The sequence below is a fragment of the Rhineura floridana genome, chromosome 3, assembly GCF_030035675.1.
Source record: "Rhineura floridana isolate rRhiFlo1 chromosome 3, rRhiFlo1.hap2, whole genome shotgun sequence".
NCBI classification, from domain to species: domain Eukaryota; kingdom Metazoa; phylum Chordata; class Lepidosauria; order Squamata; family Rhineuridae; genus Rhineura; species Rhineura floridana.
The window spans coordinates 159,675,941-160,230,073 of NC_084482.1; the positions used below are offsets into that span (position 1 = coordinate 159,675,941).

The following is a 554,133-nucleotide window of genomic DNA, read 5'->3' on the forward strand; positions in this document are numbered from 1 at the left end:
TTCACATCCCAGCTCTCGTAGAGGCCAGAGAGTTGGGGAGTCATACAGACACTGAGCCTCTGCCACAACCCCTTCCATCGCAAGGTGCTCTCCTGTTACCCATTCGAATTACCCTGCCCTCGGGCCAGAGCTTCCCGGCCAAGGCTATGATTGACAGCGGAGCATCCTCTTGTTTCATTGACAGGGAATTGGCGTGGCAATATGCCATCCCCACCCGAGAACTGATTCAGCCGCTGGCAGTGGAAACCATAGATGGGTGACCCTTGAAGTCAGGTGCTGTGACCAGGGCAACAGAGAAGTTAAAGGTGGAAGTTCCTGGGCATTGGGAAGGCCTGTTGTTCTATGTGGCATCCTTACCTCGTTTCCTGGTGGTGCTGGGAATGCCTTGGTTGGTCCAGCACAACCCCACGATCATCTGGGATGAAGCAGTGGTGGCCTTTGCCTCCAAATACTGTCATCAACACTGCCAGCCCATGGAGGAACCGGAGATATTGGCAGGAGTGCTTTCCCCAGAGGAAACAACCTTACCCACCAAGTATAGGGAGTTTTGGGATGTATTTGACAAAAAGGAAGCGGAGCAGCTTCCTCCACACTGGCCCTACGATTGCGCCATCGATTTGATGCCTGGGGTGCGCATCCCCGCCGGACGGATCTACTCCCTGTCCGAACCGGAGTTGGTGGCGTTGAGGGAGTTTCTGGATACCAATGTGAAGAATGGCTTCATCTGCCCCTCACAGTCCCCAGCTGGGGCCTCTGTTGTTTGTCAAGAAAAAGGGTGGGGAGCTATGCCTGTGTAATGATTACCGAGCCCTCAATCACATCACGATCCCCAACAGTTACCCCTTTCCACTCATCAAAGAGATGCTGGAGCAGTTGCAATCCGCTAAAATTTACACAAAACTGGACTTGAGAGGTGCTTATAACTTGGTGCGGATAAGGGAGGGGGATGAGTGGAAAACTGCTTTCAAGACCCGCTACGGGCAGTACGGTGTATCTAGTCATGCCCTATGGCTTGTGAGGATCTCCTGGAGTCTTCCAGAATTTCATGAATGACATCTTCAGGGACTTTGTGGACCATTTCATGATTGTGTATCTGGATGACATCTTGATATACTCGGCCTCCCCTGACGAACACGACACACATGTGCGCTCTGTGTTGCAGAAGCTGCGGGAGCACCTTATGCTAAGCTGGAAAAATGCGGGTTTCATTTGACCACTTTAGACTTTCTAGGGTATCGCATTTCCACAGCAGGAGTAGAGATGGACCCTGGGAAGGTCTATTGCGTACTCACTTGGCAGCCCCCCAAAACAAAAAAGGACTTTCAGCGCTTCTTGGGATTTGCTAATTATTATCATCGTTTTATAGCTAATTACTCAAGGCAGACTGCGCCTCTCATGAACTGTCTGAATGGCTCAGGTCCTTTCCGTTGGACACAAGCTGCTCAGGACGCCTTCGAGAGGCTGAAGCAGAGATTTGCTACTGAGCCCATTTTACAGCACGTAGACCCCACACTCCCTTTTCTGGTGGAGGCAGACGCCTCGGACGTAGCGATCGGGGGCGTCCTTTTGCAACCGGCTCAGGGGGTGGCGGCTGAAACCTTTCGCTTACTTCTCAAGGAAGTTAACCGACTTGGGAAAAAACTACACCGTGTGGGAAAAGGAGTTGTTAGCCATCAAGGATCCCTTTGAAGCCTGGAGACACCATCTGGAGGGGGCGCAGCATGAAATTGTGGTGCGCACGGACCATTGGAACCTAGAGAAGTCTACACACCGCCCGCAAACTCAATCAGAGGCAAATGCACTGGGCCCAGTTCTTCGCACACTTCCATTTCAAAATCCACTACGTTTCCCAAGCTCAGAATAAGAGGGCAGATGCCTTATCCCGCAGACCAGAATATTTGGAGAACCTCACCTCGAAGCCACTACAGTTCGTTATTCCCTCCGAGAAGGGTGTGGTCGGGGCATGTCAAGACTCCTGGGAGTCGGAATTATGTGAAGCGCAAAAAAAGGACCTGTTCATCAAGGCACAGCGCGCTGACTTAGCGACGCAGCCTGAAGGAGCACGGAAGGACTTCAGTTGGAGAGGTGACATACTGCTTTAACAGAATGCTATCTACATGCCCCCGGGAGAACTAAGAGACAGAGTGCTACGTCAATGCCATGACTGCCCCACGGCAGGCCACTTCGGAGTCTTTAAGACTATACAGGCTGTAACCTGGGAATTCTGGTGGCCCAAGCTGAGGAAGGACGTAGAGCACTATGTCCGATCTTGTCCCACTTGCATGAGAGCCAAACACACCCCAGGGAGACCGGCAGTGCTATTGGAGCCCCTTCCCACTCCACCGGGACCCTGGCGGATGGTCACTATGGACTTTATTACAGACCTCCCTTCTTCTCAGGGGAAAACCACCATCTTGGTAGTGGTAGATGCCTTCTCGAAGATGGCTTACTTCATCCCATGCGCTGGGCTCCCCAACGCTCAGGAAACCGCCAGTTTGTATGTGCAACACATGTACCAGCTGCACGGACTGCCAGACAGCTTGGTTTCAGACAGAGGAACCCAATTTACAGCACGTTTTTGGGAGGCATTGTGGAGGCTATTACAAAGTGAACTGCGACTGTCTTCCGCACATCATCCCCAAACGGATGGGCAGACGGAGAGGGTGAACGCAGTTTTAGAGCAGTATTTATGTTGTTACATTGGTTACCAGCAAGACAATTGGATGTCTTACTTGCTGTTAGCAGAATTTGCCTATAACAATGCTGTGCATTCGCACACGCAATGGACTCCTTTCTTTGCCAACTTCGGCTACCACCTCCGAGCTTTTCCTGTCCCACGGGACAATCTCTCCATCCCGGCAGCCAAGGATTTTATGCAAGAACTTCACGCTATGCAACAATTGCTTCAGGAACAGTTGGAGGCCGACCAGCATCGTCAAGAGGAGCCCCTCATACAAGTGGGCGACAAGGTTTGGGTGTCCATGCACTATTTACCTATGACAGGCCGGTGTCGTACGTTATAGGACCGGAGGGTAGGACCTTTTGAGGTGGAGGCGCAGATTAACCTCGTGGCTTACAGACTCAAACTGCCTCCCACCTTCAAGATGCACCCAGTATTTCATCGGGTGCTACTAACAAAAGACTCTCCTCCTGACCCCCGTCGGCCACGGATCAAGCCAGCTCCTCCTCTGTTGGTGGATGGAGAGGAGGAATACGAGGTAGAACAGATATTGGACTCCTGGAAGTGCCAGGGGAGACTCCAGTATCTGATCCATTGGAAGGGGTATGATCTGTTGGAATGTTCGTGGGAAACAGCGGAGGATGTGCACGCCCCAGATTTGGTGAGAGACTTCCATGAGGCGTATCCAGAGAAGCCCAGACCTCGAGGGTGGGAAGGGTTAATGCATGGAAGGGGAGATGATGTTGAGCCTCCACTCCCCCATGAGGGCCAGGGAGGGGGAAGACATGAGTTTCAGGTTTCCCAGCTGTCAGAAGGCACGGAAGACACAGGAGTTGTTGAGTCTCACCAAGACCTTGGGAGGGGGAGTGAGGCTGAGTCCGGGCCAGTTCCCACGGATGGCGCGGTCTCCGAAGAGGAGAGTGCGTTGCCCCCAGACAGGTCGGATGAGCCGTTGGTAGATGTTTCAGAGCGCTTTGACTCCCCCTTTACCAAGCGGCTCTCGGGATGCTTCAAGCGCATCACCGCCCCATGACCTCGAGGTTTCTATGAAGCGCACTGCTTTTGATGTATCCATTACTTTAATAAAACAAGATTTAATTGCACCTGCGTCTCAGCCTCGTGAATCCCGCTTTGAACAGGACAGGAACCCACAGACCTGAACTTACAAGATCTGAACAGGGTGGTTTATAACAGATGCTGTTGGAGGTCGCTGATTCATAGAATCACCATAAGTCATAATCGACTTGAAGGGACATAACAACAGCAGGGCTGTGTACATATCACTGGCTTAGAGAGCAGCCAGGTAGTTATTTTCATCAATTCGAATTGAAGCTGGTGCATCAAAATGTAGTGTTTCATAATTGACTTCAAGGCACATAACAGTAACATATATATGTATTCACTAATAGGCAAAAAACCTTGCGGTTTAAGAATGTACCTATTGCCCACCGATATATCTATCCAACTTTAAAAAGCAGGGAAATTGGGCAGCTATGATGAATGCACCTCCTCTCTGAGATATTGTACTGCCCTACAAATTTGTCAAAAATGCAAACACAATTTGGGTTGGTCTTTCACAGTCCAATCCACTTGCTGTGTAGCTTGGAAGAAGTTGGTAACTTGCGCCTCTGAGCATATGAGCATATCGATCCTGACTTATGGCGACGATATGAATAGGGTTTTCATGGTAAACGGTATTCAGAGGGGGTTTACCATTGCCTTCCTCTGAGGCTGAGAGGCAGTGACTGGCCCAAGGTCACCCAGTGAGCTTCATGGCTCTGTGGGGATTCGAACCCTGGTCTCCCAGGTTGTAGTCCAACACTGACCTGGGGAGGGGCAGGGGGGGAGGAAATTGGGTGAGTGGGCACTGTGCAGAGGGAAGGCCCCTTTCCTTTCCAAAAGGAAAACATTGTGAACAGTATCATTGCTTCTCAGTGTTTCCCCCACCTTTTAAATCTACAGCAGGCACATGTAGCCTCCTACCCAAATTTAAACCAAAGCTGACCCTGGCCACATCCAACACCATGCCTTTATTTCTCTTTAGACAGTCATGGCTTCTCTCAAAGAATCCTGGGAAGTGTAGTTAGTGAAGGGTGCTGAGAGTTGCTAGGAGACTCCCTGTTCCCCTCACAGACATTCAATTAGAGTGGCTGACTGTTAAACCACTCTGACCACTGGAGCTTTGTCAGTGGAATAGGAGTCTCCTCTCAGCCCCCTTCACAAACTACACTTCCCAGGATTCTTTGGGGGAAGCCATGACTGTCTCAAGTGAAATAAACATCTGGTGTGGGTGTGGCCCCCTGATCAGGCAAGCCCAGCAGCTGTGAGTCTGGCTTTTAGAACACTGACAGTTGGTTCTTACTGAGCATGCCCGAAATTATCATTGAGTTCCAGCCAAAATTTCTTAAATTGATTAAAAATCATTTTTTTAAGGTTTAAACGGCAGAAGATGAAGGTCGGAGTATGGGGTAAGGTCAGTAATAGGATTACAGGTACTCTGTGAACATGGCTGATTTTTAATGAATTTCAACAGATTATAAGAACTCTGAGAGAAAGAAGTCCAAAAGGACTCTGGGTTTTTCCCCCTCTCTTTTTAGACTTTGAACCCTGTATTCTCTGACTGTTTTGTGTATTGCCATGAAAATTGAGAGGGTTGTTAAGCAAGCATTTCTGAGTTCAGGACTATAAATTTTGTAAGGTTTTGTTTTGAAATGAGCTTATGGGAAGCATCAGCATGGCATGGGGGTATTTTCAATTGAACATTGTGGAATGTGAAAAATCCCCGCTGGCTATAGTATACAAACGACCACTCTCGTGGCTGTATAATATGTACCAGCCCAAAATGGTGGCAAATCATCCATCACCAGGTATTGTGAAACATGGTCACATTTTGGCAAATGTGAGGAACCTTTGGCCACATATTGTTGAACCACAACTCCCATCATCCCTGGTCATTGGCCATGCTTGCTGGGGCTGCTGGGAGTTGTAGTTCAGAAACACCTAGAGGGCTAAGTTTCCCCACACCAGAGTTTGCACACTGCCAAAATATTCATGTGAGGGAAAGCAAGAAAATCAAGGTTCATCCAACGTAACATCATATTCCAAGAAGTGGGAGTGATGATAATATTGCAGTTAATATTTGCATTAGAATATGAATGGACTGATCAAAGGTTTCTATGTCTTCATCAGCTGCTGTATGATGAGGTTCTCCTGCATGCCTCAGTCTTAGCATACCCTCCTGGTGTCTAGTTTATGCAGGATGAGTCAGAGCGCTTCAGGTATGCATGTTGATCCATGTGAGTAACATTTGCATCGTCCTCTAAGGTTAAAGTGTGCATGCTTTGCATATCATGCATACTTACTTTCCAAAGTTGTATACAATGAGTGCAAGTCAGCCAGTGCCTCAGGAATTCTCCTTCATTTAGGACTAGCTTGAAGCTAGCATTACTTCTGCTTCTTGAGCATAAATAAGCAAGGCTACTGCCCTGGAAGTAATCGGTATTAGCCTTACTAGAGTGACTATGTTGCTATAGTTACCACTGGCTTCCTTTATATGTAAAGTATTTATTTTTACAGCTAGTTGTTTTCCTCTCCTCCCACACCTCATTATTTGAAAATTGTCTGCATGGTAAGTGATGCAAAGTGTCCCTTTCTTTCCTTTTTCTTTTTCTGGTTCAGATACCAATATATTTTTTAGCCAAGATCACTGATTCATAGAGTAACAAGTTTTCCAGATGCTGCTGCTGCTGTTTTATTTTTAGTGATGTCTGAATAGCAGCCAGGCTTATATTATATAACAGCAATGTTATTGCCTTCATATGCATTTTGTTTTCCTGGTAAAATAATCACAAATCTTTGAGGAAGTGGACACTTCTTAGATATTATTCTTCGGATTTAGGGGAGTAGGGGGAGAAATGTCATGAGTCTGGACTGATCTGCCAACAGAAATCAAATTCAAGACTGTAGAGCTTGCTTCTTAGCCGGAAAATCTGATGCTGGTGTCCTCAGCAAATGAAACACAGCTGCCTTTACATCTTTTTTTGATAGTCAGGCAGAGGAATTCTACACTCTAATTATGCCTGGGGGTGGGAAAAGAAGATATGCCAGTGGAATTTGCGTATAGAATTGCTCTGTAAAAACTATATCACTATCTTGGAATGGAACAAATGCCTTCAGAGAAAACAAATATATTAATTGGTACTTCTGTCTTTTCTAAAAGAAAATCTAGCTGTTATAATTTGATCAACATATAGGTTTCCTTTTTAATTTTCAAACTTACTAGGATCATAGCTCTGTGGAAAAACAAATGTATAAGGCTCTATTTCATGATCCAGCCTGAGCCTATGTAGATTAGGAATGGAGTCCCTGTGGCCCTTCAGATGGTGTTGGACTCTAGCTCTCATCAGCACCAGCCAGCATGACCAATGATCAGGGATACTGGGAGTTGTAGTCTAAAACATCTGGAGGGGCAGAGGTTCCCCATCTCTGATGTAGAGCCTTTCAGTCAGTATAGCTGGTGTTGGCCTAGCTGGAACACTGATCTGATTCTGTGTAAGGCAGGTTCCTTATTTTTGTTTTGTTTTAAGTATTTAAAGTACTTCATATAGTGCTTTTGACGGTTAAGCCCTCCCAAGGAATTTAATCCATAACACTGAGATTGAGGAAAGTGACAGGCAGTGGCACTCTTGGATTGGTTGTAAATACAAAGCTAGGCAGGTGGGGGATGGCTGAGGATTGGTTGAGGTTGGTGGGGTAGGGCCCCATTCACCTTAATGGATATACTTCCATTACCCAAGGGAGTTCTCTAAGATAAGCCAAGCCCAACAGCAGAAAACAAACCCACAACTGCACTGCAAAACGTGCTCTACCACAGAACTATAGCACATCTTTTGCAGTGCAGTTGGTGGGTTTTCTGCTGTTGGGCTTGGCTTATCTTAGAGAACTTCAACATAGCAGTTTATTGTGCTACCCATGTATGCAAGTTTTGTGCAGCACGACATGATATTGCCCTCTTAAAAATGCTGCCCCATATTATTTTCTCATTTAATCCAGGTTTACCGTTTCTGTGCAAATTCTGATAAGTAAAAATACAAAACACCACCCAAATGGTAAATCCAGAATAAATGGGGTGGAGGGATGAGATGGCATTTTTATGAGGATGGCATTGTGTGGATGCTGCAATCTCCCCCAATACCAAATCTACAGAAAACTGCTGTGTGAAAGTAATCTTAGCCTGGCTGCTTATTTTATGTATTTATTATATCTATGTACTGATCATGTGTTCTGTAGGATTTTTAAATATGTTATTGCTGTCTTAGTTTTACTTTACAATATTTTTTTTCTAAAAAGTAGGATATAAATTTATGAAATAAAAAAAAAGGCAGGCCCCAGGTTCAGTTCCCAAAATCTTCAGACGGGGATATTTTCCGGCCTGGAACTCTGGAGAGTGGCTTCCAGTACAAATAATATTGAGCTAGCAACACAGGAAGCTGCCTTATACTGAAAGGAGGGATGGAAGGATCTGTCAGGTTTGGTTCTCTCCGTGTCTCATTTTTCCCATCCAAAGTTCAGATTTCCACATTTATACAGCAGTTTGTTTGTTTTTTAAATCCCCATGAAAATTCACCAGCATTTTAGTGCTACTTTTGCCCAATAAACACATTTTTGTATGTACAGTACTTCTGACTAATGTACAACAGTTTTGCAAGCAATTTCTCATAATGCATTTTGTATATTATTTTCACTAATACTTTCATTTTATGCACATTTTCCCCTAACTTACGCATTTTTGTAAACCCTGTTTGGTTGGAAACGGCATCACAAAATTTGGATAAGTGCAAATTTTGAAGGATGGCTGTGTTTTGGTTCTCAATATTATTTTGGAAAGTATGAATTTGATAGTTTCAGCTTTAAATTAAAACAAAATTGAATTCTTCACCCATCCCTAAACTCAGTATTGTCCACATTGATTGACAGTGGCTCTCCAGGGTCTCAGACAAGGAACATTCCCAGCCCTGTCTGGTGATGCCAGGAGACTGAACCTTGGATCTTCTTCATGGAAAGCAGATGCTCTGCCACTGAGCTATGGCCCTTCCCCCAGATGTTAGATGGTCTGACTCAGTAAAAGACAGCTTCTTTCTGTGTTGCAGGAACCCTTTTTTAAAAATAGTTTTATTTGTGCATTTTCAATAGTAAATACAGACTCTTGACTGCCCATCTTTCTTGTAAAAAAAAGTGTGATGTTGCATTCCCTTGTACCTCTTTTCATGTGCGTTCTTCCACAGAGGGAGAAAAACCCTTTACTCTAGAAGCACTCTCACAATTTTGCAAATATCTGAATGACTGCCAACTATGGATTCACAGCATTCTTTTTGGAACATCACTGGCCAGTCCATGGCATATATTGAAAGAGTAAACTTCCTCTTGTTTCATGTTTGCTTCACTGGAAACCCCTTCTGCATCTGAAGCTTGGGTAAAGTAAGTTACTTACTCAAGAAGTTACACATAGGAGGGTTGCAGAGTGAGGAATTGAAGCTATAGATCTCACATGCCCATGTCAGAGACCCTAAATTTCCATCGTTGGTTTTAAAAAATTGCATTGTGTCAAGGATTATTCCAGGAGAGCTGTCAAGTGGTAGCTGAAAGCTTCCTTGTGCTGGATTTGTTACAGAAGAGTGAAGCCTTTGTCTTAACACCTTACCCCTCATCCCCACTGAAATGGAACTTAAGTATGTGTCACTGCATCAGTTCACACCTCTCCCTTTGTTTATCCTGGCCTCCCTTTTCTCCACTCCCTACTTCCCTTTTTGTTGACTTCCTCTGTGTTAACATTTAGATTGCAATCACGTCAGTGCAGGGCCCTTTCTTTGTGCTTCTGTCACCCTGTGAACCACCATGTACATTGGTATCACTATATTAAATACAATAAAAAATGTTGTCTGTCATTCTGGATTCTTTGGCTACATCCAACCTTTCATGCCTGGACCTTTGTAGAGGCAAACTGGGGGAAGGGGAGGTTGTTGCAGTGGAAAAGTACCATGTGGGTGTTAGGTCCAAACCCAACACGCAAGCTGTCACTGTCTACTCAGCTCACATACACCCGGGCAGGTGCGGAGTTGAGAGCAAGAATCTATTGCCAGAGGCCAGGAAATAACACACAATATTACCTTTGCAAAGGGGTCCCAAGACCTGCGAGCGAATAGCCTTTCAGAAGTGGGAACCCCGTTTATTGATACGCAGGAGATTTATATAGTTTCCCCAACGGTTACAAAAGAGGGGAGCGGATGTCATAAAGAATAGAAAAACATTGCTAGACATAGTAACGTCTTAGATATGGAAAAAGGGGTGCTCAGGATAACAAAGCCAGGAACAACTTGCCTTCTTTCAGACATAGGCTTGCATAGTTTATACGACCTTGAGATAAGCGCTCAGAGTCAGAGGAACAAAGGATAGATAGGAGCAGGGGAGGTTCAGTTACAAGTGGGATCATTAAACTAAGAATACACTCAGGTTATATTTTCTACATTTGTAAGATTGTGTCAAGGTCCAACCATGTAAATGAAGCATAGGCATTCTTTTGTGATACAGTTGGTAACATTATACAAGACATTGAGTATAGATATGCAGAAGAAAATGATAGAACTTTTCCAGTTCAATCAGGCTTTTATTCATTTAGCCACTGGAATGTTTAGGGTCAGGTCATCGGGAAATAAACCGATATCTACTTTATATCAAGTCAGTAATATTTCCATACCCAACATGGGAAAGGGTTAAGCACCCCAACTGCTTCTTCAATGAAGTTTGCCCTCCCATACAAAGCTGCTATTCATTTCAAGAAGCAGCTGTCTGTGTTTAAATACACAAGTTTGCTTTTAGTATGTACTTTGGCCCTTAGGTGGCATGAAATGTGAAATGAAAGCAAGATGCAGAACGTGTTGGCATCTCATCATTCAGCAGGAAAGTGTGGCTGTATTTTGATCTTGGATGGAGAAGAAAGAGATGCAATTCAAAATGCCACCTGTGGAATACTAGTAGAGGTGAGACTTCTAGCTATAGGAAGCCATTTTTTCCTGCGATTTTGCTTTCCTATTCGATTCCAGCAACCTCCATTCACTCCTGCTGACTTCCTCATGAAGATGTACAGCCTGAGACTTTGGCTGAGCTTTTACTTCCTGATTAACTGGACATGGGAGCAACAGGCAGAAAGCTTTGGGCATAGCACAGAGCTCATCCTGCAAGCATGAAGTCCCAGGCTCAAAAACAACATTTTTATAATGTACCTTTTAATTTTGTCACTGAAAAATGTTATTTATCCTCAGTTAGCATATTGCTTTCAATAGTGAACACTGGTTTGATTGAGGTTATGTGAATGTCCTAACTACTTGCTGGACAATGTCTGTTACAAGACATGAGTGATACAGCTCCCCACCTCCTGAAATAGTTATGTTAACTTTTAAAAAGTTTTTTAATATGTGGTAATATTCATGGACCCCCTTTAAAAGTAAAATTAAGATGAATCATGGGTGTCCAAAAGAATTTTTTGGGGTGTGCGTGTCAAGGTAAATACTTTTAATCAAGTACAGTAACTAGCATCAGATAACATCTCTACCATTCTGGTGAATGAATGGTGGCGAGACCTGGGTAGACCTAGCCTCTGAGAGACTTGTATTTCAGGTTTACCCCTCCAATGTTTGTGTTTGGGTAGCCCTGGCATCCAGACTTCATATTTCCACTCACTGCTGAAACCCTCAGTTCTGGCTCCCTTTGCCCTCTCTGGCCACTAATTAATTGTGCAATTAATTGCTACAATTAACTTCACAATGTCCCCCACTGCAGTTCCATTAAAAAACACCAAACAACCAAGATAGCAACACTGGACTACACTCCAGGGTTGTCATATTCTGACTCCCCTCCCCCGAGCAAAATGGACATAACATGGTGTTTCTTTGCAGGGCTGGTATAACTCATCCTTACTGAGCCACAGCCCCGCTCTCAGTAATATGGGTACAGTAAAGAGAGCCTGTATCTGCAATGGCAGAGTATCTCTTAAAGCGTTTACAAACGCAGAAGAAAATCACATATTTTGTATGAAATAAAACCTGACTTTGCTGCTACCTTTTGTTTTTTTTAATTGGCACACTACTCCTCAATCGCAGCTACACTAAAATTCTGGATATCTGAATTGTTTTCTATGTGGAACAATTACTTTTCCACCAAGGAAGACCTGCAGAAAAGGCTTAAAAATAAACCAAGAGCCTAGACCGTGGGTATTTCATCTAATTTTGTCTTTGTGTAATTGGCAAAATCAAATGGTGGCTGGTGCCTATTAGAACTGGTAGGGCAGAAAGCAGGGAGACCAATACTAGGAGGAACCAGAGGCAAATAATTCTAATTTTGTCCCCATCCTCCTCTCTGCTGAGTTCTATAAGGGACAACACTTGAGACTTGAAGGAGGAGTAGCCTACAGGCAGTGCTACCCCTTGGACTTGTCATGAGAAAGAAGGCAGGCAGGTTGAGACTCACTGAGGGCAGACTGAGATTGGTGGGACAGTGTCCCATTTGCCCAAATGGAACAGGTGCCATTGGCTAAATCTGCTTTCCTAAATGTCAATCATTGCTATCATTTTATTCATTAGCTAAAAACGCTGAAAGGTGGAAATAGGCTAGTTTCTCACAAAACAAATGAGGAGAATCCCCGCACATTTTGTCTTGTATCTCAGGTTCTACAAACGTAAGAAACATTTTTTCAAAGCTGGGAATTTGGGAAATATGGTTCATTAGAGGTGGTCAACTGCTACCCTTGCCCCTGCCCCTGTAGACAACCAGGCTCTTTGTTGAAAGCAACATCTGAAGAACAGCTTACATCCGTATGAATCTGCCAACCTGTGACTTTGTCTCCTGTGCAGCCTGAAGCATGGTAGGCAGCAAAGAGGGAGAGAACCATTTCTGTAGTGGCCCCAAGAGAATGGAATGGTCAACTGAAGGAAGTCTGCTAGACCACACTGTAGCTTGCCCTTGAAGAATGACAACGTATATTATTTCAATGGGGGTTGCTTTTAAAAATTGTTTTCCTGTTTCCTTCTGTTTTTATATCAATGTTGATTTTACTGTTGTTTTGGCTTAATTTTGTTTTCATTTCTGTCATACAATGTCCAGTAGCTGACATTGGTTGAAAAAGGGATGAGACAAATCAATGGAGGAAAGCAGGTCATGTCTATCAATGACTATTAGCCATGTTGCTTAATAGAACCTCCAAATTCAGAGACAGTATGCCACCAAGTTCTAAATGCTGGGGGGTGGGATCACCAAGGGCTGTTCCTTTTGTGCCCTCACTTAGGGCAGAAACACACTCACTGTTCTGATGGTTCCAGTGCATCTCTACCTCTCTCTTCTGAAAACAGGAGCACACAATGCTAGTCAAACTCTGCCCTTTTTTTTTTACTGTAAAACCTGGTTGGAGCAACTTGGAGTGCATTTTTTTTTAAAAAAAAATCAGCTTCAAAGAGATTTCACAACTGATCGGCAGATCAACCTGTTCCCCCTCCAGGTATGGCTAATGGAAATGCTTTGCTCTGGCAACTAGTGTATTCTCAGCCTGAGAAACAGTTCTCAGAGTGGTTTAACAATCAATCCCTTTCTCCAGGGAATTCTGAAATTATAGCTCTAGAGTCTCTTAACAACTCTCCACACCCTTAAACTCAGTTCCCAAGATTATTTCGACGGGAAGCCACAATTGTTTAAAGTGGTGTGATGATGCTTTAAATGTAATAATAATAAATACATAATAAAAATAATAAATGTATAGGGGAGATGGGGTCCTACTTAATATCATACTTACTGCCTTTTAATCAAGGCTGTGTGTGCTATCCCATAAAGGCAAAGATGCAGTTGGGGCACTGATAGACAGTCTTCAATCTTATGGTGACTTCCAGTAAAAATAATGGACAAGTCTTTAAAGCTGGTGTTAGGTGTTCTTGAGTACATAGACACGGTCTTATTCTCCAGTTATTTGCTTAACCAGCTAGTGTTACAATGCAAACTCTGAGCCTTCAGCAAGTCTTGACCCAGAAAATAACTTGTCCAACAGCATAGCTTTGTGTGGGTGGAAAAAATATATAAGGAGCTCTTGTATATGGTGTCAAACAAATTATATATTTAGCCCAGCATCTGGAGCGGCTACTGCTGTCTAGAATCTTTGGGACAGGTCTGCTCTAGTTCCTATAGTAGAGATCCTTTAAACTGGTCTTAAATATTTTATTGCAAAGCGGGGCTGAGCTATGCTATGACGAGTCTCATCCTTGAGGTCTGATCTGATGAAGGATGGGACAAACTACGTTTGCAAAATAACTGATTTTCATCATAGGAGTCAACTTCCTTCCTTCCTGCTATATTACTATAGTGTTTTGCAATACATTACTATTCTTGAGTTCCCTAATATATTGCAGAGGTATAGATCAAGGAAAAATACTACTGAAAAGTTACAGAACTGGGGAAGGAGAGAATCAAGTCCACTGCTGTTAATGGAAGCCATGAGTACTTGCATCTTGCTATCACAGTGCTGGAGAGCTAAATCACTGCAAAAGCATAGCTTGGATGGGGTCTTGCACTGTTCTAATATGTCCTGTCTTCATTTATTAATTCTACAAGTCCTGTCCTCATTTATTAGTTCTATCTGGAGTGCTTCTCATCCATTGCCTCTCATCCAACACTGCCTTAGCTGTCACAGTCTACTATTGTCTCCTCTAGACTTGCTATTTGGCAACTTAAATGTGCAGGCAATTTTTACCATATGAGGGCACAAAGGGCCTTTCTGGTCCTGAGTTTCTGTCCCTAGGCAGGCTGTGATTCCTCTGCTGTCTTTAACTATGTGCTTGGTAGGCAAAGTAGAAAAGCTTGCACCAATGTGGACCGCATGCTTCTCATTTATATATCTGAGCCACTTCCTAGAGCCCATTGGCTGTCCTAGGCTTGAATGCATTATCTCCATCTCTTCAAAAATGACATGAGAGCCTGTTGACACCAGAGATTTGATGTGAGACATTACAAGGTAGTTGTCACCTACTACATTACATTATGGTAGCAAGAACACATGAGCATTAACTATATTGAGTCCAGTCAGTGATCTATTGAGGCCAAGCTATTAAGTCCATTACACAAACTCTCCTTTAACTGGAGATATCAAAGACCCAACTTGGAGCCATTACATGTGAAAATGTTGTTGCCAAAGTTTGTAATTGTCTAGTTCAGAATAAGAATGTTTCTGTTTGTAATGCTTTGTTGTATTTTGTATTGAGTGTTATTTCCCATCAAAAGTTATGTCCCTTTTTTGTGATATTCTGCACGTGCTCACTCAGCATTCATCACACCAGATGCCCAAAGCCAGCTGTTTTGTAGGTGCATGAGCAACATACTCTTGCAAAGCCCTTGTTCTCACTGAGACTCTCTTTGCTGTGAAACTATGTGAATGTCAAAGGCAGCTGAATTATAAGTAAATGTGCAAAAGTTATTTAATGCTAAACCACTTGCTCTCACTGAAACTCTCTTTGACTGCTGTGAAACTATATGAATTAACTGTAGCTCCAGCTTCTTTGTAAAACTAGAATGTTCTTTTACAGTTTATCCCTCTCAATGAAACTTACTGATTGTTCTGAGCTACATGACCAGACCACTCAACTAAGCAGTTTTTTCTTTGGTGCATATGTTCTCTATTATAGTTAGTTCTCTTAATTGTTTTTTGCATGCAGTTTATGTTTCCCATGTACATCTTAAATGCTCATTAATGTCTAAATGTGTTTGTTGGGGGGGTTGCTGAATTTCCAAGCATCTCTCTGCCATGACTGGTGCTGAGAACTACAATTCCCAGGGAGCAATATGATACGGTGAAATGAGTGTGCATGTGCCTGAATTACAAGCTCAAAGAGAACTTTTTTTTAAAGGCTGGTTTATGAGTTTGCTTTTTTCCTTCTCCCTCCCAATCTTTTTTCCTTTTATATCATGACTTCTACATTGTGAGCCTATGCCTAGATGTGTTGCTGGTGCTGCTTTTAATTTGGAATCTGGTCTAAATTTTTTCAGTTGCCAATGTATGCAATAAATTGCTAAATACAGGAAAACTTTTTCTCTAGCACACCTTAATGCCTTACCCTCAAAAATTTTAGAGGAGCAGATACAACAAAATTCCTGTAAACAACAGCTACTACCTTTGTAATAACTAGGAAGTGGAGTCAGTGTCACATGTTCTTATATGCATTTGTATCAGGGGGTTAGAGAAATGCTGATATACCCCCATTACACAGTGCTTCCCAGGACAATCTTCACAGTCTCTGTTGATCATTTCATGGGAGGGCTTTAATTGCATTAAAACACCTGTGCAGATTTCACTACTCTTCTGTTCTTCTGAAAAATATACCTACAGTCTGAGAAAAGATTGAATGACCAAAGAGAAAATACAGGGAAAATAATTGAAGCAAATTGTAGAATTTCTTAACAATGACTAATGGAAGTTGCAATCTATGGCTGCTTTCTGACCCCTCCACCCCCAATTTCTTATTTATTATATAATGTCACTTTTAATTTGTGGTTGGGGGAGTCCAAGTAAATTATATTTGTATTCTATTGTAAGCCCGAGGGCAGGAACTGTCTTATTATTGATAGAAGCTACTCTGGAAGCCCCCCCCTTTTTTAGAGCAGAGTAAAATACTTTAAATAAAGAAATAAGTTTCCTGCATGCTCACTATGAAAGTTCATAACTGTTGAGTTGATTCCAAGTCATTAGCTGATTCCAAGTTCACCCAACATTAAGGGTGCTTCTCCACTAGGTGTTTAATGCTACTCTGGGCTCATTTGAGAGGAAGGGCAGGATATAACTTTAAATAATAATCATAATATTTAATGTGGGATTGCCATGCTTCATACACTCACTTTATATGGGGCGTCCAGGCATAACTGTCATCCAATCATTGTCATCCTGTATTTTTCCTTTGGTCATTCCATCTTTTCTCAGACTGCAGGAATATTTTTCAGGAGCACAGTAGAGTAGTGTAATCTGCACAGGTGTTTTGATGCCTTTAGTGCAACCCTTCGATCTTTTAAAAGTGCAGGGTTTTGACATAGGCAGTGACGGGAAAGTGAACCAGTCATTGCTAAGTGTACATTCATTATAACATTTGTGGTGGATGCCATTTTATGATCCCATTTTTGTTAATCTAGGGCACAATCCAACTCATATTTACACTGGGCTGATATGGCAGACCCGTGGCTGAGCTGGCAGAGTCCCAGCACCAATGGCAGAAGCCCCTCACCCTGACTCAGCTGTGGTGGCTGCTGGCTTAGCCAGGATTCTGCCAAGGAAGCCCAGCCCAGCAGAAGGGATGTTGGCGGAAGCCGGTGGAAGGCCTGAAAAAGGGGTGTTCCAGGGGAACGTTGGAGGAGGGGCCAAGGGGGGGACCTCTGCAACATCCAACTCCTGTTTGAAGAGCTCCTATGGGTCCCAATCTGGGCCAAGGTTACTCCGAGAAAAAGGTCGGCCTAAGAAAATAATGATAATGGAAGTCAATGGGGAGCGCTTAATTGCCGGTAGGGGTATTCATGGGAGCTGCCTTTTTCTTTTCTGTTTCTGTGTTCAACTCCCAACTGAGCCAGCATTCAGCCAGCCCAGCGGCTCCCAAATGGCAAATGGATGCTGCAGAGCTTCCCGCCAGCTCTGTCGGCTCCCCTTGAGCTGGATTACTCTGCCCATTAACAAATTTAACTTTTCCAGGTATATGTATTTTTTTTAATGAAAGAGAGTCATGACGTATAATGCTATAGCATTCTTGTAGTATAGTGTTATAACACTAAACCTCTCTTACATTTAAAAAAAATATATAGCTGGAAAAGCATGTCAGTGATAATTAAAAGCACTATTAAAAAATTAAAATGGCATTCATCACAAGGGTTATACTGAATGTATGTTAAGCTGCAAATAGCCCCACCCACAGCAGCTTTGTCACCCCCACTAATGTGGATAGAACATTGCAAGTTGTATAAACAAAACCCACAATAATTCTGGTCGTGTGGAAAGTCAACTGCAATTCCACTTACAATAGAAGAGCAATGATTGTAGCTATCTGATAAGAAACAATGCCTCACAAAAAGGAGGGAAATTACAACCTCTAATAGTTGTTACAAGGTCATTTCTTATTGTCTTTATATATTAGGATGCTTAAGATATAAAGGTCACATCCATACCATACGCTTAAAGTACATTTGAAGTTTGCAGCTTCCCTCGAAGAATCCTGGGAACTGTAGTTTACCATCACAGAGCAACAATTTCCAGTAATTTATGCTAGCGCTTTAAATGATAACACTTCTTTGTGATGGCTTTAAAAGAAGATTAGACAAATTCATGGAGGACATGAGGCTATCAATGGTTACTAGCCATGATGGCTGTGCTCTGCTATCCTAGTCAGAGGCAGCATGCTTTTGAAAACCAGTTGCCGGAAGCCTCAGGAGGGGAGAGTGTTCTTGCACTCGGGTCCTGCTTACAGGCTTCCCCCAGGCACCTGGTTGGCCACTGTGAGAACAGGATGCTGGTCTAGATGGGCCACTGGCCTGATCCAGCAGGCTCTTCTTATGTTCTTATGTTCTTATGATGCTGTTTACAATTCTGATTAAAAGCTAAGGTTGGTATTCAGTGCTGCTGTTCTGCTAGCACAACAGACTTATGCTTCCACACTGAAACTTCTCTCCCCTGCAGCCCCTTGCGCACCCTCAAAATCTTCTCCAGAGGGTTGGGGGACCCTCCAGAGCAGATTTTGGGGGTGCAGAGGGAGAGGAGAGGAAGTCCCTTTGCTTGAGTGGAACTCTGCTCATGCAGTGTTGGATACTACCCTAACAGCTGGCTAAAGATCTTTTGTTGAAACTCAATGTGTTCTACAATTTATTTCATAAACATCTAATCTATGCCTGTCTGCTGATCCTAATAAACTGTATATTGTGCAATGTACTGCTGCCCTTTGGGTGTGTGTGTGTGTATGTGTGAATATATGTATGCATATGCATGGGTCAACACAGTAGTTTTGGACTCTCTGGGGATGTATGGCAACGGGTTGTCATGATGAGCTCCAGCACTTCGACATTTACCACTACACTACCACTGAGATGTATAGTGCTATAACATTAGCAAAGGAAGCTACAATGAGTAGGGTACTTTTGTCTAGTCAACAGCCTGATCCTATGCAGAGTTAGTCACACTTAAGTTCTTTGAAACCAACAGGTGATACCTAACTTTGCAAAGGATTGCTCTTCATTGTTGCAACCCTGTGTACATTTACCAGCAAGTAAATTCCATCAAACCCAGTGGGATTTAGTTCTGTATATCACTGACAGCACAAGAGTTGCCCATATGATTCATTTCTGAGAGCCGGTGTAGTCTCAGTTGATAGAGGGTTACACTTGAACCTGGGTTCAAATGCCACTTCTTCTTTGGACTCATTATATGGCCTTTAGTGATTCACTGTTAGCTTCCAGACAATGAGCCTTTAATGAGTTTAATGAGCATTTGTCCTGATTTATTTGAGGGGAGCCAGGTTGTTATGTTCATCAATTCAAATTGAAGCTGGTTTGGTGGAAATACATCAAAATGCAGTGTTTCATAAGAAATGACAGGATAAATATGGATTGTGGCTAACATTGTGCATACACCACTCCCCGAGCCAGCAGTGGCAGTGCACCAGATGCAGAGAAAACGGGGTGTGTGTGTGTACATAGCCTAGAAGGTGTTGCCTCAAAGGAAGTGTTATCCCACATTTTACAATGTATTTCTCTGTCACTCTCCTTATTGCAAAAAGTCTGATCTTTTGGGGAAGCAGATTTGCTGCGCAAGTCCTCTCAATCCACTATAGCTGTGAGACCTGAATTGGCAGGTATGTGAATCTCACCCAAAAATAGCAGCAGTCTGGAAGTATCCACTGTTTCTCGACTCCTTTTTCCCATGTGTAAAACAGGTGTAGCAAGTAAGGCTGTGATCCTATTCACATGGTGATAAGTGAAATTGTATTCAGTAGCGCTTACTTTTGAATAGTTATGCAAAGTTTTATACCCTAAGGCAGTAATTCTGCTTGCAAGCTTTCCATAGGCACCTGATTGGCCACTGTGAGGACGCTGGACCAGATGGGTGTTGGGCTTGATCCAGGGCTCTTTTATGTTCCTTATCCTATTTACCAAAGGGTGGCAAGCCTGTGGCCCGCAGACCAGATCCATTCACCTAAAGATGCAAGTGGCCCATCACCCTCAGCAGAATCAGGCATCTTTTCTCCCTCTGGTATGATACTATTGTTAGGAGGTCTCATTGGTCAGGAAACAGAAAGAAGCGCTCACACTTACCCGGAAGTAAATCCCATTAAACTTAGTAGGGCTTACTTTTTGAGTAGACATGCTCACGATTGCACTGTGAATCTATCTTGTGCCATTGGCAGTAGTTTACAGTGCAATCATATGTATGCATGCCCAGAATAGAGTAAGGTAGTGGAGAGTAGGGACGGAGTGATTGAAGCGAGAGAGAAACTCCCCAAGCCAAGATACATTATGTCAAGCTCCGCCCACTGGTGTGGACCGCAAGCGGCAGAGCAGCCACAAATGTTATGACTGAAAACACGGGTATGTGTGGAAGCTACTGTGCCAAATGCGCGCACAGAAAAATCGGATCTGAATAACCCCGTCTGCGATTAAGGGCCCCTTCTGGAGAGCCACCCTAACGTACGCAACACAGAATTTGATTTAGCTCCTCACCCCTCAAGCGTTTTACGAAGCTAACTCGGAAAATATTACGCCGCTTAGTGCCAACAACATCCCATGTCAATAATGAGATCAAGGCCAGAAAAATGATTTTCTAAAAAACTTATATCTGCCTATCGCTCTAATTTCCCCGTCCCTCTAATTCTGTTTTGCCAGGAAATTTGATTTTCCCAAGAAAGGGCGCAGGACCTATAGCATCCTCCTCGCAGACCACCGAAGACAGGAATGATTCAATGGTGGATCTTCTCGCACTTTTGTTTGTTTTTGTTGCGGGGCTGATGCTGATTTCCTTGCCTCTCCCTCTTGCAGTGAGTTGCAGCGTCCTGTAGGCTACGATGTGTCAGTTGTTACAAAATGCGGGAGGCGGGGCTTTGCCTGTGCGTGACGTGGGGCGAACTTAATTCAAGCCTGCAGTCAAAAGCAGCTCCGTGCACAAACGGCGCAGGTTTGAGCAATGCGTTTTCAGCAGGCAAACTAACTTCTCGATCGCTTTTCCCTCTTTCTCGGCCTCGGGAGCTTCGAGCCTGCTTGGAAGGGGTGGCATGTGTGTGTCGAGGCGCGGGGGGACGCAAGCCCTTTCTGCAACTTGACCTTCCTTTGGATTACAGCCAGAGAGCTTTTCATGCCGCGCCTCCTTGCAATGGGTTTGCCTACATGCTAAAGAAGGACGAACCTTTGCGTGTGTTGGTGCTTTTTCTGATTTTTTAACCAGGCGGCTTCCAGTGCTTGGCTATATTTAGTGATTTATTTATTCGGTGTTTTTTTTAAAAAAAGAACCCTCTCCAACACGCATCGGCTCTTTCAAGGCTGCTTGGGTGCAGGTGACACACCCTCCTCCTCCCCCCCCTCTCCCCTCCCCCCCTTCATTCACTCAGGTCGTTAGCACAAGGGCAATAGATCTATCTCATATCCGCGCCAGGTTCTTCTTTTCTGAAGCGGCTGCTGCTGCTGCTGCAGTTCGCCGATCGAAAGAGGCAAATGCTGGGGAATTGCCTGCCCAAGGGAGAGAAGACGAGAAGCTGTTTTCTCTTTGCAGCAAAGTGAAAAGGATAAAGCTGCAAAACTGATCAAACGGAGCAGACCAAGCCGAGGGAGGGACTTTCTGCTCCTTCTAAAGGAAAAGGAAGGCAGAAAAAAGATCATCGGGATCTTGCTAGATCTTTCCGAAGATGTCATCTCAAACTAAGTTCAAGAAAGACAAAGAGATCATAGCAGAATATGAAACTCAAGTAAAAGGTGAGTGGCAGCTATATACCACTCTCTGTCTACTTTCACCCAGTTCCTACTCCTCCCCTCCTCCTCTTCTCTCCTCCTTTCTCTCTCCTGACCCCCTCTCTCTTTTCATCAGGCCTCTTCATTGTTATAAATCTTATTATGCATCGGTAATCCTATTGTGAAAACACTGGGATCACCAGAGCAAGCCCCAGCTGCTGATGGCTGATTTTATAGGCGAGAGAGGTCGAGGTGGGGTGTGTTGGGGGAATCGCTGTGGGGGTAGTAAAAGCTGCATTGCAGTTGTGTGAATGGTGGTGTCTTTTTAACAGTCTCGGTTTTTAGAGAAAGATCTTCACTTTTATCTTCTTGGCAAGGTATCTCTTTCTCGCTAAATCGCTTGATAAATAGTGCCTTCCTTTGATTAAAGCCCCATTTCGGTGTGGGCGGGGGCATCCATCCGTATTTAATAGATGTGTATGTGCCTGGCCAGATTTGTGTTTTGCATATTATACTGAGTACCTAGGCGTGGGTTTTTATATCTCCCATATGTGGAACGATGCTTTCTGGTGCCTGTTTCCCCACAATGAACAGCATTTAGATGAAAGAACCTGTATTCTGTGTATGTCAATTTTTTAAACAGCTTTCTTCTGGTTTTTTTTTAACTATTTGGATTTTTCTCTTCGTTAGCTCTTAGGTCACACAACCAGGGGAATGGGTAGGACCAGCAGTTTCTGATAAACACAGTTTATTTGAGCAGGAGACCCTCAACATGAACAGAAGCAGCTTGGGTGTCTTCCACATTAGTACCTATGATGACACATCCGTGGGTGAAGGTTCAGCTCTAATCTGGAGAGATCTGGCCTGTTATTTCTGCCATAACCTCATTTTTCTTTCTCCACCCCTATTAAGCAACACCCCCACCACAACATAAAATCCACATGCATTCTTGGTTTTTAGCAAGCATTTAGAAAAACCAAACACTCTTTCTTCCTTTTCTCCCTCCCTGATAAAAACCAAGGTCGATTAGAAGTCTAAACCTAAAACATGGTGCTGACTACACATCATGCATTGTACTGTTTACTATGGGGCTGATGCCTGATATGGCATGAGGTATCAGTGTTTACTTCTGTTTTCCTAATCCGTGGATTATTGATGAGCTGATGCTTAAAGAGCAGTTGGCTGGTTAGCTTTGCATGTTTGCCATGTTCTTCTGTGCAAAAGATTCTGGGGGAAAGTTTGGTGGCAAAGTTATTGCTGAGTACCATCTGCATAACCGCATCCATTGATGTTATTCCTTATTTTGGATCCTGACATAATGTGCTAAAACAATATATTTTCTCTTGATCAAGCAGTTATGCTCTTTTTTCTTTCTTGAGTAAGCCTGCATAATGTTGAGTATTCTTGCAAGGTTGTAATGAAGAATGCTGTGCAGGCTTCCCCCACCTAGAAAATAACTTTCAGGGTGGTGCATGATTGTTACGTTATTTATTTGTGCTTCTAGCTCATCCTTCAGCAAATGTTCCTGCAGTGGGTTACAAAAATAATTTAAACAATCAAAATAAGTACAATATGTTAAAAAAAATAACACTATAAAATTTTATTTTTATTTTATTAATAATATCATGCGACGTGTAGATAACAGAACTACTGTAAAACCAAGTGGATTATTTGTGTGAACACGAGAGCCCTTGTGATAAATAGTTTAGATGATGTCCAACCAAGTCATACTTGGAGGAGACCCACTGAAATCAACTGACTTAAGCGTATTGATTTCAGTGGATCTACTCAGAGTATGATTAACATCAAGTATCACCCTTGTGACAGAAGAGTTGGCCTGTTACAAATACTTAAGTCTCTAGATATGCAGTTTAGTATCATTTGCCAAAATAGGATGAAATCCTGGATCTCTTAATGTCATTGAAATTTTTTCCATTAAGTTCAATAGAGGCAAGATTATAAAAGATCTGATATTATCCTTTGTAATTGTTCTTGGATATCCTGTAGTAGTTTCTACAGGAAGCTTCTTAATAAGCTGCTGTTGCCATAATGTTGTGTTTTAGTCAGCAGTTACTTCATTGTTAATAGCTGAGTGGCTTGCAGTGTTCTTTCCTGTTTGTGTAATATAAAGATTACATGCCTTTGAGACTAGGGGTAGATATGTGGACTGGGTCTTGGTGGTACATCTCATTTTCCCTGTAAATATAAATAAATTTAATCTTGAAAGGGAATATGTATCAGATTTATCTCCTGTTACCAGTGCACACTTGAAAAAAATCTGAATAAAGACATTTTTTTTAAAAAGTACTCACCAAGCACAATATTAATTATATTATTGAAGTAAAACCAGGAAATTCTATAAGATGCAAAATTAAGACTGGTTGAGTTGCCTTCAAGGTAAGTCTCACCCCATCATCTCTCAGATCATTTAAATCAGCCAAAATTTCCAGGGTGTGTGTGCCAATAGTGGGTGGGGACAGAGGTAAATGTAGGCGGGGCAACAGTTGTGACTTCTTAGCTTTGTACAGTAGGCTGCCTTCCAGATATGCCAAAGTCAGAGGTTTTTAGGGCCCTCTTACCACATAGCCATGAAGTTCACTGGGTGACCTTGGACCAGTCACTGCCTCTCAGCCTCAGAGGAAGGCAATGTTAAACCACCTCTGAATACCACTTACCATTCATAGGGTCACCATAAGTCGGAATCGACTTGAAGGCAGTCCATTTCCATTTTTTACTATTTCACCCAGGCAAGTGCAGCATTATCAGAGTTCAAGGACACATTCTAGCTTGGCAAGAGCACTTGATGGGGAAAAGCAAGTGAAGGCTGGGATTTGGGGGGGAGAGTATTCTTTCTGTAGAGTCCTGAGGACTGACTAGGGAGGCCTGGAGGGTTGTGTTTGGTCCCTGGGCTTGAGGCTCACTCCTGCTTTAAATAGGTTTGTGCTGCTCCTTGTATTGGTGGAGCAACTTCCAGACCTTCCAAAACAGAGATTTTTGAGGCGATGGGGGGTGACCTTTGATCTTGTATATCTGTTTGTTTTACTGTGCCTTTTCAGCCTTCAGTACTTGGCTTTGAACAGTGATAGAACTGTTGCAGCTCATGCTGCTATTTGCCAGTTGTCATCTGTTTGTGTATATGTGCCCTAGATCAGTGGTTCCCAACCTGGGGGTTTGGACCCCCTGGAGGGCCGCAAACCCATCCCAGGCAGGTTGCCAAGAGAAGAAAGAATTATTTATTAATTTTAAAATTATTTTTAAAAAATCATTAACAGTTGGTCTGTGTACCACCAACTTGTGAGCCTGCACTACATATGCACGCAGCCACTTCCACCTCCCTTTTGTCCCTGCCAGCCAGCCAGCAGTCAGTTTCCTCCACACAGAGGGCTGAGCAGCACTTGAGCGAGTGCATCAAGAGAAGGGGCCAGCTGGGCTTATTTCAGCTCCAGCTCTCCCCACTGTGTTGTCAGCAGCAGTGAGGGAAGATCGATCAAGCTGATTGGCTCTGGCTGTAGAGACAGAGGGACACTGGGAGGGGTGTGCCTACCAAAAAAGTAAGGGGATGGAGTACTGGAGCGTCCCCCTGTGAATACACCCCTGGGCACTAATTAAAAATTCACTGTATAGTTAACTCATAGTATAATGTATACATCTACTCAGAAGTAAGTCTCTTCATATTTAATGAGGCTTACTCCCAGGTAAATCAAATTGCAGTAATCGGACCAGACTAAGTGTCTGTTGAAGCTTTGAAGCTGTATTACTTTTTGTGGGGAGGGGGGCATGGTTAAAGGAAGTAAAAAATTATGTCTGTAAAACAAGGACTTAAGCTGCAATCCTAACCAAGTCTACTCAGAAGTAAGTCCTGTAGAATTCAGTGGAGCAACACCCATGTGCGGTCAGTTAGGCTGAGAGTTAATAGCTGACCCAAGACAGTAAGAAAGGGAGAGACAAAAAAGATGGGTAAAGTAAGTTTTAAAAATGTGAAACTACAGATGCTCAGTGTATTTTTGTTGCTGTTTATCAAGACTTTGAGTGTGTTATTATACAGTTGCATATGTTCATTATATTTTTAAGTATTTTAAAATATGTTGTTACCCAAATTTTGTTGTTTTTACTCTTAACATGAGTTCTTTGCATGGTTTAGGGTTGGCATTCGGGGAGAGCTCTTGTGCCTTGCACAGCTGTGTGGCAGTCAGAAATTAAATTAAGCCTTTTCTAGTATGGAAATACAATTATAGGGAAAGTTTCACCTGTTCACATTGTCAGACATCATCATTGTTGTTGTCATATGGAGCTTCCTGAGCTGAGTGCTGAAGATGAGGCATCATTGTATACAGGTGGGACACTTAAAACCAGAGTCCAAATGCCCTGGTATCAACCAGGCTCTGCTCACCACTCTGGGTGGTTTACTTTTATCGCCTTCCTTTCATTTCTTTCCAAATTTGTTAAAAGTTGTTTGTATTGCTGTAACCTGCCCTGGGACCTTTTGGTGAAGGGCAGGTAATAAATATCACCATCATATCTGTTATTGTGATGAATAAAAAGTGACCTTATTTAACATTTCATTATGTATTTTTTCAGTTAACAGATGAACAGTTAGCGTGTGGGGGTCGTGAAAGATTTTGAAGTTACAAAGGGGATCCCATACTTACAAAGTTCAGGAACCACTGCCCTAGATTTAAATAGTTGCAATGCATGTTGATTCTGCATTGATGCTTTGTCTTAAAGCTTGTTCTTCACCTAAATAGCCATTCCCAGTTTAAGAAGAGACAGTTGTGTACAAAAGTGGAGTACTTAAACTGGTGTTACTCAAGTCGGGTTCCTATGATCTGCATTGAAGCTGTTTTGCTGGTGGGGCAAGGAGGCATAATGTGAGGACCCCATTTCTTGCAGCAAGTTGTCCCAAATCAGAGGTGGCTAATCTGTGGCTCTCTAGATGCTATAGTCCAGCAGGGATATGATGTGGCAGGGCCATAGGCAGGGATAGGATGTGGCAAGGAAGATGCGTTCTCTGTCTTCCATGGTGAGTTTTTAAACATCTCCTGCTCTGTATACCAATGTGGCAGTAGTATGGTTCACAAAATCTGGCTTCCTCCCTTATCCTCTGACCCATTGTCACTATGGACTGCTCCAAATCTCTTTCTGTTACTCATTCATGTTAATCATCCAAGGCTTCTATTCCTTGTTTCCCCCTCCAGACAGCAGAAAATACTGCTGCTGTTGGTTCGTTGCACTCCGTTTTTATTTACTTAATGTGTCTGTCGTCTTTGGTAGCTGAGCTGCTTTTCAGTTGACAAGCGAGCACAAACATTTTGCTAACAGAGGGCTCCAGCTGTACTATATGTTTAAAGCCATACCTTACTACTTTAACAGCCATGGTTCATGCCAAACAATACTGGGAACTGTGCAGAGAGCTGTTCCCCCTCACAGAACTACAGTTCCCAGAGTGGTTTAACAGTCAATCCCTCTTCCCAGGGAACTCTGGGAATTGTAACTCTCTGAAGGGAATAGGGGTCTCCCAACAATTCTAAGCACCTTGAACAACAGTTCCTTGGTTTCTTTGGGGGAAGCTATGACTGTTTAAAGTGGTATGCTACTCCTTTAAATGAGTGGTGCAGATGAGGCCAGAGTTGACACACTATTTAAGGATAGAGACGCACTTATTGTTCTGACAGTTCCAGTGGGTCTCCACTTTTCTTTCCTGAAAATGGGGGCAAACAATGGTAATCGAACCCCACCCCTTCTTACTGTAAAACCTGGTCGGATCAGCTTAAGTGGGTTTTTAAAATTAGCTTCAAAGAGATTTCACATTTGATTGGCAGACCAACTTGTTTCCCTTCCAGGTGTGGTCAATGAAAATGCTCACAGCCTAATTCTTGAATTGAACACAAGAAGAGTCCATTGAGATTAGCTCAATGGTCCATCTAGTCTAGCATCCTGTTTCCAACAGTGGCCAACCAGATGTCTCTGGAAAGCCCCCAAGCAGGATGTGAGGGTGGAAGGGGCTGCCGGGGAATTTTGTAGTTCGTTGGACTGAGGGTCCTTGAGTAAAATCAAAGAACACATGCTTGCAGCAAAAAGGTAGGCCTTTATTGGATGACAAGCATATCCTTGGTCATTCTCTCTCTTAGTGAGTGAAGAACTGCAACATGGCACTGGTTGCCTGGGGTTTTTATACATTTCAGGACAAAGACTTTAGCATCTACCAATCAGGAGTTCATACATCAGTATGACATGGGCATTACAGTATTACACAGATATCTGCATAGGCATTGCATAGGTACTGCACTTTCTGCATCGTGTTCTGGTGAATTTGGCAGTGTTCAGTACTTCACATAAAAGTACATTTTCACTGTGAGCTAAGCATTCCAGCTAATGCAATCCTTCCTACATCTTGGAGAGTTCAGAGATGTCTATTGTCTATTCAGTGTTATCATAGTTGTTTAGAGTACAAGTTGTTTCAAACAAACCAGCACAGTCAGGGAAGACAGCTCCAAGAAGAAAAAGGGTTCTGGCTGGCTACTAAACGTATTAAACGTTAAATTAAACTATTAAAATGTTATAAACCTTTATAAAAATATAATTTGCTTATTGTTTGTATATAAAGAATGTCCCCAACAGGGCTATGAAATAAGAGTGTCTGGAATCCAGAACAGCAACACTTTACACTGCAAGCAGTTTACAACAAATAAAAAAACATACAATAAAAACCATTAAAAATACAGTAAAAACAAAGGTAAACTATTGTAAAAAGACATCTTTTAATTGCCTGCATAAGGCTGGCGGAACAGAGGTTATCAGCAGGGTTTAAACGTTAAAACTGAAGGTGCCTGCTGAATCCCTGTTGGCAGAGCATTCCGGCTGATGACACTGAAGGCTCATTTTTGTATCAATGTTAAATGAGCCTCTCCATCTTGGGGGATGACCAGTGCCGCTCATTAAGATGATCTCAGTGATTGAGCTGGGATATAAGGGTTCAGGTGGACTTAAGTTGTTCAGGGCTTTGTAAGTTAATACAAGGACCTTGAACCTAGCTCAGTAGTGGCCCCCAAAAGGCATCAAAGTAAGCACTGGAGAGCCTTTTGTAGATAGCATCCCACAAGTAGGGAACCACCGCCAGGAAGCCTCTTTGCCTCCATCACCACCTGCCTTGAATTGGATGGTGGGGCCTCTTGGAGCAGAGCCTTGAATGATCTGAGCATATGGGCAAGTTCAAGTTGGAGTAGGCAGTCCTTCAGGTAACCTGGTCCAAATCATTCAGGGTTTAAAGGCAAGTGTCAGTACTTTGAATTGTGCCTGGAAATGGACTGGACTGGCTAGATCAACGAGTTGGGACTCTCAAATGCAATTCCTCTCCCATTGGTATGTGGGATCCTTTCTTGTCATCCTCCTAATTGCTCAAGGGGATGGTTTTTCCTGGGTTCAAGCATGAAGATCACAGAGTACAGGGTGGAGTACCCATGGCCCTCCTGATGTTGCTGGGCTGCAGCTTCTTTCATCCCCACCCATTGACTATTGACTATGGTTCTCCACCCTTGCCCTAGAGGATTTCTCTGTGTTCATCAAAGGTGGTAATCTGGACAATATGATATTGGGATGGGGTGATTGTTCCCAGTGATTAGTGGGGAGAGCCACCAGGCTAAACATTAAGACAAATGTGAACTTGTTTAGAAAGAGGAAGGTAAGGAATGGTAGGAGATTATGCTGGAAAAAAGTACTTGATTGGGAGATCAAAGTTACAGCAATACTTCCACTTTCCTTTTCCTATGGTAACAATATTGCCAATCCACCCTCTGATGTACAATTCATTTTATTTATTTTTAGAAATATCAGGAATATAAGAAAACCAGCCTGTATCAAGAGATCTAGGCATTTCTCTGCATTAAAAAGCATGGCAGAAAAGACTTCAGCTGGTGTCCAAAGCTTAATAACATTGGCACCAACTGAACCTTTAGGGGAGCATGTTTCACAACTGGGGTGCTATTACTGAAAAGGCCCTCCGGCAGATCATAGACCCCCTCAGCCTTTCCTTAAGGCTGGGGCTTCCAGCAGGACCTCTCCAGTAGACCCACAGCACATCCATCTTACTAAGTTTCAGCTTCAGTTTATTGGCCCTCAGCTAGCCCATTACTGCCTCAAGACACTGGTCAAATACCAGCACAGCTTTTATGTATACAATAGGGCCCCGCTTTACAGCGTTCTGCTAATGCAGCGGTTGTCAATTGCAGAAAGGCCCCGCTCCTATGGCGCTTATTCTGCTTCTATGGCGTTTTTTGGCCGTCAGGTGCCATTTTGTTCAATGTTAGTCAGTGCGTTCCGCTTTACAGTGGTTTTTGCTTTACAGCGGGGGTCCGGAACGTAACCCGCTGTATGAGTGGGGCCCTACTGTAGTCTTATATGTATAAGTCATTTATGTATAAAAGACTGGGGGGGCAAGGACTTTACCCACATGAAAGTGGCGGATGGAGGAAGAAGGAAGAACCCTGTATGAGAGGCAGGGAAGAGGAGATTTCCCAGGCTGAGAGACTGGAAGAGGAAAGGAAAGCTCCCAGGTGGGAGGGTCTGCCATTTTCTGTGAGGGCGGGAGGGGAGAATTAAGCACGACTTTTGTATAGAGACTAGACTGTTCTTGTACATTGTTTTTGTATTTTGTCTATCTTGCTTCTGATTTCCCCCTCCCTTAATTATATCTTAGGTTGTTGCTGTTATATATGTATGACATTTTACAGTTGAACCTGAGATAAGTAGGTAGTAACTTATATTGTGAGACTTTGTATTTTACTGAGTATTTCTCATTATAACTGCTTTAATTTTTTATATTGTATAGATATTACGTTAAGTATTGATATATATTGTTTTTTCTGTTCTGTGTTGTAAACCAACCTGGGGTCTCTTGACGAAGGGTGGTATATAAATGGAATAAAATAAATTTAAAAAGTATACCTTGGATTGAATCCTAGTAAATGTATGCTAGTAGCAAGTAACTGTCCATTCACTTGTGAATAGATATGTGGCTCATAGCTTGTGTGAGTGCAGGTTGCTTTACATGTTAAAAAATTCTCACATGGAAGACATGTGCAGACATCAAAGTATTACCTACAAGCCATTGTGCCTTAAGTTCTTACACAGGTTTAAATTGGTTCGTGTGGGCTTATTGCATGTTGTAGTTTGTGCTAGATAAGAACTAATTCCTTGCACAAAGTTGTGTGCTGTGTCGCAATTTGTAACATGGAGCAGCTGCAATGGTTCTTGAGTGTCAACATGCCTTATACTTTGAGAAATGTGCATACATATGAGAGAAGTGCTAAGATGTAGTGATTTATGACTTTAACTCCTAGCAACTCTGAATGTGAGCTAACCTATTACTTTTGCATCCTGTGGCTGGTGTTCTTTGTTCTACCCATACTGTGAAGCAAAACTTACTGGATGAATTGGAACTGGGATGACACAAGGAATTTCTCCACTCTTGGCTGCCACAGAGGTGGATCAAGAACAGGGAAGCTTCCTGCATGACATGAAGCTTGCTGTGTGAATTGGGTTCTTCACTGTATGGCTGGGGAGTGGCAAACTTGCCTTGAGGATGCCAGGATGAAAGTAAAGTCTAAAGCAGTTCAGTTTCTTTAAACTGCATTAAGACCTCTAGCTGAGGGCACCTCATTTGCCCATTTTTTGTTTTGTTTTGGTGGATAACATACAACGTCCTTGTGTGTTGAGAGATGTAGATTCATGTAAAAGACACTTGGCCTTGATATAGTGGATTAGATTAGCAAATGATCGGATTCTCTCCTGCTGTGTGATTCTAAGTCTATAAGCATAAAATAGCTTGTTGCTTTGTTCCCACTGTTCACAAAGTAGTTTTTAAAGATGAAGCCAAACCTAATGGGGGTTGGGAATTGTCAAAGACTGTCTGTGTAATAGTTTTTGATCATGGTGTTATAAAACTGCATTAAATTACAGTGTAGCTAATTATTCCAAAGAGTGAACAAACCAGTACGAAATACAAAGATCTGGACAGGAAAGCTTTTAATTGTTCCTTGAAAACAGTACATATTGGGCTTATTTACCTATTGGCATCAACACAACAAGACAATGTATGTTGCCTTTGCATTGATGAAATTTGTAAGCTAATGATAATCATAATTTAATGCTCAGGAATAGTTGTGTATTTAAAACTGCCAGGTACTTTGCCAGGTCAGTTGCTAAGAGCTCAAGGAAAGAAGCTTAATTTGCAGATAGCAGGGTCGGTGTTGTCGTGGCAATCACTGTTTGGAGATGTGCCATATTTAAATTGAGGAAGCTGGAAAAGCACAGAAATAGGGTATGAGGCAGAGAACATATGCCACATGGGAGCTATGGGTCAAAAGCTGAAGTACCAGAGCTAGCAGAGCTGAAAGTAGGTATTAATGGAGGTTGTGGTGGCAGCCGAATGCTACAGTGGTGTATCTTGTTCACTTGTCTTCCCCTGCAACATTAAGCAAGCCCAAAATGTAGGTGACATTTGCATTGAGAGTTTCTTTCTAAAGCCTGGGGATATCAACTGATTAAAGAAATTGCAGATGGTTGATCAGCTCTTGAATGTGGCTGACTCTGAAGCAAGAAGAATATTTTCTTTATTTTTAGATGACTCACAGATGTAGCTAGCATTCACCTTAGAATAGTCATTCCCTTTAGTACATGAGAGAAGGGGAGGTACCTTTAAAGGTGGTGCTTGCATTTTGTAGTTTTGAAAAGAAGTACTTCTGTTAATCAGATGGCAGATCTTTCAAAGTTTAATACAAGAATCAACAGGAAGAGTGCCCCCTAAATATAACTTGTAATCTGTTAGATTAATTAAAAATGTTGCAGTCCTACCGGTTTCAGCTTCATTCAGTTGGAAGCCAGGAAATCAAACTAGTGTAGGCTGCAGTGTGATAAGACAGAACTAGGCCTCGAATAAAATGAAATCAAATATTAAATAATGGACACAAGATGGGATGCCAAATTGTTCATCTGTTGGATAGCTGCAGTGTTGTAAAGGCAGCAGTTCACTCACCTGTGTTTTGTTTGTATGTTTCCTCTGAAGTCCTAAACTAAAAATAATACTTTTGCCAGAATATGACAGCTTTATAATCTCTAGTAAACCCTACAAACACCAGCTCAAGTCTGGCACTTAAACCATCTGGTTCATGGAAGGTGTTCAGTCCTGCACTTGGACAAGTTGAAGCCAGTTGTGGTTATATATTTCTTCTGTTGGCTGCTGTGGTTCTTAACAGAAAGACAGAAGGGACATAAATATGAACATAATTTTCAAGGTGGTTACTATTTGAAAAAAGGCTTCTCCTGCAATCTTGAACATTTAGGAAGGTTAATATTGTCCAAAAATCTTGGGTTAAAGTCTTCCAGCCTTTTGAAACCCATGGTCTAAAATTGAAATTATCTTTTTTTTTGCATTTGGCTCTCCAGCCTGTCTCAAAGAACAGCTCTGGACCAAAGTTGTTTGAAGCTGGTGTGAGTGTTATGGTGTTTTTTCCTTTGTACCAGGTTTTATCTCTCAGTTATGTGTTTCCCTTCATAACTTGTCATCTTAAACACTCCAAGGACCATAACTCAGTAGTAGATCATCTGGTATGGGTGCAGATGGTCCCAGGTTCAATTCCTGGCATCTCCAGATAGTGCTGGGAGAGACCCCTGTCTGAAACCTTGGAGAGCTGCTGCCAGTCAGTGTAGACAATACTGAACTAGACAGACCGTTGGTCTGGTTTGGTATAAAGCAGCTCTTTGTTCCTATGTTCAAAGATGGTGGGTTGTTTGAAGATAATTCCGAAGCTATTTTTTCTTTTTTTAATACAGCATGCTTAAGTCTCAGCTACACACTCTCTGAAAAGAATGACTCCTCCAAATTGAAGAAGGCTAATAAAGAGGAAGAAAGGTGGGGTGGGGAGAAGAGGAGCCTAATAGAAACGGTGTGCTGGCAGTAGAGCAGCTGACATATGAAAATGATAATTGGAGCAAATCGAAGAGGCATGTCCTCTTTACTAGGATGGGGCTTGACATCTGAGCACAAGGCTGCAATTTCTTGCAAAATGCTGGATCAAAAAGAGAGGATTGGTCAGGAGATGCTTGCACATTATTTCCAGGAGAGAAATATGCCGTTGCTGTCTTGAGATAAAGGCAAGGTAGAAGAGAGGTATGTTAACCCCCCACCCCAGAGATCTAGTACAGAGTAGGTAGCTGCCATTGTGCATGCATTCAAAAACATACATGCACTCAATGGGTTTTATTACAGTAGAAGTCTCTGAGGCATTTGATAAGCTGTGACAAATATTGTGGTTATATTAAATGGCAGATCTTTGATCCCTTGTGTCAGGAGCTATAAAGGGGATAGCTCAAGTGTAAATCTGCACTCTGTAATCCATTAACCATCAAGTTATAAACTAGACAATAAACTGAAAACCCCCACTGAGTGAGTGAGGGCACACTTAGTGAAGACAGATCCAAACATAAAAACATACCATTATGGAACAGATGTGGAACGTTCTCAGGGGTATTCTATGAAAGTCCTTTCTCTCTCCCCCACCACCCACATTTTTTTGAACATGGGGACCTGCAAACTCTCAAACCTGAATACAGAGGATACCTAGAAAATTGAAGCCATATCTACCAAAAATAGTTAATGCTCAAAGGAGTATTTCCATAAAATTTCCATAAATGGGAAATGCTTGCCTTCAAACTCCTAGTATGGCAGTTCAGGGATCTTTGGCAATGAAGCTGCTGCATCATGCTGCTTGCCTCCAGTCTCTTCCTGTGATCCATCTTGAATTCACTATTTCTGGCTACCCACACTAAGAACATAAAAATGAAGGGAAAAGAGTATTAAGAGGAAACCCAAAGGTGTTAAAAAGTGCCCTTAGCATGGTTCAAAGTGAGGGTTAGCAGACAATAAAAGGGCGTTTTCCTCTCGTCTCTGCCCTGATGACATTGTCTTTGAATGATCAAAAACTGCAAAAGAGATTTTAGCAGGGAGAAATACAATTAGGACTGATTCACATATGCAGTGGATGCAACTAGGGGTAATCCTGTAGATGCACCTGCAGACTGTCTTAATTGCAAAGCCTTTGAGGTGACTAGGCGGTATGAAAACCCTGCCTGTGATAGGTGCCATGTTTGCTACTTGAAGCTGTCGTTACTGAGTAGTGAATGTGCATACAACGAGGGCTGGGGAGAAACAGTGATGACCAAAAATTTGTGAAATTAGCCCAGTATTTGTGGAGAAATGGTTTCATGAAGTGCTCCTTCCTCAGACTGTTTCTCTGAATTGTTTCACTCATTCTTCAGCACTTGTACTGTAGGGATGGGCAACCCTGTCTATTTTGGTTTCTCCGTTCCTCATTATTCCAATCTTGAGTTCAGTTACCCACATTTCCATATCAGGTTGTAATTTTTTTAAAAAAAGTCTTCATGAAAATTCATCAGCCATTTTAGTGCAAATTTCTCTTAACTTACACATTTTTGCAAAGCATATTTTCCCTAATATTTTCCTAATATTCACTTTTGTATCTTTTCACTAACATATGTATTTACTTTAGTGTGTGCATTTTTGCATACATTACTGGGCTACAACTATATCGCACAATTCAGAGAAGTGCAAATTTCAAAGGAAGGTTGTGCTTCTGTTTGCATACTGTTTTGGAAAAAGCATAATGGGCAGATTTGCCTTTAAATGCAATCTGAATCTAATTTCTCTCCCTTCTGTATTTGGCAGTAAGTCCCATTGAATCCAGTGGAACTTACCTCTGGTGAGACATACATGGATTTCTTGTTGTTCATCTCAGAATTTTCCCCTCCCTCTGCACACACAAAAAGGCACGGGACCCCTTTTAAACCTTTTGGTTTTCTTTCAAATAAAACATCTTTGGGATTTTTTAAAGACATACTTATTAAAAAGAAAAGAAGTCCATATGTAAAAGCACTTTTCTTAGCAGTTCAGGTTTAAAAATAACTGTACTGCGCTTCTTGGACCAAATGAGTTCCTATAGGAGTGATCTGCCCACACTGTTTTTTTTTCTCCTATAGATATTCAGCTGCCCCTAGTGAGTGGCAAAGGTGGCAGCTATTTTATGGTGACAGCCATTCTGAGTTCTCCAAATTTCATAAAGGACTTTAGAACAAGGGTTTCTGGGGAAAAACAAAATTATGGCCGCTTGGATTTGCACCTCCCCCCCAAAAAAGAAATTTGCCTCTCCTCCAGTATATGTGTGTGTGTACTGCCTTCAAGTCGATTCTGACTTATGGCGACCCTATGAATAGGGTTTTCATGAGGCTGAGAGGCAGTGACTGGCCCAAGGTCACCCAGTGAGCTTCATGGCTATGTGGGGATTCGAACCCTGGTCTCCCAAGTCGTAGTCCAGCACCTTAACCCCTACACCACACTGGTTGTAACTGGACCAAAATCCTTGTCCATTTGACACAGCCCTAGTGTGGACTTGCCATCTGTGTACTCAAGTGCTAATGTTCAAACTTTAATCTCTGTTAGATCTTTGCTCACTCTTTATTCATTAGGAAAATCACTTGATAATGAAACATAGCCTTCCTTCAGAAGCAAATAATCACCTGACAGTAGAGGTAAAATAATAACCTGATGGCTTTATTGGGATGTATGTGGTTCCCCCATTAAAGGCCAGCTAAAACAATTGTCCAGGAACTTCCAAGAGAGCTGCTATGTAATGAAGAAAAGACCACAACTTCTGTCTAATGCTTAGATAGACTACAGTGCTTACTGTCTTTTGTGGGCTTTTGAAGCACAGTTGTGAAGTTTATTCAGTTATATTCTGAATATGTAGCCTAGAGCTTGAGCAGCACAAGCCTTGCTCTGAGATGGACTGGATAGTGCACATAACAGTGTTTACCAAGTAGCAATGTGGACAATAGAGAAGGCGCACTTTACAGCCTTCATTGCATCACCAAGTAGCTGGCCAGTGCAACCCGTCCAGGTAGTTCAGGGGTTAAAGTACCCCACTGTGGAGAACGGATCCATGGAGGTTTCAGGGACCTGCTGTAATGAACTAGTGGCACATTTACAGGATAAAGCCGTTCTCATTCAGAGAGGCCTTGACTCCACAGTTGTTGCATTTCCAATTGAAGTGTCCAACACCACAGATTTTCATGTGTTGTGGGATCACTTTCAGATTATGTAGCCCGATGGTTTGGTGAGGTGCTTACTGCTCTCTGCCTGACCCTGTGCCCTCTGCCCTTCTTGGCTTATTAAACTGAGCAGAGGGGGGTTGACTGGTTGGGATCAGGATGTGGTTAATGCTTCGTTGTGTGAGAGGATTGGCTTCTGCTGCCTTGAAAGAGGCAGTGGTGCAGTCACTCCTAAAGAAGCTGGCCCTGGACCTTTTGGCTTGAACTAACTACCGACCAGTTGTAAATACCCCCTTTCTTAGGAAAGAGGGTTGGAGAGTAACAGCAAGGGGTCTTGGATGATACTGATTATCAAGACCCATTCTAATCTGGGTTCAGCCAGTTTGCTGCATGTGATGACTGTGTTGGTCCTTCCTATCATGCAGGGCCATGAGAAATTTTGGGTGACATTCAGTGAAGTCTGCTCACTTGCATAAGGGGATTTCTGGTTTCTCTCCTTGCCCTGCAGCCCCCAAATCTGCTCTGAAGAGTTGGGGCCTCCTCCAGAGCAGATTTTGTGGGTACATGGGGTGCTCTTATTAAGCAAGTGAGCAGATTTCACTGAATGTTGCCCAAACTTTTTGGGAAGACTAAAAAAACTTCCTCTGAAACAGATTTATCTCTTCAGGAATGAGTGAAATGTTACTTAACACAAGGTTTTATACATTCAAAATGTAATTGAAGGCTGTCTTGCTAGCATTTGGATGGGGGTGGGAAATATTCCCACCCCATGGGCCATTTTGACAGGTGGGCAAGGTTGGTCACCTAACAGTTGCATGTCAGGTGATTTAAATTCAAAGGAAGAATTAGGAGTATCCAAAGTGCTTTCACTGCAGGTTTGATATCTTTTTGTGGAAAAGGAAGAATTTTCCTTTGCAACTTGGCTTGAATTCAAGCCATGCTTGGAAAGGATCCGTTGGAAAAGCACTTAAGGTGTTCATTAGAGAATAATAAAGTGCTGAATGATAGATCATATGTCTGTTGTAGATGTATATAACACTCAAATCAAAGATGCAATCCTTATGAGAAGACTATTTGAGACTCATTTCTGTCCAGGTAATGCATTTTCTTTTGTTTATATCAAAACGTGAGATTTCTCTCTTAGAAATCTCATGGCTACATATCATGGCTAATGAGAAGATATCGTAACCACGATCCCAGGTTCAGATGACATCCTAAAGCAAACCTTGGCTTAGCTGCTGTGCTGCGCTGTTCTAAAAGGGCTATGAAGGAGCAAAATGGGTGTGAGCTCCTTGCCAGGAGCCAGCATGTTTGTGTGGTCTTGGTAAGCAGTAGATTACTGTGTTCCATGTCATGTGACATGGAAATGAGGCACATGGGCTTCTTTGGTTCAGTTTGTGGCAGTTCTTTAAAAATTGGTCATTTAAATCCTTTAGATCACTGTAGTGATGTTCTTTATTGTGTCAATTCATTAGAGGATACTGAGTCTTATGAGTGGTGAACCTTATGGCTGCCTTATGTACCTCTGAACCATGCTCCAAGGGTATAGTCCAACGATAGACGTACTAAATTAGCAAAATAGATTGGAATATAGAAGAAATGAGACTACAAGACAAAAAAGCGTAAATGGGACCAGATACTTGTGTGGTTCATGTGAGAGGGACAGGGCGGATGAGTATGTTAGCCCCCCCCCCTCAGTTGCTGTCTCCTTCAACTCATGGAGAAGAGACTGTGAACTAGATTGCTTCCTGTCTCCCTGTGGCTTAGAACCCTGATTTTTTCCCAAGGATTCTAATGCATGTAGAACCTTTATGTTATAGATGCAAGAGGCTCCCAACTTGACATGGTCACCCTTCATGAGTTGAGGGCAGTATCATAATCCCCATTGCTCCCATTCACGAGTTTGAATTCTAGATCATAATACTTTTATAGGGCTGAAGTAGATGCAGTAAAATAAAGCTAAAGAGTAAATGGTGCCGGGTGGAATATTTTTCACTACTATATTTTTCTGTGGAAAATTATCCTTTTTATAAAAATGCATTATTTCATAACAAAATTAATCTGTAACATCATGAATGGATATAATACCAGAATGGGCAATTTAAAAATTGTAATTAACTTCTTTTCAGGTGACCTATCCTTGGAAAAATATAAAATCCACAAGTATTTGGGCGTGCTAAAATCAGTTTGTTAACAGTTATCAGTTTCCTTTGTATTTAAACTATTACAGGGAATGCTGCATGGTGCTGAACTCTAAATATTTTAGAATAATAAGTATTCCAATTAAAATACAGTTAAACCACATTAAAGCTGCAATCTTGTATTCTGTTACCTATGGATATATGCTATTGGTTACCTCTGAGTAGGTTTGTGTAGGATTGGGCAGCTTATGTGCTCTACTGAATTTTTTTTCTAATTGGTTATTTCATTGTAAATACATTGGGCTATTGGGGGAAACAAATTTTTATACAGCATGTAAAAATAATATGAGGTAATTTTTTAAGGTGTTTTCATTAACCATGAGTTAAATCAACACGCTAAATTGGACTCCAATCAATTTGGGGCGCTGAATAATATTCTAGAAAGCACACATCACTTCAGTGATGAGGGGATGGGAACATATTTAATGTAGAAAAATTAAAGTTCATTCTGAATGATATGGTAGAGCCTTGAATGGCTAGTTCTTAAAAATGAGCTTTCAGTTATAATACTTTAGGCTACACTCTAATAACACTTATTTGGGAGTAAGCACCATTGATCTTTATGGATTTGACTTGTGAGTAGTCATGTATATAATGATATTTTGTCTGATCATTTAAATGTGTGTATTGACAGATCTCTTAAATGTGGCAGAGTTAACTTGCCTTAATGGTGTTCGGTATTATAAAAATATACACAGAAAGAGGAACGAATTTAGTTGGTCCTATTTCTTAGCAGAGATTGTAAAAATACAAGCAGCAGAATGAGAATAAACCAGCCCCAACTTTCTCTATATAAACAACAACAGACACAATCTTTTAGGTAAAAGAAAAGAATGTTTACTTACAACCTCATATGTTAGGAACATAGGCTCTAGCTTAGAAGAAAGTAAATATAGAAGTCTCAGTCCATCTTGGTGTTTGTATTGATGCTCTTAGCAGAGAGCATCATGCCATGTGGCCTCTCTCAAAGGTAGGAAAAACAGCAATGGAGAATATTGAAAATCTCCCAGGACAAAGGAGGAGGAAGTCAGGTAAGTAACCCCACCCATTAGGAAGTTACATCATGGTAAAACAGGTACATGGGATATTCCCCAAATATCCCTTAAAGGGAACATGCAACATTTGCCTATTCCAACAAATGGTACAGAGGCAAACATTTTTGATACAGCCTTCTAAATATAAAAGGGAAGAATGGCAGTTGAGTGGTAGATTTTTTTTTTTGCTACAGTTTTCATTAACTGTGGTAAATGCTAGGTTGGCATTCATCTTTTGGCAGCACCTACAATATACTGTAAAATAGATCCAGAACCATATATTCTCTTTTGCTTTTTCTCTCAACAGCACCTGTGAAAGGCCCTGTCTTCTGGTAGTGCATTTTAGAGGGGCATGAAAATAGTTGTGAATGGAACACAAGAGGCTTCAAACTTGGGTCTTGTGTGACATTGAGCATTCTTCATAATTGCTCGATGAAATGGGGTAAATAACAAAGTAGTGAGGATTACCTCATGAAAGTGACTTCTAGAAAAGCATGGCATGTAAAATCCTTGCTTTCTTGGAGCATAACTTAATTCTGTAGAGGTTGCCTCTTATGCCCCTTGCTCTGCTAGCAGTAAAATCCCCTAGCGATGCTGGAATCCATTTTCCCATAGAGATAAAAGCATTGGGTTGGGTTTAAGGATTAAGGATGCTCTAGAAAACTGGTAAGCTGTAAGGTTGCTGAACTCGGATCTGGAAAATCCTTTCTCTTGTCTTGGCCTGTTCTTTCCCAGTGTGGCATATAAATCAAATAAATAAGACCAGGATAAGGGAGCCAGTAACTGAGTTGGTCTAAGAGGCTGCCACCTGTGTAAAGATCTTACCAGAGGAAGGTGACACAAGTGGGATTTTAAAGTTGGCTAAACTGTCCAGATAATCAGAGGAGCTTTGGGGTACAGAGGCAGATTGTCCCCAGTAGTTGGACTGTGTTGTGGGACTATTTGGCTGGGGTGGAGGTTTAGGGAAATTGTTGTGAGGTAAAAGCCACTTAGAGGCAGGGGTCAGCAACGGTGTCTCCTGAGTCTTCAGAAACGGTTAAGACTCTAGTATTCCCTTATGTAAATAGTATCCCTTTAATAAATAACAATTTTAGGTTAAGGTTTATCCTTTCTGTAATGTTCATCTCTATCTCATCCTAAAGCATGCTGCTTGGAGCGTATTGAAAGTATTCCGAGTGAGTCAGTGGCAGTGGAAAACTTAGTGAAGCACAGATACCTAAGACTCTGTTTATACAATTGAGTTTGAAGGAGCTTGTTATCCCTGACACCCACCCTTCACCTGCCTCCAGCAGGGCAGAAGAGAAATCTTGCTTCCTTCAGCAGCCAGAAGGGTGTTGTGGCCAATACAACTAGGACAGAAATGGAACAGGAGATGTGGGCTGCTAATGACCCAGGAGGATGCTCTAGCAATCCTCATAAATATGGCTTGGAACAGGTGAGATCACACTTCCTGACTTCAGTATTCTGAGGTTATATTGGAAAAATTGCAATCTAACTCTCAATAAGTGAAGAAGCCTAGCTCAATTTAAGTGTTTAGAAGGCAGAGCTGTCATGTGCAGGTCGTGATAAATCTTTGCAGTTTTCATCTTATGTTCCCAACTGGCACCCTCCTTATGGAATTCTTTGTTTGGTTATTCCTTGTTAACTGTTTAACTTTAAGCCCTGCCTGCTCTTGCAATAAAAATTTCCCTAGGTGGCTATCCTCTTAGCATCTTAGGAAGTTGGCTGAAACGGTTTTGCTCTCAAACTTTTGAGCTAGATTGGTAAATGCCTAAGCAAATGCTGTTTTTAAATGTTTCTATTCTGGGGTAGGTTTTTGTTTTTTGGCTTTGAGCTATCTCCCCCCCCTTCATTTACTACAAGCTGCTTTGAGGATCTCTGTGGATTAACAAGCAGTTAAGAATTTAATAAGAATGAACAACACTTTTTTGTATGTTAGGGCAGTATGATTGTTTGTAAGCTGCATCTGAGTGATATAGTAAAGACAAAAAATAATTACTAAGGCTAATGAAAAGAAAGGCTTTTCCTCATAGGTACTATCTGATTGGTAACTATTGTGCATGATTCCTTTGACTCTGCATGGCCACATTGACAGTTACCACCTGTTTAGAGAACGAGCAGGTATAGATAAAAAAGGGAAGATGAAGGAGTTATCTCAGCCCCATTGAGATGAATTGACACTTCACAAGAACATCCTGCTGGCATTGTGCCTGTTAAGCTTATAGTTTTTCAGTGGTGTTGGACTTTCTGACTCTTGAGCTCAGAGTTCTGAGGGATCTATGTTTATAGGTAGCTGCATATGCCTTCTTCCTGAGAAATAGTTATGAACAGTGGGCATTGGTTTGGAAACTGACCTTGTTATCTGAAGTCCTGTCACATCAGTACTTTTCCAGTGTTAAGCTCTGGGTTCTGCTGGCATGGAGGGGAGGGAGCAAGCCTGATGGCCAAACTAGTGTTCAGTTTGCTGGCATGCATGTCTGTCCTTCAGACAGCGAAGTTGGAAGGGAGCACGGTGGCAGAAGAACTGTCAAATTCTGCATCTTAAGAGTGAATGACTGCAATGGATGTCTCTGAAATTCGTTTATACACTTAAGATTTTTGTATGGTTGTATTTCTCACCCCGTACTACTTATGTGAGCACGAGTTGTTAGGGTGCCCGATTCAAATATAGTACGCTCTGCGTGAGGAATATATGATACATGGATTGAGGAGGTTTCATACACAGAATGAAACATCAACCAGGAGGCCATGAGCAAGAGCTGCGTTTTTTGCTATTCCATAATAAAGATTAATTGATCCTCCCTAATGGAAACAAATTGAATCTATGATAGGTGCTTTCTGTTAAGCTAACATCCAGAACAATTTCTGCATACAGGCCAGAGGAGTTCAACTAAATCAGCAGTTTCTTGGAAAATGCTGCCCATCAGAATTCATTTATATTAATCTTTGGGGTTAGCGGATGACTACATGGTAATTAGAATTACCTTGAAATTGGCTTCTTGCAGTTGGATATTGTAGCTGGCATTGTACATTAAGCTACTGTACTGTACTTGGCTGGCATGCATGCAAGGCTGTACTGTAGGAGTCTGTATGTGTGTTTAAATGCTCTTACTGCTGAATCAGATGTCATGGCTTAGGGTCATTAGTAGGGGAGAAGAAGGTGTTCTGGTCTAAATACTTAAGATGTAGTCCTCTTTGACTGCCACAGCCAGAAGAGGGTTAGAGCTGGCTAGAAGTGCCCAAGCAGCACAACCCTCCCCACTCTCTAGCGATTTCTTCTCTTTTGTGTTGGGTCCCATGGTCCTCCACAGACACTACACTGCAGTCAGAGTATTAATTCCATGTCGAGACCCTTCCTTTCTTGTGCCTCTAGCTTGAAGCATGTGCCTGCTTCTCCCCACAAGGACTCTGTCTCTTCTTCAGTGGATGGTGACAAGGGGACGGCTGGACTCTGGAGAAAGGAAAGTTGCAGGCAAGGGCTGCTTCCAGATGGATGGTACCTAGTATTACCAATTAATTCTGTTTTAAGCTGCAAGCAGAACTGAAACTGACACTATTGGGAATGTTGCATTTTTTTCTAGGTATTCATCCTGCTTTTCAGTCCACACCAGCTGGTGTGGCACAGCTGCTGTGGGTGGGGAAGTGAAAGGTCCCATTCACTTGAGCAGTTTTTAAAGGGTGTAATGCCATTACAAATATTAAGAACTCCTTTTTAGTTCCTGTGGGCCCCTTCTGAGGGAGTGGCACATTAAAGGCACCTTGATCCATGGGTTCCATGGGGAATCAGCCCCAAAGTGAAGTCTAGTCACCACCACAACCAACAGGAGTGCAATGAGTTTGACTTTATTGAGACTTTAGCCCTTGCTACAGGCACCCACTCCCTTCCCCTAGGCAATAAAAATCTACCCCCCCTCTTACCATGGGGTTGCAACAAGAAGTTCATCTTCACATCTTCTGCCTGTACTTGTGCTTTATGGGGATCTTCTCCTACTATAGAAGCCCAGAGGTTCAGCTGTTTCCAGTGCCCTTGGTGGGCTGGAGCTAGGGTATCATTTATTCCTGAGTCCTGTAGCTCTGTAGTGGCCCCCTTTTTCAGGGTTATAGGCTTGGGAAAAGATAGGTCCAGAGGCCCTCTGGCTGGCCCCTGTGTAGGATACTCCATGGTCACCCTCCAGTGGGCCATTCCCACAATTTCTTTGTCCTAGAGTGTTTGGTGGTCAGGGAAGCCTCTTCTCCAAGCTCCCTGTACTTCCTAGTTGGCAGAGGAAGAAGCTATAGTAGGCCCCTAGGAGAGCAGCTCCTCAGGGCTCTGCCCATTCTCCACAATCCTCCCTACCTTGATTGCTACCTCTGGACTATTTATGCTCAGTAGCTCCAGGAGATCTTCATCAGTCCCAGGCATTAGTAGCTGCTCCCTGTCGCACCCATCTCTTGGCATGGCTGACTGAGATGCTGCCTTGGCCCCTACAGAAGTGGAATGGGGCCTTCTTAAAGGAGCTGTGCTTGTAGGAGCCCTTTGTCCCAAGGCAATCCCTTGTGGACTTTCACAGTTACACCATTAGTAGCATTGCTAAAATGCTGGTGACTAGAATGTTTTTAAACACTTAGGGTTGTTGTATTCAGCAAAGTCCTACTCAAAGAAGATGCATTGAAATTAATGAACCTAAGTTATATTCATTAACTTCAGTGGGTTTACTGTGAGTAGGGTAAGCACTTTCCCATCACTTTCTTAACTGTAAAAAGTCAGTTTTATAAAAAGCGGATTTGTTGTGACAGAACTGCTTGAATGGCAGAATACCTAATTTTGTGGTATGCAATAGGACACCCCCCCTCAAAAATAGTGACAGCCTAGATACAACCTTTCTGTAGACTGAGAAGATGGAAGAACTGCAGGGAACATGCAGGATGGCAATGACTGGGTGATAGTATTCTGTGGATTTCCTGTAAAACGTGAGTGAAAGAAGCATGGTAACCCCTCACTAAGCCCCGAGTGTGGAAGCACTCTAGTCACTATGCAATCTTAGACCTTTTTAGAAGGATGAATTGTTTCTTTCTGTATCTTTCATTGAAAACAAAAAAGGGGTTTTGTGCCTTGAATAGGCTAACTTCTCCCTCATTTAAACATCCCACCCTTCGGGTGAAAAACACAAACTTCTATTGTTCAGTGTAGTATGCTTGTAAAGCTACCACAGATGTCTCTTACCTTACTGAGGAATGTGGATATATAGTTAAAAAAATTTCAGGGCTGTTTTCCTCCTTAGTGAAGAGGTTGCGGTAGCATGTTGCCTTCCAGAAATGGAAAGCCAAAAACATCTTTTTAAAACCAGTTTTTCCCTTCTCTCCATGATCAAAACATTGCAGTTCATTGCTAATGATCATAAGCCTATAAATTCCTTGTCCTATCTTCCAGTATTAAAATGGAATATTGTGCTCTCTGCTTTATTTCTCTAGCCCTTTCCCTAATACAATTGCAGTTTTGAAGGTAGTGAATATGAGCTTTTTACAGTTTGATGTAGGTAAGAACTAAATTAGTGAGCATAGCCTTGGTGTTCAGGATCTTCTTAAATCTAGGTAAAGAAGAAAAATATTAAAGTAAAGGTGGCTTGTGCAATGTGTTTGGTTACACACACTGCAGGGATAAGCCCTTGATTACAATGGCGGAAACTCCCATCACAAAATAGTTTATTTTCTGCAGAGAAGATGGAGGAAAGAGGGACAAACACAACGGGATGACGACAATGTATGTGCCAGCAACCAAAAAGATGACTGTACACGTGGACATCACCAAATGGTCAATATAGGAATCAAATTGATTATATAATGGGTAGCAGAAGACAGAGAAATTCCATACTTTCTGCGAAAACAACACCAGGAGCAGACTACGGTACAGATCATGAACCGGTAATATTGAAAAACACAGTAAAGCTAAAGAACAACAAAGCAATCATAATGCCAAAATACAATTTAAATAACATGCCAGAAGAATATAAAGATCAAATAAGGAACAGATTTGACGCTTTAAACCTAGTTGGTAGAGAACCAGAAGAACTATGGAATGAAGTCATTATCAGAGACATTACCGGGGAAGAATGCAAAAAGACAATACCTCTAGCTAACAAGAGAGAAACACCTCAGTGGATGACTGACGAAACTCTTAAAACGGTTAAAAGGAGACAGAAATATGGTCAGAACTCTAAATGCAATAATTCAGCTACTAGTATGTAGGGACAAAGAAAATTATTACAATAGTTAGTGTATATAAATAGAAGAGGACAACAAAAAGGATAGAACAAGAGCCCTATTCCAAAAGATTAGAGGAATTAAAGCGGAATTTAAACCAAGAATAGGGATGTTGAATAATCAACAGGGAAACACACTGACTGACTAAGAGGAAGATGGAAGCAATACACTATATAAGAACTATATAAAAGAACTACAGTAGGGCCTCACTCATACGGCAGGTTACGTTCCAGGCCCCTGCTGAAAAGCGAAACCCACCAGAAAGTGGGGCCCTACTGTATTCCAGCTGCCGCTCTCCAGCTGTCAGCGATCAGCTATAGTGCGGGAAACTCCAGCCACCATGCTCCAGTTGAAGGCGATCACCTGTAGCGCGTGAGCTCCCCGCGCTACAGCTGATTGTGCGCTACAGCTATGAGAGAACTAGAAAAGATCCTCAAATGCAAAGATGTATTACTGAACACTAAAGTCAGGATCAGACCATGTTATCTCTATGTATGGATGTGGAAGCTAGACAATGAAAAAAGTGGATAAGAGAAAAACATTTGAAATTTGGTGTTGGAGGAGAGCCTTACAGATACCATGGACCACGAAATACAAATAATTGGGTGTTAGAACAAATTAGACCAGAACTATCACTAGAAGCTAAAATGATGAAACTGAGGGTGTCATACTTTGAACACATCGTGAGAAGACATGATTCACTAGAAAAGACAATAATGCTGGAAAAAAACAGAAGGAAGTAGAAAAAAAGGAAGGCCAAACAAGAGATGGATTGATTTCATAAAGGAAGCCACAGACCTGACCTTACAAGATTTGAACAGGGGGATTTATAAGAGATGCTCTTGGAGGTCGCTGATTCATAGGGTCACTATAAGTCAAAACTGACTTGAAGGCACATAACAACAAAGGTAAACCATGACTGGCTGTAGGGCCCTTTGAGAGTAGAGCAATAGGAAAAAGCCAGGTATATACTGTTAGGACATAGATAAAAATTGGGAGGTTTTTTGTTTTGCACCCTTGTCTATTTATGCTCCCCAATGAACTAGGGGAAATCCCAAAAAATAAAGCAATGTTTTCCTTTTGGAAAGGAAAGAGGCTTTCCATCTGCCCAGTGCCTTCCCACCCAGTCTCCTCCCCTCCCTTCTCCCCGCTTCCCTTTCCTTCCCCAGGTCAGTTTTACCTATCCCAGGCATGATTGCACGGGGTAAATCCCATTGAACTCAATAAGCATGCAAATGATCAAACCTCCCATCCCTCCTACTCCTCCCCTCTCCCTTCATTGTCCCCTTCCCCCTCTCCCCTCCCTTCCTCCTCCCTCCCTCCCCCTTCTTCTCTCCCATGGTTAGTTTCATCAATCCTAAGCATAATTGCACAGGAGTAAATCTCATTGAATTCAGTAAGCATGCAAATGATCAGACCTCCATCATCCCTCTCTCCTTCCCCCCTCCCTCCATCTCCAAAGATGGAGAATTATATTTTTATTTGTTGGTGTTTTTCTTACTTTGCTTCGTTCCTGTGTTACTACTGTTTCCACAGAGAGTTTAACTTAGAAAATAATATTTCTTTCATTATTCATCCTACAAATCTGTGTCAAATTTATTTTTATTAATTCCAAAGCCTTTTTATTGGTCAGTGTTATATGATTGTGAAAACAGCCATTGAAACACAAAACTGGAGGTTATATTCTATTTCTATTTTGGGTACATTAACAGTTGAATCTGAAACTGCAGTTTGATGTAAAATTAGACTGATTATAATATGTTGCTACTTAAGCAATGAATCTAGCTGTTGAAAGAACAAACTGGGCCTGCCCAAGATGCATGTGTTCAGCCTGCTATTCTTAAACCACTGTGCTTAAGGAAGGGTGAGCATGGTCAATTAAAAACAGAAAGCACACCTAGAAATTTGCTAGGATATCTTTCACCTCCCACTGTTTTATCTTGTGCAAACTGAGACACTCCTCATGTCCACTGGAGACTATTCTGCAAAAGAGTCAGTTCCACAATTGTTTTTTGAGGGTTTTTTTTAGTGTAAATTATATAAAGTGTTGACATACTTCACATATTCACAGAACCAGAAGCAAAAGACAATGATTTACTATAGGAAACTTCACTGAAACTGCAAAGGAAATCAAACATATTTGAAGTGACTATCCGAACTATATCAGCTGTGTTAATATTGTTGCTTCCTCGCTTCTAAAACAAGATCAGCACAGCGCATGTCCTGTTTCTGTTATTTGGGCTGATTGCAGATGTTGCCACCACTCACCATATGCTCAGAGGCACACGTTACCAAATTATTTGAAGCTACACAGGAAGTGGATTGGACTGTGAATGACCAGTCCAAACTGTGCTTGCATTTTTACAGATTTGTAGGGCAGAACATTATCTCAGAGAGGAGGTCAGGTCTCCTGCTGCCGTGGTGCATTCACTATAGCTGCCAAATTTCCTTGCTTTTTAAAGTTTGATAGAAATATGTGTGGGCTATAGGTACATTCTTAAACTGCAAGGGTTATTTATTTATTTATTTATTAACTTTATTAGTCGCTCATCTGGCTGGTTTACCAGCCACTCTGGGCAATGTACAACATAAAAACATATAATTCACATTAAAACCTTAAAATTCCAACAATAACACTAAAACCTAACCCGCCCCAAAAGCCTTCCTGAAGAGCCAGGTTTTCAAGGTCTGGCGGAAGCTCATCATGGAGGGGGCATGGCGGATGTCATTTGGGAGGGAGTTCCACAGAGTGGGTGCCACGATTGAAAAAGCCCTCTCCCTAGTTCTCACCAGTCTAGCTGTTTTAACTGGTGGGACGGAGAGAAGGTCTTTTGAGGCTGATCTTGTTGGGCGGCAACGTTGATGATGCTGGAGGTGCTCTTCCAGATAGACTGGGCCGAAACCGTGCAGGGTTTTAAAGGTCAAAACCAACACCTTGAATTGGGCCCGGAAAGCAACTGGTAACCAGTGCAACTCCTTCATCACTGGGGTGATGTGGTCTCGCCGGCGGCTACTCTTTTTTTTTTTTACAATAATTTTTATTCAAATTTTCATAAAACATACAAAACAAAATCATAAAACATTCAAAGAAAAAAACAAAACAAAACAAAAATGATTAAACAAAAAAATAAAATGTTGACTTCCCATTTGTCGCAGATCAAATCAGTTATAGGTCTACAATATATAACAATCCTGTCTCTTAAATTATATTATAAAATCACTTTCCTCCAGTAGTTATCTTAATTAATCATCAAATCTCATAAACATTACTTTATTCTTTCCACAAAAAGTCAAAGAGAGGTTTCAATTCTTTAAGAAATATATTATCAATTTTTCTCCAAATAAACATGTCGATTAATCCATCTCGTTAATAATAATAATAATCTTATTGTCATAACCATAATCCAAATAAACATATTGATTAATCCATCTCATCAAAATCTGTTAGGTCCAATAATTTCAATAGCCATTATTCCATTATCCATATTAATTCCATCTTCCATCTTCAATAGTCCTGTTAAGTCCAGTAATTTCAGTGTCCAATCTTCCATTATCAGTATTCCATAATAATCTTGCTGTTATAGCCATAGTCATATAATAAGAGTCTGATGGGAATTTCCTCTATCCCAAATATTTTCTTGCCATCAATTCTGAATAAGTTGCTGAAATATTGTTGTAAAGTCATATCTGTGTTCTTCTTTTTTACAAAATGCACTGGCTCATCTCTTGAGAGTTTTTCCATTGTCACATGGCTGCAGTTAATTCCATAGATTTTCTCTATATGAAGCTCCATCACGTCATTCCAGTCCAGAAGATTATCCAAGCCATTGATAACTTTATCTCTAATATCTTCATTAATTTCTTCAGAGATAACGTTAAATTCCAAACAGTAGATTTTATTTCTAATATCCATAAACTCCAGATCTTTTTCCAATTCCACATTTGTTCCAATCTCCAAGGCTTGTATCTTCCCTTTATTTTTTCTTTTCTCATCTCTGATCTCATTCTCCTCTCTCACAGGATCCCCTATTTCTTTAAGCTCCTGCGTCATTTTGCTCAGTTCAATTTTCAGCTCCTTACTGCCCTGTCGCAGGGTTTGTTTCGTTATCTCAATCTCATCCATTATTTTCTGAAACATAATTACTTCCAGATTCTCAGCCACTTTCTTGATTGCCATTTTTAAAACCACGAAAACAAAACAAAACAAAAATAAAGAAGAACCACTTCTTATTTCAGCAACAATTGGGTTAATATTCCAGGCTTGATGATATCACAGTATAAACAGAGCAGCCTGCCTTATCTCTCTATGTTCAAGAATACAAAACAAATTTAGTTCCCAGCATCAAAACAGTTAGTGGCGTCGTGAAGAAGCAGATTCGTCAAAATAAAATAGACCAAAAAGAGAATAGTCCCAGACAATATAATGTTCCTCGGAATAGAAATCCCTCTTCTGTTTATATCTTTAGAATGCACTTCCAGGACAGCTTTTTGCAATAGAAACAGAGATAAGCTGTTAATTTCGTGAATAACAGAGAAGAGTTATAGCTCACCCAGAAGTTCTTTAAAGCTGATTCATTTGACAAATCTCTTTTTGCTGCAACAATTTAAACCAAGTAAAAAAAATAATAGAAAGAAGGGTGCTTGCCTGTTAGTCCGTTTTCTCTTTGAAGAAAAGATAAACGTATCGCATTAATCAGATAGAGCTTGTTCGGAAGTCCGTCCGGCATTGCTGGCTGGACCTTTTCTCATAAATTAATGAAATCCAGTCCTCCCAACAAAAACAGGCTTTTGAGGTTGATCTTTACGTTTCTCCCTGCCCGGGAGAAATTTCATCAGTCAAAAAAAAAATGTTCTGACTGATTTATATCTGAATAAGCTTCTTTTGAGGCGGGAGCCCGTCTCAAAAGCAGGCACAAGCGAAGTCACCCTTCCCGGAAGTCTCGCTGGCGGCTACTCTTAATCAGGCGAGCTTCTGGACCGTTTTCAAGGGTAACCCCATTAGAGCGCATTACAGTAGTCTAGGCGAGAGGAGACCAGGGCATGTACCACCAATGGGAGCAGATGCTTTGGAAGGTAGGGGCGCAACCTTCGTCTTAGATGGAGTTGATACAACGCTGCCCGTCTCACAGCCGAGACCTGAGCCTCCATGGACAGCTGGGTCAAGAATGACCCCCAGGCTGCAGACTTGGTCTTTAGGGGCAATTGTACCCCATTAAGCACCAAGTTAACATCCCCCAACCTTCTCTTGTCTCCCACACACAGTACCTCGGTTTTGTCAGGGTTCAGCTTCAGCTTATTCCTTCCCATCCGGCCACTCACTGACTCCAGGCACTTGGACAGGGTTTCCACAGCCAACCCCAGTGAAGACTTAAACGAGAGATAGAGCTGCGTGTCATCCGCATACTGATGGCATTGCAGCCCACATCTCCTGATGATAGCTCACAGCGGCTTTACGCAGATGTTAAATAGCATCGGGGAGAGGATGGAACCCTGTGGCACCCCACAAGTGAGAGGCCATGGGTCTGAAACCTCATCCCCCAGTGCCACCCTCTGGTACTATCTGAGAGGAAGGAGCGGAACCACTGCGGTACAGTGCCCCCAATGCCCATCCTCTCCAGGCATCCAGGAGGATGCCGTGGTCAACGGTATCAAAAGCTGTTGAGAGGTCCAGGAGGACGAGGAAGGTGCATTCGCCCCTATCCAACACCCTCCTCATATCATCCACCAAGGCGACCAAGGCCGTTTCAGTCCCATGTCCAGGCCTGATGCCGGATTGAAATGGATCAAGATAATCTGCTTCCTCCTAGTGCGCATGCAACTGCTTTACCACCACCCGCTCCACCACCTTGCCCAGAAATGGTAAATTCGAGACTGGGTGAAAGTTGTTCAAGACTTGGAGATCCAAGGAGGGTTTCTTTAGAATTGGTTTTATTATTGCCTCCTTGAGAGCTGATGGCATTATTCCCTTCTCCAGGGACGTATTTACCACCGCCTTGATCCCCTCGCTCAGTCTATCTTTGCAGCTCATAATGAGCCATGACGGGCAAGGGTCAAGTAATTAGTGAATTAAGGTTCTTATGTAACTCAGAAGAGAGAGAGGAGGAGGATTGGCCTTTCTGAGGTGAAGATTCTGAGAGGCTTGGTGGTGGTTCTAACATAGTTGCTGAGGGAGACTATTGTCTGGATGTTTATGAATAAGTGTTACTTGTGTTGACTGTTGCTTTTCCCAGTAATTAATTAACAGTCTCCCTCACCAACTCTCTTGGAATTCTCTTCTTCTTCTCCATGCCCCTCAGAATCTTTGCTCCCTCTCTTGGAAGGCAGAACCTTCTTTCTCCTTTATGATATACTTAAGAGATTCTTCGTACGTGTTTTCTAAGAGGCAATTAAAACGCATGCACACATGCACATTGCCCTGTGTGTTATAGAGGTTTAACTGGCCTCCACTAGAAATTGGGCGTTTAGTGTTTCTGGTCCCATGCTGTGGAATATTCTTCTAGCAGAGAATGGGCAGGCAACCTTGCTTTCAATCTTTAGGTGCCTCTTGAAATCTTTTTATATGGACTTGCCTATGTAACTGTTCAAACTTTCTGATTAGTCATTGATTTTTTTTTTACTGTTTTAATGGTGTTTTATATTTTATTGTAACTATAGTTGTACACTGCCATGTTATATTATAAGAATTGTTGGTATAAAATATTTTTATCAATAAAGGCAGTCCAAAGAAATATCCAAATGAGGTTGACAATTATGAGATACACGTTCAAATGTAGAGGGGATAGTAATATCTTCAGACATTGAGCAATGAATGGTGGGTATATATCCTTCCAACCTTGAAGTATAAGTCTCTTTGCAGCCATAAGGGTTTGTAGGATCCACTTTTATTGTTCGTCTGTTAGTCCCCACAATTGTTTGTCCCCTTCTGTTTAAATTTAAACAAGTAAACCCTTTGAGATAGGGACATGTTGTCTTTTGTTTGCTAACATTGTAAATAGCCATGTATATTGATCATGCTGCATAATGAAATAATAAGTAAGAACTTGAATTGGGGATCCTATTTTCAGAAAGTATAGATCAGAGTTTAAAAATTGAGGAGGGTCTGAAAATTATTTATATATGAAAATAAAATGAATTCTCCTGGCATTGAAAAGCTGGACCAATTATGAGCTGTCCGTAACTGTCCTCCGAAGGTCAAGGTAGCTCATAATTAGTTTGGCTTGTTGCCAGCTGTTCTTTCTTCCTAATAGTGATAGGAAACCCTACAGCAGACTTTAGTTGTCTGATGCATCCTTTGCTTTGCAAAGAAGCTGTGCTACAGGACAACAGACTAATATTCATATAAATATTGCTCTATTGGGATGAGAGGCTGTTAGTAAAGATGCTTGGATTTTGTGGGAAGTGACACTACTAATGTCTCAAAATAAATATCCTTCTGTGAGGTTTTGCTGTAGGCTGTATCTCATTCTGGTTCCAGGTGAAGAATTTTTAAAGGGCTAAGTTGTGTCTAGCACCAAATTCTTGTTGTACGCTTAACTGATATATTTATAGGCTCCTGCAAGGGACAATATTTTAACATGATGGTGTGCACATTTTTCAACCTCTGTCAAGGGGCAGGATTTACACTTTTCATTCCCCAGGCCCATTGAAGGGAAAAAAGGAGAGTGAAATCCTTCCATACTGTGTTCTCTTTAATCCTTTTACCCTTGAATGTTGGCTTTGCATTAGTAGGTGTTAGGCTGCTATCCATGATAGCAACAGCAAGTTACCATCTGAAATAGATATACAGAATTTCAAAGTATCCATTGAACAAGTCCCCCACCCCAAAAAGTGTGACATGACTTTACACAAGAGTTAGAGCAGTGGTTCCCAAACTTTTTCCCCCCACGGACCAGTTGCTGAGGGTCTTGGCAGACCACTTAATGATTTTTCTGCCAATTGTAGCAATTGTAATGCTAGATGCTAGATGATTTTTAATTTTTAATTTTATTGCTTCTTATATTTCTTGTATATTGTATTTTATTGTATTCTACAGAATTCAAATTGTAAAATGATACAATATAAGAAATTAATGGAAGCAATTAAAATACAATTAAAATGAATAGGAATATTTAATGTGAGGGTGTGCCATCTTCAACCACAAATCCATAAACACACCATGGACCACTCGAACGAAGTTTGCAGACCACCAGTGGTCTGTGGACCACAATTTGGGAACCCCTGAGCTAGAGGAAGTTGTTCATTGCTCTTGGTAGTTTTCAGTAGAACCTGGAAGTTTACAACATGAGAATCCAGCAACTACTTTTTTTGTGTGACTTTGTCATCAACAGAGTATCAAATTTTGATATTTATTTTACACTGCTGTGCTGTGTCTCAGGACTGGGTACTAGCCGGTAACTATAGTTGGCACCGTGTGATGGCTACCTTTTCCCCTATACATGGTGGATGTTCTTTGCTCTTGGAAATGTTCTAGGTGTCCACCACAACCAAAACTGACAGTTTTGCAAGCCCCAGTTAAACCTCTATTGAAGTTTGCTGTGCTATATCAAAAGTTCAGGTTCTGTTCATAGTGAACTAGTTGGCTGGAAAGTTGCTGAGATGAGCTGCTGTAGGCATGAGAAAAGAAGATGGCTGTCACAACTACACACAACCCCAGTTCTTACTTGCTGATAAATCATTTATTTTATGCTGCCTTTAAGGGGGTAAATAAACTCTCCGAAGGAAGTATAGTTGTACTGCACTGTTTTTATTTCACAACAAAGCTAATAATAATAATTTTGGTATTAAACAATACCAAAATACAGTACGTAATTACAACAAAAACCATCAGCAAAATACAACTTAAGAAAAACCAACAAAAACTACTGAATATTCCCTGCTTTTCTAAAGACCTGAAGTGAATGGGCCTTTTTTTTTATAAAGCAGGGGTTGCTAATGTGGCACCCATGGGTGCAATGGCACTCTTGTGTGGCTTTTCCCTGGTGCCCATAAAGTTTCTTGAGCATCCATGCTTCTACTCATCGTCCCCTGGGTTATGAGGTGGTGAGGATTGTTACCGGTTTCTCCCTTAAAGGACATAGAGCTGAAGGAGGAAGTTGGAAGAATAATGCTCTTTCTGCTTCCTCTTGCAGCTCTGTGCACTTTTGAAGCCTTGGATTAATTGTGCTAGATTTGACTTTTACCAAGATCACTTGGAAAAACAAAGTGTGCATGTATTTTTTGTTTCTTGGGGGGTGGGGTGGGGAGAGACTTGAACAGAGAGTGATGCCCATGGCATTCCCCCCAACATGCAAATATGCCTATGGCCTTAAAAAGGTTGGTGATTCCTGCGGTAAATATTCCAGAGACATGGGGCCATTGTGGAAAAGGCCCTCCCTTTATATGGCAGGCTAACAAAAGATTTTTGATTCTGTATGCTGGTTTTAAGCTGTGACTTAAGCAATACTTCAAAAGAAGTTTCACTGATATCAGTGGGACTTTTTGCAAATAAATATCACCATTAGACTATTAGTCTAGAGTCTGTGCTTAGTTTTGCCAGAATGGCAACTCCTTGTGGCTTACACAGGACACTACTGATAGAAGAGAGGTGTCTGCCTTTTTACTCTTCCTTTCCCCAAAGTTTTGAATGTTTTCTTCCATTTTGGAATAGCCTTATTCAATAGTGGTTCAGGGTTGGATGAGCAACTACAGTGAAGGCAGAAGTAAGCTCCATTGGGTTCAATGGGACTTACTCCCAGATAAGTGTGTATTGGATTTAGGGTTGCCAAGTGAGATGCATCCCAAACCCTGAGATTTCAGGGATGGGCCCTAGTGATGTCACTAAACATGATGTCACTAAACATGTGGTTGAGGAAGCATCAACCACAGTTGCCTGGAGCATACAACTCAAACAAAAAAAATCTCTGATGGGAAATTAAGATAGAAATCTTAGCTAAATGAGGGTGTTCCCAGGTCCAGCTGAAGTGATGGGATCATTCCTTCTCACCTGGTTGGGAAGCCTGGGTAGGGAACATTTAATCTAGGCTACTTGCTTCTGACAAGAAGGATTTAAGTGCCCTCAGACCAGGCCAGTCACCAGAAAGCCAATGTAGGGAGCCTAGTGTTGTGGAGGTGTTAGATGGCAGCACTCAGGAGTAAAGATGGATGCCCCTGAAGGCTGCAATTCAAAACACACTTACTATGGGACTAGACCCCATAGAACTTGACAGGATTTACTTCTGAGTAGATATGGTTAGGATTGTGGTGTTGGTAAGGCTTGACTAGGGATCCTCTAATGATATCCATATCAAAGCAGGGTTGGCAACCCCCTGCCGAGAATGACTTTCCTGCATTTTAATGTGGCTGTTCCAAACTTCTTTACAGACTTCACCCTTCACTGCAGAGAGAGATTTGAGAAATGAGTAAGAGTTAAGAAGATTCTCTACCCTTTCCTGCCTACTCTGTGGGCTGCTATAAACTCACTTTGACAGCCAACCCAATTCCAGTGAGTAATAACTGACAGAGAGAAAACACACATGGTTTGGTCTACCTTCACAGGTAGTAGCTTGGGAACAACAACAATTGCAGCCACACTTCCCATTGTGTGAATTCCCTTCTAAAACTCTTGGGCAAGAAACAAACCATCAAGCAAAGAACAAGGTGCATCATCAGTGGTTTAAGGGGGTTGAGCTGAGCACATGGAACCACTGTTGTTGCTTCTATGGATGTAAGGAAGTGAGGTCAGAGATAAACAAAATGCAAATACAAAAAGGAAAACAAAAGTCAGTGATAATTTCCTAAATACAATACCAAACCAAACCAACCACAACAGGATTCCTATGAGTAAGGCAGAAAACTCAGCATCCCACAGCCAGTTAGGGTTCCTAACCAAAACATAAAAACCTGGCAGCCAATCAGCCAAGGTCACAGAAATCCCTATGCAGCACAACTTGACCTGGGGGCTACAGTTAATGCAGAGTTCTGCAGCATGATGGCCAACATGAGCGAGACCCTGTCAGCATATAATACCCAGGGCTGTGGAGTCGGTACGCCACATCTTCGACTCCGACTCCTCTATTTTTCTACTGTCCGACTCTGACTCCACCCAATATTGTTTCCAACTCCACAGCCCTGGAAATTGGAAGCTCTCATAGGAGCATTTTTATCGCTGCCTGAATATGTGCTGATCTTGGCATCACAGCATTTGTCTTCATCTGGGTCCTGTGTCATACACTGACACACAAAATGTTTTCCATCTTGAGTTATGGTGAAATGCTCAACTACAGCTGACTTCATGGGAAGCTTCTTTGACATTTTGAATTTATATTTTAAAAAAATTGTCAATCAAAATTTATTTTGAAGTCCGAGTCAGAGTCGGTACATTTCTACTGACTCCGACTCCACCCAAAATTGCTTCCGACTCCGACTCCACAGCCCTGATAATACCTCTGCTTTAAAATCTGTACTGTTTATCAGTTTGCTAGCAGGCCAAGTTCGAGGTGTGCTTTCCGTGTTACAGGCGCCACATAGTACTTGCAAGAAATGAATCATTTGGTGTGGCAGCACCTACACTTTGGAGCTCCCTGCCTATTGACATTAGGCAGGTGCCTTCATTGTACTGTTTTTGGTACTTGCTAAAACATTTTTTGTTTAGGCAAACCTACCCAGGCATGTAGAAGCTATTATGCATTTTATCTGTTTTTAACTCATTGTTAGTGTTATTATTTTGAATTTTTTAAATACCAATTTTAACTGTTTGCCAATAATTTCATTGTTTTAATTCCTTATGTAAACTGCTTTGAGGTTTTTTTTTTTTACAATAAAGTGGTATATAACTGCTGTAAGAAAAATACATGAATAAATTTCAGAGTCACTGTGGTCCTTGGGTTTCTTTCCTCTTTTAGGAACAAAGGAATCTGTCAGGCAATAATTTTTTCCAGAAATTGAATTTTGGACCTTTGTATGCAAAGCATGTGCCCTACCAGTGAGCTACAGCCCTTCCCCAGTTTAAAAAAATCTTTTAAAATTGTTCTTTTCAATTTACTAATGAATGCATAGCATACCACCAGCATACCACTAGGGCAGATCCACACCATGCATTTAGAGGATATTCAATATACATTTGAAGCACATAAATTCCACCACAAAAACATTGGAACTGTAGTTTGTTAAGGGGGGGAAACTACACTTCCCAGAAATGTTGGGGAGGGGAAGTCATGTGCTTTAAATGTGAGTTGGATGTGCTTTAAATGTATTATGTGGATCTGTAATACTTCATAAACTTTGTCTTCATATAAATCATTTTTTAAAATGGAAATTAGCTACAACATTACTTGGTGCCCATGGTTACTCACCATCTCTCAGCCTAATCTGCCCCTCAGGGTGAAAACAACAGAGGGGGACCATGACCACTTCAAACAAGAAGGGCACATTTAAAATGTAGAGGAAACAATAATGTACAACCGTAGTGTAAACTCTGAGACATAGTATGAAGACTTCCACCTGAAATGATGAGGAACGTCATTCACCCAACCCAAAATTCAGAATTGTGCAACTTTAAGCTGTTTTGCAACTGTTTTATACTTGTTTTATGATTATTAGATTCAAAATGGATTTATTCTTATTGTAAGCTCTCTTGGTTTCCAACCCTATCTGAGTGTTGTTGGAAAGATTCCATATACACACACTGGAGGTGTACATAAACCTCATATAATTGTTTACTGTCAAAACCAGTTGGTCATTGCAGAACTTTTTTTTAAAAAAATTGGTATTAGTTTCCTACCAAATAAAAGCAAAGACACTGAAGTAAGCCCTGCCTAATTGCTTACAAAAAAAGGTTGGAGAGGGAGAGAAAGATGATATGTTCACTCAAAAGTCCCATTGATTCACAGCACAATACTAACCATGGCTACGCAAAAGTAAGTCCTACTGAATTCAATAGGGTACTCCCAGGTATGTGGAATTAGCAATGCAGCTTTCCTCTCAGAAAAGTGAGTGTAGGAGTAATCCTCCATATTGGGAAGGATTTCACAACAAGCTGTGAATTAGACAAATAAACCAGCCTCTTCAACAGCCCAGGAAAATTTAAACTTGCTGACTCCTTATAATTAGAAAAATATTCACTAATAGACAAAAAACCTTGCAGTTTAAGAATGTACCTATAGCCAACAGACATTTCTATCAAACTTGAAAAAGCAGGGAAATTGGGCAGCTATAGTGAATGCACCAGGGGAGCAGGAGACCTGAACTCCTCTCTGAGATATTGTACTGCCCTACAAATTGGTCAAAATGCAAACACCATTTGGGTTGGTCTTTCACAGTTCAATCCACTTGCTGTGTAGCTTGGAAGAATTTGGTAACGTGCCTCTGAACATATGGTGAGTGGTGGCAACATCTGCCATCTCCAAAGATAGGTACATTCTTAAACTGAACTGGGAGAGTGGAGCTGCTGTTGGAGAGAAAGCTGTACACTGGATAATGCACAACTGTGAGTCGTGGCCATAATATACATGGGATGTTCCATGTGCATTGAGCATGTTTGACAGCTGAGTGCATAGCCACTACCCCCTTTTTATGTGGCAAGAGGAAGGTGGAATAGGTAACACTCTTATCAGAGGTGTTTTCAGGGAATTATACTACATCAAGGACCTTAATTAGGCTGGGTGCATGCTTTTTAGTACACTCAGCCTAATGGCTAATCTGATCTCTGCTAGGATGATTCAGTAGGACTGACAGTTTTGCATAGAAGAAAGACATTGACTCTGTTGCTATGGTCACAAAATTGCTTCATGCCTTTGGGATGCAGATTTGTCTTTAAGGCTAGAGTTGTTAACTTGCTGTTTGTTGGTAAATAGTGGAAGCACAGTCAGAGTTTTGTGCAATAAACAAACCCACTGCACCGAGAAATCCAAATTTTAAGCTATGAAAAGCTGAATTCTATAACCTGCATAAATTAAGATAAATTAAGCATATTTGCACAGTTTCTTTGCATAGTTCATTCTGGTCTTAGTCATGGAGTGGAGGGAACGTGGCAAGCATGTCTGTAGCTCTGTTTGTTCATCCTATTCATCCATCTCTCTGGACTCCTGGGACTTCAGCAGATATTTGATTTTGTATCCAAAATGACTAGAATGTTTTTCTTTGAAACTGAAAGATGAAATTCTGAAGAAGCTGTCTTTTGCACCTGCAGCTATAGCCTATGCTGTGTAAAAAACACAGCTCTCAAACATGGTGGATGCAAAAGAAAGTGTATGCAATAGCTTTAAAAGGGTGGGGAGTCTCTGGGTTGGATTCAGACATTATTTTAGGCCTGTTGATTTGAGTGGGTCTGCTGTCTAAGCATGCTTAGGGATGCTTTGTACTGACTTAGGAGTGGGCATGGCTAGGAATGCACTATAAATCTGCATCCAACTCTGGATCTGTTTGTACTGACCTCCGCTTTGCAGGTGGCATATGATAAACTGTGAAACTATCCTTAAATATACTATTACATTTTTTGATGTTTATTGTCCAAAGTGTGTAGGTGTAAAGACCTACCAGAACATAAGTTTTATATACATATATTGTACAAATAAGTGCTTTTTTTGTTTTGCATTTGTACTCAGACCACATAATCTTCCTTTATGTTATGCTTCTCTCATTTTGGAAAATGTGTTTATTTCTTTATATGTAGTACATTCGTTGCTGTTGTGGTTATGGCCTGGAGTATTACTGAAGTATCTCTTGGATCAGGCTTGTGATACAACTCTCTCCTTCCACTGCCCTCACCATTTTGTGACTTTTCCTGGTTCTTTCCCCCCCAAACTCTGGAAACCATGATCTTTGGAGCAAACATCCAATCAGCCTGGGAGGTGGGCTGAGCAGAAATTCTTGTTGTTCATGACCTCTATGTGTGTGTTCCTTGTGGATAGATTATTGTGATATTTGGCATTGAAAAGGATTTGTAGGGAATAGCGTCCAAAGCCAAAATGTGCTTGGTGTTGCCAGATGTGCAAATTCTTCTACTAATCAAGCGTCTCTGAGGTATCAGAATTTCTTCTGTCATGTGAAAGCTGAACGGTGCAGTAACTTGAGCAGTATAGTAACGATTTCTGGTGAGATTTGGGCCAAAATAGATATCACCCAGGAGATCCATAATCAAGTTTTCCTGGTTTGAAAGATCAACTTTACTAGCAGTTATTGCTTCAAAGTAGCAGAAGCCACACAACTACCTGTACATATTTTCTTCCACTGACCTAACAGCATTGTGTGGTGGTGGTGGTAATTAATCCCCTGATTTTCAAAGCAGCCATATAGGGCTGCTAATTATTGTTGAAATTCTTAACATGGAGGGCCCTAAATGTGGATTTATTTTTGCATCATAGCAATGCTAGTGGGAGTGCCTTTGCTAGACTAAGTGTAATCCTCTACACTACAGCTTTACATTAGGTTTGTCCCTTACTCACTCCTGCTCTTGGCAACAAATGACTCTATATTTATTATTTATTTATTAATTAGATTTATATCCCGCCCTTCCTCCCAGTAGGAGCCCAGGGCAGCATAATTTAAAGAAAAGCTATAAATATTGTACTTGGGGAAACTGCCTTTTACAGTCAGACCACTGACTTGTCTAGCTTGGTATTATCTGCTTCTGGGGCCTCATGCGTTACCTGAAGGAGATACTGAGGACTGAGCCTGGGACATTTTGCATGCAAAGCATGTAGTTTGCCACTGAGCTATGGCCGTTCCCCAAATGTTCAGCAGTTTGGGTATATTGCATATGTGTGGCAGAGAAGGCTGAAGAAACGGTTTAGCTCAGTGAAACGAAGATCAATGAGGGCATCTTGTCAGCAGTTTTAAATACTACAAGAAAAACCATTGTTCGCACTCTGCACTGAAGGTAGGGCAAGAAGCAGTTGAATCCACTTAATGGGAAATCTACTTGTGTTATTTGGTAATGGAATCTGCTGGCAAAGGAGCTTGTCTGTTGTGTCTGCTATGAAAATGGTATATGTGTGTGTGTGTGAGTGTGTGACATATCACACAGACTTATCTGATTTCTGGTCAATTTCTAGTGTGATTTGGTAGCAATATCCAGAAAGTACTTCAGGCTTCACTGAGCATGTAAACAAGCCCTTAAGGAATTGATTTTGAAACTGGAAAATTAAAAGTAGGCATTTACCTACATAAGCAGAAAGAGTTTTCTGTTTCTAGAAAAAGACTATGTGCATGAGAGGGAGAGTGCATATTAATCGAACCAGTAAGGTATAATTTAAATCCTACAGAGCATTACTGCATCCCAAAAGTCAAATAAGGATTTCCCATTCTCTCCCTCTCACCCCCCCCCCCCAGCCGTTCACTGTCTGGATTAGATTTGTAAACCCCTCTGTGATTTCAGAGCATCTTGGCCAATGACATCCAGACAGTTTGTGACACCTTGGGTCTATAAAGTCACAAATAGCTTTCCAAGCCTAGGACTGGATAGCTAGTTGATTGGGAGCTTCCAGTTCAATTGTGACAGAAGGGCAAATTAGAGAATTACATCAGAAGGGGCTCTGTCAGTTTATATAAGATTATAAATGAGGAGGTTGGATTTAAAGAAATTCAGTGATCCTAACAGCCTGTCAAAGTGGATGGTCCTTTTGTTAAAACGTTTTCTTGCTTTCCTAGAAGGGATGTATATGAGCTGTGTCCAGATGGGTGCATTATCTCACAAGCAGGTCGTTCAAATGCCAAGCCATCCGTGCCAGCTCTCATGGGATTGCTCACAATCCCAGGCAATCCTGAATGGTGCCTGAGAGGTGAGCCAGGAGCAGGCCTTTAAAAGGCCCTGACCAAGCACTGGCCTCTTCCTTCATGTGCTGGCTTTCCCACTCACCCTCCCTCAGTTATAGGGCGTCACTGAGCTGTGTATAACTGGGCCGCTGTTTGATGGGGCCAGATAGGAATTTTTCCTCTCAACGAATCTGGCCCCACTGTGGAGCAGGTTTTCTTGCCTATCGTCGTGCAAATGTTTGGCGTTCACATCTTTAGGTGGAAACGACATTGGGCAGGAGGGACCCCCATAAGGGGTCCAGTGGGATACACAATGGCCACGCCCCTAGCTTGGGGGGGCATCGCCTCATCCATCTCATAACACCCCCACTAGTTAATCAGTGGGACCGCAGGTGCCTTAGGTTCCCGCCTCACTTGGGTCTAATGCTGGCCAGCTCTCAAGGGTAGTTCCCAAGTGCTTGTTGGTTGACTTGGCACTCCTTCAGCAAGGCTGCCAGAATGAAATGGCTCTTTGCTCTACTCCCATGGCAACCCTGCTTTACTTGCTTTAATCGAAAAAGGTTATTTCAATAGGCCTCTCTCCTTCTGCTCTGCTCTGTATGGACCCTGAAAGCGCTAAAGTGATTGTAAAACAGAGGCTAGTGGATTTCGGTATCCAAGAGCTCTCTGCAGCTGCACAAGGTCCCTGTTCCCCCCAGTCATTAGGTCTACCAGGTCTTCCTTGCAAAAATGGGATGACCTACCTAAGTTGGTTATTTATTCCCAAGTATAGGAGGGCATTCTCTCTGGCTCGATTTAATGTTTTACCTTCCAAACTTCTGGATGGCAGATACAAAAAAATTCCAAGCAACAACAGATGTTGCCCCTGTGATAATGATGAAGTGGAATCTATTTCACAAGTCTTGTTCAACTGTAATTATTACGAAGGGGCCAGAAAAGATCTAATACACCCTATTAAGCAGTTATTCCCAGGCCGTTCCTCTGAGTCCCTTCTGACTGTTTTACTTGAGGGTTCAGATAAGGAAATTACTGAGCAAGTGGCAAAATTCCTGAACTTTGCCATTTTGACCAGACCCCATACGATTCTTAATGGCAATTAAACTAATTGAGTTGTTTTTTACAATCTAGTATGCTGTTGGTTGTAGTTTGTGTTATTATGTGGTGTTTCCAGTTTTGGAAAAATGGCGGGGTATAAATAAAGATAATAATAATAATAATAATAATAATAATTTATTTCATAACATCTAAAATCATGTTCTGTATTTGCGGTCAGTTGACTGTAAATAAAGATTTGATTGATTGATTTATTGATTGATTGATTGATTGATACTTGCTCTAATCAATAAAGATGTGGCCCTGCTTCTCCCATAAACCTGTCTTTGGGTGTGTTATTCCCACTGCTGAAGGGGACTGTGACACGCTCCTTCCACACAATCACTGTTTCTGTCTTCAAGATTGGCCCATAGGGTTCCACACTCCCATGTTTTCAGAAACCATGTAAATTGCTGTTCCACCACTTGCTGTCCATACCACTGGGTGGGACTGGGCAGAAAACATCCTGGGTGTGGATTTTCTCTTTTGTGTGTGTGCTTCCTCCAGTTGCTTTATAGGATTAAATTGCAGCTTTAGTTTGCTTAGTCTTTGAAAAATATTTTTTCTGCACAATTCTGATTTAACTAGAATCATGCAAGATCTGTAATAACAAAAGCATATTGGGGCTGCTTAGTGCTCTTAGTGGTATCATGCTGAGCTGTCTTGTAAATTCAGATAATTCCTCTCTCCTAGCCCTTTCCAAGTGACATTCATTTTCAGCTTTAAAGTACCTCAGGGTTGATTGTGTTTCTGTGAGTGAGGAGGGGAATCAGATCAGTCCTCCTGAGCCACCTCTTGGTGCCCCCCCCCGAGTCTCCTGCAGCATCTGAGAGGTTTGGAGGAAAAACAAAACAGCAAGAGGTGGCAAGTGGGGCTCCTGCTGCCTGGAGAGGCTTGCTTCTTCCTTGTTCTCCCTCTTCTCCCTGCTGCCCCAGCCTCTATGAGCTTGATAGCTCTGTGCAGCAGGGCTTCCTCCTGATTCAGGAAGGAAACTACAAAAAGAGGACTGATTTGACTTCAGATATATTTAATATTTTACAATTAGGTTTCCTAAAGCGTATCTCTAGCTTACGGTATAAAAGAAAAGTAGCCAGGTATGTGGCCATAGAAATGCAACTTGGGTGAATAAAGCAGACATATTTCTCCAGATGTATAAGAAATGGCTTACCTCTCTCAAAACAGGAAAGAAAAGCAAATGATTTTTACAGGTTGCAAAAGCATAGAACTTTAAAATATCTCAAGTAACGGTGAAAATATTCACGAAGCTTTCCTGGAGACTAGAAATACATAGATAAAAACTTTTGTGTATCACTTTTCCTTTCTAGACCTCAGTAGGCTCCAGTTGTCTTGGAAGATATACTCCACAAGTTTCCACAGATCTGGGAGGGGGGCGGAGGGGGCAACCTCTCCTTGTCACTTGAAAGGTAACATAATTATCTGATTTTCCTTCAGTCTTCAACTTCAGTTTCAACACCCTGCAGTACTGTAGTGGCAAATTCAGAAGTACAGCTTCCCTTCATGATAGTCACAGCCACGCCCCCTTTTTTGCTGCTGAGTTGTGAATGAGATTCTTGTTGATGCCTTCTCTCACAACAGATGTCCCTAGGAGCCAATAAACAGGAAAGGGGAGAGTGTTAGCTACTGAATAGAGTCTTTTCAGTGGCTGACTCACCACCTTTTACTTTGATTGGCTCCAGTCAGCAGGAAAGGACAAGGAAGCACATTAGAAGACTCTTCTCAGTGGCTAACACACTTCCCTGTCATGCAGATTGGCTCATAGGATGTTGGACACATAGGGACCCTGCTGGGACCATGCTCCCAAAAAAGTAAGGGGTCTAAGACCCCCTGGACGATTACACCCCAATGTCTTGTATACTTGGACATCTCTCTCTAGATTAGGCAAGAGTTCCATGGAGTCCCTAGATTTAACTATAGCAGTAGTCTATAATCCTGGACCACATGAATATTCATGTCGAGCTCTATTTTTTTAGTGGAAATGAGTTTTTATATATGAAACTGTGTTTAATTGTTTTAATTATTGTAATTGTTTTATGTATACAATTTTGTAATTTTATTGCTGATGTTTTAAAATTTTATTTATTATTTGTCTCTACATACTAGTCGCTGTGTTGTTGCATTTAGGGTTCCGACTGTGTTTCTATCTCCTCTTGCTTTTGCTTTCCTTCTCTCTTTAACCATTTTAAGAGTTTCTTCAGTCATCTTTCTCTCTTTTTAACTAGAGGTATTGTCTTTTTGCATTCTTCCCTGATAACATCTCTGACTTGATTCCATAGTTGTTCTGGTTCTCTGTCAACTAAGTTTAAAGCCTCAAATCTGTTCCTTATTTCATCTTTATATTCTTCTGGGATGTTATTTAAATTGTATTTTGGCCTTATGATTGCTTTGTTGGTCTTCTTTAGCTTTACTCAGATTTTCGATACGACCAATTCATGATCTGTACCGCAGTCTGCTCCTGGTCTTGTTTTCGCAGGAAGTATGGAACTTCTCCATCTTCTGCTACCAATTATGTAATCAATTTGATTTTCAGTTGTTCAAAAACTGTGTTGGCAAGAAACAAGTTATTGGCTTCACAGAATTCAATAAGTCTTTCTCCTGCTTCATTTCTGTTTCCTAAGCCCCATTTCCCCACAATTCCTAATTCTTCTCTGTTCCCTACTTTTGCATTCCAATCCCCCATTATTATCATCATATCTTGTTTTGGTGTGTGATCAATTTCCTCCTGTACTTCTGTATAAAATCTCTCCAATTCCTCCTTCTGCGTTTGCCGTTGGAGCAGACTTGGATGATGGTTATGTTGATAGGTTTCCCATTTAATCTCTTTGATATCACTCGCTCAGTTCTTGCGTTGTAGTTCTTAATTGCTCTTGCTACATCACTTCTCACTATTAAAGCAACCCCATTTCTTCTTGATTTCTCATTTCCTGCATAAGATATTTTGTAGTTGCTTGATTGAAAATGTCCCATTTCCGTCCATTTTAGTTTGCTCACACCAAGTATTGTAATGTTGATGCGTTCCATTTCTTGCTTGACAGTTTCTAACTTTCCCTGATTCATGCTTCTCACATTCCATGTTCCCATTTTGTGTGTCCTACAACTCCGGACTCTCCTTTTGCATCTGTGCGCATCAGCCTCTGGGCTTCCTTTCAACTTTGACCCAGCTGCGTCATTAGTCACAGCGCTATTTGTACTTGTCCTTTGTCCTTCCCCAGTAGCTCGTTGAGTGCCTTCTGAACTGGGGGTCTCATCTTCCAGCACTATCTCATGTTGCATTTTGGATGCTCTGTTCATAGGGTTTTCGTGGTAAGAGATATTCAGAGGTGGTTTACCATTGCCTTCCTCTGAGTTTGGATGTCTGGTGTTTCAGCTTTGACTATTCCTCCTTGGATGCCTCTGCTAGGAGTCTAGCCTCTTGGTCTAGACTCCTGACGGCATTGCTCTCAGCTTCTTCAACACTCTCAGACCTCCTCACCACGTTAAGGTGTGCATCCTAAAGGGGGTCTTGAAGCTTAAGCTAATGAAAAATGTAACGGTCAGGGTGCTGAGTGGGGCATCCTACTGTGCATCTGTTATGCTACTCTTAAAAGCAGCTGGACTGGCTGCTATTGCCTTAAGGGGTGAGATTTAAGATGTTAGTTTTGACTTAAAAACCAAAAGCAACTTGGTGCCATCTTACCTGAAAGACTGCTTTTTCCCCATATCAACTTTTCTGGTCATTAAAGTGAGGCCCTCTTATTGGAGTGTAACCTGGTGAGATTCATTTTGCAGTGCCCAGAAGGAGGGCCTTTTCAGTATTGATGCCCTCTTTGTGGGATCACCTTTCTTCTGATTTGTGGCAAGTATCTATGTTGATGCAATTTTAGCACTTGCTGAAAATCCATTTATTTTATGAAGCCTTTGATGGTCATTAATACCAGCTGCATCCTTTTTAACTTGTTGTTGACCATCGGCTGCCATTTTTCTTATGCATTGTAATTTTATTGTACTTCTGTTTTTTGCCTTCCACCTTTTTATTGCATATGAAAGGCATTATAAGATATACTAATAAATTTAAAAATCCTAATTCCTCTGGGCACTAATATCTGACATTTGTGATACTGGCCAGATCCACACATAATGCTAAGCCATGGCTTAGTAAAGCATGGTTTATTTGATTATGCAAACCTGGTTCTGCTTAACCATGGTTATTAAACATGAACAAACCACTCTTGTAAGCCATGCATGGCTTGTTAGTTTATAAGCCATGGCTTATGTTAACAATATTTAATGTTATGTGCAAATCTGGTCGTGGGTGCTGCACAGTAAAGGCAACTTAAGGGACCACTAACCACTCTGGCCACTTTCATCTACAAAAGGAGTAGCAGCATAGCCAAGGCTGCAGAATGGAATCTCCTGATAAAACTATCCTATATACAGATACCATGAACTCATAGGTAGGGATGTAAGAAGGCATTGTTTTTCATTCTATTCTATATTTACCACATGCAGCACTGTTTCCATTCTGTTGCAATTTGTCTTATTTGTGTTGCTGTCTGCTGTGGTGAAATCATGTATGTTACATATTTAATTATGTAAATAATATAATTTACATAATTACATTGTAATTACATTACTCTACCTCATTCATTTTAGTGCAACGGAAAGGTTATGGAAATTGTGGGGGAGACATGTAATTACATAACATCTGGGGAATGAAAGTAATAGCAACAGTGAATACCAATCGTATTAACTGGATTGATTCCTATTCTGGACATGGGACAAATAAGCGAACATTGGCAATTTCCCATTTCCATTTTAATTCTCAGATATCCCTACTCTTAGGTGTGGAGAGGAGTTAGCTATAACTTTTGAACTGTGATTCTTGTAGTAGCATAATGCCCAAACTGAGCAAGTGAAGAACATGAGATGCTGTTCTTATTTTTCAGAAACTCAAATTAACAAATTAACCCTTAAAAGGGGGGCGAGAATGTTTTTCTAGTGGTTTGCCACAACTTGGTTAATCATGAAATAGGCCTCCAGGATCGAGTTTGTGCTATTTCTGTCTGTCAGAGCTGCATACTGTATACACAGAACCTTTATACTAAAAACATCTCATGTGTACAGTTCACAAAGTTTAAAGAAAGTATGGTCAAAAGGGCTTGTTTGGGGAGAAATAATTATGAATGAATATTGGGACACCATGTACCTCTTATCTAAATTGGTAGTTGCAGCATCCTCACTCAAAACTGAGTTAGACAGAACTTTCATGATTCAGATATAGTGAATCCTCCATATGTTCTCCTGTAGTAAAGGCAAGTACTGGTGATTATGACCTTTCATTTTTTTATTTAAAGCATTTATTTCCCTCCTTTCCATAAAATGTCTAGGGCAGCTAAGACAATTTTAAAGAGCCTATAAAACAAAATTAATGTGAAAAAACAGAGCAGCAGATAAAAAATGAAGCTGCTTGAAAACAAAAATATTAGTTATTTAAGAGCCCAAATGCAAAAGAAAAATCAAGAGGAATAAAAAACAATTTTATAGGGAGAAAGTGTATTTCACAGTCCCAGAATCACTTTGCCTTTTAAGTGACGACCTTTTAGATAGCCTCAAAGCTTCTCTGGACTGTATAATACATTAGTCTCTTTCTCAGTTTCTCTGGGGTCAAAAAGATTTCGAAAGGGATAAAAAATAGAAAATATGGGATTCCAAAACATGCAAGTCCAGCACATGTAGACTGGAGACCGGGATAGCCAACGTCATTGCCTTCCATATGTCATTGCCCTCTATATGTTGTGGACTACAACTCCTATCATTCCCAGCTGGTTGGGGTTTATGTGAGTTGGAGTCCAATTACATCTGGACGGTGCTGTGTTGGCTGATCCTGCTGTAGACTATAGTATATACAAATTTATCACAAATATATTCAAGTGCACTTAAAACACACACTGAAATCATGGGGGTATATCTTGGCTACAAGCAGTTTGCCTTTTTGACAGAATTTTGCAAAGCCTTGGCGGCAAGGTGTTCTGAACCCAGATCTGAAGAGCAGTTAGCTTAGTTTGGTAGTCATATAGTTGATCTGTGTAATCTGGTGGACATTATTGGCAATGGTAACTGCATGGCTCTGTGTGCTCCCTGATTGAACAACTGAAACTTCATAAAGAAGAAAGAAAACAGTGCTCATATTTGTAGATGATTCATAGGTAGTCATGAACTATAATGTAGGATCTTTATATACACATTTTTCTCTTCTGTGTAGAGTAGGGAAATGGCTTCTTTTTTTGCTATGGTTATGGGGGAGGGATATGAGTCAAGAGGGAAAAAGTCTGAGGACAAAAAGGATGTGGGCTACCTCTAACTCATTTGTGGCTATAGTTAGTCTTTCTGGACTTCTTGGAAAAAAAAACCTTGATCCCAGTTCTTGACCAACAGTAATCTGGGAACTAAAATTAAGAATTTGCATTTAAGAAAAGCAAACTAAAACCAAGTGTCTTAACTAATTAACAGCAAGAGTACTTACTCCAGTTGCTTGAATTCTGAAAAGGCTTCTCAAAACATCCAATAACTATTATCCAAGAAATAAAGCTGGTGTTTTGGTAATTCTATAATTTTAGTGCTCTTTGGTGGTACATGAGGTGTAATAGTAATAAATGTTGTATCATGTGATTCCAACCTGTTATGCATGAGTTGTCACCAGACAGTGTTTTTCAAAAAGGAGTTTTAAAATCAATAGAAATATAAGAATAGGAAACCTGTTAAATTTGTTAAGTTTGTAATTTAAGGAAAATGAAAAAGTAAGCTATGGGGTGTATGTGTATATCATCTCTACTTATGAATAATGAGGGACAGAACTACAAAAATGAACTGTAAATTTATAAGTGTGGCAATTGATGGAAATGTTTTTTGAAATTAGAAAGTTTTACCTATATTTCTATTTTTGTGAAAAAACATGAACTAAAAAGAGCTTTTTTTGTTTGTTCTCACAACACCTGCCTATGCTTGCTTAAATTGCCTCTTGCCCTACAAATGTTCTTTGTAACTATGGACACAGTTTTCCTTCTCTTTGTTCATGCTGTAGAAACCCTCTAGTAGGAAGCATATCGAAAGCAAGATCTATTAGCACTGGTAAGACTTAGCACATTGTCTTATTTGCATTTATTAGCGTGCACTAATTATTCATAGTGATAATTACCCTTTACCATTTCACATTAATTTAGATTGCTTTTGAAAAGCAGTCAAGAGGTGCATGCAGTGATGGTACATCAAAGTGGATAAAAATACAGCACATAAGAAATAGGGTGCCATTTAATGTAACAAACCATGTCGAATGCCAGGTTTCTCTCTGGAGTTGTAATTATTCGAACTCAATCTGATAGTTAATACCCAAGCCCATCAGTCATATGTGTTCTATCTCAAAGCCCATTCATGCCATTCATTATAGTTTATGTATCTTGAAATAATGGGGAGAAATGTCATCTTGCTGGAGTGATCATGGAGATGGTCACAGTGAAATTATGCTCAATGAAATGCTCGTCTAGATTCTTTTTAAAATTTATTTATTTATTTATTTATTATTTATTGCACTTGTATACCGCCCCATAGCCGAAGCTCTCTGGGCGGTTTACAGCAATCAAAAACATTAAAACAAATATACAATTTAAAACCATATTTTAAAAACAATTTTAAAAATACAGTTTTTAAAAGTGGGTCTTTCCTTCCTGTCTGGAGTGTGCACCCTGAATAAATACTAATTTAATGTTCCTGAGCAAGGGAATATCTACATAGCAGTGCGTCAAATCTTGAGCTATCTCCTAATTAGGTATCAGCTGACAGTTTGAATGTTTATTTTAAATTTAGTTTAGTGATCAAAATATTGATTCATATAAAGCCTGCAGTTGCATCTTGCATTTTAAGTATGCAGAAGTTCAGTTATGTGACATCTACCCCATCCAAATTTTAAAAGTCTGAGCTGAAGGACCAATGGTACGAGCTGTGAGAGGTCAGGCTGAGATGGCCAAGATGAAACCAGTGCTTCAGATGTATTCAGATGTGCCTCTTAAACTGAAGGGAGGAAATTGTCTTGATTCGATTAAGGACATGGAGTCACTATCCAGTAGTATCTATTGAAAGAGGCCCCATTCGTGTGCATGCCTTGTAGAGTTTTCTTCACTATTAAATATGCTTGAGTGGCCATGATTCTTAAGGCCTTTCTGCATACTCAGTTCTGTGCGCCAAACTTAACTCCAAACCTAGCTCAATTATGCTTGATAACGTTGAATGCAAGCCTTGGTCCAGAACCTGAGCTCTGTTGGCTGACTCTTTTAAAAATGACTGTTGAATTATTGGTATTAAGTTGCTGTAAAAAAAAAAAATCCTGTATAAGATTAGAGTGGGCCACAATGTGGCTTGGTGCTGCTGCGCCATGAACTTCAGTGTACCTTTCTTCCAGATTGCAGTTAACTTTTTCAAAAAAAATTGAGGATAGACGAAAGAAAGTACATCCTCACACAGCGCGTAGTTAAACTATGGAATCCACTCCCACAGAAGGTAGTTCAGTTCAGTTCAGTTCAGTTTATTACGGTCATTGACCAGATAAGTATCCATATATATATACATTTTATCTCCTAGAAAGGTTAAAATATTAAAACACTATATGCAACAAAAATAATAAAATTAATATACCAATTCAGAATATGTTAAAATCATCACAATGTTAATCAAAATAATTAAAACTTCGTTTGGGAGCAAGCATAGACTACAGGTCTTTTCTAGACATTTATCTAGACATTTTCTCTATCTAAATCCCAAAATGTCAGTTTTGCCATGGATTTAAAGTGCGAATTATTTTAGCTTAAGCCCTTATGGCTACAATATTACCATCATTTTATTAAGGCTTTCCTGCATTTAATGGCTATGACACAGTATTTAGCTACTCTCTCTGTTAAATCATTACAGCTATCTGCTAATAAATATTCCGTATAAAAATCATCAGTTCTACCTGGAAGGGAATTTATAATAGGCGCGATAAGTTGAGATCTAACTTCAGAATAAAAGGGACAATAAAATAGAACATGAGTGACAGTTTCAATTTCTCCATTTCCACAAGGGCATTTTCTATCATTATAAGGAACTTTCTTGTATCTACCCTCTAACAGCGCTGATGGCAAGATATTAAATCTTGCCAGCGTAAACGCCCTTCTCCATTTTGGTATGGTAAGATTGGCTAAATATGGCATAGGTGTCAAAGGTTTTAAATTATACCTATGTTTTCGCATTAACATCAAATGTTGCTGATAATCTATATCTTTAATTCTCTGCAGAATATTTATTTTAGCTTTTACATATCCTAGCTCTAAAATTATTTGTATGGAAAAACCTAACGATGTTATTTTATTTATCAGCATTTGTTTCCAGGTGGATTGATGACTATCCTTTAATATATAAGATACCAACATCTCGGGATTAAACAATAATTTTAACCAACATATAATTCTATGGGCCCAAACATTGGATTCAATTGTTTGTAATCCTGCTTCCAATCTTAAAATAAAATTAGGTATGCAGGAAGGAACAGCCAAGATAGATCTAAGGAAACTGTTTTGTATCGCCTCCAGAGTTGTAAAATTCTGACATGTAGTGACTTGCATGCCATAGATCAATTGTGGTATTATTTTTGTCTTAAAGACTGTAATAATTGATGGTATTATTTGTCCTCCTTTATTATAAAAAAAGGATAGCAGAGCTTTAAGAGTTCTTCTTCCCACAGAAGGTAGTGATGGCTGCCAACTTGGATGGCCTTAAAAGTGGATTACACAAATTCATGGAGGATAGGGCTGTTTTCTATCTCCTCCATCAGAGGCAATAGGACTCTGAATTCCACTTGCTGGGAATTGCAAGTGGGGGGAGGTCCTGCTTGTGGGCTTCCGTAGGCATCTAGTCAACCATTATGAGAACAGAATGTTGGACTAGTTGGGCCTTTGGCCCAATGCAGCACCAGTTCAGTTTTACTACCGGTATGGTTGCTGTCAGTGATGGGCAACTTCTGCTTCATAGGATTGTTTAGTATTGGTGGTAGACTGCTTGCCTTGTGTCAAAGGCAAGATCTCTTCTCTATGGTGGATTTTAATTGTCTTGCATGCTGGGATAAATGCTGCAAAGTCTTAATGGAAACACCACATATCTGTCTTTAGTTTTGGGGAAAGTCTAAAGGTAAAATGGTGCTTTTTTCATGGAAAAGAATGGTTATAAAACACCTCTTTCTATAAAGAATGGTATGCAAAATATGAGATAGTGTAATATGTACAGTTCTACATATAGAAAAATATGTCGTATTAAATAGCCCCAATCGTGGGACAGATTAGGAATTGGTGCTGGTCCCACACCTGGGCATGCCTATGAGAGCAGCTTTCCCCAACCCAGTGCCCTCCAGATGTTTTGGACTGTACTTTATTGCGGAAGACTGTACTAGGAGTTTAAAGGTCAGCAAATGTTAGTCCCTAGGCAACATCTATCTCATTACAGCTCCATCTACCTAGCTTTCAACCCACTGGCTAAATAGGGCATATTCAAAAAATAGTGTCTGAGGGGAAATGACTTGCTGGCAGGTGCGTTTTGAAGAATATTCATTTAGAAAAGTTATTTTTTGCCATTCCAGTGTATTTGCATTGCTCAGAGCCCCTTGCAGCAATAACAATCACATAAAAATAAAATAGACTCAGTTGTGAAAGATGGACAGTGAAAAAAGTGGATAAGAGAAAAATCAACTCATTTGAAATGTTGTGTTGGAGGAGAGTTTTACGGATACCATGGACTGCAAAAAAGAGAAATAATTAGGTGTCAGAAAAAAATTAAACCAGAACAATCACTAGAAGCTAAAATGATGAAACTGAGGTTATCATACTTTGGACACATAATGATAGGACATGATTCACTAGAAAAGACAATAATGCTGGGGAAAATAGAAGGGAGTAGAAAAAGAGGAAGGCCAAACAAGAGATGGATTGATTCCATAAAGGAGGCCACAGACCTGAACTTACAAGATCTGAACAGGGTGGTTCCTGACATATGCTATTGGAGGTCCCTGATTCATAGAGTTGCCATAGGTTGTAATCGACTTGAAGGCACATAACACATACACACAGACTCAGCAAATAAAAAAGCCCCTGAACACAAAGGCTTGCCTTAAAACCTGTAATGAATTGGAAAAAATTTAGTAAGAGGGGGCTAAGTGGATTTTGCAAGGCAAGGGGTTCCATAAATTGGGGTGTAGCCACAGAAGAGCCCCAATCCTCTTCCTAAGCTTGGAGCTGGAGTAGGGTGGGGGATTGTTAAAGTACCTTTGCTGTTCTTCAAAGGTGATTGGAAGCTCTTCTGGCTGCCCCCCCAGTTCCAAGTTGGGGGGGGCTCTTCTATGTTGCATTGTAGTTAACAAAGTGTACTTGGCAATGCAAAGGTGCAGTGTGAAAGAAGGTCCAGCCCTTCTTGCGAGCTGGGGAGGGAGCTAGGGTCTAGCCCCTGACATCTTGCTGAGCCTCTGAAACTCAGTGTGGGGTTGGGGACAATCCCCCCCCCCATTTTTGGTCCACTTCTTTACTGAATAAAGAACCAAAACTATAGAAATATTGGCTTGGATCCAAATATTATGGTGTGTGTGTGTGTTTACCCGCCTTCCCCAGTCATCTGGAGCAAACTTGTGGAATAGGGTGAAATGATGGGTCTTTTCCCTGCATAAGCAGAAGCACATTCCATATGTATAATGGGATAATTGAATCCTAGTCAGAGAGATGTGTGCCCTATGTTTCTTACTATTTTTCCCAAATGAATATTTCTATCCCAAGGTTGAGCTCTGAAGAGATAATTGCAAAAATGTTAAATGGAATGAGATGGACGCAGCAAAACCTCTAAACATAAATGCTGGATGAATAGCCTTAGGAAAAGGGCAAGGATCCAATTGAGCAAGCTTATGATTAAGTCAGAAATGACAGTGTAAGCAATAAAAAGAGTTTCAGAACAACAATACGTGCTGCAGTGGCTGTGATCACATAAAAAAAGGAGAAAAACAGCAAGATGTATTTAGGTTATTCAAGAACATTTTAAGAAGTAAAAAGCTTGGATTGATTTTGTTCAGCAAGATGCAGATCTTCAAATGTTTTTCTTTGAGTCAAGAATTGCCTTTGGAAAGATTTCCATCAAAGTTCAGTCAGCTGGGGCTAATATAGAAGAACAATTGTGTCGTGCAATATTGACCAGTGTTGGCCATTTACAGAAAGTGTTAATTAACTTTTATTGTGGGTATTTCAAAAGATAAATGAGCCTCTTGCATCATATAAATGCCACAGGGTTGTATCAGATCCAATTTTCCCAATTAATTTTCCTGGATGAGATTTCAAGTAAATGAATATAAGACTCCCATTTTAAAAGATGGTTTGTAAGCTCCAGTAATGGTTTTTATTCTTAAAACGTGCAGATAAATGTTGATTCAGTCTCTTTGGTTTTGGAGGATGCAGTATGAAATTGGATACAGATCAGATATGTTGCTAATTGGTTCAGTGTATCTTATAGCATGTAATGAAGATGTTGCAATACTGAAGACAATTGTTTTTAGTCATTATTGACATACTAAATAGGCTGGTCCCTTGTTTTAACTTTACATCTTTTGTATATGTGTGCTGTCAAAGCTGATGAAAACATTTATTGCATTATGTGCCCTTTAGTGGGAAGTGTGTTGCTTATTTACTCCATGGAAAAAAGGAAATGTGGGAAGTGTGTTGCTTATTTCCTCCATGGAAAAATGGAAGTGTGGCTGACATGCCTTCAAATTGATTCCGACTTATGGTGACCCTATAAATAAGGTAAGCGGTATTTAGAGGTGGTTTACCGTTGCCTTTCCTCCATACCAAATTTAAATAGGTATGATGTGGAATATATTACAATTGCTAGCAAAGACCCAACACCGCAAATTCTATTCATTTCAAACGGGGACACTTTCACAGGGCCTACTGAAATTAACTGGGTGATGTATACCAGCAGGCCATGCTTTGGACATAGGCAGAGCAGAGGGCTGACATGCCTGTGGCCTCTTAATAAGGAAAAGTAAGTGTTTAAATCCCTATCTGCCTGTTTTGGAATCTAGGAGAAGTTGTGCCAATCCATGCACACCCATCTATGTCAGCACCTCTATCTAAAAAAGCGATAGTACCTTAAGCACCATGATGTTACAGTTTCTCCTAGGTGGAAAAAATAACATTTCTGAGTTCTTGATCCTAGAACTATGCATCTCTTAACCTAATTAAAAGCCTCAGCTTGCAGCTGCTTACCTATGAGCATCTTAAGTCTGTGTGTGTGAGAGTGAGTGTGAGAGAATGAGAGAGTGTGAGAGTGAGTGTGTGAGTGTGAGAGTGTGTGAGTGTGAGAGAGAGCGTGTGTGTGTGTGAGAGAGAGCGTGTGTGAGAGAGACTGTGTGAGTGTGAGTAGCATGATGGGTACGTCTCTGATGCCATCCCAGTGATATGACAATTGTACAGATTCTTTGGGTTCAAGGCTATTTACATTTATATTTAGTTCTTTTCTCCCATGTAAGAAAGAATGTAGGAAAGTTCATGCCAATGTTGCCTTTCTTTGACAAAGAATATGGTAGTCAATAAGGCCAGATGTGTGGGGTGCTTATAAAATGGCACCTGGAGAAAGAGCTTGAACCCCTAATGTATTGAAATATACATGTGAAGGTGTCTTAACCTTGATATCCTCTCAACCTAGGAAGTAATCTGTTAAGCAGCGTGCATGAAGTAGGGGAATGCGCAGGCACATGGCTTGTTCTCAATTTACCAAACCATGATTTTGGAAGAGTGGGGAATGAGATGTCTGAATGCAGTCTGTAACAGAAATCAATTGGTGGAGCAGGAATGGATGAAAAATGGATGATGGCAAATCACAGAACTTCTAAGTGAGTGGCATAATGTTGGCCAAACTTGATATGCAGATCAAGGCTTCAGCAATAAAAAGTAGTCTGCAAATGATTGCTGATTTCCCCCCCTCCCCAGACACTATAGTGTAGCAACTAAATATGCTGGTCAGGAACTGAGATGTCCGCATCTCATTACATGAAATGCAATGGAGATTGACAGTGGCAATGAGAGTATACTGGGCTCCATCTGGACTTTATTACGATATTTTAAGAGATGTCTCCTTCTAGTCATTCTTCATTAACAGCCTAATGAGAGAATCCCACTTAGTAGTGGTTCCAGGATTCATTTTTGAAGTGCAAGATGCCCTAGTTATGTGTAATAGAAGACACTTGCATGGAAAGAACATTAAACAGATAGGATTTCGGAAATGTCAATAAGATTAGAAAGTCAAAGGAATTCTTGCAGAATTATTGCATGGTATGGATGACTGCTATTAACTAACCTGGTGCCTCAACTATGTGTGTTTGCAACTTTATTGCATTGAGGAACACTTTGTAGTTGATGCTAAAGAGGCATTTCATCATCTGATTTGGAACTTTATCTTGGAATTAGCAGTTGGGCAAAATTGTATGAAAGCCACAGCCATCCCACATTATGTTGGGAGAAAATCTGCTAAATTAGGCGTATGGCTTGCTGGTGGAAAATGATGTCTAATCTGGTTTGTAGTTCGCTAGACTATTTGGTGGTGGCATTTGGCTAAGCCTAATACACAAGGGTGTGGTTGGCATAGGGTTCTCTGGCCGTCAGTGGATGAGATGCATGAATCCTTCAGAACATGTAGGCAACCCATGGACTACATGTAGGCAATCCATGGGCTGCATGTAGCCCTTGGGGTTCTTCAGTGCAGCCTGCTGGATGTGCACAAGATGCCTCTGCTGCCAGGTTCCTGCTGCTACTGCATTTTGTTGGCACCCCTTGTGATTTTTTGTGTGATTCTTATGAGGAGAAAGATGTGTAGGGATGTGCCTGAAATCTTTCCGGAGCAGGTAGAATTTTAAAAGAGAAGATGGATATAAAGATCCTGGCAGGTCAGCTTTTGAGAAATTTGTGTAGCCAAACATTTATCCTTCATCAAATAAAAAATCTAAAAACCCATAAGTGACCAGTAGAGCTTGATAGAGTTCTGTGAAAGTAAATACATGTTGGAAAAAGATCTGGAGTTTATGGATATTAGAAATAAAATCTACTGTTTGGAATTTAACGTTATCTCTGAAGAAATTAATGAAGATATTAGAGATAAAGTTATCAATGGCTTGGATAATCTTCTGGACTGGAATGACGTGATGGAGCTTCATATAGAGAAAATCTATGGAATTAACTGCAGCCATGTGACAATGGAAAAACTCTCAAGAGATGAGCCAGTGCATTTTGTAAAAAAGAAGAACACAGATATGACTTTACAACAATATTTCAGCAACTTATTTAGAATTGATGGCAAGAAAATATTTGGGATAGAGGAAATTCCCATCAGACTCTTATTATATGACTATGGCTATGACAGCAAGATTATTATGGAATACTGATAATGGAAGATTGGACACTGAAATTACTGGACTTAACAGGACTATTGAAGATGGAAGATGGAATTAATATGGATAATGGAATAATGGCTATTGAAATTATTGGACCTAAAAGATTTTGATGAGATGGATTAATCGATATGTTTATTTGGACTATGGTTATGACAATAAGATTATTATTATTATTAACGAGATGGATTAATCGACATGTTTATTTGGAGAAAAATTGATAGATATATTTCTTAAAGAATTGAAACCTCTCTTTGACTTTTTGTGGAAAGAATAAAGTAATGTTTATGAGATTTGATGATTAATTAAGATAACTACTGGAGGAAAGTGATTTTATAATATAATTTAAGAGACAGGATTGTTATATATTGTAGACCTACAACTGATTTGATCTGCGACAAATGGGAAGTCAACATTTTATTTTTTTTGTTTAATCATTTTTGTTTTGTTTTGTTTTTTGTCTTTGAATGTTTTATGATTTTGTTTTGTATGTTTTATGAAAATTTGAATAAAAATTATTGTAAAAAAAAAGAAAGAAAGTAAATACATGTTGATTGATAATCTTATATAATGTAGGTGATCTAGGAAGTCATAAGGTGGTAGTTGGGGAGTTCAAAATGGTCTGGTTCACGTGTCACATTAAACCATAGTTTGGGTGGTATCCAGCAAAGTAGTTCTGTAAGTATTTGTTTGCCCAACTGAACTTCCCCTCTGTCCACTCACACCCTCCCCAAATCTGCTTTGGAAGGTTGGGAGAACCCTTAGAACAGATTTAGGGGTGCTTGGGAAGGGGGAGGGAAAGTTCCATTGCACAGCCAGAAGTTCTTACGCTAATGGAACTGCTTCGTTGGATACCACCCATTATGCTTAATTATGGTTTAGTGCAAAGGTATAGTGTGCTGATGCACACTGTTCAAAAGTTCCTGCTGTGCTCGTCCCCCACTCCTGGCCAAGCGACAAATTGCAAGTCTTGGCTTATGTTATCTAAACTTGGGTTTATAGTTTGTTTCTTTCCAAACAAACCAATGGCAGAGAGTCAAGGTTTTAGTTCTTGGATTATTGCTTGTGTTTTATTTGGAGAAAACAAATTCCAAGGCTTGTGTTTGTTGCTCCCAGCATGGCCAGGAGTCGGGAAGGAGCGAAGTGGGGGCTTCTGAGCGGCATGCACCAGCATGCTTCTAGCTGGGAGAGCCATATACACTTAGAGCTCCTTGGGGGAATGGTGGTATATAAATGTAATAAATAAATAAACATTAATTGTGGCTTGACTTGACGTGCAGATTGTTTTGGTGACCCTTTCATGTTTGGTTTTGCTGTACCATTCCATCTCTATTGAGATTTGGAACATTTAGCTACTTCCTTTTCTGAGAATCTCTGAAGAGCTGCCAGCTCAGGGGCTCTCCTTGTAGATGTGGTGCAGAAAGAGGAAGGATGCACTGGAAAAAATCAATTGGAAGAAAATTTTAGATTGCATAATAAAGCAGCTTAACTAGGTTTATCTATCAAAATGATAGATAAGAAAATAATTATGCATAAACTAGATTTTTAAAACTGACATGTGACAATACATGTGACAATAGCAGGGAGAAGAGTTTCAAATTCTGCAGCTGATGTAGCAGAAATAACTTGGATACTGCTAAAGGGCACTGAAGATAACTATACAGTTTTTGGTTCTCCCTGGTCTTTCAGTTAAGGAGCAATGTCTTTTTTTTTTCTGAGAGGAAGGAGCAAAATTACCTTTGAAGGAGGATGTTGTAGAAGGAACAGAAAATATGGACCTATTCAACGGTGAAAGAGTCTACAATTCATTCATCTAGAACACTGCGTGTTACATTTTTTGCTTGTCAGCGCTTGTGAGTTGTTGGGTCATGTATTTTGGCTTGCCCTTAGAACTCCCATTAGTCTCAATATTGATTTCTCTCCCTCCACTTCCTACTTCTCAATGCCCTGCAAATCCCATTTTTGATTCCTTCATCTACTGCATAATTCTTTAATTAGAAATGAGTACCTAGCTGGACATGAGTAGTACTAGCTTTGATAAGGTGTTAACCGCACCTCCTTATTCTGAGCAGAGCTTGCATCTGTGGGGGTTTCCAAACAAGGTATTTTATCTGGAATTAACCACTTTTTTCACTCCCTCCTTACACAGCAATCACACAATGTCATTATCAAGTCATTGACCAATGTTTTTCCTATATTCCGTCTGTCTTCTTAGACTATTTGAAAGCTGACTGTTTGAAAGGATGGAAATGCTGTGCAGTCTTCATATGTAGATAGCCATAAAGCTACTCTCCTGGCCTTTTCAAAGAGGCGTGGCTTTGATGTGTGCAGTAATGCATTGGGAAAATGAACCTATCCCCACTTTACATACCCCTGTATCCGTTTGCTCTAGTGCTCAGTGTTTTCTATACAGTTGGTAAGGAGAAAAGAATCCATCTCCCGTCTTTAGGAAGCTTCCTTTTACTGAGTCAGAGCATGTGCCATCTACCCTGACTGGCAGAGGCTTTCCCAGTCCCACTGGAAGATGCTGGGGATTGAACCTGGGGCCTTCTGCATGCAAAACAAATGCTCTGCCACTAAGTTACAGTCCTATGGTGGTCTTTGCTTGCCCTCTCCCCAAGAAACTAGTCTGAGGACCCTCCCCCCATTGAAGAGCGACATTGTGCTTCTGTGTGAGGAATTTAAGTAAGCCTCTCCTACGTTGCAGGTAGGTGAAGCTGACACTTCTGCCTCCAGACTTCTTGGCCTCCCTCTCTGACTGGTTTGCAGTGTTCTGGTTCTTGGTGTAGCAGCTGCCTGATCTAGAAGTTGGTTTATTCTTTTTAATTTCCATTTATTAGTCACCCCCAAAATCCTGAGAAGGGTGGTTTGTGAAGGGTGCTGAGAGGAGGCTCCAGCTCTCCTTACAGAGCTATAATTGTCAGAGTGGTTTAACAGTTAGTCCTCTTCCCATAGAACTCTGAGAACTGTAGCTCTATGAAGGAAATATAGGTCTCCTAATAATTCTCAGCACCTCAGCAGGTTAAAGTGGAATAATAATAGAATAAATGTATGGCGTGAATGTGAACCTAGCCTTTCTCAGTACAGCCCAATGAACCACTCACCAAGGTGAGGGTGACGAGTGGAAGTGTGGCTGCTGCACCTATTCACAATACATATACCTTTTAGTAACCTTTGAGTGAATGGGATTGACTTCCAGTTCAACATGCTTAGGATCACAGCTTTATTTTTCAGTCGCAAAATCCAAATCCTTTTCTAGTTTTGCTCATTTTTATGTGAGGAACTTATTAGTAGAGATGAAACTGAAGTCATTCATTGGTGATCACTCGTGGCCGAGTAAGATTGTCTTCCAAGATAAGGTCTTTTACAGTGGGTCCGTAAGTGACCGTGAAGGTCAATTCTGGATCCAAATAGCCTCCCACAGTGAGGACATAGGTTTCCAGGTAGAAGATGGTCGCAATGAGGATTTGTTTGATGTGCCTTCCATGTAGCCCATTTGTCCCGTTCGCCCTGTATTCATGCTTCTTCAAAGTCCACAGCACCTTTAATAATAGCTGATCTCCATTTGGGATGTTCATGGGCCAAACCTGGTAAGACACAACAGATGAAATGACTGATGCTTTTTCATACCTCTTTGCAACTGGTTATTTTTTTGTTTGGGTTTTAAGTTTTTATATTGTATGTTTTAAAATCTCTTTTATATTGTGTGTTTTTAAATCTGTTGTAAGTTGCCTAGAGACCATTGGGTATGAGGCGACCAACAAATGAAATAGTAGTAGAAGTGTGTATGCAGAATAGTGGTGCTTCTCCTTTTAGTATTATCTCCTTTGACTTTAGAGTGTTTAGTTAGACTATTCCTTCACATAAATAAAATGTGTGCTAGTTGTACTTATATATCTGAGGAACGCCATTCTGCAGTAGCATGATAGGAGTAGTAACTCAGTTCTGGAATTGGGTAATAAATGTAAACATTTATTTTACATACACTGCCGGTTGTTGCAGTGTATTGAACATAGTCTGCATTTCCTTGCCATGCAGTTGTTCTCAGCAGAGCAGCAGAAAATGCATAGTGAGGATAATTAGCCAAAAGGACATGAAAGCAAAATATTTTAGGTGATCAGTACATGCTTTACATGATAAAGACCTGAAGCTGCACAGGCCATTTTTGGTTTGGAAGCATAATCTTTTTAAGTGAGTCACTCAACAACCCTCTGTTGCATTTTTCTTCTCTTTTGGTCTTATATTCACTGTTCCCTTTTTTCTCCCCTTCTTCACCCTCCCAAATATTCTGAGATTAACTATTTGAAGGCATGCTTTCTTGTTCATCCTCTAATTTGCTTACACTGCATAACTTTAAGTTTCAAGCAGGGATTTTATACTGGAGATAACTTAATCCTCTTGCAGTGAAAATACCAATCCTGTAATGAACAGTACCCTCTTTCCCCTCTCGAGGATTTCAAGTCAATAATGATGTCCTGTTGCAGTTTTTACACAGGATTAAGGAAAGCAATCTCAAGGAGTAAAGGAAAGTTTAAGAATTATCAAAGGCAAATACTTTTACATGGGTCTGCAAAGGTGGAAGCACTACTCTTATTCTTGGAGACGGCCCCCCTTGCTACATTACATACAATTATTGTTCCCACAAATTCTGACTAGCACATGTAAGGCTATACTCTTTCTACCAGTTACTGAGAAATCATTTTTGTTTGTTTGTAATGCTTTATTTGCCTCCCCTCAGGTTCTCCCTTGTTTTGTGGGCTCTTGGGGGCACTTAAACTAAGCCAGTTGAATTTAAATAGGGATAGCTGTATTCCAGTGTTTTTTATATTCTACAGAGACATAATTTCAGGTATTCCATTGCACTAACCAGACACCTGACAGGTGCACACCTGCCATAGTTCAGTGCTCCTGTTGTGTAGTTCAGTGGTCTATTACATGGCTACTTCTACCCATTGGCTCTGCTTTTTTGTCACCATTTATTTTTTTTAAAAAGGCTGTATCACATCTGCACCATACAGTTAAAGCACTTTTTTTACACCACTTTAACAGTCATGGCTTTCCCCAAAGAACCCTGGGAACTGTAATTTGCTAAAGGTGCTGACCTCACAGACCTCCAGTTCCCAGCACCATTAACAAACTACAGTTCCCAGGATTCTCCATGATTGTTAAAGTGGTATAAGAGTGCTTTACATGTATGGTGTAATGTTTGGTAAATGTGCATAAAAGAAATGAGGGCAGGAACATGGGATTTGTCAGTATCAGAAATTGTGTCTGTAGCATTATCTATTGTGGCTACTATTGGTCTTTTGCAGTGGCTACAGTCTCCTGGTTAGGATGTAGTTGATTTTGATTTCTGTTGGCAGCTGCTAGATATTACAATAAGTATATTGTTTTGCTAATCTCTTCTAAATGCTTGCAGTATAAGAATGGGTATTCAAAAAAGGGGAAATACAACATTTTAAAAAAAGCTTCCATCCCACCTTGTAGTACACAGGGTGAGATTCTCATTTACATATGTAGAATTATCTACAAGATTGCACATGGTGCCCAACTTCTACGTTCATGAAATCATCACCTCTTATTTTCATGCAATCTCTGAGACATAATGCTACAGATATATTCAGTGCTTTTCTCTTGCTAGATTTTTACTCCCATTTGCAAGACTGTGAGGCAAGTAATGTTTGTAGGACTTCTTAAAATCCCCTCAAAGGTATGAAAATGCATAGAGTTCATGATGGCACACTCATTCCACAACCTCAGTACTTTCTACAAAAGATTGCAAAGGCTACCTCCGTTAGGGTTAAAAAATGTGAGTTTTTCATTAACGACTTAATGGGTTCTTGTGCTGTGCTAGAATAGTGACTCAGGGTTTGACTTGCATTTTTAAGCAGCTGGCTTAATTTTGTCTCTCGCCCCCGCTCCCTGTTTAAATACATGTTCATCCTGTTGGATTTTAATAGTCTCCAAACACAAGGCTAAACCTACATCATAGTGAAGAACATTCACGGTGTTTAAAAACAAAACCTTGGTACGTGCAACTGCAAGAGACAACAGTATGTCTGAACTGAAAAGCTATGTGTTGTTATTTATTTATTTATTGCACTTGTATACCGCCCCATAGCTGAAGCTCTCTGGGCGGTTTACAGCGATCAAAAACATTAAAACAAATATACAATTTAAAACACATATTTTAAAAACAATTTAAAACACAATTTAAAAATGTAAAACAATATAAAAATTTTTTAAAACACATGCTAAAATGCCTGGGAGAAGAGGAAAGTCTTGACCTGGCGCTGAAAAGATAACAGTGTTGGTGCCAGGTGCACCTCGTCAGCCAGATCATTCCATAATTATCCTATTGGAGAGAGTGGGCAGACTGGCCCTTGATAAATGGTTGCATCCTGCTGCACTGTAGACTTCCAGCAGAGTGCTTGTCACTGAGGAGCAAGAACCATGTGTGTCTTTTTCAGGAAAGCTGTACAGCAGATTGTTGTTTTTTAAAAAACCAAAACATAGCTCTTTTCTAATTCAAGTGAACTGCATGATCCTTTTTGGATATCTGTAGTTGATTTCCTAAGACAAAGTTAGAAGAATGCAAAGCTAAAAATGGCTTGTTGTAATTCCTATAAACTTACTTGGAACACTAAAGTGGGATATCGAACACCATCCTTCAAAGATGTCTTAACAATGGGGGATTTAAATCTTTATTATAAACAAACCAAATTGTGAAAATTTAACTGAACTTCACTGAGTGCAGTTTAAGACAAAACAAAGGCAGTCATCCTAGACATCCTTGACTTGAACTGGAGTTAACAGATTCGAGTAAGAGAAGGCTTTCTCTTCACAAACTCTTTGCAACTCATTCTATTAACGAATGAAGGGCAGACCAGGACTGCACCTGCTGGCTCCACCTTTCCAACCTTCGTGTGTTCAAAAGATCTGAATGGAAAACCCAATCTGTAGAAGCTGGGAAGTCGCTGCTCTTGTAACCCTGCTACCCCCCCCCATGTGTTCATGATTGTGTGTAGGGGAAATTGTGAAAGGGATGAATGTTTGTGTAATATGGACTCTAAAGTCCCTGTGAGAGTAAAAATGACAGCATAGGATGGAGTTCCTGTGCTACTATGGTACAGAAAGGAATATTAGTTAATCAACATTCATAGCCCGTTTTCTAGATCTTTTTTCCCTTTTCTGAGAGGCTTTTTGTTGTAACAGAGTTCAGTTAACTTCTAGAAAATTGCAGGTGCAATTGCTTCCTCATGCTTCCTTTGGCTTCAGCTTCCTTGATTGCCCACTCCCACTCCCTAGATAAGTGCTGCTTTTGACTTGCACAAACCCAGAGTCCTCTGTGTGTGTGTGTGTGTGTGTGTGTGTGTGTGTGTGTGTGTATGTGTGTGTGTGTGTGTGTGTGTGTGAGAGAGAGAGAGAGAGAGAGAGAGAGAGGCTCTCCCACCATGTATGCCCCTCAGTACTCAGTTAAGATCTACTTGGAAGTACCCACTAAATGTTTCCAGATAGGAAAGATGGTTAGGGGCTGGAAGAAAGTTTCTGTGGATGTGGCTCCAATGTGGAGCATGCCTTCCTCAATAGAACCCATTGGAGCCTGTCTCTGTAGATTTTTGGAAAGTTAGATCTTCACAGAAAGCTTTATGAGTTAAGCATGAAGAAAATGTAAGGGGTTATCTTCATATATTTATCTATCTTTTAAAAAACATGGTTGATTTTTCTTTATGTATCCCACTCACTCTGTTAAGAAGTTCTAGCCAGTATACATGGGCTTGTCCTATACTGTCTTTGCAGCAACCTTAAGATAGTGACCTAACCAGTCATCTTAATGCAAAATTCATAGTTTTATTTTGCAGGAGGTTCTGAATGTCAAAACAGTATAGATGTATCTAGAACTCCTTTTGGTGCAACAATTTCCTTTCATTGTGGCATTCCTATGAAGAAATGCCTATGTGAAACATTTTGCTCAAAATGCAAATTTGGTGCCCAAACTTGCATCTAGAAATTGACTCATAAGACTTCTTATGAAGTACAGTTACTGCAGGGATTGGCGAAACCTCAAGCCTTTAATGTCACTTGGAGGATGTTCACTTGGAGGATGGAGAGAGGCTCGGAAGGCCACATTTGGCCCTGAGTCTCAGGATGTTGCAAAAAGTGATTTACAAGATCATATATCTAATGCTACTAAATTCATTTGTATCTAATGCTGTTAATCCATTTGGATGATTTAGATCCCTCAACTTTCAACATTTTGTAATACTTACATGATAAATTGTTTTGTGTATTACTGTACTAGATCCTAACCACTCCTGTTGATTGTGATGTTTTGTATTAAAAAAACTTTAAAAAATCTCACCATGAAAAACAAGTGAAATAAAATACCTAAAAAAAGGTTCCAATCTAACTCAAATGGGCTTTACTGAGGTAGACATTCTCCATATTGGGGTCACAACCAAGGAGGCCCGAGTATGTCCCCTAAGCAATATTTCTTCTTGCAGGGACTGGTGGAATCCTATGCCCTGTATGCCTTGCTGCAACACAAGTGTGTATAGGCCTTGCTGGACATTTTATATTCTGGAGTTGCATGTTTCTGAGAGTGTTCTCTTCTGGTCTTGTAAACATGGTCTGATGGGTTAAAATCCATACATAGATTGACTAGCTGCAGCTCTTTTCCCAACACTGTTTTTCATTTTTAGTCTTTTTGAACCCTTTGATTAAGGCTGAGCTTCAGCTTTAATTGCTTTTTAGTTTTCCTGCAGACATCTCTGTTTGAGGCTCACCAGTAGAGGCCTTTGAGGTTTCTTGAGCAGTGGTATGTTTGTATGGCTTTCCTTTAAAGCTGGCTAATACAAAGCTGAGAACTCTTTAGAAATTCAGGAAATAGAAAATTAGGTTGGCTACCCAAAGGGGTACCCAGTCCTGGTTTTTATTCTTTTAGAAATGATGCAGTACACTGTCATTTGCATTTCTAGCAGAGGTTAATGTGACTCCTGGCAATCAGTTGCACAAGATCCTATGCTCCTTGATAGAAGGAGCATCTGCAAAACTGATGAATTTGGTTATTTGTGCTCTCTCCCCCCCCCCAAATGTACAAGGTCCTTCGCAAAGTTCCAAATTCTCACTGGGCTTTGTGATATGTCATTCATCTCGTCAAGCTAGACTTGCACTGGCTTTTACGTTCAGATGCAGATGGTACTGCAATTGTGTGGTGCAGCAGCAGTGCCAGTCCCTTTGTTCCATCATGCAGATAATATCTAGGAACCAGGATGCCTTTTGAGTATCAACTGCATGGAGGCATAATTCTGCTCACTCAAAATAGCAAGGACCCTGATTTACATTGGAGAGTAACTGCATGGTGAATGGGGCCTATACCAGAGCTTGGAAGATTACTTTTAAAATACATGGTCCCAAAACGTAATAAATTACCATTACAATTGCATTTGCTTTGAAAGTAACTGATTACTTTACCATTACTCAAAAGTAATCACTACAATTATCCTTCAGTTACTTTTGAAAAAAATGCCTACAAGGTGCTGGCCTTGGTTGCTGCACATCTAAGTAGCTTAAAACATTACAAATAAACACACACACACAGAGAGGGTAGTAGAATAATTTTTTTATGAATAAGATTAACAGAATGGCATAACAAAATCTCACATCCCCCCACCCCCCCCAGCAATGATGATACCCCAACACATATAATTCACGTGAAATCAAATTTTACACTTGAAATGCTTTTATAATATGTTTCTGTTATGTCTCAAAAGAACAAGATGCTCAAAGAGCATGTCAGATAAGGAATGTCTTTTTGCAGTCATTACGTTGCCACCAGTACTGAACAGGTGTTCTACTGAGGTGCTTGAAGGCATGCCTGTGTTGTGCTGCAAAAAAACTCCGCAGCGCATGTGGAAAGCCATGGAGTGATGACAGTTCCCTGCTGGGAGACCTCAACAATTCCTCATCAGCAGTGTCCACTGCTGACTTCTTTTCCTGGGGCTGAATGTTAAAGAAGTCATTTTCCAAGTAATCTCCTTCCTGGTCTTTGTCTGAAGACTGATCACTGTCCTCATTAAGTGCACCCATCTTTATTACAGCTTTCAGCAAGGCTTCCATTGTGTATCTAAGAAAGAGAGAGGATATGTTAACACATATATGTTAGGAAACCACCATCTGCTCTTCATTTCCTGATGCTTGTCATGTCCCCTGGTTCAGGGTCCAGCCTGAGCCTGTGGATGATGACATGGAAGGTAGGAAGGTGACCAAGTCACCACACTCATGGGGCAGCACAGCAGACCCTTAAGGATTACCTGCAGCAACCCAAGGTTGTGATGAGGAGCCCCAGGAAGAAAAGGCCCAGCCCCTGCCTACCACCTTAAGCCCTCTGATGCCTCCCTTGAGACAACATTTCCCTTGGAGTAATCCACCCAAAGGGCTTCCCTAATGTTCTTACTTGTTGGTATGGGTGGTGGCCTGACACGATTCCAGCCACTCTAGTTTGAAGCGAGAGTGTAGGCAGGCTGCCAGAAGAAGCTTCTTGTCCTCCCAGATAGCTGCAAACTACTTTCTTAGGGCTTCACACACACCTCCCAACGGCTGAAAACCGTATGTGAACCTCACAGGTTTGTTTTCCAGCACTTCTAACTTGCAGTCCAGATTGTAGAGCACTGGTAGCAAACACCCCATGAACATGCCATTCTCTTTCCTGTGGCAGGGTGTCTAGGGACTGGGCTAGTGGTTCCATGATCTCTGTATATTCCTGCACCACTACAGTCTCAGCAGCTGTGATCCTGGACAAGGAGCATTGGTCCATTATAGTGTTCACTTTTAGTGGCACAGTTAACAGGAACTCATGTAGTTGCTTCAACGCATCAGAGGTGGAATTCCACCTGGTCTCATTCGGTACCTTCGGATACACACCACATTGCACATGGATGTGCTCAGTAACTTGTGCTGACTGGTTCTGCTTGGACCACAACTTGCTGCACTTTCCCATCAAGGAACAAAACTGTTTCTTGAAAGGACCAAGAAGACTACTTTTGGAGGAGTCAGAAAGCATGGCCTCTATGTCTTGTGTTGCCACAAGGTTGAGGGTGTGGCTAGCACATCTCTGGTGTGGTGGTAAAACAAAATCTTCTCCTGAGTCTGCAGCTTTTTTCTCTGCCTCAGGTCCTGTGTCCAGGATCTCACAAATGGGCACAAACTCCACCTCAGCCTCCTCCTCCTCCTGGTTATCACCATCATCATCATTTGCACTGGTGTCTGCAGCTTCTGCTTCTTGGTCATGAAAACTTGGAACGCTTTTACATAGTTGGAGCCATTGTCTGTAGTAGTGCACATAACTTTGTTGTGAATCCTGTACTGCACATGAACATCATGCAGTGCTTTTGCAAGGACATCATATGTATGGCACCCCTTCAGACGCTTGCAAGCCAAGGCCCTGACCTCACTTTTCAGGGTATTTGGGTTGATCCAGTGGTCTGTGACCCCAAAGTAACTCTTCTTGCCATTGGTCCAACAATCTGCAGTGGTTGCTATATATCCCACAGCATCAGTTTGCAAGAGTTTCTCTCATGTGGCATGCTCTCTTCTCAATTCTGTTTCTCAGAGTCTTGGCACATATGATGGTGAGATCTTTTGGGAGTCCAATGCGAACCAGACTAATGAATTACGGTTTGCCCACAGTCTGAAGTGGTAATGTCTCCTCTACAATGAAATCAATTATCTTTGTGTCGAGATTGCTCTGGTTGATAGCCTCCCTGCCAGATCCCCACCTCTCAGGGGTTGTCTGCTGCTGCTTCAGCATTTGGAAGGAGGGGCATCATGCATTGGTTCAGGATGGCCATGTCTCCTTGCCCTTATTGCATCTTCAATTTCTGTAAGCTTCTCAGGGTGTACCCTCTGAGGAAGAAGAAGATAAACAAAGCATGAATCCAAGAAAAAATGGAAGAGGTATTTCACAATTAACATAAATAGACAATGGACACTCTTTGAGGACCAGCATGACAAAGGCTCACCTCTAAATGTTTCTTCACATTGGATGAGGAGGAAATAGCTCATCTCAGAGATTTGATCCTTGAAAGGCAGTAATCCATCATACAACGACATTTCTCCCACTCTGGCTCACAAAGGTACAAGCTTTCTCAAACTCAAACCATGGTACTACCTGTTCTGCAGATGTGGCTATTGGCACCTGGCACTGCTTCATGTTGTCCTCCTCATGCACAGAGGCTCCCTTGTGAACTTCACTTTCTAGTTTCACCACCTCAAGATCAACAAGCTGTGACTCAAGTGGTTACATGAACTGGCTATTGCTCTCAGCAGCAACAACTGCAACAGGCTTGTCTGTAAAAAATAAGAGGGATTTAGATAATGCTCCTATATGGATTAACTTCAGCTGTGATGCCATGTGAAGTGTGCCCCCATTTCTTCTCCATCCTGCAAGATTCCCCCAGTCAGAGTGAAAGTAACCAGGCCGATAGCACAATTAAAAGAGATCCTCTTTGCATAAATTTTGCTCACTGAATAACCCTGCCTGGGCAAACAGAGAGTGAGAACCAGCCTTCTGCACATCATGTCCCTGTAACCCTTCCATACCCCTGTATGTTGGTCTCCTCCCCCAAAAAAACCCTATTAGCTATTAGTTGCCTGCTTTGGATGGGGTCGTACTCCCTCTGAAAGAGCAGGCCCATAGTCTAGGGGCGCTCCTGGATCCATTTTTGTCACTAGAGGCCCAGGTGACCTCAGTGGCTAGGAGCACCTTTACTAGCTCGGCTGGTAAGACAGCTGCGGCTGTTTCTGGACTGGGATAGCCTGACCACTGTTGTCCATGCACTGGTAACCTCCAGGTTGGATTACTATAATGTGCTGTATGTTGGGCTGCCCTTGAAGTTGGTCCAGAAGCTGCAGCTGGTGCAAAATGTGGTGAGACTGCTCACTGGGATAGGGTATTGCCAACATGGCACCCTGCTGCTGAACAAATTGCACAGGCTACCAATTAGGTACTGGGCTAAGTTCATGCTTCTAGTTTTGGTGTACAAATACAGCTTGGGCCCAGGATACCTGAAAGACCGTCTTACCCCTTATATCCCCAGTTGATCACTGTGCTCTGCAGTTAAGGGCCTCCTGCAGATACCATCTTTTCAGGAGGTCCGTTCTGCACAACATAGGAACCGGACCTTTAGTGTAGTGGCACCTACCCTTTGGAATTCTCTCCCCTTAAATATTAGACAGGCGCCATCTCTTATCTTTTCGGTGCCTACCGAAGACCTTCCTCTTTCAACAAGCCTTTTAAGTAGACCTTATCCCAGTCTGCGTATGTGTTAGAGTTGCTTTCTAATACATTTTTAAAGCTTTTTTCCCCACCAAAAAAGATGTTTTTGTGGATGTTTTGTTTTAATATATTTTAAAGTCTGTTTTATGATGTTTTAGAATGGTTTCAATGCTTTTGTTTGCTGCCCTGGGCTGCTTCTGGGAGAAGGGTTGGGATATAAATCTAATAAATAAATAAAGAATAACAAATAAATAAATAAACTCTTTTGACATGTTTCCCATTGAAAAATAACCTTCAAGAAGGGTGGTATGACTAGATCCTCCTCTTAGTCATCTTTCCTTGTGATTGGCAGTACCTAGCCAATGCATAGGAATTTGCATAAAAGTGGAATGTTCATTCCTCACACCAACAACCATTAATTTTTCAGAAGCATTTTAAATTTTTTGGCCTTTAGCCTGTTGCACTTTCCTGTGTGCTTTGATTGACCCACAGACCAATCTCAGATATGCATGGGAAGCTGCTGCAGCAGGACAAAGTTCCTCAGGCTTCTGTGCTGTGAGAAAGGAGTTCCCCTCTCATTGTGCAGTGCAGAAATGCTCTCTCCCCATCCCGCAATGTGCACAGGGGAAGTGAGAGAGGGTGAGACATAAGAGAGGTGTGTTAAGTGTGCATGACTGTGTGTCTGTCCCTTCCCTGTGCTCCACCAGATACAATGGGCACCAGCTGTCAGTGCTACCGTTTGTAGAATGTGTAAGCCAGGGCTTAGTGATTGGTAAGAAATTATTGGGAGAGTGCTGTTAGACTCATGTCTTGCTTGTAGGCTTCCCAGAGGCACCCGGTTGGCAGTCATGAGAAGAGAATGCTTTGGTCTGATCCAGCAGGGCTCTTCTTGCGTTTTTATGTAATGGGACCTTCTGGCAGCTGGATTAGATTGTCAAAATAAGGCAACCTCTTTTTTAAAATCTTCCAGTGTTACCTTGCCTTTTGTTTAACATTGTGAATTCATTGAGGTTGTCTATAACCCATGTTATGGCAAGCGAGAGTTCATTTTTTTATCTGGTAATTTTTTACAAGCCATTCTTCAATACAAGGCTCCAAGGGGAGCATGCACTTAAACCAGAGGTTGTCAGTCTGTTTGGCCAGTGGTCACATTTGGAATCTTGAGGAAGTGCCATGATGGACACCTGTCATAGTGGTATCCATGGGCACTGTGTTGGCAACCCCTGACAAAGCATGTTGGTTGAACAAAGCTGTTGTGCTATTTTTAAAACCCTTCAAAGCAAATATGGTTCCTGTGGACCTCATGTTGTTATGTGCATTCAAGTCGATTGCAACTTATGGTGACCCTATGAATCAGTGACTTCCAATAGCATCTGTTATAAACCACTCTGTTCAGACCTTGTAAGTTCAGGTCTGTAGCTTTCTTTATGGAATCAATCCATCTCATTTGGTCTTCCTTCTAGTGAATCATGTCTTCTCATTATGTGTCCAAAGTGTGATAACCTCAGTTTTATCATTTTAGCTTCTAATGATAGCTCTGGTTTAATTTGTTCTAACACCCAATTGTTTGTCTTTTTTGTGGTATCTGCAAGGCTCTTCTCCAACACCACATTTCAAATGAATTGATTTTTCTCTTACTCGCTTTTTTCCCTGTCCATCTTTCACATCCATACATAGAGATTGGGAATACCATGGTCTGAATGATCCTGACTTTAGTGTTCAGTAATACATCTTTGCTTTTCTAGTTCTGTCATAGCTGCCCTCCCCAGTCCAAGCCTTCTTCTGATTTCTTGACTATTGTCTCCATTTTGGTTAATGACTGTGCCAAGGTATTGATAATCCTTGACAAGTCCAATGTCCTCAATGTGAACTTTAAAGTTATATAAATCTTCTATTGTCATTACTTTAGTCTTCTTGATGTTCAGCTGTAGTCCTGCTTTTGTGCTTTCCTCTTTAACTTTAATCAGCATTCATTTCAAATCATTACTGGCTTCTGCTAGTAGTGTGGTATTGTCAGCATATCTTAAATTGTTGATATTTCTCCCTCCAATTTTCACACCTCCTTCATCTTGGTCCAATCCTGCTTTCCATTTGAGTGGACCTCAGTAGTTGTTTGAAATAGTTTGAAAACTGTTTTTAAGGAAACCTGAACCTATTCCTATTCCCTTTGCTCCTTAATAATTATGGGGTCGGTTGTCATGGATTATTCAGTTGTAAAAACAATAAACTCTCTCTAAAAAAGAAAAGGCTTAACTTCCTAATCTACTGATTTATCCCACTGAAGTGATTGGGAAAGGGACAACTCAAAGCACCCAAGCTAACTGGGATTTATTTTATTGCCAGCAACAGCTCAAATAGGATAGGGAAAATATCTCTGGTATTTTGCTCGTGTATTAATTTCTATTTTTGTGGTTATACCACTTTAAGAGCACTTAAGAGGCTTTTGCAAAAGAAAACCCCCATACATTCTTGTGAATAAAAACAATACAACCCTCAAGCAGAGTCTATTGCAGGGGTAAATATCTGGATCCTGCACAGTGGGCTGGATCCAGAACTAGCCCACCCTCCATGGGTCACTTTGTTGGTCAGGACTGATTCAAAATTAAAGTTCTGACTGCAAGGGGACATTCTGGAGCACTCTTAGGGTAGAGACACCCAGTTCCAGTGCATCTTCACCTCTTTTCTGAAAACGGGGGCATACAATGCTCAAACTCTGCCCTTTTTTGTTTGTCTACTAGGTGTGGCCAATGGAAACCCCTTGCCTCAGGCTCAGGCAGAGACAGTAATTGACCTAATGCTTTGCAGTGGGCGGTCCTGCAGTGGGCGGTCCTGAAAAGTCTGAAGTCAGCAGTGGGGAAGGGAGATGTGGCCAGTAGAAGGCAGAGTTGCTTCAAACAGCAGCTGGAAAAACCATCCTGGCTGCTTTTGAAGCGATTAGAGTGCCCACATCCTTAGAGTATGCCCTTCTTCCTTTTGCATCTTGCTTGTTTGGCCAGATTTGTGTGCCATTGGAGAAACACTGTGCATACTGAAACAGAATTCAGTTTCTTCAAAGTTAGACTGGTTCCAGTAGTAACTACAATGTGGTCATTATATTTATTTAAATGTCCCTGAAAGATTTAACGTTGCTGGCACAAAAATATATGATGTAAAAACTTATTGTGTTGATACTGTGGGCAATCACTCTTAGAATTATAATAATGGATTCCATTGAGTTTTTAGAGCATAGAAAGGGGGGTGAGGATAATGGTGGGGAGCACCATGACCTCTCAGTTTTAGGTGGGGTGGAATGTCATTCCATATCTATGTGAAACTGCTCTATATTCCCATCCTCCCTCCTCTGGAACCTTTTGAATTAAACTTTCCTGCAAGGGTTTCCAACAACAGCTGTGGCAGCTCTGATGCAAGCTTCTTCCCAATGCTTTATTTTTAGACATGAACAAAAAGCTAGTGGTGGGCCGGGTGACTGCCAAAGCATGGTGAGTAGTGATGAGAAGCAGGTGGATAGAGATGGTGGTCTCTGGCATGGACTTTGTGTGTATATTGATTTGGCCTAAGGTATTTTACCTTGTGTAATTTGAGGTTGTTTAAAGTCCCGTGGGATTATACTACAAGGCAATTATCTGATAAAAATGTGTGTCACCTTTCTCTGGGAAGAAAAATGTGTGCAAAGGGCAGGATGATGCATAAAAAGCTGGAGCTAGAATAAAATGTTGCAGTGAGTGTGTGCGAGAGAGATACGTTACCAAACTATGTATACCCATTACTGGAAGTCTTAATTTAATTGACTTTTAATTGGATTGAGCCTCAGTCCTATATGCAGCTTATATCAAAGTGCTTTTAAGAACATAGGAAGCTGCTTTCTATGGAGTCAGGCCACTTGTTCATCTAGCTCAATACTGAAAGCAGCAGCTTTCCAGTTTTCAGGTAGGAGCTTTCCCAGCCCTACCTGAAGACACCAGTGATTGAGCCTGGAACCTTGTGCGTGTAAGGTAGATTGTCACTGAATTGCATATAGTTAAGTATTGCCTTCATTGGAATCAGTTGGTTCACTGGAACTGTCCAGAGCCCATAAGTAATGACCTTTTTTAAAAAAAGTTTGTGCATCTTGTCCAAAATCAGTGCGTGTGTTAAAAAGCTTATCTGTTTTGTGTTTTGTTCTGGGAATGCTGTGTTCCTCCTTTCCTGGCTGGAGTTTTCTAGGCAAGTCTATCTTTAATGCTGACTATACATGATATAGCTGTTACTAGTGAGAGTGCTGATGATGGGTTTGATTGAAAGTGTAAAACTGATGGTGGTGCTAGACCCTCTCCAGTCTGGCTGCTGTGATCTCCCCTCCAGCCTGTTCCCTAAAGTACCTTTCCCCCCAGATTTTGGAAGTAAGCTCAGCTCTGAAGTGAGGAGCTGTGGAGGGAAAGAGGAAAAGCAGGGGGATGGTCTCGTATCACCTGCCAGCTGCTCAATGCGCTGGGTTAAACAGCACTACAAACTGCTCTCCTTTAGATATGATTATGGGCAGACTTGTGCCTGAAGTCCTCTGGCTATTGTCACTTGTAGGTTATGTCCCGGAGCAGCCTCAGACATTATGGCAAGAGTTTGTGTAAGCAACAAGAAAGCCTTTTAGAACTTCAGAAATTGTGAAGACAGAGTATTTTATTTAGGTGGTTTTTTTAAAGCCTACTCATTTTAAAAAAAATCTCAGCACAGGGTATAACATATAAAAACAAATCCAAGATACACCAAAATCAGTTACATAAAACAAAGGGTTGTATCAAATGGAGTCATTCTGTTAGCAGAAGGATTTCCTTCTGCACAGCAGGACTTCCTCTCCCTCTCTTCTTGTGTCCACTCCCCAAATCTGTTCTGAGGGGCTCATCCAACCCTCTGGATCAGATGGGGCACGGGTAAAGGAAGTCCTGTTGCACAGCTGGAAGTCCTTGTGCTAATGAAGCCTTTCCCAACCTTTGGGTCCCCAGATGTTGCTGGACTCCAGTTCCCATAATTCCTGGCCATTTGCCATGCTGACTGGGGCTGACGGGAGTTGTAGTCCAGCAACATCTGGGGACCCAAAGGTTGGGAAAGGCTGTGCTAATGGGATGAATTTGTTGGATACAACCCATAAAGACCCATCATGACATACAACAGATCAGTAAATCCAGTGAGGGCATGCTGCTGCACTGCACAGGCCACTTAGGGAAAATGAACTGAGTGAATCAGGACATCCCACAAATGGGGTGTTGATTATTGAGGACACCCCTCTCGTGTTGCTTTGTAACGATGCAAATTTTGAATATGTACATTTTATATATTCATTTACTTTGAGCATTTTAGCAATTGAATGTTATGGTGGGAGTGCAGATCTGAAGCGACTGTGGCATGGTTGGTGGGTTTTTTCATCGGAGAAGAGAGGTGCACCTTTATAAGTTGGTCTTCCTCCATGAGATTTTTGCTCATTGGGGTTGGGAACTGTTGTCAAATGTTGTGGCTGTCGCTCTTCCTCCCCCTCAGATCTGACAGCCATGTTTGTCAGCTACATGATGTCTAAAGCAGATACCATCTGGTCGGATCCCTTCCTCAAGAGTTTTGTTTACTGTAGCATTCTTGTTTATAAAACTAGAGATAATTATTTTTGATATATAAAAAGCAACAGTAGCCATGTTGGTGAATAAAGAGAACTCCAAAATCCACAGTTGGACAAGACCAATCAAAATGTCACAAAATAGGACAAGCTTTTGAGTTCTCCGGAACTCTTCGTCAGGCAAGATGCTGCCCACAGCAGGTGGTGGGGAGAGCAAGATGACATCCTAACTCACTGAAGACCCTGTCTAAGGCAGCAGTATTAGCAATTGCCCCCCTTCTTCTCAAAAGGAAACTATTACTTTTTGTTCTACTTTTTGTGTAGTTTTAACTGTTGCAATTGTTACATACAGATGTGTGCATACTTATGCAAACCCAAATAAATAAATAAAGCATACTGCTACTTATGCTTTTTGCCCCTTGAAAGAGTTCCACATAAGGTCCAGCAGGAGTGCTGGGGACAGGGGAGTCTATAAATTCTGTTTCTTTAGCAATGTCCAGAAGTTGCATATTGCTTGGACTGTAAAGGAAGGAGATAAAGACACCCCCAGCTTACTTTGTGGTATATATCCTTCACTTGAGGGGTTTGTGTTTTAAGATAAGAAGAGGAGGTGGTTTAACTGAGACACCACTGTTTCCTGCTTATTATCTTTCCTTGGAATCTGTCTGTCTCTCACAACTGGCCCATATGCCCTCCCCAGTTAGGGGAATGGGCAATTTTAAATCCCTGTTCACTGAGTTGCTTACAGTTTGTCTTGCAACTGATGCCTGGTGCCTGAGATTTATAACAAAACTCTTGAATCATTTTTGTTAACCCAGACGGTAATTATAGAGACCTTTGGTAGAAAAGAATTTCCTCAGGCATTTTTTTTCCATTTAGACCACACAAGGTTCTGATCTTGGTTTTTAAGTACGTCTTTCTCTAATGTGTTCCAAAATATGTAGCTAAAATAGTCCCTGCCTTCATTAAAATAGCCAACCCCAATGTTAATTGTTGTTATCATAGCCTCCTTAGTGTATGGTTTGTGAAGAGTTTTTAAGTGAAAGTTTCTAAAGTTGACTTACTCCTTCTGTGTACTAGCGATTGCTTCCTTTGGGAGGCTTTGTGATTTCTTTGGGTGCTTTTACAGTTACCATAGTAACATTAGAAACAGAAGGTAGAGAGCTACTCTAGAGGTGTGTAATCTTTTGAGTGCTTAAAGATTAGTCAGTATAGTACAGATCTGGGCCTAAAAACCAAAATAAAATAGAGTTGCTTTTTAATGTGTCCAGCTAGTAACTTTAGGTGCGTTCCTTGAGGATATGTTAGTTTGGATTCTATTCCTTCCTCTCGTACATGCACAACTATTGTATTCAAATGCTGTAATGTCTGAATATACCACTTTTTATGCAAGCTATGTGTAGGCATCTTTACAGTTTCATTAACAAGGTTGCAGTGTAAAGGTATGCAGAACTTGTATGTGTATAATGCTAAACCATAGTTGAGCATTATGTACATGAGCCTCTGCCACCAGAGTTCCTCTCCACTTTTACTCTGGTATGAACTTGAGGGGTAATTGGAACCTTTCCCTTCCATTTTCAACTAATGGCAGTTTCTCATGATGTCCCAACCCTGATAAACTATGGTTAGTGTTACTGAAGCAAGCCAGGATAATTAATCATAACCATGGTTTGAAGTTGGTTTGTTTCAATAAACAATAGTTAACACTATGCACAATTTGTCCAGATCCAGACATTATAAGGAACACTGTTGGTTGAAAATAGAGGCAAAACCATCCAACCTTCTCATGGCTGCACTGGAATAAATGGGAAAGTGCACAAGCCATAGTTTGTTCAAATAATGTCTCATCGTGTATGAACACAGCTGCATTGTTGAAAAGTGGGATCAAGAATGCTGGGCAGATACTTGGAAAAAACTAATTAATGTAAAGAGGGAAAATGTAGTTGAAACCAACCTACTTTAGCAGTGAACAGTGTTCTAGAATGTAAATGCTACCTTTCCCCTAATGTAATTCTGTGCTTGCTTGTTGTTACCTTCAAAAAACCCTCTTTAGATGTGTATATTTTACTTTCACGAATGGACTTTTGCTATATTACTAACTCTGGCCTTTATAACACCATTTTGAGGTGTACAGACATTGAGGGCAGGAGCAGGATTGCTGTCTGCCACCTGTATGCCCTGTTAATGTACATGCTGCCAGTGCCCCCCGGCACATTAGTCGGTTTAGGAGCCATGTTGCAGTTTAGCTTCTTCAAACTCTTTGTTTCCAAACTATTGTAGTGGTGACACACACAAGTGGTGAATCCAATGTGAATAGCTCCAGAAATAAGGACAAATTCCTGGCAGGGTTCTGGTTTTATTATTACTTGTCATACTAATACAGCCACTTATCTTTCATTCCCTTTTTATTGACGAAAAGTAAAAAATGTGAAGTATAAACTCATCTCAGAGCCTTGCATGGATATTATTACCCACTTCCCCATCAGCAACCCTGACAAGTGGCCATCCAGCTTCTGTTTAAAAACTCCAAACAAAGGAGAGTCCACAACCTTCCAAGGCAGTCTGTTCCGCTGCAGAACAGTTTATAACCATCAGGAAGTTATTCCCAATTTTTAGTAAAAATACCCTTTCTTGTAATTTAAAAATACCCTTTCTGGCAATTGCTTCGGGCCCTACCCTGTAGAGTAACAAAAAATAAATTTGCTACATCATCCTATGCAGTATTCCCTGTAGGATGCTGTCTGGTCATAAAAATTTTAAACCATCTTTTTTTTAAAAAAGGGTTAAATATATTGAAAGACATATTAAAAGCAATTCTAACACAGACTGGGATAGGTCTCAACTTAAAAGGCTTGTTGGAAGAGGAAAATCAAAAGGCGCTGAAAAGATAGCAGAGATTGCACCTGCCTAATATTTAAAGGGAGGGAATTCCACAGGGTAGGTGCTGCCACACTAACGGTCCGTTTCCTATATTGTACAGAACGAACCTCCTGATAAGATGGTATCTGCAGGAGGCCCTCACCTGCAGAGTGCAGTGATCGGCTGGGTATATAAGGGGTAAGACGGTCTTTCAGGTATCCTGGTCCCGAGCTGTATAGGGCTTTGTACACCAAAACTAGAACCTTGAACTTGGCCTGGTAGCAAATATGCAGTCCAATAGTCAGATACACGATTGGTCAAAACAGAGACAGACAAACAGTTAAAACAGCATCCACAGAAATGGCCTTTTGTCTGGCAAGCTTGATTATCGTGAGTACTTGGGAATTAAGACAACACAAGATTTTTTTGTCTAGAAATTTCTAGAGACATGGATAAACTGAGATAGCTGTTCCCAGATAAATGACACATTTTTTCCTGAACACAGGGTGCCCTCCAAGTTAACTCGCCATCACTGTGTGCATGGCAAATATAAGCATTGATTTGCCTTGTTAGGCTTCTTGGCATTCACGAGTCTTAATGGCTGACTTGTATTTTGTCCTCTCCAGTGTGGCCTGGGTTCCATCTGTGTGACAAAACAGCACTAAAGCTTCACTGAGCAAACAGGGATGCACCTTTTTCTATGCTGTCTTAATGCCAGACTAGACATGATATTTCATGAAAACAATTAATGTGTATTTTACTTGGTTTAAAATGAAATAGAAACAGTTTAGTAGTTATATTTCTTAGCAGAGTATATATTTTGCAAAGCGGAATGAGAATTAACCAGCCCACCTTCTCCTCATACAGACTAGCTGAATAAAAGCAACAGAGACAGTCTTCTTTGGTAAAAAGTATTAAGAATGTTTATTCCAGAGCTTGGAAGATTACTTTTAAAAGGTAATAAATTACAGTTACAATTACTTGGCCCAAAAAGTAGTAATTACCGTTACAATTACAATCGCTCTGAAAGTAACTGATTACTTTACTTTTTCTCAAAAGTAATCACTACAATTACATTTCAGTTACTTTTTTTAAAAAACTCCTACAAGGTGCTGGCCTTGGCTGCTGCACATCTAAGAAGCCTAAAACAATATTAAAAATAAACACACACACACAGGGGGTAGTAGAATAAAAAAAATTATCCATAAGATTAACATAATGGCATAACAGAATCTCACATCCCCCCAAGCAATGAAGATACCCAACTCTTGAAATCAAATTTTACACTTGAAATGCTTTTATAATATGTTTCTGTTATGTCTCAAAAGAACAAGATGCTCAAAGAGCATGTCAGACAAGGAATGTCTTTTTACAGTCATTACGTTGCCACCAGTACTAAACAGGCGTTCTACTGTGGCGCTTGAAGGCATGCCTGTGTTGTGCTGCAAAAAACACCGCAGCACATGTGGAAAGCCATGGAGTGATGACACTTCCCTGCTGGGAGACCTCAGGTACCTCACCAGTTCCTCCTCAGCAGTGTCCACTGCTGACTTCTTGCCCTGGGGCAGAAAGTTAAAGAAGTCATCTTCTAAGTCATCTCCTTCCTGGTCTTTATCTGAAGACTGATCACTGTCCTCATTAAGTACACCCATCTTTATTTCAGCTTTCAACAAGGCTTCCATTGTGTATCTGAGAAAGAGAGAGGATATGTTAACACATATATGTTAGGAAACCATCATCTGCTCTTCATTTCCTGATGCTTGTCATGTCCCCTGGTTCAGGGTCCAGCCTGAGCCTGTGGATGATGACATGGAAGGTAGAAAGGTGACCAAGTCACCACACTCATGGGGCAGCACAGCAGACCCTTAAGGATTATCTGCAGCAACCCAAGGTTGTGATGAGGAGCCCCAGGAAGAAAAGGCCCAGCCCCTGCCTACCACCTTAAGCCCTCTGATGCCTCCCTTGAGACAACATTTCCCTTGGAGTAATCCACCCAAAGGGCTTCCCTAATGTTCTTACTTGTTGGTATGGGTGGTGGCCTGACACGATTCCAGCCAATTTAGTTTGAAGCGAGGGTGTAGGCAGGCTGCCAGAAGAAGCCTCTTGTCCTCCCAGATAGCTGCAAACCGCTTTCTTAGGGCTTCGCGCACACCTCTCAGCAGCTGAAAACAGTATGTGTACCTCTCAGGTTTGTTTTCCAGTCCTTCTAACTTGTGGTCCAGATTGCAGAGCGTTGGTAGCAAATACCCCATGAACATGCCGTTCTCCCGTTGCAGGATATCTAGGGACTGGGCTAGTGGCTCCATAATCTCTGTGTATTCCTGTACCACTTCAATCTCAGCAGCTGTGATCCTGGACAAGGAGCAGCGGTCCATTATGGTGTGCATTTTTAGTGGCACAGTTGACAGGAGCTCATGTAGTTGCTTCAACGCATCAAAGGTGGAATTCCACCTGGTCTTATTCGGTACCTTCAGATACACACCACATTGCGCATGGATATACTCAGCAATCTGGGCTGACTGGTTCTGCTTGGACCACAACTTGCTGCACTTTCCCATCAAGGAACAAAACTGTTTCTTGAAAGGACCAAGAAGACTACTTTTGGAGGAGTCAGAAAGCATGGCCTCTATGTCTTGTGTTGCCACAAGGTTGAGGGTGTGGCTAGCACATCTCTGGTGTGGTGGTAAAACAAAATCCTCTCCTGAGTCTGCAGCTTCTTCCTCTGCCTCAGGTCCTGTGTCCAGGATCTCACAGATAGGCACAAACTCCACCTCAGCCTCCTCCTCCTCCTGGTTATCACCATCATCGTCACTGGTGCCTGCAGCTTCCACTGATTCTTTGGCCATGAAAACTCTGAACGCTTTCACAAAGTTGGAGCCATTGTCTGTAGTAGTGCACATAACTTTGTTGTGGATCCTGTACTGCACATGTACATCATGCAGTGCTTTTGAAAGGACATCGTATGTATGGCGCCCCTTCAGACGCTTACAAGCCAAGGCCCCGACCTCACGTTTCAGGGTAGTTGGGTTGATCCAGTGGTCTGTTACCCCAAAGTAACTCTTCTTGCTATTGGTCCAACAATCTGCAGTGGTTGCTGTATATGCCACAGCATCAGTTTGCAAGAGTTTCTCTCATGTGGCATGCTCTCTTCTCAATTCTGTCTCTCAGAGTCTTGGCACATATGATGGTGAGATCTTTGGGGAGTCCAATGCGAACCAGATTAATGAATGATGGTTTGTCCACAGTCTGAAGTGGTAATGTCTCCTCTACAATGAAATCAATGATTCTCCTGTCGAGATTGCTCTGGGTGACAGGCTCCCTGCCAGATCCCCACCTCTCAAGGGTTGTCTGCTGCTGCTTCAGCATTTTGGGAGGAGGGGTGTCATGCATTGGTTCAGGATGGCCATGTCTCCTTGCCTTTATTGCTTCTTCAATTGCTCTCAGCTTCTCAGGGTGTGCCCTCTGAGGAAGAAGAACAAAGCATGAATCCAAGAAAAAATGGAAGAGGAACTTCACAATTTAAACATAAATAGACAATGGACACTCTTTGAGGACCAGCATGACAAAGGCTTACCTCAAAATGTTTCTTCACATTGGATGAGGAGGAAACAGCTGATCTCAGATTTTTGATCCTTGGAAGGCAGTAATTGCATCGTACAACAACATTTTTCCCACTCTGGCTCACAAATGTACAAGCTTTCTCAAAGCCAAACCATGGTACTTGCTGTTCTGCAGATGTGGCTGTGGGCAACTGGCACTGCTTCATGCCCTCCTCCTCCTCGTGCACAGGGCCTCCTTTCTGAACCTCACTTTCTAGTTTTGCCTCCTCAGGATCAACAAGCTGTGACGCAAGTGGCCGCACTAACTGACTGCTACTCTCAGCAGCAAAACCTGCAACAGGCGTCTCTGTAATAAACAAGAGATAATGCTCCTATGTGGGTGAACTTCAGCTGTGATGTGCCCCCATCTCTTCCCCATGCTGCAAGATGCCCCAGTCAGAGTGGAAGTAAGCAGGTCGATAGCACAATTAAAAGAGATCCTATTTGCATCATTTTGCTCACTGAATAACCCTGCCTGGGCCAGTCTAACCTACCATCTCACAGGGTTGTTGTGAGAACAAAATGAGACGGGTTCAAATCCCTACATAGCCATGAAGCTCACTGAGTGACCTTGTGCCAGTCACTGCCTCTCAGCCTCATGAAAACCCTATTCATAGGGTCACCATAAGTTGGAATCAACTTGAAGGCGGTACATATATTTTTTATTTTGAATATGATGATTATGATAATAAATATGCAGCATTTCAAATTAATTCTGTATGAGAAGCATTCCATGCCAAGCTTGGAAAACCAAGGATGAGGTATAAAATGTAGACAAAAATACTTTTGACAAAATGCCGTTTATCTTTTATATCTATATCTATAATTAGCAATACAGCTGAATGATGTATGTAAAGTATTTTTTCTTTCCCTTTTCTTTTTTATTAATATTTTAGTACTACTGCTAAAGTTCTGATGAAAGAATAAAGCATTCATTAGCCAAATTCAAGTGATTAGAACACATCACATAAATTCCACTGAAGTTGGAGTTTTTGCCATAGAAAATGAAAAAAACATATAACCTACGATAGCCCAATAGACAATCAGAACTAATATAAAACCCTATTGCTTCTCATTTGCAAATCTTGCAAGATCTAAGGTAACTCTAGATCATGTGAGTTCAGGTGATGCATGTTATGTACATTTGTATAGATATTAGCAGAGATTGTCAACAGTCTATGATGCTTGTGTGTGCCAGTATGTGTGTTTGTGGCAGGCTTTTACCCTGCACTGAGATCACTGAGACTTAAGACTTAGTAAAATAAGAAAAGCTATTTCATTTATAGAAATACATCGTAGATAGGAAAGGCATACCTAGTTCTAAGTAACTAACTTGGAGGCGCAACACCCAGGTTTGGGAGTTGCCCTCACTGCCCCTTCTTCATGTGTACTGGAGAGTGACAGAATAGGGCTAGAAGCAAATAGAAAGCAAAAATGGAAAGTAGGGTAACATCTAAAGAAATACTCCCCTTTACATCTCTCCTTTCTTTCTTTCTGTATATATATATATATTTATTTATATTTATATATATCCCACCCTTCCTCGCAGTAGGAGCCCTTCACTTCCTAAAAAGCAGTAATGATGAAACCCCTCAACATTGCCTATTGCAGCCTGTGCAGCTTTGGCACTGTTCATCTTATTGAAGCTTACTTGAGCTTCTGCTTTTTGCACCTGTACATTCTTTTCTAGACAGCAATTGTGTTGCAGCGACTGCACCACACAGCCTGAGACTTCTCTCCTCCTTGCTTTGGTCACCACATGGCAATGTCATCAAGAAAGGGCTTGCACATAAATACACTAGCCTGGGCTGTGATGAGAACAGATTAATCTCAACTCTGAAATTCACTGTATGCGAACTGAACGGTACGTGTCTTCCTGGTCAAAGGATTTTTTTTTTTAAAAAAAAACCCAACTCTAGGGCTACAAGCTTTAATTTTCAGCAGATTAATTAACTAAAAGGAGAGTTGATTAATCAGTGGGACCTATTTTTATTGGTAAGAATGAGTTTTAATATGAGACACTTGTTTATTGTTTTTAGAGTAATTTTGTGTGTTACTGTACCGGGGAATGCATGAAACAATAACAAAGATCAGCCTTGATTTTTTTTAACTGTGTGCCCTAGAGCTTCTGTATTGAATTCTTCATTGTCTTGCACTCCTTTTAATTATTATATTCTGGAAATTCTCATAGATTTGAAGTCTTGGTGATAAGCAAATCAATTGAAATGTAATTGATCAGTTTATTGAAAGGGAGAGGATTAATCAGTTAAACATTTTAATTTTACATTGCCCAGATATTCAGCTGCAATAAATGGATTTTTTTCAACAAGAGGTGATCTTCACAGGTACCCCGCCTGGGGATGCTGTTGGAGAGAATGGGGTTTACAGGAGTTGTCTCTCTCTGGGACTGGGAATCTCTCTCTTTCTCACAGAACATGAGTTTGAGAGCTGGGGGACTGAGAGGAGGAGCTGCAAGGACCCTACTTCTCACCTCATCTCTGCCAAGAACAAAAAAATCAGCCTTAAGCCATTTATTATACGCCTAATGATTTTTTTATTTTTATTATTATTATTATTACTGAGACAGTTTTTGTCCCACATACAATTCAGTCTTGTGATTAAACAGGACAAAAATACAAATAAAAAGAAAGATGGAGTTCAAATAAATATTCAATAAAAAGCTAGCCGGCATTTTAAAAAGTAGGAGTGCTCTGTCTGGATAAATACAGCACACAGGTATGCATGGGAACAAGGGGGAGAGTTCAAAAAGGGGGGGAAGGAAGAGAAGTAGGCCGTGGGGGGGGCAGAAGGTGCCGTGGAGGCAGCAGCGAGGTAAGGAGAGGCGCGCGCGCGCGCACACACACACACACACACACACACACACACACACACACACACACACACACACACACACACACACACACACACAAATCATCGTCACTCACCTCCACAGCTCTTCGCCATTCTGCTGCTGCCTTCTCCTCCATTGTCCTTGCCCTGGCTTTTTCCTCCAGCGTCCATTTTTTCCTCTCAGACGCTAGCAGGCCCTGCCTATTCACCTCTGGAAAAGTTACTTTTTTGAACTACAATGCCCATCAGCCCAATCCAGTGGCCATGCTGGCTGGGGCTGATGGGAGTTGTAGTTCAAAAAAGTAACTTTTCCAAGCTCTGCGAGTTCACGAGGGAAGAGAGAGTCTGCGCAGAGGTCCAATCAGTGTGAGGCACATGTCTTGTGTTCACCAATCACAGCCAGGAGCTGACTTTCCCTTGTTCCCGCCCCCAAGTAACGTCCAACCTAACGTGGAAACGTTAAAGTCGCAGCTGAAAAGTAGGGAAATTACTAGTCGTTCCGTTACTTGCCAAATGTAATGGAATTACCCACTCGTTATTTAAAATTGTAACGAATTACAAGTAACTCGTTAAAAATAACGAGTTACTTCCAAGCTCTGGTTTATTCACAACATTTCATACGTTTAGGAAACATGGGCTCTACCTTGGAGAGAAAAAGAAGTAGGTAGTAGATTTAGTCCATGATTGGGATTGTCTGGCAGAGAAGCCTGCAGTTCTGTGGCTTAATGGAGAATTATGCTAATAAGAGAACAACATCTCTTAACAAAGGAGAGGAAGAGAAGAAGGGAAATAACCTATCAATAGGAAGTTACATCACAGTAAACAAGCACAGAGGTGTCCCCAGATTCTGGCTAGAAGGGACATCTCCCTATTAAAGGCATGAAAGCTTAACATATTTTTCAAAATGTAATTAGCTGCCTTAAAATGGGGAGGGGGAGAAGGAAGCAGGATGAGGACTGCAGGAGGTAGGGAAGGGGGTTAACCCATTCCCTCTGCACTGCAAATCCCCATGGTAGTTGCTTCCACTGCTCCCTATAGAGCCAGAAAGAAAATCTTTGGCTCTATTGGCACAACTTTCTCCTGGGGTAATACTGTAGTAGTTTTGAGGAGAGCTTTTAAGCAGGATGAGCACACACCCCTGCCCCTCCCTGCATGCCATGGTTCCAATCCTGGTTGACACCCCTCCCCCAGTGACTTCTGTTTACACTGGAATAATTAGACAGGCCAATTGCATCCACATAATTAGTGTCACATCTAGTTTGCTCCTTAGTTATCACAAATAGGGACCATACTTACTTTGGGAGGTGCTTTCAGAATTAGCTAAAAACAACTTGCGGTATTGTGGTTGGGCACTTGCATGAAAGAGTAATTACCAATATGTACCATCAGTACCTATTTTCTTTTTGTTTTCCCTTCCAGGATGCCTGACAGAAGCCAGTGCAGCATAGTTCAATCCCAACTCCCCAATGAAATGTGATATTATCCCATAGCCAGACAGGTCTCTTTTTAATGTTATTTATTGCCTCAGATCTGTCAGAGACCTTGCTTCTCACAACCTGAGCTTCCCATTGTTATTTGGAAGTGAGTTTTGGATTGGATGCAAGGGGTTTCTAGGGGCCATATGTGATGTTCCTTGGAGCTCTTGAAGGAGGGAAATTATTATTTTCCAGGATCCAGTAACATTGGCAGCCTCTGTTAGATGCCAAGCCAAACCTTTGTTCATAGAGAAACTATTTGACAGAAGGAAATTGCAGTTGTTTGCTATTCTAATAATTCCTGCTTATAATGTGTTTTATAAGGGCATACCTGGTCATTCAGGAAGCCCTGTTGATTTCCTTCATTCACTCACATAACAGAAGCATTTGACACATGTACTGTATGTTGTGTCACTATTTGGTTACATAGCCAATGGTTTTGATTGGGGAAAAGGGATGATTATTTTCCTACCTTTTCCTCATCCTTTCAGCATTTCTGCATCCTTCTAACAGGAATTTTTTCAGACATATTAAAATTTGTTTGATTTACAGATCATAAAAAGAGAGTTTAGAGGATGCTTGAGTTTTGACTTTTGCAATGATTTCTTGATTGATCTACCCTTTTGTCAAGTGTGCTTAAAAACCAGTGTTGGAGTGACTTTTGAAAATCTGTGCCTGTTCTCACACTCAGACCTGTTTTGTAGCTACCAGGCTCAGCTGCACATTATCCAATTTGGGTTCAGATCCCCAGCATCCCTAAGAATTGCTTTGCTGAATCAAACCATGGTTTCTATAGTTCAGTATTCCATTTCAAGTAGTCACCCAGACTTTTTGTTTGTTTTTAAGATGCTTGCTTATTAATTCATTCAGTAAAATTGCATTCCTTTTGTCAAATCGCATTCCTTTTGGCACTTAATAATTAACTTCACAGTAGTTTTTGTTTGCATTCATTTTTGTTTCCCCTTGCTATTTTTCTTGAATATATTTTGCTGCTGAAGCGGAGCTAATTTCGGAAGCTGCTTCCAGCAGCTACCAATCTTCCCATCCCACCCCATGTGAATGCCCCAGACCTTTCATCATTTCAGTGGTGTCTGCCATTTTCCCCCCAGAATGCCTGGAGTACTGCAATATCTGATGCATTATGCAAAAGAAAAATGGCAGATACTAGGCATAGCTGCCAAAATCAGCCCTGATGCTATTATTGTCTCCTGGGAAGGATACCCCCTGCATAACATTAGGGTAGTGGTTTCCAAAAACTTTCACCAAAGACCACTTAAAAATTGTTGAGGGTCTTGGCAGACCATTTAATTTTTTTCTGCCTGTTGTAGCAATTTTACTGTGCTGTAGTAGGTGCTGTATGATTTTAAATTGTATTTTTAATTGCATCTTTCATTCCTTATATTGTAATTTATTGTATTACAACTTGCATTACATAGAATTCAAATTGTAATACATTAAAATACAATTAAAAATAATTAAGAATATTTAATGTAGATATGCCATGGACTATCTGAATGAAGCTTGTTTGCAGACCACTGGCTGTCCACAGATGACAGTATGAGAACTCCTGCATTAGGTGATGCATACAAATGTAATAAAACATACACATTTATTAATAAATGGATTTGTTTTGAGACAAATGAAAATTGAAACAATTGAGCCCTGTGAAATGAAGGCACATTGCCTAGCAGCCAATCAACAAGGCTGTAGTTTAAATCTGTGCTTGGGCTTGTAAGAAACGTGGTTTTCCTTAAGGGAAAAACCCCCTATGAGACCCCCAAAAAAGGTCTTTCAGGGAAAACTCACAACAGAGACAATTGTGAAGCAGTTTCAAAGCTTTATTTCGTTCTTGCAAGGACGGGTGCCTACCAGAAGGCAGACACACCCAAATGACATTGGTACAAATCTTTTATCCTCTAGCCCGACGCTTCATGCCCTCCCCTGTTTCCTCATTGGACAGAGTAATTCAGGGTTCACAGCCTATCAGAGCCGCCTGTCCCTGTCACATGAAACTCCTCCCCTGTTGACATCTCCCATTCCTCAAGTTTAGGCTACCCCATACTCTTGTTTATTATTCTCCATATAAGGTATATTGCTCCCCTCCTTTCCTCATTAATTAAGCAGAACATTCTCAGAACACTCCCATTACGGCAAGCAAAGTAAAATTTCCCTATGACTCTGCCAAGCAAAAACCCCCTTTCTACATTAAAACATACTTTAAGAACATAAGAAGAGCCTGCTGGATCAGGCCAGTGGCGCATCTAGTCCAGCATCCTGTTCTCACAGTGGCCAACCAGGTGCCTGGGGGAAGCCCGCAAGCAGGACCCGAGTGCAAGAACACTCTCCCCTCCTGAGGCTTCCGGCAACTGGTTTTCAGAAGCATGCTGCCTCTGCCTAGGGTGGCACAGCACAGCCATCACGGCTAGTAGCCATTGATAGCCCTGTCCTCCATGAATTTGTCTAATCTTCTTTTAAAGCCGTTCAAGCTGGTGGCCATTACTGCATCTTGTGGGAGCAAATTCCATAGTTTAACTATGCGCTGAGTAAAGAAGTACTTCCTTTTGTCTGTCCTGAATCTTCCAACATTCAGCTTCTTTGAATGTCCACGAGTTCTAGTATTATGAGAGAGGGAGAAGAACTTTTCTCTATCCACTTTCTCAATGCCATGCATAATTTTATACACTTCTATCATGTCTCCTCTGACCCGCCTTTTCTCTAAACTAAAAAGCCCCAAATGCTGCAACCTTTCCTCGTAAGGGAGTCGCTCCATCCCCTTGATCATTCTGGTTGCCCTCTTCTGAACCTTTTCCAACTCTATAATATCCTTTTTGAGATGAGGCGACCAGAACTGTACACAGTATTCCAAATGCAGCCGCACCATAGATTTATACAATGGCATTATGATATCAGCTGTTTTATTTTCAATACCTTTCCTAATTATCGCTAGCATGGAATTTGCCTTTTTCACAGCTGCCGCACACTGGGTCGACATTTTCATCGTGCTGTCCACTACAACCCCGAGGTCTCTCTCCTGGTCAGTCACCGCCAGTTCAGGCCCCATGAGCGTATATGTGAATTTCAGATTTTTTGCTCCAATATGCATAATTTTACACTTGTTTATATTGAATTGCATTTGCCATTTTTCTGCCCATTCACTCAGTTTGGAGAGATCTTTTTGGAGCTCTTCACAATCCCTTTTTGTTTTAACAACCCTGAACAATTTAGTATCGTCAGCAAACTTGGCCACTTCACTGCTCACTCCTAATTCTAGGTCATTAATGAACAAGTTGAAAAGTACAGGTCCCAATACCGATCCTTGAGGGACTCCACTTTCTACAGCCCTCCATTGGGAGAACTGTCCATTTATTCCTACTCTCTGCTTTCTGCTTCTTAACCAATTCCTTATCCACAAGAGGACCTCTCCTCTTATTCCATGACTGCTAAGCTTCCTCAGAAGTCTTTGGTGAGGTACCTTGTCAAACGCTTTTTGAAAGTCTAAGTACACTATGTCCACTGTCTATCTATATGCTTGTTGACACTCTCAAAGAATTCTAATAGGTTACTGAGACAGGACTTTCCCTTGCAGAAGCCATGCTGGCTCTGCTTCAGCAAAGCTTGTTCTTCTATGTGCTTAGTTAATCTAGCTTTAATAATACTTTCTACCAGTTTTCCAGGGACAGAAGTTAAGCTAACTGGCCTGTAATTTCCGGGATCCCCTCTGGATCCCTTTTTGAATATTGGCGTTACATTTGCCACTTTCCATTCCTCAGGCACGGAGGAGGACCCGAGGGACAAGTTACATATTTTAGTTAGCAGATCAGTAATTTCACCTTTGAGTTCTTTGAGAACTCTCGGGTGGATGCCATCCGGGCCCGGTGATTTGTCAGTTTTTATATTGTCCATTAAGCTTAGAACTTCCTCTCTCGTTACTACTATTTGTCTCAGTTCCTCAGAATCCCTTCCTGCAAATGTTAGTTCAGGTTCAGGGATCTGCCCTATATCTTCCACTGTGAAGACAGATGCAAAGAATTCATTTAGCTTCTCTGCAATCTCCTTATCGTTCTTTAGTACACCTTTGACTCCCTTATCATCCAAGGGTCCAATCGCCTCCCTAGATGGTCTCCTGCTTTGAATGTATTTATAGAATTTTTTGTTGTTGGTTTTTATGTTCTTAGCAATGTGCTCCTCAACTTCTTTTTTAGCATCCCTTATTGTCTTCTTGCATTTCTTTTGCCAGAGTTTGTGTTCTTTTTTATTTTCTTCATTCGGACAAGACTTCCATTTTCTGAAGGAAGACTTTTTGCCTCTAAGAGCTTCCTTGACTTTGCTCGTTAACCATGCTGGCATCTTCTTGGCCCTGGCGGTACCTTTTCTGATCTGCGGTATGCACTCCAGTTAAGCTTCTAATATAGTGTTTTTAAACAACTTCCAAGCATTTTCGAGTGATGTGACCCTCTGGACTTTGTTTTTCAGCGTTCTTTTTACCAATCCCCTCATTTTTGTGAAGTTTCCTCTTTTGAAGTCAAATGTGACCGTGTTGGATTTTCTTGGCAATTGGCCCTTTACATGTATGTTTAATTTAATAGCACTGTGGTCACTGCTCCCAATCGGTTCAACAACACTTACATCTCGCACCAGGTCCTGGTCCCCACTGAGGATTAAGTCCAGGGTTGCCGTCCCTCTGGTCGGTTCCATGACCAACTGGTCTAGGGAATAGTCATTTAGAATATCTAGAAACTTTGCTTCTTTGTCATGACTGGAACACATATGCAGCCAGTCTATGTCCGGGTAGTTGAAGTCACCCATTACTACCACATTTCCTAGTTTGGATGCTTCCTCAATTTCATATCTCATCTCAAGGTCTCCCTGAGCATTTTGATCAGGGGGACGATAGATCGTTCCCAGTATTAAGTCCCTCCTGGGGCATGGTATCACCACCCACAACGATTCTGTGGAGGAGTCTGCCTCTTTGGGGGTTTCGAGCTTGCTGGATTCAATGCCTTCTTTCACGTATAGAGCGACTCCGCCACCAATACGTCCTTCCCTGTCCTTCCGATATAGTTTATATCCAGGGATAACCGTATCCCACTGGTTTTCTCCATTCCACCAGGTCTCCGTTATGCTCACTATATCAATGCTCTCCTCTAAGACCAAGCTCTCCAGTTCTCCCATCTTGGTTCGGAGGCTCCTAGCATTAGCGTACAGGCACTTGTAAGCAGTGTCTCTCTTCAAGTGTCTTTGGCACTTGTGGTTTGGCCTGTGGTAATTTTGCTCTTCTGAATTTATATCCTGTGCCCCTGCTCTCACAATGCCTACTTCTAGGCCTACCCCTTTTAAAAGTTCATCATTTCTTTGGTTTTTATCCCAGGGGGGAGGTTTATTCCGAACCGGACCTTTCTCAGCTCCTGTCGGGTTTCCCCCCTCAGTCAGTTTAAAAGCTGCTCTGCTACCTTTTTAATTTTAAGTGCCAGCAGTCTGGTTCCATTCTGGTTCAAGTGGAGCCCGTCCCTTTTGTACAGGCCCGGCTTGTCCCAAAATGTTCCCCAGTGCCTAACAAATCTAAACCCTTCCACCCAACACCATCATCTCATCCACGCATTGAGACTGCAAAGCTGGGCCTGTCTGGCTGGTCCTGCGCGTGGAACCGGTAGCATTTCAGAGAAAGCTGAAAAGACTTTGACCACAGATTGTCCAGATAGCCATCTTACTTCATTATCTGAGCATAAAAACTCCTTTTAATCATTTAAGCGTAAATCCCCTTACTATTTTAAAGTGGAACTTTGACTGCAATCTGTCTGTTCTGGCTGCTTTGTTTGAACTTCAGACAGCCACGTCCTGTTCTAAGAAAAAGCCCCTTTTCTCTATCTACGTTAACTCCAGCCTCTATAGAATATCTATTACAAACAATCTATCAATTTATTAACCACTTATTCTTAACAATAAAATCACATATTTTATTTATCCTTAGAATATTCTGAAAAAGCAACACAATATATACACTTCTCACAGGATTGCTGTGTGACCTTGGACTAGTTGCTATTGCTCAGCCTAACCTACCTCATGCAATGGTTTAGAGAAAATGGGGACTGGGGAAATGATGCATGATCTCATTACCTTGTTTCTTTGATAGCTGCTTTTCTTTTTTACTTTTTGATTTATGAAGAGAAATTGGTTTCATCACATGCCCCTGTTGTGTTTCTTGCTTCAAAATGCTGAAAACTTGGTTTCAAAGGCAAAATATTTTATCGAAATTTTCCTCTACCATATATGGTGTACCTAACACTCTTTTTGTTGTCTTCTATTTTATTTATTTATTCCTATATATATGTCACATACCCTGCCTTTTAGAGTGCAGTTGCTCCTTCTATTTAACCAATAGCATGCATCTAGTCTTTCCTAACATGCTGTTTCTTCCCTTTTAACTTACTAACTGACCCTTCAAAATGTTATGTGGAAATATCTTGTAAAGCATGTGTACAGTTTTAGTATTTCTGTTGCAAGTAAATGAGCTGCCTTTTTAGAGGTGAGGGTTAGCACACTTTAGGATTTTCATCAAGGAGTAGGACAAGGGACTCCAAGGGCGCTTCCACACTGTTTATATTTTTGTGGGGGATTCAGTCACATGTCAGCAAATTCAGGCTATGCAATTAAAGCTGACTAGGAGATCTGCACAACAAACCTGCTTCCCCCAAAGATCAGACTTTCTGCGATACTGAAAGCGATGGGAAATGCACTGGAAAGTGTTGGATAACACTCGCTTGACACATCATCTAACCTCCCCACAAATAAATCAAAATGAATGTTCATTATATAGCCAATGTCAACTAATCTCCCTTCAAACAAATTAGGATGAATGCTCAATGAACAGGCTGTCTGGAAGTGGCCCAGGTCAAATTCACTGATGTGTAGGAACAGACCTTCTTGGAATCTGCAGATGCTTTCATGAACCTCCTTGTATTCACAAGCAAAAAATAATGCAGTAGGCTCTGTCCCATTAAGCTTGACAGGACAATAGCACCTTGCAGAGCATAGTTTGACCTTCAGCATGCACCAGGAAATGCCACAAAGAAGGCAGAAAGCTTCTGTTGCAGAGTGGTGTTTCTTTTGGCTTTGAAACTTATTTTCTCTTTCTCTCTGAATTATTTAAAATCTTGTATGTTGCAGGAGCCTGGAGGAATATTGGCTATTTTCATGCTCAGGGTGAGCACTGCACTACTGCACATAACTGCATTTTTTTTTGAGATTCCTGGGAAAAGGGCCAATGTCATGCTTGCTATAGCTAGGGTGGAGTGCAGGGTGGGTGGAAAGATATCATCCACTTTTCTTCTCTGTAGCCTTTTTTTAAAATAGGCTTATACATATTGAATTTGCCACATGCACATAAATACAAAATTCCAGTGTTCATCACCAACAATACATAAAAAATGATAAAATATATAAATTGACTGAATAAAAACAGAAGCAGAATTTTGTTGAAAATATGCAGTAATGGCAGAACTTCACTATAATTTGGTCTCTGCTGTTAGTGGTATGCCTGTTTGAATGCACATTCTGGTGTGCTCTGCAGGTGAGGGCCTCCTGCAGATACCATCTTATCAGGAGGTCCGTTCTGCACAACATAGGAAATGGACCTTTAGTGTGGCGGCACCTACCCTGTGGAATTCCTTCCCCTTAAATATTAGACAGTTGCCATCTCTGTTATCTTTTTGGCGCCTATTGAAGACCTTCCTCTTTCAACAAGCCTTGTAAGTTGAGACCTTGTCCCAGTCTGCGTCTGTGTTGGAATTGCTTTTCAATATGTTTTTAAACCTTTTTTTTAATGTTTTGAACCTTTTTAAAAAATACATGTTTTGAAAGCTTTTTAAAAATGTTTTTAAAGATGTTATGTTTTAATGTATTTGAAAGTCTGTTTTTGTGATGTTTTAAGTGTTTTTAGTGCCTTTGTTTGCCACCCTGGGCTCCTGCTGGGAGGAAGGGCGGGATGTAAATAAAATAATAAATAAATAAGCTAGAGTTGCATCAGGGCTTCAGAGGGAGGAGACCAGTGTGTGTTTGGTCAAACATATACCGTACATTTCCTTCCATGGCTCTTCCATTAGGGCTTGTTCTCTGTATGTAGCCTAGGGCTTCTTTAGGTATTTGCCCTGGATAGTTGTGGAGGTTAGTATATAAATATTTTAAATAACTAAGTACATAAAACCATTATTGAAAATTAAACAATATTGATCCTTTGCTGTAAAGCCTGTTTTCTAAGCCCACCAACAGTAGTATCTTACGTTTTGTGTGATGCAAAAGCCTTTGGATTTTGAAGGTGAATTGACTTTCTAGGTTTATGCTGTGTTGTTGGTTTTTACAGCTTAATGATTGCTTCATCCTGCTATTATGTATTATTAATTTATGTATTAAAATCACTTTGATAAGTGTCATATAAAAAATAGCACCAAGTACATGGACTGAACTGAAGTCCAAAAGAAGGGGGGTGTCTCTCTTTGGAGCATCAGTAGGAGGGGTGATGAGCCTCAGGGAAAGGTTTTTTTCCCACAATCTCAGTCAGGATTGCTTTCAAGGCCTACTGGTGGAAAATGGCCTAGAAATTGTAAACTAAACAGATGTAAAGGCTGTGCTTCTCACCAACAGTTCTTACATTTTGCGAAGTTAGTACTCAAAGCAGGTATATACTGATATGGAATCCCCATCCCATAGTTCTAGCCTATCTAAGGTAGGGTTGCCAGGTCAGAAGCACCCCAAACCCTGAGATTTCAGGGGCGTGCCCTATTGATGTCATGGGGGTGTGCTCTAGTGATGTCATGGGCCCTATGTCATTAACCATGATACATTAAGCATCAACCACAGTTGCTTGGAGCATACCACTCAAACAAAAAAAATTCTCTGATTGGAAATTAAGATAGAAATCTTAGTTAAATGAGGGTGTTTCCAGGTCCAGTTGAAGTGACGGGATCATTCCTTCTCACCTGCTTAGAGAGCCTGGGTAAGGAACATTTAATCTAGCCTACTTACTTCTCGCAAGGAGGATTTAAGTGCCCTCAGGCCAGGCCAGTCACCAGAAGGCCATTGTAGGAAGAAAGAAGCCTAGTGTTGTGGAGATGTTAGATGGGAGCACCCAGGAGTAAAGATGGATGCCCCTGAAGACTGCAATTCTAAACACACTTACTAAAGGACTAAGCCCCATAGAATTCAACAGGACTTACTTCTGAGTAGATATGGTTAGGATTGTGCTGTTGGTAAAGCTTGACTAGCGATCGACATCAAAGCAGGGTTGGCAACCCCCTGCCTGGAATGCCCTGCTTACCTTTTAATGTGGCTGTTCCAAACTTCTTTACAGACTTGACCCTTCACTTCAGAGAGAGGTTTGAGAACTGAGTAAGAGTTAAGAAGGCTTTGCTGCCTACTCTGTGTGCTGCTATAAACTCACTTTGACAGCCAACCCAATTCCAGAGAGTAATAACTGACAGAGAGAAAACAAATATGGTTTGGTCTACGTTCACGGGCAGTAGCTTGGTAACCACAGCAATTGAAGCTACACCTCCCAGTATGTGAATTCTCTTTTACCACTATTGGGCAAGAAACAAACCATCATGCAAACAACAAGGTGCATCATCAGTGGGTTTAAGGGTGTTGAGCTGAGCGCATGGAACCACTGTTATTGCTTCTATGGATATAAGGGAGTAAGTCAGAGGTACATAAAATGCAAATAGTAAAAAGAAAAAGACAATGATGATTTCTTAAATGCAATACCATAGAAACCACAAGATTCCTATGAGTAAGACAGAAAACTCAGCATCCCAAAACGAGTCAGGGTTCCTAACCGAAACTAAAAAAAACCTGGCAGTCAGTCAGCCAAGGCCACAGAAATCTCCATGCAGCACAACCTGACCAGGGGCCTGCTGTTACTGCAGAATGCTGTGGCATGATTGCTGACATGAACGAGACTCTACCAGCACATACTACCTCAACTCTGAAATCTGCACTTGTTGCAGTTTGCTTCTAGGCCAAGTTCAAGGTGTGCCTTCCATGTTACAGATTCCACATAGTACTTGTTCTGCTCTTGTAAGAAATTGATCCTTTAGTGTGGCAGTACCTATGCTTTGGAACTCTCTGCCTATTGACATTAGGCAGGCACCTTCACTGTACTCTTTCCAAAACCTGTTAAAAACATTTTTGTTTAAGCAAGCCTACCCAGGCATGTAGAAGGTATTGTGTTTTTTATCTGTTTTTAACTCATTGTTGGCTTTATTATTTTGAATGTTTTTAAATACCTGTCTTTTACTGTTTCTGCCAGTGATGTCATTATTTTAATTTCTTTGACTGCTTTGAGGATTTTTTTTTACAAAAAAAGCCGTATATAAATGTTGTAAATGAAATACATAAATAAATTTTGGAGTCTCTGTGGCTCTTGGGTCTCTTTCCACTTTTAGGAACAAAGGAATCTGCCTTATGCTGACACAGGCCATTTGGTACCATCTAGCTCAGTGCTGATGACATGGACTAGTATTGGCTCCCCAGAATTCCAGGCAATAATCTGTTCTAGAGATTGAATTTCATACCAGTGGTTCCCAACCTTTATGAGTACAGGGCCCCCTTTGTAAGCTCAAATAATGATGTGACCCCCCCACACACTAATTTTAGTAATTTTAGTCTCTGTTAATTGAAAAAATGGTGCATGGCAAAATCACATCTCCAAATATCCCTTTCCATAAAAAGCTCCCTGCAGACAGAGGTGTTGCTTTCTTTTCTTAATGCAGAGATCCAATCAAATTGGGATCTCCCTCCCCCATGACAGTCTGAAGATGTACAGTCCTGTCTCCCAACACCAGTGGTTTACAGTGTTGGGCTAAGGTCCAGGTTCAAATCCCCACCCAGCCATGAAGCCCACTGGGTGACCTTGGGCCAGACACAGTCTCTCAGCCAGACCTGTCTCACTGGTGTAAGAATAAAATGGAAGGCGGGGGGACCATGTGCACCACCTTGAGCAACTTGGAGGAAAGGTGGAATATAAATGCAATCATAAATAAATACATTTCAGCTGCAGTATGTAGACCTCAGCCTCAGCCAACCTGCTGAGCTTTTTTAAAATCATCATCATCATCAAGAAGCAGCAATGTGGTAGCAGTGGGGATGCTAGATTGTGAAGACAAAAGGGTGAATAGATTGAGGAGGGGGTTAGTGCTTTTAGGCCTTGAGATGATTATCAGAACTGATGACTTGGTTAGCTTGCACTTGGAGAATGACAGTGGAGTAGAAGACAGATCAGCGCACATGCACACACAAAACACACCTGCCCCTCCTGCAAGCATCTGCAGGTGTGCATGCATTTGGGCATGTGGGAGGGGGAAAACCCTGGACTGCTGCAGAATCTTGGAGAGAGAGGTTGAGGAGGTGGAATGTAGGTGGAAGAAAGGGGGGACATTGGCACACACACATAGCCTCAGAGATGGGGGGCGAGCAAGTCCTGAGCTTCCTCACTGCTCCATAGCTCCATCTCAGCTGAAGGTGAGATCTGGATGGCCTTGCAAATAAGAATAATTTTTTAAAGGAGGTGGAAGGAAAGCAGAGTCAAGAAAGGCATGCAGGCTGGCTGGCTGTCAGGAAGGAAGGGGGAAACTAGCCTTTCCTTGCAGCCTTGCTTCTTTTTGCTTCACAAAAAGCCCACTCCTCTCATTCTGAGTAAGGGTGTCGTCAGCAGCAGCCGTGTGAGGATATGGGAGACGGGATAGTAATCTCCTCTTCTTCCTGGTAGCATCTCCCTCAGCCTCCTTTAGCATCTGTCATGTGTGGTATAGGCAGATGCCTGCCCTCGGCATGCCTGAAAGACGCTCTGGCACTTCAGCAAAATCCTATCCCTCTTGTTTGGAGCAAGGGGGAGGTATCATCTGCAGCAGCAGTGGGGAGCAGTCGGCGTCCAGGTAGTGAAGACTATTTAAAAAAATTAAGAATTCATTTCTTTACTGTTTGCGGTCCCCTCTGGATTACTTTGCGGCCTCCAGGTTGGGAAACACTGTTTTAGACCTTTGCATGCAAACATATGCCCTACCTTTGAGCTACAGCCCTGTTTAAAAAAGTGTCTTTTAAAATTGTTCTTTTTAGTTCATTAATGAATACACAATATTCTAGGACAGATCCACACCATACATTTAAAGCACAGTGAACATACATTTGAAGCACGTGAATCCCACCACAGAATCCTGGAACTGTAGTTTGTTTAAGGGTGGTGGGAACTATAACTGTGAGGGGGAAATTACACTACCCAGAATTCTTTGGGGAAAGTTATGGACTTTAAATGCGAGTTAGATGTTCTTTAAATGTATTATGCAGATCTGCATTACTTCATAAACTTTGCCTGCATATAAACAATTTTTTTAAATGGAAATCAGCTACAACATTTACTAGGTGACCATGGCTATTCACCATCTCTCAGCCTAATCTGCCCCTCAGGGTGAAAATAACAGAGGGAGACCATGACCACCCCAAGGAAGGAGGGCACACATAAAATGTAGAGGAAATGCATGCATGTGTACTGCCTTCAAGTCGATTCTGACTTACGACGACCCTATGAATAGGTATTTATAGTGCAATCCTATGCATGTTTATTCAGAAGCAAGTCCCAGTGTATTCAATGGGGCTTACTCAGACAGGGAAGCATGCACAGGACTACAATTCAGTGATAAAGAACTTCATTCACCCAATCCAAAATTCAGAATCATGCCACTTTAAGCTGTTTTGCAACTGTTTTATACTTGTTTTATGGTAATTGGATTTTAAACAGCTTTATTTCTTGTTGTGAGCTGCCTTGGTTTCCAACCCTACCTTACAGGGTTGTGGAAAGATTCCATATACCCACATACTGGAGATGTAAAAATACATACACCCCACATAATAGTTTATTGTCAAAACCAGTTGGTCATTGCAGAACTTTTTTTAAGTATTAGTTTCCTGCCAAATAAAAGCAGTGACACCTAAGCAAGCCCTGCCTGCTTAAAAAAAAAATCAGAGGGGGAGAGAAAGATTTATAACACAATCCTTTCTGTGTTCACTCAAAAGTCCTATTAATTTACAATACAATCCTAACCATGTCTACTCAAATGTCCTACTGAATTCATTGGGGTTAACTCCCAGGTATGTGGAATTAGCATTGCAGCGCTATGCCCAGAAAAGCTTCATATTGAGAAGGTTTTCAAAACAGGTCAGAGCTTGGAAGATTACTTTAAAAAGTAATAAATTACAGTTACAATTACTTGGCCCAAAAAAGTAGTAATTACCGTTACGATTACAATTGCTCTGAAAGTAACTGATTACTTTACTTTTTCTCGAAAGTAATCACTACAATTACATTTCAGTTACTTTTTTAAAAAAACTCCTACAAGGTGCTGGCCTTGGCTGCTGCACATCTAAGAAGCCTAAAACAATATTAAAAATAAACACACACACACAGGGGGTAGTAGAATAAAAAATTTTATCCATAAGATTAACATAATGGCATAACAGAATCTCACATCCCCCCAAGCAATGAAGATACCCCAACTCTTGAAATCAAATTTTACACTTGAAATGCTTTTATAATATGTTTCTGTTATGTCTCAAAAGAACAAGATGCTCAAAGAGCATGTCAGACAAGGAATGTCTTTTTACAGTCATTACGTTGCCACCAGTACGCGTTCTACTGCGGCGCTTGAAGGCATGCCTGTGTTGTGCTGCAAAAAACACCGCGGCACATGTGGAAAGCCATGGAGTGATGACACTTCCCTGCTGGGAGACCTCAGGTACCTCACCAGTTCCTCCTCAGCAGTGTCCACTGCTGACTTCTTGCCCTGGGGCAGAAAGTTAAAGAAGTCATCTTCTAAGTCATCTCCTTCCTGGTCTTTATCTGAAGACTGATCACTGTCCTCATTAAGTACACCCATCTTTATTTCGGCTTTCAGCAAGGCTTCCATTGTGTATCTGAGAAAGAGAGAGGATATGTTAACACATATATGTTAGGAAACCATCATCTGCTCTTCATTTCCTGATGCTTGTCATGTCCCCTGGTTCAGGGTCCAGCCTGAGCCTGTGGATGATGACATGGAAGGTAGGAAGGTGACCAAGTCACCACACTCATGGGGCAGCACAGCAGACCCTTAAGGATTACCTGCAGCAACCCAAGGTTGTGATGAGGAGCCCCAGGAAGAAAAGGCCCAGCCCCTGCCTACCACCTTAAGCCCTCTGATGCCTCCCTTGAGACAACATTTCCCTTGGAGTAATCCACCCAAAGGGCTTCCCTAATGTTCTTACTTGTTGGTATGGGTGGTGGCCTGACACGATTCCAGCCGATCTAGTTTGAAGCGAGGGTGTACGCAGGCTGCCAGAAGAAGCAGATCCCTGCCAGTTCCCCACCTCTCAAGGGTTGTCTGCTGCTGCTTCAGCATTTTGGGAGGAGGGGTGTCATGCATTGGTTCAGGAAGGCCACGTCTCCTTGCCTTTATTGCTTCTTCAATTGCTCTCAGCTTCTCAGGGTGTGCCCTCTGAGGAAGAAGAACAAAGCATGAATCCAAGAAAAAATGGAAGAGGAACTTCACAATTTAAACATAAATAGACAATGGACACTCTTTGAGGACCAGCATGACAAAGGCTTACCTCAAAATGTTTCTTCACATTGGATGAGGAGGAAACAGCTGATCTCAGATTTTTGATCCTTGGAAGGCAGTAATTGCATCGTACAACAACATTTTTCCCACTCTGGCTCACAAATGTACAAGCTTTCTCAAAGCCAAACCATGGTACTTGCTGTTCTGCAGATGTGGCTGTGGGCAACTGGCACTGCTTCATGCCCTCCTCCTCCTCGTGCACAGGGCCTCCTTTCTGAACCTCACTTTCTAGTTTTGCCTCCTCAGGATCAACAAGCTGTGACGCAAGTGGCTGCACTAACTGACTGCTGCTCTCAGCAGCAAAACCTGCAACAGGCGTCTCTGTAATAAACAAGAGATAATGCTCCTGTGTGGGTGAACTTCAGCTGTGATGTGCCCCCATCTCTTCCCCTCATTTTTGCTCACTAAATAACCCTGCCTGGGCCAGTCTAACCTACTATCCACAGGGTTGTTCTGAGAAAGAAATAATCCCCACATAGCCATGAAGCTCACTGAGTGACCTTGGGCCAGTCACTGCCTCTCAGCCTCATGAAAACCCTATTCATAGGGTCACCATAAGTTGGAATCAACTTGAAGGCGGTACATATATTTTTTATTTTGAATATGATGATTATGATAATAAATATTTAGCATTTCAAATTAATTCTGTATGAGAAGCATTCCATGCCAAGCTTGGAAAACCAAGGATGAGGTATAAAATGTAGACAAAAATACTTTTGACAAAATGCCGTTTATCTTTTATATATATGAGCCTGGGTAGGGAACATTTAATCTAGCCTACTTGCTTTCAGCAAGAAGGGTTAAGTGCCTTCAGGCTAGGGCAGTCACCAGAAGGCCACAGCAGAGACAAAGGAGCCTAGTGTTGTGGAGATGTTAGATGGGAGCTTTGGGGAGTAAAGATGGAGGCTCCTGAAGGCTGCAATTCTAAACACACTTACTAAGGGATTAAGCCCCATAGAACTTAACAGGACTGACTTCTAAGTAGATATAGTTTGGACTGTGCTGTTGGTAAACCTTGACTAGGGTTCTTCTGCAAAGACATCCATATCCAAGCAACCCCCTGCCTGGAATACCCTGCCCTTATCTTTTAATGTGGCTGCTCCAAATGTTTTTACAGATTTGACCCTTTACTTCAGAAAGAGGTCTGAAAAATGAGTAAGAGTAAGAAGTATCTTTTAAAATTGTTCTTTTCAATTCACTCTTGAATGCACATCATACCTAGGGCAGATCCACACCATTCCTTTAAAGCACATTCAACACCCATTTGAAGCACATGAATCCCACCACAGAATCATGGGAACTGCAGTTTGTTAAGAGTGGTGAGAACTATAACTGTGAGGGGGAAATGACACTTCCCAGAATTCTTTAGGGGAAGTCATGCGCTTTAAATGCGAGTTGAATTTTGCCTGCATGTAAATTGTTTTAATTAATTTTTCAAAATGAAAATAAGCTATAAAGTGTAGTGGGTGACCATGGGCTACTCACCATTTCTCAGCCTATCTGCCCCTCAGGATGAAAACAATGGAGAACCATGACTACCCCAAGGCATACTTAAAATGTTAAGGAAGTATTGTACAACCATAGTATGCAATTGGATATTTATAGGGACACAGCATGACAAAACTGGGTGGAAGTAAAAGTTCTACACTTAGGAAAAAGAAACCAAATGCACAGTTATAAGATGGGGGATACTTGGCTCAGCAGTACGACATGCAAGAAGGATCTTGGAATTGTTGTTGATCACAAGCTGAATATGAGCCAACAGTGTGATGTGGCTGCAAAAAAGGCAAATGCTATATTAGGCTGCATGAACAGAAGTATAGTTTCCAAATCATGTGAAGTATTAGTTCCCCTCTATTCAGCACTGGTTAGGCCTCATCTTGAGTGCTGTGTCCAGTTCTGGTCTCTGCACTTCAAGAAGGATGCAGACAAACTGGAACAGGTTCAAAAGAGGGCAACAAGGATGATCAGCGGACTGGAAACAATGTCCTATGAGGAGAGACTGAAGGAACTGGGCATATTTAACCTGGAGAAGAGAAGACTGAGGGGAGATATGATAGCACTCTTCAAGTACTTGAAAGGTTGCCACACAGAGGAGGGCCGGGATCTCTTCTCGATGATCCCAGAGTGCAGGACACAGAATAATGGGCTCAAGTTGCAAGAAGCCAGATTTCGACTGGACATCAGGAAAAACTTCCTAACTGTTAGAGCCATACAACAATGGAACTAATTACTAGAGAGGTAGTGGGATCTCCGACACTGGAGGCATTCAAGAGGCAGCTGGACAGCCATCTGTCGGGAATGCTTTGATTTGGATTCCTGCATTGAGCAGGGGGTTGGACTTGATGGCCTTATAGGCCCCTTCCAACTCTACTATTCTATGATTCCATGAAAATATTTATATAAGCATGACTATCAAATAGGTTTATTTATATAACCTGTAAAGATATTTATAGTGCAATCCTATGTTTGTTTACTCAGAAGCAAGTCCCAATGTATTCAATGGGGCTTACTCAACCAGGGAAAACTGCAGCCTCAAGTGATAAGCAACTTGTTCTTTTAACAAGTCCTTTAAGTTGAGAGCTTATCCCAGTCTGCATCTGTGTTGAAATTGCTTTTTAATATGTTTTTAAACTTTTTCTTAAAAAAAATGTTTTTAAAGCTTTTAAAAATGTTTTTAAAGATGTTTTGTTTTAATATATTTTAAAGTCTGTTTTTATGATTTTTAAAGTGTTTTTAGTGCTTTTGTTTGCTGCCCTGGGCTCCTACTGGGAGGAAGGGTGGGATATAAATAAAATAATAAAAATAAATAAACTTATTTTTTTTAAAAATGAGTATTAGTTTCCTACATAATAAAAACTGTGATAAACCCTGCCTAATTTCTTTAAAAATAGGGTTGGAGGAAGAGAGATTTACAACACAAACACAAGTCTGCACTTTACTCACAATCATGAAAGGGCCGGGTTGCAGCCAGAGCTTTGAAAAGTTACTTTAAACTACAACTCCCATCAGCCCCAGCCAGCATGGCCACTGGATTGGGCTGATGGGAGTTGTAGCTAGAGCATGGTCTGTTTAAAAAAAAGTTTTGCAGCGGGGGGTTAAGTTTTGGTGTATATCTCGGGAATTAGACCACCTAGAAACTTATTTTTTTTTTAAATTGAAATGGAGAGTCCAGAGAGTAAGGGGTGGTAGCCAGAGAGCCGGAGCCCCCCCCAAACCAGAGACTCCAGCCAAAAACACACGCACCGGGCGCGCGCGCGCGCGCACGCACGCACGCACGCACGCACGCACGCACGCACGCACGCACGCACGCACGCACGCACGCACGCACGCACGCACACACACACACAATCGTCACTCACCTCCACAGCTCTTCGCCATTCTGCTGCAGCCTTCTCCTCCGTTGTCCTTGCCCTGGGTTTTTCCTCCGGCATCCATTTTTTCCTCTCAGAGTCAGATGCTAGCAGGCTCCCCCTGCCTATTCAACCTCTTCCCTCGTGCCTCCTAACACAGATCACGAGGGAAGAGACAGTTTGCGCAGAGGTCCAATCAGTGTGAGGCACATGTCTTGTGTTAACCAATCACAGCCAGGAGCTGACTTCCCCTTGTTCCCGCCCCCAAGTAACGTCCAACCTAACGTGGAAATGTTAAAGTTGAAGCTGAAAAGTAGGGAAATTACTATTCGTTCCGTTACTTGCCAAATGTAATGGAATTACCCACTCGTTATTTAAAATTGTAACGAATTAAAAGTAACTCGTGAAAAATAACGAGTTACTTCCACGCTCTGAAACAGGTTATAAGACAAATAAACTGCCCACTTCAGCAGTCCGGTAAAATTTAAACTTGTTTGACTCCTTAATTAGAAAAGTACAACACTGCAGCATGTACACTTAAAACGTCTGTTCAAAAATTATTTGAAAGATAAAATGTGTAATATACCATTTTTTGCAAGTAATTAAAACCTGCATGCACACTTTTATAATTATAACTAAAATTGTTTACTGTGTATGCCCACCAAGATCCTGCTGTGATCTTCTGTTGTAGTACAAGCCTATGCATGTTTACTCAGAAGCAAGTCCCAATCCTGTACAGAGAAAGCACTCTTTATGCTGCTGAAAGCTATATATTTACTGAATTCCTGATATGAGAAAAGCAGGAAAAGGAAACTCTGGGTTTATGTACTGCCTGGGAGTCAACAAATCTTGTCAGTCACAACCCTGACTTCACTTACTGGCTAAAAACCTGAAAGGGCAGGGATTAGAGCAGACGGTACTAGCAGAAGTTGGGGAGTGGCGGTTGACATTTTGGTTTATATATTTTGAACCAGACCACCTAGAAACTTTTTTTAATGAAAGCTAACAGTCCAGAGATTAAGATGATTTACCCAGAGAGGACCCCCAATAACTGGAGTTTCCAGGCAAAAACTGGACACCTGGCAATCCAAATCTAAAGCTGTTGACCATTGAACCACACCATCACTGAGTGTTTTTCCATCAAGTCTGAAAGTGTGGAAATCTGTAGCTAAGAGAAATTATGTCTTTGCCCAGTCTGGGAACGGATAGCCAAGGCCGTTGTCATGGCAGCATCAAGATAGACTGGGAGAGTTCTAGCAGTTATCTGTGTTGAGCTGAGTCTTCTGTGTAATGTCTTTGAACTGAGAACTTCTCTCCTAGGGGGGGGGATCTTAAAGCCTTAAGCCATAATGTCTTAATAAAAGACTCTTAACCTGATCTAATGCATCTGAGAAGTTTCTTGAGCAACTTAACTCCAACGTAACGTATGCTGTTTCATGCAACAGCGCACACACATCAACAGGGGTTATGGGCCCAGATCCACAGCGCATTACACGGGAGTAAGTTGCTGGTCTGAACGGCAGACGGAGTTCCAGAGGGCAGCTTGATTGATTGTACCAGACAGAGGTGAGCAACATGGCTGGGGGAGGCTTGCCAATGGAAAGATTGACGGAAAAGAATTATGGCAGCTGGAAGCCGAGGATGCGGGCTTTGCTGATAAAAGAGGATTTATGGGACATTATAGATGGACCCCTTCCGGCGGTACTGACCGCGGCCTGGACGCGTAGAGATCAGAAGGCGCAAGCTTTTATACTTCTGGCTCTATCAGACTCTCAACTTCTACACGTGAGAGATGTTACAAACGCCAAACAGATGTGGGACGTGTTGGAAGGCATTCATGTGCAACAGACTGTGTGATCTAGATTGTGTTTGGCACGGAAGCTTTACCAGATGCGCTTCACGGGTGAGTGCGAAATGAGTGAGCATCTCACGGAATTCAGACGTTTGTTTGCTGAGCTGACGGACCGAGGCGTCGAGCACTCTGAACTTCAGAAGACCTATCTGATCCTGGCTTCGCTCGATGGGACTTGGAATAATATGGTCATGGCTTTCGAAGCCATGCCTGACGGAGGTCTGAACGTTGCGTTTATTGAGGAAAAGCTGACCCAGGAATGGCAGCGGAGACAAGAGGCGAAAAGTGCTGAGGAAAAGCAAAGAGCCAAGCTGAAAGAGGAAAGCAGCAGCAGACAGGAAAACAAGCAAGAACAGCAACGGCTGAAATCTTGTTATGCCTGTGGGGCTCGTGGGCATCTTCAAAGAGACTGTGCGGTCAAGCGAAACTCCAGGGAAGGAGGCTTGAAGCAGGGAAATGTGAACTTTGTTTGTAAACAGAAGTCTCAAGATTTAGCACCTGTTAACTGGATTGTTGACAGCGGGGCAAGCCATATATTAAAGACAGGAGTTTGTTTTACACGCCTACAAATAAGCAGGACTTTGTTTTACTTGCGGATGGATCGCAGAAGAGCGTGGAAGCCCGAGGACTGGTGAGATTTGATAAACTGGGAATACTTTCAGAATGTTTGTTTGTTCCAGAATTAGCTCATAACATTGTCAGTCAGAAAACTGGTGAGTTGTGATTTTTCTGTATTGTTCCACAAAGACAAATGTTACGTAATGAGGGGAGATCAAGTGTGTTTGCAGGGAAGCCTGAATGATTCACAGTTTGTAATAAAGAGCAGTCAAGCAGGGTGTGCTGTGTTAAATGCTGAGGCACAGGTACATCAGGGCTGCGTCCATGAATGGCATCAAAGGCTGGGGCATGCAAACCTTGACACGATTAAGAAAACCCCAATGCATAGTGAAGACATGCGTTTAAGAGATTGTGGACAGTTAATGGATTGTGATTCTTGTCATAAAGCTAAAATGACTATTGCACCAATTAACCGGGAGGCTGAAAAAACCACAACAGCTCCCTACCAGCTAGTTCATGTTGATTTATCAGGGCCAATAAATGCTTCACGTGGAGGTGCGAAATTCTTCATGGTACTGGTGGATGATTTTTCAAGATTTTGTCATGTTTTTCTGTTAAAGCATAAAAGTGAAGCTGAGCAAAAGCTGAAACTGTTCATTAAGAGAATCGAAACTCAACATGGCACCACAGTGGGGGCTATACGCTCGGACCAGGGGGGGGGAATTCACGAGTAAAGCATTGAGTGACTTCCTTGAGAGTAAGGGAATAAAACAGAATTTTACTGCTCCATACAGCCCGTTTTCCAATGGAACTGCAGAGAGAAAAAACAGGGTGCTGCAGGAAGCAATGAGAGCCATGTTAATGGATTGCAGTTTAGGGAATTCTTTCTGGGCAGAAGCAATTCTTTATGCGAATTATATTCACAACAGGGTATTACACAGTGCACTTGGAATGTCTCCTTATGAGAAAATCACTGGCAGAAAACCAAAAATACAACACATTCAAAAATTTGGGGCAAGATGCTGGATCCACATTCCACAGGGAAAAAGGAGGGTCAAGCTTGCGCCCAGAGCACTGCAAGGTTTTGTTTTGGAATTTCAGAATGCATATTTCAGAGTTTGGTGTCCAGAAACACAGCAGTTAATTCTGAGCAGAAGCATTAAAGTCTCAGAAAATCCTTGGGATCAAAGGGAAACAATTGTTCTTACAGCGTCAGATGACACACAAGCACAATCATTTAAGCCAAATCTAGACATTAAACTGGAGGGCACACATATTCCACTCAGAGATGCGTTAAATGAGCTCATTTGTGGGAAACGTAGATCGAAGAAACGCAAGGCTGAGGAAATGGAATCTCCTGCGCAGGCTGTGCCAAGCACAAGCACAGATGGGGGGGCAGAGAGAGCATAAGCCCTAGTGCCATTAAGACGTTCTACAAGAGTAAACATAGGGAAACCACCAGAAAGATATACTGTGGGGGTAATTACCAGTCCTGGAATGCATAAACTGGTGGACATGGATCCTGACACTTTGTATTTGACATGTGTACAGCCAAAGTTTGATTGAATAAAGTTTTAGCTAAATGTGCAGAGATGTTCTGAACTGTACTGAAATGTAAGCTGTATTGCAAGATGTATTGTAGAAATGTATTATTGTAATTGTTGTAATGAATTACAGACATTATGGGAAAAAGGGCGAATTGTTGACCATTAAACCACACTGTCACTGAGTGTTTTTCCATCAAGTCTGAAAGCGTGGAAATCTGTAGCTAAGAGAAGTTATGTCTTTGCCCAGTCTGGGAACGGATAGCCAAGGCCGTTGTCATGGCAGCATCAAGATAGACTGGGAGAGTTCTAGCAGCTATCTGTGTTGAGCTGAGTCTTCTGTGTAATGTCTTTGAACTGAGAACTTCTCTCCTAGAGGGGGGGGATCTTAAAGCCTTAAGCCATAATGTCTTAATAAAAGACTCTTAACCTGATCTAATGGATCTGAGAAGTTTCTTGAGCAACTTAACTCCAAGTAACATATGCTGTTTCACGCAACAACGCACACACATCAACAAAAGCTTTTTTTGTTAGATTGGTTTGGGGCTTTTAAAGAGGAGTAACAATACAAGAAGTACGTTGCAAAAAAGGGAAAGCTTGGGTACCACCTTCTCCATTCGATGAGACACTGTTGTTGATTATGAGAATGATTTTGCTGCTTGTGATGAGGATCCCACTGAATCTAAGAGAGGCAAAGCTGCTACCTGTTCTTGAAGAGCAAGTAAGACTTCACTGGAATGAGTGTAATAATTAACTGGTTTTTAAAAGTACTTTTTCAAATTGGACGGCTTCCTGTTCACAAAGGATCGAGCACAGAATGGGCGTATAATGCTACCAATCCCTTTTTGAGTATTCATCCAAATGTTTAGTGTTTGCAAAATCATTTGAAGAGAAGTAATACAACTTTGAGAATAAAAAAAATCTAGAATATCCTTCCAGAATTAGTGACACTTGAGAGCAGTTACCTTTAAAAAAAATAAAAAATACTCCTGTAGTTATTTATTTATTATTTGATTTACAAAACTACAAAAAGTAACTTTTTCAAGCTCTGTGCTCTTCCTCCTAGTAGGAGCCCAGGGCGGCAAAGGAAAGCACTAAAAACACTTTAAAAATCATAGTCAGACTTTACAATATATTAAAATAAAAATTCTTCCAAGCTACACAGGAAGTGGATTGGAGTGTGAAAAACCAACCCAAATTGTGTTTGCATTTTGACAACTTTGTAGGGGAGTATAATATCTTGGAGAGGAGGTCAGGTCTCTTGCTTCCCTGGTGCATTCACTATAGCTGCCCAATTTCCCTGCTTTTTAAAGTTTGATAGAAAAATCTGTGGGCTATAGGTATGTTCTTAAACCGCAAGGTTTTTTGCCTATTAGTGAATATACATATGAGTGAAAGGGAAAAACTTTGAGTAGTAGTTTAGTCTACTACAGTACAATTGTTGCCAGAGTGAGTTGTAGAAAGCAATAAACTTCTGTCCAGCAGTGAATTATTTGGAAGGCAATAAAAACAGAGCATGAAGGTTTTAAATGGCTTTTAGCCTACCTGTGGTCTCCACTGGCACTGCCAGACTTTTCTGGGTGTTAGTTATTTTAGGGAATCCGCCAGTAGGATGATAGAATATGCCAGATGGGTTGTGGACTATTTGGTGCCCAATTTTCAGAAACCAAGCACCACCGTTTAATTTATCCAAGTCAGAGTAGCTTGTTTACACTGCAAATCTCATTGTTTAATTTGGAACACATCCAAAAGGAAAACTGAAAGTGGAGACTCCTTGCTTTATTTTAAATATTGCTTTGGTGTTCTATGCATAGTGTGGAGAATATGCCAAATGTTAACTGAATGGAGAGGTTTGTAAATGAGGAGAGCTGAATTCAACCATAAATTGGAATACCATTTAAAATATGTAGATGTAATTTAGTGAGTAGTAGGGTAGCACCATTTCATATTTTGGACTTGCTAAAAAGGCAGCCCCCCATTTGTTTAAGCAATTCGCACTCACTGTTTTGAGGCAAGGCAGCTAGCCAACTTGCATTTGGACTCTGGTTTAGGACTGGAGACTCTTTATTCTGAGTTGTGTATTTAGGACTTGATGTAGGATAATAAGAAAACAGGACAATTTGATTCTTTTCAAAAAGGTCTTGGGTAAACAAGGGGCTATGTTTTGGAAAGCTGCTTGGTTGGTTACCAGCAGAAATGAGTTGATATTTTCTTAACCCTGGTTCCTCTGAGATACTAGACTGCATTTCCAAACCATGCAATTATAAGCTGCTTCACAGGGAATCCTATGTGTCTTGATCCACCCCTTTAGTAAAAATGCTGTTTTTCAAATGAGGACAGCAGCAGCAACAAAGGGAATAGCAAAGACTCTTCAGGAGTTTTACTGCTGACTGGCTCATTGGTTTAGACCCAGAGTTTGTGACATTACCTTAAAAGCCAAGGTATAGTCACATAGCAAAGAGTCCAAATATGTATGTAAGAGGTCAAAGGGTTTTCCCTTTAAATCCTTTTCTGGTTTAAATGAGACTAGAGAAGATCTCTTTCCCTAGTCCTTCATACTGGCCTTGTTTGGATGTCATGCTTAGCCATGTAGCTTAGTGTGACAAGAATTAACTGCAGTAAGCCTCAGGCTCACATGCTTCTACTCTGGCACTGTTGTGAAAAGGAGTTTAGAAGTTTTTACTTCTAGTTTAGTTCGACCACAGCTTGTTGGGCCATCCAAACCATAAGCTGTGGGTAATATTAACTATGGTTAGTTGGAACAACCCAGCTTCAAGATGGCTTATTTCAAACAAGCCATAACTACAGTTTGTCAGGTTCAAATGACAACAAATTGTAGTTAATCTGAACCGGAAGTGAAAGCTTCCGGACTCTTTCTTGTGGTCATATGAGGGGGTAGGGAGGCATGTGTGAACTTGAGTTTTGCTGCAACTCATTCTTGTCTCACTGAACTGTGGTTTAGTGTGGTGGTCAAACTGGGCGACTATGTTGTTTGGGGCTATTTTGAGATTTAAAAAAAACATGAAAAGGAATGGAAGTAAAGGAGAAGCTGACACTGCAGCAGTTTTTAAACTCAAAAAGATGTTTAACTGCTGATCTAAATAGTCATAGTATGTTGATGAGGCCCAATTTACTGTATAAAACCTGTTAATCTTGTGGTCAGATTTTGTTTTAACCTAACATATGTTCCTTTGATCTAAGGAAAATCTAATGTAAGCAGGAAGATACTATTTTGTAAGGTGAAGTTGTCCTGTTTTGACTTCTGAGGGGTAATCTGAGTGTCACTTGCATCTTTAGAAATATCAGGAAATCTGTAATCTAGGTGGGGCTACTTTCCAGCAAAAGTTGCAGATTGCCTTGCACATACCATAGGATGAATAAGAAATATTGTCCTTTGGGTGTACATAAGAGAAGAGTTCGTAATACAAAGGATGGAAGTTGAAGGAAAAGTAAGACAAAATGAGTGAATGAGAACTTAGAGAGGGAAGCTGCATTAGTACAGAAAGGGTAGTGAACATACAAAGGAGAACAAAGGAAAACATTGGACCCTGTTCCGGTGTTCAGTAGGCTTAGTCCATGTTGTAGATGCCATTGTGGATTGGCCATGTGATTGGCATCAATCTGAAGGGATCAAAGGATGCATGCACACAAAGCTTCCTCCACAGCTGAAAGCAGTAAGCCTCCGAATACCAGTTGCTGGGAATCACAGATGGGAAGAATGCTGATGCAGCCACATCCTGCTTGCAAGTTTCCCATAGACATCTGGTTGGCCTTTGTGAGAAGAGGATGCTGGACTAGACAAGCCATTGGCTTGATCCAGCAGACTCTTATGTCCTTATGCTCTGAGCTTGCATTCCCAATAGAGGAACCCTTACACATGTACATCTGTATGCACATAGGCCCTTTTCAGACTGATGCTGATTGTGCATTGGCTGGGAGGGTGTGTCAGCATCTAGGCAGATGGGGTTAGCCAGACATGTTCTAGATAGCTCCTTCACACATTCAGTACTCAAGAGTTACCTAATGCCTGAACACTGTTACTATGTAGCACTTTGACTTTATGGTTTGCCTGACCTGTGCTATGTTGCATTTCGGGTTATAGATGAATACTGGTGTACATCCAGCAAACATGATTACGCAGCAAGGTGTGAATCAGAGAGACAGAGAAACTGATAATTCTGATAGATCACTTCACGTGTACTAAAAAGTTCTCCCATCTTCACATCTACTAAATATTCTTCCCATCCTTTGTCTTTATGTAGTGTAACTGTGAAGGTATTGTGTAACTTTCTAAAATTCAGATTGTTCCTACTCAGCCCTTTTAGATGCCTGCAGTGCTCAAATACTTGTATCTTTAGGATTTCACAGATCTGACTTTGGTTCCAGCCAAAATTTATGGTCACTACCAAATGTGTCTCTTCTCTGAGTTGGGGAAGCATGGTATCTTGTATCTGACCTTGCTCTGGGTTTCAGAGACACCTGAAAGCAGGAGACCAACCTGTTGCTTTCAGAAAGGCATCACCCACCTCACATCAGATTAAAAGGTATGCATATTGCTGGCAAGTACGTTTGTGTACTCTTGCCTATCACTTCACACACTATGAAAACTGCATATTCATCTTGTCTCTACATGTTCATCTTGGTCTAGGGAAGTGGGTGAGAAAAGGGTATACTTGAAAACAGGGCTGTGGAGTCAGAGTTGTGGAGTCGGAGTCGGAAGCAATTTTAGGTGGAGTCGGAGTTGGTAGAAATGTTCCGACTCTGGCTTCAAAATAAATTTTGATTGACAAATTTTTTAAAATATAAATTCAAAATGTCAAAGAAGCTTCCCATGAAGTCAGCTGTAGTTGAGCATTTCACCATAACTCAAGATGGAAAACATTTTGTGTGTCAGTGTATGACACAGGACCCAGATGAAGACAAATGCTGTGATGCCAAGATCAGCGCATATTCAGGCAGCGATAAAAATGCTCCTATGAGAGCTTCCAATTTAAAAAGACATTTTACAGCCCTTTCCAGGGCTGTGGAGTTGGAAGCAATTTTGGGTGGAGTCAGAGTCGGAGTCGGACAGTAGAAAAATAGAGGAATCGGAGTCGAAGGTTTGGCATACCGACTCCACAGCCTTGCTTGAAAAGCCAAATGCTAGAACTAATTATTATGAACTGACCCGGTTTAAATACCTATGATAACCCAGTAGACAGTTGTGCAGTAGAATTCTTTTAATTTTCATTCCATTTCCATTTCTATACCACCCTTAGCCAATGGCTCTCTGGGCGGTTCACAGCAAGGAATAAAATACAATACAGTAAAAAACAGATAAAATCCCTAAAACAAACAACTTAAGCATTTAACAACGTAATATACAGTTAACTTAACATAAACATGTCAGAGCGTTTTGATCCTCCTCAAAGACTGTTTTCATATTCCTCCTGCCTTCAGAAGGTGAGGAAGGTGGTGACCAAGGATAGGGCCTTATGGTCACACTGTCTTGTTTATGTAATACTCTTCCCATGAAGATTTGCCTGTAGGGTGCCGAGTTGTGTTTTAGTGGACTGTTTTTTGACAAAAAAATGCATAAAGTAATGAATTTGATCATAGCTTGATTTAGTAAAGTGGATTTTTATTACGAGCATAAGGGTCTTTTCTAATCTGGAAATCCTATTCCTTCTCTGTTCCCAACTTCCTTAAACAGTTTTCTGACTCTTCAGTCTTGTTAAGGGAGGAGAGGGGACCATCTGGCTGGCTTTAGGGCAGGATACTGCAAGGTACCTTGTTGAGGCGATGCAAGCTTCAATTAAATGCTCAGCTGGAAAGGAGAAAAGCTTTGTGTGATCACTTTGGTAGCCTACTCAAGGGAAACTTTGAGAAATAACTGGATAAATTACTTTTCAGAAAAACCAAACAAGTGGTATATGAGAAGAGGGTGAAAGGCTGGGAAATGGATTTTATAACTTGGCATTCTTAGTGGCTGCAACTGCCCCCTCCCTTAAAAAAAAAATATCCTGTTCCCCTTTTAAAAACCTTGTTAAACCCACCATCTTTCAGATAGATGTTGAGGAGCTGAGTGGGATTCTGAGGAGTTTCATTTTACCAAGGCACTAACAATGCTGCCCTGGGCTTATGCTGGGAGAAAGGGCGGGATATAAATAAAATAATAAATAAATAAATACATAAAAATACTGCTTTCTGTTGAATTGAAGTGTTGGTGGTATACAACATTCTAGTGACAGGAAGAGAATTGCTTGGAAATGATTCTAGGGCTTCACTCAGATTATTTTGTTAGAAGTCACAATTAAGCAAAAGAGGGCTATTTTATCACTATTATGCTTGTGGCCTGCCTTTTCCATATATGCCCTTCTCACATTTCTGCAGCTGTTAAGCTTTGACCATGCCTGAAATCATGTTAGTGTTATGCTATTTAATGGAGGCTGGCTGGCTACCTGTCAGGGATACTGAAGAAGTGGATTCCTTCCTTCTTTGGCAGGGAATTGAACTAAATGGTCTTTGAGGATCCTTCCAGGTTTATGATTCTCCTGCTGTTAGAAGGAATTTAAGGTTCAGTTGAAAGTGAGGGCACTAAGCAGTGCATTTAAACTTATTGGCTGTGGTTGAAAGGATGCTGGTTCAAATATACCATTTGGATATATCTTCTATTGCTTCTGTGCAGAATTGTCAGAAGAAGTTGGTTGTACCCTGCTGTGCCAGAGGGCAATCTCTTCTCCTGCTTCCATAGCAGCCTCTCCATAGAGTATGAGAATATTTTTTGTTATAAAGACTGAGCACAGCCATTGGGAGTAAGAGTGGGATGTAAATTTAATAAATAAAATAAAATAAATAAATGTGGGTTCTTTGTACATCTGTAGAGATGATCTAGAAGCACTGCCAGGTACAAGAAGTCCATTATTCAAATCATAAGATCCACATCTAGGTGGTAAAATGACTACAGCTATAAAAGGTATCACTACCTGAAGATACCAGAGACCACCTTGACTGTAAGTCCTGCAAGATCCTCTCCCTGCTTGCTGGCTTCTTTCCACCTGGCCTGGAAGAGTGGGGCCTTGACTGCCTGCAGCTATAAAAGGTATCACTACCTGAAGATGCCAGAGACCACCTTGGCTGTGGGGTGTTTTTTAGGGGTTTCTGTTTGGGTAAAAAATTAATTCTGCTAGTCAGTTTTTTGTTTTGCTGTTATTGGGATTATGCTTCTGTATTTTATTGTTGGATCTTATTAGGAATTGTAAGGGTGTATCAATTTCTTGTACGTTAAGATGTTTTTGTTAACTTATTGACTATTTGAATTTATTTTCTAACAGTGAAGTGTGTAACTTTTTTTTTTCATGTTATGAGCCACCTTGAGCATAGATTGTTATAGACAGGCAGCATACAAATAAACAGTGGTGATGATGATGAAAATGATTTTGTGTCCATGAGCATAACCCCCCCCCCCCGAAAAGGCAGATACTGCTTCCATATTGTTGTTCTCCAGGTGGAATTCAACAACATACTGGCAAATTCAGATGATGCTATTAAAGCAGATTTGGTGCCCTCAGGCAACAAATCTGCTTCCAAAGAAAAACGACTTTTTTGCAGTAAGGAAAGTGAGGAGAATGTGCACTGTGAGATAATTGCTTGATGAAACCTCCTTGCAAACCAACCTGATTGAATGCTGAATGTCTTATAACTGTGGATGTCTTATAACTTCTCTGCAAACTTTGTGCAAAGTTCAGATCTGGATAAATGCTAAATAAACTGGTCATCTGGAAGCAACCTGTATTGGCAATTCTGTACAGCAGTCTCCAGGCTTCCTGTGATGCCTCTAACACCTGCATGTGATCTTGGATCATTTCCACAAGTTACCAACTTCTGAGAAAAGATTTTGGACTATAAATCAACCTCATTTTGGACCATAACTTTCATCACCTTCAGCCAACATGGGCAATGATAAGGGATGATTGGAGTTGTAGCCCAAAACAACTGAAGGGAGGGCATCATATTGTGGAAGGCTGCTCTATATAGGCTATCACTGCAGGTGGCTTGGACAGTCTGGATGTAGCTGAGTTTTTATAGAACTGGACTTAAAATAGTAACATTTGAGTGTTCTTTTCTCAAGCAGCCAAGAGAGAATTGATGGCGAGGGGTGGGGGCAGAACCAGTGCCAGGAATAACTGGGCCCTTGGACACCAGCCTGCCCCAGGCCTGCACCACTGTAGCTCAACAACCCTCCGATACAGGCGACACGGGGCTAATAAGCTCACCCACATGCCCCACCTACCTCTTGTGTTGTGTGAAGGATGTGCGAACATAGTGTCCATGCCTACCATCAACCAAGATGGCACCAGGGGCATCAGCCCCTTAGGGAAGTCCCGATCGCCATCTTGGGTGATGGCAGGCATGCATGCACTGTACACACCATCACACTGATGGGAGAGATAGGTGGGGCAGGCAGGCTTATTGAAGCCCACATTGTCTGTATTGGGGGCGGTGCCTGGGAGCTCCCTCTCTGTGACCTGTGGCAGGGTCGGGTTGCAGGACCAGATGCTGCTGCAGATCATGGAATGAGAGAGCCACCCTCTCACCCTAAGGAGGGGCCCTTCAGGGGATCCTCTGGGCCACAAGAGCCCTTGTTTAGGGCCCACCTTGGCTACCCTCTGGCACTGGCCCTGGGGTGGTGGTGGAGAGAATTACAGCAAAATTGGTTCTTAGCTGTTTGACTTGAACTTCCCACAACAGATTCCTTTCCTTGGGCTATGAGTAAGGAAATTAGAAAAAGAGAATAATTCTCAGTTCCTGGGCCATCTGCTTCTGAATTGACTGGAAAGAGCAGAAAATTGGAGGAGCACAGCGTACATTCAATTGATTCATCCTCTGTTTCCTCCCCTTTCCCCCTCAAAAAAAAATCTTGGGCACTTCTCTGTCTAAGTCTCTGTGGGAGTTGTGTGAATACTGCTATGCTGAAAAGAAACCTGAGAAGGGAGGAGGTTCTGAAAGCTTTCATCTGATCCCCGTTGCTAGAGAAACCCCCTTCTTTTGTCTGTCTATGCCAGAAGCAGCTGCCTTTTTCAGAGCCTGGATCTTCTCAGGAGGGCGTAGGCAAAGAGAACAAACGAGAAATAAAATATTAAAACAAGTCTAATGTATAGCCTGTATAGGGAAACATTTGAGATGTTCGTGTGTGTTCAGGCTTGATTACAGGCCAAAATCTATGAAAGGGATTGCAGTAATTTATGATAACAATAAAAGGCCAACCAGAGTTGGACAAATAAGTTCTTTATTTTTAGGCCACTTGAACAGAGTAATGCTCTTTTTCTCTTTGTGTGGACAGCTGGCATCCCGACACCTTCTCCTTATATGTTCCTTTGCCCCAATTCTGTTTAACAATAGGGAAAAATTACCAGTTTAGGACAATTCCTCTTTTTTATTATTATCTACATACCTATTTAGCTGTAAGCAAAGTGATCTACTCAACATTTTCCTGTATTTTTTAAACTTAATAGTGTTCTTGTATTGGGTTGCATCCGTCCAATGTTCTGTGTATTAAAAGCTCACTCCCACTCTCAGTGTTTTGGAGCAAATGGACAATTTCCTAGGGATATCTGCTTTGGTTTCTGTTATCCTCCCTCCTTTTAACTACAATCGTTTCTGAGAATTGTGTAATGGAATGTGTGCACGCACTTATTAGCACACTTCCGTGGTCTCTTGTTGTGGAAAATACCTGGATTCATTTAGTGGACCATGGAAACTACCTTTTTGAAGCAGGCAAAATAGGACACAGAAAGGGAAATGTATTTCAGATATTCATTTGGTATTACTCTCCTAAATGACTGAAAGTCTGTTTTGTTGCTTGTTTAAGGACCAAGCCAGATGTGGCACTATGTCCACGCAGCTAGGAAGTGCTTGAATGCTTCTAAGAGTAAATAGTAAGACTGGGAATGAGGTGGGCTTGAATCCTTTGTCTGCTGTGGTGCCATTCTGGATCCCTCTCCACACATGCTATTTGCATTTGGAGGAAAACTCCCACTATTGCCAATTAGAGCATTTCTTCCAATGCAAATAGTAGGCATGGAGATCCCAGATTGGAATTATGGAGAGGACAGAGGATTAACACCCCCTACCCCAATCTAGCATCTCTGCCTGGATTGGGTTTCCAACTAATTTCATGAATGGTGTCATGTTTAGTACAGCTACCATGACCTAAGGAATGTTGAGTGCATCAGTTAGAGTGTGTGTGGGGGGGAGAAATGATAAAGGATAAAGAATTGGCCTGCTTCTGCCCTCAATAGCTTATAGAATCCTGGAACAGGAGTTTAGGGCTGAGTAGGGGGGTGAGGGATGTGTGCCAGGGGATTAAACTCTCCTCACCATGTATAAACTTATTGCTGATACCCTAATTGAAAGTGTCATTATGCTGTGAAACAAATATTCATTAAAAGGAACAGTAATCTTTTTTTAAGTTTGGATAATGACTTGCTGAACATAGTTGTGTGAATTCTGAGCATAACAACCTGACACTATACATCTCAAAGTTTTTTTTGCAATGAAATTAACTTTAATATGTTTTATTAAGGTAGAATGCTTTTTGGTTTGTTATAACCATTCACAAGTAACAATAACTAAAGGTAAGTCTTCCCCTACTTCTAAAACCCCGTTGCTAATCAGCATGTCCTACCCTTCTGCATATTTTGGTTGGTGCCAACTCAAGAGACTTCTGGCTGAATTAGTATAAGTAGACGTCTTTGAACTTGCCCATTTTATTTTGTGGCAAGATGTTTCAAGTGTAATGGCTTATGGAAGAGAGGAGGCTTTTAATTACCTAATGACAGGAAGGACACAGGCTTTACTTTTTTGGGTGGAGTTAATTTGCAGTTGCTGAATACATTACATGGTGATGGTTACACTTCTGGTCTTCATAACAGTGTAACATTAATAGGCAATCATTTTCAACTCAGTGCTTCACTGCATAGAGCTGATGTGGGGACTCTTGAAGCTAGCATATGTTGCTATTGTGCTGTCTTTGTGTTCTTAGAGCAGAGGATCCATAGGAATTTTCTGTGGGACCTGGTTATGATGGTAGGTGTTGAAGATTAACCAGTGAGTCAGATAGCTTGTGAATTGCTCTCATAGTTAATGCTCAGGGCATCCCTGATGTGAGTCTTGTCATATTTCATTCTAAAGTACCTGAGAAGTTTGTTACAGGTATGCTTATGTCACATAAAGTTATATAAATGAAGGGCAAACTACCTTTTAAACTTTTGTCTCATATTAAAAATGTTAAGTTTTATTGGAAGTAACCACACCGAGCACCTTAGTTTTTGGAGATTCTAGAAAGGGTCTTCTCGATTTTTGGGTTTTTACCTTGTTAGGAAAGTGTTCTCTGCACTTTGCCTCATTATTGAATCAGTTTTGATTTTAACATTTGTTCATGAGATTTAATGCTTAACTGAAAAAAAATGGTAAGGAGAATCGAAAGATACTTCACTTTTGGCAGCCAACATCCTTTTTATGTTAGTTTTTTGATATTATGACAGTTGTAGAGCCCAAAGAACTCATAACAGGTTAGTTATATGTGCCTAACCTAACATTCAAGATATAATCAACTTACTCCAAGGATTTTTTTGTTCAAAGGTTCAGAGTGTGTGTGTGTGGGGGGGGTTAGGGGGCGGGGGAGACAGAGAGAGGGATGCCTCTCATGAAATCATGGACAAAATAGCTACTAAGTCATAAATCAATCCTGGCAAGTGTAATATGCAAATTTGGGCATGCTCTCCACTCCAAATAATTATTTAGCTAATTCTAGCTGTTTTAATGAAAGAGTGTTAACTCGGTACAAAACATGAATATAATTATAGATTGAGAACATACGAAAGAATGCTCTTAAACTGTTTATTTAAACATAATGATAAATATTATAATAACTTAAAATATTACTTATTTACAATTAACTAGTATAGAAAGGGAATACTACCAGTGGTATTTTTTATCATGATTTTTCCTGATATTTGAACATTTGTACTGTAGCTGCTATACTTCTACGTCAGTGATGATTTCAAACTGTTGTAACATGCCGTTGGAGTAGTTAATTGCTGTCAGAAATGTTTTGCACGGTATTTTGAATGAACATGCACTGCATAAATAATTTGCAATATTAATAAATGCTGTGCATGGAAGAGTGCTTCTTTCATGAAACAGAACGGCTACGGTCAGTGCTGATGCTGTTCCAAATTTTATATATAAAAAACTTCACTAAGCTCTTGATCTCTAAATTGCAAATAATAATTAAATACATTGAGAACATGTTTATACAATGTTCTGAAGCTGATATTTGAGGTTTTGGCAGCTTTTAGCTCATTTTGGAGGCTAACAGCAGGGACTTATTTGGACATTAAAACTTTTTTTCAGGAGGAGGGAACTTATCAGTGGAGAATGATAAATGTAGCCACACAGTTTAATTCTCTGAATAATACAGATATTATTGTAGGTTCAAAAGTATATTCAGAAACTTATTTTAAATTGAAGATTTAACATTTTGATCACTTAATTTTCTATGCTAGCTTGCCATACCTAGTTCAGGATGTGTAGCATCTTAGAAGATAAAACACGGCTGTGGTGCAGCAGTTCTGAAATGCAAGCTCTTTTTTCTTATTTGGTCTTGGCCTTTCTGCAGTCAGCCTGTTAGGGGCAATTTTAAAAATGGAGGTAGCAATGTCTCATTTATACTACAAATCCCATGTCAAAATCTTCTTCTACCTGGCATGGCTACAGAGGAAAGAAAAGGCATAGGTAGACTCTGATGTGAGTGCACTTCTAAAGAAATGACAGTACAATTTCTGAATAGCTCACAGGCAACTTACATTGCTTCTTCTGTAGGTAACCATTCAACTTAATATTTGGGGTAGGGTGCTAAGTAATTGTAAATTGGCATTGCACCAGAATAGATTTGACAGTTGAAAGGATAGATGGATGAAATTTATTAGGCATTTTTTCATACAGTAACTCTGGGGGGAAGGGCCAAACATGTAGCTGTGTGAATTTTAAAGACCTTTTTCCCCCCTGCATGACACTGCAAATTCAAAGTCATCACTATTGTAAACCTGTGCTATTTAAATTTGGGTTTATGTTTTTAGATATGCTCAGATACCCATTTTAAATAAATATTTTAAAAAACTTTTCAATATATAACACTATGAAAACCTAGATGCATATTGTCTTCTTTTCACTGCCACATCGTTTCCTGAATATTTTGTATTAGCCCCTCTACCTTATGCTTCAATCCTGTTTTTTTAAAAAAATGGTCCTGTGATTCTAGGGGTCGCCAGTTGTATCCATTATTTGTGTGTCTGCTCTTAGCTGAGTGCCTTTTGGATACCAATTAGCTAGCTGTTTGTGTGTCTGGTGAGGCTGACCTTTGTCGTCTCATAACTCAGATGTGCTGCTGTGGGTGAACTTCTGGCATGAACTTTGAAAATGCCATAGTGGCACATCATTAGTGTAGTGCCCTGTATGGTGTAGAACTGAAGGATTGTCTGTTGATTACAAAAGCAAAAATGTGATTGCTTGTTTGTATGCTTGGGAAAGAGGGGCTGAGTTGTCTTGGCATTCTCAGGCCAGTGTGGAAAAAACAGAAAAAAGACAGGGGACTGATTGTATCAGGTCCACCCTTCATAGAGCAATCTGTCTCTGTAAGAAGGAAACTTCAGCATTGCTGGCATCTGACAGTGGTGATTCCAATGATTATTCTAATGCTTCTTATGCTTTTAATGTTCTGTAGGGAGAGCTACCAATACAGGGCAGCAGTTACCAGAAGACATTGTGACCAACACATTTTTTTCCAGGAAACTTTTCCATGAAACTTCAGAGTTAGGACTTGCATGTCACATTGAGGCTAACACAACCATTTATTGGCATAATCTTTCTGTTTAGCATGAAGACCCATTCATAGTGGACCTTTTCCAAGATAACATTTGGTGGTCATGAACTGGGGAAAAGTTACTTTTGTATTACTATTGTCTGTGTAATTTTTCTTGAAATTAATCCTTGAGGAGAGGTCAGTAGAAATACCTTTATGGCTTCCAGAAAAGTTTATGTGAAAAGCCAATTTTGGCCATTTCCCCCCATGACCAGATAATTATGGCCATAGATATTGCAGAAGATCCTCACTCTCAATTTTGAAATCACTGCTGTAAAATAGAGTTGAATTACTCAGTACTTTGTTAAAAAAATAGTCCAGTTCTATGACATTTTATGTGGTATCCATTTAGTAGCCTGTTACGCCATTTTTATGCTGCTTTGTTTTAACAAAGTGACTGACCAAGTTAATGTGGACCGTGGTAATTAGGAATCCCTGTTCTATTGTGGGAGCCATTTAAAAATAATTTATTTTTGCAGAATTCCTCATATGTTAGAGAGTACAAGAGGTAAAACTAGAGGTGAAGAACTGAAGAAAGAAGGCTATTGAATTTGCTTAATTTTAATATACAAGCATTGTAGATAACACTTGCCCCCCCTTTAAAGGTGCTGCTATGAAAATAATGCTGTAGGGGTTGATGGAAGTGGATATTGCTTTTAAAGGAGTCTTTTAACATACCATAACCCACTGGATTTTTAGAGAGGAAATAGGGACAGCTTCTCCTATCATTTTTGTTTATTTTTTTCCTTCAGAAATAAAAGAGAGGTTGCCAGGTGCATCAATGGAAGCTAGGCACCTGTATGTGGCAGTATGCAAATTAGAAAAAAATGTGCTTCTTCTGGCCAGTTCCCAGCATCCTTCTTAACTTTTAAAATGTGTTAGAAGTTCTGAGGTGTTTTATAGTATTATAAGGTGATTTTATGATTGGATCTGTATATGCCATGCAGAGGCCCTCATGTGACTGGTATGCCTATTTTTAATATTGAGACTGTACACATGCATATTTTCATGATCTGATCCAATACATATAATTTCACAAGTCACGAAAGAAAGTTTTCTATATTTTAATTCTGATAATTTTTAGTATTATGCCATGCCCCACACTGGGGCATGCCTACAAATACCCTATTCCCATTTTGCAAAATTTGCTTAATATATCATCTGCCTGAAGAAGTGTAGCTATAAAGGATCATGTCATATAGGGAAGCACAAATCTTCCTATCTCCAAATCTACAAGTCCTAGTTTGATTGTATAAGCACTTGCCTCCGTTATGGACTGAATGAGTTCCAACTACTTAGCCTCACCCCCTTGACCCAGAGATCTTCTTTGTGGCCATCATTTCTTTTTAGCAAGTAGGGAAAGCTCCTTACTAACTCCAAAATCAGTGAGCGTTGTTTTAAGTTATCCTTCAGAATATGTCATGACTAATTCTGCCTTTCAAAATAAAATTTGAAACCTGTTAAATTCATTACCCACCCTTCACCAGCAGGTCTCTGGGCTGGATATAACAGTTTAATATGTAATGTTAAAAACAGTTAAAACATTACAATTACAGGAATAGGGAGGGTCCTGAAAACATACATTTCAAGCGCTGAAGGCGCATCTTCAGCATTTGCAAAAACTGTACCGTGAAAGTGCCAGGTGCACCTCTGTGGGGAGGGAATTCTATAATTTAAGGGTTGCCACAGAGAATGCCCTCTCCTGGACTATCCCCCAAACTTCTGAGGGCTGCAGGACTACCAAGAAGGCCCACTTTGCTGATTTTAACACCCGAGGGTCTGTAGGGCAGTAAGCAATCTCTCAGATATTTGGGACCTCAGTCTTTTAGGGCTTTATACACTAGTGTGAGTACCTTAAATTGAGCCTGGAAATGAACTGGCAACCAAATAAAATAATGGTGTCTCTTCTTTTTACTGGCTCGGCTGCCAACCTATTCATCTGCCACTTCTGTGGGTTAATGGATTTAGTCCCTTTTCTGCTGTGTGCAGAAGGTCCTAGATTCCTATTTCCTTATAACTGTTTCACAGTGAAATGTTAATATAATTTTAATGGATTAAGCACCCAGGACTTTTTATTTAAAATATATATTTAAACTGCCCAGCTTTTTGGGAAATGGAATGCCTGAAAAGTAGTTTCCTTCATGCTTAAAATCACATATGTACCACTTATTAAGCTGTCTGTAGATTTATTTATTTTTTAATGTAGCTCATCTTGATTCCCCAAGCTGTTTCTTCAAGATTACAGCCCTTTTATGTCTGGGCAATGCATATGAGTTAGTTCTGAGAGTTCCATAGTGAGTTGTATGAAAAAGTATCTGTGGACTTTCCTCTGAGGAGTGAACTTAAATCAGGCAAATGTGATGTGATAGAAACACAGGAGGAGGAGGTGGAACACATGTCAAAACAGCTGCTTCAGTTTATGATTGATATCTAGGCAATAAACAACATTTTAAAAATTAGAGCTGTTCCCAATTGTGTACTCTACAACATGCCAAATGAGGGATGCTGTGTGAATGTATTTAGTAGTTTCTCAGCAAAGACCAGAGAACTACAAATGCTGTTTTTACTTTTCATTGTGTTTTGCCAATGCATTTACTGTCCTTGTTTGGAGCCAATTAAGAGTGTAATTAGATAGCTATACATGATATCTGATAAATAATAAATAAAATCTCTCCTCATGGTGCTTCAGACATGCTCTTTGGGACAAAAATTACTTCATGGAAAAGAAAAAAGGGATAGTGATAAATAACCACTAATGGATTCATGGGAGAAGGAAACAAGCACACAAAACCTAAAAATATTCAAACAGTTCAAGCTGCACTGAAACAAAAATAGCAAATCTAGGACTAGGGTTTGAATACAGTGATTACCTAGTTTTTAGATCCATCTGGAAGCTACAATACAATGTTTCCTCAGCATCACCCGTAAATTTTAGAACAGATGTTGTACTCTCCTGTGACTTAACCTCAGTTGTTGCTTTTGTTATGTACCTTCAAGTCAATTATGACTTATGATGACCCTATGAATCAGTGACCTCCAAGAGCATCTGTAGTGAACCACCCTGTTTAGATCTTGTAAGTTCAGGTCTGTGGCTTCCTTTATGGAATCAATCCATCTCTTGTTTGGCCTTCCTCTTATACTACTCCCTTCTGTTTTTCCCAGCATTATTGTCTTTTCTAGTGAATCATGTCTTCTCATGATGGGTCCAAAGTATGATAACCTCAGTTTCATCATTTTAGCTTCTAGTGATAGTTCTGGTTTAATTTGTTCCAACACCCAATTATTTGTCTTTTTCGCAGTCCATGGTATGCGCAAAGCTCTCCTCCAACACCACATTTTAAATGAGTTTATTTTTCTCTTATCTGCTTTTTTCACTGTCCAACTTTCACATCCATACATAGAGATTGGGAATACCATGGTCTGAACGATCCTGACTTCAGTGATACATCTTTGGAAAAATGAGAGGTGGGGTGGCTAGGGGAAGAGGAAATTGCTCCTCATGAATACCCTAAAGCATGTTCAGGGAACCTTTGGCCCTCTAGAAGTTGCTGAACTACAACTCCCAACAGCCCTAGCAAGCATGGTCAATGGCCAGGAATGATGGGAGTTGTAGTTCAACAACATCTGAAGGGCCAAAGGCTCCCCACATCTGTCATAAAGGGTTCATTAAGGCCTCCTGAATATTTGATGCCAGAATTTGAATAAGATAATTTTTATTAAAAAGTGGTGTACAGTAGGGCCCCGCTTATACGGCAGGTTCCATTCCGGACCCCCACCGTAAAGCAGAAATCGCCGTAAAGCAGAACCCCATTGACTTTAATGGGGCGCATCACGTGAAAATGCCGCAAAAGCGGCTTTCAAAGAGGGGAGGAACGCCGGGAAGCGGGGCCCTGCTGTATGCACTAATGTGTATATTACTGTCACCTCTAATTGGCATTTACTATAGCTTTATTCAGGTGGTTATGAACGGTTTTACCATTTAGTAAAAAGAAAGTATCTGGACTTCAAGGGAGAGAGTGTACCTAACCTGTAGTTCAACACATGAATGTATTCTGATGTATTGTTTTAAGAGGCAGTCTCTTATTGTCCCAGTCTGGCTTGGATTTTGGAGTACATGCCAGTTGCAATAACTGCTGATAACCATTGTCATGACTCATTGCGTCTGTTGGCTAGGTATCAGGCTGGGCCTATAACACAGCACTACAAAACGTACTTCAAATAATTATTTATATGCCTTATGTTCACTGAAGTCCCAGGGTGGCTAAGATCAATTCATAAAAGACAAAAATACCTCTTTGTTTACCTAGATGTCTATGTTAGCAAATCCCTTGGAGGACAACTCCTCCTATCTGGAAGTCTGAAACATTATTATTTTTACATTGATTAATCACCGTCTACAAAAAAGTCTCAAAGTGACTTAAAATATATATAACACCTTGTCAGTCATTTAAAACCAAATGCATAGAATAAAATACAAACAAACAAAAATTCTAAAAGTATTCATCGAACTGCAAGAATAAAAAGGAAGAATCATACCCACTAAAAGATACACATCATAAACAGACCATAAATGATATTGCTGTACAATCTAAGTTAAAGACCAAAAGCTTGGGCAAACAGGAATGTCTTCACGAGATAGGGCCTTTTCGGTGGCTGCCCCTAGGCTCTGGAACTCCCTCCCTAGGGAGGCAAGAATGGCCTCCTCTGTGCAGTCTTTCCGCCGACGGCTAAAGACTTTTTTCTTCCGGCAGGCCTTTGGAACTGAAGGTTTTAAGGGTAGTGATTGAAGAGGATGCTGTATGTTATTGTTTTGCCTGTATGCTCCTAAACTGGGTTGCAGTATTTTAAGAGTAATTGGTTTTAACATCTTAATAGTTTAATCCTGTTTTAATGCTGATTTTATATGTTTATATGTTTTATATTTTTATAGGTTCTTAATGATGTGTACTTGTTTTTATCTGGAAGCTGCCTTGAGTTCCAGTTTGGAAAAAGGGCGGGGTATAAATAAAGATGATGATGATGAGGATGATGAGGATGAGGATGATAATAATTCACCTGGTGCCTAATAGCTGACAACTGGAACCAGGCATGTTGGTCTGGGAAGAACATTTAATAGAGAATCGCCCCTGAAAAGTCAGTTCTGTCATTGCCATTCGCAGCACCTTCCTTGGAGGCGTATATTTATTTATTATTAACTTTTATTACCCACCCTGCTCCCAATTCTCCCAATCACTTCTCCCAGTCAGTTTGACAATTCTTACATCTTGCACCAGGTCCCAGGTGCCACTTAAGATTAAGTCCAGGGTCACTCCTCTGGTCGGTTCCATGATCTACTGTTCAAGGGCATAGTCATTTCGGGTGTCTAGAAATTACCACTTTGTCAAGACTGGAACACATATGCAGCCAGTCTATGTCAGGGTCGTTGTCACACATTACTACATTTCTTAGTTTGGATACTTCCTTGATTTCATTCTTCAAAATGCTCAGGGAGAGTTTGAGATGATCAGAGGGGGTGATAGAATGTCCCCAGTACTAAATTATTTTTGGGATTAAGTGCCCTCTTTCACATGTAAAGTGACACCACCTTCATTACGTCCTTCCAATATAGTCTTCATCCAGGGATAACCATGTCCCACTGTTTTTATCTATTCCACCAAGTTTCAATTGTGCTCACTATATCAATGCTCTCCTCCAAGACCAAGCACTCCAGTTCTCTCATCTTGGCTCGAAGCCTTCTAGCATTAGTGTATAAATAAATACAGTGTCTCTCTTCAAGTGCCTTTAGCACTTTTGCCCTGTGGTACTTTGGCCTCTCTGAATTGCTATCCTGTGCCCCTGCGCTAGTTCTAAGCCTACCCCATTTAAATTGTCATAACTTTGTATGTTTTTATCCCAGGAGGAAGATCTGTTTTGAACCGGACCCTCCTCAGCTCCTGTCAGCATCCCCTCTCAATCAGTTTAAAAGCTGCTCTACCACATTTTTAAATTTTAAGCACCAGAAGTCTGGTTCCATCCTGGTTCAAGTGGAGCCCGTCTCTTTGTACAGGCCTGGCTTGTCCCTTAATGTTCCTAGTGCCCAACAATTCTAAACCCCTCCTCCTGACACTGTTGCCTCATCCATGTATTGAGACTACAAGGCTGAACCTGTCTACCTGGCCGTACACGTGGGATTGGTAGTGTTTTGGAGAAAGCTACCTTTGAAGTCCTGGCTTTCAGCATCCTACCTAGCAACCTAAATTTTGCTTTCAGGACCTCATGGCTGTATTTCCCCATGTAATTGGTGCCAACATACACCACAACCACTGACTCCTTCCCAGCACTATCTATCAAGCTAACTAGATGATGGGTGACATTCGCAACCTTTGTACAAGGTAGGCAAATCATCCTGCGGTCTGCATGCCCACCACACACCCCACTATGTATGTTCCTAATATCAAATCACCCACTAGTAGGATTCCTCTATCTCCTGGAAAAGTATCCTCAGCACAAAATGATAGCTGGTCCCCCAAGGAATGGATGTCTTTTAAGGGATTGTTTCCCCCTTCCTCAGATGGACACTCTCCTTCCCCGAGACTCTCAGTCTCCTTGACAGCAGGAGAGCTATCATTCTGGAAGTGGGATATAGCTATAATATCCTCGAAGGCCTCATCCACAAAGCTCCCTGCCTCCCTCAGTATCTCCAGGTCAGCTGCCCTTGCCTCAAGGAAATGAACTTGTTCCCAGAGAGCCAGAAGCTCATTGTACTGAGGACACATCCACAACTTCTGTCCAATAGGTAGATAGTCATAAGTGCAAAACACTGGACAGCCCTCATACCCCTGCTGGCTTCCTACCTGCATGATTGTTTTTGTAGTTTATTGAGTTAATTTTTTGAAAGCTTGGGGTTGTGTTTAGGTCAAGGAACGGATGGGCAGAGTGGGGTGCCCTGGTCTCCTTGCCTTGCTGCTGAACTCGCTCTGCTGCTTAAGTTGCCTTGACACTTTGTCAGCTGGGGGCTCTCTCTAGATCGTGAATTGGCCTCCCTTGCTAGGCTGTTCTAAATTTATATTTTTTTTATTTATTTATTAAACTTCTATCCTGTCCCTCCTCCCAGAAGGAAAGGAACCCAGGGTGGTAAACAAAGGACAAAACACTAAAAAAAGTAAAACATCTGAAAACCAAAACATCTTAAACATTTTAAACATAAAATACATTTAAAAAATCTTTAATTTTTTTTAAAAAAAATCTTAAAAAGTAATTCTAAAACAGATGCAGACTGGGATAAGGTTCGTGGTGCTACTGCCAGCCAGTGAGTTGAGGGGTGTGGCTTAAATTCCTGCTGTCAGTTTACACCCCTGGGGATGGGGAGCGAACAAAGTGAATAAAGGTAGTTGATTTAGTGAGGCTGGTGGCTTAAATGTCAGCTGGGGATTTATTCCTTGGGGTTAATTCAGTCTTCTTTCCTATGAGAGAGAGTCCTGTTTAAAAACCTTTCCTGATGTTACTAAGAAAAGCTAACTAGCTTTTACTTTTTTATTTTATTTGCTGACAACAATTAATTTTTAACAGTGCATGTTCTGCGGTGCCTTACACTGTAGCCTGAACAAAGTAAACTAACTTTTTGCTGTTTTTACCTAAACAGAAGGCGAGTCTTCAGGCAAGTCTCTTTATTTTAACCTACAACAGCCTAAGCTTTTGTAACCTGGGAAAATAGAGCTTGTTGGGGTGGTGGTGGTAAAGGAATGCTAAGCATACCCTTTGTAAAACTAAGCAGACTGTCCCACTAGTGTGGAAATGTTGGTGGAGTTTCTTTTTTACCTCTTCCTCAAAATTTGAGTTTAGTTACATGGAAAAGGGCGTCTGACAATTGCAGGGTCCATGTAAGTTCAAATGGAAATTCACTTTCATCTGACGGAAGGAGTAGCCACTCTTTCTCACAGTCTGATCATATTCCCTGACCATTCAGCGAAATAACATTTAAGTATTTTAATCATACAATAGAAATGTGCGGCGGGGAAGCAGCATTTGCTATATCTTTGCTGTATAGTTGACCTGTTTTACTGTATTTTTAGTGGTTTTTACTGTACTTTAAAAAACTTGTAAACAGCTTTGATGTTTTAACATAAAATAGTGGTATAGAAATATTTATAAATAAAGAATCTGCACCCATAAATACAGAACATAAGAACATAAGAAGAGCCTGCTGGATCAGGCCAGTGGCCCATCTAGTCCAGCATCCTTTTCTCACAGTGGCCAACCAGGTGCCAACCAGATGGCATATTGTTCATCTAGAAGCCAGAGACAATTTTTTAAAATAGAGGCTGAGAGTTAAAATGTTCTTTCCCAGTTCTAATTGTTTGGCTTCCAGTAATCAACCCCATTTAAAGAGGTTTGCAGACTCTGTCTTGTGTAAGAGGCTTAGAAGGAGAGGTTGGGCTGGTGGTGGAGAGGAAGCTTTTGGTCTTTTGCAGGAACAGAGAAACATCAAAAGGAAACAATTATTTTCTCTTGGTGTACAAGGTGATATATCATATAAAAGAGCCTGATTTACTAGACAGGACATATTAATATGACAAGAGATTACTGAATACAGCTACACTCTGAAAAATTTGTGCTTTCCCATGCTGATGTTTATCTCAGTATATTCTATAAAGCTGCCATTGAGCGCATGTAGTTGATAAACTATCTCCAAAAGTTGTTTCTAAATGCATCAGAGTGTGTGACAGAAACAGGGCGAATTACAAATGTAATGAAAATACTATCTCATTCATTCTGTGTTCCTGGCAGTCATTGATCAAGGGTGGGGTAGGCAATCTTTTTGGGGGTGAGGGCTGCATTTCCTGAGTTGGGGAGGAATTATCAGGGAATTGTAACTAGTGGTGAATGGGCCCAAAGCCTGAAGTTTCTGTCACACATATCCATTCATATGCACACACACACACATAGGCTCCTTTCCCTGCTTGCCTCCAGCCCTCCTGCTTCCCTCTAAGACCTCCACTCACCCCCAGCCTGCTCCACTTTTGACTTCCTCATCGCCATGTTGAGAAGCAGAATTTTCTTCTGCTGCAGCCACTACAATAAGAAAGACAAGAGCTGGCACGAAGGCAGCCAAGTGTGCACACAAAGTAACCTATGCCACTCTAAGTGCCACACTCTCATCAGATTGTGCATGAACCTGGCTGGCTGTGACCTGACAATAGAGTGTACTGCACCCCAGGTGCTCTGTGGTTAGATCTCTCCTTCCTTCTGGCTCTTCTGTTTTTGCCAGCTTTTCTGTCACTCCTGGGAAGATAGTGGTAAATGTGGTGAGGGGGAATGGGGGGGGGCTGCAAGGGAAGTCCTTGAGTTGCCCACGTATGATCTGGGTATCTTTTAAGCCTGAGAACAGATCCCCTACCAATTTAGTGTAAATTTTTGAGTCAAGATCACACTGCCAAGTCACAAAAGGCAGCCTTCAGGCATCTTGGATTCAAGAGCCTGCATTTCTAAATGGGCTTTTCATGTTACCACTGTTTATTACTATTTTAAAAAATGAATGTGTTGTTCTGTACCTGGGAGATCTAAGACAAAGTCTCTAATCAACCAGCAACACACTGTATAGTATTGTAAGGACACTTTCTCTCAGCCTTGACACTTCTCATTCACATCTATCCACCTATCTCTCTTAACTTTGACATGCTTGCGCACATTGGCATTAGAAGAAAACTAAACTAGTAGGTTTTTTTTGGCATACTTGATGCAGCAGTGAATATCTCATATTGAACACAGCAACTAATATGGCAGTGTGTTTCAAACAGTCAGTGTTACCGTTGTTGTCAACTACGTACCTTGAAAAGTGTTCATGTAAATTCTGATTATGTATGGTAGATAATTTTGGCAGTTGTGGCTCATCCCAGCAGCGCAGCATTCACTCCCCTCACTGCCATGCCAGTATTAAAGGCTCCTCAAATAGTACTTTAGGGTTATAGGCTAGCATTGGGGTGTAGGAGTTCATACCTCAAATTACCCTTCAAATCTTGGTGCTCACTACCTGAACTAACACCTCTTGTTCTTTTCCTTCCTTTCTGCTATCTTACATACAGTTCTTTGATATGGCATTTATCCCATCCAAATAAAGAAGATTGCATCACGGGGAAACAAATTGCACTCGGAACTTCTTGTCTTTTTTTTTCAGACTCCCAAATATGTACACACATCCAGAGAGGCACAGACAGACAGACACACACACACCCCAGGGACTTCCACATGCACATGCGCTCACACCCTCTCTCTCCCCCCCTCCCCCAAACAGGTCACCCTCCCAAACAGGATGCTAAGCTTCCTCTTCTTTCCCCCCCACAAATAGGTCACTAAGCTGCCGCCTCTCCTCTACTTTAGACCTTCTCCTATGAGGAGGAGGGAGACAGCTGGCTGAGGTGAGTGATACAGGAATAGTGGGGAGTAGCTGGGGCAGGGCCTCAGCAACTGACCTTGTCTCCTGCGGCTTCCCTTCTCCTTGCCTTCCACCACTGAGGCTGTCAGTGAGGTGGGGGAGCAGCAACACTACCTTGGGCTATCCTGACTGTTCCTCTCAGGCCTGGCGCTAGCACACAGCCTGGTTGGGCACTGGCCTGAGGGCCCAGGATCTCACAGGCCAGCAGCAGAGGAGGGAATCAGCCGATGGCAATGCAGGCAAGCCCTGGCCAGCTCTACAGCAACAGACTCTGTCCTGCTCAGCTGCACCACTGCTGGGGAAGAGAAGCACCAGGATGGTTGCTAAGGAGCTGCCCTGCCTGTCCTGAGTTTCAGGCATGGGAGGAGGGGCGGAGCTTACTGGTCTGTAGCAGCAGAAGCGAAGGCAATACTGAGGGGAGGAAGTGCTGAAAAAGAGCCTAACTATGTCTGTTCTAATTGCTCCGAAGTAAGCCCTGATGAATTCAGAAGGGCTTCCTCACAGGTAAATGTAGTTAGAGTTGCAGCCTAAGAGTGGGATGTGGCACTGTTGTAACAGAGGACCAGGGCAAGCCAAGGACAGAACAGTAGATGAAAGGCTGCCCTCTTAAACAAATACTGTTTTTAAAAAGTTACAATTCCATTAAAAAAAAAGTCATTCACAACAATTCAGCTACAATTCACCTATATGTTAAGAAGTGTGTATAGTGTACAAAAATGACACTAAAGGATACTTCCACATCACAGGGTTTACATGCAGAGAAACGTTCATATACTGTAGACCCATATAAATGCAGATGCAACACAATACACCAGCATGCATTGGTCCATCAGAAACCCTCATAAAAATATCTAATATAGTTCAGATAGTCATTTTAAATATGTTTGATTTACTTTGCAATACCATGGAGTGTGAAAAAGACAAATAATTGAATGTTAGAACAAATTAAACCAGACCTATCACTAAATGCTAAAATGATGAAACTGAGGTTATCATACTTTGAACACATAATGACAATAGAAAAGACAATAATGCTGGGGAAAACAGAAGGAAGTAGAAAAAGAGGAAGACCAAACAAGAGATGGATTGATTCCATAAAGGAAGCCACAGACCTGAACTTACAAGATCTGAACAGGGTGGTTCCTGACAGATGCTATTTGAGGTTGCTGATTCATAGGGTCGCCATAAGTTGAAATCGACTTGAAGGCATATAACAGCAACAACAATATAAATTTCTTTTGCTTCTGTTTCTGTGAATATGTCAAGTATGGCAACATTTCACATAATTTACACTAAAAAACTCCAAATCAACTGTGGAATAATGGCAGTGAGTATTCTGCAGAATAGTCTCCAGTGGACATGAGGAGTGTCTCAGTTTGAACAAGATAAAGCAGTGTCCCTTATATCCCTATCAAAAATAGGACTTAAGCATTTATTATGTGTTTTTATGGTCCATTGTAAGGACAATTTGCTGACAATTTTAGTAAAACTAACATTGTTTTTTTCTAAGTGTGCTCAGTCAAATAAGTGTTGGAAGTGGGGCAAGAGCAACTCCTGTTTTGTTCTTTTGTTTAAGCTCCAGAGGGAAGATAGGGCTAGGGTCCTCCAGATGGATAGGCTTTGTTTACCTTTTACCTGTGATGCTCTGACTGACTTCCTTCTGTTGCTAGATTGTGACGTCTTTAGGGAAGCTTACCTGCCCCTCCTCCTTCTGCCCTTTCCTTTCCATTCTTCTCTGGCTGTCTGTGAGAGAGGAGACATCCCTTTGCCCCATGCTCGGAGAGAGAGCATTTTAGATCAAAGAATTAAAGATATTGAGTCTCAATTTTCTGTATCAAATGCATGTAAAACATGCCCCTCTATTTATCTTGGTCTGAGTTTTCAGTCCCCCAAATACGCTAATTATTTGGAGAATCTGACTATTCCTAAGTATTGCCGTGTATTTTCTAGAGCCAGGTTTAACTGCCTCTCTTCTGCTCTCTTGGAAGGGTGGTATCAAGGTGCCCCTTATGCAGATCGGCTGTGTCCCTGTGGAGATGAAGTTGAATAATTGGATCATGTTGGGTTTTTTTGTATGTAACTTTCATAGGGAGGATTGTAATAGACTACTTGGCTTTATTATGAGGAACTTTCCTGGTAGTCTGTGGACTGGTTTCTGAAATGTTTCCTGGCTGATTCTAACAAGTTACAACAGAGACGGTGGCCAAGTTCCTCTTTTCTGCCCAAAGGAGTTGCAAGAGGATTCTTTTTTCTTAACTGTTATTTCTTTTACATTATACTTTTATATTTCTGTATTTTAACTGCTTTGATGTTTTATTGATTATTTTATTTGAACGGGTCTGTGATTGTATAAAGAATAAATAAAGAAAAGAAAGATAAACCAGTGGGAGGTGAAATATATTCTAGCAAATTTCTAGGTGTGCTCTATATTTTTCATTGACATTGCCCATCTGCAGGGCCGGCTCCAGGCATGCCGGGGCCCTTGGGCATCAGCTTGCCCTGGGCCCTGGTGTGTGTGTGTGTGTGTGCGCGTGCATGCACGCAGCCCCCCACGCCCCCCACCTACCTGTCTGCTGTCTTTTACCATTGCCCTTAATGAAGATGGTGGCCGCAGTTTCCCTAAGGGGATGGCGCCTCTGCCGCCATCTTTGTTGATGGCACGCATGCATGCTATACGCGTGCATTTCTGCCATCAACTAAGATGGCGGCAGGGGCTTCAGTACCTTAGGGAAACCGCAGCCGCCATCTTTGTTAAGGGCAATGGTAAAAGACAGCAGACAGGTAGGTGGGGGGCCATGGATTGCGGAAGGGGAGCGGAGGGGCGGCTGAGGGCCCCCCTGTAGCTCCAGGGGCCATCAGGCCAGTGCCCCACCTGGCCGCCCTTTAGAACCGGCCCTGCCCATCTGTCCTTAAATGGAGTGGTTTAAGCTTAGCAGGCTGAATACATGCATCTTGGGCAGGCCAAATTTGCTTTTTCCAACAGCTAGATTTATTGTTCATATTGTAATCAGCCTACATATTGTAATCAGCCTAATTTTGCATCAAAGCTGTAGTTTCTGATTCAACTGTTAATGCACCCAAAATAGAAATAGAATATAACCTCCAGTTTGAAATAGAAAAGGCTGTCTTCATCGTCATATGACATTGACTAACAAAAAGGCTTTGAAAATAATAAAAATAACAATGAGTAAAATATAATTTTCTAGGTTGAATTCTCTGTAGAAACAGTAGTAACACAGGAAAGAAAAAAAGTAAGAACACCAACATACAAAAAATGTAATTTTTGATCCTCAGAGATACAGTCCTGATTGCAGGTGTTGCCATCATTCTCATATGCTCAGAGGCACATGATACCAAATTCTTCCAAGCTACACATGAAGTGGATTGAACTGTGAAAGGCCAATCTAAATTGTGTTTGCATTTTTACAAATTTGTATTTATTTATTTAAAATATTTCTGTCCCGCCCTTCTACCCTACAATAGGGCACTCAGAGCGGTTACAATAAAAATACATACATACATAATAAAATACACAATAAAAACACAAAACATTACAGTAGATTAAAATGCATAAAATACTATTAAAATACATAAAATGTATTATGCACATACATAAAATGCAATCATGCATACGCATACAAACATGCATGTAATATATGTGCATGCACGTATAAAAAAGTGAGACTAAAAGAACTTAAGATTTAAAAGTGAAGAATAAAAAGCTTAAAACAGTATCAGGCTGACCCATCAGTCCCAACCAAAGGCTCTCCAAAACAAAATACTTTTGACAAGTTTCCAGAAGGCCATCAAATTTGTAGGGCAGTACAGTACCTCAGAGAGGAGGTCAGGTCTCCTGCGCCCCGTTGCATTCACTATAGCTACTCAATTTCCATGTTTTTTAAAGTTTGATAGAAATATCTGTGGATATAGGAATGTAGGGGTTTTTTTTTTTTGCCTATTAGTGAATTTCTTTGCTTTTTAATCTGAGAGGTAAGAAATGAGATCCTGTGCACAAGTTTGCTGAGAGTGGATTGATCATTTGCATGCTTATTGAGTTCAGTGAGATTTAGGCCTGTGCAATCATGCTTAGAATAGGTGAAACTGACCACAGGAGGGAGGGCAGGGGGAGGTGGGAGGGGAGCAGGCTGGAGGAAGGAGGAAGGGATTGAGAGGAAAGCGGGATGGGGAGAGGAAGGGCAGGAGGGAGGTGATGGGGGAAAGGAGGGGGAGGGCAGGTTTGATAATTTGCAAGCTTATTGAGTTCGATAGGATTTATTCCCATGCAGTCATGCTTAGGAAATCTGAAATTGACCAAGGGGGCATAAGATAAGGGGGGAGGGGAGGGAAGGGAATGAGGGGGAAAGGGGAGGGAGAGAGGAAGGAGGGGAGAGGGAAGGGAGAGAGGAAGGAGGGGAGAGGGGAGGGGTGGGAGGAGGAGGAGAAGGGGGAGGGCAGGTTTGATAATTTGCATGCTTGATCATTTGCATGCTTATTGAGTTTAGTGAAATTTACTCTGGTGCAATCATGCTTAGGATAGGTGAAACTGAGGCGGGGCAGGGGAGGAGGAGGGGAGGAAGGTGAAGGGGAGAGGGGGTAGGAGGGGAGGAGATTGGGTGGGTGAGCACTTGGCAGTAGGAAAACCCCTTGCCTTTCCAAAAGGAAAATATTGTAAACAGTATCATTATTTTGGGGTCCCCCCCCCAAACTTTTTATTCTACAGAGGATACATGTAGTCTCCCATCCAAATTTAAATCAAAGCTGTCTCTAGCCACATCTACACCAGACATTTATTCTACTTTAAACAGTCATGGCTTCCCTCAAAGAATTCGGGGAAGTGTAGTTTGTGAAGGGTGCTGAGAGTTGTTTAGGAAACTGTTATTTCCCTCACAGAGCTCCAGTTCCCAAAGTTCTCTGGGAAGAGGTGTTGACGATTAAACCACTCTGGCCATTGGAGCTCTTTCAGGAGAATAGGAGTTTCCTGATTAGCCAAGCCACACAGCTGTTAGGTTTTTAGAACACTGATAGTTGGTTCTTACTGTGCTTGGTGCCCGTGCTTATCATTTACTCCCAATGTCAATTTTCTTAAATTAATTAAAAATCAGCCATGAATTTCTTAAACGTTTACACTGCAAAAGATGAAGGTCAGAGTATGTGTCAAGGTCAGTAAAAGTATTACAAGTACTCTGTGAACATGGCTGATTTTTAATTTATTTCAACAAATTATAAGACCACTGATAGAAAAAAGAAAAAATGGCTCTGGATTTTTTTTTACTCTTGTTTTGGACTTTAAACTTGACAATTCTCTCTTGAGTGTTTTGTGTATCACCATGAAAACTTAGAGGGTTGTTCAAGCAATCATTTCTGTGTTCAGGGCTATGTTTGTAATAAGATTTTGTTTTGAAATGAGCTTATGGGAAGCAGCAGAATGGCATGAGGGGTATTTTCAGTTTAACATGGCGGAATGCAAAACATCCATGCCAGCTATAGTATACAACTACTCTTGTGGCTGTATAGTATAGTGCTAACGTGAGAGGTTTTTGGTAGGGCAGAAAAATAACTAAGAGCTCACAGGCTGTATTGCAATTAGTTTGTAATGTTGTTTTTTTCTCTATTTTGTGCCTCCAGAAATTCGTACCCAGTTGGTGGAACAGTTCAAATGCCTAGAACAGCAGTCTGAATCCCGATTGCAGCTCCTGCAGGACCTCCAGGAGTTCTTCCGCAGAAAGGCTGAGATTGAACTGGAGTACTCCAGGAACTTGGAAAAACTAGCGGAAAGGTTTTCTTCCAAGATTCGCAGCTCCAGGGAACATCATCAGTTCAAGTAAGCATATATTTTCTGTTTCTTAAAGGGGATACAATGAGTCCAGACTTGTTGAATAAATGCACTCCTTGATGTGACCTCAAAATGATGGGCCTTTTCAGGTGACTGCTGGAAGTGGAGGTGAATGAGGGAGTAAAAAAAAAGTTAGCAGGGATTTAAGAGGCCCACAGAGGATTTCTTGGGGAGGAGGTTTGGTGAGTTACTTACTTGTAAACTTACTAGTTTATTTCCAGTTTTTCTCAGAATAATTAAAGTGATGATGCAAATCTATTTTCTTGTGAAGCTTTAGCTCTTTATAGTGAACTGCTACTGTTGGCCAAGTGTTAGCCTCAAGTGGGGCAGGTAGAACCATGAGGATGTTGGATCTTTTTTCATGCTATGTAGGGCAGATACCATGCCGGACATTTCTGTGGGTAAGGCTTGCATAAATTGATGTTGCATATTTATTCATTATCAAATCACTTAATTCACATATTTTACAGAGACCACAAACGGTACTGTTTGGAAGACAGGAAAATAATGTGAATCTCTTCTCTCCTTCACTAGCATTTCATGATTCTTTACTAGCTATTCACTTTCGCTTGGGAGAGCATGACTGATGCTTTTTAGTGTGTGCCTTTGAGGTTCTGAACTCTAAATTAATTATGAATATATAAGAAAATGAGGATATTAGTACTGTCTAGATCTGCAGCTCTTCAGCTGAAGTTTTCTTACCTTCATCTTGCCCTTGGCCGTACAGGTTGTCTTTCATTGGTTTCTTTTAACCTTTTTGACAATCATAGCTGTGAAGTACTTCCTATGCTGTCAGTGTCAGTTGTCTGTTGTGTTGTGTTATCCCTTGTGTGATTCATTTCCTGGTGATCTAAACCTTTGCGTGTGTGATGTGAAGAGTGATGGTCTCTAACTCTGCTATACTCCACCTCATTCTGAGCTGCAGCTTGTACTGCTGAATTACTAAAATCCTATTTAATCCATATTGCTAAATTCTCTTTACCCTGGTACTCGTAGTGTACAAATATTACAACAATAAGTGCAATAAGATCTGCACTGGCAGTTGGACCTTCCAGGAGGCTGGGGAAGAGAACTTGCCATCATCACCCTCCCCAGTGCTTTCCTTGTTGCTACTGTTGGTCTCCTCTGGAGGAGAGAAGGGGGAGCCAGCAGTAGGTCATCTAGCCTGGTGAGAGGAATCCTCCTCTCAAACTGTGTTTAAGGCAGACTCCTAAGGCTCCTTGGGGTTCAGCAAGACAAGCACCTGGAACTCTATTGTCTGTTAGCTTTCATTTTTTTGTTTTGTACTGTCGTGTTTAAATCTAGATTACTTCTTTTGTAATACTGGATTTATTTTATGTTTGTTAAATTGCTGGTTTTGTCCCATTTGAATTAATTATGCTTTATAAAGTGATTTATCTCCTCTACCCCAATGATACGTATTTTGAAAGTTTGTTGTAAGCCTCTTTGGGCACAGCTTCCTGTAGAAAGGTGGCATATAAATAAACTCAACCAGTCAATAGATATCTTATTGTTACTCCATTGTCATCCCTTCCTTTTACTGGATGATTCCTCCTTTAGTTGGTTGGTTAATGCTTGTGTGCATGCACTACAGCATCTGTACTCAAATTTTTCTTGCCCTCATGTCCGTTTCGGAACAGCAGTGCTCTTTTGCACATAAAAATCTCACTGATGACCTTATTTATGATGTGTATGTACTCAGTGACAAAAAGTACAGTAGCTTTCAGTTGGTCATGAAGGATGTTAGCACAGCATTTTATGCAATGGCACTTCCAAGATAAAATCTTTAGCATCTGCCAGGACTTAGACTCCTGTGTTATAGCAGGTGAATCAAGCGAGGTATCCAGAGCACAGCCTTGTCCCAATTTCTTGGATGAGTTTCAGTTGGTACAGCTTGAGGACGTTCACAAGGTGCTTGGACAGGTTCGTGCAACCACTTCTGTGCTGGATCCTTGCCCTTCTTGGCTAATAAAAGCTAGCAGGGATGGAACAGCCGGCTTGGCCAGGGAAGTGATTAATGCCTCTCTGCGACAGGGGGTGGTCCCTGGCTGCCTGAAAGAGGCGGTAGTGAGACCGCTCCTGAAGAGACCCTCCCTGGACCCAGAAAATCTTAATAATTATAGGCCGGTTGCAAATGTTCCATTCCTGGACAAGGTCCTTGAACGAGTAGTTGCGGGCCAGCTCCAGACCCTCTTGGATGAGACCAATTATCTGGATCCATTTCAGTTAGGTTTTAGGCCTGGTTTTGGCACTGAAACAGCCTTGGTTGCCCTGTATGATGACCTCTGTTGGGAGAGACAGGGGAGTGTGACTCTGTTGATTCTCCTTGATCTCTCAGTGGCTTTTGATACCATCAACCATGGTATCCTTCTGGGACAACTGGCTGAGTTGGGAGTGGGAGGGACTACATGGCAGTGGTTCCGTTCCTACTTGGCGGGTCAGCTCCAGAAGGTGGTGCTTGGGGAACATTGCTCAGCACCCTGGACTCTCCAGTATGGGGTTCTGCAGGGGTCAGTTCTGTCCCCCATGTTGTTCAACATCTACATGAAACCATTGGGTGTGGTCATCCGGAGCATTGGAGTGCGCTGCCATCAGTATGCTGATGACACGCAGCTCTATTGCTCCTTTTCATCTTCATCAGGTGAGGCTCTCAACGTACTGAACTGGTGTCTGGCTGCGACAATGGACTGGATGAGGGCTAATAAACTGAGGCTCAATCCAGACAAGACTGAGATGCTGCTAGTGGGTGGTTCTTCTGACCGGATGGTGGATGTTCAACCTGTCCTGGATGGGGTTGTACTCCCCTTGAAGGAGCAGGTTCGTAGCTTAGAGGTTCTCCTAGAACCTTCTTTGTCACTTGAGGCTCAGGTAGCCTCGGTGGCACGGAGTGCCTTCTACCAACTTTTGTTGGTGGCCAACTACGTCCCTTTCTGGACAAGGATAACCTGGCTTCAGTTGTCCATGCTCTGGTAACCTCCAAGTTAGATTACTGCAATGCGCTCTACATGGGGCTGCCTTTGAAGACGGTTTGGAAATGGCAGCTTGTGCAAAATGCAGCGGCCAGATTGGTAACAGGGACCAGACGGTCCGAACATATAAAACCGATTCTGGCCCGCTTGCATTGGCTGCCTATGTTTCTGAGCTCGATTCAAGGTGCTGGTTTTGACCTATAAAGCCTTACACGGCTTGGGACCACAATACCTGATGGAATGCCTCTCCCGACACGAACCCACTCGTACACTACGTTCAACATCAAAGGCCCTCTGGGTGCCTACTCCAAGGGAAGCTGGGAGGCTGGCTACAAGGGAGAGAGCTTTCTCAGTGGTGGCCCCCAAATTATGGAACGATCTCTTTGACAAGGTGTGCCTGGCGCCAACACTGTTATCTTTTTGGCGCCAGGTCAAGACTTTCCCCTTCTCCCAGGCATTTTAGCATGTGTTTTTAAATTGTTTTTTAAAGTGTTCTTAAATTTGTATATTTGTATATTGGTTTTAAAGTTTTTAATTGTTGTAAACCGCCCAGAGAGCTTCGGCTGTGGGGCGGTATTCATTTTCATTGGCGATCACTCGTGGCCGAGTAAGATTGTCTTCCAAGATAAGGTCTTTAACAGTGGGTCCGTAAGTGACTGTGGAGGTCAATTCTGGATCCACACAGCCTCCCACAGTGAGAACATAGGTTTCCAGATGGAAGATGGTCACTATGAGGATTTGTTTGACGTGCCTTCTGCTTAGCTTGTTTGTCCCGTTCGCCCTGTATTCATGCTTCTTCAAAGTCCACAGCAACTTTGATAATAGCCGACCTCCATTTGGAATGTTCATGGTCCAAGACTTCCCAGTTGTCCATGTTCACGTTACATTTTTTTGATTCACTTTAAGAATATCTTTAAACCCTCTTTTGCTGTCTGCCGATGGTCCGTTTTCCATCTTTAAGTTGGGAGTAAAGTAGCTGCTTTGGAAGACGGTGATTAGGCATTTGAACAACATGGCCGGTCCAGCAAAGTTGATGTTGAAGGATCATTGTTTCAACACTGATAGTCTTTGCTTCTTCCAAAACGCTAACATTAGTCCGTCTGACTTCCCAAGTAATTTGCAGAATTTTCTGGAGGCAGCGTTGGTGGAATCTTTCAAGAAGTTGGGAGTGGCGTTTATAGATGGTCCATGTTTCACAGGCATACAGTAAGGTCATTAGTACAATGGCTTTGTAAATAAGCGTATTGGTCTCCCTGCGAATATCCTGATCCTCGAACACTCTATGCTTCATTCGGGAGAATGCGGCACTCGCGGAGCTCAGACGTTGTTGAATTTCAGCATCGATGTCAGCTTTTCCAATGAACCCTGTGAGCGATGCCGTCGGGAGTCATGCAAGGTCACCAATGGCGGTAAGGTCAAGGGAGAGGAACCAGACAAAGAATGATCCAAGAAGGTCCTCAGTGGCAGAACAGGCAGAGGATAACAATGTGTACGTTATAATGGCTGTGAAGGCGGATGAAGGCTGCAGCAGATAAAAGACTTCCGATCGTCATGGTATCCATGCCATTGGATCAAAGCCTTTTTCTGTCAAGATTATCTGTTGATCGTCGTGCGCCAATCTCCCCACATAAAACAAATTCACACATAGGTGTCTTCCAAGCAAACCAAACCAAACCAAACCAAAAGTCCCATGGTGAATGGCGACAGGGGCAGGACTGTGAAATCCAGAAGCCCCTAGTCATGGACTGGCACTTGTGCGGTGGATACAGACTCAGTCCTGGCTCAAGGACCAAGGCAGTTGAGTAGTTCGGCAGCTATATCCACAACTGAGCAGTCCTATTCAGGATCCACTCTGCTCACCCTGTATGGGGAGGGGGCTAGAAAAGGTGCTAGAAAAGGGGCTAGAAAAGTCTTCCTCATCTCTCTCCCTGACTGGATTACCGCGTCCAGTGGGGTCACCACTTAGCAGTCGCAAAAGACAATTGAATTTTGGAACATGGAATATACGGACATTGCTGGACAATACAGATAGTGAATGTCCTGAATGCAGGACTGCCACCATTGCAAGGGAGTTGAGACGTTTTAATATTGACATAGCAGCACTCCAAGAAACACGGAAGAGCAGAAGGACAACTGAAGGATGGGGCGGTATACAAATGTAATAATAATAATAATAATAATAATAATAATAATAATAATAATAATAATAATAATGGGATGAAGTCCTATTCATATTCAGAGGAAGAACATAAGAAGACCCTGCTGGATCATGCCAGTGGCCCATCTAATCCAGCATCCTGTTCACACAGTGGCCAACTAGATGCCCTTGGGAAGCCTGCAAACCTGAGTGCAGGAGCACTCTCTCCTCTTGCAGGTTCCAACAACTGGTGTACAGATGTGTACTGATTCTGACTATGGAGGCAGAGCATATTCATCATGGCTAGTAGCCACTGAGAGCCAAGTTAAATAGTACAGGTCCCAATACTTATCTTTAGGAGACTCCAATTTCTACATCCCTGCATTGGGAGAACTGTCCATTTATTCCTACTCTCTTCTTTCTGTTTCCTAGCCAGTTCCTGATCCACAAGAGGACCTCTCCTCTTATTCCATGACTGCTAAGCTTACTCAGGAGTCTTTGGTGAGGTACCTTGTCGAAAGCTTTTTGAAAGCCGAAGTACACTATATCCACTGGATCTGCTTTATTTATATGCTTGGAGATATTCTCATAGAACTCTAATAGGTTAATGAGACAGGACATACCCTTGCAGAAACCATGCTGGATCTGCTTCAGCAAGACTTGTTCTTCTATATGCTTGGTTATTTTATCTGTAACAATACTTTCTACCAGTTTTCCTGGAGCAGATATTAAACTAACTGGCCTGTAATTTTTGGGACCCCCCCCCCATCCCTTTTTAAAGATTGATGTTACATTGGCCACTTTACAGTCCTCAGGTATGGAGGTAGATCTGAGGGACAAGTTACATATTCTTGTAAGAAGATCAGCAATCTCATATTTGAGTTCTTTCAGAACTTTTGGATGGATGCCAGCAATTTGTCAGTTTTTATTTTGTCTGAAGCCTATAACCTAATCTCTTATCACCACTATTTGCCTCAGTTTCTCAGTCTCTTTCTACAAAAGTTAGTGCAGGCACAGGGATCTGCCCTATATCTTCCATGGTAAAGACAGATGCAAAGAACTCATTTAGCGTCTCTGCAATCTCCTTTCCTGGTTTTGCATACCTTTGATTCCCCTGTAATCCTTTTTTTTTAATAATTTTTATTCAAATTTTTCAAAAGACAAACAAAACAAAGTCAAACAACAAAAACATAACAATACAACAAAAGAAAAAAAATAAAATAGTTGACTTCCGATTTGTCGCAGATCAGCTATAAGTATATGATATATATCAAACCTGTCCCTTAATATATACATACAGGATCACTTTTCTCCATAGGCTATCTTAGTTAATCGTCAAATCCCAATATCATCATTTTATTTTGATCTTTCAACAAAAAGTCTAAGAGAGGCTTCCATTCCTTAAGAAATGTGTCTGTCAATTTTTCTCTAAGTAAACATGTCAATTTATCCATCTCTACTAAGTCCATTAATTTCAATAGCCATTCTTCCGTTGTTGGTGTTGATTCCATTTTCCACTTTTGTGCATATAATAATCTTGCTGCCGTAATCATATATAATATTCTTCTTCCATATTTTTTTTCTATTGGTTTATCCATAAAACCCAATAAAAAAAGTCTGGTTTTGACTGAATATTTATCTTTAGAATTTTTTGCATCATCCTACCTATCTGTGCCCAAAATGATTTTGCCTTTTTACACAGCCACCACATATGATAAAATGATCCTTCTTGTTGTTTACATTTCCAACAAACATTAAAAACATTACTATACATTTTTGACAACTTTTCTGGAGTCATGTACCAACGATACATCATTTTATAGAAATTTTCTTTAAGATTATAGCATAATGTAAATCTCAAGCCTTTTTTCCACATATTTTCCCATTGATCCATTTGTATGTTATAACCAAATTTTTTTGCCCACTTTACCATACACTCTTTTACTTGTTCTTCTTCCATATCCATTTTCAGCAAGAGTTTATACATTTTCGCAATTGTATTTTCATCATTTGTACACAAACCTATTTCAAAATCAGATTTACTTATTTCAAACCCATACATTTTCTTGTCCATTTTATATCTTTCTAACAATTGTAAATAGGCAAACCATTGAGAACTATATCCTTCCTTTATCAGTTGTTCTCTCTCTTTCATTATATATTCTCCATGTACATTTTCAAATAGTTCTTGATAAGTTAACCATTTCTATTTTCCAGCCATTTCTCTTCTGTAAAACGCTTCTTGACTTGAGACACATAATGGTATTTTCGAATAGAACCTTGGTTTATATCTATTCCATATTTTCAACAGAGGACATGTCATGGGTGATTGGAATGGGGTAATCTCACCAAAAATTGATAGACTTTCTGAAAAAAATATTAAAGAGACACAGGGTAAATTACCGAAGATTTGCTTTGAATTGATGGAAAATTTAGAATTGGTGGATACCTGGAGATATATAAATGAAAACGCAAAGGAATTTACTTATTTTTCAGAAAGACATAAAACATTTTCGAGGATTGATATGATTTGGATGTCTAAAAATCTAGTGAAAGATATTTTTAAAATGGATATATTACCAAAAACTTTTTCGGACCACAATCCTGTGATATTAACTTTCAAAAAAAAAAATCTTGGATTTAGATGGAGACTAAATGAATCTTTATTACAGAATGACAAAGTAGTACAAGAATGTAAGAAGAAATTAAAAGAGTTTTTTGAACATAATTTACATAAAGGAACAAATGAAAATATTGTTTGGGATACAAGTAAGGCATTTATGAGGGGATGTTTTATTAAATGTAACTTTAGGGTATTCATGAGGGTATTCATGAGGGTATTTAGGGTATGCTTTAGGGTATTCATGAGGAGCAATTTCCTCTTCCCCTAGCCACCCCACCTCTCATTTTTCCAAAGATGTATCACTGAAGTCAGGATCGTTCAGACCATGGTATTCCCAATCTCTATGTATGGATGTGAGAGTTGGACAGTGAAAAAAGCAGATAAGAGAAAAATCCACTCATTTGAAATGTGGTGTTGGAGCTTTGTGCGTACCATGGACTGCGAAAAAGACAAATACTTGGGTGTTAGAACAAATTAAACCAGAATGGTCACTAGAAGCTAAAATAATGAAACTGAGGTTATCATACTTTGGACACATCATGAGAAGACCTGATTCTTCCCGACGAGGTGCGCCTGGCGCCAACTTTGTTATCCTTTCGGCGCCAGGTTAAAACCTTCCTCTTTTCCCAGGCATTTTAACATATTTTAGCATATTTAGCACATTCTGGTATTCTAAATTTAAATTGTGTAATATGTTTTTAGCTCTGGGGAATTTTTGTGGTATGTTTGTATTTACTATGTGATTTTATTATATTACTGTATTTTTATATTTATGTTGTACACCGCCCAGAGAGCCGTTGGCTGTGGGCGGTATAGAAATTGAATAAAATAAATAAATAAATAATAAATAATTCACTAGAAAAGAGAGTAATGCTGGGAAAAACAGAAGGGGATAGAAAAAGCGGAAGACCAAATAAGAGGTGGATTGATTGGATAAAGGAAGCCACAGACCTGAACTTACCAGATCTGAACAGGGTGCTTCATGACAGATGCTCTTGGAGGTCACTGATTCACAGGGTCGCCATAAGTCGTAATCGACTTGAAGGCACATAACAACAACAACAACAAGAAAGGGGAAATGCCACAGTTTCTAATCAGGTACTGTTTCCTTTTTTATTCATCCCAGAGCGGCATGTGGGCTGTCTGTGTGTGTTGAATTCAAATTTAAATCTCCTGTCAGTGGAAGTCCACTGGAAGCCCTGGTAGGATATTCCCACCAGAGCCTATGATCCTCTTGGCTTGGAAAGTAATGTGACAATAAAAAGCCAACCTGATACCGTTGGCTCACATACAGCTCTCGCACCTGCTGCCATGCCCCAGTCTAGGCAACTTGTCCTTGAGGAAGGCTGGCAGACCACTAGTTTGACCTGTCTGGGTGCTGCCTGTCCAAGGAACTGGTCTACTCTCAGGCCTGAGCATCTGGCACTTCCTTAGGCATAGTAGTTACAACAATGGTAGTGGTGTGGTTTGTGGTCACATATTCCAAAGCAAAACCAGAAAATGGAAAGTACCAATAATAAAAGGCCCTTGTACACTTCATTCTGATTAACCCATTGAATGTGTTTTCTTAAGCCAAAATTGAAGTAGTTAAGGGAATTTTATTTTATTAACTCTAAGTCCCATCGCTTGTTTCCCATCTAATGGTGAAGTGTTCTGGAAAATTGTGAAGCTTGTACTCCATTTTGTGTCATTTTGATTGGCCTAACTGATGTATTGTTTTAATAGGGTTCTGGATTTTCTTCTTCTTATGGGCCAACATAGCAATCTCCACTATTTCTGTTGGCTTGGGGAATATTTTAATAAGTAACTTGCTTGTTACATTAGGAATGTATATTTTGGATATTCCTGTAATGTGATATTTGTTTTATTTTATTTATTCTTTCTACTGTATAAACAGAGAGCCAGTGTGGTATAGTGGTTAAGGTGTTGGTCTATGATCTGGGAGACCAGGGTTCGGATCCCCATATAGCCATGAAGCTCACTGGGTGACCTTGGGCCAGTCACTGCCTCTCAGCCTCAGAAGAAGGCAATAGTAAACCACCTCTGAATACCGCTTACCATGGAAACCCTGTTCATAGGGTCGCCATAAGTCAGAATCGACTTGAAGGCAGTCCATTTCCATTTTCACTGTATAAACAATAAAATAGAAATGAACTTAAGTTGGAGCAGACAGGAAGATGTCAAATACACATTTTAAAATGTGGTGAAAGAAACAAAAAGAAGGAGCAAGGTAGACTTCCCTGGAGAGAGGAGTCCATAGTGTTGGCACCACAGTTAAAAAGGTCCTGCCCTCTTTTTACTTACCTGTTGAAGCTCAGTTGGTGCAGAGGACATTTTATATTGATTGGAGGGGGCTGGCTTTGAAAAATACAGAAGGTCTTTAGATCCTAAACTGTTTAGGGCTTTAGAGGTAAAAACCATTTATGAAACTCCTGCATCAGACCACTTGGGGTGTCTAGCTCATTATTGTCTATGGCAGTGGTTCCCAAACTTTCCCCCCCACAGACCACTTGAATATTGCTGATGGTCTTGATGGGACCATGTAATTATTTTTCTCCCTGTTGTAATAATTACAATGTGTTGATTTCAGCATTTAATCCACTCCGGTACATAAACATCAGGGCGGCGTCATTGTAACCAGTTTCCTGGGACAGAATTTTAAAAGCGTTAAGTGTACTCGGAAACAGTCCCTTTAGCTTGCTTCAGAGCGCCTAGTTGCCGCACTACTGTTTCAGCTCTTTGCGGGTCTTGGAACATCTCGGTCATCTCCTGTATAAATCCTCTGTACCTTCTTAAGACAGTATCCTTTCTCACGAGATACGGAGTCACCCATTTTGCAGCTTCTCCCTCCAGGAGGCTAATCACGAAGGCCACTTTAGCCCCATCGTCTGGAAATTCCATGTGCCTGACATCCAGATATAACTCACATTGAGCCACGAAAGTTGCCAACTGATCACTTTGTCCTGTGTATTTTGGGGGCAATCCAATGGGAACCTTTACTACGGCAGCTGGAGGGGCTGTTTGCATCTGGTCTATCGTGGCCTTCAAGGTTTGATTATCCGTCTTCAGCGCCTTGACTGCTGCTAGCAGGGCTTGAACGTCCGTCTGCAAATCAGCTACCTTAGTCCTCAAGAGTTTCACTTCTTCCGTCTCAGAAGTGGGGTTCGTCCCCCCCGCTGCTCCCTTTGACATCTTGTCCCAGTCAAGTGAAGAGAGCGTTGAGGGTGATTTAGGTGGCTCTGTCAAGCTGTCAGGCACAGGATGTGACTCAGGAACCAGACCAGCGGTTGTAGTTAATTCGTGTTTTATTAGGGTAATGTCCAAACAAAGACTGCGTTTTCTCATGAAGCAATACAGGGATACAGGTCCTGCGGCATTGGGAGAAAGTTGACAGAGCAAGGGACTTCTTCCCGCCTGTTCTTTAAGAAGGGGCCAAACGGGCGCGCAATCTTTCGCTCCTCCTTAACTGCCCCTCAGGTACTGCCCACCTTCCCCCCCTTCTCTCCTGTCTTTTCAGCTGTCTGCGTGTGCGCGGTGAGGGGGGAAGCATCACCCCCTCCTCTTCTGAAGTTTCCGATTCCAGGATGGGGGATAGGGGAGGGGCTGATGGTAAACTGCCTCCCCGCTTTTCGGCTGTGAGCAGCCCTCCCTCTTCCCCCTCTTGCTCTGAGCCTGAAAGAGGGGGAGGCGTGAGAATGTCCAGGGAGGGCTCAGGCTCCCCGTTGCTAAGCGACCTTATCACTGGCAGTTCCTCTGTTTCGTCTTCGCTCCAAAGGGGGGAAGTTCCTCCCCCTTCCCTCTGCCATCCATCCGAATACTCTTCTCCCAACGCTCCGGGATCCAGCTCCCCGGGATTGGGACCCCAGCTCTGCCTTCCGACAATGCTGTATGATTTCTTTTGGTATTTTTATTGCTGCTTCTATTTCTTATAAAATATTACAATTTGCATTCCATAGAATTCAAATTGAAATATAATATAAGAAATGAAAGAAACAACAATACAATTTAAATCGATATGAATATTTAATGTGGACATGCCACAGAGCACCTGTGGACCATGGAGCACCATGTGGGAACCATCGTCTCATCCATACACTGAGATTACAAAGCTATACCTGTCTAGCTGGCCCTGTGCATGGAACCAGTAGCATTTCAGAGAAAACTACCTTGGAGCTCCTGGATTTCAGTATCCTATCTAGCAACCTAAATTTTGCTTCCAGGATCATATGACTGCATTTCCTCATGTCATTGGTGCCAATGTGCACCACAATCACTGACTCCTCCCACAGCACTAGTACCAGGCTATCTAGACAATGGGTTACACTGTAACTTTCACCCCAAGTAAGCAATTAACTCTGTGATCTGTATGCTGATCACACACCCAGCTATCAGTGTTCCTAATGATCATGTCATCCACTACCAGGATCCCCTCACATCACAGAAAAGTATCCTTAGCATGAGAGGATAGGTGCTCATTCCCTCAAAGAATTGGCTTCCTTTGAAGGGATTGTTTCGCTTTTTCTCAGAGTGATGCTTTCCTTCCCTGAGACCCTCATTCTCTGTGATAGCAAGGGAGCTGTCATCCTCTCTGAGAACAGGATGCTGGACTCGATGCGCCATTGGCCTGATCTAGGAAGTTATTCTTATGTTCTTAACCCCTGGTTTACACTGACTGGCAGCAGCTCTCCAGGTTTTCCAGGCTTACCTGGACATGTCAGAAACTGACCTTAAGATCTTTTGCATGCAAAGCATGCACTCCACTACCACACCATGGCCCTTCAGGACTCAATAACTTGAACTCAGGGCCGGTGCCAGAGGGCAGCCAGGTTGGGCCCTGGCCAAGGGCCCCTGAAGGGCCCCTCCTTAGGGTGGGTGGGTAGCACTCCCTTGCGTGATCTGCGGCAGCATTGACCCCTGATGCTGTTGCTGATTGCAGACAGGGAGCTCCCAGGCACCACCCCTACTACTGTGCAGGCCTTCAACACCTCCCTACATGCCCCACCTACCTATCACTTGAAGTAAATGCTGGCTGCACTGCGGGTGCAAGCCTGCCGTCAACCAAGATGGCAGATGAGGTTTCCCTAAGGGGCTGATGCCACTGCCACCATCTTGGTTAATGGCAGGTTGTGCGCGTGTAGCACACATGCATGCCATCAACCAAGATGGCGGTGGAGGCATCAGCCACTTAGGGAAGCCTTGGCTGCCATCTTGGTTGATCGCAGGCATGCGCATACAGCACGGGCAGCATTCACTTCAAAGGAAAGGTAGGTAGGTCCTGCATACATGTGGGTGCTGGGGCAGGTTGGTGCCCAAGGGCCCTGGCAGCACCGGCCCTGCTTGAATAGAAAGCAAATAGGCAGCCAGTGAAGATTGAACAGGACCGAAGTAATATGCTCAGTCTAGCCAATCCCCAGCAAAATGTGGCAGCTTCATTTTGGACTAAGGGTCGTTTCCCAATGCTTTTCAAGGGCAGCCAGACCCATGTAAAATGTGTTACTCACTTCCAATCTAGCAATTACCAAAGCATGAATGGTTGTGGTTATATCGTTGTTTCTTAAGAAAGGGTATTGTTGGAAAATTGAAAAGCACTCCTATTCACTGCCACCACCTGAGCAGAACACAAACCTGTGCCTTCTGGAGGGAGTGTAACCCATCCAATGCAGGCTGCACACATAACTCTGGATTAACTGATCATTAAACCAATAATGCTTCTGACTTTATCCGTATACACTTTGGGATTTTTTGCATTTTATAAACTGTATACATATAGGTCCTGACCTAGCAGTATAAATAGTAGAGATGGCAGAAGCTACAGCGAAGTGAAAAGAGGGACCAAAACCTAATGTGCTAGAAATCCTTATGAGACCCATGAACTCAGTGGCTGTTGTTTCAGCTCAAAACCAAACCCAGCTCATGATGGCTCCATTCATTTTGGTAGCCAGATGGAGCTAAGAGTGGCATCTGGCGAATGGATTGAACAGGCCCTGGAACATACTGTGAATATTGAACTAATTATTACTAAGTCCCCAAGCAAAAGCAGCTGGAGGGTGTTGGTTCTTCTATGCTAATGTGAAAACTGGGCTATAAGTGATGGTGTGTAAGCAGGACAGAGGGAAGATTTGAAACTATCATAGGCCTTGAACTTCATTCATATTAAGAAAACCAATTCTCTATATAAGTTTGCATCATATATTTTTTTCATTTTGCTTACTCTTCTTTCTGATTATTAGTTGCTTTATAATGTTGTTTATATTGTAGACCTGTTCTGAAGTTTGTCTAATGAAGGCGTTATATGTTCTGGTCCCTTAATCATTTCACCCACTGCTTGTGGGAGGAATAATTGCTTTGAGTTGGAGAAAATGTTCCAGAGAACAGGAGCTTTAATACTTTGAGACCTGGCAAAGCTCGGTTGGTTTGCAGAATAAGGCATGTGCGCCTTGTTTAATATTTCTAAGTCAAAATGGAAGAAAGTCCCAGTCTTTCCTAGAAACTTCTTTGCAAAGAACCCACATGTCTGAAAATGCAAAATATAGTTAGAGTGTTCTGTGAGTTGTATCATAGAAGATTTAAGGCTGTGTGAAACAAAGTCTCAAGTATTGTTGGATTGAATGAGTAGTATAATGGAAATTCAAAACACTAACTTGGATTCCTGCACTGAGCAGGGGGTTGGACTCAATGACCTTATAGGCCCCTTCCAACTCTACTATTCTATGAACTTGGTTTTTTTTAATGAATTTGTTTTTATATTACTTTACAATCCTTCATTCCTATTGCCAGACAGAGAAGCCTGGATTCTACTTAGGGACGGGGGAGAAATTTGTTTCTTTGCTTTTAAGTTGAATTTATCAAACTTGCACTTTACAAAAAAATATGAGAACTGAAACATAGCCATCCTTCAAAATTTGCACTTACCCAGTTTTTGCAGTGCAGTTCACCAACCAAGCAATGTTTACAAAAGTGCATATGTTAGGGGAAAGTGTGCAGAAAAATGAATAAGTGAAAACAACATACAAAATGCATTACATAGGAGAAATTGCTTGCAAAAATAAGTACATTAGTCAAAACTGCATACAAAAATGTACTTATTAGAAGACATTCTCACTAAAATGCTGCAGAAGTTTCATGAGGATTTAAAAAACAACAAATTGCTGGAATAATGTGGAGAACTGAGTCTAGGATTGGAAAAATGAGAAACTCAGAGCCAGTGTGGTGTAGTGGTTAAGGCAGCTTTTCCCAACCAGTGTGCCTCCAGATGTTGTTGGACCACAATTCCCATCTTTCCTGACCATTGGCAGTGCTGGCTGAGGCTGATGGGAGTTGTGGTCCAACAACATCTGGAGGCACACTGGTTGGGATAGGCTGGGTTAAGGTGTTGGACTACGACCTGGGAGACCAGGGTTCGAATCCTGCCATAGCCATGAAGCGCACTGGGTGACCTTGGGCCAGTGACTGCATCTCAGCCTCCTGAACACCCTATTCATAGGGTCGCCATAAGTCGGAATCGACTTGAAGGCAGTACATTTACATTAAGAGAATTGAATCTGATCCTTCCATCCCTAGTTCTGCTAATTCTGTGAGAGGCTTTGCTTTTGCAAAGCATAATAGTCTTTGTTAGGAAAATAGTCTTTTAATTCTATGCAGTGTTGCAATTTAGGTTGTGGAAGGCTTTGGGGTGGAGTTTTTGTTTGTGTGTGTTTTCTGTCCTTATATGATTCAATCCATGCAGAAAAGCAGAACAAACAAGCCTGGTTGTCATGGCAAATAACCATATGTATTTTATTTCAAGCACTTTTGTTCTACCTTTCCATTCCAGAACATATTCAAAGCAGGTTTTCTCTTTCTTCAAATAAATTGTTTATTTATCAGTTTCATTGTCCAAGTACAAAGACAACTGTATGAGTTTCAAAATGAAGATGTATCCTGAAGAGAAATGTGAAAATAGAGCTGTGTTTGTCCTTGCTTTCTGACCTAGAGACATAGCAGATAGCATTCTTTTGAAGGAGCTGCTTTTGCTAAGTCTAAAGCTGTCATGGTGCTTCCTTTCCTTTCCAGTGCAGTAAAAAGGAATCTAAAGAAGGTTAATGCCCTGCAAAAACATTTGTGAAGGTGATTTGTACCTCTTCAGATATGAACTTAATTCATTGCACAGAAAAAGTGTCTGTGGTCTGTGAGTGGGCTGGCAAAGATGTGCTGGTAATACTATGTGCCTGCCTGTCTTTTGTACTTAGGGCTGGCAGGTCAGAAGCATCCCAAACCCTGAGATTCTGGGGGCGGGCCCAAGTGACAGCATGGGGCGGGTCCAAGTGATGTCACAGGGTGGGTCCAAGTGACACGGGGTGGGTCCAAATGACATCATGGGGCGGGTCCAAGTGATGTCATTAAGCATGATACATAGGAATCCTGACTGGTTGTGAGATGCTTCGTTTTCTGCCTTACTCGTAGGAATCTTGTTGTGGTTGGTATATTGCATTTAAGAAATCATCACTGTCTTTTGTTGTTCTTTTTCTATTGGCATTTCATTTACCTTTATCTTCACTCTCTTTCCTCCATAGAAGCAACAACAGTGGTTCCATGCACTCCGCTCAACCTTCTTAAACCCACTGATGATGCACCTTGTTGTTTATTTCTTGTCCAATAATGGTAAAAGAGAATTCACATACTGGGCAGCGTGGGTGCAATTGTTGTTGTTCCTAAGCTACTGCCTATGAAGGTAGACTAAATCATGTGTGCTTTCCCTCTGTCAGTTATATTCACTGGAATTGGGTTAGCTGATAAAGTGAGTTTATAGCCGCCCACAGGGGAGACAGAAAAGGGTAGAGAATCTTCTTACTCATTACTCAGACCTCTTTCTGAAGTGAAGGGTCAAATCTGTAAAGAAATTTGGATGTTAAAAGGTAGGGGCAGGGCATTCCAGGCAGGGGGTTGCCAACCCTATTTGGATATGGATATCTTTGCAGGGGATCCCTAGTCAAGCTTTACCAATCCAGAGCTTGGAAAAGTTACTTTTTTGAACTACAACTCCCATCAGCCCCAGCCAGCATGGCCACTGGATTGGGCTGATGGGAGTTGTAGTTCAAAAAAGTAACTTTTCCAAGCTCTGCATGACACAATCCAAACCATATCTGAGAAGTAAGTCCTATTGAGTTCTATGGGGCTTAGTCCCTAGGAAGTGTGTTTAGAATTGCAGCTCTTTGGGGGCATCCATCTTTACTTTTGAGTGGTCCCATCTAATATCTCCACACTAGGCTCCTTTCTTCCTACAATGGCCTTCTAGTGACTGGCCTGGCCTGGCTTGAGGGAACTTGAATCCTTTTTGCCAGAAGTGATTTGGCTAGATTAAATGTTCCCTACCCAGGCTCCAACTTTTAGCCAAGATTTCTGTCTTCATTTCCAATCAGATAAATGTTTTTGTATGAATTGTATGTGCCAAGCAACTGTGGCTGATGCTTAATGTATCATGCTTAATGACATCACTTGGACTCGCCCCATGATGTCACTTGGATCCACCCCGTGACATCAGTCGGGCCTGCCCCCAAAATCTCAGGGTTTGGGATGCTTCTAACCTGGTAACCCTAGTCCAGTGCAATGTTTTCTGACTGCTGGAGATGCATACAAAGTATATTAGTATGTCCCCCTAGGATCATAGTTGGAAAGGACCTCAAGCGCCATCTAGTTCAACCTTACTATTATAGCATTCTTGATAGATAGCCATATAGCCTTTATTTAAGAAGCTCTTAATGAAGAGAATGCTCTGCCTTCTGAGGCAGTCCATTTCATTGTCAAACAGCTCATACCATTAGGAAGTTTCAAATATTTAATCTAAACCCTTTTCTTAAAATATGATTTATTTATTTTTGGTTTGGGTTCTTTTCTGGAGCAACAGAAAACAAATTTGCTTGATCTATGTGACAGCCCTTCAAATATTTGAAGATGGCTGTCATGTCTAAGGGGTAACTAACATTTCAACAGCTTTTAAAACCTTGCTACAAATAGGCATGGCCAGAACAGGCATGCATCCACATTGTACTTGTCCTGACAGTTATGTATGTTGGAGAGGAGTGCAATTTGGTGTTCCTTGGCAATTGGACTTTATTTTCTAGTTCATTGAATATTGTCTGCTTTTTGAATGCCTCAACTTTTTCTGGGATGTTGTTGAGGCCACAGGTAGCTCTGTTCTATGTATCTGATGTGTTAGCTGTGCTGTCCATTGAACTGAAAGATGTGTATTGGAAGAACCATGCAATGAGGGGATTCATGAGATGTCCCCTGTTTTTGGAGGCCTCCTTAAGGTAGTAGATTGAAACTGAAGAAGCTGTGTTGCTGCTGAGGTTTATAAAGTGGTTCATCAATTTTAAATAGCAGTAATATATTATTGAACATGATGGTTTCCAAGGGAAAATGGAAAATGAGCTTAACAAAACTGAACCATTTATTTGCTTTACACATTAATAATCTTCAGCAGCACCCTGCCTAATATTTCACTGCCCTTTCCTCTATTGCTGGATTAACGCAAAAAAATTTGAAGGGCATCCTTGACCTAAGGCTTTCAGTACACAGATATAACTGACTGCTGACATTTTGAACCTTCAATTAGCTCATCCCTTCTTCCCCCCACCGCCACTTATTAGCAGCTAAATCACTCTCCGTAGTCTCCCATTGTTACTCAGCCTATTGAGGACTCAGGACAGCTGAATTGCTAGAGTCTTCTGTTGGCAAACAACCTATTCAAAGTTTAATAGTGATGGCTTGAAGGAAGGAGACTCAAACAACTGGTGCAGTTCTGCTGTGTCAGTATTCACATTTCATTGCCATTGGCTGTTCTCTTATAGATTGTGGACAGATTAAAAAGTATTTCTGGGGGCTGGCTTAGCTCAGACCTTCTGTTCAGGCCAAAACGTTTGACTAGCTGGTTGGAATGGAAACAATCCTCTGTTCGTGTCTGGAAAACAGTACTTTCTGTAAACGCTTTTGAGGTGAAATCATACTGCATTGTACTTTCTAGCTCTTCTGTTCCAAGTGAGAAGATCTACTAAGCTGTGATAGCAGATGTAAGAGTAATAAAATGCTACTTAAAAATGTAAATGTACTGCCTTCAAGTCGATTCCGACTTACGGCGACCCTATGAACAGGGTTTTCATGAGGCTGAGAGGCAGTGACTGGCCCAAGGTCACCCAGTGAGCTTCATGGTTATGTGGGGATTCGAACCCTGGTCTCCCAGGTCGTAGTCCAACATCTTAACCATTACATTACAGAAACTGTATTGACTGTCTGCTTCCAGTGCAAGGTTCCCAAACTGTGGTCCATGGACCACCAGTGGTCTGCAAGCTTCATTCAGGCATGTCTGTAAAAAAATATAAAATCATACAACACTTAGCACAGTGCATTACAATTGCTCCAACAGGCAGAAAAATCATGAAGTGATCTGCCAAGACTCTCAGCAATTTCAAGTGGTCCATGGGGGGGGGAATTTGGGGGGAACCACTGCCATAGTTAACTGATTATTCTCTCTCCATGATCATGTACACCACTTGATTATTTTCAGTGAGCTTCATTGGTGCTGATTGCCTAGAAAACACACCCCTTGTGAACTGTGAGGCAGTTAGAAATTAAAGGCAGTAATTATACAGCCACCTATTTCATGTGTGTTTCTGCCAGGGGTGGGAGATTTATACTGAAGGCCAGCAAAAAAGTTCACAAGTAAAATATAGTCAATAAATTTCCTCTGTTTGCATGTACATATATTTCTTTTTAGTGACACAAATGTTATAGAAGAGTTGAGTCAATGCTAGAATGTTCTTTATCTAGATCATGGATGAAAAAAAATGGAAATGGACTGCCTTCAAGTTGATCCCGACCCTGTGAATAGGGTTTTAATGGTAAGCGGTATTCAGAGGGGGTTTACCATTGCCTCCATCTGAGGCTAGTCCTCCCCAGCTGGCTAGGGCCTGTTCAGCTTGCCACAGCTGCACAAGCCAGCCCCTTTCTTGTACGCAACTGCCAGCTGAGGGGCAGCTGGGCTCCTTAGAACTATGCAGCTTGCCCACGGCTGCACAGGTGGCAGGGCACGCAACCCCTGAGCCACTCACTGTGGGGGTGATCTTTAGCTGGCCTTTGACACCCAGGAGACACGAGTGGGGATTTGAACTCACAGACTCTGGACTCCCAGCCAGGCTCTCCTCCCCACTCTGCTATGCTGTGCAGATCATGGATAGCTATCTTTTTTTTTTTAGCTTGAGAGCATCCTTGGCCAACCCCCCTAGGGCTGCATTCCAGCAGTGGGTGTGGCCATCCCCAACTCTTGTGTACACATATGCAAGCATACACAGAGCCCCCTCTCCTCAGCTGATGCATGCAGATCACCTGAGGGAGGGGCATTGTCATCTCATTACTGGTCATCAGATGATTGATGCAATGATTGGGATGGAGGTGATTTGCATTCCCATCATGACACTGTGGTTTAAACCTCTCTGCCCACTCCAGTGTTATGTCTAGTTTACTTTCTTCTTGCCACCGCTGAAATTGGTGGGGCCTTGGGGGACCAGGAAAACTTGCTTTGGGGCCAGGGGTTAGTGACCCTGATCCAGAAAATGCACCAATTTGTGTGAACCGTTGTGTTTTCAAGGCTCCTTATTAAAATGTTTTGCCGTGCGCATTTAAAGGCCATTGTAGGCCTTGTCAGATAGATTTTCAAGTAAAAGCTTTCTAAAAGTATCCAGCAGGCCCTAATGTTTATTAAAAGATATGTTTATTGAAAAGTAAAATTAGGATTATGTTGTAGCAAGTGTATAAATTGGTAATGTGCCTGTGGTTGCATTCACATGGCACTGTAAACCATAAACAAAGATTGGAAGCAAGTGTGAAAGGCACTTCACTGTTGGCAGTGTCTGTATTAACCCTTGTGGGTTCCAGCAATCACACTGATAAACACTTTAACAGCAATTAATGGTTTCATTGGGTAGATAAAAGGGGTTGCTTGCAGCCTCATAGGGGATGGCACAAAACTGGATTTGTAACAGCTCAGACTGCTGTATTTGCCAGTTCAATAGCAGGGGCCTTTGGGAAATGTAGTCCCAAAACCCCACAGCCCATGATTCCAATGAGTCCTGATGCTAATAAGACTACAGCTGCCAATTCCATGTCTGTTTCAGCTGAGCTCTGAACTTAATTCTTGTAAAGGTCATGGACACAACTTTTTCAATAGTTTTTCAAACCAATTTTAAAACTGAGGAGCATATATGTTCATTTTGAAATTGGACCTCTAAGGCTGATAGCAAAAATTGATTGGGCAAATATCTGCATGTTCTGATATACTGAAAAATAACCCAGTTAAACATTTTATTGGAGTTGTAAGATTGAAAAATAAGTGTTTTGAGATCCTCCTTTGTATGGGGCTTCACTACTATTTGTAACATTTTGTATTTTGCACATATTACAAGAGCACTCTGTTCATTGGAAAAAATATTCCTGAAAACATGACAGTTTTTCTTAGAACCATTAAAATGTCATTAATCACAATGACTTGTTTAAAGCCCCATAAAGCCAGAAGCCCCAGAAATTCAGCTGTAGAAATGGCTTATTTGAACCATTAGCCAACTAATCTATTTGCCAGGCTCATGTATAAGTTTGGGGTGTGTATCTGTGTAGAAGAAATCCAGCTGACTATCAGATTCTCCTAGTTACTTAGAAATCCTCTTGAGAAATTGAATATTTTTGGGTTAATAAGGCAGGGAGAGACAGATCAGAACAAAGAGACACTACACATTCCTAGCATTTGTCATCCGTTCACTGCTTTTGGTGTTCATTGTATTGATAATGAACGCAAGTAAAACATGTAAAATTGTTTCTGCTACACCAGGGATGCTCAGATGATTTGTATTTTTAGCTTGTTGATACAGAGAGAGGCTGAGCTGTATTGCCGAGCTTTAGTTAACTCTTTGCAAGCCACACAATGTATAGTCATGCAGGGCTGTAACTAAAAGGCTGTGCCCCTTGACATTGATGCTAGGAAAAGAAAGGAAGATATTGCTGGCAGCATAAGAACATAAGTAGAGCCTGCTGGATCAGGCCAGTGGCCCATCTAGTCCAGCATCCTGTTCTCACGGTGGCCAGCCAGATGCCCATGGGAAGCCTGTAAAGCAGGACCTGAGTGCAAGAGCAGTCTCCCTTTCTGCGGCTTCCGGCAACTACTATTCAGAAGCATACTGCCTCTGACCATGCAGGCAGAGCACACCCATCATGACTAGTAGCCATTGATAGCCTTAATCTCCATGAATTTTTCTAGTCCTGTTTTAAAGCTATCCAAGTTGGTGCCATCACTGCCTCCTGTGGGAGCGAATTCCATAGTTGCACTATGTGCTGCGTGAAGAAGTAGAATGAATTATGTAGCCAGTGTTGATCATGCAAACTGCTACAGGGAGAAAACAGTGGTCTGTGTTTACTGCAGCCCAATGTTTTGTCTTGGCCAATAGCAACAAATGAAGTGTGTTGCAATACAAGTATAAATTAAAAATAAATTCCATTCCCTCTGTTTTTTTGTGGTTGTTTTTGCCACTGGTATGTAATAATATTACAGAATCAAACGTATCTTTCTTAATGCCCCTGGACTGGAGCAGGCTTGCACAACTTGGACCCATGGCTTGCAATACTGCCATAGCCTAGTCACAGTCTCAGCATTACTGTCTGCCAGGTGCCCATTTTTGCTGTCTTGGGCAGGCAAGGAAAACAAGTGTTTTGTTGAGTTATCAGTGGGCTGCCTTCCATTCATGGCCAGCTAGTTGTATTTGATTTGTGTTAATCTGGATTACAGAGTAGCTTTCTTGTAAAAACAGATACAGTAAAAGTCAGTCCATCATCTCAGTCTTCTATGGTATCTCCAATCTCTGATTTGTGGCCCTTGTGTACTATAGCAGTTTAAATGAATGGAAGCAAGCAGCAGTATTCTCTGACTGAAAACTATGACTGAAAGTACAGAAAACAATGTATATAATAAAAAAGAGACCTCTAAGTGGTTTGATAGAATAGCTGGCCTGGGAAATGGGAAAAACCCTAATGAGTCACCTAGTCCTTCTCCCCACTAATGCAGAATTGTTCCCTACTACATAGGGAGTTTCTAAGTCTTGCTGCATTGCTTTGTTGGCACCTAATATTCTTGACTTGATGATGAGATGTACATCTTGGGTCTTGACTGCTCTCTGGAGAATGGTTGCAATTACTTAATAGCCGAGAATTGGTCTAATATCGTTCATTGTAATTTTGTCTCCTCAACAAGACAGTAGTTCAGGGTGTTGTGGTGTGCAGCAGGGCTGTGGAGTTGGAGTCGTGGAATCGGAGTCGGAGTCGGAAGCAATTTTGGGTGGAGTCGGAGTCAAAGTCGGAAGCAATTCTGGGTGGAGTTGGAGTCGGAGTCAGAAGCAATTTTGGGTGAAGTCGGAGTTGGTAGAAATGTACTGACTCCGACTTCCAAATAAAATCAATATTTTAATATTAATATTAATTTATTGATATTAATACGTTAATATACATTTGCCTGTGAAGGAGTCAGAGTCAGACAGTAGAAAAATTAATATACATTTGCCATTTATGAAGGAGTCGGAGTCGGACAGTAGAAAAATAGAGGAGTTGGAGTCAAAAGTTTGACATACCGACTCCACAGCCCTGGTGTCCAGCTTCTTGTTTGGCTTCTAAGGCTGGGAAGAGAAAACTGAGATGTATGTAGCGAGTAGGCATTTGGATCAAAAAACCTCAAATTCCAAGGGTGCCTTTCGGACAGGAGTTGGGGTAGGGACATACAAAACAGGGTTAAAGCCAAAATTAACTTGAAAAAGAAAAGAAAAAAGTGTAAAAGCATTTGTTATTTATTTTGTTGAAATAGTACCCTCGCCAGATCTGAAGCTAAGCCAGTAAGTTTCCTGAGTGACCTTAGGTCAGCCACTGTTTGTCAGCCTAGTCTACTTCACAGGGGTGTTGTGATAATAAAAACAGGACAATCTAATACACTACCCAGATGCACATTTAATAAACAATTAAGTTTTTGGTTATTTGTTTTTAACAGGTCATTTGACTGCTGGTACTGCAGTTCTTCATTTGTTTTTGGATTCAGTTCAAGGTGCTGGTTTTTATCTTTTAAAGCCTTAAACATCCTTAAACCAGGGTACTAAAGGACTGCCTCTTCCCACCTGAACCTGTCCATTAATTAACTTCTTAGGAAGTCTACTTTTGAGCGCCTCTACCTTCTGGAGAGAGGGTCTTCTTAGTAGTGGCACATAAGCTGAGACATCTCCCTCCTTCGCCATATTTGCCTAGTCCCTTCATTACTCTAATTAAAGAGTACTCAAAGAGTGGTCGTCGGTGGCTCTGCTTCGGACTGGAAGGAGGTTTCGAGTGGAGTGCCACAGGGTTCTGTCCTGGGGCCGATACTCTTCAACATTTTTATCAGTGACTTAGATGATGGGGTGGAGGGAAGCCTTATGAAGTTTGCGGATGATATGAAACTGGGAGGGATAGCTAACACAATGGAAGACAGGAATAAAATCCAAAGGGACCTGGATAGACTAGAAAATTGGGCTGAAATTAATAAAATGACATTCAATAAAGACAAATGCAAGATTCTGCATTTAGGCCACAAAAACAAAATGCACGGGTACAGGATGGGAAATACCCGGCTTAGCAGTAGTGCGTGTGAGAAGGACCTTGGAATTGTAGCGGATCGCAAGTTGAACATGACCCAGCAGTGTGATGCTGCGGCAAAAAAGGCAAACACGGTTTTGGGCTGCATAAACAGAGCTATAGTTTCCAGGTCGAGGGAAGTAATAGTCCCACTATATTCTGCATTAGTCAGGCCTCATCTGGAATACTGCGTTCAGTTCTGGGCGCCTCATTTTAAGAAAGATATAGACAAGTTGGAGTGGGTTCAGAAGAGGGCGACAAGGATGATAGCCGGTATGGAGAACAAGTCGTATGAGGAAAGGTTGAAGGAACTTGGCATGTTCAGTCTGGTGAAGAGAAGGCTGAGGGGCGACATGATTGCACTCTTTAAGTACCTGAAGGGCTGTCACATAAAGGAGGGTACAGATTTGTTCACTGCTGCCCCAGAGGGTAGGACTAGGTCTAATGGTTTTAAGTTGCAGGAGCGTAGTGTCATGGCCCCGTCAGAGGACTCATCAGACGAGGATAACTCGGGAGTAACAGCAGCAGACCCAGAAGCAGCAGACTCAGAAGGAGAAATGGAGGAAACTCCTGAGAACCCAGCTCCTTCTCCCCCTCAGCTGCAGAGCACCCCAGACACAGCTGAAGCCTTCAGCCAGACGCAGCCAGTGAACAGGATACTCCCCCCTCACGGGCAGAACGTAGACAACAGAAAGTCAGGCAGAAGAGGGGCAGGCCTGTCCACCTAAGGCCAAAACGCTGATGGCTCACACCTGCTGACAAACCTGCTCCTTAAAAGTCAAACCTTGACTTCAGCTTGTTGCTGACTACAACGTCAGGCGTGACCACTGTGTGTCCTATTCCCTGAACCTTGACTTGGACTGATCTCTCGGCAAACTAGACCCGGACCTTCACTGACGTCTCTTCTGGATTTCTGGCTTGGCACGTAAGCTTTGAACGGCCTCTGCTCTTATCTTGCTTCCTCCTTGCTAGCCTGGCAGATTTATAGCCAAGCTGCCGGCTGAGGACTTACGGCCTGGCAATTACCAAGGAATCTCCAGCCCTGCCTGCACCCCCACCGACACTGCTGTCTCAGTGACGAGCTGACACGTAGATTCAGATTGGACATTAGAAGGAACTTCTTGACAGTAAGGGCAGTTCGGCAATGGAACCGACTGCCTAGGGAGGTGGTGGGATCCCCTTCGCTGGATGTCTTCAAGCAGAGGCTGGACAGCTATCTGCGGGAGATGCTCTAGCTGTGGATTTCCTGCTGTGAGCAGGGGGTTGGACTCGATGGCCTACAAGGACCCTTCCAACTCTATGACTCTATGGCACCAGACAAAGTCTGTCCTGTTTTCCTCAGCCTGTAATGACATCTGAAGGCCTTTTTATGATAGCTTCTCCCCCTACCCTTCTCAATTGATGATGATTGTTTTAAAAGCTTTTACATATTTGCTCACTTGTTTGTTCTCATTGCGTTCATTGTCTTTACCTGCTCCTTTTGTTGTATTATTATGGTGTTATTATTTCAAAGTTTTAGTATTAATTTTTTTTAGCCACATTGAGGCACAGTGATGTGGCAGGATATAAATTAAAAGGTTCCTGTAGAGATGGCAAATCAGTTCATGGTTGGGATTTCTCTCTAATATTTGTACTGATCTGTCATCATGCTGTAGTTCTTCCTTTTTCTAATTAGAGTGCATTGCTCTCCTCCTTGATGAGGCTGTTCAGCAAAGAAGGGGGGAGAAGAGAAAGGTTGATGGTGAGGATGGGACTACATTAGTGTTTGGATGCTGAGGCAGCATACTTGGAGCTGAGCGACTGTGGAAGAGCGGCCAAGTGAGAAAAGAAGGTGGCTCATGGAGGAAGAGGAAGGGGGATGGGTAAGTCCGGGCACCTCCACTGTCAGTACTGAAAAGTTAACTGTGTTGTGTGGAGAAAAAGAAAGAAGAGCAGGCAACCAGTGAACCAGTGAACCAACGAAGTTGACAAGCAAATATAAGGAGATGCTTGGATGCACAATGTACATGTGGGCAGCGGAGGAGGAAGAAGGAGGCAAAGCGAGGCAGGATGATGGAGAAGCAATGATGATGGGGAGGGGGGTGAATAGGTGGTACATTGAGGGCAGAGATGGGAAGGTGAGCTCTGCTGTGGTGATAGCAAAGTGGGGCAAGGGGCATGTGTGAAATTGAAGATGTGGGTGCAGAGAAATTGGGTTGAGGGTTTCTTCCATGAGTATTGTTTTCTTGGTGTGGATTGCATTTACACTGGAGTTTACCCACCAGCATGGCTGAAAACATGTTCCAATTTTATCTGGGAACTGGAGTTAAATATGTACTTGTGTTCAAGGATTTTTTTTAAAAAAATCTGAAAACATTAATGTTGCAATAAGGGGTATTTTGGAAGTGAATATTTTCACATTGGTTTGGGGTATATTATTGACCGTGGTGGAAATGTTTTGCTTTTTGACATACTTGCTATCATAAAGTGAACACTTTATTTATTATGGTTTATTATTTATTTATGTGTAGACATTGGAAATGAGCTATGGGACTTATTTCCAATAGCATATGACTGAGCTGTTAGTATAAAATGGGTGTAACTGTTGCCTACATCAAATTGCCAGAACAGTTTATTTTTATATCTCCAGTCTTTTTAATTAACTGTGAATTGTAGCATCTCACTAGCTCCTGAGTCTTGCAATGGACTGCTGCAATCAAGTACCAACTTTTTAAAGAAAATGAATTCAGGCTTTCTTTGCCTGAGCAAACTTTATGATAGCAGCTTTTAGTAACCAGAACTCAGTATTGCATATAGCAAGAAGAATGCCCTAATTTGTAAGCTAAGATTTGTAAAATTATATTTTTGTATGTTTATAGGAAAGATCAGCACCTTCTTTCTCCCGTGAACTGCTGGTATCTGGTACTGACCCAAACTCGGAGAGAAAGCAGAGACCATGCTACCCTGAATGACATCTTCATGAACAATGTCATTGTCAGACTTTCACAGATCAGTGAGGATGTCATCCGGCTGTTTAAAAAGGTAAACAAATGGTGATGCATCACATAATAGCATCCTGAGAGAGTAAATACCACATGATGTACTGGTAAGAGAACCATATGTGTATGTGGAATGACAGAGCAAATTAATCTGGACATGTTCTGCTATATTAAGACTGGTGAACTGTATTCTGTGGCTTCCTTATAAATAATTGTGGAGGAACTGTAACATTGGAAGGTTAAAGTTATATTTAATCTTTTTATTTATTTATTTGATTTATATCTCGTCGTTCGTCCTAGTGGGAGCCCATGTATTTGTGAACAGTTGTGTTATAAAAGTGGTTTGTGAGTATGAGGGGAAAAGACTGGTCATTTACTTCTGACTGAGGCCTGGGAGATACAGTGCACAGGGGTTTTTCAGATGACAGTCTTCCAAGAAACAGCTAGGCTGTTGTAATTACTAAACGGTGACTATATACCCTGCTGGGTTTCCCATTATGTCAGTTGGCATTAAATACCAGTTTTTATATGGATCATTGGAATTGAAAAGGTCAAGCTGTGAGAAATCATTTAGTGGACATTCCATTTGACTCTTGGTTTTTAGATAAAAACCAGTGAAATGTTGGATTGTCAGACCCTTTTGAGTAGGTAAAAGGTTCTGACTGAAGTATATAAAAAGGCAGGCACAGCATGACTGATGGGAAGCTGAAGTCTGCAGGGGAAGACCGAGGCTGCAGGAAGCTTCAGGAGAGCTGGAAGCAGCTAAAGCTAGAGCAGGGCTGAGAAACCCTGCAGTAGATGGCCGTTCAAGGAAGAAGTCAGGACACCAAGTGGAAATTGCTGAAGCTAAGGCCTGCAGGGAGAGAGACTCCATCAGCTGTCCTCCAGAAGCGCCAAAGCCAGATGGTTAGAGGTTGGCAGTAGACCACAAGAAAACTCTTTACGTTAACTGGGGAGGAGAACATAAGCGCAGTTGGCTATTGACAAAACAGGGAAGATAACTAGTGCAAGGAAACAGCTTTAAAACAATAGCTATTTTAAAGAAATAGCTAACATCAAACAAAGCTGCTGCTTCTTCCTAATTTTATATCCTGCCCTTCCCCCCAGAAGGAGCCCAAGGCAGCAAATAAAACACTAAAAGCACTCTAAAACATATTAAAAACAGACTTTAAAATACATTAAAACACCTTTAAAAACATATTAAAACAAAACATCATTAAAAGGTCCCAGGTCATGTTCTGAAGGCACATAAGGCCAGCTCCCTGCTGAAGCTAAGCAAGGTCAGGTCTGTTCAGTGCCTGGATGGGAGACCACCTAGGAACCATATGTAGGCCGCCTTGGGTTTCATGAAAAAGAAAGCGGTGTATAAATGAAATAAATAAATAAAAACATCTTTTTTAAAAAACATCTTAAAATGTAATTCCAACATAGATGCAGACTGGCATAAGGTCTCTACTCAAAAGGCTTGTTGAAAGAGGAAGGTCTTCAGTAGGTGCCGAAAAGATAACAGAGATGGCTCCTGTCTAATATTTATGGGGAAGGAATTCCAAAGGGTAGGCGCCACAACACTAAAGTTCGCTTCCTATGTTGTGTGGAATGGACCTCCTGATAAGATGCTATTTGCAGGAGGCCCTCACTTGCAGAGCACAGTGATAGACTGGGTATATAAGGGGTAAGATGATATTGCAGGTATCCTGGTCCCAAGTTGCATAGGGCTTTGTACACCAAAACCAGAACCTGGCACTTAGACTGGTAGCTAATGAGCAGCTAGTGCAATTCTTTCAGCAACGGAGTGACATGTTGGCAATACCCTGACTCATTGAGCAGAAGCGCTGCTGCAGTTTGCACCAGCTGTAGCTTCCGGATTAACCTCAAGGGCAGCCACACATAGAGCACATTACAGTAATCCAGCTTGGAGGTTACCAGTGCATGGACAACAGTGGTCAGGCTATCCCAGTCCAGAAATGGCCACAGCTGTCTTACCAGCCAAAGCTGGTAAAAGGCACTCCTAGTCACCGAGGTCACCTGGGCCTCTAGCAACAAGGATGGATCTGGAAGCATCCCCAGACTACGAACCTGCACTTTCAGAGGGGGCAAGACCCTATCCAAAGCAGGCAGTTGACCAGTTATCCGAACTTGGAAACCACCAAACCACAGCACGTGTGTCTTCCTAGGATTTATTTATTTATCCAGCCCACCGCTGAGTCCAGGCAGTGGTTCAGGGCTTGCATGGCCTCTTCCAATTCACGTGTTACAGAGAAATAAAACTGGATATAATCAGCGTACTGTTGACACCTCACCCCAAATTTCCTGATGACCGCTCCCAAGGGCTTCATATAGATGTTAAACAGCATTGGGGACAAGATGGTACCTTGTGGCACCCCACAGCACAACTGCCAGGGGGCCGAAAGACAATTGCCCAATGCTATTCTCTGAAAATGACTCTGGAGATAGGATTGGAACCACTGTAAATCAGTGCCTCCTATACCCATCTCACCATGTCTGCTCAGAAGGATACCATGATCAACAGTATCAAAAGCCACTGAGAGATAAAGTAAGAATAACAGGGTCATACTCCCCCTGTCCCTCTCCCGATAAAGGTCATTCATCAGGGTGACCAAGGCTGATTCAGTCCCATAACTTGGCCTGAACCCAGATTGGAATGGGTCAAGATAATCTGTTTCATCCAAGAGTACATCCAATAGTGTGTGCCACAACCCTCTCAGTCACCTTCCCTAAAAGGGGGTATTTGCAACTGGGCGGTAGTTGTCACAAAGCAATGAGTCCAGGGTGGGTTTTTCAGGAACGGTTGGATCACCGCTTCTTTCAGGGCACCTGGGACCACTCCGTTCCACAAAGCCGTGTTGACCACACCCAGGATCCACTTGGTCATACCACCTTGGCAAGCTTTAATAAGTCAAGAAGGGACAAGGGTCGAGAAGACACATTGTTGGTTGCATCATCACAATCACCTTGTCCACGTCATTAGCCGCATCAGCAGAAACAGATCTCAAGAAGTTGCAGCAGATGCTGCACTGGACACCTCATTGGGGGCTACAGTAGATGTGGATGGGACATCAAGATTGCTACGGAGGCGAGCAACTTTACCCTCAAAGTGCCTTGCAAACAATTTAAAGTGGGCCTCGGAAGGGTCTGAAACTCCATTTCCTGGAGTTGATGTCACCAGACCCCTGACAATACGAAAAAGCTCCACAGATGGCTACTTGAGGTTGCGATGGAGGCAGAGAAGTGAGCCTTCTTCGCCGCCCTCTGCCACACAGTAGGCACGGTTATGATGTTTTACTCATGCCCAATCAGCCTCACAAGCACGTTTTTCTCCACTTGTACACTAGCCATCGTCCAGCCTGTTTCATTGCCCTTAGTTCACTGGTGTACCAAAATGCAGACCAAGCTCCACGATGCCAGAGAGGGCGCTCAGTGGCAACCGTGTTAAGAGCCTGACATGTCTCCTTGTTCCACAGTGTGGCAAGGGCTTCAACAGAGTCACCTGCTCTATCTACTGAGAACTCCCCCAGGGTATTCAGGAATCCAGTGGATTCCATTTGTCTCTGGGGGCAAACCAACTTAATCTGTCCACTGCTTAACCATCTTAATCTGTCCACCACTTAACATCTAACCTGCAAACCATCATAGTATATTATAAATAAGTTATATATTATAAATAACATAATAAATAATAGATTTGTGTGGATTTTAATTTTTGTCTCCTGCTGTGTTCATCCTATGCCTAAACCCAGCTACTGTGTGTGTGATGATAGGTAAATAAGGGAATATTTAGTTTTGCCTGATTATTCGTTGAATAGGATTACTCCTCCCTCCCGACTTGATAGGCAGGGCTTCAGTGTCTTGCATCTTCTCTTCCAGGGAGAGGAGTCATCCTACTCTGCAGAATGCTTCCCTGCCTAGGGCAGTTAGGTTAGGGCTTTCTGTGTCTCTTCAGAACTCCCTTTTCCCCAACCCTTTTTCAATACGTGAATGTTAATTGGTTTTGTTTGAGTTCTTCTCTTTCCTCTTCTTCCTACCTTCCCACAAAAAAACCCTTCCCCTTTTTCTCTTTATTCCTACCATTGTTGGTTGATTTTTGTTGTGTTGGGGTGGAGGTTTGTGGACAGAGAATTTGGACCTTTTTGCTGCTTGCCTGGTTAACCCTCTGCTGGTGGTTCCCACTCCTTTGGGCTGATCCACCTTTTTGCTGCCAGAGCAGGCAGCGAGCTCAGGCCCTCCCTTAGCCTGTGCGAGCTCGCTCACCATCTTTGCTCCACCTCCCCAGATTGATGTTGCCTTGTCCTCCAGGGCAGCCTTATACCTGATCCCTTCGCCGCACTGTGCTTCCCTGCTTGTCTGCGGCTCGATTTGGTTGATTGTTTTCAGTATTGGTATGGGGTGTTTTTTCAGCAAAGGCTTTCTAAGCAGGGGAGACCTTTTTATTCAAGGGGATTGCTAAAGTGCTCCCCCATTTACTTAAAACAAACAAGAAAAAAACAGCATTGAGGCCACATTTCCCACCCCCACCTTCCGACAGGGCCAGCTTTGGTCCATTCTGAGGTGCTGAGAGTGTGGAGCAGTGTTTTTTCCATGTCTTTGTGTTTGCTCAACAGAAGCCTGCCATTTTAAAGCCGTCACAGGAGCCTACCTTTCTGAAGTGGTCATTACTGCCAGGTGCCATATTTTGGGGGGTGGGGGAACGGTTACTACAGCAAGGCAATGTCTAACATAAGGGCCGCTTCTCCTTTGCATGCATCATCTACTGAGGGGGGTGAACCTTCCGACTGGGCTGATTCTGTCACTTCTGGGGTGGCAAGGGATTCTTTGCACCAGTTGTCTTCTTCCCCAGAGCTGAGGGTGGCAGTATTTAGTGCTGCTCAATCCCCAGGGGGCCCTCTTCCCTTCCCCTCAGAGGGAAGGAAACTTCCTTAAATTCCTGTCTTGGATCACATGCTATATGTATGAGCAAATGAGGGGAAAGAGACAGATCTAAATCCAAATGGAAGCATAAATGGGTTTCCAGGCAACATGGCAGAAGTCAATCCCCAGGATTTCACAGCATGTCCAGGTCCTCAGAATCTTCTCCTGTGTGTGGCAGTAGCCACTCCTAAATCATAGTGGGTCTCCTGCGAAGAAAAGGCCTAGAATAGGCGAGGTGGAGAGGTTCCCTGATACTCCCTCTGCTCATCACGCTATACAGTAGGGCCCCACTCATATGGCAGGTTCTGTTCCAGGTCTCCGCTGAAAAGCGAAAACCGCCGGAAAGTGGGGCCCTACTCAGCTGTAGCATGGGGAGCTCCAGCCACTGCGCTCCAGCTGACAGCAATCAACTGGAGCGCGTGATCAGCTGGAGTGCAGGGAGCTCACATGCTCCATCTGATCACAGTCAGCTGGAGGTCCCCGCACTACAACTGATCGCCCCGCTGGCACCATCATATTAGCGGAATGCCGACAAGCAGGACCCTACTGTACTGGAACCTATGTCCACAGTTTCACAGGACCACAATTCTCTGCCCACGAGGTGGTTTATAGACAGACTAGATTGTTCTCCACCAAACTATTCCACCCTCTCTTGGTTAAGTCTCCAGGGTACTCCATATGTCTGAAGGAGCGAGCCAAAGGAGCCCAAGCGGAGGTCTTGGGGGCAAAGAAGGCTTTCCCTGCTGCTGAAGCGAAGCCTGCTATCATTGCTATACATGAGGAATTTCAAAAAGTGTGGAAGGCTAAGTGGTCTCAACCTAACAGGGCAAGGGCTTTCTCTAATTTGAATAAGACCCTCTATGCTTTCCCTGATCCTGTAATGCCACAGCTTAGGTTCCCAGCAGTGGACCCTCCGGTGGCTGCTTTGGCTGCTCCATCGGTCATAGCCACGGGGGAGAGGAAGTAGTCCAAAGACCCATGTAACAAGAAGGTGGAGAGTGCTTTGTGCTGTAGCTTTGAATCAAATGCAATGGTTTTCAAAACTACTGCTGCTTCCTTGTTCTGTCCACGTGCAGCCTATCTTTGGACAGAGGAGCTGCTATACAAAGTGGATACATCCAAGGTAGTTAAGGATGGTCTTAAGAAAATCTTCCATGCTTCCACATTGGCCACTGATGCTTCCCTGGGTGCTTTCCAAGCAGTTGCTAAGTCCATGGCAGCTACAGCTGTAGCAAGACAGAACATATGGCTACACCAATGGACGGTAGATTCTGTTGCCCAAAGCAAGCTCTTCAATCTCCCGTTTGCTGGTAAATGGCTCTTTGGGGGAAAATTGGATGCTTACTTGGTGGAAACTAGGGACAAAAAGAAGGCCCTTCCTCAACAAGGAGGAATTAAGGTGACATGTATGAAGCCACAACAGCAGCAATCCTTCTGGTCCTTTCATCCTTTCTACAGGGATTATGGTTTCTCCTCATTTTGACCCAGGTGAGGATGACAGAATAGAGGCAGTGGACGCGGGTTCCAAAGACTCACATCCCAGTTTGGATCCACTCACTTTCCCAAGGGATCCAAGAAGGGTAGTACCTGACAATCCAACACAGTACAGCATCCTCCTCCTTTTTATTTGTATGCCGCCTTTCCACAAAAAATTGAGCTCAAAACGACTTGCAACAAAGTAAAGGACAATTATAAAACAAAACAGTTTCATAATAACAAAAAATAATAAAGTAGCAACTTTAAAAAAATGTTTTTAAAGATGTTTTGTTTTAATGTATTTTAAAGTCTGTTTTTATGATGTTTTAAAGTGTTTTTAGTGCTTTTGTTTGCTGCCCTGGGCTCCTACTAGGAGGAAGGGCAGGATATAAATCCAATAATAATAAATAAATAAATATAACAACTATCACAGCAAACACAGCTACCCCCAACCCTCAAAGCCAAAGGGGGAAAAACCCTATACCTTCCGCAGAGGAATAGTAAGGGAGGCTCAAATGCCTCCCAGCATAATCGGCAAACTCCAATTCACAATAAGAACCAATTTTAATCTGTGCCTGATTATGCTGGTCTGCATTCGTTGAATACAGTGGTTCTCAAACTTTTTTGGTTTGCGGCGCACTGTAAAACATATAAAAATTTTCTGGTACACTTCGTGCACTTAGCCCCTCTCCCACTCTCGCTCTCTAGTTATAGCTGAATCTTCCTGGGGGGCTCAGCCCCAGGACCTCTTTCCTGATGGGCAGAAAACCTGAGTGGGCGCAAGTGTCCCTGAGCAGGTGCAGAGCGCCTTTTGCCTCACACGCAACAGGAGAGGAGAGGTGGGGAGGGGTCTCCCATCCCAGGCAGGCCTAGTAAGCCCCGTCACCTTTTTTTCTCCCCCTTAGTCCCCCACAACCCCCCCAAGTTTACCGCTGCCCTCCCTCTCTCATCCTGGCTGGTTTCGAGCCACTTCCTTCGGGGGTGGCCCCCAAGAAGAGCCAGCGGGGCTGATTTTGGCACGGGGCTCCTTCGAGGGCACCCCCAGCGAGGCCCCCAGAGCCCCTGCCTGCCTCCTCTTCCCCTGGGCGGGCAGGCAGGCAGGCTCGCTCCCTCCTTCCCTCACCTCTGGCTCTGAACTGGGCCGGCAGTGGGGACAGCCAGAGAACCAGCGGTGGCACAGAACGCGATTCCCGCTCCCTCCTCCTCGTCCTCCGCTGCTAGGCCTTGAATCCTCAGCCTCTCATGAGCCACTCTCCCAGTGCGGGATGGCCCAGTCCACAGTAGTACTTCGGGATAGTCACATGAACAGCTGCACCGACCCTCCCTGTCCCCTTCCCTGCCGTCAGGTGACTGGTGGTTGCCTCGGTCATAGAGACCCGACTGCCTAGAGCAGCATGCTATGGCTGCCCATCCTGAGAGAAGCTGAGGAGGCCATGTCTTTTAAGGGCAGATTGCATGCCAACGCTGCAAAATTACCTGCGAGTAACGGATTGATTCTCTAAAGGCCCTAGTCTATCATGGATGTAATATTCGTGGCACATCTAGCCACCTCTTGTGACGCACCAGTGTGCCGCGCGGCGCACCATTTGAGAATCACTGGTTGAATAAGATATACCACAGCAGTGAACTATCAGTCCAGGGAGGGATTCCTCTGCCCCCCATTATATCCATCATGTCTTCTCTTCTTCCAGGCATTTTAGGATGTGTTTTTAAATTTGTATATTTGTTTTTAATGTTTTTAATTGTTGTAAACCGCCCAGAGAGCTTTCGCTATGGGGCAATATACAAATGTAATAAATAATAATAATTCTGTAAACACCACATCTGAAGATGAAAATGAATTTCTTTTATGCTGTTTTATAAATGTGTGTGGTGAGGCCCAGGTGGCCACTTTACAGATTTCTCTTGAATGCAGCCGAAGCTGCCACGCCGTTGAGAGAATGAGCAGTCACCCTCTTGGGGGCCTCTCTATCCAGGGCCAAGTAAGCTTGTGTTATGGCTTCTCTCCGCCACCTTGGTATGGATGAGGAAGAAACCTTCATTCCCCTAGAAGGACCAGAAAAAGCCACAAAAAGTGCCTCTGATTTCCTGGACTTCAGGGTCCTCTCCAGGCACAAGCACAGCACACACCTGACATCTAAACAGTGCCATTTGTACTCCTGGTCACATGATGGATTTGGACAGAAGGAGGGAAGAACTACCCCCTGTGACCTGTGGAATACTGAGTTCACTTTTGGCATAAAAGAAGGATCAGGTCTCAACACCACTTTGTCTCTGTGAAAGGTATACAACTGGGAAGAAGAGGAAAGAGCTAATTAGAGACTCTTCAGGTCCAGTATCTTCTCCTTTTCTCCTTTACAGCCATGGTTGTGATTACAGTTAGGATTACGCATAAATTGGGTGTTAGGTTTCAGATTAGTGGTGACATACAGACTAACCTTTGTCTAGGACTAGTTTGGCTGTGCATGGAGGAAAAAACATATTATTAAAGGATTATTTGAGCTTGAGATAACAATATACTGTAACCTAGCAACAGCTGAAAACAAGCTGTTCATGTGAAAGTGTGTGTGTGTGTGTGTGTGTGTGTGTGTGAGAGAGAGAGAGAGAGAGAGAGAGAGAGAGAGAGAGAGATCCTTTTGTTTTATTTTAAAGCCCTTATCCTCAAACCCCATGGAGGACTTCAGCTGCTGCTGAAATTCTGCTTCTTATCACTTCTCCCTATCTTAAATGTGAAATAACGCTACGGATCTAGATCTAGATCTAAACTGTAATATATTTGTATAGCATTTTACATGATAAAGGTAAAAATAATTTTTTCTTTCACTGTTCACCAAACTAATGGTTTTGTCTTCACACCCTTTCCTTTTTCTGCTCCAGCATCCTACAAGCCAATCATCATGAATGCGGAGCGTGTTAGCCACTGAGAAATATCTTGTAACATGCGTCTTTGTCCATTCCTGCTGATTAGAGCCAATCAGAGTTAATGGAAGTGAGTCAGCCGCTGAGAAGACTCTTCTTAGTAGCTAGTACACTTCCCTTTCATGCTGATTGGCTCCTAGGGATGTCTGTTGTTGTGGGAAAAGAATTAAGAAGGATCTAATTCTCAACGCAGCAGCAATAAAGGGGGGGATGGGAGGAGGAGTGACTGTAACTATCGTGAAGGGATCCTGCACTTATGAATTTACTACTTATGCTACTGACTAAGACCTCAGGTCAGTCCAGTGCCCTGTTGACTCTTTTGCATTTTAAAAAAGCAATAAAATATTGCTTTGCCTTGACAGGTTTAACTATTTATTTTCTTAGACAGGCAAGTCTTTGGAACTGTCGCTTTTTCCTGTCATGACCAATGGGATCTGTGTTTACATTGTCCCTTCAACTAAGTTTCCCTCTGCCACCCCCTTAACTGAAATGTTCCTGGCATGAACCATCAGTAATATTAGTCTTGATGCCATCTGCAGCTTGCCACACACAACATCTGCTTTTAATTAGAGCAAAGCAGAGTTATTGAGTTGTGAATAAAATCTCAAATGTACCCTCAACATATCGCTTGAGGTTGAAGTCTCTACAGCTCGCAAGTCTCTGGGAAATAATGATGAGCTAAATCTATTTTCAAAAGGCTTATTCAGTGTTGCAATTTTACCATTACTCTCTCTGTGTGTGCGTGTACATATACAGTAGCAATTGGCTGCATTTCTGCAATAATTGGATATGCCAATGAATTATCAATTTTTCCTGATATTCTCTATCTTTGTTGAGACGATTTAGAAGTTGCAACTGTCCGTGGCTGTTTTCCTATTCATTCTTTTTAATTTAAAAATTGCTTTGAAATCATTGATAGCGTGAACATTAATGTTTATCGATCTTAACTTTCTATGTCAGCTCTTGAAATGTGTATTCCCTATCACTTATATAAATAAGTATATTGGGCAGGCAGAGGAGGTTGTTGTTGTAATCTGTTAAATGATATTTGTCAAGCTTGCACTGGGACAGGTGCAGAACAAGGAGAGAGAGAGAAAGGAAAACACCTCTAAAGATCTCAGCGTTCTGGAGCAATGGGCCTAGAAGGGATCCCAGTTACTAACTGAAACTGACATGCTATTTGCTTTCTCCGGGTGGGGGTGGGGGTAGATCAAATAGATTCTGAATGGAGGAGGATGCTGTTTTGACAAAAGAGGAAGTTTTTCAGCTTGACCTCACGAGTTGTAGCTCTTAGAACCCTCTCACTCACACATACACCATGCACTGTGCTGAGTGGGGGAAAGGAGCATAGGTTGATCATTTTATAGGACAGGAAAACTTATTTTGGGCTGGAGTATGCAGTACATTTAATCGCTTTCTGCTCAGAATTGGGGGAGGGAAGAAAGGAAGGAATACAGGAGGGAGGGGGAAAGAGGATTTCCACTCCAAGATTAATTTGAGGGTCCCTTTATCTCTCTGTCTCTCTCCCTCTGTGTGCAAAATCTCCATCAAGCTGCGATCATGGCAGCTGTTTTTCTTCCAGCACAGCAATTGCATTTACACCCCCCCCCCAAATACTTACTGTACTGTGAGGGGGGGGCAGAAAGGGCATAGATAAAGGAGGAGGAGAAATTAACTGGCCTGGTCTGAGCTTTGCTAAGGTGAAACTGACTAGGTGCATAGGCACACAGAGGAACTCTTGTTTTCCATGGCTTTGCTGGGGGGGGGGCGACAGATGTTTCAGATTAGGAGAAGTGGTGAAGGGGCAGGATTGGGAGGGTGGCACTAGCCATCACAGAGAAAACCATTTTTTTCTTTTGTCAGAAATAATGATCTAAATATTGATATTTCTCAGGAGGAAAAAAAACCTGAAAGTAAACTAGTGTGGAAACGGAAAGAAACCACTGACGGAAATGCAGTCAGATCGACTGCAACATGAGGATCCCATCCTTAATTCACACACAGTGTGTTATATTCTGAAACTACTCTTTTTCTAGGCTTTAACGTTTTGTGTATGACTTTTAGCCTTGTCTTTCTTATTTGTATGTTTGCTTTACCTGAATAATATTTGGGAAAGTGAAGGCATGTCTGAAGCCATAGTGTTATTGACCAGGGTAAGAGCACCATCTAGGCCAGGCTTTGACAATGAGGCAGGATTTGCATATCTGTTAAAGCAATCAACCCATAAAACAGATTAATAACATATGTGACAAAAATGGTCTTGTGATGTTCTATAATACAATTCCTTTTCACATATTATTTGTCCTGGAAATCGCCAGTCTTTTAGCATTTTTCAAAACATCATCCTTATCACATGGGTAAGTTTTCATTTATCTATTTAAAAATACATCTACTGCTTTCCACCCACCCATGATGGTGAAGATGGCTCACATCAGCAAACAAAAGAAAACAGTAATGCAAAATCATTTTACCATGTGAAAGTTGAGGAGGTAGATAATCTGGCAGTTGTATCTTAAATGGTTATGTGAAGAGGCCTGTCTGCTGCTTCAGTCAATGCAAGATTGTTTCTTGGAACTTGTTTTTATTTTTTATTTATTATTTGATTTATATCCCGCCCTTCCTCCCAGCAGGAGCCCAGGGCAGCAGTGTTTTTCAGTGTTTTGTGCAGTTATTTCAGTTTTTATTCTGCAAAGACTGTTCTCAAGACTGTTATGCAAGCTGCCTGGTACTAGAAGGGTTAAGGACATCCCTAATTGTTCCACAGCTGTTGTAGATTGCTCTGATGGTAAATTGGAATAGCATTTTGTTTCAAAGATGTTAGTTATTTCTTCCTTTGAGCCATTATTAATTGTTTTTGACATATTGTGGGGGACATGCATACAGGAATGGTAATGTGTGGTGATTTTTTCCATTGCAAATGGGTATTTTCATGATGCAAATATAAACAGTTGCCATAAACAGAGTGATATATAAATAAATCCACAACTGATTCTTGTTTTACGAGCCTCTAGCAATTTGCTACTAGTGTTTATTATTGGAAGTTAACTTCTTTACCTCATGGGAGCTAAAGATAAGTCATTACTTATCTTTGTCTTGGGGGTTGTAAACTTCATTAACTTCGACATGAGCTTTTTGTGGTGGTAGAATTATTCAGAGATATATAGAAAGGATGACTGTCATTGACTAATTTTTTCTCAATTTTTTTCCACTGAATTAATTTGTGTGCATGAAGCTATAGATTGCCAATAAAGCATGTTATTCCTCTTTAAGGTGTTTTTAACACTCCTTGTCCTTGTCACACTTCATTTATTGGTTAAAACAGGGCAATCTCACCTGTGTCTTAAGTGTGCTGTCCCCTCCCCACCTTGATGCATAATGTCCTTCAAGAAATGGTGCAGGGGCCATTTGAACACATTGCTGAGCTCAAGGCAAACAGTGTTCAGCTCTGTTGTGCTCTGTTTCAAGAAAAGCTCCTCATCCACTCCTTTTCCTATGTTCACGTGTTTTTAAGTTACCTTGTTAACTGTGTAACATTGGGTTGCCAACTAACCACAAAAATGGCTGGCCTCCTCTTGTGCCACCTCTTCTGCAGGTTGATCTGTAGAAATCAGCAGATAGAGTTTTTCAGGGCCTAGAGACATTATTACTTTCTCATAATTGCCTTACTGGAACATGGGTTTGCAAATTCTTTTGTAACCTTAGAAGTAGAATAGCCTCAGGTGATCCTGGTATGTTCTTATTCCCATAAGATAACAGTTTTAAAATTCCAGCTAAATGTTCATGGTTCACCCACCCCCTTTGGAAGTTTGTTATTAATGCATTAATATTTTGGTAAATTTCATATTAAACATGGTGTTCATGGCCAAACTCTAATTTTGTATTGCTGCTTTTTTAAAAACCATGTGTAATAGCAACATTGATTTTAATGCACAGTGTGGCAGCTATTTATACAGGTCTCCCTCCCTCCCTCCACTTGAAGAATCCAAGTGGGGAGGGAGTGAAGGAGGTTGCAGAGACTCCCACATCTGAATGGAGAGAGGATGGCAGAAGAAGAAGGCTCTGCCTTGGAGATGCTCTCTCCTTCCCCCTTTCCCCTCTCTCTTCCCTCCCGCTGTCACCTTTAAGCAATCAATGTGTACCATCAAGCCAAGCTTAGCTTCTGTTGAAAAATGGAAATGGACTGCCTTCAAGTCGATTCCGACTTATGGTGACCCTATAAATAGGGTGTTCATGGTAAGCGGCATTCAGAGGTGGAAGGTTTACCATTGCCTTCCTCTGAGACTGAGAAGCAGTGACTGGCCCAAGGTCACCCAGTGAGCTTCATGGCTGTGTGGGGATTCGAACCCTGGTCTCCCAGGTCATAGTCCAACACTCTAACCACTATGCCACAAAAAAACCCAACCTGTCTGGAAGTACAGCATTTGAGTTAATACTATCGAGATTAAAAGCCAGGTCTAGAAAATCTCCTTAACCTGGCCATTTCTCCTTAGCCTGACCTTTAAATGTCCTTCCACCCTCCCTGTACTCCAAGCCCAGGATGCCCAAACCACATTAGGAGATTGTCCCTTAAAGCTTGTAATTCCTTTCCATACACATCTTATTTGCAGTCTTTCTCACTTACTCACTCTCTCATACAGACACTTGCCCTTTTCCTTTCAACCACTCTCCCCAACACCATGGGCTCATTAGAAATAACATTAACAATAATGTTATTTTCACCAGGGAAAAAATTGGAACCGGTAAAAGCAGAAAATAGCAGAAAGCAAAGAAGCACTGAATGGAACCACCTGCCAGTTCAATGGAATGTGATTGGACTGGCATCAACAAGCAAATCTCATCCCTAATGTAACTATGGCTTGTTACAGCTTCCAAGAGCATGTACACAGAACAAAGTGGATGCTTATGCAATTATGTTTGCCCAAGTTTTTCTTCATTTTTTTCTTACAGAGGATGTGCTTTTTTGTAGGCAACTCCATAATGTTTGAAGCAGCGCTTGGAGAGATCCTTATCTAGCACAAACAAGTTGGTGTTCACAGATTATTATTATTTGATTTCTATCCTGCCTTCCTCCCAGCAGGAGCCCAGATGTGACTGAAATATTGATTCTATGGCAATTGATGATCTTACTTAGAGAACCATATAAAAGAAGGGGGGCTGATCCAAAGTCTCTTCCTTAAGGTGAAGCCTTTTCTTCATCAGCTTTCCATTGCACAGTGTTCTCTACTTATTGTTACAAGTGTTAACATATAAAATTACTTAAACTGGTAGGACACTGAAGAAATGCACACCATCTACCATAAACTGGCAGATGGGACCACTCAGAGATACACAGCTGTTACAGGACACTGTTTATCATAGATATCATTGCTACACATCTGTTCTGTATTTGCCATCCCCTCCTTTTGCTATTCTGTGGGTATGGATTTGCAGAAGGGGGTTGGAAGGAAAAAAAATTCCTGAGCACCTGATACTTCTTTAGGCCAGTTGAGGAAGTTGATATACATGATCAATGTAATTCTACAAATAGCCTGCTACTTCCAAGTATCCATCCAAGGATGGAGTTAATGGACATGTGTGAGGTGAAGGCATAAGGAGCATAGCTGTGCTGATATTTGTCTGGGGCCACCAAGGTATTTGGAGGTATTTTGCTCTGTTGTTTGGTTAGGTTGAATGTTACTTTTACCATAATCATAAGAGGTGGTGAGAATAGGTATGTGGAATAAAGATAATGTAAAAGAAGGAAAGGGGCAAAGAATAGGAACCCTTTGTAGTTCAGGCTGCAAAGCAAAAAGGAAATCAGTTGGAGTATTATAGAGGGGCCAAGTTGAAAACAGAAGAAAATTTAACACAACAAAAACAGCTGCCTTTGAAGACGGTTCGGAAACAGCAGCTTGTGCAAAATGCAGCGGCCATATCGGTAACAGGGACCAGACAATCCGAACATATAAAACCGATTCTGGCCCGCTTGCATTGGCTGCCTGTATGTTTCCGAGCTCAATTCAAGGTGCTGGTTTTGACCTATAAAGCCTTTCATGGCTTGGGACCACAATACCTGATGGAATACCTCTCCCGATACGAACCCACCCATACACTACGTTCAAGATCAAAGGCCCTCCTCTGGGTGCCTACTCCAAGGGAAGCTGAGAGGCTGGCAACAAGGGAGAGGGCCTTCTCAGTGGTGGCCCCCAAATTATGGAATTATTTTAGTGACGAGGTGCGCCTAGCGCCAACACTGTTATCTCTTCGGCGCCTGGTCAAGACTTTCCTCTTCTCCCAGGCATTTTAGCATGTGTTTTAAATTGTTTTTGTATTGTTTTAAATTTTAAAATTGTGTTTTAAATTGTTTTTAAAATATGTGTTTTAAATTGTATATTTGTTTTAATGTTTTTGATTGCTGTAAACCGCCCAGAGAGCTTCGGCTATGGGGCGGTATACAACCACAATAAATAAATAAATAAATGAACAAATAAGTTGTAACAAGCAACCTGCACCTTGCAATAGCTGGGAGCTACACAGCCTAATTGCTGTTTGAGATTTTATGATGTATAATGTTGGTACATTTATTGCATGCTGGTGATTAGATAGAGATTGAAGAATAAATGGCTAAAATCACCCCATGGGTTTTATACCAGTAATCTCCACTGTCCGATCATTATCTTATCCTCTGTTTGCTACATTACAAAATTGGGCCCTTTATTGTAATAGGAGAATTAAAGACAGATTTCACAAAACATTTTTCTTTGCCCTTCTTCTGGTTCATCATGTGCCATCAGCCACAGCTAATACACAGGTTATTTTGGTCATCGTTTCACAAATTAGGGGTGTTATGTATTAGTGTGCGTTTCTGTACTATGGTGAAATGATATTGCAAAAAATGAGGATTTTTTTTTAAATAAAGAACTGTTGATAGTCCTGCTTCACCTTTCTTTTGAGACTTACTGGGGGAAAATCTGGTTTATTGCACCATAAATTCCTTACAATACTCCCAGGAATTAAAAAGCAATTTCTATGCAGACTACTTCATCAAAAATAACTTTATTTGCACTTGTTGCTGACCTCTGGAGGGAGATAATATAAATATATAGGTACTGCTATTGCTTGGCTGGTTGTGTGGGGATATACATTCTTCTATGTACAATGGATTTTTGAAATGGGCTATTTCCCATTGTATCCAATCCTTCCTAGAAATATTTGGCCTTCCAGGGGTGCCTTCATTGCTATAATCATAGCCATTCTGAGATGTACTGTGGTGGGAATATGCCCTATCATTGCATTGCTGCCTCTCTGGGTTTGATGGTGTCAGAAGACATTGCATCATCATGTTGTGACAGTTGCATAAATAATTAATGGTTCACAGTCATGGGAGATGGATTCACTTTGTAAGGCTAAAGGGCTAAAATTTCTAGATGATGGTTTATGTGAGCGGGTCTAATTGTCAAGACAGATCTCTGTGGTAGCTTGGATAGGAAGCATTCTGTGGTGACATGATCTTAACAAGGAAGAAATTCATGTCCCTTAATATTAACACAGATGCATTAGATTCAGCGAAAGAAAATGAAGTGAATATTTTATTCAGAACACATGAAGGAAAGAGTCTCTTCTCTCTCCGGCCCATATCTGCTTAGCATCTTATCTTCATCAGTGCTAACAGTCACAGTTAGCTCATACAAAACCAGTTTTTTAACAAAAGTTTTGGGTTTCCATTCTTTTTGCTGGGTTTTAGGTGGCATGATAAGAGTTACAAAAGTTTAGCTATAATGGTAGCGATATTCCATTTAAGCAGATGGATTCTGATTTTAAGCCAATGTAATATCTCATGGCTTGTTTGCCGTGTTCCCTGTATTTTTAGGATCCCTACTCCAACCATAAGAATTAAATCCAGTGTTATTTTTGTTGATTAATATGGCATACATTTTCATAATAATGGTTTAAAATCCTCAGTGGTGGTAATGTTTCAAAGTGATAGACTTTTTACACCACTGTGTCTTCTTGCTAGGTGTGGTATTATAAGTCCCCCTATAAGAGCAAGAGAGAGCCAGTGTGGTGTAGTGGTTAAAGTGGGAGACCAAGGTTCAAATCCCCACACAGCCATGCAGCTCAATGGGTGACTTTGGGCCAGTCACTGCCTCTCAGCCTCAGAGGGAGGCAATGGTAAACCACCTCTGAATACCACTTACTATGAAAACCCTATTCATAGGGTCGCCATAAGTCAGAATCGACTTGAAGGCAGTACATTTACATTTTTATAAGAGCAAGAAGATTGAAACTCCCTCCCGCAAAAGGAGGCACAGCATCATCATGATGCTCAACATAGAAAGATTTGTTATAAGATACAGAATGGCAACATATTTTGCTGTTTCATTTATTGTTTATGCATCGGTTGCCAGTTGGTTTTCGGGCCCAATTCAAGGCGCTCACATTAGTGTTTTTAAAACCCTGAATGACTTAGGCCACAAATGTCTGAAAGACTGCCTCCTTCCCTACAAACCCTCTTGGGTGTTGAGATTAGAGGGGACCCTTTTGGTAGTTCTGCCACACCTGGAAGTTTGGGTTGGTGGTGGCCTGGGAGAGGGCATTCTCTGTGGTGGCCCCTAAGATGCAAAACTCCCTCCCCTCTGAGATGCATCTGGCAACTTCATTGTACAGTTTTAGGTGAATGCTGAAGACGCACCTCTTTACCCTGGCCTTTGACATCTGAGATGTATATTTTTAGGACACACTCTATTTTGTGATTTTAGTTGTTTTTAATGCTAATTGTACAATATTTTCCTAAGCCATCATGCCGCATCACACGGAGGGGTAGTATGGCAGGGCAGCAAGTGAAGTGAGGGCAGGAGGAAAGTGAGGATGGCTGGGGGGCCAGGTGAGCAATCCGGACAGCTGGGTGTAGGGAGAGGAGGCAAGCAGCTGGGGGGCAAATAGTGGCAGTGGCAGTGGCAGCCTGGGTGGGAGGCAGCTGAATGCTCTAGCTGGGGAGGCAGCCTAGGTGCACTGCATGGAGCTGCACAGTGCTAATGTTTGTCAGGGGGGAGTGGCAGTGCAGTGCAACAGCGGGGGTAGCGATGCAGTGCAAGAACCGGTTAGGAGTGTTAGCAAGCCCGTGGTGGCTGTCTCACACGAACGCCAGGAGGCACGGGGGGAATTGTAAGCAGAGTGGGGAGCCTGGGGGATCTGTGGGACCTCTGCGAGTGCCTGAGGGGCACATTTGCGTGTGTGTGTGTGTGTGTGTGTGTGTGTGTTTAGAGGGGTTTGGCAAGCAAAGCAAGCAGGGAGACAGGGCCTTCCTAGTATTTGAAATTGTTGTAACCTGCCCTGGGTCTTTTGCGTAAAGGATGGGTAATAAATGTTAATAATAAAACTAATTTAATTTATATCCTGCTCTTCCTTCTGAGGTATTGCTGCTCTCAGAAACAGAAATGATAACAAGGACTGTATTAAATATACTCCAATATATTTTGTACATGTTATACACAGTTTATTATTTTTTATTTGCAAATGTAACAGTGAAAGGAATGAAAAAACAAAGAAAAAATAAATAAAATAAAAATATTGAAGGTACAGAATAACAAGGATTTTGCCAGTACAAAATTAAGATGGATAAAAACTTCAGACCAGAAAGAGTATAACAATGTACAAGTCCACATCACGTTACATACAATTTGACATAATGAGTATCTTTTAAATTCCTGTTTCCTAATGGCCCTGGCAAAAGTTACACTCTGAAACACATTGAGCATAGGACATCATACAATAAAGTTTCTCACTTCAATGAAGCTGAATGGTGGAAGATTCAGGGAGACAAAAGGAAGTAGTTTACACAACGCATGGTTCAATTATGCAATTTGCTCCCACAAGATGTAGTGGCGCCCACCAACTTAAAAAGAGGATTAGACGATTTCATGGCGGATAAGGCTATCGGAGGTTACTAGCCATGATGGCTGTGCTCTACTGCCACTGTCAGAGGCATTATGCCTCTGAATATCAGTTGCTGGGAATCACAAGTGAGGAGAGTGCTCTTGCACCCAGGTCCTGCTTTCAGGCTTGCCACAGTATCTGCTTGGCCACTGAGAGAACGGGATTCTGGTCTAGATGGGCCGTTGGCCTGATCCAGCAGGCTGTTATTAAGACATGGTTCAGGCCAGGATTGTGTAGTGGAGCATGGAAGAACGTTCTGTTGCCTGAGCTTAGATGTATGATCTAGCTTTGGAATTTGCCCCCAGGATTGTGTTGCTGATATAGGCCAGACTGTCACATCTGTCTAAGGCTAGGCCACTTGTTATAACAACCTTAGCCTGAGAGACATGATCCATTCTCAGGATCCAAGCCTAAGGCCTCTCATTAGTTACACTAAGCTTATATCATCTCATACCAGTGACGTTTCCATTGGGGGTGTGGCTCAGGGTGGTATTAAACTCGTCTTTCGAGATCTTTTTAGTGCTTAGGAGTAATACTGCTTTGCTTGTTCCAATGGCTGTTTAAAGTTATAATGACAAAGGGCACTTGTTCTCTAGTGGCTGTGGTTTCTTCCTGCATAAAACCCATACGTCCTCCTGAGCAAAGTAGTAAATTTTTCTTGGAAAGGTTTATAGCTGAGTATATTGACAGCTAAACACTGAGACCATGGGCCAGCAAAAATCACAAATCCTTGCAATGAAAACATTCCAGGCATATCGCTGGAACAGTCTTCTTTCGCTTCTAAACATTTTCTTTTTTAAAACAAAATGCCTCTCAGAGCTGATACCTGATTTAAGGGCGTTGGGACATAAAATTTGAAACAAAAAATCCTTTCTGCTGTTTTTTTTCCTGTTTGCACCTGATTGTTTTTTTTAAATATGTCAACTGTCTTATTTAAGGACAGACCAAAAGAAAGGGCTCTGTTGCTGTTTTCAAGAGCGGAAGCAAAATTGCTTATACAGGGAAGCTCTTGAAGGGTGGCATATAAATCCCTAAAATAATATATCCCAATGCAAAGGTTAAGTAGTAGCAAATAGTGAGTGCAAACTTTCAAGGGTTGTGGCTAATAAGCACTCTGAGAATGTTGGGCAAATGAAGCTTTAGTGAGGCTAGGGTAAATGTCAAAACAGAGTTTTCAAGCCAAGGTGCTAGGGAAATACTTAAAACGGCAGAGGGACATGCTCCCTTACCAATAAGTGTCAGAGGTGAAACATAGAATATGTCAGTCTAGTGTGATCTTTGAAGGAACACAGTACCACCTCTCCTTATGCAAGCAGTCTGTTCCTAGATGCTTGATCTGGAGTAGGAGTATCCAACATGGTGCCCTCCAAATGTTGCAGGATTACAGCTCCCATCATCCCTGATGTCAATTGGTCATGCTGGCTGGAGGTGATGGGAGATGGAATCCAACATCTGGAGGGTACCATGTTGGCCATCCCCAATCTAATGCATGCCTCCTTAATTTTTCACCCTTGGAGGTCTTTTATAAAAGTTCTGTGTACCTGAATCCATTAACATATCTATGCAAATAATATTTTGTAGAAATGGAAAGACTATAGCAGCAACGCTGCAAGGTGAAGGTTGTTGTGCTAGTTGAGGAATATGTGTGACCCTGATATTGGCTGATGATCCTCTCCCCCAGTCTCTCTTACCTCAACATTTCCCAGGGGAAGGCCAGCACATGTAGTATTACAATGAGCTGCTTGAAGAAGAAGCCTGTGTTTCTTATCCTAGTGCTGCCTGCTTCAGGGATCCCATTCCTGGGCTACTGGCATAGTGATGTGCTTTTAAGCTGTTTGACAGGACAGCATGGAGGGAGGTACCATCGTTGTTGGTTATCACTACCAAAATCACAAAAAGTGAAAAGTTATTGCAACTGGATTCTTCTTCTTGCAAATTCCTCTTTTGGGTCCAGTGGAATTTGTAGGTCCTTGGTATTTTTTTAAAAAAAGCTGCTCATATGTTTTAGTTAGAATAGAAACTAAATTTAGGCAGGCGGACATGTACACTCTGGCATTCTTATCACGCTGAGTATTATGTAGAAAGTTCAGGGTAAAGGCAAAACTGGACCCAGAGTTCTAACTCTGAGACGCTTCTGCATTTATTAGGTCTGGCTCTTGGGTATGATACATGGCTTCTACTCCAGCTGTATCACCAGCTGCAACCTTTCCTAGCCTGGATTAGCTTGGTCACTGTTACCCCTGCTCTGGTAATCTCACAATTGGATTACTGCAGTGTACACTATGTGAGGCTGTCCTTGAAGATAGTCCAGAAACTGTAGTTAGTGGAGAGTGCTGCTGCCCAACTGCTGTATGATACCCAAGATGGAAAGATATAAAACTAATCCTTTGGGAGCTACTAGGTTTTGACTTTAATGTTTAAAGCCCTGCATGGCTTAGGATCCAAATGCTTGATGGAGTGCCTTGCCCTGTATGTTTATTTATTTATTATTTAATTTGTATCCCACCCTTCCTCCCAGCAGGAGCCCAGGGCGGCAAACAAGTGCTAAAAACACTTTAAAACATCATAAAAACAGATCTTAAAATACATTAAGACAAAACAGCATTAAAAACATTTTAAAAAACTTTTTAAAAGGGTTACAAACATTATTAAAAAACATATTAAGCAATTCTAACACAGATGCAGACTGGGATAGGTCTCAACCTAAAAGGCTTGTTGAAAGAGGAAAGTCTTCAAAAGGCGCCGAAAAGATAGCAGAGATGGCACCTGCCTAAATATTCAAAGGGAGGGAATTCCACAGGATAGGTGCTGCCACACTAAAGGTCAGTTTCCTATATTGTGCAGAATGAACCTCCTAATAAGATGGTATCTGCAGGAGGCCCTCACCTGCAGAGCACAGTGATCGGCTGGGTATATAAGGGGTAAGATAGTCTTTCAGGTATCCTGGTCCCGAGCTGTATAGGGCTTTGTACACCAAAACTAGAACCTTGAACTTGGCCCAGTAGCAAATGGGCAGCCAGTGCAATTCCTTCATCAGCGCGGTGACATGTTGGCGATACCCTGCCCCAGTGAGCAGTCTTGCCGCCATATTTTGCACCAGTTGCAACTTCCAGACTAACCTCAAGGGCAGCCCCACACAGAGCGCATTACAGTAATCCAGCCTGAAGGTTACCAGTGCATGGACAACAGTGGTCAGGCTATCCCAGTCCAGAAACGGCCGCAGCTGTCTCACCAGCCAAAGCTGATAAAAGGCACTCCTAGCCACTGAGGTCACCTGGGCCTCTAGTGACAAAGATGGATCCAGGAGCACCCCCAGACTACGGACTTGCTCTTTCAGGGGGAGTACGACCCCGTCCAAAGCAGGCAACTGACCAATTATCCGAACTCGGGAACCACCAACCCACAGCATCTCCGTCTTGCTAGGATTCAGACTCAGTTTATTGGCCCTCATCCAGCCCACCGCTGAGTCCAGGCAGTGGTCCAGGGCTTGCACGGCCTCTCCCGATTCAGATGTTATGGAGAAATAGAGCTGGGTATCATCAGCATACTGCTGACACCTCACCCCAAATCTCCTGATGACCTCTCCCAAGGGCTTCATATAGATGTTAAACAGCATGGGGGACAAGATAGTACCCTGCGGCACCCCACAGCACAACTGCCAGGGGGCCAAAAGACAGTCACCCAATGCTATTCTCTGAGAGCAACCCTGGAGATAGGATCGGAACCACTGTAAAACAGTGCCTCCAATACCCAGCTCACCAAGTCTGCCCAGAAGGAACCACTCCCTCCCGCAATGATGCATTGACCACCCCCTTGATCAACTCGGTCAGACCCCCTCGGCAAGCTTTAATAAGCCAAGAAGGGCAAGGGTCGAGAGGATACGTTGCTGGCCGCATCATCACAAGCACCTTGTCCACGTCATCAGGCCGCATCAACTGAAACCGTTCCCAAGAAGTTGCAGCAGACGTTGCACTGGACACCTCATTGGGGACTACAGTAGATGTGGATGGGGCATCAGGACTGCTACGGAGGCGAGCAACTTTACCTTCAAAGAGCCTTGCAAACAATTCACAGTGGGCCTCCGAAGGGTCTAAGACTTCATTTCCTGGAGTTGATGTCAACCTAGACCCTGCTGATGTTGCCATTGGTGGGTATTGCCTGTTTCGCAGTTACACACAGCGGGGCCTTTGCCCATAATGGCACCCCAGTGATAGGACTCCTCCTTTTGGAGTTACAGTTGGTTCCCTCACTATTTTGTTGTTGTTGTTGTCATTTGACATTCAGGCCTTTGGGAGAAACTGAGATGGTAAGGCCTCATCTGACACCTGTAGTTCTGGAGATGATTGTTGGACTCTGTTGTGTATTATGTTTTATGATGTTGTAATATTGTATATATTTTTATTTTTTGTAAGATTTTATATAATGTATACTGCCCTGCGATTATCAAAGGATGGTCTAGAAAAATAGTAATAACAACAATACTACTAATAAATATATGCTGTGACCATCAGCAGTGTGCGAGTTCCCTGCCTCTCAGAGACTTTTTGGGCTTCCTGTTGTTGGAGTCTTATCCCTGCCACCATGGTCGCAGGGTGCAGTTCATCCTCTCACTCACTTGCACAGCTCCTTAAAGGAAGGGGCATAGCTCAGTGCTAAAGCACATGCTTTGCATGTGAAAGATCCCAGTTTCAGAAAGGCGGGAAAGACCCCTGTCTGAAATCCAGGAGAGCTACTTCCAGTCATTGTTCACAATACTGAGCTAGACGGACCAGTGGTCTGACTTCGTATAAGGTAGCTTTCTATGTTCAAAAGTACTGTTTGTTCCTATGTGTTCCTGCCCCACCATGTATTTTTTCACTACACAAGATTGTGAAAGGGTGATACGGGGAGGGCAAATCTGGATCACCTCCACATAGGACATAAGGGTTCAATTCTAGACAGTCTGGATGCTGATAAAGTTTGTCCATTTGAGTTTCTTTGCTGGTGATTTTGACTTTCTCTTCAGGTTGATTATCACTGTTCCCCATCACTTATGAAAAGGTTTTCTTATTTAATTTTATTTGAAGCCTCTCTTGCAATAAGGGATAAACTCAAATTTTGTTTTTTAAAGAAATTCTCTCTCTTGAGCTGGCTTTTTCCTGTCTATGCACCCTCAATATCAAACCCTTTATTTTAGTAATGTAGGTTTTGCTAGTGGCAGGAGGTGGCTTACCCAGATGACTTCAATTATAGGTCTTCCTGTCAGATGTGGGATCTCTTGGCTCAAAACTACTATGTGATAAAGTTCTGGAATATCAAATTATACCAGCTGCTTATTGTGTGCCACTGTTTTGAAAGAAATCTATTTTAGAAGTTTCTTTTCAAATGATAACGAACAAGTAAGCCTTGCAACAAAATGTTGCTGTGTGAGCTGTTTTTTGTGTTCAGAGTTTTAGCCACATCATTTCTTACTTCTCCTTCTCTCCCTGTCCCCCCACCCGCTTCACAGTTAGCATTCTGTACCCACTGAGCATGCTCAATCTTCATTGGGCTGTTTAGGTTTTTTCTCCCTCCCTTTAGGATTTGGTGTATGGGCGGAGTGGACACAATTACATTCTTTAATTTCTCGATTGGTGCTTATGGACCACTCTATTCCATCCCTGGCAACTTTTAAAAATAGCTTTATGGTGTGAACCAGGAAGTAACCCATACAATGAGGTGGTTCTTTCTAACCATTTATATATTTTTCCTGTCCTCCTGTTTCAGCAACTTCATTCTTCTTTCCTCCTTAGTTGTCTTTCTTTCTGGTACTGTTTTTGTAGATTCTCCCACTTAATATTTAATTCTTTCATATTTTTTGTACTTATAAATATCTCCACGTCTGAAGGTAAGTCTATATAGAACATAGGAATGCTAAAAAAGTAAATCCAATGGACATACCCTACTTTAAACAAATTCAGTGAAGCTTAACTTAAGCCAGGACTTCCTATATCTGTATTTTTCTTAGGCTGCTGTCACACAGTGTGATGATAGCTATTTATGGCAGCAGGTGAGCTAGGTGCGATGGGGGGGCGACTAGAGTGAGTGAGATGGTGAGGGGGATGAGCAAGGCAGTGGGGGTGATGATGCGAGGCCATGGGGGCAGCTGGTGACTGACTGAGGTGGTAGGGGCCAGGTGAACCACGAAGGAACAGTCAGGGGTGGTTGGGGCAGCTGTTTCTGAGTGGCTTGCTTGGGCCAGCTGTGTCCCTCCTCTGCTTCCCTCCTTCCTCTGTTTCCCTTCTTCTTGCAGACGGTCTTGGGGGGGAAGGGCCTGTGGTGAGGGAGGATTGATGAGGTCTAGGAGAGGGGAGGTTTTGGCCGTGTGTAGGGGGGTTGATGTTCCTGGGGTTAGGTACTGGGGTTTATTTGTTTTTATTTATTTATTTATTATTTAATTTATATCCTCCCAGCAGGGGTTGGCACACAAAGCCTTAAGGGGCAGAAGCCCTTCTAATACAGAATATATTTTCCTCATCACTGCATGCAGCTGAAGGGGGCTCCTCTGGCTGATTTAGAACACAGACATCTCCTATTAAACCTCTTAGCCGTAGAAAAGGATGTATCTTGGGAGCAATGTCAACATTTCATATGTTCATCATTTGCAGTTGAAGATGGGTTTTTTAGATATGAACATCTGAAGCTTTGTGGACTGAGACCATTGGTCCATATATAACTGCCTCCTCTCACTTGGTAGTGGCTGTACAAGATCTCAGGCAGCGAACTCACTTGATCCTGCCAGCTGAGATCCTTTACTAGAGTTGATAGCAAATGAACCGGGGATTTTATATATGCAGTGCAGAACTAAGCTCCCCACACACATGTATGCACATTCTTTATGGGAAACTAAAGCTGTGCCCTAGTTCTTGCATACACCTGATGGGATCAGGTCTGAGTTTGGGCTGTACCACTTCAAACAGGGGGCAGGGGTCAAATGATCGGATGCTCTCTAATGGAAAACATTCATACACCCAGAAAATTAGTATGCCAAGAGGTCATTTATATACACAGAAGATTCGTAGGCCTACACTCTTGCTCCCTAATATATAGTTTGTTTATGTGCAGGGAGATAGTGTGTGTATGTATTGTATGCAGGAACATTGAATCATATGAGCCCCTTCCCAGAGTCTAATGTGATAACAACTAAGAGATTCGATTGAAACTGTAGTCCTAAACTAGCCTTCCCCAGTCTGGTACCCTCTAGACGTTTTTGGACTACAACTCCCATCGTTCCTGGCCACTGGCCATGCTGACTGGTACTGAGGGGAGTTGGAGACCAACATCTGTGGAGCACCAGTTTGGGGAACACTGTTCTAAAACTACATGATTTACTGTGGCATCTGGTGTTTGTGAGAATTAGGGCAACATTTCATTCATTAGGTGCCCATTTCAAAACACAGAACATCTGTAGTTTGGGTTTCACATTTCTAAATAAGAGAAGCAGAGACTAGATGTTGATTTGCATAGCTTCTGGATTATGCACATTCAATTTCTGAAGGAAAATTGACAGAATTTGTAGATAAGTTTATAAGTAAGGTACTCAAGGCATTTCTGTACTTTAACACAATTTCATTTGACCCAAATCATATTCATGACGAAAATGCACATACTGTTTTAAAAAACAACACAACTCCAGAGCAGCGTGAGGACTTTGAAAACCATCTGGCTAGATGTTCAGGAAATTTGGAACATATCCAGAAGAGGGTTTTTTAAATTAAATATAAAAGTTGCATTACCAGAAACTAACTCAGTTGCCAAAATTCACCCACCCTTTTGTAAACTGAGAAAAGCATGAACAGACTCAGCAAGCATGTAAGCCATGAAAAAAATGTGGCTACATAATAATGCTGCTCTAGTGATCTACACCCATAATGGAATAACAATGTTCTGTTAGATACAAACAACTGAAACATGCCTTGAGATTGGTATCATTCATTTTTCTTGTCTCCTCCCACCAAGTAGTGCTTTATTGTTCTAACTGCTAAGCTGTCCACATCTCAACTAACTAATTGTAGTTGTATGTAACATTTAGTTTTCCAATAGTGTGCTAGGAGGTGTGAAGAACTTAGAAATGCCTCCAGTACAAACTCTTTACACAGTGGGCAGGTCCACCTACTGCACTATACAGTTCAGTTGAAATGCTTCATAGGGCCAAATCTAACAATCTTCTGAATGCAATGTCACATTAGCTCTGAGAACAATTTACAAGTCCATGCTACATGTTCATTGTTCTTTCTTTTGCAACAAATCTTGGGAACTTACCTATTTTCAATTTATCTTTTCTATTTTTGTTTTGTGTTCCAGAGTAAAGAAATTGGTCTACAGATGCATGAAGAACTCCTAAAGGTTACCAATGAACTCTACACTGTGAGTAACATGATTTTTGCATTAGTAAGATTCTAGTCTAAATTCACACATTTAAGTACAGCTTTGATTGAATAGTCTAATAACTTTTTTCAGTTTTAAAAATTTCTGTATCCTCATGCAGAGTTAGCATTATCTTTGTTTGAAAATTTTCCAGATTTATTCACTTAACTAGATTTGATAAAGGGAAAGGAAGGTGACATTTGTACAAGAGCTGTGGTTCTAGTCTTTAAAATATATATCTCTACTTACCCAAAACCTGCATGTGTTCGTTTTCTGTGTAATGATACTCTTTGGATAAATTCATATATAACACTAAACAATGGTTTGGTTAATTCTGTGTTTATGCACTTTGTGGATTGCAATCCTGGTATGAAGGACTCACACAAACTATAGTTTAGTAGGTCAGATGTAACTTGAAACTATGGTTTCTGCAAAAAGCAGAAGTGACTCATTGAAATGGGGCACATGAGGGAAAGGAGCAGGGAGTTTGTGTAATGGTTCATTGTTCCATGTGATCCTTTGTCTATTACTGTTGAGCCAGGCTTGTTTGGGTTTTATCATGTTTTCTTCTTGGCTACACTTCCCAACCACATCTGTATTTGGCGCAAGTCCCATTCCATGGGTGCTTTCTGATATTAGCATTGTGGCAAAAAGCTCCATAGCTGTATAGTGAAACATTATATTTATCAATAGCTGACATGCTTTTAATTTGGTGCTAATATTGACTATTGTTTGACTATTGAATATTGTTTGACACTAGGGCCTTCTTTTACTTCTCTCATGCTTCAATAAACTATCCCAGAATGTACTTCCCACTCCCCTAGAGCTACAGAGAGATGAAGAGGGACTGTAAATACTGGTCATTTGGAAGCACTAGAACTGAGATTCACGATTGTATATCTACCAAGGAATATACATGTTGCTAGTGGCAAACATCTCACTGTAGTGGCAGACACTATACCAATGGAATATTTTACTACATTATTACAGAATAAGCAAAAGTTATCATACAGTGGTGCACATTAACTGAAGGTGGTGCAGTAAATACATGTGGGGTAGGTTGGGGGTAGATAGCAGGAGGAAAGATGAGGAAGAAGATGAACATTTAACTAGATTTGATAATGGGTGAGGAAGATGTCATTTGTGCAACAGCTGTGGTTCTAGCCCTTGAAATATATCTATCTGCTCACCCAAAACCCGTGTGTGTTCCTTCTCTGATCATGGCATTTTAGTGGTAAGAGTATTATCAAATGATTTTGTAACATAAGATATTGCAAGTTTCTGAAGTTTGTTATAATGTGATCTGAACAAAGCATGCCTGATGCCACTAGGTTTCCTAGTGGCAACTTGCTTCCCTCCCCAATCCTTTGTTGTGCCACCTTCAGTTTAGAATGCCTTCTCTGACTAGACCAGACCAAGCTTTGATGAGAATCTCTGGCCCATAGACTTTTATAGGAGTAGATCAGGGACAAAAGCAAATTGTCCAAACCAAATCAAGACAATTGGCAAACCAAAAGTTTGAAGGCACAAGCATGCTTGATATTGGCTGAATCCTTGGCTGAATCCTAACACAAAGCTTATGAGAGGGCAGTGTTTTTTATTTTTTAAAAAAATTTTTTAAACCAGAACAGCTAAAGAGCAAATGAGAACAAAGTGCTAATAAATTGTAACAATATTTATAATAAGATTATTATTATTAGTTGTATGTATGTATTTAAAAATGTATACCCCTCTATTCACCACATCTGGGTCTCAAAGCGGCTTGTAAAATTTAAAGCAGTGTACAAAATTTAAAACATAGATTAGAAAATGGAAGAATAAAACATTAGAACAACATTTGTTATGCAAAGGGCTGCTGAAATAAAACCTGGTGTCTGAAACTCAGCAGGGACGTTGCCTGCCTGTGAGTGGGAGCTCTATAGAGCTGGGCCTCCTCCTCCTCCTCCTCCTCAATCACCTATATTTAAACCACTGAACAGTTAGGTGCTGTAATTTTAAAAATCCATTCTAGCCTCTTCCCCTACCCAGGGGGCACACACAGGAGTCTGAGAACTTACTAGAGAAATATCTCCTGCCCAGTAAGTACTAGGGACAGTCTGAGAAGAGATGAGGGTTAAAGGCTGTGTCAGTGACAATTCATATACAGCACTTTTTTTTGTCACATTGATTTAGGGGCTCTGGCTTGCCAAATACACCTAGCTGTTGGGGTAGTACAGACAATTTTCAGAGAGATCTCCTGAGTCTTTCAACATAGGGCTATCCTGATCTGTTCTCACATGTCACACAGCAATTGTTTTTTTGCCTGCAAAGTATTATGGGAAGAAACCCAAATTGGATTTGAAAAATTCCTGGGGGATAAGGCTATGTACTTCCTTCACTAATGGAAGCAGTATGCCTCTGAATACTAGTTACTGGGGAACACATGTGGAGAGGGCTGTTGCACTCATTTCGTGCAGAATAAAATGGAACAGTTACCTCTCATGATCTGGACACTGTGCCTCTCTTAATGCAGTCTAAGATTGCATTAGCTTTTTTAGGAGCCACATTGCACTGCTGGCTTATGTTAACTTAGGATCAACTAAAATTCCTAGATCCTTTTCACTTGTACTGCTGCCAAGTCAAGTATCCCCAATCCTATATTTGTGCCATTTGATTCTTGGTACCTAAATGCAGGAGTTTATTGTTGGTTTTGCCCAGCATTAGAGCTGGTCAAGACTACTTTGAATCTTGATTCTGTCATTTTATAGTGTTAGCTACCCCTTCCAACTTTGCAAGTTTGGTAAGCGTCTCCTTTGCTCCTTCATCCTAACCATTTCTAAAGTTGTTGAACCATACAAGGCCTAAGTCAAAAGCCCTCTGGAACTCCACTTGAGACTTTCCACCAAGATGACACAGATTCATTAATGAATTCCAGCTTTTATTTTTATATACAACTGGGTTTTTTTAAGCCGAGGAAAAAGAAAGCTAGGAGTATAATATGGTTGCCGAGTCACTTGAAATATAAACTACTTTTGTGTGTTCTTTTGGGGACCAATGTAGTATAGTCCACAATTCTTGGTTGAGTTTTGCCTGGGAGGCTGATAAAGAGCAGGGGCAGTAAATCTGGTGCTCTCCGGATGTTGTTGGAGCACAGCTCCCATCATCCTTCATTATTGGCTGTAATGGCTGGGGCTGATAGGAATTGCAGTCCAACAGCATTTGGAAGGCAGCTGTTTGACTATCCCTGCCCTAAGCGTGTCCATGGAGAGAGTTTGCTACTCTGTGGAGCAGTACCATGGGTTGATACTGTCTCAAGAAACGAGTCTTTGATGCCACAGTGTACATAGGAATGTAGGAAACTGCCTTATACCAAGTATAATTCATCCATGTAGCTCAGTATTGTCCACACTGACTGGCAATGGCTATCTGGGATTTCAGACAAGGGTCTGTACCAGCCCTATCTGAAGATAACAGGAATGGAGCCAGGGACCTTCTGCATGTAAAGCAGATGCTCTACCACTCAGCTACAGCTGTTGCCTAACTGCCTAAAGTTAAGTTAGTAACCAATTTGGAGATAATGCTGCTTCCTATGCTGTGCTTTTAGTGTCCATATTATGTATGATCAGAACATAATAAATGTGCTCCCAAATATGTTTGAGCAATATGAATACATAACACAGGGAATGCCTGATAGGCTGTGGCTCCCTACATCATATAGCCATATGGAAAAATTGTGTTTTGCTGACATTATGTAATGCCTGATGTCAGATTGAACAGGAGATTATGCGGCATGCATTCTAACAGGATGATAAAAACCAATTAATGTTTATGCAACATCCAGAATATCTAGAAATGTTTTTATTAGTATGCATTGCCTAGAGTACTGTGCAATAAATACGTATTAGTTTTATTTATTGCAGAGTACAGAACTTTAGATAATGCATACTAATGAAGCAAAAAGTGACACACTTTATTGCTATGCCTTGTATTGCTAAGAATAGACATTTCTAACTCTTGGGTTAGACTGTGTGTGTGTGTGTGTGTGTGTGTGTGTGTGTGAGAGAGAGAGAGAGAGAGAGAGAGAGAGAGAGAGAGAGAGAGAGAGAGAGAGAGAGAGAGAAATTGAGGTATATGTACATTACTAATCTTACAGTAACATGAATCTACTGACTAACTCTAAAGCAAAAAGAAAATGGCATAGCGGACAGCAAATACCAGTTAAGTCACATTCAGCCAAAGTCTTATAGAACTCTGATTGGATTGAAGCTGACATTTGAAGCAACAATTACATAACAAGGCGTGCTCTAGGCCAAATATGCCCCTCTGCAATATTTTTAGTTAAGATGGTAACTTCTGGTCTCCTGAAACACAGCGCAATAGCTTAGGAAGAAACTACTACTTAGTACACACCTATTTAAAAATATTTTAAGAAAAATATTTTAAGAATATATAAAAATAATTGCCTCAGCAGATTATTAAGAAGGAGCACCCAAAAAGCCTGCAAGAAAAGATGCCTTTTACTACCTGCTGAAAGAGAACCAGGGATAGAAGCAGACAGACTTCCTGTTTTGGGGAGGTGTTCATAATCTTGGATGCCACTACAGAGAAGCCCTGTGTAATATTCCTGCCCACCATACTTTTGGCAGATGGGGGAAAACAGCAGAGGTTCAGAAGTTGTCTTTCGTGTCATTGTAGGCTTGTACGAGAGGAAACACTTCAACATACTTGAGCCTGGCCTTTTATGCTTTTAAACATTAAAATTGGCACTTTGACTTGAACCTGGCTGGGAGCCAGTGAAGATTTATTTATTTATATTATTTGATTTATATTCCACCTTTCCTTCCAGCAGGAGCCCAGGGTGACATAATATTGATGACATAATATTGGTGTTTTGTGATCCACCCTGCAAGTCCCAGGCTGCACTGAGAGAGCAGTTTATTCTGTTTTCCCAGTGTTTCCTTCCCTAATAATTTCCGCATTTTATTTGATCTTTCACACAACATAAAAGCCACTTAAGGAAATCTAGGAGAATATAGTGGAAATTTAGTGCTTATTTCCGTGTTAGTTGCTTCCAGAAATTTTTTTGTTTGCAACCCCATTAACCCAGAAAGTACAGGACTAAAGTGACAAAATTTGGGGTGGTATACTGGCATGCATTTTCCTGGCATTTTCCTGGGGGAACAGAAGTGTGTATGCGTGGAAAGGATGGGGGAGTAGCGATAAGTCCAATGAAGTTAATTGTTGTGTCACACCTTGCCCACTGGTGTGAATGAAAGTTAGTGTTACATGGCAGTATATCAGTCAAAAATCCACGATGCCTTAACACAACAGGTGCTGCAGCATGAAAGGAATGTTAGAAATTGGGAAAGAAGCACTACCATTATAATCAGTAAAACTATTGCAATAAACCCCATGTCTGAATGCAGCCCCAGATAACACCCTGACAGTTATATTTTTTTAACCAGCTGAAGTTTCCTGTCTTACGAGGCAGCCACATGCAGAATCTGTTATAGTAACTTAATTTGGATGTGACTAAGGCATGAATGACTGAGGCTAGATCTGACTTCTCCAGGAAAGAGCCCTCCAAGAGTTGTCCACCTCCCTTTCCTGAGCTGTGAGCCTGGCTTTTAAGGAGGGAGCACAAATCATAAGAACATAAGAAAAGCCTGATAAACTAGACCAAAGGCCCTTCTTGTCCAGCATCTCGTTCTCACAGTGGCCAACCAGATACCTATGGGAAGCCAGCAAGTAAGACCTGAGCATAACAGCAGTCTACCTACCTACCTACCTTTCTCTCTGCTGTTTTTTGCAGTGTGCGCAGGGTTGCCATCAATCAAGATGGCGGCCAAGGTTTCCGTAAGGGGCTGAAGCCTCTGCCACCATCTTGGTTGATGGCAGCAATGCACACGTGTGCGTGCCATCAACCAAGGTGGTGGCAGAGGCTTCAGCCCCTTACGGAAACCTCGGCCGCCATCTTGATTGATGGCAACCCTGCGCATGCAGTGTGCGCAGCCATAAAAAACAGCAGAGCAAGGTAGGTGAATCGGGGGGATAGCAGGGGGATGGCGGGCAGCTCAGAACCTCCTGTCCTGCGATCCGTGCTCCTGCCGCGGATCGCGGAAGGGGAGCAGAGGGGCCCGGGGCAGGCTGGTGCCAAGGACCCCGGCATGCCTGGAGCCTGCCATGCATGGTGTCATGACCGCTTGTAAATAGAACATGTGGTGACAGCAGTTGTGTGAAGAGCTGGTTGTCTGCAGTTGTGCAATGAGACAAAAATTTATCTTAATAGAAACATAGGAAGCTGCCATAGTCAGAACAATGGTCCGTCTATTTCAATATTGTCTACACTGGCGGTGATGCTACAGGATTTCAGGCGGGGTCTCTGCCAGCTGTATCTGGAGAAGCTGCAATTGAACCTGGGGCCTTCTGCATGGAAGGCAGATGCTTTACTACGGAGCTATGGCCCTTCTCCTCCAGTGGAAGCTTTTGTCACAATAAAAAACTTCAGGGAAGTGATTTTCTTCAGGGCTACAGCAGGGAAGAAAGGATTAAACTCTCTTTCTTCATCCTTTGTGGTTCTGCTACTGCTTTGGTTCTCCTGTAACTGCTTTTCACATTTTAAAAAAAGTATTATTTATTATTTGATTTATATCCTGCCCTTCCTCCCAGTAGAGCACATTAATTAAATATATGCAATTAATGTCTCTTCTAGTTACTTTTCAGTTTGTTTCTGAATCCTGAGCTGTGTTGCAGGTTGCTGTGTATGCATCTTCCTTGATTAGTACATTAAAGAATTTTTTGGTATACTCTCCATTCGTTGGGTTGGCATCCATGTAATGCTCATGATTAAGGAATCACCAGTGAGCTGCAGAAGCTGCCTTCCTGGCCCTTCCTATTTTCAGCATGAAATCCCCATCCCTTCTTCAGCTGCCTACACTTATGGTTACAATCTGGAATAGATGGGTTCAAAATTCCTCTTCTGCCATGGGCTTGGGTCATCGCACACACTAGGCTGAGGCAAACCTGAGCAAATTTAGAGTCAACAGGGAGCTGCAGTCAACCACAGTGCTTAAGCAAGTCTATAAGATACACATCTGAAAACACGTTTATCACATTCTTGCTTAAAATGTTAGTATAGTATATGTTAAAAATGAAATGTATGAAGTGATTGTATGACCTTTGACAAATCAGTCTCTTTGTCTCATGTCTCCTCCTGTCAAATGTGAATCCGAGTGATGAACCTCATAGAGTTGTTATGAGGATGAAGCACAATAACTTTGCCAGTAAAACAAGAAATAAATGGTTAGTTGAGATAGACTTGCTCACTTTGCAACCACTGAATTCATTGCTTTTGTTATATGCTAGCTTACTGAATGTACTTACCTTTAGGTGATGAAAACATACCATATGTATCATGCTGAGAGCATCAGTGCTGAAAGCAAACTGAAGGAAGCTGAAAAACAAGAAGAGAAACAGTTCAACAAAGCAGGGGACATCAGTGTGAACCTGCTGCGACATGAAGATAGGCCTCAGCGCCGCAGCTCTGTCAAGAAGATTGAGAAGATGAAGGAAAAGGTAAGTGAGGGGTTATAGATACGGTTGGCAGTATGGCCACTAACAGATCAACAGAAGGATGCCAGTGCCAAAAGTTTCCAAAGTCACATCAGCTGAGGTGCACACATAAACTTATAACCCTCCCCCAAGTCTGAGGTTTATGTCTGAAGATATTTGGCCACTTACATAACAGTAATATTTATTTGAATTTGAACTGGTAGGAATTCCTTTTGCTTTTTTTAATGGTTGTGTACAGTTTCACTCAAGGTCTGCTCGGGATGGTTATGTAAAAAAACTTTTCTCTTTATCGCTTGTTAGCTGTGGAGAAATGCCAAAAAGACAGCAGGTAAGCTAAAGCTTTGAGTCTCGCAAGCAGGCACCTTTCAGCAAGAAGCAGAGCCTGGAGGCACATTGTGGAGCACTTCTATGGAAGGGGGCATATTACAACATCGGGGCCTGATGTGTTCAACCCTTAAATTGCCAATACGAGGAGAGTCAAAAAGGGCAGCTGGATGAAGGGAAGGCCTTCAGAGAGCGATGGTTCAGCAAACAAACAAAACAAAAATGGTTGTCCAGTGCTTAAAAAAAAAGCCAGCAAATGAAACGGTCCTACAAATAGCTGCTCCAGCAGTCTCCAAGATCCAACAGACAGTTTAATGTCCTAGTTCCAAGAGACTTGGTTGACTGCAGAGAGAGGGAGCATAACAGTAAATCAGAGTCTGCTACAGTAATGCTTATCTGTATAGATGGTGAGCAGAATGCAGTTCTAAGCTGTGGTCAACTCATGGACTGTGTTCACTGTTTTGTGGAACATTACATTGTGTTTTTGCAGAATCCCATGATGCAGTCACATAACACACTGGAGTAGAGAAAAGGTGGGATCAGCATCCAGTCACTGTATTTATATACCCATTGGAGGCCTTCATGCTAAATAGTAAAATGAACTAGGCATGCTAGGTTACACATTGAACAAATGTATGAAGTGTGACAGAGGTAGTACCCTCAAGATAAATTTAAATTATTTCTGGCTGTATGGCTGGATTAAGCATAGTTCTAAGCTCTGGTGCTTGTTTACTGTTCCTGATCTCCCAACCATGGAAATCATTATTTCTTTTATTTAGACCATTTTTATACTGCTTAATACAGTGGTTCCCTAACGTTTCTACCCATTAACCACTGGAACATTGCTGAAGGTCTTGGCAGACCACTTAATGGTTTTTCTGCCTGTTGTAGCAATTGTAATGTGCTGTGCCAGATGCTGTACGATTCTTGTATTTTTACAGACATGTTGCAGACCACCTGAATGAAGCAGTGGTCCACAGATCATAGTTTGAGAACCCATGGTTTAATATATAAAAAAAATCTAAGCTGTTTACAGAAAGCTAAAACAGACAACTTCAGCAATAAACTTTACAAAAATACACAATGTTACATATACAAATGTTACATTAATACAAATTGCTAATAAATACAAACCAAGATCAATTCCTTCTCCTTGTGACACTCCTTTCTTGGACTCCTGGCTCTCACCTAGGACTTACGATGCTAGAAGTATGCGGCAGGCTCATGTACTGTGCCCTGTATGAGCAAACTGTCCCTCCCTTCCCTTTTCAAAGCCAGCCATGGTTAGCTGTAAACAGAGTTTGCAACCATGCTTCAAACTCTAGTTGCAAACTCTGGAAATAGAGGAAAATGAATTGAACATAAACATCTACACATGATGAAAGGTGGGCTGGCTAAATAAATCAATCAATCTACAATTTACCCTTTATCGCTTTTCTAACAATAATGGGCTTGCAATCCAGGCTGCACTCCCCTTGGATCTCTAGTTAATTTGAAGCTGTGAAGTTTGTGGATTAGAAATAGGAAGTATCCAAGAAGAGAAACGGCAGGCTTTTAAAGGAGAAATTAGCCCTGAAAGGAAGGCCATGTGTGTGAGAGAATGATTGAATCTCAAGATGTTCAGAGGCTTGTTCAAGGCAATAAGGTTTTGGTGACAGTAAGAGCCAGAGGACCACAGCCTAGCCGCTGTAATAAATTTTACTGGATAATACCCTGCTAATGCCTTTTCTCCTAAATTGACTCTGGTAACCGGTAAGCAATAAACAGGATAGAATCCACTTGATTACTGATTTGAAGGAAGAAGCTCAGATTTATAATAGATGCTTTTGATATATAATAGATTTATAATAGATGTTTATTGATGTTGCTTTGAAGGATTATGTGGTTTTTAATAGCACTGCCTTCCTTCACCCTTGTCTGCCCTCAACTGGTACGTTTATTTTTATTATTTATTTTATTTATTAAATTTATATACCGCCCGACTAGCAATAGCTCTCTGGGCGGTGAACATAAATATTATTAATAAATAGATATTATTTGTTGCTGAATCCTCTCTTGGAGTGAACTTCTCTAAGGTTGGACATTCTGCATATTTGTTGGGCCTATTCCAAATTCCAAATGTGGACCCCTGCTGTGTTTTCAGTTATATGAATATAGCTCTATATTAGAATATATTATAGAACCCTGACCCTATAAAGTCTCTGAGAACTAGGAATGCTTATATCTGGGGAAAGGTCACATTTTGGTAAGAAAACAAATAGCTTTGTCACATCTGCTTTTTTGAACCCTACATTTAGGACAGGTGAGTGATGCAAGAAGATTTGGACTGATTCCTATTACATCCCTTCTCTCTCCACCTCCTGGACCTGAGAACTTTGCTTTAGAGTGGAATCCAAACCAGAGATCATGGTTTGTCTCACTCCAAATAAACCACAATGTTAAGCCAAGATTTGTTCTTGGTTTACAAATCATGGTTTGTCTGAGTGCAACAAGCCATAATCCTCTTTGTACTTGACACTTTGTACCGTGCAACATGCAGTGTGCAAACTTAATCTATATGATCATGTATTTCCTATTTGACCTGTGTTGAGAAGCCTTATTGAACAGGTTGTTTGTAAACAAAAATAATGGTTTCTGCAGGGTGGCTCTACATTATCTCAATGTCCTTATTCAATAAGGGATTTGAGTGTGTATGGCTGTCTCTGCCTGCTCCTGAATTTTAAGCCTCTGTACATCTTAAATCTGCTGTTCACTGCAGATTTACCATTTCTTGGCTTCCTCAGAGGAAATAAATGTATGTGTTACATTTGGCAGTTCAGCAGAGTTTATTGATTTACTACATTTATATCCTATCTTTTTTCCATAATGGAACTCAAGGCAGCATAGAGATGGCTCCCAGGCAGTCTTCCATCCAGGAACTGACAAGTTCCAAACCTGCTTCACTACAGCAAGCTGCCACAAACATAGAATATTCTTCAAAACACAACTTTTTTCACTCCCCACATTGTGTGATTTGGAGATTTGATGGAGCAAATTGTCTGCAACACAAATTCACTTTCCATGAAGTCATCTTCCACAGAGGGCTGAATTAGCCCTTAGAAAGAATGCAGGGAAGGTAAAACATGTAGTGAAACAGCAATGAATATTACACATGCATCTTAACTCTGCATTAAAAAGTCTGACATCATTGAGTTGGTTACTGTATCACTCTAAAATAGTTTATCCCTTTCTAACTGTTTGTTGTGATTGATGCCAAACCTTTCCACAAAGTGTACAAGCTGTAACTGGTGGATGTAGAGTGTGCACTGAAGTAGAATGTGCTTGAAATGCTGTTAACTCTATTGGGCATATATGGAAGATATTGCTGCATCTGGATAAACCTGCTAGACTTCCTCCTAATATCATAAGATATTCTGTTACATAAACACAACAATACTACCTGTTCACAAATTTCGTGGATGATAAGGCTGTCAGTGGTTACTAGTCATGGTGGCTAGATATGACCTCCAGTACTGGAGGTGGCGTGCCTCTGAATATCAATTGCTTGGGATCACAAATGGGAGAGTGCTATTGCGTTCATGTTCTGCTTGTGTGCAGATTCCCAAGGGTATCAGGTTGGCCACTCTGAAAAACAGGTTTCTAGACTAGATAGGCCTTTGGTATGATCCATCAGAGCTATTCAGATGTTGTAAGAGCTTAAACTTTGGTAGGAAGATACTAGAATTGTGATGACTTACTTTTTTATGTGTCTACCATTTTTATTTATTTTATACGTGAGAGCCAGTGTGGTGTAGTGGTTAAGGTGTTGGACTACAACCTGGAGACCAGGGTTCAAATTCCCACATAACCATGAAGCTCACTGGGTGACATTGGGCCAGTCACTGCCTCTCAGCCTCATGAAAACCCTGTTCATAGGGTCGCCATAAGTCGGAATCGACTTGAAGGCAGTACATTTACATTTTTACATTTACAATTTTTATGTTTTTCAGAGACAAGCAAAATACTCAGAAAATAAGCTGAAATGCACTAAAGCTAGGAACGACTATCTGCTGAACCTGGCAGCCACAAATGCAGCAGTCAGTAAATACTACATCCATGATGTCTCGGACCTGATTGATGTGAGTGTGTGAGTTGTTATTTTCTCTTAATACACAGGTACTCAGCTCTGTTCCCACACTGACAGCTGTGCCTGACACCCTGTTTGTGTCTCTGGGCACGTCTGCATTGCAGGTTGTCTTGCTTCTGTGGTGGTGCAGTATTGATTTAACATTTTTCACTACCTGTTACTAACAGATCCAGTATACAAATAGTGTTGCAGTGTGCCAAATATTACTTTTATTGTTTGCTTATTTATTTATTAAATTTATAATCCACCCTTCCTCCCAGAAGCAGCCTAGCACAGCAAACAAAACACTAAAAGCACTTTTGAATAATTGCTTCTGTCTGGCTCAGTATATTTATACTTCCCATGACTGTGATTTTGTGTAGGAGATGTGAGTGGAAGGAGAGACTCTCACAGTGTTTATCATACCATACCACCTGGTAACTTGGGAGTTGAGTTACTGATATGGTCAGAGTTGGCCTGAACTTGGAGATGTGATATGTGCTGAATGTAGGTATATTGATGCTATGTATTTCTCTGGATGCAAGATGAAGCATGTGGGAATAATTGTATGTGAGATCGGTCAAGGGGTTGAATAGGCCAATTGGAACTTTGATCAAGTATGACTGCAGCCAGGCGGGAGCAGAGACAAATGATGGTGCAGCCCAAAGAGGTACAGAAAGAGGCAGTTACCCTACTGTGCTGGTAAAAGAGAAAACAGGAAGCTTTTCTTAGGCCAGTCATGAGGGCTTGATCAGTTAGATGCTTGTATGGAAGGCCAAGAAGAGAAGGAACTCTTCTCTTCTCAACTCAGAGTGTCATGCATTGGCAGGTGATCATTACACAGGACTCTACATAAGAATGCATACAACACAGAGAAGAAAATACCATATGTCTAGTTTCTTCTATAGGTGTGGATGTTAGGAATCTCTGGATTTAATGTATTTTCGACCTTCTCCTTCAAAAGAGCCTTGTAGAATCATAGAATCATAGAGTTGGAAGGGGCCTTGTAGGCCATCGAGTCCAACCCCCTGCTCACAGCAGGAAATCCACAGCTAGAGCATCTCCCGCAGATAGCTGTCCAGCCTCTGCTTGAAGACATCCAGCGAAGGGGATCCCACCACCTCCCTAGGCAGTGGGTTCCATTGCCGAACTGCCCTTACTGTCAAGAAGTTCCTTCTAATGTCCAATCTGAATCTACGCTCCTGCAACTTAAAACCATTAGACCTAGTCCTACCCTCTGGGGCAGCACATTTTGTTACTGGGAATGACCCAGAATAAGGTTGATTGTATGTTTTCCTGCACTTCTTTTGTCCAATGATGCAAGAAATAAGGTTTCTGCGATTTTATGCTGGGAAATATGTCTTGATGTCTACTACATTTTGCAGTAAGGGATTTCTTCTTGGTGGTGGAATATAAACTGATTTTAGTTGCCGTAATGGTCATATAAAAACAATGGCTTATTTATGAAGCCTTTGTTTTGGTTTAAATGTTGCTTAATGCATTAGGAAATTAATGTCATTTTATCCTCTAAATCGTATTTATTTTTACATGCTAGAATTAAAAGTGAAATCTGATATCTGTTTTTAAAGTCTTATGATAATTTCAAGATATTATGCCAGGTACGTTGTTGGATGGGGTGTATATGATAGTTAAACAAATACTTTAAGCAATTTGTAATCTCACTTTTTGTTGTTGTTCAGGGCTTAGCTTATTCACTTGCTGGGAAAGAGAGAACCTTGAAAGTGTAAACGTAAGAACAGGATATGATTTTATCTTCATTGATTGGCCCTTTAGGTTTCCTATAGTTTGTTGTATGACTTTCTCCCCCCATGAAGTTGAGCCTCTGTATTCCTGGAGAGCTGCCAAATGCCAGGTTAGCTCTAGCTGTTTTTATGTCATTACTCCCCAGTTTATTTCCTTTCTAATACTTCCATTGGAGTCAGCAGATGGCTTTTATTCCTCACTCCAGGAAATCCCTTTAGGGGACTCAAAACCAAAACATCTTTGATTCAGTACAACTAAATTTGCCTAATTATATATTCTGCTTGCCTGAGAAAATAAGTGCTATTAAGGATGCATGAGTTGTCTACGTGTGTCCTAATTTCAAGTTCCTCAAGAGCAGAGCTGTTTGTTTGAACATGTCTAATATGCTTCAGAAGAGCTTTATAAGGCAGAGTTCAGAATATCCCAATATAAAGGGAATATACTCAAATCCCCCAGAAAGACATCTTCCAGTACTTGTAATATCAAGTTTTGAACTCCATTGTGCCCAATAAACAAGAAATAATTTCTTGAGTCAAGCAGGAATTATTTACACTTGGGCAGTCCTCATTTTAACCTCTATTCATTAAGCAAAGAGAGGGCCAATAGCTCATGCAGAACGTCGCTGTTTCAATTCTGGACATCTCTCATTAAAAAAAAATCACATTTCAGGGCTTAGAAAAAAAACTCTCCTTGAGGTTTTGGAAAGCTACTACTAGTCAGGGCAGATAATACTGGGCTAAAACTTCAGTCCTTTGCAAGCTTTTCTGGGAGTAAGCTGCATTACTTGGACTTCTTTCCAACTAAACTGGCATAGGACTGTGCTTCAATATTATCTTTAGTGAAGTTCTCAGTAGAAAGTTAACTACAGTTAAAAAATCAAAAACTGAATTTTGATAGCTCATTAATTGAACTGTGTGGATTCACAAAATATTCAGCTCAGTACACAGAATACGAAGATTTGTAACCAGGGTTGGCTCCAAAGGGCAGCCAGGTGGGGTCCCTCCACTCCCTTTCCGTGATCCGTGGCAGGATCGCTACCGTGGATCGCCCGCCATTCCCTCGCTCAACCTAACTTTCTCAGCTGTATTTTGTGGCTGTGCAAGAAGGAGGCAGAGGCTTCAGCCCCTTAGGGAAACCTTGGCTGCCATCTTGGTTAAGGGCAGCCCTGTGGGCACAGCCGCAAAACACAGCCAGGAAAGGTAGATTGAGCGAGGGAGTGGCGGGTGATCTGCGGTAGTGATCCTGCCACGAATCACAGAAGGGGAGCTCTGGGGCCCAGGGCAGGCTGGTGCCCAAGGGCCCTGGCATACCTGCGGCCATCCCTGTTTGTAAGAAACACAGGACCCTGGTTCACACATCACAATAAACCACATGGTTTGTCTTAAGCCATGGTTTAATCATGGAATGCCTCCTTCTTGCTGTATGGCTCCTCACATGACCTCTCCCCCACCCCACAGTACCCACAAAGCTCAAACAAACCATACTATGGCTGGTTGTGTCATCCAGATCTGGACTGTGGCTTGTTTGAGTCATGCAGGGGGTGGGGGAAGGAGAAGCCGTGTGGGGACCTACATGACAGGGAGAAGGCATGTTCAAAGTTAACCCATGGTTTAAGACAAACTGTGCTTTTATTGTGGCAAATGAAGGCAGATAAAGAAGCATGAAAATATTACTTGTATTATAAGTCAAAGAGCCCAAGACAAATGTCTGCTAGCTTACAACCAAGAATCTTGAACAGAGGTGTTACTTGTTCAGGGTTCTTGAATTCAGGAGGTGAGGAGACATTCTGTTCTGAATGGGGTTACATTCCCATGGAAGGAGCTTGATGATGCTCCTGGATTCAACTTGGTCACTGGAGGCTTAGCTAGCCTCAGTGGCTAGGAGTGCCCATTTCCATCTGAGGCTTGTTTGCCAGCTATGGCCCCTTTTGGACAGAGTACAGTGGCCAAATCATCTCTGTCCACTCTGGTAAATTCCAGATTGAACTATTTAATGTCCTCTATATAGAGCTGCCCTTGAAGAAAATTTGGAAGTTTCCATTTGTCCAAAATGCAGCAGCCAGATTCCTAGCCAGGTTCCATTTAGAGGTCATATAGCCTCCATTTAAAAACAGCTGCACTGGTTGCTGGTTTGTTTCTGGGTCCAATTAAAGGTGCTCACACTGTATTTGAAGCCCTAAATGACCTGGTCCTCAAATATCTGAAAAGCTGGCTTCCATCCCTGCTGACCTACTCGCTTATTAAGATTGGCAGAGGGGATTTGCTTGATAGTTTTGCCATCCTCAGAAGTGTGAGGAATTGTGGCCCAGAAGAGGGCTTTCTGTATGTCAGTCCCTAAATTACGCAGCTCCCTCTCCACTCCTTCACATTCATTGACTCGCTTCAGCACACTTTCAATTGACTTAAAAACTTCTTCCTTCACCCTCCTCTGTCCCCCCCTCCCCAAAGGCATGTTCTGCTCCATCTCAAATTCTTGTGTGCCTTTCTTATCTTTCTTCGACTCTTTTCCTCATAGGGGCAGACTTGCAATACTTGCTCAATGCAGTTTGAAGGGGGGGGTAAATGGCAGAATATTCATTGTGCTGCCCTTCTGGAAGCCTGTTTTTACATTAAAAGTGCTTGAAAAATTAGATTTCCTCCCCCTAGAGTTATGGAAGCGGGCTTAGTGAATCGCAGTGAATGGAAGATGCATGTTCAGCCAGAGGTTTCTACTGAGCAGAACTTACTGCTGCAAGACAGAGGCAAACAAGAAGTGACTACAAAGTATGTAGTGAGGAAAAAGAAAGAAAAATGAGACAGAACCTGAGAAAGTGCACCAAAAGGCTTGTGGTGAGGTAACAGCAACTCTTTAGGACCCCAGGGATTTTGCTTGGTGTCTGAATAATTTGCTTGTCAGTCATAGCTCTTGCCTCAGTGGTTGGCTAAAAACGCTGAAAGGCAGGAGAAGCCAGACTGGCTCATCTCACAGAGATTGCTTAGAAAGGTACCGGCAACATTTTGTCTCTTACCTTTCTAGGAGGGCCTTTGCAAAGTAGGGATATTTCTATACAGTAGGGCCCAGCTTCTTGGCGCCCTGCTTTTCGGCATTCTGCTAATACAGTGTCAGCAGGGCGACCAGCTGGAAGGGGGCTGGAGCTCCCTGCACTGCAGCTGATCGCACCGGAGGAAGGGAAGATCAGCTGTAGTGCGCTACAGCTGATCTTCTCCTCCTTGGGGGCGGTCAGACTCCCGCACTTCAGCTGATCGCGCCCGAGGAGGGGAAGATCTGATCTTCTCCTCTGGTGCGATCAGCGGGTTAGGTTCCAGACCCCCCACGCTACAGCTGATCCACTTTCCGGCGGTTTTCGCTTTCCGGCAGGGGTCTGGAACCTAACCTGCCATATGAGTGGGGCCCTACTGTATTATATATATTTCTGGAAGTTACAATAAGTACCAGCAGAAGATCGATCTTCTATGAGTTCATAGAGGCTTGATGAACTGCAGTTACTTTCAGTGGTTGTACCTTGCATCACTCATGAGTAGTAATTAATGATCTAAGAGGATTTTATTCCTGAAACATAAGCAGACTCTTATAAGCAGTTATTCACAGGCTGAAATTGGTTTTGGAATTTTATGACTTGCATGCCAGTCTGAAGTATTGAGGTCACTGTAGTTGTAATTTGATAGTATTTGGGTGCGTGGCTGGGTATTAAATTGCAGATCGTGGACGTAGATTATTATGCCTAGATTTGACATATCTCGTGTTAACATTCTTTCAGACAGGGCTTATTAATAGAGCTTGAAACACTTGTGAGCATAAAAAAACATACATGAGCTAATACTGATAAGATTAACGCCACCTCAAGTTTGGCCCTTCCTCTTAGCTGAAAGTACCATTTTGTGAAATGGTACTTTCTCCCCATGCCTATTCAGTAAGGTCATTCTTAAACTGGGATTTCTACACCAATCCTGTGCCCAGTACTTGACCGCGTTGAGCCAGTGTTTTATGCACTGAAACAGGTGTGCCACATTTCTGAGTCTGTCTTTGTTCTAGAGCTCTGATTGAAATTAGATTTATATGGTTAATGAATTTGGTTTTAGGATTTCTGCTAGCAGAAATGGAACAGCCGGCTGGGCCAAGGAGGTGATTAACGCCTCCTTACGAGAGGGAGTGGTCCCACTTTGCCTGAAACAGGCGGTAGTGAGACCGCTCCTAAAAAAGCCCTCCTTGGACCCTGATAATTTTAACAACTATAGGCTGGTAGCAAATGTTCCATTTCTGGGCAAGGTTCTAGAGCGCGTGGTCGCTCACCAACTCCAGGCCCTCTTGGATGAAACTGATTATCTGGATCCATTTCAATCCGGCTTTCGGCCGGGGTTTGGTACAGAAACAGCCTTGGTCGCCCTGTATGATGACCTCTGTTGGGAGAAAGACGGAGGGAGTGTAACTCTGTTGGTTCTCCTTGATCTCTCGGCGGCTTTTGATACCATTGACCATGGTATCCTTCTGGGGCGACTCGCGGATTTGGGAGTTGGAGGCACTGCTTGGCAGTGGCTGTGCTCCTATCTTGAGAATCGTCTCCAGAAGGTGATGCTTGGGGAACATTACTCGAGTCCCTGGGTGCTCCAATATGGGGTCCCGCAGGGCTCAGTTCTGTCCCCCATGCTTTTTAATATCTATATGAAGCCGCTGGGTGAGGTCATCAGGAGTTTTGGAGTGCGTTTCCAGCAATATGCTGATGATACGCAGCTCTATTTCTCTTTTTCATCTTCTTCAGGTGAGGCTGTTGCTGTACTGAACCGCTGCCTGGCCGCGATAATGGACTGGATGAGAGCTAACAAACTGAAACTCAATCCTGACAAGACTGAGATGCTGTTGGTTGGGGGGCCCTCTGCCCAGATGGATGATGTCAGACCTACCCTAGATGGGGTTATACTCCCCCTAAAGGAACAGGTCCGTAGTTTGGGGATCTTATTAGATCTGCTCCTGTCACTCGAGGCCCAGGTAGCCTCGGTGGCACGAAATGCGTTCTACCAGCTTCGGCTGGTGGCCCAACTACGACCCTATCTGGACAGGGAGAACCTAGCCTCAGTTGTTCACGCTCTAGTAACCTCTAGATTGGATTACTGTAATGCTCTCTACGTAGGGTTACCTTTGAAAACGATTCGGAAACTTCAGCTAGTGCAGAATGCCGCGGCCAGAGTTCTTACTGGGACGAAGAAATTCTACCATATAACACCTATTCTGGCCCAACTGCACTGGCTTCCAATATGTTTCCGGGCCAGATTCAAAGTGTTGGTTCTTACCTATAAAGCCCTTAATGGCACTGGACCGCAATATCTGATGGAATGCCTCTCTCGCTATGTACCTACCCGTTCACTCCGCTCGACGTCCAAGGCCCTTCTCCGGGTCCCAACTCATAGAGAGGCCCGGAGAACAGTAACTAGATCTAGGGCCTTTTCGGTGGCGGCCCCCGAATTATGGAATGCCCTCCCAGATGAGATACGCCTGGCGCCTTCTCTGTCATCTTTTCGGCGCCAGGTAAAAACCCACCTCTTCGCCCAGGCATTTTAAGCCTATTTTAATTTAATTTAATTTTTTATTTTATTTCTGTTTTAATATGTTTATAATTGTATGGCGCAATACTCACCTGCTTGTATTTTAAATATTGTGATTTTATCTTGTTGTACACCGCCCTGGGAGCTGTTAGCTGTAGGGCGGTTTAGAAATGTAACTAAATAAATAATAAATAATAAATTAAAATTTTAACATGATACATCCTAGGCTAAGATAAGATACTAGTAATTCAGTTTTTCTTAACAGTGACGGCTTTAATTTAGAGTTACCAGGTCTCCGTTTTTCGGCCGGAGTCTCCGGTTTTTGGGGGGCCCCTCCGGCTCTCCGGCTAACACCCCTTAATTTCCAGACTCTCAGCTTCAATTTTAAAAAAAATAGTTTCTAGGTGGTCTGGTTCCCGAGATATACACCAAAACGTCAGCTGCCCCCCCGTGACTGTTTAATCAAATAGATTAAATAAACTGATACAACGCTGAAGTTGGTTCCTAGTTCCCAGTTCCTTATTTGCTTGAAAGTTCAAAACACTAAAAAAGAAGAGTTGACAACTACAGCAACTTCAAACCAAACTTAACATGTCTCTGAACCCCAAAATATATGTTGGGGTACCCTGTATGATATATCACTGTAATTGGGAGACTCTCCCCATCAAGAATAACAATACATTTATGCAATCAAAATCATCAGGCTTCTGATATTATCATAAATACATAATGATGTCATAAAATCATAAAAAATAAGTAACTGGGGGTGCCCACCCCAAACTCTGCTCTGGGACAGGACAAATCATATACCCCAGGAAAGGGGAGGGTGTCCTCTACGAGATGCCTCTGCGTCCCGCCTGGCCCAGAGCTTCTGCTGGGTGCAGGGCACGGAAGAGGGCATCTATGCAAAATCAAAGCAGACCAAAACATACAGGAAAAAATAAGTAACTGGGGGTGCCTACCCCAAAATCTGCTCTGGGCCAGGACAAATCATACACCCCATGAAAGGGGAGGGTGTCCTCTATGAGATGCCACTGCATCCCGCCTGGCCCAGAGCTTCTGCTGGGCGCAGGGCATGGAAAAGAGCATCTATGCAAAATCAAAATGGACAAAAACACGTAGAAAAAAACAAGTAACTGGGGGTGCTCACCCCAAAATCTGCTCTGGGCCAGGACAAATCATACACCCCATGAAAGGGGAGGGTGTCCTCTACGAGATGCCACTGCATCCTGCCTGGCCCAGAGCTTCTGCTGGGTGCAGGGCACAGAAGAGGGCATCTATACAAAATCAAAGCAGAAAAAGACATACAGGAAAAATAAGTAATTGGGGGTGCCCATCCCAAAATCTGCTCTGGGCCAGGACAAATCATACACCCCATGAAAGGGGAGGGTGTCCTCTATGAGATGCCACTGCGTCCCACCTGGCCCAGAGCTTCTTCTGGGCACAGGGGAAGGATGAGGGCATCTGTGCAGACAGAAAGGGTAGAGAATCTTCTTACTCTTACTCATTTCTCAGACCTCTTTCTGAAGGGAAGGGTCAAATCTGTAAAGAAGTTTGGAGCAGCCACATTAAAAGATAAGGGCAGGGCATTCCAGGCAGGGGGTTGCCAACCCTGCTTGGATATGGATGTCTTTGCAGAGGATCCCTAGTCAAGGTTTACCAACAGCGCAATCCAAACTATATCTACTCAGAAGTAAGTCCTGTTGAGTTCTATGGGGGCTTAGTCCGTTAGTACGTGTGTTTAGAATTGCAGCCTTCAGGGGCATCCATCTTTACTCCCAAATGCTCCCATCTAACATCTCCACAACACTAGGCTCCTTTCTTCCTACAGCGGCCTTCTGGTGACTGGCCTGGCCTGAAGGCACTTTAACCCTTCTTGCCGAAAGCAAGTAGGCTAGATTAAATGTTCCCTACCAAGGCTCCATCTTTTAGCTAAGGGCTCATCCAGACGACTGTATAATGTGTGACGTGATCGTTTTGTGTATTCATTATTTTTCGGTCGTCCATATGATGCCTCGCGCTTTTGTGCATTTTCGCGCTGTTAAATCCGCTTTGGCATTTCCTCGAAAAATGCGATTTGCTTTTTTAAACCGGTAATCATCCGCTGCAACATTAGGGGCTCGGATGCAATACCACGGTTTATAGAGATGTAGGCAGTCCATGGGCGGACCTTGGGCATGTCCCAGTACCCCTTCCGTCATTACCATGCAATAATGGATTTTCACTTGTGCGCATGTGCTTGGAAAAGCCCAAGAAACTGAACCAATCAGAGCCATGTACTTCCCAGATGTGGAAATGCGCATTTCCGCATTTGCGCACAAGCAGGTACTGCAGTGCACTGGGGAAGGTTTGGGATAGGAAGCGCTGCGATGTAGCAAGCTCAGCGCAGCGGAAGGTAGCGGTGGCTACATTTCCTCCCTTCTGGCAACATTGTTAACAAGCCAGGGCTTGGGGGAGGGGGATCTCCGCCTCCCCCCTCGCACCCCCTCCCCCCCAGCAGCCTTTCCTAGCTAAGGAACTCCACGAGGCTGCTGGATCCCTTGATTCTTGGGGGCTGCTGGTGGTGGTGCGAGTCCAGGGCCTCCCCCCCCTTTCGCACACACACACACACATTTCCCTTTCCTCCCGCCGCTGCTGTTTCTGCTGGGCCTGGAGCTGATCCTTCCCTCCCTTTTTTAATTGAGAAAGAGCGAACAAACAGGCAAAGTGAGGACTGTCAGATGACAAACCGGATATGGAAAACATTGATTATCCCGCTCCGTTTGGATGAGCCCTAAGATGTCTAGCTTAATTTCCAGTCAGATATTTTTTTTAATTGTATGCTCCAAGCAACTGTGGTTGATGCTTAATGTATCATGCTTAATGATATCACTCGGGCCCGCCCCATGACATCACTTGGGCCCACCCCGTGACATCACTTGGGCCCGCCCCATGACATCACTTGGGCCCACCCCGTGACATCACTTGGGCCCACCCCTAAAATCTCAGGTTTTGGGATGCTTCTGACCTGGCAACCCTACTTTCAGTCATTTTCTTTCTTTATAGCTTATATGTTTGAAGACACAGTGGCTGCCTTCAAATGTTACACTGAGCCAAGGTGTATGGTTTATTGAAACAAGAAGTGACTAACTGTGTCCCTCCAGATGTTGTTAAACTGCACCTCCCATCATCCCTAACTGTACTGGCTGGGGCTGATGGGAGCTGGAGTCCAACAACATCTGGAGGGCCACAGGCTAGCTACCCCAGGTTAAACTATAATGTGCACAACCTGCATGCTTGTGGAACCATCTTGACTGCTGCTGCTGCTTTGCTCTTCCCTTCATGCTGAAGGGAAACCACGAGCCTTGACTTAGAATGACATTGAAACCAGTGTCCATTGGTTTCTTCGAAACAAACTACAAAGAGGAAGTCAAGTGTTGTTCTTGGCTTCCCAATCATGATTTGTTTGGGAGAAATAACACAATCAAACATTATGCTAAGCCAGGGTTTGTGCTTTGTTGCTGGATGAAGGGAAGAGCAAAATAGGAGTGCTTGAGCTGATTGTATCAGTATGCAGCTATGCATATTACAGTTTAATCAAACTATACACCTTGGCTTAGCATTGCGTGCAAGTGTGGTCATTATATTTTAATTTCTACTCAGAAAGGCACTTAATACTCTGACTTTTTATTGTACTTTCATGTCCATTGGAACAAGTGTTAGAATTCTAAAAAATGCTACAAAAGATTACCATTGTTTACGTTTGGATTATTAAATATCTCTCCCTTCATTGGTTGTATGATACTGGCCCATAGTTAATAACACCTCTCTTTTTAGGATTAAAGAGCCTTTTTAATATTAATAATAGGGCCAGATGTACCAGATTAGAATGTTAAGAAAACATTTTAAATGATTTTTTTGTAAAAAAGATACTTTTAAAGCTTTAAAAAATGTTTTTAAAGATGTTTTGTTTTAATATATTTTAAAGTCTGTTTTTATGACGTTTTAGTGTTTTCATTTGCCGCCCTGGGCTCCTACTGGGAGGAAGGGTGGGATATAAATCTAATAAACAAACAAATAAATAAGCAGAATGTGCATCTTAATTGAATGTTGTCCCAGTTACTCAAAGCTTAATTTTAAAGTAGGAACCTTAATTAAGCAGTGTCTAATACCACTTTTAAGCAGTTGTTAATACTAAGGATGGCCTATGTTAGCTATACTACCCATCTTAACAGTTCAGTTTGCTTTGGGTTAGAAATATATTTTTGGTTAACAAATTTGGAGGATATCTAGCATCTATATTCTATGGAGAATTGACCCTGCATAGTGAGGGTGGTGTGCCTATGGCTGTCCAGATGTTACTGGACTACAGTTCATTGACCATTAGCCATACTAACTTTGGCTATATAGAGTAGATGTAAGTAGGTATTCCTACTGAGAAAGCGCTTTGTGATGAGAATCACTCCTTTAATGCACTCACAGGTGTACAGTAACTCTAGGGAAGGCCACAGGGAGCCTGACTCTCCTTTGGCTGGGTATTGTGTCCATTTCTGCCCCCAAAGTGCTGGTTTTAATCTTTACAGCCCTACATGGCTTGGCACTGGGCTTCCTGGAAGACCACCTTCTCCCATATGTACCTACCTAACTATGAGATCCTCTAAGGAGGCCTGCTGCACAGTGTTTATCATAATGGTGTCTACCCAAAAGGCCCTTTCACTGGTTGTTGCCCACCTCATTTCATTTAGCCCATCAAATGAAGTGAGGTGGGCAACGAACAGGGAAAGGGCCTTTTTGGTAGTGGCATTCCATTTATGGAATAGCCTTTCATCTTTGTTCTCTTTTTGGCATCAGGTGGAAGACCTTTTTGTTCATCCAGTTTTAAATAATTTAGGTAATCTGGGTCACTGTGCTTTTTAAAAAGCTGTTCTTAATTGTCCCTATCTGAGTAAGGAGGACCTTACATCAGTGGTACATGCTCTGGTAACCTCACGTTTGGACTACTGTAACGTGCTCTACGTAGGGCTACCTCTGAAGACGGTTCGGAAGCTACAGCTAGTGCAAAATGCGGCGGCCAGACTGCTAACAAGAACCAAGCGGTCTGAGCATATAACACCTGTTCTGGCCCGCCTGCACTGGCTTCCAATATGCTTCCGGGCTAGATTCAAAGTGTTGGTACTAACCTATAAAGCCTTATATGGCACAGAACCACGATATCTGCTGGAACGCCTCTCCCGATACGAACCGGCTCGTACACTACGGTCTACTACGAAGGCCCTCCTCCGGGTCCCGACCCACAGGGAGGCCCGGAGGGTAGTAACAAGATCAAGGGCCTTCTCAGTGGTGGCCCCCGAATTGTGGAACAGTCTCCCCGAGGAGGTACGCTTGGCGCCGACACTATTATCCTTTCGGTGCCAAGTTAAGACCTTTCTCTTCTCTGAGGCATTTTAATTTAAGTTAATTAAGTAAATGTTGTAATTTCATTTTAGATGGTTTTTTTATGTATTTGTTATATCAGATCCTGTAATTTTATTGTATATATGTTTTTATGTTCACCGCCCAGAGAGCTGCTTGCTAGTCGGGCGGTATATAAGTTTAATAATAATAATAATAATAAAATTAATTATGGGCAAGCACTGTATTTATGTCATTTTTTCCTTTTTAATGGTTTTATCTTTTACTTTCGTTTTACTTGTTTATTGTAATCCGTCTGGAGAATTTTATGTTATGGCCAGTATAAAAATGGTGTAATAAATAACTATTTGGATTGATGGGGGGAATGGAGTGGTAAACTATAGCTGAAGATATAATGTCTCTACGTGTGGGAATCTATTGAACCAGCATGGGAGCTGAAAACTTGCTGGTTTGCAGAAGGCTTAAGAGCTCTACTTCCTGAGGAAGGGAACTTTGAATAAGGAGGAAGGCAACATGTACTTGCTAGAATCTCTCTCTCTCTCTCTCTCTCTCTCTCTCTCTCTCTCTCTCTCTGTGTGTGTGTGTGTGTGTGTTTGCATGTACTTTTAGCTCCACCTCCCATGAGCTGTTCTGCCCTCTGCCCTACCAGCCCCAGTGAGCACCAGCTTTTCCACTGAAAGAAAACCTCCCTGAACCATAGATGGGTGCTTTTTCTTTGGTATGATAGATATACTGTACTCCTAAAGAAATCCCTTTGCTTCAGGTTTCTTATGATGTAGTCAACAGCCTGGTAATAAAAAAGAATAAATCTCTTCCATCATGGGAAATTAGTTTCTCTCAAAAGACTCAGTGCAATTTGAAGGTACAGCTTCTACTGTTCTCTGACTTTTCTTTGCTGCTTCCAGCTGAGGAGGCTATTTTGCAATGCCACTGGCAATTTTAAGCACTTGAGCCACTCGCTTCCTCTGTAGCTTCTGAGGAGGGGTTTTGTTTTGTTTTGGACATGTACAGGAAACAAAGATGAGAGAGACTTCCAGTCAGGAAGTACTGGGCAGAGCTCCTCTGTCTCCCTGGTTATTAGGCTGCTGGATTCAAATGGCAAGATGGCAACAGCTTTCATGTGGCAGAGGCTCATGTAATTTTGAGCATTTAGAACAGGGATGACTAACCTTGGGCCCTTCAGATGTTGCTGGACCAGATGGAAATAGAAGTCCAGCAATGTCAGGTGAGCCACAGGTAAGCCTCCCCTGGTTTTAGACTGGCAATTTGTGAATAACATAAACATGCAGCAAGCAAGTCCTGGGATGGGAGGGAAAGGTGGCAGTGGCTCTTTAGCATCCCTTCACCTCCGCCTTTATAGTTGGAACTGATTCACATGACTATTTTGGGAGTCTTGATTGTTCCTGTGCAGGAGCCGGCTTGCATTCAGTGCTGTTTAAAGTTGGTGCTGAATGCAAGCCCCACTGCTTTTAGCAGGAATCAGATCTACTCAGAAGAATAAGCATATCAAACACACATTGCCAGTTTGGTCCCACACAGTGTAGGGGAGAAAATAGGGTCAGGTTGAAGTAAGTGCAAAGTGTGGTTGTATGAATTGGCACTCACAATACCTGACTGTAAATATTTAAAAGTTCAGGAGACCTGTGGCAGATGTAAAAACGCTCCATCCGCCCCCCCCCCCGGTTCTTTAAAGCTAAATTTATAGGCAACTCCCACGTTCACTTGAAAAACTTGACATATGGTTTGTGGCTTTGAAAATTGCTCAAGACGGAAGCTCGTGCGGCTGAAAGAGTCTTTCTTGATGTGGGGAGTTTAGTCTGCTCCTAGCCTGGCCGTAAAGCAAACTCTTTTAATTAGGTATTGCTAGGCCTTAGATGAGGAAGTATGTGGTTAGGCTGCTCCATCACTATTTTAAACTGTGGTAATAAGGGCTAAACTTGGTAGAAATGGATAGCCGCACCCACTGGAAGCACAAGTATGTGGAGGGAAACTATCTGTGGGTGCTAGGTACAGATTTTTGGGGCTTATTTTTTGTTTTTTTAACTCACAGATTTGTTAACCCAACATGTATGCATTTTGAGCAGCAATTTTCCTCAGGAATTCTTTGGTAAATATTACAGGTATCTTAATCCAACCATTTTGTATCACGGGGGGAAATGTGACAGGGGGAACATGTGAGCCCCAGTCCCTGTCACATAACACCAATCTGTGTCACATGTGAACCAACCCAATTTTCTATGCTTTTTTAAAAAATTGTCTGTTGCTTGCCTTGTCAGATGAGCACACTCATCTGTACACTGTACCAGATCTTTGTTGCATTCCTCTCTAAGCAAGTGTGAGGGCTCACTGTGCTCTGAATTATGAGTTGAATTAAGTGTACTAAAGCAGTATAAGGAGATTGCAGAGAAGCTAAATAATTTTTTGTATCTTTTTCCACAGTAGAGGATATAGGGCAGATCCCTGAACCTGAACTAACATTTGCAGGAAGGGAGTCTGAGGAACATGAGGCAAATAGTGGTAGCAAGAGATGAAGTTCTAGGCTTAATAGACAAAATAAAAACTGACAAATTGCTGGGTCTGGATGGCATCCATGTGAGAGTTCTCATCAAAGAACTCAAATGTGAGGTTGCTAATCTGCTAATAAAAATATGTAACTTGTCTCTCAGATCTGCCTCCATACTTGAGGACTGGAAAGTAGCCAATGTAATGCCAATCTTTAAAAAGTGGTCCAGGGGGGATCCCGGAAATTGCAGGCTGGTTAACTGAACATCTGTTCCAGGAAAACTGTTAGAAAGTATTATTAAAGATAAATTAACCAAGCATATAGAAGAACAAGCTCTGCTGAAGCAGAGCCACCATGGCTTTTGCATGGGAAAGATCTGCCTCACTAACCTTTTAGAATTCTTTGAGAGCGACAACAAGCATATAGATAGAGGTGAACCAGTGGGCATAATGTACTTAGACTTCCAAAAAACTTTTGATAAGGTACCTCACCAAATACTTGTGCATAAGCTTAGCATAAGAGGAGAGATCCTTGTGTGGATCAGGAATTGGATAAGGAGCAGGAAGCAGTGAGGAGTAATAAATGGACAGTTCTCCTAATGAAGGGCTGTAGAAAGTGGAGTCACCCAAGGATCAGTATTGGAACCTGTGCTTCTTAACTTGTTCATAAGCTATCTAGAATTAGAGGTGAGCAGTGAGGTGGCCAAGTTTGCTGATGATACTAAATTGTTTGGGGTTGTCCAAAAGGATCTCTCCAAACTGAGTGAATGGGCGGTAGAATGGCAAATGCAACTCATTGTGAACAAGTATAAAGTTATGCATATTGGTGCAACAATCTTAATTTCACATATACACTCATGAGGTCTGAACTGGCGGTGACTGACCAGGAAAGAGACCTTGGGGTCATTGTAGTGCATAGCTAAATGAAGATGACTCAGCATGCGGCAGTTGTGAAAAAGGCGAATGCCACGAAAGAGATAATTGGGAAAGGTATTGAAAATAATTGATACAATGCCTTTGTATAAATTTATAGCGCATCCACATTTGGAATACTGTGTATAGTTCTGGTCACCTTACCTCGAAAAGGATATCGTAGAGCTGGAAAAGGTTCAGAAAATGGCAACCAGAATGATCAAAGGGATGGGGCGACTCCCCTATGAGGAAAGGTTACAGCTTTAGACTTACAGAAAAGGAGAGTCAGAGGCGACATGACAGAAGTGTATAAGATTATGCATGGCATGGAGAAAGGGGATAAACGTTTTTCTCCCTCATAACACTAGAACTCGTGGACATTCAATGAAGCTGAATGTTGGAAGATTCAGGACAGGCGAAATAAAGTACTTCTTCACACAGTGCATAATTATAGTATGGCATTTGCTCCCACAAGAGGTAGTGATAGCCACCAACTTGGATGTCTTTAAAAGAGGATTAGACAACTTCATTAAGCATAAGGCTATCAATGGCTACTAACCCTGATGGCCATGCTCTGCCACGATAGTCTGAGACAGTATCCTTCTGAAAACCTGTTGCTGGAAGCCACAGGAGGGAGGAGTGCTCTTGCACTCAGGTCCTGCTTGCAGGCTTCCAATGGGCATCTGGTTGGCCACTGTGAGAAAAGGATGCTGGACTAGATGGGCCACTGACCTGATGCTGTAGGCTCTTCTTATGCTCTTTTGAATTCTGTGACATGACCAGGACAGTAGCCTATGTGACTAGAAGGCAGCAGCATATTTTGCCTTGATGTTTTCCAAAGTGAAAAGCCTTAATATTCAAAAGTATTGAAATGATTAGCTTGTCTCATTCAGAAGGAGACCATAAGAAAAAGAAAAGTAGCCCATATGCTTTTAATAAGCATAAACCTATTTATGCTTAAACATAAGCATAAACTTAAATGTTAATAAAGTTAAACATAAAACCAGTTCAGATGGCATGCATTCCCTCAAGCCTCACCTCATAGTACAACCAAGTTATGCTCACTGTATTTTGCCAAAACTTGCACCTTATAAAGGATTTATTTTCCTCAGAAACTACAAACATAGGGTATGTTATTCATTTTTCTCCTTCTGGATCTGCATGGTTGTACATAAGAATGTTTTTGGGGTTCAGAATTGTCCCTGAGCCTGGTAGACAACAAACATCAAACCACTTGTTAGTTTAATCTGAAAAGCAGTCTGTGTTCCCATCAATAATAATGATTGAGGTTTTCTTACTTGAACAGCCTATAGGTAACATCCTTAGTAGGTAGAAAGAAAGCAGAAACCTTACATTTTCCTGAGCCCTTTAATTATATAGCCAGAAGAGTGGTTGTATGCTATAGCCAGCATGGATTTTTCACATTCCGCAATGTTACATTGAAAATACGCCCCATGACATTCTGATGCTTCCTATAAGTTCAATTCAAAACGAAACCTTACAAAACTTATAGTCCTGAACTCAGAAACGCTTGTTTAACAACCCTGTAAAATTTCATGGCAATATACAAAACAGTCAGAGAAAATAGAGAGTTCAAAGTCTACAAAGAGAGAAAAAAACCCCAGAGCCCTTTTGGACTTTTTTCTGTCAGAGTTCTCATAATCTGTTGAAATTAATTAAAAATCAGCCATGTTCACAGAGTACCTGTAATCCTGTTACTGACCTTACCCCATACGCCGATCTTCATTGCAGTTTAAACGTTATGCCTGGCTGATTTTTAATTAATTTAAGAAATTTTGGCTTGAACCCAATGATAGTGTCGGGCATGCTCAGTAAGAACCAACTGTCAGTGTTCTAAAAGCCAGACTCCCAGTTGCTTCGCTTGGCTAATCAGGGGGCCACACCCACACCAGACTTTGATTTTACTTGAGACAGTCATGGCTTCCTCCAAAATATCCTGGGAAGTGTAGTTTGTGAAGGGTGCTGAGAGGAGACTCCTATTCCACTGAGAGAGCTCCAGTCGCTGGTTTAACAGTCAGCCACTCTGATTGAAGCTCTGTGAGTGGAACAGGGTGTCTCCTAGCAGCTAGCAGCACCCTTCACTAACTACATTTCCCAGGATTCTTTGAGGGAAGCCATGACTGTCCAAAGTGAAATAAAGGCCTGGTGTTGGATGTGGCCAGGGACAGCTTTGGTTTAAATTTGGGTGGGAGTCTACATGTGCCTGCTGTAGAATAAAAAGGTGGGGGAAACGCTGAAAAGGACTGATACTGTTCACAGTGGGTTTTTTTGGAAAGGAAAGGGGCTTCCCCTCTGCCCATGCCCACCCACCCAATCACCTCCTCCTACCCCCTGTCCCTCCCCCAGGTCAGTGTTGGACTACTGCCTGGGAGACCAGGGTTCAAATCCCCACACATAAGAACATAAGAAGAGCCTGCTGGATCAGGCCAGTGGCCCATCTAGTCCAGCATCCTGTTCTCACAGTGGCCAACCAGGTGCCTGGGGGAAGCCCGCAAGCAGGACCCGAGTGCAAGAACACTCTCCCCTCCTGAGGCTTCCGGCAACTGGTTTTCAGAAGCATACTGCCTCTGACTGGGGTGGCAGAGCACAGCCATCACGGCTAGTAGCCATTGATAGCCCTGTCCTCCATGAATTTGTCTAATCTTCTTTTAAAGCCGTCCAATCTGGTGGCCATTACTGCATCTTGTGGGAGCAAATTCCATAGTTTAACTATGCGCTGAGTAAAGAAGTACTTCCTTTTGACTGTCCTGAATCTTCCAACATTCAGCTTCTTTGAATGTCCATGACTTCTAGTATTATGAGAGAGGGAGAAGAACTTTTCTCTATCCACTTTCTCAATGCCATGCATAATTTTATACACTTCTATCATGTCTCCTCTGACCCGCCTTTTCTCTAAACTAAAAAGCCCCAAATGCTGCAACCTTTCCTTGTAAGGGAGTCGCTCCATCCCCTTGATCATTCTGGTTGCCCTCTTCTGAACCTTTTCCAACTCTATAATATCCTTTTTGAGATGAGGCGACCAGAACTGTACACAGTATTCCAAATGCGGCCGCACCATAGATTTATACAACGGCATGATGATATCGGCTGTTTTATTTTCAATACCTTTCCTAATTATCCCTAGCATGGAATTTGCCTTTTTCACAGCTGCCGCACACTGGGTCGACATTTTCATCGTGCTGTCCACTACAACCCCGAGGTCTCTCTCCTGGTCGGTCACCGCCAGTTCAGACCCCAGGAGCGTATATGTGAAATTAAGATTTTTTGCTCCAATATGCATAATTTTACACTTGTTTATATTGAATTGCATTTGCCATTTTTCCGCCCATTCACTCAGTTTGGAGATATCTTTTTGGAGCTCTTCACAATCCCTTTTTGTTTTAACAACCCTGAACAATTTAGTGTCGTAAGCAAACTTGGCCACTTCATTGCTCACTCCTAATTCTAGGTCATTAATGAACAAGTTGAAAAGTACAGGTCCCAATACCGATCCTTGAGGGACTCCACTTTCTACAGCCCTCCATTGGGAGAACTGTCCGTTTATTCCTACTCTCTGCTTTCTGCTTCTCAACCAATTCCTTATCCACAAGAGGACCTCTCCTCTTATTCCATGACTGTTAAGCTTCCTCAGAAGTCTTTGGTGAGGTACTTTGTCAAACGCTTTTTGAAAGTCTAAGTACACTATGTCCACTGGATCACCTCTATCTATATGCTTGTTGACACTCTCAAAGAATTCTAATAGGTTACTGAGACAGGACTTTCCCTTGCAGAAGCCATGCTGGCTCTGCTTCAGCAAGGCTTGTTCTTCTATGTGCTTAGTTAATCTAGCTTTAATAATACTTTCTACCAGTTTTCCAGGGACAGAAGTTAAGCTAACTGGCCTGTAATTTCTGGGATCCCCTCTGGATCCCTTTTTGAATATTGGCGTTACATTTGCCACTTTCCAGTCCTCAGGCACGGAGGAGGACCCGAGGGACAAGTTACATATTTTAGTTAGCAGATCAGCAATTTCACCTTTGAGTTCTTTGAGAACTCTCAGGTGGATGCCATCCGGGCCCAGTGATTTGTCAGTTTTTATATTGTCCATTAAGCCTAGAACTTCCTCTCTCGTTACCACTATTTGTCTCAGTTCCTCAGAATCCCTTCCTGCAAATGTTAGTTCAGGTTCAGGGATCTGCCCTATATCTTCCACTGTGAAGACAGATGCAAAGAATTCATTTAGCTTCTCTGCAATCTCCTTATCGTTCTTTAGTACACCTTTGACTCCCTTATCATCCAAGGGTCCAATCGCCTCCCTAGATGGTCTCCTGCTTTGAATGTATGTATAGATTTTTTTTGTTGTTGGTTTTTATGTTCTTAGCAATGTGCTCCTCAAATTCTTTTTTAGCATCCCTTATTGTCTTCTTGCATTTCTTTTGCCAGAGTTTGTGTTCTTTTTTATTTTCTTCATTCGGACAAGACTTCCATTTTTTGAAGGAAGACTTTTTGCCTCTAAGAGCTTCCTTGACTTTGCTCGTTAATCATGCTGGCATCTTCTTGGCCCTGGCGGTACCTTTTCTGATCTGCGGTATGCACTCCAGTTGAGCTTCTAATATCGTGTTTTTAAACAACTTCCAAGCATTTTCGAGTGATGTGAACACAGCCATGAAGCTCACTGGGTGACCTTGGGGCCAGTCACTGCCTCTCAGCCTCAGAAGAGGGCAATGGTAAAACCACCTCTGAATACCGTTTACCATGAAAACCCTATTCATAGGGTCGCCATAAGTCGGGATTGACTTGAAGGCAGTCCATTTCCATTTTCAAACATGATTGCATAGAAATAAATCCCATTGAACTCAAAAAGTATGCAAATGATCAAACCCACCCTCCCTTCTCCCTCCTATCCCCTCCCTCTTGCCCCTTCCCTCCCCCTTCCTTTGCCCTTCTCTTCCAATCTCCTCTTTCCCTTTCCCCCTCCTCCCCCTCCCCTTCCTCCTCCCCATGGTCAGTTTTACCTATCTTAAGCATGATTGCATAGGAGTAAATACCATTGAACTCTATAAGCATGCAAATGATCAACCTGCCCTCCCCTCCCCCTTTCTTTGCCCCCTCCAATCCGCTCCTTCTCCATGGTCAGTTTTACCTATCCTAACCATGATAGCATAGGAGTAAATCCCATTGAACTCAATAAGCATGCAAATGATCAGACCTGCCTTTCCCTCCTTCCCCTCTCCTCTCCCTTCCTCCTCCCCTCCCCTCTTCTTTCTTCCTCTTCCCCTGCCCACTTCAGCCCTCCCTCCCTCCCTCCCAGTCAGTTTCACCTATCCTAACCATGATTACAGGGGAGTAAATCCCACTGAACACAATAAGCATGCAAATGATCGATCCATTCTCAGCAAACTTGCACAGGATCCCATTTCTTACCTCCCAAACTAAAAAGCAGAGAAATTCACTAATAGGGAAAAAACCTTGCGGTTTAAGAACATACCTATAGCCCACAGGTATTTCTATCAAACTTTTAGAAGCAGGTAATTTCCTCCCTGCTAAAACAACATCAGCACAACACATGTCTTGTTTCTGTTATTTGGGCTGATTGTAGGTGTTGCCACCGCTCACCATATGCTCAGAGGCACATGTTACCAAAATCTTCAAAGCTACACAGCAAGTGGATTGTACTGTGAAAAACCAACCCAAATTGTGTTTGCATTTTGACAACTTTGTACAGCAGTCCAATATCTCAGAGAGGAGGTCAGGTCTCCTGCTCCCCTGGTGCATTCACTAGCTGCCGAATTTCCCTGCTTTTTAAAGTTTGATAGAAATATCTGTGGGCTATAAGTATGTTCTTAAACCGCAAGGTTTTTTGCGTATTAGTGAATTAAGACATATTCAAATAGTAAATGTCTGCAAGAGGGTGCAATGTATGGTCTACAGACACAGAAAAGAAGGAGCTTGAATTATTCTTTGATTCTTCCTTCCTTCCTTCTGTGTAACATATGAAACAACCCTATATGTAAAGGAAACTTGCAGATGGAAAGAAAGTACTGTGGGGGAGCCCCAGGAAACAGAAGAAAATCTAGGTTAAAAATCCTTGCTGAAGATGTTTGAAGTACCAGGTTTATATATATATATATAATTATGACTCTTGAGTCCCTCATAATTGAGTCCCATTGAACTCAATGAAGCTTACTTCTGAGTAGACATGTGTTGGATTGCAGCATTAATTAACTGTAGCTGAGCTTTTTAAAATGGTGGGCACTTTATGACAAACAATATCCATCGCTAGGCACACAATGAGGCTGTCAGTTCTAATGCTTTAGGAAATATATTGAGCAATACAGTGTTCAGGAGGTAGCATTCCCTACCCCACTTTGAGACATTGCCTACAGTGGGAACATTTAAAAACAATTATTCTGTGGATAAGGAACTGTCCTGCATGCTCACTTCTAATCCACAATGTTTCCGGGCTACCCGAGGGAATTATTTAGGCCACTATCCTTAAAGTATCATTTTGTTGTTTTTCTAATTTCATTCAGCTTCTGCTTCGAGTGTCAGAATGGAATGCTAAAAGCTTTGCCAGATTAAAGCTTTTTGCTCCCCTCAAAGTGTTTCAGATTTTCAGTAGGTGGAGCTTTGGGCTTTGGAGGGAGTTGTTTCCTTCTTGTAGTGGGGTAGAAGCTGAGAGCTGTATTGGGAGGCACCTTTTTGCCTCACTGTCTGCTGCTCATGAAATGGAACCACAGAAAGCTGGGGGAAATTGCTGGTAGGAGTGTTTTTGCCCAGATTAGTTGGCTGCAAATGCTAGGAGAGGCACAAGAGATCCCTGCCCCCCGTACTTCATTTTGATGGCTCCTGGGGTCAGAAATAATTATACCCCTGTGGCTCGCACATAGAGATGGGGGAGAAATTTGTTCAAGTTGCATTTAAAAGTAAACTTCCTAAATTTGAACTTCTTTAAACAATATGTAAACCAAAATGCAGCTACCCTTCTAAATTCGCACTTCTCTGAGTTTTGCAATACAGTCCTCCAGCGAAGTAATGCATTTGCTAGGGTAAGATGTGCATGAAGATGCATATATTGGTGAAAATAACACACATGTGTTAGGGAAAAGTGCTTACAAAAATGTGTTAAGGAAAGTTGCAATCAAAATGAGTATATTAGGAGAAATTCACACTACAATACTGATGAATTTTCATGAGAATGTTTTTTTTTTAAAGTCCACTCATTCAGCTCCCACTCAGCGCTATTATAATTGTCTTCTTCTCCCTCACTGGCCCTCTTTTTGTGTGATATGCTGCTGTACCATGCTGAGGCTGTTAAGTTGCAGCTGAGGCCCTCCTGTGCTTCACCATTGGCATCCAGCAGCTTTTCTTCCTCAAGGGCCCTGGTGAGCAAACTATTAGAAGCTGAACCAGGAATTGAGCATTGACCAATAGGCTTGGGGAAGAGCTGGAAACGGGATGCAACAGTAAAATATGGCATCCTGAGTTCCATGAGCATGTCAGACACAGATAGGATCACCCACATTGTAAAAAAAATTAATAGCAGCTATTGTGAGTGTGACTATGGCCATACTACTCTGAACACACCTGATCCCAGAAGCTAAGTAGGGTCAGGCCTGGTTAGTACTTGGATGGGAGACCACCAGGGAATACCAGGTGCCATAGGCTTAGAGGAAGGCAATAGTAAAATACCTCTTACCATGAAAACCCTATGAATATTTTTTTTAAAAAAAGATTCATAGGATCGCCGTAAGTCGTAATCGACTTGAAGGCATATAACAATGTGAGTGTGAGCAACAGACAGGACTAGGTTTAACCTTTTATCTGCACATTTTCCTAATTAAACCGTTGCCCTCAATCTGGTATTTGCCTTGTGGGTGTGTGGAAACAGGCATGAGGAAAACTGATAAGCACCCTTGTCCAGTACCATAATGTTAATCTGAACCCACGCCCTCTTCACAGTTGCATTTAACATTTTAAAAGAAATGTAGGGGAGTCTAATCCTGGATCTCCTGTGTCATGTCTAGTTTGGCCCCCAGAGCAAGATCTCATTTTTCATGCTGTTGTGATAATGGTGGTTATCATTTGCATTCTGCTCTGTAGCAGTTGCCTATGTTTTAAAGCAAATATTAATATTAATTAAATTTATATCCCACCCTTCGTCTCAGCAGGAGCCCAGAGCAGCAAACAAAAACACTAAAAATATTCTAAAACAACTTAAAAGCAGTCTTTAAAATATATTAAAACAAAACATTTTAAAAAATAAAACCTTAAAAGCATCTTTAAAAGCAATGCTAGATCGCTCTTACTAGTTTTTTTGCCTGACACTAAGAAACACACTAGGATGCTATATACCCAACACTTGTTTCCTGTATCTTAACTGGATTGTGTGAAACTCACATTCATGGTAAAAAAATAAATGATGGAGTTTGTTAAATGATCAAAGGGTAAAATAGATTTTATTGAATGTCAGTCTTTCTGATACTTGGTTTGAAGTACTTCTGATGGTTCCTGTGACAATCTGGTAGTCTAAAGTAACTGTTGATCCAGGGTACATGCATGCCACAGAGCTCCAGGAGACCCCTGCCTTGCTAACTAGATGATTTGTGTTGTTATAGGGAAGTTTGAGCAGATCCACGCAGATTATAGTTAGCTGTCTTTAGCCACGGGCACTAGATTTCAGATACAGCAGTCAACAAATTTCCAGTCAGTCACTATTCAGCTTCGTTAAAGCAGTGGAGATTTCAGTATATTTTCGGAAAACATTTGGGAGAATTTTTGAACAGCACTTTTAGTGTACAGTAGGGGCCCACTTATACGGCGGGTTAGGGACCAGGCCCCCGCCGTAAAGGGGAAATTGCCGTAAAGCGGAACCCATTGACTTCAATGGGTCGTGTTGCGCGAAAATGCCGCAAAACAGCAAAATCGGCTTTAAAACGGGGAATTTCCCCTGATTGAAAGCCGCCACATCAGCGGAATGCTGTAAAGCGGGGCCCTACTGTACTCTGTGAGTGTACATACCTTTCCCTTCCCCATTTTATCCTCTCAGGGCTCCTGTGAGGTAGGTTAGACTGAGAGACAGTTACTGGCCCAAGGTCACCCAGTGAGCTTCATGGCTGAGAAGGGGTTTGAAACCAGGTCTGGCAGAATGTCCTAGTTATCATTTGTCTCTTTAACTTAGAAACTTGTACATTTGTAATGCCTGATGATAACATAGCGTGTTCAGAGACTAATAGTTTGTCCCTAGAAAGGCTCCTTTTTCAGTCCTTCATTCAAAGCACTATATTAGTAGTACTAATAGCATTAACTCTCCACCAGTGCTATGTGTTTATTCTGCACCACATGTCAAAGGTGATTCCTCTTATTAGATTTTTTTATGAGGTTTTCTGATGGACTGAGGCATGCTGGAGTATTGTGTTGCGTCTGCATTGCGTCTACGGTATCTGAAAATTTTATTTTCTCTGCATGTAAGCTCTGTGATATGGAAGTATCCTTTAGTGTCATTTTTGTACACTATATACACTTCTTAACATATAGGTGAATTGGAGGTGAATATTGTGAATGTCTTTTTTTATGAAATGGAATTGTAACCTTTTAAAAACAGTGTTTGTTTAAGAGGGCAGCCTTTCATCTACTGTTCTGTCCTTGGCTTGCCCTGGTGCTTTGCTACAACAATGCCGTGTGGCAATAAGGGGTTCTAAGATTAATTCCAGAATGCCTCCTAATATCTCAGCACAGATGAGTACGTTGTGAGTGCAGGGAAAGGGCCATTGCAGCAACTGCCCTGCAATGCAGAATATCCCTCAGGTTCGGTCTGCAGTGGCATCTCCAGGTAGGAGAGGTGCCATCAGGCAGGGCTGGTTCCAAAGGGTGGCCAGGTTGGGCACTGGCCTGAGGGCCCTGCAGCTCTAGGACCCCCTGGGGGGCCCCTGAGGGACCCTCCGCTCCGCTTCCGCGATCCCGCGGATCGCAAGACAAGCTTCCGAGCCGCCCACCATCCCCCCTGCTTCACCTACCTTTCTCTGCTGTTTGCGCAGGGTTGCCATCAATAAAGATGGCAGCCGAGGTTTCCGTAAAGGACTGAAGCCTCTGCCGCCATCTTGGTTGATGGCAGTAATGCGCACACTGCATGCCATCAACCAAGATGGCGGCAAAGGTTTCAGTCCCTTACGGAAACCTCGGCCACCATCTTTATTGATGGCAACCCTGCGCAAACAGCAGAGAAAGGTAGGTGAAGCGCAGGGGATGGCGGGCGGTTTGGAAGCTCATCTTGCGATCCGTGGGATCGCGGAAGGGAAGCAGAGGGGCCCGGGGCAGGCTAATGCCCAAGGGCCCGCGCATTCCTGGAGCCGGCCCTGCCATCAGCGACTCAACCTGAGAGACCTTCTGGGAGAGACTTCTACCTGAAACTCTGGAGAGCTGCTGCCAGTCAGTGTAGACAGTACTGGACTAGATGGACCAATGATCTGAATCAGTATAAGGCAGCTTTCTATGTGAGAGGAAAATCCTGGTGGAGAATTGATTTTTTTTTAACTGCTTTTTTTCAAAAATCTTTGCAAATGACAGAAGAGGATGTATTCAACCCCCGCTACATACACATTTTTGTCTGTGAAAACATTAAAATAGCTAAATCAACAGAAACAGCAAAAAATTAGAATTATTTCTCAGTACACTATGTGGAAGATCCCAGGCTCTAATATTATTCATATAATCTGCCTCTCATTAACATAGCAAATCAGAACAAATTCTTAGGAGCTGAGGCCTACAAAATAGGTAAATTGACTCCAATAAATTAAAATAAACCAAAAGTTTGTATTTTTATTTTTCAAGAGGAGGTTGCAATATTGGCGAGGATTTGTGTGTTTTTTCTTGGAAAGGGGTGTGGCCACAAGGAAGTTTGAACGTGGATTAAGAGGGAAAGTGAGGGAACAAGTGCCCACTGATACCCTGTGCCCAAGGGCCCGCAGAAACCTGGAGCCGGCCCTGATTTGAATTGCGGGATGTCTCTTCAGATCATTAGTAAAGATGAGATATCTTCTTTGGCTGGAGCTGATTATGGCAGTAACTGAATTTTGATATTTCTCTTTGAGTTAGGAGGGGGTGGGGAAACCTGCTGTAAAATCCATCTGTGAACATTCCTTGAAAATAACAAGAGAGGACAATTGAAAGCCCTGGAAATGTACTCTTGGCAGCTTTGTGCCATGTATTTGGAAAACAAAGTGTTGCTGTTGTCTGTTTCCGTCAACCAACCATCTAATTTTAATTATTCAGTGGAAGGTCATTGAAGTATATTGCTCTGTCTTTCATGATTCAAACATTAATGCTAAAACTGGTCAATATGGTAGCCAGTAAAAGGATTATTACAAGAAGATGATTTTTGTCTACTGCCCTCAGTTGAATGGCAAATGGTGGACAAGCTTGGAGCAAATTCACGTATCCCCATGTAAGCGGGAAATGTTTGGCATCAAGCCCACCTCAATACAGGGAGCAGACTCCCTTCTGGCAGGCATCCGTAGCAGCTGGAGATTTCTACGAGCTCTTGCCTTCTTCTGTAGGAAAAAAAGTTATAGGAGTGATTGTGGATGAGGGTGCCGACCTGGCATGTCTAACCGAGACCTGGGTGGGTGAGCAAGGAGGAGTTGCTCTCTCTCAGCTTTGTCCACCTGGGTATACGGTGCAGCACTATGGTAGACCTGAGGGTCGGGGAGGCGGGGTCGCTGTGGTCTATAGGAGTATTTTCTCTCTCACCAGGCATCCTGTCCAGATGGCGACTGGTCTAGAGTGCCTCCACCTTGTGCTGGGCCAAGGAGACAGACTGGAAATCCTGTTGGTGTACCGCCCACCTTGCTGCCCAACAGCTTCCCTAGCTGAGCTCACAGAGATAGTCTCGGAGGTATTGTTGAGGTCCCCCAAACTTGTGGTGTTGGGGGACATCAACATTCATGCCGAGGCTGTTTTATCTGGGGCTGCTCAGGACTTCATGGCCTCCATGACAACCATGGGGCTGTCTCAATTTGTTACTGGCCCAACGCATGTGTCGGGTCACACTCTTGATTTGATCTTCGCCACTGGTCATGGAAATGGTGATCTGGAGGTGGGGTGTTTTTCATCTACTCCATTGTCATGGACAGATCACCGCCTGCTGAGTTTTAGACTTACGACGACTCTTTCCCTCTGCAAGGGTGGGGGACCTATTAAGTTGGTCCGCTCTCGGAGGCTTATGGATCCTATTGGTTTTCAGACGGCTCTGGGAGTTTTTCCAGCTGATAATACTGGCGCTCCTGTCGAGGCCTTGGTCGAACTGTGGAATACGGAGATGGCCCGGGCTATTGACACGATTGCTCCCACGCGCCCTCTTCGATGCAGAGCTCATACAGCTCCATGGTATACCCCGGAGCTGAGAGTGATGAAGCAAGAGAGAAGGAGGCTGGAGTGCAGATGGAGATGAACTCCAGACGGATGCAGTTATGCTTTGGTAAGTGCCTCTACTAAGTCGTATATAAAAGCGGTAAGGGCGGCGAAGAAGTTTCACTTCGCCGCCTCTATCAGGACATCTCTCTGCCGCCCTGCAGAGCTTTATAGGGTTGTACGAGGACTCTTACATTCTGGTCCTCGAGATACTATTGAAACATCTGAAGCTCGCTGTAACGACATCGCAGGGCACTTCCAAAATAAAATCGCATGCATCCGTAGGGACCTAGACTCCGATGTCATGACAGATGAATCCATTGAAGTGTCCAGAACACGGTCTTGTCTTTCATTATTGGATGAGTTTCAGTTGGTGCAGCTTGAGGAAGTGGACAAGGTACTTGGATTGGTGCGGGCGACCACGTCTGCTCTAGATCCTTGTCCATCTTGGCTAGTGAAGGCTAGCAGGACTACTACCACCGGCTGGGCCAAGGAAGTGATAAGTCCCTAGTAGCCTCAAGGAGGCAGTAGTAAGACCTCTCTTAAAGAAACCTTCCTTAGACCCAGATGACCTGAACAACTATAGACCGGTGGCGAACGTCCCCTTTTTGGGCAAGGTTCTGGAGCGGGTGGTTGCCGGTCAGCTCCAGATGCTCTTGGATGAGACCGATTATCTGGATCCGTTTCAATCCGGTTTTAGGCCTGGTTTTGGCACTGAAACAGCCTTGGTCACCCTGTATGATGACCTTTGTCGGGAGAGGGACAGAGGGAGTGTGACTCTGTTGATTCTCCTTGATCTCTCAGCAGCGTTTGATACCATCGACCATGGTATCCTTCTGGGGAGACTCGCGGAGTTGGGAGTTGGAGGCACTGCTTGGCAGTGGTTCCGCTCCTACTTGGCGGATCGTCACCAGAAGGTAGTACTTGGGGAACATTGCTCGACACCTTGGACTCTCCATTGTGGAGTCCCCCAGGGGTCGGTTTTGTCCCCCATGCTTTTTAACATCTACATGCAGCCTCTGGGTGCCGTCATCAGGAGCTTTGGAGTGCGTTGTCACCAGTATGCTGATGACACGCAGCTCTATTTCTCCTTTTCATCTTCTACAGGTGAGTCTGTGGATGTGCTGAATCACTGCCTGACTGCGATAATGGACTGGATGAGAGCTAATAAACTGAGACTCAATCCAGACAAGACTGAGACACTGTTGGTGAATGCCTTCCCTGCCCAGATGGTGGATGCTTACCCTGTTCTAGATGGGGTTACACTCCCCTTGAAGGAACAGGTTCGTAGTCTTGGGGTTCTTTTCGATCCTTCCTTGTCTCTGGAGGCGCAAGTGGCCACGGTGGCAAGGAATGCATTCTACCACCTTCGGTTGGTAGCCCAGCTACGCCCCTATCTGGACAGGGATGACCTCGCCTCAGTTGTTCATGCTCTGGTAACTTCTAGGTTGGATTACTGTAATGCGCTCTACGTAGGGCTGCCCTTGAAGACAGTTCGGAAGCTTCAGCTAGTGCAAAATGCAGCAGCCAGACTGCTGATGAGGACCAGCCGGTCAGCGCATATAACACCTGTTCTGGCCCGTTTGCACTGTCTACCTATTTGCTTCCGAGCCAGATTCAAGGTGCTGGTTTTGACCTATAAAGCCTTACACGGCGTGGGACCGCAGTATCTTGTGGAACGCCTCTCCCGCTATGAACCGACCCGGTCACTTCGCTCAGCGTCTAAGGCCCTCCTCCGGGTGACAACCCATCGGGAAGCCCGGAGGACAGTTACTCGATCTAGGGCCTTTTCTGTAGTGGCCCCCGAATTGTGGAACAGCCTCCCCAAAGAAGTACGCCTGGCGCTGACGCTTCTATCTTTTCGGCGCCAGGTTAAGACCTGGCTATGCTCCCAGGCATTTTAATGTGTTTCATGTTACAATTTTAAATCTCTTTGTTTCAGTTTATTTATTGTGATATTTTGTATTTCTGTATTTTTAATCTTTTGTACACTGCCCAGAGAGATATTCGCTATGGGCGGTTTAAAAATGAAATAAAATAAATAAATAAATAAATAAATAAATAATCACTGGCTGCTGCCTTACTACAGTTTTGTCCTGGACATTCTTCCTGCTCATTCTGGCCACAGATGCTGCTCTTATAAGCAGACTCACCCTCATTGTTATTCTGAGCCATAGTCCTACATTCTCCTGTGGAAGAGGCTGCCTGTCTGTTGATTTAGGGCAAAGCCCTACCAACGTTAGCTAGATTAGTAGGTGTTCTGCCACTGTGGCCAGCAGTCTGGTAGGGTTGCTTTGCCATGTCATGTTAGTGCACAATAGATCCTTGCTCATCCATGATTTTATCTTTGATGAGAGAGCTGACCTGCATTACTGAGACCTGGGTGGGTGAACTGGGTGCAGTGGATCTGACCTAGTTCTGCACACCTGGGCACACTGTACAGCACCATCAAATAGGTTGCACATCCCCTCTCTGCAGGAACTCCTCTCTTACCAAGGAGTGCCCATCAATCACACACACCTGCACAGCACTCCCATAAATACAAAGCAAGAAGAAAGGGGGTGGCACCCTTGCCTTTGTCTGCAACTGGTAATTTTGGGCATACTCCATCCAAAACTGAAAGTAGCATCAATGACATGTAGTCATCGATAACTTATCAATATATACTGTAGTGTGAGCCAGCTCTACATTTCCCTTTCCATGTTCTGGAAGGATTTGGTGTGTTTAGAACCTGCTGACTGCAAGATGTAGAAGGTCTCAAGTTGGTAACCAAAGGACTCATCTGAACCCTAATCTTTGCATGTGCATGTTGAAGTTGGGCATAACACTCAAGAAGTCTGTTCCAGATTATTATGGTGCCAAACTCTCCTGCACCAGAAAGAGATTTTGGAAGTCTGTGTTTATGCAGCATTTGGGGTGTGGGGGATTAGGTTTCTGTGTTCACAGTTAAATTCAGATTTTCCCATGAAGAAAATGGGGCAAGAATAGTTTCTTATGCAAGAGAAGCTATGAGAGATGTGGAGAAAGTTAACAGGGGCATCTTCTGTACTATAAGAGTTTATGCTAATAAGAGATTTGTTTGAAATCCTGACTTACTTTTTAAGTCCATTTATTGATGAAGGACAGAGTTCTAAGCAAAACTGCAGGGGAATGTGTTCCATGGAATTCTGCGTACTGTATTTAGGATCAGTTGGCGTTATTTCTTTGATTAAAAATGTGGCTAATTACAGTATATCAATGCATGAGCTAGATCTAGCAATGAGTGAAGAAGGTAAAGCTTTGGGAGCTCACTTCTAGGCCAAACCTCTTGTTGTGATCTTCGTATGAGTAAGATTGATTCAGATCAGAAAGTGGACCCTCAAGGAACTCCCACTCATTTTCAGTATTTACCCATAGAAGTGTTTGTATTGCCTCACTGATTCCATGCCTTTACTATTTCCCACAGCTCTTCTGCCCTTATGCCATGTCTTGCCCTGCTTAGATTGTAAGGCTGAGGGCAGGTCCTCTGCCTTTTCTTTGTTTTCTGGATAAGGCCTACTTTTATATAGCTGCTGTAGAAATAACAATAAGAAGGATAAGATATAGGCATCTGGGATTTCTTGAGGTGGAAGGTGCCATTATGCTAATATCTAGAAGTAATTACAGTAGGGCTCCGCTTTGGGGCATTCAGCTAATACAGCGGTTTTCAATTAGAGTAAGGCCCCACTCATACATCGCTTGTTCCGCTTTTACAGCATTTTTTGGGTGTCGGGCGCCATTCTATTGATGGAGTTCGGCTTTTCAGCAGGTTTCACTTTTAGGTGGGGGTCTGGAACGTAACGCGCCGTATGAGTGGGGCTCTACTGCAGTAGCTGCTGTTCTGAAACTAATGCTTATGTCTTTTTTTTCCTTAGTGCTGTGACCTGGGATTCCACGCCAGCCTGGCACGAACATTCAGAACATATCTGTCTGCTGAATATAATCTAGAAACATCACGCCATGAAGGTCTGGACATCATTGAGAATGCAGTAGACAACCTGGATGCACGTAGTGACAAGCACACAGTCATGGATATGTGCAACCAAGTCTTCTGTCCTCCACTGAAGTTTGAATACCAACCTCACATGGGCGATGAGGTATCATGATTGTAGAAAATGGTTTCAGTGCTGCCTAGTGCAATATGTTTTTGGCTTCCCTTCAGATGTAACACCTTCTTCACTCCAGCGCTAATAGTGGGATTTGTGTTTCATTTGTTGTTACTATAGAATTCATGTTACATTTTGATATGATTGCTTCTAAAGCAGACCTTCCAAATTGCTAGCATATGCTCAGAAAATTGCTATTCCAGTTTGCCCTTACTTGACAATTGCTGCATAAGTACTTTGATTATTTGTTGTTTTTATTCTTTTGCTAGCACTTCTTTCCTTCCAATGAAACAAATTTAGAAAAGTGAAATTGAGGGAGTGAATGTTCCACCATCCTTTTGGCCAATGAGCACTTATGAGGTACAGCTGGCCTTAGCTACTCCAAGCTGACCTTAGCTACTGCACATATTATGCCTGAGGGAGTTACTAATGCTAAGGCTTTTTAAGCAGCAATTAAGTCAGATCCTTGCTTTGGGAAATCTGTTTTCTAATCTAACCCAATACCACAAATAGATTCTTATAACATAGAGCAGCCTTGCTGTATAAGCATAAATAATCACTATGCCCCGTATTCTGTGTCTGGGTGAGGCTGAATTTCAGACTCAATAGAAGAATTATACTGCTGGTTAAAAATTAAGTACTCTATCTTTTGTTTTAAATTTCTACCAGTCCAAAGTTTTGGGACACTAGAATCATGAGGATGCACATTCTTTGCTTCCTTAGCTCTTTAATAGCTGTCAATGTTCTCATTCTTTTTGAATTTGCATAGGCTTATCTTTTCTTGCTTCAGGTATGTCAGGTGAGTGCCCAGCAGCCGGTTCAGACAGAGTTGCTCATGCGATATCACCAGCTGCAGTCTAGACTTGCCACACTCAAAATAGAAAATGAAGAGGTGAGAGCTGTAATAGTCTTTGATTCTTAATTAAACACGCTTTATTGACTCAGTTATGCTAATAATTCCATGCAAGGTGACTTTTAAACTAACAGAGCTAAAGAGTTAAAATTAATTGGACTAACATATTTTTTCAACCCAACAATGGGATGTGTGGTGTAAATGTGGGACTGCCTGATGTCGTTTTAACCAAAGCCTTAGAATTTGTTCACACAATCTTGCAAGGTGAGGGAAAGCATGTGTTCAAAATTGAATGTTGAGTTTCCCAACTCACAGTGAGAGGTACAGATGAGGAATATGGAGGGTCTCAAGTTATGTTTGAACAGACCCTAAGAGTAGTATCTGAATAATTAGTTTATATGGCCAGGCAAATTATCTACCTGTGTCACAGTGTCATATCTGGCAACTATGCCTGAGAACTCTTGGACAAGACAATTAATGGGAAAATGTTTTGGTGCTATATCACCAGAATATGCTCCAGCTGACATCATTTATATGATGAGTACCACAGCCAGTAGCTAAAGCTTTCCTGTGTTTCTGATTGATGGATGGAGCTCTGATTTAAAAGTTTTCAGGTAATACTGAAATGAGTAAGTTAGGGTCTTGTCCTTGCATGGAACACTCCAACATCAAAAGCACTAAAAGGTGTGTTTGTATATTATAAATATTGTCTGATTGGCCAAACAAGAGATGGATTGATTCCAGAAAGGAAGCCACAGACTTGAACTTACAAGATCTGAACAGGGTGGTTCACGACAGATGCTCTTGGAGGTCGCTGATTCATAGGGTCGCCATAAGTCATAATCAACTTGGAGGCACATAACAACAACAACAAACCATACAGTCATCCTGCAAGACAAGCTGCCATTATTCCCATTATATGAATGATCAGAAGTACACAATAAGACCATGCCAGCTATTTGACCTCAAATATAAAATGGACACAATGGCTTGCTACGTAATATTTGTTTGGCTGTCTTGTCTGAAAGTACTGAATCTCTGCTATAGATGGGGCATGTTATCAAGAGGTTGTAACTGCTACCTAAAGATTATGTAGACGTACAGAGTTTTATGTGTGATGGTGGACACTCTGAACCAGTGTGCCAGTACTTAATCCAGTTGCTGCTAGTCCATACAGGCTAGGATGATAAGCCTGGGGATGCACTGCTATAATTATGTCAGAACAACAACTGTAGCTGTAAACCCTTGTAACAAAAAGACCTTCTTAAAGCTGCATTCTATTGTGCTTCCTGCTTCAGTGATATTGTCACTGCTTAGATTGTTATCTAGAAATGCTTTAAAGATTCATTTCTAATGTGACCTTAGGTGCTGAACAAGTTGCTCATCCATGCGCAAAAGTATCCAATTCTGAGGCCCTATTTTATCATCTTCCTAGTAATCTTTCAGTGCAAAATACAAGACTGTATCAGTGTATCATGCGTTTAATACAACCCATCTGCGTCGTACCTTGCTTTGTTTCATAATCTTCTGTGCCTTTAATTTCGGCAGGTGCGAAAAACATTGGATGCCACTATGCAGACATTGCAAGACATGCTGACCGTGGAAGATTTTGATGTCTCAGATGCCTTCCAGCATAGTCGCTCCACTGAGTCAGTCAAGTCAGCTGCTTCAGAGACTTACATGAGTAAAATAAAAATTGCCAAGAGGAGGGCCAACCAACAAGAAACTGAAATGTTCTATTTTACTGTGAGGATAATCTTATTTCTATATTGAGCACAGTATAGTGAAAAGGCAGTAGATGAGAAGGCTGGATCTTATGGAGCAGTGGCTTCTTCTCTCTCAGTTTAACTGCAAAGATGTTGAAGCCCAGATCATATTTTAATGGCATTAGAGTGTGTTGGCATACCCACAGCTAACTCCCAACTTCCCTGCATACTCCTTTTTAATGCACATTACGAGCTCCGAGAAAGGCAAGAGATTGTGCCTGAAAGCTGGGAGTGACTTGTAAGTATTTGTGTCCAGGGATGAGGGTGATATAGTTCACCTTTAAAGGTGAACTTACCTAATTTGCACTTTCCAAAACCCTCTCTAAGGGGCTGATGCCCCTACTGCCATTTTAACTGATGGCAGGCATGTGTGTGCATGCAGAGTAGCGTGCATGTGTGTTGCCAATGAAGATGACAGCGGGGGTATCAGCTCCTTAGAGAAGCCTCTCCCACCATCTTGGTTGATGGCAGAACCTGCATGCCCAGTGCTCAGGGCGTTCACAGAAAGAGAGAAGAGGTAGGTGGAGTGGTCCTGCACGATCTGGGGGGGGGGGGGCTGGGAGCAGGGGGCCCAGGGCAGGCTGGCGCCCAAGGGCCCAGTCACGCCTGGTGCCGGTCCTGGTTCCACCATTTCACCAGTCTTTCCTGTCCATCTAGGAAGCCCTTATACTGTACACTTAGAGAATCAGATCTTAAGCTTTAAAAAATGTGTGTTTTTATTTTCCAGTTTTTAATTAGGTATGTTTCTAGACCACATGGCTGTGGTGGTAAGATGCAAAATCTCTCCCATGTACCATCATAAAAATTAAGAAAATAGAACAGCTAAGAAGATTTTTTTTTAAAAAAACCTCAATGTTTTAAAACTAGGTTGTGAACTTTAAAGATTAGGAGTCTGAACATCAGGAAAATATGTGTAATAATCCCTTAATTTGCATCAGGAGAAAATGCATGTCCTATTAAAATTAGCTCATGTCTTTCCTCATTTTGACATAGCGACAATTTGCTATAGTCCAGTTTCTCCCGCTTAGAACTAGAGATCCAGAATATCTTGTGAGTCATTACAACTTACTTACAAACTTCTTACAGTCTTCTGTGAACTTCTCCAGTGCAAGTCCTGTTAAATCAAAGCAGAATTGTGTAGAAGGTGCGGTTCAATTAATTTTGTTAACTGTTAAGCTAGCACAGGAAATATCTGGCAAAATGTGCCAGGCAACATAAATGCCATTTAACAATTAATCCAATTTAACAGTGGGTAGTATCCAAAGTTTACAAAAATGGAAGGCAGCTTGCATAACTGATTTTGTTTTTTCCTCCTCCTCTCTACTGCTATCTACATTAGAGGCCACATCTTGTAGAACCAAAATGGAATAAGGGAAGTTGCTTACTTCTTGCTTACTTTCTACTGCTCCAGCAGTAATTTCATTGCTACAAGATCCCTTCACTCAAGTTCACATGTCCTGCTGTTCGGAGAGAGGGCTAATCCTCTGGAGATAGGTTTTGGGGCACAGGGGGCTGCAGGGGAGGAAGAGAAGAGAGACAGTGGTTGTGCAAGCTGTCTTCCATTCATGCAGCCATTGAATCCAACCCATTCGCCCAGTTTAAAACGAACTATAGCTTGTTTTTAAACTAAGATTTAATGTTATGTGTGAACCAGGCCAATGTGTATGTTAGTAATTGCATCAAATGATGTCACATTATTTTAAGTGTTTAAGCGTTCAAAGCATTTCATTCCATAACCTTGGCAACAGCACCATAAGATAGACCCTTATAATTTTCTCCATATCTCAGTAAGAAGGCTGAGAGATGAGTGATTTGCCTAAGGCTCTCTGTTAACATTAGGATAAAGGTGAGAATTGGACCAGGGAATTTCTGCACTGCCTAGTCTCTTAGCCTAGTGCATAGCCAACTGCATTGTAGCAACAGTTGTTTCTTTAATTCAGAGGTATCTGAGATTTGCCTTGTGAAGTTTTAAAGATGCATTTTGTGTATGTTGTTGAATCTTCTGATTTCTGTTTCTTTTCTCCCTATACCTTTCTCCTGTGCTCCCAGCATCTGTGAAGTTACGGATTAAGATGGTCCGCCCCTGAACACTAATGGAATCCAGTGGATTCCTGAATGCCCTGGGGGAATTCCCAGTAGAAACAGCAGATGACCCTGTTGAAGTCCTTGTCACGCTGTGAAACAGCGAGGCGTGTCGGGCTCTTCACACAGTTGCCCCTGAGCGTCCTCTCCGGCATTGTGGAGCCTGGTTTGCACTTGGTACACCAGTGAGATAAGGGCAATAAACAGATTAGACAACAGGTAGAGCACAAATGTGCTGTGAGGCTGATGGGGCATGAGTAAAACATCATAACTGTGCCTGCTGTGTGGCAGTGAGTGTGGCAAAGAAGGCCCACTTCTCTGCAACCATCGTATCCTCAAGTAGCTGTCCAGTGGAGCTCTTCCATATTGTCAGGGGTCTCTTGACATCAACTCCAGGAAATGGAGTTTTAGACCCTTCGGAGGCCCACTGTGAATTGTTTGCAAGGCACTTTGAGGGTAAAGTTGCTCACCTCCGTAGCAATCTTGATGCCACATCCATATTTATTGTAGTCCTCAGTGAGGTGTCCAGTGCAACATCTGCTGCAACTTCTTGGGATGGGTTTCAGTTGGTGCAGCCTGATGACATAGACAAGGTGCTTGTGACGATGCGGCCAGCAATGTGTCCTCTCGGCCCTTGCTGTTCTTGGCTTATTTAAGCTTGCCGAGGGAAGTTGACCAATCCAGGCTGTGGTCAATGCATCATTGTGGGAGGGAATGGTTCCAGCCACCCTGAAAGAGGCATTGATCCAACCGCTCCTGAAAAAGCCCACCCTGGACCCATTGATTTGTGACGACTACCACCCGGTTGCAAATACCCCCTTTTTAGGGAAGGTGAATGAGAGGGTTGTGGCGCAGCCATTGCAAGTACTCTTGGATGAACCAGTTTATCTTAACCCATTCCAGTTTTGGTTCAGGCCTGGTTATGGGACTGAATCAACCTTGGTTGCCCTGATAGATGACCTATATCGGGAGAAGGACAGGGGAAGTGAGACCCTATTATTCTTACTTGATCTCTCAGCAACTTTTGATACCATTCACCATGGTATCCTTCTGGGCCAACTTAGTGAGATGGGTATCAGAGGCAATGTTTTGCAGTGGTTTCAATTCTATCTCCAGGATTGTTTTCAGAGAATAGCACTAGTTGATTGTCTTTCTGCCCCCTGGCAGTTGTGCTGTAAGGTGCCGCAGCGTACAGTCTTGTCCCCCATGCTGTTTAACATCTATATGAAGCCCTTGGGAGTGGTCATCAGGAGATTTGGGGTGAGGTGTCAACAGTACGCTGACGATACCCAGCTCTAATTTCTCTGTAACATCTGAATTGGAAGAGGCCATGCAAGCCCTGGACCTTGCCTGGACTTGGTGGTGGGCTGGATGAGGGCCAATAAACTTGAGTCTCAATACTAGCAAGACAGAGGCACTGTGGGTTGGTGGTTCCCAAATTCAGATTATTGGTCTGTTGCCTGCTTTGGATGGGATTATATTCTCTCTGAAAGAGCAGGGCCTGGATCCATCTTTGTTGCTAGAGGCCCAGGTAACCTCAGTGGCTAGGAGTGCCTTTTACCAGCTTCAGCTGGTGACAGCTGTGGCCATTTCTGGACCAGGATAGCCTGACCACGGTTGCCCATGCACTGGTAACCTCCAGGCTGGATTATTGTAATGCGCTCTATGTGGGGCTGCCCTTGAGGTTAATCTGTAAGCTGCAGCTGGTGCAAAATGCAGTGGTGAGGCTGCTCAGTGGAGTAGGGTATCGCCAACATGTCACCCCACTGTGGAATGACTTGCACTGGCTACCCATTAGCTACCAGGTTAATTTCAAGGTGCTGGTTTTGGTGTACAGAGCCCTATAGAGCTTGGGACCAGGATACTTGAAAGATCATCTTACCCCTTATATCCCCAGTCAATCACTGCGCTCTGCAGGTGAGGCCCTCCTGCAGATACCATCTTATCAGGAGGTCCATTCCGCACAACATAGGAAGTTATTGGCCTCTAGGACACTATTACTGAGTATGAGGCAATCTGAAAATAAAAGTTTTACTGAGAATAGTTCCACCAACTCACCAGAAGCTTCTGATCAGCCAAGCTAGTAGGCCTCATGCAGTGAGAATTCTCTGCTTTATCACCATGTGCTCAGAAGCAGGGCTGGTTCTAAAGGGCGGCCAGGTTGGGCACTGGCCTGATGGCCCCTGGAGCTACAGGGGCCCCCTCAGCCACCCCTCCGCTCCCCTTCCGTGATCCCCACCCCCCCACATCCCCCCATGTCTCACCACTTACCTGTCTGCTGTCTTTTACCGTTGCCCTTAACGAAAATGGCAGCTGCGGTTTCCCTAACGTACTGAAGGCCCTGCCGCCATCTTAGTTGATGGCAGAGATGGGCGCACGTAGCACGCATGCATGCCATCAACAAAGATGGCGGCGAAGGCTTCATCCCCTTAGGGAAACCACAGTCGCCATCTTGGTTAATGGCAATAGTAAAAGACAGGAGACAGGTAGGTGGGGTGGGGGCTGTGCGTGCATGCGAATGCAAATGCCACACAGGCCGGGGCCCAGGGCAAGCTGATGCCCAAGGGCCCCGGCATTCCTGGAGCTGGCCCTGCTCAGAAGTAGAGCTCTTTCTGTAGAGAACCCCTGCTCCTTACAAAACTTCTTTGCTTATTGAGGCCGTTCCCAGAAGCCGGACAAAATAAAGCCTGCTTTGAACTGTTGTCTTTGAGTTCCTTGTGATCTCAGGCCTTGACCCCAAGCCCGTGGCTCAGCACAAAGGTTTCTGGCCTAATAAGATCAACAGTATTGATACTTAAATTGTGAAAAAGAGAAAAAAGCCCAAATGACAAAGGCATCCTTGATCCATGCTTTCGGTGTGCAACTGAACTCTGGTTCATTAAGGCATACAACGTATCCTTTTATTCCAGAAAGGTGCTCCAACAGCACATGGGGAAATATGTATGTACCTCAAAGTATCTTTTACCAAAAATATTGTTTGTTTATATATGTGTGTTGTGTTTTTGTTTTCCCTCTTCAGAAATTTAAAGAATATTTGAATGGCAGCAATCTTATTACCAAGCTGCAGGCTAAACATGACTTGCTGAAGCAAACACTAGGAGAAGGTAAGTTACAACATATCTTGCTCCAGACGATCACATTTCGCATCACAGCAGGATTTAAAATTAGACCTTAAATTTCTTAAGTCTCACTTGCTATTAGTTTTTTCCTCATGCCAGCATTTGTGATCAGTTGATTCTGTTGACCCCTTCACAGAAGATGGGCAGTAAATCTTTGCCCCTTTCCTCATAATTTTGGCTGAGAGTGGCATTTGAATGCCCCGTTGCATTGATTCTGTTTCTCGGGGCATAAGGCAGGCATTCCAGCATTAGGGATGGACCCCATTATTCCTGCTTCGCTGGCCAAGTGGTTGCTCTTAATTTAATGAAAAGAAAAAATGAAAACAGGCCCCATGACATGTTCTTGTGCAACATGGTCACTGTGTTCTTGTTATTCATTTCATTTGGCAAATAAATTATTTTGGAAAAGGACTTTTGCAGTACAAATACAAGCAAATTACTATCAAGGTAAATGGACTGGGTTTTCCCCAGAAACTTCACTTGAGAGTTGAACACTGAATGGCATTAAAAATAGATGGTAGTAAATAAAGTTTGAGTTGTTTCAGAATTATATGCAGAAGTTGATAGCTGTCATGTTGAACTGTGGAATTAAAATAACGGGCGTTGGGGTGTTCACTGCTAAGGATTTATTGTTATGTGCCTTCAAGTCGATTACAACTTATGGCGACCCTATGAATCAGTGACCTCCAAAAGCATCTGGCATGAACCACCCTGTTCAGATCTTGTCAGCTTAGGTCTGTGGCTTCCTTTATGGAATCAATCAATCTCTTGTTTGGCCTTCCTCTTTTTCTACTCCCTTCTGTTTTTCCCAACATCATTGTCTTTTGCAGTGAATCATGTCTTCTCATTATTTGTCCAAAGTATGATAACCTCAGTTTCATCATTTTAGCTTTTAGTGACAGTTCTGGTTTAATTTGTTCTGACACCCAATTATTTGTCTTTTTCGCAGTCCATGATATGCACAAAGCTCTCCTCCAACACCACATTTCAAATGAGTTGATTTTTCTCTTATCTGCTTTTCTCACTGTCCAACTTTCACATCCATACATAGAGATTGGGAATACCATTGTCTGAATGATCCTGACTTTAGTGTTCAGTGATACATCTTTGCATTTGAAGACCTTTTCTCATAGCTGCCCTCTCCAGTCCTTGCCTTCTTCTGATTGCTTGATTATTGTCTCTATTTTGGTTAAGGACTGTGCCAAGATATTGATAATCCTTGACAAGTTCAATGTCCTCATCAACTGTAAAGCTACATAAATCTTCTGTTGTCATTACTTTAGTCTTGATGTTCAGCTGTAGTCTTGCTTTTGTGCTTTCCTGTTTAACTCTCATCAGCATTCGTTACAAATCATTACTGGTTCTGCTAGTAGTATGGTATTGTCTGCATATCTTAAATTGTTGATATTTCCCCCTCCAATTTTCACACCTTCATAGAATCATAGAATAGTAGAGTTGGAAGGGGCCTACAAGGCCATCAAGTCCAACCCCCTGCGCAGTGCAGGAATCCAGATCAAAGCATTCCTGATAGATGGCTGTCCAGCTGCCTCTTGAATGCCTCCAGTGTTGGAGAGCCCACTACCTCTCTAGGTAATTGGTTCCATTGTCGAATGGCTCTAACAGTTAGGAAGTTTTTCCTGATGTCTAGTCGAAATCTGGCTTCCTGCAACTTGAGCCCATTATTCCGTGTCCTGCACTCTGGGATGATCGAGAAGAGATTCCGGCCCTCCTCTGTGTGACAACCTTTCATGTACTTGAAGAGTGCTATCATATCTCCCCTCAGTCTTCTCTTCTCCAGGCTAAACATGACCAGTTCTTTCAGTCTCTCCTCATAGGGCTTGGTTTCTAGTCCCCTGATCATCCTTGTTGCCCTCCTCTGAACCTGTTCCAGTTTGTCTGCATCCTTCTTGAAGTGCGGAGACCAGAACTGGATGCAGTATTCAAGATGAGGCCTAACCAGTGCTGAATAGAGGGAAACTAATACTTCATGCGATTTGGAAACTATACTTCTGTTAATGCAGCCTAATATAGCGTTTGCCATTTTTGCAGCCACATCACACTGTTGACTCATATTCAGCCTGTGATCAACGACAATTCCAAGATTCTTCTCACATGTCATATTGCTGAGCCAAGTATCCCCCATCTTATAACTGTGCATTTGGTTTCTTTTTCCTAAGTGTAGAACTTTGCATTTATCCCTGTTGAATTTCATTCTGTTGTTTTCAGCCCAATGCTCCAGCCTATCAAGATCCCTTTGAATTTTGTTTCTGTCTTCCACGGTATTAGCTATGCCTCCCAATTTTGTATCATCTGCAAATTTGATAAGCATGCTCTGTACCTCCTCATCCAAGTCGTTAGTAAAAATGTTGAAGAGCACTGGGCCCAGGACCGAGCCCTGTGGTACCCCACTCGTTACTTCTGCCTAGTTTGAGAAGGAACCATTGATAAGTACTCTCTGAGTACGATTCTGGAGCCAACTGTGGATCCACCTGATAGTTGTTCCATCCAGCCCACATTTAGCTAGCTTGCTAATCAGAATATCACATGGCACTTTGTCAAAAGCTTTGCTGAAGTCGAGATATATTATGTCCACAGCATTCCCACAGTCTACAACGGAGGTTACCTGATCAAAAAATGAGATAAGATTAGTTTGGCAGGATTTGTTCTTCATAAATCTGTGTTGGCTCCTAATCACTGCATTGTTTTGAAGGTGCTTACAGATCGACTGCTTTATAATCTGCTCCAGAGTTTTTCCAGGGATTGATGTTAGGGACTTGTCTGTAGTTCCCCAGTTCCTCCTTTTTGCCCTTTTTGAAGATAGGGACAACATTAGCTTTCCTCCTGTCATCCAGCACTTCACCAGTCCTCCACGATTTTGCAAAGATAATAGACAGCGGTTCTGAGAGTTCTTCAGCCAGTTCCTTCAATATTCTAGGATGCAGTTTGTCGGGCCCTGCCGATTTGAACTCATTCAAAGTGATTTGGTATTCCTTGACCATTTGTCTGTCATGCTCAAGCTCCAATCCTGCCCCTTCTACTTCATGTTTCCTGGGAGGGTCATAGACCCTTTTTTGGGAGAAGACTGAGCCAAAGTAGGAATTGAGCATTTCTGCCTTTTCTTTGTCATCTGTTATCATTTTGCCTTCCTCATTGAGTAGCTGTGCCACCATTTCTCTGTCTTTTACTATGGATGTACCTGAAGAAAGCTTTTTTGTTGCTTTTAGCATCCCTCACTAACCTCAGCTCATTCTCAGCAATTCCGTGATACCTGCCTGTACTCTTCCTTTGTGGCCTGGCCTTCTTTCTACTTCCTGTATGTGTCTTTTTTTGTTTTCAGGTCATCTCTAAGCTTTTTGTGAAGCCACATTGGCTTCTTCTGCTGTTTCCCCCCTTTTTTCCTTGTTGGAATTGCTTGTCATTGCGCTTTTAGAATTTCCTTTTTTAGAAACTCCCACCCATCTTGGACTCCTTTTCTCATTGGGGTCGCTTCCCATGGAACTGCACTTACAATTGTTCCAAGTTTATTGAAATCAGCTTTCCTGAAGTCCAGGGTGAACGTATGGCTACTCTCAGCTTTTGCTTCACAAATTCAAGTATGGTGTGGTCACTTTCCCCCAGAGTTTCCGTAACTGCAACTTCATTCACCAAATCATCTCTATTGGTTAGAATCAAGTCCAGGATAGCTGATCCTCTGGTTGCTTCCTCCACTTTCTGTAGGAGAAAGTTATCTGCAACACAAGTCAGAAATTTCTTGGAGGGTCTGTGTTTGGCAGAATTTGTCTCCCAACAGATACCGGGATAATTGAAGTCCCCCAGTACTACTACATCATGACTCCTCGAAACATTGGCAATTTGATTTTCAAAAGTTACATTCTCGTCTTCTCCTTGATTGGGTGGTCAGTAGTAGACTCCAAGCACCACATTCCTTTTATTACTTGCCCCATTAATTTTAATCCAGATACTCTCGGTGGAGCTACCAAGCTCATCTTCCTGAATTTCTGTGCAGGGATATATATTTTTTAACATATAGCATGACTCCACCTCCCTTTTTATTCCTTCTGTTCTTTTTGAACAAGTTATATCCTTCAATTGCTGTATACCAGTCATGGGAGTCATCCCACCAAGTTTCAGTTATACCTATCAAGTCGCAATTGCTCTCCTGTATTAAGAGTTCAAGTTCGTCCTGCTTGTTTCCCATGCTCTGTGCATTAGTATATAGACATCGAAGACCATGTGATTTATGGCTTGGCTTCCTTACTACTTTTTCCTGAGGACTATTACTGGACCCTATTAGAGCCGATCTCTCTGTTCCCATTACTGTGCACAAGCCTTCATCAGTCATTACCACCAAGTTTACATCTCCCTCCCCCTTAGGATTCAGTTTAAAGCCTTCCTGATGAACTTCTCCATGCTGTGGCCAAACAGATTCTTCCCAGTCCTTGTGAGATGCAACCCATCACTTGCCAGCAGTCCATCTTCCAGGAAGTATAGCCCGTGGTCCCAGAATCCAAATTTCTCACGTCGGCACCACCTTCGTAGCCATTCATTTACACTGAGTATTTTCCTTTTGCTTTCTACTCCTCTTCTAAGTACTGGAGGGATGGACGAAAAAACTATCTGGGCCCCAAAGTCCATGAGTTTCCTTCCCAGAGCTTCATAGTCTGATGTGATTTCTTCATAGCTGCATTTGGCAGTATCATTTTTTCCCACATGGATGAGGACAAAGGGATACCTGTCGGTGGTCTTGATGAGTGATGGCAACCCTTCTGTCACATCTCTAATCCGTCCTCCTGGTAGACAGCATATCTGCCGAGTCCACGGATCTTCTCAGCATACTTGGGTTTCGATCCCTCGCAATAGGAAGTCTCCCACTACTAGTACTCTTCTCTTCTTGTTGTGGGGCGTGGTTTCATTGCCCCTGCTTGATTGAGCTTCAGCTTCTCGCTCATTGTTGCATGGGGTCTCCTGTAATTCTTCCACCACAGGCTGTCCTCCAGTCTCCTCCTCGAGTGGTCGAAAGTGGTTCCATAGTTCCACTGCTGAAGGGTGTCTTCTAGCTCTTCTGCTCCTGTCACCCTTTCCCACGGAGTTTCCTCCATTTCATTGCTCCTCTCCAAAGCAGTCTCCTCTTCTGCTACCTCATGCTGTTGCTCTTCCATCTCCACTTCTCTTTGCTGCTGTTGTTCCAGCGTTCTAAGAACTCCTCATGTTCTCTTATAGTCCTCAGTGTGGCCACCCGCCATTCCAGACCTCTCACTTTTTCATCCAACAATGCCACGAGCTTGCACTTGTTGCACGTGTACGCCATGTTATTCTCAGGCAAGAAAACAAACATGGCACACACCTTGCAGGTCACAACCACTGGAACATCCTTCCCATTCATCCTCTCTTCTATCTTTTGTTTCTTTCTAACTACTTGTTTTGGAGTGGCCTGTGCTTTGTCCTGTCCTACTTCAGGGTAAACTTGAGAGTCCCACTGGTATGTGCTGCACTGTACAAGGGGAATTAGTAATTTTTGTTTTCTGGTTTTTTTTTTTTTTAGGGACCTCCCCCTTGACCTATCCTGTCAAACTCCTTTGTCAAACTCCTGTTTGCTCTGCCTGTTTGCTCGCTCTGCTCGCTCTCTGAAAGCTGGCTTGCTTATATCTCCTCGCCTGTAGACCAACTGAGACAGCTCCCTCTGCTCTGCTCTGTTAGGAGTCAGGAAACAGGAAACATCTTGGTCCAATCCCACTTTCCGTATGATATGTTCTGCGTATAGATTAAACAAATAGGGTGATAAAATACACCCCTGTCTCACACCCTTTCCGATGGGGAACCAATCAGTTTCTCCATATTCTGTTCTTACAGTAGCCTCTTGTCCAGAGTATAGGTTGCGCATCAGGACAATCAGATGCTGTGGAACCCCCATTTCCTTTAAAGCATTTCATAGTTTTTCATGATCTACACAATCAAAGGCTTTGCTGTAATCTATCAAGCACATGGTGATTTTCTTCTGAAATTCCTTGCTCCGTTCCATTATCCAATGTATTTTTGCGATATGATCTCTGATGCCTCTTCCCTTTCTAAATCCAGCTTGGACTTCTGCATTTCTCGCTCCATATATGGTAAGAGCCTTTGTTGTAGAATCTTAAGCATTACTTTACTTGCATGGGATATTAAGGCAATAGTTCGATAATTACTGCGTTCCCCGGGATCCCCTTTCTTTGGAATTGGGATGTATAATGAACGCTTCCAGTCTGTGGGCCATTGTTTAGTTTTCCATATTTCTTGACAACTTTTTGTCAAAATTTGGACATACTCCATCTCAGTAGGTTATAGCAACTCTGTTGGTATGCCATCTGTTCCTGGTGATTTGTTTCTTCCAAGTATTTTAAGAGCAGCTTTCACCTCACATTCTAAAATTTCTGGTTCTTCACAAATGAATCTGTCATCCTGGCATCTCTTTTATAGAGTTCTTCAGTGTATTGCTTCCATCTTCCTTTTATTTCATCTCAGTGAGTCAATATGTTTCCCTGTTGATTATTCAACATCTCTTCTCTTGGTTTAAATTTCCCTTTAATTTCTCTTATTTTTGGAATAGGGCTCTTGTTCTACCCTTTTTTTGTCCTCTTCTATTTCTACACAATAACTATTGTAGTCTCTTTGTCCTTATGTACTAGTTGCTGTATTGTTGCATTTAGGGTTCTAACTGTGTTTCTGTTTCCTTTTGCTTTTGCATTCCTTCTCTCTTTAACCATTTTAAGAGTTTCTTCAGTCATCCATTTGGTGATGTCCATATGTACAGTTGTCTTTTTGGCTGCTCAAAAAATGTGTTTGCAAGAAACAAATTATTGGCTTCACAGAATTCAATAAGTCTTTTTCCTGCTTCATTTCTATCTCCTAAGCCCCATTTCCCCACAATTCCTAGTTCTCTGTTCCCTACTTTTGCATTCCAGTCCCCCATGATTATGAACACATCTTGTTTTGGTGTGTGATCAATTTCTTCCTGTACTTCTGTGTAATATCTCTCAAATTCCTCTTCTGCGTTTGCTGTTGGAGCATAGACTTGGATGATGGTTATGTTAATAGGTTTCCCATTTAATCTCATTGATATCACTTGCTCAGACCTTGCGTTATAGCTCCTAATTGCTTTTGCTATATCACTTCTCACTATTAGAGCAACCCCGTTTCTTTTTAATTTCTCATTTCCTGCATAAAATATTTTGTAGTTGCCTGATTGAAAATGTCCCATTCCCGTCCATTTTAATTCACTCACGCCAAGTATTGTAATGTTGATACATTCCATTTCTTGCTTGACAAATTCCAACTTTCCCTGGTTCATGCTTCTCACATTCCATGTTCCTACTGTGTATGTCCTACAACTCCGGACTCTCCTTTCGCATCTGTGCGCATCAGCCTCTGGGCTTCCTTTCGGCTTTGACCCAACTGCGTCATTAGTCACAGCGCTACTCGTATTTGTCCATTATTCTTCCCCAGTAGCTCAGTGAGTGCCTTCTGACCTGGGGATCTCATCTTCCAGCACTCTCATGTTGCATTTTGGATAATCTATTCATAGGACTGTCAATCTAGCTCAGAACTCTTATTTTTGTTCTATTTCTATACACCACTTGAATGTATTTTTAAAATGTAGAGTGGTTTAAACATTCTGAAATAAAGAGAATAAAAATAAACTCTGCTTGTGGCATTGTCTGGCCTAGTTGTTTCCCGAAATTGATGCCAGGGCATGAAGGGAACAGCCTGCACCTACTGTCTGCATTCATTTCACCTGTGAAATAACAGCAGGTTTTACTTGTATTATAGCCGAACAAGGCATTGCAGGAAACAGAGCTGTTGCTGCTCCATAATATTTTGCAGCATATTTTCTTAGCTTTTATTTCCCACTTCGAGATAAGACAACAGCCCATCATCAGAAGCATTGGGGGAGATATCATTGAGTTACATTATACATTATCAGGAAGAGGAGAGAAAGATGTGAAGCAGTGGCAGCTTTATATTCCATGTAATGTCTCATCCCACTTGAGGTGACAGGATATTCTGGGCACACCTCAGCAAACGTTTGTCATGATTAAGGGCTAAACTACATGTTTCATGTGGCTCCATATAGGTTTGTTTTTACTTTTTCTTATTTTAACCAAAAACAGCCTTCAAGACTGTATCAGTGGAGAAGCAGGAGAAGGACAGGCTCCTTAATTCTTTTCTTTCTGATTTTCAGATCCAAATCACATACACCTTTCCCAGATTGCTTTTCACACCACATAGGAAGGGATATAGGCACCTGAATCTTTTTCCCCACAGAGTGAAAAGCAGCAGGGGATGGGACTTTGAACAGAAAAAAAAGTCCATAAGTGAAAACCTTATGCAGCCCCTCTTCATTCTTCTGTTGAAAGCTTAAGAGACAGCTTTCCATTAAAATTTACTGCTTTCCCTGGTTCATGCTTCTCACATTCCATGTTCCTATTGTGTATGTCGTACAACTCCGGACTCTCTTTTTGCATCTGTGCGCATCAGCCTCTGGGCTTCCTTTCAGCTTTGACCCAGCGGTGTCATTAGTCACAGCGCTACTCGTACTTGTCATTTGTTCTTCTCCAGGAGCTCATTGAGTGCCTTCTGACCTGGGGGTCTCATCTTCCAGCACTATCTCATGTTGCATTTTGGATACTCTGTTTATAGGGTTTTTGTGGTAAGAGATATTCAGAGGTGGTTTACCTTGCCTTCTTCTGAGTTTGGATGCATCTTAATCTGGTGTCTCAGTTTTGACGTTCCGCCTTGGGTGCCCCTGCTAGGACTCTAGCCTCTTGGTCTAGACTCGTGACGACATTGCTCTCAGTGTCTTCAACACTCTCAAACCCCCTCACCACGTTAAGGTGTGCATCCTAGAGGGGGAAGCATTTATATCTAGGGGGAAATCTTGTAACTTCATCTTAATCAAAATGTGTTTGGTCCTCTCTACCAGAATAGATGGCCCTTCTTGTTCTGTGTGCATATTCTTAACAAAATTCAGACACCCCAGAAAATGATACGGTGTCCTCTATGCTATGCCAGTGCTTGTGGCCAGTGCTTATGATCTATGTGCATTTTTAAAAAGTTTGTATTGGTCTTCCCTGTTACTTACTTTGTTACGGCTCAGTTATTATTCTTAAAAGCTATTGATGTTGGTGACAGAAGGACTCATGGCAGGGTCAACAAACAATGATTTCTTGAAGAAGATGAAATTTCATAGATGACACTCTAAAGCAGCCTTTCCCAACCAGTGTGCCTCCAGATGTTGTTGGACCACAACTCCCATCAGCCTCAGCTAGCATTGCCAATGGTCAGGAAGATGGAAGTTGTGGTCCAACAACATCTGGAGGCACACTGGTTGGGAAAGGCTGCTCTAAAGTATGCATGGATGGCATCTCATAGAACACACTCTCCCAGATGCATGGAAGTATATGTGGTGCCTTAAATAATCTTCTAGGATGGGCACCAGTTTTTTTTTTCTTTCCTCTACATATTCACTATTTTTCGAATACATATATGCCCTTGTCTGTAGCATACATACAAAAGAAGCTCTGAACTGGGTGGGAACCCTCTCCTGCATGCATGGATGTATGACTTGTAGTGCCCAAAGCATGTTTCGGGGTGGGAACCCTCAGTTCCTTATATACTTTCTACATTCCTTGTTGTGCATAGATGCACATATCCGTTCCATGTGTCCACAAGAAAATCCATTCCAGACAGGATGCAGTGGCATCTTGTCAAGGACATGCTCCGCTTTGCTCAGGTGAATGATGTTTCATGGCCCACAGCAGATTTTGGAGTGGTCACCCCAAATTACATATCTTTCTCTACTTACTCTTCATTATTTTAGTTCTGCCCAGATGACCTTATGAGTGCCCTGCACCCAGCAGAAACTATAGTCCAGGTGGGAAGTACTGGCATCTTGTAGAGACCACCCTCTCCCTTCCTGGGATGTATGATTTGTCCTGGCAGCAGGGATGTAGTTGTCCAGGGGCTCAGGGAATCCTAGACTCCACACGTTTTTGGGAGCAGGGTCCCTATGTCTCCAGCATCATATAAGCTGGTCGGCATGAAAGGGGAGTGCGTTAGCTACTGAGAAGAGTCTTCTAATATGCTTCCTTGTCCTTTCCTGCTGATTAGAGCCAATCAGAGTGAAAGGAGGTGAGTCACCCACTGAGAAGACTCTTTTCAGTAGCTAATACTCTCCCCTTTCATATTGGTCGTCTCCTAGGGACATCAGTTGTTGTGGGAGAAGGCATGAACAAGGACCTCATTTTCAACCCAGGAGCAAAATAAGGGGGGGAGGGGGGTCTGGTTGTGGCTGAGACTATCATGAAGGGAGCCTGCACTTCTGAATTTGCCACTACACTACTGTCTGGCACAGTGCAGATTTTTGGGTGGGCACCCCCAGTTTCTTATTGTTTTCTGCATATTTTTGTCGCTTTGGGTTGTGCATAGATGCCCTTATCCCTGCCCTGCACCCAGCGAAAGCTCTGGGCCAGGCGGGACACACTGGCATCTTGTAGAGGACACCACCCTCCCCTTCCTTGGGGTGTATGAGTTGTCTTGGCCCAGAACAGACTGTGGGGTGGGCACACCCAGTTACTTATTTTTTATGATTTTATGACATCATTATGCATTTATGAGCATTTCAGAAGCCTGATAATTATGATTGAATAAATTTGTTGCTATTCTTGACGGGGAGAGTCCCCAGATCACAGCGATATATGATACGGGGTACCTCGACATATATTTTGGAGTTCAGAGACATGTTAACTTTGGCTTGGAGTTACTGTAGCTGTGAACTTGTCTTTTTTTAGTGTTTTTAACTTTCAAGCAAATAAGGAACTGGGAACTAGGAACCAACTTCAGCGTTGTTATGTTATCTGAGACAGATGGGAGTTGTAGTCCAACAACATCTGGAGGGCACTATGTTGAAGACCCAATTAGATTAACACAACTCCCTTCCCACCTACCCATCTGTTTCAAACACATCCAGAAAAGTATGTCTCTTAAAATCTATGTGTGACATTGTGTTCCTTTCAGAGGTAAAAATTAATCTGCAATCCTATATAGTTATCCATTTAACTCAATGAGGCTTAATTGGAGTAGACATATATAGGACTGGACTCCACCAGAATACATTTCAGCATTTCAGGGGCTATACTTTATTAATGCTGTACCAGCTACAACTACCAACTGCCACTTATGTGCATATATTGTCTCAGCCTAAGGTACCTCACAGGGTTGTTGCAAAAATAAACGGGGTGAGGGAATGGCAATGGTCATGACATTCACAAATCAAAAATAAATCTTGGGAGGGGGCACACACAAGTAATAAGATGTCTGACAGATAGAATGTTAACAGGTGAAGCTTTCCCCATAATTGTATTTCCATACAAAAAAGGCTTACTCCATTTAATTTCTACCTGCCCCACAGTTGTCCATAAGAGCCTGATCTCCTGCAATGCCGCCCCTAAACCATGCAAAGAACTCAAGCCCAAAAAAAACCCACCACAGAATTTGGGCAATTTTTTAAAAAAAAGAACATCTGTAAAAGTATGAAATATGACATTCTCAGGCAAAAGGAAGTTATGAGACAGTAGAATAAAAACCCACACACAAAGCCTTGACAAAGAGTGACAAAAATACTCTGAGCGTTTTCACATTTTAAATTTTTACTCATCATAGTTTTTGCTTATTTATTGACTTGGGCCAGTCCCTAACTCTCAGCCCAGCCTACCTCACAGGGCTGTTGTGAAGATACAGAAGGCAGAATTAAAATGGGAAAAAAGGAAACTCAGGCTGCAATGCAATACATGTCTACTCAGAAGTAAGCTTTATTGGGATCAATGGGACTTACTCCCAGGTAAGTGTGTACACAATACACACTTGCCTGGGAATAAGTCTCATTAAACCCAATGGGACTTACTTCTGAGTAGACAAGTACTGGATTGCAGGTTAGTCCTTGTATTGAAATGGAACTGGACTGCCTTCAAGTCAGTTCCGACTTATGGCGACCCTATGAATAGGGTTTTCACGGTAAGCGGTATTCAGAGGGGGTTTACCATTACCTTTCTCTGAGGCTGAGAGGCAGTGACTGGCTTAAGGTTCATGAGCTGTGTGGCTATTCGAACTCTGGTCTTCCAGGTCATAGTCCAGCACCTTAACCACTACACCACACTGGTTCCCACATGCATCTTTGTACTAGAAAGGGTCATATTTTTTCTCTCCCTCCCCCCGCAAATTCGTACAGCTTCAGCCAGACCTTATCTTGCCTAATTATATCCTATACCCAGTTTGATTTACCTGGGAGTAAGCTCCAGTAAACATAAAGAGACTTCTGAGTATACTTGTATATATTGTACTGTAAGTCAGCTATACAGTCATTTTTAACAAGTGCCTGTTTGAAACTCTTTGCATTTGCCATGGGGAGGAGGATTTGCACAAAAGAGCTTCCATGGAATATCTTCCTCACAAGACAAAGATGCATCCTGCTTGTTAGGAAGAAAGGAAGGGCAGGAAAGAAAACTGGAAGCAGCAGTGCTTTAGGACCCTGGCTGCTTGCTGCTGCAACTTTTGCCTGCCCCTGGCTCACGCTGAAGCTATGGCTTTTGGCTCGTGTCTCTCCCGCTGGTAAGAGAGGAGAGATGGGGAGGGAGGCAGAAGCCACCTCAAGCTTTGCGCGCCACACACACACCTTTGCAGCCAGTTCTTCATGTCCATTTTTCTGCTGCCTCCTTGCCCTCCGGTTCCTTTCTCCCTCCACTCCTGTCCATTTTTAAACAATTGTTTTCTCCACCCCTTCTCGCTGTCCACCTCCTCTGTCGTCGCCTCCTAAGCACCCATACAGCACAAGGGAAGAGCAATGCTGCACAGAAGCCCAATTTGAAGCACATGATTTTTATCCACAAATCAGAGGAGCAGAAGACTTCCCCTGCCCCCCCCCAAGTAACGCCGCAAAGTAACGCTGGAAACGTAATGAAGTTATCCACTCGTTACTCAAAAATGTAATAAATTACAGGTAATTCGTTATTTGTAACTAGTTACTTCCAACCTCTGGTATTAAGGTCAGATGTTCCAAAATGTATCCTCATATTGTGCAGTGGAGCTAATGGTTTGGGCCTGCAGATCACTATCTTGTCACCCCTTCCTCTCTTCTCTGCTGATAACAGCCAGAAATGTTCTGTCCTTGATGCCAAAAGGAATGCCCAATTATGTTTTCATCAACTTTTCAAGGGGTGCTTTACTGTTCTGTAGCAAGTAAACTTTAGGCCACCAGCTAATTCCCCTTGCTATTGAGGTTGTTCTCTTGGGGATAGGACTGCCAGACTTTGGCCTGGGCATGTTGCTTTTAATCCGTTGGGAATTAGTTTTTTAAGTCAGGAATCGCCAACCTTTTTAGGCCTGTGAGCACAGTTGCAAACTGTTGTGGGCACCATGCGCACACCACAGTCTATTACGTTGGCTTCATTGGACTGCTTTTTTAAAGCCTAATTTTAATGGACCCACAGGTACCACATTGGCAAACCCTGTTCTAAGTTAACTACTCAGCCAAATCTCAAGCCTATACCAAACTAATATTGATGAAGTAGACTCTAGTAGTCCACAAAATGTTGCCCCACTGTAATTTTGTAAGTCTTGTAAGTTGTTGCGAGACTTTGTTTTAACACTGGCTAGTGGGAAAATACAGCAGTCACCTCCCACCATAGGGTCTGTCAGGTTGGCATTTGGCCCCTTTTCTATGCTGTCCGTCCCTGTAATGCTTCCTGAAAAAAATCCTGTGATTCTAGACACACTGTTGTCTCTACTTTGAACAAGAGGGCCCTTTTAAAATACTTCCAAAAGGAGTAGTTACATTAACTCATGTAGGTGCTTAAGGTTAAATGTATGATTTATGTCCTGTCCTGAATATAAATTGGAGCCTGAGTTGAACTATAGCCCATGAGACTTTTTTACAAATTGTGCTTGGGAACGAAGGACTATTTCTCATTTGAGAGATGCCCAGTTTGCAGAAGGTTCTGGTGATTTATTGCCTTATTTCGCTGTTATACACTCAGAGCAAATGTACTTTTTGAAGTTTAGGATCAGTTGCCTCTGATCTAGTCATAATACCACAGCCTTTGTAACATAGATATGAACATATAAAAGTTTAATTAGCTTTTGTTGGCTTTAATCCCACAGATATTTGCCTCTCCCAAGTTGATATAATTTTAAGACTGACTCAACATAAGAGTCAACCATTTGTTGCAGATAGTTTGTTCTTTAAGCTGAACTGCATTTCACAGAATCAAATACAGAAGCTATGAAAATGTGTTAATTTCTGTTTTCCCTTAGAAATTTCACTCTACCACAGAGTTGGTCATCCTCCAAGCATATACAGCCTTAATAGAACAAGAGTTGCTTCTTTCATACATTGGTCTGTGTTTCATATTAGCATTGATGTGGATTTCATTAGGCATAATCAATCACTGCACACTACCAGGCAGATCTGAGAGCAGCTGTTACCAGATTCAAGTTTTTTACATATGAGAAGGGGAAGAGCTAGCAGTTAGCTGAAGCCTTCTTCTTCTTCTTCTTCATCATCATCATCATCATCATCTTTATTTTTACCCCGCCCTTTTTCCAAAGCTGGAAGTCAGGGCTGCTTACAAGTAAAAACAAATACATATAATAAAAACATACAAAAACCTGCAATTAAAATTAAATTAAACTATATACGACATTAAGACCTTTAAACATACACTTAAAATGGTTAAAAACAGTTTACAGTTGTAACATTAGCACTAATCCCTCTCCAAGGCTGGCTGGCTGCTTCCATAGCTTGACTTGATTTTCTTTCTGATTTGACCCAGCTACTTTGGCCTCTCATGCCATTACTCTCTTGACCAGTTTGGTAGCATAGTCTTGGATGTTCCAGTTGTGCTTTCCAGGTGAAGTTGTGGATAAGCTTTAAGACTGCATTTTTATGTGCTTTAGCCTATTCACTAATATGTTAATCAGAAATGGCAATATTTTTACATTGTTTCATCCCTGGCAATTTTGCATTTTCTTTTGGAGTGCCCTTTAACAAGTTTCACTCCCTATCTGACCTGGAAGTCTTGAATTTGGTAGTCATGAGCCATAAAAGGATAAAAGCCTGAGTAGCTGGAGGTTTCTGCCACTGTAACCACAGCCATCCCTTAGAGGTGCCTAACTAAGGATCTTTCACTAAAGCCTATCTACAACTTAAACATGAAAATATACTTCATTGCCTGAAACTTATCCCTTATTCTGAAAATACCTTCCACTGTTTTATAGTTTTCTTTGTTCCTTCAATTTAAACATTAAAAAATGGAAGAGACAGCATCAGAAAACAGTATACACGTCAGCAGAGCAGATCTCACATGATAGTGAAGGCTTATTCTTTATTTTTAAAAGGTATAAAATGTCCATCTCGTTTTGAATGATGTTTTTCAAAGGCAGTGGATTCAGTTATGTTTAGAGCCTGACATATGCAGTCAAAAGCAGAGATTGGAAGATTACTTTTAAAAAGTAATAAATTACAGTTACAGTTGCATGGCCCAGAAAAGTAGTAATTACCGTTACAATTACAATCGCTCTGAAAGTAACGGATTACTTTACTTTTCTTCCAAAGTAATCACTATAATTACATTTCAGTTACTTAAAAAAAACACCTACAAGGTGCTGGCCTTGGCTGCTGCACATCTAAGTAGCCTAAAACAACATTAAAAATAAACAGGTAGTAGAATAATTATTTTTATTCATAAGATAGCAATGGTGGTCTCTCCGCTGGTGAGGGTGGTGGGGAGGGAGGCTGAGGGCACTACTCAGATCTTTGCACACCAAACCAAGTGCGACCCCCCCACTCAGCCAGCCAGCATAATCTCTCTCACTTAACCACCTCCCAGACCCTGCCCTGCCACCAAATTACTCAAGCAAACATTTTCCCCTGAGATGCAAAAAAGTTAAAATACTGCAAATGCAGCACAGTAGCCAGAGAGGGTAGTGGAGGCCACTTTGTGTGCCAAGTGCAAACACATCTCTCTCTCTCTCTCTCACACACACACACACCCACACACACACCCACACCCACACACACACACACACACCCACGTCATCTTTCACCTCCACAGTTATTTATCTCCATTCTGTTGCTGCCTCCTTCTCCTCCTTTATCCATTCTTGACCTCCAGATCCTTTTCCCCTCCACTTCATTCTTCACCATTATCCATTTTTTAAAATAATTGTTTTCTCCATTCCACCCCGTCTCACTCTCCGCCTCCTCCCTCGTCGCCTCCTGCCCATCCACAAAGCATGAGGAAAGAGCGACACTGCAGAGAAGCCCAGTTTGAGGCACAGGATTTTCATCCACAAATCAGAGGAGCAGAAGACTTCCACTGCTCCCCCCCCCAAGTAATGCCCAAAAGTAATTCTGGAAACGTTACAATTACTCCACAAAAGTAGTAAAATTACTCCTAGTTCTATTACAATCAAAATGTAAAGGAATTACCCACTCGTTACTCAAAAAAGTAATGAATTACAAGTAATTCGTTACTTGTAACTGGTTACTTCCAAGCTCTGGTCAAAAGGATCTCTGGTTAGGTAGCAGTATTGGGGCAGGCGTTTAGAGGAGGAACACTGGGCTAGATCAGCCAGTGGTCGAAAGGCAACTTCATCTGTTCATTTGTGGGAATCTTTAAGCTAGGATCAACTCTTGATAATGTGTGGTGCCTGCAGAAGCATATAGAGAGAGCTTGCAATCCTTCTAAGGCTCACCCTTTGGGAACATGATTGCATAGTCAGAAATGAGCTGCATCCGAAATGTTTTTTTTTTTGTGCTTATTATCCGACAAAGAAAATGAGGAATGTGTTTACAAACTTATCAGTGGAATGATGTACATTTTCAAAGCATGAATACATTGTGTTGGTGATATACCTGCCACGTCTATCAAATCCAAATGTTATAAATGCATTTGAAGGAGTAAGGATATTGACAGCAAAAATGGGAACCTGCTTAGTTGCAATCAGATGGGCAGTTACCTTGGAGAAAAAGCCAGGCTTCTAAATACTCCACTCATCTTCACATGCTATTAACAGTGCTCAATGAGGTGAAGGGATAATCTGCCAAGGATAGTAGTCCATATCAGGACTCTTCCCTATCTCCTTTCCCCCCCCCCACCTATTCCACCTCCCTTTTCTTGATTGATAGAAAAAAGGGATATTGAGGGACAGATCTTTGTCTGGTGCAGACTGGTTAAGCTTCATTGATAGTGTAGCTACTCGATTTATGCAAGCTGCCTGGAACTTTAATAATTTATTTCAGCTCTTAACAAACTTTATCCCTGAAGGCTCAAGGAAGAAATCTTTTCTATAAGAGAACTTAAGATAGTACTAATCAAAGTATTAAATGCAGCTAAAAGATCTTCCCCTTCCTCCTGAGTTTATCTCCAGCTGGCCTTTAAGTCTAGCTAGAAAAACCATGCATAGAATTTGGAAAACAACTGGGCTTCAGCTAGAATGTAGCCACAAAGATGTTCTTCCCTGTGTCTGAATCCCACTGTTGGAAAGACACAAGGGATAATGTTGGGGCTCACCATCAATATTTATGATGCAAGGGGGGGAAAGCTACACATGTCTGTGAGCTTCATCCTGAAATGATTGGAGTGGATAAGTTGAGAGATGCTCTCAGACAACCCCAGGATGAGGTTTCAGCAGTCAAGGGGTTGTATCCAGTGCCAGTCCTACTCACAGTAGACCCATTGAAATTAATGGACAGGATTAACTTAGGTCCATTAATTTCATTGGGTCAACTCAGAGTAGAATTTAGCTGGATACAGTTCCCAATGTGTAACTTAACAGTAGGGTGAGCTTTTATGAGTAATATGTAATGTCTTCAGACCCATACAGTTTCTCACTTTCCACATACTATTAACTCATATCTAAACTTTAGAGCAGGTTGCCTCCCCTGTTTTTTAAGCTGTGACCATTTGTATGTAAACAAGGATGGAATTAACACATGGTTGCTCTCTTTCCCCACCTCCCAGGTGAAAGAGCTGAATGTGGTACGACCAGGTAAGTGGGAACTTATCTTTTTTCCCTCATTTTGCTTTCTGGGAACTAGTTGGCATTGCTACTGCAAGAGGAATTGCATCTGCTAGAAGCAGGGTTTTTTGGGGGGTGGTGGTGTAAAAATCCTCTAGTCATGGGCTGTGAAGGAGCCACACCCTGCTTTGGTGGCCTACTCTTGCCTGCATTGCCTAAATGGATTAATTACAACGATGATAAAACAAGTCCTTGTTTCTCCTGCAGTGAAATTTTTAGCTATCTGGCTCCAAAATAATGAGGAACGCTGTGTCAGCTCAGTGCATTGCAGTGTCTTCATGAATGCATTGGAGTTTGTTCAGCTATTCCTACTTTGTTGACGATAGTGAGCAGCCCTCTTAACCTGGTTGTCAGAGCCTCCCTTGCTTGCCAGTATCCATTTGAGGCCAGAATATGGAATCTATATGCCCACCTGCGACTCTTAAGATTAATCCCCTTATGATTTTTGGCACAGAGTGCCTGGTAAATGATCCACTCTCTGTGGCAAAAAGGAGGGGGAGGAGCCATCAGGAATAAAAGTAGATATTGGATTATTAGGGGAAGGGAGAGTCAGGAGAAGTCTAAGCGTCTTTGAAAGGAAAGGAGTCAGTTCAGAAGGATAAGTGGGGTCTAGGAAGCTGAGAAGAGAGCTGCTGACAAATTGGACAAATTGGAAGAGCATAACCTGATTCAGTTAGTAGTGAAAAAGCCATTCAGCAATAATAGGCAGTGGTGATGAAAGGTCACTTAAGGAAGGATTGAACAGGTGAGACGGAGGGAGGAGGAAAAATGCACTGTGTTTATGGAACAGGGGGAAATACATATTTAGAAGTATGTGTGTGTGTGTGTGTATAACAAGGTTGGCCAAAATTCTTAAGTGTAAAGAGCATGTGCAAACAAACCATTGAGAGCCTCAAAATGCACAGTCCCTGCACGCTGCTGTTTCTCTTCCTCCATCCCCTCCCTGCTATTTCATCCTATAATCTGAACTGTATCGCCCCACCCCTTCATTTTCCATTCCAAATCATCCTACATTACAAATTTCCATCCGTTTGAAACTGACTCAATTGTTATGGTTACATGTAAGATGTCTGGGGACAGCATCTGTGTGGGGCTTTTATTTATTTTTATTGAGCTGAGAATGGTCTATTAAGAGATCCCTAGTGCCCTCCCAGTGCTACAATTATCAGGGGTCCTTGAGAGGAGCTGTAACCATTAAAGTTGTAGAAACCTTTCATGCTGATGTGCTGTGGTAGTCCAACATAGCCATCGTATTTCTCTTGTTAATTCCTGGCCAGATCAGTGGTACCTCCCTGTCTTTCCAAAGCCTGCATTGGGACAGTGCAGGTAGTGCTGCTACAGTTGCTGTTTCCTACTAGGCTCCATTGGTACCAGGAAAGGGGTGGGGAAATGTGATTACCCCAATTGTTACCAGCTGGGGGTCCGGTCTCTTGGGAGCAATAACTATTGTATCATCTGCAGGTTTTTTTTTCTGATTTAAAAGCTTCAGTGGGGGAAAGAAAAGTTTCTGTCCCAAATATTTACCTGCTAGGTTCAATAGTAGCTTCTCAGGTGCTTGTTTCTTGAATGAATGTGTGACTATATGACCTTGATGATGATGGCTCTGTGCAGATTGCTTCTTTTTTGCTTATGTAAAATAAGAAGCTCTAAACATCTGAAATTCATTTCACTCAATGAGCTGAGCAAAGCACAGACTTCTTTTTTTCTTGCACAGGCTTTTTTTTTCTTGCACCAAAAGCAGGTTCTGGTACAGTACGTAGAGTCATTTAAAATGTTGAATGTTTTCAGCTGAGGATGAGGAAGATAGAGGTTGGTGAGGACAGTTTTTTCTGTTGCTTGTAGAATTCTCAAATAAATGCAGCAATTGCTTTTCATCTCAGTTGCAATAAATTTGTAAACATATGTATATATAGAACAGTAGGGTGTAGGACTCTAATCTACAGGACAGCAGAATTGCTAAACTCTTTTTAATACTGCTTCAATGTTTAATAAACTGCTGTATTAGCAAATAAATTAAGAAAATTATTTTGTAAATGTTAGCAGAGATAGGTATTAGAGCAGCCTTTCCCAACCAGTGTGCCTCCAGATGTTGTTGGACCACAACTCCCATCAGCCTCAGCTAGCATTGCCAATGGTCAGGAAGATGGGAGTTGTAGTCCAACAACATCTGGAGGCACACTGGTTGGGAAAGGCTGTATTAGAGAATCCCTTGTATGTGAAGCTCTTTTCTCAGCCAAGCTTATGAAATACTGGATTGTGTGTCATGTTGGTCAGTGCAGACTATGGAAAAACAACCTTTTTAATTAGCTGCAAATGAATTTTAATTTCCAGGCCTGTCAAAAGAGGTAGAATGCATTTCCTTCTCTCAGAATGCAGTGAGCCCTCCCTTTTAGTCAGAGATGACAATGGGTAGATATGAGAAAGAGTTGATATAATACTTTAAAATGCCAGAACCATGGTAGGATGAGGGAATGAATCCAACTGAAGTTATTAGAACTTTCCTGAGAAGAACAGAACTATGTCTGCACTGCAAATGTATTGGTTATTATATGTAATGTTTAACTGTCTTATAGTCAGTATTTTTATTCTGCTCAGAATGGGTTATGTTTTAAAAACAAATAAGATAGTATCCAAACTTTTTGAACCTAAGAGCCAGTAAAAGCGCAATAACATGTTTGTGCTCTCTCTCCTCACACAAACACACACACACACACACACAGACAGCATCATTACACCCATGCCTTCCCTTGCACACTAAGCCCATCTTCCTCCAATAAATATTCCTACCACACATCGAGTCAGCGCACCAATACCCCTGTGCCATCTTCTGCAGCAGTCAAATGGGTTCTTTTCCACCACACTCTTGGTATCCATCACGAAAGAACCCTAGTATCTCTATTATCATTCCAGTGCCTTCTAACAAGGCACTGGAATGATACTGTAAACCACCCAGAGAGCTTCAGCTATGGGGCGCTATATAAGTACAATAAATAAATAAATAAATAACAAGTGGCTGTGTGGAAGTCCCTCCATGAGAGTACTAGGGCTTGCCACTTCCTCGTGCTCATAAGCAAAGCTTGTTGCATGTTTCTAAAGTTATACTGGGTATCTGTCTCTGCCTGTTCAACATTTGTTGCAGGCAATGGATGGCTAGGCTGTGACATGTTTTTCTCCCAGGCTGTCATCTCAAAGCTTTGTTATGCTTCTAATTAGATAGCCAACTGAAAAGGAAAAGCAGCAGTACTGTGTTCAGCGGTAGGGAATCTGTGGCCCTCCAGATGTTGTTGAACTACAGCTCCTATTATATACTTACCCATTGGTCATGCTGGCTGGGACTGCTAGTAGTTAGGACTCCAACAATATCTGAAGGGCCACGGCTTGCCCATCCATGGTGCACTGTGTTGTCATGTAGCAAGCTGTGCCTCAAACACAAATAAATTCAGTGCACAAATCTTGTAAAATAGAGGATCATCCTTTGGAACGGAAAGATGCCATGTTAAAGGACTAGTGGACTGAAGGCTTAGGTCTCTAGGAATTGGTGCACGCATGTTCGTATTACTGATCTCAAACCACATTCCCAAATGTGCTATAAATTATCCATAATATTATGGATAGAAAAAGCACATCTATGTGTAATCTTCAATCCAGCTATGAGTGATATACATTATGAAACAAGAAGGATTTCTCACTTGTGGTGAGAATATTCTGTGAAAATTATCATGTAAAGTTTACTTACCTGAGCTTTAAGGCTAGGTTTTGTGATTTTATAAGGTAGGATGCCCATACTGTGCAGAGGTGATCAATATAAGTTCCTAATGTGAACAGATTGTGAAGTTTTATTGTCCAGTTTAACACCTGATATTTTGCAGCAACCTTTTGTTCTCAACAACTCCTATTTAGATGCGAGAAGGATCACCGCAGGTTCCTAACTTTGTTTAAACAAGTTAAGAGTTTTTGAGGGCTGCTTAAAAAGAGTTAAACATAAGAACATAAGAAGAGCCTGCTGGATCAGGCCAGTGGCCCATCTAGTCCAGCATCCTGTTCTCACAGTGGCCAACCAGGTGCCTGGGGGAAGCCCGCAAGCAGGACCCGAGTGCAAGAACACTCTCCCCTCCTGAGGCTTCCGGCAACTGGTTTTCAGAAGCATGCTGCCTCTGACTAGGGTGGCAGAGCACAGCCATCATGGCTAGTAGCCATTGATAGCCCTGTCCTCCATGAATTTGTCTAATCTTCTTTTAAAGCCATCCAAGCTGGTGCCCATTACTGCATCTTGTGGGAGCAAATTCCATAGTTTAACTATGCGCTGAGTAAAGAAGTACTTCCTTTTGTCTGTCCTGAATCTTCCAACATTCATCTTCTTTGAATGTCCACGAGTTCTAGTATTATGAGAGAGGGAGAAGAACTTTTCTCTATCCACTTTCTCAATGCCATGCATAATTTTATACACTTCTATCATGTCTCCTCTGACCCGCCTTTTCTCTAAACTAAAAAGCCCCAAATGCTGCAACCTTTCCTCGTAAGGGAGTCGCTCCATCCCCTTGATCATTCTGGTTGCCCTCCTCTGAACCTTTTCCAACTCTATAATATCCTTTTTGAGATGAGGCGACCAGAACTGTACACAGTATTCCAAATGCGGCCGCACCATAGATTTATACAACGGCATTATGATATCGGCTGTTTTATTTTCAATACCTTTCCTAATTATCGCTAGCATGGAATTTGCCTTTTTCACAGCTGCCGCACACTGGGTCGACATTTTCATCGTGCTGTCCACTACAACCCCGAGGTCTCTCTCCTGGTCGGTCACCGCCAGTTCAGACCCCAGGAGCGTATATGTGAAATTAAGATGTTTTGCTCCAATATGCATAATTTTACACTTGTTTATATTGAATTGCATTTGCCATTTTTCCGCCCATTCACTCAGTTTGGAGAGGTCTTTTTGGAGCTCTTCGCAATCCCTTTTTGTTTTAACAACCCTGAACAATTTAGTGTCATCAGCAAACTTGGCCACTTCACTGCTCACTCCTAATTCTAGGGCATTAATGAACAAGTTGAAAAGTACAGGTCCCAGTACCGATCCTTGAGGGACTCCACTTTCTACAGCCCTCCATTGGGAGAACTGTCCGTTTATTCCTACTCTCTGCTTTCTGCTTCTTAACCAATTCCTTATCCACAAGAGGGCCTCTCCTCTTATTCCATGACTGCTAAGCTTCTTCAGAAGCCTTTGGTGAGGTACCTTGTCAAACGCTTTTTGAAAGTCTAAGTACACTATGTCCACTGGATCACCTCTATCTATATGCTTGTTGACACTCTCAAAGAATTCTAATAGGTTACTGAGACAGGACTTTCCCTTGCAGAAGCCATGCTGGCTCTGCTTCAGCAAGGCTTGTTCTTCTATGTGCTTAGTTAATCTAGCTTTAATAATACTTTCTACCAGTTTTCCAGGGACAGAAGTTAAGCTAACTGGCCTGTAATTTCCGGGATCCCCTCTGGATCCCTTTTTGAATATTGGTGTTACATTTGCCACTTTGCAGTCCTCAGGCACGGAGGAGGACCCAAGGGACAAGTTACATATTTTAGTTAGCAGATCAGCAATTTCACCTTTGAGTTCTTTGAGAACTCTGGGGTGGATGCCATCCGGGCCCAGTGATTTGTCAGTTTTTATATTGTCCATTAAGCTTAGAACTTCCTCTCTCGTTACCACTCTTTGTCTCAGTTCCTCAGAATCCCTTCCTGCAAATGTTAGTTCAGGTTCAGGGATCTGCCCTATATCTTCCACTGTGAAGACAGATGCGAAGAATTCATTTAGCTTCTCTGCAATCTCCTTATCGTTTTTTAGTACACCTTTGACTCCCTTATCATCCAAGGGTCCAATTGTCTCCCTAGATGGTCTCCTGCTTTGAATGTATTTATAGAATTTTTTGTTGTTGGCTTTTATGTTCTTAGCAATGTGCTCCTCAAATTCTTTTTTAGCATCCCTTATTGTCTTCTTGCATTTCTTTTGCCAGAGTTTGTGTTCTTTTTTATTTTCTTCATTCGGACAAGACTTCCATTTTCTGAAGGAAGACTTTTTGCCTCTAAGAGCTTCCTTGACTTTGCTCGTTAACCATGCTGGCATCTTCTTGGCCCTGGCGGTACCTTTTCTGCTCTGCGGTATGCACTCCAGTTGCGCTTCTAATATCGTGTTTTTAAACAACTTCCAAGCATTTTCGAGTGATGTGACCCTCTGGACTTTGTTTTTCAGCTTTCTTTTTACCAATCCCCTCATTTTTGTGAAGTTTCCTCTTTTGAAGTCAAATGTGACCGTGTTGGATTTTCTTGGCAATTGGCCAGTTACATGTATGTTTAATTTAATAGCACTGTGGTCACTGCTCCCAATCGGTTCAACAACACTTACATCTCGCACCAGGTCCTGGTCCCCACTGAGGATTAAGTCCAGGGTTGCCGTTCCTCTGGTCGGTTCCATGACCAACTGGTCTAGGGAATAGTCATTTAGAATATCTAGAAACTTTGCTTCTTTGTCATGACTGGAACACATATGCAGCCAGTCTATGTCCGGGTAGTTGAAGTCACCCATTACTACCACATTTCCTAGTTTGGATGCTTCCTCAATTTCATATCTCATCTCAAGGTCTCCCTGAGCATTTTGATCAGGGGGACGATAGATCGTTCCCAGTATTAAGTCCCTCCTGGGGCATGGTATCACCACCCTCAACGATTCTGTGGAGGAGTCTGCCTCTTCTGGGGTTTCGAGCTTGCGGGATTCAATGCCTTCTTTCACGTAAAGAGCGACTCCGCCACCAATACATCCTGCCCTGTCCTTCCGATATAGTTTATATCCAGGGATAACCATATCCCACTGGTTTTCTCCATTCCACCAGGTCTCCGTTATGCTCACTATATCAATGCTCTCCTCTAAGACCAAGCACTCCAGTTCTCCCATCTTGGTTCGCAGGCTCCTAGCACTTGTAAGCAGTGTCTCTCTTCAAGTGTCTTTGGCACTTGTGGTTAGGCCTGTGGTAATTTTGCTCTTCTGAATTTATATCCTGTGCCCCTGTTCTCACAATGCCTACTTCTAGGCCTACCCCTTTTAAAATTTCATCATTTCTTTGGTTTTTATCCCAGGGGGGAAGTTTATTCCGAACCGGACCTTTCTCAGCTCCTGTCGGGTTTCCCCCCTCAGTCAGTTTAAAAGCTGCTCTGCCACCTTTTTAATTTTAAGTGCCAGCAGTCTGGTTCCATTCTGGTTCAAGTGGAGCCCGTCCCTTTTGTACAGGCCCGGCTTGTCCCAAAATGTTCCCCAGTGCCTAACAAATCCAAACCCTTCCACCCGACACCATCGTCTCATCCACGCATTGAGACTGCAAAGCTGGGCCTGTCTGGCTGGTGGAACCGGTAGCATTTCAGAGAAAGCCACCTTGGAGGTCCTGGCTTTCAGCATCCTACCTAGCAACCTAAATTTTGCTTCCAGGACCTCACGGCTGCATTTCCCCATGTCGTTGGTGCCAACATGCACCACGACCACTGACTCTTTCCCAGTACTGTCTACCAAACTATCTAAACGACGGGCGATATCCGCAACCTTCACACCAGGCAGGCAAAACACCTTGCGGTCTACACGCCCATCACACACCCCACTGTCTATGTTCCTAATGATCGAATCACCCCTCCACCCCCTGGAGATATATCCTTCTTGTCATATTTCCCCCCTTTCTACTCATTTGATAGAGTTTCTGTTACTTTTCAGAAATATCTAGAATTCAGCAGCAGGCTTGGGCTCCCTATTTGGGCTTCACTAGGTCCAGAGGCCTTTAGGTTCTTGTGCATGCCAACAATATAATTAGCATACATGAAGGCTTAAAGGCCTCTGGAAACAACTGCTGTAGCCTGCAAAATACACATCAGATCTCTCCTACAATCTCTATTCTTACCTTTAATATGTGCTGTCTAGGCCAGCCCCTGACCTGCCAACATCCATTGGTCCCTCTGGTATTAGGATGAAAAGAGAGCAGGCAAATGCATAGGACCTGTAAATGTAATTGGAAAGCCTGGCATAAATAGGGCCTACTCATTAGACTAATGCATGAAGGTTGGGGAGGGGGGACTGCTGGAAGAATCCAACTTCCCCACCATGTTAAGCAAATGTATGTTGATAGGATGAGGATAGATACAGGGACAAGTATGGTCATCCAGTCAGTGCTGTACAAGCCAGAGCATACTCTGAAGTATACATTCAGCCTTCCTGACTGTCCCTCAAGGTAGCTTTGTGGGATAGGAGAGTGACATTGACAGAGGGATCCCAATCTATGTTATATGGGCTACAGACACCTTGACGCACCAGTTCAGTGTGTGCCAGAACCTAGAGGCTTCTAGGCCAAATCTTGGCAGAGCCTCTCCAGAGAGGGAAATCAGTAGACTTAAAAACAACAACAGCCCTGTTTGGGCCAGAATACATTAGGCCCCTTGTAATTCTGTGGCATTCTGCTCCAACATTCTAGTTGGGTAGGTTATGCTGCAGAATTCTGATGGATAGTTTTGGTTATCCCTGTTCTTCACTCCCTTTAAAGCCGCAAGTAGCTCATAGCATACAGGTGTTGTAACCTCTGACTCCCTGCTTGCTGTCCTCTCTCCCATCTCAATTCCTTGACATATTGGAACCCTGAAATATGGACATGCTTCTGTGTCTCTCCCTGCCCACACCCCTGGCTGCCTTGTCCAGCCTTTCTTCATAGCCACTGTTGCTTCTTAGCTTTCTTTTGCCCTGTATCCTCCCCTCTTCCTTCAGAGTGGGAAGCTGGCATTGTACCCTTAAGATACAGGTGAGTCTGTGTCCTAAAGTTCTTCACATCAATATTTAAAATGATAGATATTTGAGGAAGATATCAAGATGGTAATGGTCACATTACCACATCACAAGCTTGCGGGCTTCCACCAGGCACCTGGTTGGCCACTGTGAGAACAGGATGCTGGACTAGATGGGCCACTGGCCTGATCCAGCAGGCTCTTCTTATGTTCTTATGTTCTTACATTATATGTTTGGGGCCAGCGCACTTGTCCTCATGGTGACCTTTTCCCCTCTAGGTTTTTTTACTTGCAGTCCTTGAGATCTTTCCCTGCCATTGTATTTAAGTTGATGTTTTGTTGATCTCTTTTGTTCCATTTTCCCCAGGCCCCCATGTCTTCCCCCTAAACCACAGAAAATGAGGAGACCTAGGCCTCTCTCAGTCTATAATCATAAACTGTTTAACGGCAATATGGAAACGTTCATTAAGGTACTTGCTGGCTAACAGTGAGACTGTGGATGTAACGGTAGCATTTATCTCTTCTAACTGCTGATCTCTTTCCTTCTCTTGGACCTGGCCTTTCCCATGCACTGCGCATCACACCATTAAAGTGGTTAGTATGCCTCTGCCTCAGTGACAATTTCTATTGGTGGCTGTTGTTCCTCCTTATTGCAATAGTGAGGCATGTGATATATCCATTCTTGGGGTATCTCGCTGCTGTTTCTGCCAACTGGGAGGGATGAGAAAATAGTAATGGCTCTTGTGGAACAGTATGGAAGCACAACACTCTTTGTGCCTGTCAGCATGCTAATTGCAATCTGCCATATCTTATCACTACAGGCAGAACTACCGAGGTTTTATAAGCTGCTGTTTATATGAACATCCTGAAATTTAAATACAGCATGTCTGCCTCTCATGGAAAGAGATTTGCAGTAGATCAAAGTTAAAACAAAAATCCTTAAAAGATTGTGGTGCTCAGACTGATACGGCTCTTTGTAATTTAAGAAAGGCAAGATGCTATTAGCAAAAGTAAAATGTATCCTCAGCAGTTTATTCCATAGGCAACAAACTCTTGAATGTTTGTTTTGAAAGAAAGTGACAGAGAAATGTTGATCTATGTTGAGGCACCCCCTCCCCCCTGAAATTCCTGGATATCCTCCTTTAAAATAAATTTTAAAAATTAATAATAATTCTGAACATTTAAGTAACTTGTCTCCCAGTGGAGAGAAGAAATAAGAAGGTTTGGCTCATAGTTTGTGAGGGTTGAGAGAAAAAAAGCTTTCTGCTTAATTGTCTTGTCTAAGGCTAATTGAATGACAGGACAAGTATTTTCAATATTTTATTCACATGAGCCTCATATAGTTGTGTTCAAACTTCCACAAAGGTGTGTGTGCTTAAATATGTATTTGGCAGGCTGGTTTTTCCTTTCCAAATCCAAGCCATAAAATATTTATATGCACAACATCCAGTATTGCACTGAGTGCTACAGAAGAGGTTGCATTAATCTCACTGATAGTTGAAAAGAGTGATAGTTTAACAGGCATTGATGAGATAGAGGCTATGATTGGACTGAAGAATTGGTGCCATTTTGAAGTCCATCTCTATTCAGCATTCAACCATATGCCTTAGGCACAGCTGAAAAATGGGTTGCTGACATAGGAATTTAGAAAGATGTGTGCTCTTTAAAGCAGTATAGATTGTTGCAAAGAGAAACACATTTAAGTTTTCCCATTATTATTATACTAGTACAAGAGCAAATTTCTTTTTTAATGGCCCCAGTGGTCTTGGCTAAACTATCTCTGATTTTGGGTGTGTAGTGGGTGGTGGGAGTGGCAGCTTTAAAAGTTTATAGTGCATATTAGTCAAGTCAAATTAAAGAGCTTGTTCCTGCTCTTAGGACAGCCTTTCCCAACTAGTGGGCCACCAGATGTTGTTGGACCACAACTCCCATCAGCCTCAGCCAGCATTGCCAATGGTCAGGAAAGATGGGAATTCCCACTAGTTGGGAAAGGCTGTCTTAGGACTTGCCACCTTAGGGCCTAATTTATATCCTAGAGAGAAGTTTGAAGACATGCTATGCAATTCTAAGTAAGCATGACCCATTAAAGCTGCCTAGATGGGAGGCCACATGGGAACCATATATGAACTGCTCGTTGTATAATAAGTATAACCAGAATACAATATCTCATCTGACTTTTCTCCACCTCCTTTAGCTACCTTCCTTCCTTTAATGCCTAGCATTCTCCTCTTCCCTGTCTGTTGCCTATTTATGGCATCCCTTGAACTTAAGCATTGCAATTTTTTCCACAGCCTCCTCTCTCAATCTTGTTCCATCTGATGTGACTTGAAGCTTCTTTCTCCATCTACCCTTTTCCATTAGTTTTGTACTGCACGGTCCATTGCTTATGCTGCTTTCTTTGGGAGATTCACACAGTCTCTCCATACATTGAAAGAAGATGTGGAAGGGGTTGTGTGAGCAAGCCCAGCCCACCTCCTTGCTCTTGTCATCACTGACTTAAAACAACATCAGAAAAAGTCTTATTGATTTCAGCCAGGTTCCCTTCTTCCATAGATGAGCTCTTTCTATGTACATCAAAACATTCACAGAACCTGCACAGGGACTGAGCATTCTGATTGATTTGTTCCCTGAGTAGTCAAAACATTTATAAACAACATTTTGTACTAGTTCAATCAGCTGGAGTGAAGGGCTTCAAAACCCACAAGAGAAATACATCAATCAAGATGTTGTTACTGCATACTCTAGGTATGGGGAACCATTGTCCTACAACTTCCGTCATCCCCATTGGTCATGCTTGCTGAGGCTAATGGGAGCTGTTTTTCAATAACATCTGGAGGGACAAAGGTTCCTCACACATGGCATACCCCAATATCCATCACTGCTAACACTTCAGATCATTCAGATATACAATATTCTACCACCAGCAATTACAAAAGTGAACTGTGGATGCCATCAAGGGTAGATTCTCTATACGTTGAAGTCAACTTTTTTGATTGGCTGGCACACAAACATTCTTGTTTGTTTTTTACTTATTAAATTTAAATCCTGCCCGCCATCATAAATTGATTTCAGGATAGGTTACAACATACAGAAACCGAAAACCAACAAATAAAACAATTCCAAAACCACGGATCATAACAATTCAGTATACAAGTGTCCCCCATCCGTCAATTTTAAACTATCAAACGCAACTGAGGGATCAAGAATAAGAATCAGTGTCACGCTGTGCCAGTCTCTCCCAATACACATCATCATTTTGGGCAAACAGCACCATTTCAGTACCAAAGCAAGATCCGAAGCCAGACTGAAATAGGTCAAGATAATCCTTCAACACTGGAAAGCCCAGGACGCACCAGTCACCAAAAACTGGATACAAGACCTGCAACTAGCAGGCCATGAGGAAAGTCTGTTTTATAAATTACATAAAAACAAACGTCCAAGAAATTTGGAGTGCAGTTTTGGAACTCTTCACTGAGCAAAACTCACAATTAGAGGAAGTGGGAGGCACAATGCAATGCAGGGATGGAAGCTTCTTCAACTCAACAGTTATCAATCTGGGACCCAGCAGAAGACTGACACTCATTTACCTTAACCCTTATCTGAGCATATAAGCCTGAACATTGCATAACACACCAAAGAACTGAGCATCAGAAATGAAAATGTTGTACCCCCTAAAAAAGGGGGGAGCATTAGGGGAGGGGGGAAGGGGATAAGGGATCATACTGTTTTATTGTAATAATGTGAAAACCCTAATAAACTAAATGGTTTTTTTTAAAGATAATCAACTTATCCAACCACACCTGAAGCTGGCCAGCCACCACCCTTTAGGTTGGTTCCTTCTAGTGATTATAAATATGGTAGTGAGTTACTAAAATTAATATGCAGACCAACAAAGCTATTTAACCTTTTTCAATACTTCCAGTTAAACAAAACTTTCTTTTTAATATTAATTACACCAACATATTTAACATCGTTCCAGAGGACAGAACCTCTTCCAATAAAGAGATTCTGGAAGAAAACTAGTAGTGGTGAATTTTGAAGCAGCAAGATTTCAGTGTTGGATCAGAACCACAATAGCAACCCTATGCTTTCCTAGAAATAATAGCTGCTTCTATAAAAAAGAAAAATAAAGTTTTTCATTGTTTAAATTGAGCTTTTATAATAACTCCTGAGACACCATAATACCATGAGGTGATCATTCTGAATGTTCTACTGTGGTTATTTCTTATGTCTCCAGTGGTAAACCTGATAGTTAAGCATATCCTGAAGATATTTTAAACAGTTGAGGCATATTCTTGATGGGTCTCAGTCACAGAAGAAAGACAGGGAAATGTCTACTCATTAGAAAAAGTTTACTTTATTGATATGTTTATGTTAATATTTAATGCTTCTTTTCCCAAAAGGGTTTCAAAACAACTTACAAAATAAAAATGTCAAACTAAAATCTAAATATAAAGTAATATACCTATTAAAATTAAACCAGAGCAGCAAGAAATAAACCAAGCCACCCACATATGGAAAGAACAGTATCATAGCAACAAACTTTCAACAGCAAACTAGAGCATGTCCATAACCTGAAAGGCGAAAGCTTCCCTTTCTTACCAGTAGGACTGTGAGAAAGTCTTACTGAGATCTGTGAATGTGGAGATCTGGGCAATGGGCCTATTGGGGGTAAGGAGAATGCAATAAATTCCTACAAGAATTAATCTGAAAGTCTGTCACTGAGGCTCAGAGGTTGCATACTAAGCAGTTACAAGTGGTGTTGGAGCTTGAACTAGATCCTTCTAAGCTGCTGTTGCATTTGAGCTTTCATAGCCTCTTGAAGTTGTGCTTACTTTTTAACTGATCTTATTCTTGCTTAACCTTTTCTTTTTTCCCTACTTTGCTGCTTTATTTGTTTATCAGAGGAAGAAGGAATGCTCGAACCAGAAACCAGGTATTTACTAGAGGCCCCCCCATCTGGAAAAAGATAATATATGTAAATATAATATGAGCATAATCTCAGTTGAAGGAAAGCAGCTGCAATCTCTTGCTGAAAATATGCTAGACTCTCTCAGTGTTCAACATGAAGCTTTTAGCGATGGACACAAAAGCCAAATATCTTGCAAGGGTGACCTTTCCCCTTGCCTCCCTCTTAGATTCAGGCTAACATTTAAAAAAGCACACGTTTACCTCTTTCGTTCAATTTTACAGAAGGCCCGGCCTGGCTCATAGCTACACTTCTGTAAAGTGATAGTTACGATCCGGCTGCATTACCCATATGTTGCTTCAGACTAAGTCAGGTTGATACCAGGAAACGGCTTCTAAGTTATATTGCCAAATGATTTTTCTTACGGCTAACAGTACGTAGCATATGTGAAACACTGTTTGAAAAACTTAATATAATTGTTATCTTAATTTCTTGCTAATTCTGTGACTAAACTAATGGTGCTCATTTTCCAAGCTTAGCTTTTTGTGCAATCTTTACTAGACTGACTTAATGAAATCAATATGCTCATTTTTTAAATTTGATATTTATTTCAAAGGATTCAGGACAGGCTATTCCACTTGTAGTTGAAAGTTGCATTCGCTACATCAACTTATACGGTAAGTTCATATGCTATCGTTCCCATTGGTTTCAATTCCTTCCCATTGGTTTCAATTGCTGTTCAAGAATTTCTTCCCTCTGAAATGCAGATGTGTCTGCTTTCTTGTTTAACTATATGGGCCTGCGTCTTAATGATTATTTAATATATCATTGATTTAGCATCAAACCCAGACCATTTTCTGAGTGATAAATATTTGGATTGTATGTGTGTTCATTGGCCAAATGGTTTGCATGGATCTCAGCCCAGACACTTGTAAATGAAATCAATTGATGCCTTTCAATCTATTGCAGTGTGTCTAGATCATGGTGAAGTATTAGCATTGTTCTAGGGCAGGGAAGGTGATGTAAGGCCCATTAACCATATTCAGCTTGACCAAGTTCTTCCTGTTCAGCCAAACCCCCCCCAAAACCCCCCATAATAGCTGTCCCTTGGGTTAGTCTTCAGACTGCAGCATTGCACTGATTTGTAGGCTGGATGAAAGCCTTGGTGGACTGGATACGACCCTTGAGCCTTAGCTTGCCTGTCAAAGTACTAAAGCATTCAGAAGTGAAAATCGGACTTAATTTACATTCCTCTCACTTACATTTTTATTTTTTGAGCTTTAGCAAGTGTACAAATTAACTAAAATTCTAAATGTGGAAGTTGATAACAAAAACACTTCAATAAACCTTTCTTTTTACCCCTTGTTTCATGTCCAGGTCTACAACAACAGGGCATTTTTAGAGTTCCTGGATCTCAGGTTGAAGTCAATGATATCAAGAACTCATTCGAGAGAGGTACATGAGTAGTCTGTGATTCTTGTGAAATGGCTTGAAGCTGCTTTCTGTTCACCTTGTAGTGTAATATGCAAACTCGAATGCTTTTGCAGAGGATAATATTTTGTGGCTGGCCTTTGTTTTTAAGGAAGGTCGGTATTCTATTTCCCACATAGAAGAAGAATGTAGCCAAAAACTGCAAAGAATGTAGCCAAAAACTGCAACATGTGAATGCTATTACTCTTCTGGGTCTTTAAAAAACAAAGGATGATGTTTAACTTGAGCAAGGTTTTTTCTAAATATAAACCTCAGAACCTGTTTTCAGTGTCATCCTAGGATTGTGTGAAATATAACCAAGAAGACACAAATCCCTGTGCAGAATGAGTTTTTCCTCACCACTAAACTACTGTTATCTATTTCATACTAAAGCATACCAGATGAGATTGTTTCATGAAGGCAAAATATGACCAGATGTTAACATCCACAAATAAAACAGCAATACTTCATTAGCAGTTGTTATGCAGAAAAACTCTACGGGAATATAGGTTTTTGGATTAGAAACTCTGTCTCTCACTTTGTCTAGCTTCTCTCTGTTTATATCTATATATTAAGAATGGATGGAGCAGTCTGTTTCCAATCCATGTGAATTTTGCATGTGTTGATTCCTATATCCTGTTCCAGTCATTAATTTGTGGTTTGTTGGCATTAATAGGCATATTTAACTGCATTTTATCACACACACACACAAAATTATCTCAATGTGTGTATTTTATCCTGTGATAATCCCCACATAAAACAAATTCACGCACAGGTGTCTTCCAACCAAACCAAACCAAAAGCCCCATGGCAATCGGCAAATGGTGACGGGGGCAGGACTGTGAAATCTGGAAGCCCCTAGTCATGGACCGGCACATGGGCGGTGGATACAGACTCAATCGTCCTGGCTCAAGGACCAAGGCAGTTGAGTAGTTCGCCAACTATATCCACGACTGAGCAGTCCTATTCAGGATCCACTCTGCTCACCCCGTATGGGAAGGGGGCTAGAAAAGGTGCCCTAAATATAGTCTTCCTCATCTCTCTCCCTGACTGGATCACCACGTCCAGTGGGGTCACCACTTAGCAGTCGCAAAAGACAATTGAATTTTGGAACATGGAATATACGGACATTGCTGGACAATACAGATAGTGAGCGTCCTGAATGCAGGACTGCCATCATTGCAAGGGAGTTGAGACGTTTTAATATTGACATAGCAGCACTCCAAGAAACTTGGAAGAGCAGGGGAGGAACAATTGAAGGAAGAAAAAGGAGGTTACACCTTCTTCTGGAAAGGACTGCCTGAACAAGAACGACGAATACATGGAGTAGGCTTTGCTACTAAAAATGATCTTGTGAAGCTCTTGTCAGAAGTTCCTACTGGCATTAATGAATGACTCTCAACTCTCCGATTAAAACTCGCCAAAAACCAGCAGGCAACTATTCTAAGTTCTTATGCACCAACATTAGATGCTGATGAAGACATCAAGGAAAATTTTTATAACCAGCTGGACACCATCTTATCAGAGATACCCAAGGAGGATAAAATTATCCTCTTGGGCGATTTCAATGCAAGAGTTGGGCATGATTTCGATTTATGGCCAGAAACCATTGGGAAAGAAGGAGTTGACAATAGCAACCTGAATTGAATTCTACTTCTGACTAAATGTGCAGAGCATAATCTTGTTATTACATACACACTCTTTCACCAGAAAGATAAATTTAAAACATCATGGAAGCACCCTTGGTTAAAGCACTGGCATCTCCTGGATTATGTAATTGTCCGTGCCAGAGATCGTTGTGATGTACTCCTCACTAGAACCATGACAAGTGCCACTGACTGCTGGACAGATCACCGATTAATTTGATCCACTATGGCCATTAATATTGTTCCTCAACGTAGGCTCCAAGGAAGAAAACTAAGGCGTAAAATGAACATCCACGCCCTTCAAGATCCTACTAAACGAGCCTGCTTTCAAACAACTCTCAGGAAACATCTACCTACGGAACTCCCTGAAAACATTGAGGAACACTGGAGTAAACTGAAGACTTCCATTATTGCAGCATGTGAAGAAACTATTGGGTACCAAACTAAGAAACATCAGGACTGGTTTGATGAGAATGATAGTGAGATTGAACATATCATTGACAAGAAAAGGAAAGCCTTCCAGATATGGCAAAAAGACATTAACTGTGCTGCTAAGAAAAACATCTATGCCAGTGCAAAGGCTGAGGTCCAAAGAAGAACTAGAGAATTTAAGAATGCCTGGTGGATAAAGCAAGCTTAAGAAATCCAGCATTTTGCAGATGCTCATGATGCACGGGGCTTTTTTAATGCCACAAAGGCCATCTACAGACCAACAAATTATGGTACAAATCCCTTATGCTCAAGAGATGATACCAAACTTCTAAAGGACCAAAGAGTCTATTGCACTGCGTTGGAAAGAACATTACCACGACCTCCTTAATTGTAACTCTTATGTGGCTAGTGAGGTCTTCTTGCAAATCCCACAACAACAAATTAGAGATGAGCTTTCAGCATCCCCTGATTTGGATGAAGTCAGTAAAGCCATTAATCAAATGAAAAATAACAAAGCTAGTGGTCCTGATGTAATTCCTGCTGAAGTCTTTAAAGAAGGTGGGCCTGAATTTACACAACAACTTCATAAGCTCATCGAAAAAATCTGGATGAGGGAGGAGATCCCGGAAGACTTTAGGGATGCCATAATTATCACTCTTTTCAAGAAGGGTGATAGAACAGATTGTGGGAACTACCGAGGCATCGGTCTTCTTGCTACCGCAGGTAAAATCCTTGCAAGGATCCTCACAAATTGCCTCCTACCTATCTCAGAAGACATCCTCCCTGAATCTCAAAATGGTTTCCACTCTTCCAGGGGGACAGTGGTCATGATCTTCATTGCACAACAGCTTCAAGAAAAAAGCCAGGAGCAAAACCAACCTCTGTATATGGCATTTATTGATCTGACTAAGGCCCTTGATACTGTAAATCGAACTGCTCTCTGGACCATCCTTCTGAAAACTGGATGCCCTGATAAATTTGTGAATATTTTGCGACTCCTCCATGACAACATGACGGCAACAATTTTGGATAATAATGGCTATCAAAGTGATCCATTCAAAGTGGGATCAGGCATTAAACAGGGATGCATCATTGCTCCGACCTTATTTGCTATTTTCATTGCCATGATGCTACACCTTGTTGAGGGGAAACTTCCCACTGGTGTGGAAATCACATATCGAACAGATGGAAAGCTTTTTAATCTCAGTAGGCTAAAAGCAAAAACTAAGGTAATTACAACCTCCATCATAGAACTTCAATATGCCGATGATAATGTAGTCTCCGCACATTCAGAGGAAGATCTTCAAAGTATCCTAAATGTCTTTGCAGAAGCATATGAAAAGCTTGGCCTCTCGCTTAACATCAAAAAAACCAAAGTGCTTCATCAGCAAGTGCGAACCAATCCCTCTGTAGCACAATCAATCCAGCTTAATTGTGTGATGCTGGAGAATGTCGATCACTTTTCTTATCTTGGCAGCCATCTCTGTGTAAAAGCTGACATCGACACTGAAATTCAGCATCATCTGAGCTCTGCGAGTGCCGCATTCTCCCGAATGAAGCGTAGAGGGTTTGAGGATCAGGATATTTGCAGGGAGACCAAAATGCTTATTTACAAAGCCATTGTACCACCAACCTTACTGTACGCCTGTGAAACATAGACCATCTATAAACGCCACTCCCAACTTCTTGAAAGATTCCACCAACGCTGCCTCCGAAAAATTCTGCAAATTACTTGGGAAGATAGGCAGACTAATGTTAGCGTATTGGAAGAAGCAAACACCATCAGTGTTGAAACAATGTTCCTCCAACATCAACTTTGCTGGATCGGCCATGTTGTTCGAATGCCGGATCACTGTCTTCCAAAGCAGCTACTTTACTCCCAACTTAAGGATGGAAAATGGAATATTGGTGGACAGCAAAAGAGGTTTAAAGATGTTCTCAAAGCTAATCTAAAAAAAATGCAGAGCTTGGAAAAGTTACTTTTTTTAAACTACAACTCCCATCAGCCCCAGCCAGCATGGCCACTGGATTGGGCTGATGGGAGTTGTAGTTCAAAAAAGGAACTTTTCCAAGCTCATGAGCATCAAGAGCTGGGAAGCCTTGGCCCATGAGCGTCCCAATTGGAGGTCGGGCATTATCAAAGGTGCTATGAAGAAGCACGAGTACAGGGTGAAAGGGACAAACGAGCTAAGTGGAGCTAAGTCAAGCAAATCCTCATCGTGACCATCTTCCATCTGGAAACTTGTGTCCTCACTGTGGGAGGCTGTGTGGATCCAGAATTGGCCTCCACAGTCACTTATGGACCCACTGTTAAAGATCTTACCCTGGAAGACAATCTTACTCGGCCACAAGTGATCGCCAATGAATGAATGCTGCAAAATTTAGAGAAGTTCAAAATCCGATAGATAATTATATTCTAATCCATATATTAGTCCATAAGGTGCAAATTAAAAAATATTTTTAAAATATTTATTTTATTTATTATTAAATGTATATCCTGCCCTTCCTCCCAAAGAAGTCCAGATGGACTGAAATAAATTCTCCATTCTGTATTTATAATGCTTATGCTGTAATCATATTATTATGAAGCTCTGTCCACAGCAGTTTGTTTGCAATAGTTGCTTCATAAAACCCAACTAAACTATTGGATGATTGTACATACTACATTCACAAATCATCCCGAAATAGGCAGACTGAAATTTTATCTATTTATTTAAGATATTTATAAACCACACTTTTATATAAAATACCTCAAGGCAGGATACAGACTCAAAACAGTATTACAAAGAATATCAAATGAGAATGCTTGCTGGCCTTCAGGAAAGGCTTAAATAATGGAACTGTGACCAGCACTCAACATTATCCTGATGCCAGGAACCTCTGATGTGTTACAACTTGACGTAATGCCATTTAAAATAATATTATATTAAGTGACTAGATGAAGGTATTACTTTGTATTGATGGGCAGTTTTCCTGATCTTTTCAGAGCCTTTTCATTAAGTGCCCAGGCTTCCGGCTTAATCCAGAAGTATAATTTAATGTTGGAAATATTTTATTTATCCAGGTGAAGATCCCCTTGCTGATGATCAAAATGAGCGTGACATTAATTCTGTTGCTGGGGTCTTAAAGCTGTATTTCCGGGGGCTGGAAAATCCACTCTTTCCTAAGGAAAGGTTTCAAGACTTGATCTCTACTATAAGTAAGTACAGTCAGCACTGTGTAACTGCTGGCATCATGGAGAAGGAGGCGGCAAGAGTGAAGGGACCTCCCCAGGTGGAAGAATAGTTTGGCTGCTGCAGCAAAGGCCTCCTGAAGCAGGGCCAGACTGCAGAGGTAGAACAGGAAGAGGAGGCGCCACACTGTGGGGCAAGTGACAGGCTGCAGGCTAGGGTGGGTGAAAAACCCACTTATTTGCGACCACGGAGGGTTGGAATGAAATGGATATTTGCCCATTGCAGACTGCAGACTGTCGCTTGCCCGCAGTGTGGCTCCTCCTCTTCCTGTTCTTCCCCCTTCTCCAGTCTGGCCCTGCTCTGGGAGACTTTTCCGTAGCTGTCACTCTGTCCACCCAGGGAGGGCCTCCTCTGTGATGACGCGTCTGAGCGGGACGGAGAAGATTGGTGGTGGGGGTGCGAATCCCATCACTACTCTAAACCATGGTTTAGCATGATATGCATATCAGTCCAGTCCTCTCTTTCTTAAGCCTGTTTATTATTTTTCTTCTTCCTGAAACTGTACAAGTGAACAAAAACTGCACCATACAAGTGCTCTGGTCATTTGTTTATGCTCAAGTCCCATTGTTTTCAGTAGAATTTACTTCTGAATAAGTGTTCTCAGGAGCACTTACAGTAGTAAAATAGGTTGTACATATGCGTTAATATATATGTTGCAAAACTGTATAAGGGCCAGTTCACTTGTTGGTGAATCCACTATCTTATTATTTGTTCAGTTGAGGTATGAACCTGCTTGTCTTGGCACTTGCAACACATCATGGTATCATATCAGGCTTATTTCTGTATGTTTAGCTTTCATCATGCACTGAGATATTAATATGATGCTGGATTTGCACTCAATCAGGTGTATTGAATGGCAGGTTTCATCAGTGTGAACTGATATCAAGATGAGCATAATTGTCAGAATGTTTTGAAAGACGTGTCCTGGCAACATAAATAGGTTGACTTTAATTCCTTTATATTCTTGTTGTTTTCTCTTCTGTCTCTTCTGCTTTTCTACTGTACTACATATTTCAGTCAGGATGGAATTAAGCCCAAGGAGTTCAATTTTTTTAAAAAATCAGGGGTCATTGCCACCCGTAACAGCCCAATGAGGACTGAGCATGTGTGGTTGTCATGCTATACAAGGTGGGAGCAGGCAGTGTGGGGTGGTGGTGAAGAACAGAATGAAGTATCCTGGAAGATGGCATGACTGAATAGCTGGAAAACTCCATAAGAGCACTCCATGTTTGTTGCAGGTCCTGCTTGTGTGTATGATGATTTCAGTGTAACACATTTATGCTTTTACTTATATTCTGATATGTGATTGAATTGGAAGAGCACATCCTTTGTGTATGAGATCTGTTCACACCTAAACTGCCATCTACCTTGTATTTTATTTGAAAATAAATATGAATAAAAATTTTAAAAGGTCTCAGCCAAAGAATACAATTTATCATCTCACACAACTATAAATGAAGAAAGGCTAATAGAGTGCAGAGCAGTCTTCCTCTCTCTCTGGAGCTTGAACTGTAGGCTGCAGCACAAGAAAGCTGATTTGAATTCCCTGGGCCAATGCTAACTTATGCTGAGTGACGTTTGGCACCATTTAGCTTTGTGCATATTGCAGGGAAGTCTGCAATGGCACATATAATCCACTGTTTATTATGTGGTTGGGAAGGAATCCTTTCTCTCATAACAAACAGGAAGATGGTTGTCTCCTGGGCTGGAGTGAAGACTGTCAAATTTGCATGAAACTCTTTATGATGTGAGCAGCAGCAAAAAATGTGAATAAAAATGAAAGGAGACTCCTGTTCCCCAGACAGAGCTCCAGTGGCCAGAGTGGTTTAATAGTCAGCCGCTGTGATTGAAGCTCTGTGAGAGTAACAGGGCATTTCCTAGCAACTCTCAGCATCCTTCACTAACTGCACTTCCCAGAATTCTTTGGAGGAAGCCATGACTGTCTAAAGTGGAATAAAGGTCTGGTGTGGATGTGACCAGGGACAGCTTTGGTTTAAATTTGGGTGGGACCTACATGTGCCTTCTGTAGAATAAAAAGGTAGGGGAAACACTGAAAAAGAATGATACTGTTCACAATGTTTTCCTTCTGGAAAGGAAAGGGGCTTCCCCTCTGCTCAGTGCCCACCCACCCAATCCCCTCCCCCTCCCCTCCCTCCCCCAGGACAGTTTCATCTATGCTAAGCATGATTGCACAGGAATAAATCCCACTGAACTCAAAAAGCATGCAAATGATCAAACCTGCCCTCCCCTCCACCCCCTCCTATCCCCTTCCTTTGCCCCTCCCCCATCCCCTTGCAATCCCCTCCTTTCCCCTCCCCTCTCCCTTTTACCTATCTTAAGCATGATTGCACAGGAGTAAATCCTATTGAACTCAATAAGCATGCAAATGATTAAACCTCACCTCCCCCTTTCTTCCATCATCTCCCTTTTGCCCTTCCCTCCCCCTTCCTTTCCCCCTCCTTCCCTCTCCTCCTTCTTTCCCTCCCCCTTCCACATGGTCAGTTTTACTTATCTTAAGCATGATTGCATGTAAATCTCATTGAACTCAATAAGCATGCAAATTATCAGACCTGCCTTTCCCCTCTCCTCTCCCTTCCTTCTTCTTCCCCTCTGCTCCCCTCTTCTTTCTTCTTCCTCTCCTCCCCCCTGCCTCTTCTCCTCCCCCCCAATGGTCAGTTTCACCTATTCTAAACATGATTGCAGGGGAGTAAATCCCCCTGAACTCAATAAGCATGCAAATGATCAATCCATTCTCAGCAAACTTGCACAGGATCCCATCTCCCGGATTAAAAAGAGAAATTCACTAATAGGCAAAAAAATCCTTGCGGTTTAAGAATGTACCTATAGCCAACAGATATTTCTATCGAACTTTAAAAAGCAGGGAAATTGGGCAGCTATAGTGAATGCATCAGGGGAGCAGGAGACCTGACCTCCTCTCTGAGATATTGGGTTGGTTTTTCACAGTCCAATCCACTTCCTGTGTAGCTTGGAAGTATTTGGTAACATGTGCCTCTGATCATATGGTGAGTGGTGGCAACACCTGCAATCAGCCCAAATAACAGAAACAAGACATGTGTTGTGCTGATCTTGTTTTAGCAGGGAGGAAGTAACAATATTAAGACAGTTGATATAGTTCAGATATTCCCTTTAAATATCCTTGATTTACTTTGCAATTTTAGTGAAGTTTCCTATAGTACATTTTCTTTTGCTTCTGCTTCTGTGAATATGTGAAGTACAACAACACTTTGCAAAACTAAAAAAGCTCCAAAAGCAATTGTGGAATAATGGTACTGACTATTCTGCAAACTAGTTTCCAATGGACATGAGTGTCTCAGTTTGCACAAGATAAAACAGTGGGAGGTGAAATGGCAAATTTCTAGGTGTATTTTTAATTCACCATGACCACTTTTCCTTAAGTGAAGTGGTTTAAGCATTGCAGGCTGAAAACATGCATCTTGGGCAAGCCACATTTGTTTTTTTCCAACAACTAGAGTCATTGCTTAAGTAGCAACATTGAATCAGTCTGATTTTACATCAAACTGCAGTTTCAGATTCAACTGTTATTGCACCCAAAATAGAAATAGAACATAACCTCCAGTTTGAAACACAAAAGGCTGTCTTTGCTATCATATGACACTGACCAATAAAAAGGCTTTGAAATTAATAAAAATAAATTTGATACAGATTTCTAGGATGAATAATGAAAGAAATATAATTTTCTAGGTTAGACTCTCTGTAGAAACAGTAGTAACACAGGAAAGAAGCAAAGTAAGAAGAACACCAACAAACATACACAAATGTAATTCTCCATCTTTGGAGATGGCAGGTATTGCCACCACTCACCATATGCTCAGAGGCACATGTTACCAAATTCTTCCAAGCTACACAGCAAGTGGATTGGACTGTGAAAGACCAACCCAAATGGTGTTTGCATTTTGACAAATTTGTAGGGCAGTACAATATCTCAGAGTCATGCATTCACTATAGCTGCCCAAATTCCTGCTTTTTAAAATTTGATCGAAATATCTGTTGGCTATAGTTAAGTTCTTAAACCGCAAGGTTTTTTGCCTATTAATGAATTTAAATCAATGTTAATGTGCAACATGACTTTTGTTAATGAATCATACGTCTGCAAGGAGAAAACATAGTTGAACTGATCTGTATAAGTATACTTTAAAGCAGAATATATTGACATCATATATTTAATGTATATTTGTAAAGAAAGGTTGCCAGTTTGCCCCATAACAAAAACAACAACAAAATCCACAGTTGAACAATACCTTTATTAGGGATGCAAGATGGCATCATTTTCTTTTCCACCTTATATTCATCACATGCAGCACTGTTTTATGTTCTGCTGCAATTCATCTTCCACTAAAAACATTATTCATCTTAGTGTCTGCTGTGGTCGACTGACATAATTTGTGTAATTTACATAATTAATTACATAAATGACATTGTCATTACATTATTCCACTTGATTAATTTCAGTGCAAAGGAAACAATGCAAATGAAGAAAAAAAAATAAGCAATTATGTATCATTTGCAGACTGAAAGCAGCAACGACATCGAATACCGATCATATTTGCTGAAATGATTTACATTCCAGACATGGGATGAATAAGCAAATATTGACAATTCCACTCACATTTCTGTTTTCATTGGAATTCTCTGACATCCCTAATTAGGACCAACCGATAGGTCACAAAATTCTGGCATCAAAGAAGATGTTACACAAAGCGATGGGATGGAAAAATGAAAAAGTGCAAAATGAAAAAAATTAAAGGACAAAAGTCAGGCTGGATGTTGTAGCCACATGGTCAGCTTATAGGCTCACTTCTAAGATAGCGATTGCAGATTGAATAAGTCTCTGCTAGATGCTACAGATACCTGGTTACATGCCTAGGATTCTGTGATAAGCAAAAACCAATGACTGCTCCCCACTGTTTAAAACATAAAGCCAAGCAGTTACCCAGATCTGTCTCATACCTTAAGCAAAACGCTCAGGTTCCTGGTTAGGCAGAGAGCAGAAGAAAAGAGGAACATGACAGTTGTTAATAGTCCCAAAACTGGATATAAACTTTGCATGATGTATTAGGTAAAAGTCAGCTGAAGCAAAGTCCATCTTCAGGTTGCAGAAAATTATCTTCCTCTGGTTGTAGATCCTGCCCTGATAATCAATCTGTCCTCTTTTGTTGAAGACCTCTGGAAAGGAAAGTCTACAGTCGTAGCTGCCATCTTTCCCCTGTATTTGTAGATGAGTGAGCCCAACTGATGATAGTTGGGCTTTTATACCTGATCTACCCTTCTACAACTTTCAGTTTTTGTTCTGTTCTCCTGGGATATGGTAAGCATGTGCCAAATCTCTTATCAGGCTTGCTATTAGACTGCAGTGCACTTTATTTGGGTGGAGCCCCACCACAGAAATGTTCCCCATTCCTCTTGAAGTTTATAACTTGAAGTACAAAAAGAAAAATCTGTCTCACAGATAGCAGCAAGTGCAAGAAATAGCTGCCAAGGGCTGGTCCTGAAGTTGCCTATCCCTGCTTGCATCTGTAAGAAGAACGACCAACAAAACTCCTCAGAGCTGCTCTTGCTAATTGTGTTTTGAACCTCAATGGACTACTGTAAATTTTTATGTTGCAGAAATTGAAAACCTTGCAGAAAGAGTGCACCAGATCCAGCAAATCGTAATTACCTTGCCACGGGCCGTCATCATTGTCATGAGATATCTCTTTGCTTTCCTCAACCAGTGAGTTTCTTCACTTCCTGCTTACTATTTAATGTGGCTATACATTCCCTTCCCTTGTAAACTCACTTCCCTTTCACTGCTTGTGCACTCTCTCCCTCCCTCCCTCCCTCCCTCTCTCTCTCTCTCTCTCTCTCTCTTTCTCTCTCTCTCTCTCTCTCTAACCCATGGTTGAGCAGCAAGGGAGGGATGCTGCTTTACCCTTAACATCTATAATGGCTGCCTTTTGTCCAGCTGCAGAATGCCAGTGGAGCACTGTTTGTATTTAATAGTCAATGGCTTGGTGATGTAGCTGTGGGTTGCTTGTATTTGCAGCTTGTCACAATACAGTGATGAGAACATGATGGATCCCTACAACCTGGCCATCTGCTTTGGACCAACTTTAATGCATATTCCAGATGGGCAGGATCCAGTGTCCTGTCAAGCTCACGTCAATGAGGTCATCAAAACTATCATAATCAATCATGAAGCCATCTTCCCCAGCCTCAGGGAGCTGGAAGGACCTGTTTATGAAAAATGCATGACTGGTGGGGAAGAGTACTGGTAAGGAACTTGGGAATAAAATGTGCCTTTAGCATCTTGAAAAAAGGGCTTGTTGGCTTTTTAAAAATTTAAATGAGGGCCAAAGTAGATGTGACACAATTTATGCAACTAGCTTTAACCTTTTGTCTCCTACTATCATACCTGCCATTTGCACTGACGCAAATGGGAACGTTTTCCATGATTCAAATAGCAGGTGCAGGGTGCCTGGTCCAGGTTGGGTTAAAGCCCTCTATCCTCACAGACATAACTAGAGTCCTTATCCAGACCACTTCTCTGTGTCTGCAGTTTACTTTTAAGAAGCCAATCGCTAATTGATCTAGATTATACTAACCTATGTTGTTAGGAGATGCAGGGGTATTACTTTGACGTAATTGGATGGTGTTGCTCTTTAGAATGCAATACAAAGAATCTCTGCTTTTGTGTTTAATCCTTTTAGGTAACCATCCTAATCCCACTTACCTGGGAGTAAACCCCACTAAATTCAATATGATTTACATCTAAGTAGACATGGTTAGAATTGTACTATTTGCTGCCAAAATAGGTTTGAAATAATGCTGTTTCTGCTGGAAGCCAGGAAACCAAATAGGGTGCTGGCCTTCTGACTGTTAGTTATTTTGAGAACATAAGGAGAGCTCTGCTGGATTCCAGACCAAAGTTTCACCTAGCCCAGTATCCTGCATCCCACAGTGGCAAGAACGCAACAACCATTCCCACGTTTGCTCCCCATCAATAAGTATTCACTGGTGCATTGCCTCTGAATTTGGAGTTTCCTTATAGCTATCAGGGCTTAATACCCATTAAGAGACTTATTCTCCATTTAACATACTTATCTTGCTCCTTTGAAAGCAAGGGAAGGAGTTCTGTGTCTACGAGTATCTTCCCATGCTTCCTGATCCCAAAGGGGGGAGAACTGCATGCTCTTACCATGCTCGTGATTTCTTAGGGACCTCCCTGCTGATACTACATCAGTGATAGGGATGGGCAAGAAGTCTGCTGAATTTTGATTTAGCACTGGATTTTTCAGTGGTCCATCTGTTCCCCCTCTTTGCTGAGTGATCCTGTTTGCTCCAAACTTCAGCAGCTTTCCTCCACTACCAGATTTTTCCCCTTGAATATTCCCTCAGATATGTTGTTCTTTTATTGATTTTACTCACAGCACAGCAGAGCAGTAGAGATCTGTCTCCCTCCTTAAATAATCCAAGCTCCAAGTGAGAGGAAGCAATCCAAGCATATAATATAGATTAAACCCTAGTCCTAGAGACTCCTTAACATGGTGAGACTCTGTAGCCTTGCCTTCTAATCTCTGTAACAACCCATAAAACACTTAAAAGGCAAGACTAGGACTCTAGGCTTGCAGAGGAGGAGGCGGGGTGGGAGGGCACTGGAAGCTGCTTTTCTCCTTTCCTTTCCAAAAGGAAAACAGCCACTCACTGTTTGCTAACGTGAAAACTGACCAACCTCAGTTACAGCAGAGGAGAAGGAGGTGGCAAAGTCGTTTTCCTTTATCAATATAATTGATATTAATATCAATATTTTTGGGAGAAAAAAATTGGTCCAGTAAAATTGGTGAGTAAAAGCAGTGGATGACAGACAAAGAACGACCCTGGATCAATAGGTCAACGAATGGTTTCGAAGTGCCACTGCCAATTGATCCCATCCCTAATAAATGATAATGCAAATTTAAATAATTTTGAGTTGTATTCAACTAAGTTATACTGGGAGCACACCCTTTGAAGTTAATAGACTTTAGTAACATGTTTATTATTTTGAGTGGGTCTACTCTGAGTAGGACTAGCTTTGAATGCAATGCAAAAAAAAATCATGTTCCAAAGGCCTTTCTGAATAGTAGTTTTCCAGTGATGCCTTAAAAAAAAGGCAAGATAACTCCTTCTGGACCTCTGCTGGCAAGGAGTTCCACAGTGCAGGGCCTGGCACACAAAAGGTTAGGCCCTGGTAAGGGCTAACTGAACATGAGGGGCATGGAACCACCAAAAGTGATTGAGGTGGAGCATAACAAATGAGACTATATATATATAGCACTGGTATCCTTTTCAACTACACATTAGAGAGGGAAAATACACATGAACAAGTTCCAGCCAAAATATTTACGATTTGGGGATTTGTTTGTTCTCTGTCTGTTTTTCAAATGGTCTTAGTTCTGATTAGTTTTTTTAATGACTCTTTTTTAGTTAAGCGAACATAAAATCTGGAAGAGAGTTTTGAAATATTTGAACTAAATTTGTTTCTTCCTACATATAGTGTAATGAAATGGCTATAAAACGGCTGCCACTGATATGTGCAGGGAATTCCGAGTTCAGCCTCTTTTGAACAGAAAGTTTACAATGCAAAATGTAGCTTAGTAGAAATGTAGATTTTATATGAGAAGTCCCATTGCAATTCTGAAACCAAGTTCAGAGCAATCCTAAATTACTCTGTTCTTTTGAGTAGCAAGGAACTAGCACATCTTTCTTCCCCGTTTTAAAACATATGTGTATTTGTTTGCCCGATCTTAATTCCAGTGACAGCCCACACAGTGAGCCAGGCACAATTGATGAAGCAGACCATGACAACGGCACTGAGCCACACACCAGCGACGATGGTGAGTGTAGAAACAAGCAGTAGAAACTGAGCCTGGGAAGAGCTACTGAGAATTGCATGGAGAACAGCATCATGCACTTAGTTTGTAATCAAATTACACCGGACTAACACACGGCTGCTTCCAAGGGAAGATATGGCTGTGTTTGACAGTGCAAGCAGATACTCTGATAAAGTGCCTTTGAGAGATAAGTAATCAAAGTAGACCATATGGGAGCATACTAGGTTACCTGTTTTATTTATGATTTCATTCCAAGGCATTATGGGGGTTGTCCTTTATGCCCTGGTTAACAAGCTAGCCTTTCCTTTTCTCCAATTAGCATGAAAGTGACATCTCTGGATTGTTTGTTGTTTTACATTTATTGTTCCAGTGTTCCAGGAAGAAAAAATGGAGATACTGTTGTGATAAAACAACTCTTTAAGTACAGTGCATCTGTGGCCCATGATCTGTTACATTCACCTCCACCTTCTAATATGCTTGCCAAGAAGAAAGTGATAGAACTTAATAACAGAAATTTATGATTTTATTAAAAGAAGTGAAGGCAGTTTTTTTAAATTGGTTGAACCTTTCCAAAAGCATTGGTGGACTTTGGCTCCAGCTGTCACCATAATTGCTCCCACGAATAAGTAGTACCTCCTCAGTTCATACCCTCTCAGTATAGGATCTGCTCCTTTTGTTTTATCTCTGCCATCTGCTGTATTTAAGGTGTTACAGCAGTTAAAAATCTGGGGTCTAGTCCTGCAATAGGGTTATCCACATTTTTCCATTTCCAAGACAGATTCCCACTTTTGATTAAATCTGTGCCATCACCAGTACTTGCCACAGTAGCAGAAATAATGTATATATAAGACAAGGTTTGGACCTAGGAGCCTGGCTTACAATTATGCATCAATAATAAGGGTACTCCCTTTCTGAGGGACATTTTCAGCAGTGTTGAAAATCATCTTCCTCCTTTCATTCTTTTCCAGCAATTGCTATACTTTCTTAACAATGTTATCTTTATTATGAAATACATAGCATCATAACATACATCCATTACGTGATCCTCAATGGTTAGGATCATTCATGTAACTAATCCAATAAATAGTACCCTCACTCTTAATTGCCTTCATTTCCATCAGCACAGTGAACTCTGATTGGCTATGGAGCACTAGGATGTAATCACACTCACTATATGATCCCTGGAGAAACAATGTCACTGGACAGAAGATGCTGAAAATATTCACAGCTAAAACATTTTTGAGAAATAAGTCACCCCATACTAAAATAGTTATTTACCTGTTGGCAGTGGAGGACATTCTCTTGTAGTGATGCCACCTCCCACTGGACTGACAGGCAGGGTCCAGAATCCTTTGCCTCCTCTTCCAGGGGGAGGAGTTGTCCTGCCCTCCAATTCTACCCTGCCTGTGGTCGTGAACAGTAGAGTCCTTTAGCTGTCTAAATTTCTCTTAGACTTTAATTTGCTGGTTGTGAATTGTTTTCCTCTTCCCTTCTCCTTTGTTGGTGTGTAGGTTTGTGTTTTCTCGTTTTATGCCTATGTTCTCATTTTATGTGTAGAGAATGCCTGTGCGGGAGATTGTGAGGGGAGATGGGAGATTGTGAGGGGAGCCGGGGTCCTCCCCATGCCTACCCGGTCATTTTCAACATTTGTCTGTGGGGTCTTTGCTGCTGCGGAACCACCAATTTCCTCCTCCTGGGGCAGAGCCATCTGCCTTATCTGACGCCTGTCACGGTCTGCCCTGTGTTCCACAGGCGAGCGGTTTATCAGGCTTTGAGATTAACACTGAAAAGGCTTGACAAAGAGCACTTGCTCTAGCAGTTGCGGCCACTTACAGGTAGCCTTCCAAACGGCTTCTCTACACTCTCGCTCCGATTAAGCGTTTTTAGAGCACAGGGAGGCAATAATAGTCTCCTCAGAAAAAGGCATGAGTGCCATTTTTATTTAGCAGTTACGCGAGTGAAAGCCCTCTAGCTATGGCAGCTGCTCTTTCATCTCAGTCTGGGCAGTTTATAGCCGGAGCCGAGTTTTTCACACCCTATGGGAACCCAGCAGATTCATCTGTCTACCCATTTCCCCCTGTAGTTTCTCAATTTCTCTGGGCACAAACGGGGTGAATGAATAAGTAATCAGTTGTCTAAGGGGCAGACTCCCTCATTGTCTTCAGTGGAGTGTGCTCATTTTTCCCATGAATTAAAAACAACAACCCTCATCATAATTATGACGGCACACCCCTGTTATTGATAACTGACAACTTTTCCCTTTTACCTGGAGTAGCTGGGACTTGAACCATGACTTCTCCAGTTAGTTCCTCTGCACGCTGGCAATCTGGTCACAGGGAAGAGGAAGTTTCTGATTCTAGCATCCCTTCCCAGTGTTGGGGATCAGCACAGTGCAATTTCTCCCTCACTTGGGGGAAACAGTGAGGCAGCCAGTGCTATCCTTTCACATTCGCTACTGAATTCCTTTCCTTCTGAGGGGGAATTTCCCAGGTTCCTGTCATGGGTGTGTTCCTGCATCTCCTCAGAGATCCAGGGCTCCGTGGTTGCAGCAGATATTTCTAAAAAGCAGAGGTCTGCAGACAAAGAGAGAAACAGGTCCAAACACAGGCACAGAACGAGTTCTAAGTACCATAGGAGGAGGAAATCTCACAGATCCTTCTGTTCAAATAGCTCTGTGAGATCCCCTTCTCCTTCAACCCATTCACCCTCTGGGGATCCCTCCCCTAAAAGATATAGACAGGAGGGGGCAACACAAGCCTATTCGCTGACAGATGGCAACATACAGAGTTTCGCTTCAGTCACTGAGGCAGGGGTAGTAGTTTCTTCTCAGCAATGCAGAACAGACACCCTCCTGTGCAACATGCAACTGCAGAGGAAGTGGTTTCAGACCCTAAGGGTGATGATCCTACAACCACTCAGGAGGCGGAAGAGCAATCAGGTGAAGAATTTGATAAAGAGGCACTATACCTTTGGTGATAATGTGATGCAACAGTTTATTTATTTATTTATTATTTGGTTTATATCCCGCCCTTCCTCCCAGCAGGAGCCCAGGGCGGCAAACAGAAATGCTAAAAACACTTTAAAACATCATAAAAACAGACCTTAAAATACATTAAAACAAAAAACGTTTTAAAACGTTAAAAACATTTTTTTAAAAGCGTTAAAAACATCTTTTAAAAAGGGTTAAAAACATATTATTTAAAAAAAACGTTTTAACAAGCAATTCTAACACAGACACAGACTGGGATAGGTCTCAACTTAAAAAAGACTTGTTGAAAGAGGAAAGTTTTCAAAAGGTGATGACAAGATAGCAGAGATGGCACCTGCCTAATATTCAAGGGGAGGGAATTCCACAGGGTAGGTGCTGCCGCACTAAAGGTCAGTTTCCTATATTGTGCAGAACGAACCGCCTGATAAGATGGTATCTGCAGGAGGCCCTCACCTGCAGAGTGCAGTAATCTACTGGGTATATAAGGAGTAAGACAGTCTTTCAGGTATCCTGGTCCCGAACTGTATAGGGCTTTGTACACCAAAACTAGAACCTTGAACTTGGCCCGGTAGCAAATGGGCAGCCAGTGCAATTCTTTCATCAACGGGGTAACATGTTGGTGATACCCTGCCCCAGTGAGCAGTCTCGCCACCGCATTTTGCACCAGCTGCAGCTTCCTGACCAACCTCAAGGGCAGCCCCACATAGAGCGCATTACAATAATCCAGCCTGGAGATTACCAGTGCGTGGACAACAGTGGTCAGGCTATTGTGGTCCAGAAACAGCCGCAGCTGTCTTACCAGCCAAAGCTGGTAAAAGGCACTCCAAGCCACCGAGGTCACCTGGGCCTCTAGCAACAAAGATGGATCCAGGAGCACCCCCAGACTACGGACCTGCTCTTTCAGGGGGAGTACGGCCCCATCCAAAGCAGGCAACTGACCAATTATCCGAACTCGGGAACTACCAACCCACAGTGCTGCCATCTTGCTAGGATTCAGGCTCAGTTTATTGGCCCTCATCCAGCTCACCACCAAGTCCAGGCAGCAGTTCAGGGCTTGCACAGCCTCTCCCGATTCAGATGTTACAGAGAAATAGAGCTCAGTATCATCAGCGTACTGCTGATGCCTCACCCTGAATCTCCTGATGACTGCTCCCAAGGGCTTCATGTAGATGTTAAACAGCATGAGGGACAAGATGGTACCCTGCAGCACCCCACAGCACAACTGCCAGGGGGCTAAAACACAGTCACCCAATGCTATTCTCTGAGAGCTACCCTGGAGATAGGATCAGAACCACTGTAAAACAGTGCCTCCAATACCCATCTCACCAAGTCGGCCCAGAAGGATACTGTGGTCAATGGTATAAAAAGCCGCTGAGAGATCAAGTAAGAATAACAGGGTCACATTTCCCCTGTCCTTCTCCCGATAAAGGTCATCCATCAGGGCAACCAAGGCCAATTCAGTCCCATAACCAGGCCTGAACCCAGACTAGGATGGGTCAAGATAGTCTGTTGCATCCAAGAGTACTTGCAATTGCTGCACCACAACCCGCTCAATCACCTTCCCTAAAAAGGGGGTATTTGCACCGGCCAGTAGTTGTCACAAACCAGTGGGTCCAGGGTGGGCTTTTTCAGGAGTGGTCGGATTACCGCCTCTTTCAAGGCAGCTGGAACCACTCCCTCCTGCGATGATGCGTTGATCACACCATGGATCCACTCAGTCAGACCCCCTCGTCAAGCTTTAATAAGCCAAGAAAGGCAAGGGTCAAGAAGACACGTTGCTGACCACATCATTGCAAGCACCTTGTCTATGTCATCAGGCCACATCAACTGAAACCGTTCCCAAGAAGTTGCAGCAGACGTTGCACTGGACACCTCACTGGGGTCGACAGTAGATGTGGAGGAACCATCAAGACTGCTACGGAGGCGAGCAACTTTACCCTCAAAGTGCCTTGCAAATAATTCACAGTGGGCCTCCGAAGTGTCTAAAATTCCATTTCCTGGAGTTGATGTCAAGAGACCCCTGACAATACAGAAAAGCTCCACCGGACTGCTACTTGTGGATGCGATGGAGGCAGAGAAGTGGGCCTTCTTCACCGCCCTCACCACCACACAGTAGGCACAGTTATGTTTTATTCATGCCCGATCAGCCTCACAGCACGCCACTTGCGCTCTAGCTGTCGTCCAGCCTGTTTCATTGCCCTTAGCTCACTGGTGTACCAAGGTGCAAACCGGGCTCCACAATGCCGGAGAGGGTGCTCGGGGGTAACTGTGTGAAGAGCCCAACTTGCCTCGCTGTTCCACAGCATGACAAGGGCTTCAACAGGGTCCCCTGCTCTATCTACTGGGAACTCCCCCAGGGCATTCAGGAATCCTGTGGATTCCATTAGGCTCCGGGGGCAGACCATCTTAATCTGTCCACCACCCCTGAAGGGATGGATCAGAGCCATAAGTCTAAACTTCACCAGGAAGTTATCTGACCATGACAATGGGGTGACATCCACCACCACTCATCTCCAGACCACCCCTTCTTCCATCTGGAGCAGAAACCAAGTCGAGGGTGTGCCCTGCCCTATGTGTTCGGCCAGTAACAACTTGAGACAACCCCATGGTCGTCATGGAGGCCATGAAGTCCCAAGCCAGAACACTAGAGGCAGCCTCAGCATGGACATTGAAATCACCCAGGACTATTGTTCCGGGCTCCTCCAACACCACAGCTGAGATGGCCTCTGCCAGCTCGGTCAGAGAAGCTGCTGGGCTGTAGGGTGGACGATACACCAGCAGTAACCCTAGTTTACTGTCTCCTCAGCCCGACACCAGGTGCAGGCCTTCACAGCCAGCTCCAAGACAAAGTAGTTTCCTGGTGACAGAGATGGAAGTTCTGTAGATCACAGCAACTCCTCCCCCCCTCCCTGCAGCCTGTGCTGCTGTTGTACCGAGTATCCAGGTGGGCAAAGTTGGGTCAGATAAACTCCTCCCAGCTCACCCACCCAGGTCTCGGTAATGCACACCAAATCGGCACCTTCATCCACAATCAAATCATGGATGAGAGTGGTCTTATTGTGTACCGATCTGGCTTTAAACAACAACACACACATGCCAGTGGCCACAGCAGATGAGCAACGAGGAGCCCATCCATGAGAGGAGCGGCAGCAAGAAACAAGGTGTAGATAGCGCTGCCCTCGTCTTCCATGGTAATTCACCACCTCCCCATGGCTATTTTTCCCTCTGACCATAATCACTGAAATTGGGGTGGCATCACCCATGTTTCTCCGTACTAAGACTCCTCCTAAACACCTGATATGGACCCAACACGAGCCCACCAACAAAGCCTGCCAGAGCAAATTATCCCAGTAGGCCTGTGCGAGAACTGGGAACAGTCATACCCATTCAAACTTTTTTACACAGGGCCCATCTACTCCCCCTCCTGTCTCACACACAGGGAGGGCCAGCCTTCTGCCAGTTACAGACTGTCACTCTGAAGGCATCTGGCGACTTTCTCCTATAATTCAGTTCACTGCACAGGCTCCCACCCTGTGCAGGAACTACACATGCACCACATACCCTCCCCACCACCAATCTCCTCTAGATTGGTTTAAAAGAAAACAAATTAAAAAGAAAAGGTAGTAGAAGGGGGTTAGCGCCCTTGCCCTCGGGATTCCCTAAGGGGTCCCCAAGGGGCAACCACCTTTGGTGTTGCCCCTTTGGTGGTGACTCTAGCGGCGGCAGACCCGCCGCCCAAGGGCAGCTGGGCTTTAATGCCTCCTGCCCCAGCCATCAGCTGATGCAAGAGGCTGCAAGATTAACTGCAGCCTCTCTCTGGAGCCAGGGTCAGGCAGGGGTCCCAGTTCTTCCAGCACTTACTAGGGACTTCAGCTGCCTCAAGGGACAGCAACTCAAAGGAGCGAGCAGCAAGCACCCAGATGCTCAGATACTCACTCCCAGGGCAGGTCTTCTTCAGTCCCCTGGTGCTGCAGCTGTTCCCCTGTTGCGGGACCCTGCTGTGGACCCTCCTGTTGCAGCTCTCACATCACTGGCAGTCCTGAAGGGGAGGGAGGACCAAGGACGCTTGTGATAAAAGAGTAGAGACATCTTTGAGGCAGACGCATCAAACGGGCCTCCATCATGGCTTCTTTGTTTTCCAGGGCTGCATTTATGTGGACGGAGGAGTTAGGCATGTGTGAGGATGTTCCCAAGCCTGTTAAGGACATAGTTTAAAAGATTTCTCATGCTTCCGCTGTAGCAGCAGATGCTACACATGATGCATTCCAGTTCTATGCCTGTTCTATGGCTGCTACCACAGTGGCTAAGCCAGATACCTGGCTTCGCCAGTGGGAGCTAGATGCAGCCTTGCAGCTGAAAATAGTAAGTATTTGGTTGAGACAAGGGATAAGAGAAAGGCTCTTCCATCTGCTAAAAAAAAGAGCGTAGGGGACACCAGATGCAGATTTTTCATCCCTATTGGCAATTTTGCTGTCCTAGGGGATTTTCTTCCTACAGATCAGGTTGGGGCCAACAAGGAAGGGAAGGAGGTCATCCCCCATGCAGGGGGGGGGGGATCCACTTCCTTTTCACCAAAATTTTCCAAACCTGCCAAGAAGGTCCCTTTGGCATGACTCTCAGGGTTCCCCAGTGTGGGCTCCCCTGTTACAGTTTTCCCATCTGTGGAGGGAGGTGACCTCAGACAGGTGAGTTTTGGAAACAGTCACCCATGGATACTCTATAGAGTTTGCACACAGACCACACAACCTCTTTGTTCCTACTCCCCACTCCCAGGACACCAGCAAGCACAAGAATTATGTACAGGCCATAAAACATTTGGTGGACATTCAAGCCATAGAGGAGGTCCCTCCTTCGGAGAGAAGATATAGGGTTTATTCCATCTTTTTCTTAGTTTTAAATAAAAATGGCGATGTCCAGGCCATCATCGACCTCAAATGGCTAAACTCCTGGGTAGCCAAAAGGCGATTAAGATGGAGACACTGAGGTCAATTGTGGTGGCATTGAGGCGGGGCAATTGGATGTCTTCTATCGACCTGTCCGAGGCTTACCTTCACATCCCCATACTGTGGTCCCATCGTCAGTTCCTTAGATTCCACTACAATGAGGGGGCACTATCAGTATTGGGCATTGCCCTTTGGCCTCAACACCGAGGGTTTTCACAAAGGTACTAGTGGCCCTGGTGGTCTTTCTTTGGAAAGGAGGGGTCCACCTTCACACTTACCTTGACAACATTCTGGTGCAAAGTCCATCCTGGGATGCTTGTGAAAGGGATACTGAGATCACTCGTGTCTCCAGCATTTGGGGCTCATTGTGAACAGAGAGAAAAGCTTTCTGAATCCAACTCAAAACATAACTCATCTGGGGGTTCAGATAGATACCAACATCTTCAGAATCTCTCTCACCCCAGAGAGGGTGGAGAAGATCACGGCAGTGATACAAACAAGGTCATCGGCCCGGATGGAGCTGATGTCTTTGGCGAGACTGCAGGGACTATTTGTAGAGCTGCAACTTGGGCTATGCCACATACCTTTGTGAAACTCTACAAAACAGATAGTTTTTTTATCAGTTGAGGCGGCATTTGGTAGTAAGGTTCTTCAGAGGATCATTCAGAAGTAGATGGGGGGAGAGGAAGCCCACCAAGAGGTGAGGGGCCTGCTCTGATACATCCCTACCAGAGAATGTCCTCCACTGCCAACAGGTAAAAATAGAAGTTTTTCTTACCGTAAACTTGTTTGATGTTGGCAGTGGAAGACATTCTCCCCACCTCACCTTCCTCTGCTGATACATCTCTGATCCTCTGCTGTTTTCTGGGAGGGGGTGGTGCTCGGGCTTCTGCCTCCATCCTACATTGTTAGTATGTTTAGGCTGTCTTGTCATGCTTTCTGCAGTACATATTCATGTTGTATTGGATGTTTCACTTATTTCTTCTTTGGCATAAGTTTCCCTGTTCTTGGGCTCTCCAAGTTGGTAGAGCGGGAGTGACATGTTCTTCATTGATAAGGGGTGGAGGAGTGGTTCTTGCTCTGTCAGTCAAACTGGAGGATGGGACGACTCCTCCCCCTGGAAGAGGAGGCAAAGGAGTCTGGACCCTGCCTGTCAGTCCAGTGGGAGTCGTCATCCATACAAGAGACTGTCCTCCACTGCCAACATCAAACAGAAGTTTACGGTAAGAAAAACTTAGAAGAATGTATGGCAACAGCCCATAGGAGCTCAATTTGATTCCCTCATTCCAGGTTATATTTCACATGTTGGTGGTTAGGAAAAGAAAAAATATATAGGTTGATATTCTACCCATACACAAACCTATCTACCCATATTTTTATTTTTTTTACAAACTGAACAATTTTGATTTGGACATCAGTGAGAATTAATAAACCTGGAACCACCTGGTGCCATTTAAATTTCACAGATTAGAAAACATTGTTTCAGAATCCTGCCTGTTGCATGACTCTGCATGCCCGTTGTCTGCTTGCTTTACTGCCTTTGTTCCATTAACATTCTCCCCTTAATGCTGCAGATATATAAACTCCACTGCTTTATAGATGCATGAAGTGAGGAAATGGCATAGGTGGCTCAAATTGTTAGTCTGTGCTAAGGGCATAAGAGAGAAGAAGGGACAAACGATAATTCAGATAACTGAAGATGGATGTTTAAAGAGAGAAAGGGAGGGAGTTGTCAACCTTCATTTTTCAATATTGGTGACTAACAGCCTACCTCAACTGAAAAGTCAAGGCAAGCAATCTTCCATTCAGGCAATTTTATGCCTGAATGGTTATGTTAATAGTTCTGATTGGAGTTTCTGGGTGATTAACCATGACACAAGCATGGTGAGGAAGAGCTGTTTCTTTTTATGAATTTACATACTTTCTCCTAGTCTCTCCCCCCCCCAACACCACAGTCTGTAGCCCTGGTGAGGAACACAGTAATGTTCCTGTGAGGTGTCCACAATAGTGACCACAATTATGTCCAATTCTGTGAGTGTCCTCTATAGATTCTACCTATTACCAACAAATATCGCTTCGCTGGGAATGGGGAAAGAGAAATTATTTGAGGTAAGATGCCTTTTCCAATATTGCCCCAGAAGACATAAGAAAGGTGAAGTCTGTTCCTAGAACTGCCTGTAACTCCCCCACCCCACCCCACCCCAGAATTGCCATGTTAGATTTGCTCAGTGTTTTTTGGGTCCAGCATTCTGATTCAAACAGTGTCCAGCAAGAAGTTCATAATCAAGATGATACGGTATAGCACACCTCCAGGTTATTGTTGCCAGCATGCAATAGTCATACATATGCAAATTGCTTCTGATCACAGGGATTCTATATAGCTGTCATTACTAATAACCACGTATAGGACTCCTACCCTTCATGAATCTATCTACTCTTTTTTTTAAGCCATTTTACTCTGGCAACAGATTATAGCTTTTTTGAGATAATTGAAGGTGGATTGAAAGAAGGATCTTGCACATGGCGAGTACATCCTGTTTTTGTCTCTGGTAAACAGATTTTGTAGCATTTCATATTGTATCAAAAACCTGTGAAACTTGTTCATCAGAGGCAACAGTGGGGAAAAGATGTGTGTCAGTATGTATGTAGCTGTGTGTGTGTGTGTGTGTGTGTGTGTGTCTGCGTGTGTATTTTATGGGAAGCAAAAACTCTTTCAAGAACTATGGTGTGTTTCATTCCTAAATTACTGGCCATCACCACCTCCCCAGATTATTTTACTGCTATCTGAACAGTAAATCAAGCCCCTTTTATCCTTAGGTGCTGTTCCAAAATAAAATAAAATAAAATAAAGGTATATATTTGAGAATGTTCCTTTGTGTTAATTAAAATATTACATATCTGCAGTACGTTTGCCCAATTTAGTTTTGTCTCTGCCCCTTTTACTTTGAAATGCTATTCTATAGATTGGGGTTTGTTTGTTTTTCAAAAAAAACCTGGAAATTTAAGAAAATGAAATTGTTCTAATGAACTGCTTGATACCATCTACTGGAAACTCTTGAAAGTGGTCCAGGGAAGTGATATGGCTGCCCCTTGTATAATATTAATTTGACACGCTTCAGTGAAGATTTATTTGCACAGTCTCATGTTGCAAGTTAGCAAGCCTCTTATTCCACCTCAGCCTCTAACTTGCTTGCATGTTTATGTGTGTAACTCTAAACGTAAAACAAGTTAAAACTGAGGAAGATGGCCTCTCAGCAGACATCCTGATCTTGATTGTCTCCTGTGGATAATTGAACCTTTCAGTAGTTTAATTAAGTGAGCGATAGTCCATCTGTCACAGGATTGGCTTATAGAAGGTCTAATAAGCACTATAGTCTATGTTCCAGTGGATCAAGCATTTTGCTTTCTATATTATAAACAGCCTTTCCCAACCTTTGGCTCCCCAGATATTGCTGGACCGCAACTCCCACCAGCCCCAGCCATCATGGCCAATGGTCAGGAATTATGGGAACTGTAGTCCAGAAACATCTGGGGACCCAAAGGTTGGGGAAAAGCTGGTATAGAGGAAACGGAGTATATACAGGCATGCCTCTGAACAACTGCATCTTTTCTGCCGTGCTGAGATTGTTGTTAGATTTATATTCATAAGATTTTAGTGCAAATTTCTCCTAATATATAGATTTTTGTATGCAATTTTGCTTAATATACAGTTTTCGCAATGCAATTTTTGCATCTTTGTAGAACTACAAGACAACATACAAAAAGTAGATAGAAATCTTAAAATTTACAAAGTTCAAAAAATTTGGAGCAATATAGGTCAGAGGGACAATACATTTGCAGCAGCCACAATCAGAGGATCCTGACAGAGTTCAAGAAAGCCTGTTTCTCAGTTCCTTCTGCCTGTGGGTGTGGTTGCATGGAGTCATCACAGTGGGATGTTAGGTGGAATGGGAGATCTGTGTATACTCCTATAGCAGATGGCATCATCCAGTTATTTCTGTTTGCCCAAATCAATTTACTTGTTCTCTGAACTTGCAGTGCAAGTGAAAAAGGATTTTTGTAACGCATTGAACCTTTACTTTTCCATTTTGTGTAAATCCGTACTGATTATTGGCAAGTCACCAATAATCTCCACCATCAATGGTGGGGAACCTCAAGCCTGCATGCCTACTTAGGTCCACCAGTCTTCTGAATATGTCCCACCAGGCCATTCTGGATAAACTATGCTCACTCGTCAGTCACATGATATCATATGATGTCAGACGCTGAGATCTGTTATGTCTGATCTAAGCACCACAGTGTTAAGATTGAAGCAAGCCTCCTCTTGCTCTTTGATAGTAAAATGCAGCAATTTATGTCTGATCTTAACACTGTGGCATTGGAGATAAGCTTCTGTCTGCTCTTCAAAAGGCAGCCTGCTCTTTAAATGGAGATTGGCTTATCTTCACTTTTAGCTCCAATCTCTCCCTGCTCCTGCATATTGAACTTTGAATCACCTGATGCCAGGTGAATGACAGCTGGGTACCTCCCCTACCTACCAAAATGACCTGCAAAGGATGGGCCAGTTCTGGATCTGGCCTTCCATGGCTCATGCATGACAGAGTTGACTCTGACCATTCCCATACAAAGACACGCATCCACAGTAACTTTGTAGTTTCTTCCCTAAACATATTTGCAAATGCAAGCAGAAAAAAGCACCAGGAATGGTTGAATAAGCATGTGAAGAATAGCCATTGCTGTTTGGGGCAGGTTGTCCTTTGGACAGGATGGAAAGAATTTGCAAAAAATATATACATTAATTTTGAAAACTTTTGTATGCAGGGCAGCTTAAATGTGTATCAAAATGGGCTCTGAGTTTCTTGACGTAGAAGGGTGACAGAAATATGACGATATCTGCAGAGGCATTTTCACAATTGAAGGCATGCATCTACATAACCTTAGGCTTGTATTTCCTCCCCCCCCCCAGTGGAGAGATGCTGCCTTACCAATAATTCAGATTACAGTAATAACATAATTTTTAAAATGAGACTAAAGTCTACAGCAGTGTTACCCAACCTTTTTTGACCCAACGCCCCTTTGCAAAATCTTTTTGTGCCCAATGCCCCCCTCAGATTAAGTATGTGCCAATGCTTCCTATTCATCCCTTAAAATATGAGTAATGCATAAAAGGTATTTTCAGTGATTATTACTGATCGTTTTTATCATGCCTTTTTATTGCACTTAGATTACACATTGAATTCTTAGTATGATTTATTAATATACATACATAGTTATAGAAAAGTAAATAAAATGAGATTTATTATAAAATGCTATTGTGATCCTTGAGCTTGATGAGTTTTGGCTAACTTCACAATATCTGGAGTATACTTGGATAGTAATAGTCTTAAGTCACCACGACTAACAATATCGAAACAGTTTCGATTCTTCGCTAGTATGCTATTCACTGCACTAAATCCTTGTTCAACGAGATAAGAAGATGGAAAGGCAATATAAAGAACTAATTAAGTCCACACAGTATGAACCAATAGAATACACTGTGTTACTTAACAACAAACTCATTCAGTTTACTGGCATTGTTTCGTTAAACAAGTTCATTTAAACATCACAGAAACAACAGGTAGCAAGTGTGTCCCATTCCTGAAGAAAACCAGCGAATAACTGACTGTCTGCGTTACCCGTTTGCACACAGCACTCATCTGTTGGAAGAATGCACCCTCCACCAATACACCCAGCTTATCAAACACTCTCTCGTGATTGGTTCCAACATCCCTCAAGACAGCATTGGAACATTACCTAGTGCCGGGGCGTGGCTAATATCCCCATTCCTTGATATGACACTGGCCGCTATTCAGAATTTCTTTACTAAAGAGCACACGGTATTTATAGTGTTATTTCCATGAACTGAGACTATTAAATGCACTCTAACTGGGGACAAAACAGTTTAAAAATTAATGATTTGTGTATTAAATAAAATTAAACTTAAATGCTTCAACTGTTGCATCAGACCGCCAAATGTCAACGCCCCCTTAATGAACCCATATGCCCCCCTAAAGTTTGTAGTCATGCCAATGCCCCCCTGAAAGGTTGTAACACCCCCCGGGGGGGCGCTACCGCCCACGTTGGGAATCGCAATGAAGCTGTGAGGCTTCTCACATTAAACTAAATTATCTTCTGTCTCTCAGCATGGGAGAAACAGAAATCTTTTCCAAATACAGGACTGGGGAGTGGGGCTAAATGCATCCTGATTAGAGATGGGGGAGAAAATCCACTAGATCAAACTTATTGCCAGATTTTGACATAATCCGACAATCCATTGTGTTTTTGGACCAGCATTGATTTCTTGTGGCAGGTCACCTCTGTCATTGGCACTTTTTTTAAAAAAAAATCGGCTCTGAATTTTATGTTATTGTCTTCGTAATTGGCTTTCCTCTAAGCTGATGCATTTGCTGTCTAGATGATAACGATCACCATTTACATCCATTATTCTCCCTCCAATTTTCTCTTTATTTTGTTAATTCTCATAAATGACCAACAACCCATCCTTTTTTTCCTGCCTGCCCATTAAATTGTAATACAGAGCAGACTTCGACAGGATTCCACCGCTCCCCAAGGCTTTTGAATCTCTGCTGCTGCTGCTGTGTGTGTGTGACTGATTGTGTTGTGGGTGAGTGACTTAGTTATAAATTCCTCACTTTCACCAAGGCCCAAGCCATGCTGATCGAATATGGCACATGAAGTGATGCATCTTCTGGTGCGTGGTAATGTGTAGATTTCTTTAGGATCTTGTAAACGATCAAAGAAATACAAATACAAGGTAGTGGTGCTGCTGATAAAGTAATTCAGCCATGGCATTTGCAGGGTTAAAATATATTATTTATATAAACATTTTTAATTATAGAAAAAAGTTATTTACAAATATAAAATAATAATGGCAAAATCATATCATTAGCAATATTACTTTCTGCTTTTAAAACATATTATACTCTCAGTTTCCATTATATAAAAACAGAACAAATAAAAGGCAATCTTTGGTAAAAATTATTTGTTACTTTGTGTTTTTTTATGTTAAAATTTGCAGAAAAAAATAAGTTAAAATAAGCAGTGGTGGTCGACTTTTCAACAGTAAAAATCAAAAGTACTGCAAAACAGCAAGAATAGTGAAATGAGGGAGGGAGTAACCTTTAAGGCAAGAGACAGACTCAGTGGGTGATTATCTGCCTTATTGATAAGTACAGGCATACCACGGTTAACCTTGCTTCACTTAACGTTGCCTCGCTATAACATACATGCTCCATACGTCCCCATACCCCGCTTAACGTTTGCGCGCTTTGCAATAACGTACACTTTATTGGCATGACGCCGCTGCCATCTAGTGGTGATTGCATGCAGTACAAGTGAAGACAATTGCTTCACTTAAAGGTTATTTTCGCTTAAAGTATACTCTCCGGTCCCATTGCGAACGTTAAAGCGGGGTATGCCTGTAAATAGAAAAAAAGGTGGAACAAGCACCGATAGCATAAGCATTTTCATTAGAAATTATGGGGGGTTGCTTAAAAAACCCAGCCGATTGACAGCTGTGAAAGCGAGAACAAAGAAATGGTGGATCAACATCAAAAGCCAGACTCTCAGAATTAAAATGGATAGGAACCAGCTAGCAAACCCCATCTCTAATCCTGATACATAAAGTTTGGGTGTTTTCCTATTGTGTAGATTTTTTTTAATGCCCCAAAGCTTCTATGTTCTGAAGAATGTCAAGAAAAGAAAATTTAGCTTCCAAAGAAGTGAGCACTTGGAGAAAATGTTCTCAGGATAAAGGGACAGTATTAGCCAATGCCATATTAATGTCAACTTTAACAATTAAGGTTTTCTCTTATGTCACAATGTGCTGCGTTACTTGCCAATTGCAGCTTCCCTTTCATTGTCTTTCTTGTCTTCTCCCTCCCATATGCTTATAGAGGTGGAACAGATTGAAGCAATTGCAAAGTTTGACTATACTGGGCGGTCCCCACGCGAGTTGTCCTTCAAGAAAGGTGCCTCACTTCTTTTGTACCATCGAGCATCTGAGGACTGGTGGGAAGGTCGCCATAATGGTGTAGATGGCCTCATACCACATCAGTACATAGTGGTGCAAGACATGTAAGTGGGAAGAAGATTGCTGCACAGGGCCTCGCATTGTTACCTGTAATCAGATTCAAGAGGTGAAATGAAGTACAATGGGGGTAGCTGCTTATTTTGGGTGGAAATTGCTGTGTTGTCTTGTGCTTCTTCAATAGCTCAGGGAATGGGATGATTTTGTTTTAGATCTCAGTGTTTCTCTCTTCCCCCCCCATAACATTCTTATACCACCTATAGCTGTACACCCAAAGAGTGCTATATCTCTCTCACAGAGCAACAGTTCCTAGAGTAATTCCCAGAGACTCTGGGAACTGTAGCTCTGTGAGGGGAATAGGTGTCTCCTGAGAACTTTAGCACATTTAACAAGCTACAGTTTCCAGGATTCTTGGGGGGGGAGCCACAACTGTTAAAGTGATATCATAGTGCTTTAAATGACTGGCTGTAGAGACAGAGGGAGTCTAGGAGGGGGCCATCTGCAAAAAAAAGTAATGGGACTGTGTCCCAAGGAGTCCCATCGTGAAAACACACCTGCTCTACTATAGCGTTTTTGAGGCAAGGCAACCAGAACTGTACACAATCTGCAATGTCATCCATGGACAACATGCAGCTGTGAATTTTATTTGTGACCATCCTGATATCAAAGCCATCAGATCTGTGGGATCTAATCAAGCTGGAAAATATATCTATGAAAGGGGTTCCAGGAATGCCAAGAGAGTGCAGGCCAATATGGTAACACTATGCATCTGTGTTGACAACTCAGTTCATAGGAAAGCTGTTGATGATCCTGAAAACACTTTTAAAATAGTGATAATTTTAATGCCTTGAGTTGTAATTCTTACGTTTTGGAATTTCATTTGAAAATGGCAAACTTTGAAATCATTATTGACATACAGTACATTTTAAATATGATTAACCCAAAACCTTTAAATATATATTCAATAACTCTTAATTCTCTAGCAGAAAATTTCAAATATGTAAAAAGCTTTTTGTGACTCCCATTAGTCCTCGCTTTGTATTGATAACACAGCCGTATTTTCCTTGAAGGTCTGAGACTATTTAAAAGAGTTGTTTAAAGATTAAGGTTTCATTCATGTTTATGTATATGCATATTGTTTATGTATTTTGCTTTGTAAATTAATTTGATATGTTTGATATATTTGATATTGTACCTTGTGTATTTTATTGTAAACCACTTTGATATCTTTTAGATAGTAAGCAGTCTATAAATGGAAATAATAATAATAATAATAATAATAATAATAATAATAATAATAATAATAATAATAATAATAATAATAATAATAATAAATGAATAGTCATGATGTCCCCCTCTAGGATGCACACCTTAATGTGGTGAGGGGGTTTGAGAGTGTTGAAGAAGCTGAGAGCAAAACCGTCAGGAGTCTAGACCAAGAGGCTAGACTCCTAGCAGGGGCACCCAAGGCGGAGTGGTCAAAGCTGAAACACCAAACTAAGATGCATCCAAACTCAGAGGAAGGCAATGGTAAACCACCACTGAATATCTCTTACCACGAAAACCCTATGAACAGAGCATCCAAAATGCAACATCCAAAGTGCTGGAAGATGAGACCCCCAGTTCAGAAGGCACTCAACGAGCTACTGGGGAAGGACAAAGGACAAGTACAAGTAGCGCTGTGACTAATGATGCAGCTGGGTCAAAGTTGAAAGGAAGCCCAGAGGCTGATGTGCACAGATGCAAAAGGAGAGTCTGGAGTTGTACAACGCACACAGTAGGAACATGGAATGTGAGAAGCATGAACCAGGGAAAGTTAGAAACTGTCAAGCAAGTAATGGAACGCATCAACATTACAATACCTGGTGTGAGCAAACTAAAATGGACGGAAATGGGACATTTTCAATCAAGCAACTACAAAATATCTTATGCAGGAAATGAGAAATCAAGAAGAAATGGGGTTGCTTTAATAGTGAGAAGTGATGTAGCAAGAGCAATTAAGAACTACAACGCAAGAACTGAGCGAGTGATATCAAAGAGATTAAATGGGAAACCTATCAACATAACCATCATCCAAGTCTGCTCCAACGGCAAACGCAGAAGGAGGAATTGGAGAGATTTTATACAGAAGTACAGGAGGAAATTGATCACACACCAAAACAAGGTGTGCTGATAATCATGGGGGATTGGAATGCAAAAGTAGGTAACAGAGAAGAATTAGGAATTGTTGGGAAATGGGGCCTAGGAGACAGAAATGAAGCAGGAGAAAGATTTACTGAATTCTGTGAAGCCAATAATTTGTTTCTTGCGAACTCATTTTTTGAGCAGCCAAAAAGACGACTGGACAAATGGACATCACCAGATGGTCAATATAGAAATCAAATTGATTATATAATTGGTAGCAGAAGATGGAGAAGTTCCATGCAGCTGTGAGGTCCTGGAAGCAAAATTTAGGTTGCTAGGTAGGATGCTGAAAGCCAGGACCTCCAAGGTGGCTTTCTCTGAAATGCTACCGGTTCCACCAGCCAGACAGGCCCAGCTTTGCAGTCTCAATGCGTGGATGAGACGATGGTGTCGGGTGGAAGGGTTTGGATTTGTTAGGCACTGGGGAACATTTTGGGACAAGCCGGGCCTGTACAAAAGGGACGGGATCCACTTGAACCAGAATGGAACCAGACTGCTGGCACTTAAAATTAAAAAGGTAGCAGAGCAGCTTTTAAACTGACTGAGGGGGGAAACCCGACAGGAGCTGAGGAAGGTCCGGTTCAGAATAAACCTCCCTCCTGGGATAAAAACCAAAGAAATGATGAAATTTTAAAAGGGGTAGGCCTAGAAGTAGGCATTGTGAGAGCAGGGGCACAGGATATAAATTCAGAAGAGCAAAATTACCACAGGTCAAATCACAAGTGCCAAAGACACTTGAAGAGAGACACTGCTTACAAGTGCCTGTGCGCTAATGCTAGGAGCCTCCGAACCAAGATGGGAGAACTGGAGTGCTTGGTCTTAGAAGAGAACATTGATATAGTGAGCATAACGGAGACCTGGTGGAATGGAGAAAACCAGTGGGATATGGTTATCCCTGGATATAAACTATATCGGAAGGACAGGGCAGGACGTATTGGTGGCGGAGTCGCTCTTTACGTGAAAGAAGGCATTGAATCCAGCAAGCTGGAAACCCCAAAAGAGGCAGACTCCTCCACAGAATCGTTGTGGGTGGTGATACCATGCCCCAGGAGGGACTTAATACTGGGAACGATCTATCGTCCCCCTGATCAAAATGCTCAGGGAGACCTTGAGATGAGATATGAAATTGAGGAAGCATCCAAACTAGGAAATGTGGTAGTAATGGGTGACTTCAACTACCCGGACATAGACTGGCCGCATATGTGTTCCAGTCATGACAAAGAAGCAAAGTTTCTAGATATTCTAAATGACTATTCCCTAGACCAGTTGGTCATGGAACCGACCAGAGGGACGGCAACCCTGGACTTAATCCTCAGTGGGGACCAGGACCTGGTGCGAGATGTAAGTGTTGTTGAACCGATTGGGAGCAGTGAACACAGTGCTATTAAATTAAACATACATGTAACTGGCCAATTGCCAAGAAAATCCAACATGGTCACATTTGACTTCAAAAGAGGAAACTTCACAAAAATGAGGGGATTGGTAAAAAGAAAGCTGAAAAACAAAGTCCAGAGGGTCACATCACTCGAAAATGCTTGGAAGTTGTTTAAAAACACTATATTAGAAGCTCAACTGGAGTGCATACCGCAGATCAGAAAAGGTACCGCCAGGGCCAAGAAGATGCCAGCATGGTTAACAAGCAAAGTCAAGGAAGCTCTTAGAGGCAAAAAGTCTTCCTTCAGAAAATGGAAGTCTTGTCCGAATGAAGAAAATAAAGAAGAACACAAACTCTGGCAAAAGAAATGCAAGAAGACAATAAGGGATGCTAAAAAACAATTTGAGGAGCATATTGCTAAGAACATAAAAACCAACAACAAAAAATTCCATAAATACATTCAAAGCAGGAGACCATCTAGGGAGGTGATTGGACCCTTGGATGATAAGGGAGTCAAAGGTGTACTAAAGAACAATAAGGAGATTGCAGAGAAGCTAAATGAATTCTTTGCATCTGTCTTCACAGTGGAAGATATAGGGCAGATCCCTGAACCTGAACTAACATTTGCAGGAAAGGATTCTGAGGAACTGAGACAAATAGTAGTAATGAGAAAGGAAGTTCTAGGCTTAATGGACAATATAAAAACTTGACAAATCACCGGGCCCGGATGGCATCCACCTGAGAGTTCTCAAAGAACTCAGATGTGAAATTGCTGATCTGCTAACTAAAATATGTAACTTGTCCCTCGGGTCCTCCTCCATGCCTGAGGACTGGAAAGTGGCAAATGTAACGCCAATATTCAAAAAGGGATCCAGAGGGGATCCCGGAAATTACAGGCCAGTTAGCTTAACTTCTGTCCCTGGAAAACTGGTAGAAAGTATTATTAAAGCTAGATTAACTAAGCACATAGAAGAACAAGCCTTGCTGAAGCAGAGCCAGCATGGCTTCTCCAAGGGAAAGTCCTGTCTCAGTAACCTATTAGAATTCTTTGAGAGTGTCAACAAGCATACAGATAGAGGTGATCCAGTGGACATAGTGTACTTAGACTTTCAAAAAGCTTTTGACAAGGTACCTCACCAAAGACTTCTGAGGAAGCTTAGCAGTCATGGAATAAGAGGAGAGGTCCTCTTGTGGATAAGGAATTGGTTGAGAAGCAGAAAGCAGAGAGTAGGAATAAACGGACAGTTCTCCCAATGGAGGGCTGTAGAAAGTGGAGTCCCTCAAGGATCGGTATTGGGACCTGTACTTTTCAACTTGTTCATTAATGACCTAGAATTAGGAGTGAGCAGTGAAGTGGCCAAGTTTGCTGACGATACTAAATTGTTCAGGGTTGTTAAAACAAAAAGGGATTGCGAAGAGCTCCAAAAAGACCTCTCCAAACTGAGTGAATGGGCAGAAAAATGGCAAATGCAATTCAATATAAACAAGTGTAAAATTATGCATATTGGAGCAAAAAATCTGAATTTCACATATACGCTCATGGGGTCTGAACTGGCGGTGACCGACCAGGAGAGAGACCTCGGGGTTGTAGTGGACAGCACGATGAAAATGTCGACCCAGTGTGCGGCAGCTGTGAAAAAGGCAAATTCCATGCTAGGGATAATTAGGAAAGGTATTGAAAATAAAACAGCCGATATCATAATGCCATTGTATAAATCTATGGTGCGGCCGCATTTGGAATACTGTGTACAGTTCTGGTCGCCTCATCTGAAAAAGGATATTATAGAGTTGGAAAAGGTTCAGAAGAGGGCAACCAGAATGATCAAGGGGATGGAGCGACTCCCTTACGAGGAAAGGTTGCAGCATTTGGGGCTTTTTAGTTTAGAGAAAAGGCGGGTCAGAGGAGACATGATAGAAGTGTATAAAATGATGCATGGCATTGAGAAAGTGGATAGAGAAAAGTTCTTCTCCCTCTCTCATAATACTAGAACTCGTGGACATTCAAAGAAGCTGAATGTTGGAAGATTCAGGACAGACAAAAGGAAGTACTTCTTTACTCAGCGCATAGTTAAACTATGGAATTTGCTCCCACAAGATGCAGTAATGGCCACCAGCTTGGATGGCTTTAAAAGAAGATTAGACAAATTCATGGAGGACAGGGCTATCAATGGCTACTAGCCGTGATGGCTGTGCTGTGCCACCCTAGTCAGAGGCAGCATGCTTCTGAAAACCAGTTGCCGGAAGCCTCAGGAGGGGAGAGTGTTCTTGCACTCGGGTCCTGCTTGCGGGCTTCCCCCAGGCACCTGGTTGGCCACTGTGAGAACAGGATGCTGGACTAGATGGCCACTGGCCTGATCCAGCAGGCTCTTCTTATGTTCTTATGTTCATACTTCCTGCGAAAACAAGACCAGGAGCAGACTGCGGTACAGATCATGAATTGGTCGTATCGAAAATCAGAGTATTATTTATTTATTTATTTATTTAATTAAATTTCTATACCGCCCCATAGCCGAAGCTCTCTGGGCGGTGTACAAACTAAAACTTCCATCTACAATTAAAACACATATTTAAACAATTTTAAAACTACATCCAAATTTCAAAATTGTAAACATTTTTAAGACAGACAAAAACACATACTAAAATACTAAATACTAAAATGCTAAAATGCCTGGGAGAAGAGGAAAGTTTTAACCTGGCGCCGACAGGATTAATGTTGGCGCCAGGCGTGCCTCGTCAGGAAGATCATTCCACAATTCGGGGGCCACCACTGAGAAGGCCCTCTTTCTTGTTGTCATCCTCCGAGCCTCCCTCTGAGGAGGCACCCGGCGGAGGGCCTTCGATGTTGAGCGCAGTGTACGGGTAGGTTCATATCGGGAGAGGCTTTCCATCAGGTAGCATGGTCCCAAGCCATGTAAGGCTTTATAGGTTAAAACCAGCACTTTGAATCGAGCCCGGAAACATATAGGCAGCCAATGCAAGCGGTCCAGAATCAGTGTTATATGTTCGGACCGCCTTGTCCGTGTCAATAGTCTGGGCGCTGCATTTTGCACGAGCTGCAATTTCCGAACCGTCTTCAAAGGCAGCCCCACGTAGAGCGCATTGCAGTAATCTAATTTGGAGGTTACCAGAGCATGGACAACTGCAGCGAGATTTTCCCTGTCCAGATAGGGGCGCAGCTGGGCCACCAACCGAAGTTGGTAGAAAGCTTTCCGGGCCACCGAGGCTAAAGAAGACCAACAAAGCAATCATAAGGCCAAAATACAATTTAAATAACATCCCAGAAGAATATAAAGATGAAATAAGGAACAGATTTGAGGCTTTAAACTTAGTTGACAGAGAACCAGAACAACTATGGAATCAAGTCAGAGATGTTATCAGGGAAGAATGCAAAAAGACAATACCTCTAGTTAAAAAGAGAGAAAGATGACTGAAGAAACTCTTAAAATGGTTGAAGACAGAACGAAAGCAAAAGCAAAAGGAGATAGAAACACAGTCAGAACCCTAAATGCAGCAATACAGCGACTAGTACGTAGGGACAAAGAGAACTATTACACTAGTTACTGTATAGAAATAGAAGAGGACAACAAAAAGGTAGAACAAGAGCCCTATTCTAAAAGATTAGAGAAATGAAAGGGAAATTTAAACCAAGAGTAGGGATGTTGAATAATCAACAGGGGAACACACTGACTGACCGAGATGAAATAAAAGGAAGATGGAAGCAATACACTGAAGAACTCTATAAAAGAGATGCCAGGATGACAGATTCATTCACGGAGGAACCATATGATGAAGAACCAGAAATTTTAGAATGTGAGGTGAAAGCTGCTCTTAAAATACTTGGAAGAAACAAATCACCAGGAATAGATGGCATACTAATAGAGTTGCTACAAGCTACTGAGACTGAATCTGCCCAAATTTTGATAAAAATCTGTCAATAAATATGGAAAACTAAAGAATGGCCCACAGACTGGAAGCGTTCCATATACATCCCAATTCCAAAGAAAAGGGATCCCAGGGAATGCAGTAATTATCGAACTATTGCCTTAATATCCCATGCAAGTAAAGTAATGCTCAAGATTCTACAACAAAGGCTCTTACCATATATGGAGTGAGAAATGCCACATGTCCAAGCTGGATTTAGAAAGGGAAGAGGCACCAGAGATCATATTGCAAACATACGTTGGATAATGGAACGGACCCAGGAATTTCAGAAGAAAATCACCCTGTGCTTTATAGATTACAGCAAAACCTTTGACTGTGTAGATCATGAAAAACTATGGAATGCTTTAAAAGCAATGGGGGTGCCACAGCATCTGATTGTCCTGATGCGCAACCTATACTCTGGACAAGAGGCTACTGTAAGGACAGAATATGGACAAACTGACTGGTTCCCCATCGGAAAGGGTGTGAGACGGGTGTATTTTATCACCCTATTTATTTAATCTATACGCAGAACATATCATACGGAAAGCAGGATTGGACCAAGATGAAGGAGGTGTGAAAACTGGAGGGAGAAATATCAATAATTTAAGATATGCAGACGATACCATACTTTTAGCAGAAACCAGTAATGATTTGAAACAAATGCTGATGCAAGTTAAAGAAAAAAGCACAAAAGCAGGACTACAGCTGAACGTCAAAAAGACTAAAGTAATGACAACAGAAGATTTATGTAACTTTAAAGTTGACAATGAGGACATTGAACTTGTCAAGGATTATCAATACCTTGGCACCAGGGCTGTGGAGTCGATATGTCAAACCTTCGACTCTGACTCCTCTGTTTTTTTACTGTCCAACTCCGACTCCTTCATAAATGGCAAATGTATATTAATGTATTCATATTCATAAATTAATATTAATATTAAATTTTAATATTAAATTAAAATATTAATTTTATTTTGAAGTCGGAGTCAGTACATTTCTACCGACTCCGACTCCACCCAAAATTGCTTCCAACTCCACGACTCCAACTTCACGACTCCGACTCCAACTCCACAGCCCTGCTTGGCACAGTCATATGCAAACGATACCATACTACAAGGAGAAACCAGTAATGATTTGAGACGAATGCTGATGAAAGTTAAAGAGGAAAGCACAAAAGCAGGACTACAGCTGAACGTCAAGAAGACTAAAGTAATGACAACAGAAGATTTATGTAAACTTTAAAGTTGACAATGAGGACACTGAACTTGTCAAGGATTTTCAATACCTCGGCACGGTCATTAACCTAAATGGAGACAATAGTCAAAAAATCAGAAGAAGGCTAAGACTGGGGAGGGCAGCTGTGAGAGAACTAGAAAAGGTCCTCAAATGCAAAGATGTATCACTGAACACAGAAGTCAGGATCATTCAGACCATGGTATTTCTGATCTCTATGTATGGATGTGAAAGTTGGACAGTGAAAAAAGCAGATAAGAGAAAAATAAACTCGTTTGAAATGTGGCGTTGGAGGAGAGCTTTGCGGATACCATGGACTGCGAAAAAGACAAATAATTGGGTGTTAGAACAAATTAAACCAGAACTATCACTAGAAGCTAAAATGATGAAACTGAGGTTATCATACTTTGGACACATAATGAGAAGACATGATTCATTAGAAAAGATAATAATGCTGGGAAAAATAGAAGGCAGTAGAAAAAGAGGAAGGCCAAACAAGAGCTGGATTGATTCCATAAAGGAAGCCACAGACCTGAACTTACAAGATCTGAACCGGGTGGCTCACGACAGATGCACTTGGAGGTCACTTATCCATAGGATCGCCATAAGTCATGGTCGACTTGGGGGCACATAATAACAACAACAAGACATGATGTAGCACAGAAACGATATGATCTAGCAAGCAGGAATGTTTTTAATATGACTACAGTATTATGTTTTGCAAGTATTGCGTTCAGGACAATTTGATACAAGAGGCAGTTTTAAAGAGGAGACCAATAATTGCAAACATGAGAAGAGCCCTACCGGATTAATCCAAAGGTCCATGTATTCCAGCCTCCTCACAGTGGCCAACCATATGCCTGTGGGAAGCCAAAAGCAGGACCTCAGCACAACTGCGCTCTCCCCACTTGTGCTCCCAGCAACTGGTATTCAGAGGCCGATCACCTCCAGTACTAGAGGAAAGTACACAGCCATCATGACTAGTAGTCATTGATAGCCTTATCCTCCATGAATTTGTCCCATCCTCTTTTAAAGCCATCCAAGTTGGTGGCCATCTCTACATCCTGTGGGAGCGAATTTCATAGCCTAAGTCTCTGCTGTGTGATTAAGATGTCCTAGATAAATTAGCAATGTCTACCAAATATCAGTTCCCTGAATGATGAGAAAAATAAACAATTGTAATTCCTTGGAATGAAGTAGCTCTACAGGTTGCTGTACTATGTACCTGGGAGCAAAGGGTTGTCTTCAACTAAGTCCTACTCAGAAGTAGACCCGCTGAAATTAATGAACCTAAGTCATGTCTATTAACTTTAATGGGTGTACTTTGAGTAGGGCTAGCATTGAATACCACCCAACATGGTAAAGAGAAGACCCTATGGGTCAGTTGAACAAGAGTGTGTGTTTTGGATCTGTTGGGGCTTACATAAAGTTGGGCATCAGGATGGAACTTCGAGTAGTCTGTTCTCAGCTCCACTTGGTGGACTACACTCCCTCCCCAAACATTATTGCATTCACATGCACCTCCAATCAAGCAGAGCTCCTCCCTCAGGCATGAGGCATTCAGTTATCTGTTCTGTTTTGACTGACAGAGGGTTTCATTATTTATAGGGATGATGCATTCTCAGATAGCCTGAGTCAAAAAGCAGACAGTGAAGCAAGCAGTGGACCCCTGCTGGATGATAAAGCCTCATCAAAGAATGACATCCAGTCTCCAACAGACCACATTCCAGACTATGGATTTGGGGGAGTAATGGGACGGTAGGCAACTGATTTGTTCTCATCTTCCTCTTTGTCTTCTTCCTCTTTTTGTGACAGGCAAGATGGTCTGAATGCATTGGCTGGAGGAAATTTATGAGCCAACTTGTACAATTCGTGCTATGTTTAAACTGGAAGGAGATTCACTTATTAGTCCAGATGGCTTAGGTAGCGTGGAGTGGGAGTGAGGATTTCACAAGCCTCTTGACTTTTTCTTTACAGTGTGAGATTGAGATCTGATGGAGCAGCAATCCCTCGCCGTCGAAGTGGAGGAGATACACACAGCCCTCCAAGAGGGATTGGTCCTGGAATAGACACCCCTCCTCGAGCAGCAGCTTGTCCCAGCAGTCCCCACATATTACCACTGAACAGAGGCAGGATTGACAGCCCAGAGAAACGCAGGATGGCAACTTTTGGTAGTGCTGGCAGTATCAATTATCCAGACAGGAAGGCCTTGATCGATGGCCATCCGTTGAGGCCCACTTGTAGCTCAACACGGCACAGTAGTCTCGGGGATCAGAAATCACTAGAAGCTGAAGCACTTGCAGAGGTAGGAGAGCCTTATAAATCATTTACATATTATGAAAAAGTGAAATGGTGCCAATGCTTCAGGGAACAGATTTTAGGGATTTCAACCATTTCCATATTGACCCATCCAGAATGGCTTCTTTAAGGCATGTTTCTTTCTACCCTTGCAGCAAGTGAATCAAGAACCATATCAAACAATCTTTTTGGCATTGGTGAGTGGATCCCATTTACTGTTGACTGGACTGAAGCTTACTGAACTGTGACCCACCCTAAGCCAGTCACTTTCAGGGTCTCACTCAAGTGGTCTCATCTGTTGGATCACTGTAGTGCATTTCAATCTTAAAAACAAATACTTTTTAAATGCTTTAGCACTTACCCTTCCAGTGTAATATGTGTATCCTAGAGAATTTAAGCAGTCTCCAAGCCATACAAAACTGGAAGTAATGAAGCCTGTGACCAGAGAAAAGCAGAACCTAAGTTATGGCAACTGGAATCTGAGCAAAAATAATGTTCTCATAAGGCAGTTCCCTGAATTTTCCCCATTATACAGAAGGAGAACTGAGACTTACTGCAGAAATCTTTTCTTGTGTAAAACCAGGTGATTCATGATGGTTGATCTTTTTCATAAAGTCTTGTCAGTCTACATTACTATTCTCGATATTGAACTATGCTGGCTGCCAGTCCACATAATCAGAACATATTTTGTCTTGTTATCTCAAAGCATCTTGTGAAGAAACTGATCAATTAGCTGAGTGCTAAATAAAATACATAGTTTTAATAGTAACCATATTTGTTAGCCAATCTGGGCTGACAAGTATGTTTTGTGTCAATAAACAAACAAACTAGTAGCTGATGATAAAGGGGAAGGCTAATTTTCATGCTTCTCTAACAAGCTAATCTGTAAGGCTAATTGCTTCATTAGAAACCACATCAGGCTTTTACAACTTAATAGTGGGTGTATGTGTAAGTGCGTATGTATCAGTTTTCACAAGGACCACAGTGCACATGAAGGGGAAGTTTAATAAAAAAAAAATGCCTCCACCCAAACATGAGCTGTAGGGGAAAAAATATTTTTATGTGAGGAGGATGCTGATTTGAAGCATCAGAGTGAACAATGAAAAGGGTATAAGGGTGTTGGGAGATGAGACTTTGGGTTTTTAAAAAATCTGAAACTGTAAGGGACTGTATTAGTAGGTAGCCTTTAAGGACTAAATGGAGGAACATTTTTCTTTGAACCCTCAGCTGAGCCTTTTTACGTTTTGCTGCATGGGTTGCTCAAAGGTTGGTGGAGCTGTTTATTTTCAATGTAACACTTACTAGCTTTTGACACCTTTCAACCTTTTCTGTGTGGGCTGTTGATTGATTGATTATGTTGTCACTTTGTTGCTTGCCTGCTTGTTATTGTGGTAGGTTTCACCATAGCAACCCTAATGGCTGCTGGTGTTCAGTTTTTAAAGACAATCTTCAATTGTTTTGCAGTGCAATGGTTTAGGTTTAATAGCATTATCCCACATATCCCACCTTAAGGGTTATGGAGACTTTGCTTTAATTCAGGTGGTGTTTTCTTTTTTCCCTTTCTTCCTTTTTTGTTTAGTATTTTATTTGCACAGCAGTAAACCAAATAAAATAATACTGCTTTTTTCCCACCAGTGGCAGCTCTTTGTCTCATGCTCTTCAAATTGCTATTAAAAGGAATTAGTAACTGTTTGTGTGGGCCTTTACTCCTAAAATGGGCACAGAGGCCAGCAAAGAAGGAACTACCAACTGGGCATTTAAAAACTTCTGTAGCCAGTTGATGGATACCTAACAGAAAGCGGAACCCTTGCTTTAATAACAGATAGGATAGCCTCCTATCTTTGTAATAAAGACAAGACAGGGTGGCAGATCTCTAGGTCATCAAGTTTTATTTCCAGAATACTTTATAAAAGTTTTTTTTAACAAGCAGAGAAGAAATGCAAGTAAAGAAAGCAGAGTGGGAACAAATGGCTAGTAAAGGAAGAGCAGCTGGCAACAACCAGAGAGAAACACCTCTTTGTTTTATAAAAGCACCTTTTCATATCAGCAAGAAATATGGAAAATAGCTGATTGTTCAGTGCTCTGTTAGGTACATGAATGGACAGCCAGGGAGGGTTATTAAAATTTGGATTAGACTATATTACCTACCCTTCAAATTAAAAGGGAAAAAAACTATGATAGTAAAATAATGATTTTTTACGAAAGGATTTAGAGTGGACTCTGCCGCAAACAAGCTGCAGGGGTGTGATTGGGCATTTATACTTTTCCTTTGCAATACTGATGTTTCAATCCTACACATTTGAAATAAATCCCATTGACCTTGGTGGGGTTTTGTTCTGAAAGGACAGCTTCTCACAGTGCATCCTATGTACATCTTCAAATTCCAGTTCTGTGTATTTTAGGATTATATCTGTTTTGGGACTTTTTTTGCAAATGAGTATTGTGGGGTTGGGAATTTATAGTTTCACTGAAGTATAACAGATGGAAGGGATTTGAGAGGAAGGCTCTACCTCTGTCCAATCATCCTCCCTCTCCATCCTGAAGCAAATATATCCATCCTGAAGTAAACATGCTCGTTTTGTTGTCAGTAATGCAGTCCAAAAATCAGAGCTTGGAAAAGTTACTTTTTTGAACTACAACTCCCATCAGCCCAATCTAGTGGCCATGCTAGCTGGGGCTGATGGGAGTTGTAGTTCAAAAAAGTAACTTTTCCAAGCTCTGCCAAAAATCACGTTAGCACTTTCCCCCCCCTACATAGTACATAGGTCAGTTTTATCTGCTGAAGTTAGTAAAATACATTATTCATCGATAGATGTCAAAAGTTGTGTGTTAAGGCTGAGCCTATCTTTGTGACAAAATTAGATTGGTTTTCTGCTAGATGGGGCAGAAAGAAACTGCTTGTTTGCTAAGTGCTGAGCAGATTACTAGAGTACCAACATGAGGGGTTTAGGAAAAGGGGTAATATGACACTTTTATATTAACATTGTCTTAATAATAATCATGTTATTTTATCTCAATGGCCTAATAGCTATTACAATAGGAAGAATAATTAGTGTCATTTTGTCCTTTGATGTTTACTCTGCTGTTTAAAAGCACTAGCTTTTCTAATATCAGAATAGGATTTGCATCCTGTATCTGTGATGCCTACAGTGTAGGAGGAACTATTTTAACAAAAGTACTAAACAAAATCTGTAACTTCAGTAGGCTTCTAACTGTGCATTTATGAAGTTACAAGATACAATAAGGATCATTATTTTACTGAACTGGGTACAATTAAAGACAAATGGTTTCTTCGGTCTGTATTGAAGGTCCTTCCACCCAAATTAATTTTGAGGGAGAGTGTCTTGCAGATTGATGCTTTCAGGCGCAAAACAAACCCTGGCTGCTGCTTGGCTGGGCTTAACAGAGCAGGGGGGCCATCACCACATCCATAACCCATAGAAGATGGGGGAGGGCAAGCAAATGCCTGCACCAGCCTGAAGCCGGCACAGCGATTAGCCTAATGCCATCATGAGAAGGCAATGGGCCCAGCTTGTGGTCCATCACATCCCAGGTTGGCTCAGCTCCTCCCCTGGCATGCCCTGTTTCAGGGATTTATGGCATTGGTACTTCCCACCCAGTGTGCAAGCAGAATAAGATTAATCTTAATATCCTGATTTTCTTGTCTATTTATCTGCTGTGCTTCTGTATTTCAATCTGTCTTTCATTACATTGTAAGCTGCCTTGAACTTTTTTTTAAAGGAGAGTACAAGTACTTTTAATTAATAGCCATGGAGAGTTGGCCTATTAAACTTCCACGTGACCAGGACATTTATTTTATTTATTTTATTCTCAACTGAATGTTTACTCCTAGTCAAGGAGATGAATTTTAAAGACTGCTTGGTGGGCTCACCTTACTATTCTGAGAGGTGTTGATGTTCAGCAATTTTACATTATAGAGAATTGGATCCAAAGGTGCCCTTCCATATGTGTAAGGTATCTCTTGCTCACTGGTTCACCATCTTACAGTAGAAGTGTGGTGGAGAATCTTTGGCCCTCCAGATGTTGCTGGACTCCCAACTTCCATCAGCCCCAGCCAGCATGGCCAATGGTCAGGGATGATGGGAACTGGAGTCCAACAATATCTGGAGGGCCACAGGTTTCTTATCCCTGCATTAGGAAATGAAATTACTTTATATTCTTCCAGAGCTCTTGAGCAAGTGGAAATATGAGAACTATTTTAGAACCTATATAAAACACTTGCATCATTAGTTGTGGGAAAACTTTTAGAGGTTGGTCCACTTGTAGTCCTTTGGATTTAGCCCTGTGACTAAACCAGGCAAAGAAATGACCCTGAGAAACAGATTGTGGATGGATCTAGGTCATCTAATGTAAGGATTATAACTCTTCTTCCTGCTTCTACTTACTGTGTTTACAGGACATTGAAAAGACGATGAGCACAGCATTGAATGAGCTGCGTGAACTTGAAAGGCAAAATACTGTGAAACAAGCCCCTGATGTTGTCCTGGACACCCTTGAACCAATGAAGAACCCTCAGATAGGTTCTGTCAATTCTGAACCTGCCAGCCCCCTTCACACCATCATGATCAGAGATCCTGATGCTGCCATGAGGCGTAGCAGCAGCTCAACCACTGAAATGATGACGACTTTTAAGCCTGCCCTCTCAGCCCGGCTTGCTGGAGCTCAGCTTAGGCCCCCACCCATGAGACCCATCAGGCCAGTTGTCCAGCATCGATCAAGTAGCAGTAGCAGCTCAGGAATGGGTAGTCCTGCGGTGACACCCACAGAAAAGATCTTCCCAAACAGCTCCTCCGATAAATCTGGCACCATGTAGCTAGCACCATCCCAAGGGAATCTTGGATGGAAAAATGGGTAACCATCCTGATTTTCATTTGTTTTGGGGTGAAAGCTATGATTGTACAAATGATGTCATCAACTGAAGAAAAAGACAGGGAAAAATGACTCTTGTAAAAACAGTAACACTGGGGACAGTAGATGTGGCTTAAGGATTTCATGATATTTTACAGACATACTCATCAAGATTGCTGGAAATATTTGGTATAGCCATATAAGATGGCTATTTTATGTATTACCACTGGAACTTTGAAATCTGTGTAGAAGTATATATGGCACTGTACATAGCCCAGTAACATTTTGGTAGATTTACCTCAGAAACTCGCCCCTCCCTAGACTTCAGCTAGAGAGTGGTTTTGTGTGTGTGTGCGTGTGTGTGTGTGTGGATTACACAGCAACTGCATTAAGCAATAGAAGATTGGTCAGTCCTTGAATCGGTTTGGCTTAGCTTTAGAATTGTAGCAAGCAAAAGAAAACACCCTTGGTTTGGCTCAGCTGTTGTCCTGCAAATCCTGAAGTGCATCTGATGAAGATGTTTATCCTACTAGATAGATGGATGGGCTTTTGTCTTCAAGGTCATCTCTTAAAGACTGGTTCATTGAAACATGGAAGCTTGTGGTCACTTCCTGATTGGAAGAGTACACCACCTGTGGACACAAAGAAATTAAAAGTAGTACATCTTTCCCTCGCGTGAAGGGGAAACCTAGGATTTTCTGTACGTACTTCATATTGTAGCACAATGTTATGTGTGTACAAAAGAAACTCAACTCCTGCTGTCTTGAAGTTTTCAAAACAGAAGAGGACTCCAGTAACCTGTGGTTGATAACAATAAATAAATAGGATAACTTATATAGTGTTTGAAATATTTTATTCCCCCATCCTCTTTTTGCTAATGATTCCTTTGGGGAAAATCTGAATTAAAACAGGCAAGGAAGCATTTGGTAAAATCACATTCCCTTTAAAATTACTCAGTAGCACATGAGGGTCTTGACTCAGACTGTGTCCCCTTGCATGAATAGCATGAGCCATATTTGACCATATCAGACATGTAACTGATCTGATGGGGTGACAATTTGCACTTTCTGTACTGTACTATATAACAATATAAAGCAGTTAGGGGTTTATGAAAACAAAGTTATATTTCTTTTTTCTCTTAAAAACTAATCTCGGCAAAAACATATACAAAAGAGAGAGAGCGCCAGGGATTGCATGATAACTAAGACTTTGCTGTTTTCACTGGACTCAAGACTCTTCTTGCAGCTTTTTAAAAAAAATATTTTGCCTTGTTTTGTGGACAAATGTTTTGTAATGTCCCTTTGGCTGGACTTAACATTTTTACTTTTAAACACCACTGTGCATTTATTTTAACATGGAATGCCTTTTGACAAACCTCATTCAGATTGCACACTTGATTAAATCTGCACTTTCCTTTTCTTTCTTGGTGTGTCTTGACTTAATTTTGCAGTAGCTATCATTTAAAAAGAAGTAAGACTCTTTTTCCCATGTCTCATTAGAAGTTGGTTTAATGACATCTGTCATCTTTCAGGACCCCATAGAATTATTTAAATGACTTACAGGAAAAAGAGCTGTCAGACCATGGTCAAAGTAATCCTCTGCAGGGTTTTTTGGGGGGAGTGTTTGGTGGAGGAACCACCAGCTCCAAGACTTGTTAGAGTTGCGCCAGCCAGGGCAAACAGTGGGGAGGCAGTGGCTCTTTGCCTTTCCTGGGCTTCCCCAACCCCCAGCATTGGTTTTAATAAGAAGGAAAATAACTACACCAGCTCCAGTGCTGGTGTAATTCCCACCCCCCCAATCTGGGGGGCATGTCCAGGAAATAAAAAGTAGCTTTGGATCTGGTAGATCAAAAACGTCCTCTTATTTGCCCTAATATACCTCTGGAACACTTCTGTTTTGCCCTCACTGCTCTTGAAACACCGAGGGCTGTTTAACAGTGGCAGCCAGGAGACCTGCAACCACAAACCTCCGTCTCCAGCCACAGAGAGGAAGTATCCAGTGGCCTGCAGCCGCCCTTCCCAGAAGCTTAGGAATGCTCCTTTAGTAACTTTACATTCCTCAGAGGTTCCTGGAGGGCAGTCCTGACTCTTGGGATGGATCCTCTCTCTGGCTATAGGTAGGGTCCACTTCTAAACATCTCACTCGGGGAGGGGCCATCCCCGCTCTCCATACCAGCCCTGCCTTTCTCTAGGAACGGTTGGGTTTAGCAGAGCTTATGTAGAGCTCAGCCACTTCTAGGGTTTGTTAGCTTTATTTTATTTTCCTCACCCTTTTCTTTCTAACTTGCTGTACTCCCCTTCCCTTCACCCACCCTTCCCTCCTACCTTAGTTAAAGCAGGTTGGGGGGGTATTAGAAGACCGCGTTTGCGACACGGAAGGGAGTTAAACAGTGGAGGAGGGAGAGCCACACTCCTGGAGCTGGAACAAGCCAGGAGCGGCTTGGAAGCACCGGTGGGGTGCGTCTGCTCAGCAGAAGAGGCGCGACCCTGATTTTCAGCAGGCAGCCGGCTGACGCGGACTGCACATTTACTGCCAAAACTTCAGCCGCCCTTCCCAGGAGCTTAGGAATGCTCCTTTAGAAACTTTAGCATTTTGTCCTCCTTTATTTGACATATGAGAGAGCCAGTGTGGTGTAGTGGTTAAGGTGTTGGACTATGACCTGGGAGACCAGGGTTCGAATCCCCACACAGCTATGAAGCTCATGGTGACCTTGGGCCAGTTACTGCCTCTCAGCCTCAGAGGAAGGCAATGGTAAAACCCCTCTGAATATCGCTTACCATGAAAACCCTAATCACAGGGTCACCATAAGTCGGAATTGATTTGAAGGCAGTCCATTTCCATTTTTATTTGACAAATACATTCCTAGTCCCATCCATGTGGATATAATGCATACAATAGCACACATTGTTTGGGGTAACATTTTATCCTATGAAAAAAATGTACACAACCACTGTGTGATGCTCCTTTTTTATATGTGCAAGCATGTTTCATCCATGTACCCTGCCCCTTGCCTGTTTTAGTCTGTTTATATATTGGTGTACCTGCTTAAATGATGGAAAATAACTGCTACAATGTAACTTTTTTTACAAAAGGCTAAATTTTAGTTGAGACCCAGTGACACCAAATTTTTGCACTTAGTAGGTATTTCAATGTAACAAAAATACATCAGTAAAAATTAAAACAACCTCCCCATCCCTAAAACCATCCCGACTTTTCCATGTATAGTGTGGATGGAAAATAATGTATGTAATTATTCTATCATTGTTCCCTGATATTACAAAGAGAAAGTGTTTAGCTACATGTCTGCTAATGTTGTAGGCATTTGTAATTGCCACAGTTAGCTAATATAGGGGTATTTATGTTTTTTTCACTTGTGAAATTATTTCAATATCTCCCCTCCCAACACTTCTCCCCATGCCTTTCTAACTTTAGAGTAATCCAAAGGTCATCATGACAGCAGATGTTATGTCTGCTGTAGTGGTGAGCCAGTAAAAGTAGTTTTAGGCATTGGGGCAGGTAAGGGATGGAGCGAGAAACATTTGGAAAATTGTTGCATCCAGTTACATTTTTCCTAATTTAGTTCATGGAGAACGGTTGCTTTGGCAGATTTTTTAAGCATACTTTTGAAAATTAACTTGAGAAGAAAACAATGACTTTATTTGAGGGTTTACTTTTCTTCCTAAAGATAAAGATACACTTCCAGTGTCTTTTTTTATTAAATTATTTTTGCGTTTTCATCTGTTGGTGGGGTTGTGTTTTAAAAAAATCTTTTAAGTGCCTTTTGAGCACCAGAACAAATGCTTGGATTAAATGTGCTTGGGAATTAGACATATCAAGATACCTTGTACAGTTAATGTGGTGTTATTGCTTTAAAAGTTTTTTCCCTTTTTGTTGTACAAGCAAGAAATGTATTTAAATTTTTAAAGAGCTACCCACATACTACAATGTTGTCATACTGCAGTTGACTACTAGGAATTGTAGCTCATCTGCATTTATTTGTAGTACAGAATCAAAACACTGGCAACGTATGTTGTGAACATTAGAACCTGGGTAGAGTTTGTATATGTTTATAACCTTCAGTTGTGCAGCCTTTTTGCACAATCTACTGACAAGTTTTTTGTTTTGCAAAGTGCCATTTCCTGTGTGGTCTCACACAAGAGAAATTCATGGTAGATTTGTCTGAGTCCTCAGGCACAACTGGACGTGGCTTGACCCAACACAAGAATTTCAAAGGACAATTTAAAAATGCATAGAAATAGCAGATGTAAAGCAAAATTGTGAGTGGGCTGGACACGTTAATTCACATGGGGGTGGGGAGGAGACAGAATGAAACAAATTAATCTTTTGCTCACCATGCCAACTCTGTCTTGTTCCATGCTGATGCTTTTCCAAAATCAGTAATGGGAGTATCTATGTTGGGTTGATCTGAGACCAATATCGGAGCATATATAATTAATGTGATGCAGAATGTAGGGGGACATTGCTACATTCAAAGTGGTTGAGGAAAATACCAGACACAGCCCTTTTCTAAAAAGTAAAAAAAATCTTATAATTGGCAAATTAAAAATGTTTCAAACAATGAAAAAGTCCCCTTTACTGGCCTCTGAGGAAATAATGGGAGAGTCCAAGTCTCAATGGCATGGTAGCTGGGGACACTGTACTCCAAAAGGAAAAAATGGATTTTCTCCAATGCAAAGAAAGTGAAATATTACAGAATTGATCTCTGAGCCTATCCATTAAATTAGAATGCTCTTTTTCAACCAAAGCTATTTCAGCTTGCACCCAGAGATGGCTGACTGTAAATGTTGTAGCCTCTTCTCTCCCCCTGTAACTTGGTGACAGTATTCCTTTTGTTCAACCAAGTAATGTGTGTAACGGTCCTGACTTGAAAGCAATTACACCCGCCCTTATATTATTGCTGTACAGAAGCTGTCATAAGCAAACAATGTAAATGTTTCAGCCCTTTTATTAAGGACCATGCACTTTCCTCTCTTTGACTAAACAATACCTAATAGGGTTTTTTCTTTCTTTTTGTAAATCCTGGACTATATAATTTCCTAGCAGTACTGCAGTTTAAACAATATGGCAATAGGCCTCCTGAATCCAATTTGCTTCTGAGTGGCTGCTTTTTGTTCTTGCCAGAAAACTTTAGGAAACTGCTGGTTGGCTGCCCTGTATAATGATTGTTGTTCCTCTTATGGATATTGTCTCTGTAATGTATGATAAAATGCCATTCAGTTAAGAGTGTCTGATTGGATCCTATGTTATGTATGCTGATGATGCCATGTAGATCAAACCACTGGTTGGGTGTGGACTCATCCTGTTGAATAAACAGTTTACCTTTTCTCAAATGTTACTCCAGTCATGATTTAACAGCCAACGATGTATGCATTTTCTTTATTTACATTAGACATTTATAACCTATTAAAATCAATAATAAAACCAAGAGTAGGATAAAACTATTCAAGCTTAAAAGTGTGAGGGGGAATGTAACGTAGGACCTATAATAGTGAAGTGGCTGTGTTGGACACCAATTGGTTATAGCAGCGATGGGGAACCTATGGCCCTCCAGATTATGATGGACTCCATCAGCCCCAGCCAGCCTGGCCAATGACTTAATGACATCTTGAGGGTCACAGGCAGTGAAGGCTGGTGTATTAGGGCTACAAGGGCTGAACCTTACCTAGTGAAATGCTCCACATTTTTTTTAAAGTTTCCCCCAAAATCTTAAAGCCACACTCTTTCCCGTCCCACACATTCTTCCTTTATCCATTTCAATGTAGAAAGAGTCTTGGATACTTTTCTGACAGTCGCTCGTTTTGTGGCCAATCTGCTCTCTGCACCACTTAGCCAGTCTCAATCTAAAACGATTGCTGTGGCCAAGAGGTCCCACTCAGGCAAAGGAGGAGGTGCAGACTATAATCCACCATTTCTCCTCCCAATCCTCCTATAATATCCCCAGCCCATTCACAACAATCAATGCAAATATGTTTATTATAGAAAGAGATTCCCACTGTCCACTGTTGTGCTCTCTCACTCTCTCTGTCTGTGTTTCTTAACAAATGCTAATTAAAAAAACCAAACTGCTCAAACTACTACCACTCCTTTCTGCTTGCCGGCTTACAAAGAGCCTGCTTCAAGTTGTTTAGAGGTGTGGCCTTGAAGGACAGCTCTCACCATGCTCAGTACAGGTCCTGAGGCTGTAAGAAAAGTAGACCAGTTAAGCTTAGATACATTAACTCGGTGAGATAATGACAGCAGGAGGGAGGGGGAAACTGCACAACCAGAGCAAAAATAAGAAGCACCGGTAAGGTAAAAAAAATACTGACATGGTTTTTCTGCCTGGAGACTGATGGGTGGGACTTCCTGGCCTTTTTATTATCATTATCGTTATTATTATTATTATTATCGCTTGATACCCAGGCTATAGTCTGAAGGCACATAAGGCCAGCTAAGCAGGGTCAGATCTGGTCAGTGACTGGATGGGACACTGCCTGGGAACCATATGTAAGCTGCCTTGGGTTTCAATCATGAAAAGAAAGGCGGGGTATAAATGTAATAAATAATAATAATAATAATAACCCAAAGTACCCAAGCTATAAAACATAACAATAAACAACAACAAAACAATAGCAATAGCACCACCACAGAAGGAACTAGAAATCATGTGCTGTTCTATGCCAAGATGTGACAACAGACCAAAAGCCACTGGCATTTTTCTCTCCTTGTAGGTTGCACTATTTCTCACCATCACAATGCATCCGTCTTCCTATGTGTATTCAGGAAATATGACTTATTAAGCAATTTGGGGGCTTTTAGGTTATAGGGCACACCCAGAACCCTAACAGTATCCTTGAATTATCTCATACATTAGTCTGCTGAAACCTATGCTATGTAGCATGTAACAAAATATAAAAACTGACACATTTTTAGTGGGGCTTACCCATTTCAGATACTCTAAAGTGCCCCTTCCTCAAATATTTTCTGTTTATGTTGAGTAATATCCAGTGCAAGTTATACTTGGGAGTCAACCCACTGAAATTTAATGGACCTCGGTTAGTCATGTGATTAATTTCAGCAGGTCTAGTCTGAATATGACTAACATTAGCTACAACCCATTCCAGGATACATAGCAGAAATCAGTAGTATTTGTGGAAATGTATCCTAACTAGGATTGCCAGGTTAGAAGCATCCCAAACCCTGAGATTTCAGGATCAGTCCCTAGTTGTGGCATGGGGGCAAGCCGTTAGTGATGTCATTGACATGCTACATTAAGCATCAACCACAGTTGCTTGAAGCATACCACTCAAAAAAATTCTCTGATTGGAAATTAAGATAGAAATCTTAGCTAAATAAGAGTGTACCCAGGTCCCATTGAAGTGACGGGATCATTCCTTCTGACCTGCTTAGGGAGCCTGTGTAGGGAACATTTAATCTAGCCTACTTGCTTCTGGCAAGAAGGATTAAGTGCCCTCAGGCCAGGCCAGTCACCAGAAGGCCATAGTAGGAAGAAGGGAGCCTAGTGTTGTGGAGATATTAGATGGGAGCACTCAGAAGTAAATATGGATGCACCTGAAAGCTGGAATTCTAAACACACTAAGGGACTAAGCCCCATAGAACTCAACAGGACTTACTTCTGAGTAGACAGGGTTAGGATTGTGTTGTTGGTGATGCTTGAGTAGGGATCCTCTGCAAAGATATTGATATCAAAACAGGGTTGGCAACCCCCTGCCTGGAACGCCCTGCCTGCTTTTTAATGTGGCTGCCCCAAGTTTCTTTACAGACTTGACCCCTCACTCCTCACTGCAGAGGGAGGTTTGAGAAATGAGTAAGAGTTAAGAAGGTTCTCTATTCTTTCCTGCCTACTCTGTGGGCTGCTATAAACTCACTTTGACAGCCAACCCAATTCCAGTGAGTAATAACTGACAGAGAGAAAACACACATGGTTTGGTTGACCTTCACAGGTAGTAGCCAGAGCTTGGAAGTAATAGTTACAAGTAATGAATTGCTTGTAATTTATTACTTTTTTGAGGAACGAGTGGGTAATTCTTTACATTTTGATTGTAATAGAACTAGGAGTAATTTTATTACTTTTGTGAAGTAATTGTAACATTTCCAGCATTAAGTTTGGGCATTACTTGAGAGGGGAAGCAGGGAAGTCTTCTGCTCCTCTGATTTGTGGATGAAAATCATGTGACTCAAACTGGGCTTCTGTGCAGTATCACTGATCCCTCATGCTCTGTGGGTGGGTAGGAGGTGACGAGGGAGGAGGTGGAGAGCAAGGCATGGGTGGAGTGGAGAAAACAATGGATGGTGGTGGAGAAGAATGGAGTGGACAGAGAAAGGAGCCAGAGGGCAAGAACTGGATAAAGAAGGCGGCGGCAGCAGCAGAATGGAGATAAAGAAATGTGGAGGTGAAAGATGACACATACCTGTGTGTGTGTGTGTATGTATATATGTATATGTGTGTGTATATATATGTGTGTGCGTTTGTGTGTATGTGTATATATGTGTATGTGTCAATGCTGCTGGATCTGCTGGCATCTCTATCGCTGTTATGGAAAAGTCCAACAGGCTGTGACCCTCGATGTTAAAATGAAGTAATTTTGTGAAATAATTGTAACGTATATATATATAAGACAGTTTAGAAGGCAACAAACAGAACTTCACTCAAGCTTGCTCTGGATCCCTATAAGGATTCTGTTAATCACCTAATATATATATATAAACGTAATTGTGATTAACCAAACAGGTTTTTATTATATTAACAAAACGTTTCAGCTTCCGCCTTCATCAGCTGCCAACATACAAATGCTGTTACCAAGGTGGCAGTTATAGAGCTTTGAGGATGGAATGCTCAGAGGGGCTTCATTTGCAGAAGCTAAGTGATGCTGGTACTGTCCTCCAGGTTCAGGCCATGTGGTGCCAATGTGTCCAGGGAGTAAATCCAAAAGCTCTCCCTTTTAGTCAGTGCTGCTGGATCTGCTGGCATCTCTATCGCTGTAATGGAAAAGTCCAACAGGCTGTGACCCTCGATGTTACAATGCTTTGCAACTGGTTGCTCCACTTTTTTTGGTCAAGATTGCCAACTTGTGGTTCCTGAAGCGTGTGCGTAGGTCAGTTGTGGTCTTTCCTACATATTGGATATGACATCCTGGTCTTTTGCACTCGATGATGTAAACTATATTGCAGGACCTGCAGGTGATGTTCTGTTTGATGTAATATGTCCTGCCTGTCCTAGTGCTTGTAAAAGTGGCTGTCTCCCTGAGGTACACACAGGTGATACAGCGTTTGGAGTAACAAGGATGAGACCCTGGATTGGTGATAGGTGGCTTAAGCACAGCTCTCACCAACAGTCTGCGCAAATTAGGAGGTTGGCAAAATGCTACAACAGGAGGCCTGCTGATGGCTCTAGCAAGATGTTCAGAGTTGACCAGCAATGGGTAGCTCTCCCTGATTGCTCGGTGATAGTTAGGAGATGCTGGATGGAAATCTACCACAAATGGAATCTGTTGCTCTCTGCTCTTTGACACCTCAGTATGATGGAGGAGGTTCTCTCTGGACAGAATGGAGGCTCGGTGGATGTTGCAATTGATAATATATGGAGAATATCCTCTTTGAAGAAGGTGTTCTCTAAGTTCACTGATCCTTCTCTGGTATTTATCTTCAGTGTTGCAAATAAGTTTGATTCTCAGAGCTAAGCTATACACAATGTTCTTCTTTAGGATGGCAGGATTTCCAGTTTAAATAGGTGTGGGCATCAGTGGGTTTGCTGTAGAGATCAGTGGCTATTTTGTTGTTTTCAATGGTAAGAAGGACATCCAGAAAAGGAATGTGCGGATTGTCATTTGTACTATTAAATGTAAACTTAATAGAGGGATGGATAGAGTTGATGTAATTTTTAAATTGTTCCAAACTCTCTTGACCATTCGTCCAGACCATAAAGATGTCGTCAATGTATCGCCACCATGTAAGTGGTTTGTTGATGACCTTTTTGAGGATCTCCTGTTCCAGTTTACCCATAAAGAGATTTTCATATGATGGAGCCATGCGAGTCCCCATAGCTGTGCGTTGTAGTTGCAGGTAGTGTTCTCCATTGAATGTAAAGTTGTTACAAGTCAGGACTAGAGTAGCTGGATCTGCTGGCATCTCTATCGCTGTAATGGAAAAGTTCAACAGGCTGTGACCCTCGATGTTAAAATGCTTTGCAACTGGTTGCTCCACTTTTTTCGTCAAAATTGCCGAACAGGCAAACAGGCCCCACCCATCTGTCATATTTGGCCCATGGCAGGGGTAGGGGAGATATTCATCTGGTCCACTTGCTGGATCCATTTCCCCAACAAGGCTCTAAGGTGTTTTTTCCCCCTGGCCTATCAGTAAGAGGAAGAGAAGTCTTGAAAGGCATTTGTCTTAGGATCATATTGTGATTCCAGTTTCTGCCACTGTTCCTGCTGAGCTCTGTGCCTGCCTATGCTGCTGTGACTGATCCTCCTTCAAGGTCACTGGTGTTGTGGTACCATAGGCCAGCCTAGCATTTGTGTCATACCTAGTGATGGGCTCTGTTTCTGCAATAATCAGATTTGCCATCGGATTAATTATTATTTCTGGCATTCCCTATCTTCGTGGAGAGAATTTTGAAGTAGCAACTCTCTGTGCCTGCTTTCCGATTCATTCTTCTTTTCAGATTTTTTTTAATTTGCTTTGAAATCATCGATAGTGTGAGTGATACGTTTATCAATCTACTTTCTATGTGAGCTCTTCAAATGTGTATTCCCTTTCACTGATGTGAATGAATGAATTTTATTATTACGGTCGCAGACCAGATATTAAAAAAAAATGATGTCAATGAAATGTTGATTGTAACTGACAGACAAAAAACAGCAGGGGGGAATGAGGTGTTGATTGTAAGCAGCAGGGGGAATGAGATGTTGATTGTAAGCAGCAGGGGGAAAGACACTGACTTAATTATCTGCCTTAATCTGCTCTGCAATGCACTTTAAAAGGAATATAAACAGACAATAATTATAGAGTTCAGAATAAAGATCGATACCTGTGGAGACTCCTGAATAAATAGCGATTATAATATCAATAATATCCCTAGTCATGACTCATGAGAAGGCCAGGTGGGCTTCTGCCAGGAGGAAGGGTGGGATATAAATCAAATAATAAATAAAATAAAATAAATAAAGAAAAGCCCACTGTGCTAGTGCCCAATGTGCTGATTGCTGCATTTCTATCCATGTGTACTGTAAAAATCTGGGGGCTGCCAGATGTGCACATCTATTTCACAAGATTTAATTTAATATAGATCACTATAAGGCAACACATTCACACATTCTCTTTCCAGAGTGAGAAATAATAGATCCTATAAATCTGTCCTAATAGCATAACCCTCCTAGCACTAATGGTAATGATTTTACCAGGCCTGATGGCAACTGAATAGACAGTGATGTGCTGCCATCTTGTGAGACTTTGTTGTAAATTCAAGTCCTGCTGGGCTCTGGCATTTCTATCAATGAACAATATTTTTCTCACAATGCCCAGTCTCTGTATCTGACAAACAGTCTTTGTTCAGTAGAATTTACTAAGAGAGGGAGTACATACAGTTGTGAAGTAGAAAGATCAATCATAATTTTTCTCCCTCGCCCTTTTACATGCTATAGTGGCTTTGTGAAAGCACCTCAATGTGGTAAGATAGCAAGTTTACCATGGCCTGAATATTGTTGAAGAAAATCAGTATTAAGGATGTGCTGATTTGTCAGGTAGATTTTACCTTATGAAAGTGGAAAATCAACTTATTTTAATTAATTTCTTCCCCATAGAAGTGTGTATGGCACCTTCATTATGTAGTTTTCTTTGTATGCTGAAGACACATCTCTATCTTGGCCTTTGACACCTGAGATATTTATTTGAGGACCCACCATATTCTTGTGATTGTAATTTAATTGTTTTTAATATTGTATTTTTTAATTGTTGTAATCTGCCCTGTGACCTCATTGTGAAGAATGGGTAAGAAATCTAACAATAGCAGCAGCAGCAACAACAAAGGCTGAAACCTTTTAAGGCTGCATCTGTATTGGAATTGTTTTTAGATGGTTGTAATTGTTTGTGTGTTTTCTGTCCTGGTCTCCTTTGGGATGAAGGATGAGATATAAATTTAATACCAACAACAATAAACCTTACCATTATTACCTGAACAGGGAATACCAACAGAGCAGGGCTTTAGAGATGCACCTTTAGTTCCCTCCCCCATGCTACAGAACTCTACCAGTCCCTTTGCTCAGGGTTCCCCCACTACAGAGGTTTCTGCAGTGTTTCCCAAACTTTTTTTTATTTTTTTGTTGCTGGACTACAACTCCCATCAGCCCCAGCCAGCATGGCCAATGGTCAGGAATTATGGGAACTGTAGTCCAGCAACAAAAAAATAATAAAAGTTTGGGAAACATAAGGAATAGAACATTCAGCCATTTTGTTGCAGAACTTGGGTTGTAAAATGAAGGTTTTGCTTCTCTAACCCAGTGACTTTCTGCTGTTGTTGCACTCAAACTCCCATCAGCCCTGGTCAACATGGCCCACAGTGAGAGAAGATTAGAGTTGTAGTCCATCAACATGTGGAGGGCAACAGTTTGGAGAAGGCTGCTTTAGAGGTTCTCCAGAATAGAAGGGTCAAACGTTCAAAGGAAGGTTAAAAATTCAAAGGTTAAAATGTTTTTGCTCAGGAATTTCTGCACAGAGAGTCAAAATTAGCTTAGAACCTGTCAATGAAGAAGAAACAGAAATGTAACCAGGAATCTACTCCCCTTCTGAATGGCTAAAAGGTTGAGAGGGGAAGCATATTCATTTTATATTAAATAGGAATTGAGTTAGAAAATAGGGTGGGTAGTTGCAATGGTAGAATGGAAGAGGAAAAGATGGAGTCCAAAACTTGGAGAATTGGAGCTGTAAAAGGGCTGAGCAGCAGAAGCCAGGAGAAGACCTCAAATAGATCCAGAAGCTGAACTAAGACATGCAAATTGTTAAGTATTGGCTTGGTAAGGAAACTGCCTAGATTAGGTATAACTGGAAGCATTTATCTCTGTTTTTTTTTTCTCTTTAATTTATTAATTATACTTGTATACCGCCCCATAGCCGAAGCTCTCTGGGCGGTTTATGGTAACTAAAAACATTAAAACAAATACAATTTAAAACAGATCTTATAAAAACAATTTAAAACACAATTTAAAAATTTAAACAATATAAAACACATGCTAAAATGCCTGGGAGAAGAGGAAAGTCTTGACCTGGCGCCGAAAAGATAACTGTGTTGGCGCCAGGCACACCTCGTCAAAAAGATCATTCCATAATTTGGAGGCCACCACTGAGAAGGCCCTCTCCCTTGTTGCCAGACTCCCAACTTCCCTTGGAGTAGGCACCCGGAGGAGGACCTTTGATCTTGAACGTAGTGTACGTGTGGGTTTGTATTGGGAGAGGCGTTCCATCAGGTATTGTGGTCCCAAGCCGTGTAAGGCTTTATAGGTCAAAACCAGCACCTTGAATCAAGCTCAGAAACATACAGGCAGACAGTGCAAGCGGGCCAGAATCGGTTTTATATGTTCAGACTGTCTGGTCCCTGTTACTAATCTGGCCGCTGCATTTTGCACAAGCTGCAATTTCCAAACCGTCTTCAAAGGCAGCCCCACATAGAGTGCATTGCAATAATCTAATTTAGAGGTTACCAGAGCATGGACAACTGAAGCCAGGTTATCCCCGTCCAGAAAGGGACGTAGTTGGGCCACCAATCGGAGTTGGTAGAAGGCCCTCCGTGCCACCAAGGCTACCTGAGCCTCAAGTGACAGAGATGATTCTAGGAGAACCCCCAAGCTATGAACCTGCTCTTTCAGGGGGAATGCAACCCCATCCAGGACAGGTTGGACATCCACCAACCGATCAGAAGAACCACCCACTAGGAAGCATCTCAGTCTTGTCTGGATTGAGCCTCAGTTTATTAGCCCTCATCCAGTCCATTGTCGCAGCCAGGCACCGGTTCAACACATTGACAGCCTCACCTGCAGAGGATGAAAAGGAGAAATAGAGCTGTGTGTCATCAGCATACTGATGGGAATGCACTCCAAAGCTCCGGATGACCGCACCCAACGGTTTCATGTAGATGTTGAACAGCATGGGGGACAGAACTGACCCCTGCGGAACCCCATACTGGAGAGTCCATGGTGCCGAGCAATGTTCCCCAAGCACCACCTTCTGGAGGTGACCTGCCAAGTAGGACTGGAACCACCGCCATGCAGTCCCTCCCACTCCCAACTCAGCCAGTCTCCCCAGAAGGATACCATGGTTGATGGTATCGAAAGCCGCTGAGAGATCAAGGAGAATCAACAGAGTTACACTCCCCCTGTCTCTCTCCCGACAAAGGTCATCATACAGGGCGACCAAGGCTGTTTCTGTGCCAAAACCAGGCCTGAAACCGGACTGAAATGGATCCAGATCATCGGTCTCATCCAAGAGTGTCTGGAGCTGGCCCACAACCACTCGTTCAAGGACCTTGCCCAGGAATGGAACATTTGCTACTAGCCTATAGTTATTAAGATTTCTGGTCCAGGGAAGGTCTCTCCAGGAGTGGTCTCACTACTGCCTCTTTCAGTAGTGAAATTTGCTCTTATGGGAAATTATTACAGTAGTGTAATTTGCTCTTATGGGAAATTATTCAAGCTGTAAAACTAGGCTTTTCCCCCTTCAAACCCATTTTACTCAAGGATTTAATAATCTTTGGGGGGGGGGAACAAAATTTGTTTTGGAAAAATTTGGTCCAAGGCCTTGTTGTGCATCTCATGTCTAATTGTCGTATCTACTCAGAACCGGTCTGGTAAAAGGGTTGTTTAGTGGAGACAGCTAGAGAAAAATAAAGAGGGGCTAGCTTGGCTAATTGTTTTGCCTCCCTTCCCTCTCGCTGTGCAAGCTACAGCTTGTAGCCATCACACATCCAAAAAGGATGGAAGTGTCACACAGCTCGAGTGGTGGAGCTTAAGGCAGGTCCCTGTAGCCCTTCTTTACCTGTACTTTCTGCAGCGTCTAAAGATATCTCTTGCCAGAGATATTTTGAGTATCACACAGCACAAGTGGGATCTGAACAAAATGTTGTAGGGTTCAGAGTGACATCCTGATGTCTATGTCTTTTTCCTGTATACTTTATTCCACTCCCTATCCCCTCCCGAAGTTACTCAGCATTTTGTACCCATTGAGGATCTTCTTGAGATGGGGTTTTCACCTCCTTTGGTCTGCAAATGTTGAGGTTCATTCAAACTTACTGACACATTTGTATTGTGTGTAGATTGTGCTGTTTTAGATGCATAAGGATCTGCACTTGAAGTATGAGCTTTTTATTAGTATGTATGATCCAATTACCTTGTTGTTAGAGAAGAGACTGTACAGCTATTGCTCCAAGCTTCTTTCTTGGTTGAGTTGTGGGGGCAGGGGAAATGATAATGAAAGTACAGCTGAGCTGTTCCACCACTGATCTGGAGCAATGAATTCTTTAATAAAGAGAAATAGTTGGAGAATGTGACCTTTTCAAAGGTATACTCCTTCATGCTTCTTTAACTATTTCAACTGAGTCTGGAATAGCTGCAACATTTTGCTTACCATGAGCCAGTAGTGTAGTGGCAAATTTAGAAGTGCAGGGGCCCTTCATAATAGTCACAGCCATACCCCCTTTTTTTGCTGCTGAGTTGAGAATGAGATCCTTGTTCATGCATTCTCCAACAACAACAGATGTCCCTAGGAGCCAATAAGCATGAAAGGGGAGAGTGAGCTACAGAGAAGAGTCTTCTCAGTAGTTAACTTACTTCCTTTCACTCTGATTGGCTCCAATCATCAGAAAAAGAGAAGAAAGCATGTTAGGAGACTCTTCTCAGTAGCTTTCATGCTGATTGGCTCATAGGATGCTGGAGACATAGGGACCCTGCTCCCTAAAACGTAAGGGGTCTAAGACCCCCAGAGACCCTGGACAACTACACCCCTGCCATAAGCATTGAGAGGGCAGAATTGTGAACTCTCAGTTGAACCACAACCTAATGAAGAAAATGTTCTTGGAAAGGCCGCAAGCCTGCATTCACATCATCACCTTTAGAAATTTCACATACAGGCACTACAGCTAAATTCTGGGATTCGGGATAAGATTACAATATGTTTGTTTGGGAAAGGGTAGGAAGTGACATTCACTCAGCTGCTCTGTACTGTATGAATACAGGAGGCCTTCCTTCACTGGAAATAATGTTCTAGAAGCCCAGCTTTTAGAAATAATATTTTAGGAGGGTGATTTTATGTTCTATGTCTGTGTATTGAAGGTTGAAAGAATGACCAGAACAAGGTCTGCTAAAGGCACAAAATAAAAATCTTGAATTTAAATCAAATGGCTGCATACTTCATTGGTTTTGTAGGCTAAGCATATGCCTTATGAATAGTCAGTGGCCAAGTTAAAAAAAGAGCACACAACCTCAAAAGGCTCATAGAACAGAGTATTGCTTTCTTGAGTTCACTGTCTTTATTTTTATTTTGAACCCACAAGAAAAAAGAAAAATCTCCATGAGATCCATTCTATAATAGAGTCAATTCATACTTTTAATCATTTCTTTGTGAAATGGCTTTCAATTGTTTCATGAAGTTTTTTTTTTTTAAAGCCATTTTCACTAAACCCTTCTAAGGGTTCGATTGTGCCATCAATGGCATGTGTGTAAGGGCATTCTATGGGTGCCCTGCAGTGGCTGCTGCTACACATGGAAGCATTCTTTCCAGAAATGTTTGCTGAAGCGGTGAAAAATAACGGCCTGATTTTTGTAGTGAACCACTGAGCATAAAAATCTTGTTGTGTGGCATCAGCAGTTACACAGAATAATTTAGTATGTATATTGGCTCAGTGTCCACTCACTTTAAGTGTTCTTTTTCTCTTCAGTCTTAAAAGGTCATTGAGGGAGGGCAAAATGGTTCAACAAAACTATCCCTTGGTTTCAAGCCTTTGGGAGAAACTGCTCCCTGAAATCAAAGTGCTTGTCTGAAAGGGATCTGAATCTCGTCTAGCTCAACAGCTGAATACAGAAGAGGGATTTGAGACACCAGCAAGTGACAATTGGGCACAAGACTGACTCCAGGTTTGATGGGTGCCTAACAAGGTGCTGGTCAGTGTCTTTCCCCCTGCCCTTGCTGCGATGTTTCATTGGATGCTTAGGGGCATTTGGAAATTTAAAATGTCAGACGCCTTTACAGATTCAGGCACTGCTAGCAGGTTAACTGAGGGGCAAGGGCAGTGGACAGGCACCAGTGCTGTGGCTGGGAATCCTTCTGGGGTGCTGGGCTCATCTCTGGTTGTACAGTCCTGCCCCATTTGCTTCTTCAAGGATGGGTTTCAGTCCTGTTTCTTGGGTCTAGTTAGATCTCGTGGTGTGGGGCTGAATGCCCTTCTCTATGGTGCCATACTATCCATCATTTCACAGATGAAAACAGAGACACCATTTTAAGTACTACTAAACCAGCCTTTCCCAACCTTCGCATCCCCAGATGTTGATGGACTACAATTCCCCTAATTTCTGACCATTAGCCACACTGGCTGGGGCTGATGGGAGTTGTCATCCGGGAACATCTGGGGACCCAAAGGTTGGGAAAGGCTTAACTAAATAATTGTATTCTCTCACACAATCACTTGCTGAGCCCAGCTCTCCCCCATAAGACAGTCCTGCATGCTTTTCTGTTACTTGGTAAACATGAACCTGACTATCACACTTTACATTTCCAGGCAAAACTTAAGCATGAATGATAATAGTCGTCATCATTATCATTATTATTGGTATTATTTGAGTAGCGTTGTGTGCCTCCATTTTCAGGAGAGGTAGAGACGCATTGGAACTGGCAGAACAGTGAGTGTGTTTCTACCCTACGATAAAGAGGTGCATATTCAGTAACCAATGGAAACTGTAAAGAGAGTTCTACATGCTTGGGGCCATCACTCAGAAGGTCCTTGCCAGTAGTGTAGTGGCAAATTGAGAAGTGCAGAGTCCCTTTGTGAGTCATGCCATGCTTCCCACTGCCACCCCTTTTAAGGTGGTACCACTGACACTATTGGACACTGCATAATTGACTTGGAAAGCTACAGCAATAAAGAAAAAAAACCCCATGATGTTGTATGGAAGCTTCTCCCTCTCAGCTCAGTCCTCACGGATGGATCCCTTCCCATTTGATCGACCAGCACACATAGATTAACCAACCCCCTTGCACACTCCCTTAGCCCCAAAGTTACCCATTGGCCTTCCACAAGATAATCTTCTCTCCCCCCTGCCCCGAAACAACACTCCCCAGTCAAGTACTGCGGCCTGCAAGTCCTTCACAACCTGCATTTTTGTAATTTCATATAGACAGCAAATAGGAGTTTTGCCAAGTCTCTGACAAGCCACCCTGCATGGCGGACAGGCTTTTTGCTCCCAGACTTCATAGACCAGTCGGCCGGCCTTTGTCAGATGAGACGACTACAGGTCACTTTTCCTTCTCTTTTTTTTGGAGACAACCATTTCTCAGTATATTAAAGACAGAAGTTAAGCAAGTCTAGGGAGACAGAGAGGAAGCCAGGAAACGGCCTTCCACTGAGTCCATCTTGCTCAGTATAGCCTACACTGACTGGCTGCAGCAGTCCTGGGTTTCAGGCACGAGTCTCTCCCAGCCCTACCTGGAGATACCAGGAATTCAGCCTGGGATCTTCTGCATGGAAAACAGCTGCTCTGCCACTGAGCTATGGCCCTTCCCCATTTAAAGCCTGTTTTCATCAAGGAATTTTTACAAAGCATATTGTGGTTTTCGAAGCTCATTTGTTAAAAGACCCTTCCACGCCTTCTCCACCCCAAGGTTACGTACCTAGAATAATAAAATGACCTGAACTCACATGAATTCTTTAACTATCATTCTTCTTATCTCTTATCCTGTCATACAATCCAGCCAAAGGAAATTAACAACCTATTTTATCAAGATAAATCTGCTATAGTATCATGCAACTAGGGCTGGTTCTAAAGGGCGGCCAGGTGGGGTACTGGCCTGACAGTCCCTGGAGCTACAGGTTGCCCCTCAGCCACCCCTCGCTCCCCTTCCATGATCCGCAGGGCCCCCACGCCCCCACCCCTCACCTGTCTGCTGTCTTTTACCATTGCCCTTAATGAAGATGGCAGCCGCGGTTTCCCTAAGGTACTGATGCCCCTGCTGCCATCTTAGTTGATGGCAGAGATGCGCGCGCGTAGCACGCACACGTGCCATCAACAAAGATGGCAGCGGAGGCGTCATCCCCTTAGGGAAACCGTGGCCGCCATCTTTGTTAAGGGCAATGGTAAAAGACAGCAGACAGGTAGGTGGGGGGCATGGGAGGGCCGTGGGTGGGCGGGTGCACACGCATGCACACACACGCCGGGGCCCAGGGCAAGCTGATGCCCAAGGGCCCCGGCATTCCTGGAACTGGCCCTGCATGCAACCCAATCATTTGCATGCTTACTCATAGGCAAGCCCCACTGTGCTCAATGAAGCTTACTCCTGAGTAAACCAAGTAAGCTTTGACATGTTGGTGTTGCTGCCTTCCTACCTGAGAAAATGGCTTCCTCATTTGCTCCTCCCATAGCAGCAGCATCCATTCCCAACTGGGAGCAGATTAAGGCTGCAATCCAATACATGTCTGCTCAGAAGTAAACTCCATTGGGTTCAAGCAGATTTTTTGCTGGTTTCAGCCAGCAGGCTATCTCTTGCCCTGCGGTGTTGCACCTCCTCTTCCTCTTTCTCCTCTGCCTGCCCGGAGAAGCTTTGCAGAACCTTCTGCTGTATGGTTTGGCTGGGGAGCCCCCTCCCGGGACCCAGGGTGTAATCTCACCATGGATCTGGTTTTACTTATTACGGAACAGCTGCCATTCAAATATCTTCAGCAACTTTTGCTGTCTGGATAGGCAGTGATGGAGCAGGTGCGTATGTGAAAGGGTAGCAGGCAGCACAGGGCATACTGACATTTTGTCTTCGTTGAGCTGCATTGACATGTGTCTGCCTCCCTCTTCCCCTTCTCAGTCCCGGAGATTTTAACTTCTAGAGATCTACTTCAAAGGGCTGAAATATGACTGAGTCTCATATGCATGGGCACCTACTGCATATTAACTATTTTTAAAACATCCCCAAAAGGCAAAATAAGACCAAAAATGGGGACAGTTTTTCCCTTCAAGGATAAGTACCAAAAAATAAGGACTGTCTTTGGTAAACAGGGGTGGATCAAATGACGTGCTACAATACTTTTGGGGGGGTGGATGAGGGGTTTCCACAGCAGCTACAGTTCCCTCAATCTCTCCTTTGAATTTAGACCACATTTTGAATGGAAGATGCGGACTAAGAGGAGGCCAACACTTAAACTTACCAATGTTTCAGCACATTGCTGCATTGTGAGGCATTGCAGAAAGGGCAGTTTTAAGCCATGAAGGGCTCACTAGAGCACCAGAAAAGAGAGGAGGGGGCAGGGCAGGCCTCAGCACTGGACACTACCATGGGTCTGGGACTCCAGGATGCTGGGAGCTGCGTACTTCATGGCTTTCAAGCAGCAGAACAGACAATCGCAACCTGCATTACTTCTCCCAATTTTCCCTCCTCTTTCAAAACAGACTGGCTGGCTACTGGTTGTAAATCAACACATTTGATTCCACTGGGTGCTTCAGTGTCTAGGCCGCACACATCTGCCCAAATGATCCAGGCCCTTGTGCTGATATTTTACAGCCGGATCCAATTCCAGTGATCCTTTATAGATACATCTCTTTAAAGACGATCAAATTTATTTTGGCATAAGCATACATGGACTAGAGTCCATTTCATCAGATTACTTATCTAGAAGTCCAGTTCTAATCATATGCTAACTAAGAATTACACTTTATGCATCTGGGCTTTAGTGCATGAACACTAAATGCCAAAATAAACTTGTTGGTCTTTAAGGTGCCACAAAGCTCTTTGTTGTTTTTGCTGTAAAAGGCTCAAATGGCTACTCACACCCTTATACATAGAAGATGTCTGATGTGCTTTAAGATTTAAGATTGCCAGCCATGAAGGCAAGCCAGGAGCCATGGTATAGGATCAGGAAACCCCAAGAAAACCTCATAACAAAACAATTCTCCCCATAAACCTGGCAGTCTGTAAGCAAGGTCCCTAGTACCTCAAGCTTAACTGGGAAGGGACACTTCCCCCCCAGGAGCAGCTTCAGCTGGGGGCTTCTTCTTACCCCTTTGAGGGTCCCTGGCCTCATCTCTTACTGTTTCACATATCCTTCTGTTAAAGAAAGAAAGGAAATCATTTATGCATAAGTACACTTTACCAGCTACCATTTCATTGTAGCTACCCAGTTCCCCTAAAGCACAGAGACTGAGGATATGTTGTTGTCACCATAACTCCCACTGCAGCAGCTTTCCGCTAGTGGGCTTCCAAACACCTATCAGAATAGATGTTAAAAAATGCAAAATTTGCATGCTATATTGATTTCAAGTAAATGACATCATACATATCCAAATAGATGTGCCAATGCAAAAATTGCATGCTACATATGATTTCAGGTAAATAATATCAGAAGTCCTAACAAAGAAGGTTTTGTTGTTGTAAAAATCATTAGGAAAGAGTGAAGATTCTGCCTGGACCTTAAAAGGCAGTCTCTGTGTCAATAAGAGTCCAAGATCCTGCAAAATGAGGATAAGAGCCTGTTAAGTAAATCTGGCTTTCCTCTTTATTCCTATCCTCTAATCAAGCCACATCACCATCTGTTAGACCCTCCATTCCCTGCAGAAGTTTGCCTGTTTTTCTTTAAATGTAAAAATGCCATATGTTTTGATTTGATATGAGACCAAATTCAAATAAATGCATCTTCTGTCTCAGAATTAACAAATAACATGAAATTGACACTTGGAATAGGATCAATGTCACCTAGGTTATGGTGATTTAGACATTTTCTAGCAAACCCTGTTATCTCTGCACACCATTATTATCCAAATATGAAAGGCACAAAGGCACAAAAGGATCACAAGGCCTCTCAAAAAGGCCACCATGTAATATAATAGTAATAGAATTAATTACCACAACCCAATATATGCCTGGGTCCAGAGCTTGGAAAAGTTACTTTTTTTAAAAGGGTGTGCCTGGTGCCATTACTGTTATCTTTTCGGCGCCAGGTCAAGACTTTCCTTTTCTCCCAGGCATTTTAGCATGTGTTTTATATTGTTTTTTATATTGTTTTAAATGTTTAAATTGTGTTTTAAATTGTTTTTAAAAGATGTGTTTTAAATTTGTATATGTGTTTTTAGTGTTTTTAGGTACTGTAAACCGCCCAGAGAGCTTCGGCTGTGGGGTGGTATATAAATACAATAAATAAATAAATAAACTACAACTCCCATTAGCCCCAGCCAGCATGGCCACTCTACCATTAGGCAGAGTGAGGCAGCCACCTCAGCCCGTGGATGCTAGGGAGTAGGAGATCATGGTAGCTCCCCACTGTTCCCCCTGAGCCCCATTAGTTAGTTTGTTGCCCTTAGATGTGAAGGAAGGCACTGTCCTGTCACCAATGTTGAAGTAAGGTTCAACTGCCAGTCCAGTTGGATTCTGTACATCAGAGGCAGGGAACCTTTATCAGCCAAAGGACTGCATTTAGCATTTCCTTGTGGACAACCTTCTGGGGAATGCATACTAGTGGTGGGTGGGGCCAGAGGCCAAAGTGGGCAGAGCAACAGATGTGACTCTTACTTTTATACAGCCTCACAAGAGTCAGAGGTTTCTACACCCCCACACCTATCTCTCCATCCAAGCACTCATGAGGCACCATCACATTAAAGGACACATTCTCTCCAAGCAAAAGCTGTTGAGGAGGGCATGGAGCAGAGTCACTAAGGGCTCTGTCCTGCAGAGAGTCCCAAAGGCCCAATAGAGAGGCCCAGAGGGCCACATTTGCCCATAGACATGAGGATGTGCATGGAATTGGGGAGTGGGGAGGAATGCCAGCTTGTCATTCACTTTGGCAGCATAATGTCTTAGGCCTATCCTGGCTTCTTGCAAGAACTCTGCTCCGCAGTAGGCTAAATTAACATAATTAACAAAATTGATTTCTTATTTACAAGCTACTATAAGTCATAAACAGATAAGCTCTCCCAAAGCTCTACAGTCTTCATTTTGTGCTTTAATTTGTTTTATCACACTTTTAGGACTGATATTAATGAATTCCAAAGTTATTGGATCTAAAGGTAGGTTCAGTGGTGGCTTGTGCCCTCTAGACCTGGTGGGGCTGCTTGGAGGTCATGGGAGCCTGGCCAATGAAAAGCTACAGGGGTGTGGTCAAGTTGTTCTGATTTTCTCCCCATCCTCCGCCTCCCTTGTAAAGTTATTATGGACACTTAAGCATTACAATTTTACAAATAGTTAGCACCTAGCACCTAACTAAACTGAAAAGTGTCTTGCTTTGGTTCAGAAGGGGTCCCTGCTGTCACAATATCGAGTGTGGGTTCATGCCAAAGAAGCTGTACATTACTCAGAAGTAAGCCCCACTGAATTCCTTAGGATTGTTCCCTGACAAATATGTACAGGATCAGAGCCTGAATTGGTTAGTCTTAAAGGTGCCACGTAGGACTGTTAACAAGGAACCCCATAAATTTCTAGACTGATAGGACAAGATTATTCCTCTCCCCCAGCTTATTTACTTCTACATCTTTTCTTCAAAATGTGGAATAATGTGGAGGCATATTAAGTGGACTAAGACCTGGGAGACCAGAGTTAAAATCAGCCATGAAACTCACTGTGTGTCCTTGGGCCAGTCACTATCTCTCAGCCTAACCTACCGCATATGGTCACTGTGAGAATAACATGGGAAAAAGGAGATCTATGAATGCCACCTTGAGCTCCTCGGAGGAAAGATGGAATGGATATAAATGTAATATCAATAAATAAGGAACAAAATTAAAAGTCCCTCTCCAGTCTCCTAATTTTGAATTGGGAGAGGGGAGCCAGGTGTGAAATCATGGGGGGGGGGGAGCCTAACCTAAGTGGAGAAAAAAGAATTTGGGATGAAACCAGGATATTCAGGCCTACAAACATTGGACTTTACATGTAGGTCTTCAGCAAATCCAATGTGTGGTTGTCTGCTCAGACAGGCTTGCCTGGGAGGTGTGTGCAGGCAGGGTGCAATCCAGGCTCCTGTACTACAAATAGGCTCTGCACACTTAGTCCTCTTCTGAACCATCCTACTTTTTCTATTTTACTATTTTAATATTTTTACTATTTTAAGTTTGCCAGAGTGTTTTGTTGTTGTTATCTTCAATTTTAGCAAACCAACAAAAAGAGCAGTACTAGCACCTTAAAGACTAACACATTTGTTAAAGCATACTTTTTTGTGGTGCTGGGGGGCTAAAGTCCACTTCATCAGAAGCATCATTCTTGATAATTCATGAAAGCTTCCAGATTAACTAGGAGTTTCGCTCACCAACCCCACGTACTATTGCCAGTGCTCCCTTCCATGGATTGCCAGCGCTCCTCCTCCTTTCCTGTCCCACAGGTCACAAGCACTCCCCTCCCTCCCCCCATGGGTCACCAGCATTCCCTTCCTTCCCCCAGGGTCACCAGTGCTCCCCCCTCCCCCCCACAAGTCACCACCCGTCCCTCCATGGGTCGCTCTCCTCCTCCCACCCACCCACCGAGGGCCAGGGCCAGCCAGCACAGCTGCCTCCACTCCTCTCGCTCACTCACCTGCATGCCGTCCCACCACTGTTGTTGCCTGGACACCGCGCATGCCACCACCGCCCTGCCTTGCCTCTCAGCGTCACACTACTCATGAACACTTCTGCGCAGGTGCAGAAGCATTCACGGGTAGCCTGATGCTTAGAAAAATATTGTATAGTAAGATAAGATATATTTTCTAGCCTCTAAAGTGCTACTAAACCATTGTTTCATTTCTGCTGTAAGCCATAGCTAGTTGTCTACCCCTTTGATTTAAAGGATACCTGAGTAACTTAGCCAGTACCATACAATGATCCAGTGGCAAAGAGGATTTTTAAATTAAGTCTCCAGATCCTCTGGTGAGCTTGTTTTTTAAAGGTATAAAGACAAGAAAGTTCTTGCAAAGTTCTACTGTGAAGTCAATACTCTACCCAATCAAACTGTGATGAAGCCTATGATATATAAGCACTACCAACTCCTCCTCAAAATCACAGCCTCCTCCCACAGACTTGAACATGGGAGACGTGATTAGGAACTATAAGCCTTAAAAATAAACAGCATGAGCATGCACAGAGTGCACCTGCCTCACCAATGACAGACTTCTGTTTGTGATTCCACAAAAGGGTATCCTTTGTATGAACAGGAAATCTTATAATCGCCACAGGAGAAGAGCCTGCTGGATCAGGCCAAAGGCCCATCTAGTCCAGTATACTCTTCTCACAGAAGCTAACCAACCAAACATACACACAGCATTTTTTTAAACCTTGGGAAAAATGGGAATGCAAAACCTCCATACTTCTCTCAAATCTAAAACACACACACACATTTATATCTGCAGTTCCAGACTTAAATACAGCAGAGGGACACAGGCACACTGAGCATTTTTTAAACCTAACTGAAAAACAGGAACGCAGAACCTCCAAACTTCTCTCAAGACTAGAGACACACAAACCCTACAATTCCAATAACACACACATGTTGAAAGTTGCAACATCCACCATTTTCCCTCCTAATCTTCCCCATTCACATAAATAAATGCATATGTTTAAGTAAAAAAGAGGTGTTCACACACTCTGTCCATCATTGCTCTCTTAACAAATATTTTTTGAAAACAAGCTGCTCAAACCAGCAGCCACACCCTTCTCCTTGACTAGCTACAAAGAATGTGCGTTGAGGTGTGACCATCAAGGAAACAGCACTGAGCATGGTCAGACTGCCCTTCAAGGCAACCCTACTAGGCCTATACCGAGGCCTCATAACAACAAGAGGGAGGGGAACCCTCCTCAACTGGTATTATAAGCTGGCATCGCATTCCTTACTACTTAATTTTCACATGGCTTTTCTACCCAGAGGCACATGGGTCCTTTTTGCCATACCTATACTTTTGGATTAGGATTGGCTGAGTGCTACAGAGACCTGATTGGTCAGAGAACAGCAGAATGACATAAATGTTTGCAGAGCTTCTCTGAGTTCAAATAAAAGTATAAAATGTATGTGGGACAGGAAAGTGTGTGGCACTGTGATTTCTTGATGGATCCCCCCCCCGCAAATTGTTTGACATTGTCCTTGGGAGGGCTGTGCTCCAGTAGCCCTGGTGGACCAACCTCCACAAAGAATCAGTACTACATATGTACTGCATGTGTCCTCTGCAGATATGTGGGTATTGGAAATGCCTGTAAATTTAAATGTTTTAGAGTAGTGGTTTTTCTCTCTTCTTCCAGAAGATGGCAATAAACCCAAGTTTATGACATCTTGCTAAATTCTTCATGGGAAGGCTTGAAACAAATTCATTAAGATGAAACTTAATTATGCTTAGTGAATCTGCATTGACTGGTAAGTTCAGTGAGGTTTCCTAATATATGAAGGATTAAGTTCATTCCTAAAAGGGATGAATGATTTTTTGTAACCTCTATGAATTAGGTTTTCCTGAAGATGATAAAAGATATCTACTCTGAAAAATGAAATGGACTGTCTTCAAGTCAATTCCGACTTATGGGCGACCATATGAATAGGGTTTTCATGGTAAGTGGTATTCAGAGGGGGTTTACCATTGCCTACCTCTGAGGCTGAGAGGCAGTGACTGGCCCAAGGTCACCCAGTGAGCTTCACGGCTGTGTGGGGATTCGAACCCTGGTCTCCCAGGGCGTAGTCCAACACCTTAACCACTATACCACACTGGCTCTACCACTACTCTAATGATGAGTAAATAAGCCTCTCCTTCAACTTGGCTATGAAACATACACAGTTCTGTGCGTAAACTGGGTATGCTGGAGTAGCTTGGAGTTGGAAGTGAGGACTGTTGTGACTGAGAACACCGCCACCATGAAAATAATCCTGGAAAGACCTTTAACTGTATTGATCATTTTGCTTTACATGAGCCAGCCTCATTACTCCTGTTTCACTGATGTAGAATAATGATAATGGTAAGGTAACATTCCCAAGGATAATTGAATTTTAAGTTTTCTCATTCTCCATCTTGATAGTTTCAGCTGACTCTCCAAAAGTCAAGGGCAAATGCTTCAGGATATTGTGCACAATAATATCAGCATGTTCTCCATTTGCCAAAGGAGCTGTGAGACGTTCTAGAGATTCAGCTGCCTTTGGATAAGAGTGCACTGGAGACAGGCAGTGCAAATGGGGGGGGTAGAAGTGGGGGGAAATGAGGTGGAGGAACTACACAGACCAAAGATTTGCTGGGCTTGCCCTTCCACATCAGCAGGTGATGGTGATAAATGTGTTTCCAGTTTGTTTGTTTTTTTGGTCACCTGTGGGGCTTATCAATGCCAGTTCCAGGATTCAGAGTTTCCCCTCATCCACCTCTGGCATGCCCCATTTTTGGGAGGCTTGCAAAGGTGGGCTGACTCCTCCACTCACGGACCTCCCTCCCCACAGGAGAAGTAGATCTGCTCTGTCCAATGGCCCTTGGATGCCCTCTCCAAAACCACTGGATTGTACCCTTAAGGTATTTTTGTACTATTTGTTTTATTTACAATATGGATAGGGAAACCTATGGCCTTCCAGATGTTGTTAGACTTTGTGGACAAATGCTATGCATGCGTGTGTTTATGTTTAAAGAAATGTTATATGTCCTCTGTGACTGCCATGAGGCCTTTGGCGACCTGGGGAAAGGGAGGGCTGAGGATGGTAGGCAGGGATGGTGAGTGAAGCAAGCAGGGGCAGAGCCCCTAGTTCAAAAATATAAAGAGGTTCCCAACTATCAAAAGATCATCTGCTAAGCATTAGCATCCATTGATGTAATATCAGCTGACTACTCTAGATTATTAACTTGCAATCTGCTTTTTAAAAGGAATGGTTGGTCAGCAGTCATAACAATACTGTCCTGCTCTCTGTGCATCTGTAAGCAGAGCCAAAACAGCCATATCTGCAGAAGTCTATGGGCATGACACAGCATGGGTGGTTAGAACTCCCACACTTTAACAGATCTACTTTGGTCTTTTACTGACAGACAGGGCTGCCAACAGATGGGTAGAAAGGATCCATTTCTACCAGGCCTGGGGTCACTAGGGGCCCAGACTCTTAGCGTCTTCTTTTTTAAGAAAGTAATTTTCTTTGTAGTCTAGAAAAAAGTTAGACACCAACATGTGAGCTGCCTTCCCGCAATTTCTGAGAAATGAGCTACCCTGCTGCTCTAAGTCCCCACCCCTTCAGGTTTTTAGCCAATAAGTGAAGTCAGAGTTGTGATTGATGAATGCACCAAGAATCAAAAGGTGCTGTTTTCTCCTCTTCTGTATTTTTCTGTCTGTCTTGTGGCTTCTGTCTCCTTGCAATCTGAGATCAAGTACTCCCTATGAGTTATTCTCTGTAGATTCTATTACACAGTAAATGTAGGGTGGGTGTTGAAGAATTTCCCACCCTCACACAAAATGGCAAATGCAAACTGAACTCTTTGCAAAGAGACTTAGGACTTAAATTCCAGGCACTTGTTAGGAATTTACCATATAATTAATTTACAGTATAATGGTATACATGTCCACTCAGAAGTAAGTCTCTTTGTGTTTAATGTGGCTTCATCCCAGGTAAGTGGGTACAGGATTGCAGCCCAGGCTTTCTTGTGAGAAAGGGGCAGAGTAGGGTCCATGGTGAGAGGGCCCCTTGTGCACAACAACATGGAAGTAAGCTCACTTGAATGCAATTGGGAGCATTTAAACACACAATAATCATGCCAGATGGGTTGAAGCCTGGAGGTATACTAAGTGGGGGTGGGGATGGAGAACAAAACATGCTCCTTTATGAAGATGCATCACTTTGGTTCCAGGAAGCAAATTTTGATCTATTTATTTTATTTATTAAATTTATATCTTGCCCTTCCTCCCAGTAGCAAACAAAAGCATCTAAAACATCATAAAAGCAGACTTTAAAATATATTAAAACAAACTATCTTTAAAAGCATATTTTTAAAGCTTTAAAAACATCTTAAAAAGCATTTCCAACAGACGCTATAAAGCAAGAATTAAGTCCCCTTGTGCAGCCATTTTATACCTCCTCCGATATTTTCTTTGCAACAACAATGTGAGGTAGGTTTTGCTGAGAGTTGATGAGTGGCACAAGGCAGAAGCACAACAGTGATGAGTTCAGGAAGTTAAAACTGAAAGTGTACATGCTTAGTCTGGCAAACTGGCTTTTGTTATAAAAAAATCAGGAGTGAAATATATATTTTTATTATTAAATGTATATCCCACCCTTCCCTCTGAAGTAAATAAAAGTAATGAAAGCATGGAAGTTTGGGGGGGTTGCCTGCTTTTGTGTGTGTGTTTATTTTTATTGCCTTGTCACCTCTTTTTTTGCCTGCGCCATGTTACATATTATGCTGTTACAGCTGCTAATTTTTCATATATATCAAGCTGTCCAAATGTTTTGTTGCTGTTGTTTTTATGACATGGAGCAGTGGAGTGGAGAGAAATGTTCACTGTGTGCTTCATAATTGTTATCCAATCTCTTGGTGTGCTTTTTTCCCCTATGGAAATAACTGCAGTGCCATGGGTAGGTGGGTGGTTAAGTTGACTGTAGCAGCAATTTCCAGGGAGGGGTGATGAGTTGCTTTCCCAGACATGGGGGGAATATGGGGGTTCTTGAGGGTGGGTTGGTGTTGCTGGCATAAACATTTAAAGGGGTTGTTGTTGTTCAAAGAGATTCAGAAAAGTAACCAAAGTGATCAAGGGTATGGAGCAAGTCCCCTAGGAGGAAAGGTTGTAGCTTTGGGGGCTTTTTAGGGTAGAGAAAAGTCAAGTAAGAGGTGACATGGGCCTCATTCACACCATACATTTATTCCATTATTATTCCACTTTAAAATGTCATGGCTTCCCCCAAAGAATCCTGGAAAGTGTAGGCTCCTGTTCTCCTCACAGAGCTACAGTTCTCAGAGGGGTTTAACAGTCAGTCCCTCTTCCCAGAGAACTCTGAGAAGTGTAACTTTATGAGAGGAATGGGTTTTCTAACAACTCTCAACACCCTTCACAGACTATACTTCCCAAGATTCTTTGGGGAAAGCCATGACTGTTTAAAGTGGAATATCAGTGGAATAAATGTATGGTGTGAATTGTTGGCAGCGGTGTATCGATTGCGTGTGCCCAGCAGTATAGAGCAAGTTGAAAGGATACCCACACACAGGCCGTTAATTGTTAAGAGTCTTTTACTGACAGGATTTCGTAAAGGAGCGGTTACAATACAGATACGAATACTTTCCTTTACTCTCCTAACACCCCCACACCTTGTAGTTTCTCTTTCAAGGCTTTATAGACTGGGTTTGCTCTGTGCCAGCTGCAGCCTCTGCTGTGAGCTGTCCTTGAGCTGCTGCACACCTTAACCCTTTACTTGTCTTTCAGTTCTGGCTTTCTGGAAAACTAGACAGATTGACTCCTCAGCAGCCTACAGTTCCCACCTTTTCCATAAAGACACAGTTAATGACATTTTATTCTTTTCGTTTCACAATTACAGTCAGTACATACCAAGCTTAATAACCATTCGGTTGTATTTCTCCTCACATATTGGTTTGGTCATGACATTTGCCAACATATTATTCGTGTTACAGTAACTTAATGTGATAAATCCTTGCTGTATGCATTCTCTTATGTGGTGGTATCTTACACTGATGTGTTTTGTGCGCTTGGTGTTCGCTTCTGACATTGCCAATCTAATGCACGTCTGATTGTCTTCATAAACCAGTATCGGCTTCTTGACTTCTATACACAGTTCCTGTGTTAGGTGTTCGAACCATTGCAGTTTGTTGCACGTGGTAGACAAACTAACGTATTCAGCTTCTGAGCTGGATATCGCAACTACCGCTTGCCTTCTGCTACACCAGTCGATTACAGACCCGTGTAGTAGTATCACAATGCCAGTGGTGGACTTACGGCTCGTTAGTTCACTCGCATGGTCTGCGTCCACATAACATTCCATGCCACCCTTTCCTTGTCCAGACATAACCAGCCCCTTCTTGCTCGTGCCCTTAAGGTATCTGAGCACTCTCTTAACGCCTTGCCAATCATGTTCTGTTGGTGTTTCTACCTTCCTGCTTAAAAAGCTGACTGCATTGCAAATGTCAGGGCATGTTACCTTCACCAAATATTGTAACTTGCCCATAATGTGTCTGTATAGATCCGGGTTCGTACATGGTATCTTGTTTGTTTCCTGTTGGAACGAAACAGTCATGGGTGTACTCACTGGTTTACATTCAGACATGCCACATATATCTAGCATCTGCTTTATTTTCTCTTCCTGTCGCAACATAAAGCTACCATCTTCGCTACGTATCGTGTCAGTTCCTAGGTAATGAGTTACAGGCTCCAAACACTTTGTATCCACGTGTTGTTTGAGGCTGTTATGGAGGCTTATCTCATCCTTCTCCTTGTGCAAAACATACAAGATATCATCCACATACACAGAACAATACATGGTTTTGGTCCCACTGTTCTTTACATACACACATGCATCTGCAATGCATCTTCTAAACCCCATAGACTTCAAAACTTCGTCTAACTTCATGTTCCAACATCTTGCACTCTGACGAAGACCGTATAAAGATTTGTGCAACTTGCAGACTAGCCCCGGTTTTGTTACAAACCCTGGAGGCTGTTCCATATATATCTCCTCCTGTAGGTCTCCATGCAAAAAAGCAGTACCTATATCGTAATGGTACACTTTCATGTTCTTCATCGCAGCTATCTTAAGCAGTAGTCTCAGAGCTTGGAAGTAACTCGTTAGAAATAACGAATTACTTGTAATTTGTTACAATTTTGCATAACGAGTGGGTAACTTCGTTACATTTTGTATGTAACAGAACGAGTGGTAATTTCATTACTTTTGAGCTGCAAATGTAACTTTTTTGCGTTACATTTGGACGTTACTGGGGGGGAAGCAGGGGAAATCATCTGCTGCTGTGATTGGTGGAATGGTGGAGGAAAGATATTTGCCTCAAACTGGGCTTCTGCGCTGTTTAGCTCTTCCCTCGTGCTCTATGGAGGCACGAGGGAGGAAGTGGAGAGTCAGACAGAGCTGGAGGGCAAGGAGGAGTAGAAGGCAGAAGCAGCAGAATGGAAGTGAAGAGCTGTGGAGGTGAGTGTATGTGTTACCCTTTCCAGCCTACTCTCCCTGCCCCCCCCTCGTCCTGCCTCCCTCAGCCTGCTTGCCCACCCCCTCTGCTCTTCCTGGCACCCCCTGCTTGTCCTTGCATCCCCTCCGCTTGTCCTTGCATCCCCTCCACTTGTCCTTGCACCCTCTTTGCATCCCCTCCGCTTGTCCTTGCACCCTCTTTGCACCCCCTCCGCTTGTCCTTGCACCTTCTCTGCACCCCCTCCGCTTGTCCTTGCACCTTCTCTGCACCCCCTCCGCTTGTCCTTGCACCCTCTTTGCATCCCCTCCGCTTGTCCTTGCACCCTCTTTGCATCCCCTCCGCTTGTCCTTGCACCCTCTTTGCATCCCCTCCGCTTGTCCTTGCACCCTCTTTGCATCTCCGCCGCTTGTCCTTGCACCCTCTTTGCATCTCCGCCGCTTGTCCTTGCACCCTCTTTGCATCCCCGCCGCTTGTCCTTGCACCCTCTTTGCATCCCCGCCGCTTGTCCTTGCACCCTCTTTGCATCCCCGCCGCTTGTCCTTGCACCCTCTTTGCATCCCCGCCGCTTGTCCTTGCACCCTCTTTGCATCCCCGCCGCTTGTCCTTGCACCCTCTTTGCATCCCCGCCGCTTGTCCTTGCACCCTCTTTGCATCCCCGCCGCTTGTCCTTGCACCCTCTTTGCATCCCCTCCGCTTGTCCTTGCACCCTCTTTGCATCTCCTCCGCTTGTCCTTGCACCCTCTTTGCATCTCCTCCGCTTGTCCTTGCACCCTCTTTGCATCTCCTCCGCTTGTCCTTGCACCCTCTTTGCATCTCCTCCGCTTGTCCTTGCACCCTCTTTGCATACCCTCCGCTTGTCCTTGCACCCCTCCAGAGAGGGTGAAAATTGGGAACTGGCAAGAGACTAGGGGGTAGGTGCAGTCTCATACTTCTGTTTGTGTGTTTTGCTTCAGTTATGTGCCTCTCATAGAGCGACTCTCACTAGGCAGCAAGAGATGACTACCCCAAGCAACTAATTTGGGGCACCATGCAACAAATTATTAGCTATTTTAATTTTTGGTTGTTGTATATTTACTGTCAGGAAGAGGTACTTGTGAGATTTTCTGCCTCAAATGCCAACATCACTTTTCAAGCTATGGTACTATGACCTTGACTTGGGGGCAGGGCACCATTTGCTCTTCTGCTTCAAGTAGCAAAATGTCTTGGGCTGCACCTGCTTGCAGTCATTTCACATACTGGACAACTAACATGGCTTTTTGGTGAAGGGCAAGAGAGAATAAGACTGTTATCTCAAAAACAGTTGTGCTTGAGGAAAAGATGGCAAACATATGTAGAACTGAACTTTTCTGCAATAATATAGACATTTGCATAGGGTATTTTTTTCTACTCATGGAATATTAAATCTTTAAGTCCTAAATCCTTTGTCATCCCCTCCCCCTTGTGCACACCCTTTACACTGTCTTTCTCCCTATGCATGTAGGTCAAAATGACAACTGGTGTAGTTTGGGAATTAACAGAACGAGAGCTGAATTACAACTCAAAAAAGAACTTCCCTGCGGAAAATATGTGGAAAAAAGGTTTGAAATTTACATTATGTTATAATCTTAAAGAAAATTTTGGTACATGACTCCCGAAAAGTTGTCAAAAATGTATAGTAATGTTTCTAATGTATGTTGGAAATGTAAACAACAAGAAGGATCTTTTTATCATATGTGGTGGTCGTGCAAACAGGCAAAATTATTTTGGGCACAGATAGGTAGGGTGATGCAAAAATTTTTAAAGATAAATATTCAGTCAAAGCCAGAATTTTTTTTATTGGGTTTTATGGACAAACAAAAGGAAAAGAAATATGGAAGAATAATATTATATATATTACGGCAGCAAGATTATTATATGCACAAAAGTGGAAAATGGAATCAATACCAACAATGGAAGAATGGCTATTGAAATTAATGGACTTAGTTGAGATGGACAAATTGACATGCCTTCTCAGAGAAAAAACGACAGATATATTTCTTAAGGAATGGAAGCCTCTTTTGGACTTTTTGTTGAAAGAAAAAAATGAAATGATGATAATGGGATTTGATGATTAATTAAGATAGACTATGGAAAAAAGTGAATTTCTTATGTTTTAGGGGACAGGTTTGATATATATTATATACTTATAGCTGATCTGTAACAAATCGGAAGTCAAGTTCTTTTTTATTTTTGTTGTATTGTTTTTGTTGTTTGATTTTGTTGTGTTTGCTTTATGAAAATTTGAATAATAAAAATCATTATATATATAAAAAAGAACTTCCCTGCTGGTGTCTGCTACTGATGTGGGGGGCATTTTGTTAGGGAGAAGTGATGAGAGGGGGTAATTTGCTGCTGAAACTTTTTATCTGCAACCCCTTCCCTGGCCACTTTTCCCTAGCTGATGGAGGTCAATAAGGAAAAATATGGGGCATTGCACTGGTAAAGTGGCAGGCATGGAAAACAGCCCCTTCCATCTATCTCCTACTTCACCTACCCAAATGCACCCCAGCAAATGCTTTGCACATTGACAGCACACATTTAGTTGGTTTTCTGGTATTTGCTGCTGAAAGTGTAGTTCCATGCTGGGTGTAGCTGGGACGTTCTGAGTTCATATCTTACCACAGCCATGAACTTGCTGGATGACCTTCTGGCCACACCCACGCCAGACATTTATGCCACTTCAAACAGTCATGACTTCCCTCAAAGACTCCCGGCAAGTGTAGTTTGTGACGGGTGCTGAGTGTTATTAGGAGACTCCTATTCTCCCGACAGAGCTCCAATGTCCAGAGTGGTTTAACAGTCAGCCCCTCTTCTCAGACAATTCTGTGGCTGGAGTTCTGTGGGGGGAATTGGCCTGTCAGGTGTGCTTTAACTTGGATTCCTGCATTGAGCAGGGGTGTGGACTTGATGACCTTAAAGGTTCCTTCTAACTCTACTATTCTATAATTTTCTGTTAGCTGAGACATCTCTCTCTCTCTCACACACTCACTCACTCACTCAGCCACTGAGCATTTCATAACAGAGCATGCTCAGTACTCATTTGGGCTGTTTTGGGAGTCATCCCCTTTCTGTTTTCTCTCTCACTTTTTTGTATTCTGCAACACTTGGGGTTCCCTCTTGCCCACTAATACTCCTTATTATGTGTGGTATGGATGGTGATACCATGGCTACATAAGCAACAACACTTCCAGCCTGAGCTTCAGAAATAGAGGGAATGACACTCTGACCAGTTTACGTGGTTAGTATTTAAATCTGATTGGAAACTGTTCAGTTTGACACAAGGTGGCTATTAAGCATGACCTAAAAGCTGCAATTCCAAGCATACTTACTTGGAAGTAATTCCCATAGCAGTAAATAGGATTTACTTCTGGGAGTATAGAATCAATCCGTAAGAGTCTCCCAGTAGACACCATACATGTAAGGACATGGCTTTTCCCCAAGAATCTTGGGGACTGTAGTTTACTCCTCACAGAGCTACAATTCCCAGCACCCGTAACAAACTACAGTTCCCAGGATTCTTTTTTGGGGTGGTGGTGGAAATGTGCTTTAAATCTGTCATGTGTATGCAACTTTGGTGAGATAATAGCTGAAGGTAATCAGCCCAAAATGATAACAAATAATCAGTAGGCATTCCCAAAAGACATTCAAACAGTGGGCAAAAAAATGTGAGAATTACAGAGGCAAACACAGAATGCAGTTAAGCAATAAAGTAATCCAAGAGAGATGAGACACCTTTGTCTCTGCTCTCTCCCTCCTGAGCCAGGAGGGCAACTCCCAAACCTGAGTGTTGTGCCTCCAAGTTAGTTAGAACTAGGTATGCCTTTCCTATCTACTATGTATTTCTATAAATAGAATAGCTTTTCTTATTTTACTAAGTCTTAAGTCTCAGTGATCTCAGTGCAGGGTAAAAGCCTGCCACTTAGGTAAACACACACATTGGCACACACACATCTCAGACTGTTGACAATCTCTGCTAATATCTATACAAATGTACATAACATGCATCACCTGAACTCACATGATCTAGAGTTACCTTAGATCTTGCAACATTTGCAAATGAGAAGCAATAGGGTTTTATATTAGTTCTGATTGTCTATTGGGCTATCATAGGGTATGTATTTTTTGCCTTTTCTATGGCAAAAACTCCAACTTCAGTGGAATTTATGTGATGTGTTCTAACCATTTGAATGTGGCTAATGAATGCTTTATTCTTTCATCAGAACTTTAGCAGTAGTACTAAAATACTAATAAAAAAGGGAAAGAGAAAAAATACTTTACATACATCATTCAGCTGTATTGTTAATTATAGATATAGATATAAAGGATAAATGGCATTTTGTCAAAAGTATTTTTGCCTACATTTTATACCTCCTCCTTGGTTTTCCAAGCTTGGCATGGAATGCTTGTCATACAGAATTAATTTGAAATGCTGCATTATCATAATCATCTTCTTCAAAATAAAAAAAATAAATGTACTGCCTTCAAGTTGATTCCGACTTATGGTGACCCTATGAATAGGGTTTTCATGGGAGGCAGTGACTGACCCAAGGTCACCCAGTGAGCTTCATGGCTATGTGGGGATTCGAACCCTTCTACTACCCCCTGTGTGTGTGTTTTTAGTTTTAATATTGTTTTAGGCTACTTAGATGTGAAGCAGCCAAGGCCAGCACCTTGTAGGCATTTTTTTAAAAAAGCAACTGAAATGTAATTGTAGTGATTACTTTTGAGAAAAAGCAAAGTAATCAGTTACTTTCAGAACAATTGCAATGGTAACTGTAATTACTACTTTTTTGGCCAAGTAATTGTAACTGTAATTTATTACTTTTTAAAAGTAATCTTCCAAGCTCTGAGTAGTCTTATAGATTCATGCTTAACGACTGGGGCAAAGACATCGTCATAGTCAGTACCATACTGCTGTGTAAACCCTTTGGGAAGTAAGCGCACTCTATATCTTTGCACATCCCCTGTGCTAGTCCTTTTTCTCTTAAATACCCACTTGCAGCCAATTGCCTTCTTTCCTGTGGGTAGATTTCCCAAGGTCCATGTACCGTTTTTGTCCATGGCATTTAGCTCCTCATGCATGGCTGCCTGCCATTTGGCCTGCTCAGCCTCAGATAACCGCCTGATGTCATTGATGCTGGAGGGGTCCTCCTGTATCACATCAATTGAGGTTAAAGCGGTAGTGAGTGCCAGAGACAAGTTTATCACTGGGCACGTCATTGGTATGCATTCTGGGCTTTTGCTGACATCCCTTTGTGTTGTCACCTTGTCTTCCACCCCTTGAACAAACCTCAAAAAACCCAGTTTGATATGATATAGTGCGTTCTTCAGATACCCTCTCAAACAGAGCTTGTCCCCTTTCCTTATCTCACATGTCCCTTGTCTAAACGTGACAATATATCCCATTGCGTTCAGTTTCGTAACAGACATGATATTATTTTCTAAGCCTGGTACATATAATACGTCAGTCATTACAGTGTTAAGTACGCTTAACTTTACAGTTCCCCTCCCCAATACCTGTCTGTGCGTGCCATCCGCAAGCACAACATCCTCTTTCATGGAAAGTGTAGTTTTGAATAATGTTTTGTCCTTTATCATACTGTGGGTAGCGCCTGAGTCTACAACCCATACAGTGCAATCTCTGTCCTCTTTTCATGAACTTGATACTCTGACTATGTGTACTTTCGAAGGCTTCCTTCCTTGTCCTTTCCACTTCGCTTCACAGTCTCTTTGTAGATGAGTATTAAAACCACAGACGTAGCAGGCCTTTAGTCCGAAAGATCGTGCTTCTGTGTCCGGAAAGTTTAGCTTTCTGCTTTCTCTTTTCTCATTTCGCTCCCTTCCTTCGGCTTCCTTTTGTCTCTCCCACTCCTGTAGCAGTTTGCCCGATACATACTCGACTGTCAGACCCTCGTCTGGCATAGCTTCCAACGAGCTTACGATCGGATCCCAGGACGAATTCAGTGATGAGAGAATGATGTACACTTGTTGCAACTGTGTGTGCACCACATTCCTTTCTTGTAGCTCCGCAAACAGTTTCTTTATCTCCAATAAATGGGCAGACATTGTCCCATCATCAGGCATCTTCATCTGATAGAGTCTGCGTGCTAAATGGATTTTACTGCTGGCTGTCTTTCTTACGTGAACCTCGTTTAATGCAGTCCATATAAGCCTCGCTGTTGGCTTATCTTGTATATGCAGCAACTGGGAATCATCTACTGCCAAGATGATAAACGCCCTTGCTCTTTCATCCATTCAAATCCATGGAGCCAGTTGCAGTTCCACCGGTGGGTCGGTCACAATCACCTGCCATAAATCTTCCTTAGCAAGGAACGCTTGCATCCTTAATCGCCAACAGGAATAGTTTCGTTCGGTGAGCCTTTCCAAAGGCATCCCGGCTGAAAGTGAGACTGCCATGCCTGCAGCCACGTCTCCTGAACACTTCTGGACACTATTCCTTCTTTCTTCCTTGGCACTGTGGACAAGCTGCGCTTTCTAAGCCTCTGGGCTTGCTGGACTTGCTGGGCTGGCTGGGCCCATAACCCTTGTTGGCAGCGGTGTATCGATTGCGTGTGCCCAGCAGTATAGAGCAAGTTGAAAGGATACCCACACACAGGCCGTTAATTGTTAAGAGTCTTTTACTGACAGGATTTCATAAAGGAGCGGTTACAATACAGATACGAATACTTTCCTTTACTCTCCTAACACCCCCACACCTTGTAGTTTCTCTTTCAAGGCTTTATAGACTGGGTTTGCTCTGTGCCAGCTGCAGCCTCTGCTGTGAGCTGTCCTTGAGCTGCTGCACACCTTAACCCTTTACTTGTCTTTCAGTTCTGGCTTTCTGGAAAACTAGACAGATAGACTCCTCAGCAGCCTACATGAATGTGGCCATGATAGAAGTGTATAAAATTATGCATGGCATGGAGAAAGTGGATCACAAAACGTTTTCCTTCCTCTCTCATCACACTAGAACTTATGGACATCCAATGAAGCTAAATGGTGGAAGTTTCAGGACAGACAAAAGAAAGTACTTCTTCAAGGTAAGTGTACACTGTCATGCACTAGTGCCATCAGCCTGGCACTCCATGCAGTCCCAAGACTCAACTTCCCAACCAGGGCAATTGATCCTGGCAAAATATCTCCCCTTGTCAGGGTTGAGTAGGCCAACAACAACCTTGCAAGATAGGTAGACTGCCACCAACCCTTAAACTGGTCAACCACTCTGAGTCAAGGGGAAACCCAGAGCACCAGACTAAATCTGCCAGCAATTCAAAAAGATGAGCCAGAAGGACACTCCTTGTCCTGGAGCCTTAAGCAAAACCAAATACACAGTACAGTAGGGCCCCACTCATATGGAGGGTTAGGTTGGAGACCCCCGCCAAAAAGCAAAAATCGCCAAAAAGTAGAACATAGCATAAAATGGAGCCCACACCCTTCTCAGACTCAGCTGGAGGGAGAGCAGCAACAGACAACCAACCCCACAGACACTGCCACCAGGAGTGAAAGAAAGGGAGCCGCTGCCACCATGAGCTCCAGAGAGAGAGCCGCCTCCGCAAGCTCTGCCTCAGTAGCCAGCGAGCTCCCAATGGCTGCAGCAGCGAGCCGCAGAGTAAGGAGCCGCCACCAAGAAAGAAGAGAGCCGCCTTTGCGAGCTCTGCTTCAGTAGCCGACAAGCTCCAACGGCCGCAGTAGTGTGCCGCGGAGGGAGGAGCCACAGTAGCGTGGCCAACGGGGGGAGATCAGAAGCAGCACCGTGTAAAGCGGGCATGAGATGGAGTCACCGCTGCAAGCTTCCAACTCGCCCCTTCAACCAGCTAAGGGGGGGCGCCACCGCTAAAGCAAAGGTGGCTGTAGCAGCCTCTGCTGACCCCAAAGATGAGGAGGGCAGGCAGGGAAACAGCTTCTGCTGTTCCCAGAGGAGGCAGTAGCAGCCTCCGCTGTCCCCAAAATTGAGGAGGACAGGCAGGGAAACAGCCGGGTAGAAGGAAAATGGGGGGGAAAACACCAACTGAAAAGAACCACCCCCAAAACAACCCAACCAAAAAACAGAAAATACTAAAAGTGAAAGAGGAGGGACGGGAAGACAAAAGAAGCTGGGTACAAAGGGACAACAGCGACAGCCCCAGTCCCAATACACTCTCTCTCACACACACACTACCTGGGGAAAACCGCCATATTAACAGAACACTGAGAAGCAGAACGACAAAAAGCGGGGCCCTACTGTAGTCTGTGGTCAGTGGCCAAGGTACCAGATTCAGAGCCAATTTTCCCCTGCAATGAACACACATTGGTAAATAAGAAGTAGCTTTATTGAATAAAACTTAAGTGCACAATTAATAGCAGCAAAATGGTTCCTTAAAACCCACACCCCAAAGAGGCCAGATAAAAATACAGAGAGTTCAGTCAACAAAACAAAACAAGCTAACTAATCTATTCTCTACTTACAGAAGAGGTAGTTGTAAAGTCCCACATGTCCTCAGAGATGCACAGCTTGGGTAATAGACGGCAGTGGAACCCACACAGACACCCACCTATAGGCAAGATGGAACCCAGGGGAACAAAGGCTAAAGATTGCACTTCTATACTTATGGGCCCTAGTAGCAGTCCAGAACTAATTAGCCAATCAGGGAGTTTTCTCATGATGTAATACTTCTTCTAGCCTTCATGCCTAACTGGTACATACTCCCCACCATTCCCAGGCCAAGCTGATCTTGGGTACCTGGCCCTTAACAGATAAGCAGGTGTTCTCACTCAGGCCTTCTAATTAGCTGCAGCTGGGAAATGAAACTGCAAAAACTCTTTACTCTCACACAGAGGCCCCATTTTAAGACAAGATGAAATCCCACAGTTGTTTGCACAAGATCCATGTTACATTCAAGCTCTGTTGACATACACCACCTCGATCTCTTTAAGAACAACAGAAGAACCTTCTGGATCAGGCCACTGGCCCGTCTAGTCCAGCATCCTGTTCTCACAATGGCCAACCAGATGCCTATGGGAAGTCCACAAGCAGGACCTAAGTGCAAGAACACTCTCCCCTCCTGCAGTTTCCAGCAACTGGTATTCAGAAGCTTACTGCTTCTGACTGTGGAGGCACAACACAGCCATCATGGCTAGTAGCCATTGATAGTCTTATCCTCCATGTATTTGTCTAATCCTCTTTAAGAGCCATCCAAGTTGGTGGCCATGATTGCCTCCTCTGGGAGTGAGTTCCTCAGTATGTGCTGCATGAAGAAGTACTTTCTTTGCCTGTCCTGAATCTTCCAACATTCAGCTTCATTAAATGTCCATGAGTTTTAGTGTTATGAGAGCCGGGGAAAACCTTTTCTCTATTCACTTTCTCCATGCCATGTATAAAATCATACTGTTCTGTCATGTCACCTCTTACTCACCTTTCTCTAAACTAACGAGCCCCAAATGCTGGAGCCTTTCCTCATAGAGGAGTTGCTCCATCCCCCTGATCATTTTGGTTGTCTTTTTCTGAGCCTTTTCCAACTCTGCAATATATTTTTGAGGTTAGGTGACCAGAACTGTACAAAGTATGTGTGTCGCAGGGGTTGTCAGCACAGCACTCACAGCCACACATGCATCTGCAGAGGCATCTGCAGGCGCCCTTTCCCTCTTCTCACTGAAATCAGGCTTAAAAGAAGCATTCCACTGTAGCCAATAGAGAAGGTAGCAGTGTGCTTGGTTAAGGGGTGTGTATGTGTGTAGTTATTCCCGATCTCTGTGTATGGATGTGAAAGTTGGACAGTGAAAAAGGTGGATAAGAGAAAAATCAACTCATTTGAAATGTGGTGCTGGAGGAGAGCTTTGCGCATACCATGGACTGTGGAAAAGACAAATAATTGGGTGTTGGAACAAATTAAACCAGAACTATCACTAGAATCTAAAATGATGAAACTGAGGTTATCATACTTTGGACACATCATGAGAAGACCTGATTCACTAGAAAAGACAATAATGCTGGGAAAAACAGAAGGGGGTAGAAAAAGAGGAAGGCCAAACAAGAGATGGATTGACTCCATAATGGAAGCCCAGACCTGAACTTACAAGATCTGAACAGGGTGGTTCATGACAGATGCTCTTGAAGGTCGCTGATTCATAGGGTCGCCATAAGTCATAATCGACTTGAAGGCACATAACAACAGCAACAACAGAATAGGCAGAATCCTCTTATGTTCTTAACTAGAGCTTTAAGAACAAATTAAACCAGAACTATCACTAAAAGCTAAAATGATGAAACTGAGGTTATCATACCTTGGACACATAGTGAGAAGACATGATTCACTGGAAAAGACAATGACGCTGGGAAAAACAGAAGGGAGTCGAAAAAGAGAAAGGCCAAACAAGAGATGGATTGATTCCATAAAGGAAGCCACAGACCTGAACTTAGAAGATCTGAACAGGGTGGTTCATGACAGATGCTGTTGGAGATCGCTGATTCATAGGGTCACCATAAGTTGTAACTGACTTGAAGGCACACAACAACAGCATGTGTGTAGTGCCCACAACATTTCACTGGCTTACAAATTGCCAGGAGCTAAAAGAGGGTGGTGATCCCTGGTGTGAGGGAAGTGCAGCACTGGGCTTGATGACATTGCTCCAGCCCCGCCTCATGTCCCTATGGCCTGGACCTGCTGTCATTGGTACTAGAAGATTGCAAGCAGTGAGCTTACTGCTGTATGCATAAAGTGTTGATGGTGGCGGTTCTTGCATGACACAGCATACGTTACTTTGGAGTTAAGTTGAGCAAGAAACTTCTCAGATGCATTAGATCAGGTTAAGAGTCTTTATTAAGACATTAGGGCCAACAGGCTTAAGAGTAAATACATGTAGAGTTTCTTCAGTCACCCCCCCTTCTGGTACATCTCTCTCCAAAGGTAAACACAGAAGACAACCTCTCAGTTCAGAGGCAATATACAGAAGACACAACTTACAGACTCTGTTAGAACTTTCCCAGTTGCTATCTCACGTTACCATGACAACCGCTGGCCTTGGATGTCTGCTCTCTCTCAGGCCAGGAGATAACAGTTACTTCTCCAAACTTGCAGGCTTTATGGAAAACAACTAGAGACAGTAATGCCTATGGGTCAACAGCCCAACATATTCCCCTTTTTCCATCAAGACTGCAAAACTTTCCATTGCATCTATAACTTTTCCATTTCAGCAATACATTTCTACAATACAGTAAATCTTTCAGGCGGTTTCTCTATGTTTGATCTTGTAGAATGTCTTAAAGGCACTAGGGCTTCTGCTCTCTCTGCCCCCCCATTTGTGCTTGTGCTTGTGTGTCACTTGACCCTGTGAGAATGACTGTTTGCCTTTGATCACAAGGCTTCTCTGCAACTTTAATGCTTCTGCTCAGGATTAATTGCTGTGTTTCTGGACACCAAACTCTGAAATATGCATTCTCTTGTGCTCTAGGTGCACGTTTGCCACGTCTCTTACCCTGTGGCTTGTAAACTCAGCTGCGATGCACTCTTTCAGGCATCAGCCTGACTGCATTAATGAATACTGTGGCTGTGAGCTTTTAACAGCTGTCTTCTTACAGCTCTGACCATCATTCTCTTTCTGCCTCATTAAACTTAAGGCATCAGCACACTTTACACCCATGGTCATTTTAAACTGCCCTCGTGTCATGAAACCCTGACAGACAACTTTGCCTCTTCTTTGCACAAAACTCTGTCAAACAAGACTGAAAATTGACAACTCACCAGTTTTCTTACTGACAATATGTTATGAGCCAATTCTGGTACAAACAAACAATCTGACAGTATTCCAAGTTTATCAAATCTCACCAGTCCTCGAGCCTCCACATTCTTCTGCGATCCATCCGCAAGTAAAACAAAGTCCTGCACATCTTCTGAAGTGTAAAACAAACTCCTGTCTGTGATTAATATATGGCTCGCACCGCTGTCAAGAATCCAGTTAACAGGTCCTAAATCTTGAGACTTCTGTTTACAAACAAAGTTCACACTTCCCTGTTTCCAGCCTCCGTCCCTGGAGTTTCGCTTGACTGCACAGTCTCTCTGGAGATGCCCACGAGCTCCGCAAACATAACAAGCCTTTAGCCGCTGCTGCTTCTGCTTGCTTCCGACTGCCTCCTTCGGCAAGGCACTTTTTGCCTCTTTGCTTTTGACAGCTTCCATCAGCTCGGCTCTCTGCGCCTTCTGCCTCCGCTGCCATTCCTGGGACAAATCCTGCAACGCGTCCCACATCTGTTTAGCCGACGGCTCATCTCTCACACACATCAGTTGAGAATCTGATAGAGCCAAGATTATAAACGCCTGCGCCCTCTGGTCTCGACGCTTCCAGGCCTCGGTCGGTACCGCCGGGGGGTTTCCATCAATAGCTTCCCATAAATCCTCCTTTACTAGGAAAGCACGCATCCTTGGCTTCCAACTGCCATAATTCTTTTCATTAAGTCGTTCCATCGGCAAGCCTCCAGACATGTTTACAGCAATTCTGCTCACCTCTGTCTGGCACAATCAATCAAGCTGCCCTCTCTGGAACTCCGTCTGCCGTTCAGACCAGCAACTTACTCTTGTGTAACGTGCTGTGGATCTGGGCCCATAACCCTGTTGATGGTGGCGGTTCTTGCGTGACACAGCATACGTTACTTTGGAGTTAAGTTGAGCAAGAAACTTCTCAGATGCATTAGATCAGGTTAAGAGTCTTTATTAAGACATTAGGGCCAACAGGCTTAAGAGTAAATACATGTAGAGTTTCTTCAGTCACCCCCCCTTCTGGTACATCTCTCTCCAAAGGTAAACACAGAAGACAACCTCTCAGTTCAGAGGCAATATACAGAAGACACAACTTACAGACTCTGTTAGAACTTTCCCAGTTGCTATCTCACGTTACCATGACAACCGCTGGCCTTGGATGTCTGCTCTCTCTCAGGCCAGGAGATAAGTTACTTCTCCAAACTTGCAGGCTTTATGGAAAACAACTAGAGACAGTAATGCCTATGGGTCAACAGCCCAACATAAAGTTCCCTGTGGGATTTAGAACCCTCATCACACAGGGCTCTAGAAGCCAGAAGGCTTCTGTGCAAGCAGCCTACTCGTATAGAACAGGGTCTCTGCTTCAGACTTTCTAGCATCAGTGTGTGGAAAGCACCAAGACTGGGCAATGGGGATGTGGGAATAGGACACTAAGCACTGTTTTACATTTCCTCTCACATCATGGAGGCATAACAGCTAAATATGGCTACAAATCTGCATTATTCCCTCCTTCAGAGTTGTACTGTTAGTGTGAACAGTACAGTAGGGCCCCACTTTACGGCGTTCCACATTACGGCATTCCGCTGATGCGGCGGCTTTCAAGCAGGGGAAGTTCCCTGTTTTAAAGCCAATTTTGCCACGTTTTCGCATCATTTTTTGTGACATGGCCCATTATAGTCTATGGGGCCCCGCTTTACGGCGATTTCCGCTGTACGGCGGGGGCCTGGTCCCTAACCCGCCGTTATTAGCGGGGCCCTACTGTACTGAATTTTCCATTAATTCACTTATTTGCTATCGTTGCAGATCGGATTTTATGTAGTGATTTTCTGCAGCTATTTTCGGAAACAGATTTTTAAAAAACTATTGATACTAATATCAATATTTTTTATCAACATTTCCTTTAAAATATTGATATTTCCTTGAAAATTGAATATTAAAATCAATATTTTTCCACGAGGGTAAAAAAAGGATTGGTAAAAGCAGTGGTTTGTGGACAAAGAACAAACTCGAATTGATATCATCCTGTTAAGTTAAATGCCTGATTTGACTATGGTGATGCATGCCTTAGTTACATCCCGTTTAGACTACTGTAACGTGCTCTACGTGGGGCTGCCTTTGAAGACTGTTCGGAAACTTAAACTGGTACAAAGAGCTGCAGCCAGAGTATTAACAGGGGCTGGTTACAGGGACCATACAACTCCCTTGTTACAACAGCTCCACTGGCTGCCAGTTTGTTTCCAGTCACAATTCAGAGTGCTGGTTTTGACCTTTAAAGCCCTATACGGCCCAGGTCCAGGCTATCTATCAGACCGTATCTCCCTATATGAGCCTGCCCGGGCCCTGAGATCTTCAGGAGAGGCCCTTCTCTCAGTCTCAACACCCTCGCAAGTGCGATTGGTGGGGATGTGAGATAGGGCCTTCTCGGTAATTGCTCCTAGGTTCTGCAACTCCCTTCCTAGGGAGGCACAAATGGCCCCCTCCTTGCCATCCTTCCGTCAGCAAGTAAAGACTTTTTTATTCCAACAGGCTTTTGGGATAAAAGGTGTTTAGGATTGAGCTTTACAAGGCTTGTTTTATTGTTTTATATTATTATCTGTATTATTTTAAATTGTTTTTAGATTTTTAAGTGCCTTTTACAGTTTTAAGGTTGTGCATAGTTTAATTTTATTTTAATTGTATGTTTTTCTATGTTTTTAACTACATGTAGTTTTATTTGTAAGCCGCCCTGAGTTCCAGTTTGGAAAAAGGGCAGGGTAAAAATAAAGTTTCAATTCAATTCAATTAAGTTGACTGAATGCTTTTCAACCAGCACTGGCCAATGGATCCCATTCCTAGGAGCAGTAAAATGAGTATGTCAATCAGAGACAACAACATCTGAAACTTGACTTGTTCTGCTGAAGAGTCAAAAGTGGTGGGGGCGTGGGGCAGCCTGCCAGTTTACTTGAACCAAAAAGGAAAGAAACCCAACCTAAACAAGCCTGGAAGGATTCAATTGGGCTAGATGATCTATCTATTCAAACATTACATGTAATTTTATTCTGTTTGAAATTGCTATCAACCATAATTAAAAACTTCCATATGTATCAGTACAATACGATTCCTTGTGCTAGGTCTTTCTAATAAATATAAATTTAATATACATAAAATGACTAGCATTCATAAAACCGTGTATATAACAATCATGTATAACAATAAAATGTCTTTGTGCTGAAATATCCCAAATGCGTTCCAACCTATACAGATCTTCTTCAGTAGGAACTGTAAACTTTTATCAGCTAAATGCTGTTGTGCAGCCTTGCCAGTTTGACATGGGCTGCTTATTTCTCCTTTCTTCATTCCTGCTCCTGATGCTTGTGATATGACTCCAACAGCACAATAAAGGAGTCTCAACCATTTATATTGCTGTCAGAAGAAGTTTGAGGATTATTCATCTGCCCGTTTTTAACAATGTGGTTATATCATAAAGCCCCAATGAGAGCTAGTGAATGCTTTGACCTGCATTTAAGTTGTCACTCAGTAGCTCCTGAATCAACTCATAGTTTAAATGTTTTCCAGGATACAATGAATCTCAATCTCAGTGTGGGTGCAATTGCAAGACCGGTCCCACCATTAAGCCACAAAAATCAATACACAGCTGTAGCTCAGTAGCATAGCATAATGTTTGCATGCAGAAGTTTCCAGGTGTTAGCAAAGTCATTTAAGTAATGTAGACAAAGTCCAGAGAGAAAATATCCTGATAACACTTTACTAGGTAAACTGAACAAAGCCAGTGTATAATTTGAGGAGAAAATTGTCTTTCTTAGTTAAGGCCTTGTTCAGAACAGGGAGATGTACAAACATTCAAGAAAAAAACATTCCCAGATCTACACAGCCAATCAGAGCATATGGTTCTTCAACATAGATCATGCCACTCTGCCTGGTTGCTAGGCAACAACTCCCCCCTCGTGGTTGACTTACTGATATCAGAATTAACCCTTAATTCACAAACTGATCTCTGCTGTTGTACTTTCAATACCAGGTCTAATCCCTGGATCTCTAGGTAGGGCTGGGGAAGATGCCTCTCTAATTCCTGGAGAGATGCTGCCAGTGCTGAGTTCGATGGACCCATGGTCAGATACAGTATAAACCAGTTTCCTAAGTTGCTACTTTCACCATGTAGAAATGATTTTCTTAACTGGTAAATCTCTGAATTAAATGAGTTTCAAAGCTGAGGTATAACAACAGTGAGACATCATGTTTTAGGCATATATTTCTGTCATAAATTAGACCCATTTGACTGAATGGAGATGGCCTGGCTGCAATGTGTTGGTGGATCACTACTACAGTACTACTGCAGAGCAAGACATTTGCAGCACTGCGTACCTATATTTATACAAACAGGACTCAGATACTTTAAGTTTCTACAGATTTTACGTTATTGTGTAATTTTTTAAAATTAATAATTACCCTGGAAAACATTAAAGTTTGTGTTGGATCAGTGAATTGGTAACCATAGGAAGCAGCAGGAAGCAGACCTGCTGGTCCCACAAATGGTAAATCAAGCCCAGCTTTTGTTCTCTTCCTTGAGCACAATATTTTTTGTTCCTCCACACACTGGAATTTCAGTTTAGGTTAACCCTGTAATTAATATTTATTAAAGGCCCGAGTTTCTGAGATTACAAAATTAGCCAGTGCTATTGCTCTGCACCAAAATATAGCAATCTCACACTGTGATTCTTCTTACTCACATGTAAGTATCGCTGAAATCAAAGGGATTCACTTCCAGTGTTTCAGATTGAGATACTAATGAATGAATCACAAAAGATAAAAGACAGAACACTGTTTCAAATTGTAAATTATTTCGATTGCTTCTTATTTTAACACATAATGTTGCTACACTTTACTCCATGGGGCCTGCTGATCATTAAAAACGCTCCCTTTGAACATGGATGTTTGCAATCCAATGATACAGAAAATGTTCACTGGACATAAATGATTGGCTGAAGTCAAGTTGAAAGCTGGCATACACAAGATTTTCAAGTGGCCACCGCATGCCACGATGAGCAGGTTTGCTGCATTTGCAAAGGCAGTATTTGTGAATGAGATTAGGGATTGTGCCATGGGCATCCTTGCTATAGCAATCACATGCTGTTCTTTTAAAAGAAACCCCATAATGCCATATTCCCAGAGGGTAGTCATGCTAGTCTGTTGCAGCAAAATCAAAGTCTTATGGCACCTTGAAGACTAACATTTTCTTACGGCATAAACTTTTATGGATTAAAGGTTTTCTCAATAAAATGGAACAAAGTATAGCAATGATCGAAGGTGAAATAATCTTATTCTTATGGATTAGAATCCATCTGATCAGATCCAATAATTACATAATCAGTACAGGAATAATGTGTGTGTGAAATGCATCTAACTTTACTTACCACTGTTTTGAACATTTATTTAGTACTAACAGTGTGCTGGATGCTATGCAGTACAAAGAAGTAGTGTCATCCTTGCCCAGAGGGTTTATCATTTGTACAAATGCTTAGGAAAAGGTTGAGGTTTATTAAGGCACTTATTGCTTGTTAAGCAATTGGTTGGCTCCCTTGTGACATTATTTATTACCTCATTAATTTATCAGTAACAAGGATAAAGAAATGCATTCATGTTTGTTCCATCCTGCACCACATTAAACTTTCATCATTTGCCAGGCACTTCCCTAGCATGCACTTGGGTTTCTAAATGCAGTATCAACCAGTAGGGAAATTGAGAGCCTGGCAATCTCCATTTACATGCATATTTCCCTTTCTCTATGCAAATCATTGGTAAGAAGATTGATACATTTACATAATGTGAAGGCTGCTTTGACTACCAAGATTTTAAAAAGCAAACACCCACATTTATTCCATTGTTTGAGAAGCTTCATTAGTGTAAAGTTATCTTTGATGTTCTTCCATGCTAGGGAATCTCATTTTAAAGTGGCATGGGCATAAACCTCAGGGAGGTCGAGACAGAAATGATGGTAGGATGAAAGCCACATCTGGACCTAGTATGCAAATCAAATGTTTACAGAATACTTCAGTGCTGTGCTTTGGTGACTAATTAGCTGTACTTTTGTCCTTTGGTTCTAGCAGATGAACTGGAACATCTTGGTGTCTCCGTTCATTATTATCAGAATGATGAAAAGCAGCCTTTGGATTTATGCCCAGAAGCAATGTGCACCTGTTCCTTCCTTGGATTCATGTTCTGCCTGCTTTAAAGTCTGTTCCATTTTAGGTTTGAATTCGTTGTTAATCAGATATTATCAGCACTCAACAGGTATTTCAACCAAGAGTGAAAACATACAAATGAGAAAGGAAAAGAGATAATTGGCTGATCTGGAGTGGCACCAGGGCTGTATTTCTAAAGACCTAAATTGGTTTCAAGATCCTCCGTGGTGCAGAGTGGTAAGCGGCGGTAACGCAGCCGAAGCTCTGCTCACGGCCGGAGTTCGATTCCAACGGAAGGAAGAAGTCGAATCTCCAGTAAAAGAGGTCAAGGTCCACTCAGCCTTCCATCCATCCGTGGTCGGTAAAATAAGTACCCGGCCTATGCTGGGGGGGTAAAGAAAGGCCGGGGAAGGAACTGACAATCCCACCCCATATATACGGTCTGCCTAGTAAACGTCGCAAGACGTCACCCTAAGAGTCGGAAACGACTTGCACTATAAGTGCGGGGACACCTTTACCTTTACTTTAAATTGGTTTCAGCTTAGGATAACAATTTCTCAGGGGTTCCCTGCTGTGATGTCCATGAATCTGGCTCCTTGCCTCCCCCCCAAACTGTGTGTATCCACCATTTGAAAGACAAACCCTGAGGCAGGGAGTGAAAACTCCTTGGTGGATGGTATTTGGATAAAAGAAAGCAAATTTGGGGTGGAAGAATTCTTCTGTTGCTACCTGTCCACCCTAAATTCCTGGAATGGATTTTTATTTGTAAAAATGGTGCCTGGGCTCAGTGACACTTGTTTGAATGTGTGTAGTTCTTAAGGGCTAGAGACTTAATATTCAAGTGTATACAGGCTGAACATTGGTGGAGGTAGATGGTTTAAGCCAGTCTTTGCCAACTTAGTGCCTTCCGGATGTTTTGGGATACAACTTCCATCAGCCCCAGCCAGCATGGCTAGGAGTTGTGGCCCCAAACATCTGGGTACCATGTCAGCAAAGGTTGGCTTGAAAATGGAAATGGACTGCCTGCAAGTCAATCCCAACTTATGGCTACCCTACGAATAGGGTTTTCTTGGTAAGTGGTATTCAGAGGAGGTTTACCATTGCCTCCCTCTGAGGCTAGTCCTCCCCAGCTGGCTAGGGCCTTGCCACAGCTGCACAAGCCAGCCCCTTCCTTGTCTGTAACTGCCAGCTGGAGTCAACTGGGCTCCTTGGGATTATGCAGCTTGCCCACGGCTGCACAGGTGGCAGGGCATGTAACCCCTGAGCCACTCACTGAAGGGGTGATCTTTAGCTGGCCCTTTACACCCAGGAGGCATGAGCGGGGATTTGAACTCACAGACTTTGGACTCCTAGCCAGGCTCTAAACACTGCAAAATCTAACCAACTGCCCCACGTCAGATCTGCACAGAGGAAACCCTCCCTAAGGTGCTTCTCAAATCTAGCCCCCTCTTTGCTCTCTGCCTGCAACCCAATAAAATAAAATCTACAGCTTCTCTTCTTGTATTCCTTTTCACAAAATGTGCAGATGGTGTGGTTGCTTAATCCCATAGAAACCTGAAGGAGAGATACCTGTTGTGCCCTAAGGAGATTGATTAGGAGATGGCCGTTTGTGTCCTTGACATAAGCAGCAGATTAATCAATAATAATTTCAGGAATCAAAATCCAATAACTGGTTAGATAAATTAGTGGACTCGTGTGAATGCATTGTAGGGTATACCATATGGCACAAATGTGGGGGATGGTTCCCATGTAGCAAGGGCACACCTGTTGTGCAAGCGCTGAGACAGAGGAACAGATGGATAGTTTACTGTTCTGATGAAAGTTGGAAAAATGGATGTGTGATGTCCCTCATGCTGAGAGGTGTGAAAAATAGTGATTTACATCCTGCATGCATTTAGTTAATTTAAAATAATTTCTATCCCACTCTTCCTGCCCAAGCAGCTCAGGGTGGCAGACGGTGGAGCAGTAAAAACAATAGAAAACACAAACAAGCTATAAAACAGTAAAACCATGATCTTTCTCCTTCCTGATGTGCAATTAAGAGCAGATCCTCACGACTGTTATATTACCAGTGAAATGGCCGAGTGAGAAGTGCAGGATCCCTTTGTGAGTCATGCCACACCTCCCACTGCCACCCCTTTTAAGTGTTCGGTATTATAAAAAATACACACAGAAATAGGAACTAATTTGGTTGGTCCTATTTCTTAGCAGAGTTGTAAAAATACAAGCAGCAGAATGAGAATATAAACCAGCCCCACCTTTCTCAATATAAATAACAACAGACACAATCCTTTAGGTAAAAGAAAAGAATGTTTACTCACAAATTCTGCGTATGTTCAGAAACATAGGTTCTAGCTTAGATGAAAGAAAAATAGTCTCAGTCCGTCTTAGTCTTTGGTATGGATGCTCTCAGAGAGAGCATCTGTGCCATGCGGCCTGTCTCAATGGTGGATAGATCAGCAATGGAGAATATTCAAAATTCCCCCAGGACAAAGGAGGAGGAAGTCAGGTAAGTAACCCCACCCATTAGGAAGTTACATCATGGTAAACAGGTACATGGGACATTCCCCAAATATTCCTTAAAGTGACCATGCAATATTTGTTTACTCCAACATTAACGTTGTACCACTGACACTATTGGACACTGCATAATTGACTTGGAAAGCTACAGCAATAAAGAAAAAAAACCCCATGATGTTGTATGGAAGCTTCTCCCTCTCAGCTCAGTCCTCACGGATGGATCCCTTCCCATTTGATCGACCAGCACACATAGATTAACCAACCCCCTTGCACACTCCCTTAGCCCCAAAGTTACCCATTGGCCTTCCACAAGATAATCTTCTCTCCCCCCTGCCCCGAAACAACACTCCCCAGTCAAGTACTGCGGCCTGCAAGTCCTTCACAACCTGCATTTTTGTAATTTCATATAGACAGCAAATAGGAGTTTTGCCAAGTCTCTGACAAGCCACCCTGCATGGCGGACAGGCTTTTTGCTCCCAGACTTCATAGACCAGTCGGCCGGCCTTTGTCAGATGAGACGACTACAGGTCACTTTTCCTTCTCTTTTTTTTGGAGACAACCATTTCTCAGTATATTAAAGACAGAAGTTAAGCAAGTCTAGGGAGACAGAGAGGAAGCCAGGAAACGGCCTTCCACTGAGTCCATCTTGCTCAGTATAGCCTACACTGACTGGCTGCAGCAGTCCTGGGTTTCAGGCACGAGTCGCTCCCAGCCCTACCTGGAGATGCCAGGAATTCAGCCTGGGATCTTCTGCATGGAAAACAGCTGCTCTGCCACTGAGCTATGGCCCTTCCCCATTTAAAGCCTGTTTTCATCAAGGAATTTTTACAAAGCATATTGTGGTTTTCGAAGCTCATTTGTTAAAAGACCCTTCCACGCCTTCTCCACCCCAAGGTTACGTACCTAGAATAATAAAATGACCTGAACTCACATGAATTCTTTAACTATCATTCTTCTTATCTCTTATCCTGTCATACAATCCAGCCAAAGAAGGAAATTAACAACCTATTTTATCAAGATAAATCTGCTATAGTATCATGCAACCCAACATTTGCATGCTTACTCACAGGCAAGCCCCACTGTGCTCAATGAAGCTTACTCCTGAGTAAACCAAGTAAGCTTTAACACGTTGGTGTTGCTGCCTTCCTACCTGAGAAAATGGCTTCCTCATTCGCTCCTCCCACAGGAGCAGCATCCATTCCCAACTGGGAGCAGATTAAGGCTGCAATCCAATACATGTCTGCTCAGAAGTAAACTCCATTGGGTTCAATGGAACTTACTCCCAGGTAAGTGTATATTGGATTGCAGCCTAAGTTTGTTAACAAGAGGAGAGAGAGAGAGAGAGAGAGAGAGAATTTTGTTTGGGCAGAGTTTGACAGAGAAGGGAAGACATCGCTTTGACTAATCTGTTGCTCATATAACAAATCGAGGCAAGAAGCACCCATTTTCCTTCTGTATTTGCAAGTTATAATGCTTTGCATCAGGAATACTTTCAGATGCATGGGGGGGGGGAAGGAACTGGAGGGTGGAGAAGGCGGGATGATCTCACAAACTTCTAAAGCCTCTTTTAGGAGGGGGGGTACAATTCTGCATCCCTTTGCAACTAAGGTGCCCCTCCTCATCTTCTGAAACCTGAACTGATCTATCACCTCTGGGAGGGGGTAAAAAAGAACTCAAGAAGCAAGCACAACATCCAATTCCTTCCTAGGCTGGTTGATTTGAAGTCAAAATAGTCATTCCGGGGGTGGCAACCGCCTTCCACCCTCCTTGTATAAACTCTTTCTCTCACCCTCTATCATCCTCACCACCGTTCTCCCATGTAAACTTCTCTCATGTGCAGAATCCCTTCACGCCACCTCCCTCACATACACACACACACACACAGTTCCGCTACAGATCTGCCACCCCCTTCCCACTACCATGGGGAAGGAGGAGGCAAGAGCCCCCCCCATATACATACAGGGGAGGCTGCAATAATATGCCCAGGGAGGAGGAAAAGGAAGAGCCACACTGGGGGGCAAGAGACAGGCTGTAAACTAGGGTGGGCAAATATTTGCTTAATTCTGACCCCTCCCCCCCATTAGAAGTAAGCAGATTTTTCATTGGTTTCTGCCGGCAGCCTGTCTCTTGCCCAGCAGTGTTGCACCTCCTCTTCCTTGTCTTCCTCCGCCTGCTGGGAGAAGCTTTGCAGAAGTCTCTGCTGTATGGTTTGGCTGGGGAGCCCCCACCCCCTCCTGTGCCCTGGGGTGTGTGTGTGTGTATGAGTGTGTGAAAGGGATTGGAGGGGGCTGGCCGTGGAAAAATAAATGGGACAAAGTCCCAACACGTCCCCCCTCGAAAGCACACCTGCATATTATAAAGGTCTCTTACGGACCCACGTTCAGCAAGATGGCCATTTCCCTCCCCCCTTGCATCAAATGTCGTGTTAGCATTTTCAAACTAGCTTAATATGCGGCCCCCAAATTATGGAATGATGTGTGTGATGAGGTGCACCTGGCGCCAACACTGTTATCTTTTCGGCACCAGGTCAAGACTTTCCTCTTCTCCCAGGCATTTTAGCATGTGTTTTTAAATTGTTTTTTAAAAAATGTGTTTTTAAATTTGTATATTTGTTTTTAATGTTTTTAATTGCTGTAAACCGCCCAGAGAGCTTTGGCAATGGGGCGGTATATAAATGAAATAAATAAATAAATATCTGATAAGACAGCAGAGGAGCAGCTGGAGGAAGAAGGCTTATCTGTCATGCACTCCAGTCATCCCTTCCAGCTACAAAGCCAAGGGACGAGGGAGTCGCTTGGGCATAGTGAACAGGGGGGAGCCAGATGCAACCAAGGCACAATAAGATCCGTAGGAGTCAGTGCTACTCAGTGCAAATTAAAGGCCACTGGAGCTCTCCAGAATCCTAGGGTTGTATCCTCACATGCACTTTCAGCCACCATGAGGATACACTTAGAATTTTGTTCTTGTTCTTACACTGCATGTTCTTCATTTGTGCCGACATCAGCCAAGCCAAAGGAAAGTGAACCCTGGGAAGAATCTTCACACACAGTGAGATGTGATGGAGGGATTGGTTGGACATGGAGAAATGGATCTACCTCCTCACTTGAATGAGCCTGCTGCTGTAAATGGCTGGTTTTCGCATTCAGAAGCAGGATCACCCACTGCCGCCAGAACAGCGGTTGCAGCACCTGAAAGGTGAAGAGATGGGCAGCAAGGGCATTCACTCCATTATCTGCCCCTGTCACCTGCATCCTCTGTCAGGTCTGAAGAATACAGCAAGAGGCATCCCAAGATCAAGGATCCCAAGAGGCCAGAAGCCAGTTCTTGGGGAAACAATGAGCTGCCTTAAATGTCATATACACACATGCCTGCACATGTACATATGTTCACAAATATACACGTGTGTGCATGCACATGTGTTTATGTGTGAGCATATTGATTTCATGATTCAGGTGTTTAATACTGGGAATTGGACATGTCTAGAAGAGTGCACCATCTGTGCAATTTTATATCGTTCAAAAAGAGGCCAAAGATAGAGCTCAAATATATTTCCTCTTCTCCCAGGCATTTTACCATGTGTTTTTAAATGGCTTTTTAAAAATGTGTTTTTTAAAATGTGTATATTTGTTTTTAATGTTTTGAATTGTTGTAAACTGCCCAGAGAGCTTTGGCTATGGGGCGGTATATAAATAAATAAATAAGTGTCTCTTTACCTTTAATGATACTGTTATGGGTTTGGAGGTTGGGACAGATGATTTCTATGACTTCCCTTCCAGCCTCTGATTTGGGACCTTGCACCCGGAGGTGGGTTCTGAAACTGGGAAACCTGCTCTGTTGGTCAGATGAGTCTCCTTTGTTAGTCTAATAGAGTGGCCAGGTGGTCTAAAGGGTCTATCAAGTGCCCATTAACTGGTGAAGGGAGATCCTATTGTTATTGAAACTCTTTAGGAGAGCCATGTGTTGTTAGCTGAGTCTGAGGAAAGGCTGGCTCCCTGCCCCATGGCTTTAGGATGCCTCCTGTAAGCCTGATGTAAAAGCAAGATATTGGACTGCTGATGCGTGTAAATAAATAAACCATATTTCATAACGACACCATAGTCTCAGCTGACCTTCTTTCCAAGGAAACCAAACCCTGGGCAAGTGCAGGGACTCCTGGAGATCTCTCATCGCTCAGAGACTGGGATGGCAAGCAACAATACAATAGTGATTCAACTGTGGAAAAGAACACTTTAATAGTACTTTTTTGTTGGTTGTTGAAATTTTACTATAATCATTTGAAGTCTAAGGGCTAAATTAGCCAGTGCAACAAATTTCCAAAAAAGGGTCCATCTGAAGTAAAGAAAGGAAAAGATTGAGAAGATTGGGTGTGTGGGAGTATGCTGACTGAGCATACAAAGATATTTTAATTGTGCTCATTTAATGATTTTCCTATTTTAAATTTAAATTTGTTTATCATATTGAAAGAATGCAAATTTAACCTTTAAAGGGATTTACTAGATTGAGAGATCAGCTCCAACACTCTTGCCTTTGGCTGAGGCTGGATTGCTTTATGATTGGCCAATCCTTAGTGTATTAGTCATAGGCCATCCATAGCAACGTACAAAATATAATAAGGCTGCAATCCTGTGCATATATACTTGGCTGCAAGCCTCACTGAACCCAACAGGGCTTACTTCTGAGTACACTGGCATAGGGATTGCACAATAAATTTACAAAACAATTCATATTAAATAGCACTTCAGTCTCAGTTCCACATAGGGTGAAAACCAACAGCCACTCCAGCTTGTACCATTTCCTCCTTCTCCATCTTCTATTAACTACCTTCTACAATCATCTCAAGGCAATGGATATGATCAGAAATTCATGAAACAGGAAAGAAAATGAAAATAGTCTCACCACTTGGCAGGATGATACAGACAATAGGTGTACAAACACTGAGCAGTTGCACCAACACCGATTCAAAGTTACTACTTGGTCAATAGCTGCATGTATTTTATCCTTCCTCTACAAAGAAGAAAGGAGTCTGAGCTTTATAGTATTCAGGCTGAGACAGTTTTTTTGGGAGGAGGGGGGTGAGAATGGCTGAGGGGTTTCCTGAGTTAAGATTTCATAAATAATGACACTTATTCTAGATCAGTGTTTCAGCTAATCATTACCAAAGGCTCTGAAATGTGATACGATTCCAGAAAAATGATTAATAACTGATTTCAGTCAGTGAAACAGATTATGCTAATTTGCAATGAGAAGGGGATATAAATACAGCTCTTGGCTCTTAAAATTAGGTCACTCTTTCTGAGGCAGACCAATTTCTAGTAAACTACATGTGGATGAAAGATAATAGTCCTTGAAACAAAATATGCATTGATAGAGATTCAGCCTGACCACATTATTCTGTAAGTGGTGAAATGAAGATGAGCCAGAGATGGAATGGTTTGTGCAAATGTGGCAGCTGGAAACAAACGCTGCAGCCTGTGTGATTTATACATGGCTACAGCAGCTCCTCAGGCACTGTAGTGAGGACGTGGTCACTTTCATGGATTTGTAAAGATATTTTAGTTCTTAAATTTTAATGTCAGGTGCTCAGTTCTAAACAGCAGCTCCTCCCCCTACAATAACAACCAAAAATAGATCAGGCCCTGCAAACCCATAAATGTGTGTTATAGTTATAGAAAGCTGCCTTATACTGTCAGACCTTTGGTCCATCTAGCTCAGTATTGCCTACACTAACTGGCAGCAGCTCTCCAAGGTTTCAAATATGGGTTATCTCAGCCCTACCTGGAGAAGCTGGGGACTGAACCTGGAACCTTTTGCATGCCACCACTGAACCGCCCACGGCCCTTTCATTTCCAGGTGAGGCAAGCATGGAATGAATCCTGTGAAAGATGTGCAAACTGTTTTCTCCTTTACTACTGGAAGACATCCCCCCCCCAAAAATGTTCTACAAGCATGATTTGCACATTTTGAGTTTTTCCTCAGCAACTCTGAGAGAAACTAGCCCTTATTAAAAAATAAAAAAATCAGATTCCATGAGAGCTACATGTTTCTGCATTAGCTGTCATAATCAGTATAGGCTGCAAACTGATCTCGGCAATACAGATTCCTGCATTCCCTGCTTATTGCTGAGCTATAGTTGGAGAAAATTAATCCCATCCTAAATGTCAGTGTCCAAGGTAGACTATTGAGCCACCAGGTTTAACCTCTTTCCAAGGGTCAGTTGCATTGTTAGCAATTACTCATGTAGTTCTGTCACAAAGCTATACATTTTCCCCTACTGGCGTTTCAGGATTAATGATGATGTGAAATATTTTTCAACACGAGGGCCACATTCTCTCATGGGAAACCTTCCGGGGAGGGGGGGACATGTCATTGGTGGGCAGGCCTAGAGGCGAAAAGTGAGTGAAGTAATCGATATAACGCTTACCTTTGTTCAGCAGATTACATTCCAGCCAGGCAAATGGTTTCTATATACCCCCCCCACAGTTCTCCATCTAGGCAGGCAAAAAGCATCATCACACACCCAAGAAAAAGCACTTGAGGTGGTTATGGAGCATGGCCAGTGGAGGATACGGCCCGGGAAACAAGTGGGGCCAGGGACCCAGTGAGAGAGGCCTGGAGACCCCATGGGCCTGAGTTCCCAACTCCTGGTCCTTGGTGTCTCTTTGCATCAGCTTAACCCTATGATAGGGAGCTCCTGAGTCTTGGATCTCTAGGAATATGTGCAGGCATTCTCTCCCCTGCCCCCACATACACCTCACTATTCAGATAGGGAGAATGTTTCTGCTGCTCATCATTCCCATCAATTTCTATTTTAAATCATTTATTTTAAATCATTTTTCAGTTTAACAACATGCAATTTACAACCAACAAACATTTGCTGGAAGTTACAAAAACACACAAGACTTCAGTAAATGATCATTGCTATAATTTTGAATTTTAAAATTTGATTATTATACAACCACGAGAGTGGCTGTATACTCTAGGCAGCGTGGATTTTTCACATTCCTCCATGTTAAATTAAAAATACCTCCCCAAGCCATTCTGCTGCTTCCCATAAGCTCATTTAAAAACAAAATCTTACAAACGTATAGTCCTGAACTCAGAAACGCTTGCTTAACAACCCTCTAAATTTTCATGGCGATACACAAAACAGTCAGAGAGAATCGAGAGTTCAAAGTGTAAAATAAGAGAAAAAAAACAAGACCCCTGTTGGACTTTTTTCTGTCAGTGGCCTCAAAATTTGTTGAAATTAATTAAAAATCAGCCATGTTCAAAGTACCTGTAATCCTGTTACTGATCATGCCCCATACTCTGACTTTCATCTTCTGCAGTTTAAACGTCAATAATGTAGCGGCAAATTCAGAAGTGCAGGGTTCCTTCATGTTAGTCACAGCCATGCCTCTTCCCCTCTTTTTTAAAAATTTAAAAAGATTTTCATTTATTTATTTTTGTTGTGGGGTTGAGAATGAGATCCTTGTTAATGGCTTCTCCCACAACATCCATAGGAGCCAACGAGCATGAAAGGGATAAGTGTTAGCTACTGAGAAGAGTTTGCAGTGGCTAACTCACTTCCTTTCACTCTGATTGACTCCAGTCAGCAGGAAAGGACAAACCACCTACCATGCTACCACACTCCCCTTTCATACTGATTGGCTCATAGGATGTTGGAGACAAAGGGACCCTGCTGGGACCCTGCTCCCAAAAAAGTAAGAAGACCCCTTGACCCCCTGAATCCCTGGATGACTACACCCCTGTTAAAAGTTTAAAAAACATGGCTAATTTTTAATTAATTTAAGAAATTTAACATTGGAGTCTATGATAGTGCAGGCATGCTCAGTAGGAACAAACTGAGTGTTCTAAAAGCCAGACTAACAGCTGTTTAGCTTGACTAATCAGGTGGCTACACCTACACTACAACTTTGTTCCACTTTAAACAGTCATGGCTTCCCCCAAAGAATCCTAGGAAGTGTAGGGTACTGAAAGTTGTTAGGAGACTCCTATTCTCCTGACAGAGCTCCAGTGGCAAGAGTGGTTTAACAGTCAGCCCCTCTTCTGAGGATTGTAGCGCTGTGAGGTGACTAGGGCGTCTCCTAGCAACTCTCAGCACCCTTCACACCCTTCACCCTACACTTTCTTTGGGGGAAGCCATGACTGTTTAAAGTAGAATAAATCTGATGTAGACTGGTGTGGCCAGGCACAGCTTTGGTTTAAATTTGGGTGAGAGACTACACATGTCTGCTTCAAATAAAAAGGTGGGGGAAACCCCAACAAATAATGATACTGTTAACAATGTTTTCTTTTTGAAAAGAAAAGGGGCCTTCCCTCTGCCCAGTGCCCACCCACCTAATCTCCTCCTCTCCTCTCCCCTCCCCCTTCCTTCCTACCCTTACCTTTCTTGCCCTTCCCCCACCCCTCCCAGCTCTTTTCCCGGGACAGTTTCACCTATCCTAAACATTGTACAGGAGTAAATCACATTGAACTCAATAAGAATGCAAATAATCAAACCTACCCTATCCTCCCTCCTGCCCCTTCCCTTCCAATACCCCCTCCCTTTCTTCCTCTGCCCCCTCCCTCCTCCCTTCCTCCTTCCCCCTTCTTCACTTCCCCCACGGTCAGTTTCACCTATCCTAAACATGCATGCATGGGAGTAAATCCCATTGAACTCAATAAGCATGCAAATGATCAGACATGCCTTTCCCCTCCCCATCTCCTCTCCCTTCCCCCTCTCTCCTTCCCCTCCCCTCTCCATTTCTCCTCCCCTACCCACTCTAGCCCTCCCCCCTTTCTAGTGGTCAGTTTCACCTATCCTAAGCATGATTGCATGGGAGTAAATCCCACTGAACTCAAAAAGCATGCAAATGATCAACACTGCCCTCCTCCCCTCCCCCTCCTCCCCCTCCTCCCCCTCCTCCCCTTCTCCCCTTGTTCCTCCCCTCCCTCTTTCTCCTCCTCTTACCCTCCTTCCTCCTCCTCCCCATCAGTTTCACCTATCCTAAGCATGATTGCAGGGGAATAAATCCCATTGAACTCAATAAGCATGTAACCAATCAATCCATTCTCAGCAAACTTGCCAAGGATCCCATTTTTTACCTCTCAAATTAAAAAGCAGAGAAATTCACTAATAGGCAAAAAAAACCCTTGCAGTTTAAGAGTGTATCTATAGCCAATAGATATTTCTATCAAACTTTAAAAAGCAGGGAAATTGGGCAGCTATAGTGAATGCACCAGAGGAGCAGGAGACCTGACCTCCTCTGTGAGATATTGTACTGCCCTACAAATTTATAAAAATGCAAACACAGTTTGGGTTGGTCTTTCACAGACCAATCCACTTCCTATGTAGTTTGGAAGAATTTGGTAACATTATGCTGCTTCTCATGCTGTCTGCAATTTAATTCTACCGCAAATTGAACATTGTCACCTGATATGGGAGCAAGGACTAAGGGTAGACACTAACTCTTAGCAGTGACTGTCAGGAATTTCAGCAAAGAGTGCAAAATTTACATCCTATGCAATACTTTGCTCTCCAGGACTTAAAGGGACAGCAGATATTTCAATATGCATGTGTGTATGTTGTCAGCTGAAGGGCTGCATTTCCTCAAGTCAGAGGTTTACACACATCCCTCTCTCCATCCAGGCAGGCCAGAGGTAATATCACACTTCAAGGACACACAGGCAAGAGCACTTGAGGAAAGTGCAAACAAAGACAAACCAGCGAGGGGTGTGGCCTAGGAGGGAGCATGACGAGGGAGAATCTCAAAGGCCAGACAGAGAACCCTTAAGGCCTGATTTGCCCTCAGGCCTGAGATTCCCCAGCCTCTGCTCTATACTAAACTTGCCATTGCCCCTTCTAATGCCATCTTTTCATTGCCATCTGGGGCCACAAGCTTGAGCTTATGTGAGGCCTGTTATAGGAGAAAAAGCAAATTGCATAAAGGACTTCTTCATACAACACATGCTTAGATTATGGAATTCAGCCCTACAAGGTGTAGTGGTGGCCACTGATTTGGATGGCTTTAGAAGGGGACTAGATAAATTCATGGAGGATAAGTTTATGATGGCTGTATCAGTCATGATGGCTACATTATCTGCAGTATCCAAGCCTCTGAAATCTAGTTGCAGGAGACCCTGAGCAGGAGAGTGCTATTGCCCTCATGTTCTGCTTGTGGGTTTCCCATAGACATCTGGTTGGCCGCTTTGGAGTGGGAATAGAATGCCGGGCTAGATGAGCCTTTGGTCTGATCCAGCAGAACTCTTCTTATGGGGACAACTTCAAAATACTGTCCACACTTTGTCTGAAGTACTGATTGCAGGAGGTCTTCACCCAAAGTCCTCTGGCATGCTGGTTGTGAACTTGGTTCCCCATACAATGGTTTTCAGTCTCTTGAAAACCATAGTTCTCTTCAGTCCCAGGCAGCTTCATGAGAGTTCTCATTAATTCTGCTCCTCCCTATATAATTAGTAAATTTCCCTATCACCTGCTCACATATAAATCTCCTCTTCCTTGCCAGCTGACTTCATTTGTGCAGTGTAGAGATGCCTGTCCTTTGTGTTAGCTCATAGACTCATTCACTTACATTGCGTAAATTGTTGCCCTGTTAGGGTTACTATCTCTCCTGCTCCCTGATAACCAGAAGTACTGATAGGTATCTGACTCCTAAAAGATATGTCATGCTTGCATTGACTACTGTGGGATTATATTTTTGCTGGAACTATGATATGTTCTCGGATTCAGCTGAAATTTCTCCCTGCTTTCACAAATTGCTGAAAAACACTGCCAGCTTTCATGATTTGTTTTTCCAGCAATCACTGCAGAAATATTTGTCTTTTCACTTAAATAGTTCTCTGTGATGTCACCTCATAGCCAAATGTGATTAGCTATACAATTTGGAGTACCATCACTTTACATTTATGCTTTAAGTTGGAGGGGTTTGGACTCGATGGCCTTATAGGTCCCTTTCAACTCTACTATTCTATTATTCCATGATGCTATGATCCCTGATTGGTTGGGATCACCCTTATAACTAACCCACCCTGGTAAGAAGCAAGAAGCAGCAGCAGGTCCAGAGGAGAAAAATGGTGCTGAATCAGCAGCAAACAGCCAGAGGAAATAATAGTATTGCTGAGCAGCATTAAAAGAGAGAGAGAGGAACATTCATACAGTTTACATGGATTTTCAGGGTAAATGTCCACCCTACCAAAATCATTAATGTTGACCTGAAAACCAAGGCTTTGGTGAGCTGTGAAGGCAAGGGCATGGCAGGACCCATGGGACTGGCAGTGCAAACCTTGGTCTCTTATAGCAAAGAGACCAAAATGGTTGTGCTTCTTTCATATTCATTCACAAATCAGACAGATTCCTGTGTGATTTGAAGTTGGCTAGACTGATGCTATTAGAATGACCTTTAATGTCAGCAATAACAAACATGCTCTTTGAAGGAGATGAAAAAAATTAATGGATGTGGCAGCAATTTGAAGGAGATGCACATTCTTCAAATTACATCAGTCGTCACTGGAAACGTATGATGGTATCACTGAGATTGTCCTGTCAAGAGTATTTATCCCTTTCTGGCTGGGATAAATTTGTGTCTGAAGAGGGCAACATTGCTTTGATTCAAAAAGCTGTGCTGCCAGCCACCCCATTCTGTAGGTGGTTTGTTTTTTTCCTCCCAGTCTCTCCTGACCTCAGTGCTGTAGGGTGATGCAGGTATACTTTTCTCATGGAATCGTAAAACTAATTACCATCTGGATACCTTACAGAAGATTAGCCAAGATATCCAAGCCAGATTCTTATGGCAGAATAATTGTATTTTTGTTTCCAGGTTTCTCCAAATATGTTCATCTCCATTCAGCAATTTCTAACTAGTTTCTACTATAGTGTGACCAATAATTAGCACCCTTAAAATGATACAATGCCCCTGTTAACCTCAGCACAATAATATCATGTTGGCATACCCAAAGATTATAGAGCACAAAGCCTAACTTTTAAAAAATTAATATTTAACATTTTAACATTTTAAAATGTGGGGCAGTTGAAAGTAAAGATTTGAATATAAGTAACCATTGGGCTATCCCACAGTTCTTGGCTTATTTGTTTATTTATTTGCCAAAGACTCCTCAAACCCTGTCTGTAAGACTTTTGGTTGCCAAAGGTTAGACCAGTAGGGACTCATTTTAGTTTGCAAGGCTGCAGTGAACATAAGAACACAAGAAGACCCTGCTGGATCAGGCCAATGACCCATCTAGTCCAGCATCCTCTTCTCACAGTGGCCAGCCAGATGCCCATGGGAAGCCTGCAAGCAGGACCTGAGTGCAAAGAACATTCTCCCCTCCTGCAGTGTCCAGCAACTGGTATTCAGAAGTTTACTGATTCTGACCGTGGAGGCAGAGCATAGCCATCATGGCTAGTAGCCATTGATAGCCTTATCCTCCATTAATTTATCCAATCCTCTTTTATTGTATTGGACAGACAAGAGAGACCTCTATAAAGTTTAACTTAGGCCATTAACTAGTTCACAAGGTTGTTGTAAGGATAAAAAAGGGAGAGAAAACATGTTAAGCACTCCCAGCTCCTTAGGGTAGGTGACAAATAAAATGGTTTTTTAAAAATAAAAAAACCCCTACTTTGCTGCTTTGGAATAGGACGGAATATAAATTTCAATTAAATAAGGAAAAGGAAATTGACCTGTTGGCCCTATATACTTCACTTGGAAGCACGTCTTACTGATTCTCAGAGCTTACTTCCCAGTAAGCATGCCTACAACTGCAGCTAAAGTCGTAATGGGAAATAGCTTGGTGGTAGTATAATGAATTCATATCGCCCACTATTCTCCCAAGAGAAACTCAGGAGGATTTTGGCTGCAGTGAACCACAGGCACTTTCTTGTTTGGTAGTTCTGTTTTCCACGTTCAGGGTTGAAGCAAATCCCATGGTAAGGTCTGGGGAGCCCTGGATCAAGTGAAGCATTGAAGCCCCTGTGCCAGAGCAGTAATTCTTAGGAACAGACTATAGGATCAGAAGTAGAGACAATTTGACTCCCCAGACATTCACTAGGACTTCCTCCAGCTTGTCGTTTCTTTGCTAATCTTCAGTTGTTTCCATGTATGTTTTTATACTTTTGGTCAAGCTGGAACAATTTGAATGATGTCAGAGGAACTTCTTTAGTGTCAAGTCAGGAAGCAAGGATATCAGATTGCTTTCTGGATGTGGACATTCAAAGCCCAGCGATGGCTTACTCTTCCAAATATGGATATAATTTCAGTTTCCCCTGACAGTACTGCTTGTTTGCATAACCATTAATAATTGCATTAAAATACAGAACTAATAAAAGTCTGAACATCAACATTTTTGAAATAAATTAACCTGAGGTCATATTTATAGTGCTATTAATTACATATAACTTTTAATTTTTACATTTGCTACATATGAATACTTTCAATAGTGCCTATCTTATGTAGCCTTCTCTTATGTCATTCAGCGGTTGGGAAAGATGATGGCTTCAGAAACTTGATGACTGAATAATGTTAGGAATAATATTGGAAGTGCTATTAGTGAAAATGGAGATGTGAAGTGGGCTTGTTGACACAATGAATATTGCATGTCTAGCACTATGTTTTTTGCCACTGGCTGGATTTGTTGCTGAAGTTGGATTTGGCTGCATTGGCCACCCAATTAAGTAATAGGTAGATGAAGGAAAGTATTTTACGGTACTCTTATTTCCTCCTTCCAGTTATCCCTGCAGAAGAGCTCCGGGAGGGGAGGGGGGAAGGCACACATGATAGGTTTAAAGTAAAAGATTGCATTCTTCAATGCCTTTTGCCAGACCACAGATGAAGATTTTGTACATTGCCTTGAGACGTGTGTGGAAGGTGATAAATAAGTAGCTAAATAAATGGGTAGGTGAGAAAGAATGTTGTCTTTCTCATGTCTCAAAGCTGGGTTATACATTTGGCCAGGCACAGGGTTACTGCCAAAAGTGGCTTTCCTAGGACAAATCCTCCTATAGTAGTGGTTAGGAGTACTACTAACCATGATGTGACACAGCATCAGTTGTGTTGCATGTTTCTTTGTCCTTACTCTAAGTAATTGATCAGTACTCCAAGAAACATTGGCTGCATTCAGACACTGTGGTAAACCATGGTTTAATGTTACAAGGATAAGTCTCAGCAAGGTTGGAGCTCATGTATTTTTCTCTCCTCATTTGTTGGTGTAGCTGTGAGATGGACATTGGAAGCTTTTGCTTCTGTTTCAGGTTAACTGCAGTTTAGTGTGTTGTCAGAACTAGAGATGGGGTAAAATTTTGATTCTTTTTGCATTTAAAGGCAAACCTACCTAATTCCTTTGAAATTTGCCCTTCTCCTAATTTTGCAATGAACTTCTCCAGCCAAATAATGTGCAGAAAAGTGCATATACTTGGGTAAAATGTGTATAAAAAGGCATATATTCATGAAAACAGCATAAAATGCATTATATTAGGGAAGATTGGTTTGCAAAAGTGTGTATACTAGACAAAATTGCGTAGAAAAATGTGTGTATTAGGAGAAATTGGCACTAAAATACATCTGAGTTTTTGTGAGGACTTTTAAAAAAATATCACAAACTGATGTGGAAATGTGGAGAATTGAATTTAAGACTGGGAAAAATTAGAAACTGAGAGAAACCAATATTAACAGATTTTCCCATTCCTAGCTAGATAACCTCGTACGTGTAGACAGTATTAAGCTATGACTCAATACAAGGCAACTCCTGTGTTACTGGCTGTTGCCAGTAACCCTGCTGCCCTCGCTTACTCCTATGGTGGATTCCTTTCTCCTCAAGCAATGCCAGCCTCAGAGCAGGGATTTTCCTCAGGATTACAGTAGGGTAGTTAAAGTTTATATTCCTCCTCCACATCTGCTGCAGTCCAAATAACTATCAGCCACTCCAGCTAGTGCTATTTGTAATTTTTTAAAAGAAACTTGCACATTAAATTATACAGCCATGGGAGTGGCTGTATACTATAGCCAGTGGGGATTTTTCACATTCCGCAATGTTAAATTGAAAATACCCCCATGCCATTCTGAGGCTTCCCATAAGCTCACTTCAAAATAAAACCTTACCAAACTTACAGTCCTGAACTCAGAAACGCTTGCTTAACAACCCTCTCAGTTTTCATGGTGATACACAAAACAGTCAGAGAGAATAGAGAGTTCAAAGTCTAAAAAGAGAAGAAGAAAATCCCAGAGCCCTTTTGGACTTTTTTCTCGGAGAGTTCTCATAATCTGTTGAAATTCATTAAAAATCAGCCATGTTCACAGAGTACCTGTAATCCTAATACTGACCTTGCCCCATACTCTGACCTCCATCTTCTGCAGTTTAAACGTTTTTTAAAAAATGCCTGGCTGATTTTTAATTAATTTAAGAAATTTTGGCTTGAAGCCAATGATAGTGTTGGGCATGCTCAGTAAGAACCAACTGTCAGTGTTCTAAAAGTCAGACTCACAGCTGCTGGGCTTGCCTAATCAGGGGGCCACATCCACACCAGACATTGATTTCACGTGAGACAGTCATGGCTTCCCTCAAAGAATCCTGGGAAGTGTAGTTTGTGAAGGGTGCTGAGAGGAGACTCCTATTCTGCTGAGAGAGCTCCAGTGGCCAGACAGGTTTAACAGTTAGCCACTCTGATTTAAGGTCTGTGAGGGGAATAGGGCATCTCCTAGCAACTCTCAGCACCCTTCACTAACTACACTTCCCAGGATTCTTTGAGAGAAGCCATCTTTGTCCAAAGTGTAATAGAGGCCTGGTATGGATGTGGCCAGGGACAGCTTTGTTTTAAATTTGGGTGGGAGGTAGGGTTGCCAGGTTCAGGGCCTGAGACTGATCCTGTATCTTTAGGAGAAGAGAAAGTCAGCCAAGTGCAGGTGTTCTTGCAACATTGTAATGGGAAAAACCACAAGGTGGAACTCTCCCTTCCCTCTGCACAACTTTTAAAGATACAGAAGACCTCTTGGTTGCCAGGCCCGGTCTCCAGGAGGTCTTCTGTATCTTTAAAAGTTGTGCAGGGGGAAGGGAGAATTCCAAATGTTACCAAATTCTTCCAAGCTATACAGCAAGTGGATTGGACTGTGAAAGACCAACCCAAATGGTGTTTGCATTTTGACCAATTTGTAGGACAGTACAATATCTCAGAGAGGAGTTCAGGTCTCCTGCTCCCAGAGCTTGGAAAAGTTACTTTTTTGAACTACAACTCCCATCAGCCCCAGCCAGCATGGCGCTGGCTGGGGCTGATGGGAGTTGTAGTTCAAAAAAGTAACTTTTCCAAGCTCTGCCTGCTCCCCTGGTGCATTCACTATAGCTGCCCAATTTCCCTGCTTTTTAAAGTTTGATAGAAATAGCTGTTGGCTATAGGTACATTCTTAAACCGCAAGGTGTTTTGCCTATTAACGAATACAAACATGTATTTAATGCCATGTCTAGTTTGGCCCTTAAAAAAGGCCAAGAACATGCTTGGCCCTTCAACTTTTTTTGTTTGTTTTACAAACCCACACTGCTTGCTCAGTGTGGAACTGAGGTCTAGTACTGTCTTGCATATTAAGGTCATTAGTAGTATAAATTTACAATTCACAACCACTGCCGCTCTTGTATAACATCACTCTTCCCTCTTTTTGTGTGGATGACTGTGCTCCTTATTAACTAAATAACTAGCCATGATAAGGCATACAGAACATGGCTTCAGGTTACAAGACAACACATAGACTTGCAAAGTTGGCAGGTATTATGCCTGCTAAAGAAATGCTCAAGAAACATTGAGAGTGAGAAGCAATCAGCTTAGGCATCCACTTGCATAAATGAAAACATTCATCACTGTGACTAATGTGCTTTTCCAATTGAAGACAGAAGTTGGAGGTATAAAATGAATACATCGGTCATGATTCCTGTGGGTGGAAATCCTGTCCTCTGCAACAGTCCATTTCCTTGCTGTGCTCATTTTGGAAAGCACTAAACCCAGGATATATGGTGTATGGTGACCTAACTGATACCAAAGCATTTCATAAGCCTTTAGTCTTAAGAGCCACTAAGCATCACACACACTGCTGTGGTTGTAACATCCATCCATCCATCCAGCTATGCTCTCATTGTCAGTATCCCTTAACTGGTTGCTTTTGGAGAAAGTAACAAGAAGCAAGGAAATAACTTCCTAATTTTCATCTTTCTATAAGATGGAGCTGCATTCTACAACTATCCTGTCTAAAAGGCAATTGGAAAACCTATTTTAGGAACTTGGGAAGCTGCCTTATACTTAATTGGGCCATTAGTCCACCGAGATCAATACAGTCTACACTGATTGGCAGCACCTATCAAAAGTTTGAGATGGGTCTCTTTACAATTCCTATAATGTAAAACATTATGTTTGCATGTAAAACATGGACTCCATCACTGAGTAAAAACCCTTCTCCATGAAAATTTTAAATGCATTAGGGTCATACATATTTAGTGCTTATAAAACTTAATTCTATTGTGCAGAATATTGCCAAAAGGTAGTTTCTGGCTTCTAACAGCATTAAATAATTATGATATTATGGAGACTAATGGCTGATTTCATACAAATATGTAATTTGGCTAAGAGGTAGGAAAACAAGAGGTGTACTGAAGAAAAAAGAGATGCTGTAAAAGAATATGAATGGCTTGCTGATTTATAATCTTGATGTTCTTATGTAAGAGCTTACTTTGACTTGTTTAAAGCAACTGTTACTTTACAGATTTTCCAGGTAGTATAAAAATATTAACTGATACAATCAAATATATGTGCATTAATTTTTCCTTGTCTGATAAGAAAACACTCTCTGTTAAGCCACAGAGCAAAAGAATATGAATGAAAAGAGGCTGTCAGACAGAATTGGATATATCCAGCTCAAATCAATGGAAGGATGGCCTTTTACAGCTGAAAGCCTCGTGGACCGGTTGTCACACTGACCTGGGAGCAAATATACAGGCTTCTGTCTTCAGATGCTGCAGCTAGGTGACTTTGAAAGGAGAAATAATATCACCGGCTAAAAGGGACAAAAGACAAAAAGATAAGCAGGTGCGGACGTCAGGGAAATCCTACAGTTTTTCATCTCTATTTTTATCACTATCTGCAATCAGGCCTAATGTGAACTAATTAAGAACTGTTTATTCTCTATATGAAAATGATTCTTTGAGATAAGAAAGGCACACAAAAGAATAACAATTATTATGGGGGGGTGACTTAATAAGCAACCTAGTGATGGAACAGATTACACTTAACAAGGACTGGGGGTGGGTAGGAGGTATAAACAAAAGCATGTTTAGATTCTGTTGTTAAAGGAGAGAATAGTTCACCCAGTTAAGCTATATTGTCTCATCAGAATCCCATTAAATTTAGCAAATGTCTTTTAAAAAATGCGAGCCTATAAAATACTTTTGTTCTCATGCTTGGCAGAAGAACACCTTCTGGGGAGGAACTAATTCTGTCACCTGCATAGACTTGAAGGCACATGACAACAATTAAGCCTCCATAGACTATCCAAAGGAAGGCAGCCCTGTAACTAGAGGTAGCATTAATCAAGAATGCCTTTCTTTGTGTTCTAGTTGACAGCATCCCATACTCTTGGTTGGTCTAGAGCAGACTTGATGAATCTGTTTTGTTTGGACTAAAATGCAGCAACAAGTTAATATTTTAGGTTAAAGTTACTGTGGTGAAATAATCTTACAAAATACAAACAGATTTCTCATTCACGAGGCAGGTGTACTCTGTACATGCTCATGCCCTTTATTTCTGAGGCTCTCACCATGCCTCCCCTTGCTGAAATTTGTGAAAGAAGGCTTTGGGGGCTAGGAAGGGCTGGTTGTGCTAATAGTTAACCCCCACACGCATAACCAGGCTGCATCATAGTTTGATTGAGTAGATGATTGCGTGTATGTTTTCCTTCTTTAAAGCCAATCGACAACAGTCTTGTCTTTACACTTAAAACAAGCAAACCCTGCCCACCAGAAGATCTTCAGATCTAATTTAATATCCCTCCTCTGTGCTACAGCCTCATTGTATAGTGTTGGGTACTTTACTCTGGTACACTTTCAAAGGGATAGCCAACTAGCCTTGCCTTTCAGCAAAAACAAACAAAAACAAAACAACAGTCCCATAGTACTTTAAAAGCTAGCAAATGTATTATTGCATAAGTTTTTGTGGACTGCCAAGAATGATGCATCTGGGCTCTTGTCCAATAAAGTTTAAGGTGCCAGTACTTTTGTTGTTTTGCTATAAGTGTACTATGATCCACTTTACTAGGTTGTTGTGATGATTAAAGTCTATAAAACACTTTTGAATGCTATTACAAAAAGTAGGATGGTGCAGGACCTATATGTGTAGTATGAAAGCCTGGATTGCTCCTTGACTGTACAACTCACCCAGGCAAGCCTGTCCCAGCACACATTGGATTTGCTGAGGACCTGCATGGAAAGTATAACGTTTGTAGGGCTGAACATCCTGGCTGTGTCCCAGATTCTTTATATATATATATATATATATTATTATTAGGTTGAATTGTTTCATGATTTCACACTTCGTCCTCCCTCTCCCCAATTCAAAATCAGGAGTGGACAGGCTGGAGAGAGGCTTTTCATTTTTATTATTCTTTATTTATTATACAGCCATGAGAGTGGCTGTATACTATAACCAGTGTGGATTCTTCGCATTCCGCAATGTTAAATTGAAAATACCCCCCATGCCATTCTGATCCTTCCCATAAACTCATTTCAAAACAAAACCTTACAAAACTTATAGTCCTGAACTCAGAAACGCTTGCTTAACAACCCTCTCAATTTTCATGGCGATACACAAAACAGTCAGAGAGGATAGAGAGTTCAAAGTCTAAAAAGAGAGGGAAAAAACCCAGAGCCCTTTTGGACTTTTTCCTCTCAGAGTTCTCATAATCTGTTGAAATTAATTAAAAATCACCCAAGTTCACAGAGTACCTGTAATCCTGTTACTGACCTTGCCCCATACTCTGACCTCCATCGTCTGCAGTTTAAAAGTTAAAAAAAAAAAGCCTAGCTGATTTTTAATTAATTTAAGAAATTTTGGCTTGAAGCCAATGGTAGTGTTGGGCATGCTCAGTAAGAACCAACTGTCAGTGTTCTAAAAGCCAGACTCACAGCTGCTGGGCTTGGCTAATCAGGGGGCAGAGCCTGGAAAAGTTACTTTTTTGGACTACAACTCCCATCAGCCCACTCCAGTGGCCGTGCTGGCTGGGGCTGATGGGAGTTGTAGTTAAAAAAAAGTAACTTTTCCAAGCTCTGTCAGGGGGCCACACCCACACCACACTTTGATTTCATGTGAGACAGTCATGGCTTCCCCCAAAGAATCCTGGGAAGTGTAGTTTGTGAAGGGTGCTGAGAGGAGACTCCTATTCCACTGACAGAGCTCTAGTGGCCAGAGTGGTTTAATAGTCAGCCACTCTGACTGAAGCTCTGTGAGGGGAACAGGGAGTCTCCTAGCAACTCTCAGCACCCTTCACTAACTACACTTCCCAGGATGCTTTGAGAGAAGCCATGACTGTCCAACATGAAAAGAAATCTGGTGTGGATGTGGCTAGGGACAGCTTTGGTCTAAATTTGGGTGGGAGGCTACATGTGCCTGCTGTAGAATAAAAAGGTGGGGGAAACCCTGAAAAGCACTGATACTGTTCACAATGTTTTCCTTTTGGAAAGGAAAGGGTTTTCCCCTCTGCCCAGTGCCCACCCACCCAATTTCCTCCCCTCCTTGGGTCAGTGTTGGACTACGACCTGGGAAACCAGGGTTCAAATACCCACACAGCCATGAAGCTAACTGGGTGACCTTGGGCCAGTCACTGCCTCTCAGCCTCAGATGAAGGCAATGGTATTTTATTTTATTTATTTGTTATATTTTTATACCGCCCGACTAGCATAGCTCTCTGGGCGGTGTACAGCAAAAAATACAAAATACATACGATAAGAATCCATAATAATACAACAAAAACATATATAGAATAATAAACATCTAAAATCAATTACAGGAAATTTAAACTAGATAAGATTAAAATTAGATTAAAATGCCTTGGAAAAGAGGAAAGTTTTAACTCGGCGCCAAAAAGCTAGCAGCGTCGGCGCCAAGTGCACCTCATCGGGGAGACTGTTCCACAATTCGGGGGCCACCACTGAGAAGGCCCTAGTTCTTGTTACCACCCTCCGAGCTTCTCTCTGAGTCGGAACTCGGAGGAGGGCCTTCGATGTAGAACGTAGTGTACGGACAGGTTCATATCAGGAGAGGCGTTCCAGCAGATATTGTGGTCCCGCGCCGTGTAAGGCTTTATAAGTCAAAACCAACACTTTGAATCTGGCCCGGAAGCATATTGGCAGCCAGTGCAAGCGAGCCAGAACAGGTGTTATATGTTCAGACCGCTTGGTCTTCGTTATCAATCTGGCCGCCGCGTTTTGCACGAACTGCAGCTTCCGAACTGTCTTCAAAGGTAGCCCTACATAGAGCGCATTGCAGTAATCCAATCACGAGGTTACCAGAGCGTGTACCACTGATGTTAGGTCCTCCCTGCTCAGATAGGGACGTAGCTGGGCTACCAACCGAAGTTGGTAGAACGCATTCCGTGCCACCGAGGCTACTTGAGCCTCAAGTGACAGGGAAAGATCTAAAACTCCCAGACTATGAACCTGTTCCTTTAGGGGAAGTGTAACCCCGTCTAGGACAGGGTGTATATCCACCATCTGGTCAGAGAAACCATCCACCAGCAGCATCTCAGTCTTGTCTGGATTGAGCCTCAGTTTGTTAGCTGTCATCCAGTCCATTATCGCGGCCAGGCAGCGGTTCAGCACATAGACAGCCTCACCTGAAGAAGATGAAAAGGAGAAATAGAGCTGCGTGTCATCAGTGTACTGATGACAACGCACTCCAAAACTCCTGATGACCGCACCCAACGGCTTCATATAGATGTTAAAAAGCATGGTGGACAGAACTGACCCCTGCGGGACTCCACATTGGAGAGCCCACGGTGTCGAGCAATGTTCCCCAAGCACTACCCTCTGGAGACGACCCGCTAAGTAGGAGCGGAACCACTGCCAAGCAGTACCTCCAACCCCCAACTCCGCGAGCCTCTCCAGAAGGATACCATGGTCGATGGTATCAAAAGCTGCTGAGAGATCAAGGAGAATCAACAGAGTTACACTCCCTCCGTCCCTCTCCCGACATAGGTCATCATACAGGGCGACCAAGGCTATCTCAGTAAAACCACCTCTGAATACTTTACCATGAAAACAATATTCATAGGGTTGCCATAAGTCTGGATCGACTTGAAGGCAGCCCATTTCCATTTTCAAACATGATTGCACAGAAATAAATCCCATTGAACTCAAAAAGTATGCAAATAATCAAACCTACCTCCTCCCTTCTATCCCCTCGATCTTGCCCCTTCCCTCCCCCTTTCTTTGCCCCTCCCTATCCATCCTCTTCCAATCCCCTCCTCCCCCTTCCCCCTCCTCCCCCTTCCCCCTCCTCCCCCTCCCCTTCCTCCTCCCCATGGTCAGTTTTACCTATCTTAATCATGATTGCATGGGAGTAAATACCATTGATCTCTATAAGTATGCAAATGATCAAACCTGCCTTCCCCTCCCCCTTCCTTTGCCCCCTCCAATCTGCTCCTTCACCTTCCCCCTCCCCCTCCTCCTCCCCCATGGTCAGTTTTACCTATCCTAACCTTGATTGCATAGGAGTAAATCCCATTGAACGCAATAAGCATGAAAATGATTAGACCTGCCTTTCCCCTCCTTTCCCTCTTCTCTCCCTTCCTCTCCCCCTCTTCCTTCTTCCTCCTCTCCTGCCCGCTCCAGTTTTACTTATCCTGATTGCATGGGAGTAAATCCCACTGAACTCAATAAACATGCAAATGATCAAACTTCTCCTTCCCTCCCCCTCCTGCCTGCTTCCATCCCCCTCCTCCCCTCTGCCCTTCCTCCTCTCCTTCTTCCTCCTCCTCCTCTCCCCTCCCCTGTGGTCAGTTTCACCTATCCTAAGCGTGATTGCAGGGGAATAAATCCCATTGAACTCAATGCATGCAAATGATCAATCCTTTCTCAGCAAACCTGCACAGGATCCCATTTCTTACCTTCCAGATTAAAAAACAGAGAAATTCACTAATAGGCAAAAAACCTTGCAGTTTAAGAACGTACCTATAGCCCACAGATATTTCTATCAAACTTTAAAAAGCAGGGAAATTGGGCAGCTATAGTGAATGCACCAGGAGAGCAGGAGATCTGAACTCCTCTCTGAGATATTGTACTGCCCTACAACTTGGTCAAAATGCAAACACCACAGTCCAATCCACTTGCTGTGTAGCTTGGAAGAATTTGGTAACCTGTGCCTCTGAGCATATGGTGAGTGGTGGCAACACCTGCCATCTTCTAAGATGGAGAATTATATTTTTCTATGTTTGTTGATGTTCTTCTTACTTTGCTTCTTTCCTGTGTTACTAATGTTTCTATAGAGGATCTAAACCAGAAAACAGAATGAAATTCAACAGGGATAAATGCAAAGTTCTACACTTAGGAAAAAGAAACCAAATGCACAGTTATAAGATGGGGGATACTTGGTTCAGCAATACGACATGTGAGAAGGATCTTGGAATTGTCGTTGATCACAAGCTGAATATTAGCCGACAGTGCTATGTGGCTGCAAAAAAGGCAAATGCTGAAGGGCCCCTCATTAGGGTGGGGGAGTAGCACTCCTCTTCCACGATCCGTGGCAGATTCCCTGCTATGGTTTAGAGCTGCCTGCCCGCCCTCTGCTTACTCACTTGCTTGCCCACCCACCTGCTCACCATCCCGCCTCCCTGCCCGCTTGGTAGTTGGGGCATGCATGCGTTCACCAGGGCCCAGGGCAGTCTGGTGCCCAAGAGCCTGGCATGCCTGGCACCAGCCCTGAATGTACCCCTCTTGTGTGTGAGAGCTGGTAATAATTCATTCATGGTATCTAATAATGGATTTCACAGTGCTTCCTGGATTATGCCTTTTCTTACTTCTCCCCCAAAAGACTTTAATTGTGAGGCTTGATTAAATTAGATTTTGGGGGATATCGGAGGTCCCATTTCTGTCAGGAAATCCCATTCCTGCTGCATTGAGGATGGGAACTGCTCCTTCTGTCAATGCCTGAGTAGAGGAATGCTTGTGTATTCTTGTAACCAATTTTTACCCTTTGGGATTACTCCTGAACTACCCAAACTGGATGCTGGACTAGATAGATCTTTGGCCTGATCCAACAGGGCTCTTACATTCTTAAGAACAGCTTTCTACTGATCCTACAGCAGATTTCAGGGTTGCAGGATCTGCTTCCTTTTTTTTTTAACAGAACCCCATCTTCTGGAGTCAGGTGAAAATAGTGGCTCAGAGTGTGGGGAGTGGAGCCACTTGCAGAATAATGGCCTTGGGGGGTTGGAGGCACTGACTCATAAGCAATACAGTGAGGGGTGACATGCATGTACATGTACAAATATACAGTGGAGTTACTGCATATTAGGGATTCTAACAGCATTATCAAAGTGGGAGGGGGGAGCCTTTTTGTAGTTGCTGCTGTTAAGTGACTGAGGGAATGAGAAACTCTTGTCAATATATTGCAAATCATCCAGTGAGGTCTAACAGTAGATGTTGCTCACAATGGACCTTTTGATCACTCTTACCCTATGGAACAGGTTGTTTTAGCTCTCTGCTCCACCTTTCTGTCAATATTTATGTCCCAGATTTGAAATGATTGTACAAATGTTTATATAGAAAAAGTGTAGTCTTTGGCATCAGGAAGTCCTATGCAAGGGAGCCTCTTGAATACTGAGGGATTTGCTTCTGAGTAAGTATGTAAGATTGAGTTGCAAGGAATCATCATCATCATCATCATCATCATCATTGACCTGGTTGATTCAGTTATTTTATCTAATCTGGATGTAAGGTTAATCAGGTTCTCTTTGCATCATGAGGTTCACAGTAAATCCTGCAACTGCATCAGTTTTTACTGACACCAACACATGGCTCATGATTTATCTTTCTTAGTGAGAGACTCTAGTATATAGCCAGTCAGTTCAGTTTGATGGAGTTGTGCCAAGATATCCTTCAACCTCCAGCTGAATTTGATTCCAATAACAAGGACATACTAAATCGAAATGGATTTTGATTAATGAAGTTTGGTATCTTTTGAATCCATTATGTGATAAATGAGACACATTTTAGTCAGTGACAAATCACATTTGGGGTGTAACTCTTTTATCAAGATAGATCCTAGAAGAAAGATATTCCTAGAATGTTCCAGCCAAGTCCAGTGAATTGAACAGGCAGAAGATAATCACAGTGAAGCAAGATGTCACCGGTGGAATAGAAACATTGTCACTGTTTATGAAATTTGTATCTTTTAAGATCTCTTGTTTCATGTCCTGGTGGAACAAGTCATGAAATCTTATCCTTTGGGAAACTCTAATGTTGTAGTTTCCCCCCCAAACAACAGTGGGTTATACTGTAATCTGTTTATACCTGTCAACAAAAAGAGGCTGGGTAATGTCAGTTTTTGGAATAATTGGCCTATTTTAGGATTCAGTAAGAGCTGGAAACATGGAACTCTGGAGTAATCTGTAATTTGTTTTTAACTTTTTTTATATTGTATTTTTAAATTGCTGTAACTCGCCTTGGGACCTTATGGTGAAGGGTAGGTAAGAAATCAAATTGATTATTATTATTAATAATAATATGTTCCTGGAGCTCAATAGTCAATTTAATTTTGCCCTCTGTAGACAAACTTATTTGCCCACAATCTGATTGTTAGAGGTCAGAAAGAATTTTTTCCCTAGGTAAGGTTTTGTGACTGGGCAAAATGTCACACATAATGAAATTGCCTCGGCACACCAAACACGTGATAACTGGTTGCAGGAACTAGCTGGTTTGTTGTTGTTGTTATGTGCCTTCAAGTTGATTATGACTAATGGCGACCCTATGAATCAACGACCTCCAATTGAGGGCTGTAGAAAGTGGAGTCCCTCAAGGATCGGTATTGGGACCTGTACTTTTCAACTTGTTCATTAATGACCTAGAATTAGGAGTGAGCAGTGAAGTGGCCAAGTTTGCTGATGACACTAAATTGTTCAGGGTTGTTAAAACAAAAAGGGATTGCGAAGAGCTTCAAAAAGACCTCTCCAAACTGAGTGAATGGGCGGGAAAATGGCAAATGCAATTCAATATAAACAAGTGTAAAATTATGCATATTGGAGCAAAAAATCTTAATTTCACATATACGCTCATGGGGTCTGAACTGGCGGTGACCGACCAGGAGAGAGACCTCGGGGTTGTAGTGGACAGCACGATGAAAATGTTGACCCAGCGTGCGGCAGCTGTGAAAAAGGCAAATTCCATGCTAGCGATAATTAGGAAAGGTATTGAAAATAAAACAGCCGATATCATAATGCCATTGTATAAATCTATGGTGTGGCCGCATTTGGAATACTGTGTACAGTTCTGGTCGCCTCATCTCAAAAAGGATATTATAGAGTTGGAAAAGGTTCAGAGGAGGGCAACCAGAATGATCAAGGGGATGGAGCGACTCCCTTACGAGGAAAGGTTGCAGCATTTGGGGCATTTTAGTTTAGAGAAAAGGCGGGTCAGAGGGGACATGATAGAAGTGTATAAAATTATGCATGGCATTGAGAAAGTGGATAGAGAAAAGTTCTTCTCCCTCTCTTATAATACAAGAACTCGGGGACATTCAAAGAAGCTGAATGTTGGAAGATTCAGGACAGACAAAAGGAAGTACTTCTTTACTCAGCGCATAGTTAAACTATGGAATTTGCTCTCACAAGATGCAGTAATGGCCACCAGCTTGAATGGCTTTAAAAGAAGATTAGACAAATTCATGGAGGACAGGGCTATCAATGGCTACTAGCTGTGATGGCTGTGCTGTGCCACCCTAGTCAGAGGCAGCATGCTTCTGAAAACCAGTTGCCGGAAGCCTCAGGAGGGGAGAGTGTTCTTGCACTCAGGTCCTGCTTGCGGGCTTCCCCCAGGCACCTGGTTGGCCACTGTGAGGATGCTGGACTAGATGGGCCACTGGCCTGATCCAGCAGGCTCTTCTTATGTTCTTATGTTCTTAAGAACATTTGTCATGAACCACCCTGTTCAGATCTTGTAAGTTCAGGTCTGTGGCTTCCTTTATGGAATCAATCCATCTCTTGTTTGGCCTTCCTCTTTTTCTACTCCCTGCTGTTTTCCCCAGCATTATTGTCTTTTCTAGTGAATCATGTCTTCTCATGATGTGTCCAAAGTATGATAACCTCAGTTTCATCATTTTAGCTTCTAGTGATTGTTCTGGTTTAATTTGTTCTAACACCCAGTTATTTGTCTTTTTCACAGTCCATGGTATGTGCAAAGCTCTCCTCCAGCACCACATTTCAAATGAGTTGATTTTTCTCTTATCCACCTTTTTCACTGTCCAACTTTCACATCCATACATAGAGACTGGGAATACCATGGTCTGAATGATCTTGACTTTGGTGTTCAGTGATACATCTTTGCATTTGAGGACCTTTTCTAGTTCTCTCACAGCTGCCCTACCCAGTCCTAGCCTTCTTCTGATTTCTTGACTATTGTCTCCATTTTGGTTAATGACTGTGCCGAGGTATTGATAATCCTTGACAAGTTCAATGTCCTCATTGTCAACTTTAAAGTTACATAAATCTTCTGTTGTCATTACTTTAGTCTTTTTGACGTTGAGCTGTAGTCCTGCTTTTGTGCTTTCCTCTTTAACTTTCATCAGCAGTCGTTTCAAATCTGGTTTCTGCTAAGAATATGGTATCATCTGCATATCTTTAATTATTGACGTTTCTCCCTCCAATTTTCACACCTCCTTCATCTTGGTCCAATCCCACTTTCTGTATGATATGTTCTGCATACAGATTAAACAAATAGGGTGATAAAATACACCCGTCTCACACCCTTTCCGATGGGAAACCAATCGGTTTCTCCATATTCTGTCCTTACAGTAGCCTCTTGTGCAGAGTATAGGTTGCGCATCAGGACAATCAGATGCTGTGGTACCCCCATTTCCTTTAAAGCATTCCATAGTTTTTCATGATCTACACAGTCAAAGGCTTTGCTGTAGCCTATAAAGCACAGAGTGATTTTCTTCTGAAATTCCTTGCTCCGTTCCGTTATCCAATGTATGTTTGCAATATGATCTCTGGTGCCTCTTCCCTTTCTAAATCCAGCTTGGACGTCTGGCATTTTTCGCTCCATATATGGTAAGAATCTTGAGCATTACTTTACTTGCATAGGGTATTAAGGCAATAGTTCGGTAATTACTGCATTCTCTGGGATCCCCTTTCTTTCAAAGTGGGATATATATTGAATGCTTCCAGTCTGTGGGCCATTGTTTAGTTTTCCATATTTCTTGACAGATTGTAGTCAAAATTTGGACAGATTCAGTCTCAGTAGCTTGTAGCAACTCTATTGGTATGCCATCTATTCCTGGTGATTTGTTTCTTCCAAGTATTTTAAGAGCAGCTTTCACCTCACATTCTAAAATTTCTGGTTCTTCACCATATGGTTCCTCCGTGAATGAATCTGTCATCCTGGCATCTCTTTTATAGAGTTCTTCAGTGTATTGCTTCCATCTTTTTATTTCATCTCAGTCAGTCAGTGTGTTCCCCTGTTGATTATTCAACATCCCTACTCGTGGTTTAATTTACCTTTCATTTCTCTAATCTTTTGGAATCGGGCTCTTGTTCTCATTTTGTTGTCCTTTTCTATTTCTATACAATAACTATTGTAATAGTTTTCTTTGTCCCTACATACTAGTTGTTGTATAGTTCCATTTTGGGTTCTGACCGTGTTTCTATCTCCTTTTGCTTTTGCTTTCCTTCTCTCTTTAACCATTTGAAGAGTTTCTTCAGTCATCCATTGAGGTCTTTCTCTCTTTTTAACTAGAGGTATTGTCTTTTTGCATTCTTCCCTGATAATGTCCCTGACTTCTGTCCATAGTTCTTCGGGTTCTCTGTCAACTAAGTTTAAAGCATCAAACCTGTTCCTTATTTGATCTTTATATGCTTCAGGGATGTTATTTAAATTGTATTTTGGCATTATGAGTGCTTTGTTCTTCTTTAGCTTTACTCTGATTTTCGATATGATTAGTTCATGATCTGTACCACAGTCTGTTCCTGGTCTTGGTTTTGCAGAAAGTATGGAACTTCTCCATCTTCTGTTTCCAATTTATATAATCAATTTGATTCCTATATTGACCATCCGGTGATGTCCACGTGTACAGCCGTCTTTTTGGTTGCTCAAAAAATGTGTTGGCAAAAAACAAATCATTGGCTTCACAGAATTCAATAAGTCTTTCTCCTGCTTCATTTCTGTCACCTCAGCCCCATTTCCCCACAATTCCTAGTTCTTCTCTGTTCCCTACTTTTGCATTCCAGTCCCTCATGATTATCATCATATTTTGTTTTGGTGTGTGATCAATTTCCTCCTGTACTTCTGCGTAAAATCTCTCCAATTCTTCTTCTTCTGCGTTTGATGTTGGAGCGTAGACTTGGCTGATGGTTATGTTGATAGGTTTCCCATTTAATCTCATTGATATAACTCGTTCAGACCTTGTGTTGTAGCTCTTAATTGCTTTTGCTACTTCACTTCTTACTATTAAAGCAACTCCATTTCTTCTTGATTTCTCATTTCCTGCATAAAATATTTTGTAGTTGCCTGATTGAAAATGTCCCATTCCAGTCCATTTTAATTCACTCACGCCAAGTATTGTAGTGTTGATACGCTCCATTTCTTGCTTGACAATTTCTAACTTTCCCTGGTTCATGCTTCTCACATTCCATGTTCCTATTGTGTGCGTTGTACAACTCCGGACTCTCCTTTCGCATCTGTGCGCATGAGCCTCTGGGCTTCCTTTCGGCTTTGACCCAACTGCGTCATTAGTCACAGCGCTACTCGTACTTGTCCTTTGTTCTTCCCCAGTAGCTCGGTGAGTGCCTTCTGACCTGGGGGTCTCATCTTCCAGCACTATCTCGTGTTGCATTTTGGATACTCTGTTCATAGGGTTTTTGTGGTGAGAGATATTCAGAGGTGGTGTATTATTGCCTTCCTCTGAGTTTGGATGCATCTTAGTCTGGTGTCTCAGCTTTGACCATTCTGCCTTGGGTGCCCCTGCTAGGAGTCTAGCCTCTTGGTCTAGACTCCTGACGGCATTGCTCTCAGCTTCTTCAACACTCTCAAACCCCCTCACCACGTTAAGGTGTGCATCCTAAAGGGGGTACATAGCTGGTTCATAGTGCTTATTAGGACCAGCAGAAAGAGACACACAATGAAAACGTGGGGATAAACCCAGCCACCAGCTGTTATTGTTCTTTTGGTGTCCTGAAGTAAATATTATGGAATCTGAAATTAAAGGAATGGGATCCAAAAGTCAATATGCATTACACTACTGCAACATACAATTGTGTAAGGAGAATTATCAAAATTCAAGCCAACCACTCTGTAACATTAATTTCACTAACACAGAGTAGTGTCGCCAACACATGTCTATAATGCAAGTTAATGCTGCTTTGGGAGGAAGGGCATAACAACAACAACAACAACAACAATAGTGAGTAGGGTTGTCACCCCTTCTACTGTAAGGATTGATGTGTTTTGAATAACTGTACAATAGCAATTCACAGTTGAAGACTTTGATCACACACTGGTGCTGTCATGGAAAAAGATTAACCTACTGAATTTCTGTCTTTCTGAAGCACAGGCAAATGTGGAAGAGTGGGCAGGATTTTAAGGCCATACATGGTAGTATCTATCAGTAGACAATTGTTGACAGATCTAGTAGATGCCATACATGACCAATTTATAATAATAAAATATCTAACATTGTTTCTGTTGAGAATGGTGCATTTGGTGTTTTGAGAACTGGGTAATGCTTAGAAGGATCAAGAATGTAATGGAAGAAGAAAGGAAAAAACATTTCATATATTAGTTAACTATAATCTTGATACAAGATGAAAGACTGGGATGCAAGTCTGTGTGATTGATCAAGTGTATGATGGAATGTGTTTTCCAGAATGGAATGTGATCTCTGAATTGTCTAATATTTTAAGAAGTTATGCCAAGGTTCAGGAGAAAACCTCAGATCAGGAGGTCACTCTCAGATTTAAAGCCCTTCCCATAAGGAGACTGTTTGCAGGATAAGATTAGATAAAGTAATACAGATATGCAAAGCAGCTGAAACAAAAAGGATGCTGTCAAGGGCAAGGAAGAGGACACAGCCATATATAGTAGAACAAGATGCGATGAGACAAGCTGTTGAACAGGCAACTGACAGTTGGCCTGACAGGCTAGGTGCAATTAGTATGAGATAAGGCATGGCACTGATAAAGTAAAAAGCATGCAGATAATGTGCCAAATTAACAGACATTTTTTTGAAATAATCAGAACTTTTCTAATTAGTTAGAGGAGTCTGTAATTAAAAGAAAAGAAATTGTGTGCTATGAGTTATGTATGCTACAAGTTATATACTTAGTAGACAGCAAGTGTATGCAAGCTGTGGTGAATTCTTTTTGCTCATGCCAGCCAGTTAATTAAGTTTTTTCTCCAGGGATTTTTAGAGCCATTGCACCTCACTGTCCTTTTCTCAGGCAGCATCATAATGTTCAGATCTTGAGGATAATTTGCCTAGCTTAATGAGTTTTTAAAACACCACACACACACAAACTGTAGGTCGTAAAAAATTTTTTTTGTGTGACAGCTGATATCATATAAAGGGCATGAAACCATTATGCACAGTTCCATGCTGCTGATGTGCCAATCATGGCTTATATAGGAAAGCCAAGGAGGGTTGGATCACATTCTGTAATCCTCCATCCATTTTTTCATTCATTATTTCATTCATTTATCATTGGCGATCACTCATGGCTGAGTAAGATTGTCTTCCAGAGTAAGGTCTTTAACAGTGGGTCTGTAAGTGACTATGGAGGCCAATTCTGGATCCACACAGCCTCCCACAGTGAGGACATAGGTTTCCAGATGGAAGATGGTCACGATGAGGATTTGCTTGACGTGCCTTCTGCTTAGCTCATTTGTCCCTTTCGCCCTGTACTCGTGCTTCTTCAAAGTCCATAGCACCTTTGATAATGGCCGTCCTCCAATTGGGATGCTCATGGGCCAAGGCTTCCCAGTTTTCAATGCTTATGTTACATTTTTTAGATTAGCTTTGAGAACATCTTTAAACCTCTTTTGCTGTCCACCAATATTCCATTTTCCATCCTTAAGTTGGGAGTAAAGTAGCTGCTTTGGAAGACTGTGATCAGGCATTCAAACAACATGGCCGGTCCAGCGAAGTTGATGTTGGAGGATCATTGTTTCAACACTAACATTAGTCCGCCTATCTTCCCAAGTAATTTGCAGAATTTTCCAGAGGCAGTGTTGGTGGAATCTTTCAAGAAGTCGGGAGTGGCGTTTATAGATGGTCCATGTTTCACAGGCATACAGTAAGGTCGGTAGTACTATGGCTTTGTAAATAAGCATTTTGGTCTCCCTGCGAATATCCCGATCCTCAAACACTCTACGCTTCATTCGGGAGAATGCGACACTCGCAGAGCTCAGACGATGCTGAATTTCAGCTCAATGTCAGCTTTTACAGAGAAATGGCTGCCAAGATAAGAAAAGTGATCAACATTCTCCAGCATCGCACCATTAAGCTGGACTGATGGTGCTACAGAGGGCTTGGTTCGCACTTGCTGATGAAGCACTTTGGTTTTTTTGATGTTAAGCGAGAGGCCAAGCTTTTCATATGCTTCTGCAAAGACATTTAGGATACTTTGAAGATCTTCCTCTGAATGTGCAGAGACTACATTATCATCGGCATATTGAAGTTTTATGACAGAGGTTGTAATTACATTACTTTTTGCTTTCAGCCTACTGAGATTAAAAAGCTTTCCATCTGTTCGATATGTGATTTCCACGCCAGTGGGAAGTTTCCCCTCAACAAGGTGTAGAATCATGGTGATGAAAGTAGCAAATAAGGTCGGAGCAATGACACATCCCTGTTTGACGCCTGACTCCACTTTTGAGCAAGATTGTACCAGTTGGACTCAGTAGAAGGCATCTGCCCTTTTTCCTAAACTTAGTAAAGTTTCAAGCACTACATTAATGATTATCAAGACTTTTCCCCAAAGGGACTTTCAACTGTGCATCTTCACATCATGTTGGATATGCCATCTGCTTTCTGCCCCACACCACCAACACCTTGGGGACAAAAATAACAATGTACAGTGGAGCCTCTGTGGCATGCGATAATCCTAGAACATTCATTTTTGGTAGATAAGATGCATTCTCAGGTCAAGGCATCCCAACTCCCTATTCCACTTCTCACAGATATATCCATCATAAACCCATCTGAGAACCTACCTAGATAAGCAGCCTACTGGTCTTGGCAGGCCAGGTCACTCAATAAGATCTTCCAGGAGCTGTGGTGGTGGTGCAGAAGCTACACAGGCAGCTAGGTAAAAAATGGATGTGAGGTGGTATTTAAACTGGAGAAAATGCCAGTTAGTCATGTTTGCTAAGCCAAATTTCTTTTGTAATGTATGGAATTATTTGAATTCAACCTCCCTATCCAAAAGTTGGTCCAAACTCATAACCCAGCAAGATGTCCAGGGCTTCCACTTACAGGTCCTTCCACGTTATCAAGGACATGCCATAAAAGTAGTCTGGCATGAATGGTTGTCAGTTTAGAAGCAGGGAAACCCAGATAAGTGGATCAAAGTGCTTGCCACCCTTGTAACGGGATCAAATAAAAAGTTTAAAATTCAGCCCAAGCAGCAGACAGTGGATGGGTGTCACTGCTGGAATGAAGCTGCCAAGAAACATGCTCAGTGATGACTGAAACCTTTCCCCTTAACTGGCAATTGGTAATTGCAATTTTCTTAAGGACAAGCATGGTTTGGCTTCCATCTACATGAAATCCTTTATGAAGTGGTCAATTTGAGTGAAAGAGAATTGTGGCAGGTGGATGAGAAGGCCCCTCAATACATAGAACAGCTGAGGAAGGATATTTATTTTATCCCATTTATTTTGTCTCACACACTTAATGGAAAGGCTGTATATCTATCCAAGTCTGCCTCAATATTTTATAAAATTATGTCTGAATTTAACCGTACCATTGTTAGAATACTTCTTGGTAGCACTGTTCCCAAATAAGTAGCTCAGGACATCAATTAAATTGACATGTGAACAATAACTCTCTGGGGATGGGGGTTGCAGCCCAAGAGCATGAGCTGTGATCTCTTTCAATTCATGTATGTGTGTTATGTGCCTTCAAGTCAATTACGACTTATGATGACCCTATGAATCAGCAAATGCAGTAATTATCAAACTATTGCCTTAATATCCCATGCAAGTAAAGTAATGCTCAAGATTCTACAGCAAAGGCTCTTACCATATATGGAGTGAGAAATGCCAGATGTCCAATTGGATTTAGAAAGGGAAGAGGTTCTAGAGATCATATTGCAAACATACATTGGATAATGGAACGGACCAAGGAATTTCAGAAGGAAATTACCCTGTGCTTTATAGATTACAGCAAAGCCTTTGATTGTGTAGATCATGGAAAACGATGAAATGCTTTAAAGGAAATGGGGGTGCCACAGCATTTGATTGTCCTGATGTGCAGCCTATATTCTGGACAAGAACATGTAAGAAATGGTGTGAGACGGGGGTGTATTTTATCACCCTATTTGTTTAATCTATATGCAGATCATATACGGAAAGTGGGATTGGATCAAGATGAAGGAGGTATGAAAATCGGAGGAAGAAATATAATTTAAGATATGCAGACAATAGCATACTACTAGCAGAAACCAGTAATGATTTGAAATGAATGCTGATGAAAGTTAAAAAGGAAAGCACAAAAGCAGAACTACAGCTGAATGTCAAGAAAACTAAAGAAATGACAACAGAAGATTTATGTAACTTTAAAGTTGTCAATGAGGACATAGAACTTGTCAAGGATTATCAATACCTCGGCACAGTCATTCACCAAAATGGAGACAATAGTCAAAAAATTAGAAGAAGGCTAGGAGTGGGTAGGGCAGCTATGATGGAACTAGAAAAGGTCCTCAAATACAAAGATGTATCACTGAACAGGATCATTCAGACCATGGTATTCCTGATTTCTGTGTATGGATGTGAAAGTTGGACAGTGAAAAATATGGATTAAAGAAAAATCAACTCATTTGAAATGTGGTGTTGGAGGAGAGCTTTGTGCATACCATGGATTGCGAAAAAGACAAAAAATTGGGTATTAGAACAAATTAAACCAGAACTATCACTATAAGCTAAAGTGACGAAACTGAGGTTATCGTACTTTGGACACATAATGAGAAGACAGAATTCACTATAAAAGAAAATAATGCTGGGAAAAACAGAAGGGAGTAGAAAAAGAGGAAGGCCAAACCAGCAATGGATTGATTCCATAAAGGAAGCCACAGACCTGAATTTATAAGATCTGAACGGGGTGGTTCACAACAGATGCTGTTGGAGGTCACTGATTCATAGGGTCGCCATAAGTCGTAATCGACTTGAAGGCATATAACAACTACAATAGTCCTATTTATCTTTTTTTAATGTATGCATCTATAAAAGCTTCCACATTCTGAAACTACATAGAATGTATGACTGCCATCTCATCCCACATCACAGAATCATGAGACATACTGTAATTTATCTTAGAATAATAAAGACAATGATGGCATGGCAAATCATTGGCTATTTCTTCCTCTGAAGTGGTATCATTTATTCATCTGCTTGTTTGTTAAATTTGTATCCTGCCTTTCCACCAAGGTGCTTAAGATGATGCACAACGATAAAATACAAAGTGAAAAGGGGAGACAGGTGAAACACATGAATAAAATCATTGAAAATAACAACTAGTTAATTATCTTCCACTTGATTTTGTTGGTTCCCCTTAACTTGGCTAGACAGTGCCCAACAGACTGTGATAAAGCCATTATAATAGCCCTATGGAAGTGACAGCAAACTAGATTCAATCATCTCATGTAGGGAGAAATGGGCCATAGTAGTAGCCATGGCTTCAGTCTCCACACACCAAGTGTACATGTTCAGACTGGACGGATGTTGGAGATGGAGGATTGTATCTTGCTCCCTTCTCCCCACATTAATTGTGTCCTGTTTGCAGTTGCCTCAGTAGTACTTCAAAAGAATATTCTGGAGTTGTGTCACAGTCATTCCTAAAGAAATGTTTATTTTATTTCTGAACTATTTTTAATGTTCTTGGATATAGTTTGTAATTGCTAACTTGTATTCTTATGCTTGTGTTCTGGTCAACCATGGAAGCAAATACTTTTAAAATGTAAATCTTCTATTGTTGCATTACAACTCAATGGATCACTTGTTTTCTGGAGAAAGTTGAGAGTGGCTACATTCTCTAGTTTTAATTCAGAATCATTTGAGCTTTGGACAAGCACATTTGAATTTTTTAATTATTGTTATTTACTTCCTGAGGTCTTCCCTTTCAATATGTGATCTTTTACACTTCTCTGTGGGCTACATTTACAGGAGGGCACTTGGACAGAATTTCATGAAATGGAAATGCAATCCAAAAACTGTTCCTCTTTTTTGTTTTTACATGCAAGATAAAAGAATCATTAGGCATTGCGTAGAAAATAGATGTGTTTCCAAGAAACAAAAGATATTAATTCACAGCAGATATCCACCATAATGACCAATAACTACAGAAGATGATTGCCATTCTTCAATGAATAATGATATATACTAGTCTCAGTGGCGTCACTAGGGTTGGTGTCACCCAGTGCGGTAACTCCTTGGCGAGCCCCCAAATGTCCTGCTGAGTGCGCGCGCACACACACAAGGCCAGCCACCCATGCCTCTGGGAGGGCGTGCACTGGAGGGGCATCCAGCCAGAGAAGCAGGCCTGGGAATGCCGGCACGCCTCCCTCGCCCCTCCAACGCTGCTCCCGGTCTTGCCCGCCTGCCTGCCTGCCTCCGAGGAGGAGTTGGCTGCTCCGACGCCGACCCGGAGTGCTTCTCGGCTCCTTTGCCGGGCAATGGCGTGGCTCTGGGTGTCACCCCCCTCATGGTGTCACCCGGGTGCGGTCCGCACTCCCCACACCCCGCTAGTGATGCCACTGACTAGTCTACTCCTGCAATCAGTTGATTAATAATGATCCCTCTTGTAAAGAATAGAAGGTACAACCAACTACTGTCTGGTCACTTTCTGCATGTAAATGGAGAGATTTCTCTGGTGCACTCAAGTCCTGCTTGTGGGCTTCCCACAGGCATCTGATCAGCCACAGTGAGAGCAGGATGCTGGACCAGATAGACTGTTGGCCTGATCCAGCAAGGCTCTTCTTTGTTCTTATGATCCCGCTAATCTAATGCTGTGCATAAGGGGCTTCTATAGAACAAATGGGCCCTTCTAGTTCAGATGTCTTGCCCTGACAAACGTGAGACTGATCAGCTGTGAAGTTGAGGGAGATTAATTGTGCAATTTTATGCTTGTTAACACAGACATTTACGCAGAATGCAGTTGCACTGACTGAATTCAATCTCAAGTGTAAACTTCTGTGTAAACACGCATAGGATTGTACAGTTAATTCCCCTCCACTTCACACCTAACCAGTGTCACATTTGTCAGAGCAGGATATCTGAACTAGAAAGGGCCCATTTCTTCTATAGGAGCCCCTCATACATGACCTGCCAAACTTGGCCCTCATGGGGTGGGAGAGAATGAGATACAGATCTCTACCCTGGCTTATTGCCTTGCCTTGGGCTCCTGCCACTAACAAGCCTCTAGTTATCAGCCTAGTTCTGCAGCTCCTTCCTACTGCCTTACCGCGGGTCTTCATTGCTGTTAACTACCCAGCCTGGCCGTGAGCATTCCTGTCTCAAAAGTTAATCTCTAGCTTGAATTTGAAACTGAGCTGAGAAGTCAAGTCTTGCTTTGCCTCCTCCCTTCCATGCCCATCCTCCCTCCATCCTTACTGCTGTAGCAGTGATCGTGGGAGAGAGGAAGGGGTGGTTTAAAAAGGTGTGTGACAGCATGGGTTGTAGCCTGCACTGTTGTGGAATTTTCTCCTTATGGAGTCCTTGTCCAGGAAATGACACTGAGGCAGGTTGAGGCTTACAGCTGTTTATTATACTTACAATTGTAAGGAGTCCCTGCTAGCGTGTGCTATGGTGGGACACTGCCTTCTTCCCCACTTCACAGGTTTTTATAGGTTTGTACAAGGTACAGTCATGTGTCCTAAGGTACCCAATAAGGGGCTTTACCTGTTTTCTGCTCCCACCTGGCTCCGTGATTCGCCAGGTAATTCTCCATTAAAGGGAAGTAAGAACACACATACTCATCCCTTATCTATCTTGTCCTGTTGCAACACGTCCCCATCACTCTCATCTACATGTTAATACCAACGACCCCCAGAGGTGGAATTTTCCACTTCAGCACCATGAGAGGGAGGGGAGGCAAGCAAACAAGCTAAACCAACCCTTAACTTCACCACTGCCACCAAGGAGATACCTTTCCCTCCTCTCGTTTCTTCCACTAAAGAGCTATTGATTCTTCAGGAGTTTAATTGGCCCAGCCTACTCTCTGTACGAGCCAGTGTGGTGTAGTGGTTAAGGTGTTGGACTACAACCTGGGAGACCAGGGTTTGAATCCCCACATAGCTATGAAACTCACTGGGTGACCTTGGGCCAGTCACTGCCTCTCAGCCTCATGAAAACCCTATTCATGGGGTCGCCATAAGTCGGAATCGACTTGAAAGCAGTACATTTACATTTTTACTCTCTGTACAGGATAGGTCTAGTCCTTAGGCAGTGAATAACAAAGCATCAGATCAAATTTTTCCAAAACAAACTATTCTTCCAGTTAATGTTTTAGTAAGGCAACAAACAATTATTAAAGAAATGGTTTTAGGGAAAAAACCCTAATTTGACAGATTGAGTTGTTACCCACAAGAGCAGATGAAAATAAACAGAGATAAAAACGCCAGACATACTGTACCTATTCTAGACAGTTTCCCTAATCAAACCAACACTCATAAATATGCATTTCTCAGTTCACCTTCTGACTTCCTTTGCAGCTTTCATCTCATTCTTTTCTCTTGTTCTCACTCCTTTCTCATTCCCCAGCTGTGCTCTCAAATGCTTTACAGTGTTCCAGCATTTACAGTACTTCAGCCCTTTCCCTCTTTTCTAGCTCTTCAGCTCTTCAAGTTTCTGATTCCACCACTAGCTACCCTATTTTCTTCACTTATATATATTATTTTCTCTTCCCCTCCCAAACTTTTAATCACTCAGAAGGAGAATATATGTCTGGTAAGCTTCTATTGCCCCTTAATTGTGAGGTTCCTAGGCTGAATTTTCTTCTGTTCTGTGTAAAACATCCTTGCACTTTTAACCTTTCTTTGTACTTTTGATCCTCCTATGCAGAAAAACCTCTTAAGTAGGGATGGAAAGATCTGTCAATTTTGGTTGTCTCAGTTTCTAATTTTTTCCACTCTTAAATTCAGTTTTTCACGTTTCTGCAGCAATTTGCATATTAAAAACAATCTCCTAATGAACACATTTTTGTAGGAAGTTTTGATGAATGTACATGTTTTTGCAAGCAGTTTCTCATTATATAATGCATTTTGTATGTTATTTTCACTCATATATTCATTTTTATGCACCTTTCCCCCTAACATATCCATTTTTGTAAACATTGGTTGGTTGGTGAAGCATGTTGCAGAATTTGAATATGTGTGAATTTCAAAGGATGGCTGTTTTTCAATTCTCATATTCTTCTGGAAAGTGTGAATCTGCTAGATTTGGCTTAAAATACAGACTGAATCGAATTACTTACCTATCTCTATGCTGAAGCAAAGGCAATCAGGTAGGGCTGGGAAAGATTCCTGCCTGAAGCTCTGGAGAGCCATGGCCAGTCAATACTGAGCAAGATGGATCAAGAGTCTGACTCAGTTTCTATTCTCAAGTTCAAATATCATTTCTCAAACTTCATTGTGGTGTTTCCTAATTCCAGAAGACACCTTCACTCTACAGGTCATCTATCAAAGGAAGCAGGCTTGAATGCTTATGCTTCCTTAATCTTTATGCTGCAAACAGCAGATGTTTTTATTGTTGGGTTTTGTGTTTTCCCATATATATTTTGTATATAGAAGTAATTTCAGTGCTGCTGACATATCTGACCATGCTTCTGCTTTCTTGTTTGTTTCCACAAATGTATTTTAAGATCTTCTTTCATTGATAACGAATAGTTAGGCAAACTTGTGGTTGTTTGCCATGACTATATTCCTTCAGCAGAATGCCACTATCCACATTTGTTGCTGTTAAGTAGCAACTGCAACAGACTGCAGGCACCAGATGTGGAAACACGAACAAATCACCCTAAAGGCCATCTGAGAACTGTTAGATCGCATCTGTAGACTTTCCAAACCTAGTTAAGATGAGAATGTTCCACTGCTCATCCCTGATACCAGAAGGTGTGTAAGAAACCCTCAAGGAACATTTCTGTGTTTATAAGGCCATTAAAGAGTTTATAATTTCTTTCCTACTCTCTAATGGACAATATAGTGTTCATGCTTTATTGCCTTGACAGGGTGTGTGTCAGGAATAGAACACACCACATAAACCTATCAAACAGAGTTTTTTAGACAGAAAATGGAATCTGAGCTTTAGTGGCAGGAAAAGGAAATGGAGGCCCTGGTTCCCTCATCAGAGTCAGATTCTTATGTGGAGAGAAGGTTCTCTGTTCCCTGAAGACTTATGTGCTGGGAGAAAGCAGTTTGCTGTTTCAGAAGTTGGGAAGGTGGTAGAAGTAAGTGCAAAACAGAGCTTGGAAAAGTTACTTTTTTGAACTACAACTCCCATCAGCCCTAGGCAACATGGCCACTGGATTATGCTGATGGGAGCTGTAGTTCAAAAAAGTAACTTTTCCAAGCTCTGGTGCAAAATACTTTTTAAACTTCTCTTTGACCAAACAGCAATGCATCGAAGCAGCCTTTAATGATTGGTAAGCTTGGCTGAATTGCTTTTTCTGATTCAGCACACTTCCATTCCATTCCCCTTTCTCCAGTTTTCTATTCACCTTCCACAAAAGAGATACTCTGCATTCTGTGGCCATTCTCTCTTGTAAAGAGAGGCAGCTCTAAAATCCTTTATTCCCCACAAGTAGCACAAATTTCAGTGGAAATGTTTCTGCAAAATATGGACTGATTAACGAATATGATCAAACTTAAGTCAGCTTTCACTGCACTGGCACCAGGGATATAATTAGTCTCTTGGTCCATAGTCTGGTAGCCAATTCTCCCAGTCTTGTAACTTATTTTCCTTAAATATTTTGATAATTAGAGTCTGTCTGTTCTCCTTTTTTTATAAGCACTTGCAGAGGATGCAAAACTGATGAATAAATCTGCCGATAATACCCTGTCAACATAACTAACCAAAACGATTGAGCAATTGAATTAATCAGTTCTGATTAAATAGAAGTTATGCAGAACGGTGTGTTGTTGAGGCAAGTTGGAAAACACCACAAGCAAAATCTAAGCTAAGGGCAAAAATCAGACAATGATTCCTTTTCACAATGAACACATTGCATTAAGATGTAAGAATGAGGTATAAGGAAGACTAGTCAGTATACATAATTTGCTTTAAGTGTACATCTACATTTCAAAATCTGTGTTTGGAGAATGGCATGCGCCCTGTCAGAAAGCATCCACCAGCCATTTAGACAGCAGTCTCTCTAACAAAAGATGTGTCTGGCAACTCTGACACATAGAATCATAGAATAGTAGAGTTGGCAGGAGCCTATAAGGCCATCTTGTCCAACCCCTTGCTCAATGCAGGAATCCAGCTTTAAGCATACCCGACAGGTGGCTGTCCAGCTGCCTATCGAATGCCCCCAGTGTTGGAGAGCTCACCACCTCCCTAGGTAATAGGTTCCATTGTTTGACTGCTCTAACAGTTAGGAAGTTTTTCCTGATGTTCAGCTGAAATCTGGCTTCCTGTAACTTGAGCCCATTATTCCGTGTCCTGCACTTCTCTCGAGAAAAGATCCTGGCCCTCCTGTGTATTGCAACCTTTCAAGTCCTTGAAGAGTGCCATCATGTCTTCCCTCAGTCTTCTAAAGGTAAATATGCCCAGTACTTTCAGTCTCTCCTCACAGGGCTTTGTTTCCAGCAACACTGACTATTACAAACATTTGCAGTCATTCTGGCCCCATTAACCCTCTCCTGTCCAAACTCCCCAACAGTGTGTTATAGCTAGGGATGAACCTTGGGGACAAAGTCAGGGCCCATGGCCAACAGGCCCCCATGACCATCCTGTCAGCAGCAGAAAATGGGGGCAGTGGCAAACAGGACGGGCCTTAGCATCTGGGCCAATATGCCAGTGGGTTGGTGGTGCTCACCATAACATCCTTTCTTCTTATTTTTTATTTAAATTTATAGTCAAGAGGTAGTTGGTGGGCATGCACATGGTTGCAGATGCTCATCTTATTATTTTTTACTTTCTCCCCCCTGCACTTTTCTACAGCATAATAATGCCTATTTCCAAGAAAATGGGCTTAGCATCAGTGTATCAGAAGAAAATCCCATTTTATTCTTGTAGTTGTGATTGTGCTAAGATTTAAGTAAGTTTTAAATGTGAAACTGCTCATGCTCAGGGTATTTCCATTTTTTTTTAAATCAGGGTTGGCAAACTGGATTGGTCCCCCCCCCATATCAAGAATGTAGAAGCAATGGTAAAGCATGGAATTTATTTATCTATTTATTATTTGATTTATATCCCACCCTTCCTCCCAGCAGGAGCCCAGGGCAACAAACAAAAGCACTAAAAACACTTTAAAACATCATAAAAACAGACTTTAAAATATATTAAAACAAAACATCTTTAAAAATACTTTTAACAGCTTTGAAGACATCTTAAAAAAGAAAAAAAGGTTAAAAACATATTGTTTTTTTTTAAGGTTTAAAAAACGTATTAAAAGGCAATTCCAGCACATTCCTCCTCTTCGGATGCACACCTTAACGTAGTGAGGGGGTTTGAGAGTGTTGAAGAAGCTGAGAGCGATGCCGTCAGGAGTCTAGACCAAGAGGCTAGACTCCTAGCAGGGGCACCCAAGGTGGAATGGTCAAAGCTGAGACACCAGATTAAAATGCATCCAAACTCAGAGGAAGGCAATGGTAAACCACCTCTGAATACCTCTTACCAAGAAAACCCTATGAGCAGAGTATCCAAAATGCAACACGAGATAGTGCTGGAAGATGAGACCCCCAGGTCAGAAGGCACTCAATGAGCTACTGGGGAAGAACAAAGGACAAGTACGAGTAGCGCTGTGACTAATGACACAGCTGGGTCAAAGCCAAAAGGAAGCCCAGAGGCTGATGCGCACAGATGCGAAAGGAGAGTCCGCAGTTGTACGGCGCACACAATAGGAACATGGAATGTGAGAAGCATGAACCAGGGAAAGTTAGAACTTGTCAAGCAAGAAATGGAGCGCATCAACATTACAATACTTGGTGTGAGCGAAGTAAATTGGACGGGAATGGGATATCTCCAATCAGGCAACTACAAAATATTTTATGCAGGAAATGAGAAATCAAGAAGAAATGGGGTTGCTTTAATAGTGAGAAGTGATGTAGCAAGAGCAATTAGGAGCTACAACGCAAGGTCTGAGCGAGTGATATCAATGAGATTAAATGGGAAACCTATCAACACAACCATCATCCAAGTGTATGCTCCAATGGCAAACACAGAAGAAGAGGAATTGGAGAGATTTTACGCAGAAGTACAGGAGGAAATTGATCACACACCAAAACAAGATATGATGATAATCATGAGGGATTGGAATGCAAAAGTAGGGAACAGAGAAGAATTAGGAATTGTGGGGAAATGGGGCCTAGGAGACAGAAACGAAGCAAGAGAAAGACTTATTGAATTCTGTGAAGCCAACAATTTGTTTCTTGCGAACACATTTTTTGAACAACCGAAAAGACGGCTGTACACGTGGACATCATCAAATGGTCAATATAGGAATCAAATTGATGATATAATTGGAAACAGAAGATGGAGAAGTTCCATACTTTCTGCAAAAACAAGACCAGGAGCAGACTGCGGTATAGGTCATGAACTGGTCATATCGAAAATCAGAGTCAAGCTAAAGAAGAACAACAAAGCAATCATAATACCAAAATACACTTTAAATAACATCCTAGAAGCATATAAAGATCGAATAAGGAACAGGTTTCAGGATTTAAACTTAGTTGACAGAGAACCCGAAGAACTATAGACTGAAGTCAGGGACATTATCAGGGAAGAATGCAAAATGCCGTTCCTGTAGGGGGCGTAATTTGCCTCCACCCTAATTAGGGAAGACGCGGGAAGGTTCTCGAAATTAAGGCAGGGCGCCACGTGAGATCAATCATCCAATTAGAAATGGCGTTGGAGCAGCGGATATAAAGCTGCTCCTACCCTCACATGCTTGCCTTTTTGCCTTGCGGCATTTGCGGTTTGTCCTCGCTTCCAGTGGCTCCTGCTGGCGTGTTCGATTGATCGCTTGAGTACTCTGTCTTTCTCTTGCCTGGAAACCTTACCCCCCCTTTTTTCCCCGTTCTTGTTTCATACTTTTATTTGGCGTTTCTCCGATTCCCGCTACTCAGCTGGGCTTCGGGCGTCCACCCACGCGGCTGGCGGCTGCTTGCCGGCTCGCAGTTTGTTTCACCGCTAAATTCGATTCTTCTGTGCTTTCAAGCCTTTGATCTTGCCCCGCTGCTCAGCTGGGCTGTGGGCATCTGCCCACGCGCCCAGCGCGGCTTGCCGCCTCCTCGCCTGAGTATTTTCTGATAGCGTTTTCCTTCCTGGTTTACCACTTCAGCTTTCTAATTGTGTTCTTATAGTTTTCTTTTAAGGGGTTGGGAGTTCATTGTTTCTTCTTCCTTTTGTAATTTTGATCTTCGTTCGTTCCCCCCCCATCGTCTTTTGGTGTAATTGCAGTTTGTGGTTTGATTCTGTTTGTTTGTTCAATATCCCACGCACCCCCCCTCCCTTTTCTTGCATAATTTTAGCTTGTTAGTTGATTTAGTTTTGCGGTTGGGTAATACTTAAGTCTTGGATTGTTTATTGGGTAGTGTAAATATAGTTTCTGCTTCTTATCATTTCATTGATAAGGTGTGGTATTAATTTGATAATTCGGTTGGAGGATTCATTGCATTTATTGGATCAAGTCAAATAACCCCCCCTTTCCCTTTTACATAACCCCCCTTCCCTTCTCTTTAATTTTAAAACAGAATTATAATAGTTATTATAGTTATTATGTAAATATCCAAATAAATGAGTATAATAACTCAAAAGTAAATAAAATAACTTAAATAAACAGAGTTATACAACACTATATCAAGAAATCATATATATATATAGTTTAAAAAAAATTTAATTCAAGTTTCCTGGTTATAGTTTTTTAGTTTCTTGGGCGATTATTATTATTACTTAAATTTCCTGAAGGTTGCTTATCCAAATTCTGTCTAGATTTCAGATTCATTACATATTTGTGGTTTATTGCTGTTTTTTCTAATCATGCCGCCCAAGAAGGTTCAGCAGAAAAAAGGGGTTCAGGTGGTGAAGCAAGCTACGAAGTGCCCTCCATCACAGCAGACTTTATCTTCTGACAAAGAGGAGGATCTGGGCACTATTCGTGCTCTGGTGGCTCGCGTGGAGGCATTGGAAAAGGAACGCAGGCAGCCAATGGATGTTGAAGCGGGGCCAAGTTCTGCCCCTGCAGGTAAGAAATCTGCCCGCTTGGCAGCCAGAAAGTCTAAATCTAGTATTCTTGCCGATCTTGTTTCCAGGATTGGTGTTCTTGAAGCTGCAGCACACATCGTGGAGCCGGTAGTTGCGGTTCCTCCAACTGGCTTGCATGCGGTTCCAGCTACCATCGCTTCTCCCGGGGTTCAAGTTCTACCTGCTGTTGGGCCTCCTCAAGCACAGCCGCCGTTTCCGCTTACGGCGGCTACGGCTCTGCCTGCTGGAGATTCGGGGTTTGTGGCACCCCCAGTGGTTGCCTCTCCGGCTGCTTATGCAGGTGAGCAATTTGCACAGTCACGTCTTCTCAACACACAGGTTCAAGATTCAAGTCCCCCTCTTCGGGACCCTGTAATGGTGGGTTCTCAGTTGTCAGGTGATACTACCCACCCGATGGTGTTTATGGGTGGGGTGTTGGTTCCGCAGCAGCCCCAGCTTCCTTGGCCAATGGCTGCTGTGACTCCTTGGCAGCCGCCTGTGGCTCCCTCTGCTCCCTCTCCTGCCTATTTTCCTCTCCCTCAGGGTGTTTATCCACACGGTGATACTTCCCTTCCACTTGGTGACCATTTATTGTTAGCTACTAAGGAAAAAATTTGGAGAGGAGAGTATATTGACCTGTTTACTCTCCTGTTTCGCGAAAATGAGATAAAGCCCAAGGAAGGTCATGAATTTAAAGAGCGTGAAGCAGCCATGAAGAAAATAGGCCATCGTGTATGGCCTAACTGGTTGAGTGCCTATACTATCTATATGGGCGTTATGACTCAGGCTTACCCATCTAGGGCTTTGTCCATGATTAAATATCAGGACATTGTGCATCGTGCCTTTCGAGAATTTTCTGGGACTGCATGGCTGCGGTACGATGAAAATTTTAGGCAGAGGGCAGCGTTGGACCCCACCCTTCGTTGGGACATTGAGCATGTGGGCCTGTGGCTCCGCTCTATGACTCCAGCTAGGCCTACTTTAGGAGATAGAGCTGATAGCGGACACATATTAGCACGAGCGCAGACTTCCGCCTTTGGCTCTGGCCAGGGCGGGTGGTGGGTTCAATCCCAGCATGTCTGCTGGACATTTAACAGTACTGGCCACTGCCTCAGACGGCCCTGTAAGTTCAGACACGTCTGTGGTTCATGTGGGGGTAACCACCCCAGCTCATCATGTCCACGACCGTGTGCAGCTCGCCAAGGTACAGGGGAACATCAGCAGCCCAAAAAGGGGTCTGGCAACAGCGGCGGTACGTCGCAAGGCCAGTAGCCCGATTAAGTTAATTCCATTGGCTGGGTTGTTGAGATTTTATCCCAATAGGCGAGCTGCTAGTTTTTTGCTCCAGGGTTTCACGGAAGGATTCCGTATTCCATTTGAGGGTCCTAGGATTGCTACTTCTTCAGCAAATCAGCCTTCTCTTAGCAGTATGGCTCCTGTGGTGTTAGCAAAACTCAATAAGGAGATAATTGCTGACCGGATATCAGGCCCATTTTCTTTTCCTCCCTTACACAATTTGAGAATTTCTCCGATAGGTATTGTTCCTAAGAAACAGCCCGGGGAATATCGTTTAATACATAATTTGTCATTCCCGAAAGGCGCCTCTGTTAATGATGGAATTTCTCAAATATATGCTTCAGTGAGATATACCTCTTTTGACGAGGCAGTAAGAGTAATTCGTAAGGCTGGTAGGGGTGCCTTAATGGCCAAGTGTGATATAAAATCCGCTTTTCGCCTCTTACCAATTCACCCCGAGGATGTGGATTTGCTTGGTTTTAAATTTCAAGGCCAGTTTTATGTAGATAGGGCTATGCCAATGGGCTGTTCCGTGTCTTGTGCTGCTTTCGAAGCATTTAGCACATTTCTTGAATGGGCATTGCGGAGAAAAGCTTCTTCCTCCTTATCTGCTCATTATCTTGATGATTTTTTGTTTATAGGGCCGGCAGGGTCTTCACATTGCCTCCACTTGATGCAATCCTTTACAGTTTTAACTAAAGAACTGGGTGTACCTTTAGCTCCAGAGAAGTCTGAGGGTCCTACTACTTCCCTTATTTATTTAGGGATCCAGTTAGATACTGTGGCACAGTCTTCCAGTTTGCCACAAGAAAAACTGCTTGCCCTTCGGCAACGGCTTCACCTGGTCCTAGGGCTGAAAAAGATCACATTAGCTCAGCTGCAGGAAATTGTGGGTCATTTAGTATTTGCATCCAAGGTTATTTCACCTGGCCGTGCATTCCTCAGGCGTCTTTGTGACGCCATGCAGGGAGTTCGCTCTCGTTTTCATTTTGTCAGGGTCACTTCAGGGATGAGAACAGATTTATGTATGTGGCTTGAGTTTGTGAAGGATTTTAATGGCCTCTCTTTTTGGCAAGAGGAATTATTACTGGAAGCTGAATTACAGGTGCATTCCGATGCTGCGGGAGGCTTCGGCTTTGGAGTAATTTTTAGATCCCAGTGGTGTGCTGCAAGATGGCCAGCCAAGTGGCGTGCCTCTGGGATTACTTCTGACTTGACGTTTTTGGAATTTTTTCCAATAGTGGTAGCGGTTTATATTTGGCCGCTGGTATTTCAAAATCACACAGTCCGTTTCTGGTGCGACAATTCGTCCACTGTTAGCGTTATCAATGCTCAGACTTCCAAGTCTCCTCGCATTATGCGGTTGGTGCGAGCCTTTGCCTTGCAATGCTTGCGTTTTAATATTTTATTTATAGCTAAGCATATTCCAGGTTTACAGAATTGCGTTGCTGATGCTCTTTCCCGCTTACAGATGTCGCACTTTCGGGAGCTTGCACCTGGAGCGGCACTGGATCCAGTCCCAGTCCCACCGTTCCTGTGGAACCTTGGCAATTAGAAGTCAGGGCCGCTATTGCAGCCGCCCTTGCTCCCAGTACTCAAAAAGCGTATGAGCGTTCTTTTGCGAAGTTCCAGGATTTTTGCACCACTTCTGGATTGCCTATGGCATAGCCTATTCCTGTTTCGCACTTATTGCAGTTTATGTTATTCTTAAAAGGGCACAATAATGCTGTTTCTACTATCGCTGGGCACCTTTCAGCGCTGGCCTTTATTTCTAAGGAGCGGGGACTGCCGGATCATTCTGTAGATTTCAGGGTCAGAAAGGTCCTTGAGGGTTGGTCGCGTTCCGCTCCCAGGTCCACTGACCGGAGGAGGCCAATCACGCCCGATGTCCTCCTCCAGATCCTGGCATTGTTTCATTGTTTATGCTCATCTCAGTATGAGTCGCACCTTTTCGCCGCAGTATCTCTGACGATGTTCTATGGTGCTTTTCGCCCTAGTGAAGTTCTGGTCCCCTCCAAGCGCGATGTGTCCTATAGAGCCTTTTGCTTTGGCGATTGCACGCTAGGTGCTGATATAGTTAGGTTTTCCCTACGAGTCTCTAAGACTGATCAGAAGGGCCGTGGCAGTATCGTGTGTTTGCGCACTTGCCAGGTCCCTGAATTGTGCCCTGTGTCTGCAATGCGACAATTCTTGGCTGTTAGGCCAGCAGGCCTGCGTTACCTATTCATACATGCAGATGGTACTGCCCTGACTCAATTTCAATTTTGGGCCATTGTTCGGCGGGCCTTGTTGGCCAGCAGTCGCAATGCGGGAGTCTATGGGCTGCATTCATTTCGAATTGGTGCGGCTACGGCCGCGGCCCTCGGGGGCTTAAGCGTTAGTGATATCCAGGCGATTGGCAGGTGACGTTCCGATGCATATAAGTTTTATGTCCGGTTTTAATTATAATGCATTGTGTTTTTGTTTCCATTAGGTTTATTGAGCTTCCCAGTGCCCGTGAGGATCGTCCTGTGTGGCCACTCAATCTTGTTTTGGGCGCACCGGCATGCCTCTTCATCGATACCTGGAACACAGCTGCAGCTTTCGGCCGTAGCTACAGTTCGATGGGAAGCCCGTAGGGGCATGCTTTGGGATGCGCTGCTGCCATCTGTTTGTAGGATTATGTCTTTGGCGGACCGGCCGCATGTATTATTGATCCATTTGGGGGAAAATGACTTGGTGCAGCGTCCAGGGATGGACCTGCTTCTCAAGGTCACTCGCGATCTCACGTGGCTTATTAATTCATTCCCCAACCTACTACTGGTGTGGTCGGATATGTTAGCTAGGAGGGTGTGGTGGGGTGCTTTTCATCCTAATAGGATCAACAGATCTAGGAAATGGGTGAATAGGAAAGTCAGGGCTTTGGTTTTATCTCTTGGTGGGGCATACATTCCTCACGATAGGATCAGGTTCCATGCCCCACAATTGTTTCGTGATGATGGGGTTCACCTTTCAGAGCAGGGGTGTGATGTCTTTTTAGAGGATCTTATGTTGGGATTAAGGGGTTTGTTAACTTCTTTGGGCTGAGTGGACCAAGCTTCAGCTGATCCCCTCTTGTGGCATAGAATTTGGGCAGGTGAGGTATTCGGGGGTAAAAGTGAGGTGATTAAGGCATTCTGAAAAAGGAGCACTCCCTAGGGAACCATCACGGCTTCATGTCTGGTGGGGATCTGGGTAGTGTCCTTGTGGGACCGGCTTGTGCATCATGGTGAACACCTGTACGGTGGGGCCATGGTGTGGAGGTTGGAACCACATAACAGGCTCTAAGAGCAAGGAGGGAGGAATTCACCCACATCCTTGACTCTGGAGTTACAGACTGAGGAGAATTGTTGCCTTTAGAAGGTGAGGGTGTAATCCCTCATAGTAAGGCTTAGCCTCACCTGCCCGAAGTATTGCGATAGGAATAATTGGCTGTATCGCATTTTATTTAGTGTGTTATATTTAATAAATATAACATCATTCCAGACTTGTGTCACGTGTCTTCCTTGGTGTGGGGGCAAAGACAATACCTCTTGTTAAAAAGAGAGAAAGACCTCAATGGATGACTGAATAAACTCTTAAAATGGTTAAAGAGAGAAGGAAAGCAAAAGCAAAAGGAGATAGAAACACAGTCAGAACCCTAAATGCAACAATACAACAACTAGTACATAGGGACAAAGAGAACTATTACAATAGTTACTGTATAAAAATAGAAGAGGTCAACAGAAGGGGTAGAACAAGAGCCTAATTCCAAAAGATTAGAGAAATGAAAGGGAAATTTAAACCAAGAGTAGGGATGTTGAATAATCAACAGGGGAACACACTGATTGACTGAGATGAAATAAAAGGAAGATGGAAGCAATACACTGAAGAACTCTATAAAAGAGATGCCAGGATGAAAGATTCATTCAAGGAGGAACCATATGATGAAGAACCAGAAATTTTAGAATGTGAGGTGAAAGCTGCTCTTAAAATACTTGGAAGAAACAAATCACCAGGAACAGATGGCATACCAATAGAGTTGCTACAAGCTATTGAGACTGAATCAGTCCATATTTTGACTAAAATCTGTCAAGAAATATGGAAAACTAAAGAATGGCCCACAGACTGGAAGCATTCCATATACATCCCAATTCCAAAGAAAGGGGATCCCAGGGAATGCAGTAATTATCGAACTTTTGCCTTAATATCCCATGCAAGTAAAGTAATGCCCAAGATTCTACAACAAAGGCTCTTACCATATATGGAGTGAGAAATGCCAGACATCCAAGCTGGATTTAGAAAGGGAAGAGGCACCAGAGATCATATCGCAAACATACGTTGGATAATGGAACGGACCAAGGAATTTCAGAAGAAAATCACCCTGTGCTTTATAGATTACAGCAAAGCCTGTGATTGTGCAGATCATGAAAAATATGGAATGCTTTAAAAGAAATGGGGGTGCCACAGCATCTGATTGTCCTGATGCGCAACCTATACTCTGCACAAGAGACTACTGTAAGGACAGAATATGGAGAAACCGATTGGTTTCCCATCGGAAAAGGTGTGAGACAGGGGTATATTTTATCACCCTATTTATTTAATCTGTATGCAGAACATATCATATGGAAAGCGGGATTGGACCAAGATGAAGGAGGTGTGAAAATTGGAGGGAGAAATATAAATAATTTAAAATATGCTGACGATACCATACTACTAGCAGAAACCAGTAATGATTTGAAACGACTGCTGATGAAAGTTAAAGAGGAAAGCACAAAAGCAGGACTACAGCTGAATGTCAGAAAGACTAAAGTAATGACAACAGAAGTTTTATGCAACTTTACAGTTGACAATGAGGAGATTGAACTTGTCAAGGATTATACCTTGGTACAATCATTAACCAAACTGGAGACAATAGTCAAGAAATCAGAAGACGGCTAGGGCTGGGAAGGGCAGCTGTGAGGGAACTAGTAAAGGTCCTCAAATGTAAAGATGTATCACTGAACACTAAAGTCAGGATCATTCAGACCATGGTACCGATCTCTATGTATGGATGTGGAAGTTGGACAGTGAAAAAAGCTGATAAGAGAAAAATCAACTCATTTGAAATGTGGTGTTAGAAAAAAGCTTTGCGGATACCATCGACTGCAAAAAAAGGCAAATAATTGGGTGTTAGAACAAATTAAACCAAAACTCATCCCTTGTTTGTCTTCCTCTTTTTCTACTCCCTTCTGTTTTCCCCAGCATTATTGTCTTTTCTAGTGAATCATGTCTTCTCATGATGTGTCCAAAGTATGATAACCTCAGTTTCATCATTTTAGCTTCTAGTGATAATTCTGGTTTAATTTTTTCTAACACCCAATTATTCTTTTTTGCAGTCGATGGTATGCACAAAGTTCTCCTCCAGCACCACATTTCAGATGAGTTGATTTTTCTCTTACCCATTTTTTTCACTGTCCAACTTTCACATCCATACATAGAGAATGGGAATACCATGGCCTGAATGATCCTGACTTTAGTGTTCAGTGATACATGTTTTGCATTTGAGGACCCTTTCTAGTTCTCTCATAGCTGCCCTCCCCAGTCCTAGCCTTCTTCTGATTTCTTGACTATTGTCTCCATTTTGGTTAATGACTGTGCCGAGGTATTGATAATCCTTGACAAGTTCAATGTCCTCATTGTCAACTGTAAAGTTACATAAATCTTCTGTTGTCATTACTTTAGTCTTCTTTATGTTCAGCTGTAGTCCTGCTTTTGTGCTTTCCTCATAATAGGCTTGGAAATTAAGGGATACTTGCCTGATCCAATCAATTCTATATTTTCCTTTGAGGCTTTTGTCCAGAAAGGTATAAAAACTGGACTTCTAGAGCCAGATTTGGGTTTTTCTGGAGTGTGTGTGTGTTCTGGATTCTAGTTGCCTAGTTCCACTATGAAATCACCTGCTGAATCACTGTTCTGGGCTCTGGGTCTTGGTCACCCACCCTGCTATCACTGTACCTGAAATCGCCTACTGAATCACTTAGCCAGCCATAACCCAGAGATCTTACTCTCTCCTGCTTTCATTATCTCTGGACCTCTGCCTGCTGAAACAGAGGTCTCTGCTTGTTGAAGCTGCTTCAAAAGCTCTTTTCAGGGCTCCACTATTTTTCTTGCTCTACTCTGGACCTTTGCTAGCCAAAGCAGAGATCCAAGAAGCAATTTCAGGACTTGCCTGCCGCATTTGCTGTTTCCCTGTGTGACCCAGGAGTCTGAACATGCTCAAGTTCTTTTTCTTGATTGCCCATCAGGGCTGAGAAATGTATATCTCGCTCTTTATCCTGTCTTCTGGAGGTCCTTTTCCTACAGATTGTAGCCTCCACATCTGCTCCCTCTGTCTGTCTTTGACTCTGTGAGTGTGTGACTGTGTTCTGGTCCTCCCTGTCTGGCTGCACATGACTGAGGCACAGTCTGCAAAGTAAGCCCAGACAGAGAGAAAGAACAGGCTAGCGTGCGTTCCTCAGTTGTGCTGAACTCAACCCCCCCATCTCCTCTTATGCCTTCTTGCTCCTTTGTGTGTGTGTGTGTGTGAATTTGGTTATGATTGGGTTTATTTAGCTAATTACCTCATGCATATTGTTACTGAGCTATCCCCATTGATGTCAATAGATGTGGTACTGAGCTATTCCCCATTGAAGTGTTAAATGTGTATATTTTGTTTCTCTGTATATGCTTAATAAATATTCCCATGTTAAGGTGTTGGACTACGACCTGGGAGACCATGGTTCGAATCCCCACATAGCCATGAAGCTCACTGGGTGACCTTGGGCCAGTCACTGCCTCTCAGCCTCATGAAAACCCTATTCATAGGGTCGCCATAAGTCAGAATCGACTTGAAGGCAGTACATTTACACTTACATTTTTGAGTATAAGTTACTGGGTAAATCTGCCAAGACGCACTATTGCCAATGTCTAAAGAACCTAGTTCACAAGATTTGTAGAATGTGTGAATGTTAAACGTGTCTATAGAGACATCTTGCTGAAAGCTAAGGCTCTCAATGGCTACTGGCTATGTTCTCCCTTCACTGCTAGAGGCTGTTACTGGGAATCCAAAATGGGGAGGGCATTGTTGCACTCAGGTCCTGCTTGCAGGCTTCCTATAAACATCTGTTTGGCCACTGTAAGAACGGATTGTTGGACTAGATGAGCCTCTGGCCTGGTCCAGCAGGGCTCTTTTTGTTGTGGTTCCCCAATCTTACACCAATATTATTTTTATATACATGGGTAAAGGCTGCTATCCTAAACATTTCTACTATGGAATAAGCTCATTGACTACAGTGGAATTTAACTAAGTACACATGGGTATGATTACACTATTGGTGTCACTAGCATCCCATACCATTGAGAAAGGATCAATCCTGAAAAAACTGAATTACATATTTGCCTAAATCCCCTAAATTGCAGGGCTGGGCCAGGACTGAATATATAAATAAGTGCTACATAAATGCAACGGCTTAATGTATATAGAGTACCAACAATGTATCTTAGCTCAGAACCTTTCACGAATGTTAAGTCTTCATGGGCTCTTCCATGTTCTCTCCTGGTTCACCACCAGTACGCTTCCTTGTGCTGGAATGGAGAGATACCCATCATAGAGGTCCCTGGGAAATTTCTACATTCCAGTGTTGGGAAGCACAGGTCAGAACTGGTATGCAACAGTCAGGTGCACTACATTTAGGGTTGCCATATGGTCCGGTTAGCCGGGTTTTACTTGGATTCGTTCCATGCCACCTGGCGCCCGCTTAACCCATTAGGTGGCCCGGATTCTCAGCTTTAATTTTTTTAAAATTTATTTATTTATTTATTTATTTCTTAAACTTATATACCGCCCGACTAGCAATAGCTCTCTGGGCAGTTAACATAAAATACAATAAAATTACAGAATCTGATACAACAAGCATATAAAAACTACACAATCTAAAACCAAGTTACAAACATTTAACTAAGATTTAAATGCCTCAGAGAAGAGAAAGGTTTTAACTTGGTGCCGAAAAGATGATAGTGTCGGCGCCAAGCGTACCTCCTCGGGGAGACTGTTCCACAATTCGGGGGCCGCCACTGAGAAGGCCCTAGATCTCGTCACCACCCTCCGGGCCTCCCTATGCGTCGGGACCCGGAGGAGGGCCTTCGTAGTAGACCGTAGTGTACGAGCCGGTTCGTATCGGGAGAGGCATTCCGACAGATATCGTGGTCCCACGTAGTATAAGGCTTTATAGGTTAACACCAACACTTTGAATCTGGCTTGGAAGCGTATTGGAAGCCAGTGCAGGCGAGCCAGCACAGGTGTTATATGCTCAGACCGCATAGTTCTTGTTAGCAGTCTGGCCGCCGCATTTTGCACTAGCTGTAGCTTCTGAACCGTCTTCAAAGGTAGCCCTACGTAAAGCGCGTTGCAGTAGTCCGGTTCTTGAGATATACATCAAAACATCAGCCACCCCTCCTGGACTGTTAAATCTTTTTTTTTTAACAAATCTGTACTGTATTGCACTTCGTAGCTCTAACGCCACCCGTTCAGGATTGCAGCCAATAAGTGAAGCCAGGGTTGTGTTTGGTTGACCTGAGGCAGTGTCTAGAAAACCTCATTGCAATGCCAGAAAATGGTGGTTCCCCCCCTGTTTATCTGAAAATCTCATAAATTGGGTAAGTATATACATTTCCGTTTTTTCCCCTCTTGTATGCAGGAGTCAGATCCTGGGCAGTGTTTTGAAAATCTTCCCAATACTTGCTTTTGTGGGGGTAAAAGCAATGCTAATACCATATGCCCAGAGTAAATCCCATTGAATTTAATAGGACTTACTTTTGAGTAGACATGGTTATGAATGTGCTGTACATTAATGGGACTTTTGAGTTAATGTAAAAAAGAATTGTGTTTGTGTTCTAAATCTTTCTTTTCTTCTCCAGTCCTATTTTAAAGCAATTAGGCAGGGGTTACTTAGGTATTACAGTTTTTATTATGTAGGAAACTAATACTGATTTTTAAAAAACTAATACTGATTTTTCTGCAATGACCAACTGGTTTGACAATAAACTATTATATGGGCTGTATGTATTTATACATCTGCAGTGTGTGTGTATGTATGGAGTCTTTCCAACAACCCTGTGAGGTAGGGCTGGTGATTGGAAACCAAGGCAACTCACAATAAGAAATAAATCCTTTTAAAATCCAATAACCATAAAGCAAGAATAAACAGTTGGAAAACAGCCTAAAGAGGAGTGATTCTGAATTTTGGGTTGGGTGAATGAAGTTTATTTATTTATTATTTGATTTATATCCTGCCCTTCCTCCCAGTAGGAGCCCAGGGCGGCAAACAAAAGCACTAAAAGCACTTTAAAACATCATAACAAACAGACTTTAAAATATATTAAAACATCTTTGAAAACATTTTTAAAAAGCTTTAAAAAATCTTTTTTTTTAAAAAAAGAAAAGACTTAAAAACATATTAAAAAGCAATTCCAACACTGACTCAGACTGGGATAAGGCCTCAACTTAAAAGGCTTGTTGAAAGAACAAGTTCCTTATCACTTGAGGCTGTAGTTCTCTGCACACTTCCCAGTTTGAATAAGCCGCATTGAATACATTGGGACTTGCTTATGAGTAAGCAAACATCGGATTGCACTATAAATATCTTTACAGATTGTGTAATTAATAAACATATTTGATAGTCATGTTCATATAAATATTTCTTCATACTGTGTCCCAATAAGTATTTGACTTCACACTATGGTTGTAGATGATTTTTCCCTCTACATTTTAAGTGTGCCCTTCTTCCTTGGGGTGATCATGGTTCTCCGTTGTTTTCATCCTGAGGGGAGGATAGGATGAGAGATGGTGAGTAGCACATGGTCACCCAGTACACTTTATAGCTCATTTCCATTTTGAAAAATTAATTAAAATGATTTACATGCAGACAAAGTTGATTAAGTAGATCAACACATTTAAAGCACATCCAACTCACATTTAAAGCACATGACTTCCCCTAAAGAATCCTGGGAAGTGTAGTTTCCCCCTCACAGTTATAGTTCTCACCACCCTTAAATGTAAATGTACTGCCTTCAAGTCGATTCCGACTTATGGCGACCCTGTGAATACTGTTTTCATGAGGCTGAGAGGCAGTGACTGGCCCAAGGTCACCCAGTGAGCTTCATGGCTGTGCGGGGATTCGAACCCTGCTCTCCCAGGTCGTAGTCCAACACCTTAACTACTACACCATCCTTAACAAACTAAAATTCCCATGATTCTGTGGTGGGATTCATGTCCTTCAAATGTGTGTTGAATGTGCTATAAATGAATGGTGTGGATCTGCCCTAGAACAAAAATTGCAAAGAACAATTTTAAAAGATACTTTTTTAAACAGGGGGAGGGTTGTAGCTCATCGGTAGGGCATATGCTTTGCATGCAAGGTCCATAATTCAATTCGTGGGAAAGACTATTGCCTGGAATCCTGGAGACCCAATGCTAGTCCATGTCATGAGTACTGAGCTTTGTTGTTGTTGTTGTTGTTATGTGCCTTCAAGTCGATTATCACTTATGGCGACCCTATGAATCAGCGACCTCCAAGAGCATCTGTCATGAACCACCCTGTTCAGATCTTGTGGCCTGAGTCAGTATAAGGCAGATTCCTTGGTTCCTAAAAGTGGGAAGAGACTCAAGGGCTACAGTGACTCCAACATTTATTTATGTATTTTTATTTACAACATTTATATACCACTTTATTGTAAAAATCCCAAAGCGGTTTACAGAAAGAATTAAAACAATAAAATTATTGGCAAAAGTGTTAAGGACAGATATTTAAAAACATTCAAAATAATAAAACCAACAATGAGTTAAAGACAGATTTAAAAACACAATCGCTTCTACATGCCTGGAGAGGCTTGCCTCAAGAAAACTGATTTTAGCAGGTGCTGAAAAGAGGTATCTGCCTAATGTCAATAGGCAAGGAGTTCCAAAGCATAGGTGCTGCCACACAAAAGGACTGATTTCTTACAAGAGCAGAACAAGTTCTATGTGGCACCCATAACATGGAAAGCACAGCTTGAACTTGGCCTGGTAGCAAATCAGCAACCAATGCAAATTTCAGAGCAGAGGTGTAATGTGCTGATAGGATCTCACTCATGTCAGCAATTGTGCTGCAGCATTCTGCATTAACTGCAGTCCCCAGGTCAGGTTGTGCTGCATGGGGATTTCTGTGACCTTGGCTGACTGGCTGCTAGGATTTTTTTAGTTTGGGTTTTTGGTTATGAATCCTGACTGGTTGTGGGATGCGGAGTTTTCTGCCTTATTCATAGGAATCTTGTTGTGGTTGGTATGGTATTGCATTTAGGAAAGTGTTACTGGCTTTTGTGTTGTTGTTTTTTCTATATGCATTTCACTTATCTTTAACCTCACTCCGTTACAGCCATAGAAGCAACAGCAGTGGTTCCATGTGCTCAGGTCAACCCCCTAAAACCCATTGATGATGCACCTTGTCGGCTGCATGACAGTTTGTTTCTTGCCCAAAAGAGAATTCACATATTTGGAAGTGTGGCTACAACTGTTGTTCCCAAGCTACTGCTTATGAAAGTAGACCAAACCATGTGTGTTTTCTCTCTGTCCATTATTGCTCACTGGAATTGGCTTGGCTGTCAATGTGAGTTTATAGCAGCCCACAGGGTAGACAGAAAGGGTAGAGAATCTTCTTACTCTTACTCATTTCTCAGACCTCTTTCTGAAGGGTCAAATCTGTTAAGAATTTTGGAGCAGCCATGTTAAAAGATAGGGGCAGGACACTGCAGGCAGGGGGTTGCCAACCCTGCTTGGATATGAATGTCTTTGCAGAGGATCCCTAGTCAAGGTTTACCAACAGTACAATCCATACTATATCTACTCAGAAGTAAGTCTTGTTGAGTTCTGTGGTGCTTAGTCCTTTAGTACGTGTGTTTAGAATTGCTGCCTTCGGGGGCATCCATCTTTACTCCTGAGTGCTCCCATCTAACATCTCCACAACACTAGGCTCCTTTCTTCCTACAGTGACCTTATGGTGACTGGCCTGGCCTGGGGGCACTTAAACCCTTCTTGCTGAAAGCAAATGGGCTAGATTAATAAATGTTCCCTACTGAGGCTCCATATTTTAGCTAAGATTTCTATCTTAATTTCCAATCAGAGAAATGTTTTTTTTCCCATTGTATGCTCTAAACAACTGTGATTGATGCTTAATGTATCATGCTTAATGACAGCAATAGGGCCCATCACTCAGGCGCACCCCCTGACATCACTCAGGAGTACCCCCTCTGGCCCGCCCCTGAAATTTCAGGGTTTGGGATGCTTCTGACGTGCCAACCCTTATTCCCGCCTTCCATTGTTCTTAGCCAATGAGGGACACCACAGTTGTCCTGGAAAAATGAAGAATTTTAGTCTGCTTGCCTGCTGCATCTGCAGAATCTAGCAGGCTAGAAAACTGCACGTGCCCACTTGATCAACACATGCAGCTCAACCCCTTACTCATACACTTTCTGGTTGCATCAGCAAGGAGAAGCAGCTTTCATCTCAGTTGCCTGTTTCTCAGGATATGTGTCTTAAGTGGTGAATGCAATGGGAGGGTCTGCCAGTCATCATGGAGGATGGAATAAAAGGGTTTGATTCCACCAAACACTCCCTCCCCTGAACAGATACAAGATATAAAAGCAAAACTCTCTGTAGAAAAGGCAGTGATACATATACCTACACACATGTATACACAGGGGCATCACTACCGGGGTGCAGAGAGTGCGGCCCGCACCCAGGTGTCACCATGAGGGGGGTGACACCCAGAGCTGCCCCGCCCCGCCCCGTTGCCCGGCAAGGCTGCTCCAACTCCTCCTCGGAGGCGGGCGGGCGGGTGAGACCGGGAGCAGTGTCGGCGGGGTGAGGGAGGCGCACCGGCGTTCCCAGGCCTTCTCCTGCTGGATGCCCATCCGGCACGCGCCCTCCCAGGGGCATGGACAGGGTGGCTGGTCTCGAGTGTGTGCGCGTGCACACAAACCCAGCCACCTCGTCCATGCCCCTGGGAGGTCCGCACCCCCCCGCACTCCCGCTAGTGACGCCGCTGTGTATACATACACACAGAGGCTCTCCCTCTCTCTATGCATATATTCAATGCAGTGGGGGGTGTAACCTTCCCCCCCTTAAGACTAATAGGAATGGAACAGCTACCCTGTCTAATGCTGCCACAGCTTGCCAGGTCTCTAGAATTCACTGCATTTTTATTTTATTTTTTATAAAAGAGGTGCCAGCACTCAGGTCTCCATCATGTTCCAGCTTTTATCATAGAAGGCTCCATTCCCCCTCTCTCTGATCGGATATGTGAGAATCGGTGTACTAAAGACACTTCTTACATGCTCAGACATGCTCCCGTTAGATAAGATGACTGACAGAACAGATAATATTGAAATCTTGATTTCTATCTGCGTTAGAAGTTGTATGATTTTTATAGTGCTGCATTGACTTGTTTTATGTTTGTTGTGTTTTTATTGTTTTTACATTGATTGTGCATTTTTATTGTTTTTACTATGTCTGTAAGCTGCCTTGAACTCCGTTTTAACAGTGGACAGGCAGTATATAAATCCTCTTAATAAATAAATATTCCATAATAGGCATTTAAGGTTGAAAATAAAGGATTTTTTTAAATCTTCAAATCCTCCCCCAGTTTTTGGTGGTAATTGCTAGGCACGAAACAAAACTGGACAATGCAACTTTTAATGATTAATTTGCCTAATCAGGACATGATTTGCATAATATGCAAAGTACGCAACTAATTTATAATTTGCATAATGTGCAAATCAGCCTGCCCTGATTTGTGGAATTGGAATATGGCAACCCTAACTACATTGAGCTTTGGTTGTGATCCTTCTGCACTGAGCTTTGGATGCAAACAAGCCTTAGGCTATGGTACTGTCCACACTTGGCACAGTGTGCTGTGACAAGCTATCTAATCACTTCTGAGCTGGGATCCTTTAGATCTTCCCACTTCAAGGATGGGGAAATGCTGCAGAATTCTATTATTACGTTTGGATTCTGTGCAACAACTGAGTAGCAACAAATTGGGTAGCAACAGCCCATTGTTGCACAGAAAGAAAGTGATCCTCTCAAGGCTCTTAATAGCTGGTTGCTGCCCTGTTAGGAGGCCTTCAAAAGTAAACAGACAGGAATATACCATATGAAAATATTGTATAGTTCATTCTACAAGCCTTATTCTCTGACATAACAAACCTGGGTACAAAGATGCTGTTGAATATGTTGACATCTTTTTTCTACCATGATTTCAAAATAAACAATTCTGAATGAAAGCCAAATCTGAAAAAAAAAATACCAGCTTTCCCCCCCAGCAACAGCTGTGTGGGGAGAGTCTCTGAAAACTTCAGATTCACACAGGTTTATGTGGATGTCTGCCACTTTACAACAGGTCAGGATGAGGCCTGCTTCATCATTTTTCACTTAATCCTGCAGTTAACAAGCTTGCATTTTTACTGCCTCCTAAAACCGTGCTGCATTTTATATGGACAGTGGGTACAAAACTATAAAGATAATTTTAATGACTAATCAGAGGTAGCATAACTAGATGTTTGCTGTTGCTAGGGTTCTTAATAGCTCATATAAGAATATTGGGAGTTTTATAGGAGCAGAGACATTTTAACATCACTGCTATGACCTGTTTGGTTCATCTGTGACCTAGGACTAGCCAAACTCACTCAGGTTCCCACAAAGGCTTCAAATAACTGTCTGAGTGCAATAAGGATTCAGTACAAAGGGTGCTTCCAGATGGGAATTTATTGTGGAATTAGGTGCTGCTCATGCACCCATGTTTTTCACATCATCCACATGATATCATCAACATCAAAATGCCAGCCCCTACTTTTTTTACATTTAATCTGGATTTCTGATAAGTGGAAAATGTGAGAAGTAAAAATAGCTCTTTATACATCCACCATTACCACTGGTGTGGAAGCTCATTGGTGCATTTTTTTGATGGGCGGTTTGTCAAGCGTGTGGTGACATGGGGATGTCCTATTGCCACATCCTTACTTCCTGAGCACAAGCTAGCCATTTTGTTTCTGGCAGCCCAATGATACAAGCTTGCCTGTTTTTTCTGATCATTGCATGAAATTTAAAACAACCCATTCGAAATTTAAACAACCCAGTTTGGAGAAACTGTTCCCATACAGTATACATAAGGGATTACTTTGGAGACTTTAATTACAGTACATGCATTGGGCTTAATTTTTTATTTATTTTTTAATATGGAGGTCTTGGACAAGGTTTCTTTCTCACTTTTGTGCAAGCCTTATACAAGTCAGGAAAATAACACTCTTGACCTCAGTACTAAATTAATCCTCCCAACTTACAAGCCTACATTTTGCCCATTGTTAAACATGATAATTAATGCTGTGGCAATGCTTGGTCTTGTGCAATTCCTGGGACTGTTTTTTAAAAGGTGTGTGCACAGGTACAGAAATACCCTGCATGCATGCTCAAAACAGAAACAGGGTGTGAAAGACTGGTGAAGTGACAGAAAAACTCAGCCCAGATTCATTCCATCAAGCTCCACCCACTAGTGTGGAAAGCAAGCAGCAAAACAGCAATGAATATCCATGACTGAAAAAAGGGAATGTGTAGAAGGGAATGTGCCAAGCCTGCATACAGAAAAAATGGGTCCTTATGTCCTGATTCCAATATAAGGCTCCCATCTGGAAGCAACCATAGTTAACCAGTGCAAACAACATCTTCACTGAACATGACAACCATAGAAGCACTATGTGGTCCAGATGCCAGAGCCTTTTGAAGATCAAAGAATGGAAAGACTAATTCAGTGATTCCCAGATTGTGCGTTGGGCATACCTCCGCCTTTTGTGAGAGAGGCTGAGGTGTGTCTTGGAGAACTAAGCTACAATGATGTACCAAATTTATTCTTTCTTGATTCAAAGGGTGGTACCCAAATCAATGAGTTCAAATTATAAGAAAGCGTGCAGGATGGGGCAGTTTTGTATGTGCCTTCCTTTCCCCATGTTTTGCTCTGTCCACTTTTTCAGTTGGGGTGATCCTCATTTGTTTTCCTTTGCTTTGCTTTACCTCTTTATTTTTCTCTAGTTTCTTGCTCCCTTCACCTCTGTTTTTTCTTCCTTTTTCTTCTTCCCTCACTCACTCTTTGGTTGTGTCCACACCATACATTTAGAGCACATGACTTCCTCCAAAGAATCCCAGGTTTCAGTTGACGTGGCCTGATGACGTGGACAAGGTGCTTGCGATGATGTGTGCTCTTGACCCTTGCCCTTCTTGGCTTATTAAAGCTTGCCGAGGAGGTTTGACCAAGTGGATCTAGGGTGTGGTGAATGCATCGTTGCAGGAGGGAGTGGTTCCAGCCACCCTGATAGAGGCGGTGATTTGACTGCTCTGAAAAAGCCCACCCCGGTTAGCGACAACTACCGCCTGGTTGCAAATACCCCCTTCTTAGGTAAGGTGATTGAGAGGGTTATGGTGCAGCAATTGCAAGTACTCTTGGATGAAACAGATTATCTTGGCCCATTCCAGTCTGGGTTCAGGCCTGGTTATCGGACTGAATTGGCCTTGGTCGCCCTGATGGATGACCTTTATTGGGAGAAGGACAGGAGGAGTGTGGCCCTATTATTTTTACTTGATCTCTCTGTGGGTTTTGATACCATTGACCATGGTATCCTTCTGGGCCAATTTGGTGAGATGGGTATTGGAGGCACTGTGATTCTGATCCTTTCTCCAGGGTCATTTTCAGAGAACAGCATTGGGTGATTGTCTTTTGGCCCCCTGGCAGTTGTGCTGTGGGGTGCCACAGGGTACCATCTTGTTCCCCATGCTGTTTAACATCTATATGAAGCCCTTGGGAGCAGTCATCAGGAGATTTGGAGCGAGGTGTCAGCAGTATGCTGACAATACCCAGCTCTATTTCTCTGTAACATCTGAATTGGGAGAAGCTGTGCAAACCCTGGACCACTGCCTAGACTAGGTGGTTTGCTGGATGAGGGCAAATACTGAGTCTGAATCCTAGCAAGATGGAGATGCTGTGGGTTGGTGGTTCCCAAGTTTGGATAATTGGTCAGTTGCCAGCTTTGGATGGGGTCATACTCCGTCTGAAAGAGCTGGTCCGTAGGCTAGGCATGTTCCTGGATCCAGCTTTGTCACTAGAGGGCCAGGTGACCTCAGTGGCTAGGAGTGCCTTTTACTAGCTTTGGCTGGTAAGACAGCTGTGACCGTTTCTGGACTGGGATAGCCTGACCACAGTTGTCCATGCACTGGTAACCTCCAGGCTGGATTACTGTAATGCGCTCTATGTTGGGCTGCCCTTGAGGTTGGTCCGGAAGCTGCAGCTGGTGCAAAATGTAGCAGTGAGACTGCTCACTGGTGCAGGGTATCGCTCACATGTCTCCTCGCTGCTGAAAGAATTGCACTGGCTACCTATTAGCTACCGGGCTAAGTTCAAGGTTCCAGTTTTGGTGTACAAAGCCCTATACAGCTTGGGACTAGGATACCTGAAAGACCGTCTTATCCTTTATAAAACCAGTCGTTACTGTGCTCTGCAGGTGAGGGCCTCCTGCAGATACCATCTTATCAGGAAGTCCATTCTGCACAACATAGGAAACAGTAGTTTGTGTAGTGGCACCTACTATTTGGAATTCTCTCCCCTTAAATATTAGACAGGCACCATCTCTGTTTTCTTTTTGGTTCCTACTGAAGACCTTCCTCTTTCAACAAGCCTTTTAAGTAGAGACCTTATTCCAGTCTGCATCTGTGTTGGAATTGCTTTTTAATATATTTTTAAACTTTTTTTTTCAAATATGTTTTTAAACCTTTAAAAAAATGTTTTTAAAGATGTTTTATTTCAGTATGTTTAGTGGATGTTTTGTTTTAATATATTTTAAAGTTTGTTTTTATGATGTTTTAAAGTGTTTTAGTGCTTTTGTTTGCTGCCCTGGGCTCCTACTGGGAGAAAGGGTGGAATATAAATCTAATACATATATAAATAATAAATAAATTGATATATATATATATATATATATATAAACATAAATTTATATTTAAATTTATATGTAAATATATATATACAGATTTGTATAAAATTGATATAAAAATTTTGCCCAATTTTTTTTTAAAAAAAAGCCTCCATAATGGCAAAATATGAGCTGAAAGTTTGCCATGGCAGATGTACTTAGGAGAGTCTGAAGGAAAAGCATTAGTGAAATCTGTTGTGTAGGGCATACACAGCAGCAGCACAGAGCACAGGAGACAAGCCTCCAAGCCTATTGAAAGATCACAGAGGATTTCACTTGTGGTGTTTAATATTTACAGCCAGGCTAACAGTGCAATCCTATAAATGTCTACTCAGAAGTAAATCTCACTGAGTTCATTGCAGCTTACTTCCACATAATAGTGCAATCCTAAACCTGGTTGTTGCCTGGCAGAATTTAATGGAGAGGTGGCGACGCAATGCATCTGCAGCCCTGCCATGCACGCTGCCTAGGGCGAAAGGTGGGAAGCTGGTGCAGTGATCACACTTGAATTGGGCCATTTCAGATTTTTTTGCTGGCTTCTGCCAAGAACCTGCCAAGTGTACTTCTGCCCACCTGTGGCTGCACATTTGGCAGGTGAAATGGGGAGTTCTGTGCCAGCCAGCGGAGTGATGCTGGTGTCATTTTGTAGGCAAAGGTTGGTAGGGCAGGGTGGATGGACACCTTTGCCCAACCTCACCCTGCCCCCAGCAAATGGATTTTGGATTACAACCTAGGTTGGTATAGCACTGCAGACTAAATAAATACATATATATATATATTTGAAATGAAGAAGCTTTTTATTAGTAAGTTTACAATTTAACAACAGCTCTCCTGAAAGTTTCATATAGGCTTTATGAAGATAAATTATGTTTCACTGTCCTCCTAACAGGAAGATATATCTTTTGCAGATAAAAGAATTTACAGAAAGATAGCCACAGGCCCATGTAGAGTCAGTAACAAGAGCTAGGAATCCAGATACATAATTATCGGGGATGGTTGGTAGGATTTTAGAAGAATAGCAATTTTTGATTTCAGTTTATTATCTGGATCTTCATTAACCTTTGCGTGGAAGGTGATATCATTTATTGAATGTGTGTGTTTTAGTGGATAAGATGTCTGTCTGTAGGATTATTGGTTTCCTGGGTTTTTTTGCAATTTGGCCCAAATAAACAGCTTGCTTCAATAAAATGGACTAGGAGATTAAAGATTTGGGACAACCTCAATGTCAGGATGTTCTATCCAGGCCATTTAATTTTTTAAAAAATGTGTGTTGTATTGAATCCAACAAAGGTGTCTCATCAGTGCAAGGACTTCTTCCTGTGCAACAGACTCCCTCTCCTCTCCCCTCCTCGCATGCCCCATGCCCTCCAAATCTGATCCAGAAGGTTGGGGACACCCCAACACAGATTTGGGGTATGCATGGGAAGAGGATTGTAGAATCATATAGTAGTAGTGGAAGGGGCCTATAAGGCCATTGAGTCCAACCCCCTGCTCAACGAAGGAATCCAAATTAAAGCATACCCACCAGGTGGCTGTCCAGCTGCCTCTTGAATGGTCTGACCACATGTGCCTCAAGCAAAAGTAATAGATCCAGAAGTACCCTCCCCTCAAGCTACTTCTGTTCTGATCTGTTCCTTCAGAGGGAGTGCAACCCCATCCAGAGCAGGCCAGACCTCATCCATCCAGTCTAGGGAACCATTCACTAACGGTGCCTTAGTCTTATTTGTATTAAGTTTCAGCTTATTTGCTCTCATCTAGTCCATTTCTGAGGCCAGACTATCTAGCACTTTTTTCTTCCCCATAGGGCTCTCCAAGCAGAGAGAGCAGTTATATGATATTCAGCAGAAAACTAAATCATTGTTTAGCAAGTGTTGTACTGTGCTATCATTTACTGCAATATTAATCACTATCATGCATGATCCAAATTAAATTAGAGGGCGATTATTCAATGGTGTACCTGGAGTTGTATACATTCATATTTCTGATGTAGAGTGACTTTCACATGTAAATTTCTAACAGTCACATCCTGAGTTACAGCAGGGGCTAACTTGGACAGCCTCAATTATAACTACTTTTCAATTCTGGGTCATTATAACCTGCTGCTTAATTTTCTTCTTGAATGTTTCCCTTTGATTGTATTGATTATTCCATGCATGAAGTTGATGCATCCTTTCCAACAAAGATCATAATTAGAAGAATTGTCATGGTGAAATGTTGTACCTCTTGCTGTTGTTGACATAAAAAAATACATAACTCCCCAGGCAAGACATGCAAGATATATCCTTATCTTTAATTAAAATTTGCTTTGTGTTCAAGGCCATTTCCACTTGATTAGCATTTCAAACTGAACATCAGTAGATCATAGAGAATACAAGTTGCCAAATAGGATTGTACATGGGGCATGTGAAAAGAAAGTCTTGTGTTTAGAACTTGTGTTGAGATTCTAATACCTTTAGCATTAATTTCCTGCCCATCTAAAATGGTTTAGGTGTTTCTTAAGTGTCTTGTCAAAAGAGTATTCTGCAAACAGATGATGTATACTTGGATAGGGAGTGTCATGGTTTAACTTTCTATTGATTTTGATCAGCAAGAATTGGCCTTTGCTGAAATCTTGCTAGTTTAAAGCTGGAAAAACTGTTATGTTCAGCATTGTGTGATGGTATTTGGGAGAACCAGTGTGGTGTAGTGGTTAAGGTGATGGACTACGACCTGCAAGACCAGGGTTCAAATTTCCACATAGCCATGAAACTCATTGGGTGACCTTGGGCCAGTCACTGCCTCTCAGCCTCATGAAAACCCTATTCATAGGGTCGCCATAAGTCGGAATCAACTTGAAGTTAGTACATGGTATTTGGATTTTCCCATAATCCAGGAAAAACACATCCTAATGTCTGAGAGAAAACTAGATGGCAAAGCCTAGATATGCCAAAGAGAACTGGAATATCAGTATTTGATTAATACCAGAAAGATTAAAACTATTAACTTTGATACCCTTATATGTGGTATTGTAACAATATCTATCTGTCTATCTACTGATCTTTTTCTAGATGAATTCTACACAGTGCAGATCTAACCTAGAATGTTGAATCTTCAACTTCCTGTCCTCTTGTCTGCTCCCTTCCACTACCTTTGACTTTCCCCATTCCATGCTCCCCCATCTTTCTCCTGGCCACATTTGTATGCTTACAGTAGCAAAGATTATTTTGCCCAGAAGGGGATAAGAGAAAAATCAACTCATTTGAAATGTGGTGTTGGAGGGGAGCTTTGCGGATACCATAGACTGTGAAAAAGACAAATAATTGGGTGTTAGAACAAATTAAACCACAACTATAATTAGAAGCTAAAATGATGAAACTGAGGTTATCATACTTTGGACACATCATGAGAAAACAGGATTCAATAGAAAATACAATAATGCTGGGAAAAACAGAAGGGAGTAGAAAAAGAGGAAGGCCAAACAAGAGATGGATTGATTCCATAAAGGAAGCCACAGACCTGAACTTACAAGATCTGAACAGGGTGGTCCATGACAGATGCTGTTGGAGGTCGCTGATTCATAGGGTCACCATAAGTCATAATTGACTTGAAGGCACATAACAACAACGATGAAGTGGAAACACCTACGCTTTGGAACTCCTTGCCTATTGACATTAGGCAAACGCTCCTTTTCAGCACCTGCTAAAAACATTTTTCTTTAGGCAACTTTAACTTTCATCAGCATTTGTCTCAAATCGTTACTGTTTTCTGCTAGTAGTATGGTATCATCTGCAGGAGAGCTAATGTTGTCCCTTTTAAAAAAAAAAGGGCAAGAAGGAGGAACCGGGGAACTACAGACCAGTCAGCCTAACATCAATCCCTGGAAAAATTCTGGACCAGATGATAAAGCAGTCAATCTGTAAGCACCTTGAAAGCAATGGAGTGATTACTAGGAGCCAACATGGATTTATGAAGAACAAATCCTGCCAAACTAATCTTATTTCATTTTTTGATCAGGTAACCTCCCTTTTAGACTGTGGGAATGCTGTGGACATAATATATCTCTACTTCAGCAAAGCCTTTGACAAGTGCCCCATGATATTCTGATTAGTAAGCTAGCTAAATGTGGGCTGGATGGAACAACTATTAGATGGATCCACAGCTGGTTCCAGAATCGTACTCAAAGAGTGCTTATCAATAATTCCTTCTCAAATTGGATGGAAGTAACGAGTGGGGTACCACAGGGCTCAGTCCTGGTCCCAGTGCTCTTCAACATTTTTACTAACGACTTGGATGAGGAGGTACAGAGCATGCTTATCAAATTTGCAGATGATACAAAATTGGGGGGCATAGCTAATACCGTGGAAGACAGAAACAAAATTCAAAGGGACCTTGATAGGATGGAGCACTGGGCTCAAAGCAACAGAATGAAATTCAACAGGGATAAATGCAAAGTTCTACACTTAGGAAAAAGAAACCAAATGCACAGTTATAAGATGGGGGAGACTTGGCTCAGCAGTACGACATGTGAGAAGGATCTTGGAATTGTCATTGATCACAAGCTGAATATGAGCCAATATGAGCCAACACAAAGTGGCTGCAAAAAATGCTATTTAGGCTGCATTAACAGAAGTATAGTTTCCAAATCGTGTGAAGTACTAGTTTCCCTCTGTTCAGCACTGGTTAGGCCTCATCTTGAATACTGTGTCCAGTTCTGGTCTCCGCACTTCCAGACAAACTGGAACGGGTTCAGAGGAGGGCAACAAAGATGATCAGGGGACTGGAAACAAAGCCCTATGAGGAGAGACTGAAAGAACTGGTCATGTTTAGCCTGGAGAAGAGAAGACTGAGGGGAGATATGATAGCACTCTTCAAGTACATGAAAGGTTGTCACACAGAGGAGGGCTGGGATCTCTTCTCGATCATCCCAGAGTGAGGACATGGAATAATGGGCTCAAATTGCAGGAAGCCAGATTTCGACTGGACATCAGGAAAAACTTCCTAACTGTTAGAGCCATACGACAATGGAACCAATTACCTAGAGAGGTAGTGGGCTCTCCGACACTGGAGGCATTCAAGAGGCAGCTGGACAGCCATCTGTCGGGAATGCTTTGATTTGGATTCCTGCATTGAGCAGGGGGTTGGACTCGATGGCCTTGTAGTCCCCTTCCAACTCTACTATTCTATGATTCTATGATTCATCTTGGTCCAATCCCGCTTTCCGTATGATATGTTCTGCATATAGATTAAACAAATAGGGTGATAAAATTCCATAGTTTCCCGTGATCTACACAATCGAAGGCTTTGCTGTAATCTATAAAGCGCGGGGTGATTTCCTCCTGAAATTCTTTGCTCCGTTCCATTATCCAACGTATGTTTGCGATATAATCTCTGGTACTTCTTCCCTTTCTAAATCCAATTGGACATCTAACATTTCTCGCTCCATATATGGTAAGAGCCTTTGCTGTAGAATCTTGAGCATTACTTTACTTGCATGGGATATTAAGGCATTAGTTCGATAATTACTGCATTCCCTGGGATCCCCTTTCTTTGGAATTGGGATGTATATTGAATGCTTCCAGTCTGTGGGCCATTGTTTTCTTTTCCATATTTGTTGACAAATGTTTGTCAAAAGAAACAGTATCTTATAGCAACTCTATTGGTATGCCATCTGTTCCTGGTGATTTGTTTCTTCCAAGTATTTTAAGAGCAGCTTTCATCTCACATTCTAAAATTTCTGGTTCTTCACCATACGGTTCCTTCATGAATGAATTTATTATCCTTGCATTTCTTTTATAGAGTTCAGAGTATTGCTTCCATCTTCCTTTTATTTCATCTTGGTCAGTCAGTGTGTTCCCCCGTTGTTTATTCAACATCCCTACTCTTGGTTTAAATTTCCCTTTAATTTCTCTAATCTTTTGGAATAGGGCTCTTGTTCTACCTTTTTTTGTTGTCTTCTATTTCTTTACAATAATTATTGTAATAGTTCTTTTTGTCTCTACGTACTAGTTGCTATATTATTGCATTTAAGGTTCTGACCGTGATTCTGTCTCCTCCTGCTTTTGCTTTCCTTCTTTCTTTAACCATTTTAAGAGTTTCTTCAGTCATCCACTGAGGTCTTTCTCTCTTTTTACTGAGAGGTATTGTCTTTTATATCCCTGGATATAAACTATATCAGAAGGGCAGGGAAGGACGTATTGGTGGCGGAGTCGCTCTATACGTGAAAGAAGGCATTGAATCCAGCAAGCTCGAAACCCCAGAAGAGGCAGACTCCTCCACAGAATCGTTGTGGGTGGTGATACCGTGCCCCAGGAGGGACTTAATACTGGGAACGATCTATCGTCCCCCTGATCAAAATGCTCAGGGAGACCTTGAGATGAGATATGAAATTGAGGAAGCATCCAAACTAGGAAATGTGGTAGTAATGGGTGACTTCAACTACCCAGACATAGACTGGCTGCATATGTGTTCCAGTCATGACAAAGAAGCAAAGTTTCTAGATATTCTAAATGACTATTCCCTAGATCAGTTGGTCATGGAACCGACCAGAGGGACGGCAACCCTGGACTTAATCCTCAGTGGGGACTGGGACCTGGTGCGAGATGTAAGTGTTGTTGAACCGATTGGGAGCAGTGACCACAGTGCTATTAAATTAAACATACATGTAACTGGCCAATTGCCACGAAAATCCAACACGGTCACATTTGACTTCAAAAGAGGAAACTTCACAAAAATGAGGGGATTGGTAAAAAGAAAGCTGAAAAACAAAGTCCAGAGGGTCACATCACTCGAAAATGCTTGGAAGTTGTTTAAAAACACTATATTAGAAGCTCAACTGGAGTGCATACCGCAGATCAGAAAAGGTACCGCCAGGGCCAAGAAGATGCCAGCATGGTTAACAAGCAAAGTCAAGGAAGCTCTTAGAGGCAAAAAGTCTTCCTTCAGAAAATGGAAGTCTTGTCCAAATGAAGAAAATAAAAAAGAACACAAACTCTGGCAAAAGAAATGCAAGAAGACAATAAGGGATGCTAAAAAAGAATTTGAGGAGCACATTGCTAAGAACATAAAAACCAACAACAAAAAATTCTATAAATACATTCAAAGCAGGAGACCATCTAGGGAGACAATTGGACCCTTGGATGATAAGGGAGTCAAAGGTGTACTAAAGAACGATAAGGAGATTGCAGAGAAGCTAAATGAATTCTTCGCATCTGTCTTCACAGTGGAAGATATAGGGCAGATCCCTGAACCTGAACTAACATTTGCAGGAAGGGATTCTGAGGAACTAAGACAAATAGTGGTAATGAGAGAGGAAGTTCTAAGCTTAATGGACAATATAAAAACTGACAAATCACTGGGCCCGGATGGCATCCACCCGAGAGTTCTCAAAGAACTCAAAGGTGAAATTGCTGATCTGCTAACTAAAATATGTAACTTGTCCCTCGGGTCCTCCTCCGTGCCTGAGGACTGGAAAGTGGCAAATGTAACGCCAATCTTCAAAAAGGGATCCAGAGGGGATCCCGGAAATTACAGGCCAGTTAGCTTAACTTCTGTCCCTGGAAAACTGGTAGAAAGTATTATTAAAGCTAGATTAACTAAGCACATAGAAGAACAAGCCTTGCTGAAGCAGTGCCAGCATGGCTTCTCCAAGGGAAAGTCCTGTCTCAGTAACCTATTAGAATTCTTTGAGAGTGTCAACAAGCATATAGATAGAGGTGATCCAGTGGACATAGTGTACTTAGACTTTCAAAAAGCGTTTGACAAGGTACCTCACCAAAGGCTTCTGAGGAAGCTTAGCAGTCATGGAATAAGAGGAGAGGTCCTCTTGTGGATAAGGAATTGGTTAAGAAGCAGAAAGCAGAGAGTAGGAATAAACGGACAGTTCTCCCAATGGAGGGCTGTAGAAAGTGGAGTCCCTCAAGGATCGGTATTGGGACCTGTACTTTTCAACTTGTTCATTAATGACCTAGAATTAGGAGTGAGCAGTGAAGTGGCCAAGTTTGCTGACGACACTAAATTGTTCAGGGTTGTTAAAACAAAAAGGGATTGCGAAGAGCTCCAAAAAGACCTCTCCAAACTGAGTGAATGGGTGGAAAAATGGCAAATGCAATTCAATATAAACAAGTGTAAAATTATGCCTATTGGAGCAAAAAATCTGAATTTCACATATACGCTCATGGGGTCTGAACTGGCGGTGACCGACCAGGAGAGAGACCTCGGGGTTGTAGTGGACAGCACGATGAAAATGTCGACCCAGTGTGCGGCAGCTGTGAAAAAGGCAAATTCCATGCTAGCGATAATTAGGAAAGGTATTGAAAATAAAACAGCCGATATCATCATGCCGTTGTATAAATCTATGGTGCGGCCGCATTTGGAATACTGTGTACAGTTCTGGTTGCCTCATCTCAAAAAGGATATTATAGAGTTGAAAAAGGTTCAGAAGAGGACAACCAGAATGATCAAGGGGATGGAGCGACTCCCTTACGAGGAAAGGTTGCAGCATTTGGGGCTTTTTAGTTTAGAGAAAAGGCGGGTCAGAGGAGACATGATAGAAGTGTATAAAATTAAGCATGGCATTGAGAAAGTGGATAGAGAAAAGTTCTTCTCCCTCTCTCATAATACTAGAACTCGTGGACATTCAAAGAAGCTGAATGTTGGAAGATTCAGGACAGACAAAAGGAAGTACTTCTTTACTCAGTGCATAGTTAAACTATGGAATTTGCTCCCACAAGATGCAGTAATGGCCACCAGCTTGGATGGCTTTAAAAGAAGATTAGACAAATTCATGGAGGACAGGGCTATCAATGGCTACTAGCCATGATGGCTGTGCTGTGCCACCCTAGTCAGAGGCAGCATGCTTCTGAAAACCAGTTGCCGGAAGCCTCAGGAGGGGAGAGTGTTCTTGCACTCGGGTCCTGCTTGCGGGCTTCCCCCAGGCACCTGGTTGGCCACTGTGAGAACAGGATGCTGGACTAGATGGGCCACTGGCCTGATCCAGCAGGCTCTTCTTATGTTCTTATGTTCTTATGTTCTTATGTTCTTATGTTCTTATGTTCTTATGTTCTTATGTTCTTATGTTCTTATGTTCTTATGTTCTTTTTCCATTCTTCCCTGATAATGTCTCTGACTTCAATCCATAGTTCTTCTGGTTCTCCATCAACTAAGTTTAAAGTCTCAAATCTGTTCCTTATTATACAGCCACAACAGTGGCTGTATACAATAGTCAGTAGGGATTTTTCGCGTTCTACCTTGTTAAATGAAAATACCCACCCCACCCCTTTCTGGTGCTTTCTATAGTCCCACTTCAAAACAAAAACTTACAAGTCTTATACTGCTGGATTCAGAATCGCTTGCTCTACAACTCTGAAAGGTTTCTTGGTGATACACAACCCCCCACGGAGAATCCACAGTTTAAAGTGAAAAATGGGAGAGAGAAAAACAAGAAGCCGTTTGGACTTTTTTCTTGAGAAGGTCTCATAATCTGTTGAAATTCATTAAAAATCAGAGCTGACTGTAAGGTATCTCTAATCAAATCCCTGAGCTTGCCCCAAACACAGACCTTCATCTTCAGTAGGTTTAAAGTAAAAAAACGGCATGGTTTGTTCTTAATTAACAGATTAAAAAATGTGCTCAGAGGCACATGTTACCAAATTCTTCCAAGCTACACAGGAAGTGGATTGGACTGTGAAAGACCAACCCAAATGGTGTTTGCATTTTGACCAATTTGTAGGGCAGTACAATATCTCAGAGAGGAGTTCAGGTCTCCTGGTCCCCTGGTGCATTCACAATAGCTGCCCAATTTCCCTGCTTTTTAAAGTTTGATAGAAATAGCTGTTGGCTATAGGTACGTTCTTAAACCGCAAGGTTTTTTGCCTGTTAGTGAATTTGATCTTTATATTTTTCTGGGATGTTATTTAAATTGTATTTTGGCATTATGATTGCTTTGTTGTTCTTCTTTAGCTTTACTCTGATTTTCAATATTACCAGTTCATGATCTGTACCGCAGTCTGTTCCTGGTCTTGTTTTCGCAGAAAGTATATAATAATGATAATGATAATACCAACAACTGGAAATGGTTATTTGAAAAATCAAGGGCTCAGTTATCAATTTAGGAAATGCTGACGTTTTGCATCAAAGGTTTTTTTTGACAATAAGTACAAACAGCTATTTGGGACCAAGATTAAGATTATTGGAGGCAATTTCAAATGTGATCACCCTGCGAATTACCTTCATGGGGATAAAGGGTATTGCATTAATCTGCTTGCTCTGTTTTGCTTTTCCTCTTCTTGATATTTGATTTGAAATCCATGCAGAAAACCAGTCTGTTTCTTATTATACACAAGGCAGATCCCCAATATGATCTCCCCACCCTGTGCCTTCTCATGCATAATGGCTACAGAAAAAGATTAAATATTGTTCCTGGCAGTTGTAGAAAATGGTCTTTAGATGATAATTTCAACAGCTTTTCTGTCTCAGTCCATACTGCTGAACAGCACAGTTGGATATTTTCCCTGGTTTATGTTGGCTTGAAATTATTGGCTATATAGATTTTTTTGACCTTAATAAAACTTTTGTTTACATGTTCAAGGAAACCTGTTTCATTGAATGAACCTTGGCATGAAGTATTTCAACACCGAGTTGAAAGCAAAACATTTGCATGCTCTGTATACATATCCTGAAGTGACCAATAATAAATAAGATTTCAAGATGGGAAAGTGGGGAATCCAGAAAAGAGGCCACAAACATTCTCAGTAACTGATTAAAAGTTATCCAAATCTTGCTGTTGACTTTTGCCCTTGAAATTAAGCAACTGTCTTTTTTTCCTTATTAAACTCTCTCTACTGCTGAGGTGGCCCTGGCCAAGAAAACCAAAACACAGGAAGGAGATTTTTATTTTAATAGAGGCTTCGGGCCAAAAAGTATAAAGTTCAGAAGAAAATACTTCATTGTTTACGGTTACATAATGGCTTGATCCTTTTAGTTGATGGATTCTTTAGTGCTTTTTTGTGACAGTACTCACTGGTACCAGCACCTCATTTTTTACCAAAAAGGCACTGGATATTAGTAAATTTGGACTGACAAAAACTATGCAGGTTTCATAGAATCATAGAATAGTAGAGTTGGAAGGGTCCTATAAAGCCATCGAGTCCAACTCCCTGCTCAGCGCAAACCTGACAGGTGGCTGTCCAGCTGCCTCTTGAATGCCTCCAGTGTTGGAGAGACCACCACATCCCTAGGTAATTGGTTCTATTGTCATACCACTCTAACAGTTAGGATGTTTTTCCTGATGTTCAGCCAAAATCTGGCTTCCTGTAACTTGAGCCCATTATTCCATGTCCTGCACTCTGGGATGACTGAGGAGAGATACTGTCCCTCCTCTGTGTGACAACCTTTCAAGTACTTGAAAAGTGCTATCTCCCCTCAGTCTTCTCTTCTCCAGGCTAAACATGCCCAGTTCTCTCAGTCTCTCCTTGTAGGGCTTTGTTTTCGGTTCCCTGATCATCTTTGTTGCCCTCCTCTGAACCCGTTCCAGTTTGTCTGCATCCTTCTTGAAGTGCGGAGACCAGAACTGGACACAGTATTCAAGATGAGGCCTAACCAGTGCTGAACAGAGGGAAACTAGTACTTCACACGATTTGGAAACTATACTTCTGTTAATGCAGCCTAAATAGCATTTTTTTGCAGCCACTTTGTGTTGGCTCATATATTGGCTCATATTCAGCTTGTGATCAACGACAATTCCAAGATCCTTCTCACATGTCGTACTGCTGAGCCACGTCTCCCCCATCTTATCTGTGCATTTGGTTTCTTTTTCCTACGTGTAAAACTTTTACTCATCCTTATCAGAGCTTGGAAGATTACTTTTAAAAAGTAATAAATTACAGTTACAATTACTTGGCCCAGAAAAGTAGTAATTATCGTTACAATTACAATTGCTCTGAAAGTAACTGATTACTTTACTTTTTCTCAAAAGTAATCACTACAATTACATTTCAGTTACTTTTTAAAAAAAAACTCCTTCAAGGTGCTGGCCTTGGCTGCTGCACATCTAAGAAGCCTAAAACAATATTAAAAATAAACACACACACACAGGGGGTAGTAGAATAAAAAAAATTATCCATAAGATTAACATAATGGCATAACAGAATCTCACATCCCTCCAAGCAATGAAGATACCCCAACTCTTGAAATCAAATTTTACACTTGAAATGCTTTTATAATATGTTTCTGTTATGTCTCAAAAGAACAAGATGCTCAAAGAGCATGTCAGACAAGGAATGTCTTTTTACAGTCATTACGTTGCCACCAGTACTGAACAGGCGTTCTACTGCGGCGCTTGAAGGCATGCCTGTGTTGTGCTGCAAAAAACACCGCAGCACACGTGGAAAGCCATGGAGTGATGACACTTCCCTGCTGGGAGACCTCAGGTACCTCACCAGTTCCTCCTCAGCAGTGTCCACTGCTGACTTCTTGCCCTGGGGCAGAAAGTTAAAGAAGTCATCTTCTAAGTCATCTCCTTCCTGGTCTTTATCTGAAGACTGATCACTGTCCTCATTAAGCACACCCATCTTTATTTTGGCTTTCAGCAAGGCTTCCATTGTGTATCTAAGAAAGAGAGAGGATATGTTAACACATATATGTTAGGAAACCATCATCTGCTCTTCATTTCCTGATGCTTGTCATGTCCCCTGGTTCATAGTCCAGCCTGAGCCTGTAGATGATGACATGGAAGGTAGGAAGGTGACCAAGTCACCACACTCATGGGGCAGCACAGCAGACCCTTAAGGATTACCTGCAGCAACCCAAGGTTGTGATGAGGAGCCCCAGGAAGAAAAGGCCCAGCCCCTGCCTACCACCTTAAGCCCTCTGATGCCTCCCTTGAGACAACATTTCCCTTGGAGTAATCCACCCAAAGGGCTTCCCTAATGTTCTTACTTGTTGGTATGGGTGGTGGCCTGACACGATTCCAGCCAATCTAGTTTGAAGCGAGGGTGTACGCAGGCTGCCAGAAGAAGCAGATCCCTGCCAGATCCCCACCTCTCAAGGGTTGTCTGCTGCTGCTTCAGCATTTTGGGAGGAGGGGTGTCATGCATTGGTTCAGGAAGGCCACGTCTCCTTGCCTTTATTGCTTCTTCAATTGTTCTCAGCTTCTCAGGGTGTGCCCTCTGAGGAAGAAGAACAAAGCATGAATCCAAGAAAAAATGGAAGAGGAACTTCACAATTTAAACATAAATCGACAATGGACACTCTTTGAGGACCAGCATGACAAAGGCTTACCTCAAAATGTTTCTTCACATTGGATGAGGAGGAAACAGCTGATCTCAGATTTTGGATCCTTGGAAGGCAGTAATTGCATCATACAACAACATTTTTCCCACTCTGGCTCACAAATGTACAAGCTTTCTCAAAGCCAAACCATGGTACTTGCTGTTCTGCAGATGTGGCTGTGGGCAACTGGCACTGCTTCATGCCCTCCTCCTCCTCGTGCACAGGGCCTCCTTTCTGAACCTCTTTCTAGTTTTGCCTCCTCAGGATCAACAAGCTGTGACTCAAGTGGCCGCACTAACTGACTGCTGCTCTCAGCAGCAAAACCTGCAACAGGCGTCTCTGTAATAAACAAGAGATAATGCTCCTATGTGGGTGAACTTCAGCTTTGATGTGCCCCCATCTCTTCCCCATGCTGCAAGATGCCCCAGTCAGAGTGGAAGTAAGCAGGTCGATAGCACAATTAAAAGAGATCCTATTTGCATCATTTTTGCTCACTAAATAACCCTGCCTGGGCCAGTCTAACCTACTATCTCACAGGGTTGTTCTGAGAAAGAAATGAGACTAGGGTTCAAATCCCCACATAGCCATGAAGCTCATTGAGTGACCTTGGGCCAGTCACTGCCTCTCAGCCTCATGAAAACCCTATTCATAGGGTCACCATAAGTTGGAATCAACTTGAAGGCGGTACATATATTTTTTATTTTGAATATGATGATTATGATAATAAATATGCAGCATTTCAAATTAATTCTGTATGAGAAGCATTCCATGCCAAGCTTGGAAAACCAAGGATGAGGTATAAAATGTAGACAAAAATACTTTTGACAAAATGCCGTTTATCTTTTATATTTTATATATATGAGCCTGGGTAGGGAACATTTAATCTAGCCTACTTGCTTTCAGCAAGAAGGGTTAAGTGCCTTCAGGCTAGGGCAGTCACCAGAAGGCCACAGCAGAGACAAAGGAGCCTAGTGTTGTGGAGATGTTAGATGGGAGCTTTGGGGAGTAAAGATGGAGGCTCCTGAAGGCTGCAATTCTAAACACACTTACTAAGGGATTAAGCCCCATAGAACTCAACAGGACTGACTTCTAAGTAGATATAGTTTGGACTGTGCTGTTGGTAAACCTTGACTAGGGTTCTTCTGCAAAGACATCCATATCCAAGCAGGGTTGGCAACCCCCTGCCTGGAATACCCTGCCCTTATCTTTTAACGTGGCTGCTCCAAATGTTTTTACAGATTTGACCCTTTACTTCAGAAAGAGATCTGAAAAATGAGTAAGAGTAAGAAGTATCTTTTAAAATTGTTCTTTTCAATTCACTCTTGAATGCACATCATACCTAGGGCAGATCCACACCATTCCTTTAAAGCACATTCAACACCCATTTGAAGCACATGAATCCCACCACAGAATCATGGGAACTGCAGTTTGTTAAGAGTGGTGAGAACTATAACTGTGAGGGGGAAATGACACTTCCCAAAATTCTTTAGGGGAAGTCATGCGCTTTAAATGCAAGTTGGATGTGCTTTACACATATTGTGTGAATCCGCTTAATAAATTTTGCCTGCATGTAATAGGTTCCAAGTAAAGGTCTCTTGGCATGGAAACAATATCCCCCCTCCCCTAACTCTAATTTTGCTGTCAGTGTGTGATGAAATGAGATATATAGTTTGGGAACTATAGTATGTGTAGCGTTAATATGACACAGCAGAAAATGGATTTATTTATTTATTTAATTAATTTAATTTCTATACCGCCCAAAGCCAAAAGGCTCTCTGGGCGGTGTACATAAGAGTAAAACAGCATAAAATACAAAAACATAGAAATAAATAGCAAACTCAACAGAACAAGTAATTAAATAGCATTAAAATACAATAAAATACAATAGCAGCAGTCCAGCAGGAAGGGTGGTGGTGGTGACCACCAGGGGAAGCAGCACAGCAGCAGCAGATGACAAGGGGCTCTCCCTCCCTGGCAGCGCAATGTTCCTCTTCCTGCAGGCAGAAGGTCTCCCAGGCCTCTCAGCCAGCCAGCCTATATATCCCTCCAAGGAGGGACAGGTGGAAAAGGTTAGCCACAGCTGGGTGAGTACCTGGGACCTGGTCCTGCAGGGCATGGCAGCTGTTAATAGCAGCAGTCCAGCAGGCAGTGTGGTGGTGGTGACAGCCAGGGGAAGCAGCACAGCAGCAGCAGATGACAAGGGGCTCTCCCTCCCTGGCAGCACAATGTTCCTCTTCCTGCAGGCAGAAGGTCTCCCAGGCCTCTCAGCCAGCCAGCCTATATATCCCTCCAAGGAGGGACAGGTGGAAAAGGTTAGCCACAGCTTGGTGAGTACCTGGGACCTGGTCCTGCAGGGCGTGGCAGCTGTTAATAGCAGCAGTCCAGCAGGAAGGGTGGTGGTGGTGACAGCCAGGGGAAACAGCACAGCAGCAGCAGATGACAAGGGACTCTCCCTCCCTGGCAGCGCAATGTTCCTCTTCCTGCAGGCAGAAGTTAACCTGATTTAACTTAGAAATAGAAAAGCAAAATTCCTCTGTGGATACTAAAAGTGCCTGAGAAGGCTAGATGCTCAGTTGCTGTTTGATACTTAAATGTTAGCTTGCTTTTCTCATGTAACTGGACACCTTCCAAGAAGATAGAGACTGAGCGAAGAATGTGCTGTGCCTGGGGGAGGTAGGGCACAAGGAGCGCTCAAGATTAGAACGCTAATTCAATGCAACACAATGAAGCTCACTGAGAAGTGTTGCTAACAAGCAATAAGGGAGGGGCTATGTGTGAGGAGGATTTGGAGCAATATATCAATGTAATCTTTGTAGCTATGCTTTCAGACCAGGATTCTGGCGTTAGCCAAATTCTTCGTCTCTCTTTTGCAAAAGATGTTTGGTAATCAATCAATAAAGGTGTTGTTTTTATCCTGGTTTCTCATCTGGTGATTATTGAAGCTTCCTCCAGATGTAAAGAGCCTTTTGGCGTAACAAGTGGGGAAGATATAGTGTAGTAGCCTAGGTTGTGAGACAATGGTTTTCTTTTATGAGACAGTGATTTCCTGTAACATGTTCACACACCTTTTTGTTATTATGGGCTTGCAGTGCTTATTTGGTGAGTATTTTAGTTCTTATTAATTGCTGTTTTTATATCTGATTTTAATGTCATTATTTCTATTTTTATTGGGTAAGTCACTATGAGCACCTGAGTGCAAAAATGCAACAAATAAACAATAACAATAAATCAACTAAACTCCATAGCAAAAATAATTCCATAGCTAGAATTTTTTAACAAAATAAGTAGCGTACATCACAATTAAAAAAGAAGCCAACTGAGCTTTTCTGAAATGATTTCATGATAAAACAATGCATGTGTCATTATGCTGCATGGTCTCTTTCAAAAACAATAATTTTAATAATTTTAAGAATATTTTCAAATTCCCTGTTCCAGAAACCTGTCACATTTGGAGACTTTCACAAATATATTATATTTAATTAAGATCCAGGTTAAAAAAATAAGGCTTCTCCTTCCTGACAAGATTTCAGTCACTAACAGTCCAAATCATAGCAAGTGGTAGTTTTCCACCATATTGTTTTGGAGTGAGGGACCTATATATGTGCTATATAGCAAAAGAATTAATATTGTGTCTTAGCATATGGCTGTGAAAACAATAAAAAGGCATTCAGATGATATTTATTTATAAGATGTCTTACCCACCATTCACCATTAGTTCCAGAGTGGGTTACAACAATATAATATACAATTATAAAAACAGATAAAACAGTTAAACAGTTATAAAAACAAATAAATTCATTTCAGACAGAAGAACTATAAATTAAGCAAAAGAGATGGTCTCACAAAACAAATTGTTACAATGCTCCTGTTGCTAAGAGTAAGAGGTAATTTTCTCATGGTCTTTCTTTCCACAACAGTTGCAAATAACCTCTAAGTGAATCTTGGATGTGATTCTGTTGTTGCAGAGAAAAGAAAAATGGCAATTAAAAATAGTGTGTCTAAGCTCTAGCCCACCCACTAACTTGGTGAGAACTTGATCATATGCCAGGCATTTTTGTGTGTGTGTCGGATAGACCAAGTTATATCTGGCAAGGCTTCTGTTATCACTGATAGGGCAGTGCTGTGTATCAGATATGCACAAATGCTCCAGTCTAATATTAAGCCTACCTTATTCAGGCTTCTGTCAGTCCTTCCCATTATCATGTACTTTTCTGCATTAAGAAAGCTACATAGGTCCATTTTTTGTACTCCATCTGACTTACCTCACTGATCCATGTGGTGAATTATAACAGAAAGAACAAATTATTAGGATCTTATTCTCTTACATATTTAGCTAGGGCTGTGGATAAGTGGAGTTTGGGGCTATACATAAAGTGGCAGTGTTCATAGTTTCAACATCTTTTTTTAACTATGCACAGAGTGCTATGCTGATCCAAGAAATGAGCTTCATACTGCTTTGGGGGTAGGATCCAATGTAGATTCTTCGACTCCTCTCTCTGCATCTATTCCTTTCCTTCCACCAGGTTGTTCCACCAGTATGCTGGCCCCAGCTTCCTTTAGGGCAAAGGCCTCATTAAGCAGGCATAACTTTATGTTTTGCTGGTAATCTACCCAGCCAGCATTAACTATGGGATATGGCCAAGTGCAAAAAACCATTATTGGAACTACTATTCAGTAAAACATAGAACTTTCAAAGTCTTGTAGGACCATAGCCAAGTGATACAGCACCCAATTTGCATGCCGAAGAACTGAGATTCAATCCTGGCATTCCCAGGAAGGCAGGAGTGTAGTGAGACAATTTTCATTGGATGGGCAGAGACAAAAAATGCAGGGAGGGAGAAGGGTTGGGGCATTGGTCACTGTAAAAGAGTTTTCTGGGAGAAGAAGTTTTCATGGGTAATGACAAAAATAAACCCCAATTTATGCATTTTAATTAGGAACTATGACGTGAAATTTACAAAAAAGCAAATCAATTTAAAATACAATATTTTTCATGTGCAAAATAGTTATGTAAACTAAATAACAGTGACTAAGAAGTAAATGTATATTGTGCAAGTCATCTTACCATAATAATCTGAACTGTTAAGTCCAATATGTGGTGAATTCTCTGCAAACTTGCAGAGGAACTGTTCATTTGAAATTCCTTCAGATATGTTACTTTCAAAAGCCAATAATACTACATTTACTTTTCTCTGATGAAGCATTGAACGGCTGTATGGTGTCAATGCATGTGTCAAAGTAGAGAATGAGTTTTCAAACACAGCTGCAAATGCACCAGAGGTGAGTCCTGCAGCATGCAAAGAGTACATGCTTGGAAAGGCTCCTTGTAAAGGTACAAGGTTTTAGTAAGTTCATGAACTGTGAGTTCAGTTTTCCTGAGTCAGCTGCTTCCTGGAACTAACTACCCTAGTCTCCTGTGCCATGCCAGGAAAGCAATTAAAAGAAGTTTCACTTAAAATTAAATTAATACCTATACACATAATTTTCCATAAGGAAACACTAGACAGCATGTCACACAGGAACAACAGATTTCTTCAAACTACAGGTGCTAGAAACAAGTGTAGAAGCACACAATCTTTGTTCTACAGAAAGACCATGGGCCAGTCAGCTAACACGGCTTCTGATGGCTCTACCAGCAAATCTCACACATCCTATTTTGGTTGTACATAAATTTGCATGAAAAAGGTTAAATAGGGTGAATTATTTGTAATAATTATTTGCACAGTTGGGTGGAGGCAGAGCTTGGAAGATCACTTTTAAAAAGTAATAAATTACAGTTACAATTACTTGGCCCAAAAAGTAGTAATTACCGTTACAATTACAATTGCTCTGAAAGTAACTGATTACTTTACTTTTTCTCAAAAGTAATCACTACAATTACATTTCAGTTACTTTTTTAAAAAAACTCCTACAAGGTGCTGGCCTTGGCTGCTGCACATCTAAGAAGCCTAAAACAATATTAAGAATAAACACACACACACAGGGGGTAGTAGAATAAAAACTTTTATCCATAAGATTAACATAATGGCATAACAGAATCTCACATCCCCCCAAGCAATGAAGATACCCCAACTCTTGAAATCAAATTTTACACTTGAAATGCTTTTATAATATGTTTCTGTTATGTCTCAAAAGAACAAGATGCTCATAGAGCATGTCAGACAAGGAATGTCTTTTTACAGTCATTACGTTGCCACCAGTACTGAAGGCGTTCTACTGCGGCGCTTGAAGGCATGCCTGTGTTGTGCTGCAAAAAACACCGCAGCACACGTGGAAAGCCATGGAGTGATGACACTTCCCTGCTGGGAGACCTCAGGTACCTCACCACTTCCTCCTCAGCAGTGTCAACTGCTGACTTCTTGCCCTGGGGCAGAAAGTTAAAGAAGTCATCTTCTAAGTCATCTCCTTCCTGGTCTTTATCTGAAGACTGATCACTGTCCTCATTAAGTACACCCATCTTTATTTCAGCTTTCAACAAGGCTTCCATTGTGTATCTAAGAAAGAGAGAGGATATGTTAACACATATATGTTAGGAAACCATCATCTGCTCTTCATTTCCTGATGCTTGTCATGTCCCCTGGTTCAGGGTCCAGCCTGAGCCTGTGGATGATGACATGGAAGGTAGGAAGGTGACCAAGTCACCACACTCATGGGGCAGCACAGCAGACCCTTAAGGATTACCTGCAGCAACCCAAGGTTGTGATGAGGAGCCCCAGGAAGAAAAGGCCCAGCCCCTGCCTACCACCTTAAGCCCTCTGATGCCTCCCTTGAGACAACATTTCCCTTGGAGTAATCCACCCAAAGGGCTTCCCTAATGTTCTTACTTGTTGGTATGGGTGGTGGCCTGACACGATTCCAGCCAATCTAGTTTGAAGCGAGGGTGTAGGCAGGCTGCCAGAAGAAGCCTCTTGTCCTCCCAGATAGCTGCAAACCGCTTTCTTAGGGCTTCGCGCACACCTCTCAGCAGCTGAAAACAGTATGTGTACCTCTCAGGTTTGTTTTCCAGTCCTTCTAACTTGCGGTCCAGATTGCAGAGCGTTGGTAGCAAATACCCCATGAACATGCCGTTCTCCCGTTGCAGGATATCTAGGGACTGGGCTAGTGGCTCCATAATCTCTGTGTATTCCTGTACCACTTCAATCTCAGCAGCTGTGATCCTGGACAAGAAGCAGCGGTCCATTATGGTGTGCATTTTTAGTGGCACAGTTGACAGGAGCTCATGTAGTTGCTTCAACGCATCAAAGGTGGAATTCCACCTGGTCTTATTTGGTACCTTCAGATACACACCACATTGCGCATGGATATATTCAGCAATCTGGGCTGACTGGTTCTGCTTGGACCACAACTTGCTGCACTTTCCCATCAAGGAACAAAACCCTTTCTTGAAAGGACCAAGAAGACTACTTTTGGAGGAGTCAGAAAGCATGGCCTCTATGTCTTGTGTTGCCACAAGGTTGAGGATGTGGCTAGCACATCTCTGGTGTGGTGGTAAAACAAAATCCTCTCCTGAGTCTGCAGCTTCTTCCTCTGCCTCAAGTCCTGTGTCCAGGATCTCACAGATAGGCACAAACTCCACCTCAGCCTCCTCCTCCTCCTGGTTATCACCATCATCGTCACTGGTGCCTGCAGCTTCCACTGGTTCTTTGGCCATGAAAACTCTGAACGCTTTCACAAAGTTGGAGCCATTGTCTGTAGTAGTGCACATAACTTTGTTGTGGATCCTGTACTGCACATGTACATCATGCAGTGCTTTTGAAAGGACATCGTATGTATGGTGCCCCTTCAGACGCTTACAAGCCAAGGCCCCGACCTCACGTTTCAGGGTAGTTGAGTTGATCCAGTGGGCTGTTACCCCAAAGTAACTCTTCTTGCCATTGGTCCAACAATCTGCAGTGGTTGCTATATATGCCACAGCACCCATTCGGTTTGCAAGAGTTTCTCTCATGTGGCATGCTCTCTTCTCAATTCTGTCTCTCAGAGTCTTGGCACATATGATGGTGAGATCTTTGGGGAGTCCAATGCGAACCAGATTAATGAATGATGGTTTGTCCACAGTCTGAAGTGGTAATGTCTCCTCTACAATGAAATCAATGATTCTCCTGTCGAGATTGCTCTAGTGACAGGCTCCCTGCCAGATCCCCACCTCTCAAGGGTTGTCTGCTGCTGCTTCAGCATTTTGGGAGGAAGGGTGTCATGCATTGGTTCAGGAAGGCCACGTCTCCTTGCCTTTATTGCTTCTTCAATTGCTCTCAGCTTCTCAGGGTGTGCCCTCTGAGGAAGAAGAACAAAGCATGAATCCAAGAAAAAATGGAAGAGGAACTTCACAATTTAAACATAAATCGACAATGGACACTCTTTGAGGACCAGCATGACAAAGGCTTACCTCAAAATGTTTCTTCACATTGGATGAGGAGGAAACAGCTGATCTCAGATTTTGGATCCTTGGAAGGCAGTAATTGCATCGTACAACAACATTTTTCCCACTCTGGCTCACAAATGTACAAGCTTTCTCAAAGCCAAACCATGGTACTTGCTGTTCTGCAGATGTGGCTGTGGGCAACTGGCACTGCTTCATGCCCTCCTCCTCCTCGTGCACAGGGCCTCCTTTCTGAACGTCACTTTCTAGTTTTGCCTCCTCAGGATCAACAAGCTGTGACTCAAGTGGCCGCACTAACTGACTGCTGCTCTCAGCAGCAAAACCTGCAACAGGCGTCTCTGTAATAAACAAGAGATAATGCTCCTATATGGGTGAACTTCAGCTGTGATGTGCCCCCATCTCTTCCCCATGCTGCAAGATGCCCCAGTCAGAGTGGAAGTAAGCAGGTCGATAGCACAATTAAAAGAGATCCTATTTGCATCATTTTTGCTCACTGAATAACCCTGCCTGGGCCAGTCTAACCTACTATCTCACAGGGTTGTTGTGAGAACAAAATGAGACTAGGGTTCAAATCCCCACATAGCCATGAAGCTCACTGGGTGACCTTGGGCCAGTCACTGCCTCTCAGCCTCATGAAAACCCTATTCATAGGGTCACCATAAGTTGGAATCAACTTGAAGGCGGTACATATATTTTTTATTTTGAATATGATGATTATGATAATAAATATGCAGCATTTCAAATTAATTCTGTATGAGAAGCATTCCATGCCAAGCTTGGAAAACCAAGGATGAGGTATAAAATGTAGACAAAAATACTTTTGACAAAATGCCGTTTATCTTTTATATCTATATCTATAATTAGCAATACAGCTGAATGATGTATGTAAAGTATTTTTCCTTTCCCTTTACTTTTTTATTAATATTTTAGTACTACTGCTAAAGTTCCGATGAAAGAATAAAGCATTCATTAGCCAAATTCAAATGATTAGAACACATCACATAAATTCCACTGAAGTTGGAGTTTTTGCCATAGAAAAGGCAAAAAATACATACCCTATGATAGCCCAATAGACAATCAGAACTAATATAAAACCCTATTGCTTCTCATTTGCAAATCTTGCAAGATCTAAGGTAACTCTAGATCATGTGAGTTCAGGTGATGCATGTTATGTACATTTGTATAGATATTAGCAGAGATTGTCAACAGTCTATCTCTCTCTGGGACTGGGAATCTCTCTCTTTCTCACAGAACATGAGTTTGAGAGCTGGGGGACTGAGAGGAGGAGCTGCAAGGACCCTACTTCTCACCTCATCTTTGCCAAGAACAAAAAAATCAGCCTTAAGCCATTTATTATATGCCTAATGATTTATTATTATTATTATTATTATTATTACTGAGACAGTTTTTGTCCCACATACAATTCAGTCTTGTGATTAAACAGGACAAAAATACAAATAAAAAGAAAGATGGAGTTCAAATAAATATACAATAAAAAGCTAGCCGGCATTTTAAAAGGCAGGAGTGCTCTGTCTGGATAAATACAGCACACATGTATGCATAGGAACAAGGGGGAGAGTTCAAAAAGGGGGGAAGGAAGAGAAGTAGGCCAGAGCTTGGAAAAGTTACTTTTTTGAACTACAGCTCCCATCAGCCTAATCCAGTGGCCATGTTGCCTGGGGCTGATGGGAGTTGTAGTTCAAAAAAGTAACTTTTCCAAGCTCTGAGTAGGCCAAAGTTTCAGAAGTGCCTTGTGATTGATGGGGGGGCGGCAGCAAGGCAAGGAGAGGCAGTGGGAGGGGCAGAAGGGGCCGCGGGGGGCAGGGGGGCAAAAATGCCATGGGGGGGCAGAAGGGGCCATGGGGGGGCACACACACACACACACACAAAAATCATCATCACTCACCTCCACAGCTCTTCGCCATTCTGCTGCTGCCTTCTCCTCCGTTGTCCTTGCCCTGGCTTTTTCCTCTGGCGTCCATTTTTTCCTCTCAGATGCTAGCAGGCCCTGCCTATTCACCTCTTCCCTCATGCCTCCTAACACAGATCATGAGGGAACAGAGAGTCTGTGCAGAGGTCCAATCAGTGTGAGGCACATGTCTTGTTTTAACCAATCACAGCCAGGAGCTGACTTCCCCTTGTTCCCGCCCCCAAGTAACGTCCAACCTAACGTGGAAACGTTAAAGTTGCAGCAGAAAAGTAGGGAAATTACTAGTCGTTCCGTTACTTGCCAAATGTAATGGAATTACCCACTCGTTATTTAAAATTGTAACTAATTACAAGTAACTCGTTAAAAATAACTAGTTACTTCCAAGCTCTGTGTGGAGGTTAGGGATGTGTGGAATATTTGCAAAATCAGATTTGGTATTAAATTCTGGGATAATCCACAAGTTTGTCTCATGGTCAAACAGGCTCCCTCACTTTGTGTGTGTTTATGGGTGTTAGCAACACTGCATTTTTTAAAAATCCGCAGTGAGAATTATGTAATTATCTATGTAATTATTTTTGTAATCTGCTGCTGCTGTATACATTATATAAATATACAGCAGTGTAAGGAATAATGGAGAAAATTATGTAATTTTTTTGGGCTCCTGCTGGGAGGAAAGGCAGGATATAAATCAAATAAATAAATATTTCAGAAAAAAGTAATGGGAAAAAAGGGAGAACTGGGAATTGTGATAACTAACAGAATTCAATTTATAGTGAATAGGAACTGACAGTTCATTTGACAAATTGAAAAATGGAACGGAATCAGATGGTGAACCCTATCCCTAGTGGAGGTCTAAAACTGTTGCAACTAAGGCTCTAGCCACATTATACTCTTCAAAACCATTTTGAAATGGAACCAGTTTGAAAGGATGTATTTTTCATCTTTTTAAAACAAACTAGGGAAGAAATGCCCCCTAGACATGCATGCACACACAATATTCCAGCTGCCCATTGCCTGAGCTAAATTAGTCAGGGGTCTCGTTAGGCTTCCTGGGCTTTGGAAAGCCAGCTCACTCACTTCTCTGCTTCTTCTCAGGTCCTGCCCTAGACTAGGCCAGGCTGCTGCACAGTCTAGGCCCAAAAGCCTAGGCACACCCTCCAGATACATTAATAACACCCACTACCTACGGAGGCTGGCTAAGCACTACAAGAGAGGGGGAGATGCTCTGCAGTGCATGACAATACTACGCTTCCCACCTTTCCTTTCTCCAATTTGAATCCCTTAGGTTTGCAAACTCCCTCCCCCATCCATCCAGATTTGTGCTCATTCATATCTTTAATACTTATTATATTTGATGTGCTTACATTCCCTTGGTAACTTTGCCCTGACCCTCTCTTTGGATGCCTAAACTGTATTTCTAAAAGCTTAAGTTACTCAAATGCTAGAAATCTGGGGACTGAAAGGAGAGTCCGAAGTTGTATGATGCACACAGTAGGAACATGAAATGTGAGAAGCATAAACCAGGGAAAGTTAGAAATTGTCAATGCCAAACGCAGAAGAAGAAGAATTGGAGAGATTTTACGTAGAAGTACAGGACGAAATTGATCACACAACAAAACAAGATGTGCTGATAATCATGGGGGATTGGAATGCAAAAGTAGAGAACAGAGAAGAACTAGGAATTGTGGGGAAATGGGGCTTAGGAGACAGAAATGAAGCAGGAGAAAGACTTAATTGAATTCTGTGAAGCCAATAATTTGTTTCCTGCGAACACATTTTTTGAGCAACCGAAAAGACGATTGTACATGTGGACATCACCAAATGGTAAATGTAGGAATCAAATTGATTATATAATTGGTAGCAGAAGATGAAATTCCATACTTTCTGCAAAACAAGACCAGAAGCAGACTGCGGTACAGATAGTGAACTGGTCATATCGAAAATCAGAGTAAAGCTAAAGAACAACAACAAAGCAATCATATTGCCAAAATACAATTTAAATAACATCCCAGAAGCATATAAAGATCAAATAAGGAACAGGTTTGATGCTTTAAACTTAGTTGACAGAGAACCCGAAGAACTATGGACTGAAGTCAGGGACATTATCAGGGAAGAATGCAAAAAGACAATACCTCTTGTTAAAAAGAGAGAAAGACCTCAATGGTTGACTGAAGAAACTCTTAAAATGGTTAAAGAGAGAAGGAAAGCAAAAGGAGATAGAAACACAGTCAGAACCCTAAATGCAACAATACAGCGACTAGTACATAGGGACAAAGTGAACCATTACAATAGTTACTGTATAGAAATAGAAGAGGACAACATAAAGGGTAGAACAAGCGCCCTATTCCAAAAGATCAGAGAAATGAAAAGGAAATTTAAACCAGAGTAGGGATGTTGAATAATCAATAGGGAAACACACTGACTGACTGAGATGAAATAAAAGGAAGATGGAAGCAATACACTGAAGAACTCTATAAAAGAGATGCCAGGATGACAGATTCATTCACGGAGGAACCATATGATGAAGAACCAGAAATTTTAGAATGTGAGGTGAAAGCTGCTCTTAAAATACTTGGAAGAAACAAATCACCAGGAATAGATGGCATAACAATGGAGTTGCTACAAGCTACTGAGACTGAATCTGCCCAAATTTTGACAAACATTTGTCAACAAATATGGAAAACTAAACAATGGCCCACAGACTGGAAGCGTTCAATATACATCCCAATTCCAAAGAAATGAGATCTCAGGGAAAGCAGTAATTATTGAACTATTGCCTTAATATCCCATGCAAGTAAAGTAATGCTCAAGATTGTACAACAAAGGTTCTTGCTATACATGGAGTGAGAAATGCCATACGTCCAAGCTGGATTAAAAAGGGAAGAAGTACCAGAGATCATATCGCAAACATACGTTGGATAATGGAATGGACCAAGGAATTTCAGAAGGAAATCACCCTGCACTTTATAGATTACAACAAAGTCTTTGATTGCGTAGATCATGGAAAATTATGGAATGCTTTAAAAGAAATGGGGGTGCCACAACATCTGATTGTCCTGATGCACAACCTATACTCTGGACAAGAGGCTACTGTAATGACAGAATATGGAGAAACCAATTGGTTTCCCATCGGAAAGGGTGTGAAACAGAGGTATATTTTATCACCCTACTTGTTTAATCTAAATGCAGAACGTATAATATGAAAAGCAGGGTTGGACCAAGATGAAGGAGGTGTGAAAATCGGAGGGAGAAATATCAATAATTTAAGAGAGGCAGACAATACCATATTATTAGCAGAAACCACTAATGATTTGAAACGAATGCTGATGAAAGTTAAAGAAGAAAGCACAAAAGCAGGACTACAGCTGAACGTCAAGAAGACTAAAGTAATGACAACAGAAGATTTAAGTAACTTTAAAGTTGACCATGAGGACACTGAACTTGTCGAGGTTATCAATAACTTGGCACAGTGATTAACCAAAATGGAGACAATAGTCAAGAAATGAGAAGAAGGCTAGGACTGGAGAGGGCACTATGAGAGAACTAGAAAAGGTCCTCAAATGCAAAGATGTATCACTGAACACCAAAGTGAGGATCATTCCGACCATGGTATTCCCGATCTCTATATATGGATGTGAAAGTTGGACAGTGAAAAAAGCGGATAAGGGGGTTGGACTTGATGGCCTGATAGGCCCCTTCCAACTCTACTATTCTATGCTTCTATGATTCTAAGAGAGAAATAAACACATTTGAAATGTGGTGTTTGAGGAGAGCTTTGTGGATACCATGGACTGCGAAAAAGACAAATAATTGGGTGTCAGAACAAATTAAACCAGAACTATCACTAGAAGCTAAAATGATGAAACTGAGGTTATCATACTTTGGATACATAATGAAAAGACAGGATTCACTAGAAAAGACAATAATGCTGGGAAAAACAGCAGGGAGTAGAAAAAGAGGAAGGCCAAGCAAGAGATGGATTGATTCCATAAAGGAAACCACAGACCTGAACTTACCAGATCTGAACAGGGTGGTTCATGACAGATGCTCTTGGAGGTTGCTGATTCATAGGGTCGCCATAAGTCGTAATCGACTTGAAGGCACATAACAACAACATAGATACATTTCATTCAGCACAAGATCTCCAGCACGCCTCTTCTTTAAATGTGTTTCGGAAAGCCTTAAAGACCTGGCTCTTTCAGCAGGCCTTCGGGGTATCTGGGGAGGGTTAATTGTTATAACTGAAATGCCTCCTGCCCAGTTTTAATATTGTTGCTGCAGATGTGTTGTTTTTATATTGTATTACTGTATTTTATCAATTGTATTTTAACAATTTTGTAAGTTGCCTAGAGTGGCCATTGGCCAGATAGGCGACGAAGAAATTAAATTTATTATTATTATTATTAATAATCTAATGCTGTTCTCCAGCCAACCTTGAAAATACCAAACCAGTTTTTTTTGTGTTATAATATATATAGGGAGTCAGAGTGTAATGGCATTCAAGTTGCTCATTAGAAAGCAACTTTTTGCTACATTTTGAAAGATGACGTGCCAAATTTGAAGTCTGCAGGGCACTGCTTGAAGATGTTTGTGTGTGTTTATTTTTAATGTTTTATTTTGTTTTAGGCTACTTAGATGTGCAGCAGCCAAGGCCAGCACCTTGTAGGCACTCCATTTTTTAAAAAAAAGTAACATAAGTGTAATTGTAGTGATTACTTTTGAGTAATGGTAAAGTATTCAATTCCTTTCAGAGCAATTGTAATTGTAATGGTAATTTATTACTTTTTGGGGCCATGTAACAGTAACAGTAATTTATTAATTTTTAAGAGCTATCTTCAAAACTTTGGAGATCGGGGAGAAATTCAATTCAGTTTGAATTTCAAGCTGAATCGATCAAATCCACGCTTTCCGAAACAATGAGAACTGAAACACAGCCATCCTTTGAAATTCACACTTACTCGAATTTTGTGATGCAGTTCTCCAACCAATGCTTACAAAAATGCATATATTAGAGGAAGGTGTGCATAAAAATGAATATATTAGTAAAAATATAATATAAAATGCATTATATGATGAGGAATTGCTTGCAAAACTGTGTACATGAGTCAACACTGCTTATAAAAATGTGTTTTTAAGAGAAATTCACACTAAAATGCTGGAGAATTTTCATGAGCATTTTTTTAATTGCAAATTGCTGCAGAAATGTGGAGAACTGAATTTAAGATTGGAAAAATGAGAAACTGAGAGAACCAAAATTGACAGATCTTTCCATCCCTAGTTACATACACTTAAGCCAATGTTAGCCTAGAAGATGGGATAATAAAGACCAAAGAAAAATATGACATCAGTAGCTACATTCATTGCTTTTTATTATTATTCCGATGCATTGTGAATTAGAATAGAAACATCTTGCTATACACCAGGGCTGTGGAGTTGGAGTTGTGATCAATTTTGGGTGGAGTCAATTTTGATTGACAAATTTTTTAAAATATAAATTCAAAATGTCAAAGAAGCTTCCCATGAAGTCAGCTGTAGTTGAGCATTTCACCATAACTCAAGATGGAAAACATTTTGTGTGTCAGTGTATGACACAGGACCCAGAAGAAGACAAATGCTGTGATGCCAAGATCAGCGCATATTCAGGCAGCGATAAAAATGCTCCTATGAGAGCTTCCAATTTAAAAAGACATTTACAGCCCTTTCCAGGGCTGTGGAGTTGGAAGCAATTTTGGGTGGAGTCGGAGTCGGACAGTAGAAAAAGTAGGAGTCGGAGTCGTACCGACTCCACAGCCCTGCTATACACTATGAAAACAAAACAAAAATAAACCCAGTTCATGTTGAATTTTGCTGAACAAAAATAGACATCCAGAACTTGAATGTGTTTTACTAACCAGAATAATCTTCTGTGCATGAGTTGCACACACAAATGAAAAAACAGAGGCTCCTCTTTTATGAAGTGGAAAATTGCTTCACCAAGCTACCTGAAAGGATTCTAAAAATGTGCTTATTTTTCATAGAAATGTTTTATTTGCTTTAGTATTCCATTTTCAAAATGATATCCCAAAAGCTGGGGGGAGGTTTTTTTAGGCTGATAGAAGGAAGCCTTGGTTAAAACAGAGGACTGGAGTTTAGGAAACCTGGACTAATTTCTTATGAAAAACCAGGGTTCCAAAAAGAAGTGGGAGCCTCCAGAAGTAGAGGAGTCTTTCTCACTGCATGCCCAGTCATCCTTGAACATGTGGAACACAACAGGGCTGTAGGTGGAACTGGTGCTCTTGTGCATGGTCTGCCTTCCTTATATATGTAGTTAAGCCCATCATGAATGCCTAAAAAGGTCCCACATTTCAGGTGATGAACTCTTATTCCATGGATACACAGCTTTGGAGGGAATAGAGTAGAAAACCTGACTGTAGGAGTCTTGGGAGTATGTGGAGGGTGCCACCTCCTCCCATGTCATCCCTCTCCCAGCTTGTTCAAACAAAAACACAATCAAGCTGTGAAAGTGATGTGGAGTGTTATAGGGATAATCACAGCAGCTGCATAAAAGGCATGATGCTGGAGGATTAGAAAGAAGTCCTGGGGAATTTGCAGAATAGAGTGCACAGATGTGGAAAGAGACCAACGGGCAGAAAACGGAGTGACAGCCTGTCATGGGAAGCCCCAGATTATGGCTTTAAATATGCATATAATGAGCTGAAAACATTTACATAGGCTTAAATATGCTTAGAAGATGTTTAAGAATTATTGAAATAGTGTATAACTATTTTTAAACTAGTTTGAACTTTTTTAGCTATATGTGTGTATGGTTTTAATATTGGAAATAGTTTAATCTTATTTTAATGTAGACTTTGTATGTTTTTAATTATATGTAGATAAAGATAATAATAATAATAATAATAATAATATAAAGTCTGCTGTATGCATAAGAGCCAAACAGTAAAACAGGAGTAGTTTGAAACTGCCCCCTTTTTCTCCTTCTCCTGTCTAAAGCTATCATTTTCCTGAGAAACAGCTGGAACAGACAAAGCAAAGAAGTTGAGTATGGTACAAGATAACAGGTCTGAGCAGACATCCAGTGTGCCATGTGAACTGTCAATATGAAGGAATCCATATATGGAGAGATTAAGCTGACTAGTTGAGAACAGAAGACCTTTCTGGAGCATGTAATGACAGCCTGATTAGAAGTAGCAAAAAGCAGATAAGCCCATGGGAATATGCCTTCCCATAGGAAAGAAAGTGCATAAAAAGTCAGGTTTCATAGCACTCAGGGCCCGTCAGCTCGGCTGGAGTGGGGCAGGGGTCGAAGAAAGCAGGAGAACCATCCAGCTATTCCATCCATAACATCTGATGGGTGATATACCATGACATGTATTTCTGTGTGCTTTGTACTTTGGCTCTGCGATATGACTCTAAGTTTAACTCAGTCCTTCAACTATTGTAACTTGTTTTAACTAAGATGTGCCTTCAGAGTCTTATACTTTGATGTTAAATGGATATCCAGCAATTTCTTTTATGCTGATATATATATATATTCACTAATAGGCAAAAAACCTTGCGGTTTAAGAATGTACCTATAGCTCACAGCTATTTCTATCAAACTTTAAAAAGCAGGGAAATTGGGCAGCTATAGTGAATGCACCAGGGGAGCAGGAGACCTGATCTCCTCTCTGAGATATTGTAACTGCCCTACAAATTGGTCGGGCTTGGCAAGTTAGGAACTGGGCTAGAGCCAGGTGAAGTTGTTAGTGATCAGTGCTATAGTGTGGCTGTATATATATATATATTCATTGGTCAAAATGCAAACACAATTTGGGTTGGTCCTTCACAGTCCAATCCACTTCCTGTGTAGCTTGGAAGAATTTGGTAACATGTGCCTCTGAGCATATGGTGAGTGGTGGCAACACCTGCCATCTCCAAAGACAGAGAATTATATTTTTGTATGTTTGTTGGTGTTCTTAATTTGCTTCTTTTCTGTGTTACTACTGTTTCTACAGAGAATCTAAACTAGAAAATTTAATTTTCCTCATTCTTCATCCCAGAAATCTGTGTCAAATTTATTTTTATTAATTTCAAAGCCTTTTTAGTGGTCAGTGTCATATAATGGTGAAGACAGCCTTTTGTGTTTCAAATTGGAGGTTATATTCTATTTCTATTTTGGGTGCATTAACAGTGGTATCTGAAACTGTAGTTTGATGTAAAATCAGACTGATTCCAATATGTTGCTCCTTCAGCAATTACTCTAGCTGTTGGGAAAAAGAGGATGCATATTTTCATCCTGCTATGTTTAAACCACTTCATTTAAGGCAAGGTGGGCATGGACAATTAAAAACATAGAGCACACCTAGCATTTTGCTAGAATATATTTCACCTCCCACTGTTTTATTTTGTGCAAATTGAGACACTTCTGAGGTCCACTGGAGACTATTCTGCAGAAGCCAGTGCCATTATTATGTTTGGAGTTTTTTTAGTGTAAATTTTGCAAAGTGTTGCTGTACTTCACATATTTGCAGAAATAGAAACAAAAGAAAATGATTTCCTATAGGAAACTTCACTAAAATTGCAAAGGAAATCAGACATATTCAAAGTGACCATCTGAACTATATCAACTGTCTTAATAATGTTGCTTCCTCCCTGCTAAAAGAAGATCAGCACAGCACATGTCTTCTTTCTATTCTTTGGGCTGATTGCAGGTGTTGCCACCACTCACCATATGCTCAGAGGCACATGTTACCAAATTCTTCCAAGCTACACAGGAAGTGGATTGGACTGTGAAAGACCAATCCAAATGGTGTTTGCATTTTGACCAATTTGTAGGGCAGTCCAATATCTCAGAGAGGAGTTCAGGTCTCCTGCTCCCCTGGTGCATTCACTATAGCTGCCCAATTTCCCTGCTTTTTAAAGTTTGATAGAAATAGCTGTGGGCTATAGGTACATTCTTAAACTGCAAGGTTTTTTTGCCTATTAGTGAATTTCCCTGCTTTTTAATCCAGGAGGTAAGAAATGGGATCCTGTGCAAGTTAGCACCAGCAGTAACAGAAATAGTTCAGCAGTGTATTTTAAATGTTATATTACCATCAAGAATGCCTTTACTTTTCCAAGAGGGTCATGGCTTAGTGGCAGAGAACATGCTTTGCATGCAAAAGTCCCCACATTCAATACCCAGCATCTCCAATTAGGGCTGGGAGAGATCCTTATCTGAAACATTGTCAGTCAGTACTGAGCTAGGGATGTCTATTGTTATAGGAGAAGGCATTAAAAAGGATCTTATTGCCAGCAAGTAAGATGGCGGCTTAGGAGGACGCTGTAGTCGGAGCTCCGTAAGCCAAGTTCTTTTACCATCTATTTTACCATCTATTTTAACATCTATTTTCATCTATTCTATCACCTTTTTACATCTTTTTGGGGATCCACATGTGCGTGGAGTTGAGTAGTCCTCACCCCTTTTTAATTGATGAAGTCTGCCTTCCCTACCTTGGGGCGTCGAGGCGGCAGCAACAAGGGAACAGAGGAATATTGTGGAGGGAGTGTTGCGGCGGCGCCCGACGGAGGCGAGAAGCAAGAAGCGACCCGGCGGCGGCGGGCGCGGCAACAAGAGAGCGCTGTGTAGGAGCGACCGGCGGCGGCGAGAGAGCTCCTGGAGGAGTGGCTCGGCGGCGGTGAGAGCGCTGTGGAGGAGCGCCCGGCAGCGGTGGCGGTGGCGGTGAGAGAGTGCTGTGGAGGAGCGACCGGCGGCAGCGAGAGAGTGCCTGGAGGAGTGGCCCGGCAGCGGCGAGAGAACGCTGCGGAGGACAACCGGGCCTGTAGAGATGGTGGCTGGGGAGTGCCGTGGAGGGCGGCTGGAGGTTGGGTGTGACCTGTCTTCCTGCCTTGGTGCAGGAGAGTCGACCTGGCAACGATGAAGGAACGCCGTGGAGAGTGGCCAAGGTGTGGGCGTGGCCCTATGTTGACGAGGGAGATCGCGTTGAGGCATTTTGGGCCTGGTGGGTGCCCGGGCCTGTGCCTCCAGGCGGCCGTGGGTGATCTCTGTCGCCGGGTTGCTGTTACATCGACGTTTCTGGAGTGGATGAGGTGGTGGAGTGACAGATCAGGGTGCTGCCTGCCTGCCCCCTTGTGGCTTGTACACAAGGGAAAGGAGAAAGAGTGCCATTAATACGCCAACTCTGACTGCCTTGGAAGAACTGGACTGTGCAGGGAGGTGGTCAATAACGGATTTAGATAACTTGCGTGGATTGTTGGGGGGGTGAGGGATTCTGTTGAGGCCCAGGCGGGAGGGGAACATGTGCAGAGCGGAGAGGGTCCCTGTAGGGAGGGTGGGAAGCCACGACATTAAGAGGCTAGGCGGCAGATGCCGGAGAGGCGTGAGGGGCAGGCCAGGCCAGTATCGGGGAACAAGGGATAGATGCATAATATCCATCCCCTGTTCTGGGCCTGCCCACCACCAGAAGATAACTGGGGGATGCACAGCTCCAACCAATCTTCGACTGCTGTTGTGTAATGCCAGGTCTGTAGTACAGAAAACATCCCTCATCCATGACATGATCGTGGATAAGAACGCAGACCTGATGTGCATTACGGAGACCTGGCTGGATGAGGCCTCAGCTCCTGTGCTTGAGGCCATGTGTCCAGCCGGTTTCCAGTATGCACAGCAGCCGAGGATTGGTAGGCGGGGAGGGGGAGTGGCAGTTATCTATCGGGGGTCCTTGATTTTTGCCAGACCCCCTCTCCACGAGACCAAGTTTGTTGATTGCATGTACTGGAGGTTGGGCCCTAAGGGCAGTTTAGGGATTCTCCTTGTGTACCGCCCACCCCGCTGCACAGCTGACTCCCTGACCGAGGTGCTGGAGGTTGTCTCGGATGTGCGGGTCCTTTCCCCTAACCTTTTGGTTTTGGGGGACTTTAACCTGCATGCCGAGACGGATCTCATAGGAGCCCCTCGGGATTTCATGGAAACCATGACTTCCTGGGAACTGCACCTTAGTAATTTTGGGCCCACCCATGTAGCCGGTCATTCTCTCGACCTTGTATTTGTCTCGGGAGGGGGAGGCAGTGCTCTGAAAATGGGGGCTATTTCTTTGAACCCCATGTCATGGTCAGATCACTATCTGGTGAACATGGACCTCTTATTGCTGCACACCCTCCGCAGGGGACAGGGACCTATTAGGATGGTTCGCCCCAGACGCCTGATGGAGCCAGAAGGATTCCTGACTGTGCTGGGAGATTTGGAGCTGTCTGAAGGTCGCCCGGTCGAAACCCTGGTGACAGAGTGGAATAGGGAGATCACCGGGGCGATAGACCGGGTGGCTCCAAAACGTCCTCTCCCCCTGAATAGAACTCAAACCGCACCTTGGTATACACCACATCTGCGGGGTCTGAGGCAGGAGGTGAGACGACTAGAACGCCGGTGGCGGAAATCTCGCTCCGAAGATGATCGGACACTGGTTAGAGCAGCAATAGCGGCCTACCAAGTGGTAACAAAGAAAGCAAAGAGAGGTTTCTTTGCTGCCTCTATTGCATCCGCAGAATGTTGTCCCAGGAGGTTGTTCCAAGTGGTCCGTAGCCTGGTCGGTCCAGTTGCGCAGGAACCCATGGAGCACTCTAAAGCCTCCTGTGATGCATTTGCAAAACATTTTGCTGATAAAATCGATTGCCTGAAGAGCTCGATTCCGTACGCCGTGGATACAGGAAGCAGGCCAGAGACGGCCAGTTGCTATCCGGTCCGGTGGGATCGGTTTCAGCCTCTTCCCTCTGAGGAAGTGGACAAGGTGCTCTCTACTGTGAGACCGACCACCTGTTTGTTTGACCCTTGCCCCACGTGGCTCATTGTGGGCTGCAAAGAGAGACTGAGTGAAGGGATCAAGGCGGTGGTAAATGCTTCCTTGGAAGAGGGTGCATTGCCATCTGCCCTCAAGGAGGCGGTAATAAAGCCCATCTTGAAAAAGCCCTCCTTGGATCCCCAAGATCTGAACAACTTTCGCCCAGTCTCTAATCTACCATTCTTCGGCAAGGTGATCGAACGCGTGGTGGCCAAACAGCTACAGACACACTTGAAGCAGATTATTTAGATCCATTCCAATCGGGCTTCAGGACTGGTCATGGAACTGAAACAGCCTTGGTCGCTCTGGTGGATGATTTGAGGAGGGCGTTGGATAAGGGAGAACACTCATTCCTCATCCTCCTGGATCTCTCAGAGGCTTTTGATACCGTTGACCACGGTATCCTCTTGGATCGCCTGGAGGGAATGGGAATTGGAGGCACTGTTCCACAGTGGTTCCGTTCCTATCTCTCTGACAGGCACCAACGGGTAGCATTTGGAGAGGAGGTTTCAGACCCTTGGCCTCTTAATTGTGGTGTGCCACAGGGTTCTATCCTCTCTCCCATGCTATTTAACATCTATGTAAAGCCACTGGGGGCTATCATCAGGAGATTTGGGTTGCAGTGCCACCAATATGCAGATGACACTCAGCTCTATCTCTCATTTAAGTCCTCACTGGAGTTGGCTGTGGATACTATTTCCAAGTGCCTGGAGTCCGTAAGTGAATGGATGGGAGGAAACAGGGTGAAACTGAACCCCGACAAGACCGAGGTACTGCTTGTGGGAGACAAGAGAAGATTAGGAGACATTGACCTGGTGTTGAATGGGGTAAGATTGCCCCTAAAGGACCAGGTTCGCAGCCTCGGGGTCATTCTTGACTCCCAGCTGTCCATGGAGGCTCAGGTGTCAGCAGTGAGCCGGGCAGCTTGGTATCAATTACATCTGATACAGAGGCTGTGACCCTACCTTCCGGTCCATCTGCTCCCGCGGGTGGTGCATGCCCTGGTCTCCTCTCGCTTAGATTACTGTAATGCGCTCTACGCTGGGCTACCCTTGAAGACGGTTTGGAAATTACAACTGCTACAGAATGCAGCAGCACGGTTGATCAAGAACGGCCGCCACCAGGATCATATCACTCCAGTGCTAGAAGATCTACATTGGCTACCAGTTGTCTACCAAGCCCAATTCAAGGTGTTGGTGTTAACCTTTAAAGCCCTATACGGTTTCGGTCCAGTTTATCTAAAGGAGTGCCTCCAGCATCACCAAATATGCCGCCTGACGAGATCAGCCTCACAAGACCTTCTCTCGGTCCCACCAGTGAAAACAGCTAGGTTGGTGTGGACCAGAGAGAGGGCATTCTCGATTGTGGCCCCACCCTCTGGAACTCTCTCCCATATGACCTTCGCCATGCCCCCTCCCTGGTAGGTTTTCGCCAAGGATTAAAAACGTGGCTGTTTCAGCGGGCATACAGGATTCCTAGGTAATTTTAGTTTTATAACGTACAGATGTGGGTGGGCTGATTAACTGAAGACTGATGTTATAATTGTATTTATATGTTGTATCTTATTTTAATCTATGTACGCCACCTAGAGTGGTCGTTCATTCGGCCAGATAGGTGGCCTAAAAATAAAATTTTATTATTATTATTATCAACCCAGCAGCAAAATAAGAAGGAGGAGCATGGCTGCGACTATCATGAAGAGACCCTGCACTTTTTAATTTGCTACTGCACTACTGGTCACAAACAGAAAAACCACTTGTCCACCTCATTAGTGTAATATGGTATTACACTAACTGCAAATGTTTGATGTCCCTGCAAATGTTTGATGAAGACCTTCTGTTCTCTGCAAAAGATGAAGAGGAAAATGCCTCTTCCCTATACAGCAAAGGCTTTCACAAAAGTGGGAGGCAGTGACCCACACAGCAGTAATTTCAGATGGGGGCTTCAACACAGGACTAATTTCAGATAGTGAGTGAGTGAGTGAGTGAAAGAGATTTAAGATTAAACAACCAAGAGCTAAATTCAAGATTAAAGTGTTAAAAACAAAGAGTTGCATCAAATCTCAAAATAACTACAGCAATGTTACAATTTCACAATTTCGTTCATATATATATATTAGGTGATTAACGGAATCCTTATAGGGATCCAGAGCAAGCTTGAGTGAAGTTCTGTTTGTTGCTTTCAAAACTGTCTTATATATGTGTGTGTGTGTGTATATATATGTGTGTGTATGTATGTATGTATATGTGTGTATATATATATATATATATATATATGTATATATATATGTATATATATATATATGTGTGTGTGTATATATATATATATATGTATGTATGTATGTATGTATGTATGTATGTATGTATATTTAACAACCAAGAGCTAAATTCAGGATTAAAGTCTTACAAACAAAGAGTCTCATACAATCTCAAAATAACTCATTTACAAACCCATTTGAGGATAGGGGCTGGGGGCTGGCAGGGCAATTGAGCCAGCGGAATGAGCAGGCTGCAGGAGACAGCGGGGGTGGAAACACACACATCACTGTCACTCACTTCTATTCTGCTGCTGCCTTCTCCGTCATCCTTGCCCTCTGACTTTCTCCCTCCACCGTCCATTTCTCTCTCTCTCTCTCCTAACTGTCTGGCTCTTCATTTCCTCCCTCGTGCTTCCTCACACAGAGCACGAGGGAGGAGCAATGCTGAGCAGAAGGCCAGTGTGAGTCACATGTCTGTTGCCCACTAATCACAGGAGCAGAAGACTTCCCCTGCTTCCTCCAAGTAACTGGAAGGGGAGGGGGGAGGGGGAGTGAAACAAAAGAACTCCTGCTTTCTACTGCGCCTGCGTGATGTTATAATGCACAGTAATGCATTTTTAATCTATTAATTAAAAACAAACCAGGGGCGTCACCACGGGGGTGCGGGTGGTGCGGGCCGCACCCGGGTGACATCATGGGAGAGGTGACACCCAGAGTCGCCCCACCCCTAGGCACAGGGAAGCGGGTCAGCCGAGCGGCTGATTCCTCCCCAACCCAGCCACTTAGCTTGTCGGCGCTCCAGGTCCGGGGGCCCGGGGGGAGTCCGGGGCTAAGGAGGAGCCAGCCCGGCCTGGCCTGGCCTGACCTGCGCACCGCCACCACCTCTTCGTGGCTCCTGCTGAGGCTCCCAGGCTGCTTGGGCGTCATCTCAGGAGCAGGCAGGGCCAGGCACGGTTGCTAGGAGACAGCACCCGAGAGGCCTGGCCAGGGCCAGCATAATACAGTAAGCAAAGTAAGCGTGGCAGGAGGGCGCAATGCTTGAAGGGCGCCAGAGGCGCGCCTAAGCCTGGAAACAGGGGTTAAAGTCAGAGCGAGTGCCCAGGAGAAGCGAGCCACGGCAGCGTGCCTGAAAGCGGCCCTCAGCTTGAGCGCTGCAGAGGACAGCGAGGCTGCCGGGGAACTGCAGGTGCTCCTGGAGCGGGTGGTGAGCCCTTCGGCGGGCAGCGGTAGTGAGCTGGTGTCTGAGGCGCTGACTTGGTGCAGTTGCCTGCTGGCGGGCGGCGAGCCCTGGGACAGCTTCGTGCAGGCGGTGAGGACCTACGACCCGGCCACACTCTGCGGCCTGGTGTGGACAGCCAACTTGGTGGCATACTGTTGCCGAACCTGCGGCATCTCGCCATGCATGAGCCTCTGTGCTGAGTGCTTTCACCAAGGCGAGCATGCCGGGCATGATTACAACATGTTCTGCAGCCAGGCAGGGGATGCCTGTGACTGCGGCAATGGCAACGTCATGCGGGAGGCCGGGTGAGTGTGAAGGAGCGTCTGTATGTTTGGTGGGTGTGTACGTAGGAAGACACTGTCAGCGACGGGTAGGAAAAGGGAAGGCCCCGGGAGCATGTAAATGAGTGTGTGTATTTGGAAAAGGGAGTGAATCTTTCTCTCTCTCTCTCTCTCTCTCTCTCTCTCTCTCTCTCACACACACACACACACACACACACACACACACTGCTTTTTTAAAAAAGGCGTACATGCTGTTAATGCTAAAAATAATAGTGTATGGGTGTGACTGATCTGGGACTGGGAGAACGGGTAACTGCTGTGGTGTATAAAATCCTAAAATCATACATCATATTAAGTAATGTGAGGAATTACCTGTTTCTGCTGTCATAACCCCTGTTCTGGCTCAACAAATGAACAAGAGGCTTGTGGTCCTTTAAAAAGCAGATGTGTGTACAATCCTATTTTTATTTAGAAACTTCTCTTGTCCTATACAAACTTTCGATGCAATAATAATAATGTTATACAATAATTGTTTATAGAACTAGTTGTGTCATGAGCTTTTGTGGGTAAGATGAGTGGGCTCTAGTTTATGGAAACTTGTGTCACAATCTGTATAGTATGTGTTTGCTCTGCAATTTGTTGTGTGTGTTACAATCCCCACTTCATCCAGAACTATGTGGTCCAAGAGGAGAAAATATCTATCTTTGTACCCATACATTAAATCTGACAGGTGATTAATCTATGTTTAGTGGTCTTGTAAATGCATAATTTATGCATGTTCCAAGCTGATGATGTGCATGCATGTGAAAGAACTGAGAGTGAAAATCAGCACCAAAGAGTAGTAGTAGTTAACATTTTTATAGCACTTTCAAATTTAACACACATTATCCAGATGTAGTGCTGGTATAGCACAGTGGGGAGGAGAGCCTGGCTGGGAATCCAGAGTCTGTAACTTCAAATCCCCGCTCTTGTCTCCTGGGTATCAAGGGCCAGCTAAAGATCACCCCCACAGTGAGTGGCTCAGGGGTTACGTGTCCTGCTACCTGTGCAGCCATGGGCAAGCTGTATAGTCCCAAGGAGCCCAGTTGCCCCCAAGCTGGCAGTTGTGGACAAGGAAGGGGTTGGCTTGTGCAGCTGTGGCAAGCTGAGCAGGCCCTAGCTAGCTGGGGAGGACTAGCCTCAGAGGAGGCAATGTAAACCCCCTCTGAATATCGCTTATCATGAAAACCCTATTCATAGGGTCACCATAAGTCGGGATCGACTTAAAGGCAGTCCATTTCTATTTCATCCAGATGTATGTCAAAGGTAAGATTCAAACCAGAGGCTTCCTGAGTATGTGATGGAATATGTATAAGAGAAATATACATACAGAAAAAAACAGATGGATACATGCCCATGAAATTGATAGACCTGATCACACATGTCATCATACTTACCAAGGATGGCAGTAAATTTACAATCTTGTTTTTACAGATACCTTTAATCCACATGGAATAATCACAAACAGTACAAAAGCATGATAGGGGAAGAGCTGTAGTTCAGTGGTAGTATTTCTTTCGCATGCAGAAGGTATTGCTATTGCCATTACATTCAGTGATATATGGGAATTACGATTTACGAGTAACATTAGTACAAAAAACATTACTAAGGATTCTGTATGGTCTGTTATGGGAGAAGGTCCATGGGGTGACACCATGAGTTACCGCACTGGGTGACACCAACCCTAGTGAAGCCACTGAAACAAACCATGCCGTTTTTTTACTTTAAACCTACTAAAGATGAAAGTCTGTGTTTGGGGCAAGCTCAGGGATTTGATTAGAGATACCTTACAGTCAGCTCTGATTTTTAATGAACAACAACAGATTATGAGAACTTCTCAAGAAAAAAGTCCAAACGGCTTCTTGTTTTTCTCTCTCCCGTTTTTCACTTTAACCTGTGGATTCTCTGTGGGGGGATGGTGTATCACCAAGAAAACTTTCAGAGTTGTAGAGCAAGCGATTCTGAATCCAACAGTATAAGACTTGTAAGTTTTTGTTTTGAAGTGGGACTATACAAAGCACCAGAAAGGGGTATGGGGGGGTATTTTCATTTAACATGGTAGAACGCGAAAAATCCCTACTGACTATAGTATACAGCCACTCTTGTGGCTGTATAATTTCTATTTTCTGTTTTCTGTTTCTGGAATGATGGCTAAGGCCACCTAGAATGCATTTTAGTAGTTGCAGTGTGAAAGATATGAATAAAAAGCATATATTATAAAGACTTTCCTGCTGTCTGAAGTCTGACTCACAAATAGAAAATTTCTGGTACCTCCAAGACTCCAGAATTCTTTAGTGGGGTTTCCTCTATTCTCTGCCTACACTAGACAACTGCTGTTGATAACCTGTGAGCTTAGGTGACCTACTGTTCAATATACGAAGACACTATGCAGACATGGGGGAAGGGAGAAAGTAAAAACCCTCGACCCTATGCATTCACTGGCAAGGGGGTAGTCTTGCTGGAAGGGGAGAGAGAGAGAGGCTGCAAAGGAAGCCAGAGAGAAAAGAGAGGGTAAGAAATGAATTCTGAGCTGATAAGCTCAGTGGCAAGCTAGCAAGAAGAAAATGGAGAAGAGCGTGGATGGATGAAGGGAACCACTACGTTACAGAAAACAGCAAGGGTGTAGGTAGAAAAACCCTGCACTAAAAAAGAAACTAGGCAGAAGGGATCCAGTGATGACAAGAGATTCTAAACTCTTAGTGTTAAGGACTCCACAAGGCTCTCTATGAATGATCCTTGAGATCTTTATAGGGAATTCTGACATGGAGATATGATAATTAAGAAAACAGAGAAATTGTTTTGTAAACGGCAGTATGACAGTCATGGTAATCTAGTGGTTAAAGTGTCAGTCTAGGACTGGGGTGAATCAAGTTCAAATAACATGGAGCTCATTGAGTGACCTTGGGCCCATCATTCTTTCTCGTAACTTTACTTTACAAGGTTGTTGTGAGGATGAAATGGGGCGGGAGGAGAACCATGCACGTTATCTTGAGTTCCTTAGAGGAAAGGCAGGATGCATATTATATATATGAATATTTGTGAAGTCCTTTAAGCTGAATTTAGATTGATCTTCCAAAACAGCACTTTCAAAAACCATCTCAGGTATGTTAAATTAGCCACCTATGACAATCACTTAATTACATTCTCCATGGCAATCACATTGGCATTGCTTATACTAACTTAGGGGTGGGAGAATTTCCTAATATTTTCAAAATATTGTGATGTGAGAACTAGGAAAAGGTGGTATTTCTGTAAATCAGGTGATGTGTGTAAGGCAAGATGCATAGATTCCCTGAAACAAAAAAAAAAGTAACTGCACCACTATTGCACAACATTATTGTCTTTGATTTCATGCTAGACTACTGCATATTGCAAAAATGTGCACCTTTGATTACTGTGTGACTGATTCCACACACATATCTTAAGAAAATAAGGAGGAACACAACCTGAAATGGCATCTACAAAAAGTGGGGCAGGGTTGGAATGACTTTAGCAGATGTATTCAGATGGGGGGGGACAACAAAGGAGTAAAGTGAAGGGTTTATGCAAAGTGAGGTGATGGAACAATTGTAGTTGTACGCTTACCATTGCTTATGGTTAACACAATCCTTAAGGGATGTCTTTCTGTGACTGTTAGCCTATCAGAACATTTTCCATTTTCATTTTCCCTCTGCATGAGATCATTAAACCAAATCCAAATTTATGATTTATTGAGCAGTAAATGTCTTTTATGAAAGTGACCTTGTGATCCTATTTGTTTTCAATAACTAAATTAAGGGATATTTTAAATCTCAGAATTGGCAACGCGTAAATTAGTTCAGCCTCTAAGTTACTGAATTTAGTTTAATCCTAAATATTTTTGTTACATTTCTTTGTAATTTCTCTCCTTTATTTTTGTTATTGGTTATTGCCATGGTGATAAGTAATGAGGAATCTCAATAATCAGCTACTAATGCTGATTTGTTTTTATTTGCAGGTCCCAGTGAATTCAATTTTTGGCAAGTGTGCTATACTGAGGCATGGTGGTCCATAAATATCCTGACCTTTTGAAAACTTATATAGCAAAGTCTCCTTCTATCTTTGTTTTCCTAAGGGAAGAATGAGTAGGTCAGTCAGAACATACATCTCATAGAAGATTAATGGGTGATAAAAGATAGGGCATTCATCATTTCCCCTCTCTTTATCCTTTTAACCTTTCAAAAGAAAATGGAAAATATTATAAGAGCTTTCATAGAGTTTACAGTCACTCTCCCATATTTCTCATGTAACCTATAGTCTATTGATTTTTATATGCCCATCAAGGGAAAATAAGCGATAGAAACAAGCCCATTCTCTTGCACTGTGCTTTATTGGAACACCTTACTATAATATCTATCTTACTATCTCTAGGCTGTACAATATAGCCAGCTCTAGCATGGCTGAATTGTGTTAATAAACCACCATCTAGAAGATGAGTCATCCCCAGTCTTCACTTCCTTCCTCTCTCCCTCTTCCCCAACTTCAAATTCTATGCTGTACAGCAACTTTATTTGTTGGCTACATTAGTATTCCTTCCTTCTTCCACTGCACTGAAAAGAATACATTTATCTTCACAACAGGCCTGGGAAAACATGGAGGGTGAGCAATGGGCAGGTTTAAGGTACATTGCATTTTTGTTTCTGTGTACACCACTGTGTGTACTATGGGTGGCAAAAAGGCATGAGGTTTCAAAATAAAAACAATGCCACTGTCATGCCTCAGCTGGAAATTCCTCATTAGTAGAAGACCTGGGGCCCCTGTTGCTTAGTGAAGCTCAGGACCCAACTAGATCTGGGGATGAGAAAGTATTGGGACTTGGACCAGGCAGGCTGGTGGGTGCCCATTAGGGTTGCCAGTTAAGAAGCATCCCAAAACCTGAGATTTTAGGGGAGGGTCCAAGTGATGGCATGGGGGTGGGCCCGAGTGATGTCACAGGGCGGGGCCAAGTGATGTCATTAAGCATGATACATTAAGCATCAATCACAGTTGCTTGGAGCGTACAATTAAAAAAAATCTGACTGGAAATTAAGCTAGACATCTTAGCTAAAAGATGGTGCCTGGGTAGGGAACATTTAATCTAGCCTACTTGCTTTCGGCAAGAAGGGTTTAAGTGCCTTCAGGCCAGGCCAGTCACCAGAAGGCCACTGTAGGAAGAAGCCTAGTGTTGTGGAGATGTTAGATAGGAGCATTCGGGAGTGAAGATAGATGCCCCCAAAGGCTGCAATTCTAAACACACGTACTAAGGGACTAAGCCCCCATAGAACTCAGCAGGACTTACTTCTGAGTAGATATAGTTTGGATTGTGCTGTTGGTAAACCTTAACTAGGGATCCTCTGCAAAGACATCCATATCCAAGCAGGGTTGGCAACCCCTTGCCTGGAATGCCCTGCCCTTATCTTTTAATGTGGCTGCTCCAAACTTCTTTACAGATTTGACCCTTCCCTTCAGAAAGAGGTCTGAGAAATGAGTAAGAGTAAGAAGATTCTCTACTCTTTCTGTCTGCATAGATGCCCTCATCCTTCTCCTGCGCCCAGCAGAAGCTCTGGGCCAGGTGGGATGCAGTGGTATCTCATAGAGGACACCCTCCCCTTTCATGGGGTGTATGATTTGTCCTGGCCCAGAGCAGATTTTGGGGTAGGCACCCCCAGTTACTTATTTTTCCTGTATGTCTTTTTCTGCTTTGATTTTGTATAGATTTCCTCTTCTGTGCCCTGCGCCCAGCAGAAGCTCTGGGCCAGGTGGGATGCAGTGCCATCTCGTAGAGGACACCCTCCCCTTTCCTGGGGTATATGATTTGTCCTGTCCCAGAGCAGATTTCGGGGTGGGTACCCCCAGTTACTTATTTTTTTCTGTGTGTTTTTGTCCATTTTGATTTTGCATTGATGCACCCGTGTGTGCCCGGTGCCCAGCAGAAGCTCTGGGCCCGATGGGATGCACTGGCATCTCATAGAGGACACCCTCCCCTTTTCTGGGGTATATGATTTGTCCTAGCCCGGAGCAGATTTTGGGGTGGGCATCTTCAGTTACTTATTTTTTCTTGTTTTTTCCTCTGCTTTGGTTTTGCATAGATGCCCTCATCCATGCCCTGCGCCCAACAGAAGCTCTGGGCCAGGTGGGATGCAGTGGTATCTCATAGAGGACACCCTCCCCTTTCATGGGGTGTATGATTTGTCCTGTCCCAGAGCAGATTTTGGGGTAGGCACCCCCAGTTACTTATTTTTCCTGTATGTCTTTTTCTGCTTTGATTTTGTATAGATTTCCTCTTCTGTGCCCTGCGCCCAGCAGAAGCTCTGGGCCAGGTGGGATGCAGTGCCATCTCATAGAGGACACCCTCCCCTTTCCTGGGGTATATGATTTGTCCTGTCCCAGAGCAGATTTCGGGGTGGGTACCCCCAGCTACTTATTTTTTTGTGTGTTTTTGTCCATTTTGATTTTGCATTGATGCACCCGTGTGCGCCCAGTGCCCAGCAGAACCTCTGGGCCGGACGGGATGCACTGGCATCTCATAGAGGACACCCTCCCCTTTCCTGGGGTATATGATTTGTCCTAGCCCGGAGCAGATTTTGGGGTGCGCACCTGCAGTTACTTATTTTTTCCTGTATGTTTTGGTCTGCTTTGATTTTGCATAGATGCCCTCATCCTTCCTCTGCGCCCAGCAGAAGCTCTGGGCTGGGCAGAACGCAGTGGTATCTCGTAGAGGACACCCTCCCCTTTCCTGGGGTATATGATTTGTCCTGGCCCAGAGCAGAGTTTGGGGTGGGCATCTCCAGTTACTTGTTTTTTCCTCTGCTTTGGTTTTGCATAGATGCCCTCATCCATGCCCTGTGCCCAACAGAAGCTCTGGCCCAGGTGGGACGCAGTGGCAACTTGTAGAGGACACCCTCCCCTTTCATGGGGTGTATGATTTGTCCTGGCCTAGAGCAGATTTTGGGGTGGGCACCCCCAGTTACTTATTTTTCCTGTATGTTTTTGTCTGCTTTGATTTTGCATAGATGCCCTCCTCCGTGCCCTGTGCCCAGCAGAAGCTCTGGGCCAGACGGGACACAGTGGCATCTCATAGAGGACACCCTTCCCTTTCCTGGGGTATATGATTTGTCCTGTCCCAGAGCAGATTTTGGGGTGGGCACCCCCAGTTACTTATTTTTTATGATTTTATGACATCATTATGTATTTATGATAATATCAGAAGCCTGATGATTTTGATTGCATAAATGTATTGTTATTCTTGACGGGGAGAGTCCCCCGATCACAGTGATATATCATACAGTGAACCCAACATATATTTTGGGGTTCAGATACATGTTAAGTTTGGTTTGAAGTTGCTGTAGCTGTGAACTTTTCTCCTTTTTTAGTGTTTTGCTTTCAAGCAAATAAGGAACTGGGAACTAGGAACCAACTTCAGCGTCGTATCAGTTAAATAGATTAAACAGTCGTGGGGGCGGCTGCTGACATTTTGGTGTATATCTCAGGAACCAGACCACCTAGAAACTTATTTTTTTTTAATTGAAGCTGAGAGTCTGGAGATTAAGGGGTGCTAGCTGGAGAGCCGGAGGGGCCCCCCAAAAACCGGAGACTCCACCCAAAAATTGGAGACCTGGTAACCCTAGTGCCCATGCAATGGGAGATTTCAGCCTCAGAAGTTGAGCTTGAACAGGCCCTTAGTCCACATGGACATCAATGCATTAAGCAGCAGATGGAAACCCGCCTCATAAGGAGAAGTGTCAGATTTCAGGGAAAGACTCCTTGAGAGTCAAGATCTCCTTCTGAGTAAGGTCTCCTCACAAAGGGTCCTCTCTTTGATACCAGCTGATGGAATTCAACAGGACCCTGGATGTGGTTCCAGCAGCTCCAGCTCAAAAGCCTTAGTACCAGGCTGGAAGAGCTGCTGGAACAATGTCTTCCTGCTTGTCCTGTCCTTTGCTTAAACTGCTTCCTCTGAGCTATGTGCTTTTGCCTGTGTGCCCAGCCCTGGAGTGCTTGTGGGCCTTCTCCAGCTGGGACCTAGCCTGCAACAGAACAGTAACCTGATCAACTTTCTTAGCAAAGAATGGATCTGGACCCAAATTCATCACGTTTGCTGGGATTAGGGCTGGACAGCTCCAGGCGCTATTGGATGAAACCGATTATCTAGATCCATTTCAGTCGGGTTTCAGGCCTGGTTTCGGCACTGAGATGGCCTTGGTCGCCCTGTTTGATGACCTATGTCGGGAGAGAGACAGAGGGAGTGTAACTCTGTTGATCCTCCTTGATCTCTCAGCAGCTTTTGATACCATCGACCATGGTATCCTTCTGGAGAGGCTCACGGAGCTGGGAGTTGGAGGCATTGCTTGGCAGTGGTTCCGCTCTTACTTAGCGGGCCGTCTCCAGAAGGTAGTGCTTGGGGAACATTGCTCGACGCCTTGGTTCTCCAATGTGGGGTCCCGCAGGGGTTGGTTCTGTCTCCCATGCTTTTTAATATCTACTTGAAGCTGTTGGGTGCGGTCATCAGGAGTTTTGGAGTGCGTTGCCATCAGTATGCTGATGACACGCAGCTCTACTTCTCCTTTTCATCATCTTCAGGTGAGGCCGTTGATGTGCTGAACCGTTGCCTGGCTGCGACAATGGACTGGATGAGAGCTAACAAACTGAGGCTCAATCCTGACAAGACTGAGATGCTGCTGGTGGATGGTTTTTCTAATCGGATGGTGGATACATATCCTGTCCTGGACGGGGTTACACTCCCCCTAAAGGAGCAGGTCCGTAGTCTGGGAGTCCTTTTAGACTCTTCCCTCTCACTCGAGACTCATGTAGCCTCGGTGGCACGGAATGAGTTCTACCAGCTTCGGTTGATAGCCCAGCTACGTCCCTATTTGAGTAAGGAGGACCTCACATCAGTTGTACATGCTCTGGTAACCTCGCGTTTGGACTACTGCAACGCGCTCTACGTAGGGCTACCTTTGAAGACAGTTCGGAAGCTACAGCTAGTGCAGAATGCGGCGGCCAGATTGCTCACTAGTGTTACAAATACGCCCAATATATTGATATATTGATAGGCTTAGGTCCGCTCCCAAGTCACAAAGTCCAATTAACCTGGAAACAACGAAACAAGTAAGTTGGAATAAAGCCAAGTTTATTGATACACTTGCGCAAGTGGAGAAGCGACAGCAAGGCTGGTTCTGCCCAAGCTGGACGCAGCCAGCCCTTTTATCAACACCTATTATGACATACAGAAACTTACAACTTAACCCATGCCCATTTCCCCGAAATCACACCATTTACAAGAAATCCTGTCTTTTAAGTTTCATTTCTCTTAATTCCTCTACTCAGCACATTCCTGCCTTCCATATTTGGTGTTGTTTTTCTCTTTCAAGACTTCCTATTCAGGGTGTTGTCAGCAAGGGCCAGCGCCATCTTTTCTACCTATTATTTAAAGCATTTTAGTCTTTATTCTATTTATTGGGATTGTTTCCCACAATTCCCCCCTCAAGAAGCTTTGTAATTTTTATTACACAGCTTCTTCCTGTCTTTCATCCTCTATATTTTGTACTAACTGTTGATACATTATTTTGCCATACATTTGCATACTGCTTTTTGCTGCAGCGGCTTCTGTGATGCTTCGGACACCATTTATTATAAGGGGTAATAAGCAAGGTAATATCATACATCCTAACAGCATCAATACAATAACTATAATCATGCTTTTCATTCCACCAAACCAACTGAACCAAGAACTCCAATCTCCTAGATTAATGCCCTTCCAAGTTTGTACTGGTACATGCGCTAACTTTGTCATTTCATTGGCTAAACCTTTTACTGTATTTCCATGGTCATCGATCTTCAAACAACACTCAGTCAAGTTCAGAAGCTTACAAACCCCTCCTTCTCTCGCCAACAGGTAATCTAGGGCCAAACGATTCTGGAGTATCCCCTCTCTCATCTGAGTGGATTGATCCACAAGCAATGTTAAAGCTTGTGCTGATTGATTTGTTATTATTTCCACTACAGCTTGTAAGCGAATTAAGTGATTCAGAATATATATTGGACCACGATAACCAGCACTACCATCGTGTGCCCATGAAGCAGGGTCATAATGTTTAATTATTCGTTCTGGCGGCCAAGTATCGCCCCAATCATTTCCTTGGCCCTTTGCAATGTTCACATCCAATGCCCTTTTATCCCGTTCTTGATCAAAGACGGGAATAAGTGGCTTAACCCTTCCCCCCTTTATTGTATACATCGGTTGTATGATTCCAACATAACAAATACCAGTCCAATTCAGAGGAAGAATCGCATATGCCTTTTTACCACAAATCCAATAATGTCCTTTTAACGCTGGCATGGAGACATTATGTAAAATTGGGGATATTTTATCATAGGGAATATAATAGGTATCACGTGGAAATTGTACATGTGTACTATTCCATTTGTGGGCATACTTAGTACAATTTGTGACTGGACAATTGGTAATAAGGCAATATTCATGCCATCCCATTGTCCAATTACAGCTGCTAGTTCCAATGTTCTTGCCTCTTGAAACGTTCTGTTGGAGACAATATTTGCCCAGACTTGAACTATACAGGTCCCACTCATGAGGCTCTACCCAAGTGCTTAAATTAACATGCACCTCGCTTACATTACTCAAGAGCCAGTGGGGTGCAAGGGGAAACCCTATCCATGGCCAACTTGACATACCTTGGGAGTTCCCACAAATCCAACAGTTGGTTAAATTAAAATTGCTGGCTACCTGTTGTGCCAGAGTTACAAAAATATTATCCCTGGTTTCTTGATAGGACCGTCTCTGGCGTCCTTTCTGGAGGGGTGACCTCATGATTAATATGCCTATTCCAATGATTCCTGTTAAAATCATGATTGGAATAAGCCGAACTCCCATCATGCCAAACTACTTGTGATTTACTCCAAACCTAACGTGACCTTTTATACGTTATGTGGGTAGCTACTATGATCATCCAGTGGTATCTGTTTCCAAGTCTTTGTCCGTTCCCCAGTTGCCATGCTCGGGGTTGCAATTGGAGTACTCGTACCGAAATGCGTGGTCGAGTCTCCAACTGCCTTTGCGAGGCTACAACATGGAGGGGAAGAGGAGGACTAGAACCTCCCATCAGTCATTCTTTTATTCTTTGTAACTTGACCTTCAGGCCGAGACCCGGTACTGTCTCCGACAGCCACTTGTCTTCAGGTGTCTGATCCGTCACCTCACCAGGTGGAGGGTCCTTGGCTACCCTCTGCTCTGGTTCCTCAATGCCTATGGGCGATAACGCTTTCTTCAGCCGGGAGACGTGCGTCCACTTCTCACTCCCGAAAAGCTTCACTGCTGCTTCCGTCACAAGGGCAATCTGTTGTGGTGGTCCCCACAGGGGTTGGAGTGGCTCCTTCTTCCACTGCTTAACTCGGACCCAATCACCCAGATGATGGTCATGGATTGCCAAGGTCAATGGAAGCCTCTGGAACTCTCTGATATGGCTGTGGAGAGAAAGCAGAACATCCTGCAAGGCAACTACATATTCCCTTAACTGCTTTGACCCGATATCCCCATGAACTTGATGGATCCCTGTCCGGGGCCGAGGCTCAATGGGTGGGCGTCCGAAAAGGGATTCAAAAGGTGTCAATTTAGTCTTTCCTCTTGGCATATTTCTCATTATCGTAAGGGCCAACGGCAGAGCTTGGACCCAATTCAGAGAAGTCTCATGACAAATCTTTGTCAACAATGTCTTTATTGTTTTGTTTGCTCTTTCGACTTGACCCGATGACTGTGGCTGCCAGGGGGTATGCAGCTTCCATTCAAACCGCAGGGCCGAACTCACGTTCTTGATTATCTGGCTAACAAAATGTGGTCCCTGATCTGACTCAAAGGTCTCTGGTAGAGAGTATCTAGGAAAGATTTCCTTCAACAGACACTTAGCCACCGTTGCTGCTGTTGCATTTCGTGTTGGAAATGCCTCTGGCCACCCAGTGAACTGATCTATGGTCACTAATAGGTACTTATACCCCTGTTTTTGGGGTAATTCCGCAAAGTCAATTTGTAACCTTTGAAATGGATAATAGGCCCAAGGCCTTCCTCCCATGGGGGTGGGTGGATTCGGTGCTGGATTTATAGCTGCACACGTTGGACAATTAATCACCGCTCAACGAGTTTCCTCATAAAGTCCAGGAGCTACAATCTGTCGGATCAACAAATCCCCCATTGCATTGCCTCCCAGATGAGTTTGTTGGTGCATATCTTGTACAATTTGCCAAAGAATGGCTCGTGGCACGATGATCTGCCCTGTCTGTAACTGCCACCATCCTGTTTGCTGAAGAGCTGCCCCCTGTGTCTGGGCCATCTGTAATTCTTTCTGGGAATATATTGGCGGTCCCTTAGGTATGTTAAGCACTGTGGCTATTATCTGGCCATGTGGAGTGCCCTGCAAAGCCGCATCTTTGGCCATTTGATCAGCATGTTGATTAGCCTTCCGCCATTCTGGATTTTTCTCCCGTCCATGGGCTAGAACATGAACAATGGCAACTCTTCTAGGCATCTGTATTGCATCTAAAAATTGATTTATAAGTTCTTGATGTTCAATTCGCTGTCCTCCACTTTTCATAAATCCTCTTTCCAAATCATGGCAAAGGCATGAGCAGTTTGGAACACATACTTAGAATCAGTGTATATGGTTCCTATTTGGTCTTTCAGCAACTGGAGTGCGGTTATGGCCGCTATCAATTCTGCCATCTGCGCCGAATATCCCGGGGGTAGTTGTACACGTCTTATAACTTCAAGATTTTCACAGACAGCATACCCAGCCCTCCTCTTTCCATCGATCACTTGGGAGCTACCATCAATAAATATCTGCCTACCCTCTATAGGCTGGTCGGTAAGGTCCGTTCGAGGACGAAGATGAGTTTCCAATGTTGTAATACAATCATGTTGCAACTCCCCTGGCTCTGGTAGTAGAGTTGCAGGATTGAGAATATTACATGTCTTCAAGGTCAGGTCTGGTCTTGCCAACAGCTGCTGTTCATATTGAGTCTGACGACTGGGGCTCAATACCTTGGAGGCCGTTTCTCCCAAGATTCGTCGAAGGTCATGTGGGCCATATACCTTCACTGGGGCCCCCATCATAATTTTCTCAGCTTTCTTAAATATTATCGATGTAGCTGCCACAATTCTCAGACACACGGGCCAACCCTGAGCCACAGGGTCTAATTTAGAGGAGTAGTACCCAACCGGGAGGTGGTCTGGTCCCATTTTCTGTGTCAATACTCCCATTGCCATTCCCTTTCGCTCTGAGACATACAATCTGTAGGGCTTCGTCCCATCTGGTAGGGCAAGTGCCGGGGCTTGTTTTAGAGCTCTCTTTATCTTCAGGAAGGAATTCTCACATTCTTTAGTCCAGTGCCAACGGGAATCCTTTTTCAACAATTCATACAATGTTGTAGCATATTCACTGTATCCTGGTATCCACTGCCTGCAAAACCCTGTTAGGCCTAGGAAGGATCTTAGAGACTTCATGTCTGTGGGAGCCGGAGCTGCACAAATAGCCATCTTCCGCTCAGGGGAGAGAGTCCGACCCTTCTCAGATACCAGATACCCCAAATACTTCACTTCCGGCAGACACCACTGGACCTTTTCTTTTGAAACTCGATAGCCACATTCATATAAGTAGTTTAACAGTTGTTCTCCTTCTTTGGCACATATTTCCTCATTCGGGCTACACAAAAGGAGGTCATCCACATAAACAAGGAGAGTAGAGAACGGTTCCTTCGCATACCATCCCGCCAAGTTCTGCTGGAGGGCTTTAGTGAATTCACTTGGTGAACTGATAAATCCTTGGGGCAACATGGACCACATCAGCTGATTCGCCCGGGGCACTTCCAGATCGTCCCATTGAAAGGCAAAAAGATCTTGACTATTTTCATGTAGAGGGATAGAAAAGAAAGCATCCTTTAAGTCCAATACCGTGAAGACTACAGCAACTGCTGGTACATAGGTCAGAAGAGTGTGGGGGTTGGGCACTACCGGCACATCTTCCAATACCTTTTCATTAATTACTCGCAAGTCTTGCACAAGTCCGTACTGGCCTGGACGTCCTTCTTTTGGTACCCCAAACACTGGAGTATTATGGGGGCTTGTAGTCTGATGGAGCCATCCATATTCAAGGAATAATTTAATCATTTGGTCTAAACTTTTTCGGACCTCCATCCAAAGGGGAAATTGTCTCACTGGCGTTGGCGCCATCCCTGGCTTCAATTTCACTTGTACTGGAGTAGCATTCTTGGCTCTCACAGGATTGTCCTTACGGGCCCACACATCCGGATGCACTAAGGGCAAATGAGGAAGTTCCAATCTTGTTGCCACTTTGGGATGATTGGCTAGAAGCATTTGAAAGGCGCATTCATTTCGCTTAGGTACAGAAACATGCAACTGATCTCCGTGAAATTCAATCCGTACTTGTAACTTGCTTAAGAGGTCTCGGCCAAAAATAGGAAGAGGACAAAGATCAGATATCAAAAACTGATGCTTCAAATATTGAGTGCCATTTCCTCCTTGGAATCCAATCGTCGTTGGGGCAGAAAGGGGTAGAACTTGCTTCTTGCCTTCGATTCCCATAACAGTTGCAGTATGGGAACTGAGGGGTAGGTCTTGACAGGAAATGGCCTGAGGTAACATAGAAAACGAGGCTCCGGTATCTACTAATCCAATTAGGGTCTTCCCATTTATTTTTAATTTCAATTGCGGTTCCTCCTTTGGGCCACCCTCAAATCCCGTCCACCTTCATTCCGAATCCTCCTCCTGTTCCATTCTAGCAATCCTTATGTAAGGCGGATTAGGATCAGAAGGATGGACCGTCTGGGGCTCCTGGCCTTCCCCTTTCTTTGATCGGCAGTCTTTGGCCCAATGCCCTCTTTTCAAACATTTGGCACATTGATCCCGTGCTAAGCGTGGCAAACGGCATTGTGGAGGCTGGTTCTGTACCGGGCCCCGAAAGGGGCCCCCTGGACGCCTGTCCATTCTATTCCCCGTACTCTCAGCTATAGCAGCCGCAATCAGGCTACACTGCTTCTTCATCATTTTACCCTCTTCCTTTTTCCCAGTTTCTTCTCTGTTTACATATACTTTATATGCAATCTCCACAATCTGTCCTAGACCCATTCCCATCACTCCCTCAACTTTCTGTAGCTTCTTCCGAATATCATTGCAGCTTTGTCCAATGAATAGAGTAACCAAAAGCCTCTGGTTATCTTGTGCGTTGGGGTCTAGGGATGTAAATCGCCTCATTGTACTTGTGAGGCGTTCTAGGAATGCGGATGGTGCCTCATTCTTTTCTTGGAGCACCTGGTATAATTTAGCCATATTCATTGGCTTTGGTATAGCATGTCGGATACCGTACAGAATTAATCTCTTATAATTTGTTAACTCAGGATGGGCAGCACCAGGAGTCTGGACCCATGCGGGAGCCGCCATGGGCAGGACAACATCGGGTGCCAATCCAGCCGCATTGGTCCCTGCCTGTTGGTCTCTTAGGGCTTCGGCCCTCGCCTGAGAAAGGACCAGGTTCTTTTCCTCTTGTGTCAAAAGTGTATTTAATAATGTCTGTATATCAGCCCAGGTGGGATGGTGACTAACAAAGATAGAGTCCCAAAGTTGGTAATGCTTATCAGGGTCTTCTCTTAACCCTGGTAGTTGTTTTTTCCAATTAAACAAATCAGACGTAGAAAAAGGGCTATGTACATATGCTATCTGTCCTTGGGCATCCAGGACTTCTCTCATTGGCCCCAGAAAGGAAATATTGGGTAGGGAATTTGATCTAGTCCCTGATCCCTGCTCCAGGTCCCTTTCTGACGAGGGCGTGGAGGTAAGTTGTTTTCCACTGCGCAACATCATTGGACCTTCCTGTAGAAGGCCTTGTTGGCGGACCTCTTCTATCATCTCCAAACGGGCCCGGGCCACAGCCTCAGGGAGAGCATTGTTCGACCGACCAACCATCTTCGCATATCTCTCTAAAAGGGCCTGGGTCACTTTATCCTTCTGTTCCTGAGCCCTTATTATCTCATCAAGGGTTTTATTTAAGTCCTGGAAACTAGGATCCAGTACCGATCCGGGACTCTGCGAAATGGGCGGACAACTTTTTATGTTCACCGCCCAGAGAGCTATCGCTAGTCGGGCGGTATATAAATTTAATAAATAAAATAAATAAAATAAATAAACAACTCTGTGAAGATGGCCGTACATAGGGCGGAGGCGGTATAGCCAGAGACGGTGGGGGTGCAGGGGGTGTGGTGGCAAAAGGAGGAGGAACCACAGGCCCCTGTATTACGGGCAACGGAGGGGCCGGCGGTACTGCAGCCGGAACTCTGATGACCGCCAGTTGTTCCGTCTCCTCTATCTGGTCAAGGACGGGAGGCTTTTTGTCCTTTTTATCAGTTTTAACTTTACATTGAGCCAGGGCCATTTCCAGCACACATTCTAAGGGAGGGTCTCGGCTGACAGCCCGCCAACCTTCCGCATAATACCACGAGTCTGCAGTCTCGGGCAGTGTGTCGTAAAGGTTGGAAATCAAAATTTCAATTTTCTTTTGGTTGAATGTCCCCGCAGGAGGCCATCCAATGCCCAATTCCACCCACTCTATCATACACATTTGCTTCAATCTGTCTGGGGTCGGCACCGGACCGCCCACAGATACTACTGAGATTTCAAAACGTAAAAAATTCCCCAACACACATTCCAAAGGAGTGGACTTCTGACTTGCTTTCATTCTTCCCAACTTCTTCCTTCCCGCCCCTTTTCCCGCCTGTTTCGAAGCACTCTTTCCTATGTTTCAGCAACCTCTCTGTTTGCCTGGGGGGTGTCTGAGACGAACACAAGGTGAACAGGTGATGCAATTACTTCTGTTGCCCCTGCCCTATCTGTTTCGAACACAAGATGGACAGGTGACGCACAACAGTCGCTTCCCTTGTTTCCTGGCCCTTCTCCTCGCGGAGGGAGGGAAACGCGGTACTCGAGGTCCCCTCTCGCTTCGAGGCCAGGCCTCGTCTCAAACTCACACCACACACACACTTTCACTCCGTTTCTTCAGCCCTCTGGGCAACTTACCCGTGAGATCTCAGTAGTTCCTGTGTTCTTTTGTCTACACCTTGTTTCGTTTTCTAGGGAGAGGTCGTGGTGACACCCAAGCACGCTGCACAGTGTGGCGCGACCCCGGGACGGATGAACAGGGTCCGGAGCACGCTCTTCCCGGTTGCGCACCCCACAGGCGGGGCGCGCAAGGCACGAAAGACCTGTCCCGGCAGAGTCGCCAGAAAATTGTTACAAATATGCCCAATATATTGATATATTGATAGGCTTAGGTCCGCTCCCAAGTCACAAAGTCCAATTAACCTGGAAACGACAAAACAAGCAAGTTGGAATAAAGCCAAGTTTCTTGATACACTTGCGCAAGTGGAGAAGCGACAGCAAGGCCGGTTCTGCCCAAGCTGGATGCAGCCAGCCCTTTTATCAACACCTATTATGACATACAGAAACTTACAGCTTAACCCATGCCCATTTCCCCAAAATCACACCATTTACAAGAAATCCTGTCTTTTAAGTTTCGTTTCTCTTACTTCCTCTACTCAGCACATTCCTGCCTTCCATATTTGGTGTTGTTTTTCTCTTTCAAGACTTCCTATTCAGGGTGTTGTCAGCAAGGGCCAGCGCCATCTTTTCTACCTATTATTTAAAGCATTTTAGTCTTTATTCTATTTATTGGGATGGTTTCCCACACTAGGACCAAGCAGTTCGAGCATATAACTCCTGTTCTGGCTCGCCTGCACTGGCTTCCAATATGCTTCCGGGCCAAATTCAAAGTGCTGGTACTGACCTATAAAGCCCTATACGGCATGGGACCATGATACCTGTCGGAACGCCTCTCCCGGTACGAACCGGCCCGTACACTGCGGTCTTCTACGAAGGCCCTCCTCTGGGTCCCGTCCCATAAGGAGGCCCGGAGGGTGTTGACAAGATCTAGGGCCTTCTCAGTGGTGGCCCCCGAATTGTGGAATAGTCTCCCTGAGGTGTGCTTGGCGCCGACACTATTATCCTTTCGGCGCCAAGTTAAAACCTTCCTCTTCTCCGAGGCATTTTAAGTTAATTTAATTTTAATTTAATTGTTAATTTTAATTTTAGTTTAAGTTAATTTTTACTTTAGGTAATGTTGTATTGTTTTTAGTTTGTGTTGTTTATACTACTTGTTGCATTGTACTGTGTGATTTTATTGCATTTGTGATTTTATGATATTCGTGTTCGCCGCCCAGAGAGCTGTAGCTAGTCGGGTGGGATAGAAGCTGAATAAATAAATAAATAAAATAAATAGCTTAGCAGTAGAGCATCTGCTTTGCATGCAGAAGGTCCCATGTTCAATCTTCAGACTGGGAATGTACCCAGTCTGGAATCCTGAAGAGCCACTGCCAGTCTGTGTAGGCAATACTGCTCTGGGTGGACCAATGGACTGACTCAGTATAAGGCAGCTTCCTATGTAGCTTCCTAAAGGCAACACATTGGTGTAGCACTACTAGAGTGAGTCTTTTGACAGTGCCTATGTAACAGCATCTACTCATGCTCCTGCACATGGGTGATAGTTGTGTGGCGCATCAATACATCACCACACATTGAGATGTTGTAATGATGCATCATGGTTTCTGCTGTATAATGATGAGATGTTATATGCAGAGATATGCTGGGGTGTTGCATACAATTATCATGGCTCCCAATTCTAGTAGTGTATGCCCATGCAAAGGGTGTAGCTGTCAAAATTCAATAGATCTAATCAAGACAGTCCACATGTTAGTAGTGCCAATTGCTGTTACAATTCTCACTAGCTTACATGACAGACTGGAAGAATCAGAGTCAATGTGTGTGGTACAGTTCGCCTGGAAGAACACTGTGTAAAATCCAACATGGTAGTTTCATTTTTCCTACTGCTAATTTAGTACTGATTAGCTGAACAACATTGTAGGAACACCCAATATAGTCACACATATTTAAAGACATGTTTGATGGTGCAATGGCTCAGAGGACTGGGGTTTTAGAAATCAAGTTTGTGAAACATGAAGGAGCTATCTTAATAGTCCTTAAATTGTATGTAGTATTCTATATTTGGGAGGATTGTATATATACCCACATAGAATATAAGCACCTCTACTTCTGCTGTGTGAGTATTCACTTGCAGCAATAATCTTGATGCTGTCCTAGGATCTGGTTACATCCTTTTTGGTGCCACCAGAATATCAGTCTCTATAAGAACATTGGTGTTGCACTTTGGATCTACAAACCTTCTGAAGTGCAGCCAAGAAGCCATTGTGAAGGAAATCCATGTCCTGCAAGAAAGGTAAATGCTGAAAGGAGAAATTACAACAGTATGTTAAGGTTCCTTGAATTCTTAAAAGTTCTGCATACTGAAACATTAAAAAGTCTGTTCTGATTGATGAGAGTAAATTATATTTTAAATTGGATATGGTAAGTGAACACAAAATGTTCTGCTAAACAAACAATCTTATTTCTGCAGTTTCTTATTGTGCAAAAATCCTGTATGCCTGCAGACAACGGATTATTACAATTAGATGATTCAGTGTATGGTAGTGTTCAGTGTGAAATTAGGTGGTGGAGGTTTAGGGGACAGAAACGCTCTCCAAACACCCCCCTATTTACCTTTTGTTTTGTGCTTCTGTTGACAGCCCCATTGTTCCAGTACAATTTGTTCCCCCTTAACTAAATGAGTGGTATCCAATGAACTTGTTCTGTTAGCGCAGGGATTCCCATTACCATAACGGAGCTCAAGGATTTCCATTTGCATAATGGAACACCTCCCCTCCCTCTCCCTATGTGCACTCCTCACCATCCCCAAATCTGCTTTGCAGGGTTGGTGGAGCCCCCTGTACAGATATGGGGGGGAGCGTGCAGAAAGATGAGAGGGCTGGGGAAGTTCCGCTGTAGAGCCAGAAGTCCTTGTGCTGATGAAACAAGTGTGCTGAATACCTCCCAGACTTTTTGTTCTTAGAACACTGATTGCAGACAGCCAGTGAACATGATTGCAATTTATATATTCAGTCAATTTTGGCTACTTAGCAACATCATCAAGGCAATTCAAAGTAAGGGAAAGAAGCATTTCTCTTGCTTTTAATGGATGCTGGGAAGGGAAGACTTTGTTATTGTTTGTAGCCTCACAAGTTCACAACATCACCAAAAGGGGGCACATCTTGAGAGTAATTTGAAAAAGTTTGTGAAATGCACCTCCATTTTTCACACAGCACTGGTGGTGATGTAGCAAATTCACCTTGTTGGAAGACTTGGCAAGTTAGGAACTGGGCTAGAGCCAGGTGAAATTGTTAGTGATCAGTGCTATAGTGTGGCTGTATATATATATATATTCACTAATAGGCAAAAAGCCTTGCGGTTTAAGAACGTACCTATAGCCCACAGATACTTCTATCAAACTTTAAAAAGCAGGGAAATTGGGCGGCTATAGTGAATGCACCAGGGGAGCAGGAGACCTGATCTCCTCTCTGAGATATTGTACTGCCCTACAAATTTGTCAAAATGCAAACACCATTTGGGTTAGTCTTTCATAGTCCAATCCACTTCCTGTGTAGCTTGGAAGAATATGGCAACGTGCCTCTGAGCATATGGTGAGTGGTGGCAACACCAGCAATCAGCCCAAATAACAGAATACAATATCTCAGAGACAATATCAGAGTACAATAGACAGGAGGTCAGGTCTCCTGCTCCCCTGGTGCATTCACTATAGCTGCCCAATCTCCCTGCTTTTTAAAGTGTGATAGAAATATCTGTTGGCTATAGGTACGTTCTTAAACCGCAAGGCTTTTTGCCTATTAGTGAATTTCTCTGCTTTTTAATCCAGGAGGTACGTAATGGGATCCTGTGCAAGTTTGCTGAGAATGGATTGATCATTTGCATGCTTATTGAGTTCAGTGGGATTTACTCCCCTGCAATCATGCTTAGGATAGGTGAAACTGACCACAGGGGATGGGGAGAGGAGGAGGAGGGAGGGGAGGAGGAGGAGGGAGGGGAGGAGAATGACAGGTTTGATCATTTGCATGTTTTTGAGTTCAGTGGGATTTACTCCTATGCAATCATGCTTAGGATAGGTAAAACTGACCAGGGGGGAGGCAGGGCTGGAGTGGGCAGGGGAGGAGGAAGAACGAAGAGGGGAGGGGAGGGGAGGAGGAAGGGAGAGGAGAGGGGAAGAAGAGGAAGCCGGTCTGATCATTTGCATGCTTATTGACTTCAGTGGGATTTACTCCTATGCAATCATGGTAGGATAGGTAAAACTGACCATGGGGGAGGGGAAGGAGCAGATTGGAGAGAGGCAAAGGAAGGGGGAGGGCAGGGGAGGGCAGGGCAGGTTTGATCATTTGCATACTTATAGAGTTCAATGGTATTTACTCCCGTGCAATCATGCTTAAGATAGGTAAAACTGACCATGGGGAGGAGGAAGGGGAGGGGAAAATATTCTCTTGCCTGTTATTTGTTTTAAAAACTTGATATAGTTGCTAATGATGCATTTAACATCATGAAGGTTGACCCTAAGAGAAATCTTGAAAGACAATTATCCAGCTTAAGGCGATTGGAAATGATTCAGAAATGAAAGCTGATATGTTTCTTGTGAACCCAGATGTTTAGTAAACTAAACTAAACTGGTGAGTAGTATATGATATTTATATACAGAACTTGCTTCTTTGCGAAAGGCTTTTATTGTCAGTTGTAATCCACAGCATCTTTATCTTTAGTGAAAATGGGTGTTCATTCTTGCTGATCTCTGCCAAACAGCAAAATAATTGAATAACATGGAGTCTGTAGTGTATGAAACCTTTTACTGGATCTGGTAGATCAGCTTTTATGGTCCAAAACTCTGTCAGCTGTAGCAGTTCATGTAATCCTATTGATTTCACTGCAGTTGCAAGGCTGCAGTTGTTCTCATAAATTCAGACATGTCCTCAGTGATTCTTCTAATTGATAAAGCCAGTTACTAAAAAACAGCACAGGCCATATCAGAGGCAGTGAAAGGTTTCAAAGCCTACAGTTTTATTGCTGTCAAGCCTCCCATGGCACACACATTTGATATTGTCCACAATAATTTTCATTGTCAAGCTGATTGTCCTTACTACAGCCTGAACCTTATCTATCAGACTGTCACTGCTGTCATCCATCTCTTGATGGCTTCTTGTTTTCCAACGTCATCACCATGAAAACCACATTTGTAGGGCTGGCCATACCATTAAGCCATTTTTTCCCTTGGCTTAGTGTCATACAGCTATTTGTATGCAATATTTGCTTTCTTGCCAAAGGCGTTTATTAATGGCCAATTGTATTTCACAGCATCTTTATCCTCTAGTAAAATAATTGCTTATTCATGCTGATCTCTTCAAAACAGCAGAATAATTAGATATAGTGGAATCTATAAAGCCTGGCGCAAACAACAGATCTTGGAGTTCCATGAAAGGTTTGCAAATGGTTAATTATTTAATCTAGCACTATAATAATATTTTTACCAAAATTTGGGTGGGGGTACTTTAGATTTTCTGTCTCAGGTAACACAGGTTGTGGGCTTGTGCATGGTTGTGTTGTTGGCTTGTTTCTTTTCAGATACCACAAATTCAGCCTCTTTCATATTTTCCTTCTCACAGAATAGTAGAATTTAGAATTGGAAGTCACCCTGGAGGTCATCTGTACACTCCATGGTCAATGCAGGATCCACATAGTAGCTTAGCCACTTTGATTCATGTGCTGGTAACCTCAATTGGGCTACTGTAATACACTCTATGTAGGGCTTCTCTTCGGATTGGTCTGGAAGCTGAACAACTCGGGGCCAGATTACCTGAAAGACCACCTGCCCCTATATAGACCTGTAAGATCACTTAGCTCATCTGGGGAACTTCTTCTTGTGGCACTGCACCATCACAGTGCAGGGACCCCAAAACAAGCATCTTCTGCTGTTGTTCCTATTCTGTGGAATGACCTGTTGGAAGTGGGGCAAGAGCAACTCCTGTTCTGTTCTTTTGTTTATGTTCCAAAAGGGAGAAAGAGCTCGGGTCCTCCAGATGGATAGGCTTGTTTACCTTTACCTGTGATGCTCTGACAGTCTTCCTTCGGTCGCTAGACTGTTACGTCTTTAGGGAAGCTTACCTGGCCCTCCTCCTTCTGCCCTTTCCTCTTCTTTCTTCTCCGACTGTCCGGGAGAGAGGAGACATCTTTTGTCTCTGCTCTCTCTCCAAGCCATGAGGCTAACTCCTACACCTGGGTGTTACGCCTCCAACTTAGTTAGTTAGTTAGAACTGGGTATGCCTTTCTATCTACTATGTATTTCTATAAATAAACTAGCTTTTCTTATTTTGCTAAGTCTCAAGTCTCAGTGATCCTGATGCAGGGTAAAAGCTTGCTTTCTTAGGAAAATGCACACATGCTGGCACACTTGCATTTCAACTTCCGCTGTTACTCTGCTGCTGTGGTGCTGCTTTAAACGAAATTAATCAACACAAACACACACAGCCAACAAGCACGTCCCCCTACCATATGTGAAGCAGCAACCATCAGTTGCTTCAGATGTCTTGTGAAGACCTATCTATTTGCCCAGGCTTTCCCTGACCTATTTGGACCCTATTTTATGTTTGAATCCCCTGGATCTGTTTTTTGTTTGCTTTTTACATGTTTTTATACTGTTGCTTTGTTAGGTTTAGGCTGTATTTCTGTTTTTAATAAGAGCCAGTGTGGTGTAGTGGTTAAGGTGTTGGACTACAACCTGGGATACCAGGGTTCGAATCCCCCCACAGCCATGAAGCTCCCTGGGTGACCTTGGGCCAGTCACTGCCTCTCAGCCTCAGAGGAAGGCAATAGTAAACCACCTCTGAATATCATGGAAACCCTATTCGTAGGGTCACCATAAGTCGGGATCGACTTGAAGGCAGTCCATTTCCATTTTTCTGTTTTTAATGGATGTTATTTTTAGACTGTACATAGTGTGCACCCCTTAGAGAGTTTTGAAATGTTAAGCAGTTTAGAAATGCTTTCAAATACATCCCTGCAGGATGCAACAACAGCATTCTTCACAGATGACAATCCAGCTTTTTCTTAGATACCTCCAGCAAAAGTATTATGCTATTAATTAGGATGATTGCATTTGTTGTTGTTATGCCTCCAAGTCGACTACAACCTATGGCGACCCTATGAATCAGTGACCTCCAAGAGCATCTGTCACTACCCCTGTATACTACCTCAAGGATCAGAGGCAGAATATTTCTGAATACCAGTCACTGGGGAATAACAATGAGAGAGAGTTTACACTCATTGCCTTTTTGTGAGCTTCCAACAGGCACCTGGTTGGCTGCTGAGGTGAGCTAAAAGGATGCCAGATTAGATAGGTCTTTGGTTTAGCAGGGCTTTACTAATGTTCTTACTCTGACAACTGAGCAGCTGAAGGAGCGGTGGGAAGAGGCCAGAGAAAAAAGTGTGAGTGGAGGGGAGTGGTGTCCTATTTGGCATCCCTGAGACCCCCTGAAAAACTCAGTAAATGAAACCTACTGTAGCCTGGACCTGGGTATGTAAAATTTGCCTGACTGCTGCAGAGTTAGGAGTAAGCATGAGACTGCCAAGTTTGCTGATGGTACTAAATTGTTCAGGGTTGTTCAAACAAAAAGGGATTGTGAAGAGCTCCAAAAGGACTTTTCCATACTGAATGAATGGGTGGTAACATAGCAAATGCAATTCAATGAAAAAAAATGCAAAGTGATGCACGTCAGGGCAAAAATCTTAATTTCACATACAGTATACGCTCATGGGGTCTGAACTAGACTGATCACGAATGAGACCTTGAGGTTCTGGTGGGTAGCTCAATGAAGATGTCGACCCAGTGTGTAGTAGCTAAGAATAAGACAATTCCATGCTAGGGATCATTCGGAAAGGAACTGAAAATAAAATGGTTGATTTCATAATGCCATTTTACAAATCTATGGTGTGACCACATTTGGAATATTGTAGAGTTGGAAAAGGTTCGGAAAAGGGCAACCAAAATGATAAAGGGGGTGCAGCAGCTCCCCTGTGAAGAAAAGTTATATTTGGGGCTTTTTAGCTCAGAGAAAAGGTGAGTAAGGGCTTACATGACAAAAGTGTATATAATTGGCATGAAGGAAGTGAATAGAGAAAAGCTTTTCTCTCTCTCTCATAACACTAAAACTTATGGACATCCAATGAAGCTGAATGTTGGAAGATTCAGGACAGACAAAATAAAGTATTTCTTCATGTAGCGCATGGTTAGACTATGGAATTTGTTCCCACTGGAGGCAGTGATGGTCACCAACTTGGATGGCTTTAAAAGAGGATTAAGGGTAAGGCTATCAATGGCTACTGGCTGTGATGGCTGTGCTCGGCCTCCACATTCAGAGGCAGCATGCTTCTGAATACCAGCTAGTGGAGACTGCAGGAGGGGAGAGTGCTCTTGCACTCAGGTGCTGCTTGGGGGCTTCCCAAAGCCATCTAGTTGGCCACTGAGAACAGGATGGTTGGCCATTGGCCTAATCCAGCAGGCTCTTCTTATGCTCTTGTGAATGGGACACAGATGTGGACAGCTTGAGGAAGCATCATCAGCCTTGGTGCCTGCCCATAAAAACAAGCCTAGAGTGAGAGAATAGGATGATGTCAGCAATTCCCAGGAGTCCTCTTTGTTGTGAGATTTTTTTGGGGGGTGTTTGGGCCCTGGGTGGATGGATGGAGTCCTGGGTGTCAGGAAGCTGAGAGGGGAGGTGTGTGTCAGAAGGAGACAGGATTGATACTGGTTTATATTTACTAGTAATTTGTATTAATGTAACACTGTATATGTAACGTATATTTTTGTAACATCTGTTGTTTCAGTTTTCTGTAAACTGCTTAGAGATATTTTTAAAATACAGAGGAGTCTTATATCAAGGAAGTCAGCTGAAGTGAATGCCAGCCTAAAGTAGGCCAGATCAAAACTCCATTCAGGAGCCCTTAGGAGGGAAGAATTCCACCTCAGTTGGCAGAGCCCAGTGGAAAGAAAATAAAAGTAGAAAACTGCAGAGATATTGTGTGTTTTTACTTAGACCACCCCTTTTCCTGGCTTAGTTTACACTGTGACTGGAGGTCACATGACCAATCTTAAGATGTAGGATATGGCATAAGACCCCTCCCTCAGTCCCACCCCTGCCACACACCCCAGAATGCCCCTTTTTGGGGAATTAATAGTGGCATGATTTATGCCAGTCTTGGCTGAGCCAGTTGAGCCCCAGGGTTTTGCCAGTTTTGTTGCAGCTGAGCTGAGCTGAGGGACTTACGCTGGTATAGCCCTGATGAGCTGGGACCCAGCTGGCTCAGCAGGAGATCCACCATGTCCTAACTTCTCTCAGCCTGGGGTAAATACCTATAAGATTGCTTCCAAAGAGGTATAGAAATGGTTTAAATAAATAAAATAATAACTAGTGGTTCTATAGGAAGCCCACATGCCTGAGATGCCTTTAATAGGAGATGTCAGGGACTGAAGCATGTTCTTTACACCACTGACATATAGCCCATCTCTTCTATTAAATTGTAGCATGTCATCTTCTGCTAATACAGCAAGGGCTATTGTAAAATTAAATCCAAGTGACATGTGAGGACAAAGGCTATAGTATAATAGTGCAATTCCCCATCCAAATATATCACTAGATAGATGCACCAATCAAGATGAGACATTAGCATTCAGCCTCATTGCTTACTCAGTATTCAGTGTGTGACAGCCACCTTGTATAAATATCGATCTTTACTTTAGTGCATCCACCATCAATTGCTTACAGCATTTTGCAAGCAGGATTAGCAGAGCACATTAATCACCAGCACTTCCCCATTGGAATCCCATCTATTTTATATTTAGGAGACAATGTTTCAATCTGGAGCTAAGGACATTGGTCTTCACAAAAGTCTTTGCAACTAGACATGGAGATGGTGATCTGAATGTGGGGGGCCTTACATCAGTCCCTCTGTCATGGACAGATCACTGCTTGCTGAAGCTTAGACTTACAGCGGCTTTTCCCCTCTGCAAGGGTGGGGGACCTATTAAGCTGGTCCGCCCCCAGAGACTAATGGATCCGGATGGTTTCCAAAGGGCTCTGGGGAGTTTTTTGGCTGATAGGGCTGGCGCTCCTGTCGAAACCCTGGTTGAACTATGGAATACAGAAATGACCCAGACAGTTGACATAATTGCTCCTAAGCACCCTCTCCTGTGTAGAGCTCGTACGGCTCCATGGTATACCCCAGAGCTTAGAGTGATGAAACAATATCGGAGACGGCTTGAGTGCAGATGGAGACAAACTCCTGGTGGATGCAATTACACACTGGTAAGTGCCTATGGTAAGCTGTATTTAGGGGCAGTGAGGGCAGCAAAAAACCAATATTTTGCTGCCACTATCAAATCATCAATCTGCCCCCCAGCGGAGCTCTTCAGAATTGTCCGGGGGCTATTACACTCTGGCCCCAAGGACATGGTAGAACCATCTGAGGCCCGCTGTAATGAATTTGCTAGGCACTTCCAGGATAAAAGTTATAGCAGGTGAATCAAGCGAGGTATCCAGAGCACAGCCTTGTCCTGATTTGGATGAGTTTTAGTTGGTACAGCTTGAGGACGTTGACAAGGTGCTTGGACAGGTTCGTGCAACCACTTCTGTGCTGGATCCTTGCCCTTCTTGGCTAATAAAAGCTAGCAGGGATGGAATAGCCGGCTGGGCCAGGGAAGTGATTAATGCCTCTCTGCAAGAGGAAGTGGTCCCTGGCTGCCTGAAAGAGGCGGTAGTGATACCACTCCTGAAGAGACCCTCCCTGGACCCAGAAAATTTTAATAACTATAGGCCGGTGGCAAATGTTCCATTCCTGGGCAAGGTCCTTGAACAAGTGGTTGCGGGTCAGCTCCAGACACTCTTGGATGAGACCAATTATCTGGATCCATTTCAGTTAGGTTTTAGGCCTGGTTTTGGCACAGAAACAGTCTTGGTCGCCCTATATGATGATCTCTGTTGGGAGAGAGACAGGGGGAGTGTGACTGTTGATTCTCCTTGATCTCTCAGCAGCTTTCAATACCATTGACCATGGTATCCTTCTGGGAAGACTGGCTGAGTTTGGAGTGGGAGGCACTGCATGGCGGTGGCTTCACTCCTACTTGGCGGGTCAGCTCCAGAAGGTGGTGCTTGGGGAACATTGCTCGGCACCCTGGATTCTCCAGTATGGGGTTCTGCAGGGGTCAGTTCTGTCCCCCATGCTTTTCAACATCTACATGAAACCATTGGGTGCGGTCATCCAGAGCTTTGGAGTGCGCTGCCATCAGTATGCTGATGACATGCAGCTCTATTTCTCCTTTTCATCTTCTTCAGGAGAGGCTGTCAGTGTGCTGAACCAGTGCCTGGCTGCAACAATGGACTAGATGAGGGCTAATAAACTGAGGCTCAATCCAGACACAACTGAGATGCTGTTAGTGGGTGGTTCTTCTGACCGGATGGTGGATGTCCAACCTGTCCTGGATGGGGTTGCACACCCCCTGAAGGGGTAGGTTCGTAGCTTGGGGGTTCTCCTAGAACCATCTCTGTCACTTGAGGCTCAGGTAGCCTCGGTGGCATGGAGTGCCTTCTACCAACTTCGGTTGGTGGCCCAGCAATGGCCCTATCTGGACAGGGATAACCTGGCTTCAGTTGTCCATGCTCTGGTAACCTCCAAGTTAGATTACTGCAATGCGCTCTACGTGGGGCTGCCTTTGAAGATGGTTGGGAAATGGCAGCTTGTGCAAAATGCAGCGGCCAGATTAGTAACAGGGACCAGACGGTTCGAACATATAAAAACGATTCTGGCCCGCTTGCATTGGCTGCCTGTATATTTCTGAGCTTGATTCAAGGTGCTGGTTTTAACCTATAAAGCCTTACATGGCTTGGGACCACAATATCTGACAGAACGCCTCTCCCGACACGAACCCATCCTTCCACTACGCTCAACATCCAAGGCCCTCCTCCAGGTGCCTACTCAGAGGGAAGCTGGGAGTCTGGCAACAAAGGAGAGGGCCTTCTCAGTGGGGCCCCCCAAATTATGGAATGATTTCTCTGACAAGGTGCACCTGGCACCACCACTGTTATCTTTTTGGTGCCAGGTTAAGACTTTCCTCTTCTCCCAGGCATTTTAGCATGTGTTTTAAAATTGTTTTTTAAAAAATGTGTTTTTAAATTTGTATATTTGTTTTTAATGTTTTTAATTGTTGTAAACTGTCCAGAGAGCTTCGGCTATGGGGCAGTATATAAATGCAATAAATAATAATAATAATAATAATAATAATAATAATAAAGGCATCTTGGCCACACGTAAGCCTACATATGCTACATTATCAGATATGCAACCGAGTAACACATTGGGTTAAAGGATCCTTGTGGGTTAGTTTTGAGGTTGCCTTCATCAATGGATGTTGGGGACAATAGTGCATAAACAGTAAAGGAAAATGATGTGCGATTTCTGGAGGAATGGCACCAATAGCTGGACCATGATGAAAGAGGCTTGTTTCCTAAGTGTTGATAGAAATTTTTGATAACAAAAGAACAATTCCATAGAATGACAGTGGAAAAATTCTGCATGTTATATGAAAAATGAGAAATCCTATCTCATGAAATTAAATGCAGCTCTGTGTGTGCCTCACTCCTCAATCTATTTGATGGAAAGGATCAGGTTATCTTTGTTGACTGGACTACTGTGAATATATTTAAAGTTACAACAATATTCTGTAGGGCAAGGAGGCATTTCTGAAACAGGATAGGGCGGACATTTATGCATCAACAAAAAAAAGGAAATGCTTTCTCACAATAGGGGTCACAGGTTTCCATACAATTTGTGTATGCTAATTGATATGTAAAGATACAAATTTAGAAATTATTATTGTTAATATTTAAATAAAAATATGTAGTGTGGAAGGCTGTGATCAGGTGTTGTGTGTGTTGTCCAGTTGCTAACTATTGACCCCTTTTCTCTTCTTATGGGTCTTTATCTTTAAACTGGACTCAGTCTGAACAGCTCTTCGATTAGAGGACCATCCTCTGAAATCTTTCAGATAGGGGACTGTCCTCTGGAAAGTAGGACTCATCTTAGAAAGAGCTTAAAAAGACTTTCAGCATTTTGAAATACAGACTTATTGCAGTGAATTTATTTGTTTAGGAATGTCTAAATGAGGGGGAAGGGGATCTATATTAATTCTACGCTTATAAAAGAAAGAATCTATTTTGAAGTTTGTTTCTGAATTACCAATGAATCTTGAAATGCTTTGGAAAGGTAGTTCATAGACCATCCTTTGTCTAGGCATGTGCGTAGCAGGTGTTGTAATGGGTTAAAATTAAAAATGTTATAGTAGGTCAAGGATACAAGGATACTATGGAGGGAGAACAGAGAAGTGGACCAGAATAGATAGATGCTGAGAAATCAAATAATGATGTATTTCTGATTAGCTATGCATTTTTGATGATATGTGTGTGACGTACCTGTAGCCTATAAATATGATGGATGTCAGCAAATCTGGAGAGTCACTTGAGGGTGGCCCTCCCTTTGCAAAGGCTCAATAAAGGCAAACATTCACGGTACTCTGGTCTCGTCTCTATTCCTTATTGGCAGCTCAAGGAATATAGAGTCCCTATCAGTCTGGCCTCCATTCAGGCTCGACTCCTTTTGTAACACAGGGATATGTCAGTCTCTGCATACAAAGTGATGGATTGATTTATTTTCCAAGGGTGCACACTCATTTATCTTCAGTTGTGATGCATGAGATAACCAAGGACTTTTATCTGATGTGAAGGAGTTTGTCTTAGACGTGGCTTGCACATGTTAAGAGCATAGAAGGAAATGCTTATGGTTCATTCACAATGAGGAGTGTGACACACATTTTAGTGGCATAGAAATATGGGATGGTAAAAGAGATTGCCTCACTTGTTGCATTTCTTTATCTTTTATTGCTCTTGGTGCTGTAGTGGCATATATTTTAAAGGTCTGGAGCACATAGTCAGTGGGAAACAAGCAGTCCTGGTGCTATTCTTTGTGTGTGACCTGCAGCCCAGTTCTGAGCCTGTTTATTTCAAATTTATGTTCAACCAACTTCAATGGATTTACTGAATTTCTATTTGCTTCCAGGGCTGGCCCTACCATGCAGCAGGGTAAAGCAATCAGCTCCAGGTGGCATCATGGGATGTGGTGATGGCCACCAACTTTAACAGCACTTCAAGAATAGAATTCAAGGAGGATAAGACCATAAATATCTACTAGTCATTATGACAATATGTTACTTCCAGGACCAGAGGCAATATGTCTCTGAATACCAGATAATGGGGAACAGCAGCTCATGTCCTGCTTATGGGCTTCCTGTAGGCATCTGGTTGGCCACCGTGCAAAATAGGATGCTGGCTTAAATAGGACTTTGGCCTGATCCAGCAAGACATTATGTAAATCAGGGAAGATAGCTGAACATGGAAATCAGTGTCGGAATAGTGCAGCAAGATTTTTCAAAGTGTTTGCCTTTGCTCAAAAATAGTACTGGTGATAAAGGGTCAGGAAGATTAATTTATAACTAAGAATTTTTTGATGATTTTGTAAATTATTATTCTGAGTTGTATATTTCCAAGAAACCCAATTCTGTGACTATATACACTATGGAAATGCCCCCAGCAACCACCTACAAAGTTTGTCAAATTATGGGAATTACTTATAATGGACAATATATCTATGCAAATTAGGGTTTCAACGCATCATAATTTCAAGGTCATTGGCTCTAAAATGAGGATACATAAGAGGGCTCCAATCAATCCTATTATATGGTGATTTGTAACATATTGTGTGTTATACTTTAAATTAATTTGATCTCTGACTCTGAAAAGATAATAAGAGAAAATTGGTGCTTGTTTCAGATGAGTGTTAATGTGATGTTGGATAATAAAATATTTGTTAATGCATTGTTGCTTTGTACGTAATGGGAAAAAATCAAATAAAGTAGTTAAAAATAAACACAAATAGTCTGCCCAAGTGGGGGAAAGGGTAGCTGCTTGGCAGGACAGGAGCAAAACACTGAGGCAAAGATCAAGATGGTCTCCTTCCCTTCCATGTACAAAAGCTGACCAGACTGGCAACTGAGTCTAACTTCAACACTGGTGATGGGACAGTATCTTCCACTCCGCTTGAGAGCAGTAGTTTGGCATAGGGCAGGCCATGTGGCACACACAAGTCTGTCTTCTCATCATCATACTGCTGTTCTCCTTCCCTAGCATTTGCAATCTGAGACAACCACCTTACTCTGCCTAATGGTAGGGCCAGTTCTCCTTCAGGCAGCAAAATGTCTTGGGCCAGTTGTACAAGTAGTTAAATAACATTTATTACGGGGCACAATGAATCCAGCTGGTTTATCAATAGAATTCTTGTCTGCTGACTCCATAATTTTCCTGGCAGATATATCTCTCATATGGCAACATTTATTCTCATTTAGCCTTCCTTGTTGTTGTTCACTTGGAATTGTTTGTAACCATTTTTGTCCATTATCAAATTTGCTACCAATGCAATAAGCTCTCTGGAACTTTTCAGAGCATCTGGAAAATCCCATTCTTTATGACATGGTGAATTAATCTGTGCCAAAATCCAAGTAGTCAAAATGATCATTGTCACCTCCTACATTCATGTCTAGACTATGTTGTTTATAAAACTTGACACATGCTCCTGGAGTGTACAATGTTCATCACAATTGTACTGATAATGTAAAGAAATTGGTTTCTTGCAGTCCATTTGCATTGTGTGAATATGTTTAATCTTAACTGTCAAAGTTTACAATAAATGCTTATAAAACTGTCTGCACTATCTTAAACAACACATCCCAGGATAAGCAGCAGTAAACTGTTGGTGGATGTTTGAGTGATATCTTATAGAGCAATCCTATACATGTCTATTCAGAAGTAAGCTCTGTTGACTTCAATGGGACTTACTCCCAGCCAGTAAGTTGTATGGGCACATCTATGTGTAAACCAATAGTAAATATTCATTTTAAAATGAAGTTGTAACGTAGATTTTATGTAGTTCAGGTTATAATGAGAAGACATGATTCATTAGAAAAGATAATAATGCTGGGAAAAACAGAAGGGAGTAAAAAAAGAGGAAGGCCAAACAAGAGATGGATTGATTCCATAAAGGAAGCCACAGACCTGAACTTACAAGATCTGAACAGGGTGCTTCACTTCAGATGCTCTTGGAGGTTGCTGTTTCATAGGGTCGCCATAAGTCATAGTCGACTTGGAGGCACATAACCATAATCACAACAACAACAACAACATGTTATTATACAGGCATGAGAGTGGCTGTATACTATAGCCAGCATGGATTTTTCGCATTCTGCAATGTTAAATTGAGAATACCCCCATACCATTCTGATGCTTCCCATAAGCTCTTAAAAAAAAAAAAAAAACACCTTATAGTTCTGAACTCAGAAACACTTGCTTAACAACCCTCTAAGTTTTCATGGCGATACACAAAACAGTCAGAGAGAATCGAGAGTTCAAAGTGTAAAACAAGAAAAAAAAATCCAGACCCCTTTTGGACTGTCAGTGGTCTCATAATTTGCTGAAATTAATTAAAAATCAATCACGTTCACAGAGTACCTGTAATCCTATTATTGACCTTGCCCCATATTCTGACCTTCATCTTCTGCAGTTTAAAAGTTAAAAAATTACCTGGCTGATGAATTTAACATTGAAGTCTATTATAATGTCAGGCATGCTCAGTAAGAAACAACTGTCAATGTTCTAAAATCAATCAATCAAGTTTATTTCCGGTCAAAGACCTGAAATACAATATACAGTTTACTTTACTCGTAATAGAAAACCAAGAATAAAAACATATATATATATTTAGAATAGCCTGGTTGACTAGGAAGGAGGGAGGATCTTCCTTCGGATCCGTTGGGCAGTAAAAATAAACTTTGCAACGGATAAGGTTATTGATTTGTCCTTGCCATCCAGAAGATATTGCAATAAAACTATCCTGGACCTGCCAGGAAGGTTTATTAAAATAGGATTTAAGTATCTGGAACGTGCCATGCGATAATAAGGGTAAACAAAAAGGACATGAGACAAGGACTCAATGTCTACAGTATTACAGGGACAAAAACGGAGATCAAAGGGGGTACCCTGGTATCGACCCACAATAAGTGAGGAAAAAATACAGTTAAACTGCGCCCTAGAGAAGGTGTGGCGGAATTTAGGTGTAGTCAGGTATTCCAGATAGGGGGCTGAATTGGGGAAGGGGAAACTTAAATTGGAGTATAAGGGAGAGCAAGTTTTAGTCGCATTTGTCAAGGAGCTTTGAAGGTAAGTGTCCTTTAATCGAGTCTCTATGGTCCATCTGGCTGTCTCAGGATCCAATGAGGATAAATAATCCACTGAGAAGCCTCATAAAGCCAGTTTAGCAAGGAGGGCTTTGGACCACGAACTTGAGAAGGGATCACGCCAAAGAAAATGTAAGTGGCCGGGGGGAAGATTCATATAGGCTAGTTTGACCCAATATCTAAAAGTTAATACCCAAGCATGGAATTCAAGGGAAGGTAAACCAGCCTCCAGCCTGAGGGCTGCAGCCGGAACACAACGTGGGACTCCAAAAATTAGTATTAAAAATGTTGACAGGATTGATTCGATTTTAGGATTAAAACTTGGGGCCCATAGGGGGGCACCATACAAAAGTTGAGGAAAAATCTTTGATTTAAAAACCTGAGAAGCGGCGGGAATGTACTGACCACCTCTAGTATAAAAAAAGCGTGAGATAGCTTTCATTGTATTCCTGGCAGTTTGCGTCGCCGAATATATATGGGGGGACCAGGATAGGGAGGAGTGGAACAAGATCCCCAAGTACCTGAATTGTCTAACCTGGGCAATTTTTTCCCTGTTAATTGTCCATTCGGAAGTTGTACGATGGCGGGAAAAAGCCACAATTTTAGTTTTGTCAAAGTTTATGAGTAATGAGTTTAGAGAGCAGTAGGTCATGAAGGCGCGGAATAATCTTTTAAGGCCTATTGGAGACAAGGCAAGAAGGGCTGCGTCGTCTGCATAGAGGAGCAGAGGACATTTTTGGTCAGCCACCTTTGGGGGATGAAAAGTGGGAGAATGACAGCATACACTGAGGTCACTTTAATAAAAATTAAAAAGTGCAGGGCCAAAATACATCCCTGCTTGATGCCATTATATACAGGGATAGAATTTGTTAATGTCCCATCGGAACCACAGCGAACACGGATGGTAGTCGTTTGGTGGAGACGATGGATAAGGTACAGAAGTCTCTTATTGATGTTAGAGCGATAGAGCTTGGCCCAGAGTTTGTCTCTTGGGATGGCATCAAACACAGATTTAAGGTCAACAAAGGCCACGAATAAGCCATTACCCAAGGGGCCCATGTATTTTTCTGCCAAATGATTCAATAGGATGCAGTGGTCCAGTGTGGATCTCCCTTTCCTAAAGCCAGCCTGTTCCCAGCCTATAATGTTTTCATCCTCTATCCAAGAGGTCAGCTTTAGATCTAAGTAGCTGGCATAAAGCTTGCCGACTACCGAGAGGAGGCTGATTGGCCTATAGTTTGCCGGCTCGTCTCTGGCTCCTTTCTTGTAAATAGGAATGACAATGGCTTCAAGCCAGGTGATAGGAAAATGGCCGGTGTTATTAATTGAGGTAAATAAATTTGCTAGGAGAGGTGTCCACCAAATTTTTCTTTCCTGCTCCCCACAAAAGACTCCCCGGTAGTCGAATGTGCTCCTGAGGATAAAAGTTTATCCTTGAAGCACTGGAGAACTAAATGGACAACCGGGATGCAAATCAAGATCTCCTCTTTTATAGATTCTTACCAGGGACGGAGCTTTAAAACCAAATAATCGATGCTCCTGATCCTTGTTCTGTCTTAACTGCCTATTCCTCAATGACTTCGGCTTTGAGCACGATACTGAAATCTAACCCTCCAATCCCCAAATCCCACCTAGTGAGAGACCGCACTAGGTCGTTCGATAAAGCCTGTCTTGACGCCAAGTTGAATCTTAGAAATATACACCTTCATTACAGAAGAGACAACCTAAACTCACTCCCCCCCAAATATTTTTCTACCAAAAAACAATATAAACATTTGATAACCATTAAAAAAAGACAGGCTACTCTAGAGGGATGGAAAGCTCTTATTAATGACTCCCAGATTAAAAACTCAAAAAAATTTTGGTCGCTTGTCACCGATGCCCTAACCTCTTCCAACCCTATTTCCTGTAATATTCCTGCTAGCACTTGGGAGCAATACTTCGCTGACCTATTCGCAACTCAGAATGGCCAGTCCTCGATATTTCTCCCTCTTGCGGACTCTCCTACCCAACCCTTTTGGCCGCCGGTTACACAGAGTGAGATTTCCTTTCTGATTGGCACTCTGAAACCCGGATAGGCACCTGGTCCAGACACTATTCCCTCTGAGTTACTAAAGTCCAACCAAGCTTGGTGGACGCCTCTCCTAGCAATGTTCTAAAATCCAGACTCACAGCTGTTTGGCTAGGCTAATCAGGTGGCCACACCCACACCAGACATTTATTTCACTTTAGACAGTCATGGCTTCCCCCAAAGAATCCTGGGAAGTGTAGTTTGTGAACGGTGCTACAAGTTGGTATATAATGGACTGCCTTCAAGTCGATTCTGACTTATGGTGACCCTATCAATAGGGTTTTCATGGTAAGTGGTATTCAGAGGTGGTTCACCATTGCCTTCCTCTGAGGCTGAGAGGCAGTGACTGGCCCAAGGTCACCCAGTGCGCTTCATGGCTGTGTGGGGATTCAAACCCTAGTCTCCCACATCGTAGTCCAACACTCAAACCACTACACCACACTGGCTCTCTGATTCCTATTCCCCTGACAGAGCTCCAGTGGCCAGAATGGTTTAATAGTCAGCCCCTTTTCTGGGGATTGTGCTCTGTGACAGCTTTGGTTTAAATTTGGGTGGGAGACTACACATGCCTGATGTAGAATCAAAAGTTGAGGGAGACCCTGAAAAATAATGATACTGTTCACAATGTTTTCCCTTTGGAAAGGAAAGGGGATTTCCCTTTGCCCAGTGCCCGACCACTCAATCTCCTCCCCTCCCTCCCCTCCCCCTTGCCTCCCCGACCCTCTCCCAGGTCAGTTTCACCTATCCTAAGCATGATTGTACAGGAATAAATCCCACTGAACTTAAAAAGCATGCAAATGAACAGACATGCCCTCCCCTCTTCCTCCCTATCCCCTCCCATTTGCCCCTTCCTTCACCCCTCCCATCCTCTTCCAATCCCCTCCCCCTCCTCCCCCTCCTCCTCCATGGTCAGTTTTACCTATTCTAAGCATGATTGCACATGAGTAAACCTACTGAACTCAATAAGCATGCAAATGATCAGACTTGCCTTTCCCCTCCCCTCCTTCTCCTCTCCTCTCCCTTCCTCCTCCCTTCCTCCTCTTTCCTTGCCCACTTTAGCCCTCCCTCCCTCTTCTCCTCCTTCCTCATAGTCAGTTTCACCAATCCTAAGCATGATTGTATAGGAGTAAATCCCACTGAACTCAATAAGCATGCAAATGATCAAACCTGCCCTCCTCCCCTCCCCTCCTTCCCCTCTCCTCTCCCTCCTCTCTTCCTTCTTCCTCCTCTCCTGCCCACTCCAGCCCCCCCTGATCAGTTTCACCTATCCTAAGCATGTTTGCAGGGGAGTAAATCCCATTGAGCTCAACAAGCATGCAAATGATCAATCCATTCTCAGCAAACTTGCACAGGATCCCATTTCTTACTTCCCTGATTAAAAAGTAGAGACATGCACTAATGGGCAAAAAATCTCTTACGGTTTAAGAACATGCCTATAGCCCACAGATATTTCTATGAAACGTTAAAAAGCAGGGAAATTGGGCAGCTATAGTGAATGCATGAGGGGAGCAGTAGACCTGACGTCATCTCTGAGATATTGTACTGCCCTACAAATTTCTCAAAATGCAAACACAATTTGGGTTGGTCTTTCACAGGCCAGTCCATTTCCTGTGTAGCTTGGAAGAATTTGATAGCATGTACCTGAGCATATAGTGAGTGGTGGCAACACCTGCAATCAGCCCAAATAACAGAAACAAGATATGTGCTGTGCTGATCTTGTTTTAGCAGGGAGGAAGCAACAATATTAAGACAGTTGATATAGTTCAGACAGTCATTTTAAATATGTTTTATTTACTGTGCAATTTTAGTGAAGTTTCATTTCACTATAGTAAATCATTTTCTTTTGCTTCTGTTTCTGTGAATATGTGAAGTACAGCAACGCTTTGCAAAATTTATACTAAAAAAACTCCAAAAACAACTGAGGAATAATGACACTGATTATTCTGCAGAAATAATTCAAGTTTCCAATGGACATGAAGAGTATCTCAGTTTGCACAAGATTAAACAGTGGGAGGTGAAATATATTCTAAGAAATTTCTAGGTGTGCTCTATGTTTTTAATTGACCATGCCCACCCTTCCTTAAGTGGAGTGGTTTATGCATAGCAGGCTGAACACATGCATCTTGGGCAGGCCAACTTTGTTTTTTTCCAACAGCTAGAGTCATTGCTTAAGTAGCAACATATTGTACTCAGTCTGTTTTTACATCAAACTGCAGTCTCAGATTCAACAGTTAATGCACCCAAAATAGAAATAGAACATAACCTCTAGTTTGAAACCCAAAAGGCTGTCTTCACCATTATAAGACATTGACCAATAAAAAGGCTTTGAAATTAAAAAAATAAATTTGACACAATATAATTTTCTAGGTTAGACTCTCCTTTCCAATCGGGCTTCAGGACTGGACACGGAACTGAAACAGCCTTGGTCGCTCTGGTAGATGATATGAGGAGGGCGCTGGATAGGGGAGAATACACATTCCTCGTCCTCCTGGATCTCTCAGCGGCTTTCGATACCGTTGACCACGGTATCCTTTTAAACCGCCTGGAGGGATTGGGAATAGGGGGCACTGTTTTACGGTGGTTCCGTTCCTATCTTTCTGGTAGGCATCAACGGGTAGCATTGGGGGATGAGGTTTCAGACCCTTGGCCTCTCAATTGCGGAGTGCCACAGGGTTCTATCCTCTCCCCCATGCTATTCAACATCTATATGAAACTGCTGGGAGCCATCATCAGGAGTTTTGGGCTGCAGTGTCACCAATACGCGGATGATACTCAGCTCTATCTGTCATTTAAGTCCTCACCAGAGTTGGCTGTGAATACCTTGTCCAAATGCCTGGAGTCCGTAAGTGGATGGATGGGAAAGAATAGACTGAAGCTAAACCCCGATAAGACCAAGGTGTTGCTCGTGGGTGACAAGAGAAGGTTGGGAGATTTAACCTTGGTGCTCAGTGGGGTAAGATTACCCCTGAAGGACCAGGTCCACAGCCTAGGGGTCATTCTTGACTCCCAGCTGTCCATGGAGGCTCAGGTCTCGGCAGTGAGCTGGGCAGCTTGGTATCAACTACATCTGATACAAAGGCTGCGACCCTACCTTCCTGTACATCTGCTCCCACGAGTGATACATGCCCTGGTCTCCTCTCGTTTAGACTACTGTAATGCGCTCTACGTGGGGTTACCCTTGAAAATGGTCCGGAAATTGCAGCTGGTACAGAATGCGGCGGCACGCTTGATAAAGCAGAGCCGTCGCCGGGATCATATCACCCCAGTGTTGGTAGATCTACACTGGTTACCAGTTGTTTACCGGGCCCAATTCAAGGTGTTGGTATTGACCTTTAAAACCCTATACGGTTTCGGCCCAGTTTATCTGAAGGAACGCCTCCAGTATCACCAATTATGCCGCCAAACAAGATCAGCCTCACAAGACCTTCTCTCAGTCCCACCGGTGAAAACAGCTAGGCTGGTGCTGACCAGAGAGAGGGCATTTTCGATTGTGGCCCCCACCCTCTGGAACTCGCTTCCTTTTGACCTTCGACATGCCTCCTCCCGGGTGGGTTTTCACCGAGCCTTAAAGACCTGGCTATTCAGGCAGGCCTATGGGATTTCTGGGGTGGATTAGTTTTATGGTGTACTAATTGAAAGATGGTTTAGATAAATTGATGTTGTTGTTGTGATCTGTTGATTTGTATATTGTTTTTATATTGTATTTTGAACTGCTGTACGTTGCCCAGAGTGTCCATTGACTCGGACAGATGGGCGACTAACAAATAAAATTTTATTATTTATTATCTGTGGAAACAGTAGTAACACAGGAAAGACGCAAGTAAGAAGAACACCAACAAACCAGAGCTTGGAAAATTTACTTTTTTGAACAACAACTCCCATCAGCCCAGTTCAGTGGCCATGCTGGCTGGGGCTGATGGGAGTTGTAGTTCAAAAAAGTAACTTTTCCAAGCTCTGCAACAAACATACAAAAATGTAATTCTCCATCTTTGGAGATGCAGTCGTGACTGCAGGTGTTGCTACCACTAATCATATGCTCAGAGGTACGTTACCAAATTCTTCCAAGCTACACAGGAAGTGGATTTGACTGTGAAAGACCAACCCAAATTGTGTTTGCATTTTGAGAAATGTGTAGGGCAGTACAGGCAAGATAATATTTTCCCCTCCCCTTCCTCCTCCCCATGGTCATTTACCTATTTTAAGCATGATTGCAAGGGAGTAAATACCATTGAACTCTATAAGTATGCAAATGATCAAACCTGTCCTCTCCTCCCCCTTCCTTTGCCTCTCTCCAATCTGCTCCTCCCCCTCCCCCATGGTCAGTTTTACCTATCCTACCATGATTGCATAGGAGTAAATCCCACTGAACTCAATAAGCATACAAATGATCAGACCGGCTTTTCCTCTTCTTCCCCTCTCCCCTCCCCTCCCCTCCCCTCTTCGTTCTTCCTCCTCCCCTGCCCACTCCAGCCATGCCTCCCCCCTGGTCAGTTTTACCTATCCTAAGCATGATTGCATAGGAGTAAATCCCACTGAACTCAATAAACATGCAAATGATCACACCTGTCATTCTCCTCCCTTCCCTCCTCCTCCTCCTCCTCTCCACATCCCCTGTGGTCACTTTCATCTATCCTAAGCATGATTGCAAGGGAGTAAATCCCACTGAACTCAATAAGCATGCAAATGATCAATCCATTCTCAGCAAACTTGCACAGGAGCCCATTACTTACCTCCTGGATTAAAAAGCAGAGAAATTCACTAATAGGCAAAAAGCCTTGTGGTTTAAGAACATACCTAGAGCCAACAGATATTTCTTTAAAAAGGAGGGAGATTGGGCGGCTATAGTGAATGCACCAGGGGAGCAGGAGACCTGACTTCCTGTCTATTGTACTCTGATATTGTCTCTGAGATATTGTATTCTGTTATTTGGGCTGACTGCAGGTGTTGCCACCACTCACCATATGCTCAGAGGCACATGTTGCCAAATTCTTCCAAGCTAAACAGGAAGTGGATTGGACTATGAAAAACTAACCCAAATGGTGTTTGCATTTTGACCAATTTGTAGGGCAGTACAATATCTCAGAGAGGAGATCAGGTCTCCTGCTCCCCTGATGCATTCACTATAGCTGCCCAATTTCCCTGCTTTTTAAAGTTTGATAGAAATAGCTGTGGGCTATAGGTAAGTTCTTAAACATTAAGCTTTTTTGCCTATTAGTGAATTTCAATTTGTATACACACCTACACATTCACAAACAGGACCTAGACATTTTTTTTTGCAGTGCAGTGTTGCTGTGGAGGTTCTAGCCAGCAGCCAGCAATGTTCATTCAATTCTCCTCACCCTAGTTCACAACCTACCCTATCATCCGACCCCCACAACAGGCACTCAGTATTCTGTGCCTAATGCTCAGTCTTCATAAAGCTGTTTTTTTCCCTTCCTAACCCATCAATCGAAAGGGGATGGGGAAAAAGAAAATCTAAGACAGAGGGACCACCAAATTCAAAGCCCTGCTGGACTCACAGCAGGACAGAAGATGAACATATGGGTGGAGGCATTTTTTCCCCTTTCTCCAGCTTTATTTTTTTTTAAAGAAAACATTTTCCTTCACATTGTTGCCAGCGGGGAGAAAGATGAGTAGTAGCTCCAGGTCTGGCATACCTCACCTCCCCCACCCCACTCTGGGGGCATGGCAGGGGAAGAGGAGCCCTTTGGATCCAGAAGCTCCCCTGATCTGCCCTGATACACCCTTGGAATGCTCTTTTGCCTTCTCCACCTTTGGGGCATTGATGGCAGAGGAGATGCAGCCACTGAGATTTCCATGGCTGCAATGAGGAAGGATCCAGGGGTGGAACTTCTGCTTTTATCTCCCACTTTCCTTTATTGGATACAACTCCATCCCACAAATGTCAAGATGGTTCTGTGAATGTTCCATGATTCTAAAAGCTATTGGGGAGATTTGACCCAAGACCTTTTGAAATGGTGAAGAACAGTGTGCAAAAACCCCTTAGGGGCATTTGCCTTTTAAAATACTTGCAAGCCAAATTACCAAACTGCTTTTTGAACCTAGGGGAATTAAAAGAGAACAACGTATAGAAGCTTTACAAGGAACTACAATGAACCATAAAATGTTCTGATCTGAATATATGCCATTCCAACCTCACATTATGTATTAGCAGTGTGTGCTGGATTGTTAGCAAGAATGTGGAATAAGCATCCTGCACTTTGATGCTGCTTAGCATACTGAAAACCAGACATGCTAGAAATAGTGTTTCTATAGTAATATAGTCTACATGACAGTTCCTGGATGGCAGAACTTAATTGCAAACCAATGATTCATATCAAATGGTATATAAAATCAAATTATTTTATTTGTCCTGCAGGATGGACGTAAGGAAGGATAAATATTACATATATATATAGAGAGAGCAACAGATGACATTTTGGGCTATTACATTTTAGTAGTACAATTATTCTCCTCAAAGCAGTAGTTTATGACATCTCTGGAACACCATCTGATGTAAACAGAGATTACTTATCTAATGCATCATTCCTATTTCACAAATGTGTCCGATAGGCTCTCTTTTGAAAGATGTGAATTCTGCTGTTGGTACCATCTCATCATTTTGCCTATCTACTTTCAGGGTAAATGTTAATACTATGCTTTTTCATTATACTTATTTGGGGGGGGGGAGAGACAAGAATAGTTGTTATATTGTGGGAAATGTAATGAAATGCTTGAGATGTTACTGCATTTCACAGCACAAGCACCAACACTTGTAATAAGAAATGCAGCACTGCAAACAGACATTTTCACAAAAAAGAAATCCATCAATGAAGGCCACATTATCTAAAATTAGATTCTTATTCTGAATGTAAGAACACATTCTGAATAAAATGAAAACTGTTTCAAAATGATGCTATGAAATAAAAAACCCACATTTGTTTAATTTATTATTATTTATTTATTAAATTTATATCCTGCCCTTCCTCCCAGAGGGAGCTCATGGTGGAAAACAAAAACACTAAAAACACTCAGTGGTATGACAATGGAACCAATTACCTAGGGAGGTAGTAGGCTGTCCAATACTAGAGGCATTCAAGAGGTTAGCTGGACAGCCACCTGTCGGCTATGCTTTAATTTGGATTCCTGAATTGAGCAGGGGGTTGAACTCGATGGCCTTATAGGCCTCTGTGATTCTATGATTCTCTAAACCATCTTAAAAACAAAATACTTTAAAACATACCAAAACAAAATATCTTTAAAAACATATTAAAACAAAATATCTTTAAGAAGTAATATTTATCTCAACCAAAATGACTGTCTCTTAAAAGTATAATTCTACTTATCTGGGAAGGAGTGACTGAGAAATTCTGGCTATCAGGGTCTTGTATGACATAATCTTGTGCTCAAAGCTCAGGGCAATTGTGGCAGTGTGTGTGGGAACCCCTTCCTTCCTCCCTAGTTCTCAGCTGGGAAGGTGGGAGAGCCTTCAAAAGCACCAAGAAAGTCTCACTTCTTTCGAAATATCTTTTGAGACTTGGCATGCTCTCACAAAGAGCCCCTACTCTTCTCCATTCTCAGGAGACATACAGCAATGCTCTCTGATGCTGTACTCACCAAGTTAAAATATGTGCTCATCCCTGGGGAGCTGACAAGTACATTTGTAGAACCCTGGATCTCAGGAAACACTATTCTTTAGCCATACCTAAGTGATCACTTCTCCTAGTCCAAGATGTACTGTTTGGTATTTTAAAGATGAAAGAGGAACAGTTTCGTGGTCCTATTTCTTAGCAGAGATATAAACTCAAGAGTAGAGTGAGAATCAACCAGCCCACCTTTTCCCTCAGACATAAATAACAGCAGACACAATCTTCTTAGGTAAAAAGATAAAGAATGTTTACTCACGACCTTTCATATGTTCAGGAAACATAGGCTCTAGCTTAGATGAAAAGATTAGGAGTCCATTAGTCTTTGGTAATGATGCTCTCAGGAGAGAGCATCTTCCATGCTGCCTCTCCCAGAGGTAAAAAGCTCAGTAGTGGTGGATATGCAGGAATGTGCTACTATCCAGGACAAAGGAGGAGGAAGCCAGGTAACTAACCCCAACCATTAGGAAGTTACATCATGGTAAACAGATACATAGGGATATCCCCCAAAATATCCCTTAAAGGGAGCATGCAAGTTTGCTTATTCTAACATGTACAACCCTCCATGGTTCTCTTGCTGTCCTCAGCGTGACTCTCTTACTTCCTCACATATTCAGCTCCTCCTCTGTTATACAGAAGCTACTTCTTTCTGTTCTGCACTGTCCAATTTATTCTTCTCCATCTGTCTGTGCTTTTATCTATCGATGAGCCCCTTTCCTAGTTCATTTGTCCTCTCTAAAAGCCTTACCTAGCTCTACCTTCCATCAAGAATGTATTTTCTTTAATGGACAGTTATCCAGTAACCTTCCTCTTTTGCACAAACCTTTGCCAGTCATTCACACTCTGGATAACCTCTTGCTTTTATGAACTTGATGCAATCCTGCCAGCCAGGTAAGGGAGACCAACAGCAAGTTACTTTGAAATTATACTCAGAATTAGGTAGGTCTCTCTGAATATAAATAGGTTACTTCTTGGTCAGAGCGCAGAGGATCTGGCTGCAGTGCTTGTTTCCAGCACCCTATGACACATGCTGTAGCACAGGGGTTCTTAACCTGTGGCATCATGAGGTCCATGAACCAGGTACAAAAAAAAATCCAATGCAATAAAATAAATTATATTTATTTATGGCGGCCCACAGCTTTCATCAGATTCTCAAAGGGCTCTGTGACCCAAACTAAGTTATGAACCACTGGTGTAGCAGCATTACCACACTGTTTATGTCTTGAAATGTGCCAGTAGAGTAGTGCTCCTTATTCTTTTTCGCCATTATAGTTGAGTGGATGCCATATGTCTCACCCAGTGGATCCGCTCCCTGTGGACTATACTACTGTAAGCAGACATTCAGTCAACACAAAAGTTCTGTATGAACAAATGCACTGAGTACAAGCAGATGCCTAATGAAAGTAAAGTACGTTAAATGCTTAATGGTAGGGTGGATTCTGACTGTAATGTCACAACAATTAAGACTAAGAGAGGTGTTCCAAATGTAATGGTCTGTGACAATTATTGCTACTAGCTATACAGAAACTTTTTGGCCCAGGCAATGCCATTTACCAAGCAATGCCAAATACCAGCTTGTATTCTTCAGACTCGTATGACCTTTAAACCTCTGGGGCACCACAGCAGTTTACCAGGCAGAAACAACTGTGAAAGAAGGAGCAGCCTATGGTGGATGTTCAGTCTGCATATAACATTATGATGCATTTGGAAATAAATTGAATGGCAGCTAAGATGACCTTGAAAGTCTCTGAATGTGTTTCAGAAAAGCAAGCAAGTCTGTACCAAGATGGTGAAAATTGCTGCATTGCCATTCAGAATAAATGGCATGGAAAAATACTGAAGAGTTAACATTGCTAAGGTCACGAGGAAGGTGGACTGTGAGAAAGTCAGATTTTTTCTTGTCCTGCAGTTGCCACTATAATTGATTTAAGGTTTACAGAACATGTTGGAAATGTCATTAGAAGTGCTGTAAAAATTTGCTCAGTTGTTGGATGGGAACACATTCAGAGTGTGAGGTTGCTATAAAAAATGACAGCATGTTTGTAGTTCCCTCTGTACCCTGGAGGGGAATATAAGTGCCAGTTTAATAAACTATTTGTAGATGTCTGGCTGATAACAGAATCCCCCAAAGCCTATAAAGAAGGACACTTGGTGAAAGGGAAGCTCCAATTTTGAACAGCAGTCTATACATTGAGCTGGCTGGGAAATCCTGCTGTAATCTGATTTATGTATATGGGCTCAATGGTGTCATTGCAAAGTAAAAAAAAAATCTGCATGATGAATAGAAGAGAATGAAGGAAAAAATATTCAAAGCACTTCACATGCATTATTTCAGCAATCCCTGTTAGTTCTATAAGGCAGGCTAAAGTTATTACTATCCCCATATTGCAGATTTGGCATTTATCACCTCCTTCTGAAGCAAGATAATATTAACCAAGACAGGCAGCTGTTGATTAAACATCTGTCCAGACACCTGGCCCACATCCTTAAGTTGCCAAAGCTGGTACTTCGCTAACAGAATGAAATCTTTCCCAAACCGATGCCTGATTCAGTAAAAAGGGAACATGGTTAATGCTGACATGTGCAACTTCCTTTCATAAGGGAAAGTCCTTATCTTGGAATATCACAGACAACATAATGGCTGTTATTTATTCAAAACCTTGTCGCTTCATAGAACTTTGCAGTATAAGGAACACTACAAAAAACAAGCACCCTCCTTTTTGAAATTTCTTTTGGTAACCCTTACTCATATAATATCTGTGCTGAGTGGGTGGGGATATATTATTTGTTTTTAAATACTTAAATCTGAGTTGAGAGCCAGTGTGGTGCAGTGGTTAAGGTGCTGGACTGCGACCGGGGAGACCAGGGTTCGAATCCCCACATAGCCATGAAGATCACTGGGTGACCTTGGGCCAGTCACTGCCTCTCAGCCTCAGAGGAAGGCAATGTAAACCCTCTCTGAATACCGCTTACCATGAAAACCCTATTTGTACAGTCATCATAAATTGGGATCGACTTGAAGGCAGTACATCATCATTATCAAATTTGAGTTATTCAAATATTCAGATTTTCATTATGATTAAGTATCTACTATGAGCTCTTAGCCAAAATACAACAGGCACAATTAAATTCACCACATGATATTACAATTTACCATGCTGGGTACACGGATGTCTGGGGAAAGTCCTTTGGCACTATTTGATAACAGAACTATAACAGCTGAATCTACAAAAATGTAGTTTGCACTTAGTTTTCAATCAGCACTGCTTTAAACTGCATCAGCGAGCCTGGAGGATAAAGCATCTCAGGACACATGCCCATAATAAAACTCCTGCTTATCTAAAGAATGGATATACTGTTATCTTCTAGCCACTGAACTGTGTGACCTGCTGGAACGTTGCTGTCACATCCTAGCAAAATGAAAAAGCATTTACAGACTGCAAATGATCCAGCCAAGAACTCATGGAAGTGTAAATTACTAAAGCTTATTTCACAAAAAGTTGCAGAACTTTGCAGCGGTCTTTTTCATGCAGTACCTGTTAAATGTAACCTTTTGGCCATTGTGTCCTCCTCGGTTACTCTAATGAATTTGTGGGAGATACTAGATTTATCACAATGCACCAATCAAAGTGTACCTGCTTTGCCCTAGCCCTAAACCAGCAGAAGTTCTCTTCCAATAAAACATGAACTTTGAATGAAATGCATATGTATTATGTCTTTAATACTGCTTATTTACAGATATCCAACTAAGTTATACTCAGAGTACCCCCACTGAAATCAATGGACATCCACTTACCAATTTTATCTACCAGCAGACAGCTAACAATGGCAGGACTATCTTGTCACTCAGAAGCTTCCTGCCCCATGAGTAGGGAGGGAAAGATCTGTCAATTTCTGTTCTCTCAGTTTCTCATTTTTCCTATCTTAAATTCAGTTCTCCCCATTTCTGCAGCAATTTGCATTTTTTTAAAAAAAATCCTCATGAACATTCTTCAACATTTTAGTATGAATTTCTCTTAACAAACACATTTTTATCAGCAGTTTTAACAAAGGTACATATTTTTCGCAAGCCATTTTTCATTATCTAATACATTTTTGCATGTTATCTTCATTCATATATTCATTTTTATGCACACTTTCCCCTCATATATGCATTTTTGTAAATATTGTTTAGTTGGCAAACTGCATCACAAAATTCTAATAAATGCAAATTTCTAAGGATGGCTGTGTATTGGTTCTCATACTGATTCGGAAAGTGTGAAATTGATAAATTCTGCTTAAAATGTGAACTGTATTGAAATTCTCACCCATCCCTACCCATGAGTGACTAGGTCACAAGCAACAATGCTAGGCTTCCTTCCCTTGTTGCAACAAGTATAAGACTATGTACCTAATATTGGGTGCCCTAGACAATCTCATTCAACAATGGATGGCAGTCCAAAAGCTCTCAGAATGTAAGGAATACCCCTAGTGTAGGGGTTACTAAGCTGTGGCCCTCCAGATTCTAACTCCCATGTGCTAGCATGGCTGATGAGCAGGGAAGATGGAAGTTGTAGTTTGGTAATGTCTGGGAGGGTTACAGTTTAGCCACTCCTACCCTAGTGACTGTATGTTAAAAAACAACAAACCATATTCAACTTTTATCACAGACCCTACAGAGTGATGTTGCTTTTTGTGGAAAGAAGTACCAGCACTGGACAGGGAAAAATGGAAGGAAGTAGATTGTAACACATGATTCTAATAACTGGTAGTGACTAAGCTATCAGGGTGTTTAGAGGTTCCAAAGACCAAT

The 554,133-nt window shown here is 42.4% G+C and overlaps 2 protein-coding genes and 1 pseudogene across 3 annotated transcripts; 2 read left to right on the plus strand and 1 right to left on the minus strand.

Moving 5' to 3' along the window:
* The first annotated feature begins 20,855 nt into the window (after positions 1-20,855).
* On the plus strand, positions 20,856-353,383 carry SRGAP3 (SLIT-ROBO Rho GTPase activating protein 3). 2 transcript variants are annotated; one of them, XM_061618521.1, is made up of 22 exons: positions 20,856-21,691; positions 161,095-161,290; positions 188,555-188,717; positions 216,233-216,295; positions 223,664-223,849; positions 228,160-228,288; positions 260,683-260,904; positions 261,704-261,805; positions 263,315-263,512; positions 268,634-268,718; positions 286,784-286,811; positions 296,011-296,113; positions 301,169-301,229; positions 301,930-302,007; positions 307,165-307,299; positions 312,980-313,085; positions 313,398-313,625; positions 316,145-316,224; positions 332,109-332,289; positions 342,567-342,716; positions 342,936-343,263; positions 347,674-353,383. In XM_061618521.1, the coding sequence occupies exons 1-22, from the start codon at positions 21,625-21,627 to the stop codon at positions 348,088-348,090; spliced, it is 3,306 nt and encodes a 1,101-aa protein (XP_061474505.1). In that variant the 5' UTR covers positions 20,856-21,624; the 3' UTR covers positions 348,091-353,383. The 2 variants fall into 2 exon arrangements, with proteins under 2 accessions (XP_061474505.1, XP_061474506.1); XM_061618522.1 differs by lacking the exon at positions 296,011-296,113 and adding an exon at positions 300,549-300,579.
* On the plus strand, positions 251,941-252,049 carry LOC133382518 (5S ribosomal RNA; annotated as a pseudogene).
* A 25,420-nt stretch (positions 353,384-378,803) lies between the features above and the next one.
* LOC133378809 (uncharacterized) lies at positions 378,804-379,760 on the minus strand. Its single transcript, XM_061613429.1, has one exon. The coding sequence runs from the start codon at positions 379,758-379,760 to the stop codon at positions 378,804-378,806; it is 957 nt and encodes a 318-aa protein (XP_061469413.1).
* Positions 379,761-554,133: the final 174,373 nt, after the last annotated feature.

Excerpts from the sequence above, each read along its gene's own strand:
- SRGAP3 (XM_061618521.1), top strand. The coding sequence starts at position 21,625 with ATGTCATCTCAAACTAAGTTCAAGAAAGACAAAGAGATCATAGCAGAA. Across the intron at positions 263,513-268,633 it reads CTGAAATGTTCTATTTTACT|AAATTTAAAGAATATTTGAA; the intron begins GTGAGGATAATC and ends TTCCCTCTTCAG. Across the intron at positions 296,114-301,168 it reads ATATGGAAACGTTCATTAAG|GATTCAGGACAGGCTATTCC; the intron begins GTACTTGCTGGC and ends TTTATTTCAAAG.
- LOC133378809 (XM_061613429.1), bottom strand. The coding sequence starts at position 379,760 with ATGTATTGTTCTGTGTATGTGGATGATATCTTGTATGTTTTGCACAAG.